The sequence below is a fragment of the Perissodus microlepis genome, chromosome 7 (genome assembly GCF_051167445.1).
Source record: "Perissodus microlepis isolate ML-2025 ecotype Zambia chromosome 7, ASM5116744v1, whole genome shotgun sequence".
Lineage (NCBI taxonomy): Eukaryota > Metazoa > Chordata > Actinopteri > Cichliformes > Cichlidae > Perissodus > Perissodus microlepis.
This window is the reverse complement of record NC_140467.1, coordinates 47435899-48006607: the sequence shown is the minus strand read 5'-3', so window position 1 is coordinate 48006607 and position 570709 is coordinate 47435899. Positions and strand designations below refer to the sequence as shown.

At 41.0% G+C, this 570709-nt stretch overlaps 32 protein-coding genes and 2 non-coding genes across 55 annotated transcripts; 13 read left to right on the top strand and 21 right to left on the bottom strand.

The window, feature by feature from the left end:
- Nucleotides 1–25040: 25040 nt before the first annotated feature.
- b3galt9 (beta-1,3-galactosyltransferase 9) lies at nt 25041–29879 on the bottom strand. Its single transcript, XM_084935569.1, has 2 exons — nt 26526–29879; nt 25041–26424 (listed from the first exon to the last, which is right to left on the bottom strand). Exons 1-2 carry the CDS (start codon nt 26544–26546, stop codon nt 25330–25332), a joined length of 1116 nt encoding a protein of 371 aa, XP_084791695.1. The 5' UTR covers nt 26547–29879; the 3' UTR covers nt 25041–25329.
- A 59-nt stretch (nt 29880–29938) lies between these two features.
- psmd5 (proteasome 26S subunit, non-ATPase 5) lies at nt 29939–33750 on the top strand. Its single transcript, XM_084935568.1, has 10 exons — nt 29939–30179; nt 30920–31064; nt 31148–31261; nt 31350–31478; nt 31685–31794; nt 31889–32031; nt 32170–32361; nt 32564–32673; nt 32767–32907; nt 33093–33750. The coding sequence occupies exons 1-10, from the start codon at nt 30007–30009 to the stop codon at nt 33348–33350; spliced, it is 1515 nt and encodes a 504-aa protein (XP_084791694.1). The 5' UTR covers nt 29939–30006; the 3' UTR covers nt 33351–33750.
- A 5213-nt stretch (nt 33751–38963) lies between these two features.
- kcnt1a (potassium sodium-activated channel subfamily T member 1a) lies at nt 38964–82641 on the top strand. The gene is made up of 31 exons (XM_084935566.1): nt 38964–39362; nt 41440–41610; nt 53410–53489; nt 55370–55517; nt 56278–56325; nt 56612–56660; nt 57314–57373; nt 57665–57739; nt 59479–59562; nt 60260–60354; nt 62216–62396; nt 62474–62638; nt 62765–62901; nt 67385–67448; nt 67573–67681; nt 68929–69037; nt 70092–70241; nt 72942–73171; nt 73252–73468; nt 75831–75936; nt 76071–76243; nt 77445–77516; nt 77619–77753; nt 77875–77986; nt 78077–78178; nt 78461–78544; nt 78641–78769; nt 78996–79290; nt 79367–79429; nt 79512–79596; nt 80776–82641. Exons 1-31 carry the CDS (start codon nt 39196–39198, stop codon nt 80891–80893), a joined length of 3813 nt encoding a protein of 1270 aa, XP_084791692.1. The 5' UTR covers nt 38964–39195; the 3' UTR covers nt 80894–82641.
- Nucleotides 46909–53366, top strand: LOC146383957 (uncharacterized). Its single transcript, XM_084935567.1, has 2 exons — nt 46909–52055; nt 52189–53366. The coding sequence occupies exons 1-2, from the start codon at nt 51783–51785 to the stop codon at nt 52855–52857; spliced, it is 942 nt and encodes a 313-aa protein (XP_084791693.1). The 5' UTR covers nt 46909–51782; the 3' UTR covers nt 52858–53366.
- Nucleotides 82642–84087: 1446 nt separating the features above from the next.
- On the bottom strand, nt 84088–102275 carry camsap1a (calmodulin regulated spectrin-associated protein 1a). Of its 3 annotated transcripts, XM_084935564.1 has the most exons (20): nt 101901–102275; nt 101213–101403; nt 95797–96059; nt 94962–95123; nt 94794–94874; nt 93454–93486; nt 92495–92636; nt 92134–92273; nt 91723–91819; nt 91431–91557; nt 90864–90943; nt 90677–90761; nt 88215–90555; nt 87994–88130; nt 87682–87890; nt 87531–87593; nt 87134–87221; nt 86928–87046; nt 86281–86399; nt 84088–85603 (listed from the first exon to the last, which is right to left on the bottom strand). In XM_084935564.1, exons 2-20 carry the CDS (start codon nt 101400–101402, stop codon nt 85313–85315), a joined length of 4767 nt encoding a protein of 1588 aa, XP_084791690.1. In that variant the 5' UTR covers nt 101403; nt 101901–102275; the 3' UTR covers nt 84088–85312. The 3 variants fall into 3 exon arrangements, with proteins under 3 accessions (XP_084791690.1, XP_084791689.1, XP_084791688.1); XM_084935563.1 differs by lacking the exons at nt 87531–87593; nt 94962–95123; nt 95797–96059; nt 101213–101403; nt 101901–102275 and having other exon boundaries at nt 94794–94923; XM_084935562.1 differs by lacking the exons at nt 93454–93486; nt 94962–95123; nt 95797–96059; nt 101213–101403; nt 101901–102275 and having other exon boundaries at nt 94794–94923.
- Nucleotides 102276–104325: 2050 nt separating this feature from the next.
- Nucleotides 104326–128225, bottom strand: notch1a (notch receptor 1a). The gene is made up of 34 exons (XM_084935561.1): nt 127977–128225; nt 126698–126779; nt 120119–120381; nt 119677–120015; nt 118438–118560; nt 118123–118356; nt 117875–118030; nt 117555–117740; nt 117332–117445; nt 116664–116777; nt 116331–116564; nt 116120–116230; nt 114758–114950; nt 114519–114664; nt 114290–114403; nt 113578–113697; nt 113312–113464; nt 112992–113220; nt 112689–112890; nt 112444–112597; nt 112155–112339; nt 111480–111612; nt 111114–111371; nt 110910–111022; nt 110230–110801; nt 109700–110140; nt 109423–109568; nt 109095–109308; nt 108891–108975; nt 108637–108799; nt 108209–108507; nt 107952–108099; nt 107754–107851; nt 104326–106854 (listed from the first exon to the last, which is right to left on the bottom strand). Exons 1-34 carry the CDS (start codon nt 128032–128034, stop codon nt 105592–105594), a joined length of 7443 nt encoding a protein of 2480 aa, XP_084791687.1. The 5' UTR covers nt 128035–128225; the 3' UTR covers nt 104326–105591.
- Nucleotides 128226–150850: 22625 nt separating this feature from the next.
- sec16a (SEC16 homolog A, endoplasmic reticulum export factor) lies at nt 150851–172901 on the top strand. Of its 4 annotated transcripts, none has more exons than XM_084935559.1 (31): nt 150851–150954; nt 152593–155973; nt 156054–156205; nt 156426–156508; nt 156607–156721; nt 156877–157066; nt 157275–157455; nt 157550–157692; nt 158416–158477; nt 161576–161714; nt 161825–162067; nt 162144–162241; nt 162334–162415; nt 162773–162890; nt 162982–163093; nt 163196–163301; nt 163472–163612; nt 163726–163839; nt 164026–164215; nt 164335–164795; nt 164951–164995; nt 166125–166289; nt 166378–166455; nt 166573–166629; nt 166739–166859; nt 166994–167131; nt 167254–167336; nt 167560–167631; nt 167975–168013; nt 171218–171286; nt 171429–172901. In XM_084935559.1, the coding sequence occupies exons 2-31, from the start codon at nt 152665–152667 to the stop codon at nt 171495–171497; spliced, it is 6975 nt and encodes a 2324-aa protein (XP_084791685.1). In that variant the 5' UTR covers nt 150851–150954; nt 152593–152664; the 3' UTR covers nt 171498–172901. The 4 variants fall into 4 exon arrangements, with proteins under 4 accessions (XP_084791685.1, XP_084791683.1, XP_084791686.1 ...); XM_084935557.1 differs by having other exon boundaries at nt 167975–168034; XM_084935558.1 differs by having other exon boundaries at nt 150894–150994; nt 167975–168034.
- Nucleotides 172902–174671: 1770 nt separating this feature from the next.
- Nucleotides 174672–179063, bottom strand: LOC146383952 (uncharacterized). The gene is made up of 6 exons (XM_084935555.1): nt 178649–179063; nt 178411–178525; nt 177330–177439; nt 176070–176169; nt 175775–175896; nt 174672–175664 (listed from the first exon to the last, which is right to left on the bottom strand). Exons 1-6 carry the CDS (start codon nt 178737–178739, stop codon nt 175555–175557), a joined length of 648 nt encoding a protein of 215 aa, XP_084791681.1. The 5' UTR covers nt 178740–179063; the 3' UTR covers nt 174672–175554.
- Nucleotides 179064–179270: 207 nt separating this feature from the next.
- rpl28 (ribosomal protein L28) lies at nt 179271–181304 on the top strand. Its single transcript, XM_084935553.1, has 5 exons — nt 179271–179342; nt 179816–179903; nt 180412–180535; nt 180938–181056; nt 181162–181304. Exons 2-5 carry the CDS (start codon nt 179823–179825, stop codon nt 181249–181251), a joined length of 414 nt encoding a protein of 137 aa, XP_084791679.1. The 5' UTR covers nt 179271–179342; nt 179816–179822; the 3' UTR covers nt 181252–181304.
- A 96-nt stretch (nt 181305–181400) lies between these two features.
- On the top strand, nt 181401–183767 carry LOC146383950 (uncharacterized). Its single transcript, XM_084935554.1, has 3 exons — nt 181401–182270; nt 182869–182937; nt 183126–183767. Exons 1-3 carry the CDS (start codon nt 182090–182092, stop codon nt 183281–183283), a joined length of 408 nt encoding a protein of 135 aa, XP_084791680.1. The 5' UTR covers nt 181401–182089; the 3' UTR covers nt 183284–183767.
- A 939-nt stretch (nt 183768–184706) lies between these two features.
- Nucleotides 184707–187631, bottom strand: pdcl (phosducin-like). The gene is made up of 4 exons (XM_084935552.1): nt 187512–187631; nt 186506–186693; nt 186069–186250; nt 184707–185711 (listed from the first exon to the last, which is right to left on the bottom strand). Exons 2-4 carry the CDS (start codon nt 186678–186680, stop codon nt 185148–185150), a joined length of 921 nt encoding a protein of 306 aa, XP_084791678.1. The 5' UTR covers nt 186681–186693; nt 187512–187631; the 3' UTR covers nt 184707–185147.
- Nucleotides 187632–188602: 971 nt separating this feature from the next.
- Nucleotides 188603–204582, bottom strand: LOC146383948 (prostaglandin G/H synthase 1-like). The gene is made up of 11 exons (XM_084935551.1): nt 203809–204582; nt 203625–203708; nt 195842–195958; nt 193917–194057; nt 193672–193815; nt 193034–193215; nt 192700–192783; nt 191511–191757; nt 190570–190856; nt 190045–190192; nt 188603–189366 (listed from the first exon to the last, which is right to left on the bottom strand). Exons 1-11 carry the CDS (start codon nt 203813–203815, stop codon nt 189005–189007), a joined length of 1803 nt encoding a protein of 600 aa, XP_084791677.1. The 5' UTR covers nt 203816–204582; the 3' UTR covers nt 188603–189004.
- A 2700-nt stretch (nt 204583–207282) lies between these two features.
- rpl37 (ribosomal protein L37) lies at nt 207283–211788 on the bottom strand. The gene is made up of 4 exons (XM_084935549.1): nt 211678–211788; nt 210809–210944; nt 210428–210512; nt 207283–207393 (listed from the first exon to the last, which is right to left on the bottom strand). Exons 1-4 carry the CDS (start codon nt 211678–211680, stop codon nt 207324–207326), a joined length of 294 nt encoding a protein of 97 aa, XP_084791675.1. The 5' UTR covers nt 211681–211788; the 3' UTR covers nt 207283–207323.
- Nucleotides 209024–209103, bottom strand: LOC146383947 (small nucleolar RNA SNORD72). Its single transcript, XR_014800949.1, has one exon. It is a non-coding gene; the product is annotated as a small nucleolar RNA SNORD72 (small nucleolar RNA).
- LOC146383946 (small nucleolar RNA SNORD72) lies at nt 211017–211097 on the bottom strand. The gene has a single exon (XR_014800950.1). It is a non-coding gene; the product is annotated as a small nucleolar RNA SNORD72 (small nucleolar RNA).
- Nucleotides 211789–215960: 4172 nt separating the features above from the next.
- Nucleotides 215961–233152, top strand: st8sia5 (ST8 alpha-N-acetyl-neuraminide alpha-2,8-sialyltransferase 5). Of its 3 annotated transcripts, XM_084935546.1 has the most exons (9): nt 215961–216729; nt 221362–221469; nt 221810–221905; nt 225094–225186; nt 227401–227487; nt 228808–228952; nt 229092–229204; nt 230902–230994; nt 231089–233152. In XM_084935546.1, exons 1-9 carry the CDS (start codon nt 216584–216586, stop codon nt 231549–231551), a joined length of 1344 nt encoding a protein of 447 aa, XP_084791672.1. In that variant the 5' UTR covers nt 215961–216583; the 3' UTR covers nt 231552–233152. The 3 variants fall into 3 exon arrangements, with proteins under 3 accessions (XP_084791672.1, XP_084791674.1, XP_084791673.1); XM_084935547.1 differs by lacking the exon at nt 221810–221905 and having other exon boundaries at nt 215963–216729; XM_084935548.1 differs by lacking the exons at nt 221362–221469; nt 221810–221905 and having other exon boundaries at nt 215962–216729.
- Nucleotides 233153–233282: 130 nt separating this feature from the next.
- On the top strand, nt 233283–266560 carry loxhd1a (lipoxygenase homology PLAT domains 1a). Its single transcript, XM_084935550.1, has 41 exons — nt 233283–235636; nt 239856–239970; nt 241665–241745; nt 243502–243686; nt 244292–244390; nt 244658–244806; nt 244896–245019; nt 246809–247059; nt 247138–247273; nt 247371–247531; nt 247654–247740; nt 248526–248661; nt 248776–248930; nt 249032–249192; nt 250748–250824; nt 250907–251103; nt 251200–251392; nt 251505–251665; nt 251753–252089; nt 252224–252375; nt 253083–253216; nt 253471–253622; nt 253731–253835; nt 253919–254047; nt 254147–254314; nt 254402–254583; nt 254730–254846; nt 256575–256737; nt 256985–257139; nt 257272–257481; nt 258212–258338; nt 258457–258665; nt 258803–258988; nt 260311–260438; nt 260551–260668; nt 262084–262261; nt 264604–264789; nt 264902–265072; nt 265167–265299; nt 265559–265714; nt 265830–266560. Exons 1-41 carry the CDS (start codon nt 234904–234906, stop codon nt 266308–266310), a joined length of 7278 nt encoding a protein of 2425 aa, XP_084791676.1. The 5' UTR covers nt 233283–234903; the 3' UTR covers nt 266311–266560.
- Nucleotides 266561–268542: 1982 nt separating this feature from the next.
- ark2ca (arkadia (RNF111) C-terminal like ring finger ubiquitin ligase 2Ca) lies at nt 268543–283287 on the bottom strand. The gene is made up of 8 exons (XM_084935543.1): nt 283107–283287; nt 275972–276272; nt 275755–275880; nt 275483–275612; nt 275294–275398; nt 274969–275064; nt 274769–274869; nt 268543–272498 (listed from the first exon to the last, which is right to left on the bottom strand). The coding sequence occupies exons 1-8, from the start codon at nt 283165–283167 to the stop codon at nt 272381–272383; spliced, it is 1038 nt and encodes a 345-aa protein (XP_084791669.1). The 5' UTR covers nt 283168–283287; the 3' UTR covers nt 268543–272380.
- A 4014-nt stretch (nt 283288–287301) lies between these two features.
- Nucleotides 287302–300679, bottom strand: ark2n (arkadia (rnf111) N-terminal like PKA signaling regulator 2n). Of its 4 annotated transcripts, none has more exons than XM_084935538.1 (5): nt 300441–300679; nt 298688–299596; nt 291688–291858; nt 291140–291251; nt 287302–291013 (listed from the first exon to the last, which is right to left on the bottom strand). In XM_084935538.1, the coding sequence occupies exons 2-5, from the start codon at nt 299526–299528 to the stop codon at nt 290824–290826; spliced, it is 1314 nt and encodes a 437-aa protein (XP_084791664.1). In that variant the 5' UTR covers nt 299529–299596; nt 300441–300679; the 3' UTR covers nt 287302–290823. The 4 variants fall into 4 exon arrangements, with proteins under 4 accessions (XP_084791664.1, XP_084791665.1, XP_084791667.1 ...); XM_084935539.1 differs by having other exon boundaries at nt 298688–299593; XM_084935541.1 differs by lacking the exon at nt 291688–291858 and having other exon boundaries at nt 300441–300676.
- Nucleotides 300680–301098: 419 nt separating this feature from the next.
- On the top strand, nt 301099–306017 carry atp5f1a (ATP synthase F1 subunit alpha). 2 transcript variants are annotated; one of them, XM_084935536.1, is made up of 11 exons: nt 301099–301239; nt 302362–302440; nt 302622–302791; nt 303177–303350; nt 303682–303848; nt 304398–304698; nt 304792–305016; nt 305094–305201; nt 305296–305440; nt 305558–305708; nt 305795–306017. In XM_084935536.1, the coding sequence occupies exons 1-11, from the start codon at nt 301180–301182 to the stop codon at nt 305871–305873; spliced, it is 1659 nt and encodes a 552-aa protein (XP_084791662.1). In that variant the 5' UTR covers nt 301099–301179; the 3' UTR covers nt 305874–306017. The 2 variants fall into 2 exon arrangements, with proteins under 2 accessions (XP_084791662.1, XP_084791663.1); XM_084935537.1 differs by lacking the exon at nt 301099–301239 and having other exon boundaries at nt 302363–302437; nt 302618–302791.
- A 704-nt stretch (nt 306018–306721) lies between these two features.
- On the bottom strand, nt 306722–310828 carry hwa (huluwa). The gene is made up of 3 exons (XM_084935545.1): nt 309835–310828; nt 309006–309201; nt 306722–307416 (listed from the first exon to the last, which is right to left on the bottom strand). Exons 1-3 carry the CDS (start codon nt 310414–310416, stop codon nt 307250–307252), a joined length of 945 nt encoding a protein of 314 aa, XP_084791671.1. The 5' UTR covers nt 310417–310828; the 3' UTR covers nt 306722–307249.
- Nucleotides 310829–310924: 96 nt separating this feature from the next.
- LOC146383938 (dnaJ homolog subfamily B member 5) lies at nt 310925–314718 on the bottom strand. The gene is made up of 4 exons (XM_084935542.1): nt 314497–314718; nt 313659–313917; nt 312781–313313; nt 310925–311870 (listed from the first exon to the last, which is right to left on the bottom strand). Exons 1-4 carry the CDS (start codon nt 314602–314604, stop codon nt 311637–311639), a joined length of 1134 nt encoding a protein of 377 aa, XP_084791668.1. The 5' UTR covers nt 314605–314718; the 3' UTR covers nt 310925–311636.
- A 7696-nt stretch (nt 314719–322414) lies between these two features.
- On the bottom strand, nt 322415–324784 carry LOC146383937 (urea transporter 1-like). Its single transcript, XM_084932472.1, has 5 exons — nt 324698–324784; nt 323321–323458; nt 322994–323113; nt 322924–322956; nt 322415–322830 (listed from the first exon to the last, which is right to left on the bottom strand). The coding sequence occupies exons 1-5, from the start codon at nt 324782–324784 to the stop codon at nt 322555–322557; spliced, it is 654 nt and encodes a 217-aa protein (XP_084788598.1). The 3' UTR covers nt 322415–322554.
- Nucleotides 324785–328038: 3254 nt separating this feature from the next.
- Nucleotides 328039–346645, bottom strand: thbs4b (thrombospondin 4b). The gene is made up of 22 exons (XM_084935535.1): nt 346211–346645; nt 342242–342439; nt 341609–341868; nt 341389–341491; nt 341174–341256; nt 341005–341056; nt 340481–340632; nt 339061–339198; nt 337701–337778; nt 337454–337606; nt 337273–337377; nt 337076–337183; nt 335812–335971; nt 334805–334923; nt 334287–334339; nt 334001–334194; nt 331757–331935; nt 331103–331151; nt 330812–331008; nt 330529–330701; nt 330209–330348; nt 328039–329882 (listed from the first exon to the last, which is right to left on the bottom strand). Exons 1-22 carry the CDS (start codon nt 346287–346289, stop codon nt 329824–329826), a joined length of 2832 nt encoding a protein of 943 aa, XP_084791661.1. The 5' UTR covers nt 346290–346645; the 3' UTR covers nt 328039–329823.
- Nucleotides 346646–357574: 10929 nt separating this feature from the next.
- LOC146383935 (BCL2/adenovirus E1B 19 kDa protein-interacting protein 3) lies at nt 357575–364093 on the bottom strand. Its single transcript, XM_084935534.1, has 6 exons — nt 363859–364093; nt 360793–360943; nt 360449–360530; nt 360260–360333; nt 359483–359629; nt 357575–358348 (listed from the first exon to the last, which is right to left on the bottom strand). Exons 1-6 carry the CDS (start codon nt 363899–363901, stop codon nt 358300–358302), a joined length of 546 nt encoding a protein of 181 aa, XP_084791660.1. The 5' UTR covers nt 363902–364093; the 3' UTR covers nt 357575–358299.
- A 7335-nt stretch (nt 364094–371428) lies between these two features.
- LOC146383934 (uncharacterized) lies at nt 371429–415220 on the top strand. Of its 4 annotated transcripts, XM_084935533.1 has the most exons (5): nt 371429–371876; nt 378921–382708; nt 386386–386460; nt 398874–398957; nt 414193–415220. In XM_084935533.1, exons 2-5 carry the CDS (start codon nt 379749–379751, stop codon nt 414380–414382), a joined length of 3309 nt encoding a protein of 1102 aa, XP_084791659.1. In that variant the 5' UTR covers nt 371429–371876; nt 378921–379748; the 3' UTR covers nt 414383–415220. The 4 variants fall into 4 exon arrangements, with proteins under 4 accessions (XP_084791659.1, XP_084791656.1, XP_084791657.1 ...); XM_084935530.1 differs by lacking the exon at nt 398874–398957 and having other exon boundaries at nt 371432–371876; XM_084935531.1 differs by lacking the exons at nt 371429–371876; nt 398874–398957 and adding an exon at nt 372017–372129 and having other exon boundaries at nt 386389–386460.
- Nucleotides 415221–422625: 7405 nt separating this feature from the next.
- On the top strand, nt 422626–468167 carry pcsk5a (proprotein convertase subtilisin/kexin type 5a). 2 transcript variants are annotated; one of them, XM_084935514.1, is made up of 37 exons: nt 422626–427365; nt 428331–428435; nt 430251–430421; nt 430587–430727; nt 431014–431081; nt 431328–431416; nt 431537–431709; nt 431867–432073; nt 434864–434964; nt 435070–435173; nt 435493–435613; nt 435859–436047; nt 439699–439835; nt 439961–440083; nt 440295–440397; nt 442120–442310; nt 442502–442586; nt 442958–443061; nt 443192–443330; nt 443556–443671; nt 443923–444025; nt 444986–445122; nt 445578–445778; nt 445881–445949; nt 446117–446159; nt 446325–446467; nt 447709–447909; nt 450513–450593; nt 450701–450899; nt 451298–451512; nt 454179–454421; nt 456458–456694; nt 456831–457008; nt 457542–457759; nt 461740–461840; nt 462231–462423; nt 467167–468167. In XM_084935514.1, the coding sequence occupies exons 1-37, from the start codon at nt 427216–427218 to the stop codon at nt 467637–467639; spliced, it is 5652 nt and encodes a 1883-aa protein (XP_084791640.1). In that variant the 5' UTR covers nt 422626–427215; the 3' UTR covers nt 467640–468167. The 2 variants fall into 2 exon arrangements, with proteins under 2 accessions (XP_084791640.1, XP_084791639.1); XM_084935513.1 differs by lacking the exon at nt 422626–427365 and having other exon boundaries at nt 427606–428435.
- A 108-nt stretch (nt 468168–468275) lies between these two features.
- Nucleotides 468276–491208, bottom strand: prune2 (prune homolog 2 with BCH domain). 2 transcript variants are annotated; one of them, XM_084935527.1, is made up of 11 exons: nt 491112–491208; nt 487992–488058; nt 487709–487909; nt 487233–487409; nt 485284–485386; nt 470677–470808; nt 470433–470519; nt 470038–470136; nt 469890–469928; nt 469385–469435; nt 468276–469261 (listed from the first exon to the last, which is right to left on the bottom strand). In XM_084935527.1, exons 2-11 carry the CDS (start codon nt 488044–488046, stop codon nt 469228–469230), a joined length of 978 nt encoding a protein of 325 aa, XP_084791653.1. In that variant the 5' UTR covers nt 488047–488058; nt 491112–491208; the 3' UTR covers nt 468276–469227. The 2 variants fall into 2 exon arrangements, with proteins under 2 accessions (XP_084791653.1, XP_084791654.1); XM_084935528.1 differs by having other exon boundaries at nt 468276–469258.
- LOC146383932 (uncharacterized) lies at nt 476002–481111 on the top strand. Its single transcript, XM_084935517.1, has 2 exons — nt 476002–476476; nt 476709–481111. Exon 2 carries the CDS (start codon nt 477854–477856, stop codon nt 480215–480217), a length of 2364 nt encoding a protein of 787 aa, XP_084791643.1. The 5' UTR covers nt 476002–476476; nt 476709–477853; the 3' UTR covers nt 480218–481111.
- A 192-nt stretch (nt 491209–491400) lies between the features above and the next one.
- LOC146383930 (guanine nucleotide-binding protein subunit alpha-14-like) lies at nt 491401–501091 on the bottom strand. Its single transcript, XM_084935526.1, has 7 exons — nt 500856–501091; nt 497264–497448; nt 496107–496261; nt 495811–495939; nt 493910–494039; nt 493657–493810; nt 491401–492813 (listed from the first exon to the last, which is right to left on the bottom strand). Exons 1-7 carry the CDS (start codon nt 500974–500976, stop codon nt 492623–492625), a joined length of 1065 nt encoding a protein of 354 aa, XP_084791652.1. The 5' UTR covers nt 500977–501091; the 3' UTR covers nt 491401–492622.
- A 4909-nt stretch (nt 501092–506000) lies between these two features.
- LOC146383929 (guanine nucleotide-binding protein G(q) subunit alpha-like) lies at nt 506001–520570 on the bottom strand. Of its 2 annotated transcripts, none has more exons than XM_084935524.1 (8): nt 520374–520570; nt 519809–519962; nt 514475–514659; nt 510519–510673; nt 510072–510200; nt 508958–509087; nt 508285–508438; nt 506001–507932 (listed from the first exon to the last, which is right to left on the bottom strand). In XM_084935524.1, the coding sequence occupies exons 2-8, from the start codon at nt 519942–519944 to the stop codon at nt 507742–507744; spliced, it is 1080 nt and encodes a 359-aa protein (XP_084791650.1). In that variant the 5' UTR covers nt 519945–519962; nt 520374–520570; the 3' UTR covers nt 506001–507741. The 2 variants fall into 2 exon arrangements, with proteins under 2 accessions (XP_084791650.1, XP_084791651.1); XM_084935525.1 differs by lacking the exon at nt 520374–520570 and adding an exon at nt 520181–520367.
- Nucleotides 520571–520694: 124 nt separating this feature from the next.
- Nucleotides 520695–535850, bottom strand: hnrpkl (heterogeneous nuclear ribonucleoprotein K, like). 4 transcript variants are annotated; one of them, XM_084935521.1, is made up of 16 exons: nt 535687–535850; nt 534354–534462; nt 533564–533661; nt 533419–533475; nt 532243–532286; nt 530850–530922; nt 528799–528912; nt 528137–528265; nt 527713–528017; nt 527068–527121; nt 526852–526888; nt 524848–524863; nt 523498–523530; nt 523297–523364; nt 523043–523212; nt 520695–522355 (listed from the first exon to the last, which is right to left on the bottom strand). In XM_084935521.1, the coding sequence occupies exons 2-16, from the start codon at nt 534412–534414 to the stop codon at nt 522325–522327; spliced, it is 1290 nt and encodes a 429-aa protein (XP_084791647.1). In that variant the 5' UTR covers nt 534415–534462; nt 535687–535850; the 3' UTR covers nt 520695–522324. The 4 variants fall into 4 exon arrangements, with proteins under 4 accessions (XP_084791647.1, XP_084791645.1, XP_084791648.1 ...); XM_084935519.1 differs by having other exon boundaries at nt 534354–534465; nt 535687–535849; XM_084935522.1 differs by lacking the exon at nt 535687–535850 and adding an exon at nt 535402–535680 and having other exon boundaries at nt 534354–534465.
- Nucleotides 535851–538433: 2583 nt separating this feature from the next.
- Nucleotides 538434–560743, top strand: ntrk2b (neurotrophic tyrosine kinase, receptor, type 2b). Of its 2 annotated transcripts, none has more exons than XM_084935516.1 (17): nt 538434–539089; nt 542008–542082; nt 542166–542237; nt 542344–542412; nt 542495–542646; nt 542818–542954; nt 544364–544496; nt 544948–545256; nt 545369–545383; nt 545635–545669; nt 545832–545931; nt 548933–549121; nt 549629–549759; nt 549882–550054; nt 552294–552534; nt 554884–555042; nt 557852–560743. In XM_084935516.1, the coding sequence occupies exons 1-17, from the start codon at nt 538893–538895 to the stop codon at nt 558035–558037; spliced, it is 2373 nt and encodes a 790-aa protein (XP_084791642.1). In that variant the 5' UTR covers nt 538434–538892; the 3' UTR covers nt 558038–560743. The 2 variants fall into 2 exon arrangements, with proteins under 2 accessions (XP_084791642.1, XP_084791641.1); XM_084935515.1 differs by having other exon boundaries at nt 545635–545708.
- A 2519-nt stretch (nt 560744–563262) lies between these two features.
- On the bottom strand, nt 563263–570419 carry kcmf1 (potassium channel modulatory factor 1). The gene is made up of 7 exons (XM_084935523.1): nt 570235–570419; nt 568494–568661; nt 568148–568287; nt 567321–567422; nt 567001–567184; nt 565767–566061; nt 563263–564861 (listed from the first exon to the last, which is right to left on the bottom strand). Exons 1-7 carry the CDS (start codon nt 570248–570250, stop codon nt 564597–564599), a joined length of 1170 nt encoding a protein of 389 aa, XP_084791649.1. The 5' UTR covers nt 570251–570419; the 3' UTR covers nt 563263–564596.
- Nucleotides 570420–570709: the final 290 nt, after the last annotated feature.

The following is a 570709-nucleotide window of genomic DNA, read 5'->3' as shown; positions in this document are numbered from 1 at the left end:
ATACCCTTTCTTGCCAGCCACGCTGTGGAGTACTTGGACGCGTGTGATGGAGCATTGTCCTGCATGAAAATCATGTTTTTCATAAAGGATGCAGACTTCTTCCTGTACCACTGCTTGAAGAAGGTGTCTACCAGAAACTGGCAGTAGGACTGGGAGTTGAGCTTGACTCCATCCTCAACCCGAAAAGGCCCCACAAGCTCATCTTTGATGATACCAGCCCAAACCAGTACTCCACCTCCACCTTGCTGGCGTCTGAGTCGGACTGGAGCTCTCTGCCCTTTACCAATCCAGCCACGGGCCCATCCATCTGGCCCATCAAGACTCACTCTCATTTCATCAGTCCATAAAACCTTAGAAAAATCAGTCTTGAGATATTTCTTGGCCCAGTCTTGACGTTTCAGCTTGTGTGTCTTGTTCAGTGGTGGTCGTCTTTCAGCCTTTCCTACCTTGGCCATGTCTCTGAGTATTGCACACCTTGTGCTTTTGGGCACTCCAGTGATGTTGCAGCTCTGAAATATGGCCAAACTGGTGACAAGTGGCATCTTGGCAACTGCACGCTTGACTTTTCTCAGTTCATGGGCAGTTATTTTGCGCCTTGGTTTTTCCACACGCTTCTTGCGACCCTGTTGACTATTTTGAATGAAACGCTTGATTGTTCGATGATCACGCTTCAGAAGCTTTGCAATTTTGAGACTGCTGCATCCCTCTGCAAGATATCTCACTATTTTTGACTTTTCTGAGCCTGTCAAGTCCTTCTTTTGACCCATTTTGCCAAAGGAAAGGACGTTGCCTAATAATTATGCACACCTGATATAGGGTGTTGATGTCATTAGACCACACCCCTTCTCATTACAGAGATGCACATCACCTAATATGCTTAATTGGTAGTAGGCTTTCGAGCCTATACAGCTTGGAGTAAGACAACATGCATGAAGAGGATGATGTGGACAAAATACTCATTTGCCTAATAATTCTGCACTCCCTGTATGAAGACATGATGATGTGGTAATTTGATAACTGTTCCCAGTTTTTGCTAGCTAATTAAATTCTTAGAGCATTAAAGAACTAGTAGAGTCCAGTAAAAGTCCCTCACACTTTTCTAATAGACAACATTTTTACTGGGAAGCAATTTGGTGTTTCCCAAAATGTTAAACTGTTGCACTAACAGACAGAGACCACTAGAGCATTTGATAAAAGTTCAGTAGGACTGAGCACAATGATTGAAGACTGTGTGTGACACTGTGTGTGAGTCTGTACAGGGTGATATAAGCAACATACACGTTTCTGTGCAGCTGCATCGTACATGAAACTTTGTGTGTTTTTGTGCATGTGTATGTTAACCTTCAAACTCTTCTGTTAAGTCAAACTTTCAGAGGCCAGTGACTGTGCCTGGGAATCTCTTTCAGATGGTCCTGATAGCTGGACTCTTATCTTAGCTTATCTGACTCACTGTGGCTGCAATGGGTTCAGGAAATTGGAGAATTTTTCCTATAGACATGAGTAACGGAGCCATATGACCCTGTGTCCCGTCCACACCAGTGAGGTGACTTCCTCTTCCGGACCGTGACACAAGCCGTTACCATTAGCGTGGCCAAACCGAATACTCCTTCTTATTAAAAAGTCCCTAACTTGGAGCGCAGTGTCCTTACACAGCAATATGGGGCTTACTGTACCCCTCTTAGCCTGAAGCACTGGGCTTTCCATTAATGACATCTCTAAGATAACTCAAGACTTACAGATAAGAAGACTGTTTTTTTTTTCTTTCAAAATTTGCTATTCAGACATTTGAATTAGGTTTCCTGTAGCAGAACAAGCCCTTAGGTAAGCGGTCTTCATTGGCTCCAATTAAATGCATTTATTTCTAAATCTATCTGCTTCATCATGTTTTGATAAACCTTCACTTATCAAAAATCCCCAGGGAAAGTGAGAGACCAAACAAATTTAGGATTTATTCATCAAAAACCACTATGGCATACAGAGGTCAAGAAGATTTACACGCTTCAGAGGTGTCACAGGTGTGGAAAAGGTCTTATTTGGACAAATGGACCTGGACTCTGCTTAGTCACGTCCTGTGGAGGGTACAGGTCAAGACCTGTGTGGGATACTGGCAGAGTCCTCATTGTGCCGTCAATGTTAACTCTACTATATCTGTGACCCCACCTCTACCTCGTGCCTCTCACATATCACGGGAGAAAGCCAAGTTTGGAGAGGAGAGGGGAAAAGCTTTATCCTCTCTTTAAGTCCATCAAAACTTTCTCTGCAGAAAAGCCCTAAGGGTTATACAATAAACATTTCATTTCCTCTGGCGAGCAATGAGAAGGCTTATATGATGTAAAAGAGTAGAGATAGCCACTAAAAGAATGCTTGTTATTCTGTGTTTCTTGGGTTTCATTTTATTCCGGTATTTGAAGGTCTTTGTATGAGTAGTTCTTATTGGGGAAGGATTGAAATGCTTTATTTTAAACAAAGAATATAAAGGAAGACATGTTTTATTCAGCAAGGTGCATGTCAGTTCATGATAATTTCTTCTTAGCTACTTTCACACATGTACGGGATTTTGTTGCTTTTTCTCACACAGCAGAAGATCCTGATTCTGTCAGCTGTCATCACTGCGAATATTTTGTTTGGTTTAAGAGAAGTTGCTGCTTGGATGGAGTGTGCAGGAGGTAGCACACATGATGCTCATCCTATTACCTCTGTTCTTACATCAGCCCATTACACAGAGTTTGCACTTAGGGAGCTGGGAGGGCAAAGACTGTTTAATGTCTGTTACAGGCGACCTGGTCATCTGCATTCTCAAATCTGCCTCTGTTGGGGAATATTTTGCAATGTTTGGTGCTGTACTGCTCGTGTGAAAAAGCTAGCAGTTTATTATACTTGATAACTTTACAGTGTCAGTTTTATCAGATTCCTTCACCGTTTTTCCCCGTCACTTTTCCGGAGACATCAAAAACCTTAGCTAAATGATAATAACATTTAATCTGCATTAACATATTTTTAGTTCAGTTATATGTATATTATACATCCCTGCAATAACCTCACAATATTAGAAAGTAAACCCCAATGATGTGACAACCCTCTGTGTGTATTCTATTGGCGACAGCGGGGAGGAAAAGCTCCCTTTTAACATGAAGAGACTTCCAGACTCCAGGCGTGCCGGCCATCTGCTGCTGGAGTTTTGGGGGTTTGAGCAAAGAGATGACAGTAAAGCAATGTTGTTCTTAAAAGTCAACTTCAAAAAGCTTTTAAATATTCTTCAGCTATTATTAAATATTATTACAGAGTTTGGTTGATTCAATAGATGCACTTTTTAGATGTATGTATGTTTTTACATTTGGATCTGTAGTGAAGCAAGCCAAGCCACATATCCCATAATGGTGGGATAAAGACCACAGAGATTTTTGAGAATATGCTTTTAGAGGGGGCATTTTGGTAAGAGAAACTTTGCCTTCTGCTTTTCAACCCCCCCCCAAATTTGCTTTCCATCATCTTGACACAAGTTCCACCCTCCATGTAGGAAATATTAAGGGAGCCTCCCCATGGGATGGGGAGGTTCAAGCAGAGCCACCAAGCTCTGCTTGAACTTAATGACCTTTAATTGTGACTGTGCACTGTATATTTAAAACTAAAAAGAAGGATGTTTCCCATCAAAATCAGAGCCATGTGAACGGCAGAGATTTGATCAAATGCCAGGAAAGTACTGAAAAAACGTAGAGGAAAGCATCCTTGTTGGCCTTGGTGGGTTTTGCTCACCTGCAGTTTTACAACAAGCTGGAATTTTCTAGACTTTTATATGGTCATTTGTCAGCCTTTGCCTGCTTATTTGGCTTTTTTTGTTCCCTGTAAAGTGGCTGTAGTGCCCAAAGTGACACAACAAAAAGGGAAATCTACGTAAATTGTATAGTCCATGGTACCATGAAACCTGACACTGCACGGACGTCATTTGAACCATGTGCTTCCTTGTGTTAATGTCATTAAGTGAATAGTTAGAAATGCTTTAATAAAGCAGATATTTGTAAGCGATCATCTATGAATATTTTGCCTCCAATCTTGCCAGACTAACGCAGGGACCATTTACGCCCAAAGTGCCAAACTGCCTATTATTCCAACAGACTGTTACACCCAGTACACATTACCATTTCCTCCAAAGCCAAAATAAATACTAGTAATGATAATACTTGAGCTACGGTGTGTGTACCTGCATTGTATTTAAATATAAAAAAAAATACTGCTGTGAGAAGGCTGGAGTAAGAGGAAGACAGAATGTTTCCATCAGTCTATATGCTTAATTTATTTCAGGACAAATAAGCACCATTGTTGCTCTTGTCAGGGGCATCACCAAGTGTGGGCACTGGCCATCCCCCCAAAATTGGGACACCCCTGGCAAAGGGAGGTTGGGGCACCCCTGGCAAGACTGTCCTGTATTAGTAATAATTTTAATAACCATGAGCACAAAAGAGAAGAAGACACCTTAAAATGAGTTAAAATTTTTTTACTTGTAATTTATTCCTGCACATACAATTTTTGTCAATCATATTGTGTCACTTTGTATATCCTTCATGATTTCTTTCTTTTTTGGTGTGCCACCCAAATACTTTTAGTGGTCCCCATATGGCCACACCTATAAAATGTCTGGAGGCGCCCCTGACTCTCATCCCTTAATTCATGTATTTTTCCTAAGTAGAGAGCTAAACTTTGGCCTTGGTGATTTCCCCATGGTCTGATTGTGAATGTAGTTCCTTGCTTATTTTGTTATTTTAGCCACACTGATGGCTGATCCGGTTGGCCTGGTTCAGGTCAATGCAGAATATCAGAACAACTACTGAATGGTTTGCAATAAAATGCATTCAAAGGATGTATTGATTTACTGTAGCTTGTTTTGAAATTTGGAACAGCAGTGCTGAATCCAGTGGGTCAAAATATTCACTTGAGTAAAGGGAAGAAATAGCTTGGCATCTACCAGATGGACAGGCATGAAATTTCACATACTTTCCTAGAGTAAAGAAATGTATGCAAACCTAGGGAATACTGTAAATCATAGGATTTGTTAAACCCAAGTGGATACTGGAAAATATATCTGTGTTTTTTTTATGAACTGTATCATAAACAGTAATGCCTTGTTCACAGGAATCTCAAAAAAGTTCCTTAATCAACTTCAGCTACTCCAGAGTTTTATTATAAAAGAAAACACAATATATTGAGGTCAATACTCTGGCTTCCAGGTGGCACTAGAGTTTATTTTAAAAATGTAATCCTTGTTTTTAAGGCCCTTTGTGCTCTGCAATCTCAGTGTTTCTCTGACATACTAGTAAACAACCGACCAGTTCGACACCTCAGGTCAAAACTCGGGTCATCTGTAACAAGTCTCCTTGTTATTCTCCTCAGATATCGGTGAATTCACTTTAACTTTTTACTTATCCTCCAAGCTGATAGTAGGAACAACACATTTATTCATCACTAGTTTACTTTGGTGTCCTTCAGCATTAAATTTCAGCACACCAAACTAAACACATTAGCACAGTAGCTCTTGGTTGTAATTACTGTCTGAGCCTGGTTCTGACACACGTCTTTTTTTCCTGTTAAAAGGAAATTTTTCCTTCCCACTTTCACCAAGTGCTTGCTCATGGGGAGGATCATCAGACTGTTGGTGTTGACTCTGTATGCTTGTAGGGTCTTTACATTACAATATAAAGCGCATTGATTAACTGTTGTTGTAATGTGATACTATATAAGTAAAATTTAACTGAATAGAGTTATTTGATGGCTTTATGATTTTTAATTTGTAGGTTTTATTCATTTTCCTCAACTACTCTTGAGCTTTATTTTTTTTCTTGTACTTCCTTTAATTGTTTTTTGTTTTTAGACTTACTAATGTTTAAAGGTTTTTTTTAATCAGTAATTGTTATTTGTAATTTGTTTTGATGAACTCACTTTCTTATGCGTGTCCATTGATGTAGTTTTAGATCATCTATTTAATGCTGTGCTGCAGTCTTGATGGTTTTTGTAGCCATTTTTGCTTTTAATTGCAAATGAATTTAAATTCAGTAACACCTTTCCATTTTAAAACCTTATTGGCTCTTTTAGTTATATTTTCATTTAATGCTGTCAGGGAAAATCCAGCAACAGCGTTGTAAAAGCATGAGCAGTAATTGAAGAATCCTTAGGATTAAAGGAACTCATTGAGGTTTTGACGTAACGTAGTAGCATGATTTGCCCAAAGCTTTGAGTCAAGTGTGGACGCAGTTGCAAACTGAATGGCAGATGCAAAACTTAAATACTTACTTAAAAAAAACCCATGCAGTGAACAGAAGGCATTACAAATATAATGCAGGAAGGTTATAGTCCAAAACATCAAAACCAAAAAGTCCAAACAGATTACAAAGGAACCCAAACTGAAAATGGGCTGACATTCAAGTGAAGAGACTCAGGAACAGGAAGAAGTTGTAACATTGATCAAACAAAGGGTGACACAAACTAAAGACAGACATCAGAGAGTGGGTTGAAAGGGCACCGGTAAAGCAAAGGGACAATGATAAGAGCAGGAAAAGGACAGAAGGAATGAAGCTTTATAATAAAGCAGCAATAAACTCACAGCAGCCACATATTCCAGAGATTTCACCCTCCCGTACCTTGTCGAGTCATTTTATGACTTTACAAGCGTTAAACTGTTAAAATGAACATTTGTAAAATTGTCGCATTAAAACAGATCCAAGGTTGAAGGCAAATAATTTCGGAAATAATTACAACACCGTATGAATAACTGCCTTTCTTGCACACAAAGAAGGCGCTTGTTCCATAGCATCACTGTAACAGTAAGCGCATTTATTGCACATTCCCACCATCTTGCCTCATATTGTCTTTATTGTCCGTTTCTGTTGGTTTCCACTCTCTCATCGAGTGAACAAGAGAAGTGTGAAGATTTCTGCTCAAAAAGAAAATGGGCGAGAATCGTTTTTATGCACGGTGATGATGTGTCTTTTCGTTTGTGCATTGTGATGTAATGCAGCACATTTCTGATCTTCCTGCTCATTCATTACTTTATTTTGTTGTTGTTGTTTTTATTGATTTCCTCTTGGTCTTTTAATGGTTAATACTAGTGATGGGCCTCACAAACATTTATGTGATGTGACCCCATTTTTAGATAACAGAAACCTCATAAACTCAAAACGTTCACGCACTTAAAGTTTGGTTAATGTTACACTAAACTGAGACATTACGATAAGGCCAAGCACATCCTTCAAGTGAGTCACCTTTTCCAGATTCTCTTAATTTTCAAACAAACAGATAAGGCTAACTGGTGTATATCCTCATCATCTCTGGTACAGCTCCTCCAGTTTTATGGCCAATTCTTGAAACTGTCACTTCTGGCCTTTGGATGAAAATGTGGTTTGCCACTGAACTGGATATTTAATGCCAACAATTTAATGCTGCACCCTGCACTGAGGCAACATGCCAAAGCAACATCCTTGCTGGCCTCACTCTAAATGCTTCTGGTTCAATACAAGGTTAAACCACTGAAATAAAAGTGATAAGACGCAAAACATTTGACATTTAGTCTACAGTTTTGGTTTTTTTTGACACACTTTCACAGCTTTTCTTGTAGGGATGTTAAAGCTCCTGATCTCATGAGGCAAGCCTGTCTAACCTCTGGGATATTTCAAGACATGACATCAGCTCTCAGTGGGATCCTTCATGTGGTGATGATACCCTATCTAAGTTAAGGAGTGAATTGGCCTTTATGTGATAACAGTGTCCACGCTAATGACAGACGGTGTGATACTCTTCCAAACAAACAGTCTCTCAGAGGCCGTAGCTCGCCTGGGCTTAACTGGACTCCCACTGCATGAGGAGCCATGTTAATCTGCACCTCAGGCAACACGTGACCGACTGTAGCCGGACTGACTTATACTTATGCTGAATGCAGTCTCTATGTGCCTCTGTTATTTCTGCAGGAGGGAGGGAGACGGGCCATTCCAGTGCCATTTTCAGTGGCCGTCAACAAATGCTGGTCCTCTCAGAGCACAGGAGGCTGTGAAGCGCTCAGAGGTCCTTGCGTGTTCGAGTAAACACTCTCTTTTGGTAGGGGCGCCTCCAAGGGTCAATACACTGTTACATCACAAAACCCGGATTCATGGGTAGTTTCTTCAAGGTGTAGAGGAGAAGAAGAAGGCCACAGTCGTGCTTGTCGTGTGGTCTTTATCACTTTTGTGCTTCTTATCTAGCTATCTTCTTGCCCCTTTAATCCCTCCATCCCTACAGTTCTAATTAAATACATTTCCTTCCATTTCATTTTGCTCCCTTATTTCATGCATACTAATCTTGTCAGTGTTGTTACAACCCTCCTTTCCTGTCTTCTCATTTTTAGTACAACAAACAACCTCCCACTGCCCCTTGCTGTCTTTCATTTTTCCTGGATCCAGGTAAATGAAGGCTCTCAGAGTCACTTTGGTGACTGTGGCCACCGGCTGCGCACACCACAATGTAAAAAAGGCACAACGTCTTAGGCAGAGGTGGAAGCGTGTCTTTTCTTGACCATTAAACCAGCAGCATGACCAAAACCATTCTCAAATTTAGAAATATTCCTGAATGTTTTCAGAATGCTCTACTCAGTAAAGTTACAACAATTCGGATCAGTGAGAAGCAAAGATGTATCAGAGTATTTTTCTTTGATATTCCTCAACACACACACCAGACTGCAAATGTTCATGCAAAGCTGAGCAGCGAGGGGTCTGTGGAGGAACAATGCTACCTCTGGTGGTTGCATGTGCATAATGCATGCTGCAGAGCCAATTCTTAAGGCTTAGATATAAAGAATTACTATTTGCCTAACCCTGCAAACTAGTTCATTTTCCTTTTACGTGTGGGGCTATTTGTCCATCTGGATTGCTCTGGTGTGTGTTGCCCAATTGTTAAGATCTTCACTGCAAATATGTTTGTCTGCTCTCTAAAATAATTTAACCAGTCATCACTTTACTTTTGGTGTCCCAACTGTTCACAACTGTGGGGATTTTTTTTTCTGTATAATCAGGACAACATTTCTGAAAAGATACATTCTTGTTGGGTTTAAAAATGTATTTGAGCACCGCAAGGCAAGTTCCATGTCTTTATTTGAGAGAAGGTATACATCCTGATGGTTACAGGGCAGAGGTTAAAAACGAGTGTTTCATTTTGGGTTGAACTGTCCATTTACAATAAACAGAAAAATAGTAATATTTCCTCAATATGGAACAACTACACAAATACAACCATATAATCAGCATTTTACATGAAGAGGGCTTGTTACTGAAAGTCTAATAGTCAAGACACAGAGAAAATTAGTAGCAAGCTATAGCCTACTATATTTTTCTTTGAGCATATACGATAATTAACTTTATATATATATATGTCTCAAAGCCAGTCCTTAACCATCCCCAGCAGTATATTTTTAGTGGCAGCAATCAGGCCAAGGCCACTGTCATTTCCCAACAAGGATTCAGTCTTCTGCAGTCCTGTGTCATATGAAGCCTCCTGGCTTAAAAAGCCACACTTGTCCCAGTAAACCAAACCTTAATGATAGGCTTGTCTAAAGCTGGAGTCTGTAAAAGTGCCTCTGGGCACTTCTATTTGTCTATGTCTATTTTCTATATCTTCTGTTCTGACTTTCATTTGCTGTTCAGGTTTTTTGCTTCCGGGTACGGGAGAAAGTGTTATTTCAGCTGTGGAATAAAATGAAGAAAAGAAAAGAGGGGTGGGTTGGGGTACTGAAATATTTGTCATTTGATGTTTCGGGTTTCAGCAACTCAAACAGAATATAAGTGTGCAGTTTATAATTGATTCCACTTCTTGGATCTCTCTGAAGCAGGCAGGACCCAAGCTCCAGTGAAATTCCAGTGGGGCAGTGTAGTTTTTCTTCTTTTTTCTGGGGCTATTTTTGAATAGGGCCTTTCTACAAAACTCATTAATATCATAGTACAGTCACACCTATATTCGCTGGCTGAACTTCCTGCAGAAAACCAAACAGGTCAGAAGAGACAGATGGACTTTTGAGAATTTCCCATGTTTGCCTCCCGCTAGAACAGCAGGTCTGTGTAGAACCAGAGCCGGGCTTTATGAAGGGGACTCACTTAGGCATCACTGTGACTTGTTTCAGTGAAAGCATCCATCAAAAGGCTTCATTTAACCAGAGATGAAAGCTGAGCTTTTTAACTCCTTCCTCTACCCTAAGCCTGGCCTGTTGACTCTCTCATCTGTTTATGTTTCAGTGCATAAACATCGAAAGCAATGCCTGCATACGGCTCCTTGCTTCTCATGCTTAATGATAGTCCTCATGAAGTCCTCATACTTGCTACGTGATGGAAAAGTAAGTTTATGTTCACCTCAGCAAATCAAATACTTGGTCTGTGCTGCATGGGTACTCCCAGCTGTGACAACGTGTATGTTTGTAAGCTTGTACAGTTTTACATCAACCTCGGCCATAAAAGGTCCTCTAGGTGAAAAATAAATTACAATAAAAATAATAAGCTTCTTCTTATGCATCTGTGTCCTTGCTAAGTAAACCAGACTGTATGTAAAAGATGGACAGTGATCCCCTATTGGTTTATAACTGCTGTTTTGAAGTTTAGGTATAGCTACCACCATCTCAGTTTTCATATTTGAATGCCCCCTAATTAGTGTTTAGTAACGTACTAATAAAACACTATCATTTCAGTCACTGAAATCGGGTCTTCAATTCAATTCAATACAATCATGTTTATATAGTGCCAAATCACAACAGCAGTATGGTAAAGACCCTACAGTAGTAGAGTGAAAACCCCAACAATCAGATGACCCCCTACGAGCAAGAACTTTTTCCTTTTTTAAGTTGGACCTCCGTTTTTCACTCTGAATGTCCCAAATTTGGGTCCTCTTCCCGTTACATTGTCTAGTAGAACAAATAACAACAAAGCGAAATTCAACCTGAAACGAGTTAAAGAGTTGGGGATTTTCACATGGCATTTATGGTAATTGACTTGCTTTTGGAGCCAGCCTCAACTGGCCACTGCCAGGAACTAGCTATAGAAATAGCTCTGAGCCACTTTCTTCAGCTTGTCAGTGAAGGCGGAGGTTTATGTGGGGGTTAAATCACTACTAGGCTTTCTGTTATGGTGAGATATAAAAATACTTTTGGTGCCCATGGTAAATAAACACCAGCTATTACCTAACAATACAGTACATTTCTGGCTGCAAATTGCACATTTGATTTCAAGCACAAATTAATTCCCAAGTTGCTTTTTAGGGTTTTACTTTTTACTTTCCCCCCCCCATTGGCTACACAGGTACCTCCTCTGTGCAGAATTACATCACTGAATTTAATTTTGAAGTCTGCTTCAATATCAGCTGTAGCTCAGTAGCTAGAGTGGGTTATGTTCTAAGTAACTTTTTAACCCCCAGCTTCTCTTTTCCACCTGTCAAAGCAAAACACTGGGTCCCAATGACTCCCTGTGGCCAGGCCAGCAGCTTGCACTGCAAAAGAGTTCTTATATAGTTTGCCACTCAAACCAGGTCAGTGTAACTGCACTTATAGCTTTATTTCAACACAATGAAAATTAACTAAGAATATCTTTGTACTTCCATCCATCCAACCATCCATTCATCTATTCATCCATCCAGTTAATTCAGGGTCATGGTTAGGTTGAAGGCTATCTGAACACTCATATGGGCAAAAGGCAGGGTAGATGCTGGACAGGCCACCAAAACGTGCAAGTCTTTGGACTGGAGGAAGCCGGAGTATCGAGAGAGGACTCTCGCAGATACAAGCAGACTCCTCACAGAAAGGCCTCAGCCTGCGTTCAAGTTCTACTTGGTAATAATGTGTCTCACGCACCTGCACAGGGGAGTTCGCCAACTGGATGATAAACCATGCAACCACTATTATTATGTCTACATGTCTGGTAATTTTGTGGCTCACCATAATGTTGTTCATTGCTATTTAGGTGCACTAAGTGTCCACAAAGTGTCAATCAGATATATGAGGTTAATCCAGAATCTCACAGCGGTCTTGGGAGTAGGAGTACATTTGCCCTCTCAATAGCTATTACTTGAAACATTTGTTATAACCACCCTATTTTCCAGATTATGAGGAAACTGATGGCATCCCTTTTAATGGTTAGGGTCCATTACCGCATAACCACATACTCCTTTCTCTCCCAATGTTTTCTGTATGTATCATCACTGTTGCTAAGAAATAAAGGCATAAACTGGGGGTTTATGCAAAATGTTACAGAAAGCAACATTTTAAAAAAGAAGGGTTTTACTTAGACCTTAAGATGGTCGAAAATTGTACAATGAAGACATGAAACATGAAATGAAAGCTCGTTAACTTACATAAAGAGGCAGCGTTCTTCCTGCCATTAAAAGACTATATTCAGCCTGCCTCAGGGTTAGAAGGAATGTGTGTGGGTGCATTTCAAGCATACACGCTGTATGTAGAACATAAACTGCAACCACACAGAGCATCAAAGGAAATCGCACCCCTGCCATAGAAGATACAACAGTGTCCATATGCAGCCAGCAAAATGGCATAACTATGCTTTAACATTCAAATATTTATGAAGCTGCAAAGATTTCTGTTTAGTATCTTTAGAATAATATATAGGCAACACTAGGCTATGATTGAAACATAAAACATGTGCCTTACACAGTCTGACTAAGCTTGACTAAGCTTTAACCCAGGTGGTAGGAGGTGGAGCTAAGAAAAAGGCAGGTGATAAATTAAAGGGAAAAACGATGACTTGACCTCTAAGTGTGGGTTAGTTTGCGTACATTGTTGACTCTTGCTCTCTCTTGTCCTTTAAGAGCAGGGTAGGCTATACTGACTTAATACAGTGAGCAAAGGGCCACACATGGACCACTATATTATGTCTAAACCAATGAATCACAGTAGATAGGCCTGGATTATTCTTACAAAATGCCAAAACTTTGCCAGGTGTTCCCCAGCTAAATGCTGCACCCAGCCATCCATGTGATATAAAAGAAAATGTGATCCATCAGAGCAGGCCTCCTTCTTCCATTGCTCTGTGGTCCAGTTTTGATGCACATTGTTGGCACATCCAGCAATGGAGAGGGATCAGCATGGGCATCCTGACTGGTCTGCTGCCATGTAGGCCCATGCACAACAAACTGTGATGCACCCTCCACAATTAATTTAATTATTAGTATTATCCATTAAAAGGGGCCTTGGCTGCCCATTACTCTGTCGCTGATTCAACACTGTTCCTTAATTGGACTTTCACATTTGACAGACATTGATCACCCAAGACCAGGAACAAGAGCTGCAGTTTTGAACATGCTCTGACCCAGTCATCGGTCCTTCACAATTGGGTCCTTGCCATACTCACTCAAATCCTTAAGCTTGTCCATTGTTCCTGCTTCTAACATCAGATTTGAGGACAAAATGTCCATATGCCCCCACTCACTAACAGGTGCCATGATGAAGAGATGATCAGTGTTATCATGTCAATGTTATGCCTGATCCGTGTATATTTAGTAGGATTTATTCATGCATTTAAGAGAATGTGGGTGTGTCTCTTTTTGTGCGCACACACACACACACACACACACACACACACACACACACACACACACACACACACACACCCTGCTGAAGCTGCAGCATCTGATATTGTTCAGGAGGCTCTTACATGGGAAAATTCTGGTAATATGTACATTAGATGTACAGAAAAAAAATCATAAAATTAGCAGAAAGCAGTACTAAGTGAACAATATTATCGTTAATGAAATGAACCATTTTAACCCAATGGGATGACAGTGCCTCAAAACACACACAGAACAACTCTGAAATAGAGAACGCAATTTACAGAATTTAATACATACTCCTGCTGTTATTTATCACAAGTCTTTAAAATTGGCATACCCTGGGATATCCTAATATATTTAGACTTTTAGTCCCCAGTGTGGCCAAAAACATTGCATCCTACACTTCTTATAATCTTTCTAGACACTCATTGGTGATTGGCCACATTTTTCATACAGTGAGTGCAGAATTATTAGGCAAGTTGTATTTTTGAGGAATAATTTTATTATTGAACAACAACCATGTTCTCAATGAACCCATAAAACTCATTAATATCAAAGCTGAATGTTTTTGGAAGTACTTTTTAGTTTGTTTTAGCTATTTTAGGGGGATATCTGTGTGTGCAGGTGACTATTACTGTGCATAATTATTAGGCAACTTAACAAAAAACAAATATATACCCATTTCAATTATTTCTTTTTACCAGTGAAACCAATATAACATCTCCACATTCACAAATATACATTTCTGACATTCAAAAACAAAACAAAAACAAATCAGTGACCAATATAGCCACCTTTCTTTGCAAGGACACTCAAAAGCCTGCCATCCATGGATTCTGTCAGTGTTTTGATCTGTTCACCATCAACATTGCGTGCAGCAGCAACCACAGCCTCCCAGACACTGTTCAGAGAGGTGTACTGTTTTCCCTCCTTGTAAATCTCACATTTGATGATGATACTTGGACGCGTGTGATGGAGCATTGTCCTGCATGAAAATCATGTTTTTCTTGAAGGATGCAGACTTCTTCCTGTACCACTGCTTGAAGAAGGTGTCTTCCAGAAACTGGCAGTAGGACTGGGAGTTGAGCTTGACTCCATCCTCAACCCGAAAAGGCCCCACAAGCTCATCTTTGATGATACCAGCCCAAACCAGTACTCCACCTCCACCTTGCTGGCGTCTGAGTCGGACTGGAGCTCTCTGCCCTTTACCAATCCAGCCACGGGCCCATCCATCTGGCCCATCAAGACTCACTCTCATTTCATCAGTCCATAAAACCTTAGAAAAATCAGTCTTGAGATATTTCTTGGCCCAGCCTTGACGTTTCAGCTTGTGTGTCTTGTTCAGTGGTGGTCGTCTTTCAGCCTTTCTTACCTTGGCCATGTCTCTGAGTATTGCACACCTTGTGCTTTTGGGCACTCCAGTGATGTTGCAGCTCTGAAATATGGCCAAACTGGTGGCAAGTGGCATCTTGGCAGCTGCACGCTTGACTTTTCTCAGTTCATGGGCAGTTATTTTGCGCCTTGGTTTTTCCACACGCTTCTTGCGACCCTGTTGACTATTTTGAATGAAACGCTTGATTGTTCGATGATCACGCTTCAGAAGCTTTGCAATTTTGAGACTGCTGCATCCCTCTGCAAGATATCTCACTATTTTTGACTTTTCTGAGCCTGTCAAGTCCTTCTTTTGACCCATTTTGCCAAAGGAAAGGACGTTGCCTAATAATTATGCACACCTGATATAGGGTGTTGATGTCATTAGACCACACCCCTTCTGATTACAGAGATGCACATCACCTAATATGCTTAATTGGTAGTAGGCTTTCGAGCCTATACAGCTTGGAGTAAGACAACATGCATGAAGAGGATGATGTGGACAAAATACTCATTTGCCTAATAATTCTGCACTCCCTGTAATGCTTGCGCTCAGGTTTTCGGTGCTTTCTTAAATCTTATCTGTGGAGTGTCTCTTTAACCCTTCTTCCCACGGGGAGATGAGAGACAGATGAACAGAGAGTGAACACCCTCAGGAAATGACAAGACAGCAGCGAAACACTTTTAGCATTCTTCACACTGTGGCTGATTTACACAGAGCAGAGCAGGCTAACTCTGTGACAGTCCTGAGGCCACAGGAAACAGGCACTGTTCATGGTGCTAGAATCACACTGGTGACTGTTAACTGGTCCAGTCACTCATCTGCTCTGTTTGTGTTTCACTTGCGTCATTGCATGTCTGAGTATGCGGATGCAGACATGCAAAATGCTGTGAGAGAGCAGTGAAAGTGAGGAAGTGTCTTTCAAAATTTAAAAGAAAGAGGGAAAAAAAAGGATGAAATAAGAGGGTTAGTGACATACAAGAATCCAAAAGCCAGTTCACTGGCACCTGATCCAACAGACAGAATAATTTTGTGCTTCACAGCCGCACCAAGTCAGAGCTATCATTACAGAATAGTTGTTTCTCTTCCTCAGAAAGAGACAATACGCTGTGTCCATTTTAGCACAGGCATGTTTTTATCCCTAAGCAATAAGCATCCACTGGAAGATCCTTCGAATAAAAATGAAGTTTAAAAAAAAACTCAGTAAAAGAAAATTACAAATGCGAGGTAAAATTCAAGCTTCAAGCAGGGAGACAAATAAAAAAGTATTATAAGAGCGCCTATATTATGCGCAGATAAAAGTCTCCAGTAAAATCCGCTGACTAGCTGAAGCTACAAATCTTTCTGCTATGAAATCTCTGCCTGCAGCGCTCACAGTGGAAAAGCAGCCTAGTGCAGATTACCTCACATATGACTGGTTCAAAGACCTCTCTGAAACGAAAACTCATTCAGGTCAGGGTAAGATCAAGTTCTGAGGGCCGAATAAAGAGGATTGCATTGACTTTGGGATGAGGGCAGCTAAAGCCAGTAGGACATATCTAAATGTTTTCAAGATTGAACTGCAAACTGTGACACATTTCAAACATTTAGAGCAGGGACGACAAACTCACTTTACACAATGGGCCACATACAGACCAGTCTTACTTTCAGCAGGTTAGACCAGTGAAACGTCACTTTCTGTCACTGTAAAGTTTAACTGTACTTTTAATCCCAGAGACATCTAAATATATATAATATATTATTGTATGAAAGTCTAACAAAAACAAGAAAACAAATAAACAAACAAAAACATGATGTTTTTTTTTGACATGAAAGAGAAATGCTGATGCAATAAACAAAAGAACTCTATCAGCATGACTCTTTGGGCTTAAATAGTATGAAATAAATGTGTAAGTTCTGGCAGCTAATTGCCCAGACTGTCCTAAATCTGAGCATTTTTCAAATCAAGTCAAATCAAATCAAAATGTATTTCTATAGCACATAATAATACAACAAAGTTGACCAAAGTGTTGTTTGTTTTTGTCACGGGTCATTTGACCCAGCGTTTTGAGTTTTAACATTTTTTGATGTTTATGGTTTATGTTTAAGTTCATTACGGTATCTAAGCCCAGCCTAGTTTGCCATTATAGTTCATTGTTTCTTAGACCCCCTTCGTGTTATCACCCCCTGTGTTTAAGTCTCCTTTGTCAGTTCGTCATGTTAAGTCTGCTTGTTTAAATCTGTCGCGTTTCATGTGTGCATGTCTTATGTTTTCAAGCTCATGTTGTCATGTCTGCATCTCATTATGTTTCCTGTTTTATTGTGAAGAGTCTGTTTCCATGTTCAGTGTGTCTAGTTTCACTTCCCCTTTGTCATTATGTTCATTAGCTGTTTCCCCAAGTGTTTCCACTTCCCTTGATCACGTCCTGTGTGTATTTAGTCTGTGTATTTTCGTCATTCCTTGTCTGATCATCTGCGTGCTGGCACAATAGATCTACATGTAAGAGAAGATACAGCACAATTAATCACAGCATAGCTATTTGCACTGCTGAAGTTTCAACTTTTAAAAAGAATCAGTTTTTGGAAATAATTGCAAGAGTTTGATTTAATACAACAGTTCTGCTACCCCTTAGGAAGTTTTTCAAGAGTAAGAGAAATGGGCATACCAGCACCTGAAAAGCTCAGCAGCTAACATTTTAAAGTTTGTTACTATTTTCCGACTGTTTCTTTCACATCCAATCCAGATGTGCCTGAGATGGGCGGTTAAAAACCTGGCTGAAATGTTTCTTTGTGTGCATGCCATGACTCTCCACAAACAAGCAAATATATGCCAGCCCTTTGCTTTTACTGTCTCATTTCCTTTCATTTTCCCTGCTCTTTTTTTGAAGATACAATTAAATGTTGTTGCCACGAGGGCTGAGAGCAACAGCTCAACAGTGAGATGCAACAGTGAATTGTATGCCATGCATGGTTTCACATTTCCCGTCTATTAAAGCGAGGTGGTGTCCACACTGACGCTCATCTGTAACTTGTAGCATTGAGAAGTAAAACTGACCCGGGATAAAGCTGTGGGATTTGTAGCTCCAAGCATAAAAAAAGCACAGATCTATGGTCAGCATATTGGAGCTTTAAACCTCAACCATCACCACAAGTGTTAGGTTTGATATGGAGATTCTACACGTGGGCTCAAAGACAACTATCCCTGACCCCGTCGTAGATTTTGACACTGATAACCCGTCAGTTCCTGTGAGCTTCTGAGGAGGAAGCTGTAATAAGATGTGTTGGTTTTATTGGGAAACCCAGATTTTATAATGACTGTTATTACAAGTCAAACCACCCTGTAAAATACTTACACGCTCTCGTTCTCTCTCTCGCTATCGCTTTTTCACCCTTTCCTGTCCAGCCCTGGGATTTTTTCTTTTCTTTTCTTTCAGGTAAAGCGATGCCACACTGCTACCCCAACCATTAACCAATGCGGAAAAGAAAAGACTTCATTTAGAACTGGAAACCCCCTACTTTAAATGTGAATTTTTACTATTCACGAGAAGGACATGAATACTTTAGCATGCTTACAACACAGATGGATATAAAAACTTTTATACATCTTTGGTGAGTTATGAACACTTTTACAAGCTGTTCTTAAACTTCCTGTTAATGATTAAAACATTTCATTTCTATTATAATACATCATTTGTTCTTGTATGCAATCTTTCTTTGCTCTCACTCTCATCCCCTAACAGTTCAAGGCTGATGGCTGTCCCTATCTGAGCATAGATCAAAACTCTTCCTTCCCACCACCACCAAATGCTTGCTCACAGGGGATTGTCTGACTGTTGGGGTCTTTATCTTGCAATATACCACCTTGAGCTAACTGTTATAGTGAACTGAAGCTATATAAATAAAGTTGAATTGAGATGGAAATCACTGACATGTATGAGGACAAAGACAGTGGTGAGGTGTGTGGTTGGAATAGCAGATGGGTTCAAGGTGGTGGTAGAATTACATCAGGGATCAATTCTGGGGCCCTTCTTGTTAGCAGTGATGATGGACAGGTTGACTAATGAGGTCATAAGGTATGATGTTTGCAGACGACATTGTTATCAGTGTTGAAAGTAGGGGGCAGCTGGAAGGAGCAAGGAGAAGTGGTAGTATATTCTCGAGAGAAGAGGAATGAAAGCCAGTGGAAGCAAGGTACAATACATGTGTGTGAATGAAAGAGAGGTAAGTGCTACAGCAATGCTGCAAGGAGTAGAGATAATCCAGGCTGATGAGTTTAAGTACCTGGAGTTAAGCACCTGAGAGATAGCAAGAGAGGTGAAGGAGAGAGTGCAGACAGGTGGAGTGGGTGGAGTGAAGTGTCAGGAGTTATTTGTGACAGAAGGATAGCAGCAAGAATGATCTCCTGTGATGTATGGTTTGGCACTGATAAAAAAAAAAAAGACAGGAAGGAGAGTTGGAAGTGACAGAGTTGAAGATGCTAAGGTTTTCACTGGGAAGGACAAACATGGACAGGACGGAAAATGAGTACATCAGAAGGACAGCTCAGGTTTGGAGAAAAAGTTATAGAAGCAAGGTTGAAATGGTTTGGATATATACAGCGGAGGGCTAGTGGATATACTGGACAAAGGATTTTAATATGAAGCTGCCAGGAAGGAGGAAAAGGGGAAGACCACAGAGAAGATTCATGGACGTGGTGGAGGAGAACATCCAGAGGAAGAACTGTTGTGGTGACCTCTAAGGGGAGCAGCCAAAAGAAGAAGAAGAAAAGAAAGATCACTCAATATTGAAACAGCTGTATATCAGTAACAGAGCATTCATAAGGAAAATTTATAATGGTTAATGAACACAGTCTTCTACAGATTTCTTATATGTATTTAGAACTGTCTTACAGTGTGTTATATGCCATTAATAAAGTGTTTTATGGTTCTTATTTAAGCTATTATGGAACCCAGGAAGAGTGTCTCCTGCCAAGATAACTAATGACTGGGATTTAATTAAATTGTAAACTGGAAATGTACTTTTAAAGTGCCTCTAGTTATACAGAGTGTCAATTGATTAAACAATGTATCTTGAATGTAAGTGCCAGAAATAAAAGGCATAAAAATAAAAAAAGTGTTACAATGTTAACAGATGTCTTTATCATCTGGCAGAGAACGTTTGAAACTAAAGGGAAAATACTGCACTGCCAAGACAGGACTCATAAACAAATACAGTACAAGCCTCTAATAAAGTGATGCTTCATTGCAGACTGAGTCTCCACCCAGCACTGATCGTGACAGCAGTGACTGAGGATCCTTTGATAAATCAGTCAGTGCCTCGGGACACTGACAGGGCTGACGGGCCCAACCCATTGGAGCTCACACCAGTACCAGTAGCAATTACCCAAAGATTTATTTTTGCATTGACAGCCTAAAAATGTTCAAACCTTGGCATGTCTGTGGGAAAAGAAGCCAGCTCACTCTAATTTCCCACAAGTTTAAGAGAAAATGAAGGACTGCAAGGAACAGTAAAAGAAAACTTTAAATATTGGAAATGAGAAGTTGCATTATTCTTGTTTTTAAATATTGGCTTATTTTGGATTTGGGTTTTAAACTGCCTGAATGTACTGAATTGCTGCCATGTGTTTGAATGATGATTAGAACGGCTAAGGCAGAGCTGAGCTGAATGTTCAGACTTGCAAGAATAAAATGTATCTAGACTATTTTATGATATTTATGTAATGTTAGAGACACGTGGGCGGTGTACAATACATAAGCACATGCAAGCGTCAGTCAAAAAAGACCTCACCGGACTGAACAGAGCTGCACTCACTTTGAGCTTATCTCAACACACCTCACATGATTTAAATCACCGTCTCACAAAAGTTATAAACAAAAGTTTTTATTTAACTTGATCTACACTGACTGATGATAAGAAGCAGATGATAAAGAGACACTAGCTACCACATGACTTTATATCAGACCTAGACTTTTTGTTGTCAAATACCTTCAAAATTGAAGCCATTCTCTATCAAGCTGTGTTTAGTACTAAGTCATTTTATTTGTTCTTTTATCCTAAAGGTTGTGATTTAAAGAATGCTCTTTTTCACACTGAGATCAAGAGTTTGCTCAATAGTAAGCTGTTAACACTCAACTAAATTTTCAGTCATCACCATAAGTCATGTATACATCTATAATGGTGCGCATCCAATGGTCATACCCGCTTGTATGCCTCAGCTGTCAGTTATTATGAATTAATAGTCATAAAAGTGCAGACATTCAGCTTAATGAGTAATATGTCATATTTCATTAATATTTCATTAATATTTTGAGTTTTCACTTCACTATTCGAAAAAAGATGTTAACACTATGATACTTTTCATCTGTGTCCTCCTTCCCTCCCAGAACCTTCAGGCAGAGACGTGGAGTCAATCCTTCATGTTTAATGCACCTAATTTCAACCAGATGGAGCAGTTTGGAGAAAAAAACTAGTCAGGCGAAAGCTATAGAATGCATAATTAAAACACAAAAAGTCAAAAGCAGCTCCACAGAGAGGCACATACTCCTGGCTTGGCAAAGTGACCGAAACCTCAAAGGAAAGATTATGGAGTTTACAAAAAGGGAAAGCAACAGAAACCACAGATGTCGTCAAAAAAGGGTTTATCCTTGAGGTTACTGCTTCTACGTAAATGAACGTGGGCGGGAGGGCCACATGAATACCGGGCTTCAGCGCTAAACATAAAACTTACAGCAGCCTATGGGGATTCTACACTTATGTACTAAAACGCACGCTACATGTCCTCTTGAAGGAGTTATATGCACATGCAAAATTGACAATTATTTCTTTCATCAGCTGTGACATTAACGCCCTTTAAAATTAGTGGCTTAAAAACCCAGGGACGGTGTAAACACTCCAAATAAAACAGTCTTCTTTGGTTTGATGAGTCCGTCCCTGCAGAGATGCGCCTCTCTGAGAAGCATTCATTAGAGCACACCACCCACATGCAGTTTACCGAGCCCTTAACCTCACATTACCAATCTCTGCAGGCTGTGTAATCAGTGTGCATCTACATATGTGTGTCCTTGCATGCGCTCAAGTCTACGTGTGGTTTTGGGGGGTCTGTTGGCTTTCCCACTCTGCTGACCATGTTTCCACTTTCCCTTGGAAAATCCTACCAGACCTCAACAGAATTTTTTGATCCAGCAGTTTGTGTTGAGGACTTTGTGTAGAATAACTGTACTGACAAGTGCTTTTGGCAACTATTTTTTAAGTTCTACAGTAGCAAGGAAACACACACACATCTGAGCTTATGGTCTTTATTTATTTATTTCTTAAGTGTGGCTATAGGGATAGTTTTGAAAGAAGAAAACTAATTTACTACTAAACCTTCAATGAAAGTTTCAGTGGAAAAGTCAGTGAAAACTGCAGGATTATAGTTTTTAAGTAGAAAGGAAATGCAGTTGTGTAGTCCTGGAAAGTCAATAGACCACAAATAAAGTGTGAGGTGTGGAGCAAATGAGGAACAAGTTTTGGTGAAGCAAAGGCTACTGTGGTAAAGCGGCAACTTAAATTCAATTTTCCCTGTCATAGCAGTTCAACTAAAATTGAAAAAAGTGATTTTTATGGGGGATCATGTGGATTATTCCATGAGTGGTCTCAGTGGTATAAATCTTACTAAGAACAAAGAAATCGATGAACTCAAAAATACAGAGCAAGGGTGGAGAGATAAATGCAAAGCCTGAGGTGGCAAATAGTTTCCCCAGGTGTGAGTCTGGCAAGAGGGGAGGTCCACAGAGGAGAGTTTTCCAAGCCAAACTGGCAGGAACTTTGAGGCGGGAATCACGAATAAGCACAAGGAACCAAATGCTGAGCAAGAAACTTGAGGGAGCCTGGCGTAGTGCTGCTTAGCGTGTTGTACTGCTGCAACAGCAAGTGGGTGGATGAGCCTGTCTTAAATACAGCAGGTGAGTGAATAGTTGATTGAGTACAAGTGTTCAACTGTATAACCAGCTCTAGCCATAGACCTGAGAGCCTCGAAACAGCATGGAAAGCGATTAACTCCACACAGAGACACAGTGGGGAGAGAGGGAGAGAGAAAAGAAAGGAAAAGAAGCACAAGAGAAAAAGAGAGAAAGTGGCAGCCTGCACTGAAAGCAAGCAGGTTTGCTACAAAAGAATGAATTAAGCATTACTGTGAAGGTTTTCATGATTTTATATCATACATTCAGTGTTACATTGTCAGAAGCTCGCATTAAACACGGCCAAAGGTACAAGTAACCCCTGTAAATCTAACTGTTCTAAGGTTCAGTTTCAGATATTTTGTATTCGGATCTGTTTGATGTCAACAGATCAGAAACGCCACCCACCTGCCTTTCAAATGTTTTGTTTGCAGGGTGCAGCCAGTTAGAAGAAAGGTTGGCTTAAAGGGAGGTGGAAGGGAATTAAAATGGATCATTTAATGAATTTAGTGGGCTTCACTGAGGCGCAGTATAAGATAAAAGGGGATTTTTGAACTGTAAATTATGTAAAGCAGCTCTGTTATAGTCCAAGAGTAAAAATTTTACTGGAGCTGAGGACATTTTCTCCATTTTTTTCTATTAATACCAATCCAATACTAAAAGAAAAGCCTGATTAATATAGGAATATAAAAACCTTATTCTCCCTAACAGAGAATATCCTTGATACTTTTGTGACCTTCCGTTATACTTCAGAGAAAGCCATGACATAACTGGAATGGTAGCGACCATAACATGACATCAGATCTAAAACTAAAGCATCATGGGGTCAGTTGTTAGGGAACAGACTGACAGAGAAGCCAGAAATCATGTGGTGTTCAGGCCGTGGATTGAATGTGTTGATGCTAATTCATCCTGATTAATCCCGGAGAGTGATCTGGGTTCAAGATGATGGTACGCCAATCAAACTGTTGCTATGGCTGGTCAGCAGCCAGAATTATCGTAGACGTGCTGAGATGTTATTCTTTGAATACTTTGGCTTGATGCACGGAGACAGACAGCCAAGGTGAACTTTGCAGACACAATGGAACCTGGCCAAGGCAGATTTAAGAATTGCAGCGTGAACCACTGAAGAGGAGAAGGTTGTAGAACACCCAAACATTTAGTTTGGTCAGCCTGTGGCCTGGGACAGAGGCCAAACCTTCCTTTTGTGGAATTTAGAGAGAGAAGCAGCAGCGTAAGCAACATTTGAAGGACATAAAATTGCTGGGAAATCTAAAATAGAGCTGGAACTGATTAATTTCCTGTAATACTAATTGCTGTGTGTTCACGCTAAACTAGCTCATAATGCCAAAAACAATATAGAAAGCTCTAGAAAGGAAGTGCAGCAGAAACTAAATAAATAAATGAGTAAACTGGATTTTTGTTTACCCTGATTGTATTTTAAATGCTGATTCTGTTCATTTTGCTCTATAAATAGTGAGTTAAAACCAGTAATAATGAGGAGAGATTCACAGATTTTATTTTATTTTTTTAAATAGCAAATAAAGAGCTAATAACACATACCAAGACCAAGAAAAGCATTTCTTTGACTTTTCCTTAAAAGATAGTCAAAACCTGAATGTCACCTTATTCTGTTATGCATTATGCGGGACACTTACTATCCTCCTTGGTGTTTTCAGTGAACTGCAGGCAACTAGTTCCCTAAAGTTGGGAAACCCACCTTATGTCAACTACATACACTTGTTAGATTTTATTGGCTCAGATCAGTTATCAGTTATTTGTGTTACCACTTGTTATTATTCATACGTTGAGAGTGGATTTTAACTTAAAAAAAGGACCACTTTTGTCATATTGTACCAGAGGGTTTTTTTTTTGGTCCCTCTTTTGCCATGCCACATGTCCACCCACACAGGGGTTCTCAATTATTTTTGCCTGATTAAACCTCTTCTTAGGACTGTGTGGGCATATACGGTTTGTTCTTCACTAACAGCCCCCTAACTCGCCTGCTTTTCTTATGTGTACCAAAGGAAAGACACCTTGGGGGCCTATTTTACATTTCATTCAAAGCACAAACACACAAATGCTGCTAATAACAAGACTTCATTATATGCAAATGTTCCAGTGACTCGTGACAGACTGAGTCAGCCAGCAGGCACCAGCATGTCGAGTCCCAGGAAATGAACCAAAGCCACTTAAGGAATCGTATGTATGTCTTTTATTATTTACAACCATGCTTTTATAATGACCAGATGCACATCTAAACAGGCACAATAACTTAAAAAAGGTAAAGGTAAAGGATAACAAAACTCATTATAGTTTAAACCGCCTGTCACCGTTACCTATCATCCAGCCTTTAAGAAAAAAGCCCCAACAATTATGTGCACAATTCTAATGGTGAATAGGAAAAAAAGTCATGCACTTTCCTATTCGATTTACCCTGTGTTTTTCTTTACATGCATTCTACACGTTGTCTGTACCATATATAAATTAATTGCCTTCCTGTGAGTTGAAGAAGGACAGTTTATCCAGATAGGTGAGGGTTTTGCAGGCCACCAGTCCGTAATAGGTCTGCAACAGCGAACATTTTCTATCCCTCTGTCTCAGGTCAGTCCACACTCTGTCTAGTTCATGGCTCCCCATTCCTGCTGAGCTGAACATATAGTGGTAACAGCAGGCATTGTAGCGGATGTGTTTTCCTCCTGAGAACCTGGCACTGTGTGTTGGTGCAACACCGGCCTTCTTAGCACAAAGTCCCACAAAAACATCAGCTGGCACAGGTGCACGGACCTCTGCGGATGCTACGTACACTTTTCGGACCACGTCCTGGGACAGAATGTAAGCTGCCCCTTCACAGTATTCAGGAAGGTATTTGCTTGGGTAGAGAGATGGGGGCAGGTAGCCAGGACTATTGGGATCCCTGTCAGGAGAGTCTCTCTGGATCACTCTGCCCAGATAGAAGTCCTCAGGGTGCCTGTGTAAGCCAAGCAGATAGCCTACAATGGCAGGAAGGTTGACAAACACAGACTCTTTGGTCAGCAGGACAAAGCGTGCCAGAGGGCAGAAGGTGATCACCCAGCGGATAGCCAGCACTGTCTTCTCTGTTGGGCCATGGAGGGATGAGTCAGCTGTAGCATGACCTTGGACCACATCTCCATAACGTTCAGACTCGCTCATGAGGGCTTCCTGTGCAGCAGAAGTCTGAGTTGATCCGATGATAAACAGTATCTGCACTGGAAAGCCTTGGATGAGTGTTTGATTGGCCCATGTCCTCCTAACTGCATCTCTTTGGGTGATATTATCTGGAGAGCTGAAGACAAGAGTGAGGAGGAAAAGGTCAGAGGTTTTGCAGACATCAGGGTTAGCGATAGGATAAGCCTGTGACACATTTTCCTTGGCATTGCTCAGGTCCAGTTTCCTTGCTTTCTCTCTCACGCCTACAACCGTGCCATCAGCATAAACCCCAGGCGTGGGCTGCAGCAGGTACTCCTCAATGAAATCGGCCCCAAATAACAAGCAGTGGAAGAGCAGCACATTGAAGAAGAGGAAGCACCACTGGTGGGTACGTAGCTTGCACAGACAGAACTGGATCAGCAGATAAAAAGATGAAGCATAGTCAATTAGAACAAAAATTAGTTAATAGAACTTAGATTAAATTGAAAAGCTGCAAAGAGTTCACTCTGTACCTGCATGACACCCTCTTCCATCAACTTGTTGTTGTTCTTTTTGTTAGTGACAAATGACCAGAGGACCTCCTGCACTGGTCGGCTTTAGGACAATACTAGCTGACAGACAGTGTTTTCATTTTCATGAAACTCTAGCAGCATGTAACCTTGCACCGAAGCCCAGAGTCAATACCTCATTAAGAGGAGTGTACCTTGCGTCCTCCATACAACATTAATGACACCTAGAAGGAACAGAACAGTTATTCTGCATGTTATAAATGTTTAAAAAAAAGTACCAAGACACTAAAACTCCTCCTCCTTCTAGAAGCATACAGAACTTATTAAAATGGTGATATGTTGTATATTGTTTGGCAAGATCAACAACTAGATGCTGTCTTATCAGGCCTCAGGCACATTTAAATTTAAGGTCTGATTAAAAACAAAAAACTAAGAGCGAGAGCCGACCTCAAGTTTTCTGGGAGCTTGCTCAAGTTATGCGGGTCATAAAATCTAAATGCTGCTTCCCCAATGTTTAGTTTTGACTTTGGGAATAGAAAGAAAACCAGATGTCTCAGATAATCTTAGACTTTAGACATCAGTGGATCACAAATGTGTTTTTGGTCTCTAACCATTTAGTGCTTTGTATACCAATAGTAGTATTTTAACATCAATGCTTCGCCACACAGGAAGCCAGTGTAAATATCTGGGATATCTTCAACTGCTACTTTTTAAAGAATCTAACTAAAGACATAATTACAGTGCACAACCCTACTGAACACAAATCCTTGCAAAGGTTTATCCAAAATCATGCCAAGACACAAGCTTTTCAGTTCTTTATAATCAATTAATTTTGTAAATGTAGCTGCTGAAATTTTGCTTTAGGTCCAAAAATACACCAACATGCCAAGATGTCAGCATCTGATGCACTAAGGAATAACTTTAATCTTTGTGTTTAAAACATTGCTCTGCATTTTGTTTTCATTTAATTTAAAAGAATTATTATACATCTTAATTATGTATGATGTATTAATCTGGGTTACACAAGAAAAAGCAGATGTTTGACAAAAGTGGCCCCAGAATGGAGCCTTGAGGAACTCCTCATCATATATTCTTGTACAATGTCTAACTGTGCACTATACAGGTCACACAAAGTAGTCCCCGTCCTTTAATCAGTTAGCGCTTCCCCACACACTTTTACCGGTACGGTCTTTGAGTCGTTTGGTACCGGGCTGCGAGAGTTGAGCCTCAGGTGTGAAATTTATGGTTTTCAGGTTTTTTATCAGTTTTTAATGTTATTTTTTTCAGTGTTTTTATTGTTAACTCGGTTTCCCTGGGTATTTTCCCATGTGTTATGAATAAATCTTCTTTTTTTGGTGCCGGTACTGGTTTTATTTCATTGTATTTATCCGCAACACCTTAAAGGTCAGTCTGTGAAAATATTGTTGGATATAAACTGGTCCGTGGTGCAAAAAAGGTTGGGGACTGCTGGTATACATGATATATATAGTGCCTAACTCTATATCTAGCATCAAATGTAGCAGTCAAATGTAGCATTAATCAGAATCAGAATCAGAATACTTTATTGATCCCTGGGGGAAATTATTTTTTGTTACAGTGCTCCATTATAAACCAACATTAAGACAAGACAGACAATATGCTAACTAAGAATAGTACAATATATACATATATATACATACATAAGTCACTCATAAATAAATAAATAGCTGGAAAAGAAACGTGTATTTGTAGCAGTAACCAGTGTGTTAAGTGGATGCGTTGTACAGGGAGATGGCCACAGGCAGGAAAGATTTCCTGTGTCGTTCAGTGGTGCTTTTCGGTAATCTCAGTCTCTCACTGAACGAGCTCCTGTGACTGACCAGCATGTCATGGAGTGGGTGGGAGGTGTTATCCAACATTGTCTTTATCTTGGACAGCATCCGCCTCTCCGACACCACCTTGAGGGAGTCCAGCTCCATCCCCACAACATTACTGGCCTTACGGATTAGTTTATTAAGTCTGTTGGCATTAATGTCAAATAAGTCCAACATTGTAAAATTTCTGCTGTAATCTGTAATTACTTGAATTTAGAATGGGCCTATAGTCTATTAGCAAGAAGGCTATATTGTTCTTATTTTAAAAGAGATGCAATTTTATGGTTTATGTGGCCTTTAAGGGAAAAATTAAGTGAAGTAACCAGAGTGCTGCCCTCTCACACATGCTCTACACTAGGCAACCTCGCTCTTAAACTTTACATCTGCCATTTCTAGCCCCTTTTCACTAGTACATACTCAGCACTAGTTGCGGATCCTAAATGCTCATATTGTGCCATGATTACAATTACAGACTCACATTACAGACTCTGAATCTGATATGGAGACACTGGCTGTGCTCCTCTAATTGTTTGCTTTTGTCAGTGTAGAAGAAGAAATATTCTTTGCATACTTTACTAGTTAGGAGTTTAGGGTCTACAGGCATATGAGGTTTTAGCAACAAATTAACCATAACAAATAAATGTATATTGTCATAAACTTAAGGATTGTCTTAAACTCGGAAGGTTCTATAGATGACTATGGACAACGGAATAGTACTAAAAATATTTTAAAAAATAAATAAATAAAATGCTTTAGAAAAACAACAATAAAAACAAAAAGAAATGCACCCACCCCCCAAAAAAAGAAAGAAAAAGAAAACCCAACACTATTAGATGCATGATCTTTCCATTACCAGTAATAATGTCAGTTGTTGGTGTCAACCTGAAAGTTATAATACAGCGCAATTTTATTATTGAAGTTACACTTTGCAAGTTGTTTAAATTAAGGGGGACACATGGAGAGGGAGGAGGTGATAGGGCAGGGATCACGTAGAGCAGAAATGAAGGCTGTTGAGCCAGATTAAACCTGAGGACCGACCAACATGTACGCCACTGCTGTGTCCCTATGATCGGTCAAATATAAAGTCTTTATTGTCAGAGTTTGTACCTGATGTGGAAAGACAGTCAAGCACAGTGGAACTTGGCCAAGGTGCAGGGAGCACATTTAAGTCTTTGAACTGCTATGAACTGTGTGTCAGCAGAGCAGTTTTCGACAGACTGGGAAAGTGACTTCTCATTCTTTGAACTAGTATGATGTTCATGGCTTAATGAATGACGGGGGGAAAATTTTGATTAAAAAAATTATATAACATTGGTCAGAAATGTTGAAATTACCCTTGAATTGTGTAAAAGTACCAAACCATACTGACGTACAACAAGTAAACATATATAACTATTAGATAATTTGGTTATTGGCAAGAATTTGGCAAGAAATCAAAATAATTTTTAAAAAAGAAAAAGAAAAAGAAAACAAGGACTCTGGGGATCCGAAATAAGTGGAGCATCCTTCTCAGTCCAGCAGGTGGTGGTAATGTGCCATAATGTTAGATAGCCACCGTATCCGGAACCGGATGAAGAAGAAATCATTTTGGCGGATACGTTTGGCTGAAGTCTCCCCAAACACTGGAAGATATGGCTGCTTCCATTGACAGCTTACTGGAGGAAATCGCTGGAGTTGAAGACCCAGTTGAAGAACTTCAGAGTTTAAAAACTGCTCTGTTAGCGATTCCTGTCAGTGCCTTGAAGGACTCAGTTAGAGGACAGCGTTTAGATATCATTTTCTCTCTGCTCAACTCCAGTGACAGGTGCGTTTGGCTCTGTGCATCAGCTAAACGTTGGCGAATAACTGCTGAGTCAGTCAGTGGGTATAATATATGTTTTGCTAACAGTTAGCTATATTGACACTAGGTTAACGTACGAGAATGGTTTATTAGTTAGCCTAAAAGAGCTGCTTGAAACTGAGCTAATTGTTAGCAAGCTAACTGGTTATAGTGTTACTAATAACACAGCCCCAGCAGGACACGGTTTGACATTTAAAACACCAACCTTCATGTTTAGACCATGTTTTTAACCACTGTGCCCTTTTTGGACACTGAAATTGCTACGGTTTTTGATTACAAACGTGCTCAAAGTTAGCATTTAAACTACATGTGTTGTTTAATCCAAGTTTTTTTGGAGTTGTAAACATGCAGCTGAACGAGTTAATCCAAGCACTGTTTTTAGATTGATTTGATTACTGTTATGTATAACCGCAATTGCCGGTCCCATCTAGTTTTTAGAAGACATTTTTAGTGTTGTAATTTTTAACCTGTAATAGCAAGAACTATTCTACGCTATACAAGGGTTTATGCTTTCCTTTAAATGACTTGTTACTGGTTTCCTTAGCTTCAAGGTTAACTGAATTTGGCCTTAAAGGTGCTTTGGTACATCAAATATTTCCACACTGACAGCAGTGAATGGTATTTTCTAACACTGTACAGAATAACCGTAGTTAAAATAAAAAATAAGGAGCTATATTGATTGTTAAATAAATAAATACTCACAGGACGCAGGTGGAGCTATGCGTAGACATCCTTGAACGCATCTTAATGGCCATGAGCCCTGTGCATGTGGTCCAGAACTACAGAGCGGAGCTGCAGGGGGGGTTGACTCACCCAAATGACACTGTTAAGATACTGGCCTTGGTACAGGTAGGCTGCTCGCACACATACACGCACAGAAAGTATCTTGTAAAACACTGAAAATATTAGTTAATCCCACCTTCTTGTGTCAGATTGGGAGAGTGGTGGAGGACCCTGATGCTGTTACTGAAATCCTCAACAACCACGACGTCCTCCGAGCAGCAATCCGCTGCATCGGAGAAGAGAAGATGGCTGTGGCAAAGCAGGTGATGAATAAAGCATTATAATTACACTCCTCACATTTTATAAAGTGTCAGTGCCTGGAGTATCTGTTTTTCTTTTGTTTTATCTCAGGCGATTCAGTCCTTGTCTAAGCTCAGTCATTCCAAGCCTGGATTAGACAAATTATTCCAGACTGACCTGCTGCAAGTCATGAAGGATGTGATGGCCACAAGTGACATTATTAGATACAGAATATATGAGGTATGTTCAAACTGGGTTATAACATAGGATCAGCAACCCTTGTAATGATTTTAAATTCGATTTACTTAGTTGGAATCGGTCGACAGTATGACATTACTTACACATACTGACTTAGGTCATTTTATATATTGTATACATGTCATGTACAGAGTTCGACACTTTCATATAAATGATCTTATAAAGTTTTTTGTCCTTTCTGCTTGCAGCTGGTGGTGGAGATCTCATCTGTATCTCCCATTTCTCTCGGTTACTGTGCCAACAGTGGCCTCATTTCTCAGCTGCTCAGTGAATTAACAGGAGACGACGTATTGGTCAGGTAGTACAAACTAAGTTTGACTGCTTTTCTCCTTCTTTCATATGTGTTTCATCTTCGTTTATGCTGTTAATTTGTTTTTTTACTTTTTTACCAGGGTCACAGCTGTAGAGATGGTAACAACTCTTGCACACAGTCAGCATGGTCGGCAGTATTTGGCCCAGCAAGGTATCATGGATAAGATCTCAAACATGATCAGAGGAGCCGAGACTGACCCCTTCTCTTCCCTCTACCTTCCAGGTGAGTGTCTGTATCATCCCCACCCAAATATATATTTATCTGTCTAATACACAACAATATAATGTAATGCCTTTTACAGTCTTATCCATACAGTTCAGCATTATTCTGCACTTTATGATGTGAGTATTACTGCTGCAGGTTTGGTGAAATTCTTTGGGAACTTGGCCATCATGGACAGTCCACAGCAGGTTTGTGAAACCTATCCAGCTTTTCAGAACAAAGTGTTTGAGATGGCGCTTGATCCGGACCCTGTGATGATCGGCGTGGCTCTGGACACTTTGGGATTACTGGGATCTAATGTGGAGGGGAAGCAGGTCCTGCAGAAAACAGGTTAGCTCGGTATCCTTGGCTTTATGAAAGAAATTTTCTACATAACATTTTCTTATAAAAGAAAAAAAATTGAATCTGAGTGAATTTTAGTTTAAAAGTTATTCTCTTTTTTTCTGACATGACTTTGAAAGGTCTTGGTCTAACAAGACTGTCTTGTATTTTTTGACCATTCTTATGGTTTGACTGTTTTCTTTTTGTTCAGGAGAAAAGTTCAAGGCTGTGTTGTCAAAAATGAGCCAGCTTGCCAGTTCTGGACCTACAGAGCTCAGAGTTCGAAGCTTGGACGCGATATCACAACTTCTCTCCCTACAGGTATTTTTTTGACATATAAAGAAAAATCATTTTTAATAAAATATTTCTTAACAACGATACAAAAGTGCAAGTTGGTCAATTTATTCATCGCAGCCAGAGCAGCAGACAGAAGACCTTTTGGCCCTGACAGAGTCATGGTTCCACCTTTTGTCCAGCCAGCCCATGGACATGATTCGCAACATCAGCACTCAGCCCTTTCCAGAGCTGCACTGTGGAGCACTGCGGATATTCACTGTAAGCACTGTTTTACTTTTTCATCTTCTAATATTTCCTCTTTGTGGCTCTGACCACCTGGTTACCTGTAGAAATAAAGGTCTCTATCTGATAGTGATATTTGGAGGGGGGCACAAGCGTATATTGCTCTAATAATATTTGTCTTATATAACATCACTGGATATCTGTGCATACGTGTCTGCCAGGCCATTGCCACTCAGCCATGGGGCCAGAAGCTGATGATTAACACTCCTGGATTCATGGAGTTCATTTTGGATCGTTCAACGGGCCAGACGAAGGAGGCCAAAGATGCCAAGTTTGAACTGATTGGGGCACTTGCAGGTTCATCAACAGCAGCTGAGATCCTGGGCAGTCAGCACTACATCCGCGTGAAGACTTACCTCAGAGAAGGACCTTACTATGTTTCAGCTGTGGCCGCAGTCAGCACCGAGGGAGCGGACTGAGTCAAATTAACAATAAACCAATTCAAATGCACTTCATGGGCTTCTAGTTGATGCTTAAGTAATGGATAAGTGGCTGAGTGATCTGCCTGTGGATTAATATAACATACTCTGCAAACCCTACAGCATCTGGATAAAAAATTACCATGTAAAGGATGATTAAAAGTTCTTAGAAACAAATAATTTATCTTCAGTACTTGCACGGCTAGGTTGCAGCTGCACTACATTCAATAATTATCAGGTTTTTTTGGCAGAACACTAAACACCTGATCCTTATCTTCAGTCATATTCTGTTACTGCAGTTTGCAAGTACATAGATCATTGTTTATAAAATAACAAAAAGTTTCTCCATGAACCATATTGGTAACCACTAAACAAATAAACATGTGTCACTTTGTTGCTATGAAGGTTTTTTGAATCACAGTCAGAAAGCTTGCGTTTAAAACCAAAAAAGTTAAGAGGTTTCTAATGAAAGATTCAGCTTTGATTTCCTTTCCTCCTTTGATTGCAATGAGATCAGCAAATTCTTGAGTATCTTATCTTATAGCATGAATTCAGTCTATATTTTTCCCATAAAGCATCTGCGCACAGTAGAGGTCAAACAAGATGAACTCAATGAATGAATGAGTACTATACCAGCATACCCACGTCTTATCTGTAAAGTCCCCACATACCGTGTTATGTTAAGGTGTTTAGTTTAAGCGTCTTTACCAATACTTAAGTAATAATTAAAAAAAACAAAACATCCACACACTTATACAATTCCACATCGGTGTATATGGATCCAAACAATTTAAAAGGAAAAAAAAAAACTCATCTGCATCTTTTTTTCTTTTCCATTTTTTAGTTTTTTTGTAATTAAAGAAGTTTGTCTCGCAACTTGTGTGTTTCTTTACTTTTCATAAACTTTAATCCCCCTAATGAACATATTTTATTCCATTATTACATACTGTATAATAGTATTGGGGGATTAGTAATTTTTTAAATACTGTAATTGTTGCCTTAATACCCATGTTATGGTCCTTGATTAACTTTGTTGTTCTGCTGCTCATGTAGCACATAATGGGAACCTAAGTAAAAGCTCTGGAACCAACTAATATAACATGGGTGAGACTGAGAGGAAAAGGGTTTTTTTTTCTCCATAGCATTTCTTCTGTGCCTGTCAGTGTAAAAAATAAATGAATAAAAATTGAGGGAACTTTCATGGGAAATGATTTAATGCCCTGATTTAACCACAATAATAATTAAAAATTTATAATACTTAGTAAGTATTCTAAGTATATATTCAGTGCAAGGACAGAAGCTGGAAACTTTTTAATCATCTCCACCAGAGGGCAGCATTTCAGCTATTTTCATTTTTTTGTACCTTTTTCAATCTTTGCTTTTGTTTCTCCGTGAAATTTATAACGTCAGATGGCCGTTTGAATGAAAATTGTGGCAATTTTAGAAGATTACTTTCAGTTCAATCTGGGCTGTGCAGTAGCTACAAATATATTTTAATATGAAAACATATTGTTAAATGTGTTTTATAAACCATCACGTTAAATCACAAATAAGCAAATAGGTTTTAAGTACTGCTTTCACTGAATACTGTGTCCACTTACATGTCTAAATCATTAACCTATAAGTATCTTATATTGCTTTTTTCTTTAGACTCTCACTATTTAAATTAAAACAAAAAAGGTAAACTGAAAAGTAACCAGTTAGTTAAGGTACAAATAAAGTAGTAAACAAGTCCTGGTTTTATGTTGTATGCAGTATCCAAATGACATAGTGCATCTCTCTGCCAATAACCCATCAATTTAAATTTTAAACAAACTAAAAACCCAAAAAATTGGAAAGTACAGGGATTTTAACATAGAAAAATTAAACCAAATGCAACAGTCATGTTACTGTTTTAGGTTTCCTTTAGAATTTGAACTCTGTGAGGTGGAGAGTTCGAGCTCAGGGCAGTACAGTGGCTCCACACACCAGATGGAGACCGCGATGGCACAGGGGAAAGGTCCAACTTCTCACTGAAGATAGTATCACACCTTATGTAAGCTTTTAGACACGGAACATAAAACCACTGCAGTTTGTACTAATGATAGATGTTACAGACACTGGTCGTTTTCATCCTTATCGGTGTGTCACGTCACTACAACTGTAAATACAGAGCTGGCAGAACGTGAAGTAAGCAGCTCTGTAGCTGTAGCATCTACAGCTGGAACATAGTTATGTGTTCTTGGTGACTGTGGCTGAAGCTTGCTGTGTTTGTGTGTTTGTCCCATTTTCTTAAACGCAGTATATTTGAAATACTTCCAAATTTTTCACACACACTTAGAGAGGAAAGAACAGATTTGTTTTTTGTAGTCAAAGCTCAACATAGCCGTGGCCTTGCTTCTAGTTGGGAAATTCATTGGGAAACCTGAGAGGGATTATCACTACATCTTGCACAGATTTTCACTCAGGCTGTATGAAAAAGTAAGTTATAATTTAAATGATAGAAGCTGCTGTGATTTTTGTGTTTGTTTGTTTGTTTTAGGGTTTATGGCCATGACTCAAGAGTTAATCTGATTTTATCACATTTAACAAGAACATCTAAAGTGAGGAGATTATTTTTATCCAAATGTGCAAAGGTTAACGTCACTTTAATGACACGATGTTCTACAAAAATCACTTTTCAACTCTATGCCGTGACTCGGGAACAGACGAAGTGCTTCTAAACTGCACCAAGACTGGTTAGCAGAAGAATTTATGAGTTTTCACAAGCCACCAGCAACCACTTAAATATGTTTGTTTTTTTTAATTTATACTTTACAATATAATATTGTAGTTTATCAAATTTTTGTCTGGATGGCAGAGCGTCTTTATCTTTCCCACAGTTAGACTGTGAAACTTGTGACATCTATAATCCTGCTAAAAAAATCACTGTTGTGCTTAATATTTTCCTCCAACAACACACACAAATTACAGCAAATCAAGATAAGATGTCTGTAGACATTTTTTTTTAAATATTATTGGCTTTTTCCATTCTCACAATCTTATTTTGAACATGTTTGCTTGCTGACATTAGGTCAGAGTACAAAATCCAAGTATAAGAAAGTATTAGGAGTTTTTTCAACCTACATAACAAACACTTAACACTTAATTTCACTATACTAAATACACAGCTGCTGGATTCACCTGAGATAATGAATGAGTGGAATAAGACTATATTGCAATCCAGTAATTATTTGTAGAGATCAGCCCGGCTTTAGCACGATGTTACTGCAGTCATATGCAAAAGGTTTTTGGTTGAAGCACAAATGTTGTGTTTAATGTGCTTTGTGAAGAATGTCCATACACATTGCATACTTTCTTTTCAAGGATTGAACACACTCAAAAGCCCTCGAAGATTTTCAAATACCATCTTCTTTTATTCTGATCTAGAATCTGTGATCAGTATTTAAAAAACAAGCTGACAAGCAAAAGCCTACAAACATTTTGCTGGACTTTACTGCCTGGCATAAATGTAAAATGAATCCACATCAATTAATCTGACTTCAGTTATATTTATAAAGTGCCAGTTCACAACAACACTTACACCTGGTAATATACGAGAGAGAAACCCAACGATTCCCTGTGAGCAAGCGCTTGGTGGTATTTTCGATATCAAACCTTTACACATCTCTCCCGGTGGAATCCCTTAATCTCACATATGCACTCTTTATCTACAGCATTAGAAATGTTTCCCCAGAGTGAGAACGACTGACTCAATCCCAAACGGCTTCAAACTCTTCAACAACCTCGTGTCACTGCCGTCCCAGTGAATCATATCACCTCACCCACGTCTTGTACATACTTGCTCCAGCTTGCGTCATCAGATAAACAAAGAAATAAATAATGAAAAACATCCAGTCAGTCAATCTTTTCTCTGTACATTTGATTTATTTATTTTTATTATTTCTTCTGGCGCTTCTGGATGTGTTGTTGAAATCATTCAGCTATGCTTTTTTTTTCCTTTTTTCCCACATATCGTTTAGTGTTCATCATTAGTGACCTTCTCCTGAAGGATAAAATTATAACACAGGGACTGAAATACATCTCGAAACAGTTTTTGGACTCAGCTAGTCTGAAGATTTCATATTCGGAGTCTTCGTGCATTTTGACCAGACTAATCATGTGTATCAATGATTGCTAAAACATAAAGCTTAAGCATAACGTCTTATCTGAAAAGCTGCACGTTAATACCTGCCAAGCTGCTGGGCTCTCATCTTTCCCCTGCTGTGCGATGGAGAAGATGGCGGGGTTTCCTCTGCATGGAGGGTGATTTTCTGCTTCAGCTCATTACACCTGAGAGAAAACTGACAGCAGACACAAAGGAGAGAGCTCATTTGAGTGGGCATCGTCCAGTCACCATCATTAGTCTATAGATGCATATCATGTAACTGTGTCTGTGTGTGCATTTTTATACTATAACCTGAGGGGTCTTTCCTTGTGGAAGGGGGCAAATAAATACTCTTAAATATGTCTTTTTCCATTTATGAATTTGTTATTATAATTTGTCATGTGATCATCTCGCTTGGCATTACTCGCTGTGGAATAACAGAGCAGTAAGAGACACAAACCCATCACCAGTGTGTTGCAGGAAAGTTAGAATTATTGAATTTATCATGGCAATGCATTCTGTATATGAAGTGGTATGGCTGGGTTCATGCAGACAATACACTATATGGATGAGGTAGGGTGTTAAATATGTATGTGGTTGTACTGTACATTAAAATGGATAATTAAATGGATAATTGTATTTCATGACATATTATAAAGCAGTACTTTTGGACAGGTGTAGTTATATAATCATAGATCTAACAATATATGTATATATATATATATAAAACAAAGGACCATGTATTAAATAGCCATATTTATTTATAGCATCTATGTACATTTTGTATGGTATAATCAAAGCAGATATAGAAGATGAGCTAAACAGAGGTAGGATATAATACGCATTAGCTTCCTCCTACTCCTTTTAAAAGGGGAAATGGTCAACATTTTTTTATCCATGGGACTATAATGGCTTTCACTGATTTTGTGTGCATTTGTTTCAATGCGGATTAGATTCGATTGATTGATTAATTAACATATTCATTGTCTCACAACCCTCATAAAATATCTATATATCAAGCACAGCTGGGCTATTTTCCCTGCAGATGTTTACTTGTGATGCTTGAAGTGGATTTTGCTGACACTTTTTCTTCTGAATGCATTTCCCCGTTAAACAGTATTTTGCGTGATTGTACCACAACTGCTTAAAATGGCAAGCATCCAATAAAAACAGCAGTACAGCACAATATAAGCTTTTTAAAATAAATAAATAAATAAATAAAAAGTCCAAGCATTGTTTAGACTCCGTGGTCATGCTTATGTTGAAGGCTGAAATGCGCTGATCTCTTGTGTCCTTGCCTAAATGTTAATGTTCCCGTTTCAACTTGAGCTCTGTTGGAGTTTCTGAGGAGACTCGGAGCCTCCAACAGATGGTGCTAATCTCTCTCGCTCTCTCTCCGTCTCTGTCTCCCTCATCATCAAGAGTTGGGTGATAATTCGACAGTTATGTCATGAGGTGTACCCGCACCTCAATAAGCAGAGCTGTGATGTTCGCTGCTGCTGCAGACCTGTCCTCTCTGCGTCCCACAGTGTTTCCCACTCCACACGCGGTTGTCACATCGCTGGCAGCCTCTGTCTGTGCGTAGGCTGACACAAACTCACCTTCGAAATGCACCTGGATAGGTGAGAGGGGCGCGCGCGCGCGCACGGTCAAATCACTTTTAAAGGAGCGCGTGTTTTATCTCCAGGAGTACACTCCTTTTTGGCAGATCACCCTCCGATGCAATTAATCCAGGAAGACGACTTCGCCAAGGGAGACTCAACGCCGACCACCGCAGCACTCCAGTCCGACGGCAGCGCCGGATCTCCGGCCAAAATGTGCAGTGAATGTTACGTGAATCAGTCATTTGTGAACGATGACGGGAGCGTGAACGACCACAAGCCACGGTAAGACAAGCAACAGCTCAGAGACTCCAACAAGTAGCCTCAACCGGCGAACTTCATCCATTATGTGATTGACGAGGATGAAGTTAGATCCTGTATTCTTATATATATATATATATATATATATATATATATATATATATATATATATATATAATTTTTCAAAAGTATATTCACTTGCGGGTTAGTTTGGGATTTGATTCTAAAAAAAATATCAGGAAATTTGCCTGTTGAATAATGTGACTGATGTGACGTAAACGTGTTGCATTGTTTTTCTCATCCATACACAATCTGCTCATCCGTCATCACCTGTTTTGTGTCCAGCTGTTCACCGGTGTGCTGTCTCAGCTTTCAGTGTTGGCCTATAGATAACAGATTATCTGCAGCTCATATGAATCCATTACCAGGGCTGGTGGTGCCTGGTTTGACCCGTGCACGCACATGCTTTCTTAAGAACATTTGGGATGATTTTTGGCCAAAACAAAAACCATCTTCTCTTAAAAAATGGATACTGAAGCCATACAAATATATCACACGCATCCATATGTGATGAACCATTTAAATGTAATAACACATTTTTCATGTCTTCACTTATCTTATGAGAGCTGAATGGTGAACTTTACTCCTGGGTTGTATTTGCTTAGATGGATGAGTTAAACAAAATCACAGTATCAAAATCAAAACATCCCCTTCATCAATCATGCATTAAGTCTGACAAGGTTAATGGAGGACCAAAGCTGACAGACACAGTGATGGAGATTCTGTTTTGTGCAATTCTAAGAGCCTGAAAACGTTATTCGTCTTCACACCAAACCACGTTCACTTGCATTAATAACTACCCTGCAATGAGTCATATTTTATCAAAGGATGCAATATTTTAATTATGGAGGTGATGTGCTGACCGGCGCTGATCATTTAACAAATATTAAAAGCAAGAGTGTAATCTCACAAAAGCATCCATCCATGCTGTGACAGCCACACAGTTAAAAATATTAAGGCATAAATAACGCCGCTCACTTCACTCTGGAGTTTCTAATTCATCTCATTTCTTCAAGCGACAGAATCAGTTCATCTTCCCACATCATCTTCTCCAGCAGTAAAGGTAAAATCCCACTATGCTGTATTTAACCTTTGCATGTTACTCAGGCTTTCGGGCTGCACATTAGAGAGATGTGTCTCAGCATCTGCAGCCATTCAGAAAAACACAGCTGCCGAAGATTTTTTACTTTCTTTCCCACTGGTTGAGATAAACTTTAATCCAAGTTATGAATCTATAGTGATTCATAATCATCATTCATATTATGAATGATGTGTGCTTGAAGCTGAGCCATATGTTGAACCTGGTGGTGGACAAAATACTCTTGGATATTTTGGAAAAGTGAAGTAATAGTACAACAATGTAAAAAATAAACCACTACATGAACATGCCCTGAATTGAAAGAAGGCACTTTGATCCGTGTCTAAAAAGAAAGGGTATTTTTTTTCCATTTCATGCAAGCATGTGTATACTCTGTTAATCTAAAGAAACAAACATTACGCTTCTGTTAACAAAGTTAAATCCTATTAATAAAGTTGTGGAAAGTACTCAGGTCTGTCTTCTATGGTCTGTAAGCAGCACAGGAGCGACATAACCTTGAATGCATGCTAATTTCTGCTTTTAAGCATCATCACACAGCAGCAGCATTTTAGCCTGTCCCTGCTTCTGTCCCAGGATAGTGAAGAAGCCACAATGCATGGTGCTTTAGGTGAACATATGTTGGCTGGTTCTTCATTACACAAAGATTTTAGCTGCAAAGGTCATTGTTTGGGATTATCTTTACTAAAAATACAAAAATATAAACTTTACAGTACAATATAAAGTATTCATTAGGGGCATTATCCTTTTTGGTCTGATTTTCTGTAACCCCATACCCGGGCTCCGTCAACTGCACTTTTCCATCCCATGTTTACCTTCCTTGCCTCCTTTCCTTCTCCTTGTGCTTCTTGTTTCCATTCAACATTGGCTCAACTGGCTTCCTTCACTTTTTCACAACTTTCTCTGCCTTCTGTTTCTTTACTTTTCTCCTGTCCCTCCCCCCAGCTCATCCCCAGCCCCACTCCAGACCAAAAACAGCAGCCGCAGTACTGGGGTTATCTTAGACATCTCTACTCTCAAGATGGAGCAGCTAGAGAGCGAGGTGCCTCCTCTGCCGCCCCGTTTCCGCTTCAGAGACCTTCTTCTTGGGGACCAGAGCTTCCCGAATGATGACAGGTAGGCAGGAAGCTCTGCTTATAACACACAAACTTGGCTGAGACGTGGTGTTTGAGGTGGTCAGGAACCGAAAGAAGTAAGCTGAGAAGAAACTGTCAAACTTAAAATTTGTACAATTCTGACAGACGCATCAGCTCATAGACATATAACCTTTATAATGGGTGTTATAGGTAGCCTAATATTTCAGCTGTCTATAGACCAGTTTAGCAATTTCTCAACATTTAATTTAGCTTCGTATTTCAGGTAATTGTCTCTTAAATTCAGCACTTTTGCTGTTTGCCTATTACTTTTAACAAATTATTTTGACTATTGACCCTTAGCTGAGCTACCTGTGTTAGCTGTTTATTGCTTTTTACTCATCTAAGTTGAGCTGTTGCAACATTTATTTGTAACTCTTAGGTTTTGGTCATATATAATTAGCTGTTTTGCTATTTGTAGTTTACTAATTTGAGTTATTTCAACATTTAGTTGTTTCTTTAAGTATTATAAGTATTGTAGCTAACATGTCGGCTTTTTATCCTTTCAATGCACCATTTCTTTACGTTTAGCAAACAGCTGTTTGCCCAATAAGGTTGGCTATTGATCTCATTTTTACTTTACTTTAGTGAATGATTAATGTTAGTTAGTTAACATTATTTACTAACTAGCATTCTCTCAGCAAGCAAGTGTAACAGTTGAGTTAAATGGTGGATGTTTTTTTTGTCAGAATCGGTTAGTTGTCCTACTTAGTTTTGTATCCCAAAGCAAGCAGCTGTAATCTTTAAACAAATGCTGCTTAATCCTCTTTAATGTGGACTATTTGGGGGTAACTCTAATAATAAAGAAAAGAAGACCTTGGTTTCTTTTTGCACCATTTTGTGAAGATGAATCTACTATTACTAATAACTGTGGTAATAAATTGTCAAATTAATTGATGTTGGTCAGTAGCCTCTATAAAACGTTATGAAATAGCATTAAGTGAAGTAGTGTAAAATGACGACATCTAAAAAAAGAGCACACATCCATTATTCCCCCTGTTTTATTTTAAGTGGCTGCTGTTGTTGTTAATTTTTGACTCCAATTGTTTGAATTTTATGTAAGTTATTAGTGTTTTATTTGCAACAGCCCCTAGGCAAGGCAAGGCAAGGCAAGGCAAGTTTATTTGTATAGCACAATCCAACAACAAGGTGATTCAAAGTGCTTTACAGAGACATTAGAAACAAAAACAAATAAAAAGCATGATTTAAAATTGATTAAAACAAGCAGACAAACTAACTAACTAATTAACAAACAAACAAACAAAACAGTATATAAAATCAAAACAGATAAAATCAGAACAATAGATAAAATCAGTAGTTAAAATGTTAGTTTTGAAATTTAAGCTTAAAAGTGTGGATTTGGTGCTTTATTCAAATGCAGCTGAGAACAGGTGAGTCTTCAACCTGGATTTAAATAAACTGAGTGTTTCAGCTGATCTGAGGCTTTCTGGGAGTTTGTTCCAGATATGAGGAGCATAAAAGCTGAATGCAGCTTCTCCGTGTCTGGTTCTGACTCTGGGAACTGATAAAAGACCGGATCCAGATGACCTGAGGGATCTGGAAGGTTCATACTGGGTCAGGAGGTCACTGATGTATTTTGGTCCTAAACCATTCAGAGCTTTATAGACCAGCATCAGAACTTTAAAGTCTATCCTCTGACGGACAGGGAGCCGGTGTAAAGACCTCAGAGCTGGACTGATGTGGTCCACTTTTTTGGTCTTAGTGAGGACTCGAGCAGCAGAGTTCTGAATGAGCTGTAGTTGTCTGACTGATTTTTTAGGTAGACCTGCAAAGATGCTGTTACAGTAATCAAGCCTGCTAAAGATGAATGCATGGACTAGTTTTTCCAGGTCCTGTTGAGACATCAGATCTTTTATCCTTGATATATTCTTGAGGTGATAGTAAGCTGATTTTGTATAGACATATACAGGGTGAAAAAAACAAGTAAATTGAATTGAATTAAATCTCATCACAGCTCTGTTGGTCGTCTGCTCATGTTGCTTTCACTTATCAAGCGTGCTGATTGCCAGACCTCTTTTTTTTTTTTTTAAATTCCTGACAAATACTGTTATTTGGAGTTTAATCCCACTTGATTCACCTCTTTGTAGTTGCTGAAAAGGCTTTGTTCATGGAGTGTTTACCAGTGTTTGCCCCCTCCAGACTTTAGCACATAGGAGCGCAGTTTGAAGTGTTCTCTTTTTCCGGTCTAAGTAGTGTTTGTGTTTAAAAGGGGCCAGAAACGTAGCAGGATTTGCGGCGCTGTCCGTGGTGCTGAATAAGAGGGAGGTGCATGAGGAGGTGCATGAGAAGCTGCGGAGCAGGTAGGTTTGATAGGTTTGTAGCATAAACCTATTTGCTGGAACGTTAAGGACAATTTAATTACACAGCAAAGCAAGACACGAGTAGGCAAAGTTCTTCATGTTTCTCGTTTCTGCACGGGAGAGAACTGGACAAACGCCGTTCCTTCACTTGACCCCGGTTGCTCTCATCTGCTCCCCCGTAACACTGCTCTTTTATTGAGGTTACATGAATATACATAGGTTCATTAACATATGACGTCTACATACAAACAAAGAGTACCTTGCCTGTGTGTGTGTGTGTGTGTGTGTGTGTGTGTGTGTGTGTGTGTGTGTGTGTGTGTGGTCAGAGTGTGACCCCATAAATGACTTCCCTAAACCTGCTGGTCCGGAAGTCCAGCAGTTCATCTAAACAAAAGGCACTTAGACTAAAACAGATATAGACACGTTTATCCTACCATAAAACAATACGACAAGGTACAACCTCTCCATGCTCCCAGAGTGCTCTGGAATGCACACAAAGTTTGCAGACTATTAAGGATCAAACCTCTACCAATCTAAAACTAATTATAAAACTCTAAGCATATATAAGTAGATATTTCTAAGCATAAATGATAATCAACAATACAAATCCAACAGTGTCTGTGTACGTATTTGAAGATTGAAGAAGTTTGACTTGAAACACATTTTTCTTTTCTGCGACAACATTGTGACCTAATTCACTGTCAGAATTGAAAATGAGATCTCTCCGTCGGTCTTTCCTCATCTTCTGCCTTCAGCGCTCTACTCAGCTGCAGCATCTGTACGTGATGCTTCTGTTTTTCTGAGATCTGCTTCACTGGTTTCCATCCTGAGATTAAAAAACATTCTTCTTTAGGGAATTTAGAGACCTTCTTCTTCATTAGTTTGGGCACAAACTCAAAAAATAAGAATTAGGCACTATTTTTTCTGTTACAGCATTAAGTTTTGAAGTGAATTGATGTCCATAATTTGGGTAAGTCAGCTAAAAAGCTAAAACGTCCTCGGGATGTTTATTCAGTGCATAATCGCGTGTTCTCCAGATGGACCGCTGGAGAGGTATGATCAGATGTAATTTTAGAAGTGATAACAGCAGCAGCAAGCATTTCAGACTGTAGAGCTGTTTGTAATATTTGTCATATCTGTTTTGTTTGATGAGGAATAACAACAAGCTCTGCCAATGCTTTTAGTCAAAGATGACCTTTTCTCCAGCTGTCCTCACAGCTATCCTCGTTTTCTCTTCGAGAAAGCTCCAAACCTTTCCAGCTCCTATTTAAATGGTTTCCCGTCTTTTTTTCTGTTCTGTCCCTGCAAATGAGCGCATCTTCTGTCCTTAGGAGATAGTGTTGTTTATAGGGGACTGATGCTTCAGGTTAGCGTTCCAGTGGTCAAGTCAAGAGCTGTCTCTTGAAACCCCAAATGTCACCGGTCACATCTGTCCGGGGAATCATCCATCACTCAAAGGTTCCTTTCTAAAGGAATCAACACTCAGTAGTGTTGGTTCCTTTCTAAAGGAATCAACACTCAGTAGTGGCAACTTAATTTGCCACAACTGAGTCCAATTTCAAAAATATGTCTCAGTTTGCTACACGATCAATGTGTAAAACAACAGAAAAGGTTTATTTCCCAGACTGTCTTGTGTTATATTAAAGCTTGTTTTGTCTGTAGTAGAAAATATCTAAAGTAGATATTAATTGTTTATCTATTATGTAACTTTTGAAGTAGTATAAATGGCTATGATAAAGTTATTTATTAATAGAAAAAGCTGTAAAACATGAAAATACTGTTAAACGTTCATGATCTATGCCCCCCTTTGGATTTTCCAAAGCCTTCCACTGAGCTGGATTGGAGTCTTTGCCAGACCAATTCTGGCCCCCGAGCCTTATGTTTGACTGCCCTGCCTTGACTATCCCCTACCTGATTTTTATCTAAACTTTGTGATCCTGAACACCATGATGTGTCTTACAGGCAGAGGCTGTGATGTAAGGGTGTTCACGTGCAACTCAGAAGCCACACTGAGTGGCTGTACTGGTGTGGGCGAAAGGGGGTTCAAGAGGGATGGCCTTTCCTCCTATTTTCAAAAGCACTGACTGCTGGGGGCAAGGTCATCTATAAATTAGTACTTCAGACATCGCAAATTTAGAGGAGACAAAGAGGTGGGAGACTGAAGGGAGGGTGACTGCCAGATCAGTCCTCTTGATTTTCCTTTCATCTGCACTGCCTGTTCATTTTTTTTTTTGTAAAAGTGCATCATCTTTCTGTTTTTGTCCCAATCCACCACATCCTGCAGAGCAAAGCGAGCGTCATCACCAACTTGTGTTTAGCATGATCAGACAGAAGAACAGACGGTAAGGCGGCACATTCATTGTGACTGTACGAGCTCCGAGTCATGAAAACTTCCTTCCAACAGGCTGAGGGTAGCCTGCTGACATGCTGCTGATGCCAACAGCAAATTAAAACAAATCCGAGTTCATCTGACAATCTCTCTGATATGGCACAGTGAATGTTTACAGCTTTGTGCTGCTGGAGAGGACCATGCTGCAGCAGCAGCAGTTAGGGTTATTCCTGTCAAAGCAACGTTGCTGTGGCAACAGGCCCGCGCAAAGAAGGGAAAAAATAAAAAATAAAAACGAGAGAGCGGCTGCGGGAATATATTTCTAAAAATACTCCAACAAGCATCTGAAAATAAAATTTAAAAAAAAAAACGCTTCGTCTATGATTCCTTATTTTTATCTTCTTATCTTTATCGTGTCGTTTCATAAGTTAAAGCTAAAATCAGTTCATCCTCCGGCAGTGCTGCGCTGGTATTTTAGAGCTGCAGTGAGGCACGTTGGTCATCTGTAGGAATTCAAACTGGTTGCACGACGCAGCTACAGGTGTCCTGCACGATGGATCCGGAGATCCTCATCCCAACCTGGAGGTCGGACGCGTTTGGTGGTGGTGACGCCGGGCAGAGGTAGGGCCACGCGGAGAAGAGACCAATTTACCCTCCGAAGTGCGCACGATGTCCAAATGTTAATGGAAGTGAATGCGCCGGTAAAGAGGCGGGGGAATAGTGCTTTTTTTTTTCTTTCTCTTTGCTGTGAATTCTTATTTTCAGGCGGGAAGAGTTGTAGTTATTACGTATTAGGAGTTATTAGAAGATAACCAGGAGTTTGACAAGAGGTGGAAAAACAAACAAACAAAAAAACCTTCCTATTTATTTATTTATAGGGGCCAGGATCAGAAAGTCATTTCTTCTTTACGCATTGACACTTCTGCTATTATAGAAAGTAAAACGGTATCTTAAGGTCGCTATTGTGGATTATTATGTTCTCAGTTACTCCTGTACTTCTTTTGTTCAAGTGTGAAAGCCCCCACTCGCGAATTTGCAAGGTGACTATTTAAAGTAGTCGAAAACGGAAAGGTCTTCAGTCACAAAACCGCGCAAATGTTGAGTGCTGAGACGCACATGAACTGAATCTTTGTACATTTTGTTTCAGTCGTACCAATAATTGATTTGTTTTAGCGGTAATTTAAAAGTCAGCTTAGTGTCACATAAATGAGAAGAAAAAACAAATTAACTGAAAATTTGTAAGATTTTTGGGACTTTTTGCTTGAGGACTTTTTACATATATATTAATCCATATATTTTCTGTCAATTGATGAATGGGCCTTTTGGATTGGAAGCAACAGGTCTATGCTGTTATTGATGAACCCCTTGAGCTGCATTGATTTAATGAAAGCGAGGCAATGATCACACACACGCACTCACACTCGCTGAGCCACAAGCAGGCGTTTAAAAAGATCTAATTGGTCATAGAAGTGTGCGTCTTGTTGCCTGAAACTCCGACGTGACTCTGCAGTATGACTAATATCAGACCTCTTCAGTTCGTAATTGTGTGCTCAACAGGAGCTGATTAAGGGCCATTACTTGTACCCATTAGGCCTATGTATGCGTGGGAGGGTATAAGGACGAGATAGACAGACAGACACAGACAGACAGAGATCAATCTGTAGGACTCTCATATACGACAGCACAGCCTCTCATTTGAAGTGTTTCTGCCTCCAGAGCCCATCTCTGTCCCGCTGCTGGCCACATGTTACAGATGTTTTTAGTTCTCATCGCAGAGCGGTTCTCTCAGTTTTTTTCACTGAAGGGTTTCCATCACTGTGATGTAGTTTTAGTGTTGTGAAGAACTGTAATAGCCATTTTAGTGCCGCATCCAACAACCCACACCGCCCTTTCCCTTCCACTGTGATCCTTTCAGCCACAAGCCAAAACTTGAGATTAATGGAGCATCAGTGAAGCGTTGCAGTTTTTCACCCTTTCTGAAATCCTGCTAATCTCTCTCATGCCTTCCTTTTCATACCTTCCCATGTCCATCCATCAGAAAACAGTACTGCAAAGACAGCTCTGAAATTCTCTTTCATTCATAGCGATCAAAGGAGTTTTTGCACTTTCTCTCTTTTTGTGTTTTGCTCTGTCTTACAAAATGTTTATGAAATCTTATTTTAACCTTTGGTCTTTTCTTATAACAGGAAAGTTTGAGTTTGCTGGTGTTGTAGTTTATTCTAAAAATGTACCCGATGAAATGATTATTGTGATATTGTGAAATAGGTTGTTTAAAAAAATGAAAGTAAAAATGAGGGGATTTGGTGGTTAACAATGTTGCCACACAGCAAGAAGCTTGTTTTTAAACCTCCTGGTTCACTGTTTTTTTCTATGTGTTTTCTTTACCTGTGTGGGTTTCCCCTGGTGTTCTGGTTTTCTCTTTCAGTCCAAAAACATGCTTGTTAAGTTAATTTGTGATTTTAAATTGGATGGACATGTGGATGCGAGAGTGTGTGGTGGTTGCCTTTCTTTCTGTGTTAGCCCTGTAATAGTTTGTGCTGTCCTCAGTTCTTCCCATCTTTCAGCCCGTGTCAGCTCAGCTAAGATCCAGCCCCCAGGGGACCACAGGCTACTTACAAGAGAGATTCTTTTCCCCAAGGAATCTCTCCTAATCCCAGCTAGTTTGGATTTAGCATAATTTGATGAGGTATACAGCGCTGTGCAAAAGTCTTGAGTCACTCTTCATTTCCTAATACTTTACTAGGAAAATGAGAAACAGATGCAGTGATTTACTGAGTTGTGCAAACACAGATGGAAATAAGGTAAATGAGATAAAAACAGAGTTGGTAGAATTCTAACAAAAGTCAATATTTGGTTTGACCACCTTTAACTTCAGCACAGCCTCAACTCGTTTAGCCAAGCCTTCTTGTCATTTCTTTATGTAGTCTTCAGAAATAGTTCTCCAGGCTTCTTGAAGGACATTCAAAGCTCTTTTATGGATATTGGCCACCTTTTGTTCCCTTCTCTGTCAATATGATCCCACACTGCTTCAATAATGTTGAGGCTAGGATAGGACGAGGCCAATTCTCAGCAGATCCTGGTGTGTTTTAGTTTTCACTGTGTGGTATGATTTTACTGAACTGTGTTTGGGATTATCACCTCGCTGAAAAATGAAGCTATTGCCAAACAGCTTCCTTAAGAATGTCTTCTTGACAGCCGTCCTTGTACTGAGACCATTTCTGATAAGGTTTCATTGGATAATTGGAAGATGGATAATTGGAAGGGCTAGATGCAACTCCCAGGTCTTTTGTCAGGTCTTTGCTGGATTTACCCTCCCTATTTCTTAATGACATGACTTTAAAATACTGTTCATCTGTTATAGGTACTTCATTAGACCTGCCACTTCTGATTTTATCCTCAGCTATCCTGGACTTGACTGTCCAGTTTCTTCAAACCTTGTTTCCTCAGATATATACCAAGTGTTTAGCTAAGAGCTCTCTGGGAATTACCTTGTTGCTTCTGGTATGTGTAGGCACAATGTGAATTAGTGAAAAAACAGCAAGAAAAACTTTGAAAGACCTTCAGAAAGTCTGGTGAACCTTTCCTCAAGACAACCTTAAAGAAGTTGTAAGTCTTCCTCCTCCAAAGAGAAATATAAGAAAATAGGAGTGACTCAAAACTTTTGCACAGTACTATATTGACTCAAGCATCTCACCAGCTGGCACGAGTAATAAGCCAAGCGATACAGTAGCAACAGCACAGGCAGTCAGTTGTTGGCAACAGGGTCTTACATTTGAAGTGTCTTCTTTTTGGGAGTTTTCATGTTCTCATTGTGCCTGTGTTGTTTTTCTTTGGGAGTCACGACAGTTTGAAAAAAATGTCACAGGCACTCAAACTAGATTGGACCTCCACATCAAAACCTGATGGATGGGCTGATGCTGTCACAGGGATGCAGGAGGATCAGTCTTTGACAGCTTTGAGAGTGCACAAACGCAGCTGTGTGGGGAGATGCAGTGATTTCTAATTTAGCATAAATATGAGCAGCAACAGGATTAGGATGAGAGATACTGAAAATGTTACTAAGGCATACCAGAATAAAAATGAATCTCCTCACACTCAAGATATTTTCTCAATAACCACAGTTAATTTGTAAAGGAGTCACTGATGAATATACATTTTCATCTTCATTATATCATTCTTAATAGCAAATACAAACGGGTGTGCACAATGTCTCGCACAACATGTGTAATCCTTCTGTGGGATGGTGCAAAAACAAATCTAATATTCATTTATGCACAAGCGCGTCTTTTCATTCCATTTCTGGATGTTGGATTTGTCATCATAAAACATGCTTTGGTCTGATATGGAAATCTAACAATGCCACTGATAGATGTCACTGACACAGTGATATCTGCATAAACTGTTCCCATCTACTATATGACCTTTTTAATGATGATATCAGAGGAATAGAAAAAAAAACTAGGCTGTGTTCTCTTCTCTTCTCTTCTCTGCTCTTCTCTTCTCTGCTCTTCTCTTCTCTTCTCTTCTCTTCTCTTCTCTTCTCTTCTCTGCTCTTCTCTGCTCTTCTCTTCTCATTCTCCTTTTAAAATATGAATGTTGTTATCTTGCATACAAAAAACATGCAAAAATATTTACATTCGTCTCTTTTACAGTTTTTCTCAAATGTTAAAACACAAAAGCCAATCCTGTAACCCAAATGACCAGTAGTCTAAACACATTTACTAAATGTAGCCACCATATTCCAGTACCATAAACACATGTCACATGAAGACACAATTCACAAAACACAACCCTCTGTACTCATAAATCTAAACACATTTTTCCTTGCTAAAACACATGTTGCAAAACAACTCTGCTCATATTCTCAAATGAAAGCCCATGTGATGCAAAATGCTTGCCACAGTCACCAATCTTTGAACACAGGGAACACACCTGGCGTCAGTCACTACACACAACGACTCAAAATTGAAGACACCTGTTGCTAATGATGTGACCCCACCTATAAAAGCATAGTTTGGTGAAGATGCCAAACAATCACAATGGATGAAGGCATTCGAGCGTGCGGAAGGAGAAGAGCTGCAGGCCAAAGAGGAAGAGGGGTTGAGATCAGAGGAGGAAGAGGTGAAGGCCTAAGAAGAAGAGGAGTTCGGAGTAGAGGAGGAAGAGAAGGAGGCCAACAAGAGAGAGGAGAAGGTCCAGGTGGGAGAAGAAGACAACCTCGCACCATCATAACAGATGATATGCGAGCAACAGTAATTGATCATGTCATTGGCCATGGCATGACAATGGCTGAAGCGGGACGAAGAGTACATCCAAACCTGAGTAGGTTCACCGTGGCCACCGTTATCAAGGCATTTAGACAACACAACAGGTATAGTACGCTATTGCTTTCTTTGTCACACTACAGTTTTACAGGCCTGTGAAAGTGGTCTGTTACTTTACATGTAGTTTTACATATAAATCAGTCAATTGACAACACATGTTTCTTTCTTTAGAGCTGAAAGGATGCCACATAGAGGTGGGAGGGTTGCCATATTCACAGCGGCACAACAAACCCTCATTGCAGATATGGTCCGTGAGAACAACTGCATTAGACTCCGAGAGATCAGAGACAAAGTCATTGCAGATAATGTAAACTTTGAGAACATTGATGCTGTCAGCGTGTCCACAATAGACCGAGTTCTCCGGCGCCAACAGATGAGGATGAAACAGGTCTACAGGGTTCCCTTTGAGCGCAACTCTGCGCAACACATAGAACAACGTTACGAGTATGTGCAAGTACGTATACATCCATGTCCACAGTACAGTTAGTGGACATACTGTGTTGCTTAGTGGCCTACATTACTTCTGGACAATACTGTGCTACCTGAGTGACCGTTCTGAACACCTGTACGTTTTTCCATGTTCACAGAGGATAATGCAGTTGGACGCGATGGCCAGACCCCATGAGTACCTCTTCCTGGATGAGGCTGGCTTCAACCTCCAGAAACGAAGGCGAAGAGGCCATAACATCATTGGCCAAAGAGCCATCACTGAGGTTCCTGGCCAACGGGGGGGTAATATTACTCTTTGTGCAGCTATGGGTACGGAGGGGCTTGTCCACCGGCATGCTGTCCTTGGGTCTTACAACACCCAACGTCTCCTCACCTTCCTAGAGGAGCTAAAAGACATCCTCCTGGACCGTCAACAACACCATCCTAGGCTAGCACATCACATGTATGTGATCATTTGGGACAACGTCCGCTTCCACAAAACACACCAAATCAGAGAGTGGTTCACCACCAACAGTGACCACTTTTTAAACGTCTGTCTGCCACCCTACTCCCCTTTCCTGAACCCTATAGAGGAGTTCTTCTCATCATGGAGATGGAAGGTGTATGACAGACAGCCATACACAAGAGAGAACCTCGTACGGGCAATGGAGCTGGCCTGTGCTGACATCCCAGCGGAGGCCTTCCAGGGATGGATTCGCCATTCCAGGGCGTTTTTCCCGCGGTGCCTAGCAAGGGACAATATAGCCTGTGATGTGGATGAGGTGATGTGGCCCAATGCAGCTCGGCGACATGATGCCGCACAGTGACTGTGTGTAATATTGTAAAAAGACCGTGTAGACAATAAAAAAGACTTCACACCCTGATCATGTTTCCGAGAGTACTGTTGTGTGCGATAGATTCTGTTTTTGCATTGAGTTGTGTTACAGTAGTGTACGTACATGCAGGATGTTTTTATAGATTTATAGTCTTCATGTGAAACTCACAAATCTAAATGCCTAATCCTCTGCAGGGTTCTATGACGATCCGTTACTGTACAGTTTATAAAAATATGCATTGGCAGTTATGAACCAAAGAACCTTCTCACAAATTGAGCATTGTGTTTTCAATTGTTTTGCTGTAGTGTGTAATGCTGTGTATAGTGTTTACAGTTTTGACAGCTTCGAGCTGCTCTCTTGGTGTGGGAGTTTGAGTTTTGCAGTGGGAAGGTGTGGTTGTGTTTATGTAGCTTTAGAGAAGGGTGTTGTGTTTGGACATTGGGGGACCTGGTGGTAACGTTTGTCATGTGTTTTAGCATTTGAGAAAAACTGTAATGCTGCTGATTCTTGTGTGACTGTCTCTCTCCCTCTCTTACCTGTTAGGGTGCAGGTAGAGTTTTATGTGAACGAAAACACTTTCAAGGAGCGCCTGAAGCTTTTCTTCATCAAAAACCAAAGATCAAGTAAGTGGATGGCGCCGGCCACCATCTCATGTTCTTACGCTGAGTGCTGCTTAATTGAAAGGGCACATTAAAGGCCAACGCAACAAAAGCAAACCCAGAAAGCTGTGCATAATAAGACCCAGATGTATAAAGAAGGGGAAATAATGATTGAATATGTACATTTGCTCACTTCTAAAGAACAGTTTTAAATTTTCATGGTAGTTATATATTAATTTTAATATCAATTAAAAATCCAGAAAAGACTCATTATATGAAGAATTGTGAATTGATTTGTATGTCACTGAGTGAAATAAATATTTGATCCTCTACAACCCAGACAGAATTATTCTGATTCCTGCAGATTGGTAGTATGTGTCAATTGCAATCAATCAAAAAATCAGCCAAGCAATTAGAGATGGTCCTGATCTCAACTCATTATGTGTATAAAGCACACCTGCCCACAGAATCTGTTTCATCCATTCTAACCGCTCCACCACCATGGGCAAGACCAAAGATCTGCCAAAGGACATCAGGGATGAGATTGTAGACCTGCACAAGGCTGGAATGGGCTACAGTTGTTGGTGTAATTATTCAGAAATGGAAGAAATATAAAATGACCATCAGTCGCCTTCAGTCTGGAGCTCCATGCAAGATCTTGCCTCATAGGATGATCACGAGAAAGGTGGTGGATCACCCAAAACCACATGGGTGGAGCTTGTTAATGATCTTAAGGCAGTTGGGGCCACAGTCACCAAGAACTCCGCTGGTAACACACTACTACACTGTAAGGAATTGATATAGATTGATATGTTGCTGCACCTGCAATGTCCCCCTGCTCAATTGGGCACATGTACAGGCCCATCTTAAGTTTGCCAGTGAACATCTAAATCAGCGGTCCCAACCCTTGGGTTTGGTGACGGGCCGCGAGAGTTGAGGCTCTGGTGTGGAATTTGTGGTTTTCAGGGTTTTTATCGTAAACTCGGTTTCCCTGGGTTCCCATGTTGTAGTTGTGTGTCTTATTTTGAATGAAATATTTAATAATAATATGATCCAAAGAACACAATCCCCACAGTCAAGCACAGAGGTGGAAACATTGTGCTTTGGGGCTGTTTGGGGCAATCCGATGATGGACACCTTCATCGGATTAATGGGGCAATGGACTGGCCAGTGTACCATAAAATCTCTTCTCTCAGCCAGAACACTGAAAATGGTCATTAATGGGTCTTCCAGCATGACAGTGACTTAAGACAAACCACAGAGCCAACAAAGGAGTGATTAAAGAAGAAGCAAATTAAGGTCATGGAGTGGCTTAGCAAGTCTCCAAATCTCAGTCCTGGAGAAAATCTGTGGATGGAGCTGAACCTTTGAGTTGCCAAGCAGCAACCATGAAACCTAAAGGATTTAGAGAGTTTCTGTAAAGAGGAGTGGGCTAAAATTCCCCCTGAGATGTGTGAAACCTGGTGACCAGCTAGAAGAAACATATTGCCGCTGTGCTTTCCAGCAAAAGTTTCTCCCCCAAGTATTAAGTTAGACTTTGCTTAAGAATCACTGACATGCAAATCAATGATATAATTCATGTAATTTGTTTTTTTCTGGACTTTTGGTTGATATTTTGTCTCTCTCCATTAAACTATAAAAATTATAAAAATATTTTAAAAATTAGAGACAAACTTACAAATTCAGCCCGGGATCAAATGATTATTTCCACCATTGTATGGGAACACCTGTGGAGAATCCCAGATGTTTTTTCCTTACCTGTCAGAGATTTACTCTGAAGAAATGACACTGTGTTAAATGCAGTTTAAACTTAAACACAGGAAAGCCTATGTACACACTGTCACAATAAATCTTATTTACAAATAAGATTTATTTATACAAATCTTATTTTCTTTTGCCTTCAGGCCTCAGGATTCGTGTGTTCAACTTTTCCCTGAAGCTGCTCACCTGTCTGCTGTACATCATCAGAGTGATGACAGACAACCCCGCTCAGAGCGCAGGCGCCAGCCACAGCGCTGCACAGCAAAACGCTCCCAGTGGCAACAACAAATGGTCTGTTTAAAATAAAGACAAAGGTTTTCAGGTCAAGTCGAGGATTTTTATCAAGCACATTCTAACGCAATGTTATCACAACACTCTCAAAAAATGAAAAAAACAATTATAATGTTAAGATTCGTTATTCATTCATTGCAGTTGATTAATTCTTTAAAGGAAAGCAACAAAAAAGGCGAAAAAATAAGCTAAACTGCAAATAAAATGCCAAGTACTGAATATAAGGTTACTGGTTAAGGTTGCTCTGCATATTATATGTAGGAGGACTGTTCCACAGGTCGGGATCATAATACCTATTTAGAAGCCCTGGATTCTGCATAATCACAGCAACAGCAGCCTCCTTTGGTGTCCTTTAGATGACACAGCATGCTCATGTGCGATACTATATATAGGATACTGTATCTATTGTACGAATCATAAGACCTAAATGTCACATACTATGATTTACTCATGAAAGTGGTCCCTTTCTCATTTTTTAAAATCAAATTATTATGAATTGAATAAATATTATGTGTAAAACTGCCAATTCTAGAGCTACTACATGCAAACGAGTTCAGACCTCCCAGTTTGCATCTGTTCATCTAGAGTCGCCTCTCAGTGACTCTAGATAACTTTAGGCCAGTCAGTGGTGATCTGTAGAGGTAATGTCTCATTCCAGTGTCTGCCCCATCAACTTTTTGCTGTGCTTTATCTAACTGCTGTTGTTTCATTTCCTGCTATTTTGCTGCCTTCCTCCCTTACCATCATCACTACTCCACAGTGTCGACTGTCAGTGGAACGGTTCAGTGCAGGACAGAGAAATTAACTGGTAAGCAGCAAAAGGTGTGATTTCTTTCAGCTCTTTGTTTGGTCTGATACCTCATTTCTTCCATTCACCTTATTAGTTATTCTGGCAGGCCATCGGTGTTTTCATTATCGGATGTTCCCTTTTTATCAACATTTATGTAAAGAGATCCCTGCCAGCTTGGTCTTCTGTTTATCTCACGTTGTCACTGATGGTATAAACACCAATCATGTACAATTTTTCTTTGATTTGGAGGGAATTTGTTGTTAAATGTAGTACAATTGTCACTGTTGTGTGCTCTCTCTGTCAGGGAGTTGATCTTCTGGGTGGATAGGAAGCTTCCTGTCTGGGCCATTCAAGTGAGTCACAAGAGAAGAAAGAGCACATAAAGCAAAACTTTCAATGACTTTCACTGAGTTGCATAAACTTGTGTGTGTGTTTGCCGGCCTCATTGGCACAGCTGGTACAGTTTGTACCTTGTGAGTGTCTGTGTGCGTGCATGTGTGTGTCATTGTGACAAAACATCTTCTGTAAGTGGAACTACCACAAAGCCATTTTGAGTACTCGGGCAGGTCTTTATCTGTCTGTCTGTCTGTCTCTCTGTATATCTGTCTCTCTGTCTGTCTGTCTGTCTGTCTGTGGACAGATTTCAACAGCATAGCGTCACAACTGTGCAAGATTCAAGATGCTTTACAGGTGTGTAGTTGAAAATGATGGCCGATTTTTAAAGACGGGGGTTCTCCGACCCATGTGTACTCACACGATCAGGTAACAGTGTAGCAGTGACTACATGGGTCGTGGGTAGGAACATCAACATATTGACAGGTGTTGTAACTGGCGTGATCCCATCTCTGCTTTCAATTGTGCTGTTGACCAAATATTTGACTGTCTAATGCAAACCATAAATGTCTGATCATCATGTGAAAACATGGTGAGCGTCATTCTTAGAAGATTATTTGTGACAACGCTGTTGTAAATAATTAAGTATGTCTTATTTCCTGTTTTTGCACAGGTGATTGTGGCCATCATTAGTTTCCTGGAGACTATGTTACTAATGTATCTGAGTTACAAGGTAAGACAGAGTGTGCTAAAAAAAGCACTCTGGCTTCAAACATGATTAATGCATTTTGTACAATTAATCACTTACAATGTGCTAGATTGACAATCCATAAGTGGTGCAATTAGACCAAGTCATTTGTCAAGGCTACATTAAAGACAGACAGTAATTGCAGGATATGGCTGAGGTGAAGGAATAAGTGGTTTTGCAGGGTGACAGACAACAATGAATCTCTGCAGTGACTCACTGTCTTTTGTGTGCTTACAGATGAAAGTGTTAAAAGTCTGTGCCTGTTTTTACTTTTAGGGGAACATTTGGGAGCAGATATTCCAGGTGTCCTTTCTTCTAGAGATGATCAACACAGTTCCCTTCATCATTACGGTAAAAGTTTTACCATGACAACCCTGAAATGTGCCTTATTATGCAGAAGCACTCTATGAAAAATTAAGCACATCCTATGATTCAGAAGCTTGTGGAATCACTTTTAGCAGCAATAACTTTAATAGTTAGCAACCATTTTCTATATGATTATATCACTCTCTCACATTGATGTGGAGGAATTTTAGCCCACTCTCTTCTGCAACATTGCTTCAGTTCACTGAGTTTTGCAGTTTATTTATGCACAGCTCTTTTAATTCAGTTCAGTTCAATTCCATTTATTTATACAACGCCAAATCACACAACAGTCGCCTCAAGGCACTTTATATTGTAAGGTAGATCCTACAGTAATACATACAGAGAAAAAGCCAACAATCATATATGACCCCCTATGAGCAAGCACTTTGGCAAAAGTGGAAAGGAAAAATTCCCTTTTAACAGGAAGAAACCTCCGGCAGAACCAGGCTCAGGTTTTGATTTGACTGGAACAACGGAACAGCCTATTTCTTTTATTTTTCAGCTTCTTTGTTATAGATTTGATGCTTTACTTGAGCTCACTGTCCTGTTAAACATGTGGTCTCTGGAATTATTGCTATACAGAGGAGTTTGTGGTTGATTCTAAGACTGCAAGGTCCCCAGCACCTGTTGCTGCAAAAATAAACAAATCGTCACCCCTCTACTGTGATGATTTGATAGTTGGTATAAGGTGTTATGCTATGTCCACTTCTGGGAAGATTGGTCACTATCTTGAATGTTTTCCACTTTTGAAGAATCATTCTCATTGTATGAAGGATTGTATGCATTGTATAAATGATGGACGTAATACTCCCTCCCAGATTGATGGGCAGCAGCAGTTGCTTCTCAAAGACGGTTGCTGAGTTCTTTCGTCCTCTGTATTGTGTTAACGCACACTGAATGCTCTAGACCAGCAAACTGCAAAAACTTCTGCTCCTGTATTACCCTCATTAGGTGTACTCACGCATAATGATGGTCTTTTAATCAGCACCTGGCTGCTACTTAACCTCTTAGGTCCGATTGGTAGGGTGAACTCAATTTTTTACACACTCTTCTGCTTAGGTTTACTTTGCTAAATAAATAATGACATGATGTAATATGTCATGTTGTTGTTACTCCAAATGTATTTATCTGTTCTTAAGATAATGTTTTTTTTATTATATTAAGATAGACAGAATCTAAAGAGGGTGTACTTTCTAATGGATGGCACCTTGATTTGTGATGGCCTGGAAAAAATAATCATTTAAGTCTTGGCCTTGCTACTCTAAAAGATAAAACAAGTTTCATTAGGGACTAGTTTGTTTGTGCCAAACTACATCAATGTGCAGGACAAGTGTGCATCTACCTGTCACAAGAGGGTCATGACAATTTTAAGTCTGTAAACATTCAAATCATTGCCTTTGCTGTAATTAATGCTGCATGCTTGCTTTGATTAGCTCTTATATGAAAATGCTCAACTGCAACAAGTACTAGAGAGGTAACACTAACATTTTGTGCAGATTGAGCTACATGGACAGAGAAGATAGAACTACAAACATTATAGCTGACTAAGACAGTGCAGAGTATTCCTCTTTAATGATTCTGGGTATAAAAACGTTACACAATAATACTTAAAAGTTTTAATTTTCACAGGTAGCACGTTTAAGCTGCAGACATATGCCCCACTGCTGTGAGATTTTTATTGTTTGAGAAAACTGTGAAATGAAGTGTTTTCTACCTCTCCTCAGATTTTCTGGCCCTCGATAAGGAACATTTTCATTCCTGTGTTTCTCAACTGCTGGTTGGCCAAATGTGCTTTGGAGAATATGATCGTGAGTCAAAGCAGTTAACTGAATTTTGTCTATTAATGACCAGTTTTCAACAGCTTATTGATTTACTTCAGACATTTTAACTGCACTGATTTATAGAGGCCTTTGTACTCCCTGACATCCACACTGTAACAACAAAAAATCCTTCTTTGGTTCTGCTCTGTTTGTGCTGCACACAGGAGGGAGCTCATTAGGGATTATTTTCAGTCCTGTGTGCATTTTATCATGTTGCTCTGCAGTGGGGAGCATACAAGAGTAGAAGCATCTGCAACCGCTAAACTAATTCACAATTAAATGGAACAGGGGTAGACGCAGTGTTACTGATTTTAAGCATTTGTATCCTTGGGAGACACAGTGGTCCAGTGGTAGAACTCACTGTCACCTCACAACAGGCAGAAGCTTAGTTCAAATCCAGACTGGTCCTATTGCATGCCTTCGCTGTGTCTGCTTGGGTTTGCTCCAGGTATTCCAGCTTCCTCCCACAATCCAAAAAACATGCATGGGGTTGGATTAATTAGAGATCCTAAATTGACTCTAGATGTGACCTATTATCTGTCTCTGTGTATTAACCCTACAACAGTGTACCCTCATCCTGTGACGGCTGTGATGGGCTTCAGCCTCCCCCTATAACTCTGAATTTGATAAGCAGAAGAAAATGAATAGGTTTTTAACTATAACTGCTGTATGTTGTTTATGGTAGAACGATGTCCATCGAGCGATCCAGAGGACCAACTCGGCCATGTTTAACCAGGTCCTCATTCTGATCTGCACCCTGCTCTGCCTCGTCTTCACTGGGTGAGCCTGCTTCTGCAGGGACTGTAAAACCATTCTGTTCAGAGTGGTGACATATTTTGCTTCTGTCTATGTTTGCTAAAATGTGAAAGAACTGTGCAGATTTTTATTTATATTTTTAATAATTACTAAGCAATACTAAAAATGGTGATCCAGGTAATTCCAAATATTATGGGAGCATAACTTTGACAGTGCTGTTTAGTTCACTGCAGGGTAGTTAAAGTCATAGACAGTACGTAAAACACAGATGTAACCATGATTATGTGAGCTGTTTATAAACTGTTGTTTTGAAGCCTGGAGCTGAGCATTTTCACCATCAGCATCTTGGTTTTTGGAAACCAGAGGTGACAAGCAATGGTTGGCTCTGACTGAGAAATCGAGCGACTCTGTACGCTCGTATGGTAGCGACCTGCCAATCACAAGGCAGGCGGACTCCAAAATATACCCTACTTTATTTAACTCTGAATGGGGCCATAAATTTAAAAATGAAAATCATGTTATACAGAAGATTCAAAACTAGCGATTGAGATCATAAACATATTAAGACATTTTTACTGAGGTCAAAAATCAAGGGTCAACACGGTCATTTTCTTAGTTACAGTCTGACTTCTTTACAGAAATGAAGAAGTTGCCGCCGTAATTAGGACTCATGCAGTTTACAGGTACTAACGCCTAGTTTCTGCTTACTGTTCGACCTCACAAATAGCTGTGCGTGAGTGTGGGGGACCAAGCAGCCAAGGCATAGAGGACACAGGAAAAAATGTTTCTTTATTTTAACCCTCGAAAAGGTTCAAAGCACAAAATTCAAAAACATAATTAGCGGGCCCATAAAAGAGGTCAACTAAATATAACTCTACAAAAAGTAATTTCCAGAAACTTAAACAAACTTAGCGGACACAACTTAACTCATAAACTGACCTAATTACAAAGACGCATGAGGGTGCTTTTATAGTGGTTTGGCCAAAATTTTTGCACACAATAGGGGGAAAACAAAAACACACACTAATACTAACTAAGCACAGAATAACAGAAGTAAACCTAAAACACCCCTGTTCCTGATAAGCACATGGTTGGTCCTTCTGAGCAGGCATTTTGTTCTCAGGTAACTCAAAGAAAGAGAAACATAATTAATATAACAGAAAAGACTTTTAGAAAGACCACACAATGCTATAATGTGCGAGCCTCATAATATCAGTGTTGAGTTTAAATTAAATGATTAATGAATTATATTAATGAAGAAAACTGCAAACCAAACTAATAAAGCAAACAAATGGACTGATTTATCCATGTGTGGCTGATGCCATCACAGTGAGAAAACTGACGTCACATCTCCTGGCATTCACCGTGTTTTGGTGTTATTTCAGCTTGCTGTATACTCTTGCTTTTTGAGACCTGGTAAATGTGACACCGTTGCCGCAGCCGAGTGCAAAACAAGCGTACGAGATCACATTTCAGTGATATAGCCGTACAGGAACTTAGACATTCTCAGATTATACAGTGGAGGTTGATGCAACAGCTTTAAAAGATGAGAATTTACAGTGAAAACTTTGAAAAGCACCCACCAGCTTTGTGCTTTGATTTCTTCTACTCTATACTACTGGTTAAAGTATAATTGTAACGGTGAAGAGTGATCCAAACCATTTTTGCTAGCTGAGAAATGCTCAAAATGAATTCAAATATCACTTATGAAGTCAAAATGACAAACAAAAGCTTAATGTTTATTTTTTATTAATATTTAAACAAACGTATTAGTTGTTAATACAGCATATTTATTTATCTATTCTTTGTGGCCTCTATGTCCAGGTTCATAACCAACCTACATGCTGTAGCTGTATATGCTGACTTTGTATTTGTTTGTATACAGCACGTGTGGGATTCAGCACCTGGAACGAGCAGGCAAAAACCTCTCCCTCTTCACTTCGTTCTACTTCTGCATTGTCACCTTCTCCACTGTGGGCTTCGGAGATGTGACTCCCCGCATATGGCCTTCCCAGTTACTGGTAGTCATCATGATCTGCGTGGCCCTGGTGGTGCTGCCTCTTCAGGTACAAAGATACTGAAATAATCTTTGGATCCGTTTACATTTCCTCGTGTGACCTTTGCATCGCTTGCTGCTTGTCAGTTTGAAGAGCTGATCTACCTGTGGATGGAGAGACAGAAGTCTGGGGGGAATTACAGCCGCCACAGAGCACAGACAGAGAAACATGTTGTGCTGTGTGTCAGCGCACTCAAAATAGACCTGCTCATGGACTTTCTCAATGAATTCTACGCTCATCCACGACTGCAGGTAACGACCGTTACATACACATGCTCGAGGTTTACTTACAAGTGATAATGACTGACATGGTGTGTCTCCATTTACATAGAAATTCCTCTTTTGAGATACTGATGTGGTTCTTACATAATCTTCAAGGATTACTATGTGGTGATCCTGTGCCCAACTGAAATGGACCTCCAGGTGCGAAGGGTGCTGCAGATCCCTCTGTGGTCTCAAAGAGTCATCTATCTGCAAGGGTCTGTCCTCAAAGATCAGGATCTGCTTAGAGCCAAGTAAGTTACAGTTCCTATAACTAGATTATACTTTAACTGTGACTTTTTCCAATATATAATCCTGTGAAAAAAAGAGACTCTTCACAGGACTGTTTGCAGTCCTGTTAGAAACTAATCACACCCTTCCCGCTTCCAATAGGAATTAAGAGGGTAAGTAACACTTAGCCCTGCTAATCAAATATACTTGATTAACTGATCACCAGCAAGTTAGAACACCTCTACAAAATTTTGGCAGTTTGCTTATCTTAACACAATTAAAACAATGCAACAGCCTCAGGAGTCACACTGTGCAATTCTCAGAGAAACTGGACCCCAGAGCTACATCTCAGACTTTACAGGCTTCAGCTAGTATGTTAAATGTAAAGGTTTATGACAGTACAATAAGAAAAGGACTGAACAAGTCTGGCTTGTTTGGAAGGGAGAAAGCGACATGACAGCACAGCATAGCACAGCGGGTTTGCCAAGTTGCATCTGAACCACACGACTTCTGAAACAATGCCTTTTGCACAGATGAGACCAAATGTGAGGCCATCTGTCCAACAGCTAAAACTTGGGCTCAAACTGGGTCGTGCAACAGGACCAAGATTTCAAGACAAATCTACAATCTTGTTTATTATTTCCTTACGCCTGGTACACTTTCTTTTGGTGTTATGGTTTCATGTCCCTCTTGTTTTCCCACACTGTTAGTTTATTGTCTCCTTAGTCCTGGTCTTTTATTTTGGGAACCTCTTATCTCTTGTGTTTTGTATTCAATTCTGCTTCCCCTCTTTCATTATCTGTAATTAGTTTCAGCTGTTTTCCCACCTGTTGCCTGTTTCCATGTTATCCTACGTTTGTATATAAAGCCTCAGTCTCCTTTTTGTCCTTTGTTGTTTTTCTCCTAGTTCTATATTTCCCTTGAATACTAGAAGTTTTGGTTTCCTTGTTTTTAACTTGCATTATTTTGTACTTGGTGTAAGTTTAGCATTTTAGCCGCTTTTAAGTTTACCTATTGTCTTCCAAGTCCTGCATTTTGCGTCCATCTTCTGCCTGCTACACAGCTGCTTCTGACACAAATGCCAACAAACATCAAGGAAATGAAGGAAAATTGCAAAATTTGACGAGCTTCTGCATAACATTGATTAGGGACGTGGTAAAAGTTTGGAACACTGTCCATCATTTACTGAAATGCGCCATGTTGGTGCTCATTTTGTGGGAGACTAAAAATTGCTTTATTATATAAAATTTTACAATCATTGTGTAAACTTTACTGAGTTCGCAGAATAGTATTAAAGCACAGAATGAATATTGGGAGGGGAGAGGATGGGAGTTGAGCTGTTGAAGCCCATATTATTAGTTAATGCAGTCCTTAGAAACCCACTATAAGTGGTTAAGTGTAAGTGTAAACATAGTCATAATAAAATACTGTTTTATTGTGTTTGCTTCACTGTGTTTGGCAAGGGAGAAAACATTTTGAGAAGAGGTCAGAGTGATGTGAGAATTTTATTTCTAAATAAATTCAACTGGGCCCCAAAGTATTTGTGCTTGACTTCAAAAGAATGCTACTAGAATGAAAATGAACAAATGGAAATACAGCTTGGATCAAATGCGTAGTTAAGATGTTAAGATAAATGTCAAACTTCCCATTACAAAGAATAACATAGATATTGAAAGAGAAAGTTGAAAAATGAAATGGTTTCAAGACTGACCTTTTTTGAAATTGTCTTTTTCCCCCTTTTTTCTCAGTCAAATAGCTCTGTGTGCTGGGTTTTTTTTTTCAGTTTGTTTGTCTTTCTTGGTTTCCTGTTGATTGGTTATGTTAAAAATATAATAATATACCGGTGTCATATTCATAAAGACAGTTTTATGGATTCCTTTCATCATCTGACATCTGCACCTCATTTATTTCCAATTAAATCATCTACAGTGGCTCCCAAAAGTTCATATTTCACATTCTGGGAAAGGTACTGATAGTTCTTGCAAACTGTCAGTAGGACTTAAAAGACTATTGTCCTACCAATCCTTAATATTACCCTGATATTCTCTTCTTCTTTTCTTAGTAAATAGGCTTGTCAGAGCTATTGTTTGGCCTCATACTCAGACAACACTGTAATTATTCATTCAAGCTATACTCATTCCTTTTGAAAGTGAACCGATAGAGGGACTGCTCTTCTGAAGAAAGGCAACATAATCTGTCTCACATTCTTCTGATACTTTGGAGTTGTGAAAGATTCATGAGGGAGACTATGGAACATTGTAACAATGATGAAAGGCATAAAAACTTGTTGTCAATCTGTATGTCAAGTCAGGTTTATTTTTGTAGCCATAATGACATCTATGACTCAGCTGAATTTTATTTATGTCGTACCTCTCATACAAGTCCAATTTGACAAATATCCAGTATGCAGAGCTGCAGCCAAGCTTAAGCGATAAATCCAGGAATTTTGTACAGCGCATTACAGTTAGTTTGCATATTTGTGGTAATCGTATACAGTCTTGATTTATGTACGGCTGTTTGAAAAACTTCACAGGGATTCTTTCAGTGAAGTTGTGACAAAGGTGACAAAGATGAAGGTGTTCAATAGACAGAACCACACCAGGAACAGCCCAGATATAAAGTGGGAGGAATAATTATCTGGTGCTTTGCTTAATTTGTAAGTTTGCTTACCTACAAAATCCAGAAAAAATACATTACATTGAAGTTAGAAACTGATTTGCATATGACTGAGTGAAATAAGTATTCGATCCTCAAGCAAAACATAACTTAGTACTTGGTACCCTTGTTTGCAACAGCGACAGCAAGAAGATGTTTCTTGTAGTTGCAGACAGGAGGGATTTTGTTCCGCTCCTCCTTCCAGAAACTCTCTCCTTTATGTTTGTTGGCTGCTGCTTGGCAACTCAAAGCTTCAGCTGCCTCCACAGATTTTCTATAGGATTGAAGTCTGGAGACTGGCTAGGCCACTATATGAACTTAATGTGCTTCTTCTTTAGCCACGCTTCTGTTACCTTGGCAGTATGTTTTGGGTCATGGTCATGGAAAAACAGCCCCAAAGTATTTTTCCAACTCTGTGCTTGACTGTGAGGATGACTTTGGGTCATACTTAGTATTAATCTTTCTTCAAAGTCCGAGTTGATGCTGAAGAGCTTGATTTTGGTTTCATGTGACCACAGCGCTCTCTCTGGATTGTTTAGATGTTCACTGGCAAACTTAAGACAGGTCTGTATGTGTGCCTTCTTGGGCAGGGGGACCTTGCAGGCACTGCAAGATTTCAGTTTATTACAGCATAGTGTGTTACCAGTGGTGACTTCAATGCAGTTCAGCTTTATTTATATAGCGCCAAATTAAACAACAGTTGCCTCAAGGTGCTTTATATTATAAGGTAAAGACTCCGCAATAATACCAAGAAAGAGAAAACCCTAACAATCATATAATCCCCTATGAGCAAGTGCTTTGCTGACAGTTGGAAGGAAAAACTCCCTTTTAACAGGAAGAAACCTCCAGCAGAACCAGGCTCTGGGAGGGGCAGCCATCTGCCGCGACCAGTTGGGGATGAGGGAAGGAAAACAGGTCTCCTGTTATTGTGAGGGGAGGAAGAGAAGTTATTTTATATTTTTTTTTTCCATTTCTAAATCACATCAACAGTTGTTACCTTCTCACCAACCTTGTTGTCGTCTTGTAGTCCATTCTAGCCTTGTGCAGTTCTACAGTCTTATGCTTGATCTTCTTCGGCAGCTATTTGGTTTTGCGTGGTGGTGGAGAAGTGGGAATGGATAAAACTGATTTTATAGACAGGTTGAATAGGTTCAATTATTTATTTCAATTAAAATTATCCATATCAATCTGTAACTTTTATGTAATGTGTTTTCCTCCATTAAAAGTAAAGAACCATAAGAATTAGAGACTGTTCATTTCTTTGGAAGAGAGCAAATTCAGGGGATCCCCCACCATAGCTGCCATCTTTGAAAACATTTTATTAATAATTAATAATAATTAATAACTGTAAACATAAACACACCCTGGCACTTCTCAGTCCTGTTCTGATTGTACAGCTGTACCATACGGCATGTCCTAACTTTATTCAAATCAAAATTACATTGATGTAATGGATTGTGTAAATTCACTGTATACATTTGGCAGGTTTCTGACAGAGCAATTAGAAGTCGAGGACTGGGCGTGTAGAGCTTATATTCTGCATCTGGCACTGTTTCAAATCCTCCCACACTTTGTTTTGCATTCTGCACTCTCCTGGCTCTGTTAATCATATGCAAAATCAGTTCCATATTCTCAGCACCTTCAGTATACAGTATATATTATTTCAGCTTGTTTTGTCTGCCTGCAAGCGAGCAATGCTAATCTGAAAATTCAATCAAAGGTTGTTGTTGTCTCGCCTCACTGTTATCATTTCAGCTTTGTCTTTTGTGGGTTGTATTTTCTCTGCTGCTGTTTTGTTTTTTTGTGTAACATGACATTTAATAATTTGTCAATTTTGTCACAATTCTGCAGAATGGATGATGCAGAGGCTTGTTTCATATTGAGCAGCCGTAACGAGGTGGATCGCATGGCTGCGGTGAGACAAAAAATAACAAATGACAAATTATGAACTATGCTGTAATTCTGATTCATGACTTTTCAGAAATTAATGCTGTCTGTCACAGAGACAGCTGCATCATTTTTGTTGTTTCCCCCCTCAGGACCATCAGACCATCCTGAGAGCTTGGGCAGTGAAAGACTTTGCTCCAAATTGTCCCCTATATGTCCAGATACTCAAACCTGAAAATAAGTTCCATGTTAAATTTGCAGGTGAGAGTTTCTAAATTAAATAATGAAGCAATCACGCAACTACATGTTCAGTCAAGTCAGTAAGTTTTTGGACAATGACACAGTTGTTTTGTAATTTTGCCTCTGTGCATGATCATGGTGGATTTAAATGTAAACAGTTAAGGTCGACTGAAGCTGAGAGGTTTTATCCGCTTTATTTGATATGGAATAATGAGGGGAGAGGCCTCACCTGACCATGAAGCTGTTTATCAATCCAATAACCTTTGGACATCTGGCTAAATAGGAACTATATATAAAAATGGCTGTAATTCCTAAACAGCTAGTGCAACACTTTTATTAAACCCTTTTATTCACCCCTTGAATTAAAGTCTGAACTTTTAATCAAAGCTTGATTGTGTGGTTTAAAATGCACTGTGGTGGTGTGCTCAGACAAAACAACAGAAATTATTTTTTTGCCCATAAAAAAAGCAAATGGGGAATTATTTTACAGCCCACTTCTTTCCCTTCATATACACTCATTGGTCACTTCATTTGGTATACCTGTTCAACATCTCGTTAGCACAAGCAGCTAATCAATCACATGGCAGCAACTTAGTGGGTATAGGCATGTAGACCTGGTTAAAGTGACGTGCTGAAGTTCAAAGTGAGCATCAGAATGGAGAAGAAAGCTGATTTAAGTGACTTTGAACATGACATGACATGGTTGCCGGTGCCAGATGGGTGTTCTGAGTACTTCAGAAAAAAAGAGGTCCAACCAAGTTCTAGCTAGGTGTACATAATGAAATGGCCAGTAAGTCTATTTATCAGTAGCTTTTGTTCAGTCTGTGGTAATCAGACATTTATAAACCTTCCAGTTTGTTCTTTTACACCTAACAACTGCCCATACAGTTAGCTATTTCAGGTTTAAATGTCAGGCTAAAGCCAAGAGTTGATTAGCTTAGCTCAGCATAAATGTGTAACTCCCCATAACACCAGCATGTACTGTAAAAATTAATGAGATTGTGATTTAGCAAGAATTTGGGGAGTTAAGTGTATTTGTTAACAAATACAAATCTGTAAGACAGCTCTGATTGTGCACACAAGTAAATGCACACATGCCCTTGGCTAAGCCTTACCATATACTTGCCTTTGCAGTGATGATGGGGCTGATACAACTTTGTACAGTGACACATAATATAATCACCCCATTATAACATTAGTGCAAGTTGTAGAGTACTGTGAGTAGTTCTCAGCCAGCTCTGCTGATCAACAATTTTTTTCATTTTCAGATCATGTTGTTTGCGAGGAAGAGTTCAAGTACGCCATGCTGGCTCTCAACTGTGTTTGCCCTGCCACCTCCACTTTGGTCACACTCCTTGTACACACTTCCCGTGGACGGTCAGTTCTTCTACAAAACCTCCTCAGGCTGTTTGATTACTCCTTAGTGAGACTGCAAAGTTCAAATTTCTTCACATTTTCATGTCTGGTGATGCATAAATAGGGCCCATGGAGCTGCCACAGAGAGGTGAGAAAGCCAAGCCAAAGACAAAAGTCCCAGCTCATTGTGAAGCTCAGCAGGATGTAGGAGAGAGTGCAACAAAAGAGAGAACAGCCGCCACCGAGATTGATTTTTTTTAGCATGTGTTTCCTTTGTAACGCCGTATGAAAAGCACTCCAGTGGAAAATGATTTTTTCACAGCATGCAAACAGATCGCGCTTAAAAGCTGATTTCAGTGCTCGAGGGAAACAGCAATAAGGAAGAATAAATAGGCTTTAGTTAGTGCTTGCTGTGTTCCTGTCAACCCTTCAGAAAAAAAAAGCTTTGTGTATTTTCTATTGTGAATTTTTAAAATTGCAGACATTTTCCACACAGGTGTAACAATATGTACCTGAACGTACCATATTTCAGTCTGCATGTTTCCTTCGCTTGTGTGGGCGTTTTGTGTGAAACGCTAGGTTTTAGTGACATGCAGCTCATCATGGCGCTGCAGTGGGAAATAAAAGGGGATCAGGAGTTACCAATCGTCACGAGCATGTTATTTTGCCTTTTACTCAGAAACATGAAAGTTAGAGTGAGAAATCCAATTTACATGTCTTCTTATGCAAATATTAATAACTACTAAGAAGCAAGTCTGTAAACCACCACCTTGGGGTTGTTCTGAGCATCTCTCGCAGCCCATTAAACTCCATCAAAGCACTTGAACAATTACAGTAATAACCGGAAGTCATTACAAAGGGCATATTAGCACAAAACTGCCTGACTGACACAGACAAATTAAGCTGCCTGCTTTCGCCAGGAGACTTTTGAGACCCCAAGGGTCTAGAGGTAGGTGTGCAGCAAAGAAAAGAGTTTTTCTTTCACAACTGATGATTATCACTGATGCTGAAAAGACTGAATAGGTTTACGTGTTAAATTTACCCATCCGTCTGTATTTCCTCTGAATGATTCCAGAGAAGGACAGCAATCCCCGGAGCAGTGGCAGAGGATGTATGGATGTTGCTCTGGCAACGAGGTCTACCACATCAAAGTGTGTGACAGCAAGTTCTTTGGAGAGTACAATGGCAAAAGCTTCACATATGCCTCCTTTCATGCTCACAAGAAGTGAGTAGCTTTGTAAGCAAATGCATCTCCCTCAGAGATTAAAATGTTTGCTTGTCTGTTTAGCTTAGTGTTACACAGCATTAAGTGCTTCAGCAGTGCTTTTCTGCTGAAAGTCATATTCTGTGTGCCGCAGACTACAAAAACACTGGTTTTAATTTCATGCATGTTTAGATAACACTTCTGCTCTTGTTTGAAGAAAACGCTGTGCCAAATACTGTCTTGCCTAGAATTATAAAAGGAAGTTGATATCATCCTTATATCCGTCCTTTACAAATAAAGCTACTAGCATCAATCAGTTAGCTAATCATGGCTTGAAAACCGGAAATAAGTAGAAGCGTTAGCTTGTCTCTGTCCAAAGGTATCTAAATCCACCTATCAGCACCTTTAAGACCCATCAAACAACGGTTCTGCATAGGGCAGAGTTTAAAGTTTAAAAACTATTCAAGATTAAATAGTTAGAATGAATTTGAAGCTTTATCTAAATTAATTTTAATTTCAAAGGTTAATGAGACCTAAAAACTTCATGTCCAGTATATTCAGTTATATCTGATGAAGGCTGCCTAAAATTATGCTGGCTTTGCACACACATAAGACTTTAGGGGCTTCTTCTTTCCGTCCAATAATTTTCCATAATTTTCAGTTTAGAATTGTGTCTCATGTCTCTCTGTTATACTGTCTCTGGTGCTACACACAACCTAATTTAGCAGTGACCAAAGATACCACAGTCTGCCCTGCACCAGTTCAGCACCTGTCTGTCTAATATACAAAGTTATATATGGTCTGGCGCCTCCACCAATGAGTGATCTTATTAAACAAAAGTCTAGCAGTGTTGTCGGGTCTCGACTGACTTGAGCCACTGTGAGAGGTGATTGTGAATGGGCATTTAGACGGACCACCTTTTCACAGAATGCTCTGTCGTATCAAGGAGTGAGCTTCTGGAATAGTCTTCCACTGTCAGGGAAAGTACAAGTCTTTGTATCTTTAAGAGTCACTTAAAAGGGTGGCTGAGGGACGCACAAACATGTGATCATGTTTAATTAATCATGCTTTATATTAGACGTGAAAAAAGAGTTAGTGTATTACAAAAAGGGAAACAACTATTAATGTAATGGGTCAGTGCAATAACCCGACAGTCAGGGTATGTGTAATACTGGGGTTTGTGCAATATAATTGATGTGTTTCCGTTATTGTTCTCTGTATTGTCCTCTGTTGTCCACTCTTCTTGTCATTGTTTGTTCTAATACGATGCAATCACTGTTTAAATCCTTGTCACATGATCTGTAAATAGTGTCTTTGTATGTTTTGACTATTTTGTGTGTAACGCCAACCTGGCAGAGGGTCTGCAGATGGAAATTAGCCCAAGGCTATAATCTGGCATATTTACATTTGTTAAAATGTTCATTAATATGTATTGCCCCTCTTTCTAAATAAAGTAAAATTACACTAATTTAAATTAACACAGTTCATCACTGTACACTAAACAACATCACTGAAAAACTACCCAGTCTAACCTGCTCTTACTATCTTTTTTAGTAAAATGGACTGAAACATTCAATTTGAAATTATGTGCTACTTTTAAAAAATTACTCTGCTTACGCTTGCTCCATTTACCAAGTACCACAAACACAACTTCTTATCTGAACCATGAGCGCATTGCAGGGATGAAATGAAAAAAAGGATACATGCAGGCGGGGTCATCTGTTGACTTAACTGTCTCCGTGGCATCAGTTAAAAGGAGAACCACAATGCAGCTCGTAAAAACAGATGTTGCTTGACAGTATTTTGTGTAACTACCACTCAGATGTAACAACTCGTTAACTGTAGATGCCGTTCTGGATCGTTCCAACCTCCTTCAACCCCTGGATAAGGAGCATGTGGCTGTGCCTATGGTGTTTGGACATGACATAAGAATCATACTGATGCTCCATCAAAATAGGACGTAAGAAGCTCCACTTTGGGGGTTTTCTTGTGTTCCCATGTCTTTCATGTACAGTCTAGTAGCCGCTTTGTCCTGCTGGAAGAGTCCACTGCCATCAGGGAGAGGTATTAGTGTTGTGTTCAAACTAAAATCTACTATTCATCAGGATCTAATAGAGAACGGCATATCATATTAGCACTTGAACTAGCTGCAAAACAATATCAGTCAGATGATCTTTTGTGGGATTGTATCAGGTTATCAAGGAAAGTTCAGTATTTCTTAACACCTTTTTTTGTATAATTTTAGCAAAGTGCTATAATGAAAATTGATTTGATATAGGAATAACAAGTACATTTAAGACAATAAGTACATTTAATATGCATGGAGATTAATTATTAATCTTGGCGCTCTCATTAAGATGCAAATTAAAGTTTTTCTTTTTTTCATGCTGTAAAATATAATTAGCTAATAATACCTCAAACTTATACCTCTTTGATGACAACTCTGATAAGATATATCTGTTTAGATGAGAAAGAATGAGCAGAAACACCAACAAATATGCCTTAAGATTGCAAATCTTATTAAAGCTCTTAATAGTTTTTAAGTAATTAAAAGACTTACTACTGAATTTTCAGTTTTAATTTGAAGTTTCTGTGCTCATCCAATCTGAAAATCTAGTCTTTAAACTTACGAGTAGAACTGCTCTTTTTCTTTTGTCCTCAGTCTTCCATCAAGCAGGTCGTTCAGGCACTTTAGTCTAACGGCAGGTATGTGATCCCCAGGTATGGTGTTTGTCTGATTGGTATAAAAAGGGAAGACAACAAGAGCATCCTGTTAAACCCTGGGCCACGCCACATCATGGCTTCTACAGACACATGCTACTACATCAACATCACCAAGGAGGAAAACTCTGCCTTCATCTTCAACCAGGAGGAGAAGAAGGGTGGTCCTGCTGGGGGACTCTTTGATGGGCCTTCACAGCTTCCTGTCCACAGCATCATTGCCAGCATGGGTGAGAAAGAAAACAAACTGATCACGTTCGATCAAACTTAGGACTGAGATTCATATGAACCAGAATGGATGTATTTACAGGTACGGTTGCCATGGATCTTCAGAATACAACCCCTCCTGACGCCCCAGTAGGTAAACTGGTCCCACCTACAGTAAATGGAACTGGAAGTCGTAGGCCGAGCATTGCTCCGGTTCAGGAATTAGCAGACTCTGCCTCAATCTTGCCATGTGACCTGCTAAGTGACCAATCAGAAGATGACTCAGTCTTCACAGATGAAAAAGGCCACTCATCTACAGAGTAAGGATTCTGGTTTTCTGTGCACGTGTAAACACACACAGTTTAATACCACCAGTCCATTTTCTTAACTTCTTGTCCAGTTCGGGGTAGTGGGAAGACTGGAGTCTAAACCAGCTCTCATAGAGGGAAAGGCAGGTTACACCCTGCCAGACAAACATAGTTGTATTAAATATTAAGATTGTCTTAATTTGCACATGGATGTATGCCTTCTATTCAGAATGCTGGCAGGTATTAAATGTGTATTTTATGTCACCATGGCTGAAGTGTTGTTCTCAGAGAGTCAGCCATTCACTCTCACATTGACAACTATAAATCTTTGAGAATTACCAGCTGACAGGGAGAACATAAAAAACACACAAAAAGGTGGCAGATGGTAACTGGATTCAAAACCAGGACTCTCTTGCTGTGAAAATGCACGTTAAAGCCATTAACTGTATCTAAAAGATGGACATAGCCTCTGTGTTCATCAGTGTTGGTCAAGTTACTTGAAAAAAGTAATCAGTAACTAATTACTGATTACTTCCCCCAAAAAGTAATCCCCTTTACTTTACTGATTACTTATTTTCAAAAGTAATTAATTACTTAGTTACTTAGTTACTTAGTTACTTTTTAAAAACACGATTTACAACCTGAATAGGTGATAAAGCGATAGATCTTTCAGCCCAATTCTACTTTTTCTGCATAATCCATCATACAAAATATAATCAAATGGAAAAGTCCCTTTTTAAAACTTGTTTTATTAGTTTTAATCTTTTAACTTTATGCATCAAGCAAAAATTTAATTATATGCAACATTCTCTGACTGGAAGAAATTTGTTTAATATTTAAACCTTTTTTCTGCACATTCCAGCACATAAAATAATTTTTTTTTGTGTTAACGCTCACTCTTTCAAATAGATGCAAGTAAAACACAGCAGAAAATAAATAAAGTCAAAGACTAGCAGTCCTTTTGCTCTATTTTCACCTGTAAAGCAGGAGTTGGGTAGGCGGAGGTTTACCCTGGTGCAGGTGTGCCGCAGCGGTCAGTGGAAGAATCCGCGAGTTTCTCTGTGAATTTCCCATTACGTCGTAGCGCACTCGGTGCTTGCTTGGAAGTTTAGGGGCTTTTTTTCCGCTGTAAAAAGAAGTTTTCTTCCCACGCACAACGGATGCTAATGTTTTTGTCACTTTTTATGGAATCAAACTCAAAATAAGGTCAGTACTTCCACGCTTTAAATGCTGCACGCTCATACTCTCTCCCCACTCGATATATGATCCATTGTTGATCTGCACACAGCTGTTGTCACAAACGTAGCACTTGCTTACGTCACTGTCATGAGACATTCTCGCAAAAAAATCACAGTTTTAGTAACGCAGTAACGCAGCGTTCCTACGAGAAAGTAGGGGTAATCTAATTACCGTTTTTGCAATAGTAATCCCTTACTTTACTCGTTACTTGAAAAAAGTAATCGGTTTACAGTAACGCGTTACTGCCCATCTCTGGTGTTCATAGTGTTTATGTATCTTGAATCTACATTGTTTTTACTGGACAGCAAGGTTCAAAATATCTGGCTTCACAATTAAAAGGTATTGAAGTCTACGAGCCCATTGCTCATTTTATGTACAACTTCAGTTAACAACTTCGTAATGATTGTGGTCTTAGTTACTGCCACTGATGTTTGTTTTGTAAAATATGACACAGTTTCAGATGGTAGCGACTTCCATCTATTATATACAGTCTATTCCTAAACCTATTTACAAGGAGACCAAGCAGAAACCACACCTAAAGAAATTGATTTAAAAAAAACAGCAGGGAGTATTATTAGCGAGTATGATTACTCGTTAGTTATTAGGCTTAACTTTTTCTCAGATAGAACATGATTTTTTGTAATCTTATATTTTTGCAGTCACTTTAAGTTTGCATTCTTGTCTAAGTTCACAACATGAACTTTAGCATGCTGGCATGGGTTCATGTTGTTCTTGTTCAACTTGAACAAGAACAACATGAACTTCAGCCATGGTGACATAAAATACACATTTAATACCTGCCAGCATTCTGAATACCAGGCATACATCCATGTGCAAATTAAGACAAACTTAATGTTTAATACAACTATTTTCTTCACTGTTTTGTAGTATCCCGCCTATATATTATGCAAAAAAAAAAACCCTCAAACAAACAAACAATATTTCTTACCTGTTAGATTTCTGTAGTGGCCAGTGCTAATGTGCTGTACATATAATAAAGATACTCCTTCATATTCCCTTTTTTTTCTCCAAGTAACAGAGGCCAGTTTGGGTGTTTTTATTAAAAAATAAAGGAAAGGAAAGTCCTGTATGGTTTATGAAATGTGTCGTTCATGCTTTTTGGATTCGTTGCCAGGTATGTGAAAGGTTATCCCCCTAACTCTCCGTACATTGGGAGCTCGCCCACCCTTTGCCATCTGTTGGCTGAAAAAGCCCCGTTTTGCTGCCTACGTCTGGACCAGGTGGGCAGTCGATGTTCCTTCAACTTAGTCACTCAAATTACTTACTGCCTCAATCACTCCCTCTCTCTGTCCTTCACTTCATAAAAGCAATCCTGAAATACCTCCATGTTTCTGAGTTTTTTCTGTCTTTGCAGGGGTGCAGGCACAACAGCTTCGAGGATGCCAAAGCGTACGGGTTTAAAAACAAGCTCATAATCGTTTCAGCCGAAACAGCAGGGAACGGTCTCTATAACTTCATAGTGCCTCTCAGAGCCTATTACAGACCCAGGAAAGAACTCAACCCTATTGTCTTGCTGTTGGATAACCCGTGAGTTCGCCCTCGCGGCGCGCACACACGCCTGCCACACGCACACTGTCCCTTTCTTCTCCCTTCACTCCATCCTTCACCGTTTCACACCGGGAAACATTATGTATGTTAAAAGCCTGCGTCAGCCGAGCACTTAGGACACGGCTGTGGAGGCGGGACTCCATTGTCAGCCCTGATGTTAGGTTAGTGCTGTACCGCTTGCAGTGACGGTGTGTTTTGAGTGACAAAGAAAATAAAAACGCTGCTCTCTGTACCTCCAGACGGTCACCATGGTAACTTGCTTTGCCTTGAACCTGAATGATTTAGATTGCCACAAGGGGAGGAAAAGATGGAGAAAATGATTTCTTTGGAGAGGACTACGCAGGCTTTCATCCACAGCCCTGATGTGTCCCTTTCAGCCCCCACATGCCAGCTCTCAGGACTCTCATGGAAACAGACAGATAACAATAACTCTCCGTTCATGCAGCGCTCTCTCTTTCTCTCTTCCTATTGGTGTCGCACGCATACAAATACAAACACCCACGCACTTACGACAGCCTTGGGTCTCTAGTCAGCAGGACTGGGCAGATGCATATGCAGTGACGTTCTGTGAGCAGCTAAATCTCTCTGAGTGGACTCATCCCTCAGCCTGAAGACACTAACAGGGAATTAAAGCTACCATTTAAGGGCTTTGGGGAACCTGTGCTCACTGTTGCACATATTATAGGAGCATAGCAGCTACTATAGTCAAAAATCTTAATGCTTTCTACTTTTCTACTTTATTTTATGTTTGTCTTGGCCATTTCATTTTGCCAGCTGAGATTTGAATAATCAAATGATCAATATTTCAAATTTGGCCCATCTCATGTTATTATAATTCATCGCTGCACATTAAACAAAATGACAAGAAATGGCATGTCTACAAGAAATACTATTCACTTTTTGTGTAGCTCTTTTTAACAATGCAGCAGTTCAACACTCTTTACATAAGACAGAAAGATAAACATCATTAGTAACACTATATTTACATAATATCAGAAGTGTGGCTACACACAGCAAAATATTTAAAAAGTACTAGAGGACGCCAACATGTTTTCAGAGAAAGGAAGCTTGGGCTACAACTTTTCTATGCTTGAATGATACACTTATCTCTTTAAAATCTGTTATATATTCATGTAATAAGGTTCATGAAAACTAAATGCACCATATATACGTCCCTCAGGCCTGATAATCACTTCTTGGAGGCCATCTGCTGTTTCCCAATGGTCTACTACATGGCTGGATCCATAGACAAGTGAGACTGTCACATAATTTTCTGCTTTCATTTTCAGTTTTGATATTTATTACATTCACTTTTTTATATATTCTGCTTTTTTATTGTGTGTGTATATTTCAGTCTGGACAGCCTGCTCCAGTGTGGGATCATCTACGCCGATAACCTGGTCGTTGTGGATAAAGAGAGCACCATGAGCGCCGAGGAAGATTACATGGCCGATGCCAAAACTATTGTCAACGTGCAGACAATGTTCAGGTAAAGTGAGCATTCTTTCCAGTCGTTCATATATTATTCATGAACCGCAGTCAGTTTGTTATGAAATGATGCCTGAGCTTCTAATTCCTCTTTTTTTTTCTATCACTTTCTCCCACTCAAGGTTGTTTCCCAGTCTCAGTATAATCACAGAGCTTACTCACCCATCCAACATGAGATTCATGCAGTTCAGAGCGAAGGACTGCTACTCATACTCTCTCTCTAAGTTGGAAAAGGTAAAAACAGCATGAGGGAGCTTACGGTTAGTTGCCCTGTAGGCCTTTACAGATGCTTTGCTTTATGTGTGTCCTGTCTCTCCCCCACAGAAGGAGCGTGACAAAGGCTCCAACTTGGCCTTCATGTTTCGCCTACCCTTCGCTGCGGGCAGAGTCTTCAGTATCAGCATGCTGGACACCCTGCTCTACCAGGTTGGTACACACTTGCAGCGAAACGCGTAGTCTGAGGTGACTCTTTTTTAACACTAGGTGAAAGAAATGAGTAATGTCTGAATGATGGCTCATAGCAGCAGAAAAACAGCATCACCTGAAGATGGTGAGCAGTGTTACCATCATAAAGCACAAGTGCCCTCTTGTGTTCAGTGACTGATTAAAAGGTTTCCCGTTTTTTTTCTATTGCATTCATAGCTGTCATGGCTATGTGTATGTGTATGTATGAAGCGATACAAGTAATTTTCTGCTATTCTTTGTTAGTCTTTTGTGAAGGACTACATGATCCTTATTGCAAGACTGCTGCTGGGGCTGGATACCACCCCAGGATCAGGATACCTGTGTGCTGTGAGTGTGACAGAAGAACATAATTAATGAAAAGAAAGAAGCACAGTGCAGCCCATATAGCACAATAATAGTATATGCTATCATGTGCTGTTCTAGATGAAAGTAAAAGAGGAGGATCTGTGGATTGGCACTTACGGGAGACTGTTCCAGAAGCTCTGCTCCTCTAGTGCTGAAATTCCTATTGGGATCTATCGAACTGAGTCACACATTTTCTGTACTTCTGAGGTGAGATCTAAGCAAGATGTCAGGCTATCAATCTCCAGTCCAAGAACTTATTTATTACATACACAAAAAACAAATGAATGTATGCAGTGATGTATTTCCATTGAGATCTCATTTTGGTGCTTGAGCAAAAACTAAAAACAGAAGAAAATGATTTACCTCAATGAATAATGGTCAGCCTCCCTTCTTTAAAGATGTGTAAATGTAACTTATTGTCTCGCCACCTTAGTCGCAGGTGTCAGTCAGCGTTGATGACTGCGAGGACACAAAGGATAAGGGGGACGAGTCTCGCAACAACGACCCATCCGATCACCCCCTGCTGAGGAAGAAGAGCATGCAGTGGGCTCGGCGTCTGAGTAAGAAAAGTGTGCGGTGGCAGGGGGCAAACCGGGATTCGAGCAAAGAAAACGCCCAGCGCATTGCCCAGCAGCGCCTCAACCTCTACAGGCGCTCTGAGAGGGAAGAGCTGTCAGAACTGGTCCGCAACCGCATGAGGCACCTGGGCCTCCCCACATCTGGATATGGTAATGATAGACACGAGAAAACCGACAGCTCGGTACTTAATTGTTTTTAATCTAACTGCTGTTTGTGTACCTGTAGATGACCTGACAAATCTGACAGCCAGTGACGTCATGAACAGAGTTAATCTGGGTTACCTACAAGGTATTCAACTCATGATCCTGCAAATACAGTTTGATCATGGCATCGCCTTTTGTGCTTGACTGTGGTGATGTTTGTGTTTCAGATGAACAGAACGATCACCAAAATACTCTCTCCTATGTCCTTATTAACCCATCTCCTGACACTAGGCTGGAGCTCAATGATGTTGTGTAAGTTTTACTACTTTATGTTGCTGCGCTGTGTATTTCCCTTCCTCCACATCGTTGTATTTCGATGTATTTATATGTCTGATGACATCAAATTATTCAACGGTGAGGGAAAAAGAAAAAAATGCCAGTAAGATATTAGTGCGCACTATAATTAAAATAAAGTGAATTGCCATTATTTTTATGTTATTAATGAATGAATGTAATTTGTAGAGCAAATCCATAAAAATGGCATATTAACTAATTGTTTTGGGTTTTACATGCTACAACTTTACATTTTTGTCAGTTTATTAGGCAACTAAGCTGTAAAGAGATAAAGACTTAGCTGGTTTTTATAGTAGATTATGTTGCAACTAATGAGCAGAAATCGAAAAGAGTACTGGACTTAATTTTGTCTGGTGGCAAGAAGCACACCTCTTATGAATATAAATAAAAGAGGGGTAATTAAAGGTGATGTCAGTAAGTTGCTTCAATTGCCTTTAAATTGTAAATTAAAGACACTACAATAATAGAGAAAAAACTCCAACAATCAGACAACCCCCTATGAGCAAGCACTTGGTGACAGTGGGAAGGAAAAATTCCCTTTTAACAGGAAAAAACCTCTGGCAGAACCAGGCTCAGGGAGGGGCATGACCAATTAAGGCTAAGGTGTAGGGGGGCATGACAAAAGACATGCTGTGGAAGAGAGCGAGAGATGAATAATATCTAATTATTAGATACTGAGTGGTGTATAAACACTTAGACAGTGAAAAAAGGTGGTGAAGAAACACTCATGGGAAGCACCCGGCACTCTAGATCTGTTGCAGCGTAACTAAGGGAGGTTTCAGGGTCACCTGATTCAGCCCTAACTATATGCATTATCAAAAGGAAAGTTTTAATCATAATCTTAAAATTAGAGAGTGTGTCTGTCTCCTGAATCCAAACTGGAAGCTGGTTCCACAGATTAGGGGCCTGAAAACTGAAGGATCTGCCTCCCATTTTACTTTTAAGTATCTTAGGAACCACCAGTAACCCCTAGAGCATTAGAGCAAAGCGCTCTAATGGGTTGATATGATACATTGAGGTCTTTAAGATGTCCTGGTCCTTTCATTCTTCAGTGAGCTGAGTGAGTATGGAGCAGTTTTAATAATGAGCGAGATACATCAGCATTTCATTGCTTTCTGCTCTCTTTCTCCCACCCAGCTACTTGATTCGTTCGGACCCTCTGGCTCACGTCCCCGAAGAGCCTCCTGTCCACAGCAGCAGCCTGAAAGAGAGACACGAGTCCAGCATGGACACCAGAGAGGACACCCAGCTCTGATACCCTGCCAACCTTTATTGCTACACTCATTAACCCAGCTTCAGCTTCTGTGGGTGTCTCGTTGCATCCACGCGGGTCCAGTCTGAAAGAGGACAATTTGTGCTACAAAGTTTCAGCACCTGCAGTCTGCCACTGTATTATACGAGTGCCTAATGTTTGTCAGGTGACAGCTGATGTCATCAGTGACATTTTCATCCTCTTGCCACAAACTCTGTAAAAATAGTGTGTTGATATTTGTGAGAGCTCTTTTTAAATGAGCAGTCAGGGACATGCTTGTTATGAAGTGAAGTGAGCTAACTGAAGGAATGTCAGTCAGTTTCATCAGAGCTAAAGAGCCGGCCCTGGTTAGAATGAATCCGATTCATTTAGCCATTCAAGTATGAGCACAGAAATATGTCTTTGTCACTGAAAGCTACAGAACTCTGGTGGTTTGGTTTGAAGTATCTTTATTAGAAAAATTGTGACATTGAAGTTCAGGATTTAATCCTCTTTCCTTGCTTTTTTTTTTTTTGGAGAATATCAGGTGATCATATTTTGAATTTCCCTGGATACACATTTTCTGTTTACCACCACTCGCATAAACTCAAGCGTAACTTGCGACACTACATGACTCAAATAAAAATATATGCTTTAAACTCTCAAAGCTTAATTTTTGCAGCTGAAGAATAGAAGTAGATTTTTAGTGGTGTAGATTAGTATTATGTACAAATAATGGTGGTTACTTATATGTTTGCTGCAGTGCATTTCTTAGACTGGATGAAGTATTTACTACTACAAGAGCTTAGTTCAACCCTTTAAACAGGCTGTGCCATGTATTCAATATTGTGCCATAAAGTATTTAGTTGATTAACACTATATTAGTAATTAGAGAGCGCCATTTTTCTTTCAACACCGCTAAGTGAAACACTTTTGCTTCATAATATACAATTGTGGTTGCTTTGGCCTAATGTAAGAGTCTTTCTGACACTTTGACTTCGTACTTATTTGAGTGTTGAACTTATTTATACTTGAGTCTTATTTTATTCGCACATTAAAGTGCTGTATTATGAACACAACATACTGAAATGATTTCAAGTTGCCTATATTGTTTTTTTACTATAGCAACCTGTCTATTAGTAAGCAATGACATTAAAGGAATAGTCTGATGCTCTAGAGACTTTGCAAGAAATTTGAGAAGAATGCTACTGCTTAAATTGTTTTAAGATAATTTCATAAAAATGTTAGCTTACTTTAAGATAAGCACCATAAATGGGGGGAACAAATAACCTGCCCGGAGGCCGCAACAGACTGAGCTAAGTAACATGTTAAATCTAATTTAGGCTTTTTAATTATTTGAATTGTGAAAATATCATTTATGGATTGTTTATTGTGTTTATACAAGCCTCTGTTTATTCCTTCTTCTTCTTCTCTCAACAACCCAGAGCTAGTTAATGAATAAACCGAAGAACAAACTTGCACCTCTAAATGCACAGACACAAGTCACTTATGTACCTGCATGAAAATATGGGACATTTAATACATTATTTATAGATTATTAAAGTCCTATTATTTAATAAAACAAGTTATTGGGATACGTTCAAGGTGAAATCTGATTTTTGTTGTTGCCATCACAGGAAGTTATGATTTGGTTGTGATAGACAAATGTTGTTTTATACATTGCCTTGAATGTATGCATGAAGTGGGTTTGATCAGTGAGACGCTCCCTCTGATCTCTGTTTGAAAGATTATAAACTTCTGATTCCTTCTAACTGGCTTTTGAGACCTGACCTGATTTTATGAGAAATGTGTTTGCCCCGATGAGCAGGAGGAAACTGCAGCTGAAAGTCGTCAACTTTCTTTGGTGGCCGCTGAGGCTGACTGCACGAGTGAGTAAATCCCCATAAAGTACCCTGTTTAAAAGACCATTCTTTAGAGTATTAAAAAGTATGTCCGATGCGAAAAACATACACATATGTAAACTCATGCACCTAACACTGGTGCTATTGCCATGGTTACCTTAATTGACAGGAGCTAGTTGGTGTATACTTTGCTTCACTTCCACTGATTGGCGTCACTAAACTGGAATCTGTAATTATGCTGCTGGTGATTTTTGAAGCATTTTTAATGGAATTTTCTCGCTAAAAAGGGATTTCACATTTTTACTTGTTCTTTCTATTACAAAATGACTTGATAACATTAATGAGAGATAGGTCTGATAGATTATAGGTGAAAAAGAATCACTTTTTGGGAAAACAAGGCACACGGTGAGCCATCAGTGTTAGATGGTGAGAGCAAACTTGTCGGTTGATGTACAGTAAAATTCTCCATTTACTTTAGTGACTTTAATTTATCAGGACTTTTGTTTTTAATTTGATATTTGCTTATTCTATGTACATCATTAAGTGTATCTTTTTAAATAAACGACAATATAAAAGATCATTTACAGCAATTATAATCATTTAAAACATTTCCATATTTGTACTGCGATAGTTTTTTTTTGTTAAAGTCGCAGGGAACCACCGGAGCTATGGATTGGTTGCATATTTCCACTGGCTCCCTGTGGCTCTAAGGCAACAAAATCATCGTAATATTGTAATTAAAATGCAAATTTGATTAAAACCAAATAATCATAAATAGCCCACTGCCGAGTAGCAGTGTGGTACAATGTTTTACTTAGCTACATCTATTAGTAGTCCTGATAGTTTCATTAAGGTAATTATTAAGTCTGAAAAATATGCTGATTATTTTTAAATAATAATTGCTCAAAAAAGTCTGTTTGAATGTACAAGAGACTGGCATATACAGTTGTGTTAAAAATAAACTTTTCACAGGACTTTTTGCAGATACATTTCATGCTTATAGAAGCACCTGAAATCACCTGCTGCAAAACAAACCCAAATCATGACCATAAATGTTGATAAGCTGCGTTTGCTTTTGTGCCAAAGGGGAGATGTTGACTATAATACAGAGGACCAGATTTGGCAAGAACCAAACAGCATATTGTACTTCCTGATCAGCAACCATAACTATTGCTCACTCTCCTGACCATATGTCCTCCACAGATCTTCATTTTCTAGCTTTAACTGCCAGCTGCAGGTGCTGACTGTGTGGCATTTAGTAGTTCTTAGCAATCCATAAAAACGACTTGTGCATCCCCCTCATTTAGTAAATACAGAGTGGAAACGGAGAGTAGAAAAAAGACACATTAAGGCAACTTTAGCAAGAAAATGTACCGAGCTGCATTTATTATATTTAATCAAAATAAATAAACATTCAATATAACACGGACAAGACTCAGCTCTGTATGCCTGTAACAGAACAAACCTCGAAATAGTGCCTGTTTTTGTTTTTTTTTTAGTAAACATAACTTGTACGCAACGTACAAAAAATACTGCTCAAAAACGTACAAAACGCAGCAAACAAATATCAAGTATTGTGCAGTTTTCCCAAACACTGTACCAGCTGCTGACATCAGTCACTGCAAGGAAATTACTAGTGTGGAGCGCCAGAAGCTGCATTAAAAACGAACATCTCGCCAACATCCAGCGAGCGATTATATGTGAGAGGCAAACAGCTCAGTGGCATAGACCGGTCAATTTTGGTTCAGTGATGTGAGCTAATCGGTGATCTCACAAGGCTCACATCGGAGGTGGAATATATGTTTATATATGTGTGCAATTATTTCCGTAGGCTGCCCTTGAGATCTGATTTAATGCAGTGTTTAAATTGCTTCAGGTTTGAGATAAATACCAGTACAATTTCCCTTAAGGTAAAAACAACATTATTTTGTTTTCCACTGTAACAGCAGCACAAATACAGCACAAAAAAAAAACAAAAAAAAAACCATTTGCTTGGTTGTCAGAAGATTTAAAGCATAATCAAAAGAGTAAACACATTCAGGGCCAAATGCAGAAGAACTGCATTCTGCTCTCCCCTCCCCCTAACACAAAGACTGACGCACTTCTCCAAACACACTAAATAGAAAAGAAGACTACCACTTACTAACATCCATTCCACACGGACATAAAAAAAAAGTCTGTTCGAAGCTCCCTCGTCATAAAAACACATACGAGTAGTAGAAGAGTCCTCTGTATGCGCAGCCTGGATTAATCACAGCAGTCGGGTACTTCTTTGCCAAGCTGAAACAGTAAATGTTACAAGACACTGTCAGGTTCATCCCTGCGTGTCTACACTTGCACTTGGTACCAGTAGATTCAGTAGTGGGGGTGCTACATAAAAAGAAGTGCCTAATTAAATGTAGGATATCCCCACAAATTAAAACCCTGCAGTGTGACATACAGAATAAAAAGCTAATACAACAGAATGCAATACTTTTGAATATCTGAACCCTCTAATGACATGACAGTCGTCTCCACGCTTATTGGGGCCTGCCCAACAGTAGCAGATGGGACCAGAAATGGTTACAAATGTCCCCCTTTCTCATTTTCTCCGTGCACTCCCTGGTCTCTTGACCTGCCACAGGTGATTGTGGATGGTCAGAGCGTCCACGCTGACCGACACAGTCTTGGCGGGGATGACAGTGAACTGCTTGCGGTCTGAGCTGTACTTGTAGAGCTTGTCGATCATCTTTCGGTTGATGGTGCGCGGTCCTGTGCCTGAAAACTTGATGATCTCCTCAGTGTCCGGAGAGTACGAGTAAATGGCGCGAAACTGGCACCCGCCGTCACGGAAGAGGATGATCAGGTGATTGGACTCGCACTTTTCTAGTTCCTGAGAATTTAAAACTGAATTTTTGAATGTGGTAAAAAGTTAAAAGTACTATGCAAAAGTCTTCAGCTTCCACTTATTTCTTTGTAGTCTGCTGAAAATAGCTGCAGTGATTTATTGAAATGTGCAAACATACATGGTAATATAGTATATACATAGTCAATATTTGGTATGACCACCTGTTCCACTGTGTTTCACATATTGTTGCATGTCTTTCCTGACCTCCTCCATATATATTAACAATGATTTAAACATTGGGATGATTTTCAGATACAGTTCATCTGTTGTATATAGTTTTTAAGGCCTACTACTTCTTCTTTTGTCCTCCACTTGTCCACTGCACACCATGCTGAGATAGAACTTTCCAGCTGATAGCTCTTTGGGAATCACCTTATTGTTGGAAAAATGAAATTTTTTGCCCAACAAATTGTGTTATCTTTGACATTACATTAACATTAAACTAATCTAAAATTGTGAGCTTGCAATTTAAAACGGGTTCTTAGCTAAGTTGTCTCTTATGTTAGAAAATCTGGCTTCTTGAAAGGAAAATAGAAAGGAAGGACGGGTGGCTCAAGACTTTTGCATAGTACTGTTTGAATAACACATTAAAATTTTTTTACTATGATATACACAAAGTTCCCAGACAGCTTCATAGGTATTACTGCTGTGTGTTCACTGACCTCAAGAACAACGCTCTTCTGCACTTCATTAACCTTTCCTGCCAGGCAGCAGTGGGCGATGGCATTGATGATGATTGGCTTGTTGGACTTGGAGCTCGGCTCCTTGAAGAGTTTAGGACCTAGAGCATATGAACCAAACCAAAAAGATCAGTAAATGACATACAGGTCTCTAACCGTTTAAGGAGTGGTTTAGGTTATAATAGAAAACAGGCCTAACTCCTTTATTGCTGAGTTACATGGGAATATCAATGCTTCTCTCATATTTTTAAAGCAATTATAAAACTACAATAAGGAGCCGATTAGCCTAGCATAGCTTAGCATCAAAACTGAAGGAGGGAGTAGATGCAGTGGCAAACTGCTGTTCAAGCTTGTAGCAAAGTTTGTGAAGTCATGGCTTGAGGTCCAGTGGATATTACAATCTGTGCTTAAGGCTAAGCTAACTGTTTTGTTGGGCCTGGTTATACAGAAGAGCCATCAACCTTTTGACAGTTTCATTGACAAATAGCATAAAAACACATTTATCTAAATGTCTCTTTCATTAAGAATGTGACAAAATAGAAATTTTGTTTTGCACCAATCTTTAAAAATAAATGTTGGTTTTGTGATGATGGAAATAAATAAATCTTTTTTTCAGCATTTCTATTCACCGGTATACTCATTCGAAGTAATGGAAGAGGCTATAGAGACGTTCTCCCAGTCCCGTTCCATGTTCCTGCTGGAGGCCCTGCTTAGGGGGAATGACTCCATAGAGCACACAGATCCAGCCCTAAAAAAATGCACCAAAATCAAATTAGTGCAAAGACACACAACATGGACACAAATTTTCTCTGCTTTTATACAGCCAAACTCTCACCTGTTTGACTCTGCCCCTCCGGAGATAACGCTGTCTGCATCGGTTGCCAAAGAGAGCGTTGATCCTCGATGACTGCAGCTCAGATCGGCTGAAAATGGAGACAGAAGGATTTAGCATCAGCTACTTTCCTTAGCCAAGTGCTGTTTGCCCAGTTTCATACCTGAACTACTGCACTTTCACAGCAATAATTAAAAAAAGAACAATGCAGTTTAAAAAAAAGCACATTGTAAGATCAAAGAGACACAATAAGCTGCACATAAGACAATAAAACAAGTGTGTCAAAGCCAATCAGAAGTGTCTGCTCTGAAAAAAGACTGACTGATCTTCCTATTCTGAAATCAACTCCTATTTTTATCAGTCGTGTCCACATCATGCAGAGCAGCTTAAGAAGGTTCACCTCCCCTGCAGCCTGCTGCAGAGTCCTGGGCTTTGATCAACATGGAAACCTTCAGAGAATTACCTGCACGACACACACGCACACACACAGATACTCAGAGGACGACAACACGATCACATTTTTACTGCTTAAGTACTAGAGACACTCTTACGTGTAGCGGATCCTTTGGAGAGACCGCTGGACTCTTCACGGTGCAGCGATTTAGGCCTGTTCCTGCGGGCTTTGGTCCGTGGGCGAGGTTTGACCAGACCCTGCTCCTCCATCAGGGCTTGTTGCTTCCGCCGTAAGTATTCCTGCTTAATCAGCTCTCGCCGCGCCTTCTCTTCCTCCTTACGAATGCGATCCTCTTCAGCCTTTCGCCTTGAGCAAACAGAAGGAAAGTTAATACAGCGGTCAGATGCCCACCCACGCCTTAGACCACTCCTTATCATTTCTTAACATGTGATTTCATGTCCAAACTCACCGGGCCTCATCACGCTTGAGCTCGCTCTCAGCCTCCTGCTGAAGTTTGCGTAGTCTCGCCTCTTCGGCTTTGCGCTGCTGTTTGAGGAGGAAGGCAGCGCGACGTTTCGCCATTTCGTCCTCTGCCTTTTCATCATCCTGGAAGATTAAAGAAAAACCTCCAATATACCACATTGCAATTAAAACACAGTACAACAAAATGTGTAAACATCTTCATCTCACCTTGAAGAAGAAGCCCAACACGTTCTTCTGCTCGCCTTCTGCCACGCAGTCTGGGGCGTCTACAGTGCCATCCTCCAGTGGATCTTTGAGCTCTGACAAGTCGACTTCAATCAGCTGACCCTTGACTCTTGTGCTCTCCTCCCCACTGGCAACCTCCATCCTTGACCTGACAGCTGCGTCCTTCTCCTGCTCTCCATCCTGTGACGGAAATTGAGTCGTACTGGAGATAACTGGTGGGTCTGGTGATTTGAGTTTGTCTGAGAGGCGCCCTGTTCCCTCTCCTGCGCTGTCTTGGACCCTGAAGGTGGTGTTTCTCTGAAGGCTTCTCTCAGTCCTGGAGCTCTCAGCAGTACTCTCCACCTCCTCCCCTTCAGCACATTCTGGAAGTTGGATGTTTGATTTTTTGACACTCTTGCTGTTTTCTTTACTCTGTTTCAGCTCTGGGGCTTTGCTGCGCTGGCTGGAGCTAAGCTTGGGAGGACGACGAGTTGGTGCAGCACTGCCGCCACTGATATCTACAAAGTGAACTGCATAAGATCTGGAGTCTGAGGTAGAAGGTGTTTGTTGTGTTGGGTTTGTGTCAGGGGGTGTGCTTGGGCCTGATGGCACCAAGTCTGGAGGGGAGGCCACGCTCTGCTTCATGAGCAGGTTTTGCTGTAATGAGAGCTGCATCATCTGCTGCTGAATAGTACTAATAGCTTCATTGAGCAGCTCTATGGAACGGGAGCACTCATTTATATCAGGTTCAGCTCCGTTATCCTGGGAGAGAGCGTTTAATCTGTTGTCTGTGTTCATCGGTCCTTCCTCTCTTTGACCTCCCTTTGTTCGAACCTTTAGAGCATCAAGACAAGAATCATCTCTGCTGGTCTGGCTCTTTGCTTTACTCCTGTCAGCAGATGTTAGCGCCAAGGATTCCTTGGAGTGTTTGAGGGGTAAAGGAAGAGTGTCGCTGCGCCCTCCACCCTTCTTAACAATGTTCAAGAAAGCAGCTTTCCCAAGCTTTAATCTCTGCCTGGCTGACACCGTCTCCATCTTTTTCTTCTGATATTCGATTGCGCGTCTCTGCTCTTCCAGTTGCATGTGAAGTTGCAGTAGCTCTGAAGGCACAACTGGAGAACTAAGTGCCGTATTCTTCCCCATCACAGTGCTCGGTTCTTTCCCCAGCAAACCCGAGGCGGAGTCATTCCTCAGTTGCCAGGGAGGGCAGGGGGTGACATCAGAGCCATCAGGTGTTGTCTTTTGGGAGCTGCTGGTACTTGAGTATCCGTCACGGAGACCAAGTTTTAGGAGCTTTCTCTCTGCAAAGCTGGTCATCTTGACACTGGCGCTGCCCGAAGCACTGCAGCTACTCGCCCATGATATGGTACTAGGGCAAGGGCTAGAGCGCCCACTGCAATCTTCCTTATCCTCCCGCTCGCTTACCTTCATGTCTTCTCTGAGTTTGGCTGACTCACCCTCTCCAAATTCTCCAAATTCAGCCATGTCGTCCTCTTCTGGGCACTTTCCCCTCCCTCCCTTCACCTCCTCTTTCATCAGCTCCATCTGATCTTCTTCCTCTTCATCCTCCTCCAGGTCTGCGATGTCAGAGTCAGAATCGGGCCCTGCCTCTGGCATGCAATCTATGGAGAAAGAACTGTGCTGGTCTGGCTCATCTGACAAGTGAAGGAAAAAGCCTTCAGATTGCTTCTTTCCAGGCTGAGAGTCGACTGCTGAATCCTCGATCAGTTGCCTGAGAGAGCTAGGAACTGATTTCACCACTTGCGTGGGTGTACAGGTGCTGGGGGATTTCCTCTGTGAGGTCTGCGGGACACTGGCGGTTGCATTTCTTGCATTTCCCGTGTCTCTGCAGCGACTCTCACCGCTCTCCTCCTGCTTGTTCAGGCTGATGCTTTTCTCTTTGGCCATTTTAGGGATGGCAGGCAACAAAGGCTCCAGATAATAGCTGTCGCCTCGGCAGTCCAGAGTAAAAGGGCCCGCATCGAAACAGGAAGGACGAGAAGCATTACATACTTTTGAGGCAGGAGCTGCACTCTGCATTTCCAGCTCATCCTGCTCCATGTTGCTCCCGATTCGATGTCTAGAAAATACAGAAGGATGGATAATGGCAACCAGTTCCTCCTCTTCTATTTCTTCTTCTTCATCCTCTATGCGCATGTGACTAAGCAGGCTTTGACCACTAAGTCTATGCTGAGACAGACCCGCACCCAGCATGTGTTTAGGAGTAATGCTCATTATGTTGGAGGCTAAGCTGTCTTTGCTAATGGAGCGAGCAAGACTGATACTGTCTGCATCATCCTCTGGGGCAAAATGCAGGGCATAGGATGCAGCCTGGGATAAAGGCCTGGATGAGATAATAGTACAGAAGGAGGAAAATGAGTTAGGTAAGCTGAACAAAAGAATTTGTCATACTTATAGATTCTTCAACATGAAACTGAATAAACCAATTACTGTATACCACTCACCTTGTCCTTCTCTCTGGCCAGGCCATTTTGGAGCCCTGATGTTGCACATCTGGACCTATCAGAGAGTTAGGCCTATGCCTTATATCTGCACAAAGAATACATGATCCATGTTAGGAAAAAATATATTTACTTCGTGACTTCAGGCAGAAATCTCAGCTCAGAACACAGATGATTTTTTTTTTTTTACCTGGAGTGGTCTCCTCAACCACTTTCTGTTGTCTCTGTCTCAGAGGCAGCAGAGATGGGCTTGTGGAGCTTGATTTAGTGCTGCATGAGAGAGACAGAGAGAGATAGATATTAGCTGTGTAAATTATTATTGTATATCTATATCATTGTATAAATTAATAACCTCTTAATTTACTAAGTTTACATTGCTTAAATATTTAGTGCAGAGGCATTTAAAACACTACCGCAGAGACACAAAAGAGAGACACCGCACTCCGAATCATCCCACAGATCTTCATTTAGGAGAAGAGCCAAGATGATGCTTGTCTGGGTCCTGCGACCAAAGACCCAATCAAAAGCTAAACTGGGAAATATAAAAGCCAATCGTTTTGCTTAAATGATCTGGTGCAATAAACCCAAGACCTCAATCATCTCAGTAGTTTAGCCCTAATGTTGTATAATTTTGTATATGTGTAACTTTTAAAACATTAGTTAATTTTGTTTTGTTTTGTTTTTAATCTTAGGGAAAAGACAGCCAAACTCTTTTTTTCTGGACTAGTGACTCAATAGATGTTTTTTGTAATGATACCTGAGCTCAGGGCTTGTGGGCGTGGCCAGGGTGTCAGCAGAGTGCGATGATGTCAGGAAACTTCGTTTAGTGATGTTGGAGATGGGTACATAGGATCGAGAAGTTTTAGGCTGCAGCAGCAGTCTCACTGTGGAAATAGAAGAATGGCACGTTTTCACAACAGCCACTAACATTTCAGTAAATACAAATATATATATATATAGTCATCAAATCAATCTGTGTACATGTAGCGACTGTGCTTTTTGTGTTATTCAATCAAAACTGATGGATGAAGGCAGAAAGTGTGCCACACCATCTCTGATATCCTGAAGATCCCGGGGTTGAACAAAGTCTGGCTTCACAATCTCAAACCACCAAAACATCTCGGCAATGAGGACCATCACATTATTCTGTAAGACATCAAAAACTGACGCTATCAGGAAGAAAAGCAAGACATGACAAAAAAGCAGCATAGCACAGGATCAAGGCACACTGGGCTTTATATGTATTCTTTAGATTTAATCCATCGCTTAAAGCAATTCACTATCAGGTGTTGAGACTGAGGGCAAGAGGAGCAGGACCACAAGGAGAAATCCATAAAACACGTCTTTTGTTGAGGTATAATAGTTAAGCAGTTAAATTTAACGTTGGCTACTTTTACTCAGAAATAAATGTACAGTGATTTTATTGTAACTATAAAAGCGTTTTATGTTTTCAAGCTCACCTTTAGTACCGGTGGGGAGTACAGCAGGTCTTCAGGCTTCAGATAGAAGCATTTGTTCAAATACTCGTTTGAAAACTCCTTCAGTAGTTGGATATTGTAAACACTTTCACCGATAGAGGGAACCTCCTTCAGACAGATATCTGCACAGAACAGGACAACGCTATCAGGCTTACTCTATACTCTTAAACCTTTTAAATTCATAGATACTGCTCCTTTTGCTTCACAGTCGTATTGCTCTTTTAATTCACCTCTTGGTAAAACTATCCTACTTATATAACATTAGGAGACAGAGCTAGAAAATTGACAGCTATAGTATGTGCTACACTTCTTGACTGGCTTGAATAGAGCTGTGTTACAGTACCTTCCAGTCTAACGAGTTCTGGGCAATAAAAGTGGATCACAGCCAGCAGAGCTGTGCCATCACACATGTCTTTCAACAGGTCGTCCAACAAGGGGAAGTGCTGGAGCGTTCGACCTGATAGGTGATCTCTGCGGTAACGCACCTACACACCAAGAGAAGGCCTAGGATTACACAGTGTGCACACATTTTTCTAATGAATCACTGAATCACACACTCACTTGTCAGATAAACACAACATCTCACATGCTGTAAACTAATCTCTGCTTCTCTTCAGCACTAACTGGGGTCTAGGGCTTCTTGGTTGTGAAATGTCATGTGGTGCATAATGTGTGTCTTCGCTGATACGAATCGGGAAGGGTGCTAATGATTCTCATATAAAATATTTAAGCTAAGCATAACACAGATAAGTATTGCGTGGATATGCAAGGGAAAAAATCATAAACCGTACAATGAAGTAACGAAAGGGGTTAATGATGAATACTTTACCACACGAGAGAACTCCACAGGTTCCAGTAAGCAATGAGCCAGAGCATGCAATATATCAGGCTAGTGAGGGGAGAAAGAAATGATATTGGGAGGAAGTTAATGGTGAAATAAAAGAAGCCATGAGTCATTCTAACACTGGGTGGATGAATGGATGGTTTGGGAGGAGGAAGTGAGGACTGAACGAGCTCAGCTGAATATTAAAGATGTAAAAAAGGATTTGAAATTAAAAGCAAACGATCATGGTGATGTTCCTTCCTTTGCCAGTAAGGGGCACTGTGTCATCTTCCTTATACAATTTACTGCATTTATATAACACCCATAAATATATTCCTTTTTTCCTTCATCCTGTTAGTCTAGTTTTTTCCCAGCTTTCCATTACGCTGCCACATCTGATGCACACACATACACAACCTCACACACCTCCAGTTGACACATTGACATTCACACAGGTGATTGCAAGCAGTGGCACTTACAGGTACAAGCTTCCAGTACCATTTGGAGGGAGACTAGTATCCAAGAGGCACACGAGGGAGTTAATTTGGGAGGGAGACACAAAGAGGAAGAGCAACAGACAAGTAAAGGGTCAGACACAGCCAGAAGGAATCGAATCTTCTCCTGATTGGAAGGAGGCAGATCTGGTCTTAAAGATAACTGGAAAGGGTTCGAATGAAAGCATCAGCAATATCTATTTATTCAGGAATCAGGGGGGAACAACTGAAATGAGACATAGCTCAAAAGACACACTGTGCTACTAATGATGCAGCTAGTTAATGCAAGCGTCAATCCAGCGGCAACTGTCTGCACATCTGTTGATACGTTAAAAACACTAACTACCAAAAGCTTACTCAGCACAAACTTAATGATGACAGACAAAATTTGAAAAAAAAAAATCCCTATGTTAAAAATATAATACATTAAAAACTGGTTCCCCACAAAGAATCCCACAGCTTAATCATCCTAAAGCCCTCAAATAATAGGGACAGTAGTTTAAAAATATAAAGCATGATATAGTCTTTAAGCATGAGGTGCAAACACACACAAATAAAAATGTTTGAATATCTGATCACAGGTTTGTAAGACAATGTCAGTAGAAGACAGAACTGATTACTTGACAATTAATATGTCTTTTAAGGACAAGATGCACACTTGTAGGACATTAGACAAAGGCAAAAAACATCACTTAAGACAGACTCTTTTCAAGACAGGGGAAGCTACACTCTCTGAACACTTTGTTATGTGCACGTTGCTCATACTCAGACTCCCTTTTGCCTTCAGCACTCCCTTCACTCTGCGTAGAACAGGGAAACATCCATCAGAGATTTTAGTCCATATTTACATGATAATATCATGTACTTGCTGCCTGCTGCACATCCATGATGTAATAGATCAGCAATAATGCTGAGGTGGCGTTTAAACTACTTCTGAATATCATAGCAGAAAAATAAGGCTCATCAGACCAGGCAATCTACTATTGTTCAATTCTGATGTGCCTGTTTGAATTATAACTTCCATTTCCTGGTCTTAGCTGACAGGACTGGCACCCGGTGTGGTCTTATGCTGCTGTAGCTCATCTGCAAGGGTGTTTGCACCCTACTTTCTGCATTCAGAGACACTCATCTGCATACTTTGGTTGTAAGGAGTGGTTATTAGAGTTACTGCTGCAATCATATCAAATGCAAGCAGTCTGGCTTTTCCCCAAGCAACAGAACATGTGCACCAAACAAAGAAGCCAGTGAGTGTATTTTTCTGAAACTTGTTTTTAAAGGGTGCTATATACATAAAGTTATTATTGTTGTTATTATATTATCATTACCTTCTGGTGACTCGGTGAGTCAAGAAGATGTTGCTTCATTTTACACTCTTTTTCTGTGATCTCCCTCAACTTTATGCTCACCTAAAACACCAAAGAATACAGCAGGTTAGCACAGACAGATGAACACACAAATCCACTGTCATAACAATAACACTGTTTAATTGTTGCCTTGTTGATCCAAAACAGCATCGCATCTTCCAGGTCATAAAGAAGCTCCTTTGAGGCACTGAAGGTTGAAAAGCGCTTGACACTGGACACCACCTTCTCTATGCTGATCATCTCCACCGTATAGGCCATCATCAGGGAATCAATGAGGTGGATGTGGGCGCTCTGGGAGAACAGATAAAGAGCTGTCTTTGAATCTATCATTAGATACATAGCATTTGAGAAGCCTTAGGCAGAAATTACTTTTCCTGCCCCCTACTGTGACAACCCAACACTCATAAAGTCTTTCTATGTATTAAATATTTGGGAATCACAGATTTACTTTAGTATAGTAGTAATGATATAATGGTAATGGTACAATATTGTTTTTATATAATAATCATTCCCTTTTATGTGTTGTTTTTGCATTTAGAGCACATTTTCAGGATTATGGAAATCATCAAGAGAAAATTGAAAATTCATGAAAAACTTTTTGATCCATTTTGCCTGATGAATATTTCTGTTACATTGGTGCATTATTTATTCCAACACTACTAGCTCACATTTGGCTCTGGAAAGTCAGATTAGCTTGTTAACAGATGGTAAGTGTGGGTTGCCAGGTTACTGGGTTATACTATTACAGAGGAATACTAACCACAATGGGAAAAAAAACAAAGAGATTTTTGGGGAGGTGTGTAAATCAGTGAAATGAAAGCAAATTAAATATTTGTTATTTTGTCACTGTTACAACTGCTACACATGAATCACAGAATCTGGCATTGGGACGTTGCCGAAATGTGACTGGTCTTTCAGAAAACTGAGTCTGCTTTTTCTGACAATCTGGAAAGACACATTTTACCATTTTGATGGGAGAAGCGCTGAGATCCAGATCGGAAACTGGCGTGTTGTCGGTCTCCAGGACATAGATGCCTTTTCTCGACAGAGCCTGGATGACAGACTGGTGGTTTTGGAGTGAGCCGGCCTGCTCGGCGTGAAGGATGAGCCCGCACACACGACAGTAGAGCTCTCCAGACTGCAGCATGCGGATGATGGGGGGTTTGATGTGTTCCTGCTCATACTGGTCTGTGTAGAAGGGGTCCCGCAGGTCTGCAGGAACATGATCTGGGGAAAGGATTGATGGCAAACAAAATGCTTTCAAAATCAGAGCCACAATGTGAGCAGCAAGTTTTTTTACCTATCAAAGTTGTATAAAGGTACAAATCACGCTTTACAACCACACACACAAACTATTTTTATACAACACGTGTCCAACCAATGCCTTGCTGTGTTATGTAACAGAGAAGCTCCTAGTACACAGGCTTTAAAGGGTATTAGACCATCTAAGAAGAAACCAGTGCATGAGGAGAGCACTCAAAGTCAGTGGTTAAACAGCACTTGGGCCTGAAGCTTTAAGCCACTTAGCCAACGGGACTTAGTGGTGATGGTTAAGCTAATGGTGTCGTCCAAGCCAGCCTAGCATTCTCCAGCTCCTGCTCATGGACACGGACATGCCAAAGCTATTTTTATGTCTTGGACATGTTAATCCAGGAGTTAAGGCCCGAAGCATTCACGAAATTTCTGTGTGTTGAAACTCTGTTGTTTCTTGCCCCCCCCACACACACACACACACAAAAAAAAACCCTCAAAGCCATCTGATAATGAATATTATAAGCATGCAAGCTAATGTAAAACTGACCTGAACTTGTAGTGGATTTAGTATTTTAGTAGTTCTGTCCATCATAGAGGGGTATGAGTGGGTGTGTACTGCTCTAAACAAAGTGTATAACTGTATAATTTATTTCTGTGATAAATCAGTAAATGGATAGCAGGCACAGTGGTATCTATTTTACGATAAAAACCAGAAGGTGCATAGTGTAGGTTAACGTAAAAGTGGATGGAGGGGGAAGCAGTAAATCTGTGTCTACAGCACCTCTTAGCTCAGCTATTACTACATTACATCTTGTTTGAATAACCACAGAAATGAAGGAATGTTGGCAAGCTAATGATGAGGTCTCTAGGAGACTAGCTCTTTTTTTAACTTTGAAGAGCTAGGTTTGTTTGTTTGCCTCTGTGCACAGTCTTTTTGCAAGGGTAAGCTAACTGCTTCTGGCTCCAGCTTCAGAGATGATGTGCATACAAGAGAATAATATTGATCTTTGCATCTAACTCAGCAGAAAATGAACAAGTGTATCGCTCCAAAATGTCAAATTATCTCTCTGACAGTACAGCAAACCTCGTAGCCAGATAGTGCTTCCTTGCACATCTTTGTCTTGTTAAAATATTGTAATGTCCGCATACACAGATATGCCTAAAATGCACTGCTTTTAACTGCCATTATCTATGGTTTCTCTATCAAATGATTGGTTTGGACTAGCAGTTACACCCTGCCAGGCTTCTTGAGGGACTGTTTGTTTCTAAGTCAAACATCTCCAGAACTGAGCGATGACAGTGATGAATAAAAATGTCAGAAGAGAAGATAAGCAGCTATACTTGCATCAGTTAACAAAAGCATGTGTTCTCATTTTGCTTCACATTAGGGATGATGCTGACTGTGATGTAACAGACAAACATCCATCAGTGGAAAACGCACACACAGCAGGCTCGGTACTACATCTGACTGCGAAGACCTCAGCTGTGTCTTTTACGACAGACTGCTTGCTTGTCATGGTCCACATACAGGATCTATCGCACGCTTCGCTGATGTAGCGCTGCCATATGTGAATGAGAATTCTAGATCATGTGAGAAAACGCACCCCTGCATGTCTGAGCTCCTCTGTTTTGTTTTCCTCTTACAAATACCCCCACTTCCTCACTCTCAGCTGTCCCAGAATGGTTCCTCTTCCTCCATGGTTGCTGTGGTGATGGAGAGGCCGGAGGCGGGGGCTGGGATGCTGTCCCGGCTCCTGCTCAGCGAATCGATTTATGGACCTTGACATCAGGAGATGTGTGCATGTGTATGTGTGTGTGCAGCAATAAATTTGAAAGGAGAGGTTCTCCTCCATAATTCTAGTTGTTAATACTGCTTAGATATTTATCGTCTATCTGATCCAGGACTTAAACGCAGCCCAGTGTGCATGTATGAGTCTTTGTTCTTATTCTTTCAAGCACAAAGGTCAGACTGGCCAGCAGAAATCCTGCTGACAGTTAAGGCAGAGCTATCAGACTCCGGGCTCTGCAGGGGTATGCAACATTTCTCTCCAATAAGACGGCTCAATGAACAGTCCTCCTGAAGACAGCGTGTTGGGCAAACATAGCCTGTAAGTCAATAAGCCAATCCCACCTGAAAGCATGGCAAAGCAGATAGAACTGAAAAGGTGGGCACCAATTTTCCAGGTCCTTTATTCTAATTTTACGCATTTATTATTGTGCATGAGAGATCACTAATACAGCCATCCATCCATGTATCATTTTCTAACTGCTTATCCAACTGAAATCACAGGGGAGCTGGAGTCTATCCCAACTGACACTGGGCAAAGGGTAGGATACACCCTGAACAGGTGGCCAGTACATCCCAGAGTGAACAGCACAGGCAACCATTCTTGCTACCATCCAAGTATAAAGCCAATACAGATATGCCAAGTAACCAAACAAAAACACAAACAAAAACAAAAACAAAACTTTGCTTCTGGAAAACAGAGCACTTATAGAAAACCCATGTAGGCTTACTGAGGGCAAACAAGCTGAGAGCAAGACCTCAGCAGGTTCGAACCTGAAACCCTCAAGCTGAAAGGTGATAGCACTAACTGCGCCCCAGGAGAATCTCAGCACTTCCACATCTACCTAAATATCGGACTATTCCAGTATCTGTTCATTCAAACGGCATTCAGTTTCCATTTCAAAACTCTTTTTTTATCAAGTAAAGCACAGAACAAAAAAATCTATGGACTGTACTGATCTGTACAGTGGGTGACAGAGCACTTAAGCATTATGTGGGAGAAAATATAATAGCAATATCCCTGACCTTTAGAGCCCACTATTGTACAAATTATACAACATAAGACTGTTGACTCCAACTGTTAAAAGCTATTAAAACTGTACATAAAAAATAATTATGTCGTTTGAAAACGACACACTTTTACTATCTGTTTATCTGTTTCTTCTTTGAAACTGTTTCCAGTGTAGGAACGTTCAGTGTTTCTCCACAGGCCATTAATAAACATGTCATGAGTCTAAACAAACGGGCTGTGTTGTTCAGAGACACAGGCCTTCAGGTCCAATCCCATTAAACACTTAATCATGTGACTGCTGTGCTGACTTTCACAACAGACAACACGGTCCTCCCGGCACTGCTGTGTCGGTGTGTTCGTCAGTTTCCACTCTAATAGAAGTTCTGATAGTGTGGTTCTGTCTTCCACACTTATCTCTTATCTCCAGATGAACATTTTTTTAAAAGCTGCACGATACCCGAGTATTGCTTAGCGCCCAGCTGTTTATGACCACAGCATACCCATCTTCTGATGGTTGCTTCCAGAAGACACTTGTTCTTAAACATAACAATAAGCTCACTTTACTCAAATGGCCTCCACAGTCGCTAGATCTCAATCTAATAGAGCGCCTTTGGGATGTGGTGGAACAGGAGATTCACATCACGGACGTGCTGCTGGCAAAGCAATTGCATGATGTCAATATTAACCAAAATCTGAGAAATGTTTGTTGAATCTATGCTATAAAGAAATAAGACAGAAGGCAAAACGGGGTCCAACAACAATCAGGTATACCTATTGAAGGAAAAGTGCCAAACATTTACCACTTCCTGCTTAATTATGGTCTCAGTTGCTTCTTTGTCGAAGTGATAATTGCTAGCTGCACACCACATTAAGCTAAGCAGGAACAAAAACTGACTGTCATGATAAGCGCCACATGATGGTGACAGCTGCGAATAAATGGCGGCGACAGTCTAGCTCATCATTTTCCTTACTACCTAAATAGTTGTGATAGCTTAATAAACTGAGAAGTCCCATGTCATATAGTATTGTTATAATCTGCATAGGCTTTTATATCAATGCCTGCATAAAACAGGACACCAGAGTCCCTGGCACACATCAGGAAGAGCCAATGAGATTAAGGGAAGCAGGAAGCTTTCTGAGATAATGGTGATGGTTTGGTGTTTATTATGGACATCTTATCTCTGCCCCGAACAAACACCAAGCTCTAGTCTACACAACGAAAGCATACAATATTTTTGCGCATTCATGGTAAAACACTAAAATGCTCCATCTGTTCATGTGAGATTGCTCATGCTGACATGACTGATGGAAGATGACAGTTATATTGTCATCTGAAAGATACAGTAATTCCCAGTGTGTAGATTGGAGCAGAATTTAGCATTCGGCTTCATTTCTATGGTATTATAAGCCCCGCATTTTCAGTTTTAGTTCCCATGTCAGCGTCAATTCCCTGAGTCATCCACAGGAATGGATACACTTTAATTGCAGGCACTCCAACTGCTTGACTCATAAAGTGGATATGAGAACAATGAGTTTTCCGTTCCTAAATGACTGCCTCCGGATCAACTTCCAAATACATTATTGTTACTGATAAAACAAAAACTGAGACTTGGAGAGCACAGCTGACCTCCTGATCACATTCCTGATAGATCTGCCAGTGCGTGACATAAAAACCCACATTCAAAGAGTGATTTCCAGACATTTGCAGTACTTACAGCCTGCCTATGTAGAGCAATCATTTTTAATATTTTAACAGACCTCATCAGAGCTGACAAAGCCAGTGACCTGTGCATGAAAGACTCATCACGAGATGTCAGCCCAAGGATTCACTCGCAGAAATGACGCTCTGGAGTGCTGCTATGTTGTCGTGGTATGAAAAGTTAATTCTCATAAAATACATTTGCAATTGTTGTGGTCGAAAATCAACACTTACAAAATAGGATAGTGGATTTATAAGTAGACTGAAGTCTCAAGCTGCATAAACAAAGGACTAGTAACTGGAAACTTGAAACCTAACGTCAACATATCCTGATGTTTTCTGTTATTCTGACTGTTTAATAACACAGTTATAAATCAATAATGTTTAAACTGAAAAGGTCACAAATTTCATTTTATTAAAATTGTCATTTGTGTCATAGTAGCATCTGTATAACTACACACAACTCAGATATGATTCTAGACATGGACCTTTTGTTGGGTATATACCTTTCTCTCTTTCTACTACTAGGACAAAATGCACAATAAAATATTCATCCATATAAAAAGACATGAATCCTCTTGCATTCTTGACATCCAAGAAGGTCTCAGCAACACAAGAGAAAGTCTTACCTGTACCATAGGCTTTGGCAAACAACCAACGGAGATTTGCGTCTATTTTGGCTCTTGCACAGTCGTACAGCTCCAGCGGTACAACCTGAGCCTCCATGACCCCTCCTCCACCACCACCATCATCATCTGCTGTTGCTGCCGCTGCTCTCCTCCAAGTGCTGTCCCTGCCAGCACTCACCTCCACATCCATCCTGAACATAGAGACACACGGGTATTACTTCTTCTCATGAAGCCAACACCATTACATCATCGATTTCAGGACAACAACCGGGGCCCTGCTCACTGACAGCACCAGCTCCGTTAACATGAAATTCACAAAGACTCACCTCGTGTGACCTGCAGGTGCTGTAGTCGCCTCTGCTGTCAGTCTGCACGACCATTTATATGAGCCCAAAACACCTTCTATATGTTTGCTATTTATCTGATTATTAGCTAATAATGTCTTAGACTGAAGTAACTATAGGGCACTTCGGGGCATAAATGATAGCTCTGTGTTCTTTTAGAATTAGCTTCAAAAATGAAACCAAAAAGAATATTTTTTTTAGTAAATGACAGCTGGTTCTTGTGAGTCCAGTTGAACAGAACGACCCAATATTAACCTAGCACCGCTATGTCCACTGTATCAGTGGCAGGTTAGCTAGCGTTGCAACATTTAACAGCAATAATATAACATGTAGCAAAGACTCACCTCTAAGAGCACATTAGGATCCTCTCCGCAGCTTTGTATTTGAGATGGATGTATTGTTAAAACGCCGACATGCTGGCCTGGCTTCAGCTAACGCTGAAATAACAGACTCCTCCCTGTCCAGCGACACAAATCTCCGGCCTCTCAGGATAAAGCTTCGCCTGGCGGCTGATGGTCGTTAATCCAATAATAATAATAATAACAGTAATAATAAAAATTCCGATTGGCAACCACCCCAGAAGTCTGCTTTCGATGGAATCATTAATGTCAAATAGCTGGCTCTTTCATACTGAGGCTGTCATCGTCTCTCACGGAGGACTGGCGATTCTAACGGTGCACGAGCAACCCTGTTGTAGGAGCCTGTCTCTATGGGGACGGGTGTTACCGCCAGTTACATACAGCCACCTGGTGAGGGCGCTGCAGTGCTATTAAAATAAAATAAAAAACAATCAAAAACAGCTGCGAAGATTAATAAAAGATAAGAAAAAAAATCAGGAACAAATTAACGTAATAAAAAAGTAAAACCTAAAACATAAGATTGTTGCATTAGGCAATCATTTAGAACTAAATAATTAATACTAAAAGTTAAAACTAATAAGACTGGATATAATTAATAAAGCAATTATTTGCTTGATTTAATTTTCTATTGGATATTGTTGTAATATTTGTTTTAAACAGACAAAAAAGTTGATAACTACAAGTAATGTTATTTATTGTTTTATTTATTTATTGTATCCACTGTAGAAATGAGCACGTGTGAGAGTCAGCACACAGAGCTCGGTGATGCTGGGGTAAGACTTATAAGGCACAGTAAAACAGCAGAGATGGCAGCCATCCCAAACTCATAGAACAGGGAAAGCAGTGAATGTGATCTTGTGCAGGATCACCATGCACTGAATGAAATTGATGCTTATCTCTCTCTTCCATAAAACATTGTATATTAAACATTTATTTTTGCTGTGAATAAAAATCTGTTTATTTTAAAATATATTTTGTGCGAAACGAAATCTTTTTCTTTAATTGCTGTTTTTACCTAAAATAGTGCAAAGAAGTATATGAAAAATCGACAATGACTGCATTTGGTGGCTCACACGTCAGTTTTCACCGTCATGATGTATATCATGTAAAAGCAGTGAAAGAAGAACCCTCTGCCTAGGTGAACCCAGATTAAGGTGTAATATTCTTATTTTTCCACGCAGGGGAGTGGGTCTGAAACTTCACACAGTCAGCGAGTGAAGCCAGCCTCCAATAATCAAAGGGATTAGATGTGGCTTTGTCACAAGTGTGCTGCTTTTCATTGAGGAATACGTCCAGGAGGGGGCGGTATTGGTCAATTTATATGTCTAAAACAATTTAATTGTAAATTCATGGCAAAAAAAAAGTAAGTAGCCATAAATGTGGTTACATTGGACGAATGCTGGATAATGGTGTGAAAATGAAAAAGATATAAATCAATCAATCAAAAATAAAGCATTTTTAAGTGTAAGTACTTATGTTAGGATATCACATTTTATAAGACGTTTTAGGTGAAAAAAAGGGACGGGGGGGCTCAGCAGACACTTTACTACGTATACGTCAGATATCTAAGCAGTCTATTACCTAGTGGCAACTGAACTTGAAGCTGAGAATCAGAATGTGAGTGGCTATGAACATACTTGGGTTGGGTTGTGGGTGTAAAATGGACAGGTATTTCTTGGTATTTCAGAATCGGCTGATCTTGTTAGATTTTTCCACAAAACCATCTTTAGGGCAACTGCAGCTGTGTGATGCTATCTTGTCAATATGAACCAAACTCTCTGTAGAATGCTTCCTGCACCTTGTTGAATCTGTGCCACGAAGATTTAATGCAATTATAAAAGTAAAAAGTGGACGAGCCTGTGTAACAAATAGCGGGCTGTGAGTGTGCAAAACGTTGACACTCAGTGGCTCAGATAAAAATTAAACATTTTTATCTGACTCAGACTCAGAATGGTTCACATACAGCAAAGGAATGAAGTATTGTACTTTAGGTTTATCTTTAGTTTAATTAAGCTTAAGCAAACATAGTGCCAGTTAGCAAAATTATGTACTTAAAAAAAGTATTGCATTGTAATGTGACAGCACTGTTGGCACTGGCCTAAACCTGTCTGGTAGGCACCAGGAAGAAAAACTGTCAGCATTGTACATGCTCCATATTGTTGTAAGTCCACTGAAACTTGAAGAGATGTTAATAATGACGTAATTCCTTTGTGGCATACTTTCAAATCAGCTATAATCTTCAGCAGATTAGCTAGCAAGCCCACTGCATGAATAGCGATAGTAGCAAACACACATTTATTCTTATCTAGTTCAGTTAACATCATGTTACACACAAATGTTTACCAGCAACCCTAGCAGGCATTTTCTTTTTCAGAAAATAAAGTAAAATTCAGAAAGACACACATTTTAAAGTTTAACAATAGCTTTTATTGAATCAAGACCATTTTTACAAAACATTTTTATTCAGCAAATATTTCTTAGCAAACTACAACTTTGCATGAAGTTTGATTTTGAATTCATTATTTTTTCTTAAAAAAAAAAAAACACCTTTACCTCTGGATTAGTTTATAAAACGTGACATTTAAACACCTTAAACCACACTCCTTTAAAAGTGCAGGTGATTCCATTAAACATACAAAGGTCCCAGCTTTCTTCACAATTTCTGCCCCACATTTTTTACAAGAAAATTCACACACACATACACTGCGTTTCAAAAAGCACTGGCACTATTTGAAATTGTGGCAAATGTAACATTTCAGTGTTCTACTACAGGTTTGCCATTTAACACAAAACAGGTTAAACATGTAATCATTGATTTGTGATAAAAGTATGCAATAAAGAAACAGTCCTTGCATCACGAATGACCACAAATCTATTACTCATTGCCAGCCAAGACTGCTATTCAATAGAATAGGCTCAGATTTACTGAGATGATTTATACTCATTCTCAAAAACAGCTCTCAGGACATAGTTGTTCTGTGCTTTAAGGTCCAACATTTTTAAAGTATTATATCTTTGATACCTTTGCTCAGTTACTGTCTCCACCATTATTTTTTACAGAGAATAGTGTAGCAAGCAACATCATGAAAGGTGAAGCTTTATGTACAAATCTGATCAAAGCAGACTCTGATAAGACTTAGTGAAATGTAGTTTAGTAACAAAAATTGTGGAAATTAAAAGGACAAACGAGGTTAGAATATAATTAATACTGAAACTTTAAAATAATCTATAATTTTTTTTTTAAAAAGTACAAACATAAAGCAACCCAAGGATAAAATCTGTCAAGACCGATACGTCAAATATTAAAATAAATCGAGTAAATATATCAACAGAAGACAGAAATAAATAGCCAGTGTACACACTCAGGAGCTGTTTTCTGATATACACTCCCTTTTATGGGTTCTAGTCTTCCCATACATAAAAAACAGAACAAAAAAACCCCCCAAAACAATAAAAATTTAAAAGCATAAATATAAAAACATCTTTATCTTTCAGGTCAAAAAAACACATAAATAAATACAAAATTACTAAAATTGTTCTTGTCATTAGTATAAAAACTGATAATAGAAAAAAGAACATGTTCAGTCTTGAAACAAGTTTTTTCTGTGTCTTTCATGGTGAACATTGGATATTTTTTATGTAGTCCACACAAGAGTTCAGTCCATTTTACAAGTTTTTACTTAAACTGGTCTGGGATTAGATTCATCTGCGAGTGGATACTTGTGGGAGGGCTGGAGATGCCCTCTGACCAATCAGACATGTTGGAATGTGGGGAAGAGCTGGACCATTGGTCAGGGGACCCAGGGGAGGGGGTTAAAAATGGGTGGTCAGGCACCTGTAGCTGGTGGCTAGGTGTGTTGTCCATTGGGCCTGAATAGCTGTGCTGAGATGGAGGGGTGAGAAACTGGGTGCCAAGAATCTGGGTCTCCTGCGGCATCACCGTGTGGATGGGCATGGTGCGGCCTGAGCAGTTGTTTTGCTGCATGTCAGATCCATTCAGCTCAACAGTTGGGAAACTCTGGTTGAGGGGCTGAGCGGCTGTGGTGTTGTTAGAGTTCTGGTGCTGGAGCTGCCGCGAGTGAGCCTGTTGCATCATGTGAGCGGACGAGCTCAGATGGCTGGTTTGCAGATTCTGGTAGCCCATTATCTGAGACAGGGTGGCAGTACTGACACCATGCAGAGGACCCATCATGTTATGGGTTATCTGTGGTGGTTGGGTGAAGCTTCCTTGCTGGCCTATGCTTGAGTGCATCCTGGAGACCCAATCACACTGCCCCCCTCTGCTACCACCTATAGATGCTGCGCCCTGACTGTTGGGGCTGGACACAGGCAAATGGGAGAGACGGGGTGGGTTAGGATCAAAAGCCATGCAACTCAGATCCTTACCCATGTTCATTTGGCCAGGATGGGAATCTCCATTCCCCTGCAGGTGATTTAAAGACATTGGGGGCGATTGCTGAAAGGGGGAAGCCATGGGAGGCGAGGCAACATCGGAAAGGTAGCCATGGGGTGACTCGAGGGAATCGACTGGTGAGAGGACAGCTGATGTGTCTAGCAAGTTACTCTTCCCATCCACTGACTTTTTCTTCTTCAGCCTATTATCTTTGCCGCTGTCCTTTCCTCCTTTTCCACCCGAGCTAGGCTTACGAATCTTCTTGCCCGAAACGTTTGGCTTGAGGTTGCTGAGATAGTCATTGGGGGAGCAGAGAGGTGGGGAGAGGGTGGAGGTGCTTAGGGGTGCACTATGAAGCCCAGGACTCCGGACCACATTGTATTCATCCAGAAGACGCACAATGTCATGGTGCATGCGTTCCTGGGCAATATCTCTGGGCAGCTGGTCAAGATGATCAGTGATCTCACGATTGGCAAAATGCTCCAGAAGAACTTTCGCTGTCTCATAGCTCCCTTCACGGGCTGCCAAGAAGAGCGGCGTTTCTTCCTATAAAGAAACCAAATATTGAGATTATCATTAGTTAAGGCAGGCCACAAAGTCAGTGTAAATGGGGATTTCTGCTTCAGCAGGAATTCTACACCACTGTAACTACAAACCTCTCTGAAGCCCCACGGCATAATCTGTTATGCACCTCACTAGAAATGTAACTACACATTGCAGTGATGCAGCCCATAACTTTTGTGATTGGCCGGTTCAGTTGATGCCAACTATGCATTTACGGCTGCTTTTTTGCCACAGTTTTTTAATTTATCAGTGTGAGAATAACATTTACTGAATTAGTATAAGGAATAATAATGATATATTAATGTATCACAGATGCTCAGATTTTTAGCAATGTGACTTTTATATATCCTGCATTTAATTGGGTAAAACCATTGACATTAAAAAAAACATTTTCATGAGAGATCTGGCCAAGAGGACAGCAGAAATTCCAACGAATATAACATTAAATTTATAACAAAACAGACATTTCTTTTTTTAGCACACCACCACCAGTGATGTTGGCCACTTATGTAGGTTGCAACAACAATTCACTGTAGACGTCTAGTCAGCAGCTGATAACAGTTTTTTTGTTTTGTTGTTGATCTAACTAATAAATCTCAAACAGGACTTTTATACAGTGTTTAAGCTGCTTAAGATTGCCTACCTTTGCTGCATCTCTAAGCTGCTTTTCACCACATTTCATCTTTTTTATGTGTATGACTTATTATACCTGTTGTTCTTATCAAGGATATACAAGTACATGTTCTAGCAGGGAGGTATGCTCTCCTGGGTGGAAATACCCACTTCTCATTAAACAACACTTCATACACTAGATAATCACTGTAAATGTAAGGATAAAGGCTTGTGGAAAACCTCCATTAAATGCATATCATTTCACATACCTTATTATCTTGCATATCTTTGTTGGCACCATTTTTCAGCAGTACCACAGCAGCCTCCACATTGTTTACAGCTGCAGCCCAGTGCAGAGCAGATTTACCTGCAGAGAGTGCAAAATCGGGGTTTATTATCATGACTCCTAGCACAATAAGCCATTTGTGAAAACTGTAGAGATTGTAGTTTGATAAAACTTTAGCTACCAGATTCATCAGTGGCATTAGCATCGGCGTGACAGTTGATAAGTTCTTCAACCATGCCCTCAACTGCTAAACGGGCCGCCAGAATCAACGGTGTTGTTCCATCATGCATGCGGGCGTCAAGATCAGTAGCACGGTTTCGGATTAAAATCTGCAAGGACACAAGATGTTTTCTGTTAAATTAATTTAAACTGTTGGGTCAAACTGGGACAAACATTGTCCTGAAAATAAAATCCTGAGGGGATTTCCAGGGCATTTACCTGGAACACTCCCTGTGCATCTGCTGCCACGGCTGCATGAAGCGGTGTGCGACCCATGTTGTCCTGAACGTTGGCATCTGCGCTGGATTCCAAGAGGCGTTTGGCAGCATCTGAGCGGGCATAGCGGGCAGCCAGGTGGAGGGCAGTCTCGCCTGTACGGTCAGTCTGGTTATGGAGGTTGGCGCCCTGGTAAATAAAGTCAGAGATTATTTCTGCCGATGGATCCTCTTCCTCTTCACTGTTGCCATTCTCCAGTCCTCCACCGCTGCAGGAGGCGATCATCAAGGGAGTAAAACCATCTAAAAAGAAGAGGGAGTGGATCAGTGAGTATATAAGCATCTTCAGTCAGTTGTAATTCAAAAGATAATTCGTGTTTTATTTGTTTGTGACACTCTGACAGAGAAATTGTGAGTTTTCCAGTTACACACCTGGTCCTCTGACATTGACATCCATGCATCCATTCTCTATGTCTCCCTGAGGAGGTGTAGGAGCAATGGATTCAATCCGCAGGTCCGCTGCATCCAGATGTTGCTGTGTCCATTTCCTATGATCTGTATGATCACCCAAATCCAACATGGCCTGTTCCTCAAACTGAAAGACACACCAGTTAGTGTCAGTGTTAGTATCAGAGATGATAAAATTTAGAATGGACAGCTTTGGTGCAAAGGAAAACTCTTCTTACCCTGAAGCGCTTGCACTCCGGATCCTCGTCCTCCCATTCATTTTGATTGTCATCCATAAGGTTCATGTCCGAGTGTTTCATTGGCCTATTGAAAAGAGGTTGCAGATTAGAGCACCTACAGCAAAGCAAATACAAGTCAAGGAAATATAGTGACCCACTGCCAGTGCCAATAACCTTCACATTCCACTTTCAGAGTGCACTTACTTTAAGCCAACAGAATCCTCTCCCAGTGGCTCGCTGCGTTTCTTTTTGCTTGGCTCCGATGCTTTGAATCCTTCAGGAAACCAGAGCTGGCCGTGCTCTCGTCGCCGCTTACGGGACACCAGAACACCCAGACAGATGAAACCCAGAGCAGCCAAACCGAGGAAGATTATATACATGGGGTAGAGCTCTGAATCAGAGGGAGTAGGTCTCACACCTGGAATGATTGTTTAAAATAAAATTATTTTACATGACTGAAATGCATTGTGTTTGTGTATGCATATATATGTATATGTATGGAAAATCTTATGGCTGAAACTGAGACACGTACTTGTGACAGCTTCAATGTAGGGAACATTGAGATTCCCACTGGTGGCCAGTGCTCCAAGGAATGCAGCTACATCTGTGGCACTCTGGAAGCATTCAGTAGACTGCTGGTAACACTGACGGTTGTCAATCTCCAGGTACACCACAGACCTATGAGCAGAGATAGATAGTCACATTAGCATTAACCTTTTTTAGCCTTTTTGTGATGGGAATACAAATCAGTGTAATTATTTAGTGATTAAATGTTAAACATAGCTAAAACTCTCTTTGTTGTGCCCTACCCTTTGATTTGCAAAGGATCCAACTCTCTGCGTTTCCGGGAGCTGACGATGGATGACACACCCTCTTTAACTTGATCCAAAACACTGGCTGGCATCGAAGCCCAGTCAGGCCACCCATCTGCAGAGCGCTTCAGCACATTATGCTTAACAAGGTCCTGCTCATTGCCATAGTAAGGGAAGATCATGGGTTCTCCTTTGGCGTCACGGCGGAACACCACATTAGTGTGAAGGACACTGCTGAGCTCTCTGAGGAAGGCTGAAGAGCGGTTCTTAAGCTCATCTGGTGGGATGTGGACCACAAGAACTAAATGTCCATCAGCCAGTTTCTCTGGCATGTTGTTGGCACAGTCCAGTCCATCCCATTCACATTCTGCGTTGTTGCAGCCCTGGTCACAGTGACCATCAGCATAGTGGTCTTTACAATACTGATCATATAGAGGGCTGAAAAACAAAATAAGACTGGGTTAATATTCTGATACCGCCCCACAAAGCTTTAAAAAAAATACCCAAGACATTTCTGTGACACTTACTTGCATTGCCCTTCTTGTCCTTGGCAATCAAAACCATCATAGAGACACCCAGGGCTATTACACTGCCCATCACACTTCCCATCATTGAAGTATCGCCAACACTGTAAAGCAGAGGAGCAGTTTTGCCACGGATCATCAAAATTAAGCGAACAGTCTCCTCCATCCCAGCCGCAGGCGTGGTTGTTGCACACTGAGTTGCAGATGTGGTTTCCTGCAAACTCGTCACACTGTGGACTCTCGCAGCTCATCTCCACCTCCGGAGGTGGGGTGATGTCTCGGCCAAACCCGCCAACGAACGAGTAGTCAAGTATATGGCAGAGCAGACCATTGAAGTTGCTGGGGCAGCTACACTGGAAAAATGGAGGGTCTGGAGTTATCTGACAAGTGCCACCATTGTAACAGGGGTTCGAGATACAGAGGCTGTCAGTCGGAGTCTGGCACTCAGGCCCGGTGAAGGTTGAAGGACACAGGCAGCGTGGACTTAGGTGGCCTGACACACACGTGCCACCATTCCTGCAATTCAGACTCCCACAGGCACGAGAGTCATACTCGCAGGTGGAGCCAGTGAAACCCTGCAGGGGCAGAAATGACACAGACCTTATGATTAGTGTGCTATGCTTTGGTTTTAAAGGACTTTTTAAGTGCTAACATTTAAGTAGACGCTATAATGTTTTACTCACAGGTGGACATTTGCAGACAAAACCATGAGGTGTGTTACTGGCAACAGCACATGTCCCCCCATTTCTGCAAGGTCGCCCTTTGCAGCCATCAAATACCTTGTCACAACGCTGGCCTGTGGCACAGAATCAAAAAGCATGTGTCAGCTACTCTTAGAAAACATTTAGACCTTTGCTGTACTTTTGCTGCTGATCCACATTCAGTACCTGTATACCCAGTGCGGCATTCACACCGGTAGCTGTTGGTGAGTTGGATGCAGTTGTAGGAGCCTCTGGGATCACAAGGATCTGACAAACACTCATTGACGTCCCCTTCACAGCGCTCACCTACATAACCCGGTGGGCACACACACTGGTAGCCTCCAATGCGGTCCACACACTTGCCATTGTTAAAGCACTTGGGCTCATTAGTGAGTGGGTCTCTGGAGGGGTTGCAGTCATCTAAGTTAATCTCGCAGTGGACACCTACGGGAAACAGATAAGTTGGGTTACACACCATGGATACCTAGGTATTCATTTATCAAGTATATTTTTTGGAATGTGTGTATGCACATATGCTAAACTATAAGATACCTTGTGTTCCTCTGGGACACGAGCACTTGTATGTGTTGATTAGGTCGATGCAGGTCCCTCCATTTTGGCAGGGCTGAGACTGACATTCATTGATCTCTTTTGAGCAGTTCACACCATGGTAACCAGGGACACACTGACAATAAAAGATATTCAAGCACATTTTGTTATTTAAATGAGAAACAAGTTTAGAGGGTTACCAGAAATAAACAGCCTCTTGATGTATCTATTATATCATATTTCAGAGTGACTATTAAATCCATATCAGCTGCAATCCCTTCAGAACAGTTTGTCTTAATGCCAACCAATCACTTGGTGGCTCAGCTGATACCCATATGCATCTGCAAATCACTTTGCAACCCACCTCTATCCCAGCTCCTCATTTAATGCTCTAACTGACTTAATCACTGTTATAATGGTTGTCAGTGATGCCTACTCTGCTACTGCTCTCACTGCTCCCTGGTTTCCATGCATGTTCATGAAAGGGTTGGAAGGTGCCTTACGAGTACCACATATATAGGAAGTTCCCAGAAAAGAGTCATAGCACCAAATATAAATCAGTGTCCTGGTGACAATGGTTTATCAAGCTGGCTTAGCTGACAGAGTCCTGTCCAGGACTTTATTTAAGATAACTTCAATAAATCAATTCATCTTTAAATTACTCATTTATCCTGTTACCTCACAACTGTAGCCTCCTAGATAATCAGTGCAGGTGGCTCCATTTTGGCAAGGGTTGGGTGAGCACTCGTCCACCTGTTCCTGGCAGTAACTGCCAGTGTAGCCAGCTTGGCAGCGGCAATAATGCGTGTTTCCAGCATCCAGACACTGGCCTGAATTCCGGCATAAGTGAGCCACGTCAACACCTACAATCAAAGACAAACGAGGAGTTTCAGAATGTACAAACTGCCCACCAGACTATAGCAAATTTACTATCAAAAGCTTCACCTTATAATCGAAATGAGCGTACCTTGCTGTTTAGCTGCCACCTCACAGGAAACACTTGGGATGTCACAGTAGAGGCCAGTCCATCCAGTCTGACACTGGCAGGTGTAGGAGGCACCTTGCTGCCAACACGAGCCTCCATTTTTGCAGGGAGCAGAGTCACACCAGCGCACAAGATTCTAATTTAGCATAAAAAAGAGAGACGGTACTTGGATGTAGTAAAGAAGCCTAGGCATGTGATAAGACAAAGATAAGAATATTTCTCCCTACCTGACAATTAATCCCTGTGTAGCCATGAGGACAGGTGCATTTGTAGGTCCCATAACTGTCAAGACAAGTGCCTCCATTGAGGCATGGCTTGGAGTCACACTCATTGATATCATATTGACAATAGCTGCCTGTGAATCCGGGTAAGCACAAGCAGGTGAAAGTGTTGATTCCATCCACACAGGTGCCGCCATTAAAGCAAGAGCTATTGAAACAAGAAAATAGGAAATGTTAAATCACTTACTTTCCTCTGGGTCAGTTCATCAGAACAGTTTAATAATAACAGATTGTAGTGAGGGGAGCTACCTGTCAGTGCAGTCGTTTGTGTTGATCTCACAGTTGATGCCGCTGAAGCCAGGTGGGCAGGTGCAGGTGTAGCTGTTCACACAATCGGTGCAGTTGGCCCCGTTCCTGCACGGGTTGCTCTCGCACTCATTTATGTCCTGCTCGCATCTGCCACCACGAAACCCAGGCGGACAGGTGCATGTGAAACTGTTGATGCCATCGCGGCACAGGCCACCATTACTGCAGGGATCTGAAATGCAAGAAAAGGAAGTATGATTGCCACTTTTGTTTTAAGTCAAACACAAAGTGGGAACTTAGAAGGCTTTAGATTTGCTTCTTACTTGGTTTGCAGTCATCGATGTCTGTCTCACACTTCTGGCCAGAGTAACCCGGCTGGCACTTGCACTGGTAACCTCCCATGGTGTTGAGGCAAAGGGCGCCATTGCGGCATGGGCTCTTCACGCATTCGTTGATATCGATCTCGCATGTTTGACCTGCAGGGGAAAACAAAAAAAATTTATTGTACTGTTGGGTAATTATATACTAACTGACTACACACACATTCAGCCAAACAATAAAAAAAAACACTTGCTGGAAAAATGTATACCTTGCCATCCTTCAGGGCAGATACAGGAGAAGCTTTGATAATCTTCCGACTCCTTACATATTCCACCATTTTTACATGGCCTGGGACTGCAGGGGGCCAGTAGAGTCTCACAGTTTTCCCCTGGTATGACCAAAAAAACCAACATTGATTGAATCACTCTGGCATTACATAGGAGCTCCTTTGAGTACCTAACTGCATGTAATAAAATAAGCACTACAGTTTCAGTGACTGCAAAACACAATTTTAATTCCAGTTTCCATTCCACTTCCTTATTCATTTCCATGACATCTTAGCCAAACAGGAAAGGCCTTCCTGTTTCCTGCTATTGTTTGTTCATAGACAGGAAACAGGACATGGCGGAAGTGGGACTAGTGCTCGGAGCAGTGTCCGGGTCTCTGCGTTACATTAGCCACAATGGCCTGTTATTCCAAAAAGCACACACACACACACGCTATTATCCCAGCAAAACAGATGAGCAGATCTTTCCACACAGAGACGCCAAAAACCAGACATCCCTGTCAGTAGTCGCTGGGTGATGTTTTCAAAAACAACACGGAATATAACAGTCTAATCCTTTTTCAGTGGAAACTTGGAAGATTGTGTTCATGCTATCAGACCTGTGCAAACAGCTAAAAGCAGGTGCTAGTTAAATGAACAATCCAGTTAGCAGTTGTAATTCTCACAGTGGGAGATAAGCAGTTACATGTCGTACCGGTGTAAGGAAGCAAACAATTGCACTTGTATCCAGCCACATCATCGATGCAAGTGCCCTGGTTGAGGCAGGGGTTGGAGGCGCACTCATTGATGTTAGTTTGGCAATTAGGACCTACAGCAGTTGGAATTAGAGAACACACTTTAGTTAGATGTTGGCCAACAAGGCTCTCCTCATTCAATCTGTGCGCAAATAAAAAAGAAAAGTGCAGGTAGGGCCAAACACTGACCTGTGAAGCCAACTCGGCACGTGCAGTGGTATCCGCTGGTCATATCCTTGCAGGTTCCTCCGTTCATGCATGGGTTGGACTCACATTCATTGTTATTGATGTCGCAATTTTGGCCACTCCAGCCAGAGTCACAGGTACATTTGTATCTTTAGTAGAAAGGCTTGTTCAGTAATTGATATATATAAATATATATGTGTGTGTGTACTTTTTTTTCTCATAAAACCTGGATCCCTACTCACCCATTAAGAAGGTCCTGGCATCTGCCATGTATGCAGGGGTTGCTGCTACACTCGTCAACCTCGGACAAACAGGTGGCATCATTGTATCCCTCTGGGCACAGGCAGGTGAAGCTATTGATGCCATCCACACATGTGCCTCCATTGTGACAGGGGTTGATGGCACAGTCGTCAATGTTGATGTTACACATTGCTCCTGTAAGACAGTAAATCTGGTTTTAAGAACAGTGTCACAAACGTTTCTTTTGGATGAACTGAAGTGATCAATAACTAAGCTGGCCATTATCGAAGCCAAACAGCTGGATACTCCCATGTGATATAATTTAAAGCCTTACAGTTTGCTCACTGAGATAATCTGTGCAGGGTTTTTTTTGCATATGAAAAAAAAAGAGACAAACCCCCTCAATATTCAACAAATACAATGTGTACCAAGCCTGGTGGCCCCTGGAGGCTCTTTTACCTCTCCTACATTGATTGAATAGGGCCCTGTTGAATAGGCAGAAGGAGCCCTTCAGCTGAATCACAGAGAGGGGGGAGCACACACACACACACACACACACACACCACCCCCATCCAGGAGACCTAACCTCACCCAGGGCTGTTTACAGGGACAGAAGGCCAGACTTATTTCACACACGGCTGAGTAACAATTAACCCCACCCCCCCTTTCTGATCTCGTACCCGGCTCCCTCCTCCTATGCTCTTCATCAGTCAGGAGAGGAGGGCCCAACTGCCTGATCTTCAGTTACAATAGCCCTCTGTCCCTCTGTGTCTCAGTCCTGCCGTGCCCTCTACACTCAGCACAAAAAGATTTTTTTTTTTTTTGGGGGGGGGGGGGGGGGGCAGCCTTCACATCCACACACACACACACACACATTCCCCCTAACCACACATCCATCCCTGGTTTTAGCACCATCACATAACCACTACCAGTCAGAACCGGATCCATGTGACCTGCCTGGTCTATTTGTTAAAGAGTGCCTGTCACCAAAGTTCTGTATTTTAGTGCATTACAGGTTGGCTTGCTTAGTAAATCAAGTGTTAACTGGCTTGTCGTGCAGACACACTAATAACCATCAGATATGTGATTAAAGGACAGCCTCTCTTTTCCTTTCAAAGTATCAGTTTACAGAGTCTTTGCAAGCTCAACGTCACAATCTTTTCAGACGGGAAACAAAGTCAGTGCTTTGTGTGTGCTGTGTGCATGTATCAGGCTGTGTTCCCTTTCTCTTCTCCTCCGTCCCACATAGGCAACATGACACCATTGTTCCACAGGAATGGGTCCGCCAGCCACCTGTTCTACCTGCCCCTCCCAAAGCTCAGGTGACCACCCCCCTGCACCTGTAAACTCCACCCAGCGCTCACCTGTGTAACCGGGCTCGCATGCACATTCATAGCCATTTATTTTGTCGATGCACTTCCCGTAGTCACAGGGCTTGCTCTTGCAGTCATCCAGGTTCACTTCACAATTGAAACCTGTAGATCAAAATATACATAAGGGGCAGAAAAAAGGTGAAGAAAGTACAGGCATATTTCACTGGAAGAATTTCAAAGTTGTATAATATTAATGTCTCACCCGCAGTGCCTTGTGGGCAGGAACACATGTATGTATTCTCCCTGTCCTGGCAAATGCCGCCGTTCTTACAGGGCTGGCTTAGACACTCGTTGATGTTAGTTTCACACAAGCGGCCAGTGTAGCCTGGGCGGCACTGACAGGTGAAGGAAGCCAGGCCATCCCTGCAGGTGCCATAGTGGCAGGGATTGGAGTAGCACTCATTGATGTCAATTTCACAGTGCTGCCCTGTGTATCCTGTAATGTAGGAGAACAGCTTTAACACCCGCAACTTTTTTCTAAGAAAGACAAACAAGATTACGCAATAAATTAGAAGAAAGGATTAGTCTGGTGTACCTTCAGCACATTCACAGGTGTACTTGTTGGGTCCATCAGTGCATTTAGCTCCATTCTTGCAGGGTGTGCTGGCACACTCATCAACGTCCACCTGACAGAGACTCCCTGAAAAGCCTACAGATGCATTTTTTTAAAACCGAGAATTAAACTTCTTTTAATATTGAGAGGAAAGATATTTGCAGAAATGCAGAAAATTGCTGAAATTTGCATCTAAAAAAGGCCACGTGGTGCTGAAAGTCCTAACAAATCATTCCACAACACTCCCTTCACCCCTCCTTTTTCGGGCTCTTACTGTGCAGTGAAATCTTTCTTTCAAACCACATCACAATAGTCCACAGCTTACCAGCTAAAAACCAATCCCCCCCCCCCAATTCTGGCGCTAAGCTCTTACACAAACTCTCCAGCCCGCCAAATATGCTAATGTTTCTGCAGCCCTGTCTGTTCTGTCCAGCACACTCGTAAATGCTTCACTGACACTATTAGAAGAAGTAAATCATTTACGTTCAATCAGGGGACTGCATGCACAGCACTCATTGACAGATAGTTAATGATCCACCCTCTTTTCTTAGCTCCCATTGTCTTGCCAAAAAAAGGGGAGGGTTAAAATGATACCATGGAAGCTATTTTTGTGGCTCTGTTTTTACTGTAGTAATCAGATTATTTCTCACCTTTGGGGCACTCGCAGTGGAAGGAGTTGATCTTGTCAATGCACTTGCCATTGTTGAGACAAGGTTGGCTGGCACACTCATCTGTGTTGATGTGGCAGAACACACCCTCATATCCTGAAATGGGAGTTATAGGTCAGATCACGTTTCTTTTCTTACCACAAAGTAAAGGAAAAAACATGTCAAAAGAAAAGTAGTCTTCTTGTATTACAAACCGATGCTTTACCTGGCATGCAGATGCAGTGGAACCCTCCGATCTGGTCCAGGCAGGTGGCATCATTGTGGCAAGGATTAGACATGCATTCGTTGACATCCATCTCACAACGAGGCCCTTCATACCCTTGGAGGCACTTGCACTGGAAGGAGCCCTTTGTGTTGAGGCAGCGACCACCATGCTCACAGGGGTTGGCACCTAAAACATTAAATATGCAAGTTGTAATAAATAAATGTAATAAATCAGTTCTGCGTGTTAACTGCAAAGAAGCAGAATCATCAGAGGGTTGTAATCCAAACTAAAGGAGACAATCTGGTAGCTTAATAACATACCCAGAGAGCACTCATCGATATCCAGGTTGCAGGCCGACCCAGTGTAACCTGGGGGACAGGTGCATATTGCCTTGCCATTGACTGGGTTGGTGTCGCAGTTGGAGCCCTTCTGGCATGGGTTGCTGATGCAGGCATCATCAAGGTGGCACAACAGACCTGTAGCCATGGATGTATTACATTTTACTCTCTAAACATTAAGATCATGATATGTCTGCATAGCAATCACAGAGGGGTCACAAGAGCCATACCTGTGCGTCCATGGGGGCACTCGCAGAAGAATGAGGCCACGCGGTCGTGGCAGGTGGCACCGTGGTGACAAGCTGCACTGGCGCAGTCATCAATGTTCTCGCTGCAGTCGTCGCCGGTCCACCCATTTACACAGACGCAGTGATAGCCACCATGCGTGTCATGGCATGTCCCGCCATTCTGACATGCATTGGGCATCAGCTCGCACTCGTCCACATTTTCTGTGCAGTATTGACCTAAAAGAGTAAAAAAAGTTGGTATTTATTATCTTAAAATGTTATTGGATGATTTTTTTAAAGCCTTTAAGTGAAAGGTACCTGTGTAATGAGGTGGGCATCGGCAGTTGTAGGTGTTCACCCCGTCCACACAAACACCACCGTTCTGGCAGCTGTGGCCTGGACAGTCATCGATGTTGACCTCACAGTTGTGGCCTGTGAAGCCTGTTGGATTGGCGTGGGGTGAGAACAAACGAGTCAAAATGTAGAAAAGCTCTTGCGACACTTGATTGCGGGTAATAATCAGACCTTTCCTTCCTGCATAAAAATAGATATATATATCCTCGTGGCAGAGCACAGCCTGTCCCCTCTGTTAACATCAAAGGCTTGTGTGGGTGTTTTATAGGCACAATAGCTCCGCTTAACAATCATCCCACAGCTCCACAGGTGCCTGTACTGGTGCGCTATCTAAACGCATTCCAGCAAAGACACCCGCAACTGGCACGCAGCGTGACTTAAAACTTCGACACACAACATCAGTTATTCATCCGCATGTCCAAACAACGGGCTCTGTGCTGACCACATAATGAGACAAAAACACAGGCAAGTGAAAGCTTGATCCAACCACCCTTTTATTTTAACTGATGTGGTTTGCTAGGGATAAGGAGGTAATACTTTCCATAAGAGTCCGCAATGTACACTGCTACTACTCCAAAGTAAGATTGTGACCTTTGGAACTAACTGTGACCTTCTATGAAAAATTATACAGTACTTTCTAATAAAAATTAGAAAGCATGGTATGAATAATTTAAACATAAGTACTGTATAGGTTTGATGCAAAATCCCTAATTGTTTTTTCTCCTCTTTATTTCCCCACATCTACACGTATGTATTGTGTGTGCACTTTCTACACATCTGGTGTCCTGACTCTTAACAGCAGTTACCACAACATTGCGCAATAAATGTGGCAGACAGGCTGGCAGTGTTGATGTGAAAAACAAGATATTTTTGCAAGTCTGTGACCTCGTGAATAGGGTGTGTAAATCTATAGGTTTGTGTGCATGTGGGTTTCTCTGCCATTGTAGGGGCTTGCTACCGATTATCAGAAGGAAACGTCTGTGCAACTGCATCCTGCCTGTGCAGGCTGGCAGAGAGAGAGGGGAAGAGCGGTGATTCCAGATTACTCCACTCCACCCAATCAGATTTTACTACAACAACAGGCTGGTTTGTAGGTCAACTGATGTAACAGGAAAAACAATTGTGTGTTTTGTTACCACACTAACCATCCACAACTCCACGTGGCAGCTACCATTACTCTGTAAATTCATGTTTGTGCCATACCTGGAAGACAGCTACAGTCGTAAGCGGTGTCCCCCTTCTGGACGCAAGTGCCTCCATTCTGGCATGGTGACGGGCTGCATGGCAGATAGGGGTTCTCGCAGTGCTGGCCTGTGTACTCTTGAGGACAACGGCAGTGGTACGAGCCCACCTCATTCACACATACGCCGCCATTGAGACAGGGAGAGGGAGTCTGGGCACACTCGTTTACATCCTGCTTGCAGGTTTGACCAGTAAAAGCGCGTGGGCATTTGCAGATGTAGGTGGATTCTAAGGCTGAGCACAGGCCACCATTTGCACATGGATTGGAAGCACATGGGTTGGCAGCCTGGCAGGTTTTACCTGGAAAGTAACACAGTAAAAGTGAAATAATCATAAAAAGGGCTTAAAAGAGGGGCAAAAAATTTGAAGTCACGAAACAAGTTTTGAACATTTCCATACATACCAGACCATCCAGGTGGACAGTCGCAGCGGTAGGCATTGAGGGCAATGAGATGGCATGTTCCTCCATTGCGACAGGGGGAGCTCATACAGGCGTGGTTGGTGGGGGTCAGGCACAGTCGGTCAGTGAAACCCAGGCGGCACACGCAGCGGAAATCAAACGTGTTGCTATGGGAAACAGCGCGGCATTCGCCACCGTTGCGGCATGGCGAAGGACTGCAGGGATTTGGATACTGGCACCGGCTGCCTATGTAGTCACTGGGACACCTGGGAACAGACAGCGAAGAGAGGGAGCAGCAATGATTAGAAAAGCATGACTTTTTTTTTTAGCATGGGAACAATTATCTAAACAAAAGGGGAGTAAAAGGAGGGGTTTGATGTGTAAGGGGGAGGTGTAGAAGGGAACTAAAAGTTTCCCGCCCAACAAAGTCCCACTGCAGTGTGACAGGGATAACATGTTGTTCTAATGCGTCTCTCTGGATTAGCTTCCCTCAGAACCTTGAAAATACATTCTGCCGGGACAACAGACGCCACAAAATAGTCTAGCAGTCTAACAGCCTGTTCCCATCTACCTTTCGCCCCCATGCTGTCCATACTCATCCACAATGACCGTAGAGATCAAGGGGAATGTGCCGCTCATGGATGACTGATATGAAGCTCTGCATTCAGGCCCTAAGCCTGCTTCCCTCCTATCCAGACCAAGGACTGTTACTGCTAAGTCACACAGCTCAAAGTGGCTGGTTAGTTGAACAAATTCTCTTATAAATTTCACAAAGATGGGTTCTGCCCACTGTGGTTACAGGGTGTTTGTAAAAAAAAAAAAAAATCAATACATTTTGACCAAAGAGTACAAGAAATTGACTGTTTTAGCATTGTGCTAATGAAATGCACAGACATTATTTGATATGCAGCCCGTACATAACACTGCAGTCCCATCTGTCACGTGAGGGAGCATTTAAAGTCACCAGAAAAGTGTTTACATTTGAATCGGGAGGCTTGTGTGACTGTGTGTAGCTGTGACCTGAGTGTGTGAGTGGTTATGTGTAAAGGAGGGCATCTGTTGGCCTCCTAGTATCTCCACAGGGAGCAGGTGCGCATGTTAATGAAGGCAGCTGTTGGTCAGGACTCCTTCTCCTCCCCCATCCTCGTGTCCCCTCCTCCTTTCCCCTTCCTCCTCCCCCTCCCTTCTGTCCCCTTCTCAGACAGGGGTGCTGACAAAGCCAACCTCTCCTCCGGGGACATAAAGAACCCATGTGAAGTCAGCTGTTGCAACTTCTGTGCCTCCAAACCACGCGACTTATTCTTAATTCCTCTCTTCCTTACCTGTTCCCTTTTTTTTTTTGTTTATTTCCCTTTTCACATAAATTATTTCCTTCTAGTTTTCTCTACTTTAGCTCTCATTCAGCTTACCATGGGGAATCATTTTTTCCCTTTAAAGGGACATTTTTCTTTTAAACTCGTAGCTGTTTCCCTTTTGCAGATTTCCCCTTGTGTTGCACCGGATTGTTCAAAACTCTATTGTTGACTTAGATAGGTGAGACCAACAGGGAGTTTTTAGCAGGGACTCTACAGGGAGTCCAGACAGTTGTAATTGGCGCAAGATTGTAAAAGCATTTGAGGTGACTTTGAAGTCACCGGGAAAACACACTGAGTGAATTATAAAGGTAATTCACTGCTGAGGTACAAAAATCTCACCCACTATGATAAAAACGAGGTGTTAATAATGGTGTGTGTCATCCTGTGTGTGTGTGTGTGTGTGTAGTTAACTCCCACGCAAACTGACTGTAATAGACCTTGTTTGTCCTGAAGTCAGAGATAAAGATCCACCCACACGCTGAAAAGACCAGCAGCACACACCACGGCAACAGGTCTCTCCCAGCGCTGCAATGTCCCCTCAGGCCAGAGCAGATGCTTCCCCGACCTATGACCCTAAACACTTTTGTGACTGTGGGACAGCCCCTTTGCCTTCTCTTCCCTCTCTCCACTCTCCCTGCTGGGCCTGATCTACCATCTGTCACTCTGGGGGTGACTTTATGCTCTGACACAAAACGTGCCCAACTGTGCGCTGGAAATGCCACCGCTGTGGAAAATGTCATGTGAAATGACTGAGGGTGGCGTACAGTAATCAAAGGCATGTATAATGTTGTCAGTCTTGGTTTTTCCTTTCATGATACTTGAAAATGTTCCAAGATCACCGACTATTTTTCTTCTCTCTTGTCTTTATTACATATTTGTTTCTGCCCCTTCCTCCTCATTTGCTTTGTCTGGTTAGTTGATGTTCCCTTGAATGTGTCTCATCATTAGCCAAGATGTGACCCCTGGGGTCCACATCTGTTAGTAAGACCAAGAGTGGAGCAATGTAGCCCAGCTAGAGAAAATGAGAAATGCACTGGATTTGGAAGCCTCTCAAATCCCACTACAGCAATAAAATCCATGAGAGAGAAACACTGTTATATTAAAAGGATGTATAATAGTCATACAAAGATTGTGCACTCTCAGGCTGTTGAACCTAAAAAGGGCTAAACTGCATAAAGTGTTTACTAAACATTGAATCATGCTCATTTGGTTCGGTAAAATGTGCATTATTGCTTGGAAATCAAACCACCTTCCTAAACAAAAAAATTACTCTCTACAAGTAACATATATCTTCAAAAAAGGGGATCTTAGAAGAATCATTGGACAATAATAAAGCGGTTTCTGTTCCACTCTCCAAAATCAGTGAAGTTGGTAGAGGCGGTCAGAATGAGAAGAATTTGGCACCTGTCTGAATAACAGCACAGCCTGACAGTGAGCTCACTTTCATTCATAAAACTACGGTAAACAGCCGACAGCATAACTCTGATTCCCTGTGTGTGTGTGTGTCATGCACCTTGTTCTGCTGCACTCACTTAACAACGCTGTAAAAACATCCCAGCTCACGATCAAAACCAGGAAAAACACCTGCCTGCCATTCCACCTCTTGTGATGATTATCAGTGAAAGCCGATGGAGTAGTCTGGAGTCTATTACTTCAGATTACCATCAAGTCAGGTGGGCACAAGTGTGTTACCACAACATATTAATTCATCATTACTTCTTTGGTCGCTATAAAGGGTGACTCACATTCCAACCAGATAACATCCCCCCCCATGCACATGCAATTACTCGAAAGATCAAGACGTGCACACATTTTCTGACTTATTAGAAGAGTTATTTCATTTGATAGCCTCTACTGCTAGATATGAACTTTCAACACCCACTAGAGTGACACAGGCCCTTATCGCTCTGCTCTGACAGCATTGCATCAGCATCTCCTGCTTTGAAGGTTTCCAGATCAGTCTCCAAAATAGGTGTGAAAAAATATGCCTTTACATTATATATGCAATGCGTTCTCTTCTAGGAGTTATATATCTGAAAATTGCACATCAATTTTGCTTCCAAAGTTGATGTGAGAAGATGGGACCTTTTTTTTCCCACCAGCCTCTTTCAGTGCTATATCATGTGGCCCCTGGCATCTGGGGAATGGGCCCAACCAGGGGAGTGGCAGCATTAGAGCTTAAACCCCAAATAAAAAGGCAACACCAGCAGGCACCTTAAACCCACTAAGCACTTGTATGTCCCTGATTCAGGGAGCTGAGCTTTTATAGAGACCTTCCTGGTAATCCTATAGGAGGACAAAAGAAGAGCAGCATTCTTAGAGGAAGAGTGTAAAAATCATTTCAGGTTGTGACTGAGACGCATTATCGTCAATAAACAACACCATACAGCTCCCTCTACTAGCTACATCACATTAAGTGAAATTCTCTCGTCTGGTCTATTTCTGTCAGTGCAGTATTCGAGACATGTGGGGCGACAGTTGAGATGTTTATTCTTAACACTTATCTCTGACCAAAACGGCACCCATTTCAGCAAATCAGCAATAACAGTGAGTCTGTCACGTAAAGGCCAGACCGAGGGCAACAACCTTTTTAACCTGACTTTGCCCTCATTACAGTCTGACAAATGGAAACTAAATTTGACTCACGCTATGCTTGTGCCCTCAAACTTTAAAGTTGCCTACATTAAAAAAGACTGCTGCAGCTTCGTGGGAAACAGGAAGCCCCAGACCTTGAGATAACCTCTTAATTCACAGAATCGCAACCGACTACTTCCCCACTGCAGACACTCGTTGCTATTTCCGTGTCCAATATCGCCACAATTTACATAAACTCTCCGACTTCCCCTAAAGTTACTCAGTCTTTTAATGTAAAGAGATTTGTCTTCAATCGAGGAAACAGCATTAAAGGTTTTAAAGCTGGTTCCCCTTTGTTCCTTTTGAGTGTTTCGATTTTCTCTGGAGGTGTATGCTGTCACACACATTAGGACCATATTCTGGTTCCATTTTAAAACCAGCATGGGAACAATCAGTCAACCACACAGCTAGCTGTTATATTTCTTTTAGCTAAATCTAACCTTACTCTACCAAGCTGACTGCTGTGATTGTAGAATGAATTAAAGCTACCATCTTTAGAGGTTTTGACTCTTGTTGAATTTACAGTTTGTTGGGGTTAAAAATCACCTTAAAATCCTTCATTTGAATATCAGCTTGAGAAAAAGCAGATTCCAGTGAATGCAACATGAAAAAAGAAGACAAATCTAATCCTTTTCCTGATGAGTTTCCTAAAGGTATGAAGTAATATTGGGGGAGGGAGGAAGGGTGTAATGTTGTTCATCATTGTCGGCATGTGATTCGACTCTCGCACTCGTGAGAACTGTGCCGAAAAGAGGATTCAGATCTGTCTTAACCACTCAAAACTGTGCCACCATATGCTGCATAACCACAAAGCAGAATATGATTCAGTGGTATCTCCGATAGTTGGCTCTGTGGGTTTGACGTGTTATAACCTGCTGACCTTCCCCTAAACATCGCGTGAGGGTGACCGCACAATTTAGATGCCCTCAGCTGAACTCCACCACTGCTTTCCTTTTTCTTGTCACAGTGCAGGCATCCCCTCCTTTCTGACTCAGCCAACTTTCCACCCATGTGTCAGCAGCACAAAATTTAAAAGCGAATTTGATGTGACACAGCATGGCACAAAAACATGGACCACTGCTGGAAGATTCTCTGCTACAGACACTTTGCCCTGACCCCCCGAATTTCACAGTGTCCCCATGACTGATAGCTGCTTAGCTTGGCAAGGATGAATGAGCGGGAAGCCAGGAGGAAGAGAGAGCGCGGGTGGGTGAAGTGATGCTCTTATCCTGTCTGTTTTTAATTGGACTGAGCAGAGATGAAGAACACAATAACAGCTTTGTGAGATCGGAGGGTGGAGAGAGTTTCTGTGTGAGAGCGTGCGCACACGTGCAGGGCGCTGTGTGTGACTGTGTGCGTGTGCAGAGCATGCAGATTCACATATTGTGAATTGGTGCCCCTGGGCTACTCGCGTAGGTCCTTCAATAGCTCTCCCTTGTCCCCGCAGACCAGAGGAGAGCCTGCCATAATCACATGCCCCAGGGCAAACCAGGCCACCTCTGAGTTTCTTTCAAGAGGGGAGAAAAAATAAAGTGACGCCACAAGTAAAAATCACACATATAGATGCTTTCAGAAAGCATCAGTTTCCAACTCAGACCAGATAAAAGTTGGTGTCTTATTACATTATATTAAAATTTACAGGAAGGCCAGCTCAAGGGAACATGTTTGCATATTAAAACGTCTCACCCAAAAACATCAATCCACACTCTAAACAAACAGCCCCACAATCTGCCTCCCTGTCTATTCCCACTTGTTCGCCCTCAAATTTCTGCACTTTATTCCAATTAATCTCACTCTCTTGACATCCAATCCAATTACATTTCCCAGCCATCTGGCTTTCAAATGGAGATCACAAGCGGGTGAGGTGGGGGTGGTTGGGGGAGAGAGCCATTCAAAACGAAGGAGAGAAGCCTTTTGGAGGGGGGGGGGGGTATGGCAGGGGTTTGGTGTGTGTTGTGGTGTTTGGGGTGGCTGTGGCATGATGGGAAGCCCCACTCAGATTAGTCACACAGCATTATTCTGACTGCAGGACAATGGGTGACGGGCGGCGGGCGAGCCCCAGCTGTCGCCCATGAAAGAGCAGAAAAACAAGATTTAGGACTGGACGCGTCCTCTCACTTTGCCGGGCGAAGGGGGACTTGCATTCATTAAGGGGCTGATGAAGGGGGGGGGGGGGGGGGGGGGGGGGGGGGGGCTTTGTGTGTGTGTGTGTGTCCGGCCTCCCCTTTCTCATCTCCCCTGCACTCTGAGGCTGCTCTCTCTTTTCATTTCTGCACTCCTTTAAAGTCTTTTCTTTTCAGGGAATGTGTGCAGAGAGCAATGCAGCTCTCGGAGGGGTACAGGAGCACAGCAGCCCAGAGGAAACTTAAGGGCCTCTGGTTGCTGAGCAGAGAGACCGCTCAAAGGCTGGAATTAAAAGGGGGAATATGTGGCCTCTTTTTCTTCCCCACCCGTAAAGAAGTACCACGATTGCCCCACAGTGCACTACTACAACCATACAAGCTCCAAGTAACACAAAAAAGATAGCTATGGTGTTTCCTCACTGCCTGCAGCAGCATCTTCATGTGTTGCTTTCAGGCTCCCTGTTACTTACTTGCATTCACCATTTCCGTTTGGGGTGGCTTCACATCTTCCTCCATTAAGGCATGCCTCAGTGGGTAGAGAGCATTTAAGACCTGTTGAATGCATAAACAAATATATAGATCAAAACATGTTTTACCCAGCACAGTTTCTCTGTGCACACAGGACGGAAATGAGCACACTGGGATTAATCGGGATTAAGCTGCAGGTGAAATCATGAGGGAATTATTCAGCAGTTAAGTTTTGTTTTTTGGGTTGTTTTTTTTTTTAAACACAGCTTTATTAGCAAATTTTAATGCACACCCGTCGTGATTTTTAAATTGATTTGTTCCACAAGTGTCCGCAGGGGATATTGGGAAGCCTGTTCGTGGACACTGGTGAGGCTAGAAGCGCGTGGTGCGTGGCTTTTTTTTTTTTTTAATTCAGGGGAGGGGGCTGTGGGGGGGGGGCGCACGCTTTTGCGGGGAGAGCGCAGCAGCTGCGGGGCTCAGATGCGGAACAAAAGAAATCGTGGTGCAGCACGAGCCATAAAACACTCTCCTCGGGTATTGTTTACCGGGCAGACGGGAATAACAGCACCTCCTCCTCCTCCACCCCCCGCCAACCCGGGACTCACAACACTCTCCCACACTTGTAGACAAAAGGTGCTTGCAACCCCCCCCCCCAAAAAAAAAAAAAACTCCGCGTCCCTCCGCACCAACTTCCATTATCTCATATTTTACATGAAAGTGTTCCAATAACAGCTTACAAATAGACCGTTTATTGTCTAAAACTCTAAATATCGTTTTTTATAAAGCATTAAAAAGATTTGTTGATAAAATTCTTGATATAAATTTAGAGTAAGAAAACAAATTAAATGTTGTGTTCAGTTAGTTAGCTTTTGATCGTGGTTCCATCATTGCTGCATCTACCGCATAAGCTCAGCTGATTTTAGTGTGACTGCTCTGCAATGAGCGGACAAAATAGCTCGCGACATCTTCATTTAGCGCACACCGGGGGAGCCAGCCAAGCGCACTGCAGCTTCTGGTTTCTTCACTTTCCCACGGCCAAGAGAAGCTGGAAAACTTTCATCGAGATTTATTTATGCCACTTTTTAATACTCCGATTATAATTATACAGCATCACCTTTAAATCACTCAAATCAGTTTAATCGAGTGTCTTTCTCTTCCTCTTTATAATTCACAAACTTCTCTAAAGCCCACTTTAATTGTTGCGAATATCACAGATAAGTCTCGGTCATGCTCTGTGGCAATGCACGCTCAAAAATAAATAAATAAATAAAAATTGTTTACCTTGTGCGATGGCGATTGCTGGAATCAGAAATGTTAGTTTCACAAAGAAACGATACATTCCTCCTCTTCAACTTCACAAATGTTGTTGACTCCCGCGTTGGGTTCGCATAGATCCGCAGTTGATGAATCCAGGTGTTGTCTTGAAATAAATATCCAAGAAAAAAAAATATGGAGGTAAATCCAACAGCGAGAGATGGGTGAGAGAAAGTCTTCAGCTGGACTCAGTTCATAGATGTTAACCTGCTGCCTTCCGAGTTCTCAATGAAATCGGTGGGCAACTCTACAAGTTCCTCCCACTATTCCTCCACACCTCCCCTCCTCCCACACAGGACGAAATCACGCTTCCTCTCTGGGGGGAAGAAACAGTGTCCCTCTCAAAGTAAACTTAGTAATAGTAAACAGCAGCATTTTATAGGGGTTTTAACCATTTTCTTTGCTTCATTAAAGCTTGCATCTACTTCCTAGCCTGCCACAGAAACATACTTAAATTTTCACTCATAATAAATTGAGACAATTAAAATCAAGATACAGGATAACCATTTAATTACTAACATTAACCTTTAAAGACAGCCGAAATGGCATTCAACCATAACAGTAACAGAAATCAAATTATAATGTAATACCATTATAGTATAGTATAATATACCATATACTATATACTTGGTAACAACACATAATTAATCCAAATGTACATAAGAGTATACTGAGGTTGTAATGGCATATTTTTACAGTGTGGTGCTATTGCTTTGACTAATATATCAAGAAAAAAGATCTGAGTGTTTCCCCAACACTCAGCAAACAACTAACTAAACAACTAAGCAAACAAAGAACACTCATTAAAAGAAATACTTACACTTGTAGCTTTCTACTTCCACAACCTTTATTTGACAGCTAAAGTTGCCAGAAATATAAAAAAAAATAATTAAAAAAAAAAAAAAAAGGTAAATGTTTACAGCCTAGTCTTATAAACAATTTTTTAAAAGTGATATGTTTGCTTTATAGGGGGTGTTACTTACAGAGCACCGTGCAAAAGTCTCAAGCCACTCCAAATTTCTTTGCCAGGTTCTTGTTTGTTTGGAATTTGTGTGAGTGTTTGCAGTGTGCAACACTGCAAATTGTACTGCAACTACAGCACCAGTATTGCAGCTGATACTGATACTTTTAACCTATAAACACATTTTATGTAGGAGAGAGCTGTGTGTCCTGATTTACGAGATGAACCATCATCAAGCTGGTTTTTACTTTCCACAATAATTAGCTAACACAAATAAAACACACCTTTCAGCTTTTCATGTTTTTTGAAACTGGTTGTTTTGGAGACCTGGGATGCAAATGTGCCTGTCTTTAAAGTGCTTTGGGTTCACACATCTTTCAAATTGCATGTTTGAAGTATGTTTTTTTTTACAATAATATCGATATTTGGATGGCTCCACTCATCTCTAACTTGTGCATTTCTAATGAACTTTAAATTCAACACTTGGTATGACCACCTTTATTCTTCAACACAGCCTGAACTCTCTTGTGCAAGCTTTCTGGTACCCTTGTATAAGTGTTAAGTGTTAAAAGTCACTTCTTTGTCACTTCTTTTCAGTTTGTAAACCATTACATTACATTTATCAGGGAAGAAATGATAAAAGATGCTTGATTGCAGGGCTAAAAAGTTAAAAGCCCATGTCACAAATGTTAGTGTCATGTTGACTGAGATCTGCGTTTTTAAGGCTATGACTAAATGAGCAATTTATCACCTTAAATAAATATTGATGTAACCATAAGTCTTGTGTTCAAACATGATTCAGCAGGAGGGTGGAATTGCGTCAAACAGACACTTTTTGTCTTCCTAAAGACACAGTCAGATGACTTCAGCTCATTCAAATTGCTGCTGCCAGAGATTAAATGAGAACCAGGAGAAAAGAATGCTTTAGTTGTTTACACTGGCTCCCTTATACACGCAAGATTTATAGAACAGGCTTCTTAATCACTCTGTAATAACAGGGCCATTAGATCCTGCACGAAGGAGTCAAGTAGCAGAAGTTTGGAAGCAAACAGGATGAACCTGCTTTTTCATATTGTAAACCACAGATGAAACCAACTGTGGCACTGATAATCTCAAATGCATCCCATCTTTAAACACCTTTCGGGCATTTTAAAACTTACTGCTGCACTGAAAGTGAATGACAACTCAATTTCTGTTTGTGTGTTTGTTTTGTGTGTACGTGTGTATTTCCTTTTCAATGCATGTGTTTCTTTTAATTACTTTAATCACAGTTATTTCTCTTAAGATGAATCAAAAACTAATAATTCAAATGGTTTTCCTTTTCTAAATAAGTATGCTGTATAAAGAAACCTAAATAAAACCATCTTGTGTCATGATTATCTACTAATAGAATACAGAGATGGTTTTTATGCGTGAAACCTTTATGCAATTTAAAATAGTAAGACTAAAGGAAGTAAAACTGCCTTAATATAGTCCCAGGATGTGGCTTTTACTTCATGTAAAGTCAAGTACTAAAGCAACAGCTCAAGCTTGACATGTCCATATGAATTTTGATATTCTGGAGCCAAAACTACAAAAACATTATAAAATATGGATACATTTCCAGTTTTGCATGCTCTTCAACACACGTCTACGTCTTTCTTGTGCACAAGTAGGCTGCACATTCCGTTGCTCTGTATTTCACCTCGAACGTATAGCATCGCACGACAAGCGAGAGTGCATGTCTCTACGAGATTTCAGCGATTCCTTTTTTCTCTCTCTCAGGGCAAGTGAAACTGTCTGGAAGTAGCTGCAGAGTTTCAGCACCCCAGGGCAAAGATTATTTTATTATGAAGCCTACGCACATGTTGGTCCTTCTGTTGTTATGACAGCCAAATGGATGAGCGCCAAAGGGCGCTAGATCTCTCAAGGTGCGCGAAGTGTGGGAAACACTGGGAGAAATGAGGAAAAAAAACAGGGAGTGCGTGCAGTCACCTTTAAATGTGTTGCACAAGAGAAAAGCAAATTTGGAGTGGTGAGGGAAACTGCTGGAAATAAAAGGGAGATGTGCATGGGCATGCAGCGTTGTAGTAAGAAAGCACCTGACCCACCGTGAGAAACGGCAAGACTATCAGGCACACGCTCAGCTCAAGTCATAGTGTACTGTTAATACTTGCCCTTCTGCATCCTTACCACATGTGGTGAGGTGTGGTTTGGTCAGAGCGTGCCGCTTTTTCAAAATTGTTGGCAGAGCATGTTTGTCTGTCATGATACTGGGGCGTTTTTTCTTTCTGAGCTCTCTCTCACTCTCTCTGATTTGAAATGCTTGTTTGTTTCAGGGTATATAAGAGGCCATGAGAACATACTCCACAACAGATTCACAAGGTTGGAGTGGGGGAAGACCCAGTGCTAGGAAAACAAGCTCTATCAAAGCTTAATATAGAAACAAAACCTAGAGAGGTTGGTGCAAAGTTCAAGAAAACACAGTGATTTCTTTTAGATTATATAAATGTGGCTGCCATTTGTAGTATGAACTCTGGCTGCTCAGAGTCTGACCTAGAGCACATTGCATTTTCCTTCAATCAGACTCCCTTCCTTCCTTCTGTGCTAGTAGGAATGGAACGAGGACTGAGGCCCTGATAATAGCTCTCTACATGATGTCATCCTACTATCAGACCTTAAAGCCTGAGCAGAGCTGGAGATATTACTTGTGGTTCACACCAAAAAGCAGAAGCCAGGAAGTTGCAAGAAAGCACTAAAGACACAGGCCAGCAAAATCGTACTACTTCCTTCCTTCAAATTCAACCTGGTTATTTTTGCTGTGGATTAATTGACCAAACAAAGTACAGTAAGCAGCTTACCAGGTACCATTTTCTCTACTTTAGCAGCAAGGTAGTGATTTTTTTAAGATTTTAATTGGGAGTGAACAGGATAGACAAGATTAGAAATTAGGGCTGATATAGTCTGAGAGGCAAGGCTGAAATGTTTTTGTCAGGTGCAGAGGAGGTATAGTGGGTATACTGGGCAAAGAGTGTTGTCGATTAAGCTGCAAGGCAGGATGAAAAGAGGAAGACCACAGAAAAGATTCATAGATGTAGTGAAGGAGGACATGCAGAGAGTTGGTGTAAGAGCCAAAAGAAGAATGGTAAATGGTAAACAAACTGGCACTTATGTAACACTTTTCTACTCACTTTGAACTCCCAGAGAGCGATCTTACTACAAGCCTTTCAGACACATCCTTTTTTGTCAAACCTAAACATGTTTAACCTAAAGTTCACACACTCACACTCTGATGGATGCACCGGCTCAGTATCTTGCCCAAATATTCTTCAACATGCAGGTTGGAGGAGCCAGGGACCGAGCCACCAAATTTCTGATTAGTAGAAACACCCTATCTCCTAAGCCTTTCATATGATCGGATCAAACCAGTGATAAAGCTCTGAGAAAACAGTTTTTGGCCAAATCGACACAAGCTGAAAGTAGTTCACACCTATGTGTCTGCGAATCTTATGAAGTATTGACTAAAGGGTTTGGAGTGCATTGGCTACTGTTTGTAGGAAAACGATCCTTTTTGTTGGCTACATGGAGATAAAGGGTTGAAAAAGAAAAGCACTTCATTGAGAAGAACACCTCCCCCGACCCCCGACACCTCTGGGGTGTTAGCAAACAACAGAGGTCCTCAGATGTCCCAATTATCACCTCCCTTTGATGGCCCTCACCTTCGGTTTTTAGACATGTATGTAAGTCATGCTAATTTCAAACACACCCAGGCACTTAGCCATGAGAAGACTTAAGTTAGACAAATTTAGTATGATATTTTGGTGAAAGACTTCAAACCACAACCGGATGAACTCACAATAGTAATGTGATAATTCAACTACCTTTATTTAGAAAAAATAAACACAGCTGAATGGGGGAACCTTGCATATAGCTGGCAACTTATGTGTTGCCAGCATGTTGATATGTTCAAAAGACAGTAAAGTTCTATCTAATCTAATCTAAAAGACAGTGGAAGGCAGGAAAGTGTGCAGCTCAAAGTGAAAACAGCACAGGAAATGGGCTCTGATTCACAACCTTGTGACAAAAAACAGTACCTCACTGCCATTAGGCATTGCCTAGCTCTCCCTAAATGGCGTGCCACTACCTGCACCAGCCTAAAACTAAAACGTAACTTTGTATGAGTTGTCCCAAAACACTATTATATATAAACAAGACAAATACATAAATAATCTACATCAGCAAACCACCCCCCAAAAACCCAAAGAAAAAACCCCAAGATCTGACAAATTAGATTTGCTGCTCCACTAAGCAGACATTTGAAGTCTGTAAAAAAAAATGGACATAGCCTTGGCTAAGGACTGTAGCAGTGCAGCAGGCCAGGCGGCTGGTCTTTACAGGCCCACTGATCCAAACCTTAATAGTTGCACGAAGTAGTTGGGATTGCACAGCTGGAAGTCTATGCTCTGCTCTGTGTCTCCAAAGGAAGGCACAGTAGTCCCTGTATATATAGCCTTTCATATCCACCTCCTCACCATGCCTCTCTCTGTGACCACTATGACAGTGAGGGTCTCCTGCCAGCCAAATGCTGGAGCGCTGAATAAAGACACTCGTTATCCCTGCTGAACAGCCACAGCTGTTTTTGAGTTAAAAGAATTTCGGAGAAAGAGCTAATGATTGTCAAACAGCTGAAACAAAAGAAAAAAAACAAAGACAGAAGTAAGGATGTGATCTCTGCATGCACTTCCTGCGGACGTGCTGCAAGTCCACACCAGAAATAACAAGTTGACAAAAGTCTCCTGTTCTTATATGGAGCTACCAGGCAGGAGGACAAGAGGAAGGTCTTTGACTCTCTTGCACAGTTCCAGGGAACCAAACTGGAACTGTGTGTCTTGAAGTTATGTGTTTGTGCATGAGTGTGTGAACACGAAGACTGATTATGTGAGAGGAGATATTTAGATATTTGTTCAAGTGGGAAATTTACTGATGAGATTAGGTGCTGGTGCTGTGGTTAGGGTCTTTGGGGGTGTGGAATGTAAACAAGAGATGAAGATTCAACCACATTTCCACCACCACCACCCATTGTTCTCCTCCTTCCTCCTTCTATGGTCTCCCAAAAAATACACACACACACTTTAGCTTTAATTTTATATGTATATATATATATATATATATATATATATATATATATAGTTTTAACTTTACTAAGCAACCTTCTGTTCTGCTGTGCGTGCATTTAAGAATTCATGTTTGGCAAAATGTGCACAATGAAGCAAGCAAGAGAGGAAGAAGTCAGCAGTAATAGCAACAGTTTGCAAAGGATAGATGATTAAATGAATGCACACCTGGTTTGTGTGTTACTTTCTGAAGACTTAGCTGCATTCTAGTTTTTCTTCTCTGTCATAAGTAATCAAATGCTGTTTTTTGTCCTACACCTCAGAGACCAAGGACAAAAAAAAATGTGTGTTTTTGTGGGTGTGTACACAGGCGTGCTTGTTTGTGAATTTACGCAACTATAAAGGTTGGAACGCTGATAAGTAAAGACTTTACCGCACTCCCTTGTGTTTTTGTTTCTTATCTGAAGCACAGTGCGGCAAACATGGGAGTTTACTTTGTTGATATACTGTATGACTGCAAAATGTTTCTTGTAACACCTGACCGGTTGCTACTAACTTTACTTGTTCTGTGATGAGTACTGTTGTACCATACAGATAGGAAGTTGGCAAAAGGTAGATTAAAGCTAAGGCTGGGATTATTCTTTCCATGTGAATATGAACACAGACAGCTGCCGACACTACAGATGAATAGTTGTTTTTGTTCAAGTTCACTTGATGTTTGCCGCACACGGTTGGTGCATTCTTGTGCAGTGTCTTGTGGACAAATGTACACAGTCACAAAACATTGGCAGGCACTCTGACTAAGTCATTAAGACTAGGGTTCATCCTCTGATAACAATATAAATTAGAGATGGCACGATACCACTTTTTTATGTCCGATACCGATACAGATATCATAAATTTGGATATCTGCCGATACCGATATGAATCCGATATAGTGTGCCTTTTAATCAATAAAACTGTTTTTTAATATCTTGCTGCTTTTTGTGTAAGTTCATACTCAAGTTTAAAAAAAAACAAAACACGAAAGCTATTCTGTTATACCTGTATGTAAAAAATACACTGCACCCAAAATATTTCATAGTTCAGCAATACTGATCAATCTAATAAAGTTAAACCTACTCCATCCTCCCTATTCCGGTATTTTAAAGACTAAGCAACCTAACTAATAGGGTTGCAAACTCCCAGCAAAAAAAAAAAAAAAATAGGGAACCACCCCCCCACCCTCCACCTCATGATGCTTAATCGACGTAATCAACTTTAATTTGATGCAGTGTGGAAAAAAAATGCACAGAAATAAATTATTTTTCAAGAATAATTAAATAGATTCAACATCTTTCTTCAACAGAATTGCAGACTGCACAGATGGTACTTTCCCAAAGGAAAAAGTAGTATTGCTTACTGGGGTATACTAGACTTAATAGTTACTATATTCAGTAATGGACTTCTATACATTTTACATCAGATTAAAACTTTGGGTGTAAGATTCAGATAATTATTTATTAAAAGCTAGATATTTTAAATGAGAATAAGAAAGAAAAGTATGTCTTTGTGCCCCCTTTTCCCTGTTCATGCCCTATCGGCCCCCCTGGCTAAACTTTGCTAGATCCACCCCTGCACAGTTACCAGCCGTCAGCTACATAGAAAAAGATACTGGTGTAGAAAGTAATATTAAATAAATTCTAACAACAGCTTATCAAGCTTAAACGTGCTGCTGTTGTTCAGCCGCTGGTTTCCTCTTTCTGGCGCGAAGTGGGCGATAAACAAACAAGAGAGACGGACTCGTGACAGAAAAGCCGATCAGCTGATCATTGATCAGTTTCACGATTGAAGTAGCAACAGGAGAGGGAGGGGGAGAGAGGCAGTCGCTCCATATATCGGTTGTTGAGCTTAATGTGGTTATGATTTACTAACATTCAGAGATGAACTTACACATTTGCTTTACTTCTCTCTGGAATCACTTCCTCGGAGATGAAATGCCGGATTGGTAGCGAGGCTACAAATACACACAGCCACTCTATCACCTGAGGCATACTGCTGCTACGTTATGGTTATGAGCCGAGTTGCGCCACATGGCAAGTTTTGTGAGGTGCTTTTTTGATATTTAATGGATTGATTACATTTTTTATTTCTCTCCGGTATCCGATCCAGTAATTTACGTCAGTATCGGACCGATACCGATACGTAATATCGGATCGGTCCATCTCTAATATCAATGAGTAAAATCTTGCATAAGACTGTATTAAGATTTTGCAGACACGTAACCAGTAACCATGTGATGTTAACTTGTCTGCTGTTTTGCATGTGTGACAACTATTGTGACAAGGCAGGGTCAAGTGAATAAGGCCCCGTTGACACAAGCCTGGAGACTTGTCTGCAACTGGCTGTGAGGGGAAAATGAATAATCTCTGACCAATTGGCAACTGATTGCTGGAGGTTGATTGCTAAAGCCACAGCTACATAGGCCTAAAGAACAGTTAGTGGTAACCTGGTAAAAATATGTATTCCTCAACCAGTTGGCAGAAACCGTTTTGTAATTTTTTTGGTTACTATCAGATTTCTGTCAGTTTTCTGTCACCTGTAGCCGACATCAAACACGCCGGCTTGTCTACAAACACTCTGAGAGTTGCTTGCTTTTCTCTGTGAAACTGAAAAGTGTGGCACAAACCAGAAACAGATACCATTTCCCTTAAAAGTAAAAAGTAAAAACCTTTTGAAACCTGCAGCACTGAGGGACAAGTTTAACTTTAAAGGTGAATGTCTGTTTTCACACAAACTACAGGTGAACACAGGGACATTTTTGGTGCAGCACTCTCTTTGTCACCAATTTCCCTTAGAGACAGCCAGCAACCTCCAGGAACAACTTCCAGTCAGGAAATACAGATTTTTTCCTTTGCAGCGGATAGTTCCATCATATTCAACAAGGGGGACAACTCTCAAGCCATGTGGGCATAGACACAGAAAGATAGATACAGAAGCTCTGTTTGCCAACATGATTAAAAATGCAAGGCAGGTATCATGCTATCGTTTGCTAATTAGCATTAAACATAAACTATAGCTGATATTGGAGAGAACATCATTAGTTTTGTAAATAAACACGATTGACACCAGTGATGGCGACAGGTCACTGGTGTCCTTTGTGACAGAAGAATGCCAGATCAACTCACGGGAAAAATCTACAAAACGGTGGTCCGCCCAGTAGCTCCGTATGGCTCCGCATGTTGGCCCGCATTGACCACACATGAGCAGGCCCCAAACATTATGGAGATGCGCATGCTCCGATGGAGCCTGGGAATTACGAGATGGGACCGTGTTACGAACGAGGACATACGGAAGCGACTAGGTGTAGCCCCAATTAAGGAAAAGATGCTTGAGTCCTGCCTGAGGTGGTATGGACACGTGACTTGAAGCGATGAGAACTCCGTAGCAAAAATGGCTATGAGGATTGACCCAGAAGGACCCCGGCCTCGAGGCAGACCGAAGAAACGGTGGATGGACAAAATCAAGAAATACATTAAGACTGTCAACACATCACCTGAGGACGCCTTGGACAGAACCAAATGGAGAAACCTTTGCCGAAGAGCGGACCCTGCACCAGCGGGATCCACACCAGGATGAAGATAGAAGTGAAAACTGTGACCAAATAGTATTGCTTCAAGAAAGCATAGCCTGTAAAATATGACCAATGAGCAATGAAAAGTTATTTAAGTACAAACTGTCATCTTTAGAGACAGCGGGTTAGCATTGTTAAAGTTGTATTAAGCTTGAATATTCTTTACACCACTATTTATTTAGTCTGTCAAAATGTCTAAAATTAGGGCACATATCCTAACTAATCACCAAGAGAATATCATCTATAAGAAAACTGTCGATTTTCTGTGTACCACATTTTATCTTTGTCACTAATTAGCAAACTCCTGATAATTTCCTCCCATTTATACATTTTGTATCTGCATGGTGGTGTTGAAAGTGAGTGTGGAACCATTTAAAGATAACTTGGGACCAGAGAATCTCATTCCAGCTCCCCTCTTTTTATTTTGGGGCCAACCTGATATGCAGCTAGATTGTGTTGAAGGAGGAAAACATCCACCAGGCATTCTACGCACAATCCAAGCTACCGGAGTGGGGTTTGATGCGTGCAGGAGAGTGACAGGCAATACCCCAGTGATTATGACTGAAAGAGTTATGACCGCATGACTCTGTGGTTACAAGACAACCTCAGGAATTTGTTCTGTGGCCTTGAGAGGGTGAGTGTAGCCTAATTCATAGTGCATCTGTGTGCGTGTGTGAGAGAAAGAGAAGGGAGAGTTAAGGAGACACAGATGCTGAGATTTCCATTTACCCCACAGTTCCACGTTCATTACAAATGCACCCGAAGTAAAGTGAATGTTAAGACGCTTCAAATTAACCCTGAGAGTGACCGAAGCAGTCTCAGCTGTCTCTGGTATCACTTTCCATCCAAATGGTATGGATGAGGGTCTGACAACTGTCACCCTGACCTTCCTTCTCTACACCACTCTCCCAAGACTCACTCAACTCTGGGACACGGTGAGATGAGATTGCAGACATTCACAATCTCCCTAAAAGAAACACAGACATCTACTAACTACATAGATGTGGTAGCAGAAAGCAAGATGTCACTAACATGTTAGGATCTCAGATTGTAGAATTATATTTAATATATTTGGTTGTGTATGTCTTTGCCTCTCTTGCACATCACCTTGAAGGTGACAACTAATCACTCAGAAATTGCTGACTGGTTTATTGCCTGATTAGAGAGCAACATGTGATTGGCAGTACTAAATGTCACAGAGATAAGTCACATACTTTTCTCTTTCCACTCTACCGCAGTGTGAAAAACTATTTGCCCTCTTCCTGGTTTCCTAGTTTTAGTATGTTTGTCATACTTAAATGTTTCAGATCATCAAACATTTTAAATATTAGACAAAGATAACACACAAGTACACACAAAAAACAGTTTCTAAACCTAATAACGGGTTGGGCTAACCTTCGCAGCAACAACTGCATTCAAGCATTTGCGATAACTTCATTGAGTCTTTTACAGCATCGTGGAGGAGTTATGGCCCACTCATCTTTGCAGAATTGTTGTAATTCAGCCACACTGGAGGGTTTTCGAGCACGAACTGGCTTTTTAAGGTCATGCCACAGCATCTCAATCGGATTCAGGTCAGGACTTTGACTAGGCTATTCCAAAGTCTTCATTTTGTTTTTCTTAAGCCATTCAGAGGTGGACTTCTTGGTGTGCTTCGGATCATTGTCCTGCTGCAGAACCCGAATGCACTTCAGCTTGAGGTCACAAACAGACATTCTTCTTTAGGATGTTTTGGTAGGTCTCACTGTTGTTTACTAGAGTCCGTAGAAATGGCTTTGTAACCCTTTTGCAGACTGATAGATGGCAGTGACTTTGTTTCTCAGGTTGTTCTTTAGATTGTGGCATGATTTGTTGCTGTTTTAGATCTTTTAGGCTGCTTCACTTTGTCAGAAAGGTTCAATTTAAGTGATTTCTCGATTCAGCAGGTCTGCCAGTCATCAGGCCTGAGTGTGTTTAGCGAAACTAAACTCAGCTTTTCAAAAATGTGGTTAATCACAGCTAATTCATGATTTAATAAGAGGGGCAATTGCTTTTTCACACAGGACCAGGTAGATTTGGATAACTTTTCTCCCTTAATCAATGAAATCATTATTTTAATACCACATTTTGTAATTAGTCTGGCTGTCATGGTCCAATGTTAAAATTTGTGTGATGATCTGAAACATAATAAGTAATAAGAAGGTTCATTTCAATTTGCTGCTCACTTTTGCACAATGTATCTATGGAAGCTGCAAGTGAATTTGGACACACCCTTAAAATCTACACATATACAGGGTGGGCCATTTATATGGATACACCGTAATAAAATTCGCAAACAATGGTATGCTTGGTTTCAACGTAACTTCAACGTAAGAATAAAGTAGAATGGGAGGCAGAGCCTTCAGTTTTCAGGCCCCTCTTCTGTGGAACCAGCTTCCAGTTTGGATTCGGGAGACAGAAACTATCTCTACTTTTAAGATTAGGCTTAAAACTTTCCTTTTTGCTAAAGCATATAGTTAGGGCTGGACCAGGTGACCCTGAATCCTCCCTTAGTTATGCTGCAATAGACGTAGGCTGCCGGGGGATTCCCATGATGCATTGAGTTTTTCCTTTCCAGTCACCTTTCTCACTCACTATGTATTAATAGACCTCTCTGCATTGAATCATATCTGTTATTAACCTCTGTCTCTCTTCCACAGCATGTCTTTTATCCTGTCTTCCTTCTCTCACCCCAACCGGTCGCAGCAGATGGCCGCCCCTCCCTGAGCCTGGTTCTGCCGGAGGTTTCTTCCTGTTAAAAGGGAGTTTTTCCTTCCCACTGTCGCCAAAGTGCTTGCTCATAGGGGGTCATATGATTGTTGGGTTTTCTCTGTATCTATGAAGCGCCTTGAGGCGACTTTTGTTGTGATTTGGAGCTATATAAATAAAATTGAATTGAATTGAATTGAATTGAATAAAGTTATGTTGAAACCAAGCACACCATTGTTTTTCTTGTGACATTACCAATAAGTTTGATGTGTCACATGGCCCTCTTCCTATTGAAAAAACAAAAGTTGTATCTAAGATGGCCGACTTCTAAATGGCCACCATGGTCACCACCCATCTGGAGGAGTTTGCCCCCTCACATATACTAATGTGCCACAAACAGGACTTTAATATCACCAACCATTCCCATGTTATTACGGTGTATCCATATAAATGGCCCACCCTGCAGATCAGTGAGTTTCAGTCTACTTTTGCACAGATGATACTCTCACACATCCAAATTCCTAATTTAATATTTCAGACTACCAGTATTTATTGATCTGGAGAAGGGATTTGATTCCCAGACATGCCCCCAAATTGGTTTGGTCCAGCTCGGATACAATAGCATAAAAACATACACATGCACACAAAAAGAATGAAAATTAGATGACAAAAACATGGAAACCAAACTCCTTTAGCTTGGAAGCAGCAATAAAAAACAACCAAAAAAAGCACACTTCCCCATGGATTTATATCAGTGCTCAGGGCATGTGTAGTGTGAACACTGCCAAAAAGTAATCGTCACACTGTGCAACTTTTCTGTCATTTTAATAAAAGTTATTTTCCACTCCCCTGAAGCAGACAGAAATTCCAGTCAGACTGGGCTTGTTTAGCTATTAAACCAAATTTATTCAGAATACTAAGCTCCATGTAAATGTAGTCAATGCAGGGGAAGAGGGAGTTGCCTAAATATAAGGAAAACAAGAGTTTCTTGTGTTCCTTGATCGGTTCCAGCTCTAAATCTCAGGTTTGCTTGTTAGAAGCAAACCTGCAAGCTTCCCACCCATTAAGGTCAAAACTGCATTTAAGAGCTACAGCAGACACTGAGATCATCACACATGCACTACAGGGGTTTTGATTTTTCTACTAATACTTCCGTGTGAAGCAGTAACTGGACAGGTACTGCGGGTTAATCTGATAACGGGGCGACACGAAACTTTACAGGATACCAAAGTTATTATAGTTTATCATTATGCCTGCTAATTTGGTTGAATTTAATTTAATTAAAAGTCAGTGGCAATCCAACAAATAACTGCCAGGTCATCTCACAAAAAAACATGAATGTCAACTGAGACATATCAGTCCAATAAATACTTGGACTGACATCACTCTCAACTTTCCATCCTCATATTCACATAAAGTCTAGAAGTGCTAACCAACCCAATATCTGTGGGTCCCATGCAAGCACAGGGAGAGCAGGCAAACAAAAGGCTCAAAGACAGACTATTCTTGCTATGAGGCAATAGCGATAACCACTGTAAACCACCATCCCTTAAAATTTTATGGGACCAAAAGCCAGTGTACTCTTAGTGCCAGTTCTAAGCCCAGATAAATAAGGAGGGTTGTGTCAGGAAGGGCGCCCTGCACATCTTTGCCAAATCAAACATCCAGATCATGAAGAAGAGATTACGCTGCCTTTTCTAAAGCCTGGGGGGGAAAAAAACTAGAGGCTTCCATTTACGGTCTCACGGTGAAGCTATTTAAAGGATTTTTCCTTGAGTCCCTACGATTACTTACAGTTGTCAAGCAAATCAGTGGGAGAGGTGACATGGAAAATGTAGTAACAGGAGCCCTTAATCCTACCAACGACAGACATGGCAATAGTTGTTGCACTGAAATAAATAAAGTCTGGTCATGTCTGATACTGTATGTGGATCCTTGCGCGGTCACTGAATTTACTTCTCTGCACTGTGGACAGACTGTGAGCACCAATTGGAAGCCATCAATTAAAGCCAGAACTTTGTCTTCACATTAAACTGGTATCTGATACCCGATCAAGGCTACTGGTTTCAACCAAGGCCAAGCGAAGGGCTGAGTGGAGGGAGTGAGGGTCCTCAGGGGGATGCTGAAGGGTGTGTGAAGCTGTGGCCTGCGTGCCGTCGGCCAGCCGCCTGAAGGGGAGGCACATGGTGCCAACAGCTGCCATGGTGAAACGCTAACCCCTCTAAATGCTCAGTCCAGTAAACAACATTGGGCCGCACACATGCCAAGGGGGGAGCGTGGGTGAGGAAGGGGTGAAGAGGGTGAATGGGGCAACCCAGCTGACGCTGTGAAGAAAAGAAAATTGACCCCTGTGAAATGGCTTATTAAAGTGTGGTGGTCACCATTCTGGGGGGCCAAACCAAGACATGACAGTAAGGGTAACTCAAAACCCGTCGCAGTACATTGAACATGATGCAGGCCACAAGCCACAGACAGGAAGCCCAAGATTCTAGAGATACTTTTATTAGATGTATTTACATCGACAGAGCACACCACGAGCTTGAGATACTGATGACAGATGCCTTTATTTATACTGGCGTACCCAAAGACTGAGGATGAAAAGTTTATTGTATGTAACTTGAGTGGATGCTCTGTAAAACTGGACTTCTAGTGTTTTTAGTGTGGACTTTTCCTCCCACTGCTCAATGCACTCGAGCAGTCCTTTTGCTTCTTTAAACTTTTAAATTGATAAATGCACTTTGCAAAGCTTGTTGCAACTATTGGAGCTGGTGAAGGTTCCCATGCTCCCAGAGCCCCCTAGGGAGTGGCAGGAACAGATGTGACGTCTACACTCCCCCTCTCTGTCTGTCCCTCCCACACTTAGTTTCTCCCTCTGCCTCTTGTAAAATAATCCATCTTCCACTTGTAAAAACATTACTTTCCACCTCTGTGGTATCTTCCCACAACTCTCACTTTAATCAACACCAAAACAAAATTAGCCCTAATTTTATCATGCACTCATTTTCCTAAATAATGGTAAATGTGATACAGGACTGTTAGAGTATAATCAAATAAGTGCACTTCAAGCTGTCACTTTATTTCACTCAACACACATACTCAGCAGTGTACCCTACTGCACACACACACACACCCACATATACACACAAACACACTGGAAATGAAGTTTAAATCGAAAATAAATCTAATTCAGCACCGTCAACATGTGGCTTTTGATTGAGGAAATATTCTCTACTTGTTCTCGTTGTCGTGGTCATGTGCCCTTTATTTTCGACCACAGTTCTCACCATTGCTTGTGTGTTAGGTTTCTTTTTTGTCTGGGTGAATGTATGTATCATATATTGGGATGCGTACAACTAGAAGCACTTTGTGCATTTAAAAAAATGATTTACCAAAAAAACGAATTTTTTTAGTGCATCTCATGGAAAGTCAGGCAAAAGTCAGTCTTATGTTCAATCACCGGAGCAACAATGTCCCCATCTGGTGGTGTTTTCAAGAGCCAGAAGGTGGTTAGCCTGTCATTTTTTATGCTGTCTATGTAGTTGTTAGCATGCTTAAGTGATTACTGCTTTTACAAGTGAAATGTGTAATGATAAAAAGGCCAGAATCATTATTTTTAATCCAATCTTGGATTGTAAGAAGTGAATTTCAGAGGTTACTAGTTCTGGTTTTATTAGTTCTGTGACAGGAGAATAACACAAAAGCTATCTCACGTTTGCTTCTGGGGCAGGATGCCATTTTGAAAACACCACCAAACTAAATTGAAGGTCAAAGGACCACAGACAAATGTTTGAGCACATATACTTTATTTCAGGGTTTCTACCAGGTCACATCCAAATTTATTCAAAGCATTTCAGATGTCATGCAATGAGCATTTACCGTGGCATATTTAAGCCTGAACTGTGCAGCAAAAGTGCATTTACTTTTCACACCTATAATGCTTTCAGTATGTACTTTCACTTAAATGGGATTGTGAAACAATTAATTCTACTTGCAGTGAAGAATTTTTCAGATTTCTGTGTTCCTTCAAGAAAGTGAGTAAAGTGCTGAGACTTCCTTAACCAACAAATTATACTTGTAAGATATTGTAGACTAACTGTGACTCCCTTTTCTATTTTATTTGCTTCTAAATGACAGCATCTCTGCAATTGGTAAGAGCTGTTAGGCACTATGATGGGTTTTTATGCTGGGAAGAATTGTACTAGAACACTGGGTCATTATAAAGGGATGTGAGAGATTCTCTGATAGAAGATGGTCTACTATCACCCTGATCTTTGTCAAACCAGGCCTATACAATCTTTTCTATCACTCCATTAACAGCAAGTGTCCGTGTGTGTGTGTGTGTGTGCGTGTACATGCGTGTGTTTGTGCTTTTATTGCTAGCATGGTGATGAACAATTTGGGTTTTAGGGCGGTTTACACCTTCTGACACCAACTGAAGATGTAAATTTTAGCACAAGAGTTAAGATAGCGGTAGTTAAAATACCAAAAACAATGAAAAAAAGATGTTTTTATTTGTTATTCCCTGCTCCTATCTCAGTCATCACACACCTGCCACAGACGACAGATGAACACAAACATACGTGCCTCAGCAAGGTTAAACTCATTCCTTCGCTATTATCTGGAGACCCTGTGCCATTAACAAACCACGGGGTCTCAGGATGATATTGAGGGGCTTATCTGGAGTTGAGACAGTGGTTAACCAAACATTATCCGCTCTCCCAGATTTACTGCAAACATGACCTTAATGACAGGGTAGGCAGGGTCTCTGAGGACAAACGCTGCCAGTGTCACAACCGGTGTGTACCCACAGGAAGCGAGCCCGGCAGATAGTGCTGATTAGCTGAGTACAATGAAGTGTTGAGATTTGCAGAGTGAGTAATGGACTTCAGGTGTCATTTAAATGTCAAACTCTCAACTTCAATATCAAGTTCTCAGATAATTTAAGTTTGGGGCATGTTTACAAGATTCAAGGTTCTATAAATATGTCAATTTTAATATTTCATTTTATTGAACAATTTCCACAATGCTTAGAGTACTTCATTCTTTATTGCTGTTAAAAAGCAGTAATAAGGTTGTGTGTTGCAAATCAAGTTTAGAGAAGATAAACCATAAAATGGGAAGTGATGTGTTTGCGGTTTCATGTGTGTGTGTGGGGGGGGGGATACTGTATTGTCAAACCTAAAAGATTAAAAGACAATGCATGAGGGAAGTTATAAAGACAGTTTTAGTTGTTGATAAATGCATTCATAAAAATGTTAAATGTTATTATGCCTAATAAAACATTTACTAAACACACATACTGGTCAATTTATTAGATATACCTTGTTAAAAACAGTTTGGGCCTCCTTTTGCCTTCAGAACTGCTTTAATACTTCATGTCTTCTCTAACCCATTTTCATAGATTTTGTTCCGCATTAACATGATAGCATAGCACAGATTTGGTGGCTGCACATCCATGATGCAAATATTTCGTTACACCACATTACAAAAGTGCTTTATTGGTTTGAGATCAAGTTACAGTGAGTACAGTGAGCTCACTGTCATGTTAGAGGAACTATTTTAAGATGGTTTGAGCTTTCCAACATCAGAAGATGGGTACACTGTGGTCATAAAGGTGAGACCATGCAAATATTAGCTTGCATGGTCCAGTTTGCTGCTGTTAGCCTGGAGTGTCACCTGGAGTGGTTTTCTGCTTCAAGGTTCAACATGTTGCATATTCAGAGATGGTATTCTGCTTACTTCCATTTTAACAAGTGGTTATTTAAGTTTTATTTGTCTTTAGCTCAAATTTCAAAGCACTCTGACCATTCTCCTTTGACCTCTGGCATCTACAAGATATTTGTGCCCATAAAACTGCTGCTCATTTAATTACAATTTTTTTTAATCCTTTCTCTGTAAACCTAGAAATAGGTGTGCATCATCAGGCATCTTCTAAAATACTCAAACCAGCCAGCTGGCACCAACAACCATGTCATGTTTGGAGTCACGTAATGCTCATGCTTAATGCTCAGAATGAACTACAGCACATTATCTTGACCTTGTCTACATGCTTACATAAATGCACATTATCTTGTTTCTTTAGTGTAAATGGCTCATTAGATATTTGCATTTGCAGCTCCACAGATGTACCCAGGAAAGTGGGTTGTGAGCTTATTTCTGTACTGCAGTTTTTTAGTGAAATTTCTCATATATTTATGGAGCCAGTCTTTAAAATTGCTATAAAAGGACATAAATAAAGATACTTCTGGCTTCTTATTCACAAAGGGGTCACCAGTGCTGGTAGCTTCATATGTTTGATTTTGTAGGTTTGGTAAGGAGGGGTCGACCTAAAAGGAATCTAAATAATTAATTTGCTTAATGCTGGCTCTGAACATTCCACTAGAGATATAACATGATAACACTGTGTTAAAATATAAAAAAAATCATTAGAAAAAGCCTGAAACTTGCTTCAGCTTCTAATTTGCAGGCAGCAGTTCCGTGGAAATGTAATCATGAGAAATACTCCTTTAGATTTCATTATAATATTTACTATAATAATAATAAATGTAATATAGTTTTTTGTTTTTAAAATTACTTTCTTTCACATGTCAACAAGTTGTTACATTATTAGGAGCCAGGGCTTAGGAGGAGCTCCACATTACTCAAGACACTTTTCCTGCATGGAAAGGACAAGCCAGGGGGATTTTAGGTGTAAACGAGAGGGTCTGTTCAAACCTGCCCCATGGCCTCAAAGTCTCCTGACACAGTCTAGTGGGAGGGCAGGTTTCGGTTGACAAGTCTGAGCGAAAGTTGAGGAAAAGGGGGGGTGTGAACAAGACACAGTCGTATACTCACATGCTGGGTGTTTAAACTCTGCCAAGGAGAGTGTTTGGTTTCTGTTGTTTGTCTTTTCCAACCACAATTTTACAAGGTGGACTCCATTTGCTTTAAAAAAAAAAAGGGGGGGGGGGGGGGGGGTATAATGCATTCTTACAGCGACAGGAGTTAATACTGTACATTTATCTGTCAGAATAAATTATCTCTAGAAGATTCAGTGATTTTTTGTTCAGCTTATTTTGATATTTTAATACATGAAACATTTGTAATAATATACTTGAACAAAACAAAGTGCACACTTTTGACTTTGTTCAGCTAAAGAAATGCCTAATGCAATTCATGGAAAAGTAATCTGTCCTTCAAATTATGAGGACTCTATCCATCCACCCACCATTTCATTTTCTTAACAGATTATCCAATTTAGGTCATATGAGGCCTCAAGCCTAATCCTTGTCATAAGGTCAGAGGTGGGTTACACCCCAGACAGGTCGCAACTTCATCACAAGACTGTTTTTCTTCTGTCGTACTTTATTATTTTCTTTCTGTTCTGTGCTTTCAGATTATCTTCAGAAATGCAACAACAGTGTGCCTAAATCTGGAAAAATAAGATTTTTTTAATCATTTTGCTTTTAACTTTTTTCAGATCCTCTCATCTTCGGTGGCCTCTTGTTTTTACCTATTTATTAAACGCACAATACAGACAAAAGTATTTGGGCCATCTACACATTTTAACAGCAGGATCTTTTTTATGGCATCAGTTCCCACTTTGCAGCTATAGCAACTTCTGTTTCTCTGGAAAGGGTTTCTATATGTTCTGCACTTTCGAATTGTCTGTGGAAAGTTTTGGTCTTTCATCAAGACAAGCGCTTGTGAAACCAGACACTAATGTTGCATGCTTGCAGTCTCTGCTCTAGTTCATCCCAAAGGTGTTCAGTAGGGTTGAGGTCAGGGCTCTTTTGAGAGCCAATCAAGTTCTTCCACACCAAACTCACCCAACCATGTATTTCTGGACTTTGCTTTGTGCACCAGTTAACAACCATGCTGGAACAGGAAACAGCCTTATTCAAACGGTTTCCAAAAAGTTAGAAGCACAGAATTGTCCAAAATGTTGTGGTAAGCTGAAGCATTAATAAGATTTCCCCTTCACTGGAACTAATTCAATTCAATTCAATTTTATTTATATAGCGCCAAATCACAACAAAAGTCGCCTCAAGGCGCTTTATATTGTACAGTAGATACAGAGAAAAGCCCATCAATCATATGACCCCCTATGAGCAAGCACTTTGGTGACAGCGGGAAGGAAAAACTCCTTTTTAACAGGAAGAAACCTCCAGCAGAACCAGGCTCAGGGAGGGGCGGGGCCATCTGCTGCGACCGGTTGGGGTGGGAGAAGGAAAACTGGATAAAGACATGCTGTGGAAGAGAGACAGAGATTAATAACAGATATGATTCAATGCAGAGAGGTCTATTAACACATAGTGAGTGAGAAAGGTGACTGGAAAGGAAAAACTCAATGCATCATGGGAATCCCCGGCAGCCTACGTCTATTGCAGCATAACTAAGGGAGGATTCAGGGTCACCTGGTCCAGCCCTAACTATATGCTTTAGCAAAAAGGAAAGTTTTAAGCCTAATCTTAAAAATAGAGATAGTGTCTGTCTCCCGAATCCAAACTGGAAGCTGGTTCCACAGAAGAGGGGAAGAGGGGCCTGAAAACTGAAGGCTCTCCCTCCCATTCTACTTTTAAATACTCTAGGAAAACAAGTAAGCCTGCAGTGTGAGAGCGAAGTGCTCTAATAGGGTGATATGGTAAGGTCATTAAGATAAGATGAGGCCCGATTATTTAAGACCTTGTATGTGAGGAGCAGGATTTTGAATTCAATTCTGGATTTAACAGGAAGCCAATGAAGGGAAGCCAAAACAGGAGAAATATGCTCTCTCTTTCTAGTCCCTGTCAGTACTCTTGCTGCAGCACTTTGGATTAACTGAAGGCTTTTCAGCGAGTTTTTTGGACATCCTGATAATAACGAATTGCAGTAGTCAAGCCTGGAAGTAATAAATGCATGAACTAGTTTTTCAGCGTCACTCTGAGACAGGATTTTTCTAATTTTAGAGATGTTGCGCAAATGGAAGAAAGCAGTCTTACATATTTGTTTAATATGTGCGTTGAAGGACATGTCCTGGTCAAAAATGACTCGAAGGTTCCTCACAGCGTTACTGGAGGCCAAGGTAATGTCATCCAGAGTAAGAATCTGGTTAGATACCATATTTCTAAGATTTTCAAGACCAAGTACAATAATCTCAGTTTTATCTGAATTAACTAAGAGGCTGAAGGCAAAGCTCAGAAAAAACAACGATCAAGAGGTGTGGCCAATTATTTTTATCTGTATAGTGTGTGCAATGGCAAGAGATTTTTTCTTGCAATCCTCTACATTTGCTTCTGATGTGGAAACTGAACTTCACATACTATGTCTGTGGAAGTTCACATTCAAAATCAACAACATTCCCAATAAGACAACAGTAAGACAGCACACAAGTGTCTTGAATCCAGTCTCTATATTTACTACTGCTGTTGGTTGCAGAAGAGAATATTGCTGCTATCTAAACATTCAGTCCCATACTGGTGTTGTCTCAACGGTAATGCTGTACACAGACTTTTTAGTAATTCAATTATACTTCATATTTTCATACAAAAATCAGCAATAATCTATATAACTTTAAGAATGCTTGTACAATTCATATACTTTAAGACATATATGGCACTACTTGTATATATCTCATGCAATTCAGAGCTGTAGTTTGATACAATATATATGTATATTCATACCTGTACGTCATATTCTTATATCTCCCTATTTTCTCTTATTTTTGATTCACTATAGTTTCGCACTGTGGCTGGGGGATTTTTTTTTAAATTCTTCTATGTTCTGTATATGTTGCAGAACTGACAATAAGGTTGACTTTGACTTGCTCTGACTTCCTTGACTTGATTTAACGAGACCAAATCCCACTATACTTCAGCTTTAGTTGACTTCTGTAAAAAGTGGAACCAGGTATTTAAACAAACTGTCACTCTGCCACAATATTCAAGAACAAGTGAAGATCATTTTATTTTGGTGGATTATTCCTACCTACTTTGCCAATAAGGAGCAAGTGGATTTCAGGTTGTCTAAAAGGCTTGGAAAGAAAAGCGTCTGGACTTCTTTAAGTTGCTTGAAGACGTTGCACCTCTCATCTGAGAAGCTTTCAGGTTGATGATACGATAGTGCTCCCCAGTGGAGAAATACCCGTTTTGCATGCTTTAATTGTACACTGAGTGGTACAAATAGTCTATTATGGTAGTCTATTATAATGCCTTACACAACACGAGCAGCCTGTTATACTCTTTTATTGCACACATAGCTTAGCATGAACTTGATATATCATAGGGTATGTCATTATTAGAATCTGGAGTCCCTATTTATTCCCCTTTAAGTGCATTAAAATTGTGTTGCAGTTTCCATGTCCAAGTCAAACACGACTATTTAGTGTTTTCATTATGGCATTGTCGTCAAAATACCATATTTCAATAAATTTGGCACTTAAATAGAATCGGATGATAAAGGAAAGGGTATTTAACCCCGCCCTCTTGCGACGCAGTCGTTGTTTGGCCCGTGACGCTGCTTGTACACGTAGCCTAGTAGGATGTGTTCATTGAAGATGGTGGCGGTGTGTCACACTCACTGTCCAGCATACTTGTAAGAATTTATTCATTTCTGTACACATTTCCGACAGCGGGTAAGAGTATATATGCAACACAATTAACAATGTTTTACTCTAGGTGTTTTAATCCGGTGTCTGTGGCAGGCAGGGAACTGTTACCTTGTGATTAGCGCAGTCTAGTTAGCCAGGAATGCTAAATAAGCAGCAGTGCTATTGCTAGCTGACCAGGCTGTGAACCTGTTAAATTATGGTCGACGAGTGGCCAGCGACTTGTAACTTATCGCGGTGTAACCATGTCAATGTTGAGTTTGTGCCGAAATTTTACGCCTTTCGTGACTCACAGAACTGCTGGTGTAAGGACGAATTCGGGCAGACTTTAGGTGTTAGTGATTTGCTGGCTCCGGCGTTTGGGACATACGGAGCACCGAACGGTTCCCGTTAGCTGTTGTACCAATCACCGGACCTTTACCCGACTGTCGCTTAATGTGTAACACTATCTCAATGTCGTGCCAGACCAAAGAGATTTAGCAGCCATCTATATTGGAACAACTGGCAAATAGTGATAAGAAGTAGGGAGCGTATGTCTAACAACGCTAACTTTATGACTTTTCTAAGTTGGCAGATCTGCGGTGCTAACGATACGAAGCTTAAGAGGGTGCAACGGCTCTTGGTAAATTTATATCCTAGAGCGCCGGGAAGATCCGGGATCTCCCCGGTAGAGCCCGTCTGGCCAAATGTACTTCCCTACGTTACATTAGTTCCGTGTCTTCTATCTCTCAAAATCTAGCATTTGAAATGCTTATTGACAGGCCGTGTTAGCTTGACTCAACTTCCTTCTGAGACCCGCTCAGTATCTCTGTTTGACAAATAATATACATGGCCTTGATCTTAATACTACGTATTACATTTGTAGTGGCGTGATTTAAATGACTGTCCACTATTAACTTTTGCATTTCAACTGAGAAAGCTGTACACATGTTGTACAAGGGTAGTGGCACGACTCATGTGACAGTTACAGTTAATGCTAAGTGTAAATAATTTTAATCATAGCTTCCACCCCTGTTTGGCTGATTTCATCCTTACGTGAATTCAAGAAACAACTATAGATGCAATGGCACTGTGGTCTCTTGTCAGTAGAGCAGTTCAGTTTGACTTTCTGCTAAAAGCTGCATTTGACGCAAAAGCAGGTGCTTTTTTTTTTTTTAAAGAAACTATTTAGCTACTCAACTTTGCAGCCTCCATGAGATCTGTGATGTTAACTTAAGTTTTCTGTTTTTGTTTATTTTTTAAGGAAATTTTCATAAATTTCATATATTATATTTTCCTCACCTGGGTGATATACACTATACAAGTGTATAGACTTACATCAGTGCTTTGGTTCATAATATATTACCAGTAAGATGACCATCAAATGCTCTACAGACCATTTAATTAACAGTAGATAGTATACTAGTATGCCAAGTATGCATTACAGTAAATCAGGTGTGTTGTATTGAATTGAGCACTGTATGTATTTACCCACCACAGCATCTTGAGGGCTGATGTAGAACTTGCCACGTTGTACGTTTGGTTTGAATAGGACCACAGGCTAAAATGCAAACAAAGGTGTGGTAAAGTATCCCAAAGAGGCAGGGCTTTTTGTTAATCACTTCCTCTTTCTTGTCTCTATTCAGCTACGCCTGACTTCAGTCTTCAGTGAGATCTCTTAGAGTGACCTGGTCCTCGGACCTGTTAACTCTGCGGACATGCAGCCCCCTCCCCAGACTGGACGACCAGGAGCCTCTGGCCCTCCTCCTTCTGGGCCCAATATGTTCCGCAGGACCAGGCCTTATAAGCATGCTGCTGCAGCTCCTGCCACAATGCCTCCTGTTGCTCAACCCATGACAGACCCTTTTGCTTTTAGTAGAGCTCCTCCCCCTATGGCTGCAGGTGGCCTCCCAACAGTATCTAACAGCAACCCTGCACCTGTGCAAACACCGTCTAATGCCATGTACCATCAACCTGGCTCAGGGCTGCCTCCGCAACCACAGACACTGGAGGGTGCCACAGCTGCTGCTTCTGGAGTGACCCTCTTCAACCCTCACAGTACACCACCCCTTGGTCCAACTGGATACGTATCCTCACATAATGAACAGGGATATTTTAATTCAAGAGAACAGATACCATCCGCATCCACAGAGTCAGCACCTATGGCTACAGCCTCAGAACCTAGTCAGACACCTTTGAACCCTGAATTTCAAGGACAGTCTGGTCCTCTGCCAGTGCCCTTCCAGCCACTGCCACCGGTCACCACCTCCTCTTCCCAGTGGGCCCCTGATCACGGAAGTCGCCCCCCATCAGTTCAGAACTATTTCCAGCCTACTAGTGACCCTGTACCACAGCCATTTAATATGCCTCCACAAACCCAGATGTACCCCTCCCACAGCCCATCACCCCTTCACAACACCCCTACCCCTCCGACCCAGCCTGCACATCTTCAGAATCAGGCTTCTCTTCCTTCTCAAAATCCACTAAAACCTCCTACTTCTCAGTGGCCAGACCCAAATGGTCCCCAACAGCATAATTCCCATTTCCAAACACAGAGTTATTTCAGTCAGAGCTCTGCTGCACCAGATCTTTGGTTTAACCAGCCCCCACAGGACTCGGGCTACCATCAAATGGGTACTGGTATGGGTCATCCTCAGCCCCATCTTGACGCTGCTGGATCTCAGCCTGCAACCAGTACTGGGCCTGGGCCTAGTTCTAGTTCTAGTACTGTCCCAGCCCCACTTCCACATTACCAGGAATCCGGTACACTTTCAATGTTCTTCAAAGACAATGATGTGGAAAATGAGGAAACGCTGTCTGCAGAGAGAAATAAGGCAGTAAATGGTGTTGCTGGAACTTTTCAACTTCACAGCAACCAGCAGGCACACAGTAGTCATGCAGATGTTTCTTCAGATTACCAAGGAGCTTTTCTTCAAGATCACTCACAAGTACCTTACATGATCGATGGCAATCAACCATCACAGGGAAATGCTCAGAAGCCATCTGATTCACAGTTTGACCATGTAGAGAATTTGGAGTGTGTTCCAAACCAAGAAGTATTACCCAGTGAAATCCATAGTAGTCCTGCTGCTACTGCACCCCACAGTGCTGAGCAGTTTGAAACTGGACCCAACCTGGAGACTCCAGATTCAATTCCCAGACCAATGAGATCTGCCAGTGTGTCGTCCAACTACAGCAACATGAGCCATGGGAGTGGAACAGGCACTCGTCGACACCAGGGGGTGGTGGGCACCTTTATTCAACAGGAAAGCTCACGACTCTCTGATGATCCTAATCAGCCTGTTGCTGCTGCTGCAGCTGGAGGCTACTTTGAACAGATTGACACTTCTCCAGCTGGAGATGTGGGTGTACAGCAGAGCTCCCTGGAGCAAATGTGGCCCCCTACGCCTAGCCCTCCCAAACCAACCGGTATATTTCAGGCCAGTGCTAACAGCTCTTTCGAACCTGTGCGCTCACATGGGGTCGGGGTGCGTCCTGCTGAGATTGACAGGGCTAAAATGGTAGCAGAAGGGGGTGCAGATTGTACACCAGGTAATATGGAGCAGCCACCAGACAATATGGAAAATGTTTATGGCTCAGGGCACCCTCTGCCTGCAGGTGCTGGAGGTGGCGTACCTCCTTTGACACACCCAGTGGTCTATTCTCACTCTCGACCTTCATCCCGTGCTCATGGAGTTAATCAGCCCTGTGAGAGTCCTGCCACTACTCTGTGGGCTCAGAATGATCCTACGACCTTGGGGGGTAACATCCTCCTCGCCCCTGCTGCCCCAATAGTTCTTGCCCCATTACGAGAGCCAAGTGCTGATGTTATCCAACCTCCAGAGGATGGTCCACTGGACCTGCAGCCCTCCCAAAGAACCCAGCCACCTTCGCATCAGCATTCAGAGAATCTAGAGAACCCGCCAAAGGTGAGTGAGGCAGAGCCAAGTGACTCTCAAGGCAACCTGGGCTATGCATCTCTCCTTGTGTCTGGCTCGCTTCACCAACCTGTTTTCATTGCCCCGCCAGTGTCCAATTACAGTGTGATTCCCCCTAGTACCACTCCTCAAGCAGCCACTCAAAGTAGCCTTAGGGAAACTACCCCACCTGTGAGATTGATTGCACAGGGGCAGGGTCCCACTACCTCCCAACCAGCTTCAGTAACATGTAATCAAAATCCACTTTTTTCTCCTGGAATCCTGAGTTTCAATGTTTCAGCTTCTAATCAGAGTCCACTCAATCTGACTCGAGACAACACAGCAGCTACGACATCAGAAATCACAGCATCGCCGCATCCCCAGCCTGTCCGCCCGCCTCTTTCAAGGGGCCAATCAGTGGCTGGAGAGAGTAACTCTGCTCTCCAAGTTAATCTGCAAACTTCTCTTGTGAATGATCCTTCCTCTAATCATAATCAGCCATCAAATTATGAACTGCTTGATTTTTCTATGCACCAATCGCAAGTCCAGAGCCAGGCTTCTGGACACCCTTCCTCTCTTCACGAGTCTCCACAATCTAGTAATGGATTTTACCTACAGGTCACCAAAGATGCTCTAAAAGTGGAAGGGAATGCCTCTGTCCAGACTCCAACTTCTTCATCTACCACACAGGTACCACCAGCACCCTCTCAAACAGCTCCAAACACCCAGCAGCCCCCAGCAGAACCTCCTAAGGTATTAGATTCTCAGGCTGCACAGCACGGACAAAAAGATGCTCCTCCTGTTACAGCGAGTGGAGCACAACCCCCCAGTTACCAGTATCCTGCTCCAATACAGGGGCCATCTGCAGGAAATGCTCCTCCTCCTGGGCCTCAAGGTCCTCCAGGGGCTCCACAGACGACTCCTGCGGAGCCACCTCGCCCACCGTCCTCTGCAGGAAGCCATCAAGGCTATGGGCCTCCACCAGCACCGGGTCAGATGTATAGTGGCTATTATAATAATTATGGAGACTACCCAGATAACAGAGCACCATATCCTTCTGGCCAGTACCCACCTCCATCTGGGGATCCTAGAGCACAGCCATATTATCAAGTAAGTATAAGGTGTCCTTTTATTTAACCTAGCATGTGAATATTTATTTCCCAATTTCTATTGGTGCTCTTATCTCTTAGGCAGGGCCATACAGGAACAGAGTAGATCCTTGGTATGGCAGATATGAGGGGCAGACCCAAAGTTATCGTGATACAAACTACCAGTACAGAGAGCCTCAGCCGGAGCGTCCTAACTCTAGAGCCAGCCAGTACTCTGACAGGCCATCATCCAGGTTAGTGAAACTCACAAGATCACTTGCATGGTGTGTACTGTCTTTTCACGTGTTTCTGATTTATAAATTTAGTTTTTAAGTATCTTAAGAGGATTTTGCAAGTTAAAGAATTCCCTGCTGTGATGTTGGTTTTGTTGGATGTAAAAAATCTGTGTTAATACATTGTACTACTTCATTCATCATTACCTTATCTTTGAATTGTTTTTTCTCTCCCCTTAAGGCAAGGCTATCACGAGGATTACCACAGAGCAAACCAAAGTGCCTATAGTGATTATTATGCAAATTATGCCAAGTACTTTGGAGGTATGGCTCATAGTGTTGAAAGCTTTGAATATTTATTTATTTATTTTTTTCTTAATTCATATCTTTCCCTGTCTCCGTTTCATATTTTCTGCGTAAAGGATACTATGGACACTATGACCCCAGATATAGAGGATACTATGACCAGTCCTACTGGGCTTATGATGATAGCAGAAGGGGAGACAGCTACAGCAATCAATCTATGTATCCTACCAGGTATGCAGAGAATACTGTTTGCACAGCATGGAGTTGTTATAATATTAATGTACATTTACAGTGAGTAATAAAAGGCAGTGTAAGAAGTGTTATTGTTCATGCGTGTCTCATGGAAAAAGAAAATCTAAATTCAATTTACAACATTTCACTCACAGGAAGACTGGCTATGAGGACCAGTGGCAGTACTATCCTGGTTACGATGCTAGCTTTGATGAGGACTACCGTCGTCAGGGAGATGCTTATGGTGATGACTTTGACCGGCGCAGTGTCCACAGTGAACAGTCAGTCCACAGCTCCCACAGTCACCACAGCAGACGGAGTAGCTTCAGCTCACGATCGCAACAGGCAATTTTTTTTCCCACATATGCCTCACAAGTATTCTGTGTATGCAGTTATCTGGCTGAACCACAAATGGAGACCAGGCCAAAATTTATGAGTAATCACTGTACAAATATTGTTAAAGCAAAAATTAATTTACAAATTCTTTTTCCATGTATTTTTTTAATTTTATGTTTCATTTGCATTATAAATAATAATTCTCTCTCTGTTGCAGAGCCAAGTGTACAGGAGCCAGCCTGACTTGGTGTCAGCAGCATATGATAACACATCATCCACTCTGGCTGTGGATTACTCCTATGGGCAGTACCCAGATCAGACTGATGCATCTCACAACTATAGCCAGTACTATCCCTCTGGGTATACCACCGAAAGCACCTGGATCGCCCCTGAGCAGCGTAAGTGCTGCATCACTCTTTGAAGCATTTTTTCATTTCTAAGGGTCCTTAGCTGAGTTGAATGGTCTGATTCTCTTTGTTTTTTCCCCTCTAGCCCCTCCTCGTCCTGCAACCCCAGAAAAGTTCACCATACCACACCGCTGTGCTCGTTTTGGACCTGGTGGACATCTTGTTCAGGTTCTGCCAAATCTGCCCTCAGCAGGACAGCCTGCTCTAGTTGATATCCACAACCTTGAGGTATGGCTTTAACAGACCATATTTCATTGATATATTGTTTTGTTTTTTGGTTGGCTTTTTTTGTTTGTTTATTTTGGGTCTTTTGGAAGATGTTCCTGAAACTGTATTACTCCGGTTTCAATAAACCTAGCAAAATAAGCAGCACTAAAACTAATGAGCTGTGTGTCTTTTAAGGAAAAAATTCTTCCTTTTTTTCTATTTCCCATTATTTATCTCATTAAGATTATGGCGGATTTACTTTAGCAGACACAAAATGTTAAATGTACAACACTAAATGATCTGAAATCACTGGCACTTAAAGACCACTAGATTGTATGGGTTGATTCACACAGCTTTTCCCATAAAGTAGGAAAGAGACGAGATGTCTGCTCATAGTCCCAGTAATACTGAGCAATAACCTTTGAGCAGTATGCAGGTAAACATCCTGTGCGAAGGGCAAAAGAGAGATTGCATTAGCTAGAATGCAGTCTCAAAACCATCAGCTGTTGTCTAACAGTGATTTAACTTCTTGTTAATTTGAATTTATCTTCATTCATAAACAATGAGTAGCAGATGGAACAGTATTGATGATATCCATTATCTTCTGATAGAAGCCCTGAAGTAACTGTTAGCATTTGCCCGTAAACTTAGACTGAATGCTTCTGTAGATTTTTGGGAATATATATATGATCATAATCTGAAGGACATCTGAAGAATTATTATATCCTTTGCCTGTATTTATAGACCATGCTGCAGGATACCACTGATCAGGCAGAACTGCGAGGTTTCCCTGGACCTCTTGTCAAGTAAGGGAATTCTACCTTCTTTGTGTTGAGATGTATGTAACCTACTGCACAAGTGTCCTGTGGAGGAGGTGGCTACACGCAGGTGGAAAAGGGGGGAGTAGAAGTTTGGAGGGTTGGCTTTTCGGTGGTTGTGCAAAGGAAGGCGACCATTAAAGTTGGACTTCTAATGTCAATTGTCTGATTATTGGCCTAACATTGAAAGCTGAATGCTCTGAGAGATACGAAGAGCTTTTCGCAAACAGCTGCAATCCATTGTTGACAAATATGAAATTGGGGCCGAAGTCCATTATAAAAGGACAGACTGTCATGAGTGGAAAGGTCCAGGTGTGGTCATTGGCCAAGGTGTAGTAATATTTGCCAGGCATGGAGGAACCTATGTCAGAGTACACCAGTCTAGGCTCAGAAAAGTGGATGAACCACAAGTGAAAATGGAAGAAACTGAAGAGGAAAATCAGATTAAAACGGATGAAAATCTTTTAAAGACCCCAGCAGTGATACTTGGTGAGGAACACGATTTTTGAAAGCAAAAGTGAGGAGATGGCATCAACAAAAAATGAACTGCTTGGTACTACAGAAAACAGTCCTTCTGTAATCCAGTACAAGCTAGAGAACGAGGTCCTACACTGTCACACTCAACCACAGATATAGAAGGACCAAAACTTAAAGTTGGACAAATAATTAAATACACAGACAAAGAAACAGGTCAAACATATGCTCATATGCTAGAAAAATAATCAGTCGAGCAGGAAAAGCTACTGGGAAACACAAAGTGGTACAACATGGAGTACAGTGAGCCCGAGGAAATTCCTGGATCCATGGGTTCCATTAATGTGCAGCAAATAAACAACCTCCAAGTGACACCGTCTGAAGATGCCAAGTCATGCACAGACAGAGATGAAAGATTAGTGGTGAAGCAAGACATCTTCTCACAAGCCAAACAAACTGAACTTGACAACTGGAAAAGAAACAATGTGTTTAAAGAGGAGAAAGACAAGGGTCAGAAATGTATATCAACAAGGTGGGTGTGCACACTCAAGGAAACACCAGTGGGCATTGTACCCAAAGCTAGACTGGTTGAGTACATTAAAAATTTTAATCGTGTTAATCATGATGGCAGCGTTAACACATTTAAGCTGCGTTAATGTGGCTCGGTTACCACCGGTAGAAGCACAGAGCAAAGGAACTACATAAAATTGAATACATGTGTTTATGGCCTGGCAGATGCTTCATTATTCAGGTAAAACAGGGTGAAAGAAACCATGCAGAAGCTGGGGGGGCACAGTGTCAAAAGTAGATTCAGCTGTCTTCTACTGGCTAGATGATCTCTATAAGGTGACAGGGGTACTTGCATGTCATGTAGATGATTTTATGTGGGGTGGTTCAGACATGTTCTCCACAGTAGTCATCCCCAAACTGAAAGCTGCTTTTCAAGTTGGATGAGAAGAACATAACAACTTCAGCTACGTCGGGATAGAGCTTCATTCTCTTCAGTACAAGAAGATATGTACATTTTAAAAAAAAACAAACAAAAAAAAAAAAAACCTACAGCCTATTCCTATTAATCCCACAAGGGCACCACATCCATGATTGGACAGTTACTGTGGGTAGCAAGACAGAGCAGACCCCAAGCACAAAACATGCTACTATTCAGACAATGCACAAACAAACAAACTGATCAGAAAACTTCAATCAGAGGTGGTTACACTGAATTTTCAGTACTTGGGAGAAAGCAAATCCCTCAAATTAGTGGTGTTTAGTGTTTCCTCGATCGGAGCCCATAACACACTCATTTTCACTCCTCATACGAGAGCGTCAGCACCGCGCTCTCCAAAATGAGAGACTGGGTAGCCCCAGTGTCGTGCAAAATTACAGTCAGCACATGATCTTCCTCTTTCCCACTCAGTGAGACGAGCCCTTTTGAAATGAAAGGTCAGTAACTGCTGTCAAGGCAGTCATTTCCTGGTTCATCACTGACGGGATTAGGAGTGGACACAGACCGAACGAAACCAACACTTTTTGTCTTTTTCGAGGTTTGAGCTTGCTCTTTGCGGCGAAGCAATGGACAATTAGCAATGAGATGTCCAGTGTCATGGCAATAAAAGTATTCACGACGAGTCATGGGAACCGGATCAGGGCGCGTTTGACGCTTAGGAGAAACCTTTTCATGGTGCACAGCTGAAAACTAAAACTCATCTGTGAGAACAGCAGCTTTAGAATCCACCTTTTGCTCATTGAGATACACAACAACATTCTCAGGGAGACACATTTTGAATTCTTCCAATAGGACCAATTCTCTTAGCTAATAAAATCCTTCACTTTACTCGCAGCTAACCACTGGGCCACTTTAAAGTGGTTGCGATGCAAAGGCGTTAAAGTAAGAATCAACCTCACTTTCTCTGAAAGGTGACACTAAGGCAACTTGTTTTCTTGCATTGAACTGGTCAGAGGAGAATGTCTCGGAAGTTTTGCTCACAGGGGTAGACGTAGCATTGTGTTCCTGGGAAGGATCCAGCTCCATAGCCCTTACGCGGCGATGCATAAGCTCAGCTTCTTTGGCTTTAGTCTCAAGCTCCACCTCTTTCAGGCAAAGGGCGAGCTTGATATCCTCTGTAACCATTCCTGCCTGTAACTGACCAGCTGGTTCAATGTTTGGGACCTGAATGGCAGCAGGAGCCTCCTAACTGAATAAACAGGAGAAAACGGTGCCCCTATTTACACGTGATCCATAATCTATTTACAAAGCTCAATAATCAGGAAAGCACAAAAATCACAGAGGGTTTTGGAGGCCAAGGTCGGGTCTGCTGCTGCTGCTATCAGTTGCTGCCCTGGGAGAACTGCTGGTGAGGGATTTTCAAAGCAGCCACATGATCAAGAAGCCAATCAGCAGCAGCCAGCTTTCCAATTAGGAAGAACCTGAAGAGCCTCAGACAGAAGACACAGACAGAAAAAACTAAAACAGCCACCAGGATTCAGCTTATGGCCAGGGCCGTAACAGCAATTAAATACATCTAATTCCTAGCCAGAGCCTAAAACTCCCTATTTATATTGAATGCATCATTGACTGCTTTTCTGTTTTAATATTGCATGTTGTCCATCAGGGAAGAGACTCACAAGGTGGACGTGATTAAATTCTCCCAGAACAAAGCATTGGAGTGTTCCCGTGATAACAACCTTTTAGACAGAGACTCTGCCCGCCTCCTCTGGGACTTCATCATGCTGCTATGTAGACAGAATGGGGTAAGACTGGGCAGGCACCACTAAACTTACCATACATTGAAATTAAGGCAAGACTGTGGCTTTTCACATTTGCGTGAGACAACGTTTTAAATCGTACTCTGTTTCCTCAGACTGTTGTGGGCACAGATATTGCTGACCTCTTGCTGAAGGAGCATCGCTCTGTCTGGCTTCCTGGCAAGAGTCCTAATGAAGCCAACTTGATTGATTTTAATAACGAGCCACTGGCGAGAGCCGAGGAAGAGCCAGGAGCCGGACCACTGTCTCTACTGTCGGACACTTTCATGACTGTCCCAGAAAATTTCGGCAAAGAAACAGAACGCTTCAGGGAGCTGCTGCTGTTTGGCCGAAAGAAGGTAAAATTGTACATAAGAAATGCAGTATGAGGTATTAACTTGCAAGATTTTAAATACCTGAACTTTGTTGAATTAGGATGCACTAGAAGCAGCCATGAAGGGAGGTCTCTGGGGCCATGCCCTGCTATTGGCCAGTAAGATGGACAACAGGACTCATGCTCGAGTCATGACGAGGTAAAGAATCAGATGTGGGAATAATTAACTTTGGTCCTATTTGTTCTATGATTGTTATTATATTATTTTGTGTGTGTGTCTTTGTTGTGTAGGTTTGCTAACAGTTTGCCCATAAATGACCCTCTTCAGACAGTATACCAGCTGATGTCGGGGAGGATGCCTGCGTCAGCCACCGTAAGTGTTGTTTTACCCTCCTTAAGCCAAACACACTGGAAGTGTTTCACAGTCACTTGTGGACAGGCTCCGATTGCCTAGATGACCCTCTAATGTATTTACTAGCAGGTCATATATCATTCAATGGTATTCTTCACTCTCATTGGTAGTCTCTTCAGTCACTTGCCTGAAAGCTTATTGCAGGTCCTACCCACTTCACCTGTAGTCACTTGAAGGTGCCAAATATCATTCACTTTCTCTGGTGGCAATAAATCGCTTCCAGTATGTACTGTAACTTTAGACACTTGTTTTAAAAAAAAAAAAAAAAAAAGGCGTGTTTATTTTGCCCTGGCTAACATATGTCTTGTTCCCACACAGTGCTGCGGGGAGGAGAAGTGGGGAGACTGGCGTCCTCATTTGGCCATGGTGCTGTCAAACCTTACACACACCCTGGATTTGGATACTCGCACAATTACCACCATGGGCGACACACTTGGTAGGGTTTTGTCAAGAATTCAGTAATCAAGAGCGCTGGCAACAAACATGCACCCTTAAACTCTGTCTGCACTCATTTTGTCTCACGCCAGCTTCGAAGGGCCTGGTTGATGCAGCACACTTCTGCTATTTGATGGCTCAAGTTGGTCTTGGCGTTTTCACAAAGAAGAGCACCAAGATGGTCCTGATTGGCTCCAACCACAGGTTAATGCAATAACCACACCCACGTAGCTCCAAGATGTTAAATTTAAAAGTCCTCACATTTTATAGAAAACATAATGTGTAACCTCATCTGTGTTTTTTCAGTTTGCCCTTTTCTCAATTTGCGACTAATGAAGCAATCCAAAGGACTGAAGCCTATGAGTATGCTCAGTCTCTAGGCTCCCAACCTTGTTCGCTGCCAAATTTCCAAGTGAGGTTTTTTTTTTGTTTTTGTTTTTTTTTTTTAAACCAGTTGACAAACCAATAAATAATATGTATAAACCAAGAACTTAATACACGACTGCATTATTTACAGTGATGTTTATCATGTTATATTACTAAGAAGTATCACTCTCTTCTGTTCTTCTTGTCTCTCATTAGGTGTTTAAATTGATCTATGCATGCCGCTTGGCTGAGGCAGGCTTGAGCGCTCAGGCCTTCCATTATTGCGAAGTTATCTCGAAGACCGTCCTCATGCAGCCTTCTTACTACTCCCCCGTTTTCATCAGTCAGATCATACAGGTATACACTCATTCTCCTCCTCTTTAGCTGTGTTTTTTGCCTAAATATAGTCACTTAAATACTTTGCAGTGTTGCATTCAGACAAAGGTTACTGTTACACTGTTTGCCAACAGATGTCTGAAAAGCTGCGGTTCTTCGATCCACAACTGAAGGAGAAACCAGAGCAGGAGTTGTTCATTGAGCCGGAATGGCTGAGTCGCCTGAGACAGCTGGATGGACAGATCAAAGTGAGGAGAAGGAAAAACATTGTACTCTAGTTCTGTTGTGACATAAGCAGTTGTCATATAGGGAGGTTGTGTAAACTTTACTTCTGAATTAAAAAAAAATAAAAATAGGCTGTGTATAATAGTTATGTGAACATTTTTAACAGTTTGTATCAATCAAACAAATGTTTGATGCTTTGTGTTTCTTAGACGGGTCTGATTACGTACAATGCAGACAGAACAACTCCGACACAGTTTGAGTGCAGCAGCCCTAGCTCTGACTTGGACCATCCGAGCCCACCAAACAGCATGTCGCTAGATAACCCAGCCCCTGATAACCCACTCATGAGCTCATTACTGCCTGGGTCTCCACCACAGGGAGTCCAGTTAATGCCTCCAGGTTTGTTTGTTTGTTTGTTTGTTTGTTCTTAGGGGGCCTTTGGTGCATTTTTTTTATTTATCTGAAATGTCGGGTACATTTAAAACACATCAAATCTCATCTGTTGTATTCTCTTTTAGCTTCCACTTTCATTCTCCAAGATGGAATGGCTCCTCCTCAGTTCTCGCCTTCCAGTGATGTGCCCCAGTACTATCCGGTCCCCACTAGCGGACCACAAGCCCAGATTCCCTTCCCAAACTACCCCCCACAGGATCCTGGCTTTGCTTCTCCCACTTTCCAACCTCAACCTGAGCAGTCAGATCTGTATCCAGGAGCCCACCAGCAGCAATGTCCCCCTCATCAAGTGACCCAAATGTCACCACGCATGCACCCTCAGATGCCCCATTCACCTATACATCCACCAGCCCAGATGGCTCAGCACATGCCTCCACACATGCCCCCTTCTCCTGGGCGCATGCCACCTGTAGAACAGCCACCGCGGTCCCCAGTAGAGATGCCGAACATCCAATCAATGCCATCCTCACCACGTAGGACCTCACTGACTCCTCAGAAGGACTTCTATGATCAGATGGCTAAGATGGTCAGTATCTGCTAATGTGAATATATCTTTTTTTTTTTTTTGGTAAAGAGCCTTATACAATGTTTTTGGAAAAGTTATAATTGTTTTATATGCATTTATTTTTGATTTTTTTTTTTAAAACATTTTATAAAGTCTTAGTGTGTTACCTTCTACAGGGTCATGGGAGACCTCGGACTACTTCACAATCGTCATTGCATTTGGTATGTTTGTATTTCAACTGCTAGCATATGTAATTCTACTTAATTTGTCCAGTTCTAGTGTATATTAGTCATTATCAGAACTGAAAATGAGCAATAAAAGACTGGCTGTCTTTGCATATCCGCTCAGAAACAAGGCAACGTTGCTAATTGTATACAAGACATTATTTTTAGGTTGGCTTTAGATTTTTTGTAAAATCTCCCCAAATCACTACAGTTTGCTTGAAAAGTAGGCCTGATTACAGTTTTTAAAAACTAAGATTAAGATCAAGAGATTATAGGAAAGTTAAAACCTGCTGTCTGCATTTCCCAGAATGCAGCTTTTGCTGCTAGGTTTACTTTGTTGCTTCTAATATTCTCATTTAACAAAAAAAAAAATCTGATTTAGCCCATTATCTGCAGTGGAGTAAATGTTTTCACCAAGACATCCTGGAAGAACTTAAATCTAGGCCTACAAGTAGTTTTATTCTGACACACCCCATCTATTTAACAATAGATTTTTAGAATAGTATAGAATAGCCCTTTGTTGTCATTGTACAGGTATAACAAAATTGTGGGTGCTTCACACCAACTGTGCAGGAATACAATAGAAATATTAAGACAGAACAAATAAATAACAAACAGGAGGAATGTATACGACATAAGAGAGAGGCACACATTCAAAACACATTTAGATTTTCTTGTTGGGAAATTTGAAATTAATCAATGTTTTGATGTTTTACTTGTATGTGTTTGCCTAAAACAGATAAAAAGATATCAGGAATCAAGTCAGTATTTATAAAACACCATCCCTGCGTAATAAGTTTAAAAAAAAATTATATGAAGATTAAAAGAGGTCAGCTTCAGCTTGTGGGGATAGGTTAATTGGATAATCCAAATTGTCACTAGGTGTGAATGTGCGAATGAATGTGAGTGTGAATGGTTGTCTGTCCCTGTGTGTTGGCCCTGCGACAGACTGGCGACCTGTCCAGGGTGTACCCTGCCTCTCGCCCTATGACAGCTGGGATAGGCTCCAGCGCCCCCCGCGACCCTGAAAAGGATAAGCGGAAGCGAATGGATGGATGGATGGATAAAAGAGGTCGTATCTGGAGGTCTATGCATTTCATTTATATCTGTATTTTCTGTCATCCAGTCATCAGGACGCCGCTCCCGTACCACCTCGGAGTCTTCTACTCACTCTGGTGGAAGAGAGCGGAGCAACTCAACTGTGGTGCAAGCCTCTCCACCTCCACCCTCAATCCCCGAGCAGCCCATTAAAGAAGAGGCCAAGAAAGTCAAGAAGGACTCTCCAAAAAAGGTTCAGTTTTACATACTGGCTCTCAGGTTTTCAGTGTGCACTGTGGTCACTGTGCTAAGTAGAATACTTATTATCTTTACACACACAGAAAGGGGTTGGCTGGCTGGGTTGGATCATTGGGAAAGGAAAGAATGAAGCTCACTTGCCGGATGACAAAAATAAGTCTGTAAGTTATAGCTTTTACACTTTCACCTTTTTTTTCTTGTTTACATTACCTGTTCTACAAATTTCATACACTTGTTTGTACATGCGGCCAATATGAGAGTACTGTGATCTTTGTCAGATTGTGTGGGATGAAAAGAAGCAGAGATGGGTCGACTTGAACGAGCCTGAGGAGGAGGTCTGTAAAAATGAAAATGTGTTCTCCAGGCTGGACCTGTAGTGTGCAGAAAGCCTGAAAGTCTTACAAATCGAACACTTCTAACTTAGTTTTTCTTCTAAACTCTTAGAGCAAGCCACCTCCGCCACCACCCTCTGTCTTCCCCAAGATGCCTCAGGTTCCTGGTCCTGGAGGGCCTGCTGCACCGCCAAGTAGTATTCCTCCTGTCAACATGTTTTCCAGGAAGGCAGGTGAGATGAGGATTACGCAGAGTGGCTTTTGGCTAAACAAACCTCATCCTTCACCTTGCATAATGCATCTAAACGTAGAAGCATGTCTTCTCTTATAGGGCGCTTTTAACTCAGATGTGTTTGTTCCCTCTCAGGCACGAAGAGTAGATACGTGGATGTTTTGAACCCCAGCAGAGCTGCTAAACCTGGCGGTCCAGCTCCTGCTCCAGCGGACATCTTTGCTCCTTTGGCACCAATGCCTATTCCTACAAACCTGTTTGTGCCTAGCTCAGGTGTGTATCATGTGCAAGATGGCATAATAACTTGTATTCACCAGCAGCATTTGGTGGCTGTAGAAGATTTTCTGCTTTTAAAGATTGAAGTAATTCCATGTTTATTTGTATCCCTGGATTAGCTCCCGATGATCAACAACCTCTGGAAGGCAGTGAAGGAGGCAATCAGGAGCAGAACTCACCAAACACCAGTGCTGGTCCACAGGTATCTCTACTCTTTACTAGTAATCCTCAATATTCTTTATAATCATGAACTTTACTCCTGTTCTTCATTTTTAAAAGATAAGTGAAAAAATGCATTAAAAAGACAAAACATAAGCAGCATACTGAGAAAGAATGTAAGGCAGTCAAAAGAACTTACAAAAGTACAAAAGAACAGCTCTACTTATCCAAACTTCTTCTGTTGCGCTTTTTAAAAATCTGTCTAGATGTTCACCCCAATGTTGTTACCACCTGCCCCAGAAGGTCCTCCAGTGCCTGATGGCTCCCATTCGGGAGAGGTAAGCCTAAGCCTCCTGTCATAATGCAACTGAAACATGATGCTCGACTGCCAGTGGCCAGTGTGCGCACTTTGCTCTTTGTAATATTAATATAGGAGCGAAAGAACATGATATTATATGCATGTAGAATTAAAATCTTTCCTCATATTCATGCTAAATGCCTTGATAAATAATACTCTGTTCCATGTGCTGGTCTAATATAATTCTTTCCATGTCTGTTTTTCTATGAACCATGGTTTTATGCTGATTTATTCATTTTCATTCTGAAAACTAATCCAGCGCATGCCAGGTTATTAAAATGGGTTTGTTTGTTTTTTTTTAATTTTCCTCCTGCTGTCTGTAGCTGTCACGTTCTAGTTCAATGAGTTCTTTATCACGCGAAGTGAGTCAGCATTTAAACCAGGTACCTCTAGCTGGGCTTTAAGTTAACTCACCCCTGCCTGCCACCCTTGTAGCTCACTCCACATCACTAGTAGCATGCTTCACTGCACCCACCCAAAGCTTCTTTGCCCATTAAACCCTTCCTGTTGTCTTCACCATTACTAACTCAACATAACACAAATGGACAATAAAATCGGAGTATAGTTATATAGTTGTTGCCAAAAAAAAGTGTTCACACTTCTCTGGAGTAGAAATGATGAGAATTCTATTAACTTTGGTTATATATTGTTTTTATTGAATGGATTGACTGCAGCACTCCCAGTCCCATACCTCTAGTTCTTAAAAGATTGTCATCTCTATCTAACATAGTCCTGTTAGCAAGTTAAAAGTATTGAGATTTGGAATGAATTGCCTTGACATCAATTGGAGTGCCATAAAATTACACATAAATACAGATTCATGCTATCATGTTGTCTGATGTTTTCAGGCATCATTTAATTTGCTCAGTTATTTGGTTTAAGATTTAGTGCGTGCAAAAATCTGATCTTAAAAAGTCAATATGAAAGTGTCCTAAATCTGCATTCTTTCCAGTGGCCAGCAGGGGGTTAGTCTCTGGTTGCAAGAAAAAAAAATCTGATATTAAAAAAAAATGAGGGGGAAAAAAATCCTACTTCCCATGTGATTTATGAGCACAGTAGAGTTTTTCATATTGACTTTACAGTTTTACGCAATAGTTTTAATTCTTCTTCAAAACAGCATGATGTATATTTTGGAAAATATGGTCACATAAGTATCATACACATACACACATATATATCTGTAATGCTGCCTCGCTGTGTCCTCGTGTCCTTACTGCTTCCTCTCATTTCCTTGGCTTCTACAGTGGCTTGCAAAAGTTTTTGGCCCCCTTGAACTTTTCCACATTTTGTCACCTTACAGCCACAAACATGAATCAATTTTATTGGAATTCCACGTGAAATACCAATACAAAGTGGTGTACACGTGAGAAGTGGAACGAAAATCAGACATGATTCCAAACATTATTTACAAATAAATAACTGAAAAGTGGGGTGTGCGTAATTATTCAGCCCCCTGAGTCAATACTTAGTAGAACCACCTTTTGCTGCAATTACAGCTGCCAGTCTTTTAGGGTATGTCTCTACCAGCTTTGCACATCTAGAGACTGAAATCCTTGCCAGTTCTTCTTTGCAAAACAGCTCCAGCTCAGTCAGATTAGATGGACAGCATTTGTGAACAGCAGTTTTCAGATCTTGCCACAGATTCTCGATTGGATTTAGATCTGGACTTTGACTGAGTCATTCTAACACATGGATATGTTTTGTTTTAAACTACTCCATTGTTGCCCTGGCTTTATGTTTAGGGTCGTTGTCCTGCTGGAAGGTGAACCTCCGCCCCAGTCTCAAGTCTTTTGCAGACTCAAAGAGGTTTTCTTCCAAGATTGCCCTGTATTTGGCTCCATCCATCTTCCCATCAACTCTGACCAGCTTCCCTGTCCCTGCTGAAGAGAAGCACCCCCAGAGCATGATGCTGCCACCACCATATTTGACAGTGGGGATGGTGTGTTCAGAGTGATGTGCAGTGTTAGTTTTCCGCCACACATAGCGTTTTGCATTTTGGCCAAAAAGTTCCATTTTGGTCTCATCTGACCAGAGCACCTTCTTCCACATGTCTGCTGTGTCCCCCACATGGCTTGTGGCAAACTGCAAACAGGACTTCTTATGGTTTTCTGTTAACAATGGCTTTCTTCTTGCCACTCTTCCATAAAGGCCAACTTTGTGCAGTGCACGACTAATAGTTGTCCTATGGACAGATTCCCCCACCTGAGCTGTAGATCTCTGCAGCTCGTCCAGAGTCACCATGGGCCTCTTGGCTGCATTTCTGATCAGCGCTCTCCTTGTTCGGCCTGTGAGTTTAGGTGGACGGCCTTGTCTTGGTAGGTTTACAGTTGTGCCATACTCCTTCCATTTCTGAATGATTGCTTGAACAGTGCTCTGTGGGATGTTCAAGGCTTGGGAAATCTTTTTGTAGCCTAAGCCTGCTTTAAATTTCTCAATAACTTTATCCGTGACCTGTCTGGTGTGTTCTTGGACTTCATGGTGTTGTTGCTCCCAATATTCTCTTAGGCTACGTCCACACGTACCCAGGTATTTTTGAAAACGCAGATTTTTCTATGCGTTTGCACCTTTCATCCACACGTAAACGGCATTTTTGGTCACTGAAAACGGAGATTTTTAAAAACTCCGGCCAGGGTGGATATTTTTGAAAACTCCGTTTTTGCATTTACGTGTGGACGAGAAAAACGGAGAAAACGGATAAAACGCAGCGTCAAAGGTGTGCGCATTTTTTGACGTCACACTGTGCGCCACGTTATTGTTTCGGTGAAATGAATTTCTACAATACTATTACTGTTAATTGTACTCTCTGCAGTGTTTAAATGCTTACACACACACACACACACACACACACACACAGTTACTGTCCCTCCACACATACGACTCGGTTCTGCTTCTATGCCCCAGCTTTGTTTACTTTTTCTCACCGAGGCTTCTAGACTTCTGATTGGCCAACATTTCTGCACGGTTAGGAATATATCGCCACCTGTTGCTTTGGCATGTTCCTAGCAGCGTTTTCCTTCATTTCTGCCTTTACGTGTGGACGGGATTATTTTTTAAAACGGAAAATCACCGTTTTCAAAAATACCCGTGTACGTGTGGACGTAGCCTTAGACAACTTCTGAGGCCGTCACAGAGCAGCTGTATTTGTACTGACATTAGATTACACACAGGTGCACTCTATTTAGTCATTAGCACTCATCAGGCAATGTCTATGGGCAACTGACTGCACTCAGACCAAAGGTGGCTGAATAATTACGCACACCCCACTTTGCAGTTATTTATTTGTAAAAAATGTTTGGAATCATGTCTGATTTTCGTTCCACTTCTCACGTGTACACCACTTTGTATTGGTCTTTCACGTGGAATTCCAATAAAATTGATTCATGTTTGTGGCTGTAAGGTGACAAAATGTGGAAAAGTTCAAGGGGGCCGAATACTTTTGCAAGCCACTGTATTTTATACTTTGGTCAAATCTGTTTGTGAGTTGTCTTGCTTTCCATCTCTGCTCTAAAGTGATGTTAGTGTGACACTGCACACACACTTCAGTAACTGAACTTGTCTTTGGACAGAGCGATCAAGCCCAGGGGACTGCACCCGCTGGGGGCGTCACCTTTTATAACCCCTCACAGTTTGCACAGGTATGAACTCCAAAGTTTCAAAAGTTTTGCAGTTGTGAGAAACCTTTACAGGGTTTTTTGGTGTGGGTTTTTTTTTTGTTTTTGTTTTTTTTGGCTACTTTTCATCCTACAATCACCTTTTCTTGCTGCTGTTTTTCCTCAGACAAGTGCACCATCAGGAGTACGCTCAGGTCGTTTGGGCGGTCCGCGTCAGTACCCAGTGATGAAGTAAAGAACATCCCACTGAAAGAGGCAGACTTGTTGGATAGCAAAGGATTCTAGCTGAAAGTAAAAGAAGCACATGAACAAACTGCTTTATCTCTTAAGGACCCTTCTTCCTGCCTGTACCTAAGAAGAGTATAATCACATTATCCGTCATGTCAGAACTCAACCCCTTTTTTTTTTTTTTTTAAATTCCTTTTTTTCCCCCTCCCCTGTTCAGTAACTATTACTGACTTTGATGTGTTTCTGACACAGGCGTGTTTCCATGAAGGGCTTTTTCTCGCATCCAAGTAGAAAACTGACAGTTAAAAAATGGAGGCTGATCTGTGGATGCATTCATACACAAATTGTACATTCATGTAGGTTTGATTTAATGTACAGTAAATGCGTCGATCCTCTAAAGCTACCCGGCTTCCGCACAAACGTAACACTGTTAACAGAATGATCATCCCTTTTCTCGATTCTGTCTCAAGTCCAGATGCCTGTGATTGCTTGTATATGTGACAGGTAGAAGAGCGGCACTTTGTCTTTCTTTTTTTAAATCCAGATTTTGGACTTTTATGTGCAGCTCTTTGGTGTCCTGTCAACTGGAGACAACGTTTTATGTGAGAATGAATTGTGTCAGTACTGCTTCATCTGCGATGCCCTTTGCTTTTTCTCAGTCGCCCTTCAGTAATGGAAGCATGATGGATGATGTAAAGAAGAATGAAAGTCTGCAGTGTTAGGATGCTGCGCGTTTCAAATACCTATTTCAACTGCCCATCAATTTTAACGAAGTGTCCACAGGGTCTTTTCGTCCAAGCGAGCTCGAGTTTCTCTTGCAAGAAACTGAATTATGATCTTATCGAGAGGTGGTCTACAGAACGGCAAGAACCGGGATTCAAACTGCATTTTAAATGTCGCTAAAAATGAATCTATCCAAATATTTGTATATCAGATTGATTGTATTTATGAGATGTAGAAATAAAAGTGTGAGTGTGCGTTTGTGTGTGTAGAGCAACGAATTTTTCTGATACGCTTTGACAAAATGCATTTATGATTGAGATGACAGATTCATATTCTGATCACCTGTATTGGCCGCTTCTGCAAATAAATCTTTATCTACATTGTAAAATGAAAGATAATTTTATTCAAAGTACTTCTTGTCATTTAATTGCTGTGATTTTTTTTTTTTTTTTTTTTTTTTAATTCAATCATTTGTCATCCCAATTATTATTTTATTTTTATTTTTTTTGTAGACAGTTTGATTTTAACCCCTTTCTCACTTTTGTTTCAGAGAAGCAGTTGTGGTCTCCAGTGTTTTAGACTCCCTCATGTAAAGTTCTTGACAGAAAACTATAAATACAAAAGGTAGAAATGGGGGGGGGGAAAAATCATAATAAAGGTATTTTTGGCCCTCTGTAGCACTTTGAAAGAGATGTCCTCTGGTTTCATTCATTACATAACAGTTTAGAGTCTCGGGAAAGTATAACTGTCAGCTGGGAATGAAAGCAAAAATACTACCACATTTATAACTAGTAATGCACTTGCGAACAAAGAAGAATATGGTACTCTAAGCAGCAGTAAATGTGGGGTACACACTGATTCTGCAGTATTGTTTGTGCTGTTGGAAAACAGAAACAATGGCGTTACAATCAGAAAAAAGAATCTCGAAAGCACCAATTTGTTGCGATCCGGTTTTGAGTGCGCATTCTTCTGCGCCATATCCTTCAGGGTAATGAGAAAATTATGTCATTCACGTAGATTACTGATTGGCAGAGCTAACTCGAAATTTCAAGTTACTTTTAATAAGTTGAAATTTCGAGAAAGATAACGTGAAATTTCGAGGTGGCGGAAACGGGCTTCCATAGGGGTGATAGATGTAGTGTGTGTATGTATATGTATATATATATATGTGTATATGTATGTATATATGTATGTATATGTATATATATATATGTGTATATGTATGTATATATGTATGTATATATATATATGTATATATGTATGTATATATATATATATGTATATATGTATGTATATATATATATATGTATGTATATATATATATGTATATATGTATGTATATATATATGTATATATGTATGTATATATATATGTATGTATGTATATATGTATATATATGTATATATATACATACACACACACACACACACACACATATGAGAGAGGAGAGAAGTTGGCCAACTATCGGAGCTCATGACGAAAAGGGATAGAAGTAGAGCAAGCTGTCTATACCTGAGGCCTTAGAAACTGCCAAGTAAAGCCTCACAGCCTTGACCAGCTGCTTGAAGAGGTATACCAAAGAGATGGAAAGCAGGAGAATGAACCAGCTGTACTCCACTGAACCATCCAAGGTGTACTCTCAGTGGCAGAAGAACAGCCCCACCAAGGCTGGAGACAGACCAATACTAGAGCAAAGGGGAGAACAACTGCTTAGTGGCTAGGGATCTAAGAGCAGACCACAGCAACCTCCCGGAACAGGATCCAGTAAGCATTACAGTGGCAGACATTCAAAAAAGGGTCTCCAATATGAAGAGTTGGACAGCGCCAGCCCCTGACATGATTCGTGCCTACTGGCTAAAGAAGCTGACTGGACTCCATGAACATCTGGCAGCACAAATGAACCAGCTGCTAGTGGATGAGACACACCCGGAATGACTAACCAAAGGCCGGACAGTTCAGTCCTGAGATGTGGCTGACATCCAGATATTCTAACAGCAGCTGGAAAAAGCTGGACTGAAAGACAATACAGGGGCACTAATTGTGGCAGCACAGGTACAAACTCTAAGCACAAGATCCATAGAGAATGGGGTCTACCATACCAGGTGCAGGCTGTGCAAAGATGCCCCTGAGACAATCCAGCATATAACAGCAGAGTGCAAGATACTGGCAGGCAGAGCATACATAGAAGACATAACCAAGTGTCTGGCATAGTATACAAGAACATCTGTGCCGTGTATAGTCTGGAATTCCTGGGGTTCAAATGGGACACACCCCCTAGCGTAGTTCTGAATGACCAAAATAAGATCCTGTGCAATTTCCAGATACAGACAGGCTAACTGGTGATGGCTGGTGAACTGAATTGAATTCAACCGTAGGATTTCTTCTGTGAACTGATTTACTGATAAAACTGTGCAGTTTTCACAAGCGAACTGAACAAACAACAAGAACAACAACAAAAGCCTTGATCGGGTTTTATTTTTATAAGCAGTGTACATGCACTGGGTAAATAAAGAGACTATGAGTGCAGTTGTATATTACATGTACACATTAGAGTTTTCTATAGTGTGAAGTATGAAGAGGAGGTGAGGTCTGCAAACACACAGAGTGAGGTGAAATTTGGGCGTGTTCTTAAAGCAAAATCGAGCTAGTTATTGCACTTTGGCCCACAAATCAACATGAACAAGAGATGCAACAGGGGCAGTGATGCACAACTGAAGAAGGCATGTAATAACATTAATCTTCTGAGAAATATGAACGTCAAAACTTCATGGCAAATCAATAATTAGTCTGAGATAGTTCCGTCTATAAAAGGAGGTAACCAACCAACACCACCATCCATGGAGTCATTCCTCTAAAACAGGTAAAAACAGGAAGTGAAAATCACCGAGTTACACAATTGAGACCTAGACTAAGGTTAGAAAAAAAACATAAATAGCAACATTTAGATTAGCATTTATGCTTAGAGACTTACAAATAAATACTATCATCATATTCTAAACATTATTATCAAGCACAACAACTTTGATAGATTATTATTTGTCACACTGGAACGTGTTCAGTCCATTTATCTGAGAACAACAATCACAGCATCCATGTCAGAAATGGCTAACAATAAGTTGGTTCTGTGCTGAGTGGAAATGCTTTGTAGGTTCTTTGCGTATTTTCGGCTGGTCCACTAAAACTTTGTCATTGGTCCTCAGAAAAGTCCACGTAAAATAATAAAGGCATACTGTAAAATAGGCAACTTGTATACCCTCCAGATCTCCTTGAAGGACGTATTACTTCAAAGATATTGATTTATTTCTTTGCTTTTGCTGGAGCAAAAAAGAAAAAAGAAAAGCTCAGTTTAAAGTATCCAGTGCTGCTTGTGCTTTCTGAACAGCAATCTGGAGCATTGTGTGGTCACTGAGCAGCTGCTGGAGTGTAGCTGGGTCCATTTCTAGCAGCATACCTACAAGATGTAGGAGTGTTATCAGTATTTCAACGTCATCAACAAGAACTCTCCAGAGAGAAAAAACAAAATACTGATTAATCACAAAAGTATTTACAGGTTAACGTCACCTGTAATATCATTTGCATGGAGTGGATCCATCTCCACCACCAGCGAGAAGAGCTTCTCTCCGAAACTCTCTGTGTCATCCAGCTCTGAGGTGTCGCTCACATCAGTCTCCTCCATATTCTGCCTGAAGTGAAGCGATTATTACAATTTTTCATTAACAATTGATTAGATTTCCACTCCTATCTTATTAAAGCTGCCCTGATACTGGTCTGCAAGGCAGGCTACAATTTAAAAAAAAAAAAAATCACATTTCTGAACAAGCCCATATGTAAAAATATTCTACAAAAAACAACATACTCTTTCAGCGTCTTCATGGCGAGGTGCACTTGTTCCTCTAGCAGACTGGGATCTGAAAGAAGCTTTAAGATGGCATCTTTGTGCTGCTCGAGAAGCATTCCTATGGAGGAAAAGTGCATTAAATATCCATTTATCCATGCATTTTCTACCTCTTATCCTGCATGCAGCAGCCCAAGCAGAGAAGCCTAGACCTTTGTCTCCCCCAGCCACCTCCTTTAGCTCCTCCTGGGGGACAGTGAGGCCTTCCCCAAGGCCAGCCAAGAGACATCTTCTCTGCTGTATGTCATGAGTTGACTCAGGAGGCCTCCTCCCGGTAGGAAATACCTGGAACACCTCACCCAGGAGGCACCCAGGGGGACTGCCACCTTAATGTAGTGGAGTTGCTTGTAGGACCACCCAAAGCACACTGATCTTGGGTGAGGGGCCAGACATAGAGAGATTCACATGACCCCTAAACAAGATTGAGGAATCAAGGGACAAGTTTATCCTGCCCAGGATGCGGTTGCTGCTTCCAGCCCTGCAGCCAGGACTGGGGACAGATCTTGAGAGTGACTGCGTGGTCACCAGGCCGCACCGCATGGGGCACGGCCGGGCACTGAAGAGGTGACACAGGCCCACCCTCCTATAGGGTCACCATCCCACTGGAGGTATCGTATAACACTGGGTGCTATGCGTGTCGGGCACCAACCAGAGACGCCCCCTCTGGTCTGATCCCCAGCTGCTGAGGCTGACTATCAGAATTAAATGTTGATGCAGTAAATGTAAATATCCATGAAATATCCATCCACTAAAATAGAACAAAACTATGTTGAAATACCAGCTCTTTCAGATTAACATGGGTTTATTTATTGGCACAAAAATATACAGCTGAGAATGTTTTTCAGGAATTAACAACATAATTTGATCATATGTTTAAAATGAGGGGGAAAAAATGAATTACTATCTTCTTATGAAGATTAGCAAGAATAAAAGTATACACTCATTCCCTTCTTTAGTAAAAGAATCATTGAAATTTACTTAAAAATATAAAACATGAAACAGAGTGTGTGAGACAGAAAGCAGAACTAAAGAGGCAACGATTTTAAAGGGTTTATTTGAAATAAGCTGAACATGTAGTTTCATTTATATTAGAAGTCACCAAAAAGGTTAGCATACAACTGTCTGACCAAGCCTGCATTAAAATTTACTCATTTGGAGCTTTGTTTCAAGGTGAAATCTCACACACATATTATGGGTTGTTTATTGAGACATTTTACTTGCCTGTGATTTTCTGTGAGTGGCCTGTGTTGTAAACATCCACCAGCTCAAATAGCTGCTCCCCCAGAGAGTCAGAAGATACTGACACATCATCCTCATCCTTACATACCTGACTGTAAAGAAAGACATAAGAATACACTCGCTGAAATGTTTTGACATTCAGATAAATCCCATGTGTGTTACTGTTATTTACTCCAAAGGTAAAGCTCTCCTGTGGCCTATGTAAAAAAAAAAAAAAAAAAAAGGAAAGGCCACAATGCCTCTTAGGAGTGCTGGCACATCTTGTTTTGAAACTGTCTTTGTCAGGTCTTATGATACAGATTTAATTCATCAGGTGTTTAGGGCAGGGGTGGGCAATTCCAGGCCTCGAGGGCCGGTGTCCTGCAGGTTTTAGATCTCACCTTGGGTCAACACACCTGAATCACATGATTAGTTTGTTACCAGGCCTCTGGAGAACTTCAGGACATGTTGAGGAGCTAATTTTGCCATTTAAATCAGCTGTGTTAGGTTCAAAAAACCTAAAACCTGCAGGGACACCGGCCCTCGAGGCCTGGAATTGCCCACCCCTGGTTTGGGGTTTACCATTAACCTAAGCCAAGGCCTGTAGAGGTGAACTGCCATTTTTGCTTGTGGTGTCTCTTTTCTTTGGATGCTGGTAATTTTCTATTTAGGTTTTTTTGTGTTATTTTGGCCTTTGTCCCCCTTGTCGTCTCCTCTTATTCTTCACCTGGGATCATTTTGGGGTTTGGGGTTCTGCAGAGCATTGGCACTTTTTATGCCCTGTTTGCATTACCGCTCAATGTTGTGGCTTGTAATTACTCCCGCTTTGCAATAACACTATTTACAGTCGATCTAGAGAGGAAAAAATATTACAAACTGACCTTTTACAATAGCGACATACTATTACAGCACCACAATCAACTTCAGTGATCTCTTTAGAATGACCCATTCTTTCACAAAAGTTTCTAAAGGTGACTGAATGGCAGTACTCAGTACTTTTGTCCATATAGTGTAACTTACAAATTACTTAATTTGCTTTGTCTTTTTAAAAATAACACTCTAAAACTACTGGCCATTTCTGTACCTGGGTTCCTGTGCCACCTGCAGGGCTCTCAGGGCTTTCTCCACAGCTGCGGTCAGCATGGCATCATCCTGCAACATCTGAGTCAACACAGGACCTGGCAGCTCCAGTAACATGCCTGTAACACAGAGCAAGCTAGACTTCAGGGCCAAGTTACAGCTTCACTTGCAAGTATTAAAACAAAACGACAAAACATATGTAATGTCACTAAACAAAAACTGAGGTACGCAGGTCCCCTAACCTGTGAGTTTTCCAGCATCCTCTTTGTGTTTGGAGGAAATCAGAGAGTACAGCTGCTCCCCAAGTGTCTCCAGATCATCTTCTTCTTCCATGTTTGACTCTTCATCACAAGACCCTGACTTTACCTGCCATGCTAGAGCAGGCCGTGACTTTTAACTTATCAGTTTTGACCTCAGATACATTTCTTGTTCACATCTTTCAATCACAGCAGCATAACGAAAACATCCACGAAATAAATCAAAATTGGCGTCCAGAAGTTGCGATTTTGTCTACAATCGCTCTCTTATTCGCCCTGCCTTTGCTCCTCGTTTGCTCGAGTTTGGAGCTAACATAACACTCATCGGTTTGGCGTTAAAACAGCTGATTATTATGTGTAAAATTTCAGACGGCTGCCTGTAAACACCAGGCGCACATTAATGACGTAGACATACTTACTACGCTGAACGTATTCCTCCGCTCTTTCTATAAATAACTAGTACTAAACAAAATTACATTCAGTATTCAATACAGCATCAAATGCGTTAATAAAATGTACATATATATATTAATTATTAGCTATATGTCATATAATTCAGTAAAATATGGCTTTTGTCCCAAATTGCAATTTAAAAAGGTAGACGGGTGTGCGTAAGAATCTCAGCGAGAGGTTCCGTAAAGCGGTTTCCGCTCTCTCCGGTCCTTTCCTCCGCTAAAAGGTAACGTGGTCGCTTCGGTGGCTAAAAGCTGGTCATTAAAGTACATTTGTTTTCTTTCCCTAGTTGTTTTTGCGTTAATAAATGTAGCTATTATTCTTCTGTTTGTTGTTATACACCTTGTGCGACAATAAATGTCCCTGTTGTATGTAGAAATGGAAAGCTTAATCTTGTAAGCACCTCGCTCTGGTTAGGCCTCATCGTGCTCCTTCGGTTCCCCGGCCTGAACAGTGGCGCTAATGCTAGCAACCGCAGCTCTCTGTGTTTTCTATACAGTCCTAACAGAATAGTAAAGTCTACGGTTCGCTATAGTAGATGTTTGCCGTCTCATCGTTTCCCGTGTTAGTCCGTTCAAGTTGTGACGCTAAGCTAACACGTTTAGCTAATGTCAGAAAATGCAGGCAAACATGTTAGACGCCTGTCAGGGTTTTTCGTCTTCCAGATTTTCAAGAAAAATTTTTCCCTTTTTTACACAGGTTCACCATGTCGTCCCATTTGCAGTGGATGGTCATCAGGAACTGCTCCAGCTTCCTCATCAAGAGGAACGGACAGACCTACAGCACTGTGAGTACAAAACCTGCTCTGAAGAACCTGACCAAACGTGCGATTACGCACCCAGAAAGTTTGCTTTAGTACTGAAACTGGGTTTGAGCAGTGATGTACAGTGTGGTATGGTAGGGGCACAAATAACTTAGACTTGAAACACGGATCCCAGGCTTTGTACATTACCTTAACATACTAACAAAACATTGCAAGACAATCTGCTGTTAGTGTTTGAGAATTGCATATTAGCTGAGCTGACAGGATATGCCACATAGGCTTGGACTGTATCTGTGTTTGTGACATAATTCTGGCTAAAGATGTGAGATTAGTTGAAGGTGGCACTGGAAATGCTAGTTGGCTAGCATCCGTAAATATTTATATTGCTGAAGATCAAATTGTTGAGATTTTTAAATGTCCTGGTAATGTTTATTAAAATATACCGCATTACCTTCCTAGCCTAACAGCAGGATCAGGCAAGATAATTAAATAAATGCATGCCAGTGATCTGAATGTCTTTGTTTTGTGACAGGAGCCCAACAACCTGAAGGCCAGGAACTCTTTCCGCTTCAATGGGTTGGTGCACAAGAAGACTGTAGGTGTGCAGCCTGCAGCCGATGGCAAGGGTGTCGTCGTAGTGCTGAAGAAGCGTGCAGGTAAATGAGTAATGCTGGTTCATTAACGTTTGAGTAATAGTATTGTCCAGACTCAGACTGGACAAACGATCCTCTCTTCAGTAACTTTAAGGAATATTTGAACACAAATATTTGAAATGCTCCTTATGCATCAGATAGCAGCAACATTTATGTCATCTATGGATGCCTAATGAATTTCCATTAATGGGAGGGGGGGGGGAAGGAAGTTGTTAAAATTTATAACTAAATACACTATTTTGTGTTGTACAGTAAGATATGACAAGGATGACAACTGCAGAAGTATTAGATTCTGCATATTGTATATATCACAGTATACAGAAATATGTAGTTTTCTTCTTGGAAAATCCATATTTTTGGATCATTGGATACATTTGATGCTCATTTTGTTCTCTTGATGCGCAGGCCAGAACAAACCTGCCAACTCCTACGTCAAGGTCACCATCAACAAGAATTCCCGTGCCACCCTCAACAGCTTGAGGCACATCATTCGCAAGAACAAATACAGGAAGGACCTGCGTATGGTGAGCTTAATCTGTGGTTTTGGGGAGCCTGAAACTTCAAATAGCTGGCATTTTTGTTTGTGTCAAAGTTTAAGAATAACATTTAAGTCTCATTTGTTTCCCCAGGCTGCCCTGCGTCGTGCCAGCGCTATCCTGAAGAGCCAGAAGCCTGTTGTGGTCAAAAAGAAGCGCACCAGGGCTGCCAAGACCGCATAAACTCATTCACATGATAAATAAATAAATAAAAGGGTTTTTGTTTGGAAAAAACACTACAGTGTCCTGAGTCTTCAATTTTGAGCATGAGCTTCTTTAGATCAGTGATCTGCGCAGGTATCCGATGTGGTTATATTTTTAAAGCAGTGTTTGTGTCTGAGGAATTGATGCACATAAATGGATGTTTTTCTTCCCCACAATAATTTGTTTTTTCTCAAGTAATAATTCACTTCCACGAATCTGAAAACAGTCCTGATGAGCTGTGTAGATGTATGGAAGCAGAAAAAAAGTTACATGTTACTTTTGACAGGTGTGCAGTTTCCTTGTGACAGCCATTAGTTTTGTCACAACTACAAATGTGGCAGTAAGTGGAAAATGGGCGAGTAAGACTGATTATCCAAGTTTCTGCCCATACATGACAGGCTTGAGCTTTAGATGCTGCTGCTACTGAGAGTTTACTTAAAAGCTACAATTGTGATTTTTAGATTGAAATTTGTTTCCAGTGTTTTGTATGTCAATGAATAGGGAGTACCTCCTCCCGAACTCCCTGCCCTGATGATCCGTTGTTATCATAGATCGTATTTGTATTTGAGGACGATCACACTGAAGCAATCTGCTTCTGCTACTGCACTTAGTGATATGGAAACATTGGATTGATTTAAAAGCAGCCCACTGGCAGCTTTCCACCCATGGCTTTGGAAAGAAAGAACCATTGTCACCCCCACCCCTGCTGTGTTTAAACTGACAATATCTGCACCGACCATTTATTCCTGTCTTCACCTGTGACAAGGATCGCTGGGTTACTGTGAAGATGTGACAGAAGCTTTGTGCTGCAGTCGCTATGAGGACACTAAGGCTTTTTTTGGTAACCCTGACGCTGCTGGTGCTGGAAAGTCAGGGTTTTGAACTGCAGGATACGATCCATGCGCTGATAGAGGAGAACATCCACCTCCATGACCAGCTGGAGAACCTCACCAAGGCCCTCAGAGAGCTCAAACGGATGCTGTGGCTTCACTCAAATGGTACAGAGTTCTCTTTATGTTATCTGTAAATACAGGTGGGCAGGCTGAGCTTGGTTTTGGTTTTTAATAAAAATAACTCAAAACGATGATGGTTAAGATGAAATAAAACGTTCCTTTGAGGAATTTATAATGTTCTTTAAATTAAAAATCCACAGTACAAGAAAATAATTCAAATGGGAAATAAAATCTTCACGTTTGTGTGTTTAATTCTGATCCTTTTCTTTGTTACAAAAGTCTTTTTTTATATCTTTAGTGTCTCCTACTCCATATTTCACTGCACATATTCTTGTATGGTACACAAAAACAACATCTTTGAGCTGAAATGAGAGACAATCGCACAGAAGCTGATTTTGAGACAGTGTATGGGGATGAAATGTTGGCGTCCAAGGTCAAAACGGCTTTTCCCCTTTCATTTACTCTTCATGTTCTGTATGTTTTAATCCTCTCCCGGCTCTTTGTGTTAACTCATGCACTCTGCATACACATTAGCACTTCAGGGCTCGATTAGGATGCAGGATGTTTTGCATTTGTTTCATATAGTCTGTGCTGTTCGCAGAATAAAAGATATTAACAGAGTAGTTCTCTGTTTTTGATACAGACGCAGATCATCACCATGAACATCATGATGAAGATGTCCAGCATCTGTGGGACGAATGGTCAGAACATGGTGTGTATGTCTGCAGCTGGCTGAACTACTCCCGTGACTTCACAGAGCTGTGCTCACTGCATTAGTTTGCATTGATTTCATGGCTGTGTGGACAGCAGAGGGTTAATGAGTTGCACTTTGGGATAAACCAGCTGCCTAATGCACACCCCAGCTGACAAAGTGTGACAGAATTTCTCCTTTCCTGGCAGGTATCAGTGCAGAAACCCACCTCCTGCTGGAAAACACCTTTTGTGGGCATGACCTGCATGGCTCAGCAGCTCCTCTCCACGGACACGGAGCACACCTCATACGCCTGCTGATGCTGCTGCTGCTGCAGCTGCTGCTGATAATGATGAGATGCTTGTAGGCTGCAGCGGTCTGATGTCAGATCTGTAGCTGCTGTCCATGTCAGAAAAGTTGAGTCAGCGCCTCATGGCCGCTGCAGGCTGTATTGTGCAATTTAATATGGTTGAACAGCGAGTGTCGATGCCACCGCTCTTCCTGTTCAGAGGAATTATTGAGCCGACAAGATTTGAAGAGTTGACCCGTCAATCCTGTGTACAAATCACCTCTGGGGAGGATTCACTGGAGCGAAAAGTTAATGTGGGTGTAGAGAAAGCAGACTGAGAGCAGGTTAAACACAGGGAGTTGCCTTACTTTTTAGCCATTTATTGTATTAACGAAATACAATAAATGTTTATAACTAAGCTGAACTCAGAAAGTTGGTTTTTGTAACTCTAAATGGAAATGCTGTCAACTTTACTGAAAAATAAAGCTAACTGCTAATTTTTGTGTTTGCCTGAGTACAGCTGAAGCCACTTTACCTGCTATAAAATGAAACAATAGGTTTTTTTTAAATCGGAAAGAATTAAGTAATGAAATAGAAATAATTACTGAAATATCAATGAATTTATTTGAAAAGATGTAATAGATTATTTCCAATTTGAAATAGTTAATTACTGAAATGTGTAATCTATTATTTAATTACTTATTTAATTCATTTTGGCACTCTTGGCCCTCCAGTTTCAACAGCACTAGTTATCATTCAGGTGTTTTCACCTTAAACACTTCTACCCCAACGCTTTATGTTGTTCACCAGTTCCTGTTTTAAAAACAATAAAATGTTAAAGCAGCCAAAGTCATTCTTCAGTTGAACCACTTGGCAGTCATCTTGAAACGCCTCCAGGCACTTTTCTTTTAAGCAATATGTAAATATCACCAGCACATTGGTAATTATTATTGCAATTGCAATCACCTGATTACCTGTTTTAAAAAAAGAAAATAGTTTGTTTACCTCTTTGCAAGTTACGCTCCATCACAAGCTTGATAGAGGACTTTTAGAATTCATTTAGTTCAGGACACTTTTAGTGCCACCTCTTCTTTTTATGTAAGAAAGCACATCGAATTTAAATTCCTCACATAAAACATCCTGAATAATCAGGTCCCATCTTATCTTAAAGACCTCCCATGATGCAATCATTAGTTTTTACTAACCTCTGGCCCAGTGTTTCTTTCATCCCGTCTCCATCCCCTCACCCACTTGCAGCAGATGGCTGATTCAACCTGAGCCTGGAGGTTTCTTCCTGTTGAAAGGGAGTTTTTCCTTCCCACTGTCACCAAGTGATCACTCATAACTGCTTGTTGGGGCTTCTCCTTCTAACATTGCAGGGTCTTTAACTTACAATATAAAGGCAGATTTTGGCACTACAAAAGTACAACTGAATTATGTTGATGATGCAGTTTAAACTTTACACAGATTCCAGCAAATAAAAAGACAACAAAATACCAAGTCCAAACACTTTACACTTTATTGTCCTGACTATTTGATATGGTGGAGCACATATAAAAGTTAGAAAATTAACTAATAGTTAGTTTGGCCCAAAGGTTTTCTATTCTACACAGTGAAGCACATGAATACACGGCAATGTGGTTTAACACAATAAATAGGTAAAGTTGTCAGCTCAAACAAAACATAAAACATCTACAGTATTCTGAAACCCTCTGATAATGATATTTACACTCATCAAATAACTCATATTTACTATGGAATGATAGGATGAAATGCACTAAGTTGTGGTGTCTGCACTCACTTTTGGTTCTGCTTTAATGCTGGTTGTGTGTGGCTGCGTGAGTGGTGAGGTGTCAGTCAAGGCTCGCTCTGTTGCTACAGAGGGGCCACATATGTGTACACAGTTTTCCCAAGCATATCATACACGTTAGAAGCTATGGCTCTAGTCTATATCAAGGTCAGAGTCCTCGTCGCTCACAGTGCTCTGTATGATGGCTCCGTTGCGAACCATCTTTGGGACGACGGGAGGCTTTTCGGGCAGCAAGCCGTACTCCTGCAGCAGGGCCTCCAGGTCTACGGCAAAGAAGTCTTCCCCGAGCTGATCTGTGAGCCGCACAAAGTTGCCGATCAGGTCCCCGGCTTTGTAAACGAGCAGAGCAGGCAGAGCGCTGTCTCTGAACAGTGCGCTGGTGCTGATGGCTGAGCTGCGCACGCTGCAGAACTTGACCAGCGGGTATTCCTGAGCTAGACACATCAGGCTGCCGCTCATGGCCTCGCAGCCCGGGACGTCCGGCTCGTAGATGTGGATCATGACCAGGGTGCTTTTGTCCTCTTTGTCTAAAGCCTCTAAGAACTCCTCCCCACTGTTTAGCTCGTAGACCTGCTCAAAACGCTTGCCGCGGCACAGCTGGCGCCGCATCTCTTCGATGCGCTGCATGCGGTAATGCTGGAGGAATTCTTCATCATCCTCTTCTTCCTGAAGCATGTTGTACTCCTGCATGGTCATCTGTGAAGCAGACAGGAATGAACACACAAAATCAGGAGAAAGTGGACTTGGGACAAAAACTGGAAAACTGGAATAAACTAGACCGAGTTTTATTCATTAAAGAAAAAAAGCAAAAGCATCTTGAGCCTATTGAGTATATGATGCATGTTGTTTGTTCCATCCACAAATACAATCAATGTTGCAGAGTCTAGAAAATAGAAGTTTTTTTGTTTTACCATGTTCACGCTGTCCTTGATAATCAGCTCTTTGCCTACATTTACCCCAGGAGGGATGCCACTGATCAGCAACAATAAGTCTGAGCTAAACGAGGGTTTTCAGAGGTCTTTCATGTGTCTTCTGTTAGTCTGATTTACTTACTTTGCCTTGGATTTTTTCCTGAAGTGCCTTCTGTTTCTCTTGGTCTTTTTCCTGGTCGAGGTTAGAGCGGCATGTCATCGACAGCTTCTTGATCAGTCTTTCCATCTCCTTCTTCTGCTCTTGTTTCTGCTCCACCTCAAGCTGCTTGTACTTCCTCCAGTCATTGATCACACCCTTGGGCCCTGACACAGAACAGCCACTGTTACCATAACACACTCTATATTTTTATGACACAGATGAAAGATCGATTAAAGTCAAACACAAGGATGGCTTAAAAATGAGGGAAGCTCCAAGGATTTTTTAAAAAAAGTTTCTGACATTTTTATTTGTCAAAAATAACCATATAATTTATTTAGATGTCATTTTGGCCTGCTGCCTTGTGACGAGGGATCAATGTTTTTTTTTTCCTGTGAATGCACTACATCTGTTTGCACAACCTGTGTTCACAGCACTTCCATCTGCGCTGTAGTCTATCTCGGGTTCGGTGACTTCAGCATCCCTGATGGTCTTGTTCTCCCCATCCTCATCATCATTGTCGCTGCCTTCATCCTCACTGCTGCTGTAGTAATACTGCAGCTTCTCTCCCAGGATCTTGTCATCCAGAGTAGTCATGATGACGGCTCACCTGTGGGAAGCAGTATGAACTAGTTTAATAATGAATAATAAGCACACAATACAACGACTCCGAGATATTAAAGACTTCTAACCTCACTGATAAAAATCTGGATAAATCGGATAAAAAACGCGTTCATTGCTTAATAGTCCAGTATAGTGTTGTATAATCCAGACAGATAAACACAGCTAGGAAAGGCTTATGTACATAAAATAGGCCACACACTATGCATAGCTTAGAGTAAGTGTGCCAGTTTATTAAACTTAAGCTAAGAGGCCTTTCGTGATGCACCGATCCGTATGTAAGAGAGCCGGTGTGTACAGATGGGCAGACGGGGAGAGAGACATTCCTCACACTGCCCTCTTACTTATGACAGCATACATAATATGAGGCATGAATCGGTACTGTGCTGCTCTTTTGTTTGCGTCGGACGCTTTATTATTGTCCCAGCACAGCAGCTGACAGCGAAGACAGCTAACGAGAGTTGATCTGAGAGCCTCTGCCGATGTTGAGACAGATAGCTCAACCATTTACATTCACTATTGCTGTTATTTCAGTACATGTGCCGTACTGAAAAGAAAATGGCGACAATCCAATTAGCTTGTTTATGTAAGAAGGACGCGGGCCGAACAGCTGGTGGTTCGGGTGTTTGTAGAAAGTAAGGTGGTTAGCATTAGCTACGTGGGTTAGCTACTTCTCCTATGCTGACTTCCTGGGAGTCCGCGGCAGCCATTACCCGAGATTGCGTTAAAATGAAGCCGACTCCTACACCATATATTGCATTAAAACGACACAATACATCCGTTGCTTGTAACCACCCGGCTTCTTACCTCAATTTAATAACCGGCTCGCTGTCTGCCCGAGCTTAATCCACTAGTTCAGCCGCCTCAAGCCGCTCTTCCAAACACACGTGATGCCTTCAGGGTTCTCTGACGTGTCGTAATAATGACTCGAGGATAAAGAGAATGGGAATGAAGTCGAAGCTGCAGCCAGTTTAAACTGCATCCTGTCTGTTATGTGGACACGCTGAAACTCACCTCTCCAATAATTGTAACGAAACAATTTTATTTTCAATAGCTTTGCAAACAATTGGAGCACGTGAGTATTTAATTTACTTATAAGCTTAAAAATGACGTAATCAAGCAGTAGAGGATCCGAACTGCTTTCTAAATAGTTAGTTATGATACTGTTTCCATCCAAACTAATATGTCAACCCACTGTGGTGACACTGTAATATTTAGTTTTGACTTTAGTGTGAGTTTGGACTTTACCGAGGGCGCCTAAAGACAACACATGAGGTGCGGGAAGTTGCTGGAAGATAAACTATGCAACTCCCTATTTCACCACTAGAGAGCAATATGAGTACGAAAAAGAGTGCTGCTATGGCTTCTACAATCAGTGCCAAGCTAAATATTTTGACTTTATCATTCCTTCTTCCTTTTAAACATTTTTCACAAAAGCTGTCTGAAATCAGTGAAAAGATACGGGTTTGCATTCGCATGTTTATATAAACGATTACACAACGCAAATCATCTGAAAAGACTAATAGCAGGTACATACAGACTGTATCTGTGTTTTTTCTGGACATATATAATCCCATATGTATGTATGCAGAAGTGCATATAGCAAGAACACATGTTTTAAACTATGAAGCAAGGGCAATTTAGTTATATGTGTATTTTAAACCACACTGTGCACCCTGGTTATTAAAAAAAAGAAAAGAAAGAAAGAAAAAAAGAAAACTTGCACAGTTACATAGCACTGGGCAGGTCTCTCTCATCAGCTATCATTGGTGTTCAACTTTAAGCCAAAGAATACACTGGTTTTATGAGATGCAATGGGTGAGTAATGTGGGTGGGGTATAAACAGTCATGAGAGATAATGATCATTGGGTCGTAAATAATGTTGAAGCCTGAGTCAGTTTGAATGAATGGGCAGTTTTATTTCAGTCTTTATGCTGAGCTGCAATGAGATCTTTCAAAATAATTCTGCAGACAGTACAAACATTTACTGATGGACAGTGCGAACAGGTATTGTGATCGGACACAAGTTTTATTTACAAAAAAACGTGTTTATTCCTCATGTATTTGTGTTCAAGTGTATGAGACAGTGAGCAAAATAAAGGAAAAGGCATATTTGATTTCATTCTGAGCTCTTGATTCCTGTGTGACTCTCCAGTGCTGTTCAAGCAAGCATTACTGATGTTTTCCAAGCAAACATCTGTAACACTAATTTTTTAAAATTGTTTTATTTAGCAGCCGCCCCTTTTACCTTCATATAATGATCTTACAAAAACAAAACAACCTTCTGATGTCTGCAAAGGTTATAGCTCATCAGTCTGCGCTCTGTCACCTTCTCGCCCGTGTTCTTGCTTCTCTTCTGCTGGTACTCTAAATGACACGTAAGGACACGTTCTGGTGTTTTGACACACCAGCTTCTTGAGTGTGGCAGAGTTTACTATTTCAAAGCCCACCTTTCCTCCAAAGGTGCTGGGCTTCCAGTATTCCGGAGAGCATATAGGGTTTCCCAGGAGGCCTTTAAGGGAGAAGGGGGCACCCATCTCCACCATGCTTTCTCCAAATATGGCCCCCGCTCGTGTTTTCTCCAACAACAAGCCGGGGTAAAATTCCAGAGTGTCAATGTCACCGTAGAGCTCTTCGAGGTCTTGTGCTATCTCCTCATTATCTGCAAAAAGTGACCAAATATGTCAAATAGGATGTTTATAAAGCAGGTCATCGACATCATTACAGTACAGATTTTTACAGATAATATTTGCAGGTTTTAAACCTGTAAGGCTGGCAGATCAGTTCAGCACAGGGAGGTTTTCTACAGAGCTACTCCAATAGAGTGAGACACACTGCTGTGAAATTTCATGACCAGGTGATGAAGCCTTCTCCCGGCTTTGATTTTATTTTGTAGGCCTACTGCTGCTTCTTCAAGGGGTCCAATCAGCAGCTACTGAATTCACTGACTATGGGTTAAAACACCTCTTTCGTGGATTTTCAGGCTCTATGAACTATCACAGTCTTTCTCCATCTTCATCACAGAGTCACTGGAGTTGTAAGCTCTTTGAAAATCTCTCTATGTCAGGGAGCTGCATGATGTAAATAGGCACATGACTGCTTAAGATGGACACTTAGTGGAGTTCGTGACATGTAAATAGAGATTCTGATGCAAATGCATTCCCTCGCTACCCTTCAGAGGACAGCAGAGGGAAGAAAATAACTTTGACAAAACTAGTGCTTTAAAAATTGCTCCAAAAAGAGAGCAGATGCCATTAATTCCAGGAGTGTCCGTCCAGCTGTTTGCGTGGACTTGTAAAATTTGTGCCATGTGAGCTAGACACAAAATCATTTGCCTTACCGGTGAATTCCCTGAATGACGTGTACGGCGTGAGGTTAAAGCGCTTCCTGTACTGGTTGAAAGACTGGAGGCGAAGTTCACGGGACTCCTTGATGGTCCCAACGGCTACTTTGGTGACCATCGCATTGATGTTGTGCCCACCACCAATCTGTGGGTCAACAGTGGGAGAAGTAAGTAACCAATATGGAGTGACCTCAGTCAAAAGACATCCTGTGAGAAGTTAGGTACAAAGTGACTGAAACACATGGCTTACTGCAGAAGTCTGCACAAGCCTCAGCTTATCAGTACAAAAACAAGTTGTCAGCGTGCGATCACATTATATCACTCGCAGAGTATGATAAAGCAAAACAGGAAAACTTTGTGTGACTGCCAGAAATCCCTAAACATGGATCACTGAATCATGCAACATTTCAGTAGCTGATGGTTACAAAGCGAGTTATAAAAAACAGACGTCCAAACAACTCTAACTTGTAAAAATGCACCATAACTGTGTGTTACAATTACACAACATGTGCCGTTTGCTACCTGCCCAGCAATTTGCCTGGAGAAGGAATCCACGAGGGCCTCCACGCCGTAGTGCGTCAGAACAGACGTGTTGAAGAGAAACTGTTCGTATGACAGCTCGTCCCCATTTATTAAGAAGTTGTCGGGCATCAAAGGGTGCCAGTGGTAGAGCTGGCTGAACTCCAGAGCGATACGGTTGCTGTACTGGAAGTGAGAGCCGAACAGCAGGGTGGGATCGAACTTGAGTTGAAGCAGGTATCCGCTGAGGTGCTGCACGTAATCTTCTATCACGATTCGTATGGTCTCGCCTTCGAGAAGCAAAGGGATTAAAGAAAAATGCACCAAGCAGACAGTGGCTCGACCTCAAGTTAAACAAAGTTTAGAAATAGGTGGACAAAAAAAACAATACATAATTAAATGCAATAGTTTAGTGTAAAGAACAGGCTCTGGCTACACCTGTGTGGAATTCAGTGGTTGCTTAAGGCAAAAGACTGCTTGTTATTTCCCCAAATGATCACCACAGCAGATGTTTTTCAATTAGGCACAGATTTTATGCCAGATGTTCTTCCTGATGCAACCTTCATATTTATCTTGACTTGAGACCAGTACTAGAAGTATACCGTCTTATGACCCACTTGAGGCTGGGTTTGAGTCTGTTCCCGACATCAAACTGAGGCTCTTTCCTGTGTAAGGCAAACGTATTAACCACTACACCACGCAGATGCTGGTAAGGAACAAGTCTGGCTCAAACTTTCAAAAAAGTCATTTTTAAACCAAATTTAGTATAAAATTCAACATGTTTTGCTAAATTTTATTTAAACTAGTCAACGTGTTATTAGAAAAAGCAGTGAACTGTCACATGTCCTAGCCACTTACACTAAACACTTGAAGTCTTCGGTTGCTGCTCAGAACAGAGGAGCAATGCCAGGCTCACTGTTCCTTTTGAACTGTGTCTAACTCACCGATAATAATGAGCCGTGTGGTCTGGAAAAGCTGCTCATCGTCCCAGGTGGGATGCTCCGCTTTCAATATATCACAGACTCGGTTGTGCTCCCTCAGCCACAGCGTGGCGTACATTCCCAAACCAGGGAGAAGTCCATAGACTTCCTGACCGATAGCCATCTGAGCCTCAGCGGGGACTCCGGGAGGGTAGCTCATTCTAACAGATGCATCAGCGACACTGGGAGGGTACATCTCTCCATCAATTAACTGACCGGACAGAAAAAGAAAGAATGATGATACAAGTCACTGTCATCTGTAATTCACAATGTTAATGAAGATCAAGTATTTCATTTTAAAAAGAACTGCAGAACTGACAGTTGCGCTTCTAAATCAACATGTACACTCACTGACTGCTTCATTAGCTCCACCCTGCTAGTACCAGGTTGGACCAATAGAACCAACAGAAGATGGGTACACTGAGGTGATAAAGGGATGAACATACACAGCAACAATACTCGGGTAGGCTGTAGTGTTGAAATGATGCTCAATTGGTTCTAAGTGGCCCAAAGTTTGCCAAGAAAAATATCTCTCACACCAGCAGCAGCCGTCGATACAAGTCAGGATCTGTCCATGTTTTCACAAAGTCTTTGTAAACATCTGCATACTGCAGGTGAAATTGAGCACTCTTCTATTACTCAATTTTGGTGAGCCCACACGAACTGCAGGCATCCAAAACAAACAACCACGCCACGTTCAAAATGACTTACACAACCTTTTGTCCCCACCCTGATGCTCTCTTTGAACTTCAGCAGTTCAACATGTTGTTACAAACCGGGTTGAACACAAAAGGAGATGCACACAAATTCCACTTAAAAACATATTTATCTTAAATGAGGGAAACAAGGAGAGAGCTTCAGCTAACCGTGGTGTGTGTAATCAGTACAATCAGTACAGTGCAATTGAGCTCGGAGGGTTTTTATCGAGCAGCACCACTGATTGGATGCAAGCTACTCCACTTCTCTGACATCTGCTGATGAGCCCTGCCACACAACGGGCTGAAATGAAAGCAGGCTGAAGTCGATTATCACGATGTCGGATGTCTGCAAGCAGTGATTGCAGCTATGTGATTGGCTGATTAGATCACTTAAGGGGCAGTTGAACAGGCGTCCCTAATAAAGCAGTCAGATATAAGTCTGCAAATGACTTTACCTGATATTTCAGCTTTCCATCTTTGAGAAGCCTGAGGTTTAGCTGACGATCCAGGCTGTCTCCATAAATGTGTCCTGCGTCCACCTGATTGAGTCGCAGGAGAGAACGAAAAAAAGCATCAGAGGTGTAATTGTAAAAAGCCGCTGCTACTTCATCTGGAGTTACCCTCCAACTTCCACCAACCTCCAGCTTCATAATGTAAATTATACTGCTGAAATTTAACAAAAAGACAGAATCAAGACTAGAAGTTTCCCTCTGCTCTTATGCTATGTATATAACACTAACTCTTTAATAAAGCTAATGTGCTGCACTCCAAAGATCAGGATGGACTGACCCCATGGCCGACAGCCTTAGTGAAGCCGAGGCCCATGCGATTGAAGGTCTTAAAGAACTGGTGGGTGAAGTGCTGCGCGAAGAAGGCGAACATGAGGCTGGTGCGCTGGGGATCGGGTCGGAACGTCCTTCTCTTCAGAAGCCTCTCAACCAACACCTCAGGGTCAGGTAGCCCAGCCTTGCCTGAAGAGAAACACCACAGCATCACCCGATACACCTCAAGCCATAATACTGAAGCTCTGACACAGCTGACATGTTAAACTGCACTTCTGCGCAGTCCAAGGTCAAGATATGGATAAAAGCAATCCTTAAACTACACTCTTTGCATAAAAATGTGGATTTAAATTTGGAACTATGTGAGCTTACATTTGATGCCAGTATTTGTTGTCAGATGTTTAAATTTATACTCTTAATCAACAGAATCATCAACCATCATTTGACAAAACACATTTAAATGAGCAATAGCAGACACTGGCCTCTTGGGGGCAGTATAACAAAAATAACAAGGGATTCTAAACCATGACTAGCAAAGTTTGATTCATGTTGAGTCATGTTTCAGTCCGCTTGTTGGGTGTCGATTTGGTATTCAATTTCTATCACACTCCCCTAATTACAAAATGTGGCTCATTGGAAGCTAACCTTTCACCCCCAAAGGTGTGGGACAGTCCTTTGGCACCGGAGGCAGAAGTCGAGTGTAGTAGCTCAGATTATAGTAGGATTCCCAGCTGAGGTAGTCATACTTGGAGTTGAAGGTTGGAGGGCTGGGAATTAAGTTTGACCTCACTGTTGGTACAAAAAACCCCAAAAACCCCGTATCAGATACACAGAACGTGTAAAAAACATCCAGAATGAATTTCTCTACAATAAGTTTGCTGACTCTGGACCTGTTAACACCAGCCGCATGAGGACGTCCCGCAGGAAAGTGTGGTTGATGATGTCCCAGAGCCAGTGGAAGTGGGTGAGAATGTAGTGCACCACACCTGGGTTGGGCCTGAAAAACTGACGCACTCGGGTCCAAAGCTCGGCTGGAATGGAAGAACATCACGAGACACGGTCTTGTTATTACTGGAAGTCATGGCAACTGGGGATCTGGAAATCTACTCTAAATAACAAAGTCGTTATGTCATTATGGAGCAGAACACTTGGCAGGCATGGTCTTGCTTTTAAAACCAGGATCAAGACTTCTGAATTGCCACCCACACCTCTGGAGTCGGTGGATTACTGAATGAAGTGAAATATAATGGCAGTTCTGTCTCATTATCGGCCTCCCTCAGGGCCCCAAAAACTCCAAGTTTACTGCGTCAGCTGGTTTTGCTGTAACACCTTAAAAATGTGCTTATGTTTAAACCAAAATATCAACATGAGAATCTTATTATGTGGTTTCAGGGCTACTCCACCAAAATCTAGGGTTAATGACTTTGGATTTTGATTATATCCACTACGGATTTGTAGATGTAATCAAATCCGCACTATGCACCAAAGTAGGGTTATGGTAGCATTAAAGTACAGAAGCAGCACAAATTACTGGGGTTCGGCTCATTTTTGCTACTCTATCAGGTTAACCCAAGTCTAAGAATAATTATATGACATATGATGAGTAAAATGCTCACCTCAAGGCTTCAGAATGGGACTTCACATACAAATGGCTAATCTGAAGGTTGAAGGTTCGATCTCCGGCTGCTCCAGTCTGCATGCCAAATATTGTTGGGCAGGATACTAACCCCAAGTTGTTTTCCGATGCATCCATCGGAGTGTGAATGTGTGGTAGAGCAGCGGTCTCCAACCTTTTTTGCGCCACGGACCGGTTTGTGCCCGACAATATTTTCACGGACCGGCCTTTAAGGTGTCGCGGATAAATACAACAAAATAAAACTAGTACCGGTACCAAAAAAAAGAAGATATATTCATAACACACGTGAAAAGACCCAGGAAAACCGAGTTAATGATAAAAACGATAACAAAATAACGCTGAAAACCGATAAAACCCTGAAAACCATACATTTCACACCTGAGCCTCAACTCTCGCGGCCCGGTACCAAACGACTCACGGACCGGTACTGGTCCAAGGCCCGGGGGTTGGGGACCGCTGTGGTAGAGTATAGTACAGTCCATTTACCTTTAAACAATAACAAACTGAACTCATTGTGAAAAAGGTTTAACACGAGCTGGAGAAAGAAGGACAATACAAGTTTTTGTGTCATACCACAGGCTTCTGATTTTATCAAAAGTGTATTATTAACAGGACAAATAAGTATTGGTGTATCATATTCCTATATATTCCTACTTGTTACAAAAAACCCTGAAAAAAGAAAGAGTGTAATTCCCCAAAAATGTGAAACTGTTCCTTTCACTTGGCTGGTAGCTCCATAAAGATGTCATAATATTTTCTTTGGAGCTACATGAGCAATATGTGTGTCTATTCTGCGTTACACAACAAGTGAAAACATTGGTCTACATGTAACTCCTTTTCCTGTCCAATACTCTTTTCCTTCCTTTTCTTTACTACTCCTGCTCCTATTGTCTTTTTCTTTCCATGTACAATCAAAGCAGTGATTAACTGAACTACAGCATGTGAGGGTTCTTTGTTAATCCAGCTGCTCTCTTCTTGGCACTTCCCCACGCTCCTTCAATTTTCCCAAATACTTGTCTAGACAGACGTTTTAACGCCGACAGCCTGGGGCTATGAAATTAAACCATTTTTTTTTCAAAACCCTTTGGTTTTATGTTAAGTTAAATAGTTGAAATTCCTAAAAGGTACAGCAATAAAAGAGGATATGAGCACCACTCTCATAGAGGAAAACAGACTCACGGACTGTGCAGTTTTCTCCGTAGTAGCCGGTACGAGTGCAGTCACACTCATACTTGTCCTGACCGTACCGGACGCACACACCCCAGTGCTGACAGGGGAAGGAACAGCACGGATTGACTGTGGAAAATAAAGAGAAAAGAAAACTCATGTGAAGATCATTTGGAAATACTTGAACATCAGGTAGGCAGATTATATATGAAGCGGTGGCATGGAAATAAACTGAAAGAGAGATCAAATATTGAAGCGGCACCGGCACTTCCTGTGGTATTCCATACAAAACCATCTGCCTTCGAGCAAGTTCAGACCGCTATTTGAAAATGCCCACGCAAAATACAGGAAAAGAATAAAAGAAACCTTAGAGCCAGACATGAAATCAGAGACAGATGAAATCTTAGACTGCACTACTTCTTAGACTGCTTTTATTAAAAAAAATACCTCTGCAGATTAGGCAAGGTGAACATGTTTAAGTTCTTGCTCCCAGCGCAACTTTTGTTCTTTACAGGAATTTTGTATGAATCACTGACACAATGTGAGAAAAAAGGCACCAGGTGTTACTTCAACATAAATGTGACAGTCTTGGAAATTTGCTCTATACAGCACGAATCGTTGCTCAGGAAAGCATTCTGGAGAAGACCCACATAACTGGGTACCAAGTTTATTGTTGGAGTACTATTGCACATTTTACTCGATAACATAAAGCGTTACACGTGTTACCTCCGCCGAGGAGGTTATGCTTTTGGTAGCGTTTTGAGTTTTGGATAAAAGAAGTCTTAAATGAGTTCTGATAAAACTTTGTAAATGTGTAGAGCGCGCTCATGTTAACAATTTCTTACTGCCATTGTTTATATTGACCACATACAGGGAGTGCAGAATTATTAGGCAAGTTGTATTTTTGAGGAATAATTTTATTATTGAACAACAACCATGTTCTCAATGAACCCAAAAAACTCATTAATATCAAAGCTGAATGTTTTTGGAAGTAGTTTTTAGTTTGTTTTTAGTTTTAGCTATTTTAGGGGGATATCTGTGTGTGCAGGTGACTATTACTGTGCATAATTATTAGGCAACTTAACAAAAAAACAAATATATACCCATTTCAATTATTTATTTTTACCAGTGAAACCACTATAACATCTCCACATTCACAACTATACATTTCTGACATTCAAAAACAAAACAAAAACAAATCAGCGACCAATATAGCCACCTTTCTTTGCAAGGACACTCAAAAGCCTGCCATCCATGGATTCTGTCAGTGTTTTGATCTGTTCACCATCAACATTGCGTGCAGCAGCAACCACAGCCTCCCAGACACTGTTCAGAGAGGTGTACTGTTTTCCCTCCTTGTAAATCTCACATTTGATGATGGACCACAGGTTCTCAATGGGGTTCAGATCAGGTGAACAAGGAGGCCATGTCATTAGTTTTTCTTCTTTTATACCCTTTCTTGCCAGCCACGCTGTGGAGTACTTGGACGCGTGTGATGGAGCATTGTCCTACATGAAAATCATGTTTTTCTTGAAGGATGCAGACTTCTTCCTGTACCACTGCTTGAAGAAGGTGTCTTCCAGAAACTGGCAGTAGGACTGGGAGTTGAGCTTGACTCCATCCTCAACCCGAAAAGGCCCCACAAGCTCATCTTTGATGATACCAGCCCAAACCAGTACTCCACCTCCACCTTGCTGGCGTCTGAGTCGGACTGGAGCTCTCTGCCCTTTACCAATCCAGCCACGGGCCCATCCATCTGGCCCATCAAGACTCACTCTCATTTCATCAGTCCATAAAACCTTTGAAAAATCAGTCTTGAGATATTTCTTGGCCCAGTCTTGACGTTTCAGCTTGTGTGTCTTGTTCAGCGGTGGTCGTCTTTCAGCCTTTCTTACCTTGGCCATGTCTCTGAGTATTGCACACCTTGTGCTTTTGGGCACTCCAGTGATGTTGCAGCTCTGAAACATGGCCAAACTGGTGGCAAGTGGCATGTTGGCAGCTGCACGCTTGACTTTTCTCAGTTCATGGGCAGTTATTTTGCGCCTTGGTTTTTCCACACGCTTCTTGCGACCCTGTTGACTATTTTGAATGAAACGCTTGATTGTTCGATGATCACGCTTCAGAAGCTTTGCAATTTTGAGACTGCTGCATCCCTCTGCAAGATATCTCACTATCTTTGACTTTTCTGAGCCTGTCAAGTCCTTCTTTTGACCCATTTTGCCAAAGGAAAGGACGTTGCCTAATAATTATGCACACCTGATATAGGGTGTTGATGTCATTAGACCACACCCCTTCTCATTACAGAGATGCACATCACCTAATATGCTTAATTGGTAGTAGGCTTTCGAGCCTATACAGCTTGGAGTAAGACAACATGCATGAAGAGGATGATGTGGACAAAATACTCATTTGCCTAATAATTCTGCACTCCCTGTATAGGCAACACGTTGGGAATGATGTATATGAGGATTATTACAGTTTTTATCCAAACATTTTGTCACATTTGACCTCAGATCTCACTTTTACATTTAGATATTTAAAGAAAGTTCAAGAGAAAGAGAATGAGCTGTCTTTTCACTCAGAAATATACAAGTTTCTCATGTCCAGTTATTTACAAATCATTATCTATTATCCATTACCTACTAACATATGTTAGTAAACATATGTTAAAAAAGAACAAAGAAATCAGAATGAATGAAATTAAAAGTAAATAGAGAGTCAGCTGCCCTGGTGGAGGTTTGTGCTCTCAAAGTGATTCTTGTACTTCTTTAACATGCAAGTTTTACCTTTGGGAAATATGCTCATTCGTACTTTGGCTAATAGACAGCTGAGTTGTTCTGTTCTGTTCTTCCCTGGCAGGTGTGTGTACATGGACAGTTGATTATACCATGGATGCTTAGCTGTTCTTATTAAACTCCTTTGTAGTAAAATGAAGCTGGCACGTGCAGTTTGATGGTAAACTATTTTCCACACATAGTCTGGATTACAGCCTCTAGTGACCCCTTGTGTGAATTTCCTGGGAAGAACTCAGTTTCAGAGCTTTCTGTTTCACGGCTGATACTCAGTTTGGCCAGAGCCACCACAACCAGCTGCTTTTTATACACTCATACAAGATTCTGTTTTGATTTAACATTACTTTTAGCATTTAAAGTACTTATTGCTTGTCCTCTTGCAATCAGAAATCAATTCTTAATCAACCAATCATACAGTTCATAGGCTGTATATATGAGATGAATGGAGGGTGTTAAATGTGAAGCCCGTGTACAAGTTTGTTAAACGTGCATAGTTTTTAACAGCCAGCAGCGGCTTTTCCTTTGGTTTCAAAAAGAAGTCTAACTGTACAGATGTCTGTGGGCAGGATGGCCAATTTTATATTTGCTGATTCAAAAATCAGATATTAGTATGTCTGGTGTTTATTTACACATTTTTGCTACGTCTAAGTCTGCTTGGCTCAGTGGATTGTTGCATTTCAGACTTATGTGATACAGAATGCCCTCTGGTGGATGCAGGGCATTTTCATTATTTTTTGTTAGGGCAGTGAAGGGTTTTCAGACAGGAAAGTGAGGGTAGAGAGCAGGGACACTTAGCAAAAGACCCTAGATTGGAACTGAACCCAGGCCACCATATTAAGTCTTGTGACATTTGTTTCCTGCTTAACCAGGTGAGCTAAACTGGCGCCACACAGTCTAAACTTTCATTTATCAGCTGTTATAAATTCGGATACCCGCAGATTGAAAATAGCTAATACTGGCAGGTAATATTGGCAGGTAATAGCAGCCTACCCATACAACAACCACTGGTCTACAACAACCATCTTTGATTAGCAATAGCTAGGTGGCTTCAATTAGCCCAAAATACTGAAAACAAGTTGTCCAAAGAAAAAGATAACAAAATCTGCCCTACAAGCATCTCTAATGCAAATAATTAAAACTTTATATTTTGCTAGCTTAAATTTCCATCAGCTGTTTTAATGGAGTTTATGCAAAGGCCACAGTGACAGTCACCTCTGACTGCCCAGAAGCTGATTACTGCACATTTTCACATGAATTCAACAACTGGGGCACTGTGTGTTGATATTGAACTTAAGATAAGCGACGACACAGCCTCTCATATTGAACACAGCTGGGCGAGTGGTTATCTCCTGTTTCCAGTGTTTATGTTATAAATTAACTCAATTAGCTGCTTCCTGCAGTGTTACGATCTTCCCATCTACCCAAAGAGTGCATAATGTGCTTCATTAGAAAGGATTCCTATGATAACAGATAATTTTCATTTTCATTTATTTATTTATTTCACACTTGGTCAACAGTTTCCACAGTTAGTTCTTTCAAACAAACCAACTACACTTTCTGTCAGTAAAGCACTGCAACCATGTGTGAAAAGGAGCAGGCAGAAGAATATATTCTTATTAAACCCTGCCCCCTATCTACAATCCAACTTATATTGCAAGTGGGCACCAAAAGTCAAGGAACAAACTAACATTAACACTTATTTCCAGTCCTAACTCAAACCAAACAACAAATTTACAATCAGAATGGTAAATGGCCTGTATTTGTATAGCGCTATACCACAATATACCACTCCACATAGTAACAAGGAGAAAAGATAAGTAAATAAAATAAATGAAACAAAAAATAATGGATCCTTTTACTCCAATTTCATTTACATTCTTCATATTGAGTTATCGTTTTAGACATGTAACACTTTTTAAAACAATGTAAATTTATACAACTCTTTAAATTATAATGAAGAGAGTTCCACAGTTGTATACCCCTAACCGTTGGACTCATTAATCTTTGTGTTGTCCTAGCTAGCTGATGCTTAAAATAAAATTTCCTTCTGCTGTCTTCTCCCCCCGAACACGTTAAAAATACTCTTTGTAACTTAGAAGGTAAAATATTACTTTTAGCCTTAAACATAATTAATAGTGTCCGTAGTTTCACTAAATCTCCTAATTTTAATAATTTTGATTTTATAAATAATTTATTTGTATGTTCTCTATATTTAACGTTATGAATCATTCGTATCACTTTCTTCTGTAATAAGTTTATAGGTTTTATAGTATTCTCATATGTATTCCCCCAAACGTCGACACAGTAACTAAAGTATGAAAAAAACAATGAAAAATATAAAATGCGCATTGTTTTGTGGTCTAATAAATCTCTTACATTTCCCAAAATATAAATGTTTTTAACCATCTTCTTTCTAATATACTCAATATGTGATTTCCACGTCAAATTTTCATCTACTATTACACCCAAAAAGCGAAATTCAGTAACTCTTTCAATCAATTCTCCATTAATGGACATAATGACTTCTTCCTCCTTTACAGGATTGCCAAATATCATGAATTTCGTTTTTGTCAGATTCAAAGATAATTTATTTACATCAAACCATTTTTTTAATCTTAACATCTCAGAAATCATAATTTCAAACAAATCTTTCAAATTCTCTCCAGAGCAATAAAAATTTGTGTCATCTGCAAATAAAATAAAATTTAACCTTTCTGATACTTCACAGATATCATTAATATATAAATTAAAAAGTTTAGGTCCTAAAATAGAACCTTGAGGAACGCCACATACAATCTTCAATCTTTCAGAGGTATTGCCGAGATGATGTACATATTGCGACCTATTTTCTAAATAACTCCTTAACCAATTCAATGCCACTCCTCTCACACCATAATTATACAATTTAGAAATCAAAATAGAATGTTGTAACGTGTCAAAAGCTTTTTTTAAATCAAGGAATACCCCAACTGTGTATTTATTATTATGGGTTGCAGATGAAATATCATCAATGAAAGTCAACAATGCTAATGCCGTTGATCTATTTTTACGAAATCCAAATTGATTTTCATTTATTAGTTGATTTTTTTCAATAAAACTATCAAGTCTTTGCGCAAAAAAGTTTTTCAAGCACTTTTGAAAACTGTGACAAAAGAGACGCTGGCCTATAGTTGTTAAAACTATGCTTATCTCCTGATTTATATAAGGGTATCACTTTTGCCACTTTCATTCGATCAGGAAATACTCCTGATTGTAACGAGAGATTAAAAATATAGCATAGAGGAATACTTATACAGTCTAAAGTCTTTTTAATTATAACCATGTCTATACCATCACAGTCAGTAGATTTTTTATTTCTAAAACTTTCTACAATTGCTACTATTTCTTTTATGGTAATATCAGCTAAGAATATAGAATTAACCACTCTACTTTCTCCTTTCCAAACTTCATATTCTGGGTCGTCATTTTTTCTAATTAAATTTGCTAAAGTAGGTCCAACATTTACAAAAAAGGAATTAAATTTGTTTGCTACTTCAGTCTTATTATCGACAACTTGATTATTCTTAATAAAATAAATAGGCCGATCTGAGGGTGTGTTCTTGTTACCCAATACTTCTTTAAAAATATTCCAAATGCCCTTAATATTATTCTTGTTTTCCTGAAAAAGTTTATTATAATAGCCTTTCTTGGCTTTCCTCAATATTAATACCAACTTAGTTTTATAAACTTTATATTTCATTTCCGCATTCTTAGTTCTCTGTGCTATATAGTCCCTATATAAATTATTCTTGTTTTTACACGCATTTGCAAGACCCTTAGTTATCCAAGATTTCAAATAAAAGATAATCTTACACTTCTTTACAAGTTTAATAAACCAGTGTGGGAAAAACCATCCGCATGAAAAGACCTTTGTTCTCGGACACACACAGAGAAGCAGAGTGAGCAGGAGGTGGGTGGTGCTGGTGGGGGAGGTGGGTGTTGGTGGGGGATGGCGTCTAAACTACTGACGCACAAGTTTCTGCATGCAAGTTCTGGGTGAGAGTAAATCCTGTTAATTTACTGTCTGATGACAGATAAGGCCGGCCAGGCATTCTTTCATGGAAGACTTCCTCGTGCACATGTTGATTCATGCCTCTCCAAGCCACCTCCTGGCCTCGATCCTCCACACTTAACAGATGTGTAACTACATCTGACAGCTGTGTAAACTGCATACACACTGCCTGACAGGTCAGAAGAAGTTCAAATCTCTCTCTTTCTCAAATCTCTCACACACATCTTTTATCTTGCATTGACCTTCCACAAAGCACTATTAAATTCAATGTAGACATAAATCACCAGGAGTGAGTTAGTCTATGGAGAAAGTTTTCTCCTGTGACTAGACATAAATCTCTGTGCGCGAGTCTTCCGTTGGAGACAATGAGCGTAAATATGTCATCCTGAAAAAATGTCATTCTGAAAAGGGCAGTGCTCAAAAGGTGGAGTCGGCATGAGAAATAAGTTAGAGCTGATCATGCTGCATTACGTGTGTAAGACATGAGAGATGGAAAAAGTGCCCACATGAGCCAGGCAGGAAATGCCTGGTCTCCTCGGGGGTCTTCAAAACGTATATCCAAGCACTTTGACAGATAATCCCGTGCTCAGTGTTGAATTCCTACCTTATATAGAAATACATTAAGAAATACTCAGCCTGCACTTGAATTTAAATTAAAAGGAGTTCCAACATCAGGCCTCCTTACTCGCGAATAATCTTTTCCTTAGTCTTCCAGCGGATGATGTCATGTTACTGTACCAGTGCCTGTCTTTATTATCGGGGTTAAACGAATGTGTAGCTGCTGGCAGCTTCACTCACATCACTCAGAAAAAAGCCCTGATAACAACCAGTGTTAGTCAAAACACAGACTGCGTGTGTTTCTTGCTGCAGACTTATTAAAGCAGCAAATGTTCCAAATAACAGGTAATGCTGTAAGTCAGAGCATCAAACCCCACCAGTCCTCTTTACCTACCTGTGCTCGAGGTAACTTCATCACCCCGACACGCAGGCTCCCGCAGCAGCAACAAAAGCGCACAGGCTGATCCTAGGACAGAGGCTTCCCCACATGATTAAAAATCAGTCAGTTTCGTGTCCAGCAGCTGAAACATCAAATCACCGAGCAGCACCTCTACGTAAAGGGCTCGATCTCTACTTACCTCTCATTCCAGCAGGAGTTTTTCATACCAACTCATACAACGGGTGAGAAAGTGCAGGGGATCCAGATTTTGCAGGTAAACACAGGATCAGGAGTATGGAGACGATCCGGGTGTTGGGTCAGCGTGAAAGAGAAGCAAAACCAGCTATCCAACAGGTTACTCCTGTGTGTGAACACAGCCAAGCTGCACTGCGCTTTTATGGAGAGAGAGGAGAGAAAGAAAGAGAGACGGTGACTTGGAGCCAAGTGCGGGTTTCCCCGCTCTTTACCGCCTACTGCTGGTGATCAGTGGCCCTACTTCCTGCTTTACAGGTGAAAATAGAGCAAAAGGACCGCTAGTCTTTGACTTTATTTTTTTGTCTGCTGTGTTTTACTTGCATCTATTTGAAAGACTGAGTGTAAACACAAAAAAATTATATTTTATGTGCTGGAATGTGCAGAAAATAGGTTTAAATATTAAACAAATTTCTTCCAGTCAGAGAATGTTGCATATAATTAAATTTTTGCTTGATGCATAAAGTTAAAAGATTAAAACTAATAAAACAAGTTTTAAAAAGAGACTTTTCCATTTGATTACATTTTGTATGATGGATTATGTAGAAAAAGTAGAATTGGGCTGAAAGATCTATCGCTTTATCACCTATTCGGGTTGTAAATCGTGTTTTTAAAAAGTAACTAAGTAACTAAGTAATTAATTACTTTTGAAAATAAGTAATCAGTAAAGTAACGGGATTACTTTTTTGGGGAAGTAATCAGTAATTAGTTACTGATTACTTTTTTCAAGTAACTTGACCAACACTGTCAGTGAGTGACTGTGCATTGGCCATGTGGCAGATTTACAAGTTAAAAATGTGAAAGGACAACACAGTTTTCACAGAGGTGGAGGATTATTTTGCCAGTGCAAAGGAGAAACTCTGCCACAGCATCAGGAAGAATGTTGGGAATTACAGCTGCTGCAAAAGCCTTCGAGGCTTATCTGTGATTGAAGCCATCCTACCCCTACACACAAAAAGGCTGTAAATCAACTTGACAGACTGCCCGGTAGATTACATTTGTCAGCATACGCATGCATAAGCACAGGCAATTGGGAACAGTGCTGAAAGCAGCTCCCGAGGCTCTGGTGTTGTATCTGCAAAGTTTTTCTAAGAAGCTCTCCAACTTCTTAGAAAATGTTTGGATTTACTGGTAACAGGAATACTTTGAACATCCATCATCTCTATCTGGTAATCACCATATTCAGATTGTTGGTAATTTCATGTTGGATCTCAAGGAAACCTCTGTTGAGAAATCACCACATACTTCCTACCGCTTGTTTTCTCCTCTGCGATGCCTCTTGGGGAATTTCCAAATCGCAGCCATAAAAAATCTGTATTTTGACTCATTTGTAAACAGAAATTTCTGCATTATTTATATTATTTAAATATTTATTTATATTATTTAAATATTTAGACTTGTTTTGTCATTGAGGATGTTACACAACAACTAATTGCTATTCGCCTTTCAGCTGCACTTATACTATGCAGGCATGGGTGCTGTTAGCGACTTTGGGTAGCTTGAAAAAAGGCCAGCTCTGGGACCACCAAATACTAACTCTATTATCTAGATCAGTTCTGTCCGAAAGCAATCAGTGGGCAGACTAATTTGTATTTAAGCAATGTTGTATCCAATAAACAACTTCGCCTCACTGACTCTCCCGTGTGTACAGATGTTCAGACCAGCTGCGGCTTGGAAACAGTTCAGCCCTCAACTGAATTCATGTCAATGAAAACACTGCAGGCTAGTATTGTTACGCTGAATCATGCTAGGATACTATTAGCTTTAGTTTTTCCACAGGAATGCCTATTTTCTTTTTCTTCTGTTAATCTCTGGCACTCTTCCACAGCACGTCTTTTGTCCCGTCTTCTTCTCCTCACCCCCAACCGGTCGCAGCGTGTGTGAGCAAATAAAAAATATTTTCTTGTGAAGCTTAATGTTAGATATTTCAAGCAGATAATTTAACCTTACAAACTGTTAGAACAATATGCTTCATTTCCCTCAGATCTACTGTGGAAAAATTAAAAATATTTTACCTGGAATAAGATGCCAAAGTGTTTTGTAGTGTCTTATGGCTCGAGTGATTTTGCTTCCTACTAAACTGATTTAGCCAGATATCGTTCTTTGTAAGATTTAAGAGACAAGAGATGAAGAAGAGAGATTATTGTTAAAAGGTAAGGACTGCTCAGTGATGTTTGATAGACTCATTGGCGTAACTTTGTGCCTAACATTGGTGGGGGTGGGATCAAGATCTCTGTCTAAATAAATAAATCTGGGTAAATTCCCACATGATTAAACATGCAACTATTTTGCTGAATAACTGAAACGAGTAAAGAACATCAACAGCCTATTTATGCAAGATAATTCATAATTTTATTGGGGGGGGGGGGTATATTGGTTGGGTCTGATTATTGGGGGGGGTGTCATAACCCCCCTGGAAATTACGTCCCTAGATAGCTTGAAAATTTAAAGCTTACATACAATGTGTCATGTCATTTCTTTTTAACATATATTGGATCTACACAATAGTTATCAGTTTCTAAAATTTTGAAACTTCCCACAAAACAAACTGAGCTTTATCAACTTCAGATTATTCAAAGGCTGCATGAAATACTACGTAGTTTACTGCAGGCTATGCTAAAGCCACAGGGCAGTTCGCTTTAGAGCAACATCAACACAAAATCTACTTGTGCTCACAACAGAAATCCGACAGTTTCTATCCCCACTTTCACCACCACAGCCAATTCTAGGGTTCCTACACCTCTCACGTGAACCCAACTATACTTATTTTCCTGTTCGGATGTAGAGGGAAGGGCACCCGGCATAGACGATAGCAACTAGAGCTAGTTTTTCTCTGCTCGTGTTAAACACATTCAAGCTGCATACAATTATCTCAACATAAATTCTAATAAAGTTTGCACTCCATGGAGTTGTGTAATTCTGTTAATATGAATTATATATTTTTTTTACTTTCACTGAATTTAATCAGTGCTTCCAACCACAATGTTGTAAAAAAAAAAAAAATAAAAAAAAAAAATAAAAAAAAAAATATATGTACTTCTACTTCATGAAGGAATGTCTGTACGTCTACAACCCCTGTCCTTATTTAAAACCATTTCACAGCGTCATAGGTGTTCTTTCATGAGACTGTTATATTTTAACCCAGTATTTCCATAAACCAGACATTAGCTCTTATAAGGCTGGTCTCCTCTAAACCTCTAACATTAAGACACCAGCTCATGTGTCTGAAAACCTTTTATTTCAAGTTTGTTTCCACTTTTCACAAACCCCTGATTTTTTCCCCCCTTTACACTGGAGATGTATACAATGTAATCAAGAAGAAACAAAGTCAGTGTGTGTGCATATAAATCTGTTTACAACAACACTGTTTATGGCCACTGATGGATGGATAGACAACAAGGACCACAAACGAGCCTGCAACTCCTGTTTATCATCACATTTATTTAACCAAAAATGTGTCTTTTAGGATGAGCTTGAGGCGGCCACTGCAGCGCGTCTGGGCTTGGGGGTGGTGCCTTCCCGGAAACCATTCCTGAAAAACAAAAACAAAACTGATGATGCTGTTGACATATTAGACTAGTCTTACTAAGAGGTAATCATGCTAAAGAAGTCCAAGTCACGTTGTTTGTTATTCTACAAAAATGCTAAAACCACTACATCGATCCAAATATTATTCCCAACTAACCTGCTTGAATGCTGATGATTAAATCTTAATATAAATAATGATTTTAACTTGTTTTATATGAAGAATGAATAGAAAGTGCAGGGCACCTTGGCACAACTGAGACTGGAGGAAGTTTGTGACGTTAAGAATGCAATTGTTTATTTCACCAAAAACGTCATTCTGGAAAACACATCCCTGAGTCAACGGAAGTAAACCATTTTCATACACAAACTACACACAATGTTGGTACTGACGTGGTCTTCCCCTACAGGCAGCACGCAGCAGATAATACTTCTCTCTACCTCAAACACTGAAAGACAGAGCCGCTCAGGAGGGAGGAGACCACCAAATGTCAGGTCCAAATGAGTCAGACATTTTAGATGCTTCACTTCTGGAGGGTCACCGCTGTACCACATGTAAAAGCTTAAGATCATCACGACAGTAGAAAACACCCACGCAACTACTAAAAATATTTACTGGGTTCCCTGATTTGTCCCAATTTAACACAGACTCGATGCCTGCTACCTGGACTGGGCTCAGGTAAATTATTCATGTTATCAGAAGCAGCAGAGAGGAGATTAAAGATAGTTTGCCCTCAGATCTACTGTGTTTTGTAAATTTTGGCCACGTTTGAACTGTTGTGAGGCTTGCACGCAGCTTTGACCCATTATGCCACCAACACACACACACACACACACACAGCCATCCCTTATTTATTTACACTGAATATTTTCTAACAGCTAGAACTGTGAAACTGTGCAGTAACTGCCAGCGTTAATGAGCCAGTGAAGGTGATTAAACTGAATTGCAGCTAAACAGGCATTCTGCCTGAGACAGTGGAAACTCAACAGCTGCTGCCAAGGTTGTGTTGCCAGATTGGAGTAAAAGTAAGTTATTGGCATCATTACATAAACTAATACAAAAATGAAAATGTATAATTGGAGCCATTAAGTACCGCTTTCATATTCTTACATTAAATGGTTATATAATTAATGCCTGATATAAATCTTATCAAAAGGGTTATAACAAGAGCCGCTATTGGCCATTTTCCAATCTCTGTATTGATATTATCAACAGCTGGTAAATTATGCCCCCCCCCACTTAAAGAAGAGATGGGAGAAACAACCTTTAACCTTACACGCGCTTTGTCCACCAGGGGGCACCCTAAAACTTCCTTTTTGGCAACGTGCCACAAACAACAAAAAGCTACTTACTACACATAACAAATCTTAGGAAAATTTTCCTGTGCTTCATGTGTCTGGAAAAAATATCAGCTGATATGTTAACATCAGATTAAAAAATAATTCAATAAGTAAAACCCCTATATAGATCGACTTGGTTTACATAAGCTGAAATAGGATAACTGCTCACTGTGCAGCTTGAATGTTTTGTAAATGATAACATAAATATCAAAACGTACGAGTTTTAACCACCCACTTACTCTCAAGAAGTAGTAAGACCGACAAAATTTCCTTCTATGTGACTTGTCTTGAAATGCCACTCACCTCAGAGAAAAGAGTGATGTCATATTAAGTTCATTTGTTCAGACATTTTTTTTTCCACCATCATTGGTGAGCAGCATTGAGGAAGACAAACCTCATTTTCATACACCCAGTCTGTGAGACAGTAAAACTATCTGGGCTAAATATGACAAGGCAACCCTGATTTCTGGCAGGCCACAACCCTGTTACTCTATGTTCAAACTGTTTAATAGGAAGTGTGAATACTAAATGTTTGGCAACTTCTTTATGCTCAGTTTTCTGCTGCAAGACGAGCAAGTGGGAGAGGGAAGAAAAAAACCCCAGCTGCACACTGCAAGCCTAACACTCTGTTTAAAGTCTACCAATAAAAAAAAGGGAAAAAAAAGAGTGGTATGCTAACTACAACTGCCAAACAAGTTCAGTATTGAGAGTTTTCTTAGATTTTGTAAACACTTGCTTGAATTGTTGATACAAATATTTGCTTGTGCACACAAATTTTACCATCCCTTAAAGTCAAAAGGCAAATATTATGGTCTTACAAGACATCTTTATATAAACTATTAATCTTTTTATGTCAATTTTTTTTTGTCAAAGTGGGAAAATTATTTGGTTTTATCGAGCTGATAGAAGATACAGAAATCCTGCTTATATTTCCTGTTGGAAACACATCAACACTACTTGTCAACATATCCAAGGTTTATAGATCAAGCTAGTAAATCAAGTGAATTTACTCCAGGTTTACTTGTGTTTAACAAATTGTGATTTCCTGCAAACATTTTCATTGAGGTGTTTAAATTCATTACATGTTTAAGAGTCCTGGCATCAAGACAACTTTGTAATACTGATGCTAAGGCTAAAAACCAATTTAAGACTCAGAAAGTGAAGAACTGAAGTAAAGCACAGACTACATGCAGGACTTATTTGCTTGAAGTGGAACTTATGTTTACCCATTCAGCACCATGGGAAGTTTTTTTTTTTAAATGACATTTTCAAGCTAAACTGATATTTTAACCTGTATCCCTCAGGTACGAGTAATTAACAATAATTTAATATAAGACGAAAAGGCAATTTAATTTATTTAGTGCATGAAAAAAACCCCTGTAACCTCAGTTGTAACCTATTATTCTTTAAGGAAATAAAAAACCGCCACACAAAACAAAGGCTACATTCACATGTACACAGGTATCATTGTAAACCATTTTCTATATGTTTTGGCCTTTCATCCACACCTAAATGCGGTTTCAGCAAACAAAGCTTTACAAAAATAAAATCCTGTCGGTGTGACGATTTTCAAAAACATGTTAAGGGGAAAAAGGAAACGAGGTGTGCACCTCCGTTAGATTTTGACAGAGAGAAGCATGATAAATTAACACACAGAGCACCTTGAAACACTTTGTGATCTGCTCCTTTTTACATCTTACCTGAATCTGCGGTAGACGACCTTCATGTGTCTCAGACGGCCTGTGCCAGTGGTGTTCCTCCTCTTGGCCTTAGCGCTCCAGTTGTCTGAAAATGAACAGCACCATAAATCAAGGCAGCATGGCACTTCACATCAATGAAGAGCTAAACAGCATACTGACACTGCTGCTCATAATAAGGAGTTAAGTTCCAGCCTTTTTGACGGGGCATGGGTGCAACCCAGCGGGGTGTTACACTAAAATATGCTGGAAGACAGCAACCTGCTGGTTTTTGCCATTTCAAAAAAAAAAACAAAAATACACTAACACTAGAAGCAAGCATAAAGTTTGCCAATATCACATTTAAAAACAGCGTATTCTATTACATGCGTTAAGGTTACTTACACTTTCTCTTGCGCTTCTGAGGGTAGCCACACTTGCCGCAGGTAGACTTCTGCAGGTGGTAGGCTTTGGACCCACAACGACGGCACAGGGTGTGCGTCTTGTTCCGGCGCTTACCGAAAGATGATGTCCCCTTGGTCTGAGAAGCAAGACAAACATGTGAGATCAGGGACAACTCAAGGAGATCTGATTGTAGACCAGGCCTGGGCCAGTCTTGTCTCAGTGAAAAAGGAGGAATCACAGGCAGTCATTTGTTCAGACATTTGTGTTTTAAAAACATCACTGACAAGACTGAACTTCAGGTGGTAGCAAACACTGAATCACGGTGGTTGCAGCAACTCGTGGCCTCAGCTTGCCACAAATGCTCAAATGATAGTTACTTTACGGCCACTGAAAGCCGGTGTGCTTTCCTCAGATAAAATCTGCAGTGGCTGACGACACTAATTTTGTACACGTTACCAAAAGAAATGGACCACATGAAAAAGATGCTAGCTATGCTAACATCGGCGAAAAACACCGGTTGCCATTTTGCCAACGAACAACCGTAAATGTATTTTCCATGCATTTATTTTTCTGATTACCGGAAAAAACCACAATCGATGATAAAGTCAAGCTTACGATATTTTGTCCTCTTCTAGCACTATTTAGCCCATTCAGTGCAACTGTGCTAAAGGCTAACGGCAGCAAACAAGTGCTGGATGGATGTGACAGGAACAACAGTATTTTTTACTAAAATCAAACTTTATCTCAAAAATACATCATCCAACCGGTTACAGTGTTTATCCGACACAGAAGTGGCTTCAGTTCGTGTCAGATACATGGCACATTAAACAGATGTTACGAGATTTCTGTCTACCACCGCTGCTACATACCATTTTTCTCCGGTGGCTGTGGCAAAAGAGACCGGAAGAGGAGCTGGAGCTGCATCAAATTACATCCGTGCTTTTTCCTGTGTAACAAAGAAATGTGACCCCTCCGTACAGCATTTTGTGCAAAAGGTAAAACAAAAAACAAACAAAAATATAATTTTATTTACTTACCGGCTGACTGGTGGTCTGAGTGGCGACACCGGCGTGCATGTTTTTATTTAATGAAAACACAACCTTTCGGACGCATTCCCGTATGAAAGAAAAAACTTATAGTAAAAAAGTATTTTGTTTTATTTTGTTTTCTATAAATTGTATGTCGAGTAAGACGTGTTTCAGATTAGTATTCATTTAATATTAAGAGTGATATTCAAAATATAAGAATTTGATGAGTTAACAGAAGAAACGCACTCATTATTACATCGTAGTATGACACATGTCATCTTTATAAGGCTTACATTGATATTGTATATAAAAACACCAAGAGCTGAAGGAAATACGAACTGTGTTTTTATCCTTTTGCTTTTTTTTAATGTCTGTAGCCTAAAAACTAAAAATACTTGTACAGTACTTCATAATATTTATTAAAACTCAATATTTAGTTAGAAACTAGAACAAATTTTTGAAACCCTATCTTCTAGATTCAAGTTACACAGAAACATGTTTCCTATGCAATGAAATCCTTTCTTTTTTTCCGCAGAAAAAAATAGAAAAAAAAATCATAATTTAAAAACAATAGAAACAATTATAAAGAACTACACTAGGTACAATAAAAGAAATACAATAGAAATATAAGATATGCTAAATATATATAAATAAAATAAAAAGACTGAGCTGCAAAAGGCTATGCACACATTTACACAATTTACATTTTAGCATGCTACAGTAGCATGTGCAGTAGAAACAGTAATGAGTGGCAATCACCTGTGTGTAACTTGAGAAAAAGCAGACAGTTGTAAAACCATGGTTGTACGCTCACGTCAGATGATGTCTAATGGCCCCATTATACCTGCCGTGACACCCATGACAGGGGGTTGTCATGGGTGTCGTGCGGTGAATTTGACATCACATCCTGTGCCACTTTGGCTGGTTGTGCACCTCTCGATTTTTGTAACTGCCACCACCACAGCTGGGCTGAAGACAGGAGTGTAGAATTGTGCTGGTTTTTACCACCACTTTAATGATATTCCAGTACAGAAGCTCAGAGACATGCAGATGTACAGTGAGATATTGGAACGGTTTGGAAACCTGAGAATTTGTGGGGGAACAAAAAGCTTGACAATGGCTTCCAGTTTTGACTTCTTTTCTTCCTATATCAGCACTTATGTAGCGATATTGTCTGAGTGGTTACACCTGTTGTTCAGGAGAATACTGCAGCGGCTTCTTGCACCTTAATGGTTGGTATGAATACAAGTGACTGTGAGATGAAGTTGCAGCAGGTATAATGGGGCCCAAATGGGAGTAGCAAAGGAAGAGTTATTTAGTTTGGAGATTCTAGATTTCATGTTTTTATACCTCCAGCCTGAGGGTAGAAGTCTGAACAGTCCATGTTGGGGGTAGGTAGAGTCACTGAGGATGGAGACAGCTATCCTATGAACTCTATGATGGTAGTTGCTCTGCAGAGAGGGCAGTGGAGTTCTAGTCATCTTTTCAGCAGTCCCAACCTCTCTCTGCAGGCGTTTGTGGTCCATAGCGTTGGTGTTGCCACATGGTGGTTCCATAGGTTTTGTCGCTGCCAGTCATGCGTCCTGTTACTGCAGTATCATCCGTGAACTTTAGGATGATGCTATCTTTGTGATAGGCGACCCATTTGTAGGTGAACAGGGTTGAGGATGCATCCCTCAACGCATCCCTCAGCCCATGTTTGTAGTAATGCTGACTGAAGTTCTGATAGGTATGTGTCTATATAAGTGAGGGATAGAAAAGTGTAGGATCTGAGGTGGACCTGTTGGATCAGTAGGCATACTAAAGGGAGTATAGAGTGTCCGGAATGCTGTTCTGAATGTGGGCCAGCACCACTCTCTCAAAACACTTCATGATGGTCAGAGTGAGTGCTCATGACAGGTTGGCGGGCTCGTCTTGGGAAGCAGGACACTGGTTGCTTTTTTTAAACAAGGGGCGCCAGTGCTCTGGCTGAGGGTAATGTTGAGGATGAAGTTGAGAACATCAGCTAGCTCACTGGCACATGCTTGAGGAGAGCCTGCCCAGGGATGTTGTTTGGTCCTGCTGCCTTGTGAGGGTTGACCTCTTTCAGTTCTTTATGTGCCTGACCCGATAAGCCAGTTGGGGGAAGGGGGTGAAGGGCAGGTTGTCCTGTATGTGTGCCTCCTCTCTGTGCTATACCTGGGGGTCTCAAAGCGGGTGTAGAAGGTGTTGAGATTATCTGGAAGACTGTCTATGGAGCTGATGCTGTAGTCTGTGATGTGCTGTAGGCCTTGCCACATCCACCTGGAGTTAGCAGTAGAATAGAAGCCATCCAGCTTCTCTCTGTACTGCCTCTTGGCTGCTTTCCTTAGTCCATACGTTGCAGTACTTTCCCAAATATGCTGTTATAATGAACATTATGAAGAATAGTACAAGTACAACCTTAAAGTCCTCACTCGCACTGTGACCACGATCATGCGCAAATGTGTCGGTAGACCTTACAAATGCCAAGAATTAAAATAAGTTAGGTTTTATATGATGCTTCCCTTATGTGTACTATAAAAATAATAAACAATACTATTTATAAGTAGTTTATGTTTTTTCCCCATTTGTCTCCCACTTTTACTCCAACTGTCCTCAATTGTACCCATGTCAAGTGCAGCTGAAACAGTAGTGTGGTGCTATTGAAACATCCATTCATAATTCTGTATAGCTGCCTAACAACTTCAATGCAAATGCAAAAGTCTTAAAAAATGAATTCAAAAAAATATTTAATTTCTGTTAACAATTTAATTTAATGAGCAGCAGTAAAAAGTTTATAATTTCTAAAACACCGAATAGCAACTGCAGTTGTCTAGAAGTATTTAATTGCATTTCATTTAATTTCTAGTAATATTTAAAAGTTATTCACTTGAAGAGTGATTGCAAACAGCAGTAATAACACTGCAGGGTACAACCACATAACAACAGCCTAATAAACTATCCAAAAAACAAAGATAATCACTCATTAATTTACTCACGCATTCAGCTAGACATTGTGCCAGACACTGTCTCAACTGTATCTCACCACCACGCTGTACACAATTGTCTCAATTGTCTGATAACCTTGAATAACACCATGTCGTGCCATATATCAGGCTTTAGAGCCCAGCATGAAAATGACAAAGATCTCAATTCGGTTTAACAGTGATACAAGCACAAGGAACTATTCAGTCTGATGGGACAATAACTTTTGGCTCGCCTACTACAAATTTCCTATGACCAAAGAGAATGCTAATACACATGTGGACATGTTTTACATATTTGAGGTGTTTCAAATATGGTAAACTGGCCCTCTGTTCCATCCGTACTCTGTCTACCTATTGAATAAAAGACTACATGTTAGTTAGCTTCAGAACAAAATATAATACTGACATAGTCTTTGTGTGAGGTGCACTTGCTGATTATTTGCCAGACAGAGGACAATTTAATCAATCAATCAATCCTCCATCCATCTATCCATTTTCTTAACCTTGTACCCATTTCAGGGATGCTGGGATTATCGTAGCTGCCCTATAAGGCAAAAGGCTAAAGGTGGGGTATTAACAGGTAGAAACAAGGCAAGCTGGAATGCCTTGGAGTGAATCTGCACAGGCCCCAGAAGATCTTCCAAGTCCATACACCCACAACCTTCTTGCTGTGAGGCAACACATGCCATAGGATGACAAGACACATTTTTTAAAAATCTTTTATTTTTTAGTTGTATGTATTGTATGTACCTTGTATTAAAACGGGTCAGTCAAAAATAGGAGAAGTCAGAAGAAGGAGTCCTGCAGATACCGTCCAGTTACAGATCAGCTTGGCATCGATGGTCTGGCTCTGCAGGACAGTCTTTACTCATAGTACTTCTACTACTACTTCTGTAGTTCTTACTCCATCCGCCTACTGCTAGTGTCGTTTTTGTAATGGAAGATAATCTGGTCATTTCTTTAAGTTTGCCCAGGCTCGCAGTTTAGAGGTGGAATATGGTAAACTTGTTTTTTTTTTTTTGTTTTGTTTTGTTATCAGCTTTGCGAGGTCATGTGAAGTGGGCGGCTGTAGATGTCGTGTCTGCGCAGACGCATCCTTGAACGACAGACCGTGACCTTGCGTTTTGGCTGAGTATGGAGCATCTAAATGAATTACGGCGCGCCCCCGTCCGCCTGGCTGGGAAAAGGCGCATCCTCCTTCCTTTTTAGATTTCAGTCACGCACCTTTGCTCAGATTTGACAAGACGCACGAGGGATGTGTTTCGCTGTTATTATCTCAGCTCCCCAATTTAAAGAAAAAGAGCGAGAATCGCGCTTATAAGAATCGATGCCTTTGCTTTGTCTGACTTGAGATTTCTGGATTTATTCTGCACCCAGCGCGCATTTTACACAAATCTGCACCGCTTGCACACGACGGAGAGACTGCGCCTCCTCGAAGCGGGTATAGGGCGATAACCGATAGGCACCGAGAATATCCTCCGGGGCCGTTCGTGCTTTTCTACTCAGACATTAAAAACAAAAACAAAACATAAGAATCGCGTATTTTAAAACAAGGTCAGTAACGATTTGAGATCTCAAGCGCAGATCCCGGTACACATCACCTTCCCCCGGTGATGCTGTGGTCAGAGAGCAGTAAAACAGACTAAAAGGGAAAACAATGTGATGGACAATGTCCACTCCAGCGGGTACGAGACACCTGCCATCCTGGTTCTGAATGCAGCGAAGAGAGACACCGAAGCGGGTGTCACCGTCAGCCCTGGATGCTGCGCCGAAAAATGGGATACTCCGACCCATCGTCGGGTAAAGACTTGCTCGGCAGCAGATCTCTTTGTTTCATATTTATTTGCGCGTTTGGGCTCGTCACACTTTTGCAGCAGATTCTCTACGGGAAAAACTACATCAAGAGGTAAGTGCTGATATTTTTTACCCCACTCCTTTCTTCTCTTCAGCCACGATTAGAAAGCAAATTAGAGCGCAGTCAGTTTCCAAGAGTGTAAGGATGACAGTGAGCGGTAAGAAGCATGCCTTTGTAGTCGTTGTTGATCATATCAGTGGCTTTTAATGGAAAAGGTAAAAATGTGAGTGATGAGGTAAGAACATGCTCAGTAGAAATGAGAGTAGTCTGGATGGTCTACATGTCGGGACAAGCTTTAGTGGCTGCAAAGAACAATAGCAATTAACCATCCATGTTTTTCTTTCTCCCCAGTGGCATAGAAACAGTTTCCATTGGATTTCTTTTCCTTTTTGTTCCTTTTATTTTTGTTTTTTGATATTTTCAGAAAACGAAGCATCACATTCATACCATACACAGTGCTTCAGCTGTGCATGGTAATGTTTTCCCCTTCTTTTTCGTTTTTTCTTCAAAGACCTTTCTTTGATTTTCCGTTTCAGCCTTCTTGACTGGTCGTAGCCTACATCTGACAGAGGCATCAGATTTTCATAACACATATGAACGCTACTGGAGCTGATGATGGTGATGATGATGATGGTGATGATGATGACAGAAAGCAGCATGTTGAAGATGATGTGTATTTCTTTTTGGTCCCTGTTAAATAATTCATTTTACCAGGCTGCACCCTAGTGCACATGCTGCCACTGCAGAGCCACGTTTCATGCCTCTGCATCAGTATTTAACCCCTTGACAGGGGCGTTCTTTAGTTGGACCCTGGTTTGTAGTCCACTGTAAACCCACTGTAAGATTTATTCAACTCCCAACTTTCAGGTCACTTTCTTTTATACTCTGTGCTTAAAATCCCCGTGAGACGAGCAGATGTTGAGAAGCTGGGATGTTTGAGCTTCAGGTGCTTCAAAAAGAAACACAAAACTTTACCCCCCTCTCACCACCACCTCCAGATACTTTACCGACAGGACATATATGCTTACTTCAAAGCAAACATATATGTGCTGCAATCTGAAAGTCCCCCTCCCTCCCTCCCAAAAAACACACACACGCACACAACTAATCCCTCCCTCGCCACCCTGCCGGGCTGGTCTGATAATACTCGGCATGAATTCATGGCATCCTGACTTCTTCAGTGAGATGCATGAATTCAGACGCGAAGCACACACACTTTGTTTCGCCCCTGCGCCTTTTTTTGCTTTCCTCCTAGAGCTCGGCCTAGGAGAGAAGGGGAACAAGCCACACAACAGAAACCAGTTGGCTCAGCGGCAGCCATTTTGCTACAGTCTGTCTGCACACACCTCAGTGGGAGCGAGGGAAAGAGGAAGGGGACTGTGAGAGACCCAAGGGGTGTGATAAAAGGAATGTGTTTTCATGCATGCGTGTGTGTGTGTGTGAAACAGAGAGAGAGAGAGAGAGAGAAGGCGTCATCTTATGATACCTACCCATGCATAAACAATCAAAAGTCATCCACATGGATTCGGCCACACCCAGCCTCTTCCCTCCTCCAAACCTTGGCCGGAGAACACATTGGCAGGATGCTTGCTGTGCACTTCTTTGCTTCAGTGCTTCACAGAAAAAAACAAAACATAAAAACAGATTGGTAATTACGTGAGGCATGTAGGCTGGCTAGGATGGTTGCAGAGGAGACATTTGGGTGCTGGCAAACTGAATGATGGCTTATGGAGTAACAGTTTAGATGTATCATCACTCTTACATCAACTCACTCTGTGTATACGCCAGTGTTATAGGGGCTCTCGGTTCAATGCATGAGGATACCCATTAAAGTCAAACAGTACGACGTGCACATTGATGCACTTGATAAATCTGTCTGTGAATCTGACCGTTCAGTTTGAAAGGAGGCACCTTAGAGAGACACATAAATCCGCTCCCTGTCTGCCATCCTGGTGCCATCCAAAGGGGTGAAGTGGAGAGCGTAGGATTATAAAGTGGCAGCCCGAGATCGTGGAGGGACACCGCTGACACACTTCTGAGAACGAAGACATTAACTTTCAACTCCGCTTGACTTGAGGAGGGCGATCTAAAAATACTCTTGGATAGAGAGAATAGCACCCCGGGCTGCAGGGAGGAAGGGATTAAGAAAGGCACAGATGATGAGTGGCGGTGTAAATGCAACTAATTATGATAGTCATTATCAGTGAGTCTATTACTGCTTCAATTAATCATTTCACAAAATTACTGGCTGCCCTGTGGAGTCATGCACACATGGCTGTTTATTAAATCTTCTGGTTGCATTATGTAAGTGAGCTGTATCTCCCTGATTTTGAGCCTTTTCTCTTTGTGCGTGTGGTTTTTTTGTTGGGGGGGGGTGGGGGGGGGTTTGTGCTGTTGACACAGCTGTAACTGAGCATTGATGTTAGCACATGGTATCAAGTCACTGCACTTTGAACATGTGGGAATATGAAGAGAAAAAGTAAGAGCACAAGCAGAGGAGAGGCTCAGCTACAGCCCAGTTTTCAGTTTTGGTCTGAACAACAGACGAGGTAGTCTTAGAGAAACACACAGCAGTGAAAAAGCGTCCAGATCGATGTGCTGATGGAGTCAGAGCACATTAGTGCTACAGGGCAACTTAGTGATTGTTGCTTGTCTACAAATGCTTGCATTAGCGTCTCATGTGGACTTATAGATGGGCTCCTAAGGGCTGATCCTCATCCTAAGCTGATCTGTGAGTCAGAAGTAATCTAATGTAGCTACATTTGTATGGAGCTTTTCTAGTCTTACCAGCCTGTCAAAGCACTCAAGTAATCACTTTTGGAGTTTGAATTTTTGCTACAACACTGAAGTATGTCAGATTAAACTCAAGCCTGCAGTAGGCTTGTTGTTTTGGCTATGACTAATTCAATTCTATTTATATCACAACAGCAGTAGCCCCATGATGCTTTATACTGTAAGACAGAGACCCTACAACAATACAGAGAAAACCTCAACAATCAAACAGACGACTTTGAGCGAGCCCTTGGTGACAGTGGGAAGAAAAAACTCCCTCTTAACAGGAAGAAACCTCAGGCAGAACCTGGTTTAGGGAGGACTGGTGGTGATGGGAGGAAGACAGGACAAAAAACACACTGTGGAAGAGAGGTCTATGGGTTTAAGGTGTAGGTTAGATAACCTAATGAACCAAACGGTGCCGCTTTGAATAGTGTTGATTAGCTTTTGTCCTGTCTGAGGCACAAGAAGAGGGACAGAAGCCTCTCGAATTTTAGCGTTTGGTTCTGCAGCCGCTGCCATGGAGATGTTGAAGTGGCACTCAGAGCAGCTAAGCGCGCCTGCCGATTGGTATTGATGCGAGCCCCTGATGATAAATGCTCCATCACATAATGCATCCAGAAATGCTCTTTGGGTTCAATCTCCTCCTGCTGAAATTAGCACGACACCCACAAAGCACTCCTAGAAATGAGTCACGCATGAGTACTTGCATAATAGTCAGCATAACAGGAGAAGTTGTACTCCTCCGGATATTTGGATGTATGGAATTTGATTAGCGTTGTCACAAGTGGAGATATATTAATATGTTGAGAAAATCTCAAAGATCAAATTTTAAGTAAAAAAACAACACGTGAAAAGCACAAAAGTTTTCAAATCACTGGACATTTTTCCCCACAAAACTAAGGAATATACTTTAACGTGCTGACATTTCCCTTCATAAAGATCACATTTACCATTTAATCCTGGTGCCAGAAACCCATCTAATGCACAAACACTGAGCTGAAAATAGCTTTCAACACATTTTCCTCCTGTCTAAGTAACATCTGCTGTTCCACAGCATGTGCAGCAAAGGAGGAGGATGGATTTATTGAGAACAACAAAACAATACTGCCATTTTCAGATTTGATTGACAGCTAAAAATAGCTGCATTCCTCCATTTTCTCCCTCAAAGAAATCCTGGCTCTCGCTCCTGTAGAATGAGCTTTTTTCTTCCGGGCCCAGTTATAACATCCTATAAAGCACATGCACCAAATGACCTCCTCTGATAAATGTACTGTGATGGCATCCAGCTGAAGTTAACATAGCGAGACCAAAGGTCAGGTTAAGCTTCTGCAAGCCATTGCATCTTTTTGTTAAGTACAGTATTGATGTATTAGTCTTTAGCTCTAAATTGAGATACCTCACCTGGGTTAGGTTCTTCTCACTCACTGAATACTATTAGATCTGGTGGCTTAAACCAATCTTCCCTTTGTTTCTCAGTAATATCTGGATGAAAAGATGGTCTAGATTGGCAGCTTAATACTAAATTGGCAAATCTGCTGGCCAGTTGGCACTGATTATCGCTCGTCTCTTAAATCACTCACTTCAATATATTGATTTACAAGTCTAACGCTCACGCAAGCAAATATTGCACAGTGTGAATGTTTGAATCACACTCAGATTAGTGGCATCAGCCCAGCATAAATGTATCATTCAGATCACGGTGTCACTGTAACCCTGCTTGGTGTCATATACTGTCTTTCTTTAGCCAAAAAGCTGGTCCCCTCTTCCTCTGTATGTGCATGTGTGAGTGTGTAAAGGTACAACTTTTTCTGGGTTTTGTGACTGAACATATGCGATTGGGAGTATGTGTTTGACATTTGCACAATGAGGAAAATAAATCCCAAATAAACTGACTCATTTTCTTACTAGTGCGCAACAGTTTAGCCGACTCAAAGGGGACGAGACAGGAAATTGGACCGGTCCCGTTAATTTCTCCGATGACGGATCTCTGAAGCCTGCCAGAAATGGAAGGAAAAGGTACCTTTCCAGCGCCACTGACTGCACAACACCTCTGACAAAAGAGAGTGTGTGTGAGAGAGAGAGCGAGAGAGACTGAAAGGCAGAGTGAACGAGAGATCACAAATTTCAAATCCACCCTCTCTAGTGACGACCCAGCCCTGCATGCGTGGACTGGGCCGCTGATACCCCATGACTCCCCTCAGATGCTGTAGAAAGGGCTCAAGCCGAGGCACATTTGCACTTTTCTTCTCTACTTGTTATTGACATCTGCAGGTTTAGGAAGCTAGCAGGGGGTTGCTGATGTCACAGGGCTACATCACACGTTTAACTCTAACTTAACCTGTCTGCATGTTGACAGATGTTTCCGTCAGAATTTTCAGCCAGATTCACAGATCTCCGTAATAGTCACACCCTGCCTAGCTGATATTAAGAAGAAAAAAAAACGCCCTCAAAGGTAGGCCAGTTTGAAGGCATTTTTAGCATTTTCACAGAAACCCAAGAATATCTCTCTCTTTTTTTTTCATTAGTTTAAAAGGGATAAACTCTCATATTTTTTTCAGTGGTGGTTGCACTTCAGATTTGCTCTTGCATGTTGTCTGATCCCGTCCACCTCGACCCCTCCCAAATCCCTAAATCCCACCCCCTTTCCCCACCCCCTTTCAGAAGCTGGTTGAACCACGGTCTCCTGTTGATGTACTGGCTTCTCCTTGTATCTCTGTGTCGCATCCAGCACCCATTTCAAAATGCCTTGTCAACCTATGTCTCATACTGTTCTGCACAGCTCTGTATGTATACCATATGCATAGTGTGGACACTTCTCCGCTCCTCCTATCTCCCCTTCTCACATCTGCATTGTCTCTCTCTGCGACCTGGATTTAACCCCTTTTCCCCACTGTACTCTCTTTGTTACAAGAAGACAGGAACGTGCCCGATTTTTTCCCCTCCCCGCCTCCCACACCCCACGAAATTGTGCTAAAATGCTCACCTTGGATTGGTTTTTTCAACCAGCAATTGCGCAGTCAATCTAAGAAGCCATAAGCGACGAAATTCACCTCATGGAGTAAATTGTTGTCTTGATTTCAGACCTGAACAGAGAACACTTGCAAAGGTTTTATCATCTTAGCTAAAACAAGAATGAACAGCCTCTATTCAGCGTGTCAAATATATTCTATGAGACCACCGCTCCTCTCTGTATAACCTCAGAAATACACTGCATCATCAGGTGGATGTAGACAACCAGTTTCATCGTTCCTTATTTGTACAATCTTATCCCAGCATCTTGTTCCTTTAATGCATCTCTCCATTGTATTGCTTGTTGCATCCTTTTATAATCTTTTTTTTCTTACTTTGTTAACTCACCTCATTTACCTCACAGCCACAAGTAATATGCAGCAGTTTTATTCATCTTTCAAAACAGAATGCTCCACTTAATGTGCGACAGATACCAACATTCATTCTAACAAAGACACACTACAGGTTCCCCCAATTCACATCATGTCCCTAACCAAGCATTATCAAAAACACTGTTAGCATTGCAAGAGCCCTCTAAAATTCTGATGTAGTTCTCCAGTATATGATTTCTTTCAGTTTAACAATAAGATGTAAAGAAAAGTAAAGTCTCTACCTCAAGATATACAACAGATCAATATGTCCTTTGGGTTAAACAAGCCAACAAAAAACATTTAGGTGAATGAAGCCAGAAAGAGATGGATCAGTTCTGTGGCTCACTGCCGAACCTTAACAGGTAGATTTTGGATCAGGATAAAGATAGCAATCTCATGAGGGTAAGACAGTTTACAAATGCATCATATTGATGGTGTAAGAACATGTCAGTATAGAGAAAAAAAAACGCAAATGTGAAAAAAACCCATCTAAATAACCACTAAAGCAAGACTGTGGCCTACAGTGCTAATGGCAGAATAACTTTATATAGTGCTGAATTTTTATTGAGTCCATGCATGTTACATGTAGTGTCAAAGAAGCGCACGTGGAAAACCCAGACAGATTTCAGTCGCACATGTATTTACAGTTAGCTAGGGTTAATGTTAGCAGGCATCGCAGCAGAAATATAGCAAATGGTGCTGTGGTAATAGGATAAGCATGAGGGAAAACACATGTGTTTCCTTATTTTTTTTCCCTCAGAACCTAAATCATGTAACATGTTCAGTTCAATTTACATCCCTGGCTTCTAAACATGTGCAGTGTGAAAGATGGATGTAGCTTCTGGGTCTGAAGGTGAAGCCACCATGGCTTGCAGTCTTTTGAATGGTCAGCAGGGGGTGAAGTCCCTTACTCTTTGAACAGTCAGAGCCTGCTCACCACACCTGGTTTTTAAAGCACCAGGATGACCACATGAAAACATTCAACTTAATAACTCCTGTGATGGTGGCTACGTGTATCTTTGATACTGTCTGTGCTTCTAACCCTAGGATGAAACCAAACATCTCCATAACGGAGTCTCGTTGCTTCACAGATGTACATCCAAGCTATTTCAACAAAGCATTATAGTAATTAGGGATATTTAAAAATCAACTACCCAACAAAACATAATACTAGCAGGCTCCTATTCCTCCATACTAACCACGCCCCCCGCCACACACACATTTTATCCTGACCGCTTTCTGATCACGTTTAAACAAAAGGCTGGAAGAAATGAGGCATCAGTACACAGAAATACGACAGCCGACTTTAAATTTCCCAGCCAGCATGGCCCTTTTTCCAGCATTCACCACACGACCATTTTGTGAAATCAACCAAAAGCACACCACACATTAAAGACATTATTTTTGTATACTTTTTGGTTAATGTTGCCATTCCAGTGTAATGATTGTTTCACATGTGTCTAAAAGAAGCTCTTCCAATTCTTTAGTCCTTATTAAAAAAGATAAAATTCCTCCCAAACTCTTTGTTTGTTATTACCTCTTTGTTATGGTTACTTGTTTGCATGACTACTGTTGTATGTGTTCATGTTTACAGTGTGACAAAATTGTAATAAATCAGTCAAACTGTCACGTTACTCCAGCCAGCACAGCTGATATACTTACTTACTCCTCACACAAAAGCACCGACACGGCCACGCTCATAACCACCAGATGCTACACCGCTAAACCGTCTAATCCACCATTTTAGCAAGCCAAGCACTGGAATCAGCCCTATTTCCTTGTCTGTTTCTCTCCTAATTCAACATATGAACATACAGTGTATGCACACATTTTAGCCCCAGAGTACCAGTGGTACACCATGCAAGTTCTCATCATAGCCAGTGAACTATATAAAAATATGAGAGGTGCTACGTTTCTTCACTTAGTGTATGACATTGGTTTAGACTAAGATGTAACAGAATCTGGTGCAAGTGTCCAGTAGACATGTTACTATCTTGTTTGTGACGCCTAAAATCAGTGACATCATTTCTGTCATTTGTCATTCCACAATGCTCTACTGATATTCTAGTATTTCATAAAGTCAAACCATAGACATTTTATATTAAAAATGAAATATTTTTTCTTATTGTGACCTTTAAACACACTGTTTTACATATATATATATTATTTAAGCATAGTGTATTTTATCTCTTCTGTTTATTGTTAAATTCTTTTATGTTGAATAGATGTAAGCAGAGGATGACTCTTTTTATCCCTCCAGGTATCTGGAAAACTATGATGGCTCCTTTGACTACAACTCTACTGCATGCAGGGAGCTCAGACAGGAGATTATAGACGTCAAAGTGCTGACAATGTGAGTGTCCGATTATGTTACATCTAACAAGGCAAAAAAATCTCCAAGGTAATCCTGCGTGTTTATCATGTATGAAAGTATCCATGTGTGATCACAGCCTTTACAGTCAGGAGTAGGGTTTACTGGTACAGTGTCAGTGAAGATAAATCGAGTAGCAGTTAAAAATTAAGCATCACCACCAGCGTAAGAGTAACTAGCATTTTCAAAACAATGTGTCTCTGCTTCTGGATGACAACAATATGAATCCAAGTCAAAGCATGAGTTCTAAACTCTTTTGTAGCTTAACTGAACTCAAAGAAGCAATAATTTTAACTAAATTCAACAGAAATATATAAAATGAAAAGTTTATTTATTCAAGTAATTAATAATTAAATTACACTGTACCAGTTTAGCCAAATTACATGTAAAATTTATATGTAATCAGATTACTTAAAGTCAGCATTTTAGGCGTAAATATTTTTCAAACTTGATGATGAGATGTCTATCATCCCTGACTGCTCCACCAAGAGTATTGGCAAGATATTGATGATACTTTAACAAATGGTCATATTGTGGCTCCCAAATTGTGCTCATGGTGAAGGTAGTATTGGTAGTTTTACAGGCATTTTCAAGAATTGCTCGTCTTTCTAAAGTATTGGTCAGGTTTTAGTGAAGTTGTCCTCCTTGACAACCTTGACACATCTCAGCAGATTTTAATTCTCATTAGTTTACAGTCATTATAGCCAACTAATGACTGCAGAACTTTTCATCTGTATGTCACACAGTACAATATCATGTGAAGTGTGATGAATGCAAGCCAAATGTGTCAACAACATTCTGATTATTTCTTTGTAAGGCGAGGCTTTGTTGGCAAAAATGGGCTAAATCTATTCTAGCATGCTAACATTCTCAATGCTACAACTTAATACTGCACAAGGCACAAAATAAATCTGAAAAGGATAGTATTTGAAGATACTTGAACATGATTCCATTAAAGATGGATGAGAGCTCTGTTACGTTAACTAGCTATCTTTGAAGCTCTGTTTTGGAAGCCCCTGTGTTAGCATTTTGACTTCTGACGTGTTGGTTTTTTAACGCTAGAAGTGGCTATTTTAAGATGAGAAGGTAGTATGTTATCAGCTAACATTAGCAGGCTTAATTTGCAAAGTCTCCCTATATACAGGGTGTTTTAGTGCGTAGTGTAGAAAGCAATACTTGCTTATTTTGGCTAAACTAGCACTAGCACCATGAAACATGGTGAAGAGGCCCACCAATAGAAGACCAATATTATTTGTTTTCTTGCTGTTGGACAGCAGTTTTTGACACTGTGTGCCAAAATTTTTGGCGTGATGAAAGATTTCAAGGCAACCCAATGAATTTTGTCAACCATCCAGTATCATAAAAGTTCACAGTAATAGTTATTGAGTTATTAAAGGTCAACCAGCTAAGTAAACAACACTTTCAGGTCTGGAGTCGTGCCATAGTGTGACCAAAAAGACAAACAAAAATAAGTACATGTTTCAGTAAGTACACACAGTGTCAATACATTTGACACATTTGCTAGCGCAGATTATTTTATGTTGTTACTTCAGGCAATTCTTGACCATTTGGGCAGTTTCATTAATCAATAACATCCATTTTGTTGCCAAGTTGTTGCTCTCCTTATTTTCTTATCACTACAGGACACTATAAATAACATGCTTACAACATACAGTAGATCACTGGCCAGATTCATTCAATGAGCCACTTGCTCCAAAGGCAATCTGAGCAGCATCTTTCCTCTTGTGTGAATATGAACAATGTCCAGTGACCTTTTGCATGTGGCCCTCAGGCTGGCAGCTTAATTATCAAAATCATACTGAGTGCTCAATGAAAGCCCTAGAACGACTCTGGCTGCGTCAGGGAACAGCTGTCGTCACTCTGGCAGGCAGCAAAATGAACGCACAAGCCTGACTCCCAGAGCAAATCACGCCGCCCCAATCATCTCCAAGGACATGTCAGTTCAAGGACATCTATTTACAGATGTGCTTTCTGTTAATGAGTCGAGATCCAGGTGATCAGTAAAGTTGCAGTAATTTTTTTGGCCTCTGGTTAATCTTTTTGAAACGTTTAAGGTGTTTCTTCAATTTGTTGCCTCTGCAGAAATAATGGTTAATTGGAAAATCCATGTCAGTCGGAATAATGTCGTCTTTCCTCATTCCACAAGTCTCTCGATCCTGTCCGTCTCTCTACCAGGGTGAAAACGTCAGATCTCTTTGAAAGATGGCGAAACCTGCAGGTGTGTAGGTGGGAGCAGAACAAGGAGGAGGCCAGCAACTTTAAGTAAGTGTTACTCATTCTGAGCAGAAGAATTATGTATGTAAATGTCTGCATTTATCGAAAAGGTCTTTTTTCTAAAGACTGTGTTTTTTGTGAAGTGCACTGGTTACCTTTTGAATAGTTTAAAAGAAACATACTTAACATTATTATCTATTATCACCTTGACGTTTATTGGTTTGGAAGTCCTCTACAGAAAATTAATGATTACTTCTGCTGATAAAATGTAGTTAAAATAGAGTACACTTTACAAGCCAAATATGTACAAATAGTACAGAATATGGAGAATACCAACCCCAAATTTTATAGAACAATATTTCGATGAACTGACTGTTGGGGAATCATAAATAGCCAAGTAGAATAAGATGAAGGATTAGTATCCTGGATAAAATACTATATATGCTTACATGGAAAAGAAAAAAGCAAACATGTTCAGGATCTTACCATATACACTCAATGGGAACATTTTTGGTTACACCCTGCTAATACTGGGCTGGACTCCTTTTTGTCTTCAGAAATAATTTAACTCTTGGTGTCACAGCTTCAACAAGGTGCTGGAAACAGAAATGTTGGTCCCAATTGACATGATAGCATCACACAGTTGCTATAGATTTTTTAGCTGCACATCCATGATCTCGATCTCCATCAAGTCCTTGGAGAGCCCATGTGAACTTTAGCATCAGTTTCTGTAGCCCATCTGCTTCAAGCTTTGATATGTTGTGTATTCAGAGATGCTTTTCTGTATACTTTGTATATAATCAATGGTTATTTGGGTTTCTGATGTCTTCCTGTCACCTCAAAACAACTTGGTCATTTTTCTTTGACCTCTGGCAACAGCAAGACATTTTTGCCCAGAGAACTGCCACTCACTAGATATTTTATCCTTGAGATAGTTGTGTGGGAAATCCTTAGCTCCTGAAATACTCAAAAATACCAGCCTGTATGGCAACAACCATTCAAAGTAATTCACCACCTAGTAGGTTGTCTTGACCAGCTCTACATGCCAAAAGGCATTGAATTGCTGGATGACATTTGCATTAACAAGCAAGTGTATCTAACAATGTGACCAGTGATCTATAAAACTATCATCTTTGGGTTCTGGGCTCTTTAAAAAATGTGCAAACTCATTAATCAAAGGTATGTTTTAAGAAGATATCAAGAGCTGAAGTAACATTTTATTTAAAAAGACATTGTTAATTTGTAATTACCATCTTTTGATAAACAACCCAAAACAATTAGGATGTAAAGGTTGAAATAATTTTGGTTTTGATCTTACCGTGCATCTTCTAAAGCTAAGTTTTACTTTTCTTTGGTGTCGTCCTGAAGGATGTCTCTGTCGCGCTGCTGTAATGCTCCTAACTTTCTGTTCACAACCAAGAGGAACACTCCTGCAGGGACCAAGCTGAGGTACGAGGTGGACACCAGTGGTATCCTTCCCATTACTACTGAGATCTTCAAGATGTTACCAGATGTGAGTTCACCACCTTTTTATGAGTGTTTGCTATTTTCTACTGTATCTGTGGGCATTTCCAAACCTGCTGATCTGATGTGTTTTATTTCAAAAGTTCTTGTGTTGTGTTCATTTGACATTACCACCTCATGTCTTTCAGGATATGCCGTATTCCAAGTCGCAGTTCAAGAAATGTGCTGTCATTGGAAATGGTGGTATCATCAAGAACAGCAAATGTGGAAAGGAAATTGACTCAGCAGATTTTGTATTTAGGTATTCACGATGCAGTCTTTTAGTATTTGATATGCGAGAGTTGTACAGTGTTACCTGGAATTCTGTTCTGATTTAATATTCTTGATCTTTATATTAATTTCGAGGAATACATACAAATTGTCATTGAACAATTGGTGGTTAATTGAGAATGAATAATAAAAAATAATAATGAATGAATATTAAATATTAAAACTTTAACTTGGGAAAAATTACATGACAAGAAGTCATCAAATAATAAACCAGCACTAAATTCTGAAATCTATACACTGGACGGCCACAACATCAAAACCACTGAAGTGTATTACTTGGATCGTTGTAGAATCCAAGTTTCTGCTAGTAAATCCTTGGTTCTACCATTCACAAAAATGGAACTTCGTAACTTTGACATTTAACTTCCAACCAAGTATTGTTGAAGACTGGCTTCCCAAAAGCCCAAGGTATTGACAGAGCCTTCAAACACCTTAAATCCCAATTTGATTGAGTGTCTGGGGATTCAGCATGACAAGCTGCCAATGTTGCAGATCCAGATACCAAAGGACATCCCTGGAGGTACTGTTAATGTCCTGAAGGATCAGAGTTGTTTTAGCAAAATGAATATGAAGTGGTTTACTGTTGCTGCTGATCAGTGTAGTCCCATAGACCTCGCTTCACCAAGAGAAATTCAAATGTTAAAATTCCTGTTTATTCCAGTTACAGTGGTGGAAATAATTATTGATCCCCTGCTGAATATGTGAGTTTGCTCACTTACAAACAAATGAACACTTTCTAATTTTTATGGTCGTTTCATTTTGATACAGATAAAGAAAAAAAAACATTACATAAAAGTTAGAAATTGAGTTTCATGTCATTGAGTGAGATAAGTATCTCGACATGTTTCTTGTAGCTGGTCAGTTTTCACACATCTCAGGAGGGATTTTAGTCCACTCGTCTTTATAGAAACTCTCTAAATCCTTTAGATTTCTTGACTGCTGTTTGGCAACTCGCAGCTTCAGCTCCCTCCATATATTTTCTCGGACTAAGTTCTGGAGACTGGCTGGGCCACTCCATGGCCTTAATGTGCTTCTTCTTTCCCCGCTCCTTTTCCCTAGTGGTTTGTTTTGGGTCATTGTCACGCAGAAAGACCCATGACCCATTTTCAGTCTTCTGACTGAGGGAAGTAGGTTCTCATCACTTTATGATTTTATATTTTTATCTTTTCTTAATAGTTGCACCAGCAGTTGTCACCTTCTCACTAAGCTTCTTGCTGATGGCTGATGTTGTACATGTCTACAATCTTGTCTCTGACGTCCTCTGACGAGTCGTTGTTCTTGCCCATGGTGGCAGACAGGTTTGAATAATAGAAACTGATTGTGTGTACAGATGTGCTTTATGCACATAACAAACTGAGATCAGGATAGTGGGAATAGTGGGAGTCACAATTCTGGCTGGGTGGATCAATACCGATTTCACTTAATGACCTGCAAATCAGTTTATGCCTTTTGTGTAATGTGTTTTCTTCTGGATTTTTGGTTGGTTAGCCAATTTATGTAATTTATTGTAAAAAGAAAAATACCCCAACAACTTCTTATTAAAACTATTATATGATTACTTGTGCAGCTCTTCAGGTTGTCTCCTCAGCATGCCTCTTTTTAAACATATCAAGTCAAATCTAAATGATTATTAAACTCTAGTGAAACGTTATTTTCCTTTTTTTGCAGATGCAACATACCGCCCATTAATGACAAATATTCAGCAGATGTTGGGACTAAAACAGATCTGGTGACAATAAACCCGAGCATTATAACTGAGAGGTACTGTAAATATGGGTCTGAGAAAGAACACCTCTTTAGCTCAGCTTCTGCCACTGATCTTTTCCTTTTATCACATGAATCACTTTCTCTGCAGATTTCAGAAGCTGGAGAAATGGCGGAGGCCGTTTTATGACGTCCTTCAGAATTACGAAAACTCCTCAGTGGTGCTACCCGCGTTCTACAACACCCGCAACACCGACGTGTCATTCAGAGTTAAGTATATGCTGGATGATTTTGACTCCCAGAGAGGTGTGTTCTTCTTCCACCCGCAGTATCTGCTTAACGTGCAGCGCTTCTGGGCGGTGCAGGGCGTCCGCGCCAAACGGCTCAGCAGCGGCCTGATGCTAGTCACCGCCGCATTAGAGATGTGCGAGGAGGTCCACCTCTACGGTTTCTGGGCGTTTCCTATGAACCCCTCTGGCATCTTCATCACACACCACTACTATGACAACGTCAAACCACGGCCGGGCTTTCACGCAATGCCTCATGAAATTTTCAACTTCATTCACATGCATACACGTGGGATCATCAACGTACACACGGGGCCATGCGCATGATCCCTCACTCTAATTAGTAATTTTCTTTAATGCAACGGCTCAAGATTTTACCTTTTAATTTGTCTTTAGGCCAGTTTTCATCACGGCAATCTCAGTTTAGGCAACTATTTTGACCCCAGTTCAAACAGAGTTGGCCTTGGGACACTCTCATCTACATGTTGAAGATTTCTCTTCTGCCAGCATCTTTCAAGTTTTTCACTTCAGTAAAATCACCATGGTTATCTCCGACTGTCAGACCATTGGATGCTTGTTTTTAATGTGAACAAAGTGGTCTTCATAGTGATGTTGTTTCTGTGGAGTTTTCTAGTGGCTCGGCTGTACAGAGGTGTTGTTTTTCTACTTGGTCACACAGATATTTAAGCCTGTCTTCTTCTCTCTTTTTCTCAGACACTCTGTGGGTGTGGCAGCTTTTAATGTTTGTGTAAAAAAAACAACAAAGAAAACAAAGTCTGAACCTTAATATTCAGCTAATATTTTAAAAAATATGAAAAGAAAATCAAACTGTAAAATTCAGTTGTCTACTTTTGTAATCTATTTCCTATTCACCATATTCCCTCGGTGAATATTTTAAAAACACTCTTGAAACGGCCTGTTTTCCACGGCCTTCTTTCTCCCATTTCCAAATATTTCTCATCATTTCTGGTGGAAAAGAGGCAAGATTTTCTTTTCGTTTTTTGGGGGAGGAGTGGGGTGTCATAGATTAGGGTGAAAGCTAGAAAAATATTTTGCAATACACCAACTCCACAGAACTTTTGGCTTTCCAGTTTTTAAAGCAACCCAGCCTATCGCTGTCTTTCATGTCTTAAGCCTTATTGCCTTATGAGGTATGGAATCCCTCTGTATGATGTGCAGACAAAGTTTTTAGTTTGCCTCTTTTCATCCAAGCACAACCCTAACACGCTAAGGTAAAGCAATTCATGTGCAGTTCATGGCTTGTATTCTACTGGAGTCCCTCCCTGTAAACTCCACTCATAACCACGTAGTGCTCTGCATGACTTTACTCTATACTTGGCTTTGTGTGTGCCTGCTTCAGCGATCACTGATATAGCCTATGTTTACACTTAAGCCTCAACTGAAGCTCACAGTGCTTTTGGAGATATACACAAGACTCTTGCTTGGAGAAAGATTGATGGATATGTTAAAGTGGCTGAGATGATGTGGTATCATTTTCACTTATGACCCCCAAAAATGTATTATGCTACTGTGGTACACTGGAAAGTCATAAAAGGTTTTGCTATTTGTTTTGTTGTATGCAACAAATGATTTCACTTGTGAGACTGTAACTTTACTTTTCAGTCACTCCTCTGTTCATGCCCAGCTGTGCACTTGTCCATTATTTCTTTGAATGCATTACAAATAAGATTAAAAAAAATATGCTGTTTCCTTCATGTCTTTATACAGACTCTTTGTGTGTTTATGCAGCACCAAAAAGTTTCGAGCTAAGTTGCTCTACAGTCACAGTTAATGAGCAAGAGTGGAAATAGAGGGGATCTGGTCTGTGTAAAGAATGGAGGTAATATATAACACAGTGCTTCTTAAATGACTCTGGATCATTCTTTATACTGCTACTGTGCTTGTAAATAAACTTGTCTGAATTTTCACTTGTATGTTCATTATTTTGTGTTGGGATGAGAGTGTGAATGAATGCACTGCTGTGTGAAGTGAAAATGTGACCACACATGAATAAAAACATGTCAACTCTGCATTAAAAAAAGTGTAAAACAATAAACTAGTAAAACCACAGCCTCAACGTGCACTCCACAGCTATCCTAAAAAGTTGATTCTGTTCAAGAACAGGCAAGAAAAGGCTAGCTAAAACAAATAAATGTCCTCAACTCACAGGTATAAGTAGCTGAGTGGTGCATTTTTCAAAAAATTATTACACACTTGTGAAACTGAAATTTTAGGGCAGCTGAGCTAAATGTGAGTTAGAAAAAAGTTTGAAATTTTGGCAGGCGAGAGAAAAACGATAACTCCTGGGGAGGAAAAGTGCAGTGAAGCAATCCAATGAGGTTTGACTCTTTGCTGTCAGCCAATCTTTGGGTAATCTGATGTTGAAAGACCAATATGACCAAACTCTGCCCTTCTCCTTGATGCCTGCATCATCAGGTGTCAGATGGCAGCAATAAGGCTAATGGGATGATTTGGCATATTGTCAAATGCAGATGTGTATGTCAGTGAGGCAACAGCAATGCAAAGGAACTTATTCATGAAACAGGGTGTCATTATTATTTATTTCTTAAGTTTATTTCTCTTATTTCTATTTATAATTTATTGTATAAGTCCCTGATATATGGAAAATGATGCTAACGCAGATGATTTAACTTTTAATTTAGATTCAATAGTTCCTCCCATTCTCCATCATTAAAGCACCACAGAAATAGTTTTTTTTCTGGGCAAATGATGTGAGGAAATGTATTATTATTTATTATTTGGGGTATTAAATATGTATATATTTATTTGGTTTTGACTTGCATCATGAATAATGTCCAAAAACTAGAAACGTTCTCATTTACTTCATCAATTTGTAAATTACATCAGAGTGATTTTAATTTTTTAACTGATTTGATTATTCATCTATATATGCTGTTTATGGTGTTTGTTTGGTCTGTAAATAAAGAAGAAACTGTAAAAATATTTTTTTTCTAGACACCAGCCAGAGCCAGTACTTTTTTTTCCTGACTGAGACAGGCTAGCAATAGCCTGTTCACAAGCAGCATATTTCCTAAAACGTGCTGCTCTTACCTTTGTTAGAGTTCATTATAAGTTGCACTGAGTAAAATAAATCAATGCTGTCTGAGTATTACATAGAGTTATAAGTTGCTTTTACCCTGTGAATGTGAATTAGACACACTCGATGCAACAATAAACAAAGAGAAGTAGTTGTAAAGTTGTGTGTGTGTGGATGTGTACATGCGTGTCTGTGGTCCTGTCTGTATGAGTGTGACTGCAGGTAAAAGCGAGACACCCCCGGCCCGTAAAGCGATCCTGACACCATGAATAATACAGGGTGCCGTGGCAGAGAGGATAAGTTGTCTGTGCAAGGCTCCTTTTTCACAGGGCTTTCTCCTGTGGGTCATGTGAGTGCTGAAGTGACACTAATTTTTCATGAGTGATGTGTGTGTATGCATGGTGTGTTTGTGTGTGTGTGAGTGTGTGTGTCTGCAGGCTGTGTGGCCAGGTAGGAGACGTCCAGGCAGTCATCCCTCCATCTGTGTGTCCTCAGTGGCTGCTCCAACCCCACGATCCCAGAGCATCTCTGCAGCCAAGGGTCAAATGAATTGTCTTACACCATTAGAAACTCTACGCAGCTCTTACGAAACTAAGGGTCAGGGAAGTGAATGAATAAAAGATGCCGTCCAAACAGAAAAAATCCACAGCTTCAGGAGAAACTGAAGAGGTTGATGACGAAGTGGAGGAAACTGAGCCAAAGTTAAAGGAGAGGAGCAACGGTTTGACCCGAGGGGACACCACTAAAAGGGGGAAGAGTCAGAAGAAACACAAGAGCTCAGAGAGCACTGAGAATCAGGAGCTTTCAGAGAACGTGAAAGCTAAAAAAGAGGGGGAAAAGGGACGAGAGAAAAAGAAGAAAAAGAAAGCAGATGAGGACGAGGATGCTGAGGCTGTGATTGAAGGCAAAGATGATGAGGGTGAGCAGAACAACAATGATCCCTCAACCAATACCAAAAAGAAGAAATCACAGAAACTCAAAGAAGAAGTGACCGAGGGAGTGAAGGAGGAAAAGAAGAAAAAGCACAAGAAATCCTCTGCAGAGAACCCGGAGGGGGACGCGGAGATGGGTTCCAAAGATAAAAAGTCCAAAGATGGCAAGAAAAAGAAAAAGTCTCACAATGACGATGATGAGGAGCCTTTAATTGAGGAGCAGGAAGAGGAGGAGGAAACAAAGAAAAAGAAGAAAAAGAAGGCAAAAAAGGGATCAGCAGACAGCGATGAAGATAAAAAGAAGAAGGGGAAAAAGTCCAAAAGCAAACAGGTGGACTACTCTGAAATCTACCAGAATGAACTGCTGAACTACCACACAGACTCATCCGATGGATATGAAGATGAATACTTCAAAAAGAAAGGTAAGAGCATCTGATTGCAGAGCAGGTGGAGAAGCCTCACATGTTGCTTTTAAAATAAAAAATCTGAGTCAATATGTTGGAGTGTTTCAGCTGCTCAAACCTTGACTCCAGTTCTGTCAGCATTGAGCAGGAGCGCTCCGGGGAATCCCTCTGTTATTGTTCTGGGTGAAAGCTCAGTTATGTTCTACATGAATGACGCCAAACAGTGGCTCGGGGGCAGACAGGTGCTGGGTGCCATCCCAGTCCCAGGGGCTGGGAGCATAGCAGGGGCCAGAATCAGGCCTGCGAGTCAAAGGAGCTTTCTTAAAGCAGATCAGAGGCCCTCAGAAAGATGTTAATCAACTCTGCAGGACTATTTTGTGTGTTTTTTGTTAATAATGTTAATAGCATAAGATTTTCTTGTCATGTAACATATTTTAAGCATCCTCTGATTAGACTAGACTTATTTTTTTACACTAATTTCAGATATGGAATTCAATTTAAGCTTGCAAGTCAGGTTTTTGACATGCAAATCATTGACTTTTTGACACAATGTTGGAATTGTTTCCTACTTAAATTGTTTTCATTGTTTATTCTGAAAACAAACCAATTCAATTCACTCATAATATCATAGCATAGTCGCCTCAAGCTGATTTATATTGTAAGGTAGAAACGCTACAATAATACATAGAAAACCCCAATCAGATCACCGCCCATAAGCAAGTGTTTGGTGACAGTGGAAAGGAAAAACTCTGTCTTAACAGGAAGAAACCTCCAGGAGAACCAGGCTCAGGGAGGGGTGGCCATCTGCTGTTACCAGTTGGGGACAAGATGATGATAAAGAAATTTCTGTCAGTTTAGCTAAAAACAAAAACCAGATGGGTAGCGTGCCTCAGGGTAAAGTGGTCCAGGGTTCAAATTCATAATCTGGCTGGACCTTTTCTGTGTGAAGTTTGCATGTTCTTCCAATGTTTGCATGGGTACTCCAACTTCCTTCTGCAGTCCAAAGACATGCAGTTAGTAGGATTAGGTTAAAAATGCCTTTTCACGAGTACTGCTGATGAAATAACCCAATATTAAACATGCTTACTAGAATATTTATCGCAGTTTATCAGTCATCATGAATATCCTAACACAATGTTCTTTGTGTGCATCCAGTGAGAGAAATTAATTAGATGGCGTCATAGTTCAAAAGATCAAGCTCAAAAGCCCCTTTATTCCTTCTTGTCCTTCTTGTGAGCTTTTTACAGTGGAAGCTATTTGCAGAATGAAGAATTGAGCAGACTCCTAAATGGTAAATGGACTGGCTCTTATATAATGCTTTTTTACTGTGCTTCAGTGCTCCAGACACAAACACACAAACACACATACACATGCACAAGCACTTTTTTCCATATATATCTTGCTGGATATATATTCAAACAACCTTGGGAAAGGCACCGATTTAGTACTTTTGCCCCAAAAGAAGTTTTGCTTTGTTTCAGTTTTTTTGTTTTTTTGTTTTTTTTTACATTTCTGAACGTGTTTGCAAGAGCTTACAAGACATGCAACACTGCAACATCATAATTTGTCTATTACATTCAATTACATTATTTATGTGTTTCCACATAAACACCTCCATAAAACTGACTTTATATAGTTAATGATTTACTTGAAGCTCTTGATCATCTTGAATAAAAGGAACATTAAGTATTTGTAGCTGTGATACACCTCTACAGTGAGAACATCTTTGTTACCTAACTGACCCACTCAGGTTTCTGACACTCCAAGGAGATTATCATGGTTGAGTTTTACCAGGCCACTGTCTATCTGATTTTATCAGGTGTCTCTCTTTCTCCTTAAGCTGGTTTTAATAGCTCGCCTCACTGTTAATTAGGTATCAGATTGACTTTGATCAAATTGCTCCTTTATCAGATCTGTACGTTTCCTCTCTCCATCTTCTAGAAGGTTTAAGATATTCTCTTGCTGTCTAGCCTTCTTATGCATTTATCCTTAGTATTTAGTTTTATTTAATATGACACCTCAAACTGGCTTTTTTAACATTTACCTAGAACAGTGGACACCCTGCAGCATATATGCCAGATTCACTTTAGTCTAGTTTTGTAGTCCTATATACTAAAAATGAAGGGAACGCTCGATAACACAAAGCCACTTAATTTCAGGGATATCAATCCAACCAGTTAGAAAGCACTAACCATTGTGAATTTGTTTTATCTGCTTTGGTGCAAAGGAAAGGGACAGTAGGTGCCCTGCAGAGGCAGCAGGACATTCTCGAAACAGCTCCTTATCCACCAACTCCAGCTGTAGCTCAGGAGATAGGACAGGTCATCTAATTTTATCCCTGGATGCCTCAGTAGGGGCAACGTAATAATCATCCATAAGAGTGTGAATGTTAGATACAAAGCATAACAAAGTGCTTGGGTGAATTAGGCCTGTCATATAAACATGTAGAAAAGAGTTAAGAACATGTCACTTTACTATCTCATATGTATGTAGTCTGAGTACCTCTATAAACGCAGACATTTTTGCATTTTGCTGGTCTGGAGCATGTAGGTGTGTTGTGTGCTAACATAATGCTATCATTCCAGACTCTGCAGGCCATGGTTTAAATGTAAATGTTAAATTTCATGACAGCTCCAGTACAAAAAGACTGAACATGTATGGCTTGTTTGGAAGGTTTGCCAGGAGAAAGATTCTTCCGTCTAACCAACATGGCAGCACAGCTTAGGTTTGCAACGTTGCATCTGAACGAACCAAAGAACTTCTGTAACAATGTCCTTTGGAGACCAAAGTGGTCATAATTAATCGCACCATTTATGGCAAAAACCAAACACAGCATATAAGCACAAACACCTCAAACCAACTGTGAAGCATGGTGGTGGAGGGGTGATCATTTGGGCTCGTTCTGCAGCTGTAGGACCTTGGCACCATGCAGTCTTTGAGTCAACCGTGAACCCCTCTGTATATCAAAGTATTCTACAGTCAAATATTAGGCCATCTATTGGACAGCTAAAGCTTTGCCCAACAGACTGACTGAAAAAGAAAGGAATTAAGGTATTACAATGGCTCAGTTAAAGTCCAGACATCAACCTGATTGAGATGCTGGACCATAAGAAAGCTGAGCATAAACAAATGTCCACAAACATCAATGGAGTGAAGCAACTGTGTAAAGAAAAGTGTGATAAAATTCCTCCACAGCTATGACGGAGATGGATAAAGCCAAATAGAAAATGAAGACTTCACCTGCTAATGGTGGTTCTACGAGGTATTAAATCACGGGGGGTATACTTTCACAGGACTCTCTTATATATAAACTTCTCCAAATCTATCACATTTAATGAGCCACTCATTTACAAAATAGATGATAAGGCTAGGAACTTTTTCAAAATGTTACCCACATATTAGAAAGGGTTAGTGGTGCTTCTCATTCCCACACTATGTATGGCATACTTTATACTGGTTGTTTCATCCTTGGGTCAGTAGACTTTCATCTCAAAGACCAATACTTTCAAATGAAATCAAAACAGAAGAAATCCATTTGATACTTTAACGTTGCTGGACCAAAGTGTTACCATTTACAGTCTGTAACAGAATAAACATCCTTTTGAAATCTTCTCTAAAACAGCAGATTTTTGTTTAGATTGTTACTCTAAAGCTCCAAAACACTAAAACTTTTTTCATGGATTAAACCAAAGTATTACTTTTAGGAAAATAGTTATTTTGATCTGCTAATGAATATGAATGTAAAACAGAGGGAACTTAAATGCTGCCACCACTTATCCCGTACCGTATTTCATAATAACCCACAAATTGAAAGGGTGTTTCTTGAGTAGAAGTCGAGCGATCAGCAGTCATTAGGATTTATTTTCTGCACGCCTTGATTTTTTTCTTAGTTTGATTCGTCCTCTCTTCTCCTCCATGCAAACGATGTGAATGTCACCACCTCAGGTAGATTTTACAGACGGATGAAATGTGAGAGAGGATTGGCTGGTGTATAATGCCAGACATGGATTCGTTGCAGTTTCGCCGCATTGAATTCCCTGGCAACTGTGCATGGAAGGAAACATAATGCTCCATAATGTTTATAGATTATTGGACACTGAGGATGTGACTTTGTGTTCGTCCTTTGGTTCAAGTGATTATTCATTAAGTTTTTGTATTAGATATAATGTAATTTGTGACTGTATTTCAGATTGTGTTTTCCCTTTTATTCTCTTCTCCCTTCTCCTCTCTCTTCCAGTGTACGAGGTAGTTACTGTCACTGGTGATGTTAAAGGAGCTGGGACAGATGCTAATGTATTTGTTACCCTTTTTGGAGACTTTGGCGTCACGCCCAAGGTCCACCTGGCAAGCAAGTGAGTTTAAAAGGGGTTTTGGTGGTGTTCTTGAATTCGTTTGATGAATATGCTTTTTTTTGTTTGTTTAAATCAGATCTAAGTGACTTACTGAGCTCTGTTTCACCATCATATCATGTTTAATACGTCCTTTTTCAGTTTAAGTTATGCCAGTTTAGCACCTTTTCAATGTCAGCTGTTGACTTTTTAATCTTTTCTATTCTTCTCCATTCCTTCAGCACAGAAAAGAGGTATTTTTTATTTAATCAAACTGTAAAATGATGCTTATGATCCTGTCCTTGTGTTGGCTTGTATTGTCAATATAACACTGTATGTGAGAGAATTCCTGTTTAACATCAAAACCTGATGTCTAAAGAACCAGTGATGCAAGATAAAATGAGTTTGCACACCAGCCATTAAAAAAAGATATTAACCAGTAAATTCTTTGACGTCAGACAACAGAGCAGAGGTTTGTTGGTAAATGGGAATGTCTCTTATATACAGTGCATTAAGTGTTGGACACAGGATATCTGGAGTAAGGAGGAACTATGTGACATGGCTGGTCTTCATTTCCATTTAGAGATAAATGAAAGAAGACCACGATGTCATTTCTGGGGACGATCAAATGACTCTCAGGGGATCTTAGCAGCAGGCTTCCTTTATCTCTGCACACATTGATTGACAGATAGGATTACCTGTGAAGCGTAACGGATATACCATGTTACTGTCAGCCACTCTGGACCATGTCACCCACACCTTGTGGTGGTCTTGTTCATCCACTTCAGACAGCGTCCACAACCTTTGCATTTACTGTCTATCTGCTGTGTGACTGTAGTGTTGCTCAGCTGATGAGCCACACACACACACACACACACACACACACACACACACACACACACACACACACACACACACACATGTTCAGGAGCCCCTTTTGGTGACATATTAAACAAACTGCATTGTAAGGAGTTTCACCTTACTCCAATATAAGTTAGGTCCTGCCTGTATTGTGTTATCGTCACTGGAAACTTTAACAGCATGATACAGGTAAGGGAGGGTTGCTATGTCTCCGAGAATATTTGCCCTACTGATTAGTGAGGCAGATTAAAAATGCAACTCTTTGGAAATTCAGTGTAATTATAAAACACGTTCAAATTGCATGAATTCCAAAGTTTGCTGTGAGTTTTCTCCACCCCTCCACCGGATAATCAGTTTCTCCCCATCATTCTCTTGCAGGTGATTTGACATTGAGAATGAGGGCATGTATTCATGTGTGTTGTACAGTATTTCAATCTTGGCAGTTTGTTGCAGTATGATGACACTGTGCACCTTATTTTGTGAGCCTTGGCATTGTCTGTCCACTGAATGTTGCAGGAAGATGAGAACAGATGGAGATATGGGTCAGACACAAAGGCAGGTATTCTCTGTTAATGGAAAAGAGGGTGTCTGATTCACGGTGTTGGGCAGAGGGGGGTCTGGTGTGCTCATGGGCCTGGTTCGACTCCGGGAGGGGGTAAATGTACTTGAGGAGGAAGCAGGAGAGGTGAAGGTTTCAGATTATACCACTGCCACGAGACAACCAGGGTACCCTAAATCTGCGTCATTAAGGGGGATACGATTTACTGTTCCAGAGTTTAGGTCACGTGTCTCTGGGTCTCTAGACTGGGACATTCAGAGCATTGTACTGATATTATTCACATTTTGACATTTTCCAGAAGCCGGACTGCATTTGAGAAGAATAAGACGGATGTTTTCCGAATCAAAACACACAACGTGGGGCCTCTAAAGAAACTGAGGTAGTGTATCGCTAATAGTCGACTGTGATAACTCGTATAAAAACTCACATGTATGCACTGCGCTTTAAATACCCCATTACTGTGTCTGGATTAAATACCCAGAATGCACAACTACAGGTCACTGACAACATCACAATTTCTGCTTCATAGTTAAGCATTCCTCACACAGCATAACAGCAGCTTACTAAGAGGATCCCACAGGAACATTTCTCGCTGTGCGGCGGGCCATCAAAGGATTTCATCCAGTGACAGAAGGTTAAGCCCCATCTGCTGTGTGAAGTTTGTCTCTAGAGAGAAAGACACAGAGTTACATCACAGCCACAAGACATGACCTCTGAAAACAGGCCCCAAGATTTAAACATGCTGAATTGTCAGGAATTGCTAAAAGAATAATGTTGCATTCTGATTTAAAACTTTGTAAGAGTTTCTGTTTCTTTTTCTAGCATGCCAGACACAGTTTTCTTACCTGTTATGGAGACGATCCTCAGTCAAGGTCCACCTATTTGCTTTTTTTTTTCAAGGTCAAGGCAAATCAGCTTAAGACATTTTAAGAAGAACTTAAAATTCTAAGGGCTACTCAAATTGCATGTGAATAATTCAGCATTTGCTGTAGAAAAAAGCAATACAGTTCAAAACTCTGGAAAAAGCTAAAATGGTAAGGAGATTATGTGCGGGGATTATTTGGCCAAACTAGAACTTAATAAAGCTTCTCCTGTTGTAGACATTGCCAGGGCAGTGTGAATCCTTACTGTAATGAAAGTGCTGTCATATATATTGAAGTGTGCTGAGGCGGGGACCCAAATGCAAATACACAGGGAGGCAAAGATCAACACAAGTAAGCTGTTTATCTGGCCAATAAAGATCTACAGATAAAAACAAAACAAAACAAAGACAAGCCCAAACTACAAAGATAATAAATCCAGGAAACATGCTGGATGTAGACCAGCAGGCGATAGGACAACACAACAAGGAACACAAGCAAACTGAGGCTTTAAATACACAGAAGAGATAATCGGGGAGATGGGAACCATAAGGGTAATAAGACACAGCTGAAACTAATCAAGGATCCCGAGACAAAGGAAGTCACTAACTAATGCCGCATTCCAGGTTAAGTCAGACGTCGACATTTCCAAGTTCCCAGTTGTAGTTTCAATTTGAGACACCCCTTCAACTCAGATTTCCTACTTGGAAAGTCTGAGCAGCTCCACCAATCTTGAGTTAGCAAACCAAACATAAACAGCAGTAAAAGTGTAAAACTTTTAACCTGTCCTGTCATTGTTGTTTGTGACTCACTATATAAGCCACACACAGAGCACTGACCAGATGCTGAGATGGTTAGTTCTTAAAAGTTACCAATGTTGTTCAATAACAGCAGAGCTCTAAACCTCCTGTGGCAATAACATCAGCACACAAATTGTGCACCAGGAGCTTCACACCATGTGTTTCTATGGATAAGCAGCTCCCGTTATTGTAATGTGTAGGTGGCTTGGTATTTTTATCTACAGAGTGTAGATTTCTAGATTTGACATGGGAGTGCATTATTCATTTTGTTATTCTACCCCATCGTATTCATTTTCAGTGTCTGATAGTGTGAGCTGCAATACTTAAACACAACAACCATTGTTGTATAGTATTAAACACTGAAGACATTCAAACAGACATTTAAAATAAAAAAACAAATGAGATGTGAGGGTCTCATCTGATATTACCTCCAGGCTGCATTCGTGTCTCTCTCTGAATCTGCTGATTTCCTCAGGATCGAGCACGACAACACAGGGATGAGTGCCAGCTGGTTCTTGGATAGAGTGGTGGTGACTGACATGAACCGACCCCATCTGCGCTTTTATTTTGCCTGCAACAACTGGCTGAGTCGGGAGGAGGGCGACAACCTGTTTGTCAGGGACCTGCTGGGCAGCATGAACCCCATGGACGTTCCGAAATGTAGGTCAATCCGGGACAAACCTGTAATAATAAGCAGACCAAAATGTTCACAGAGGTTAAAACAAAATAACAGTCCTAAATACCTTCTCCACATGTCAGAGAAACCCTGGGGATTAGAAATGGTTGACTCTTGTAAGAAGATGTCTAAAAGCCAAATATTATGTAACGCCTCTAGAAAGCACTCTGGTCTCTACCACTCAAAGTGGACAATCATTTTAAATATTTATTTTTCTAAATGAGAACTACGTCTGATGTTTTTTATGTGTTAGAGCCATAGCTTAGTGTTTTAGATAGAGTTTCAGGCTGTCATTGAATTCCACTAGAGAGTAATCCTCAGGTACAGCCCATGTGTCCTCTGTGGCAACGTGATCTAGCATTTAAGCGACTGTAGCCAATCAAGCAAAGCACTGTGAACCTGAGGCTCACGTAAAGACACAAGGGTGCTGTGCGGTGAGGGAGTGGTCACAGCAATATAACTGTAATGAACAGACACGCACTGTTATGAATATTTAAAATAGAAGCCATCTGAGTGTCGAAGAGACTGCTATGTGCTACTTACATACCCTTCAGATTGCTTGACTTGTTTTATGTCCCATGTTCTGCAGTGAATAAATATATAGTGAGCGTGTTTACTGCTGATATGAAGGGAAGTGGAACCGATGCTGATGTCTTCCTGAATATTTTTGGAGAGAACGGTGACACAGGTAGGGTGAGAACAAAGGTTTTTTTTAATATGGTTGACAAAAAAAATGTAAAGCTGTACAAAGTAATAAAATTAGAACGATAATACTGTAAATTTACAGTTACACAAACATAAGTAACTGTGTGAAATCTTCATAGTTATTAAGCTAAAGCCAGAAAGTGTTCAACATTTGGTACATTAAACCATAATCACTGGTAAGATTTGCAATGACATACGTGGTTATTGTGTGTGTGTGTGTTTGCTATAAACTGTGTGTTTATTATCAAAGGGGAGAGAAGACTGGACAGTGACAAAGACAACTTTGAACGTGGGTCAGAGGACAAGTTTACAATAGAGGCCCCAAACCTCGGGAGGCTGAAGAAAATCACTATAGGTCACAACAACAGAGGCTCCTCAGCTGGATGGTTTCTGGATAAGGCATGTAAACCAGCACACGCAATCTGCTCAGATGTGTACAGATATATATATATAAAATGCTGATGATAGTGTGTAATGTTCCTGTGTAGGTGGTAATAGATGACATGGGTAACAAAGAATTGTACGAATTCCCGGTGTATAACTGGTTTGCCTTGGATGAAGGTGATGGCAAAATACAGAGAGATGTGTTGGTTGGATCCACGCAGCCAATGGGTGAGAAAAAAACTGTTGGAACCAATTTTTCGAGGGTAACTGAAATTGCAAATAGTTCAAATTGATGCAAAATTACTGTGCTTAATATTAAAATATAAATGGACTTTTTGGACCAATGTATAAAGCTCAAAGTCTGTGGAGACAGTTGGCTGAATAATACATACAGAGAAAAACCCCACAATCATATGACCCCCTATGAGCAAGCACTTTGGCGACAGTGGGAAGGAAAAAACTCTTTTAACAGGAAGCAACCCCCGGCAGAACCAGATACAGAGGGGCGGCCATCTGCTGCGACCAGTTGGGGTGAGAGAAGGAAAACAGGATAAAAGACATGCTGTGGAAAAGAGTAGAAAAAGACAGTAGACACTATGTCCATTTTTTACATATCAGGACATAATAAAAAGTGATCTAGTCCTTACCAGGTCTTACCAGTTTGTTTTTTCTTTTTAGCTATTCTGTTTTACATTTGCTGTTCTGCTTGGAATTTTTCCCTTATTGCATGACACAGTTTCAGCCAGGCTTTAGCTCTTAGACAGATGGCTTCACATGAGACTATAGGATTCTTTGGTGTATAGATGAGTTTACAATCAACTCCATGAGTACAAAGTGTTCAGGTCCTGTAGCTGCAAAAACAAATCATGAACCTTCCACCACCGTGTTTGGCAGTTGGTAGGAGGCATCTGTGCTGATCTGCTGTGTTTGGTTTTTGCCAAACGTGCCTCTGTGCATTAAGGCCAAACAGCTTCACTTTGGTCTCGAGAGAACATTGTACCAGAGGTTTTGTGGTTTGTTCAGATGCTACTTTGTAAACCTTAGCTATGCTGTCATGTTCTTTTTAGAGAGAAAATACTTTCTCCTGACAGCCTCTTCAAACAAACAATACTTGTTTAGTCTTAAATATTTAACATGCTAGCTGAGGTCTGCAGAGTCTGTGATGTAGCTCTTGGGTTTCTGCTGTTTCTCTGAGCACAGCAGTCTTACCAAGAGGGGATTTTTACCGTAATTTCCACCTGGCAACTGTCTTTCTATTTGTGAATAATCTTTCCCACTGTCGAATGATGGGCTTTAAATTATTCATAAATACCCAGCTAAACAGCAACAACTGATTCTTTAAGATCGTTGCTAATGTCTTTCCTCCTTGGCTTTGTGTTAACACACCCCTCACTGTTCCTGACCAGCACACTGACTAAACCTCTGCTTTTATAGACGTGATCACAACAGCTAATAATCAATAAATCAAGTGCATTTCATCACCCTCCTAATCCTAATCGAAGCAGTAAGGGTGGACTGCATTTTGGCTTTTTTCCCCTTAAAAAATAAGTAATGACACTGTGTAATATGCCATGTTTGGTTGATCATTTGATTGTGCTGGCCTAAATTTAAGACTTGCTAAAGACCAGATTGTTTTCATTATGTCCTGAACCCTTAGAGTTGACTCACCTTACTGTTTGATGCCACTGTAGGAATAAAGAAAAAAACAAACAAACCATAAACTCCTGAGAAACTTTTAAAGGGTTAGTGGTGGACCTATATGAACAGTAAAATATACCAGTTTCACCTGCCTTTTTCAATAGAGTTTATAGCTCTAAAAAATGTACTGCACATTATTTTCTCAGGTGTGACACTGGGTGCTTAGTCAATGTAGTGGAGCATTTAGCTACTAAATGAGTCAAGAGGACATCAGGAGCTAGAAGAGACTACTGGTGTGGATGATGATGATGCCAATGTTGATTTCAGTGTTAACACTTTGGACCAAAAATGTGTCGTGCATTTTCCTGTCGCTCCTTAGGAATTGTGTACAATGTCCAAGTGATGACTGGAAACGTGAGGGGTGCGGGGACCAACTCTAAGATCCACATGGTGATGCATGGAGCTAAGGGCATAAAAAACAGCGGCAAAGTCTTCCTTGAAGGTGGGGCTTTTGAGCGCGGTCTCATCGACATCTTCAATGTGGAGATTTGTGAACTGATGAGCCCACTCAGCAGGGTCACCATCGGGCACGACAATGGCGCAGTTGGTGCTGGATGGTACTGTGAAAAGGTATTTTTTTTCTTTTTCTTAAGTATGAACAGATCACTTCTCAAAGTGTCATACATCCATCAACCATTTCTCATCCAGGTGGTTATATACTGTCCGTTCACGGGGATAGAGCAGACGTTTCCGTGTGGGATGTGGCTGGATGAGGATGAGGGAGATGGGCTGATTGAGAGGGAGCTGTATGAGATGGTCTCTCTCAGGCAGAAAAAACAGATGAGTGGGTGTCTTCATTCTGCTTTACTCAGTGAATAAAACATCAAAACATAAATCTTCTATATGTACTTTAGCGTCACACTTACTCTGTTTCCATTTAGAGTACCCATGGTCGCTGTGGATTTGGACCTCAGATGTAAAAGGGGCAGGGACAGATGCGCAGGTATTTCTGCAGATCTATGGAGAGAAGGGCAAGTCTGATGAAATGAAACTAGAGAACAACTCGGACAGTTTTGAACAAGGCCAGGTTGATAAATTCATGGTAAGTCTTGAGTTCACCTGATAAGGTGAATAAAACAGCTTCATCTATTGTTCATTTAGCACAATAATCATAAAGTCTGTCAAAGAAATCCATTCTTATTTTACATTTGGGGATAATTGTAGATTGAAATGCCAGACATTGGGAGACTGCTGAAACTGCGGATCTGGCACGAGAAGAGACATCCATTCGCTGGCTGGCATTTAGGAAAGGTGAAACTCATTGCTCTGTCTGTCTGAATTGTCAGTATAAGCTGTTAAGTCTGTTGTACAGGGTCACATTTGAGCAATGAATCTGGCACTGAGCAAGTGTTACTTGTACTGTGGATGTTGAAGTCTTTGGACCAGTTCAACACTTCGCTCCAGTGTGAACTATCTCAGCAATTGTTTGGGAATGTTTGCCTTTGGACTTTGTTGATTCCCGTGCTTTGACAACTATTAAGTGAAACCTTAAAGATTGCTTTAACTTTATATCTTCAACTTTATCTGACAAATGCTAGCATGCTATTATGTGTTGAAATAGTAAACAATGTACCTTGAAGCCGATCTCATTAGCTTCAGCTGTTTTGGTGTTAATGAAATTAACAGTTGGAGAGGTTGACATTTTTCCTCCTCATCTTTTCTGGCTGTTTTTTCACTAATTTTGCATTGGCTAGGTTCAGTGTCGCTGCTGTTAGCACGAGGTCATACCTGGATCCTAAAGAGGTTGCACAAGGTGTCCATCTCATCCAGGATGGCACATCAATGCATGCCATTGGGAGAAGGTTTGCTGTGTCTCCCAGCACAGCCTCAAGAGCAAGGAAGAGACAGGGACTCTAGAAGAGCTGGACAGGGCCATATCAGTATAGATATCCAGCAAGACTTTTGTTTCCCTTTGAGATCTGATGTGTTTTCAAAGCATTCCTTTCTTTCTTTCTTTTTTTGAGCAGTGTAGATGCTGTCATTGCTGCAGTCCTGTTTGAAAGGAATATTATGAACCAAATTATGATTTTCTGCAGGTCACCTTGCTCAAGACGCTAACCATGGAGAAATATTCTTTTGAATGCGGCCGTTGGCTGGACATCAACGAGGATGACAATGAGATTGTCAGAGAGCTTCCAGCGACAGGAGTACTTATCGATGAGCCGCTGCCCTGTAAGAGGGCTCTGCAGAACACTCTGCAGATGTTCAGACTCCATGTTCACAGTCAATTACAAACAGTATGTCTTGAGTGAATGTAGCTCCTTTACTCTCTCTTTGTTTCTTCAGTGATTAAGTACAGAGTCACCATCTGCACAGGAAATGTCAGTGGCAGTGGCACCGATGCCACCGTCTTCCTCAATGTTATTGGTGACCTAGGTGACACGGGGGATCGACTCATGATTATGAGCAAAAACAACGTTAACAAATTTGAAAAGGGAAACGTGAGTGTATTAATAAACAAGAATGAACCCAATAATTAAGTAAATATGTGTGAAATGCACAGCAAGCATCTTTACATGGCTGTCTCTTTCGCTTCCCTTAGCACGATGAGTTTCTCATTGAGTCCGTATCCTTGGGCCAGGTGCGCAGGGTCCGTGTGGGTCATGACGGCCGTGGTGGAGGCTGTGGTTGGTACCTCGATAAGGTGATGGTCAGGGAGGAAGGCCAGCCAGAGAGTGTGGCCATTGAATTTCCTTGTTACAGGCAAGACAATAGTTTCCAAATAACCCAAATTCTCTCACAGACATGGTTTCTTTGCACGAGGTAGATTATTAATTTCATTGCCACTATATGCTAAATCTTAAACTAAAAGCACTAGAAGCAGCAGGATGCTTGACACTATTAAAAATCACTTAACAGAACTCCTCAGGTTTGAACTTTGGACAGTGGCCTAGCAGTTTTCTCCTGTTTCCTGTTTTTATGCTAGGTTAAGTTAACCAATCGTTGGCTGGAGCTTTAGTTAGCATACAGTCATCTTCTCTTTTCGGCTGTTCTCTTTAGGGCTCACCACAGAGGACCATCTGCCTCCAACTCACCCTATCCCTCCCATCTTCCTCTGGTACATCAACCCGCTACACGTCCTTCTTCACTACATCTCTGAACCTCCTCTGTAGTTTTCCTCTTTCGCTCCTGCTTGGCCGCTCCGTATTCAACGTATGTCCAGTATACCCACTACGCCTCCTCGCTTTGCCTCCAAACTACTCAACCCGAGACCCTGAGATATACTAATTTCTAATCGTGTTCATCCTGGTCAGTCCCAGTTAAATTAGCATCTTCAGATTCTTCAGTGGATCCTCTCCGGTACTCCGGCTTCCTCCCACAGTCCAAAGACATGCAGTTAGTGGGGTTAGGCTAACTGGTAAATCTAAATTGCCCATAGGTGTGAATGTGAGTGCGAATGGTTTGTCTGTATGTGTTAGCTCTGCGGCAGACTGGCGACCTATCCAGGGTGTACCTTACCTCTCTGACAAAGTCAGCTGGGATAGGTTCCAGCCCCCCGGCGACATTGAGTTGAATAAGAGGATGGATGGATGTCATTCTTTTCACAAGAAGCTTAAAATTTTTTATTTTGTATATTACATACATATTTATATATGTTTTATATACAGAAATTGCATACATTTTGTAGTGTCCACTTTCTTCTGAAACCAACACAGACAGAATCCAGTCAGACAAAATCCTCCCACCAGCTCGAAATCTCTCTTAAGTGTTGTAAATTGACCGCTCTTACCTTCACTAGCTCTCCAGTGGCTTGCGTGTAAATAGTTAGGCAGCTGATTGACGAGTGTGCCATTACAAATGGAGACTAAATGAATGTGGCCAGCTCTGTGCTTCTAATAGTGGTGCCAAAACCACAAGGCTGAGGTGCAGTGTTACCTCCTCCTGTCTGTTTGATTTGCCAGTCAGGGAAAATTGATTCCCACTTTCAGTGTGGAAATTATTACATGAATAATGTTAGGCCACTTAAATGTTTTGTAATTATTAAGTTAATGATTGGGATTTTAATCTGGAAAATGTAACCGTTAAAATGTAAGTCAGTTAATATCATATTCCTTCTGTTTCCTCTTCTTATTGTTCAGTGGCTTCAGAGGTTCTGTCAGTCCTATAGCATCATTCTTCCAGTGAAGTTATGAATACATAAATATTATGTCATCTTTTTAATATTTCCATTTCCAGGGATTTTCTAAGTGTGTAGGAAGGCTCCTCTGATTCTGTTTTTACGCCATTGAGGTACATTTACATGTGTGTTTTTCTTCAGGTGGTTGGACCGTAATGAGGATGATGGACAGATTGTCCGTGAGTTAGTTCCAGCGGGAGACGGCCTGCGTCTCTTCAGTGAGTACACAAGAACATTTTAAAAAGCCCAGTTTTGTAGGCATACATCAGTTTTTTTAAACCAATTGTTTTCACTCCTCAGATGTCAGCTACCAGATAGCAATCAAGACAGGCAGTGTGAACGGGGCCAGCTCGGACTCCAAGGTGTTCGTCAAGCTGTATGGGGAGAAGGGTGATACTAGCAAGGTGATATTAGCAGTCTCCGACAATGATCTCAGGAACTACTTTGAGACAGGTCGCACGGATATCTTTACCTTCGAAACCTCTGACATCGGGAAGGTAAGTTTGCAAGACTTGTACTGCATGTAATTAAAGACAGACATTAAGACATTTATTTATGTTTCTTTTTGCCTGTGTGCTTTCTGATGCTCGCAGATCAACCGACTTCTGATAGGTCACACCAACGAGGGACTGCGGGCCGGGTGGTTTCTGGACAGCGTGCAGATCTCTGTGCCGGTTCACGGAAAGCAGTACATGTTCCCAAGTCACAGGTGGCTCTGTAAAGATGAAGCTGATGGAAAGGTGGAGGTGGAGCTCTATCCCAGCGAGACGTTGGACATTGAACAATGTAAATGGCACAAAAGCAAAAAACAGTTTGCACAGCCAGAATTAATAATTTTTAAAGTGATAAGTTGAGATGCACTGCTTCTCATAATGCTTAATCCTTTTGCCTATAACAGTGATCAACTATGAAGTGACAGTAGTCACAGGTGACGTGCGTGCAGGTGGAACTAACGCCAAAGTCTTCTGTCAGATCTATGGATATGAAGGAAAAACTGAAGTTCTGCCTTTAAAAAGTCGCTCCAACAGTTTTGAACGTGACACCACTGACATCTTTAAGGTCTGTATTAATACTGCTTAGGTTATGTCAACGTCTGTCAGCGATTTGAGTTGCTGGTTTGACTTTTGTTTCATGTCTGCAACCCAGATTGAGGCTCAGGATGTTGGTAAGATCTATAAGATACGTATCTACCACAACGGGAAGGGTATTGGAGACGGATGGTTTCTGGAGACTGTGGACATCAAGCGCCTGACGATGGCTATGGTGCAGGTTGAGGTGAAGAAAGAAGAGACGAGCAAAAAGGACAAGAAGAAAGATAAGAAAAAGAAGAAGAAGGAAGAGGAGGAGGAGGTGGAGATAATTGAGGAGCTGCAGGAAGTGGTGGAGACATTTATTTTTCCTTGTAACCGCTGGCTGGCCAGGGATGAGGAGGACAGGGAGATTGTGGTTGAACTGCTGACTGAGGACAATGAAGACTTGGAGAGTAAGTAGAGCATGAATGTGGTCATGTTGACTCACTGATATCTGCTGCTGAAGCCCGTGAGGCTGAAAATCAAGCAAATGCCCTCATGTGCATTTTCATAATGTCGCTGATGATTTATCGTGTTTCTCCGACAGTGAACTCCTATGAGATACATGTGTTCACTGGGACGATGTGGGGGGCAGGGACAGATGCCAATGTGTACATCAACATCTACGGAGAAACAGGCGACACGGGAGAGCGACACCTCAAGAAATCCAACAACCTAAACAAATTTGAGAAAGGCCAGGTAAACCTGGCTTGCTGAAAATCCGAAGGAAATCAATTTGTTAACTCTTGATTTTTGCTGTCTTCCTCCTCTCACCCCCAACCAGTCGTGGTATTGACTCCCGCTCACTAAGCCTGGTTTAGCTGGAGTTTTTCTCCTGTTAAAAGAGAGTTTTTCATTCCCACTGTTGCCAAGTGCTCATAGGGGATCATCTGTTTGTTTGGATTTTCTTTGTATTGTTATAGGATCTCTACCTTACAATTTAAAGAGCCTTGAGGTGACTGTTATTGTGACTTAGTGTTATATAAATAAAACTGAATCGCACTGGCTCATGTATTGACATTTTGTAAAGAGTTAAAGGAGAATATGGATATCACTACCATGTCTGTCCATGAAGGATATTGCATTGGCTTTGCAGAGACTTTGTATATGGGGAAAACAGGCAGCCCGACCTGACCAAGGCCTAAAAATCAGCCTTATTAAAATGCTAAATCTCATGTTGATGTTTTTATAATGCTGTCATGGATGTGTTTAATCCACTGGCATTGTCAAGATTGCTGTAATTGATACTGTTTTCCTGGCAAAGTCTCTCATCAAACAAATGTTTGGCCTCGGTAGCCTTCTGGGTTAAACAAAGATCAGATGAATAAGTGATGAGGTTCTCATGGTCCGCTAACCTGTGACATTTCTTGACCCTTTGTCACTGGGCTTGTTGGCGGGCGACGTAGGAGGACGTTTTCGACATCTCTGCAGTCGACCTGGGGACCCTGAAGAAGCTGAGGATCCGCCATGACAACAGCCAGGCCAGCGCCGGCTGGTTTTTGGACAGAGTGGAGATTGTGGACAACAAAGATGACACCACGTATGTCACCAGCACATTGATTTTATATGTTTAACGGACCCCTTAATGGAGAAAGCAAATTTGCACTTTGCTGAGTCATACTAGACACAAATTCAGAAACACAAAGGGTTCACAAAAATCCCCATCCTACATAGCAGACAGAGCCTCTGCGTGTGTGGTAGAGCACCACTGTGTGGTGTGAAGTGGGAGTCGGAAATATTTTAAACAAATTTTTTGACATGGAAAAATTATGTATCCTGGCATATATATTTTAGGTACTTTTTTCCTTGCAAACGGTGGCTGGCTGTCGATGAGGATGACGGACAGCTTGCCAGAGAGCTTGTTCCTGTGGATGAGGCGTTCATGAAGAAGGGAGATGATGATGACGAAGATGACTCTGAAGCTACTCTTGGTTTGGAACAGAAAGGTGAGAGCAACGTTACTGCGTACGAAGAAAGAAGTGTCTGACCGATGTCAGAGTTTTTCTGAGAAATATAACACAAAGATTATTAAATGTGGTTACTTCTTCCTGCAGCCATGTCAACAACATACACACTGAGGATAAAAACTGGTGACAAGAAGTACGGAGGAACAGACGCTAACGTCTTTATGATCCTGTATGGCACCAAGGATGACACAGGTAGCTTTGGAAGTGACTATGCTGTGCTTTTTGCCTGCTTTCTGTGTTTAAAATGATAATTAGTCTGTGTTCTGTATCCACAGGAATTATTAACCTGAAGGCTTCAAAGACCCATAAGAACAAGTTTGAGCGAGGTATGATTGATGTGTTCACTGTGGAGGCTGTGGACCTCGGACCCCTGAAAAAGCTGCGTATTGGACACGACAACAATGGTACATTAGGACCGACTGGCTGCCTGTGCCGAGAATAATGCAGAAATACTCCGAAAACATCTACATAAGTGATCACAGTCTTTTCTGTTAATGTTTAAGGGGGAGGGTCAGCAGGCTGGTTTCTTGACTGGGTGGAGATTGATGCTCCATCTCTGGGACAGAAACTACACTTCCCCTGCGGCCGCTGGCTGGACAGAGGAGAGGATGATGGAGCCATCATCAGGGAGCTTTTCCCTAATCCTCTTCAAACAGAGTTTTACACACCATGTAAATCAACAGTAAATTGCAGAAAAGTGCACCATATTCTAACTGTATTAAAAGTGAAACTTAATTGGTTATTATTCCATTTTATAGTCGTTCCTTATGAGATCAAAATCTTCACAAGTGACGTGTTTGGAGCCGGTACAGATGCAGACGTCTTCATCATCCTGTACGGCCGAGATGCAGTGTGCACCCAGCAGAAGTCCCTGTGTGTCAACAAGAGGGAGAGGAGAATGTACTTTGAGAGAGGAGCTGAGGACATGTTTATTGTTGAGGTAAGTTAAATAAGGGAAGCAATAAATACATTCATCCTGCTTTGGGGATTAGAACAGCAAAGTCATGAGCGTGTTTGTGCATTTACAGCAATGAACTGCAGTTCTGAAAGTTGTCCGTTTATCCAAGTGTTCTGTTGTCTGTGCAGCTAGAAGATGTCGGAGATGTAATTGAGAAGATTCGTATTGGCCATGACAACCGTGGGGTGAACCCAGGCTGGCATCTGGACAGAGTGGAAATCAGACGCCTCCTCAGGAAAGGAAAGGTACTGTCTGTGGAGGATGCATGAACAGAGGGAAAGTGTTTTACTGGCTTAAGTAAAAAATATGATAGTAGCTGATAATAGCAGTTTAGAAAACTTTGGTGAATATTGCAGTAATATATTGGTGAATTAATATTACTGATGGCTGACAGCACAGAAAGTGTGCAAGTAGCATTGTACTGTAGAAAGAGGTGAAGGTAATTTGAACTACTTGATATACTCAGGGCCACTTTGTTGGGTTTGTCTATTCAACTGGTTTGCTAAAGTAAATATCTAATCAGCCAATCAGATGGCAGCAACCAAATGTATTTAGTGATGCAGACATGACTGTAAACTGCTGAAATTCAAACTGAGCATCAAAATAGGGAAGAAAGGTGATTTAAATTACTCTGAAGGTAGCATGGTTGTTGGTGCAAGATATACTGGTGTGAATATTTCAGAAACTGCTGATCTACTGGGGCTTTCCTGCACTAACCTTTTTGGTGTTTACAGAGGACGGCCTGGACAAGAGATAATATGCAGTGAATTCACTTGGCAAAAGTGTCTTGTTGATGCTGGGAGTCAGAGGAGAATTGCCAGACTGTTTCCAGCTGTTAGAAAGGCAACAGTAACACAAAAAGCTACTTGTTGCAACCAAGATATGCAGAAGGCATACCTTAAAGGCACAATTGGGAACCACTGCTGTCAGCTATGAGCAGCAAACTGAGGTTACAATTCACACAGGCTCACCATTATTGGACAATAGATCATTAGAAAAATGTTGGCTTGTCTGACCCTAGTGGTGGTATAAAGGTGTTGGAGCTATTTTATGTGGGCTCCTTAGTATCAACTGAGCACCACAGAGCAACACCACAGACTGCCTGAATATTGTTGCTGACCATGTCCGCCCCTTTATGACCACAGTTTACCCATCTTCTGATGGTTGCTTCTTGAAGGATAACACATCATATCATCTAAAACTGTTTTCTTGATCATTACAATGAGTCCAATGTCCTCAAATGGCCTTTGGGATGTGGTGGGATTAGGGGTTCGGCATCACGGATGTGCAGCTGACAAATCTGCAGCAACTGTGTGATTTTATCATGTCTATATTGACCAAAGTCTCTGAGAAACATTTCCAGCACCTGACTCTATACCATGATTATTTCAGGGAGTTCTGGAGGCAAAAAAAAGGGGTCCAATAAGGTGTACCTAATAAAGTAGCCAGTGAGTGTATATTATGGGTACTTCAACCTAGTACAGGTGATCATATCTTATGAAACTGTTGCATGTTTTGTGTGTAAATTGTGAATCTAAAACATTTAAATACATAAAAAGAACCATATTTGCTTTTTGAGTGCAAATATAAAAAATAAATTAAATGTCAGCACTCAAGTTTTTAAAACTGTGCAGCCGTATATCAAATGCCCAGAGTTACATTTCACTGCGCAGAGGACTGACACTCTATTAGGGCTGTATTTGGGCTGCCACACCCGAAAGCCTCATTCACAAGATTGATTTCAGCACTCAGGAGCACATCCTCTGATTCCCTTCTTCTAATAACGGAACAGTTCTGTTTTTAATCAGCAGGTGGTGATGTTGTCTTCTTAGCTGGTCAAGCAGCACTGTGATTTCATTTGTGATTCAACATATTGGGTTGCTGCTCAGCCAGTCTAAATATTGTGTTTGCTGATCCTCCTCCGAGACACAAACACACAGATTAAACCGCAGAATTTAATCGTCTCTTTGTAGGGTTCAGAGACCGTGATCTTTCCCTGTGAGCGGTGGCTCGCCAAGTCAGAGGACGATGGAGAAACGGTGAGAGAGCTTGTGCCCTCTGACATCATCACAGAGAAACTTTCAAGAGATGGAAGCCTGAAAGTGACTGAAGTCGAGGTGGAAGACGCTCTGGAGAGTATGTTACCTGCTGGCTGCATTATTAGAAACACAAAAACGATTTGTCATCCTGTCTTTTTATCTGCCCTTCTGAGCATTAGTTTGGAGACAGTTTTCCCTTCTGGTCCTTTATACCCCCGAATAAGTCTCTGTTATGACAGCAGCATCAAACTACGATGGAAAATTGCTTCATTTTCAATCTATTTCCTGGCAGCAGCCTCACACAAAATCCCCTGCCTGTCTGTGATCACTGTCTCCCACTACAGCCCACACATACAAAGTTTCCGTGATGACAGGTGACGTGTATGGAGCCGGCACTGATGCCAACGTCTTCCTCACCATTTACGGGGACCTGGGGGACACCGGGGAGAGAAAACTGAGCAAGTCGGAGACAAACAGCAACAAGTTTGAAAGAGGATCTGTAAGAAAGCTTGAACTTTGTGACCTTTTTAATTCTTGTCTCCTACACTGTAGATATATATATTCCAGATTACAGAGCAAAAAAGAAGTACACAACATTGATGTTATTTCCTGAATGTTTCTCTTCTCCCAGGTGGATAAGTTCACTATAGAGGCAGTAGACCTCGGTCAGATTTTCAAAATAAAAATTCGCCATGATAACAGTATGGTGAGTCCTGACTGGTACTTGGATCAGGTGGAGGTGCTGGACATTGATACAGAAGAGGTGTTCCTCTTCTTATGTGAACGCTGGCTCTCCAATAAGAGAGAGGATAGACGCATCCAAAGATACTTTTATGTCAAGGTAACATGAACAATCTAAAGTGCTACTTCTTACATGAAAGAGGTTTTGATATACTGATTTCTTCTATTTCTTACACCAGTCGAGCACAATTAACGTAATGTCCTCACTTCTAGCTCCATATTTTTATTCTTAGATGTTTTTACAATAGCTTTGCATGAGTCAGAACTCAAAAAAACAATAACTGCCCTTCAGTTCATTTACAGACCAAATAAAAGCCATTTTAGCTTCCTTTTATTCTCATTGGCAGCCCCTCAATTACAGAGAACAGCAACTGGGTGGGGTTTCTGTGCTCACAGCCAGACCTGTGTGCCTGAGAAGACCATATTAGGGAGATCTTCTCCCAACAACAGAGCCAAGAGTAAAAAATAAATGAATTTGAAAAGTTTGAAATCCACATGAGTGTTTGGCTCATATGAATTACTTGCACATATGCTGACCTCATTCTTTGAAACTTTGGCTGTATAAGCGCATTTACCACTGTAACACAGAGCCCTGCTGTATATGTTACATAACACAAGGAAAAGTGTGACAGGTCCACTTTAAAGTAAATGGAGGTTGATCACCAAAGTGACTAGGATTCATTTTTTGTTCTTTCGTGGCACACCACCTGAAATAATTTCAGCACCTTTTTGAAGTCTTTATAAAAAATTTAGTGGCTTAGCATCGACTTGGGTCTGTATCTCTGCAGATATGGCTGCTGCATCACTAAGTGTCCGTTCTGTTTTCTCAGGGTTATGAAGGAGTTCGAGAGAGCTCGGCCAGTGAAAAGAAGAACTTGGCTCTAATGCAGAAAAGCGTCGACAATAACATGAACAAGAAGAACAAGAAGAAGAAAGAAGAAGAAATTGATCTTCCAAGTAAGAAAACTCAAGTGTCTTCTGCACTGCTAGTTCACCTGATGCTCTCTCATGTATTTGTTGTTAATCCCTTGAATGCATCAAATGAATAAATAGTTGCTCGGCCCTTTCTATGCAGTCATACCTTATCACATCACCATCTACACTGGACTGGAGAGGGATGCGAGCACCACCAGCAGGGCTTATGTCATCATTATCGGGGCTAATCACACCCAGACAGATAGGTTGTGGTTGGACCTGCGAGACGGGAGGAAGGGCTTTGAGGCCGGCTCTCTGGAGAGCTTCGAGTCCCACGGTTCAGATGTGGGGGAGATCAAAAAGGTTGAGGTGAGTGACAGGTGAATTTGTTTCACTGAAGATTGTGCACTAACATAGCTTCTGACACACACACACACACACACTGAAACACACAGAAAAAAATACACCCACGTTCCTGGCAGTGATTGTTTCTCTCCTTCCTGCAGCTCGGCCATGATGGGGCCACTCCAGAGAGCTGCTGGCTGGTTGATGAACTATGTGTTGCTGTGCCAACCAAAGGGGTCAAATATATATTTGCTTGCAAGTGCTGGCTGGCCAAAGATCGAGGAGATGGGTTGACTGCTAGAGTATTCAATGTGCTGGACTCAGAAGCCATTTCTATCTCCCATAAGGTCTGTAAATGTAGACGTGTTATTGAAAGCAAAGCCATGTTGCAGGCAACATACATACATCATGGTGTTACTGAGTTAAATTAAGACAAGAGAATAATTTACATCAAGAAAGTACAAAGTAGTAAACTTACCATAGTACATGTATAATAATATATAATAAGCTGTCCACAAGAGGACATCATTTCCACTGATTTCAAGACATGAAAACACCTCACATTGCACAGAGGTTTTTGCAAGCTGAGGCTCTACTAAGCAGGAGGGTTATCATTAGTGACTGTCAGAGCCGTGATTCAGGATAAAACGAAAAGCAACAGCATGACAACAGTGTCTCAGGCAGCTGAAGGGAGACTGTGATAAAGAACAGGAGGAAGATCAAGGCCCTCCATGGGGTCTGCCATCAACAGACTGAAGAAGTGGAAATTAAGAAATCCTTTCAGTGTCTAGAGAAAGCTGGCCTAAAGGACAGCACAGATGGTGATCACGGCAGCACAGGAGCAGGACCTAAGCATTAGCTCCATAGAGACAAAACCTAGTGGCTAGGATAGTGTAGACGAACATCTGTGTGGCATATAGAGAAGTCCACAAGTCCTGATGGGAGACACCTCCAGAGGTAGTTGGGAGCAACATGGCGAAGGTCCTATGGGACTTTGACTTTCACACAGGCGCAGCTTCTGGCCAACCAGCCAGACATCATGGTGGTTGACACGCACAGAAGACAGCAGTTGTAATAGATGTGAAAATCCTAGCAACATCAGGATTTGTGTATGCCAAACTGGACTCTAACCTGGGGTGGGCAACTCCAGGCCTTGAGTGCCGGTGTCCTGCAGGTGTTAGATCTCATCCTGTATACACACACTTGAATTAAATGATTAGTTAATTACCAGGCCTCTGGAGAACTTCACGACATGTTGAGGAGGTCATTTAGCCATTTAAATCAGCTGTGTTGGATCAAGGACACATCTAAAACCTGCAGGACACTGCACTCGGCACTCGAGGCCTGGAGTTGCCTACAACTACTCTAAACCATCAGCATCCATCTACACGATGGTTTAGCTCCTTTATATTTCACTGGTGCACAGAACAGGAATTCTTAGCCCAGATATTCAAAACTTTTGCTACACTGGAAGCACCAAAATATTGGCTGTCACCTCCCTTTTCATGGCATAGCTATTAAATAATCAATGTCTGCATTTGTGTTTATTTTATCACTGTTTACAACCTTAAAATGACTGAATTAATTCGTATGTGCTCGTCCAGTGAAGCTTTAGATGTACTTGTGGGAGGATAGTGTTGTTTGATGTCTGATAATCTTTCCATGTTAGATTATCTATGAGGTGACAGTGGTAACCGGAGATGTGCAGAATGCGGGAACAGACACCCAGATCTTCATGACTGTTTTTGGGGCCAACGGCAGCACAGAGGAGATGCTGCTGCAGAAGAATGAGGACAGGTAGCATCGATGTTTTCTATTTTCATTCATATATCTAACTGTAAAATAAAGAGAGGACCAATTCATACTCAAGATTCTAAACTTTGTGCTTTTATGTGGTGGTGAACAAAAGGTTTGAGCGAGGTCAAGAGGACACCTTTAACATGGAGATCGATGACGTTGCCCCACTGAGAAAAATGCGACTCCGGATAGATGGATCAGGCAGTCGGCCCGACTGGTTTCTCGACAAGGTCGGCTCACCAGGCACACAGATACAATGCAGTCATTTAGAAGATGTTTATTTGGTAAAAAGGGTTTAGAAAAAAACCCAGGAACAGCTAGAGCAAAAGGGAACGTGTGCAGATTGAGCTCTTTAGTAATATCATGCATAGAATTTTTTGTTCTTGTCGAGGCCTAATTTGTTATAAAGAAGAAACTGCAGATCTCAACCATAAAACATAAAACCAGCAACATAAAAAGCAGAAGAGTAATCGCTATCTCATTCCAAGATCAATAGTACAAAGCACTCACAGGCTTGTGTTTTTTTTATCCTGGCACCACATGCTGTAGGTCACAGGATCATTCAATCTATTATATGGCACAGACAAATACACACACACACACACACACACACACACACATCTACCCCTGCCTGCAGGAGAACGGTCAATGATTCAACCACACACAAAGACACAGGCAACAACACACACAAACACACACACAGAGCAGGGCCCAGAACTCCTGGAGTGAGCATATTGACCCATTTTATTCTCCGTGCCGCTGTTGCTTGAATCATGGACACGCTCTCTCTTACAGTACGCACACGCTACAAATGAGCACCGTGTTTGGCCTCGAGAGAGAAATCATTTCATCTTATATATAAATCAATTTACAGAATACTAGTGCAACATATTGGAATTGACTGTCTCAGTACTGAAAGATTTTTTTAAATGATTCTGTGAGGATAATATCACTTCCCACCACCAAATTTAGTGTGAAGTCTCAGGCTAAAGGCTTTGATGAAGTAGAACACATTTCCTATGCAAATGTCTTCTCTACTAAATGCACCATGCCTGTAGGGCGGCAGAGCAGTCAGAAACAATACAAAGCCCTGTCCATCCGTGCCCGAGTCTCAGCCGCTGTGAACATCTCCTTGACTTGACCCTGAACAGAGCCTTGTGTGTTCAGCATCACAAGCAGACATGCTGCCTTTATGGACAGGTCGTCGCCTTGAAACTGACACAATGGTGCACCAGGTGGACTGCCAGCATAGTAATCTGTCCAGATAAATACGCAGAAGGGAGAGCTAATGGATGTCTGGCTGATTCTTGGCCTAACAGAGAAGTTTTTTCCTGTTATTAGAAACTAGAAACCTTCAGAGAGGCAGGATTAGCGTACCTGCTGGTAACACAGTAGTCATCCAGCCATAATATGACACAGCATTCAATACACTAGTTCTGTGGTTCAAGTAATGGCAATATCAATCATAAGAGAATGCATTACTACTGATGATGCCCTGAACTTTCATCTGCAGGTTGATATTTATACTCCTGTTGTAATACATCACACCACAGCAGCATTTATTACTGTTAAATCTTACCTTTAATAATTATAATGCAATCTTCCAAATGCTTTGCTAATTTATAAGCTAATTCTGTGCATTCAGGTGATCATGCGTAACCTGACCACGGAGGAGGTGTCTGTGTTTACCTATGAAGGGTGGCTGTCCAGGACACATGGACCCAAGAGGACACTGATCTGTGAGATGGCAGCTGTGGTGGACGAGGAGGTGATGGTGGAGGTCACTACCTACATTGTCCTGGTCAAGACAAGTGACGTCGCAGGTAGGTTCTCAACCCAGCTCTGTGGTCCCATTCGAACTATGCAGTACTTGTCCAAACATACATGGAAATCTTCAAGGTGTCCTTTCATGTTTGAATGAGTCATAGATCAATGTTAAATGATTCAAACAAACAAACAAACAAACAAACAAACAAACAAACAAACAAACAAACAAACAAACAAAATGTTCCTCTGAAATTTCAAGTATAATCAGGTCAAGCATAGTGACTGGACTGCCCAGTGTCCAAAGAAAAACTTTGAAAGCTCTTCATAAATTCAGGAAAAGTATTTTTCAAAGCACTAAAATACAGGAAAGTCTGACTCTTTGGAAGCAAAATATGAAGATATGAGGGACAACTTTGTGTAATACTGTATTCAAGTGCAGAGAACTAACAAACATAACATTGCTCAGTGCAGTTCTTATACTGAGTGTTGTTGCCACCTTTCAGCTCATCCTCCAGTTTTAGGTCTCTCTCTTTAAGGATACCCTGCCCTTTTAGTCAGCTTGCTCTGATTGGTTATCTATCCCAAACAGAAGATGGTGATGAGTTAATGAAAGGGATTTTGCACATATGCTGGATAATTATTTGGAAATTTGTCTGTGTTTAATATGCGAACCCATCATTGTAACAAGATATATGTGGATAGAAGAAATGAAAAGCATAAAAGCTTCTTTCAGACACTGTTTTCTAAACTAGTTGCAGGTTGCCAATATTTGTTGTGGCCATTTTAAGATTCATATTGTTTGATCTGAACATGTTTAGGGGCTTGACGATATCAAATTATTACTTATTCACAAGCAAATAGGTAAGATTAGAAACATGAAGCACATTTTTTCTGTAACAGTCCCAATACCAAGTTTTGATTGCACATATCTTAATGTGTCAACATAAAACCAAATAATAACTGAAATGTTGAGGTCTGAGCTGTGGGGTCAGTGAGGGCACTCTAAGTATACTTAACAGGCCTATGAGCATTCCCTGTCCATTCAGCCTTTATTCTCTGGGTTCAGGGGTGCTGAGACTGAGCAGAGTAGACATCCTCTTTCATCAGGAACATCCTCCAGCTCTTCCCGGGGGATCCTGAAGGACTCTGTGGTCAGCGGACACATTTAATTTGTCAAGCGTTTCCTGGATCACATCCTCATCATCTGTTTTTCGGACCACTTTCAAAGGATACACCAGAGAGTATTCTGCATTTGAGCACCTGCGAGTGGCTCTATACTGTGAACATCCTGTGAAACCCTCCCCATCAAAGCCAAATGAGCTGCTGCCTGGAAGAGACTAATTATTGTATGACTGCCATCCCGTGTTTTCAGTCACTACCCAAAGATCAATGCAGAGTTAGAGCCTCATTTTGCCTGCCCTTGTGCAGGGGTTTGTGTTTTCCTAGGCAAAGGCAAAGGTGGAATAATTCATGGCTGAATCCCTCGTGGCAATTAAAGAGATCCTCTTCAGAAGCCCTCCACACCGCTGCTCCATCTTTTCTTCATCCTGTATTTTCATCTAGCTCAGTTGCTCTGCTGATCAATACGATCAGAATGGCAAGAAGTCTGAGCCGACTTCAAAGGGCTGCTCTCTGCCACTGTCAGTTACTGGAAGCTGACATGTAGCCTTACACCGCCACTAAGGCTCTGGGAGGAAAAAATGAGCAAGGCTGATAGATGCAAACACACCCACAAGCAACATCACATAGGCAGAGCTGTTCCTATGCACGTATACTATAAAGAGGTACTGAAGATCAAGTGTGTGCATTAGAATATATGTCACATAAGTTACATATGTTACATGTAACTTTAAAAATATCCAGATCTCAAATATTGCCAGCGTGATAATTTCTTATTACAACTGCTGGATTGTTAAATGATCAACATTCTTGCCTACTCTACAGAAGCGAGTTTAAGCAAGGACACTGAAAACATGCTGCAGGCTGAGTGAGGTTTCACTCAGGCTCTAACCGACTGTGATAAAATAATAAAGCACAGGGGGATTATAGATGCGCTGTATGAGTCAGAGAACCCAGCTCTCACTGCTCCCCAGTTTACTTTTCAGGTGGTGATTTGCTATTGCTGTACAGCCTTTTTACTGCCATACAACTCTTTGATATAGCTTAATTGCTTTGCACATATATAATTAGAGCTAGCTCGAGTGACAGTAAATCATTTTTATTATAGTTAATTGCATTCAGTGACTGGGAAGCTGTGACTTTATAGACTAAAATCCAAGCAAAGTTCTGTCCATGGTTCCACCCATGTTTATTTAAAAGTATAACCAAACCAAGAAAAATCCCTTATTATTGTCGAGGATTTTTATTTTCTAAATAGTAAACTGCTGCATCTCTTCAGGGGCAGGCACTGATGCCAATGTGTGGATCATTATTTTTGGAGAGAACGGGGACACGGGAACACTGGCGCTGAAAGAGTGCAACAAGTCCAACAAGTTTGAACGCAAGCAGGTGGACACGTTTCGCTTCCCAGAAATCCTCAGCATGGGAGACCTCTCCAAAGTACGAGTCTGGCACGATAACACAGGTCAGCTGCTCTAACTGGCACGGTGAACAGCTTAGACTGAGCTCAACTGTTCTTAGAATGAAAAGTTTGAAAGCACTGCACACTGGTATTTTTTGCATCTCGTTACATGCAGGTATTGCTCCAGGCTGGCACTTGGAGTATATTGACGTGAAGGACGAGATCATGGACAAAACATTTCGTTTCCCCTGTGACCGCTGGCTTGCCAAGAACGATGATGATGGACAGATAATGAGAGAGCTGGCCTGTGCTAACAATGACTACTTGGACCTCAATGAAAAGACCAGTAAGGCTAGCACCTCACAGCATTCAATTATCCCCCCTTGTAGTTTAGTGCAACAACATTTTACTGTAACTGAGTCTCCTTTTCTCTATGACAGAGTATGAAATTTGTATCACAACTGGAGACACAGCTGAAACCAAGGAAAATGCCTGGATTGTACTTGAAGGGAGAAAGGGTCGATCAAAAGAATTTGTAATGGAGAACTCCTCAAAGAAGAAGAGGTTCTTGCGGTAGGTACTTGCTGCAAGATTAACTCGGTCACCGGCAGCTTGTTTGCATGAAAAAGAAATGTGCTTTCTCTCCCTCTGGATCTCTCTCTGCCCTCATGATGATTATCCAAAATACTTAAGACCAGACCAGCACTGCACTCTGATGTCATGACTATACTCCATAGAACAAACTGGCAGTGATGTGAATTTCAATTAACGCAAAGCAATTTAAGGGAATAGCTACTTTCACCAACAAATCCATGTTCCTCTCTCTTTTTAGGGGAAATGTTGACAGGTTTGAATTTTCATCCAAGAACTTGGGTGATATTGCTGGCATCTGTCTGGGCCATACACCCAAGGATGGAAAGAAAGTAAAGGGGGAGGTTTACTGGCACGTGGAGGAGGTTGTTGTGACCGAAAGAGAACTGGGAAACAAGTAAGGCAGCTGCTTCCCCACTGTAGCCATTCATTTATTTTCCACCATCAAACAATTTCTTGATATTCTCAAATGGTTAGACTATATTCCTTCTGCTCTGCTCCATTATCTCCAGGTACATTTTCAAATGCAATTCCCTCATTCCTCTTTCTCCTAAGAGGGACGATTTCATCACCGTTGAGTGCACAAAGACCATCGAGAGCTTTGCAAGCAAAGCTCGAAGCCTGGTACCTGTCAAATATGAGATCATCGTCATCACAGGTGATGAAAAGGGTGCAGGAACAGATGCCAATGTTTTCATTACTCTCTATGGCTCCAATGGAGATTCAGGCTGCAGGCAACTGCGTCAGAAGTTTCGTAACCTTTTTGAACGTGGGCAAACAGACCGTTTCTCGGTGGAAATGCTGGACATGGGGGAGCTGCAGAAAGTCCGGGTAGAACACAACAACTCCGGTCTCAGCCCTGGCTGGCTGCTCGATCGTGTGGAAGTCACCAACACAGCCAATGGTGTTACCACTATCTTTCTCTGCGGAAAATGGCTGGACTCTAAGAAGGCAGATGGAAAGATCTCCAGGGCCATCTACCCAAAATACTAAAAAACCCTACAGCTCAAGCATGTCCTCTTATGTTTAAAAGTAATGACCAAAGAGATTCTGCTTCTAGCAAGTTTTATATCTCAGGAACTGAGACATTAAAAAAAAAACATGTCATGATGATGTCTAATGTGGTCAGGAAAAAGGAAAGTGCCATTCTTTTTAAATATCAGGGATTCTTTGCATTGTTTTGTTGTAATACAGATTTTATAAAATGAACAAATGAATAAATAAATCCAATTTGTTTATAACACCCAGTTTTCGGCTTCACTTCTGACTTGCTGGTAGGTCTAAACTTTACATTCAAGTCTGGTTAAACAGAAATATACACTCATTGGGCACTTCATTAGTTATACTTTGCTATTACAGTCGTCTCCTTTTGCTTTCAGAGCTGCCTTAAACACAGCAAACAAAATGCTGGAAATATTCCTCAGAGATTTTGATCCATATTGACCTGATTGCATTACACAGTTGTTGCAAATATTCGGTTCCACAAACTCGCAAAGATGCTATATTGGACTGAGATCCGGTGACTGTGGAGACAATTTAAGTGCAGTGAATTCATTCAACGAATCAAGAAACCAGTTTGAGTTCATTTGAGCTTTGTGACCTGTTTCACTGTAATGCTGGAAGGAGACTGGTACACTGTGGTCATAAAGGGATGGACACGGTCAGCATCAATACTCAGGTAGGCTGTGGTGTTAAAATGATGCTCAGTTGATACTGAGGGTCCCAACATGTGCCAAGAAAATCTCCTCCACACTATTACACCATCACCAGTATCAGCCTGAATCACTGATACAACGCAGGATAGATCCATACTTTCATGTTGTTTACACAAAATTCTGACCCTACCATCTGAATTTCTGCAGCAAAAACTGAGTCTCAACAGACCAGGCAATGATTTTCCAATCTTCTGTTGTTCAGTTTTGATGATCCTATGCAAATTGTGGAGAATGATATTTAGACATTACATTAAACAGGTGAATAAATGACTCAAATGGGACATTCAAATATGTCAAAGTGATCGTTAAGAAGTAATTGTGTATGAATTTTATATTTATAGCTTTTTCCTTGGCCCAAAACAATTGTTTTAATGTCTAGTCAACAATATAGGGACACACAGAGATTCCATGATTTCTTCAGGTTTTTGAATTACAATCTAACCGCTACATGTTAGTAGATTGCAGAAATCAGTCAACTGAGTTCTTTTGTCCCTGATTCAAGTGTATAATCCTAGATACGGTGGCCAAAGGAAAAACATGTTGTAGTCAGTCAAGAGAGACCATAAACATTAAATTTAGACTGTTCCCCATGGTGACATGGTCAGTCGGCAAGTTTCTATTAATGTTTGGCCCAGATCCGGAAAGAGTTTTTCCCTATTTGTGAAAAGCTGTCAGTCTTCTGTTTGCCTTAGCTGTCAATGCCCAGTAAGAAGCACCTATCTCTATTTTCAAGTCCAATATGTGTCACTGAGTCAGAGAAGCTCATGTCTGAACAATGACAGCCATACTAAGGTGAGTTGTTGAGGACATGCAGAACATTAGGTGGCACTATAGTTTTTGCTGCTGGTAGCCTCTGTTAGCTTCTGTGAAACAGTCTTTGAAGTGGATGTAACTTTGCTGAACTCTGACGCTCTGAGTGAATAACCTCTTATAAGGTGTGAGAATGTAATCAAGTGTGAATTTTTAGGATTTTTAGGAATTTTAGGATACTTTAGCCTAACGTTAGCTAGCATAATGTTAGCTTAAAACCAGCTGCTGTTGTTGTTAGCTTTTGTCAGCTAGCTGGAGATAGAAAGATAACAGTCTAATCTTCTGACAATAAGTAACTGGAATAATATTAGGAATAAATAAGGATGTTTATACACATTTTTATGTTTTAGAGTCCTGACTTCAGTTCAGCAGATAAGACTTGAGGTGAGGAGGAAGAGGATGACTTTATATCCAGATGCTGGTGCTGTTGCCTCTTTTCTTTGTGTTTTCACTTCTTTGGTAAAGGATATCAAAGCTGATAAAACATATATTTACAGTACACCCATAGTTCTCTTTTTTCTCTGCTTTTGACATGTGGGTGATCTCTAGCCACATACGTAAAATGCTATAAATTTATGAGTACAATATTTTTTTTTTCTCTATAAAACAACCTGATGACCTGACTTCACCTTTAACTAAGGATGAAGTACAAAACTGCTGCATTTTGTGGGGTTAAAAAAAAGACACGCAAAAAATAGGGTCACTTCCATTTTATCAAGTTTATTACAAAAAGAGCACATATAAAAGGATAATATACAAGCCATGAAATAAAATAAAAATTAAAAACAGAACAGTTTGGGTTTAGCAATGCAACCTTTGAGATCATTATCATCATTATTAGTAGTAGTAATAATAAATAAAGTACAAAATTCCACCAAATGTAAATCTAACATTTACCCATAACAGGCTCATCCACTTCATCATCAACACGCTCAAAACCATTTTAATGCGCTATTGCTTTAATATTAATGATAAATAGTTCTATTTTCAGATAAAATATCCTATTTTGAAAAAACATTGCGCAGTCACAGCTAAACAGCAGGTTTTCATACAAGGATGGCGGCAGCCCTTTCACTGGCACTTTTTGGGATAGTTTCTCTTCACTTGTTGGTTTTTGTCAGATTCAAGCAGCAACAAAATTTATAATTTTTTTTCTGTTATATTCTTTGTATATATTTTCACCATATACTATGAAACCATTGCGACTACACTGAAACCTGAGAAAACATGCATTTGTTTTTTTGTTCTTTAGAAAAGGTTGTGCTTTAAATCCTTGCCTTCCTTTTTTAGACTGTGAAAGCAAACAGAGAGAGAGTCGGAGAGGAGGGACGGACGGTAAAATCAAACGGAGACGTAAAGAAGAGGAGAAAACAGAATGGAGAAGTACATCGAAAGGACTGCTGTAAAGCCCACGGTGAAACATGCCTCTTTATAGTCAGAGCTATTTCCACAGCAATGCAGTGCTTCGGTACTACAAACCGGCAGCTAGTTTTTGGACAGCTTGACTTGGATTGATTGATTATAATGGCTTTAGTCAAATGTTGTCTCAGCTCCTTCGTTTTCCATTCACTTAATTAACTAAGCAACCAGTAAGGCATGGTGGATGGACTGATTGTTGTTCATGGTTTCCATTATATGGAAATATCCCCAAACACTTAAAGCGAGGCACTTGTTATGCTTAAATCTACAAAGCATTTTGGGAAAAAAAACAACAACATAAGAAACCAACGAACAGAGAAACACTAGAGAGATGACAACTGAGGAGACAACACAAAGAGTTAAAGCAAAGGAACATGTTTCATTAAGACCCTTAGTGCATTGTGTGAGAAGCAGAGCATAAAAAAATAAAAGCCAGTTCATTTAAATAATCTAAAATATTATTATTATTTTTTTTTTTGCCAGTGAGAGGGTTCCCATTTTAAACAAGTTAGTGCAAAAGAAAGAAAAAAAATTGTCACAAACCAAAACCAATTCACTTGCAGTTTGTTCACTACATCACAGCATGGGGGATTGGAGAGATTGCATTGAATGGAATGTAACCAAGATCCACAGCACCACATGAAAGAGAAAAAGAGACATAGAGAGAGACAGGAAGAGAGAGAGAGAAAGAGAGAGAACGGGCTCAGTAGCTCAGCCTTGGTCAGTAAACATCGCACAGCCAGCTTGTGGAGATCAAACAGCAGAACTTTTTTCCCCTTTTTTTTTTTAACTTTTAGTGTTCCGAATAAGTACAACTGCATGCAAAGCATTCCCATTTAAAACAATGCAACCAAAAAAACATGAGGTATCCATTTTTTAATAGCCTTTTCATGTTATATTTGTAAATAAATAAATTATGATTCAGTCAACCCAACTCCAGAAAAAGAAAAAAAAACTATATAAAATTAAATACATACCCACAGTATCTACAGTTAGTAATAAATTATGATTGTTAAATACTTAAGGCATCTCAACTGACAACACCCTGTGTAAACTATGACAACTTTCATCACGGATGACTCCACTACAGGAGGAGGCAGTGTCAACACTGGCAGTGCACAAGACAGGAAGAAGTAAGCCTTGTTAATTGAGTCTCTGGGCCAAGTGTTACCCTTGTTATATGCTATCACAGTGCAGAGAGGACAGTGAGGGTCCTAAAGGCGTCCTGTAACACACGCGCACACACACACAAACACACACAGCTCTGTGGAACTGAAGTGACAAGCTGACACAAAGGGTAAAAAAAAAAAGAGAGAAGAAATGGTGATAGAGAGAGTGTGTGTTTTAACAGCCTGAATGCTTTCCTGCTGTCCTGTCGTCTCGTGTCTGTGTGCACTGTGAGAGGGAGGCTGCCTCCGTCGCACCACGTTTCTACATGTTCTAGCAAATACAGCATAGCAACCAGCATAGCAACCACGAGGGGAGGTCTGTCACACAAATATAACACAAGATCAATACGCAAGCTCCTCTCCCAGCTCAAAACACTGCATGAATCCGTACCTATATATAAACCAAACGCGATGCCGAGGAGAAACTTTTGTTGCTATAACTATCGTCACATGTGCTTGTTCTTTAGGCAATAAGGTAAACATCAAAAAACAGGATCCCAAGGTCGCCACCAAAGGGAACCGGATGACACGCGCTACAAGTCAGGGGAGCAAACCACTGACTTTTTAAAAATTATTATTATTATTATTAATATTTGTTAGTGTTCAGAAGATAGTCACAGCTCAGATTAACTAAGTCATGCACAGGCGTCTCTGTACCTTTTAAAAGTAAAGAAACGCTACCACAGCCAACAGCCCCAAACCCAAAAAATGAAACATGCAATCTTCCTTTTTGTTTTTTAGTGTGCACTGTTCTGCCACTGGCCTAGTGCCAGATGGAAATGCAGGTACAAGGGCAGCTAAATCCTCCCACCTCGCTCTGCAGTGCATGATAGCTTCTGTTGTTCATCCCTTTTCAGGTTTTTTTGTGTTTTTTCTTTTTGTTTCTTTTGGCTTTGTGTTGTATAAGCACTCCAGTGGCCGTGCTCTTCACCTAACACGTTTGTGTGAGACGCAGTCTCTTGAAGTGACACATGGCATGGGCAGTGGACATAAAACCTGTGCGGAAATTCAAGCTACACTGTGACATAATGCATTTTGGTGAAAACACTATTATTTTTTGTCTTCTTCTTCTTTTGTTTTTCAATTTCAAACACAAAAACATCTCAGTCACTGGGTTTTCCCTGACAGTGAATGAGACCTAATCACATCACACCATCTGCACATGACACCAACCCAAGGTAAACGCACAACTGTACTGCGAAATGTCAAAAGCTGCATGAGAGAATTAAAACACCCAGCTAGCTGGTGCTTGGCCTTGAGGAGGTCGCACCAGATCTCACTTATTGGTTACTGCTACTCTACTACGACCACAAATGATCTTTAGGTAAACATGGCATCAGCGCATTTAGATTCTGTTAAGCTTTCTTGCGTGGCAGAATATTCATTTTGATTGTGTTTAAAAAGAGAGAAATATATATTTGTGTGTGTGTGTATATATATGTGTGTGTGTAAAAAGAGAGCAAGAGAGAGAGATTGAAGAGAAGAGAGAAAAGTAGCCAGCTAGGTCTGGGGTTATGTGTTTTCTAGTCTCAGGACATTAAGTCATGGCTTTGAGGACATGCTACACAGCCCCAGGCTACCTACAGTACAACACCACAACAGCAACAACAACCCCACGTAAGACCAGCAAGCTACAAGTAAACCCTGTGTACATGAGTATGTGTTTGTTAGTGTGTCTTTTGCTTCCAGAGGGATGTGCTTCTATATAAAGAGAGTCCTTTGCGGCCTCTCCGTGCAGTTAGTTTTCCTGGCTTGGCTCAGTAAAGCGTGACTCAGAAGGGTGGTGATGTCACATGAAGTCTGGAGACATTTGGCAAAGCACCTGACGGGAAGGAGGTGGAGGGAGGTGGGGTGGGGTAGGGTAAGGTGGGGGAGGCTGGCGAGCCGGGGGTGGAAGAAAGCAAGAATCGCACCACGAGGGCGACTGAATCACGAGAGTGTCGAATCTCATCAGCTGTCGGGGTTCAGCTGTGTTTCGATGTCAACTCGACAGATTGGACACTTTCTGCTGGTGGCCAGCCATTGGTCCACGCAGCCCTGGTGGAAGAGGTGCATGCAGGGCAGCCTCCTGCAGGATAGGAAGAGAGACAAACTTTAGGGTCAGTGTGGATTCACATGACAGTGTGTTACTTTTCCAGTGCATACAGTTGTGAGCTTAAAAAGACCCTCGGGGAGTTAATTCTGTTCATTCAGGCATGTAGAGACAACTTTTGTTGTTGAGTAGTCAGTCCCAAATGCCTCTCAGACAGCTGAGACTCTTATGTTGCAAACCGATCCTCTCGCCTCACCCAGGGGGACAGTTCTTGTTACCTAAAAATTCACTCCCAACCACTGTTTCATATGCATGTGCGTAATGGAACAGAACATTTTAGGGATTATAATTCCAGCATTTGAAAAGCAGGTTGTTGCCATGCTTCTGCCTCGGCATAGAGGCTACTTTCGGCAGCTCCATTTTCACAAGGGGTCACTGCAGCAGGTAGTTCTGCATGTTTGATCAGTTTTATGGTGGATGCCTTTCCTGATGCAACACTAAAGGGGATTTTTGTCTCCATGTGAAAATACAACCATCAACAACAAAAAAAATGTAACTAAATTTTGGTTTGTGGGTGGCTTGAGATTGGACTATTTCTTAGCCATGATCAGCAGCTTCCTAGAGTCTCAGCTATTTGTCTGGCAACAGCTCATAGCAGAGGCTCATTTATGCACACATGTGGTACAGGACTGGAAAGATTCTCATGAATGATTTGCTCAGAAGGTCAGCAGAAACACAGTGGGAAGAAGTAAATACTTGGTATTTGTCAGAAACTCTTACATTATATTACATAGACAGTGGATGAAATGATGATTTGAAAGGACTGCATTTGCAAGTTTGCTCACTTCCAAACAAATGAACAGTTTCTAATTCTAATTTAAAGTAGTTTAGAGACAGAATATTAAAAAAATACATCAAAGTTATACATTGATTTGCATGTGATTGAGTAAAATACGTATTTGATCCTCTACATCCCAGCCAGAATACTGGCTCCGACAGATTGGCTGTGTCACCAAGTCACCAAGAATACAGTTGGTAACACACAGTTGATAAATCTTGCAGCACTCGGAAGATCCCCGTTCAAAAGGCACATGTAAAGGCTCATCTTAAGTTTGCCAGTAAACATCTAAATGATTCAGAGAAGAAAGCACTGTCAGGTGAAACCAGAATGGAGCTCTTTGGCATCAACTCAACCCGCCGTGTTTAGAGGAAGAGGAATGTTGAGTATGACCCAACACAATCCCCAGAGTCAAGCATGGAGGTGGAAACATTATAAATTTTGGTACTTACGAGCACCAAGTCATATTTTGCTGGGAGATCAGATACTTATTTCACCCAATGACAGATCAAATCAGTGTACAACTTTTATTGTTGACATTCTCTCCATCACCATTACAGAGAAACAACCATAAAAATGATGGCAAACTGTTATGAGACTTAATTTCTTTGTAAGTGAGCAAACTTGCAAATTCTTCACAAGTTTTAAAAGATTTTATTACTCCTGATGTACAATTTTCAGCTAAAGTATATAAATCTATGATACTGTATTTATTATATTTACTTTTACAGGCCCATGCTCATGTTTTGACTATTAGTCCTTTATTGCCAGGAAACCTGATGACATTATATCATATATACCATAATTTTTAAGTTGTCTGCATATCAATTAGATGTGGCTGTCCTTGAATCAAAATAATATACATTTTAAGGTGTTATAGCTCTGTAAAAGCTAAAAATAGTCCACTTTAGCTTGTTGGTAGGTGGTTAAGAAGCATCAGGGACCTAAGATGTACCTGTGTGCAACGTTTGGCTGCTGTGCTACAGACTGCACAGGAGGAGTTTGCAGACAATACACAGAGATGTGGTGTATCATATCATGATTATCAGTAAACCTGACAATAAGTCAGGTAAAGTGATATTTATTATAAAGTGGAAAACAAAAATTAGACAAAAATGTTAGAAGGCAACGCTGATAATGGGATCTGGAGTAATTCCTGTAGTCGTGCCTCTTTTATCTCTTGCAATTGCTTGATGTCTCACTCAGGCAATTAGCTTATCTGTCTTTCAATGATGTCATATTGTCTACGATAATAGAAAAGGAAGTCCGGCTTCCATCTCGTCTTCCCCATCAGTCCCTGCTGTCTAGACCCATCCTGCAATGCATCTCTGAGCTAAGCTCATCATCTGCAGCCTGCAGCATCATGTTTCCCATCAAAACAATTTGGTATAGATTTTCCCATTTAACTCACTCAGAATAAGTGCACTTCCCTTTTTTATGATTTCTGGGTCTACAAAGTAATTATTACCTGACATCTTCTCCATCCTCCAGCATGGACAAACATATGGTACATTTTTCATCAACATCTGTTTCCTCCTCCTCCCCAATCTTCAACTGCAGGGGCTTTCTCTGTTCGTGGGTCACATTACAGAGAGACAGAAATGTAGGGTCAAAACAAAGGGGGAAAAAAAGCAAACGTTCAACAGATTTTTGTCTCATCTGCCATACCTTCTTGTATTTGTGTGGAAAAGTAAATCTCTCTATGGTTGTCTGAACAGCTCCTCTGCTAACGCTCCCCAGTCGATCCTCCAGCTGCAGCAGCTCCTGCAGGAACAGCCCAGTTAATAAAATTAACCAGAATGCTAAAAAGAGAAAAAGCTACTACATGGACAACAAATGGTTTGGTTCACTGCTGTTTTCATGGTCAGGAAAGAATGAAAAAATCTGCTTATGAAGCTCATACTGATTAAAAGCTAGAGAACAGTTAGTACATGTGACTTAAAGTGACACAGTGGGAAGGTGCAGAGTTTGATAGATGGACAGTCAGATTTACCTCATAGCTTTCTCGCACAGCAGTGGCGTGCCTCGAAGGATTTAAACTTTGCAGCGCCAACAGGTGAAGCTGGGGGTATGGGTAGTTTCTGATTTCATGCACAACCTACAACAAAATCCTTCATTATATTACAGCAGGAATATAGACTATCAAGCTATCCAAGGCCACCTGAGGAAGTGACCAACATACCACTTGTGCAGAGGATGTGTTCCTGGGGAAGTGATGCATTCGAGGGGAGGCCAGGTAATGCTGATAGTGCTGCGGAAGCTGCTGGAGCTGGTACTGATGGTGAGGGAGGCCAGCATCTACGCTGAGATCCCTGCAGAAAGAGAGGAACGTGGCTAAATTAACATAGCCCGTGCCAGGCAATGTGGCAGACAGACAGATGGGTGGAAAGATAAAAAAGACGGGATCATTTCTCAACTCTGCAGGATTCTCGTTAATCCCCAACGGTGACTCACCAGTCGGTGCCTTCGGCCAGGTACCGCGGTTGTTGTGTCATTGGCTGAGGAACATGGAGGGGCGGGGAGTACTCGTAGCCCGAACGCAGTCTGTGAGGGTTCAGGGGAATACGCTCCTGGGCTCTTCTGTAATTAGATAGAGATTTGATTTAAAAATATCTGGGTTTTTTGTTTGTTTGTTTTTTAGTTGTGTTTGTATGGATGCAAGGGTCACTACCTGGAGTGTGGGAGGATCCTGCGATGCTGCGCTTCGAGGAGCTGCTGCTGGATGAGGTATTGCTGGTGTAAGGCCTGAGGTAGGAATGAAGGCCCCGGCACATCCTGAAACTGAGGGGGTCCGGGCAGGGCAGTGAGGGGTGGATGGTGCGTCGGGGGCAGGTGGGTGGCCAGGCCTGTCTGCGGGGGCTGGCTGGCATGTCCTAGAGGAAACTCAGCTGAGATGGGCGCCTGGGGAGCACCCAGGTGAAAGTGTCGGCAGGAGGTAGCATGGCTGTGTTGATGCCTGGTGAAGTGCGCTCCTATTGGGAATAAATGCGAGGGATCAAAACGGAGCTGCGATCGCTTTCATTGAAACTTACACGACAAGGAGACGAACCAACAGCACTTTCGCACACACTCGTAAAAAAGACACAAACACATTTAAAAACCAACCACGCAGAGAGGAACGTGACACAGGAAGAGACAAGACAGACAAAACAGCAGATGGACGACGCAGACATGGAGAACCCTGTGGAGCACCAACTAAACCCACAGACGGATTTCACTCAATGGTCTGCGTCTCCACTTGCCATGTGCAGCCAACAGGAAAGACGCATCCTCACTAACTGGGGGTCTAGGGTATTTCCAAAATGAATCCTAGCAAAACCAATAGTTTCAAACTCTGTTATTATTATTGCGCTTGCTGTTTGACGGAAGATATTAAACTGAGGCTTTCTCAACAAAAGAGTTAGATAACAGTAATGCGGCATAGCCATCAAGAAAGTCTGAAAGGTTTATGGGCTTTCATTTTTGTCTTCTCTCCACCCTTCCTATTTAGCAGAGAAGATGGGAGGTTGTGTGCTAGTCCCACTGAGTCACCTTGGTGTTGCACTTGCACAAAACAATCAATACAAATTACTCAGAGCTCACAGAAATGAATGCTGGAAGCAAGTTGAGAGTATTACTCCTTTAACTTCCAATTAAAGCTTCTCTAAATTTCCTCTAGAGAGGAAAGCAGACAGCGGGGTCTGGAGGATGGATAGCGCACAGTGTATACGTAAATATGTCAGTATTGTGTCTTTGCATGTCCCGTGAATAAGAACTGCCCATTTAAACTGTTTACTCATAATCTTTCAAACAATAACATGAAGCCACATTGTAGATTTGGCTCTTTGTTAATGGTCTATGACATACTTAATATTTGCTGACAAGTTTAATTAACAGTAGCTGGTTCACTGAGTTGAGATCTAATTTAAAATTTAAGAAGTGTGTAACATTTCTCAACGGCAGAAAATGAAATATTGCTTTTACTTCACTGTTTTTTTTAAGACGTAGCAAATCAATTAAGGAGAGTTAGATGTGCAGGGAAGTGGTTATGATTTGATAAAGTCCTGTGCAGATGAAACAAGCGCATTTCCCAAAATGCTCTGTTTTTTGTTGCTGAAACGACATATTTGTCTGGCTTTGCTTTGTTGGATATAACCTCGGGACATGGAAAGCCAGTGAACCCAGAGAGCCATAGGCAAAGTGAAAAACAGCATTTGGCTGAGGAAGTAGAGCAGAAATGGCAGACTGGTGGCTTGGATTGGTTAAAGGCTGTGCATCAGTTTTGCATGAAGCCTGTGACCCGGCAAAGCTGGACTGTTGTGTGAAGTTCAGGGTAAATATCAGATTATTTGTCTCTGGGAGCTTTTCACAGCATGAACTGCTGGCATTAATATTTGACGTACTGCAGAGCTGCCAGCAGCAGCAGCCCTGATGTTTCCACTGTTACATCTGAGGCTTTGTCTTTGACTCACAGACAGAAACACACACACACACACACACTTCCACCTATCCTCTCCTCTCAGCTGCTGCACAGGCGGCCCCTCCCCCACAGCATGGCTGCAGCATGGTGTCCCACAGTGAGTGACAGCCAGTAAGCCCCACCCACCTGCGACTGCAGCAGTCTGACATGGTACCTCAACTCTTTTCTTTCTCTCTCCCTCCACTCCTCCTGAAGTCACTGCAGCTTTACATCACACCTCTCTAACACACCCCTGTCCTCTGCCTGTCTCACTGGTCTCCCATTAGGCAGAAACCGTCCCCACACCTGCTGAGGTCACCGATTATAACACTCACCATCAGAAGGTGAGGATTAATGAGGCGAAATCAGTGCATGTGTTGTACAGCTGCACTTGGTGAAGAAAAAAAAATCCAGCATAACATGCACATGCTTGGAAAACCATTGTGCTGACCTTGCTTTTCGTGGTTTTGTATCAGTGCAGCCACACATGCAGTGCAGCTGCTGGGATATTTAGAAGTCAGCTGCAGAGCACACATGGCTGTGCCTCGGACACACCTTTAGCCTTTTTCAGACACTGCACGCAGATGTAAGGTTCACGCAGCTGAGTCAAGTGTTAAAATGGAAGAAAAGCGTCCCACTTGGAAACTTTTCAAAGAAGCATCTAATGCCACATTTAAAGAGAAACACAACAGATGTCTAAAAAACTGAAGATTTGATGAAAATGAAAAGTCATTACACAGATGACTGATGTGCATAGCCAGCATGTAAAGAGAAATGAGTTACTACTAACAAAAAAATGTGACTTCTTTTATTTCATTTGCACTCATTACTCAGAGTTTAACACATTATCTGTGCTTGAGAAACAACGTTAGCCTAACTGGGTTTAGTTATGCTGCTGTCACCAGCTAGAAAGGCAACATGAATATAAATGTGTCATGGTCTGTTGTGCTAATAAAGAAAAACACCAGCTGAGGACCTGACAGCATACCACAGAGACCCAAGTTTAAATGCACAGACTGAGCAGCCACCATTTAATTATTGAACCTCTGTATTGTCTTTGCGGTACCCATTTGGAGACTGCAAAAAGGAAAAGCTAGACATTTAGGACTGTCTACTTGTTCACTTTGTGCTGGAGGTCAAGTCTATATTGCTCTTATAGCTGAGTACTGATGTTAAAGGCTAGAGCCAGGAGGCAGCAAACTCAATATGCAGGCAAAACTCACCAATTAATAGGTAGTCATTATCTCTAATCTAGTGGATAGTACTTTTATACTTTTCAGTTAAAACATGTCGATGAATGATTGACAGATGTGCTGGAAGGTAGTTTTTGTCTTTGTAAGACAAAGCCACTTGGTGGCTTTTGTTCAAGGCATCTTGCTAAGGTACAAGGTAAGGTAGCAGTACTGAATTTGTGATGATGAAGAGAAAAAATGACTATCCTATTTTTCTTTCCTATTTTTTTTTGTTGTTGTTGTTTTGTTTTATATACACTCAGTTTGAATTGTAAGCTATACTTTTTAGGACAGGGGCCAAAAAGATGGGAAAACCCAGCTAGTAAAATGCCTGAAACCTCTTCTAAAAAAACAGTATTGATTCCAATTGGGTAAACTGAAAATAGATCAATTTTGTAATTGGGTTTAAAAAGAGAGTCTTTTAGATGTGTGTTTCACCAATGCTTTTTTTTTTTCCAAAGTAAAACAAAATCTCCATAATCTTCCACTATCACTGGGTTATATAATCTCCAGTTCAGTGTTGTTTAAAAGATTAAGGGAATTCTAAGAATTCTCTGTATTCAGGGGGAAAAGCTGAAAACCAACACAGAACGGCAGTGCTCTTCAGCGCCATTTCAGTTCTGTGGTGGAAATCTGTGAAGTGGACTAAACAACTTCTCAAAACCACTGTGAAAAAACAAACAAATTATACATAAATATAATTCAGAAAAATGGCACCATTCCTGATGATATGCGCATACATTAGTGAGCAATATTATGAGTAACTTCACAAATCTTGATGGTGCTTTCACAAATCTGTGAAATCGCCATTAATGCTGAACAATTTGATATGTACAGGTATTGGATCAGATGACTTCTTTTTTGGAAAGCCTTTGCTTTTTTTCAGCAAGACCGTGCAAAACAACATTCCTCACGAATTACAGCAGTATGGCTCTGTACTGAGTGAGTCCAGGGGCTAAACAGGTCAGGGCCATCACCCAGTATCAACATTCTAGATAATGCAAACCAAAGCTAAATAAATAACATGTATATAACAAAGGGGGCTCTGAAGTGTTGAGCTGCTGAAATCTTACATGAAAACATGTTTCTTTCAAATCTACAGCAACCGGTCTGCCATAGTTTCCAAGCCCTTGAAGAGTGGTGTTAGAAGAGCTGATGCAACTCTGTGGTAAACATGACCCTGTCGCAACTTATTTGAAAGATTTTGCTGGCATCAAATTCAAAACAAGAACTTATTTATGTTTTCCATAAAGAAAAGGAAAAAGGCCTGAATAATCCTTAAATTCTATTTTGTGCTTCATTAATTCACTTCTATTTTATTTTTTTAAATATAGGGTTTAACTTGCTTGCAAATTATATTGTTTTATTTTCATTTTATATAGCATGCCAGCTTTTTTTTTTTTTTTATTAAACACTGTTGTATTTTTATTTATTTTTTTACTATTTTAACTCCTTTTGAGTGGTTTTTTTTGCAATAAACTTCTATTAACTATCTATCTAATATATATATATATATATATATATATATATATATATATATATATATATATATATATATATATATATATAACCATGATTTCACCCATATTGCTCACAATGTTAACACCAATGATTGGCTGTGAGGGAGGCTGTGTTTTGGTCTATAGATAGTGTATGGATTTGGACGGAATGACAGCCTGTAACAGGAAATGTCAGTGTCGAGGTTTCAATATCAAACATGCCTTTGCATTTTAAAAATGGAAAGAAAATGTGCTTGCCCCTACTCCAAAGTAAGCAGTGTGGCAACCTGAAGAAACTCTGTCAAAGACAGCTGAGAAATGAGAGCACATATAGAGTGAGGGGACTGTCTCAGTGACAGCACAGTGTGGAGGGAGGAGGGGGAGGAACACATGGAAATCAGCAAAAAGCACACTGAAGGTTAGGAAGAAAACTACAGTCTTTATTGGAAAAATATTAGTGTGTGGCACTGTGTGATAATAGTAATAATAAGAGTAAGAGACTCTACATAAGCATAATAATAATAATAATAATAATAATAATAATCCCATGCAAATAAAGACCAAAGGCAAGGCCTGACCATGCTCTCTGTAGGGTTAACAGAACAGAAGCAGCATCCAATGAGTAGATGTGTATGCTTACAGCACATTTCAGTACAGCAGGGACATCTCTACACAAAGATTACATTGGAATCTGCTGTTCAATGTGGAAAAACAAAAGTATAAAATGACCATGCATTAGGATCTAATACAAGAACATAAGGCAGAAAAACCACAACCAAAGAATAAAAAAGACATTTTGATTCTAAAAAAGGAGATCTACAGCAGTGCAGGATATACACATCCCTGTAAAATGGATAGCATTCTGGAGGTGCTGGAGGTAAGATTTGAGAGGGAGTGGTAGTGGTGGTGGTGGGGCGCTGCAAAAATGGCAAAATGGGTTTAGATTCACATCTCTCCAATTTATTGTGGAGTCCGCTCAGCTAGCAGGGACAAATGCTTTGACACATGGATAGGATTATGACCAGCAACCATTAACAGGTGCAGTGGACCTTCAAATGTGGAAAAAAAACATAACGTCGCCAAAAACAAAATGACTTAAGCGCCGCATGCCAATTAGTGATTATCAGGATAACAAGATTATTAGTAATAGCAATTGTAAAGTGCTTCTTTGACAACAAAAAGACGGTACAATGCACCTTTGTGAGGAGAGTAATCAAAGAGTTCGATCAAGCCTGGCTGTAATCGAATCGGGGAGGGGAGGATCAAAATGTATCCACTTTACAGAAATTTACAGCAGAATGTAGTCTATCCACACTGAATGGGAGAATCACAATGACAGTCTGTAGTAAAGTCTAACGCTACAATGGGTTATTCACTAAAGAGCAACATGACAGTTTAAATTAAGACAAACTGTTTTCTACAGAGAGTGTTATTCTTTAGTCTGTTACACAGAAGGATACGGTATGAGTGGGAACTCGGTTTTAATGCCAATGTCGTCTTCAGATGGAAAGAGGAAATGAGGAAGAAGGGGTTCACAATACAGCTAGATGCAGAGAACAGGCAGAGGCTACGGCAGACAGCAGCAGATGATCGTTAGCTACACAATGGAGGGGGACAAAGGTCTGAGAAATGCGGAATGTAGAGCCAGCCTCGATACTATGGAACAGGAAAAAAGAACACAAATAAAAGCACAATGAAATCATTGGTGCTACTGCATGTAGTTTTAACAATGCACGACAAATTACTATTATTATTACATAATCAACACAGATAGCCCTGCTGCAGTGGAGGATGATGTTATTGTTGTTATGCCCTATTAAACGGATTTTATGCTGTTTCACTACTGGAGCACCTGCAGCAAAATTTGCAGGGATTTTTTTAAATTATTATTTTTATTAGAGGTTTAACGGGGACATGCTCCAAAAATGTTAAAGCCTATTCGCATTAAAAACCAGTCATATGCTTATACTGATTTACACTGATTAGCCTAATGCTGTCTTTCAGTGGAAGAACCATCCAGTTAAAGTAACTCGCAGAAATGAGATTTTTTTAAAGGATGCACACAAAGGAGCAAAATGGAAGAAAATAGCAATACACTCGGTCACTTTGGATTCAGATGTCTACCCTAGCTTGGCTAAATTCATAATTTAAGAAAACCCTTACAAAAGCTGTGGAGGTTGTAAGCTAAATAAAGCTGGGCTAGTATTAATCTGCCGTTGATGTCCGGGCTGTAGTAGCTAGCGGCGACGGCACACACATAAACAAGGCGCAGGGATAAATAGATAAACCAGACAGAAGCGCGCTAGCCACCGAGGGTAAAAAAGAAAAAGGGAAAAGAAAAGCTGCCGCTTGACAGCTGAAGTCCTTTTAGTGCGGTTTACAGGCCCGAAACACAACGTCTTCGTCGGCATTTGAGGGCTCACGTCTTCGGTCGCTTCATTAGCGGTCTCGGTTCGGCTACAGCTAGCAAGAAGGCTAATATAATTTCGGTATCGCTCGCTGTTACGTTGGCTCGCTTTTAGCTAGCAGGTGTCAGCTCTGTTTACATCATCTGTGGATATTTAAGACAAGTAATGAAGAAGTATTATTTCGGGGTTAGCGTTAGAAAAAAAAAAGAGAACATAAAGCTCCTCATACCTCTGTTTCTAACTGAGCCGAAGACGGGGAGAACCAGATATCCGACATGCACTAAAACCATCCTGGGTCCTTCTTTGTTTTGTGCGCAGCCAGTAAGACAGATGGTCCATGGAAATGATCCTCTTCAGTCACCAGCACATTCAAACAGACTGCGCTGCCTGCACACACACACAGATCCCTGTAGCCAATCAGTGGAGCCTTCCGAGCAGGACCCTCCGGATTTGACAGCGGGATCCGCCAATAGGATCAGTGCCTGGGCGGAGATATCCTTCCCATCCGCACGCACAGTGCGGGGTACTTTCGTGGCTGGAACATTTAGATCCGATGGTACCTTATGGCTATAGTTTATCACTGAGCCTGAAATAAACGGAACTTTACCTCACCAGGCTTTACTCAAGTATTTTTTTTATGAAAGTTTTGACTTCTGCTTCACTGCATTTATTTGACAGCTTTGGTGACTAATTGCAAATATTTTTCTATTTTGGTCTTCCTTGCCCCCCTCTCCCCTTTTAAAAATAGGTTCAAGTTTTCATTACACTATGTTTTCGTTACACTTTTAAAATTGATGTGATACTACAGATAAATATCAGAAATACTATACTGGAACAGTTAACAACACCAGTATTACCCAATATATGTATAAATTACAATAGTAATCAGCAGTTGCCCCAACTTGTCCCGATTATGCCTTTATATCAGGCATTTTCAATGCAGGACTTAAATGATGGACCGAGTCTCAAAAAGGAAGAAGCCTGAGATGATTCTGCTATATACATTACCTTCGTTACACGTAAGGCATAAATGTTGCATTGCAATGTAGTAGAGGTATCATTTATTTAGTACATTTACATTTTTAAGTTCAAAGTTGCTTTCATTTATTGCAGATGGAGTATACTGAACTGAACTATGCAGGGATTTATATGAGATATGCCCTGAAAAGTATGAAAAGGTTTCTATTCAAAGGATCTAAGAGGATGGCAAGATAGGTGTCAGTGATACTCATAATAAGGAAAATCATATGTACATGGACCATGGATAAAATAACATTTGAGAGTACAAATGTGAATATATTTAACACTCTGAAGGGTCTTTTCAGTAGCGTTACTCTTGATGCTTCAGGTATACTTGCCTTAAAAGGGAAGAGAAAATAGCATTATGAAAATTACACTATATTCAGTACCATACATGTATTGCTGGACTCATAATGGGCAGCTTGCAAAAAATTGATAAGGCAGACACAGTTGTTTGTTTTTTTTCACTTGCACTTTTCCAACCTTGTCAAAGCCTCTTGCCTATATTACCGAAAAAGCTTAACAGGTGGCAGTTCATTTAAAGAATCATTCAAAGTTAAGTTAGTAAAAGTGAGAACTTCCAGGGCTGAAAAATTAAGGAAATTTAAAACTGCAAACACCATTAGCTTCAATATGGTAACTTCTTGTAAAAACAAAAACAAAAAAACAAACAAATTACTTTATTGTCCAATTTCATCAGATCTGCTTTCAGTGAAATCATGAAAAATGTCAGTCTTCGTCAACGCTGAAACAAGTACTGATGGCAGAGAGGAAGGATGTAACTTGCTTTAACAATTAAGGGCCAACAAGGGTGATTTGTGACAGCCAAATATTCACTGCCTGACAAGAAAAACAGCACAGGTTGTCTTACACAAAAGTGAAACAATAGGTATTTACTGTTTTTGCTTTTTAGATTGGATTGAAGTGCTGTGATTGGTTGGGCCCAACCCTACCTATAGGGCAGCCAATGGTTATTGCAACTGAACTCCCTTATAAACAGAATTGAAAAAAGGAAAGATATATACTTGCGTAGATTATTTGCCTTGACCTTTGTCAGTGAATAGCAACCATCAGACATGATCATCAGGAAAATGTTGCTGAATGATCTTCTTGATGATCCGATACAGTTCAAGTAAGACTTAACTCTTTGAATATTCGTGAATATATGTTGGCCAGATTTGTCGTACAGCAGAACTTGTGAAAAAAGGGGCCTGTGTCCCAAAAACCTCACTGCCTGTAGTGTTAAGCCTGAAGGATGAAGGAACAGATGGGCCTGTGGAGGCTGAGGGGGTCACAAAACTCTTAGTCCCATATGTCCTCCAGTTCTCGTCATCTAATGCCTTAAGCCTGCTGTGAAACACAAAGAGCCTTTCACGATGCTTTACTATCACTGCCGCAATCAATTTCACACATCAAAACTGCCACTTTATTCCACACATTTATGTACATTTGAACACAAGCATTTATCAGGATAGCTGGCAGTAGTTGACGTATTAACAGAAGCGGCAGCTGAGCTCTCTTTCAGCAGAACCTGATGTAAAAATGATGTGTCCTCACCGGAAATGAGACTTATTTCCACTCTTTATTTTTAGAAAGCCCTCTGGAGGTGGGCAGAGCGAGGACTGAACAAATGAAATGCCATTTTGAAGAAACTGGAGATAACTTGGAACAAAACATGTACAACACAAAAATCCTAAGTGGCATCGTTTAGTGTAAAAGGACATCTGCAAGATGAAGCGCAATCATTTCTGGCTTTGAGAGTGAGCCAGCACATTCACTGCTCTGTGAGGCCACCGCTGCCCTGTGAAAATTAGCATACAGCTGATGTTCTGCCCCGAGGGTGAAAAGAGCTGGCTAAAGGGCTTTAGTTTTTCGTTAAAGGGCCCCGCAGACTGCATTGCTCCACTCCCTCATTGTCTTCTTCATGTGAACTCCATATGTCCCCCTAGTGGCAGGTGTTACAGGGTGACCTCTGACCTGGCATGCTACTTTGGTGGGTGAGGATGAACCTGCATTGTTCACAGTCAGGCAGTCGTCTAGACTGCTTGGCCACAGAATAAAATAAAAAATGAGACATCTTGTTAAGTGCTATACCTATGGTGGCAGTTATACAGTACTAAGTCTTGTGACACCCTTTAAATATTTTGTTTCCAAGGAGCCAGACGCTTGTAATTTCTTTTAAAAGTGATCTTGAGCAATAGTTCTCCAGGCTTCTGAAGATCTGTTAAAGTGTTCTTGGACATTGGCTGCTTTTTCACTCATTTTCAATCCAGGCCTTGTACCTAACCATTTTGTTTGTTTGTTAAGTCACTTAACACTGACCTATCAATCATTCAAACACAATAAAGGATACTTAACTCGAAAGTTGAACTAGTGTTGTTGTTAAACCAGTTTTGTGGCAGACAACCTAGAAAGAACTTGAAGTTGTAAACACATAACTTGTTCCCATTTCTTTATTTGCATATAGGAAAACCGTCAGCTTGAAATGTGTAAAATTCAATTTCTGTACTAACAAGGCCATTTCCAAAAAGACATTAGCTTAAAACTTAAAACACATCTTGGTGTGGTGTGCAGTGTCTCCCTAAAAAAAATTGAGGAAGCTCGACAAATGGAGTACAAAAGAAGAAGCATCAGGGCTAAAAAAAAAATCTACAGCAGATGAGCAGCATCTGAAAGTCATGTCCTTTAGAAGTAAGATGGAGAGATTCATCTGGGCCTTCACTTCATCCATCTAATGTTCACTGAATCATAAATGGTCTTAATGGGGTCGCTATCAAGGAGTTATTCTTAAGGAAGAGAAACAGGCAGAAAGGTATGTTGAGGTATGCCAAGCCTGGAGCAGGATTCCTGGCTGTGTCGAAATATAAAGGCGGCCATACCAAATATCAATTTCAAGCTATTAGAACTGTACGAACTATTTTTGTCTTATATACTGTGTTTCATGTGTGTACGTTTCAGTAACTCACTTATATTGTTCCCTCTTACCTTATAGTTATATTTCATGATGAAAATGTAAAAGGAATGAGGGTTGGCTCGAGACTTGTGCACAGGACTCTACAGATAAGAACACTCAAACAACACTCACAGTAAGCAAGAATTCAGATACATTTATCAGTCTTGTAATGACATGATTTCAAATTTTTAGGGTGAACTGTTAAAAGTGAAATTCAAATTGCACTTTATGCTAAAGTTGCAAACATACCTGAAAGGCTGAAACGTGTCACCATCCTCGTCTCAGATTAATTACACCACTTTGGTCTGCCAGAAAAGGCAGCCAATTATGCATTCATTCAATCCCCCTCTTGCCAATTTTCCTAGCAAAATCTTGACACCAGTCACAGCACACGAGCAAAGACTGCAAATATATGCTTGTAAAACACAGAAATAAATGACTTGACAAGAGCTCATTAAATAACGGTCCGTTTATTTAGTTTTAAAATAGTTTCTTTTTGTTCTACAGACATAATTTCAAGGAAGTCAGGGACTTGCAGAAGCAACAAAATAAACACTTCTGTTAAGTTAAAATACTGACAGCAAAACGGAACAAAAACAGAAGAGCGAGGCTGAAATACCGGTAATGACGATAACATCGGAGCTGAGGATGAAAGATGCCACCAAACATGCTATGTGCAACCAGCATCACTGCCCTGGTTTCTACCACACTTATATCACTAAAGACACAAGTGATGCCTCGCTAGCATTTCATAATAGTCCCACAGAAAAACAGCAAAATGGTTTTTGCAAGCTGAAGTGTTGTGGTACAGAGTTCTTACAGTGGTAGCTGTATATAACAGAAAAAACTGGCCAAGTAAAACCAAATATATATTCAACAATATATTCAATTTGTAACTATATTCGATCTTTTCACAGCAAATTCACTGACTTCCAAATGAAGAGATTCAGATTCACATAGTAAATTTCTAAGAATAAATTGGGAAATAAACTGAGAACATAAGCTCCATATAGACTTTGGTTTAGATCGTTCAAATTTTACCTTTCTGTGACCAGCAGAAGTTAAAATAAATCTATAATTATCAAGCATCACTTAGGAAAGTATATGTTATTAAATATGCAATTACAAGAAATGTGTTAAAATAGCCTGTAAAGTTGTTGATTACATTTTTTTTTAGCCAGCGTGGCTGCAGTACTGCATGAGGACAAAAGAAGACAGCGGGAAAGAGAGCAAGCAGGCCCTGAGGATCAGGGTTGAAAAACAAAAAGAAAAACAGAAAACAGTTTATACAGTAATCATCTCATCTATAAATGCCCCATAACTCACACATTGGGCATAAACTCAACATCACTTTTACTCTTTTTCTATAGATATATATGTATAGATATATGTGTTTGTGAAATTCACATCTATTATTAAAATATTTATTGTTGCGATAGCAAAATCCGCTGCTTTGTAAGGTAAAAGAATAAGCTTTAAACCTTTCTAAAAGGAAATAGTGCACATTTCAAGGCATTCAGGCCATCTTGCTTTGCAGTATTCATTGGAAGATACAGTTCCTCAGTTATTATAAAGGGGTCCCCAGAGATTTAAAGGAGTTTGCATCCATTCAAGGTAAGCATGCAAACAATAAGTACAACCAGCCAGCACGGCAAGGACATACATTCACTGATAATTAAAGTCGCCCTTAGACACTCAGACACTGTAACAAAAGTGTGGCTTCCAATGCATCTTTGAAAACAAAAACAGCACTGTCGTAGTGTTTTGTAGCTTGGTCTTTTTTTTTTTTGCTTATTTTCTTCCCAGGCTTCAAATCACAGGTGTGCAATTAATTTTCCCCAGGTGTCACATGACAAACTTGAATTCTTGTGGAGGGCCCAAAAAACAAGACACCCCCAACCAAAAATACAAAGTTTTATTGTTCCTGTAATATAGTGGCAACAAACAAAAACTGAAATTTTAAATGAAGTGACTTCTTCAGAAATGTTTATTGGCATTCTGGTGATGAGTAAACATTAGATGAGAAGATCGATAACCTGACTGTGTGAAGCTAGCGGCCAGTTAGCTTAGTAGAAAGAATAGAGACCAAGGAAACTGCAAGCATGCTCGTGTCCATCTACTTGACCTATTTATTTCTGACCATACTAAAGGTGGAGAAACCAACTCCCAAGTGTCTTAAACATGTATTCTTTTTAACAGCCGGCAGCAGGTGACTCCTCCGGCTGCAAAAAGACTTCTGGTTGTGCGCGAGCCTATCGGAAAACAGCCGTCAACCTGCTTGCTCTGTAACCTCACTGAACACTTCCCTGATGACTTCATGGGCTCCATCACTAGTTTCAGGTCATACAGAATGAAACATGAAGCTCATTTTGTAATTTATGATTTACATAAGGAGTATAAAAGGAGGATAACTGTTAATGACTCGTCAGTCAAAGACCAATGTGTACGCAGTGTCCGGGGTTTCACACTACAGCATGTAACAGCATTTAAAAAAGTTCTCTTTTCTTTTTTTTTTTTTAAACTAGTCATACTGATAAACCATGTGTTAACTAGTAAATGCAAAGGAACTAGTATGTGGCTCTTGGAGAGAGTGTTTCCCTGATTTCTGTCGAGCGAATATAAATGGACTGAAGTTTTAGTTTTTATTTTTTGTCACCCACCTAAAACACCCATCACACAAACATGCATCTAGCACTATCACACAAACAGTCAGATGCAGATTACACATTAATGGGAAGATTCTGGAGTTCAAAATTTTGACCCTTTTGACATGTGGCTAGATGGAGCTAGGAAATCAAAAAACCCGACTCTCCAATTATGGGATGCCTCACTCTCTGTGTGGCTCTGAAGATTAAAGGTCTTCTACTGATTGGAAGATCAGTGATCCAATCCCTGGCTCTTCTTCATGTCGAAGGATCCTTGGGCAAGATATTGAACCCCGAGTTCCCATTAATGCATGCGTGTGCGAGTGCTTAGGCATGGACAGAAAAAAAGTGCTTGTATGAATGTGGGTGAAGGGAAAAGAGCGATAAATACAGTCCATTTACCACTCTACCTCAAGAACCACATCCACCTAGCTCTAAACTGCTTTATTTTTTTAAATAGATTTCTGTTACCAGTCCTCTCATCTAACTCTCTAAAAATAGTGAAAGTTTCCCTAAATATCCGATACTTCTTTTCAAATGAAGCAAAGCACTCACTGACAGCATCAGAGCATGGGTTGTACACCGTATAGTAAAACAATCTACAAAGGCAGACGGATCTAAATGCAAGTCCAGTGGCAAGACCTTTGATAATGGGGGGGAAAAAATAGAAAATTACCCTTGACAGATACAAAGTAAACTTTGTCATTTATCTATGGTCTACTGTACAACAGAAAGTGTACAAGCTGCCATTCTGTTCTGACCTCAGGTGGCTGCAGATTTAAAAAAAAAAAAAAGCCAAATCAATTCTGAAAACATTTCATTCAAAGTCTGTAGTGAAGCAGGTTCACAGCCATCTCATGATACTGACCTGCTCTAAAGCAGCAACTTGAAATGTTCACTATACGGCTTGCAAGCACATGACACACTGCCTATATCTGGTATTGAAGGGTAACTGAGGTATTAAATGAAGGGAAGATATTGCTATCATTACCAGATAAATCATTCTTGTACATTTCCACCTTCACTTGAGGTGCTGTGCCATTTAGATGCAGCTAAAATTCATAGCTGACAAGCAAAGGTCAGGGAATCACACCAGTTGAATGGCTTTGATACATGATTGTTCAACAGTAAAGTTAAAAACAAAAGAGTGCTTTGGAGCAGGAAGAGTCCACAAGCGGTTACAGGCGAGGCCACAACTCTAGAAAGGATTCAGTTTAGCTTTAACGTGGAGGACAGGCAAGATGGATGAGGAGCAGTTGGAGGAAGAGGTGTGTAGGGAAAAAAAAAGTCTTCAGTGTATACGTTGGATTTTTTTTTTTTTTTTTTTTTTAAAGTAGGTATTTGTGTCCGCCGTCCTCGTCCAGCGTGAGGTCCACCACTTCAGGAGGGGACACCCAGTTGGGCTGAGGGGAAACAGTAGTCCAGAGCTGTGATTGATTTGTGCTGTTTAACTGCTCCCCTGAGTTCTCTTTCCAGGAGGACAAACTCTTTATGACCCCCCCGCAAGGATGGGCGCATCTAGATTTGAAAAGGAAAGAAAAAAAAGTAAAAAAAAAAAAAAAAAAAGTAAAAAGTTGAATTCAGTGGAGGGGTGGGCAGTAACAGTAGAATTTTACAGTTAGTTTCCCCACTGAAAGTCTTTACCGTGCTTTTTCTTGCACTCCGACTATTTCCACCTCACTGTCAGAGGAAACAATGTTAATCTGGCCCTTGTGCTGAGAGCTCTCCTTGTGCGACAGCTCTGCCTCCATGTGGCCTGAAACAAATGTAGAGGAACACAGTCATGCTTTGTGAGGAGGGCCGAAGCAGTAGAGCGCTTCAGACCTCGCTGACACGTGAAGACAGCAGCTGCTTTGACACAGACACACAAAAAACACAAACCCCATCACAAAACAGAGATGAAGCTGACAGTGGTGTTTGTAAAACTGACTGGACAGCATGGAGTGACACATTAGATGGCTGCCTTTATATTCATGTTCTGTCAGCTGCAAAAAGGTCAAGACTTTTAGTAACATCAAATGCCAGCCGGCGGTGTGTGGGATAAAGAGTGCTTCAAAAGTGTCTTGCTGAGATTAATAAGATCGCTTCCTGCCACACGGCACATTTCAGCTTACTGATGACAACCCATGCCTTTAAAATGTCCTGCCTTCACTGAGAGGATTGGAATTTATTATACCGGGTTTGTAACTGACCTGAGGTAGAGCTCAGAGCTCTTATACACCCAGAGTGAGCTGCCATATCCTGGCCTCTGTGTGTTTTTAGCTCATGCTTTATCACCGTGGGCCGGACTGCCTCCACATTCATACTCTCGTGGTTAGAATCAGTGTCTGAAATATCATAGTGACCCACTACTGGAGGCCCGTCTGCAGAGAACAAAGAAAACACTTCATTATTCAAATCATGCCTGGGAATAGTGCGACTTCTGTTTGAATGAGAGACTGGACACTGCTTCCACAGACCCGCTAAGTCTTAGCATCTACAATAGACACAAGAAAACCCCCATTGGTCCCCCGTTTCCCCTGACGTAAAGGTCTACATTAACTCTAAAATAAAACAATGCATTATACTCTTATAAATGATGGTTGTATTTGAAGCACATCAACAAACCTTTTGTTATTTCCATTTATTGCTTTTTAAAATAACAGCCATTCACATAAAAACTACACTCGAGTACAGTCGTTACAAAACACATTTCAAAATAATCTTACTCAGTGAATGAAATGTAGTGGGGATAGTCAAAAAAACTAAACAAAACAAAGCCAAACAACAGGAGTGTAACTAGACGAGCGGGAGCACATAATTGTTCTACCCTGTAAAAAGGAGTCCCTGGGAAAGAGAGAGAGAGAGACAGACACAGACACAGACACACACTCACTCTGCTATCCAGACATCTGTGGGTGTGTGAGAGGGGTTTTGTCTGGACAGCATGTACTGTGAGAGAACACTGCCTATGAATAGCTGATATAGGTAGATACTAGGGTTACCAAAGAAACCAAGCACTTGCCAATATAAAGGCCATGTATTAGAGATAGAAAAGCACTAATGTAGACCAGGTTAGTGTCTTTGGTAAACAATGGACTGTCCTTGCTGTTGTTTTTAATGCACATTTTGATTTCATGCACAGGCTCTCGTTACTGTGCTGACAAAACTGTTGATTTAAAAGTCATTCTAGTTTTAAGGAGTACAGGAGAGCTGACGCCGGATCTATTTAAATCCGCAATGGCAAAGGAACGCATTACAAAACAAGCAATCTTCACACAATATGAAACCGTTAGGTCAAGGGAAAACAATCAAAAGGAAAAAAAATATAGAGATAAAATGTCCCGTCAGTCACCATTTATCAGCATAAGGAAAAGCTATAGCTTGCACACGTGCTGCTGATGTAAACTAATTTGGCCTTGCACATTCTATATACTAATATACTCGCATGCAAACAGGTGGGGGAAACACGTCGCTTAGCTTTAGGCTCTGTAAAAATGACAGTCATAGGGCTACATATACACATATAGAGAACACTTTATAACATCTTAACTTTAAATATGATCAGGCCAAAGATTCCTTCATCAGTCTCTGTGATGGTTGTTAGCAGTGTTTAGAAATGAGACCCAAATGGTCATCTACATCAGTGAAAACAGTGTGGGGGGGAGGGGGGTTCAAGGAGGATTGTTTCCTCCCCCCTTTCAAAGACCACAGGATGTGAACCAGAAGGCCACTTGATCACATAGATCTCACTTTTTCTTTTCTTTTTTAATTAGAAAAAAATCCGTAAACATTGCCATGCACCATACTGCAGCTGTATTACTGCTCTATATCTGCACGTTTGATGCCTGGGTTTTCAGTTTAAAGTCAAGATGCGAATACGCAGTGCCTGGTGGGGACACTGGATAAACTGGCAGACCAGTGCAAACAAAAATTGAAGTAGACAAATACCCATTACTAGAATATGACTGAAGATTTGAGGCCAATGCAGCCAATAGCCACAACAAAAGAACCCATGCCTTATATGATGTTCAAAATCTACACCTAAGCTACTAAAATAACCACAAGTTTTCTTTTCCAGATTCCTCAATCACTCGTTTCATGTTACTGCGCAAATGCAGCGCCAGCAGCAAATGTAACAGAAAGGCCTTTATTTAAAAATGTAAACACGTCTAATCCTTAATATAGATTCTTAAAAAAGCAAGAAATTGTGTGGGTTAGTATATTGTGTTTATATTTATAGGCATATCTATGTTTAAATGTTCTGTTAGTAAAGCTATGCCACCAAAATAAAGGTTGTCACAAGATTTTCCTGAACTGTTTACAAGCAAAGTGCAAACAGTTCAAGACAAACGGGGGTATGCAGTGGTAAACCTGATTCTTAAGGAAACAGCACTATAATGCTTTACCCATCATTCCCATCATGAGTTCGGAATGACAAGGCACATGCTATTACACAGCAGCACCCCACTTAACACTGTAATGATGGCTACCCATCATTATAGTTCATATGCTGAATGAAAGAAATAAAACAGTTACTCTGTATGTGTCAAAGAGGGTATTCAGCTGGTGCTGAAAAAAACGAAAGAAAGAAAGCAAAGCAATACAATAAGAGCCCTGACTCAGTCTATTGAGAAGCCATGTTTCCGTGTCACAGATGCTGCAGAAATCAAATAGGTGAGTTGAATTTTTCTCAGTGTCAAATCTCACAGTGATTCAGTGCCAGCACACATGCTGAGCCTCAGGGGCCCGTGCTACAAAGCAGGATTCCAAGCTAGTTTCAGGTTTTCAGGGTTCCCCCGCTTCCAAATTCAGTTCTTTCTGCAGGTACACTGCCACATTAGACCACACCAAAATACACGACCTCCTGAGTAGGTCATGTTCAACATAACAGATGAACGTATATAAAGCACCAACTACTGACCAATTGGTTGTCTTTTGTGAAGATCCTTTGGGCTGTACAGCACATGCACTGAGCGGGTTTTATTTCACTTATGCCTGTGAGCATTTGAGCCCATTTCTTCTTTCCATATGTCTTTTTATAGCAATATAATGCTAAATCAAGACTCTTTAACTGATTAAATTCCAGTGCTTTTGACCTTATAAAATTTGCAAGAATTTAAATATTTTACCTGATGTCATTCCATTTAACATTACCCGGGCTGTAGCTGAAACAACAGAGCTAAAATTATCTAAATAACCAACCACAGGTAACACATGAATTTGAAGAAATACATCATTGTAATTCTAGTTATATTTTCTTGTTTGTCAGTGATGGAGCATCATCACTAATGGGCCTTTTAGTAAATTGCACATTCACACAAAATGCAATTTTATGCCAATTTTTCCTCCTGGCTTTTTGCCTGGATTACATTTTTAATTTTCTTCATATCAGGATTACTGTTTGTTCTGACTTTAAGTGGCTATAGTCCCATAGTCTTTGCAGTTGGTCATCTGGTGCCACCATCGCGCATGTTATGCAAAAATGCTCATAGCTGGGTTTAATTAAAACAAACAAACAATCAAACAAAAAAACCCAACCGATAACCAGACTCCATGTGACTGTGTTTGCTAGGCTTAATAAAGCCATATAAAGAAGACATGTTAAACCTGCTTCATAGCACGGGCCCCTGGTCTGCACAGAGTCAAGTTCAAATGACCAGTTCAGGCCCAGCTGCTGCTGCTGGTGGTGTTTCCGTTTAGTGCCCTCACATCCTTGAACGGGTATACCCCATTGCTTTCTGCCTTAACTATCTCTACACTTGCCGAGATCAAAGTAAGAAACTGCGAGGGGTGAAGCAGAAGTGAAATCTAAACATTCAAGAGACCAGGGTCAGGAACACCTAGATTTCCATTCTGAGTGACAACTTCAGGGTGGATGTTGTTGTTGTTGTTTATAGGGGTGTGGGTGAGACTGTTGTTCTCTCGTGCCAACATGTAGGCAGCCATAGTCTCTGCAGACTCTGAAGATGGCAAAAATGAGCTTGGGGGGGAAGGCCGTGCCCCCTGTGAGGCCTGCTGCTGCCCTTCTGGGCCGTCACTCGAGCGCTTGGAAGAATCGTTGTCCGAGTCGAGGTGTGCAAGCTTTTCCATCCAGACGCGGAAGCGCTCCTCAGTCTGACGCTGCATCACAGCAAAGCGCGTCATGGCCTCCTCCAGAACGCTGCCGATGCCGTTCCTGTCCCACGAGCCGCTGTCCAGTAACCCATGAATCTGGGATCCCACTCTGGATCTCTCCGAAGCACGTCTGAAGCCAGCTTTAAAGACATTGAGGCCAAGCCATAAGAAAATACAGTAGCACTTTCATGCTTCGGAGGTGGACTTTTGCATTACAGAGAAAATGACAGTTTGTTTCAGGTAACGTGCAGATCGACTCTTTTCATGCTGATGGACTACATCATGCAGTTGTAGCACTCAAATCTGTGTGCGGGATGTAAAAATGGCTGAAAACATTTCATGTCCTACAGATCCCTGAAGGAAGATAATTGGTGGTCTGGGGGTGACTGATCGAGTGATTTGGAAAAGGTGTAAGATTTTAAAGTAAATGCAACAACCCAAAGCAAAATAACTTCAAATCTGAGCCGCAAAAGCAACAGACATAACTAAGAGATAGACTTTATATAAACCAAAGTACCTTTACTAATACAAAAACAATTTATTACGGATCATCTATGAAACACAAGAAACTAAAATTTGATTTTAATGTAAAAATGATAATAAAATACATCAAGCTATATACTAAAGAACACAATCATGATCAAAAGATCATCCAACAGTAAACCGAGTGCTTCTCTTCCGTTGGCAGACCTTTAAACACCAGCCTGATAGGAGCTACTTCTGGAGAATTCAACTCACCCAAGAGATTTCTACAACACGTAAGCAAACTCACGAGGTCTAACGTGCATGCAGGCGTTACAATCAGCGTTTGCCAATGAGTGTTTATTCCAGGTAGACACCTCTGGCCCACAGTTTCGCAAAAAGCCATTCTCAATTAGATTTGTATATATTTGTATGCATTTACACTTTCAACTGGATGACAAGAACTCACGGGCTCATCTAAGGTGTTGCAAAATCATTTAAAGTATAGGAAAACACCCAACTACATTTCTAACATGATTCACTGTAGGAGGAGTGAAGTGTGTGATGGGTCAGGACAAAAAGAATACTGAAACATTAAGGAATATTTAGTAAGGACAGAAATGCAGGAAATGCAATACTAAATGCCCAGCAGTTTTCACGTGAATGAAATACTTTGTAAACTCCCTCTAACAAAACAGACTAATTACTTATGAGGTTAGGCAATCTAGTGAAACAGAACATTGGATATTGGATTTTATGTCCTTACTAATAAGCCAGTATTTCTACAGCTTACTGACACCAGCAGTGGCTGCAGAGTCTTGCAACTCAGTGAGATCATAGTATGTCTATTTAAAGCAAAGGCTGTGTATATTAATGGCTGACTTGTTGAACTGCAGAACTCACAGTAATGGTTACATTAACTCAACTCTTTTTTTACCACTCTGAGCTGGACAATGTTGATTAGACTCCCATAGCAAATCATCATTAAGAAAGAGTTTCATGACAATGTTTAAGTCTCTTTCAGACATGGCATATGTCAGATTGCTTGCTTTACCATTCTGTTCCAGTCTTGGTTGTCACTCATAAGACCCTTTTCCATCAATACCTACTCAGATCGACTCGCCAGGACTCGACTCGGATCGACTGGTTTTCCATTACAATTTAGTACCTCCTAATGTGTGTGTGAACGACGCGATTAATATGTGACATGAACGCTACAACGAAGGTGGACGCCGAGGCAAAAATATACCTGATACTTGGTCTGTGGCTTTTCGCCAGACTCAGGGACCACAGTTTTTTGTAGCCATTGTGATGCTACTGACCAGCTAATCAGTTGCATGCAGTCTGACGGCATCACATTTTAGTACCTGCTTGGATCACTGGAACCCCGGCTGAGCAAGTACAAAAAAGTACCGGGTACCAGGCAGGTACTATGACCTAACAGAAAACTCTGAAAACTGTGGCAAAACGTGCCGAGTCGATCCAAGTAGGTACTAATCGAAAAGGGGCTTTATATTGTTAATCATATTATTAATGTTGCTTAGTTGTTTAAAGCTTCATTGATATAACAGTGATGGGGAGAGCCATGGTATGTGCGTCTTATTTGCAGGATTTCTCCAGCCAATCAACAATAACAACAAAAAAAAGGCTTCCAAAGAAGTTATGACCTACCACCAAAGAACCAAAGAAGAATAATCAGGTGATGAATCTATATTGAGACCATTTTTTTAATGATCTTTAATTTACTTTAAGCTTTAAATATAATTTTATATACACTGTTGGTTTATAAAATGCCAAACAAAGTGACAAAGATACTTTCAACTCCGAAGAAGTGTAATCTCCTTTTTTGAAGACTTGGTTTCCTCCTTCATCATCACAAGGACCAGGTTCTGTATGTGTGAGTGTTTGCTGTAGCAGCTCCCAAATACAGCATATAGACTGTGAGAGAGCAAATGAGCTTTATTCTGGGTTGGAAATAGTGAAAATTCTTCATGATGAATGTCTTACCAAGACAAATGCTAAGAGAGATGTGCAAAGTTGCAATTTCATTAATGCAACTGCATATATTTTAGACTTGTGTCATACTGACAGTGATATGCAAATGCGGGTTGAACCTACAGCAGCTTCAGCCTGTAAGAGTGACGCTCTGTTGAGACTTCTAGATAAAACTGAACAGAATGATTGTCCAGCCAATGCATTCTAAGATGATGTCTGTCTGACTAAAAATGGTACATGTCTGAAAGGGGTAATGCTGTATTATGACTAGGTGCTGGTCCTCTAAACATATACTGTATACATCTAAAGACAACTTGAATGAATATAGACATGGATGGGAAAATAACTGAGGAAAAAAATGACAAAACAAACAAAGCAGCCCTGTTATTGATTTGATGTTAGGAAGGATTTGTACAGCTGTTGTATCAGTTTAATGATTTGGTTGACAATTTTTTTTAAACTCATGCAGGCAGACTCTTATGTCTAACTGATCAGTAGTCAATACTTTCTTATGTTGTAAACCAGTACTAGTCTGCAATGTGAGTCAGAGATTTATATGAAATACTAAGTGGCTGCTAGTGGACAGTGATGGTAGTAGTACTGAGCTCTTAAGCATGCGTTGTAAACATCGGTTATTACCTGGAATATCTGTCTTGATTGTCTTGCTACCCCCTGAGGTGTCATCATCCTCATCCTCGGAGGAGCTGGTGCTGGAGTCACAAGTGAGCTCGCTGTCACTTGTACTGCTGTCCTGCAGCAGGTTGTACTTCTTCCGTGCTGCTGCCTCTCGTTTTTGCCTCAGCAGGCGCATGCGCTCCTTGTGTTTCTGACTGCGGTGACCTTTCACTTTTGAAAACTTGCCATTGGTTTGTTTTTCCTGGCCTCCTGCGGCTGCTATCATGGTGGGCTGGCAGCGGTTCTTCTTTGCAGCCATCGTATTTGGAGGCACCTCACTCTCTGAACGTGACCGTCGAGACTTCCTCCCCCCTGCAACTGTGGCAGATGCTTGCATTCCTCCTGCCTGCCCAGGATCACCTGTAGCTTCCATGCTGCCCTCTTCCTCTTCTCCTATGGGAGGAGCAGCACCTTCTTCCCCTGAGGAGAGTGTATCAGAGTCAGCCAGGTGGCCACTGGATGAAGGCGAGAGCATGCAGGGGTTCGAGGAGTCACTCTCGTAGATATGACGAGACACGGGTTTGTCACTTCCTGTTGAGGCATGCTGAGACTCTGGTGAGTCTCTGCGAAGCTCCTTCATCAAGCATGGCATGGACAGGAGACTCTGCTCACCCTCTGTATTCAAGGGGCTGTCAGCCTCCTTTTCCCTTGGGGGCGAACTGGTACTGGTAGTGGTTTCTGTTTTCAGATGCTCATCCTGCTCTGCTTGAACAGAAGCTGTGGCTGATTGAGCTTCATCAAGGCACTCTGAGGGGCACTCAGCATCTACAAATTCTTCTGCCTTTTCTGAGTCAGCCATCTTCATGCTAGTTGAGCCCAGCGGCCAAAGGTCCAACAAGCATGGACCAATGTCCCTGGACAGGACCTCACCTGCTGGAGGAAACGAAGCATCACAAACTTTAGTTAAACAATCTAAACAAAAATGTATACAAGATTTTTTTTTAACAGCACAAACTTGAAAGACAATAACAATTGTTTTTAAACCTTAATTCTTTTAAAGAAAAAAATTACTTTTACAAAAGAATTACATGAAAAAAAACACCACAAATTAAAATAAATATCTTGCATGACATATAAATTCTTTACTACAATATTTATTTGGAAATATTTAGGAGACTGAATAATTAACAATTATTACTATAACTGTAAAGTTCTTAAATCAAAGCTATACCCTATACTAAAATAAATAAAAGTGGAATATTATAGTTTAATACTTCTTCCTTTCTAATCCAATTACTGCTTTAAGTATAAAAGCACACAGACACGTTAAATGTCGGACAATATTTGGCCAGAATATGTTTTTATTGCTATTAGGTGCCAAGCATCTGATTTAGTTTTAGGTTTCACAGACAGCGAAAACGGCCCTTTTAAACAAAGGTTTAAACCCATTAAAGTACCCGTGTAAACGACAGGATGTTTATTTGTTCCCGGATAAATTACTTCAGTTAGTTGTGTCAAGGGCTAGCTGGAACTAGCACACCCTTTTAGCTGCACAGTGAAGCTAACCTCGGTCATAACCTTAAGATTCCCAAACTTGGCGACAGGCAGACGTGGAAAAAATATTCACGTTGCAAGATAGCGGCCTCTCATTAGCCTAAAAATGGAAGCGCTACGAATCCAGCCAGAGCTGTAACAAGCAGGATAATGTCAGCAGCTATCAGTCAAAAGCGATAACCAACTTAGCCTTTAAAATAGCACTCGGCTAGTTACAACTTACCGCAGAGTTACTTATATTCTTCTTTTCCAAGTGTCACACTCGACATCTTCAGTAACGTGCAACCTCTCTGATATGTGATATATAAACTGTGCACCGCTGAATGCACTTGACTTATTTACAACTTGGAAGAATTTGAATGTGTTTTGACGCAGAAGACTCGCAGCTCCGCGAGCCCTGTTTAGCAGTTAGCTGTATGTTTTTTTTAAAATGTCTCCATCGCTCACAAAGCTACGTGCGCCACTTCCGGTATGCGCTACTTAGACGAGCGCCCCCTATCGTTCGGAAATCAGTACTTCTTCTTCTATCGGCTTCTTTCCCCAAAGGGGGTCGCCACAGCGGATCATCTGCCTCCATCTTACACTATTCCGAGCACCATCCTCTGTCACCCCCACCCCTCGCTCTCTTTCTCTCTCTCTCTCTTTCCATATATCCGCATTATTCCTTAGGTTAATGATCTGTGGAGGAGCCACAGGAGCCATCTTTTAAAAAACATAAAAATTAAACCGAAGTACAGTCAGTATCCAAATGATTTTATTTTACTGTGATCTATGCAGCTACCGACACACTTTTTAAAGAAATACAACAAAATAAAATAAAAAAATTAAAACTACAAAAAGTCTGGAGAGTGGTTTATTTTGAGGTACTTCCGGGTCGCGGTGACCTCTCTACAGTTCGCTGCCGTGTCCGCCATCCTTCTCTCTCCTCTCCAGGAGCAGGACAGACCTCGTAGGACACCAACATGCTGTCGGTTCGCGTCGCAGCGGCTCTCGCCCGCAACCTGCCCCGCAGGGCTGGATTGGTAAGCACCTCTACTTATATATGTGACGTTTTTGTTCACTTCTTTAAGGAAAAACAAGAATTTATTCGCACAAAACCATGGCGGCTGTTGTGTGCGCGCACGTCTTTGCATCGGAGGGCACTGGGCCCTTCGCAGTGCCAGTCACTGTTGCTAACATGTTTGTAGTTGACAGACAGCAAAACCCAACTTGAGGAGTCGATAAATGAATAAAAAAGCAAACGCTGGTCCACGTGTTGCACTGCTAGGCGAGTGTCAGTGGAAATGACAAAGCTGTAGCTTGGTGTTGAAGGTCAGGTTTGGCCCCTTCTGCATGACAGCTTTAGTCAAAATGTATTTATCAAGCAAGCTTTGCACAGTTCTTTCAGTACATAAAGCAACATTATGGTAGACATTTCACTGTTCTGGATGGATATTATAGACTCGATCTGTACCAGTCATCGGTTGAGATTGTCCTATGACTCTATGACCTGAAACCTTTTATATACAGTTTGTGATACTTAGAACCAGCCCAATCTTTTATAAAATTTTAATATAGCTGCTGTGATTAAATTACACCGCAATGCATGGTGCAGTAGTTCATGTGTATTCTGTATGTAGCTTTTTTTTTTTTTATATATATATTTCTGCCTGTCACCTCTGTGACTCAGGGGGCTATAGGTGATTTAAATCCAGTGGCAGTGACACCTAAAACAAGTCCAGTCTGTAATCTTTACTTTGTTCACTTATTTTTTTTCTGTGTTTTCTGTATTTTCACAATAATTGGTGTTGAGTTGACGGTTGGTAGAAAGGTTACCTGGCAGCTGGGGATCTTATTAAGTTTATCATCTACTTTTTAATAGACAAAACATTAGACATTTCAAAATTAACAGCACAACAAATCTCAAAAATTATCATACAATGTAATTAATAATGAAAGACGGGGGTTTCATTATTATTTTTTATAATGTTCATTTGGAACGATTTATTCCATGATTGACATCATGACCTCTTTAATTTTAGTTTGCCTAATAAGCTGCCAGTTTATATTTGGTTAGACTGTTTTTAAATAATTAATGATTGAAAACTGCTGTATTTCGAGCCTGGATAAAACTAATTCTTTCGCTCTTTCTTGATGTGATAAAGGTATCAAAGAATGTTGCTGCGGCTTGTGTAGGAGCCAAGAATCTACACACCTCTAGCCCATGGCTGCAGAAAAAAACAGGTCAGTGTTTTAGGAAGTCTGCTTCAGCCTAGAGTCTAAGAAATGAAATTATTTTGGAACATTTCTCCCCAGCAATGTTTGAGGAAGAACCACTATGTAAAGATCTCACAATATATATGTCTTAATTAGTTTCATAGAACTTTATTAACCCTGAAATGTAAACACTTATCATACATTACAGGCACTGCTGAGGTCTCATCAATTCTGGAGGAGAAGATCATGGGAGCTGATACCAGTGCTGATTTGGAGGAGACTGGTCGCGTACTGTCTATTGGTGATGGTATTGCCAGAGTGTACGGTCTTAGGAACGTGCAGGCTGAGGAGATGGTGGAGTTCTCCTCTGGTCTTAAGGTGACTATCTAAGTCTTACATAATGACCTTGTTTAAATACCACGAGTGAATAAAATTTTTTAAACAGTTTCTAGATCATTTTAAGTCAAAGGTGTTTGGAGAATGATAGATTTTTACTTTAGCAGCAAAGAATATCTGTAAGCCACTGGGTAAGCATACTGCCTCAAGTTTAAATCCCAGGTTAATGTTTTTCCTTGAAATAATAACCTCTGAAAATAAGTGGATCTGTTGGCAGAAAATTGAGTTAAAGATGTGGTTTTGATTAGTCTTTACCCACATACTGTGTCCTTTAAAATGGATTATTAAACACAGTGGTTGTTCAAGTACTTTGCATGGTAAATTCATGCAAACAAAGGTAATAATGGTTATTTGTTCTCCTACCCAGGGTATGTCTCTGAACTTGGAGCCTGACAACGTTGGTGTCGTGGTGTTTGGTAATGACAAGCTGATCAAAGAGGGCGACATCGTCAAAAGAACGGGCGCTATCGTTGATGTGCCTGTAGGCGAGGAGCTCCTGGGTCGCGTTGTGGACGCTCTTGGAAATGCCATCGATGGAAAGGTACCTGTCAGAAAACTGAGAGAGTCTTGTTTTCCAGATTCTAAATTAATTGCGTCATTGCTTATTCTAGCCGAACAGCACTTGAAACTTCAAATATTATAGTTTATGATCACATAATGTTCATTCAAATGTACAGTGTTAGGTATGTTTGATAAATGATTGAAACTGCTGTTTAATAATCTATTAGTAAACTGAGGAGTTGGTTCATTAACTTTCAACTAAATTTCAATATGTGTAAAGAGATTTTTGTTCACCCAATTTTGCTAGCCTTTGGCTTTGTGGAGTTGATTGATGGTACACTTGATGGTTTTATACATCATTTTCTCCACAGGGCCCCCTGGGCTCCAAGGTTCGCAGGCGTGTGGGACTGAAAGCTCCTGGTATCATCCCCCGTATCTCTGTGAGGGAGCCCATGCAGACCGGCATCAAAGCTGTGGACAGTTTGGTCCCCATAGGTCGTGGACAGCGTGAGCTCATCATTGGAGACAGACAGACTGGGTAAGAGGCTCAAAGTGAATAGCTGAATACAACAGAGTATTTGATGTGATTTCCAGTGCCTTTTAAGTGCTTCTACAGTAGTGGAAGTGACGGTTCCAAAGAAGGGGTCACAGATACCCTATTATTATAATAAGTTGTTGTTGTGTTTTTTAGCACTTAACCATTATTTTTTTCACAGACAAGTTTTTTTTTGTTATTTCATGAATTACATTTTAAACTCATTAGTTCATATTAGGCTAAGTTCTACCAGCTTTGTTTCATGTTTCGCAGATATGTCTCATGAAACACCTGATTGTTTTTGTCAGATGGGAAACCAAATGTGCAAAATAATTCCATATATCTACATGAGCTTACATCACTGTGAACAAGGTGTCATTTTTGTATGCTGGAAGCTAGGATTTCTATTGTGTTTATGAATAATTGATTAGAAAGTGAAGAAATACACTCTTTATAATATAATACACTTTTTTTAGACTGTTAGACTTTCTAAAACTGTTCTAAGCACAAAAATGTGAACTGGTGGTTTGTGTATCCACATTTGTCTTGCAGAAAAACTGCCATTGCCATTGACACAATCATCAACCAGAAGCGCTTCAACGATGGGACTGATGAGAAGAAGAAGCTCTATTGCATTTACGTTGCTATTGGCCAGAAGAGGTCCACAGTGGCTCAGCTGGTGAAGAGGCTCACTGATGCCGATGCCATGAAGTACACCATAGTGGTGTCAGCTACAGCTTCTGATGCTGCTCCACTGCAGTACTTGGCTCCCTACTCTGGCTGCTCCATGGGAGAGTACTTCAGAGACAATGGAAAGCACGCCCTGATCATCTATGACGATCTCTCCAAGCAGGTGAGTTTATTTGGTCTCATGCTACAGAGCGTTTTTAACACAAGCGTAAAAAACTGTGTTTAAAGTCTGTGTCTGGTTCTTGCTTTCCTGCAGGCTGTCGCTTACCGTCAGATGTCCCTGCTGCTCCGTCGTCCCCCCGGGCGTGAGGCTTACCCAGGAGACGTTTTCTACCTGCATTCCCGTCTGCTGGAGAGAGCTGCTAAGATGAACGACAACTTCGGCGGTGGCTCCCTCACAGCCCTTCCTGTTATTGAGACACAGGCTGGTGATGTGTCAGCCTACATTCCAACTAATGTCATCTCCATCACAGATGGACAGGTCAGTGTGCGAGTAAGTTGCCTTCCCTCATTTTAATTTGGATCCTCAGCCACCATTAAATATGTTTTATCCTGCAGATCTTCTTGGAGACTGAGCTGTTTTACAAGGGTATTCGTCCAGCTATCAATGTCGGTCTTTCCGTGTCACGTGTCGGATCTGCTGCCCAGACCAGGGCCATGAAACAGGTTGGTCTTTCAGTCTTGCCTAGTTCTAGTCTCTCAACTGATTTTTGTGCTGGGAGTCTTTCACATTAACTTCCTTTTTCCTGTCCATCATCAGGTGGCTGGTACCATGAAGCTGGAGCTGGCCCAGTACCGTGAGGTGGCTGCCTTTGCTCAGTTTGGTTCTGATCTGGATGCTGCCACTCAGCAGCTGCTGAACCGTGGCGTCCGTCTGACTGAGCTGCTTAAGCAGGGACAGTACTGTGAGTATTTGCTGTTTGTATAGAAAATGATGCATCCATTTAAAAAAATAATAATAATATAATTTATCCATTCTGCAGTTGTCTTACTTACTGTGCCCATGAACTTCCATCTTTCAGCTCCAATGGCTATTGAAGAACAGGTAGCAGTCATTTATGCTGGTGTGAGGGGACACTTGGACAAAATGGAGCCAAGCAAGATCACCAAGTTTGAGAAGGCGTTCCTGCAGCACATACTAAGCCAGCACCAGGACCTGCTGGCAAATATTAAGTGAGTTTAACATTTGTAAAGCAGTAGCAGATTCTTTATTTTTAATGCATTGGTTACAATACATCTCAATCTGTTCTTCATTGCAGGGCTGATGGCAAAATCTCTGAGGCATCCGATGCCAAGCTCAAACAAATTGTGTTGAATTTCCTCTCCAGCTTTGAGTAAAGTGGTGCTTTTTGGTCTGGTTGTTTTCATGTTTGCATAGTTCAGTGTCAGTTATACTTTCTATGAACTTAAAAAAAACTCAAAGGGCACTTGATCTTTAAATGTACAGATTTCTCTGAACAGAGAATAAAGTATTCCACCTAACTCTGACTCAGTTTCCTTTTTTGTTTTTACAGTACTGCTGTTATGTGGAGCTTTTGTATTTTCTCAGTTGCCTATTCTTTAATCAGTTACATGTAAGCATTGAGCTAAAGCATTTATTTAAAACTGTAACAGAAAAAGAACTGCTGCAGTTGTATATCCCTCAAATTTCAAAAGACCAGCAATGCAAATAGTTCTCATTTGTATTCATATGATCATACACTCAAACTTTGTTTCAGTGCCAAGAAATGCATAATTCAGCTTTTTATCAGGTCAGGCTCATTATTTGAGCTCAGTTCTTTAAAGTTTCCAAACACTGTTTAAGACAAACTTCCTAGAAACTGGAAGTAAATGGTTGATGAGGATGATAGTCTTGTCGTTGTAACCATATCCCAGCCTAGATCAGTTGTATTAGAGGATAAACATCTAGAGCTCATGAGCGAGCTTGTAAAGTTTTCTAAAGGTTCGTCGCATGTGCTGTAGTTGAAGCTTCTTTTAAGATCAAGGCTTGAAGACCTTAAACAGAAAGGAACTGTTTAAATTTTCTGTGACTGAGCAAGATGCATTAATACATACATACAGCCTGTATTCTGAAAACCACATTGCAGCACTGTTTATGAATACCGTTAAAGCCAGTGTCCTTTTATTCTGTGCTATTAATCTACTGCAAAGACTCTGCTGCCTTTTTATTTAGACATTTTTAAAAATAAGAAGCACAATCCCATCACAAACCATATCACCAGGCGCGCCCTCTGCTGGTCAGGAGAGGCAACTGGAACATGCCGAAACAAAAAGCATGTAAAACATGAAGGTTTTTTTTATTATAAAGATTAACAATTTCATCAATAGGTACTTTATTATATTTTACATAGTCTACAGATCAAAGTGAATCAAAGAATTTCAAATCAACTGTGAAACTGATTGTCATGAAAATGTTTGTGATACTTAGAACCAGCCCACTGGGCCAGTACATATGAAACTGTGAGATGAATTAACTAACATCAGTGAAACGTGTTATCAGTGCACTGATAACATTTGATAGTAACTTAAGTCAAAGTGAAGAAGAACATAGTCTGAACAGGTTCTGTGGAACGGTGAGTTTTACAACAACAAAAACTATGTCAGTTTGTATAAAGTAATAGTGTTAATGAGACAAAGAAATTCTAAAAAAAAAAAAAAAAACACTTAATGGAATAAATACATGATACACATTAATAAACATTAAAAGTACAAATTTACACCCAGTACTGTTTCATGTGGATTGTGGGTCTGTGATGTTTATGTTTGGGTATATTATTCTGTTTGACATAGCAGGGGTCATAATAATCCCACTCCAGAGCTGAAGCCAGCACTCCGTTGGACAGGCCATCACTGTCTGCAGACAGAATCCGCAGGGAGACCCCTGAAAGGAATTGCATTTCCACTTTAGATGTTTATTGGATCAAAGGTTGTACTTTGCTGCACAGTCTGTTTTCAGTGATTGCAAACTGGAGGATTCATATCACACAAACTTTGGATTTTTATGTGCATGAATTACACTCAGATACCTTTTCTTCGTCTGCGGTCAAATTCTATGCGGACATTCTTCATAGTAAAAGATCAACAAGAAGAAAACTTTCTAATCTTTCCAAGAATTTAGTGTAGATATTACTGACCGTGATCACTAGTTTACAGATTTCTGCAATTATTAAAGCAATTATTCACACTTAGACACTTCATTAGGTATATCTAACTAGTTCTGGATAGGACTGCCTTAATTCTTCACGACAGATTCAACAGAGTGCTGGAAAGATTCCTCAGAGATTTTGATCATTATTGGCATAATAGTGTCATACGGTTGCTGCAGATTTCATGCCTAAGGTGCTACTGATTTGGATTTAGTGCATGTAGATTTCAGGTGATTATAGTGAACTCATCGCCATGCTCACAAAACCAGTTTCAGATGATTTGAGCTTTGTGATATGGCACGTTATCCTGCTGGAAATAGTCAGTAGAAGATGGGCACACTTTGTTCATAAAGGGATGGACACGGTCAGCAACAACACTCAGACAGTCTGTGGCATTTAAAAGTTTGCCAGTATCCCTCACACCATTGTACCACCAGCCTGCAATGCTAATACAAATCATGGTTTATGCAGCACATTCTTACGCTACCATCTGAATGTCACAGCAGAAATCGACTAGGCAACATTTTTCCGCTCTTCCTTTGTCCGATTTTGGAGAATCTCTGAGAACTGTGGCCTCAGTTTTCCTTAGTTGCCACTCCTAAAGAGTGGCACCCAGTGTGGTCTTCTGCTGCTGTAGGCCATCTGCTTAAAGGTTTGATACGTTATGCATTAGAGATGCTCTTCTGCATTTCTTATTTGTATCAATCGGTTATTTGACTTACTGCACTCTACCCATTCTCCTCTGACCTCCAGCATTAATAAGCCAGTTTCACTCAGAGAGCTGCCCCTGACTGGATGTTTTATCTTTTTCAGATCATCCTCTGTAAACGCTCAAGATGTTTGTGTGGGGAAAAAATAGAAAAATAACAGAAGATCAACAACTTCTAAAACATCCTGGCACTAACAACCACACAATGTTCAGAGCCAATTAAATCACCTTTCTTCCCCAATCAAATGCTCAGTTTGAACTTCAGCAGGCTGTCTTGGCCATGCCTGCCAAGAGTTGCTGCTATGTAATTGGCTAGTCTTTGTATTCCTGAGCAGCTGAACAGATGTACCTGACAAATTTGCCAGTGAGTGTACGCATAAAAATCATGGGTCAGTTTCCTGATCATTTCTGGGCTACAATCAAAATTTAATATGCCAACATTTTCTTATTTGTCTAGAAACTGGTGGATTTAATTTAAGAGTACTTTCAGTCAGGAATAAAATGTGTTTTCAAAATAAATGCAAGCCCTATTTCATGTATGGATCAACATCAGTTATTGAAGACATTTGTATACAGTGAAGTTGTTGTAGTGGTGATCACTGTGAGGGGAAGTACCTGCACTTGCTCCAAAATCACTATCCAGTCCAGGACCCGCTGCAGACGCGTTCAGACAGGACGCCTCTGAATGCAGGTTGGTGTACTCGCACTCCATGTCTATCTTGTCAACCCTGCACCCTGCAACACCTGGGTCCACACCTGGCAGCATCTCATAAGTACTGCTCCTCCGAATCAGACCCACAAATTCGGTCTCCTGCAGAGAACAAAGGGATACAAACAGCTGCTCATAAGAACACGATCTACTGCAGCCCCCCCCCCCCCCCCACACACACACCTCTTTCAAGGATTAACATCTTCCAGTGATAAACTGCATCACATCACACTTCATTCAAGATACAATTAGACTTATTTCTTCTATGTGCTGAAATACTTGCAAATATATTTTGCAACATCTAAAATAACCCCAAAAGATCTTAAACGTGCAGGCAAACTATATAGCAGATGGATTACCACCAAACCAGTGCTGCCTGGGGCTTTGGACTCCAGACAACCTTCAGAGATTCCTTGTGTAACAACTTTCTTTGGTATATTTTTATTTTAAAGATAGTTTATTTGGTAAAATCAGAGCATGCAACACAAAAGCAGTTACTAATGGGAGGGTTTTGCTGCTTCCAGTGAGGCCTTGAACTTCTCTTTGCATTTGTACTTAATTCAGCTACCACACATAGGAAACCTGTGCACACAATGAGCGGTAACAAAGGGGTTAACGGGGCCCTAAATTGGGTTAATTAAGCCAGTTGCGCAGTTTGAAGTATTTGCGACTCAACGTTTAATACTTTGTCAAAAAAAAAAAAAAAAAAAAAAGGGAAAAAACCCAATTACTCACCATAGGAGTGTTTGGAGGAACAAGGTTCACTCTGGTTTCAGTCCCTGAATCGTGCGGTAAAACTTGTGCACTCCTGCGCCAGCCTGTTTTGCTGAGGCTGTAGGTCCGTGAGCTGGAGGCCAGGTTTAGTCTCGGGGTGAAACAAGCTTCTGGAGAGGTTGCCCAGATGGTGCTCGGCGCTCTCTGAGACCCTGAACCGGTAGCGCCATCTGGCCTCAGAAGCCGGATCCTGTGATCCAGACCGATCCTTTCCCTGGAAGAAGCTCTGGAAGAAGTAACGGGATGAGGGAGCACGGGCTCTGATAGCGATAAATACGCTCTCCGCCCGTCTTGGCGCAAAGGAAACGCCACATCGGACAGTCTGACTCTCTGAGGAGACCGCAAAAGCATCTCCTCCGTGCGTTCTGGTCGCAGACTGATTTTCTTCTTTGACAGGATCAGTAACTTGTAACCCAGCAAGAGGCAGTTCAGCAGAAGCAGAACGACCACACAGGGAACGAGCAGGAGAACGACTAAGGTCAAACTCGTCACAGGGTTCCCTTCAGTCAGACTGGATGCTGTGGTTTCACTTACTTGCGACATTTCATTCCTAAACACATGGAGGCTGAATTTGGGAAAACCTCAGATCTCAGCTCAGATTACAGGTCGTCTCTCTTTACACAGGTGGCTCGATCTCTTAAATCAATGTGGACTGTCTTTTTTTGGTTTGCCAGTATTTTCTATCTGATGCCATCCTGCATCTCAAATGTATGCAGCCTCCAAATATGAGTGTTGTCCTTAATCATTCTTGTCTCCATCACTGTAGGCATGCGCTCTCACTGCTATCAGAGCACTGGCTTTATTTGACAGGACTGTGCAGCGCTCAGTTGGCCGCCACATAAATTACAGACCAACAGGTGTGCCTTATTGTGTGCAGGATGATGTTAGGACTGGCCGCTAGATGGCAGAAGATGACTGCTATATCGCTGAGCAACTTCAAATCTGGTCTGAAGTGTGATTTAGTGGACTGCAAATGTCTGAGAGTTCACTTATGTAAGTTTAGGATTTGAAAATAATAAACTTTTATCCAATAGTGAGGCGGAAACAGAAGTCAAATTGTTCTTTTTCTTTATTTTCCATGCTTTCAAACATCTCTATATCAAGTAATAATAATAATAACAATAATAATAATACATCAGCAGGTGGCTCATCGCAGATTATATACAGACATTTCAAATCATTCAATAGAACATTTGACAGATGAATCTCTTTTAGAGACAGTGTTTCAGCATTTTGTACACAAAGTAGATCTTTGTAGACAAGTATGTTTGCTATTGTAATAAATCAATGCAAAAGATCAGTCATATGAACACCATATAACTATAATGATGACAGTAGTAGAAGTAATAATAATAATAATACTAAAGTTGTGTTATTTCCCTTACATGTTTCTACCATTGAGGTTTAAGGAAGTCTATACAGACTTGAATAGCACACTGATATCCTGCGAAAGGTTTGCAAGTATAACAGTACAGATAACTCATTCAAGAGAAAGGCTATCGAGTCAATGGATGCCCTCAGATACCAAAGACCCCCATTAATCAGCTGTCAACTCACTGCTCGCACAGCACTGCTAAGTTGGTGTGCATCGTGCCGAGCGCCCGCAGAAAGTCATCTCCTCGCAAAAAGTTGCACGTGATCTACAACTTGCTTATGCGCCGCTTGCCGCTTCCAAACACAATAAGAGGTTGTGATTTGGTTGTGATAGCACCTCAGGCAAGGCTGTGTTTGTGAACTGGTAAGAACTGGTAAGAGTCACCCGGCTAGCACTGCGCCAGGCTGTGCTTGATGATCTCTCGGGACTGTGGTGGGATTCTGTCTGGGAAGGCCACCTGGAACTCAACCACCAAGTCGCCTCGCTGGGATGGGCTTTTGGGCAGGGGAAGGCCTTCGCCCCTCAGCCGGCGGACGGCACCGGGTTTGATGACATCGCTGCAAGGCAGAGGCATCATCCGGTTGTCAAGCGTTGGAACGTTTACTGTACAGCCGCAGAGAGCCTGAAGACAAGAGAAGAAAGAGAGAGTTAGCCCTGCAGACCCATGAAGCTGTTAACCTGTTTCACAATTCTTTTTCGAGTGGCCTAATTATGAGTGGAATCCAGTTTCTCTAAAAGTGTCAAGTTGCATAAGAGATAAATGTGGGGTGTCTGTCCTTCTGAAACAATTCTCTGTGTTATTTTCTGCGTTATGCAACAGATCGGTGTTACAGATGTTATAATCGCTGCTCCGTTTACTGGCTCAGTGTGGGCGTTAAGTGTTTTAGTGACTGAAGTGAGCCATAGGAAGATGGAGGAGCTCTTTGAAATGTCATTCTCTGTGACTGCTACCCTGCTAATCTGTGTGTGGGCTGGTGGAAGCGAGAGCCAGAGACAGAGTGAGCCAAAAAAAAAAAAAAAGGCGCCTGCCTTATACAAGCAGAGAAGTCTGCAGCCAGCATAGTAGTTGTGAGGGAGGGTGAAGTGCAATTCGTGGGGGCAGTCAGTATTGGGAGCTAAATTTAGCTCCTGCTTGCTCGCTCGCTCTGCAGGGGCTGATGAGGTAAACGGAGGCGTTGGCAGGCTTACTGCTGTTTCTGTGTTTGTGGGGGTCTGTCAGCCCGCTGTAAGCTGAGGGGTTCAGATGCCCATAACAGAACACTCTGTTCTGTCCTCAGACTGCAATCAAAGATATTGTCCTCCCTCCCTGCATTTGGCAGAGATTGGACCTTCAATCTTATGTATTACTGCTGGTTTTTTCAGTAATCGATTTTCTCTGGCATTTAAGAAAGAACGTTACTCAATGGTTATATAAAGGACAAGAAGTGGTGCATAGATCTTAGCCTTTATCTGAGTAGGTGTAAGTGGTTGTATCTGAGTATAGGCCACTCATATGTTTCATAATGTATCTGATGGCGATGCACCAAACTCACCTCTTTAAGGGTGATCTTGGCCGTGTAGACAAGGTTGGAGCCCTCTCTCTTGTACTGAGGATGCTCCTGGTCCCTGAGAATGAAGGTGATGTCTGCGGGGGCGCTGTTGGGGGTCTCGTCCCCCTCCCTGGGGAAGGTGATCTTGGTTCCCGATTTCCAGCCTTTCTTTACCACCACATTCAGCACCTTCTCTTCTGTTCGCAAGGTGCGGCCGTCTGGGTTGAGGCGGCTGCGGGTAATCTTCACATGCTTGGTGCAGCCCTGCATCACCTCCTCCAGGGTCACCAGCAGGTCGTGCACCACCACTTCGCCCTGCAAGCGCCTCGGGCCTTTCCGCAGGCCACCCTCGGGGCCTGCAGACCCGCTCACGTGGCTGAAGGTGAACCGTCTGAAGGGGTTGAAGAGGTCGTCGTCGCCCTCTTCGTTGCCAAAGAAGATGTCGAAGTGGTCAGAGCCATTGAAGAAGGAGGAGAAGGTGGAGTGGGGGTCGCCGTGGAAATTGCTGCGGAAAATGTTGCCTCCGTTTTTAAGGCCTGAAAAGGGGAAAGAAAACAGGTTCAAGTCAAACTGCTGCAGAACGTCTCCTAATTTGATGTTCCCTAAGTTCTCTTCATGCCACCTTCTCTAAAATGATGTAGAGACCAAGAAAACTCTTCTGTTTCTCCCTCAATAGCTAATCAGCCTCACAGCTGTCGCATTTCACATGTTGAGCTTGTTTTATAGGAGTGGGAGTCATCACACATCAATATTTAGCATTTGATGATGACATGAATAGTTAATCTAATCGCCCACGCTACACTAATCACTCAGATGGCAGTTACTAGTGAAGCTATTTAAAATGCTAGCAATCACAATTTCAGATCCTCGCCCTTCCTCACCTTCCTCTCCAAACTGGTCGTATATGCTTCTCTTTTTGGGGTCAGTCAGGATCTCATAGGCCTCTGCGATCTCTTTGAACCTGTCCTCCGCGTCAGCATCGCTGTTCTTGTCTGGGTGGAACTTGAGGGCCATTTTCCTGTAGGCTTTCTTGATCTCATCTTCATTGGAATCAGGGGAGACGCCCAGGACTTTGTAGAAGTCTTTGCCTGCGGGTTTGATGGGCAGACAGGGCACGTCCTGCTCTGACCTGGTGCTTTCCTGCGAAAACACACAAAAATGTCACATTAAGAACCTTTCTTCACCTTTTAAACATCAGCTTGCGCCAACCTTGTATCCCAAGTGTTGCCAAGCAGTGGCGAATAAGCATGCAAATTCAAACCTCTATCACCTAGAATGTTAAACAGAGTAGCTGATGCTCAAGATATCTTCCAAAAAACTGCTGCAGAATATCTATTGATATGCAGAAAATCCCCCCACCTCTAACAGAGTCTCAATGGGAAAACACCCTTATCTCCGTGCTGCTGCATGTGCGGTCACATATCCATGAATTTCATAGGCTCATGCACAGCACAGCGTGATGGGGGAAAGTCATATAAGAGGCAAAAGACTCTTCCCCACCCCACCTCAGCGACTGAGATACTCTGCAGCGATTGGCTGAAAGCGAGCCGGCAATTCTTACATATGAATGAATCTGGTACAACAGTAATGTGCCAGTTCCATACACACTGTTTAATTAATCATTCATACGAACTGTCAGCACCGTGCAGCTTTACACACTTCATACATGCTAAAGACAAACAGCCCCAGAAACTTCCCCGCGAAAAATGCGAAACTTACCGCTGAGGACGAGGAGCCGGAGCTGTCCCCCCTGTGCATAACTCGCACTTTGCACTTGACATTGCCATTTTTGTGCTTCACACCGAACTGGGTCCAGATGAGAACCATGATGGGAAACTTAGCTGTGGTGCTACGTGTGTCGCTGTCTTCGGGGCTGGTGCTGAAATCGCTCCGCTCGCTTGCTCAGCTCGCTTTCCGTGCTGTCTGAGCTCTCCTCGGCTCTCCGTTAAATACCAGAGCGGCGGCTCCCCCCTCCTTTCCCACTAGCCGCTCCGTCCGCCCACGCGGTGTGACTGAGCTTTCCCCGGACCCGCCCATTTCCTCACGCGCGGCAGGGGATGCCGGTGTCCTGAGCGCTCTCGGTGAAGAGCCATTGGCGCTCAGGCGATGATCACGCGGATGTTGCAGCCTCCCTTTTCCATCTCGAGACTTGTTTCCGGAGTTCTTTAAGGCAGATTTGAGCAGTCACGACTCGGTACACCGAGTCCTCTTTTTTTCTCCTTCCACAGACAGAACAGGCACAGTTATGAAAAAGAACTCATAAGTGCTGTCTGCCCAGACAAACTCCAGACAGAACATACCCTGCTGGGTGATGAAGCCCCTGTCCTCGAGTGCCATTTTTGCATTTAAGCTCACGCCTTGTCTTTCTTTTTACAGATTAAAAACATTTTTTCAGTGGATGGGAGGAACAAAAATGACTATATCGTCTTTATGTTGGTGGGTGTGCAGAATCATTTAAGAATAGCCATTTCTGAAGTACATATTAACAATGCCATAATACCCATATTAGGCAAGATGCCCTCAGGTAAAAGGGCGTGTCCTTCACAGCCAGTTTGATTCAGATCGATTCAAAATAATTATATGTATACATCATATTTATATATCATTTCTTTTAAATTCACAATATGAGCCATCACAGTGCACCTTATACTGTAAGGCAATGCTCATTCAGTTGCAGGGGGAATGTATTCCAGTTAAAATGTATTGTGACTATTTTGTTATGTAGATAATAGTACATGATTCTCTATCTACGACTGTCAAATCTAAATGAGGATAATAAGGATGTGGTCCCAGCTATTGAAAGGAAACGAATATGGCACCACCTCAAGGAGCGCCTTGTTATGAACAGTTTTCAGACACATGATGTCTGTCATAAATTCCACTTTTACTCTTTGGACTTTGTTGAGACCGTCAGGCTTCCTCCCACTGTCCAAAGACATGCAGCTTGAGGGGGTAGGTTAACTGGTACTTCTACATTGGCCATAGCAGTGAATGTGAGTGCGAATGCTTGTTGTCTCTCGGTGTTAGCCCTGCAAGAAATTGATTACATGTCCATGGTGTACCCTGCCTTCCACCCTATGGCAGCTGGGATAGGGTTAGATAAGAGGAAGAGGAGGGATACATGGATGGGTATAGTGTGTGTATATGTAGGGATCAGTGATGCATCATCTGAACAACTGTAGTTGGTTGGAGATGATGGTTCACACAGAGTTTGGTATTTTAGTCTTTTATACTTTCAAGAGAAATGTGAGGGCTTGTGAGATGAATAAGAAAATAAGGAGTGACAAAACCATTGTTTAACATGACAGGGGTACTAATTAGACTGCTGCTTCACACGGTAGTTTTAATCAGACGTCTGTTATGTTATGTAATTCAAATCTTTCATCAGACAGTTAATAAAAACTGTTATAATACAGTCGGGCGGCAGGAAAAAGGTAGTATAAATTCCAAGTGTCTAAAACCTGACTTAGCTATCAAGCTAATGTAGTATAACAGCAGAGGACGGAATGCAAAATTATCATTTTTTGGGGCAGCATCACAGTGAGTTGGAGTTATTGTGTTGCTCTGGATTCCACTCTGTCACATCCCAAACTCCTCATATTTTATATATTGACCATAATTCAAAAGAAAACCACATTTAGACGTTCACGTGACCAAGAGCCAAAGCTGATTTTCTGTACTGTAAAGAGCTGCTAATGGAGATTGATTAAAAGGTCAGAATAGTATCCAAATCCTTCTATAAGTAAGTCTTGTCAGCAGATAGCCATCTTCATAACACCACCAAGCACTTATCTAAGCAGTGATTGTGATTATCTAAGATAACTCACATTAAAATAAATTGAAATCCTTTTCTCCCCCTTGGAATTTACTTTAACCACCATGTTTGCTGTTGCTGGATTTTCCCATTGATTTCAATTTGTCCTCCTTTCAATGCCATTCCCCCTCTTGTGATGTTTTTAGTAGCCTTTACTGAACGGATGAGATCGTACAGTAGGTGCAGTTGTGTATAATTCTGTCGTCAATAAATGCAAACCTATGCAACTAAAGCACTGGGCAGCTAGCAGCAAACAGCTGTAGAAGAAAAAGACAGCTTAGTGTTATGTAACTGAACATGTTAAAAAAGAAAAAACCCTTGTAAGTGTTCAAATATCTTGTGAAAATTTGAGATATTACCTGAACCTGGCTGGCTGTTGGTGTTACATAAATTTTCAACACATCGCTGTCACTTAAATGTGTTCCCACTTGCTTCAAATAAGCCAACAATCGTCTCTGAAAGCCTGTAGAGTCTAAAGGGCTGCTGGCCCGCGGCGCACACTCCATTCTGGTGAAATGTGTCGACAGGCTGGTTCTCAAGTACATCAAAGACTCCATCTCAAGCCAGCCTGGACCCTCACCAGTTTGCATTCACAGCCAAAAAAACTAAAACTAAAAATCCCCAAAACTATAAAAACACAAAGCGTGCCATCTCCACAGCAGCCCCCCTCCACATCCCCCAGTCAGTCTTCACACACAGTGAAAACAACACTTACCCCCCCCATGAGAAATCGTCCAACTTGGCAGTCTGGGCTCATGTAACACACTCGAGACAGTTTGGATTGACAGTCACGAATCCTCAGTTTTTGTCTTGTATCTTTAAAGCATGTTATCTGAGTTAGTCTGAGTGAAGGATGTGGCTTTCTAATAAGCATGTAATTGGAACATAGCATAAGACGAGGATTTAGTAACTGCCAACAAACAGACAAACGGGTCATGTTCTCATATTTGAACTTATTCCTAGTGTCAGAGAATAGTAATAATAGTAGGCTGTGATGAATATGTGTTACATCGTGGCAAAACGTGGATACTAAACTAGACAATGGTGCTGGGTGATGATCCAGAATCAGAGGTAGCCAAATCTGCTGCTTTTGAAAAATGACATTATAGCTGACATACTGGCATTTTCTCTGTGTATCTGTGCCACTGAGCACCTAGAAGTCAATTTTTGGTTGTAATGACTACATTAAGCATAAATCTGTGGTAGGAAGTGACTGCCCCTCTTCTACTGGTCCTGGATGAATGATTCACATGATGACATGTGCTGATTACTACACAAAGGCCACTCTTTTGATGAAATTCAGCAAGTCATCTGTTTTTAGTTTTTTTTTTTTTTTTACTCCCATTGAAGAAAAAACAAATTAGCGTTTCTATTTTGGGATCGTACTACACATACTATGAGATTACGACACACACAGAGCAGACTGCAGTCATAGATGTGGAGTCGGTGTCACAGGGAGCGTACATACATGGCAGTGCTTCCTCCTCCGTGACGCTTCAGGCATCCAATGGAGGATGGAATTTCCTCAGGATTCTCCCTTCGTCTCACAGGAAGCAGCAGACAAATTTGGTTCGAACATGTTGAGCCAGGAGCGTCATGCAACAGATAGCAGCTCATCCATACTATTCACAGACTGAGCAGGAGAGAGTGAATCAGAACAGCCAGCATTCATAACTCCTGCCCACGGGAACAGTCAGTGTGTTTGGTCCTGTTTTTCGCACATTCACACTCTGTGTCTCTCTCACAGAGACACATTCAAAGGTGCCTGTCAGTCTCGGAGAAAATAATGCTAATTAAAGAACCAAGCAGCAGTAACACTGTTATTGTTAGGTGGTGAGAAGGCGGACAGCTTACACGGAGCCTGGTGTTCTTTGTGGTGTTGTTCGCGTGTTCTGTAGTAGCTGTACTGAGTGTTCACTCTCGTCTTCCTTTGTCCAGGCTGCTGTTTTTCTCCCCCCCTGCAGTAGTACATACTGTACTACTTTTTATTGTTTGGAATCAAATACATGAAGTTAACTTTAAATTATATATAACATGTCTGAGTAGACTAAAGCAGTGGTTAAACTACCTATTTCATACTATCAATTACTATTACTTCATGAGCTTCCATAAGCTCACTGCAAACCTCATTAGGTACACCACTTTAATTCTTTGAGGCACAGATTCAACAATATGCCAGAAACACTCTTCAACATTATACCATCACACATTTTCTGCAGATTTGTCGATGATGCAAATGTTCCAAAATTCTCCAAAGGTGCTCTGTTAGATTGAGATCTGGTGATGGTGGAGGCAATTTGAATACAGTGAACTCATTATGTTCAAGAATCCAGTTTATGACTAGGTGTGTTATTCTGCCAGAAGCATCCATCAGAAGATGTGTGTACTGTGCTGAGGTTATAAAGGGATGGACATGATCAGCAACAATACTCATGCAGGCTGTGAAGTTTGAAAAATTGTCATCTGGTGCCCACAGTTATGTTATGCTCCCTCTTTCCAAGGAAGGATCAGTACTACAGCAAGGTCTGCAGGCCCAAACACAATAGTTTATTTTTTTCTTTAGCGGTAGAAAATGTCAGGGTGGGCACATCCAGAAAAACCAACAAAACATTAGGTAAAGGGAACACAACTAACGTAACCTAAACAAGAGAAAATGTATTAAAAGAAAAAGGCTTCCCACCCCTGCATCTACCAGGTGCATTGTTTTAAAGAAGGATATTTACAATATTTACAGTGTACATAAAAAGATCAAGCTGTTCTAGACACAGAACTCTCGGTCACACAACACTATGCAATTATACACACAGCCCAGCCTTGTTGGAAACAGGAAGTAGGCAGTGCCCAGCCAGTGCTGACAGGTACCAATTTATAGCGAGTACCATTCAGTCTCCAACCAATGGTCAGCTGTCGCCTGGAGCTTACATAATCAAAACACAACAGAAACAATGAACAACGCCAACCCCAGGTGTAGAGGAGCGGACAGAGTACACACAATGATGACTTGGGTCATAACAATCCTCCACACAACTATATTGCCGTCACCTGAACCACAAGCGCTTATTTAACATGTTGTTGCCTTCCTATCGATCTTAGCCGCTTCTCTCTCTACCAGCTGTCTACTATGCTGTCAGTCTGAAGCCGTCTTGCCCACCCTTCTCTGATTTCTGGCATCAAGGAGACATTTTCACCCAGAGAACTGATGCATGATATGTTTTCTTTTTTTTTGACCATTCTTTGTGAATGATAGACACAATTTTTAGGGAAAACTCACAAGAGATTAGCAATTTCTAAAATGTTCAGACTAGCCCAAATCCATGTGATTTGCCTGATTAGACACTAATGAGCAAAGGAACAGGAGGGTTGTGGGTGTAAATCACTACTACTTAAGAAACCATCTTTATGGCAGACACACTCTGTCCTCCAAAAGCATAATACCAGTCGACTCATAACAATGCTTTCAGTTCAAAACAAGGTGATGAAACAAAAGCAGACACTGAACCCACTGAGCCCTGGGCCGACACCCCCCCCCCCATTTTGCAACCAAACAACTGATATTGGACCTCACAAACAGATCCCCGGCAGTTTGGATTGGCAGTCACACCACCTCCACTCTAGCACTTTGCCCCCCCCCCAGTGTTGTGTGCTCAGCCTCCTGTTGTGTCCTTTCTATTCATTCAATTGACTTGTACTTAATGTCTATGTTATTAGAGCCCTGCCCACGTAAGAGTAATATTCTAGTTGTACATCTTGATGTATTTAACAGCTGTGGCTTACATACTGTTGCATCTTGTCCATGGAAAGTGTGCCCAGTGGTTTAGACTGGGGGTGATGAACATAAGCACCGGGGGCCAGAATCAGGCCAGCAGATACTCCAGTCCAGTCCATTGGATAGCTCTGGAAAATCTGAAGGAGTGCATGATTTTTTACCTTTTAGCAGTTTTATTTTCAAAGTTGTACAGCTTTTCCTGTATATAAAGAATGTAAGCTTATTTACCACAGAGGCTAATAATTATATAACGAGGCCGTGCAGATCAAGAAACTGCAACACTGCTCAATAAAACACCCTTAAAAGAGCAGGAAAAATGCAGCATATTTAACTTATACCATCACTATTTGTAACAAACAAGTACGAGTGGATAATGTAACTACAGTTATGGAAGACTTTGGCCCACATTTCTGTACCAGACATGCTATTCTTATCTGACAGCATAGTAGACAGCTGGTAGAGAGAGATGTGGCCAAATACTTTTTATTTTCACTCATTTCTTTCTTTTTTTCTTTTTTTCACAGCACTCATACAGGCGACTGTTTGCTAATGCTTCAGCCCTGTCTCATTTTTGTGGGAGTATTGGGTGATGCCTGCAGGGGATGCATAAAGGTGAATCATACTGCTGAGAGCACACGGGAGGAAACGACGCCAACCTCATCTCACATCATGACACCGCCACCCTGTCCTTCAAATGTCACCGGATGAATCGACATTGCTCGAAAAAGGCCACCGAAAAAAATCTATCGTCTGAGGTCTGGTGTACTTACAGGCCGCTGGGGAAAGTTTCCTTATGTAACGTAATGCACCAAGAGTTTAAACAGAGATCTTTTTGAGTATTGTGTTCAAATGAGGGCAGAATTAGGGAATGCATATCAGATATTAAGTTTAAAAAAAGACAGTCATAACAAGCCATATTTTATCACCAGGCAAAGTAATGAGACGTTCTCATTTTCGACTCTGTCGCCTTCTCCCGTCTCGCACCTACCCCCCGACTGCAGCTCCCACACATGTCTGGGTGTGTGACTGGCTCGTATGTGTCGTACTGGCTAGACTATAGCCATCCGCCTTCAAGTGCAGCAGATAGAGACAGGCAGATGGCAATAAGGACACAGAAAGATACAGGCAGAAATGCACACAAAGATACAGACCGTGACCCAGATAGAAAAATCATTTTGGTGGAGGACAGAAAGCTAGATGAGGGCAGATGATGGCTGAACAGAGATGAGCAAAAAGAAAGAAAAGGGCAGAAAGGAAAGAAGTAAGAAAGCGGCTTATAAAATTTATCAGAGAGATGGGGAGGAAATGATAAGAGAAAACATTAAGACAGATTGTGGAGTACAGAAGGCGGAGATGGATTATGTCTGGCAGTGAGGGAGGTGTTTTTATTTTTGTTTCTCTGCTATGGGGGGGGGGGGATTTATGAAATCTCCCCTGCAGCTCATTTTTTGCACAGCTGAAAACACTTCTGCATTTTCCCTACATATCCTCTACCAACAGCCACTACAGCTGTGCTGTCGAGGAAAGACTGCCCAGCCCCCCCCCCCTAATTTTTTTGCTCTGCAGTCATAACTAATCAGCACGACTAAAATGTTGTGGTTTGCAAAGTGAAGCTTAATAAAATATGCTACAGCTAAAACACCAGCACACACACACACACACACACACACACACACACACACACACACACACACACACACACACACACACACACACACACACACACACAGATGTGCTCAGCCTGTTCTCTCAGTATGATTAGATTTACATCCACTGTTGTTACACCCTTTTATTGGAATGTACTGCCCTCTTCAGGGCAGAATAAATACTGAAGAAGAAAATATTTGCTGTTTAGAAATTCATCATTTGTCACCATGCACAATGCCAAATTATATAACAAATTTAGTTATGTAAAGGGGGGGTGGGGGGTGCGCCAGCCATTCCATCACCGTTCCATTCCTACAATATATATATTTTTTTATTAATCCTTTATTTATCCAGGTAAAAAATCTCATTGAGATTAAAAATCTCATTTCCAAGAGAGACCTGGCATCATGGCAACAAAAGTCACATACCACATAGGTATATAACATTTAAAACAAATACAATATCCCATACAAACATGTGTAAAATATACAATAACAGATCAAATTAAGAGTACATTAAAAACAATCACACTGAGTAAAAGAGCTGTTCTCTAAATGCTCACAAAGGTAAATGTTAAGGACAAATTCTTCTTCTCTGCAGCCAGATAGACACTTGGTCCTTCCCTCTCCTTCAGCAGGGCCTCCTCTTGGCCGCTCTTCTGCTGACTGTGCTGAGCTTTCTTTAATTGTCTCTGGTAGCAGAGATTTACCTCGGGGTAGGAGACCACAGACAAAGGCAGTCTGCAGATTGCTGGAATCTCAGAGGAAATGAGGAGAGAGATGAGAGTCGACAGGCAGAAAGGCCACGTGCAGGCTGGTAATGCAAGCTGAAAGGAGATGCCATAGGAGAGGAGAGCGTGACACATGATGAGCACGTGGAAATGATGTTTGCAGACTTGGGAGGAAAGTTTCTGAGTTACTGCAGACATCAGATTTGAGGTTGCTGCAATCATCTGTGTGTATGTGTGCAGAAAAGTTTATGAGTTTCACCAAACAGCAGAACCAGGGGAAGACACCCCCAATGGCACTGGAGGATAGTGCACTATTACATCCCCACAGCCTTGTGTAAATATCCCTTTGGGGAGCAGGCCAGAGCAAGCCATCCACCACACATCAGTGAAAAACACTTTAATCCCCCCATTTGTGTGAAGTATTACACAAATAACAAGCAACTGCATGAATCTGAAAACTGAACGTGTGCATTATTTAGGAAAACATTCCACTGTGCCATTTAAAGAAGCCAGAGCTCATTCTCGAGGCTCAGACATTTTGCATATTTCTATGCAAATTGTTTTGAGACTTTCAGCAGCAAACAAGCCAGCAGCAGAGCCCAAACGTGGCATGAAAACAAATAACTGGTAAGCAGAGCAGCAGGGACAGAAGGATGAGACCTCCTGTCCAAGGACTGTCACAGCCGTACACCTGGCCAGCACCAACTGGCACTGACAAGAATAGCTGCAAAATGACAGCCTCCGTTTATTTACATTTTAAACAGTTAGCACTGTTTTTTTAATGGCGCTGATAGAAAAATGTAAAAAAAAAAACACCACTGTTTAGATATTCATAGCTAGTGGACCAGAAACATGATATTTTTTGCATATCTTATGCACTCTGTAAGATTATCTGTGTGAGTAGCTCATGTAGCTGCAATGTGCAGCCACATCCACAAAATTAGATGGAAGGATCTCATTTGTTAGCAACTGAGGGCAAAGCACTGACAACTACTGGGCAGGAAATGAATTAAGAGGAAACTTGGAATCGCTACAGGGTGACATTATATTTGTTATTATTTATGGGGCAAATGTCCAATCAAAGAGAGCCAGATGAGCAGATTCCCTGCTGGATATTGCACTTTCACATCTTTTGAAAAGAACAAACAGAAAGGCAACAGCGTGATAGTTCTATGCAAAAGTCAGGCGCTCACCAAACACATCAGAGACCATTATTTTTAACCATCCAATTGACAAGCTGAAAAATTCAGCCAGCAGGAGCTTTCATTTGCACTGGAAAATTGATGGGCAAAGCTGCTCTAAAATTTAAAAACATGTTGTCCAAAACCTCTAAATCACTCTATTACGACTTTAGAAAAACCAGTAAGGCTCGAGTACTTTGATATTTTTCAGTCTGCAGTAAATTGAGATTAAGGACTGAGACTTACTAATCATCATGTTATTGCTGCCACTGTAGAGTTATGGCTGTGTCCTGAAAACACTCCCTTTACAATGCAACATACTGTCATTTATTGCCGCAATTAAAGTTTTTTTAAATGGTAAAATGTAAAGTCATGTTCACTCGCTCATCAGTATGTGTCTCAGTGTCACAGCGTAAGCTAAAGGTAGTGTTCGTGGCTTCCACACCTCTTTCTGCTAGCAATCGTATAATCCAAAGAGCCACATTTACAGCTGACAGTGAAACTAAATGATGCAGCACACTGCCGAACGCTGCTGTACTTAGCTGAAAATAACAACCATGTAATTGACCCCTTTTTCCCTTGAGGGTTTTTTGAGGGTGCTTTATGGTAGATGCATTTAAACCATCGTAATTTAGACACTCAGAAAAAAAAGGACAAACATATTGCACCGGAGTATATCAGCTGCTCAGAGTGCAGCTTATTATACTGGTCTTTAACATTTGACAAGGTGCCTTTCCCATTTACAGGATGCAGCAAATTAATTTCTGGAGGAGAACACTTACTGCAACATGGACATAAAAACATTTGACATGAAAAGCCACCAGTGCCAGTTTCTTTAGGCAGAGAACATGGCCATCACTCTGTTCCATTGTAGGCATATAATCCCACTGACGTGGCCTCCCTGAGCTGAATGTGACAAATATAGCCAAAATTAGTGAGATGCAGCTAAATGAGAAACTGTGTAAAGTACACATGTAAAAGTCAACGGAAGTGTAGGCCCAGGGAATATAAGGGGGAAAGACAGTGATAACGACTTTGTGTTTGGAGGAAAAGGTATTTTTTTTCTCCCTATTTTCACGATGAACTCAAAGAAGGTTTATTACAGATAAGGAGATGCCATCGGGTCTCTTTAGTCCCAGCAAAGAAGCCAGACCCAGTGGGAACTAGAACACCTAGAAGACCATTCAGAGCACTCCAGTGTTCTGTAGGATGAGGTTAACCACAGTTAGGAGCCAACTGAGAGGGCTGATGAGAAATGTGTCTTGGGCTACCCTTTAAATGATGCAGGGACATTGTCAAAAGGAGATAAAGCCTGGAGTTCAACCAAGTTTTGGTTATATAGCGCCAGTTGACAACAAAGGTTGTATTTGTATTGAAAGGTAACTACCCTGCAGTATTAGAGAGAAAGCCTCAATGCCCCGCTTGGTGACTGTGGGAAGGAAGAACTCCCTATTAACAGGAAGAGACCTCTGACAGTGTTTCCCTGACCTTTCCTTTATGACCACCGCGTTCTGTCCATCCATCTTCATCCAGCGCAGGCAGAGTGCACCCTGGACAGGTCACCAATCTATTGCAGGGCTAATACTGAATAGAAGTGCCAGTTAACCTAACCAATGCATGTTTTTGGATTGTGGGAGTGAGCCAGGAGTCCCTGGAGTGAATCCATACAACCACCCCACACAGAAAGACCCTAGCTGGCCAGTGGTTTTGACCATCATCAACATTGCTAACCATCACAGCGCTGTGCTGGTTGGACCACAATGAGGTTGAGCATCTTTAAATGAGTTTTTCCTGATGACAACATCTGTCTAGAAGTAAACATAAGATGCAGGAACTGCCAAAAACCACAGTTTGAAATATTACAGCAGAAATAATAGCTCTTTACAAACAACAACATTTCTTTCTATAGTTGTTTTAGCCCTTTGTGACAACTACACAGGGGATTTTCTTCAAACTCACCCACTAAACTTTAATAATGCTTTCACCATAAAGTGCAAGGCCACTTTTACAGATAAGTGGCCACTAGCTGTCTGCACTGCATCACCTCCTTTCAAGCCAGCAAACTTGAATGAGTAAAAATGCTCTAAAAAGTTTTTTACACATTTTGTGATGCAATTATCAGACAAATTTTTGCCTGTGTGATCCACCCATACAGTATGGATGCTCTTTGTTATATACACAGTATGCATACATACATGCAGAACATTCAAAGCTTGAAAGCAGGGCTTCACTTCAACATCATAGTGCCTACATTAATCTTTTATTTAACATTCATAGCCATTGCTCAATATATTCTTTAACCTCGACAGGGTTACTAACTGAGCAGCACCTCAATCTTTGAGATTATGATAACATCAGACCATATTCTGTGGTTTTAATGGCAAGTTTGCAGAATTTTATCATGAAAGAACTTTAAGGTGAGCTGACAGCAGTTCTCCAGAGAGGGGAGCTCCGCTGCTATAAGCAACTGCCTCAGTGACAGTATTAATATTCAGAGCTCGTACCTTTGGTGAATACCTCCAGATCTACGCTGCGCAGAGGATAAGCGATCAGACGTCGGTGATCCCCTCATCAGGAAGAATTACTCTTATATTCAACGAAACACAGCGTCTACATCTCATATGGACGGTAACGATTTGCGGCCAATGTCTTCCAACATCTTCAGTGATCCTCAGAGTTTTAATGTTCAGCTGATGGTGACATCTCAAGGTGACAGCAACACTAGTTCAAAGCACCTCTGTGCAGCCTCACAGAGCTGCCAGCACGGTTAAAGACTCTTGGTTTGTTACCAGCATCAGCTTTTTGTTTGTTGTGTTACAAAATTAAGTTACAAAGAACCCCCCCTCTGTCTGTATGTTCATTAAATAGTTGTTGTGTGGCACAGCACAGACATTGATGTTATCAGGTTTTGTCATCCGCTCTCTGCTTCATCACAAATTACAGACAAGTCAACATCTCCCCGTGCACCATATAAATCAGTGAATGATTCTCTCATGCCCCCTGAGGTGGAGACAACTCCGGCAGAGACGTGCGAGCTGAAATCGAAACCTGGCTGCCACTTTGCCATGGAGTTTCCTCTCCCCCACCTGCCTTTTTTATTCATTTTGAAGGAGTGATCAAAGCCGATTTTCCAAAGAGCTTCCCACTGTTCTATCATCAACATCTTCGGTCACAATTCTCAGCAATGAAAGCCCGGGTGTGTTTATGCTGTGCAGCTTGCACTGAACCCCTTGATCTCTTCAGCTCTGCTGGTAACCTCTTTTCCTCCCTGCTACAATAGCAATTTTCAAACAGGCAACAAATATGGAAACTACTCAACACGATTCCACAGTAAGTTTTCAAACTGCAAACAAAAAAGCCAGGCGATCAGAAGGAAACTGATCAATAACTTTTCTCTGTAACAGCCATCAAACAAAGAATGTGTCCGTAGGTATTTCAGACAACAAGGCTATTATCTTCAAAAACACTGTGCTGATTTTTCATTATTACTTTGTGTTGTTTTCACTGTTTGAGTTTACACACACACACACACACACACACACACACACACACACACACACACACACACACACACAGTTTTGCAGATTGCTGCTGTGTCTTAAAAGCGGTGGTCCCAATTGCTGCTCTTGAACACCATTTGCAGCATTTTAAATTCCTGTCACGATGAAAAGTGTGGCACCTTATCTGAATTTGCATATTTTTTTCCAAATCCAATTTATAAAAGCTTATCCAAATTCTGGTCTCAGCTCACCATAAAACAGCTCTACCTCCAGGTGAATGCAAAGTTCCCACTGGTGAGATTCAGAGGCATCGTGTGGTCTGCCTGATTCTTTAATTAACACATGTTCCATCAGAGTGATCTACAGTGGCATTTTAGGACCCTTTGATCAAAACAAAACAGCACTTTCAGCGTAAATGGTGGGCAATTCATTTTTCCAAAGGGGTCACATGAGGATCTAAGACTGTCATGGAGTCAATAAGCTAATAAAGAGATAACATTGTTATTGAACAGAAGTGAATTAAGCTTATTGGTGCGGGGCTTCCATAACAGTCCCAGTTTGACATGTAGCCCCTTGGGATAATTAATTGCCCATCCTTGAAAAGTAATGAATGCACGCATACGTGATTTTTTAAAAATATATAATGTTAAAAATTCTGTATGATTCTTGAACCCGGTCAAACAATCCAGACTAGTACAACTTATAAAATAACAAACCCAAATAACAGCAAAATGTCCTTTATGTGTATACAACATATCTTTATCTCAAAGTAATTAGTGGGCTACATAGAAAATACTTCTACACATTATAATGAAAATTTATTTTGGCCAGGTTCATGACTAAATATATATATATATATAAGTGAAATGATCAAAATCTCAAGGTTCAAATAATAGAAAGAGAAAACCATGTAAAACTAAACTGGCCTTCTAGAGTGAGCGAGACCAGAAACATGATCAGCCCATTTTCTGGTAGCTATTATAAAAAACAAAACAAAGAAAAAATTGACCCCACAAACACAATGACCCACCACCCAATCTAAGCTTTATGTCAGAGCTGTCCTATATTAGTAGTACTGGAAATTACCAAAATTATTTTTACATTTCTTTAATGGTTAATCCAAATGATGAAATTATATTTCATAATGTATCATAATATATTTTAAATGCTAAAATACAATTATTGTTATTATCAATGAATTTTCAAATTGATTGAAATACAAGAAAAGGTGAAAAAAACCCAGCAAAGCTTGTTTTTTTCTTTTTCTTTTGACAGTTATTTACTTCCATTTCTGACAAGAAAATGTACCAGCTAAATTTGGGTATAAAAAGGTGAATTTAATTCCTTATATGCCAATAAATGTAAAGACGTGTTTTTTAGTTTGGTTTTTATGACAGGTGGTCTAAGAAATCTGCTAAGCACTGTATATCCAAAAAGCATTCAAATATGACTTCTGCGTAGTAGTAAAAATTATTATATGATAACATCTCACTTTATTTCCTGGGAAAATGTAGAATTTATTATGAAAAAAACATAATAAAAGAACAACTCCAAGTATAGGGGAAACAAAACTAATAAAACTGTATGCAGCGTTATGGTGTCTTATGCTACATTTTTTTGGTAAGGATTCAGCTTACAAGATGATTTAACCATGAGTAAGGCACTAAGAGGAAGAGAAGAAGAGTATAGGGTAGAAGACAAAATAAAAGACACTTGAATTTTCTGAATATGGACGCAAGTTTGGATAAAATAACTAAAATAACTGTGCAGGAGATCAAATGCATCAAATGCACATTGTCATCTACACCAGAGACTCTTCAGCATGTCAATTTGTAACTTTTTGCATGAGGAAACTGTGAAAAGGATTATGTTTTACAGAGAGATACAAAAGGGTAAAAATCAAATATGCAGGATTTCTAAGGGGGGAAATTTTACATCACAGTCGCATAATGAAACATAAACGAAGGTGGCTAATGTGTGTTAATGAATCCTTCCGAGTTTGCTTTGTAGGCAGTCTATTCTGTATTTACAAGAGTTTCAATTAGCTTCTACTGTTGTTCCCCGGGCTTGTTTTCTTCCACTTTAGGCACCCGTTTTTCTGTCTCTGTTGTCCTCGTGTCATGTCATATTGCAATGTATTTGATAAAATCCATTAAACCTAAAAGCTCAGCTCGTGTCTTTGAGAAAACGACCATCAAACAAAAAGAGAGAGAGACATTTAAGAGAAATGAGACAGCATGAGAAAATACACACACAGTACAAAGATTGTGGCCATGTATGCACAAAAGCCGTAAACATCAAAACACAGACACAGGCATCCACACTGCACACACAAACGTGCGCACACTCGCACGTACACACTGATGCATTCCTCGTAGCTCTGCAGTGGTATTTTTTTCGCGTTGGCTTTAGAGCGAGTCGACGCCATGCTGAGTGCTGAACTCCTGGAAATCCTCCGGGATGGTGTCTGCGGAAGTGACAAGTTAGGCGTTATGAGACAAGCTTAAAATCTCATATGCAGCAAGGTCAAACTAATTCTCTTCACAGCTGCAGTCTTTATGTAATAAGATGGAATATAAAGCTGTCGCAGACAGCTAGTCTCAGAGGTCATGCAGGAAGATGCTGCACATTCCGTGAGGCTGAGAAAGCCCTTTGGTAAAATGTTGATCAGCATATTAGCATAGTTTTCTGCTAATTACCTGCACTAAACACCAAATTAGAATGAAGCTACTGACAGTTTTCTAGCATTGTTATCCCATTTTTAAATTATGTTGCAACGTTTGATTTCCTTACCATTGCAGCGGTATTTCAGATTGGACCAGATGATGTTTTCTTGCGAGAAACAGAACACGCCAAGTCGTCCTCCTCTCATGGTCGTGTCGATGGTCACGCCGGAGTCTGCAACCAGCTCAGTTCCTTCGTAAAAGCGGGCTCTGCACAAAGCACAACAAGGGATTTTTACCTTAGTTATTAAATTACAACTATTAAGACTAAGAAACAGCCAGCCTGGCTTTCCAATGGCTGAACATACAGTTTGCACCTACACACAATGCTGACCGTCTCATCTTGCTCTTGGCAAGAAAATTTAGGAAGCCGTAAGAATTTTATAATACCTGATGTATCCAACCTGTGGGCGGTGCTGCAGGTACCAGCGATAGGACACCTTATCTTTCCAGCCCACATTTCTCGGGTCCTTCCACAGCAGGCGCACTTGGTCGGTGGTGTCTCCCGTGTGCCACAGTGAGTTTCTCAAATGCTCGCCGGGGCCTGATCTAGACTTCACAGCCTAACGCAGAAGCAGAGACAAGTAAGGCGATTGTAGAAGCAGAAGGAAAACAAGAATGTGTAAGACAGGTCGAGTGAGTAAAACTAAAGTGAGATGACTCGTCCTCTCACCTTCAGCTGTATGCCGGGCTCGGCCACAGCTCTGAAGGGGGTTGCCTGCCAGTAGGTCTGTTCAGTCTGCTTCCACATCACCACGTAGAAGGAGGATGAGTCCTGGTAACCAAAGATGAAGCCAGCGTAGTCATCATCAGTGACTGTATTCACGTGAAAAGTCCCCTCAAAGTCCACGCCGCTGAAAGCCGTGTAACCTGACATCAGAAAGAATAACTAGCGCATTAGATACGTTTTCTTGCACACAACACAAAAAGTGATATTCAGGTAAAAAAGCTAAATACACCTTACCAACAGCAAGTCCTGGATCACTATTCATGGTCTGAACGATTTCCATTCCCTGATAAGGAAGAGATGTTTTTAATGATGAATGATGCACCGTGAAACTTTTAATTTCCAAAGCTTGTATTTGCATTTCAGGTTTATTAAAATGTGCTTGCACACGTACTTTTTTTAGGCCATGAATTAAAGCTGCCGTGACTCTTTTTTTTTTAACACACTGTGAACAACACGACCTTTCAAGTTGATTTGGCAAGTGCCTTATATACACATTTAGCAGCTCTGATTTTATTTTCAGTTTCTGGCCACAAACTGAATACAGATCAGCACCCTGCTTTCAGCGTAATTTTTCTGTTCTTCCAGCTCCCGAGGGCAACATCTGCTGAACATTAGCTGCTAAATGCACCAACACGTTCATCAGCTACCGACTAAGTGTGTCTAAACATGTAGTGTAGTGTGGGTTTTTAGAGTTTTTTGGCAATAAAAGGCTGCCTGCTGGACCAGAAATCTATTCAAGGAGAGTGGTAAGAGTGAACCAAAACAGCAAAGCTGGACAACAAAACACTTGGGGAAATCACAAAAGTCAAGTAAAGTCAAGCATGTGTATATAAAAATATCTGACTATGATGGATAAATTTGAATGATCAGTGATAATAATGTCCATACCTGGTTCAAAACAACCCAGTTGGGGTCAATCTGGGCATCGCCCTCAGGGTCCAGCACAACAGTCTGATAGGCCCTGAAGTCAGTCAAGGTAATCTCGGCATTTTCAGGACAATTATCAATCCTGTCTATCACTTTGTCCTGGTCAAAGTCAGACTCACAAATATCTCCAACACCGTCACCTGAAAAGTTAAAAAGTACAGTTAAAAATTTGGTGCATGAGTAGTTTCAAATCTTTAATTTACTTTGGAAACACAATAGTGTATGATCAAAATATCTCAGAAGCTGTGCAACTTCATTGGATAAATGATCTCAAGTACTGTACTTTGTCACTACACAATAGCCAGCCTTGATAGCCGGGGATAGACCGCCAGGGCCTCTGCTCGATGCGTTTCACCCGACCCCTTTAGTTACTCCTGTGGGTGGTGGGCATCCAGGAGGGCAGGCCTATGCCTAATCCATGTGAGCTAAGGGCCAGCCACCAGCCACTCTCCTTCAAGCTCCCTCCACAGGCCTGGGTCCAGGGTGGGGCCACGGTAACCCTGCCCCGGGTAGGGAAACCTGGTCCATTAACTTCTCTCCTTTCCTGAATCTGAATGGATAATGACTGACAAGAATGAGCTTTCTCTGAAGGGCACCTGAGATGGGGCTAGTAATTCATTCATTCATTCATTCATTCAAGCAAGGGCTCAGAGTGGAGCCACTACTAAACATTGAAAGGACCCATTTGAGGTGGTTTTGGTATCTGACAAGGATGCCTCTTGGGCACCACCAGGGAGAAGGCCCAGTGAAAGATCACGGGGACACGTTGGAGAGATTATATTTTTTGGCTGGCCTGGGAACACCTCAGTGTGCCCCTGGATAAGCTGTAGGAGGTGGCTGAATAGGCTGTTGCCCCTGCAACCCGGTCCCAAATAAGCACATGAAAATGGATGAATCGATGCACTAAATGTTGTCACACAGTTTTAAAAAAAATTGCTGAAAAATTAAGACCTTTTAGTGAAGCTCACTGCAGTCCACACCCTCCAGTACGACAGACATATACTGATATGGCTTCTCGCTGAGTCTTTAATAAGTCAAAATCAGCTCTGAATGTGTCTGATTCTTCCTAAATGCTGTACCGAGACACAAACATAAGCCGTCCACGTTTGCAACTGGGATTTTGTGATAACCATACATTATTCTGTAATGTAGAACCACACATAATGTTACGAATGGACTGCTACCTTTCAGTAAGAGTAGTTTGTACAGGCTCACAGAGTGCACGATTGAGTAGAAATCTAGAAAAAAGATTATAATGTCAAAGGGAACCACTTTGCTTTTATGTAGTTGGTGGGAATTATGAGAGTGCCACACATCAAATGCCCCTGAATGACAGCGAGGGGGAAACAAAATCTGTGAGGGCAGAAAGAATGAATCACTTTGTTGTGTGGAGCAAACAGCAACTAACCACCAGACGACACACAAACTAAAGAAACCCTAATCACGACACAGGCTACGTGCCTTCTGGTCTCTGCTCAACAGGGGACAGCAATAGCCCTGGATGGCAGTTACAAAAAACAAAACCCTCTGTACGATAAACTTCAAAAGAAAACTGAATCTAAATCAAAGGGAGCAATACCATTTCTTAATTCATAGGTCTAGATGCTACATATTAGCTGGCAAAAATACATTCGTCTAACAGTACAGCTTTGGACACATGACATTTAAAAGGGCACTGATTATTAATTAAGGGCAAATATCTGACTTTTGAGTTTTGTTAGGCTATTAAAACTGTGCTACTACCACAATTGGCTACACAAGAAAAGGTTGTGTGTTGTAATAATGTAAGTAATGGTCTGTCAACTCTGCCTCGCTGAACTCTGACTGCTGGGAAAAAATGGCCTTGCCCCTCTTTATTTGAATTGACACTCCACTCCCATTAGTTTCAGAATCCATTTTCACACAAGTAATGTCACAGCGAGTCATAAAATTGGCGAATGAGTTTAGGCTCGCAAAAATTGCGCTTTTTTTTCTCCTCGCAAAAATTGCCACTTAATCTGCCCAAGGTTGCTACTGCTTGATCTGCGTGGGTGTGAAATAAATAATGTCAGTAACAGTGCAGGGGGAAGAGAGACGTTCTCCTGAAATTATGCCCATTAATCTTTCAGCATCAATCTGCTTTTTAGCCAAACGTCTCAACAAAAACAACTGAACATCCCTACAAACTCACTTTTTTTAATTATTAGGGGACAATCTGAAACTCACTGTTATCATCAATCTGATCAGGATTTGGTACCAGCCGGCAGTTGTCTGGACCCGGTGGTAAAACATCCGGTATCCCGTCGTTGTCATCATCGTCATCGCATTCGTCACCCAGCCCGTCTTTGTCAGTGTCCAGCTGAGAGCTATTGATCACGAGTGGGCAGTTATCCTTGGTATCCTGGTGACCATCGCCATCACTACACAGGAAGCGACGCAGTGACATGAGTTAAATTGAAATAAATGAATAAAAGCTGTACTGGTACTGTAGATATCGAGATAGTGTTATCACCTGTCTTGGTTTGTATCACAGGAATCCCCAACCAAGTCATTATCAACATCAGACTGAAGAGAGAGCAGACAGCAACGAGACAAGTGTGAAAATACAACATTAATCCTGCAGTTAAGATGTTATTTTTGTAAAGGTAAATGCACAGTGCAAACAGCTTCGTTCAGCAGTAATATGGACCTTTTGAATGACATATTAGAACTACAAACTATAGAACAAACTGCATTTATCTGACTTTTCTCTGATCATTAGATCATTTTTCCTTTTATTTCAAAGAAACTGTTAGTGTTTTTTTACGGAGCACAGAAAGTTTGAAGCACTTCAACAGTGTGTTGATAGTATATTTTTGTATTTCACAAGATGTTGAATTTGAAATCTCATATCTCACTCATAACTATAGTGGTTAGATAAATCTAGTGAATCAAACACTAAATACTACGAGCAAAATCAAATAAACTATCCTTATGTCAGTGTATTTAGTTAATTTACATGACCGCCATACATCCACCTGTATGACTGACCTGATTTGGGTTGGGGATGTCGGGGCAGCTGTCACAAGCGTCTCCCACCCCGTCTCCATCCCGGTCCAGCTGGTCTCTGTTCTGGACACGCTGGCAGTTATCCAGGAAGTTCTTCAGACCTGCACATCGATCAGGTGACAGTCATTTAACACTCAAACTACCACCAAGTGGGCTTATAAAATATATAAATGTGCAAAGAATTTGATGAGCAGTCAGTTAAGTCAACAAAGACTGTAAATCCTGCATGTCAGCTGTAAAAATGTGCATTTGTTTGCTTTCTGCAACAGTGGGCTGAATATCTTGCTTTAAAAGACAGATATGAGTTTGGGTCACTATTTTCCAGAAAATAATCAGCTGTATTATTTGTAATATAATCACAGCAGCATACCTGTGGAAAGCAAGCTGTATTACTGACAGAGTCATCTTTATCATGAAACACGAGCAACAGATTTATGCTGCTGTCTCACTAAAGAAATGATTTTATAAGCTGATCTTTCTAATATCACCACTAGGGTGCACTGTTGCATTTTCTATGTTGTTCCGGAGAATCTGCATTCAGATGGTATTTTACTTCATCACAGGGAGGCAGTAGCAGCACTACTAATGCATAAAGGTCAAGCAGCAGCAGTGGAAGGAAGAACTATCTTCTTGTCCTGTGGGGGCTTCATGAGGTATAATCACGCTGCTGAGTGATCAAAGGTTGTACTCGCTTTGGGGTCAGCCTGCTATCGGCTTTCATCATTTATTTTTTTCTTTACGGTGTTGTTTATTCAGCCTGAGCTGGCATACAAAATCTATCCTACTACACAGTGATGCATTTAAATAACAAAGGGATCTGTAACTAACTGTAAAAGTTGCATGCATCGGTGTGAGTAATTCACTACGAGACCACAGCAGTGGAATCATAAAAGGGAGTGCAGGGTAAGAAGTCATAACAGCAAAAGCCTCCAGTGATGTTGATTATATAACAAGAGCGTCAGCATCAGTGATGTCATTTCTCTCCTCACCATCTCCATCCATATCATCATCACAGGCGTCCCCTTTGCCATCACCGTCAGTGTCCCTCTGGTCGGGGTTCTCCACCAGGCGGCAGTTGTCACAGGCGTCGCCGTGGCTGTCCTTGTCGCTGTTCCTCTGGTCCACATTGGCTTTTAACCTGCAGTTGTCCTGAGGAAGAAGGAGCGTGTGCACATATTCATTTATGAGTCATGTGAGTGGGTCATATGGTGGGTAAAGCGTAAGCCTCTGTATGCTTCAGGGCTGAAACCTTTTCGATTTTTATGAGATTGATATCACTGTGCATCTTATTATAAAACATGAAATCTTTTGTTTGTTTCTTTGGCTGCCTGTACTGTCAACATGATTAGGAGTAGCCAAACTTAGCACATAGGTACATCTTAGCCCCCGATTCGTATTGTTAGGGATATCAGTTAAAATCATCATGTTGCTTTGCAACCACCTGGAAGTGAACTAAAAACAAAACAGTTTTTGGTCATATGAATGACATCTACCGCCCACACTTTTAACTTTTCTCAGTGTCATTAAGCATATAATTTTGCCAACAGCAGAAAAAAGCCAAAAACAATAACCTAGCATGGACATGTACTAGTATGGGGTGAGATGATGGGGGAATTCAGTGCCACTTGGCTCATATTTCTGCCCACAGCAAACAGCAACTTTTGGCCCTTAAGTAGAAAAATTTGCAGTTCCTCTTTAAGAGTTAAAGGTATACTTTATAAAGGATTTTGGCTTTGTTTGATGGTAATTAAACACACTCTAAATATCGGATGTTCAGTTTCTCCAGGCAGTTTAATTTGCTTTAAGTCTTTTTCGTAAGCGAGCATTAGTATCCCAATGCATCTTGCTAATCTAAATAGCAAGCGATTACCCTGATGTCAGCAAATGGTTGTATCCACACCAAACTTGTGGCTTTGTAAAGGTAGCCAGTGGGTGACCTCAAAGTTGCTACATCCACATTTCTGTGCATAAATGTGGTGTCTGTGGATATGAAATGTTAATAGGTGAATTTGGAAAACAGCGGTAAGTGGATTTTGTAATCTTTGGACAGAGCTAGGCTAGCCCCTTTGCCCACTTTACAGTCGTAAAATAACCATCTGCCAGGAGCAGCAGTCATTTTAGTGCACATACACATAGGAGGTATTAGTACTTTTACAAGCTTAATCAATCTAGGAAAATTAGCAAGACAAACAAAAATGAGAATCTTTAGGTATAATATGTTTTAGAGGCATTTGTTGCGAGATAGCCACCGACCTGTTCGTTTGGAATACCATCGCCATCTGCATCTTCATCACAGGTATCTCCATAACCATCTCTGTCGGCATCCTCTTGACCAGAGTTAGGAACAAAGACACAGTTATCCTGCAAAGACATGTGACAGTATGATGATTAAATAAAGATATACCTGCCACAGCAAAGCTGCTAATCTTGACAACCTGCACCATGGTTACCTTTCTGCAGTTTGGATCTTTGCATTTGAGTTTCTCATCTGGATATCCATCAATGTCCGTATCCTTTCCACACAGGTATCCATTTCCAGCCCAGCCAATTCCACACTGACAAGACAAATGAAGCTTCTTACAAACTCATTCATATACTGCACATGAGCATTTGAGTGATGAAGAATATTACCTGACAAGAGATGGATCCGTCTCTTTCTACGATACACTGAGCGTTGACATCACAGGGGTTGGTCAGGCTGTTGCCACAGCTGATCTCCGGCTTACAGCCCTTCACCTGATCTCCTGTGAATCCTGACTTACAGCTACCACAGTGATAGGAGCCCTGTGCGGGAATTATGACAACTGCACATGAGCATCTTTGAGTAGAAATAAAGACCTGTAGTAATGGTCATACAATACATCAACGGTGTTCTTACCGCAGAGTTGTGGCAGTTCGAGTTTGCAGTACAGCCTCCATTGTCAGGTCCTTTGCATTCATCGATGTCATCACAGACCTGGATTGTAAAAAATGAGCAGACTGTAACAACTTGTTCAGATTTAATTGCTCCAAAAATACGTGTAAAAAATACCCCCCAAAACAAAACAAAGGATGCCATATAAATCCTCTAAAGCCCCGAAACAGCTGAAGCTGTGCTTTATAATACTTACAGTATTAGAGCACAAATTAGAGTGGGAGTAATTTATGCACATCGGGCATTTTAGGTGTTTATTTTGTAGGAATCTAAAATGCATTAAAAGGGTAAATAACACGCTGCAGACTGCAGGTCATATTTACAAATTCAGAGCAATAAATAAGCATGGAAGTAGAACGTAAATCAGCAAATTAAAAAAACGATATCCATCTGTTCCCGCCAATCAGGATCTGGTGCATCAAGATAAACATTTAGTGTGGCTAATCCTGTGTGACATGATGGAGATAATGAAAGCAGTCCAACGAGGTGGAAAAGTTATGTTTTCTTCATGTTTTAAATTTGGTGTCTTCATTGCTCTCGACCAAGTTTGTCAAACATAAGGCACAGGGGCCAGAATTGGCCCGGAGAAGACAAACCGACCCACTGTATGGTGTTGGAAAAAAGTGAAGTTGGGTAAAACTCTGGAGTTTTAACTCATTTGTAAAAGTAATGCAATTTTTCCTACTGATAAAGACCATGCCCGTGGCCATTTACACTACACTAAAGTAATTAAGTAATTAATAAACAATTACTTGTGCCAATAGATTTCTTTCATTCACTACAGCTGCATTTCAGGTAGAAAAACTGAGATTTACCACTGAAATTGCCCTTTTTCTTATATTAAGATATCTCAGGGATTAAACGGCCCGGCCCTCTTGAGGTCAAAGTGGGTTCTATGCGGCACATGATATCTAATGAGCTTGACAGACCTGATCTACTGGCTGACTGGACTCCAGTGAAAACCCCCATAGGTTTGTGCAAACTTTTTTAAACACCTAAAGTAAAAGTCACTTGTGTTGGCACATTTATTGATTGAACTTTTTTGCTCTTTGCTCTTTTGAAGTGAGAACCCTCCTTTATTGTTTAGATGCTTAAATAAATAATTTTATGGTAAGATCAACAACATATTGCAATCTGCTGCTGGATTCAGACTACATTTAACCTCTTAAGCCCCAATGCCCCCTGATACGGGGGCAAAAAGCAGGAGATCAGGTAGGCTTGGGGCTTAAGAGGTTAAGTCCATTTTTGTGTATGTGTGTGTGTCTTTTTTGATATACACTGATAATAATATTCTGTTTCCTTCATGATGCATCCACTGTCTTACCTGTTTATTGGTCTGAGCGTACACTATGCCCACACCCTCCACTGGCAGGCCGGTGTAGCCCAGCGGACAGGCGTCACAGCGGAAGCCTGGGGCAGTGTTGACGCAGCGCACTCCAGGAAAGCAGGGGTTAAACTGACACTGCAGAAAGGACATGAACTCTGTTGAGCTGCAAAATGTATGTGGTTCTCAAAGGGCTTCTCCCCAAAAGCTTTTAGGTCTGATGACATTGCTCATGCAAGAAAGAGAATGCTGAAGGGCCCAGTCCTCAGAAAAGAGGTCAGTGCAAACAGAAAAGACAGACAGGCAAACACTCACGCACAAACACACAATCTTGTATTGCCATCCTCATAAGGTTCTCCATCTTGTTGTAGAAAGTTCTGCCTTTACCTGCTTTTTTGGTCATAGTCTAAATTATAGAACATTAGCCTGTGTGAAATATCTTTGCTTCTCATGTTCCAGTTTGATGGACCCACTGCCATTCAGTCTGTATTTGCTGAAAATGGTGAAAAAAATCTCTGTAAACTCATTCAAATACCTTTTGAAGGTGGGAAAAATGACAAAGTTCCTCTTTGTAGACACAATAATGCACTGGAGTACAGCTCTGAGACATCTGTATGGATGTGTTATGGTAAGCTTCTGGTTAAGACCCCAGACTAGATCTTTGGTAAAGTTACAGTGTGTAAAATGTCACCAATAGATGTCAGTAGATTGCAGTTGAATGAATTCTGTTTTCTTGCACCTTCCAGTTCAATAATGCATAATCCTAGCTACAGTGGCTGCTGCAGGGCAAACAACTTTCTTTTGTCGTGAGCGTAAGCTGTTAGTCAACTGTCGATCTCAGCCGGTGTCCATGTCTATTTATTCAGGAGGAGGTTATGAAAGGAGCCCGATATGAGTCGATGACTCAGTGAGGCTCGTCGCAAAGGTAGCAAAACTTCCACTTTACATCGCTTCTAATCATTATCTTACTGACTAATCAGCATATTATGATATACATCATATATGGGATATACATTAGAAAAAATACAGTGAGATGCATTTCTTTCACCTATAAACAGATCGTCAAAAAAGTCATTTATGGATCAATTCTGGAGCCACCATTATTCAGTGACATCAAGGTGTATTTGAGTGTACTCCTTAATCGCAGCCTGTTAATTCACACTGTTTCTCATCGGGATCCAAAACCACTAATATGAACTTGCTGCTATGCCAAATAGATACACTCAAAACATTTATCTGTCTTTACCCTAGCTATAATCTCATAAACCAGCAGCCCAAGTAGTAGCCATAAATACTCGAAAGGATGTCGACAGTTTGCCCTTACACCACAGGTCGTAAATTTATATTGATTGTCATGAGAGCAGAGGCGTGGCAAGACACACACACACACACACACACACAGAGCGATATTGAGCTTTACCTCGTCGACATCATCACAGTTAAAACCATCTCCAGTGTATCCATCAGGACATGGTCCACATTCAACACCTTCTGCTGTTTCTATACACATGTCGTCACGGAAACAGACACCCGGTGCACACCTTGGCTTCACCACCTCTGTGCCACCTAGACCTTTAAATAGGAGGAAATAAAGATTTTTTTTTTTTAACCATCTGTTATTCATTCAGTAATATCAAAATATCATGTAGGCACGGATACTGATAAGGATGTACTGATACCATTATCATGTGCGATCTGCTAATAGGATAACTAATTTATTGAGAGAGTTTTGAGTCTGAGGGGTCAGTGCAGAAACAAAGCAAAAAGAAAGTCTTCCATTAAATTAAAATGTGCACATTTGTGCCATTATTATTTGCATTGTGACACAACATGAGATTATGAAAAAAAAAGAAAGTGATCAGCTGTGATAAATTAAACAATTGGAAACTGGTCCTCAATTTTCCTCTCTACAATGACTGACAGCTACTATAGACATTATCTTACCACAGGCCTGACACTCTGAGATGGTATTCCTGAGAAAGGATGTTTCTTTAACCTGGAACGGGTCAAAAATGAACAAAAGTTTATATTCGGTCAGGCGAGCTGTCAGGGAGGTCAGGGTTGACGGAGCAGAGATTAAGTGGCCTCAGAGGGACTGCTAAGAGGTGGTTACCTGCTGAATTAGGACGTCTTTCAGCTCATTTATCACCTTCGTTAACTCCAGCATTTGATTGGACAGCTGCTTTGTGTTGACCCCTGAGGGAGAAGGACTGTTATTTTATTCAGCTGAAACAGAGCTAAGGGCTTCTCAGAGTCTGCCCCCCTTTGACTCAACATTTCCTATCGCTGAGAGTGTTTTCACTGACATTTCCACAGAAAGAACCTTACCCAGAGTCTGAACTGAGTCTCTTTGCTGGAAGTGACAGTCTTGTAGCGACGCAACGTTTTCAAATGAGTCCCCAACCACCAGCTTTAGTTCATCTAAGCTTTCCTGTTTAAAATCAATCGAGCGAAAGTGCACAGCTAAGCCATCTGGAAACCTACAGAGTCATTATCGTGACAGAAGGGCATTCACTATTGTGTGGAAATATTGTAAGCGATGGCTCACCTGCTCTCTGGCTTGCATGGTCTTTAGTTCCACTGTGCCATAGCCTGCTGGCAAACCCTGGAAGGCAGCAGGGAGATCCCTGACTGTCTCCACCAGCCTGCAGTCCAGATGCAGCTCCACCCCGCCTGGCCCCTGCTGCTGCTGCTGCTGCAGCCCCCTGAGGTGGAACAGCAGTCGGTGTTGCTGGCCATCTGCCAGCACCAGGTTGTTGAATGTGACAGAGGCCATCCTCTTGTCACTCCTCAAGTACCGTAACACGGCTTTAAGAGGACACGGCATGGAAGAGGAAGAAAGAAGAAAAGGTAATGAATAGAGGAAAATTGACTGTGTTGCTGTAAAGGGTTTATGTGATGTTAAGCATTGATATTGTTTGCTATTTGTTTCTCTATCTGTGCTTGGATTGCGTCTTAGCACATAGCAACAGCAACGTCATTATTTGTGTAGCTATTTGGCCACAACCAAAATAGTTTGGGGCACAAACTCAGTACAGTTCATGTGGGGGCAAACACTGGCTGCTGGATTTCAGGTCTGTCTGCAGAGTCTTTAACCCTTATCACGTTTAATCCATTTTTAATATGAAGACATTGATTGGCGTAGCTTTAAACAACCAGCGCCTCTTTGATGTCCTCCTACCTCGGTTGAGCTTCCCCATCACTGTGAACTCAAAGTACTTGCTGTTGTCCCTGGGGTTGTGCAGGCCAAACACAGTGGTTCCGGTCTTTGGCTGCAACTTGAAGGAGGTTAGGATGAAAGCCTCGTTCACCCCTTGCCCGGTCAGGCCCCCCTGCAGCAGGTCTGGCAGGCAGTCGGGTGAGGTGAGCAGATCGTAGACTGTTGAGACAGATAGCAAGGCAGGGAAACGGGAAAGCACATGAGTAATGGATGATGTGAATATTTACAACCCGCAGCGGCGCTCTGATCCGAGAGTAAACACATTCCGAGTCGACAAGAAGAAGATGATGATGTTGACCCAGCATTAGATGCTCTGGCAAGACGCTGCGTCAATCAGTCAGCGCAAACTTGGCAGGCTGGGTCGGCTCAGGCAAATCAAAAGGAGGCGGATTTGTAAGTAAACAGCATACAGTGGCATTAGATGTGTGCTGTTTTTATGATCTTCTTTTAGGTTTGTTTTAAAACTGTTTGAATTGTAAAATGAGATGGAGCTTCCGCTTGCAGACAAAAGCACAGTGAAATTTAGACATTCTGACTCGACTGACAGGCAATTTAAAATTAAAAAGCCAGAGAGGAGCAGAACACTGGTGCTCATGGTCAGAGTCTCCTTTTAATAAAGTGGCTTGGGAGCTGGGCAAACCACAAGAGGATGCGCATTGAATCTCTAGTCCCGCATCTGCACCATCATGAATACACAAGTACCACTGAAACGGTCCGCACGGCCCTCTGTCGTGAGGGAGCAGAAATTGCTCCCAAATGCTTCCGCTGACTGTTGTCAGCCAAGATTGCCCCAGATGAGATCTCTTGCTCTTTCTTTTATCTCTCTCGTCTGCCTGGGGTCCCTTGTGTTTTGTCAGACACAACACAGAGCCTTTAAATATGTGCGCAGATAAGTGAGACTAAGCCACCGAAATGCCTGCTTGCACCGTGCTGACAACACTACTTCCACTAAAAATGTAAAGCTTTTCGAATCCTTTGTGTTTGGTTTTTATCAAGATAAGAACTTTTTAATATATTAAAAAAAAGAAAAGAAAAGAGAACAAAGGAAGCTCGATGTGGGCATCGTGTCTTTAGTGGCATCCACACACACGAAGCGCACAGTCCTGCTTTTCATAAGTCTTCTGGACAAAGGGCTTCGCAGGGTCAGGGCTGTCATACACAGGAGACCCTGAGAAAGTGCCTCACTTCACCCCCCGATTAACCTCAGATTTCAAGCTTCATAAAACTAGTTCAGCTGAAAGCCATAAAGGAAAACAGTGTCTTGACCTTTCCTTAACACCAGCATATAAATCTGTCACGGTGCGATTACTGTAAAGAGTGCAAATGGCTGGCATTCCTTGTTTTAGCATTTCAGCACATGCTTCGCACTCGAGCATTTCTGTGTGGCAAGCTTTAATTTATCGCATCACATTTAAAGGCCAGCCATAACAGCAGTGACGTAATTACGTTAACAACATCGTAGTGTATAGAACAGAAGAAGCAAAGTCACATTTAGCCAAGAGTCATCTAGCTACCCAGGACCAAAACCATGATATTCAAACGATATTAGGCTTTTATGTGTATTTTTTTAGACATTTTTAAACATCACATGACATATTGTCGCTTTTAAGATATGTAAGTGTTTACAAATGTAACTACACATGCACTCCTACTTTACTTCTAACACTAGCTTTCCTTTTGGCTTCTATTAAGTCTTGAATAAACTTGAGTAAAAACTAAACTAAAATAAGTATAAACTAAGTAAAAATGTGCTTTCAGCATTTCTCTTGCTATTTTTGCATTGCTGTATGTGTTTTTAATTGATTTACTTGTTAATACCCTCGATCTTTAACATTACGGTGCGATAATGTTGGAAAGCAGATCACATGGTCTGTGCTGACATGGGGAGTTGTCATAAACCCAGAAACCCACTGCACTGATGTCGCAGCTTCAAACAAGAACAAAGCACACATTGAGCAGTGTCCAAAAGCTTTTTTCCCCCCACTGTAAACACAGAGCAGTATTCTGTAATGTGTATTTCTCCAGGAGACCATCATGATTCTGCGCTAACACTGTGTCTATTCTTAAAAAGTGAAACTAAATAAACTGGATGAAATATATTCTGTTGGATGAGCGCAGCCTACGTGAATCAATGAATCAGCTAGCCGTGTGTACATTTACAGAAAGATATATACACAGAAACTCTATGTGTTATTGTCATTATCACTGATTTAGGTTACGTTTACTTTCAGCTTTGTTCTTAGATCCACGCTGACATTTGAATTGTAAGCGGAAGAAAAATGAATGGAAAAAAGTTGCTGGCTTTGACTTTCTGCCACCTGTTATTATTAATTCCCCCTCTCTTCTACAGCGTGTCTTTCGTCCTGTCCCCCTCCTCTCAACCCCAACTAGTTGTGGTGGACTCCTTATTGGTTTGTCCCAGAGGTTTCCTCCTGTTAAAAGGGAGTTTTTCCTTCCCACTGTCGCCAGTTACTTGCTTGTAAAGGGTCATTTGATTGTTTGGGTTTTCTCTCTATTAATGTAGGGGTTTGTTTTGTTTTTTTTACAATATAATGCACCTTTACTATATAAGTAAAAACTGCATTGAACTGAACTTGTCAGCCGAGCTAAACAGTGAGTTAAGACTCACCATAAACTCTGCAAAGATAAGCAGAGCTGGATATTCCCCCCTTTTACCTCATTTTAAAGTTTGATATAGCTCGGCCTGGAGGATGGCCCAGAGGAAAGAGAGTCCGCTTTGAACTTCAGTAATATCAGCTCTCAGTGAGCCATCCTTGAGATGTTAATATTAATCAATAACATAGATAACGCTTATGGAATGTAATTTTTGAGCACCTAAAATCAGACTTGGCTGGTTTAAATGGATCTCACTCCTTGTTTTGTGGTCACGCAGACAATGAGCCTGAGAAATGATAGATGACAAACTCCATTAATCTGGACTTGTTTTATACATACCATCAGGCGCCTATTTGCCAAAAGACTCCAGGGATTAATGGGCATTTTAAAGGTATGCCATCAATCACCTGGTGGGGTTTGTAAGAAGGGCGATAAACTCTAAACGCCAACATTTCTATGCGTCACGTAGCCCCGCGTTTGTGTGTGACCTTGAATAAATGCGGGCGCGTGCGTGCGTGTGTGACTGCAAGCGCGTGTCAGACAGTGTGAGAGAGAAGAGAGTCTTGAACTTCAATACTGCACCCAGATCATCTCTGATTATTCCCATGTGTGTGACCCAGCTGGGATTTTCTTTAAATTAAAACGAGCCAGGAAGCTGAATCTCCCGAGCCGAAGTAATCAAGCAGATCCGGCTAGATGGATATCAAAATCAGGATGTCTTTACTTCAGCGGAAAGATGGTGGGATTTAATACTCAAACTTTTGTCTACTTTTAATATTTTTTTCTTATCTTTGCCTGCTTCCTGTCAGAAACACACACACCCAGCCCAAATAAAAGCGTTTGACTGCCCCATATCTTCTACAACTCACTGGGATATTTAGCATTTTATTCGCACCTCAGTGAGTATCACACACATTGTCTGATCTTTTTGTGTTTGGGCCTGCATATGATATTCTCTTTCACAGTGTCTGCTTCATCCATAATGCATTAAAATCCATACATAAGTGTGTTAAAATACTGAGTGGTGGAGCCATTGAATCTTTTCTGACAGCTAATGAAAATGAACGATTACATTGCAGGCAGGGTGTCAGAAATAAATAAAAAAATAAAAGAAACCTTAAAGACATCATTCCTTATGTGTGTTTGTGTAAACCTAAAAAAAAAGAAAGAAAGATGTTTTTCCACTTCTTGATTTTTTTTGTCATCCCAAGCAGCAACCATATAATCCAAATTAAAAAAAAATGCACTGACATTTAAATAACTGACATGAAAAGCGACTCAAAACACTTCAAAAAGAGAAAAAAAGACACTCACCCAAAGCCTGTGCTTCCACGTGTAAGCACATTTTTAATAGCAGCTGCAAGGCCAGTGTGAGGGCCGTCCACACGTTCATTTTGTCCTTCCAACTGGTCCCAGATCTGCAGTTTTCTTTGTAGCTACTTAAATGTGTCTGAAACACCGGCAGTTTCCCCCCGTTGAGGCGTATCTGTGTACTTGTCTTCCTTTCTGAATCAAAAATGAGGCAAAACTGTCATGTTAAGCCCAATAGAGGGTGCTGACTGCTTTTATGTGTGTGTGTGTGTGTGTGCGAGAGAGGGAGAGTGTGTGAAGAAGGGATTGTAGGAGTCTTATTGAGGGAGGAGCAACAGGGCCAGAACCTGCTTTTAAAACCCTCCTCAGGCGGCCCCATGCAGAGAAGGAGTGACCTGGGAAAACTCTTTGCATTGGCTCCTGCTGGCTGCTACCAATTCCCACAGGCGCCTTCACAAATCTGCTGTACACGGTTTGCTCCCTTTAGAGTCTAGGAACCCACGTTTGGCCACCAAAAACACGTTTCAAACCAGACCGGAGTCAGAATATTTTTAGACTCTTGAGTTCAAGCTTGGGGTGAATTTCTGAAAATGTGTTTCCCACTTCCAGCAAACAGACTTCTAGTATTTATTAACACTCTGCCTGAAAAAACTAAAAGACCGATTTTTTTTAACTTTCCTTACAGGGATCAGATGTAACACCTTTCCTATCTGCCCCTGGTTGCCACTTCCATCCCTGGGCAAGGTCAGGAAACAAGCGCTCTGCTGCTCGTGCCTCAACAAGCCGTGTTAAGCGGCCAGTAGAGCTTCAGACAGGCTGCTGGCTCACATGGCCTCCGGGTCGTCAGCATGTCTGGCACCGCGTGACCGGCCACAGTTGGTAGAGGTGAGGAAGCTCAGGTCAGACTTATGCCTTGTTTGTTTTTCCCTCTTTCTTTCCCTGTTCCATTTTATGTTTTTAAGTAAGTTCCTCCAGCCTAATTCCATGTTACCACAGAACCTGTATTAATTATGTTGTACTCTTTCAAGTCTTAGTGGCTACAAGATGATGTTCCCACTTAAAAGCATAAACACGAGTACCTATAGCAACAAACAACACCAAATGAGTCACAGTTTCCATACGCCAATACAGGTGCTCCTTGTGGTTATCCAGAATACAGCCGCACTGTTTTTTGGGGTTTTTTTCATGCTTGTGAACTGTTACAGACTCCATTCAGTCAGCAGCAGGGCGCTCAGAGTTTTATCTGCCCTTTTTATCTTTTTAGAATGATGCTTTGCAGGCGTCGGGGTTCTGGATGACAGAAAGCTCCACAGACCTCCATGCGTGGTCAGCAGCCCAAGCCAGGAGCTTAACAGACCACATCAGTTTGCTGGAGGCCCTGGACTGACTCACATCATGGTGCGGTTGATGAGGTCAGACAGTGAGCGCTGCAGCTGGCTCAGAGATAAAACTAAAGCCCAAATGTGTCTGACACCATCGCCTGACTATTTTTATTTGTGACATCGATACAACCAAATCCTGAGACCCTCATACCCACACTCGTAACTCAACTTACATGACGTGTAACAGACATTAAAGATTACAACACTGCTGCAACTCCAAAAACAACAAAACGTACTGTGTTACCAATAAGTACTACGTAGCCGACTTCAAGTTACGGCTTTACGGAACATAAAACAACACTGAGAGCTGTTCCCTCGCTCAGAGGAGGTCTGACAATTCGCATTTTTTAAAACCTTTCAACTGAAAACAAAGACAAGACAAACAGGTCAAAAAACAAGAGTGATTAAATGTCCATAATAGGAGGCAGGTGAGGCATTAACAGCAAAGCAAAAGAAGATGTTTTATTGTAGGAAAAATGAAGAAACTACAGATATTTTATGATCAGAATTAATTTTAATCAGATTCACCTTTTATGTTTTTTTATTTAAGATGTTTTTTTGGGTTTTTTTTAATTAAACTCGACATTTTTCTTAACTCATAATGAACTGGTTTGTGGTTCTGTCACACTAGAGTAAAAACTGGATGCCTGCCCCTTCCTGAGCCTGGTTCTGTCAGAGGTTTCTTCCTCTTAAAAGGTAGTTTTTCCTTCCCACTGTCGCCTAGTGCTTACCTGTAGGGGGTCATCTGTATGATTGTAGGGTCTTTGTCTTGCAATATAAAGCACCTTGATGTAATTGTTGTTGTGATTTGGTGATATATAAATAAAATAAAATTGAAATGAATCAACTACATAGATTTTTTTCGAACTTGATGTCTGATTGCAAATACCTGCAGCGAGAGGTATTCAACAGCCTCAAAATTTCGGGCAGATACTTTTATTCATATGCTGGATCACCTGGTGGGAGGTAACCTGTCTCCAAACAATGGCAGTCTGACACTGACTTAATGCAATCATTCTCGGAGAGATTGCCAACACATTGCAATTGATCTGAGCCAGTTTGGAGCTTGTCCTTCAATGTAACTCTTTGCAATAGCAGAACTGAACAACTGGTTGCCAGCTGGTTGTGTTCTGGTATAATGTTATATGTTTTTCTGCAGCTGAATTGTTCTTCTAGACTACATCACTCCTGTAGTTCTAACTACATCACTCCTTTTGTGGAAGATGTAGAAAAATTATTTCACATTTCTATTTAAGGTGAATTTCTGCATATGTACATGGCAACAGATTTGTGATTTTTCACTGATTTCACAGTTAATCGCTGTATTATCACAAACATTGCCACCTTAACCCCTTTCATTTGTAGGCTGACAGCAGGCTGACTTTGTTTTGTTGACATCCTGACGCACAAAAGTCGCTTTGAAGACTGCAGCTGACTGCTAAAGGTCACACACCTGGTCCATGTCTTCGAAGGAACCATTTCAAAGCCATCGTGTATCCAAATAATCCGAATAATATTGGTCGTGTCGCAGTATCCAACCACTGGTTTCCCTAGTGTGTCTATAGCATTATTTTTGCGATCAGGAGACGTAATTGCTGTTTTCCTTCCTCTGGTGTGAGATCAAGCTGTTTGGATTGTGCAGAAGTTTGTGCGTGTGTGTGTCTGTTTGTAACTTTTCACCCTAGTTCTGAATCATATTATTTACACGGCACACACAAGAAAATCCTGTACAGTTACTAAGTTTATCTGGTCAATGTGACATTTTCTGGCATAACTGAAATGATTTACAGGTACAGACTTTGGGGGAAGTGTTTTTTTTTTATGTCAGGGAAACTACACTATTAAAGAAAATAATAATTACATTCCTCATAAGAAGCTCTTTCATAAAACGACTTACATTAGGAGGTCTAAAGAACGGACAGACTTTTACAGACACAGCTGGAGGTGACCATAAGTCTCCTTGCTACTGCGCTGAGTGGTTAAGGGCTCATTACGTTGTAGGATGTAGAGCCTTACAAGCACTGCACTGTCTTACCTGATGAAGTTATGTAACAGCAGCCAGTTGGCAAGACACAGGGGTCTGAGCCAACACCTCATTAAATCTGCCGCTTCTATCGAAACCTCACCCCAGTCTGGTGGAGAGGACTCACTCCAAACCCGAAATTACAGCATTAAATTGCCTGAATTTTTGGTGTTAGGCAAACTGTAGCTCTGAACTCAAGGCAGAGGCCTAATAAATGGACCCACATCCTGCAGCATATTTAGTCTGCAAATTCTTGAGCCAAATTGGTATGTCATGGTGGATAACGCCGCCGAGTTTCCTGGAATCGTCTAACACGGCGCAGAGGGCATGAATACAAATTATACATCAAATGTTGTAGAAGTAATATGGTACAAAAAAATGTGTAGAAATGAGGCAAAACTTATTACTGTTGTAGATTCAATTAGTACCAGGCCTTGAGGTATTCGAGCTGAAGTTGGACTTGTCTAAAACTTAGAAATAACAGAATACCGATTAAACTGTTGCTGCTTTTTTCCTCTTTACTTTTATTTACCTGACCAAATTGCCCAACTTCATATCCCTGTAAAATCGCTCAAGGCGGCGTCAGTTATGGACACTGTAACGTGAACTTGCTCTTGTTGGAAAAACATAGCTATTATGTTAGAAGATTGATGAAAGGTGCACAAAGATATTCTCCGTGCAATAAGGGAACATACCGTTTTTAAAACAACAATGCGGCCTTAGTGCCTCGCTAGATTACTCAGTATTATGCAAGGGTATTAATGAAAGCCCCCGCAAAGTCAGTGTTAGAAGTTATGGTTGATGGTTTTGCCATGTGTAAACTGTGAGTTCATTCTCGGATCATTTCAGACTATACAGCTGCTCTTTCAGTCACTCGCACCAGCTGGATGCGTTCAGACTCATTCACTCCAACTGAGTGGATGTTTCGCCTACACCTACACACCTCACTCTGTAGATGGAGACTGCTGTAAATCACTGCTTTAGTTTCTCGACACCCAGTCAGCTAGGGTGTGCATTTTCCTTTCTTTCTGTTTTTCATACAAACCACCCCGATGCAACCTTTTCCTGTTTTTCTGACAGTTTTTGACTGTTTTTATGTTTAGCCATGCTAGCAGCACAACTTTAAAAGACATTACCTTTGCCTTGGTTCAGACATCTCACTGAGTACCGGATGGACTGCCATGAAAACTGATACAGACATTTATGTTCGCCAGAGAAGGAATTTTACAGACTTTGATAAGCCTCTAACTTTTTCTCCAGTGCTACCAATCTTTACATCGATTGGACGAGGGCACACTTTTCAAAGTGTGCTCATTTGGAGTAGCTCATCACAGACTGAGAGGTGTCATCTAATGCAAAAGCAAAGAAGTGTTTTGTGAAAATACTGGGACTACAAAACACATGTATGGTATTATCAATGTATTTATCTGTTTAACTATCTATACATAAAGTCTAATTTTAGCTAGCTAAGCAGAGTTAGCTTAGCTGACATAAACCCATAACCTCATTACAAGACTGACTATTGTTAACCGAAACCTCAGGTGCTATTTTATTGCTAATGAAATCCTTTCTGTTCATATTTTTAATACACTTAAAGTGTTTTAGTCTTTTGAACACCAAGTGAATCAACACTGAAAAAAATTGTTTACATTTCCCAACAAATCACTGAATGAATGAAAGAAACGTTTTTAGACCCCTGTACTTAATATTAGTACAGTAATGCTAAATAACAATTAGTAAATGCAAATGGATTAGAGATTAATAGGCATGTTTTCTTACTTGGTATGCATTAATTGCCAGAAGGACTATTCTAAATATTTCAGACACTGTGGACCCACACAACCATCTCATGAGTTCACAGAGAATGGTCAGAGAAAGAGAAAATATCCAGTGAGCGGCATCCCCATGGGAGAAAATGACTTTTTGATGACAGGTCAGAGGACGAGATGATAGGAAGGCAACTCAAATTTATACTTCTTACTGTTAAGGTATACAGAAAAGCATCTTTGAAGGCAGAACACAATAAACCTTGAAGCAGATGGGCTACAGAGGCAGAAAATTACACCAGGTGCCATTCCTGTCAGCTAAATCAGGAAACCAAGGCTGAAATTTGCACAGGCTCATCAAAATTGAATGAGAAGAATTTTAAAATGTTGGCCAATAACTTCAGATTGCTGTTGGTGGTGTAATGATGTGGGGGCCTGTTAGTACCACCTATTATTTAAACACCACAGCCTACCTGAATATTGTTGTTGACTGTGTCCTCAGTGCATCCGTCTTCTGATGGCTCCTTCCAGCAGGACAACCAGCCATGTAAAGTAGAAATTATTTCTTTGGGATGTGGTGGAACAGGTGAGTCGCATAATAGGTGTGCAACTGTTTCCAGCACCTTCTCTGTGCCAGGAAGATTTAAGGCAGTTCTGAAGGCAAACGAGGTCGGACCCAATATTAGTAAGGTGTAACTAGTGTCCTATGAGTGCACTTTACATCAGTAGCTGTCAAATTATGTATAAATTGTGTATTTGTTCCACTACATGGGATATAAATACCCTCTTCTTACTGGTGCATCCAGTCATTTTAGCATCACTGCCATTACACACAGTACCCCCTCACTTTCATGTGTCCATATTCAAAAGGAATGTTCTGCTAACAGTTTTGTGCCTAATTTACTCCCTTAAAAAATTACAAATAATACTTAAGCTTGTAATGGAAACAGTATTTTAGCCCACTCTGCATCTACCCTTAGCTAGCTACAGAGAAACTTTTAAAACATGTAGCTTGCTGCTAGAATGAATAGTTTTGCAATTGTAACACAAAGAGACATGGCAATGAACTTATGCTTACTTACCAAATTCAGAAACATTTGAAAAGCTTTCAGTAAAGAGCACTTGGCAGATCCTCCAGAGTGAAAAAATACTGCATTTGCGTAAATGAAACCAACAGAGCCCTATTTGGTTTTACAAATCTTTATCTTACTACATTTGACTGAGTAAAGTGAACTTGTTATAGACTGGGGCAGTACACTGATTAATATGTGTAGACTTAACACAAGAAATAAGCAGGATTAAATATTTACCATCTAAAAGGAGCCAGAATTTTTTTCTTTTTCTTTTTTTTTGGAGTGTGTGATCTCAGACAGGGGCACTCTGTGTGAAGTAAAGCCTTATTTGTTTTGCATTCAGTATTATTTTCCAAAGCTTAAGTTGTCATTAATGTTCCTCAGCTTTGTGTGTAAGGATGCACTCAATGAACCGAGTATGTGTGTGTGTCTTGTCTGCTATTATACAAAGTCAGAGCAAAGCCAACCATTGCCAAATACATGAAAAAAGACACTCTGCCTTTAACAATATTTGCTTTGTTCACAATATAGACAGCAGGACAACAGACACCAGTCACTAGTGTCCAACGTAACTTCACATACTTAGCTTAAAATCTGAGATAGCAGTAAATGAGTTGTTTTAGCCGAAATATGAGAACTGCATGTCCAGACAAACCGAGTTCTGCAATAGAGCAATAGAGCAGCAACACATCGGCCGAGGGTGAGGTAGAAACAACACTAGCAGGACAGACAACCACAGAATTCTTCTTCTTTAAATCCAAAATCTGAATCAAGCTTATAGCTCTCATGCAGAGGATTATGCTTTAAATATAAAGATAAGAACATGTTTTTAGACAGTTTGGCCTACAAGGCAATCACTGGTGGAGGATTGCTGTCAGGAGAAGCTTCCCTTTTCACCTCTGAACAGCTGGTGAATCTCAGCAAATTAAAGGCTAACGGTCAACACAGACCCATTTGATGTCAGCAAGATTTATGGGAAAGGGAATTTTTTAAAGATATTTGATCATCCAGCAAGCTGTTCTGAGGAAGCATATGCTGGAGGCACACATCTTAATCCACCTATCCTAATCTTCTACTCAACTCAGCAAAACACGAACGGGACGGTTCTCTTGGCATGTCAGGACAGCGCACGTGTACACTTAAAAATTGAGTTGGTTTGTTTACACAGCATGAGCAGTGACACATTGTGCTTCACTGAGTCTTATTCCGGGTGCTCTCATCTAATCCTTCACACATCTGGTGCACGGAGACCAAGCATGTCTGGGCTAGAAAGGTCCACCTTGCTGTGGGAAAGAAAAAAAGCACTCGAGTGGAGAGCACACTGGGTTCAGTTCACGTCCACACCCGGGCCGCGCTCACCTGGTTTGATTGAGCGCTGCACGGAGGAAAGAAGGGCGCACACATGAGGTGGAGAGGGAAGCCAGCACATGGAAGCAATTATTGCCTCTTCCTGGTGTGCATTCTGGCCCAGCAGATACGAGCACAAGGCGAACACGTGTGTTTGGGTACATGACAGGTAGAAAGAAAACAAATTCTTCTCGCACACAAAAGAGCTTCTTTCACTCACCCTGTTCCACATCGAACGCTTGTCACATTTCAGGCTTATTAGACAAATTGCTTCTATTTGCTCAAGAGTGACAGGAAGAATGGAAAAATGCATAAAACTCAAAACAAAAACGTTGCCGTCAATGCATTCATCGTGCCTACTGAATGCCAAATTACATCTGAAGAGAGACGCAGCGACTCCCTTCTACAAACACTCAGTGAAGCAAATATCAAATATTGGAGATGAATGTGTTTATTCCACATGAGTGTAACTATTTAAGCCCACACAATGCAAACAGAAAAAGGTTTTTCATTCCTGTGTGGGAGTGTTCGCGGGTCCGGTAAGTTGTGTGTGGTTATGTGTCTGCTATTTGACTACGTCATTGTGTTCTGTGGAATTATAACCTACTGTCCCTCATTATGAGTGGCGCACGAGGGGGAAGCGGGCCACATGTGGTAAAGCGATGTTACTTGAGATGGAGGCTCAAATTAGTGACCTTGTTTTAAAGTTAAGGCGCAGACGCCGTGCCAGTTCAACTGGATTCTTTTGTTGTGTCCAGACTCTTCGAAACTGGACTCTCTATTTCCTGTCTAGCTGTATAGGAGGAGGATATAATGGATTTCCCAGAAAGACAGATGTCTGATCTCTGAAGTGTGGTCCAGGAAATGAACAGATTTCTCCCATATTCTGTCTGGGCCTCAGTCTCCTCTCACTTCAAGAACAGGATTTGGATTTTCTTTCGTAACACCAAAAGCTCAAAGTCATATCTATAACCCTATTCAACATAAATCTCATTGTCTAGTAATATCTTTAAAGAAACGATGTGGGGAAAATGGTGATTTTTATTTTACTTCTTTGATAGTAGTTGTAATTGATACCATCTTGAGGGAGGATATTACAGGGCTGACAGATCTTAATGCAGTCCTGTCCTATAAAGAAGCCATGGAGGATCACACCAAAATAGGATGAAGCTGTGTGGGAACACGGTGATTTACAACAGCCAGTGCCACCTGTGGCTGCTTGTTTGTCCAAATAACAAGATAAACGGCTTAGGGGGTTGAACCAGGGACAATCCACAGGACTAAATTAACAGTCTAAAGAACAGTTCAGGTGTGCCACTTCTCTGATTTTCTTCTTTTCACAGAGTTTTGTATCGTTTGATGTCATCTGACAAGGCAAGAAACAATTATGTGGGTTGCAAAGGAGCCAATAGTTTGGAAGCCTTATCTAAATCTCTCCCACCCTGAGGGACACGCTCTTGGTCAGTCACCCACATAGGTTCATACAGACATTATCCACATAATAAGATTTTGTGCAGACATGGATGTATTTTGTGTTACTTTGTGTTAAAGTATTTCACCTTTTTACTCTACTGCATTTTGTTTACTTTAATTTCAGATTAAAATATAGACCTCCTGGTTGCTGAGGTAAAGCCAGGAGGTTATTGGAGAGAATCTGCCATGTGTTTTCTCCATCTTCTCTCCAGTGTCCTGTCTCAAAAAAGAACCCCCCAAAACAGAAACCTACCAATAAAATACATCAAACTGTGTTATCTGTTTAAGATTTTACTGATCTTATGCGTAGAAGAGATAAAGAAGGCACCGTGATGGAAGAACAGAAAGAAACAGATTCTGGATGCATCCAATCTTCAGAAGAAGACCTCAGCAGGGAGAATCTGATTGTGTGATCCAGCAGTCGGAGCTGTATCACAGCAGCTTTATATATATTTCAGGATGTCAGTGGGGGCAGTTTGAGCTCTTGTTAGGAGAGTTGGGACCAAATCTGAGGAGGCAGTTTGTCTGAGGTATTGCACCAGTTCCACTAGTATTTCACTTGTTGCCAAATCCAGCGATTGGACTCTTAGATCTGGTTATTTTGATTCAAAATATAGGAAAACTTGGGCTTGGTTAAAAAAAATGTCACAAATTCGTCAGATGAAATTACATGGTCACTGTTAAAAGCTGCAATTAGAATAGGTGAAAAATATTTTTGACCCAAGTAATATTAGCTGATTTTACGTCTGGTGTGTAAAGGCCTTTAGGGTTTGCATGACCACTTAGACCTCAGAGGGTGACACAGCTATGGCAGCATAGTGACCACGCCCCTAATAATGCTAAATTTAGACCTTAATACAATTTAGAGAACTGTAATAGGAACAATTCGATCCTTCTACAGTTGTCATGAAGGAAAGTATCAGCTCTACAGACTGAACAGTTTTGGTGCACATTTGACTTACCTTTTGAGGTTGTTGCTTGAGCGGTGATTTGGTTACATTCACAATGCACGTGGCACTAAGAAATAGCCTTCAACCACTGGGAGCCTTTGCAAGCTCTATTATAATGTTTTTTTGCATGAATAATTTCAGCCCAGAATTATAATTTGCTGTTGTGAAATGAGCTCTTTTCATAGTTATATTATTACTTGCTGCTAATGTATTAAGTACAGCTCATTTCATTTACCACGACGGATAGAACAAAAAATTCAACTTGCTTTTCTATTTATACAAGCTCCAACACACTTGAATTACTATGCTGTGTGACAAATTCATTTATGTCAAAGATGATGAATGGGCATTTCCCGAGCACGTGCATCCACCTCGTTCATGAACTAAGCGTTTCCTTTTGCGCTGTTGAGTAAAACTGGTGCCAAAACATGCACCAGTAACTACCCATAGATTGCTTGGGCGTGTTATGTGTTGGGGTCTGTGAATGGAAACCAGGTGCTCTTGTGCTCTGCCAAAGCAGGCCTGTTGATGCATCGTCAGCTTTGGTGTGTCTAGAAGTTGCTTGCTGTGCTCATTAGCTCAGCAGGACCCCTCACATCAAACGCTCTGCTAATGGCTGATAAAGTAATTGTGCTTGGTCAGGCTGGACAGACAACAAATGGGGCACGTTTATGTCCAAGGCAACCGTGCAAAACCCTGGTGGCTTCTCAGTCCCAGCCCCACCCCACCATTCAAAATCCAAGCCAGCTATTTTTACGACATGTTAAGAGGAAACGGCTTTTTAGTTTATGGGAAGGCAATAAAATGTCAAATCCTAGATTCAGGTCAAAGCAGCAACTTGTTAAAAAAAATAGGAAAGAGGGTGACTTATGTGAGGTAAGAATGACAAAGGCAGATGTCATAAGGCTTCTGGAAGGTTTCGGTTAGACAAGAGAAAGAGTGCTCACAGGGAAACAATGTGCTTAAGGAGCACCGGTGGCATACACACCAAAGAGCTCATCAGGACAAACAAACAAAGTCATTAGCAGTGATTTACCTCATATGAAAACAGGAATCAATTTTAAACAGATGCTGCGGTTCATTTGCAGGTTGTTAACGTCACAGTAGGTTTTAAAAGTCTTTTTGTTGTTGTTGCTGCTGCTGTTGTCTCTGCATGCCTGCAAATAATCTCCAGACTACCAAAGCATAGAAACGTACACATACAGTGGCCAACGCTTACTTCAGCACATCTCTGTGCTTTGCTGGCTAAAAATTCTTCACTTTCCCCACATGTATTAGAAAAGACGAGCATGTGTACAATACATGCTGTCAGGGTGAGAGCAGAGGAGAGGAATAAAAGACCCGAGAGACACATTAAGGTTTGGAGGAGTGAAGTTTAATGGGATCGTGATTGCCTTTGTCGGAGGTCAAATATTTAATGGGTTTACGGGACAAAAAGCACAACCAGAGCCTCCTACATTCACTCAGCCAACTAGAAGTCCCTACATTAGATTCACCATCAGGCAAAAAAAAGAAAAAAGGAAAGAGCTGAGAGCTGAGAACCGCTTTAAGCAGCTCAGTCTTACAGAGGATCATTACATCTGACAAATGACAGACATTTTGCTTTTTCAAAGGTTGGGTGAATGGGTATCGCACATTATCCTTTTCATTTTGTCGGAACACACCGTTCCCAACAAACTGTTTTCATCTCCTCCCATCAAAGGGATTTATTATTCTAGCTGAGTAGAATTCTCTTTCCCTCTCTTCTTTTGTGTCAGGAAAACTACCCCCCCTCTGATTACACTCCCGATTAGCTGGTTGAGATCAGTGTTACTTTGCGGGAGAGTAAAAGTGACCTCAGTCTGACTCACTGGTCGGCAGCCATCTGCTCCCAGGGCCCTATGAAATGCACAGACAACAAAGAGGCTGACAGAAAAGACAGAGTACTGCTGGATAGATAGAGAGACAGGTACAGACAGGCAAGGTCCTATTTTAGCCCCGTGACAAAGAAAGGAGGCAAATTAGTGCATTAGAGAGGGTGGACTTTGACCTTATTGGCCACACTGTTAGCAAATAGGGGCACTGGCGTATAGTTGCTGTCACAGCGTACTGGTGGTGGATGCAGCCAATCGCTTTCCTATGTAGATCCTAAAAAGGAAAAAAAAAAAAAAACAAAAAAAAAAAAACAGGAATCAATGATTGATACTTTGCTATAGCCCTTGGACCCCAGTCACACAGGCAGGGAGACTGTTAATCAAGCACTTCGCAACTGCTGATCACGAGGATAAAATATGTATTCCCCAACATGTTGGAAAGTGATTGGGGGAAGTTGCAGAATACTGCTAGGTAAATTTGGTTGCAAAGAGAAAACCTCCCTGTGATTGCTTTGGTTGCTAACATATTTTATTTTGCATGTAAGATGCCGACTTGTCTGCAAACATTTGCTAACTAACCAATCAGTTACAGTGGAACTGCAAAAACTGTGACAGAAAAGGACAGAGACCCTTTTGTGCCTTTTGAAACATTTTGGTTTCAGCAAAAGGGAAAAATGGTTCTTTGAAAGTTATTTGTTTCCAGTTTGCATCACATTGTTTCAGTGTGTGCAGACAAATCAGCATCTTCCATGCAAACTACAGGAGACCATGGTAATCTGCTAGCAACCAAAGCAATCACAGAAAGGTTTTGGTGCAGCATCTTCTTTGTGACTAAATTTTCCTAGTAACTCACAAACCAACCGGCTGTAGTATACATATTTTCCCCTCCCGAACAGAGGTTGGCAGGGGGTTGCTGACGGGTCTCTATGCCTGTGTGACTGAAGCCTTACTTCAAATTTTAACAGCCATAATTAGTGCTTGTAGACCTTTCAAGTTTAAGATTTTCATAGTTTATGCTTTCAGTATTTTTAAGTCTCATTTTGAATCATTTAGATTTGAGTATACCAGCTGTTGCCATCTTTGTTTTTTGACACCCGATGTATCAAATAAGTGAAGGCTATAACTCAGAAACTAAGGGCACTGCATTATCATAAGGCAGCAACTTGTCAGTGAAAAGGTAGACCCTCCCTACCGTTAACTTGTCTCAAGCTTGTTTTTCTTACATCTATAGCTTCAGCTGCACATCAGCAACCTCATTTTAAAACCACTTAGAAGGGCACACAGGGGTCAACTCTTTGATCGCTTTCTTAATTTGCACACTTTCCAAACTCTACCAGGAAGAGAAGCATCCAGTTATTTTTTCCCCAAGTATTACCAAGAATGTCAAGTTTATGTGAATGAATCTCACCCGACTCCAAGCGTGAGAAGGTGTGAAGCCAGCAGCGAGGGAACAAGAATGAGGAGAACATCGGAGGAGAAGATGCCTCTCTTCATCACCTCTGTCTTTCTGACACTGAGGGAGCTCTGCTGCTTTGGGTGCTGAAACACAAACTCTCTGCAGAGAAGGAAGAGAGAGGAGTCGGAGATAAGAGATGCGGAAGCACGGAGATTGAAAGGCAGGGGGAAAAAAAATAAAAATAAACAGAGATAATGAGAGCACAAGAGAGAAGCCTGAGAATACAAGAAAGAAACCGAGAGCCTGAGAACTGCTACCTGTCAAACAGGCTTATTTTATTGCAGGAGATTAAATGTCAAGTGCGGCAGCATAAATAAAAATGAAAGCGATTCATGGGCTTCAAAGGTATAATCCAACTAAATTAAAAAAAACAAAAAAACAAAACAATGTGCTATTGAATGTTTTGTGAGTAAAACAGGCTTTTTATAAACACACAAACAAAACAAACAAACAAAAAGCTTATTTTTGTTTACTTATACTTGTATGCATATTTAGAGGGCATACTGCCAGGGTGACGTCATGAATCTTGGCTGGTTCGTGTTACAATTCATTTTTTCTAAATGTATTATTTTTTTAAACTAGAAAGAATCTTTTAATTATGTACCTCTGGAGGCGTGGGCCTCGAGTCACCTGCTGTCAGTCTTTAAGCCAAACTAAGCTACTTGCCTGCTGGAGTAAATCATCACAGCAGGAATAAATAACAGTAACATTCAAAGGAGCTAGGCTTACTTCGGTGGCATGTTTTCAGGTCTACTGGACCAATCCCACACCCAGTCAGTGTCCACCCGTCGCTCACCTTCCTCCTGAACGCAACAAGAATCAGATGATGTTGAATAATTTTAAAAAATTATATATTTTTTTGATGTCTTTATCTGATAAATATTAACCATGTCTCTGTGTTCAAATGAAAACCAGCACCTGTATAGTGACACAGTCACTGTCGTGCTCACTGGTGGGTCTTGGTGAGCCGGTGGACTGTGGAGTCGTCGCCTGTGGAGGACTGTGGATTAAAAACAAACAAACAAGTGAACTTGTACGAGGTGGGTGTGGTCTGGAGAAACAATCAAGCTGCAGCGTGATAATTTTACAGCCCAACAAACAAGAACAGAAAAAGTAAACACGCCGTGGAAAACAAGCAAAGTTCCTCTGAGCACAAAACAAACCTCATTACTGTGCAAATCACTTCTACACCTCACTGTGCAGCTCGCCCGCCCCAAACTCCCCAAACAAAACAAGTTCGTGCTAACAAACTGCATCATTACCTGTCTCTACTCCGCTCGCACTCCAGCTGTGCCTCCAGGAGGATCCTCTCCAGCTCCCCCTGCAGGGCGGTGGAAACGCTGTCCTGCGGCCCTGTCAGGCTCTCTCTGCGGCTCACGGCTGCAATCAGCTCCTCCAGCTCGACCCAGGAGCCTGACAAGGAAAGAGGAGGGCAAGCTGAGTAGCTGAGTTTGTGCTGACGCTCAGGTGTCGGTAAGAAGGGGAAAAAAAACAATGCTTCTCAGTACACCTATATTAGATTTCTAATAAGCCAAGAAGGAGTCATGATGTGGAAAGTAAACAAACAGAAGCCATTTTATGGAGCTTTTAACATTTATGGGCATTTTGTTGTCTTGTTTATAATCTTACTATAATTACAACTGCACAATATTTCATTTTGAAGTCTGCGTGATCCCAGAAAGGTCCAAAGTAACTGTGTTGTGCATAGTTTTACATGTGAAAAACTCATTTTTAATGTTCTATGCAATGATGCAGTTACCCCACACTTTCTCCTGATTCTTTTATTTATACTTGCCATTAACGTGACTTAAGTCATTTGATTACCCAACTATATTATGCAGATTACTTCAGCTTTATTGTCATAATGACATATTCAGATTATTTTTACTGCCAAGTAACTGATCCTAACCTGGTTCCGAAACATTGTCAGAGCAAATTTCACACTGCATTACTGATGCACGTTTTTAGGTCCTTCCTAGAACTCTAATCTCTTTAGCGCCGAGTGGGCAGTGAATGGACAGGTGTGTGTTGTTGTCCACTGACATGTGGAGATTTAGAAGCTGCCCTGCGGCTGTCCTGACATGACACTCAATGACCTCAGAATCACAGAGCTCGTGGCTGGATGGAGACACGCTGAGCCGCGTCCAAAAAACACACATATTATCATATATAAACAGTGAGAGCAAGGCAGAGTGTGCCTGCTTCTTCCCATCAATGAGTGCTGAAAAGATAAACTGCATATGAATGAATGGACACGGGGGCGGGGTTTGGTGATCGGGCACAGGAGCAGAAAGGGATTTACACATGCACACACATATACACACATGCATGCTGGCATGTTGTACGGTGTGCGCGCTCCCACAGCTAAACAGTGGGGCAGGGCTAACTCAGCCTGACAGCATGCTTGCTTACGCAAGAACTTATTTCTGTGAGAGATTAGCCATTCACCCTCTCCCTTCCTCTAGCTGTTTCTCCCTTGTCATGCTGCCCCACATCTCTCGGACAGAGGCAGCACTTACGAAACAGCTCCCCTCATTTACCTACCAAAGTATCCTTCCTCATCTGACCTCTCTGATTGTCACTTTACCTGGTTTATGACGCTTTATAACAAGAGGCGGTGGAAGCATGAGCGGGCACAGTGCTGAAGGGGGTGGAAGCAAGGGATGGGGGGAAGGGAGGGCAGAGGAAACTGTGCCATTGCCCTAGTTATTTTCCTACAGAGGGGAGTTGTGACGTAACAGCTGCCTTGTTGGCTGCCTTATCTATGTGATGCCACTCTGCAGCACTAAATCAGTTTCTATGGCGCAGTCCTGTACACATTCATCTGTGCCGCTGCCAAATCAGCTTTATGTAATGTGGAGCCAGGATGTGAAAAGACTCAATGAACTGCAGCACAACAGATTAATTTGTGCTGTGCTAGGATGAGAATGACTGTTTCCATTTTAGGGCCAAGAAAAAGAAACAAAAATTAGGGTGTGAGGTGCAGTTTGAAAGAATGGCTGCAGGGCAATCAGATTATTTTTGGACAGCACGGGAGATTCAGATTTTGTTTGTCTTTCTAGAATTGAATATAAAGTTACCTTTAAAGCAGCTGTGTCCTATTCATGTGGATGTAAAAATAAAAAAAAGATAAATAAAATATGAAAATATGGTTGCATTTATATTTTTAATGTATTGATACAGACAATAATTGTGATTCTTTTTACATTTAAAAAGGCTGTGATAGAAACGGGCATGGAGACCCTGAAATAAAGTGGGAAAAAGAAGATCAATACCTAGCTAGCTATTCATAAAATGTGAAGACACGGACTGGTACTTATATAACACTTTTCTACCCTAATCGAGTACTCAAACTGCTTTTTTACTACAACCAATCACACACACATTCATACAAGCACTTATCTAAGCACCTTGTTTAAAATTGACACACACTCACAGTCCAATGGATTCATTGTGGACAACTCATCAACATGCGGACTCAAGTAGTCAGGGATCGAACCACCAAGCTTCCAATTGGTAGACAACCCACTCTACCTTCCCTGTTAGCAACAAATGTGAGGGAAATCTGTTTATGTTTTGTGTGTGTGAAAGTAAAAAAAATGCTGGTGGATATATTGGATTATTGGATTTTGAAATTACCATCTGATAGTTTCTTGTTTAGCAAGAAACTATCAGATGACATATCAGCGATGGATTTTCAGTTTTGGGCTGAAATCAAATATTTGTCAAACTGATCTTTTATTATTTATTTATTTAGTAAACAACCTGCACATCAGTGATTTCCACTGTACAGCTCCCAATTACAGTGATCCACATGTTTTACCCAGCATCCTCTGTTCCAAGCAATGTGCAGCCAGCTAAGTGGAGCTATAAGTATCAGAAAATCTCCGCAGCTTAATTGGCTTACAGAGATACAAACAGGTGAGTCAGGGAATCCATTTACACAATGACAGTAGCAACGACAATGACAACTATAAAACTGCCTGTGCCTTGTTTCCGTCTGTGGCCTCTTCTCACACCTGCTCTCAGAGTCTGACAGGCTGTTAGTATCTTGTCTCCATTGATAAGCAGCCACGGCTGGCTAGCTCTTCATTCAAACACACTGAGGGAATGAATGTGCTCATTGCCTGAAATGTTTTGCCCACACACTGTTGACATTTGCATCGTGAAATTGGAATATAAATCGACCCGTGCGCACGCAAAATTAATTTACAGCCTGTTTAAGGTATGCAACAATCGGCTACAGATACGCTATTAAAAGGCAAATAGTTAACAGTGATGACGTAACAAAGAAACAAAGGCCTGGTCCATGTGCCACCATCACTCACCATAGAGTCCGTCCTCTGGCGTCTGCGAGCCGGACAGAGACATGTTTGAACGCTGGGGAGAGGCTGGAGAAAGAGCTCGGAGAGATGCTGACACTGACCCAGGAGGACAAGCAGGTGCAAAACCGGTCTCTACCCTGTACACGTTACCCTCAGTCACTCTGTGTTGTTGTGTAGTCTAAAAATGACACCGGGCACCGACGCAGCGCTAATCCGCTCCCCGTGCCCTCCCTTCCCCGCGCTCACCCCCTCCCTCTCCGCTTTCCCACGTGTCAAGAAGGAAGAGGTAAACAAACAGACTGTGCAGCTTAACATCACACGTAGATGTGATAGATAGTCCTGAGCACCTATTCAAACTGCACCCACCATTCACACCATTAATGAGGAGCAGTTACTAGGTAATTAGTATCTATACCTACGCTGGTGTGGGTACTGGATCGATACTACAAGATAAGATTGATACTTTGTTTCTATCCTCTAGGTTCAGTATGTAGCCCACTGAATTGGATTAAATCAATTCTTTTTTTGGAAATGAAAAAATATACCTCAAACTTCCGCTGTAAAAAAATGTCTGAAACTTTTTGTGTACATCTATTTTATGTATTGCCAACAGAAGTATTTAAACAACAGAAGTTGACCCACAATCCTAATATATAAAATAATAATAATCTTCTCATAAGTTGTGCCCCATTACTCTGCTCTGCATAAGTTGAACTATTGTTAGCATTGGCATGGCTATTGTTATCAGAAATTCTTGCCCTGTATTTATTGGTATCTGATCAATACCAACATTTGCAATATCGTACAGTACTAGCAATTATTTACAGGGAGAATGAACAAAAGTAAAACATTTTATGTGTTAATGACTGTAAAACAGCAAATATGACATTGGCCTTGAGCACAGTGTGGGTAATGGTAAAGACCCACTGGGTGATCACTGTGTGCAAGAGTCACTGAGCTCTGATCGATACTGTAGGAGGAGTAGCAGGTCTTGTAAACTGTGGACAGATGGACGTGGATGCAACATTGTATCAACTCAATGGGCCACAATGAGCTGAAAACCCAAGACCGCAGTCTGTTATGTTAACACAAAGCAAGTAGTGATTGACCTCTGGACTCAAAGTGCTTGAATAAATACTTAAACTGATGGTGATGCCAATCAACCAGCCAACACTTGATTGTAAATGGGCAGAGGTCAACAGTCTAGTATTGTTACAGGTGGAAATTCTACCCATGTTGGCTTTGTTGTAAATTTCAAAGATTAATGCAGCAAATGACTTTCTAGAGGGACTAAATACTGAAAGTAATGCATTACATTTTCTAAAAGTACTTTGTAGTAAATTTTTTATCAACACTTAGATACAGAAATACAGTGAAAAAGTGTTAGCCCCCTTCATGTTTTCTTTATGTATATTTGTTCCAATTACATTTTTCATTTTTTTATTATTAGACAAAGTTAACTAGCAGTGTCTCCATTAGCAGTGTATTTAGAGTTAGATAGTACTTGACAGCATCTTGGATGCCACGGTTTTTCTGTGGATTACTTCTGCCTCTTCATGTAAGCCCACAGTGACTTCACGATGCCCAAAACGGACTCCGTGGGGGTGATGCCATCTGTTGCAAAACTCCTTGCTCTTCTTGTGGCTTAAATTCAGTCTCTGTCTGTATATTTGCACTCATTTATGGGACACTTTAGCTATTGTGATGGATAAAGGTCTAAACTTTTGCACAGCACCTCATTTCAGTAAGCTGAATTGTAGGCCTGTTCTTCATGTCAGCGTGTCATGCTTTGAGACTCTTTCAAAGCAAATACTTTTAATTATTGTTTTACTTACTAAAAGATGATTAAGTATAATTTTCTTGGTTCTGGGAACAGGCTCTTACATTCCTCTGGAGATTTCTATTCATATCACCTTAATTCTGCACGAGAGCAGTTTATTTGTTGGATTCATGGATGGATTATAGGACAATGGGCCAATTGGCACAAACATGCAAAGGCGTTTCCTTTCTTCCTTCCCACGCGTACAGATATGCATCATTTGTAGGCATTTTGTAAATCTTTTAGTATTTTGCATTAAGTGCTGCTGTTGGTTTAAAAAAAATCTGCTTACTCAGCCATTATAATAATGCAGATTTTTAATGAGAGCGTGCTGCATTGTAGGAAATGGACTGGAATTTATATAGTGCTTTTATATTCTTACTGACCAAGTGGTTTAGACTACAGGTCACAATGCTTTCTTCTATACGCTGTAAGCACTTTATTTACATTGCATCCACACTCAATTTAGAATCAACAATTACTGCGTGTAGAAACTATACAAAGGCCCCAGCCAGGGTTTGAACCAGGAGCTTTCTTGCTGTTTGGCAGATGTGAATGACAAACAGCATGAAGAGTGAGTGGACATCCTTAATTTTCACAGAGCTCTTTGAGTTTACAATGGGTTATAGGTTATAGGTTATTTCATTTTAAGGGGACACTATCCTTCTTATTTATTCTCTTTTATTTTTTTCATCATTTCTTCCTTTCTATTAAAATAATCCAGGCTATTGATATGTTTTATCCATTTGTTTTTTCTTGCACCCACAGTTAGAGGTAGAGAAGACCTCAGGGCTTTGAAATGTGTGATAGATGTGATGGTGTCTGAGTTGTAGTTATTTGCTCCTCTGACTCTTCATTGTAGTTTTCTATAAACTAATTTACCCAGTGTGTGCAAATGAAGTCAGCTTCTGATCAGTTTACCTCTGTGGTTACTACAGATACTTTAGATCTTTAGCAACTTAAAATAATTCAACCAAAAGACCTAAACAGTGTTAAATTACCATATGTAATCATGCGATTCTGTGCATTACGAATAAAAACTACATACATTTTTACTGCTACCAGAGGAATTAAGAGCGTGCTGCAAATCAAATGCAGCTGCTTAATTGATCATCATCATGTGTGAGGACCTCTATCAAAACAGACACTTTGGCAGTTTGCCACTCTGTAGTGTTCAGGTGTGTGTTGACAAAATGCCACAGTCTTCCCCGGAGTGAACATCGCAGCAAATTCATCCCAAGGTCAGACTGAAATGCTCAGAGACTCCTCAAAAAACCCAAGAGCTACATCTCAAACTCTACAGGCCCCAGTTAGAAGAAGACTGAACAAGTACGGCTTGTTTGGAGGGGTTATCAGGAGAAAAAAAACAAAAAAAAACATGGCGGCACAGCTCAGATTTGAAAAGCTGCATCTGAACAAACCACAAGACTTCTGGAAAAATGTCCTTTGGACAGATGAGACCAAACTGGAGCTGTTTAGCCATAATGCACAGTGCCAAACCAGACATAGCATTTTAGCACAAACACGTCATAATACATGTCAAGCGCAGTGGTGGAGAAATGATGATTGGGGATTGTTTCTCAACAAAGTATTCAAGAGTCAAAGAATGTCTGAAAAAGAACAGAACTTCCTAAAGGTTTGTCTACAAGCTACTGAATCATGTGGTGTACTTACTTTTTACAGGGCTGTAGTATACAATAAAGCATTAAATGACTCTTTGTCTCCTCTAAATCCCAGAGCCGTCATAGCTACATAGTCTTTACAACCCAAAAGTGTATCTTGGCTATTTAATCAGACTACTCTGAAGCAGGCAGTCCCCTCCACTGCACTGAATGAACTCAGACTGTGCAAACAGTCTAAATATGCCCCCACTGCTTGTGAAAAATGACACACAAACCTGTTTTGGTTTGAGTCTGGAACGATACAAGTCAGTGGACTAAGGTTTTATGGATTATGCTTATTTTTTTTGTCAGGGATTGTGTGCGAAAAACACGAGGAGGAGGACATGCCATCTGCCATCAAACCAGCATCTTTCAGACAACTAGTCCACTATTATAATCTCCAAGCTACAACAACAGCAACCCCATAAAGTGCCCGCCTGTTATTTCCACAAGCCCAAAATAATACTGCAGGCTAAAGACAACAGGGAGAATGCTGGGAAACAATAAGATCTGCCTTTGTTTCTAACTAATGATAGAGTACATGAAAGTAATGGCACATGCACACACTTTTAAAATATGTATGCAGTTAATCTTTGATTTGTGTTACAGCTTTCACATTTCAGCCTAAGGAGGCTCATGCAAAATGTCTGCTGTTTGATATTATCTATAACCAAACTAAAATATTTTCAAATACTGGCACATCTGTTATAATTATTGCATTTTTTTTCTATGATAAAATCACAGCTTCATAGGTCTCTAAGATAAGGTCATTGCTCAACTCTTAAAAAACACTTCTAACGTCCTCCCTTTTTAATCTTTGGCAAGCTGCACGTCCTGGAGAGTCGTCTTTGATGTGCGCCTTAAAAACATCAAATGAAACGGGCCAAAGCAGATCAGGGCGTTCATGGTTGCTGCATCATCACTTTATCAGCTACATGTACCTGGAACATAAGGGAAAGGGGGAAAGGGGGAAAAAAGTTTGAATGAATTAAATCAGGAACGTGTGTCAGATTTTTCTGTTTTCTGCTCTGCATCAAATAAACCCCGTGGCCAGTGATTCATCTGTTTCTGCGACATTTCTTTAAGACGCTTGGCTGTACAGAGACTCTGCTGGATTTCATTCATCACAGGAGGATGCGCACAGTCGTGCAAGAAAAGGAAAAAATAATCATGATCATCACGTTTATTCTGATAGTTGCTTGTAGTTTCCAATTTAGCAAACATAAAGCCCTTGAGTGTCCAATGAGTTAAAAGCGCATTTCGGTGAAATAGATTTGCTTTTCTTTCCTGAATCATTTGGAAAAGTGTATTGTGACGCAACACTGCCCAACACTTTATGAACAACATCCCCACCTGGTGGAAAGAGGCCTTAAAAAGCACCATGTCCCGAGGCAATTTTATTTACCTCTATTAAAGCTAGAGCCGCCACATGCTGCGCGGCATTTCATTGATCCAAGTAAAACTGGTTTAGAGCCTCTAAACTGTTTTGTAAATCACTTTCCAAGACTTATTATTTGAGGGTGGACGTGAGGCCCCAGCATTAGGGATGATGCAATGTTTTGTTAGGGCAACAGCAGTAGCCAGAAACCTCTCGATTTTCACAGTCCATCTTCTCACCCATTTATTATGTTGCCGAGCAGCATTTTCTCTTCTGACCTCCAGCCTTGTTTCGAGACGAGGGGACAGACACGGAAAGTCATTATTCAGCCCAGAAACAAAGCGGGAAAAGTTCTCCTCATCCATCAAAGCAACTAAAGATCTCTGACACTGTCCGGGGCACGGCTCAGATCAAAGAGGGAGATGCCAGCTGTACTCAGGTCCGGCAAATGACTCGCCACCTCGTTCATCCATCATGTTTGAAACTGAGATAGCAAAAATAATAAAAGCTTTTCAGGTAATGGCTACAGTTAGATATCACCATTAGACATGCCCCCTTGCCTCAAACCTTGTATTAGGCTGTGATTGATGACTTGATCTGAGTGTACATTATAGGATCTGCTTAAAAGTCTTTTTTTTTGGTCTGCAGACACACAAAGGCTGATTAATGAGTGCCACGGGAAACTAGTGGTGTTCCTTTGGTGGCTCTGTAGGTGCTCTCTGAAAACGAGATCTGACTGAGTGCAAGCAGGCCGCCGTTGGATTAGTTTAAATAATAATTACAATCCCCCGTCTCACCCAAGTGCATGGTAACCGTGGGCAGCACAAAGCCAGAGAAAGCCAAGCAAAGGGTTTAAAATGACAGCTCTGTGCAGAATATAAACTTTAGATTAAAATGTAGCTTTGTGCGGCTGTGCTTGGTCACAAACCAAAGTATTTGAATAAAGTGAAATTCTGCTTCATATTAGCACTAGATGGAAAAAGTCAAAGGATCACCACAGTGGAATTTGAAGTTGTGGACTAGCACCAAAAAAATGTGGTTCTTCATAAAGCAGTGTGCGCACAGCCTCCATATCTGAAAGTCTCTGAAGCTATAAAGAGCTGCTTTTAAGATCTCCTAAAAATGGCTTGACCCTCACACAACTCATAATCCACAGTGAAGCGCATGAGACTGTAGAGAGCCTCAAACGTCATCAAAATTTAATGGACAGTACGCTAAACACCACCTGAAGCTCCGCCAGCAGAAGCTCTTTGTTGTCCGTAAACTCAAGGTCCTCGCTTTAATCAGCAGCCTGCTCTGTCTGTTTAGATGCCTCACTGAGTCTGTCCTCCTGTCATCATCCTCCGCTGCTCCATCTGCCGTTCCACCACGCTGACAGCCGCAGACATTGATTCTAACATTACGAGCTCTTTTAACTCTCGAAGGCGTCAAAGTGGCTTCGGTCGTGCAAATTGAAGCTCTCAATCCAGCGTGCGACCCTGGGTGATCCTTTCAAACACTGTGTCACTCTGCTTAAGTACTGGGATGCAGATGTTGAGTGGCAATTTCCAGGGAAAGCAAAAATATATATTTTTTATATATTAGTCTGTCTGCCAGGAAGTTAAATGCAGTATTTGTAGTAGTGCATGTAGCTGCAAGCCTTAGTATTCGCATGTACCCATGCATTATAGTATATTATATCCTGTTCTGTATGTATGTTGCAGGGGAGTGCCTCTCTATTCAGCTCCACTTGCTCTAAAATCACTGGGAGTCATTATGCACTTTATGCATGTGATTGCACTTTAAATCCATACAGTTCTAGAAAAACAAAAAACAGAACATCTTAGACATTAGAAAAAAAAAATCCCCAACAAGATTTGCTGGGATGTTAATGTAAGTCTGATCGAGACGGAGGAGATGGGACAAGATAAGTGATCAGAGCTGATAAAATGGGATGAGGTGTCTCAGCCCTGAAGGCATTTAGGTGTAGACTTTATCTCTCTATCTCTGCAGAGTACAGTGGTTTCTGCTGCCTAGCCTCAGGTAATAACAGCCAGTATAGCGATGATAGTTTCGATGTACATCAGTTGGTCAGCACCCCCTCGCCCCACCGAAAAACAAAAAGTGAGCTTGGAACTTGAAAATGAGGTGAAAAGAAAAAATCTGCGATTGATGTAATACAGGTCGGTGTTTTTTTCCTTTTTAATTTGCATGCACGGCACTTATGCATGTTAATCCAGAGGCCTGGAACCATGGGAGCAGTTTAACCTTCATTGACTACGGAGCTTCCTCTGCCTTTGAGGGCCATTGTCCATGTGTCTCTATTATCCTGCTGGTCACGGTCCCCCCTGCTCTGCTGCCCCCGCTCATGTGGGAGATATCTGTAGAATAATTCTACCTGTCTGTTTCTATCGCCTTCTCCCTGCTTCTCTCCCCCTCCTTCCTCCCCCTCTCCATGCCTGACCTTTCTGCGTTCCTCTCCAGCTGACCTTGGTGTCCTGTCAGATCGTTCCTTTCCTCCACCTCGCACTACTAGCCTCTACGTACTACCGCCCCCTTAAACAACCCCATGCTCTTCATTTCTACCCCCCGCTGACTGCTTCTTTTGCTTCTTTCCTCCATGTCCCTTAGATCCGCCCCCTAGATCACTTTCCTTCCCTCTCTCCTCCCCTCTCCTCCTCTCACTGTCTCCCTCTTCGCTCTCTGCAGCCGTACATACTCTGCTTTTTAATTAGACCGACTCACTAGCTCCACCTCCCCCTACCTCCTACTCTCCATCCCACACTTCTTCTCCCCCAGCCTCTCTTCGCTCCCCTCCCTCCTTTTGCTTACAAGGAGACAGGGGGCTTGCATGGCGACATGGAGAGGAGGTCATGATGAAGAGATGCAGAGAGAAAAGGCGAGAGAGCAAAAAAGGAGCAGGACGGGGAGAACTGAGAGGAGCATCTGAGACGATAACTGCCTGTTTGCTCACTCTTGCCTTCTTACTCCCCCTCCTGTCCTTTCACTTCCACACACAGAACAAACGCTCAGACAACTAGGTAGGCACAGCGGAGCTGAAAGCTGTGAGGGATGGATAAAAGGGTTCCCACGTGAAAGGCATGAATCTACGAGAAAAGAGGAGGGTGAAATAGAGGAAGACACAACCAGAGAGGAGGAGGAGGAGAGAGAGAGAGAGAAAGAGGTGAGCTGGAGAGGAAAGGGAGACAAGAGAGGAGCAGATGGACTCTGCACAGAGGAAGGGGAACGGTGCGAAGCTCACTGAGCAGCAGTGACAGAGAGGTGGGAATTAAAAAAAAAAAAAAAAAGCAAACATGAATGCCAGAGGGATGGAAGAATGGGAGGAAGCGACGTGAAGGAATAGCTTGGGAAGAGGGAGCGAGCACTTGTGGGAAGACAACACAGAAGGAAAACAGGAAGAGAGAGAGAGAGATGAGGTATGTGTGACTCAGTTCTGTGTCCTGATGGAAGATAGTACAGCAATCTCATCAGCAGCCTTCTCGCAGCATCACCATAGAGATGGAGAGTTAGGCAAATCAGAGAAGAGGCGAGATTTAAAAAGCAGCGTACAAGTGTCTGTGTTGATTGCGTGCAGTGGACGTTGGCAGCGAGGACATATTTGACTTATTGTTTTGTTTTGGCTCCCAACAGCCCGCTGAATGGTCCTCGCATGCGTGCACACACGTGCCTGCATACATTTTGTTTACATACTCGGCAGGTGTGTGTGTGTGTGTGCACATATTCCAGCAGTGGGGGTGTGCCCCTGCTGATTTCTGTTTGTGTGTGTGAGTGTGTGTGTGAGAAATCTAGTGATTTCTAGATTTTTGCTTTACTGCAGGTGTGGGAGTCATTTACTGATACTGGGCAGCTTTATGAGAAGCTTTACAGAGTGAGAAGCTCAGATTGGTTTGTCGGTGGTGTGGCGTTGCAGATTCCAGCAGCGTGCTTTCATTGCACATTTGTCATGAGCAGGATTGTGTGTGTTTGTGTGTGCATGTGTGAGTGTTTGGAGCTATACACAGAAAGTTTAAGGAGGAGGCTCTGAATGGGGGAATTCCATTTGTATGGATCTGTGTGTGTGTTTATTTATGCGCGCGCGCGTGTGTGTGCTGCTCTGGCAACATGAGCATTTCAATTTCAATCATATTAACATGCTTCAGTAATCTACTCACACATGTGAGAGTAATTGTTTCTCATAGTTTGCACATGTGTTTGCATCCGTCACTGAAGCAATCTTGTCACTGGCGTGCATGAAACAATCCCAGCCGTACACGTACTCTTTCGCGCGGGTGCGCACACACACACACACCTCCACGTGCACACACACGTGCATGCGCCACGCGCAGGTGCAGATTCGTGCGCCCGCTTTTTCCTGTGTGAAGAAACGCTGTGCTGTTAATCCCGACTGTTGTCGCGCAAGTCTTTCCCCCTTGTTCTCTCCCTCCTTCTGCGCTGCAGCACTGTATCGCGCCCTTTCATCTCATCTCTCATCTTTAAAGAGGTCAGATATTGCTGTCTCTCGGCTCTTCCGTCTAGCACTTTTTTTTCTTTTAGCACATTGCTTTTAAAAAAAAGAATCTGTCATCTATCTGCGTCACTTCATTTTTTGTCTTTGCCCAGGAGAAGTTAACGTGTCCTTTTCTTTTATTCTTAATTTCATTTATGCACTTGGAGAATATGCCTATCTGCGGGCCAGGTGTTTCCACTGGACTGACAGCATGCTGGCTTCATAGGTAACGCACTATGATGTACTCTTGGGACATTAGTTTGGACAGCAACGTTGCAGCCTGGCAGAGAGTCACCCCCCCAGGGGAGTGGACTGTGCTGCATACGTGTAACATGCTGCTGTGCACTGGACATGTCCGTCTGACCACGAGTTACGAGGTGTTGCTGAATTCACACAGAGACTTTGGGAACCTTGGAAATCTGTGGCACAGAGTGGCGAGGAGACGTGAACAGTAGAAGAAACAAACTGAAGCAGCCAGCGAAGCAAGACAATTGGGCTTGCAGAATGAGCACAAGGAAGAACAATGTTTACTCTGGCTTTCTTTCACAGACACCCAAACATTCTCAAATTTGCTCACAGTTGGCTAAGTATGCTTATCACCATCCACTGGCCTACATATAGGGATTTCATATTAGGCAGAGGATTTTGGTTAAAAGAGGACAGATGGAACAAATCATTTCTGGCACTCGCGCTCGGAAAGATAGAGGTAATCCAGCCATCCTTGAAGAAAGCTGGAACAAGTAGAGTGTCCTCTTTAGTAAGAAGCTGGTGAGAAACTTTGCGAGATAACATATCATGCATGTTTGAATGACTTTTTAAAGTCATGAAGGCGGCAGGAGAAGCGAAAGTATTTGCCACCTGAGCTGTGCAGAGCATCGCAATAAAGCACTTTAAATCACTGTGGTACAGATCTGTTATTAAATACAATTTTAAGAGTGTTCTGCACTGAAACTCAAAAATTTTCCATTTCTGACACAAATTCAAAGAATTACTGCTTCAAAACAAACCTGCTTTTCCAAATTAAGACATGTGTGTGTATGTGTGTGTGGTGGTGGTGATGGGGGGGCTAACGGTATTACCAGGCCAGAATCTCATGGTTATGCCAAACACTGTGAGGTGAATAATGATTGTTTTCTTGTCGCTTGGGAACAGCAGAAGCATGTAGTAAGCACAGCTTGGCCTTCGGGTCTGAAAAGCAAAGGCAATGCAAAAAGTGGCTTTAATTTGTTATAATGACCAGCAGGGGGAGACTCCTCTGGTTACAAACAAGCAGTGAGATTGTATAGAAACCTATATGAAAATAACTACAGTACATTTCATCTGATTTGTGACTTTCATTAAACACTTTGCAACAAGAACAATCAAAGACTGCATACTCCTGATGAAGTGGAAAATTTCCAGTCTCTGCATCCAGAAGGCTAGCTCCATCTAGGCTAGCTCCGTCTAGGCTAGCTCCATCTAGGCTAGTTTTTAAGTATTGTCTCGAAGATCAAGACAGCATTACCCATTTTCTCTTCCATCAGTCTAATATTTTTTGTGACGATATAGTGGGAACTTTTTGCCCAGAGATATATAATTGTTTGTGCAAATCTGTCCATGACTTTCTTTAGACTGATCATTCTGAAAAACAAACCAAGCCAAGCACAAAACCTTATTGGTGGAGTTGCTTAGTTTAAGCCTTCTTCAGTACAGTAAAGAATGCTCACAATTAGAATAAACTGGAGGAAAAAGAAGGGTGTGTTTGTTGGACTGAAATGCTAGCTACCAGGGTTTCGTACTAACATTCTGAAACTTTAAATTTGACATTTTAACCATGGTCGTCCAGGTTTTGGGATTAGATGTCGTGAATAAGAGGTCAATCAGACCAGCAAGCCAAAAGCACCATTAGCCTATATGGTAGTGATCATATAAATAGATGATATAACAGGGTCTGCTTTCTCATTAAACTTTAAATTTTACTGTAGTTTATCAAATGAGCACCTTACTATATTAAGAAAGCTTTTCCACTAGTCATTTAAACTGTAAACTATTTAGGAAAGTGCCTGCTGAGTTCATAAATCAAGTTGCAGCCGGAGGAGTCTCCCCCTGCAGGTCATTAGAAATAATGTAATTTTATGATAGAGTTTCGTTAGAGATTCGTAGAACAAGAGACACATGCAGCCATCAGCACCAGTAAACTGCACAAGACCATCTTTTTAATGCATGGCGGTTAACATCCAGAGGCTAAACTTCTTTCATTCTCAGCCACGGTGGTTACCACTTGGGCAATATAGCTTTATTTTATACAGCTTGATTATATAAAACTTCCTTTGCAGCTAGAGCTTGCTGAAAAACAGCTTGCCAAGATTGAAGCTGGTCAAATTGGAATGCCAGTAGCCTACATAGTCATAATCAAACAAACCAGCATTTACATTTAGACGCTATTACACAAGTGTCTGACAGGAATGACAATGGCTGTGTTCGCCGTGTTGCGTTGGGTATCTAATGAATTAAGAATCATAATTTAATTTGTGTTTGTTTAATTTAATTTGCTGTTAAGCATGATCAGGCTCAAGACTTTCAGCGGTGAGAGGCAGCTACAGCAGTAGTACCGTTTTCTAATTTAAGTACCAGCACCAAGGACAATACTTTTACTTGCTTTACTTCACATACTCCCTTGCTTCTAATAATAATAATATGTTAAACCTATATATAATTCTAGGCTGTTGATTTGCGCATGCATGCACAAGCCTTTTATTTGCATTTTTAAATGCACTTGCTGGTTTTATTGTATTAGATAAAACTGAACATCCCTTTGTTTGCGAGATTGCTGAGCTGTACTACACTCAGTGCTTACCTAACAAAGTAGTCATCTGCAGGCAACTCCCAAGGAGCTGCTCTTGAATTGGAAATCTCTTTGGACAAGAACACAAACACCAAAACGGCTTATGCATTTTGCATCTCTTCTCTGAGCCGACCGTGGTGTAAATTTCTGTGACAAAGCACAGGTATAACTCTTAACCTCCGTGTGCTTACAGGACCGATAGCTGATCATATAGCTTTTCTTAGTTCCTCTCCACTTCTCCCTTAAATGCCCTGACACGCTGATGCTCCTGATTTACCACTTCACTGAACCCTAACCATGACATTTCCTCTGCTGCCAGGGGTTGCTTCCTCCTGCTTTTGCCCCCCCTCTGCCTGTCTGTCTCCCTCCGCCTCTTCCTCCCTCCTACTTATTCCGATTCCTACTCCTCTTGCTTTGCTATGTGTCTCATAGCATCTCTAAATATATCCCAGCATGTCTACCTCCTCTCCTTCCTCTTCCTCTTTCTGCCTCCTCTTCATCGCAGTCCTCTCTGACAAATTTTAAGCGTGCCTAGACAATCTGATCTGACATGTCTTTACATAACAATCCAATCCATGACACCTCCCATCCCCTCTGCATAGTTGGACCCAAAAGTGTGCTACTGGCATGGATACAGTTCTCGGTATCCTTGAAATCATCAGAATGTTATTATATCTGTGGAACCAGTCTTGACTTCTTCTATTTTGAATGTTCGGATGCATTTCTAAAAGTCACAACAGCTTAGCACGGGATGATCAGATGTGACCTTAGCATTTTCATGATGCACACACACACACACACACACACACACACACACACACACACACACACACACACACACACACACACACACACACACACACACACAGAGGAAAGGGAATAGGAGCAAAACCTTCTTGGAGACGTAAGCAGATAGCAAAGAGACTATGGTACATCCTAAACAATAACTGCTAAGAGTTATGACCCTTGCTAGGATTATGCCACTGCACACCTTCCACCTCTTCCCTGGTGATTTATCTCTTGTCTGCCAATAAAGCTCAACATGGAAATGTCACATGTGCAAAAGGGCTGCCCTCAGCCCTAGCGGTAAGCCCATGCAGCATTAAGAGGGGGATTCATTAAACTGTCAGCGTAAATTTTGATCCGAGGGTAGTTTGCAGAGTGAGGGGGATGAACTGTGGAAAGCACTAGAAAAAAAGAGGCAGCAGAAGAGATTTCTGCAAAGCATTCGGTAGATTGGGAAATAAAGATAGACAGATAGAGCTGAGAGTGGGTAAAAAAAGGCGAACGGCCAGATGGGAGAAAGATGAAAGAAAGGTGTGCTCAGGGTGACACGTCCAGAATGAGTAAGGGTAATGGCCCTATGATACGTAGAGGGAAATCTGTCAGGGTGAAGGTTGAAAGGCTGCGTCGTACAAGAAATGGGTAGACCATCGACCGGAGTGAAATTGGATATTAATGAAAAACACAGGATGGGTGGAACCACTAATTTATCCAGGGAGAAGTGAGGAAAGGAGAAATCACCATCAAGGTCAAATGAACAGAAGTTTCTATGCTATAGATGAACCGTAGCTTGTGTTCTTGAGCCTCCGTAGTGCACCGTCACCCACGCCCGCATCTGAAAAAATGTGTACCTCAACTCAGAGTCATTTGTTTTTTCCGGGTGATTCATAGTTAAGCGGCTCATCTGTATACATGGCGGCGATAAGAAAGTAAAATGAGAAGGAATCCCGCGGTTTGTTTCTAAATCCATTAATATATCACAGTGTGCATGGTTGATATTTCCCCTCAAGGCTCTATCTGCTGTGACTTTAATCATGATTAATCCAAATAACCATGTTTTTAAAGGGGTTGACGGGAGGGAGGGAGGAGGGGGGGGGGCAGTTGTGCCAAAGAGCCTCCTCTTCAGTGGAAAGAAAAGAGAGGAAAGCGAGGAAAACAGTGGATGTAAATAAAAGTGGCAGCCCCTCGGGTATCTCTCTCCCTAAATAACCTGGGAGCTGTGAAGGAGTCACTAATTACCCCTCCCACAGAAGATGGGCGGGTGGGTGGGGTGAGGGGAACAGAGTAACAGCCAGTCACACTCGCACAACAGAATTAGCCCGAGCCTGTCAGTGTCAGAGGCTATCACGGGGAGATAACGAGGAACAGATCCATAGATCGTGTAAGGCAAATGACAGCATCACGCCCGGCTGCCTGTTTCGCAGACAGGAAATGAAGTGATATATACTGCATGTATCAAGGCCATAGATCGTCAAAAACAGAGCACGGAATCGGGGTGACGAGAACATACTACTAACTGCAGCATGGTGGACAGACTGTCACAAAATGACCAGATGAATCAGAGAGGATGTCACCATGGCAGATCATCAAGAACTGATAACAGGGCAACAGACTGTAAAACATGGAGGAAAAAGAGAAATCCAAGGAATACGACAACAGTCGTACTGTGTGCCCATGAGCAGAAGTGATACTCAATGCAAAAATTATTGCTGTCACTAAAACACGGCTACTTTTAACAATACTGAGAGGAAAGAGCGTAAAAAAGGAATGAAACATTATACACCCCCCTTGGCCAGTGTGAATAGGCCTTAATTACAATCTCTTTTCACTTGTTTTCAGTTTACATTTCTCCACTGCTGATGATACACCGAGCCTTTTTTTCTCTCTATTTTCCAACCTCCATCCTTTCAGCACTTTTTCTGAATTCATGTCTCCTTTTCCCATTCTGTGTTGACCCCCGCTCTCATGCATTTCAAAATAGCTGCCTATCTTACATCTTCTTCATTATCCGGAGGAACGAGCACATTGTGTTTCGATGGAAACTGAAGCACAATAATATGGAAACAATTACAGTCTCTTATTCGTCTCTCTCTTTATCTTTCTCCTCTCTTTAGGAACTCATGCTGCCTTCAACCATGAGAGAATGAGTCACGGAGAGAAGAGCTGAGAAAAGAAAGAAGCAGAGAGAGAAAAAGAAAGTGATAAAAAAAAAATTTTAAAAAGGAAGCAGAAGAGACCAAAAAAAAAAGTTAAAAAAGACCAGATCATTATGGGAACGCAGTCAAGCCAATCCTGTACTTTGGCCATCCAATCTCCTGAGGGCCCAGGGGACAAAGCAGGTGGAGAAGGACAGGCTGCCAAGTAGACCAGCCAATGTGATGGACAGACAAAGGATAGGCTGCATTCCCTTCCTCTCCACTTATCTGCAGGTAACCTCCCTGGCCTCTGCAAGAGTTCTTCTTGCTGGAAAGTTAAAGAGAAATGTGAATAAGAGGCAAAAAATACATGTACAACTTAAGAAGACATGAAACAGCATGGACATTTTAAAGAATATTTGATGCTGCATATATTTATTTTTATATAAGATTTTAAAGGGAAGTTTAAGACAAGTTTTCTCACAGATATCTATACTATACCTTGAATTGGGAAAATGGTAATCCATCTTTTCTTGAGGACAATCTTATTTGCAAAGGAAATCCTTGGTGTACAGATGAGCTGAGCAGCTAAATGCAATACTGTATAGAGACTGCTACATCTACAGTATTTTCTGGGATGAAAGTGAAACGTAGTCAGTCAATCGTATAGATCTCTCACTGTTACACTGAATATATAGTGATGGAGCGATCGCTTTCCTTGTTGACACACTAACACAAGAGATTCTCCACAACAGCAACCTGCCTTCACAGTGTGTGGATGTTGTGGGAGCGAGAGAGGCTGGAGAAATGGTGAGCAAAGAGCCTGACCACTTGCTCACAGGCCAGACCAATGGCAAGAGCAGCTTGGCAGACAAGTTACCTGGGACAATGACCGTGCGCTCTGTGCTTCTCAATCGAGACTCCCCCGATATCGAAAGTCGCCTCAAGCGGCGCCGCAACCGCACCCACCAGGTCCGCTTCAAAGACCTGGAGGATGGTAGCAGCAGCAGTGGCAATAGTGGAACAGGGGAAAACAATAGCCATCAGAAGCCTGTCAAAGACTGTGACAGTCCACATCCTCTTCGCAAACACAGCAGCAGGTCCCCCCTGCCATGGACTGACAGGGACAGGCCACAGACCAAGGATCTACCTGGCCAAACCTCTGTGGTTGGGGCTGTGCGTGGTGACATGGCGAGCACTATAGAGGTGGTGGCTGCCTTTTTAGCTCGAGCGCCTCCTCATCCATTGACACCTGGTCCTACACGTCGAACCTGGGCACCACCGCAGGCTAACTCTCTAACCTTGCCAATGACACGCAGGCCCAGTACAAGCACCAGCACAGCCATTCAGACCTCCCCATGCCTGAAAAAGCCCCAATCTCTCCCTTCCTCCCACACTCGTAGCCACAGCCTTGGGGACTCAGTTGGGGTGGATGGGGACGACGAACATGACTCTCAAGACGAGTTCCTTACTCACAACCATGTGTTGTTACCTGCGTCCAAAGATCAGAACGGCCCTCCTGGCCCAGGGGAGCGAACTGTGGTGGAACGAAGGTCTAAAGTATCAAGGACAGAAATTAAGTCTGCTGTAAAAACCTCAAGGCACAGCTGCCCCCCTTTAGTCCTTCAAAATGCTGAGCCATACCACTGTTCCTCTGTATCCTGCCGAGATGGCCCCAAACGTCAGGGAAGCAGTACTCCCTCAGCAATCAGGAGGAGAAAGCGTCTAAATAGGACAACGAGTGATCCTGGAAAGGAAGTGCACTACTGCACCACTCCCACACAGACTGAAAGTCCCAGTCCATCCCCACCCCCTTCAAATACCAAACTCTGTACCACTCAAGTTCAGACTGAGAGCCCGCCCCCTCCTTTAAGTTCAAGGTACAGCACCACCCAGAGTCAAACTGAAAATCACCATTCTCCACCTTCAAGTGAGGAACAACACACAACCCAAATTCAGACCACCAGTACCAATCCAACCCTACCTCTGAATGCTGAACAGTGTACCGCTCAAATACAAACAAGCTCTCCCAGTCACTCTTCTCCTGATCGTAAACTTTCCTCTACACAGACACAAACTAAAAGCCCGTTTGCTTCCCCGCCTTTAATACCATCACCCAGCTCAGTGCAAATTCTGTGCAAGCCTATATCCCCAACAGTGACTCCAGACCCTCCTACTACCCAAACAACTACTGTGCCTTATTGTACATCTCCCCCACCTACAAGTGCACCAATACAAACTCCTGAGCACTGCACAAAGCTACCTTGTACTTCTCCAGCCAAGTTAGCTTCCACAACCCCACCTCCTCCCAAAGCACTTTCCATTCCTTGCGCCACTTCTGTACCTACTGTTACCCAACTCCCGGTCCCCTATTACACTGTTGTGTCCCCACCAACAACACCCAGCACAGCCGCGGTCTGCTCCAGTGCTTCTTCAGCTGCATCGCCATGCCCCACCCAAAACTGCACCCCCCTTATGTCAAACGTGATGTCATCCCCTCAGTTAACCCGCTCCACCCCTACCCCAACTATAACACCCATTATAACTCCTGCTGATCTCACCAAACAGCCAACCCCTGCCCCAAATGTAATACATCAACCACCATCAGCAGCATCAAATGCTACACCTTCATCAAATGTAACTCCCTGTACATTTGTTACTCAAACTGCCATATCTTGCACATCCATATCATATTACACAACTACACATGCAGTTGGTCCCCATGCACCTCACTTGAATCCAACTGCACCTTCTTATGCCACAGTTATTCAAACTGTCTCTCATTGCAACATCCCATGTCAAACTTTGCAAAATACCTCTTCTGCTTGCACAGGCATAACCCCTTATTCCTCCCCCGTCCCAAAACTGAAATCTTGCACTTCTCCGCCTCCGCTTGTGAAAACCTATGCGTCCACTCTTGCAAATGTTCAACAATGTGCAACACCAACTAAAGCCATTCCTCTGTATTCTTCCACATTTCGTGCTGCACCACCATACACCCCCCCTTCTCAGACCCCGTACAATGCTCAGGATAAGAGGGGCATTCGACTTCCACCTCCTCCTCCACCGCCTCCACCATACACACCACGAAAAAAGGGAAATGATCCGCCAGGTCCTGCAGTCCGAACACCCATGCTCAGGGCAGACAGCAAGGTCAGCAACAAAGATAAAGATAGAGAGAAGGAAAAAAAGGAGGATATAAAAGACTCACCAAAGCTCTGTGAGAGAGCCAGCTCTCTGAAGCACAGAGCTCAAACTCCGCCAGTTGCTGTGATGAAGGGAGAGAAGCAGTCCTCCTCCTCCTCCTCCTCTCCTGCCAAGGCCTGTTTTAAGCCCAGCTGTCTTAGCTCAGCCCAGGCTCAGCTTGGGGCGCTACACAAAATGCTCTGCTCAGGAGCCAACGTCAGGCCGAACACCCCCAACAGCCAACACGCTCTCCCTCCAAATCAGCAGGGATGCTCTGGATCCAGGGGCTGCTCTGTTTCTGGGGGGCGGCCTACAGCTGGGCCCCTGACTGCTACCCAGGCTGATACTCTGAGACAGGTCCAGGAAATTCTGGGAGGGTTGGTGTCTGGGGCCAGGTGTAAATTGGACCCATCCAGGGTGACAGAAAAGCTCTTGAGTCCCAATGGCCCCCTGCATGATATTCGTAGCTTGCAGACTCAACTTCACAGCCTGGAGGGGGTCCTGGAGACCAGCCAGAACACCATTAAGGTCCTGCTGGATGTCATTCAAGACCTTGAGAAGAAGGAAGCTGAGAGAGATGGGTGAGGCTATATTTAATTTCAGTGAGACAATTTACATAATGAAAAAGTGAACCTGCTTTGAATGTTATTAGACAATTAAATGACTGTTGTCAGTTGTCACCCACAGATCACGCGCACCCAGCTGTACCCACTAGTAAGCCAGGAGGTGCAGTATCATTCTTTCTGATCACTGGTTGACAGAAAGTGACTTAGTTTATGTAAGCCACATGAATAACACATAAACTCTCCAGTGTACGTTTCACCCTGGTAAGACAGAAAATTGAGACTTCTAAATTGTGATTATTATGAACAAGTCTGTTTAAAGTAAAACTATGATCTTTAAGTGCTTCACTTGAGACTTTGGTGACTTTGGGGCATTACTATAACATAACCAAACAACAAGTCAACAATGAACTTCATATCAACAGTAATAGAAAACAAAGAGAAAACACAAGTCTCATATGCACCTGGGTTCATCTGATTTATAAAGCAATAATGTACTACTAAGCCTATTTGTTGATGATCTACTGGCTGTATTTTTTTGCCACAATAACAACTGATAATTGACATTTTACAGTTTCTCTCAAACATAGAAAAAACACCATAGTTAGCCTGCAAAAGACTGTAACTTGACCCGAACCTTTCAGAATAGGCTTTTGTCTCAATGAATAAGTTACTCCTGCCAAAAAATGACAAGCTCATTTGACACTGTGTAAACCAGAGTCATCAGAATGTTTCAGTATTTGGTCGAAATAACTCTACAAGTGATTTCCTCATCTTCTAATTTCCCTAAAAAGTTTTGTTCTACATGTTTCTATTGACAGTGTTTCTATTGACTATATTGCACTCGGCTTATTTTCCTGATGATAACTGAGTGCTGTTGTGTATCAAAGTGAATTCAGATGATTTATCATGCAGTGTTTATTGCATACTTTGTAGAGCAAAAGTACACATACATTAGCATGTAATGTGATGAATAAAAATTTCCTGCAATTATCATACAACATAGTAAATTGCAGTAAACAGACCGTAAAATGTAAACATAATTGCAAAGACCCCCCCCCCCCCCCCCCCCCCCCCCCCCCCCCAACCACCACCACATAGATTATCATCGCTTTAAGCACATAGCGTGGAAACAAGACACGGTTTTCTAGTATTCTACATCAATAAACAGTGCTGGAATCACTGGACATCCTGTTACTCTGTTGGCCACAGATTCTCAGCCACCTCACACCTAATGTGTTCGCTTTCAGTGTAAAAGAGAAAGAACCATTGAATGCCGCATCCGTCCTCTGCACTCTCCTGGATCTTCTTACATTCATGGCAGGCTGCTTGCCCTATAAAATGAGTTGGCTCTTCAGTGTTAACAAACTGTTGTAACTCTGTTGCTCTCAAGCTCTATAAAATATGTACATACACCTGGATCACCAGATTTTGGTTTTCTGGTGGACTATTCTGCATTTAATGACATACATAATAAAGTGCAAAACTATTTAAAAAAAAAAAAGGTAAATGGCCTGTATTTGTATAGTGCTTTACTAGTCCCTAAGGACCCCAAAGCGCTTTACACATTCAGTCATCCACCCATTCACACACATATTCACACACTGGTGATGGCAAGCTACATTGTAGCCACAGCCACCCTGGGGCGCACTGACAGAGGTGAGGCTGCCGAACACTGGCGCCACCGGGCCCTCTGACCACCACCAAACACAAAAAAAGTCTGCTTTTAATTACAAAGACATGCCAAGGTTGTTAGTTATTTGCTTAAATGTCCTAAAAGATATTAGCAAATGCTAAATAACAGACGATAACAAAGAGAAATACTCTCTTTGATGTGCATTCATTTAAAGCTGAAGGTTTTCAGATATTGCGTGTGACAGTTTTGACTGTTATTGAAGAATTGAGCCAAAGCAACTAAGAACAACCGAAGCTTGTTGAGCCCAAACTCTAAAAATATGCAATACACATACATGCGCAGATCTTACATGACAGCAGGGTCAGCACATTTTAATGGTTTGCTGGACTGTTCCGCAAGTAGAGCTCATTTCCTGAGCTTGCTATTAAAAAAGGCTGTTGGCCTTTTTAAAAAATCACACAGTCTGGAATTTAATTCTAGAAATTTCACACACTAGTGAAGATGGCCCCGGATCACACCATTGTTCTTTGGCACCACGTGCCCGAGGTGGTTTCCAAAGGTAGTATTACCAGTAGTGTGAAAGGTGCTGCTGCCTGGGGTTAAATCAAGAGCCTCAAAAGGGCTTGTTTGGTTTTAAAAGTAGTGTGAAAGCCCTGGGCTAAAAGAGGAGCTATCCCACAACTGAAGCTGTAAATGTGAAATGACTGCAACCCTTAGGCTAATGGAACTGTAAACCCAAGGCTACCAGAGCCTTGCAGCACAGTTCCAAGCACAGTGTGAGAAGCCATCTGTTAATTTTTAACAGTCAATCGCTCAGCCTTTATTAAATTTAGAAAGATGGATAGATGGATAGATATCAAAGCCAGACATAACAGCGCTTTGCACTAATAGACTGTCTCTTCTCTCATGGAACGGAGCAGACAAGTGGGTTGTTGTAGACAGATTATTCTTCACCAAAAAGGGAATATCCACAGCCCAGCAGTAATAACTTTCCAGCATCGTGTGCTCTGAATATTACAGATAGATGGTTGTTGTGCCTAAGCCTTGCTGTGATGAAGCTCCTCTATTTATAGCCAATCCCCCTACTGCACACAGTGTCAATACAAAGCTCTGTGGACAGAACACAATATAAATTTGGTCAGAGTGAAAAAGGCAAAAGCTAAAACGGCAGGTTGAGCGACAGAAAGAGGAAAACGCAACACCAGATTGAGCACAGCAGAAAGCAGGGGAGCATCTGTAGTTATTTTTCTCATGTCAGTCAGGCAAGTGTCAGCTCTCAATATGCTGAGGAACTGATCTCATGTCAGACCACGGGGAGGCTTATGGGAGTTTGGGCGCACCTATTTCGCGAAGCCTTGTTCCTCATGCATGTATGCAGCAGGCGGGAGAGATTGTCATCAAGTGGTTTCAGATGCTCCATGCCTCTTTAGTGTAAAGCCATTCTCATCAAGTCTTTAATTAATCTGCTTCCTACATTGTAAGCAGCTTAGTAATTTCTTCTGCCTTATCATTCCAAAATAGTACATGTTTGCGGGGGGAGGGGATGCGAAAGAAAAATCATGGATACACAGGAAGGGATGCGTGTCTGTGAATCCATGGAAAGACTTGACTGATGTCTGAGCAGCGTAATCCAAATCACAGTGTTAACACTAATGCCAGCCCTTTGAAGACATCTGAACATGTGACTGAATAGCCTACTGTCTCATAAAGTGACACATCTTGCATGTTCCAGTATTTAAATTCAGTCCCCGGCCTTGTGCACGCAGACTTGACTTCCACCTCATAAGCATTATTTTATGCCTGGAGTGATATAGTGACTCATGGTTTACGTAACCGACCGAGCCCGTTGGAAGGGGTATCGTTCATTAAAAAATGATCAGGGGTGATTTCAGGGAGGAGATTAGTTTATATTCAGGACTTCGTGTGCCAAAAATTCGATTCAGCGAGGGACAAATGATAACCTCAATATGTCTTTGTGGGCTCACACAAACACACAAACACAAAACCATTCCTCTTCTATTTTGTTCCCCTGATATGTCATCTCTGTGCTTCTCAACAGAAGACATTCCTACAGAACCGGACAGGACATCGAGAACTGTGGGACCTGCAGGGACTGCGCGTGCATCATCTACAGGTACGTGGATGTATACGCATTTGGAAATCTGACTGTTTATTGCTTGCATCACACGTGAGCACCGAGAGCACAGAGCTTGTGTCGGTGCACAGTTATGTGCATCACGCTGTCACTTTGAGTCACATCAGAAGTTCAGTTTTATGGCTTGGTAGGATTGCCATTCTGCTCTGTGTGACAGCACGGACGGATATGAAGCACTCTGAGTATGGCCACTCGTTGCATAAACACCGCTGCCAGTTTTGATCACTGAACGCATTTATAAGAGCTGCATTAATCGCAATCATTCTCCTGCTCCTCCTCTAAATTAATAGGCTAAACAAGAAACACAGACTTAAGTCATGCACCTGTGTTCAAACCACTTTTTTTCCCTCCCTCTCCCCTTTTTGCTCCTCTCATTTTTCAACTCTCGTCATCTCTCTTTTAGACACACACAGGCACTCACACACACATAGAGTGACTCCAGAATCATTCTGCTCTGAGATTTGAATTAAAATCAGTCAATTAACAAACAGGATTTCACACTTTGTGAGAGGGTGAAAAAAGAACAGAAAAGTGGGGATTGTGACAAAATTGAAATCCATGTCTCCTGCTTGTACATGTCAAAAACTGTGGGGGAGGGGAGGGGGTCCTTCAGAGAGGAGACAAGAGGAGAAATGAAACCCATGATAGAATAGGAGGGGTGACAAGAGTGCTTGTATGCGTGGATGTAATTTGATTATGGCAGGATTAAAGCAGTACTCTGATTATTAAAACTTTCATTTAAACACCTCGGATGGGGGCTAAGAAATTATTTCATGAATCTGCGAACGGATAACTCAATTAAGGAGACAAAATTCATCATCAGTCTTTTTAATTGTGGTCTGGAGCGGCGAAAAGTGACATGCATTCATCTCAGACTGATTACTTCCAGTGATTTGATTCCGTGCCCACTCGCTCATTTGTTATTTATTATTTTGCTTATTATTTTATTAATAAGGTGTTTCCTGTAGCTGCGACGTATCCTCGACCTTAACTCCATTATCAAGCAAATGGCATTATAACTGAAGCTTAGTTACTGTAAACCACATAAATGATTCAATCAAACTATTATCCTAATCTGATTGTGTTCAGTAATTTATTTATACTGTGTGTGGAGAGCCCCTCTGTCAAAACACATGGAAAAGACAGTGGGGGCGACAGTTGAGGACAAGAAAGAAAAAAAGAAAATAAAAAACAGAGAGATCTAAGAGAAAAGAGAGATTTAAAATGAAAGATGAAAAGAGGGAGAAGAGGCCTATAAGAAAAGTGATTGAGTTGGAACCTAAATAGGGGTTCATCTTGAAATATTGCCACATTACTCCTCAGGAATGTCTGAAGCAGCGACACTTCCTAATGTTAAAGTAAAAAAAAGAAGAGAGATTCAAAAGTTATCACTCTGGGATGTTCTTCGCAGTTTTTTTTCTCTCGGGTAGCAGTTCTGAAATATTTGACTTAATACTGCGACCTGCTGATGACATCGCAAGCCTCGGTTTTATGGTCAGATGAGGACTTATCAGTCAATCTGCCGCCAAGTCGACATGTTTCTTTCCATGTGTGACAAGAGGATTTTCCTGCTTTGAAAGGGGGGGGGAGATTCTCTTTTCTCTGCGACTCAAGTAGAGCCGAGTTTAGAAAAAGAGAAGTTGGCAGCAATACAGAAGAAGGTGAAGATAAAGCGTAGCCTGAAAAAGTGAGTGATGGAAAAGCCCTGAAATCTGACAAGGCAGATTTCATCAATTAAGAAGCTTCTTGGAATCTTAGTCTTCGAAGAAAAGCCCAGCTCAGCACGCCGCACTCTGTCAATCTAGTTGAAAAGCTGAGATGGGAGTTTATTCAAAAAAATGAATTCCATTTCAGAATTTTTGTGCAAGATTATTTGTCATTGACAAGTCAGCCGCAACAAATTTTAGCCGAGTGATGTGACCGAGATTCATTTCAAAGCGAAATAAAGAGTATTTATTTTCACGGATCAGATAAGTACTTGTATAAAAAGGGTCGCGATAAGCTCGCAGGTCAGTACTGCTACAATCAAACCATTGTTTTGGTTTGTTGGCCGGCAGCTCGTACATGTTCCTCAGGCATGTGGTGCTGGTGCTTAGCCTTTGATAAAAGTGGCTGCATGCTTGCCACATTGAAAAGGAGCCAGCAGAGGTTGTTTGCGATGGATGGATGGATGGTTTGGTCGTTTGGGTCCAAAGTTCAAACTACTGACCTCAGTGGCTCTGTGAGGGTCTAAGGCAAGAAACTACACAAATGCAGATTTTTCTCCTGATGATTTCCTTCCTCCAGTAATGACCCCCAGCCTCCACTGCATAATGCAGTGTAATGTTCAGGTTTCAAACCTGCTAAAATGCGACCAGATTATTAAACGGCACAGAGGCAGAGCTGGTGCCAGTACTGGCAGGGCAGCGGCAGAAAAGAGGAATTTTCTGCATTTTTGATTCACTGCACTCAAAGTGCTGTTTTTTTTGTTTTGCTTTTTTTTGGCTGTGTCACACAGCTGATTCTGGTATGGACACAAGCTGAAACCATAGTATTTTTTTGTGTTAATGCACATAGATTTCATCTACATTTAATCTGATTTTTCTTCCATTGCAGTTTTAAGGAAAGGTTTTGAGTTAAATCTTATACCTGGCGTCGCTGAGCAAAATTGAGTTGAAAGATACAGTTCTTTATTTGTCCTGAGTGATCCTGAAATCCAATTAACAATAATCATCAGTGTTTGGCTTACAGCTTGCAGGTGGAAAGAGTTAATGCAACGATACATTCTAGTAGAGAGTCTGCAGTTTTCAAACACAGCAATTACACTACGCTTTTGATCCTGTGTAGTAAGTGTTTTTTCTCCTGATTGCCTCAAAGGTCAAGAAAATCCATATTATTATTTTCAGACTTTGCTTTTGTGACCAGGACAATGACATTTTTAAATTTAATTACTGGTTACCAAAGGGCAGTTTGAGGCGTAATCAATCAGAAATAACAAAGAAAAGAAAAAACATCCAACTTATTGTCTATGAAAAAGTTATGTTACGTAATGATAAGTGTAAGAGTGGGATTGTAAAATTTGGAGGAAAAAAAGGGACAAAATCTAACCCTCACTTTAATGCAGGCACCAAGCTGGATATGATAAGCATCTCTTTAAAAAAACATAAACACCTAACAACATCATGAATATGTTAAGCACAAAGTTGTTATGATACATGTGTATTTAAGCATGCCTTTGTGCGTTTGCGCACAGGGCTTTGTTCTCTAGTTTCTCAGGACATCGGCAGAGCTTATATAAAAATGCTAATGACACTTTAAGCATGCAAATGTAGATTCTAGTGGCTACAGAGAGTAACATTCTGAGCATTTTGTACCCAAACACGGTTCATAAACAAGCACTTCATTTGTTCTGCCTTTTTTTTAAGGTCTCATTTTACAGGACGAATAATGCATGATGTATCTGATGCTATTTATCCAGCACCAGTGGCACATTAACTGCATATTAAAATGTGAATTCGATTGTGTGGCCATGCAGGAGTGTTAATTAGTGAATGCGTTTGTGATCCCCACCCCCTTCTCTCCCTGTTATTCTTTTTGCTAATGGCGAATGTGCTGTATGAAATGAAGTAGGGAGGTCTAACAAGGAGCTGTTGTGCTTAATCCCCGTGGAGTGTACGGAGACAGCAGCCTAATCAGATCTGTACTCTGCTGCTTTATCTCTGCAACTGCTCTGTCTATTGCTCGATCACGCGTTTCGCTGGAGGAGCTTGATGGGCCGCGACTCTGAGACGGATTAATGACTCCGTGGACGATATGTTTTCATCTGAACTATGAGTCTACTAAAGTTTGCTCTTTTTTTCCTTTCTTTAAAACAAAACCTTCGTCGCCTTCAGTGAACAGCAGATAATTGAGGAAAAAAAGGAGTGCTGATGAAGCATTTCTGCCTTTCTTGTTTTCCTTTTCGCTGACTTTTATCCATGGAGATATCACTCGTGTTTGTTGCCAATCTTGTGTGTGGCCTTGTTCCACGCTCATATTGTTTTCTCTCCATTGCTCTCATTTACAGCCTAGTCAGATTCTTTAAACAATTGTCAATGAGTGCCTGTTCACATCAGTGATATGCATATGCATGCCCAGGCACGGTGGTGACAGAGGATTTCTTTTGCGTGTCTCGTAAGAATCGGGCTGTAGACTGATCCATCGGGATGATTTGAGATGAACATTTTGTGACAGCGCCTACAGTAAGAGTTCTTCGCTCCCCAATCCCACCACACACCGACCGTGAATCAGCGCTTCCTGACGCACAGCTGCACTGGCACAACATTGCACGACAGATATTCGCACGCTGTCCCTCGATTGTGATAGACCCCAGAGAGAGTCGGCTGAGAATAAGAGAGTCTGGAGACTGGGCGTGGGAGATGAATTGCGGATGACTCTCGATGCATCTCAATTTCTCCTTTTTTTAAAAAATTTTGGCAAGTGTCCCATCCCTTCTTCTCTTACTTCTTCTTCTTTTTCCCCTGCACAAATGTCTAACTCTTGTGTGCAGTGAAATATTAATACACATCAAGAATTCATCACAACGGCTTTAAAAGATTTTAAAAAGTAATAATAGTGCCGGGGGAGACTTGGAGTCATCTCTTTGTTGGCTCGATATGGGTGGAGGATGATTGCCAGAGACGCTTGTCCAGTGGATTTCTGTGATGGAGCAGCTCTGCATGCCTTGCATGATTAAACATGCAGCACAATGCAAGCTGAGTTTCAGACAGAATTAATTGATTGAGAGAACAAATTGATTGTTTGTTTTTTTTTGTTTTTTTTAAACAGCATGTGGCTTTTTTGTGATTCTGTCAAGCTGTGAAAGGCTGAACAAGGGAATAAAGAGAAGCACACTAAAGTGAAGAACCTAGTAAGAAAATTCATAGTGTCTTTTCAGGAACTCAAGTGAGTGTTAAGAGTTGTGGGCTGTGTTGCATAGAGCCCTCATTCATACTACTCTTGGCCTCTGTAATATGCTTCTGTCTCCTTCCCTATCGCCATAGTGCCACTTCACAGCTCGGTCTCACGTTTCTTTCCACCACCTTTGAATCACCTTCTCATCTGGCCCAGAAGGGCATAGCAGTCCAATTCAAATATTCTCCACATGTTCCTAACTGTGGCCCATAGCTACAAGACAGCTTCTCATTGTCCTGCTTTTATCCAGAGGAATATGCTATTTTACAGGCATCAGAAAGAGGCGCCTTTTCCCACAGATTGCTTGTGTCACTTCCTCTGCTCTGCTCCCACTTCTCCGTTCTCCCCGCCTTGAATATAAATACATTTCACACCTAAATGGGGATGAGGTGAAGTGGTGCAAACTGGCAACTCTGGATTGGGTATAGCAGCAGCAGGAAAGAAGGACGAGAGGAACATCAGAGAGGTGTTTAGTGGGAACAATTGCTACTTACAGCACTGGATTCCCTTCAATAGATAAATGAACCATGACCCCAACATGTTTCTATGCACAGTTTACTGAGGCAAATCAACAATTGCAGTATACATGCAGTATGCAAATCAGTAGACACTCGTCCCAAAAAAGTCTGCACCCCGATGTGCACATATTTAACAGAGCTCCCCTTGAAACACAGTGATGCGTGAACTAATTATAGATGAACTTCTTATGTTCACGTACACAAGGATATGTCTGAACCTGTATGTAGCCTCAAGGCTTTCATTAAACATTGACAATTCTCTTCCATTATCATAACAGGGAGTGAGAAGACCTGACTGAATAGAATAGAAAATGAATTCTCAGGGGGGAAAAATACAGAGAGGAAGAAAGAGGAGGAGGAGGAGGAAAAGAGTGCATCTGTACTTGAAGAAGCAATGGAGCAAAGCGGGGAGGAAGATGAAACACAAAACCTACTTTTATGAAACATAAACCATACAAAGTATAATTTAGTGACAGAGGGACCTGAGTGTGTTTGTGTAAAAGAGAGTGAGCAGACGTCGTCCAGACTTGACTGTCACATACAGCGTCAGTCTCACAAATCAAGCAAACTCCATCTGTTCCACCATTAATCTGATTTGCTTCTACATTGCAGGGCCAAGTCTGCAATCATTTAAGTGAATGGTCCTTATTTTGAGGGGTTCCTACAGTCCCATGACATCATCTGTGCGGCAGCAGTGACAGTTTCGGGAGCAATGTAGTACTAGTGCTGTGATTTGTGACCTCAAAGACGGTGTAAAGAACCCTCCACTGAGACTGAGCTTCCTCTGCTGATGCTAAAATGCCTACGGTCCTAGATGTAAAAAACTGTAAACTCTCGTGGCAGGTTTCTGCTTGTTTTTTCTTTTTTACTGTTTATTTTATTTTATGGTCCACAATTTTTTAACATTCTGGTGTGATGTCAAAGCATTATCAACAACTGCAGCGCATACCTTTTTTTTTTTTTCAGAAAAAAAGCTCTACAACCCAATGAACACCTGCTTATTCATCACCAAACAGCAGGCAGATGTAATTAAGGTCCATCCACTTATCTAGCAATTTGCTTGTCACCCCTGGGCACGAGTTGATATTTCAGATTCCACTTGCATAGCTCACCCTCGAATATATTTTATATCCCATCATATGTGAGTCAGTGATATCCCTTGATCCTATATGTTTCACTTCCATCACACTAAATAAAGTTTCCTTTATTACCAACTAATTTTGCAGCATCAGATGTTATTCTACCTTTCATTATTTCAAGAAGATGAATCACGTTCAGTGTAATTTTGTGTGTAACAGACCATTTAGCTGATAAACATAGACAAGTAGTAAACAGCTTCTGAAACAGTGAGTGTGAATATTGCCCATTCATGTCTTAGAAAACAGGATTTATCAGAACCAGTGAAAATTATGAAACACTATCAATGCATCTTGCATGTCAAACGGTGTTCTGTTTCTGTCATTGCGTGTTTTTCACCATCTTTTAAATTACTGCCATCTTGTGGCCACAGTTGGCTATTGTCTCTGGAAGCAGGCTTAACTCTGCTTTAATACAATTCCTCTGGAATCTGTAGTATTTGCCAGTTTTATGGAAATGTCCATGTCCTTTTAAAAAAAGGCTGGAGTTGGGCGAGCCAGAAGGCCAGCAGCTTTTTATTCTGATTATTTACACATGAACATTGTGGTTAACTTGAGAAACTGATGTGAGACTTTTATGCTAGACAAACTGTAGCTGACTCTACTTTCATCGGTCTGTTACGATATCTGTGTTGTATGGAAACAATAGCAAGTAAAGTAGGAGGATCAATCGGACACATTTTCTCTCACTAACCAGCTTGACTAATATGTAAGATGGAGAAGAGGAGGTTCGCCGCATTCAAACATTTTGTTGCAAGAGCAAAAATAAACAGAATAGCTCTTAGACATGATATATTCAAAAATAATTTAGTTACCAGTCAAAACAATTTTAACTGAATCCTGAGGCTAAAGCTGTCAATATCCAGTATCCAGGTGTATCCTGATCTAAACTGCCGATAACTGAGCTTGGATTTGCTTTTATGGATGTCTTTTACATCCAGATTGTGAGCACTCCATGGGAAATTGAGCCAAACATACAAGCATGAATTCTTTACTGTACAACCTAAGCAAATGGGGGGGAAAACTAGAGAGAGAAACAGAGAGAGACATGTAAATGGAAAGTGATAGAAAGACAACAAAAAGCTGATACCTGGTGTATTGCGAATGTAACTGGATATGACACGTTTTTGTCTCTCTAAAGAAAGATTTGTCAGAGTCTTGACAGTAACCTTTTGCTAACAACCCCATCAGAGCTTTAAGACCTGTGTTGATGTTGGGGCATGTGTGTGCACATGTGCACGTCTTCCCCCCGTGGATGAGCCTAATAATGGAGAAGTGGTGTGTGTGAAATGTGTAAAGGGCAAGGCAGGTAGTTCTTCTGCAGTAATCCATCTTTACTTCAGGGCTGAGCCATGGATCAACAGGCATCTCGCGGGGGAGAGGGAGAAAACACACTGTAGGCATCAATCTCATTCATATGAATCTACACAGTCGAAATGTTCAGCCAGCTGGAGCACGAGATTTTCACAGTGAGAAAACAAGAAAATAGACATGAAGAGCATTATTGGCTCTACATACTTATTTTTTTTTTTATCTTGAACTGCTGACAGCACTACAGCTAGGTCAGGAAAGGCACCGTGGTATGTGACGTGTTCATAGTGCATACATTGAAAACATGTTTGTCCCAGACCATTCAGAGGAGATGTGAAACCATAAAATTGTTTTATGTCCTTACAAATGTGTATCCATCCACTCGTGAGTTTGTTTGTGTGTGGAAATGACAAATATAAACCTGGGTGTGAAACAGAAGGGTGAGAGACACACCAAGAAAAACAGGAGAGCGAAAACCCTTGTTCATGCTGCTAATCACATACCGAACTTGTGCCAACAGTGAGTGCCAGATGGTGCCCATCACCATTGTGCCATGTCTTTGAAACAGGGAGGAGAGAGGAAGATCAAGAGTGGCATGTGGAACAGGGAAGCTCTGCCTAATGTGGATGATGTGTCATATAAATAATAATCAGGCTAGAATCTCACCCACAGCTAAATTAGATCCCTAAAGCTCATCCACTAGCACCCACTCTCAATCTTCTCCCTGCTTTGGCACTGTGCCTCTGTCATTATCAGAGATGATCAATAGATGCGATATTAAATGCTAAACGCAACTCTGGAATTCTTTTTTTCCATTGCTCTAATAGTATTCATGGGGACCACTTTATTTTGGGTGATATAAGTGGTAACTGTCTGCTTTATTGAGGATAATAAGTCAGTGTATAATGTTTTATAGGCCCATTATAGTGTTGTTTTTGAGTTGGCAATTTGTATGAATATCCCTTTGGTTGGTGTTTCACTTCCAACATAAACTCTGGGGCATGATAGAAATTAAACATCAGTAGATCGTGGTCTCCATTCTCATTACAGACAAATATGTTTATACCTCTCCTAAACTAAACTCTGGAAGACAAGATGAAAAACAATGCTATAGAGCCGATTTTTATTAAAGTAACACTACAGCTTCACCATTTTGATCAGCCTTACTTCATGTAAAATCAACTGGCATATTCTACCAGCCAGTTCTGTTAGTGCAACAATCCTTCAGCCCAGTATCACGGCAAAACGTGTAATAGACACGCTGGTCCATTTCACACTTTGCCTCTCTAAAACATGAAATGGATACGCATGCAGAAGTTGCATTAGTGCATGCAATTGGTGCAATACCAGCAGGGTAAATCTCTTGCTGGTAATCTCCCTGCATTACCAGCAGAGGGAGATAATATATTTAAAGCCACAAAGTTGGTAGTGAGCAAAAAATTTATTAAGTATATTCCAGGGTCCTTCATCGTCAGAATCGATTGACTTGAAATAAAAAATGTCCTTCTGCTATTAATGCAGCTTACTGCAACTTAAAGCAACTTCTGCAACTTCACATTTTGGAGAGGAAAAGCCTGAAAGGGACACAGTGGACCAGCGTGTCTATTAAACACGTTGTTGGGGTTGAAGCCTTCCAACCTGAATGCCCATTAAGGTTGCTTTTCACAAATCTTCACTATCTAGTGAAGACTGGATTTAGAAAGAAGTGAAGGTTTTCTTATAAATAAATGACCTTGAGCATCATGGTTGCAAAGTTAAACATGCTAAAGTTATATAACAGTAACAGTATAAAAAAATCTTGTATTTGGAGCAGGAAACAAAACATTATGTTCCATGATAAAATCCAGTGTTGGCTTACCCAGCCATCTTCCCCAACCGTCTCCATGAGCCCTTTGTGGCTCAATACCTAAATCATCTCACTTCTTCCTTTACTCGCAGTAGTTACCTTTACTTTTGTTAGTGTGAGTCATGGGCAGTGTTGGTCAAGTTACTTGAAAAAAGTAATCCGTAACTAATTACGGATTACTTCCCCAAAAAAGTAATCCTGTTACTTTACTGATTACTTATTTTCAAAAGTAATTAGTTACTTTAAAAAAATATTTACAACCTGGATAGGTAATAAAGCAATAGATCTTTTAGCCAATTCTATTTTTTCTGCATAATCCATCATATAAAATGAAAAAGTCCCTTTTTGAAACTAGTTTTATTAGTTTTAATCTTTTAACTTCATGCATCAAGCAAACATTAAATTATATGCACCATTCTCTGACTGGAAGAAATTTGTTTAACATTTAAACCTATTTTCTGCACATTCCAGCACATAAAATAAAATAGTTATTTGTGTTTACACTCACTCTTCCAAATAGATGCAAGTAAAACACAGCAGAAAATAAATAAAATCAAAGACTCAGCGGTCCTGTTTCTCTATTTTCACCTGTATAGCAGGCAGGCGGAGGTTTGCCCTGGTGCAGGTGTGTGGCAGCGGTCAGTGGAAGGATCTGGGAGTTTCTCTGTGAATTTCACATTCCAGTGGCAGCGTACTGTCGGTGCTTGCTTGGAAGTTTAGGTGGGTTTTTTTCGCTGTAAAAAGAAGTTTTCTTCCCACGCAGTGAGCAGCGGACGCTAATGATTTTGTCACTTTTTACGGAATCAAACTCAAAGTAAGGTCAGTACTTCCACTCTTTAAACGCTGCACGATCATATGCTCTCCCGCACTCGATATATTATCCATTGTTGATCTGCACACAGCTGTTGCCACAAACGTTGCACTTGCTTATGTCATTGTCATGAGATACTCTTGCAAAAAAATCCCGGTTTTAGTCATGCAGTAACGCAGGTGCTTACGGGAAAGTAACAGTAATCAAATTACCTTTTTTGCAATAGTAATCCCTTACTTTACTCGTTACTTGAAAAGAGTAATCGGATTACTAACGCGTTACTGCCCATCTCTGGTCATGGGTCAGTATAAATCATAACAGCAGCTTAGATGTATGTGTAAAGGTGTTTATACATACATATATCAACAGCCAATATTGGTTAAGGACAGATATGTTGGTATTGATGTTAGGGCTGTTCGATATAACGATATATATCGGAAGACGATATAAAAATGTCTATCGTTTCATTTTATGCTATCGTTTGTTTCGTGGTGTCGCAAAATAAACCGTTTGCGGCAATATTGGTCACTGTAGTGGCTATATTAATTTCTTAAAGTTCTCTCTTTCTCTTATATTTAATATAACCACACTACGGATGGACAAGCGCCTGTTTTTATGCGTTGTCATTAGCAACAAGGACGGTAAAACCATCGCGTGTCTGCTTGTTTATTTTCCACATAAACCTTTCACAATAAAGCTCAAGATCCTGTTGAGACTTTTCAAAATAAACTGAATCACGTGAAAGAGTATGCAGAGTATTTACGGATGAGAATTAAAAAAGAGCCGTCAGGTCCTAAAAATAAACCTTAGACTCAAACGTTAGAACAGGCTTTTCCCCGCAGCACGCTGTGTAATAAATACTCACAAAGAAAACGGCGGCCGTTACAACTTATGTCTAAAAATGTATCGTTTCATGCATCAGTTAAAACACTTGACTCCAGGTACACGGCGCCCAGCTGGAAACACTTCATGCAAGTCGAGCTGCCCGAGATTCACAGAATTTACAGAAAATGTTAAATTTTTGTGATTTATATCGTTATCGGGACGATAGATGTCTTATATCGGGATATTAGCTTTCATTAGCTTGTGCTCCACCTTTATTATTTACAGCAGTCTGCAGCCATGTAGCAGAATAGCATCCCAGCAGTAGTGTGGTATTAAGTGGTTTCACACTTTCTATTGTTGTTTAATTTGTGAAACACACTGCTGCAATGTTGATGAACAATGAACCCTTCATTTTCCTGTTTCAGTATATCATAACCCTGACCTTAAATGACACAATCTATCAGAATTGCATCCAACCTTAAAATAACCGTATTGGTCATAAAACACACACCCTGAGTTTTTGGTTGGGTTTAGTCTGTTTCTGAAAAAAAAAGGATCCTACCTTTTTCACAGTCTTCATCATGAATGGACTAATTCAGTGTATTTACAACAGGAATGCTTTAAAATACTCATCAAATCTAATATCTGATACTTTTTTTATCTTTTAAAAGACATAAAACAAATGGATTATGCACGTCAAACATGGCTGAGATTTTTGTTTTTTCCAAAATAAAAATCCTCTTTGTCTAAAAGGGAAGTAAACATTGCTAATAATCCATATTAGCTGCAGCTGTGCACAAATCTTCCAGCTCATCTTAGCCGCAATCTTTCATTACCTTGAAATGTTGATGCAACAAAACCACACCCCTTTATGCAGAGCAAGCTACTAAAATAGTATATGTTTATGAATGGCTATGACAGATAGAAAGATGGATTGATCCTAACTGCTAGTTGATTGTTTTTTTTTTACAAGTGGCAAGCTGCCACCATGCCATCACACCTCTATCTTTCAGATCTCCTCAATCACCATTCATCCATCAGAGCCTTCCGCTCCAGCAGCTATCACTCAATACCTCAGCGGTGCTGAAGACAAACTGGCACTGTGTGCAACCAGCTATCACGTTATGCCTTTGAATTACCCCTCAGCTGACTTACTCTACAGTTGCTGTGTTGTGGTAATGTCTAAGTAAATTATGGACAAACCTTTGGAGCAACGAGAGAACTTTGCAGTTCTTTTATGTGCAACCTTGCTGAGTTCTGGATAAGGATTCATTGTAGGCGGGTGCTGAAGAAAAATCCTGGCTTGAGTGTTAGGACAGACTGGGTAAGCACGCCTCATCACATATGCTGCACTAAATTTGGCCCACAACAGCTCAGAGAGGCTGAGCAGTAAATTTTGGTCCAATTTTCTCAATACCAGCACTCAGCTCATATCAACACAAATCTACACTGCTTTGTGTTTAACCACTATTACACACAGAAGCTGTGCTTATACTCAGAATTACAGCTCGGCTGAATTGAAATGACATCCACCATCCAACTTTCCTGCTCAGTTGTCCAGAAATGGTGCTGTATAGGCAAAGTGCAGACATGTGAAAGATTTACCATTAAAGCCCCCCCACTCCCAGTATCCATTTATTCTGATGTCTGTGATGGAATTCATGGCTTTTTTGTTTCTTCCAGCTTCTAAGGTATAATACACTTGAAAAGTGCTGTACTCATTCTTTCTTTCCTTATATTCAGTGGCATATGGTGACTTTTACACTGCTCAAGCACCTAGCCATAAGAAGCTGCATGGCTAGGTGCTTAATTTTGGTAGTGGGACTGAAAACACCTGAGTTCAAAGATTAAGAGATGTGGTCCAATGCTTTTGTCCATATAGTGTATGTGACATTGCTGACTGTCAATATCTACACGTGGTTAAAAATATAAATGAAAACTTAATGTGGCAGTGTAACTGGTATGTTGACACAGTAGCAAAACAGCCAGTTAAACTTGGTACTTTCGGTGAATCAAGTGATATCTCATACATGTATGAACCCTGCACCTGTTCAACTTTTTATCAAACTCTGTGTCCTTTCTCCATCATTTGAATCTAATGATAACAGTCTACTAATAACAGTCAGCTACGTCACACATTGTGGTCAAGGTGATCAGCGTGACAAATCTTGCTTGTTAAGATGCTCAATCACAGAGTAATTTGCTTGGTTACTTCACTTTTGCTAACTATCATTCCACACATATCTTCACATGTGTATAATAACACACAGATCATAACTAATCTCAGAGCAGTGAAAGAAGCAGAGCCAGAAGTAGCTTGTTTAATATGCTGGTCAACTGTCTGTGTGTATTAAACGAACAGAGAACAGAGGTTTATTCACAATATGCATGACAGGCAATGCTGTTTGTCTCTCAGCTCACAAAACACAAGTCTGTGTTAATGGGACAGAGTTACGCCCATGAAAATGACAGAAACTATAGATTCCAATAACTCAAAGTCAAGCTAACTTCTAAAGACAACAGCCAACTGCAGCCATAAGATGCCAGTAATTTAAAGGGCAGATGCAAACTGGGACAAGACACTGGGTGAAATGAAAGGAAAGAGATTGTTTTCACTTTGTGTGTTTTTGAGTTCAGTGGGCAAGCAGTGCTTGACTTGCTTGCCCTTATAACAATAAGATTACTTAACTAACCCTCCACAATTACCCTCATTTTACATGACTTATTACTTTTGTTTTCTGTCTTATACGTTTATTATTTTTGTCTCTCTGTTGTTATCACGGTCATTTGTAAACATGACTTTTCAGGAAAATTGCTTAGTATAGTTATACCTGCTCAGAACTAAAATGAATTGAATGGGCTGCTAGCACAACTTCAATGGAAGAATAGAAAGTATAAAAGATGGATATAGCTGCTGTGACATCACTCATTGGTTTCTGAAGTGCAGCTTTGTAATCTCAAGAACTGAGATGAGACAAATGGGGGTGGGTTTGATTGTCACAGACAAGTAATTAGTCAATGAATGTGCGGATACATACAACAAAGCATGGCATGACCAAGATTTATAAAATAGACCTAATTCTAACTCGGTGTGACCCAAAATGAGTGACTTAGCCCATAGAAGCTATAGGAAAGTGTAATTTTAAATGTATTTGCTTGGCAACTATAGCTGGTCAACATATGTAGTGGATTTAGCAGAACCAGACATTGTTCTTGTCTTTAGAAAATGGTAGGGAGCATTCACAGCTACAAATACTCGTTTTTCAGTGAGTAAACAAAGAGTTTCTGAAGAATATATCAGAGTTGTCAGGTGGGTGTGTAAAAGTTATCAGAGCACGACAGCTGTCTCTGAGGAAACATCTTCTGCCCTGACCTCTGTAAAGACCTTCCTGATGAGTTTGGTCAATCAGTTTCACATCATAGTGAATAAAACATTAATTCAATTTTGTTAGCCAATAATTAATTGGTTTCAAAACACCAGTGTTGTTGTCGAAAACACTCATCTCAAACTTTCAAAACAGGCCTTCACAAACCATTGGGTAACATAGCGATGGCTACGTTATAACATCTATAGGCATGATGGATCAGTTAGCGTAACTTAATTTCATTTTCTATAAAGAGCAAATTCTGGTGTCATTTCATTTTGCCTGTAAGGTGGCTGTGTTGGTTTACAGTTCACCTCCTCTGTTATGCTACATTTAATAATCGAGTTGCTCAAAACAGCTCATGACAGAGGCAGTTAGGTGATAGCAGCATGCATGCACAGTGACCTCCCAAAGTAATTCAGTAATGAATGTGAATTCACAGCAAGCAGCTCTTTTCCCACAGAGCAGACCATGAATGCAAAGGACAGCCAGCCTCACTCTTGGCTGATGGTTTAGTGTATGTAAAGCTTTGTCTCATTTATACATTTTGTACACCATCATCCCATAGTACAATGAGCTCTACAGAGTAAACAAAGCACTAAGACTTAGACTACAGTAGCGGGTCAAGTCTTAAGCTGATAGAAGCTAACTCTGTAAGCTCCTGGGCAGCAGCTGCTTTCATTTCTTCATCCCTAGCTTATGCTTCCTGACCAATCAATCTTAACCTGACTTGCTCTTTATTTAAAACACCATGCCGATGCAGTGTATTTTTTTTTTTAAAAAAAACCCAACAACTTAAACATTTTAGATGTTTACACTTTATCTCGTCTTTTTAATAAAAAACAGTTTATGTTACTTATTCATGCACATGAAGCGAAATACAAACAAGGTGAGATGGGTCCTTTTTTCTCACTGGGATTAGCTGTGTGTTGATTTTTGAAAAACAAAGCACCTTTGAAAGTGCCAGTGGTCTCTAATAAGGTCACATTAGTCAAATCTGTGTGGGTAATTGCTATAAAAATGTAAATATTGGGTATTCATTATTTGAGTTGTGAAAGAAAAGCTATAGAGAGGATAGAGAATTATGTTAAAGTTGCACAAGGTTAAAACATCCACAACAGGTTTGCCTTTGTTTATTCTGAATTGCTGCCAAGAACTTCAGCACTTAGTTATGCAGCCAAATGTGCCGACCTTGAAAAAAGTCACATTCATATCCAAATACAAATAGCTTCAATACATCATATTGCTCTGTCGTTTGCAAAGACGTTTTTTGCTGTAAAGTGATCTCAGTGCTGATGGCGTGCGTTTAGACATTTAGCATCCTATGATTAGCATAATTATAGAGTCAAAGCCTATCATGGACAGCATAAATCTGTGATGATGTGTCCCTGAGGTATTATTCATGTATCCAGTGTCTTTCATTTCTTGTTCAGTCACACAGTCTCCTTTCAGTGAGCCGGTCTCAGTCTGCTGTAGGCATCCGTCTCAGCTGGTTCTTGCCCGAGTCGGCTATCTTGTTAGTGAAGCCTGCTGTATCTTCAGATTTTTAATTAGATTTCTTCCAGACCTCTTTGAGTTTGATAAATTAAGGTCTGGAACTTACTGGTGTCACTGTGTTTCTGTCCAATACAAAAACTCCTCGGATAGCTTTGTGATTACACTGGGATCAACCCCAGTTCAGGCCTTCAGAGGAAACATGTTTCATCCAGCTGTCAATAAAGTGAATCTGACGACAACAACAAAACTTGGTTGTAACCTGGCAGACTGCTTGTCATGCTTGAGCTCTCATCTTAATTGTCTCATTATCTTTAGATGTAAAACAATTTCTCATGATCATTACTTAATTATTTGAAGCTCTTATTTAGTTTCAAAGTCCTCCATCCCAAGATACTTATTTGAAGATGTTGTTTTCAAATGCCAGACATTTCTTAAATTTTCCCTATTACATGTCTTGAGATGCAGAGACTAACTTCAGAGGAGCTATGGATTGAAATGCCACACTCTCTAAACCAAACCAGTGTCTGTATATGTACTATGTTCAATTTATATTAATGTCATCATACTCAATTAGCTGCTACTTACTAAATGAGCACTTGTGAGAAAGGTGTAAATGCAGATAAGTGGTTCAAATTATTGTGTGTAGACAAATAAAGCATAAATGTAATGATAGCTTTCTGGAACTATAGTACTGCTTTTCTCACAGCCAGTTTTGAACATTACAGTGCAATTAGTCTACTAATGTAGGCTAACTGGTCAATAATACTAATGATAGTACTAATAACCAATACAATACAATACAATACAATTTTATTTATATAGCATGTTTAAAACCAGGGGGTACACCAAAGTGCTTCACAGTAAGGAATAACGGTAAATGATTACACTGAACAGTAAGTCATTAAAACAAGGTAAAATAGAGAAAACAGAGAACAAACAAAAGCATAAGTAAGTAGAGATAGGGAGAAATCATGATTATCCAGAGAAATGAGTAGCGATAAAGCAATTAATGAGCGGTGAGAATTAGCGAGTCGGAAAAGCCAGGTTGAATAGGTACGTTTTCAAGCGTGCTTTAAAGGATTGAATAGAGTCAGAGGCACAAATGGTAGCAGGAAGACTATTCCAGAGGTTTGGTGCTACAGAGGCAAAGGCACGATCACCCCTAGTCTTCAGACGGTGCCTGGGCTGGGCCAGAAGTAACTGACCAGATGATCGTAAAGAACAGCTGGGAGTATAGAGACTGAGGAGGTCGGTGAGATAGTCAGGGGCAAGGTTATTTAGGCATATGAAAGTAAGCAGCAGAACTTTAAAATCAATACGAAATTTAATAGGCAGCCAATGTATGTCAGAGAGCACTGGAGTAATAGAGGCAAACTTTCTAGTTCCGGTTAGGAAACGAGCCGCAGCATTCTGAACGAGCTGTAATCGGTGGAGGTGGGCGAGCTGGAGTCCAGGGTAGAGCGAGTTACAATAATCTAATCTGGAGGTCACAAAGGCGTGTATCAGTTTTTCGAGATCTTTGTACGGTATTAAGTGTTTGACCTTTGAAATTTGGCGCAATTGGAAGAAGCCAGATTTAACCACTGAGGAAACCTGTTTATGCAGCTTAAGTGAACTATCCAGGCAAACACCTAGATTACTTACAGTATCTGTAAGAAAGCAAGCAAAGGGAGGAGGAAGGTTTTATTCACCAATGATCTTGTGTTTAACAATGCCATCCGGCTCTTAGTCTCCTTGTCCCCGACAGAGGCGCGTCTCAGCGTGCTTAGGTGCCTGCGTTGAGCGCGAGTCCCAGAGGTCCCAATCCAGTAGTGATGGGATTTCCGGCTCTTTTTAGAGATCCGGCTCTTTCGGTTCGGCTCACTAAAAAGAGCCGGCTCTTTCGGCTCCGAACCGGCTCTTCAGGTTGTTTTGTTGCTTTAATTAATTTATTATTAACAATAATATAAAATTATGCACAAAAGGAATTACTAACGTAAAAAAAAGTGGTTTTATTTATATATGTTTATATATAAATATATGCGGTGGTCCCTAGAGACAAAACACGTACAAACTCCAAAACACATTTCTAGCATGAACTGAACTTCCAAAGCAGAGCTACTAGGATCACTTAAATTACACAATTGAAAGCATGTGTGTATTGTTTGTGTATTTATACACAGGCACTCATATATATTCAAATAATTTAAAAAAAAATGTTCATTTACCTGTCATTACCACACACCAAATCCTGTCGTTGGTACTTGCTGGCTTGTGTAGCCACTAGGTAACAAAAGCTCAACACTGCGCCCTAGCATCCTGGAGCACTTCTGTTGTCTTTTGTACGTGTTTTGAGTTTTTATGTGCTTCTGAGTTTTTACGTGCTTCGGAGTTTGTACGTGCTTCGGAGTTTGTACGTGTTTTTACGTGTTTTGGAGTTTTTACGTGTTTTGGAGTTTGTACGTGCTTCAGAGTTCGTACGTGATTTGAAGTTTGTATGTGCTTTGTCTCTAGGGGCCACCGTAAATGTACTTTTATTTATTCACTCCACATAAAATGTAATAAATAAATCATATAATACAAAAATCAACTATTCACATTTCAACTTTTAACTATTCAAATTTTCAGCTTTTTCCTTTTACAAATTTAAAGTGAAACAACACAAAACACTGCAAACCACAACACAATTAAATATAAATTAAAATATGAAAACAAAAAGAAACATGCACATTCTCTGTCATATGGGCCTGCATGAATAAACTTTCTGAATCCTTTATCATCTGCAACTGAAAATAGTTGTGGATGATTACTATACCTTTCTAATGTGACGTTGTTGTCCCTGGCTCTCTTTCTCTCTCTACCCCTCTGGCTCTGTTTCTGTGCTACTGAGTGTAATTACCGCCCCTCCCCCCTCTGCCCAGCGTAAAGCACAAGGCTCGCGTGCTGAGTGAAGCAGAAAAAAAGTGCGAGAGAAAGGCTGAGAGAAAGGAAAAAAAAAACCCACGTGACGGCTCGCGATAAGGAGCCGGCTCGCGTCGTTCACGTCAAAGAGCCGGCTCTAAGAGCCATTTCGTTCGCGAACGACCCATCACTACAATCCAGGTCAGAAGCGGCGAGCACACCGGAGAGGTCGGATAAAATTGAAGTCCAACAGGGCAGATGGCTGAGCAGTTTGAAGGGTGGCTGGCGGTGGGAGGTGAATGGAAGTTAGCCGCGGCATGTGCCTTAAGTAAGGCTTTATTGTGAACAAGTCAAGAGAAGATCAGTAATTCAGCGGAAGCACCACCAAATCAATGTTATACAAATATCCTAAGAGAGCGATGTGGTTGCCTTTGTAGTTCAGCATCAAAATGTCAAAGAAGTTGATCATTGCGGTGAATAATCAGCTTGCTCTATATGAACAAACACACACCTAGCTAGCCAAGACGTCACCTTCACAAGCAGTCAGCAACCAGATTTGTTGTTAAAAAGTACTAATGCATTACTTCCTTTATTTTGCAATAATCTGATCTATTTTTCTCACTTTATGAGAGACAGTCTGACACAACAGCACTTCAGAGTCACACGGCTATCGATCGAAGACTTAGATAAATTTGACAAGCTGAATGCATTCTGTAGTGTACAGGAGACACGGCACGAGGTTATTTACAATGGGGTTTACAGCCAATCAGAATGCAGAACACAATGCGCTGTTCAAAAAAAAAACAAAAAGCATGCAAAATTGCACCAAAAAAAAAAAGCCGCGAAACAGTGAGGCTGCGTAAGGTGAACCGCATTATAGCGAGGGACCACTGTACACCTAACGTCTCTTGAACGCCCCCTACAAAAAAAAAGCTATTTCAAAAATAAGACTTCAGATTAATAAACTTTATTTACTTTGTTTTTTTCTATAATAGCTTTCTAAGTTCAAAATACAAGGGCCTTCACAGAAACAGTAGCATTTAAAAACAATCCACAAATTGTTATCATTATAGCAAGCTGTTCATAGCATTTGGCTCAAATTTTCTGTTGTTCAAAAGACAGTGCGGCCTTTCGTTGTGGATAGCGTGACTATAGAGTCCTGGTGCTATCACCAGCTGCGTTCATGTAGTTGTGTATTGTTTTCAGCTTACAAACCTGCTTCTCCCTCTCTCTCTCCCTCTCTCTCTCTCTGTGGTGGTTGGGGGAAGGGGGCGGGGGGTCATGTGGTCACGGAGACACCTGCTGTGGTGAGAAATGGTTTGCAGTATTTTGGCAGGTGTTTATGTGTTTGTCTGTCTGCATGTGCAGAGATTGCGATATCAGATTTTCACATCACGATGATCTTGGTCAAAATACTCCACTGTAATATCTCTAGAAAATTTGAAAACAATAGAAATAATGCTGTTATCTTGTATTTGTTTATGTCTGTTTTCTTTCTGGCAAATTTGACTCAAAATACAAACGCGTGGAGGTGATGAGCATCTGTGATGATAACTAATCAAGCTTTTGTTTTTAAACATGAGTTATCGCCACAGCCTTGCTCACAACTGGGCTGTAGATCATCCTGCCTGTTAAGGGGCCAGAGGCATGGTTTATCCTGGAAAGGACATAACATCAAAGAGGGAAAACCACACAGTTAACTTACAGTCATATGTTAGTGGAAGAAATCCAGTACCAAGACGACATTTGAGCATGGAAACTTCTATAGTCCTAGAACGCTGGTGATCACTGGTCAGATGCCCACCTATACTGGTGAACTGCTACATCTGTATGTAACCATGAGGTCTGAAAGGTCAGCTGATCAGAACTTGTTAGGCATATTTTTACACTTTTATTTGTTGTATCTTATTTTATATTGTAAAGTACTATTTAAGTAAACTTCACTATTGACTTCCTACTGACTGGTCTCAAATAGTTTTCATCATACTTGTGGGACACATCCTTCATCCTCATCTGCTGTCCTCACCAGAGCTTAATTCTTTTTTGTTTATATGTGTTACCTTTGGGCCATCTATTAAATAGATTTAAAGGTATCACCTGTTCTTTCTATGCCTACTATTTCTATGCAGATGATACACAGTTATGCTTTTTCTGTTTAGCCCAACAACAGAAACAGCCTTTCCTACTTCAATTAATGCTTCTCTGCCATTGCTAATTGGTTGTATTCAAATTTCATCCATCTCAGTTGTAGTAAAACTTAGGATCTAGTGTTTGGCACTGACATCGGCCCCATCGCCAGTAACATTAGATCATCCGCTAAAAACCTGGTATCATCATATTGTTATTATTACTTATTTGCTTACTTACTTATTACAGCCTTGCAAAATTCAATTGCACTTTCTATGCAGTATTTCTAAGTGATGATCCTAGATACTCGTGCTTGTCGTTCATTTGACTCGAAGATCTTGAATGACTTGTACAGTATTGCTCAGTGCTGTATATTCCCATTTAATACACCTCTAGTTCCTATATTAATTATAAGCATTACGTTACTCTCTGCTTCAAGAGAAAAACAAAATAAAACAGACATGTGGTGTAGTTACACCAGAAACGTGGGTCAAACACAATATTGTAAAAGTATATACATATACAAGCAGCAGTACATGGGTCAGTGTCTGGGAAAGATTGAATTCAAGATCCCTCATCATAGTTAATGCTTTACTGAAATAGACGTGCTCAACAAATCACACCAGGCTGGATAAATTACCACCTTAAGGGAGAATGAAATGCTAGATTCAAACAACTGCCTTGGACACTCCTAACACTCTGTCTGTTTATATCCCATTTCTAAGTCAGTTCAATCTGAATGTTAATCCAAAAGGAAAAGAGGGGCCTTTAAAAGTAAACGACCACAGTTTGGGACACTCTGACAGCAAAGCAGATGATGAGGCCATCTCAGAACAATATTACCTCATGGTGCAGCCTGTTCTCCTGAGTAGTAATATTACAGATTATCTGTGCGTATCAAGGTTTTGTAAGAGTGTATATGTGTGTGTGCATATACGTTTATCTTTTGTTTTGCATCTGTGGGTGTGGTGGCTCAACACTTGGCTCTCACACAGAGACTGCCTGTTCATCAAACCCTGTCGTAAGGAAATGTTCGGGGCTTTTTCTTTCTTTTTTCTTGAGGGATATTCAGTACATAGGAGAGAAAATTGCAAAGATATTTCGAGTTGATTGCCTTTACGCTGCTATATTTCTGCCCAATGTCTCTCCACCACTACTCAGCAAAACCACAGAGGAGAGATAGAGAAGGAATGATGATCTCCTGCTGGTGCACTTGAATGAATGTTTTATAGATGGAAGGATGAAAAAGAGATGAAGTAGTGTCTAATCTCTATGCCTATATATATATTTTTAAAATGTGGTTATAAAATATTATTTTTACCTTGTCAGTTTTTTTAATCATTTTCAACCTGACTCCGTAATGCACTCATTTACAGAAAGTACACGCAGCCAAGTATCATCCTCTTTTCCAACTGGAATTTCATCCAACTGATAGTCTGATAGTGTTAATAAAATTGTTAAGAGCATTTCAATCATTCTACTTAATTTGCTGCTAATTTTTCAAGTAGTTGATGGAAACAACCTTGAATTCTGTAACTACAAATATGCTGATTCAATCCCCTGTAGAGATGCGCTGTGGTAGTGCTCTTTGGCAAGGTCACTGTCTCCCAAACTGAATGATTATAAAAGGCAGTTTCTACAATAAATCTGTTAGGATTGGACCAGCATGTGCAAAGTAAGGTCACTCAGTGGGAATGAACGGTATACTTACACTTTAACAATGTGAAATATCATATTTTTTACGTGATCTCAGTTGACTTTTGACGGGCTTTGATGTTGACACAGAAACTCTGATGTCTGTTGTTTCGGTCACTAATAAATGTCATTACATTACATTGCTCTTGGAACTGAAGAAGCTTCTTGGATGAGAGGTGAAAAGTCTTCAAGGGAACTTAAAGAAGTTCAGAAGCTTTTCTTTCTTTAGATGCTCCTTAGACAATGACTTAACTCCATATCCAGTTTAAGGGTTTCCATGTCTGCAGGAGTCTATCCCAGCTGCCAAAAGTTGAGTGGTCGGGTACACCTCTAGGTTATCAGTCTGTCACAGGGCTAAGACATAGAGACAAATAACCTCTCACACTCACATTCACACCTATGGCCAATATAGAATATATATATATATTAGGGGTGCAACGATACACAAAATTCACGGTTCAGTTCGATACTTTGGTGTCATGCTTTTTGTCATTTATTAAAATTATAAATATATATTTTAACTCAAAAGTACAGTTTTTAAATTTAATGTTGCAGAAACAACAAAGTAATAAAAAAAATAAATCTATCTATCTGATCGAGAAATCACTCATCTTTGGAAAAGAGAGTTTATTACAGAGAAATGTCTCTTTCCAAAATAAAAAATATACTATACTCTTCTTCTGGGCTGTACTCTCAGCAGCATATTAAACATATCAGGTCCCCATAAGGAGAATCATGTGCTAACGGCTGTCTAAATGACTCGGGTAAAGTTTGTAGCATGCGTGCTTGTTGTTTTTGTCTGCTTCCACTTGTCTTTGCACTAGGATGATGTCGGCGTAAATGTGCAGTCATATTCATTGTGTTCCCACTAGTGCTGTCAGCGTTAATCTGAAATGACGTTAACGCCACAACACAGCAAATCTCCGTTAACGAGCTACCGCGGATCGCCCCTTGCGTGGACGGCGTCAACACGTTAACGAGCTAACTACGCTAACACACTAGTTCCCACCCATGTAATTGAGCATTGCGTGGCACATCCGACATACTGTTTTACTTATGTCCATGACGCGCTTACCTTCAGGGTCATACTTCACATGAAGACCAAAATAGTTCCAAAGGCCAGATCTGAATGAGGGTGGGGGAGGTTCAATTTGCCATGTTGCAACGAGCTTAGCTTCTCTCTTGCTAGCTTGCGCTGAGCTCAGTGGATCTGCGCTCGACAGTGCAGCCTAGGAGGAGTAGTCGAATGCAGATCCACTGAGCTCTCAACACAGACAGCATCGTCAGAAGAAAAGTTGATAAAATAAATTAAAAAATTTGTATTGTTCGATACATATGCGTACCGAACCGAAAGCACTGTATCGAACGGTTCAATATCGATACGAGTATCGTTGCACCCCTAATATATATATATATATATATATATATGATATAGCTGTCATCCAAAAACGTGGCATAAGGTCCAGTTTGTCCTTAAACTTTGCCCTCAAGTGGACGGCAAAAGAAGCCATGTCTTTAAGAAATAAGAAAAAAATCCAGCAAAGACCTGACCTGAAGAGATGCATCGGGCCCTTCAGTTGATCCTTCTGCTGAAGCCTCAGCAGAAATGGTCTCAGCAGTAAGGTGGCTTTCAGGAAGCCATTCTTAAGGAAGGGGAAAGGCTGAGGTATGCCAAATTACACAAGAACTGGGCTGAAAAGAAGTGTCAATGGGTCTCAGAGTTATGAATCAGAATTTGATCTTTTTTAATCCAGTCAACATGTAGAGAAAGGTATAACAATGAGTTTCTATTGCTATCTGCAAAACACGGTGGAGGCTATGTCATGGTTTGGGCTTCCACTTCAGCTAGTTGCATTGGGGATCTTGTCAAAATGTATGGGATTATTAATGCAATATGGTTTTTGATCCATCATGCATTGTGCAAGTGTCTGATTAGCAACATCTTCAATTTTCAGTATGATAATGATTTCAAACACACCGCCAAAGTGATAAAAGAATAAACAAAACTGTAGATCTCACATAGTGAGAGCTGCTATGATATATGGTTTGGAGATGTTGGCCCTGACAAAAGAGACAGAAGGCAGAGGTTGAGGTGCCAGAGCTCAAGATGTTAAGATTTTTTGTTGGGAATGACCAAGAGGGACAAAATTAGAAATGAGTACATCAGAGGGACAGCTCAGGTTGTTTGGAGACAAAGTTAGAGGCAAGGCTATGATTGTTATTGTATAAGAAGTACTCAACTGGCCATGCAAATAAAAATAAAAATGAGACTTTAAAACATAAAAAAACAAAAACACAAAAAGCAAAAACAGAGAATCATTAGCACGGCAAAGAACAAGCCCTTTATGACTGCACAGTGAGTCACGCATTATCTGGAAATGATCAAAAGAAGACAGCCTACGAGGTTTCACAACAGACATACACACCTCTGGTCAACAAAAAGGTCAGGCTGGAAAAAAGAAAGAAAGAGCCCGGAACAAAGACTGTCTGATGTGAACCTTCACAAATTAAAGCTGAAACACGGCACTTATGATGCTGTATTATTGTATTTCAGAAGGAATGTGCTAGAGAACAGAGCCCAAAGAACAAAAACATGTAACCGTTCTTTACTTAACTCACGTATATGTATATTAAAGAAGACTTTCCTTTATTCATTACTGAATAACACATTTTTTATGTGTATCTATGTAATACAATTATACCGACCAGTGCTATGTACTAATTTTATATGCCCTGTAAAATCACTGCATCCATATGTAAATCTGCTTCTTCTCTCATCTTTTTGTAAATGTCCAGAGATTGTGGCGAGCTCAGATGTGGGTGATTACCACCATAAAGCTGATCAGATCTGATCATCGCCATCATTCCTGACACTTTAAATTCAAGTGTGGCTGCGCACACACATTATCGCTTACAGTTCCACGACTATAAGAACACCCTCTGCTCTGCTCACAGTCTGCCACTCTGCTTCAAAAGCGTGGCCATCATCGCACAGTGTGTAAAACGCACCTAATTGCCCACGGGCTGGAGGTGTGGCGGGGCGCAGCCTCCAGCTAAAAATTTGCAAAGACGTGAGCGGAGGACAGAAGAGGAGCACGGAGAAAGAGCTGTTAGGTTCACAGCTTCCTGCCTGCCACAGTTTGTGGGCTCAGTGTGCAGATACAGTAATTAAGGTTGAGGGTGGACAGTTCCCTACGATGCGCCTTGATCACGCAGAACCGTGGACCGAGGCTATTCATTTAAACAAGAAGGAAACACAGCAGAAGCAAGACAAGAGCCACTGGGGAGCTCTATAGGGGAGCCGAGCTGTATGTTGGTACAAACAGGGAGACTGCGAAGATGGTGCATTTTATTTACTCTGTTCATTTTAGGGCAATAAAAACTGGCAGTGACAGATTGAGACATAGTCTCCATCTCGTACTTTTCTACTGACTAGTGGCTCATTTTACACAGCTCTGGAGGTTTGTTTCCAGCTGTGAAGCAGTCCCAACTGTCGCAAAGGGCTTTAGTTGAAGTGACTTTTTTTTTTTTTACCTGCTGTAAATATCGACAAGGGAAGAAATCCTCTTCACTGCTCTTTTTACACACTCACACCCGTTACCTACGCTGTGCTCCTGTCTGGAGTTTGATGTTTCATTTGTATTTTGGGGGTTTTTTTGTTTTCTTTTTTCTTTTTTTGTGTCTGTGCATTAGAATACCAGTGGGCCATCCAGAGTGGAGTGGTTGAGTGACTGCAGTAGTGGGAGTTACAAAGCCAGATATGAATGCAATAGCCCTCTTTGTTCTTGCCTGGAAACTCCTGGCCTTGCTGGTGCTGTTCCTGCCTCTGCTGCTGAGCTCAGTGCTCCTCACTTCCTCTGCAGCACTTCTCTCATCGTATCCACATGTATGAGGGAGTCCTCTTTATTTCCAGCATCTGTGCTGTGATGAGAAACACCATCTAACTAGGCCACTGCATAATAAGCAAGAATAGCAGCAAAGTGAAATGGGGGGAAAAAAGAAAAGAGAAGAGAAGAGAGAGGGGGGAAAGAATCAGTTCATTGGGGAAATGCTTACCCAACATGTAACTGCTGACAAAAGTAATTCAGTAAGCAAATATTGTCCTTATTCCTTTATTGCGCATGCATTCATTTATTATTGCTTACCTTTACCTTTACAGTTCTGCAGAGGTGCATCAGAGTTCACGTCTCATTCTCGCGGTCAAGCCCCTGAGCTGCACGGTCATGTGACCTGAATGTGACTGACAATGCACCTTTGCTGACTTTTCCTTTGGAGCGCGTGTCAACTGCAGTCCTGGGGATCAGTGCTGGTGCTGCGACATTTCTGCCATCCTCAGCATTTTAGCGCTTGATTCACTTTGTCAACAGATTCATTATTGTCTGCGAGGAAGTTGTAGATGTGGGTCTCATTATCTCCTTCTTGCTTCAGTTTGATGCTTTGTCGTACGCGTTCTTTCCGGTAAATCACGCTCTTTAAAGCAGGTTTAAGTACCAGTTGTGTAATTTAGCACAACACATTTGGTCGAGCCCATGGGGGGTCCGGGGCAAGCTCCCCTCTGCTTTATGAAACCTCAGCAAGTGAGTTTCAGCTTGTTGTATTGTTTCCAAATAACTACCATCAAGGTTGTGCAGCCAACTTTAGAGGTCATATGTTGCGTTCACTGGTTGTTTCTGCTGCCCCCACATGGCCATCAAGTCAGTTATTGCAGGTCTAAATGTGAATTACGGACACTTTTCTGAACTGCCTCCATTTCCCTTTCTATCTCCAGTGTAGAGCATGACTTTCGCCTGCAGGAAGGGCAGGTTGTACGCACGTGGAAGGTGGGCGACCCTCCAGAAGGCTCGCCACAGACACCCACACCCCAGCCCACGACACCTCACCAACAGGACTCCCCACAACCAGTGCGACCCCCTGCCACCACCAAGAAGAACCGGAAGAAGTGCTTCTGGTTCCTCTGAACACCGAGAGGATGGAGACATTTTTATACTATAATGCACTGAGTAACGATCATAAAAAAACAAAGAAAAAACAAAGAAAAAAAGATTACCTGCAGAGATTTGTTTAAAGGAACAAATGTTAAATGAACGGGTGGATTAAAATGCAAATGTACAACTGTGGGTGGAGAAAGAGCTACAAAGGTTACAATTTAAGCTGTTTCTGCTGGAGTCTAAAATAATGGTTTGACTGGGAGGCACATGTTGTTACTGCTCTTAAAATGCCTCTTCAACGCTCACAGGTCTGACACCGGTGCAGGGAAGTAAAAAGTGCTGAAGTCAAATAAAAGTAAAAGTTCAGTCCACAATATGACTCACGGTTAGGAAGCAATTAGGAGATATAAAAAGAATATATAGCGGCTAAGGGGCACAGCACGAACGGCAGTATAGCAGATACCATGGAGCATATTTATAAATGATGTAATGAACAGAGTTTTATGGGCAAAGAGATAAAGAGAAATAGGACTTATCTTCATTACTGGACTAATGAGGGTCAGAACACCAGCTTTTATATCCAGAGACATTTAAAAAAGAGAGAGCGAGAGAATTATTATGACCTGTATTTAAAAGTTTTATTATAATGTAATTGATGAAAATAAAAAAATGACACGACATGTGTCTACATGCACATACAGCACACATGCCAACACACAGAAGAGCAAATAAATCAACATATTTACATAAATAAAGGCATATATGACTTGAGAGAATGGTGAGTTGAGTTCTGTATATGTCAGAGCCGTTTTGCTTGGATGCTATATTTCAGATATGGATTACTGCTAAATAAAAGTATTTTACCACAGCTCCTTGGTATCTCTTGTCATTCAGACTTCAGTGTGTTTTTTGCCCATCACAGTGCACAGTGGAATTATTGTGTGTATGGTTTTCACTTTAGCGTAAGTAGCAGTGTCCGGTTTGGGAGTTGAGTCATAGACTGTGTATAAATGATAGTCACTGTGACATCCCCCATATGTTTGAAGTTTCAAAATGATGCTCTACAGAGATTACAGTTTAGATTACAGGCTATACCTGGACAGAGGTTGCAGTACGATCAGATAATTCAACATGTAACATTGCCAGAACGTGTGCTGTGTCTCCCAGCACAGTCTCAAGAGCATGGATTTCTGGAGATTCCAGGAGACAGGCTATTACTACTACTATTAACCCATCAGCAGACTGGCATTTGCTAACTTGTGTAAGGAGGGAGAGGATGAGCAATGGCAGAGATACAAAATGACCTCCAGCAGGCTACAGGTGTCAATGTCTCTGACCAAACAATCAGAAACAGACTGATGTCCTCTGTGTTAGCTGCCCAGTACAATGGAGCCCGACTGGCATTTGCCATAGAATACCAAAACTAGCAGGTCCACCACTTCCACCAAATCAATTCCATCTGACATCCTTTCATTCCAAACACATCACCCAGTCCATATTTGTGTAAATATCAAGCATGATTTTTTTCCCCCATTGAGATCTTCAATTTTTTTCAGCAGTTTATATTTGAATAAGAGGTGCCTTATCAGCAAGCTGCATCACTCAGACACAGAATTACCCGATCAGTGCTAACATGTTCTGTAACTAAAATAAAAACTGCATTTTATTCCGTGAAGGGAAAAAATGCATTACAGAGTTAAGGGACTGCTGTTGTTGCTAATTTGACAGGTATCCATGTAGACTCTCAAACAAATGTAGCTCCAAAAGGCACAAAAAACACATGGACAGTGGAGAAGTCCAGTTTAGTGAATCAAAAAAGCTGCTGGCATTGACACAATCCCCTTACTTTCGCACCAGTCTGTCACACCAAGCCACCACTTCTCTAATAATGCACAGCTTTAAGCCATAACATAATTTAAATGGAGGTTAAAAAAATATCATGGCCGGTACATTTCTCAAAAGAGGAGAAAGTAAGCTCCAGAGACACAGAAATAAAGGTTTTTGCATGGTATGTGCTGTGTCCGCTGATGTCATGAAGTTGGGCATTTTAACGGGGATGGACTTGCTTTGAAGTGCATCCCCGAAGTGCTTTTGAAATCAAGGCAACAACACGAGCCCCACATTTATTTTATTATTATTTTTTACATTTTATTGTAAAACAACAAACATACAACAGGATGGTGTGTGGAGACAAAGCACTGCCAACAACACCAACAAAAACACAACAATAAATAAATAATAATTATGTTAAAAAGAGGAATAAGAAGAGGAAAAAATACATATTTGGTTCTAGTGTCAGGGTTACGATTGAGTTATGATTAGATGTCCTCACTAAGATATAAAAATGTGTATATTTGTGTGTGTATGTTGCAATTATACGGATGTGCTGAGTAGCTGTATGAAAGTGCTATATGTGGATGTGTGAGGCTCTGTTCGGTCTAGAAAATCATATTTTTGAGATGAAATATATATAAATATATGTCCAGACAAATAAATTACTACACACACACACACACACACAACAACAACAACAACAACAACTATGTGTTGTGCTTTAGAAATGCATTGTATCTTTTACATGCAACATCTCAATAACTTAGTTACCCCCAGTTTTCAAATAATTTCAATGAAATTGTAATATTTACTCTTTGAAATGTGTTAGCCGAGCAGAGAAAATGAATGAAGTCATTTAAAAATGGAGCATGGGTATCACTGATTATTATTAGGCATTTATCACTTCTAAGAAACAATCACTGTTGACTTCTAGGAACATTTCTAAGACATCAAAAAGAGACGAGTCTTCAGTCCTCAGACGGCAGCTCCGACAGCCCACTTTTGTGGACACTCCAGGGCAAGTCTCGGGAAATTAAGCCTCAGCTGTTTGATGGCTGTGAGAAGCCCCAAATATTACTACTTAGTAATTCATGACACACATAAGCTGCTTCTGCGAGGCTCTGAGGTGGTGTGAGATCCTGGCCTAATTTATTCCAAACTTCGGAGTTCTAGCGTTAGCTCTCAGTTTTGTTTGCCTGCTTGTTTGGATTTGCACAACAACTGGCAGTTTCCACTTTGCCTCAAACAAAGCAGTTAGACACAGACTGTGCTTTGTTTCTGCAGGGGAGAGTTATTGGAGGGGAAAGATGTTTCAGGATATTTCAGGACGTCCACAGCTCTTTATGTACTGGACACGTATCTGCTACATCCTCCCCCCCACTCGCTCAAGACAAGAGTATATATGTACATATGCACAGATAAGTGCAGACACACACTGTTTTAAGCAGTTTTAAGCTCCCAGTAGAGGTGGGCAGATTGATCCAAATCAATAGTAGCAATGCCAGTGGTGGTATTGGTATTGGATCGATACTAATGCGAGTATCGATTCGCATTAGTATCGATTGGGGGGGGGGTAAAGAAAATATACTTAAAACATGCACTATGAAAAATATCTAAATAATGTTTTATTAATGTAAAACATTTTAACCAGAAGTGCTTCACAGACAGCCACATATGCAGATCTCCAAAAGATGCAGTTTCAAAATACATGAAAAGCTGAAATGTGTGTTTTGTTGTGTCAACTAAGTTTGTGGAAAGAAAAAATCAGAGTTTCAAGAATTTTCAAAGGATTTTTATTTTTTGTTTTGGGGTTTTTTTGTCATATGTTTCCCTGTTCATTGGAATTCTTCCTTTACTGTGAACAGACATGTGCCAGACATTGTATTAATACAATTTAAAATGTTACATCAGTAGTTTAGTGGTCATTAAAGTTTGTTCAGAGTTTACAAACCGATGATGATTCATCTCATAAGTCATGACACACTGCTCTCCCCATAAGTTTATTAAGTTAAAAGTATTGGTACTGGTATCGCCAATACTGGCCCTGTATATACTTATTGGATCAACACCAAAATCTGCAGTATCGCACATCACTACCCCCCAATGTTCACTGACATGACTGCACTGCCGTGTAGAAGTCGAAAAGCTCGCTCTGCACGTGAGCGTGCATATAAGCAACAAATTCACAAACACAAGCTCGGCCGCATACGCAACTGCACACATTCTCGCAACTACACACACACACACACACAGGCACTCACATCCAATCTCACAGCTAACATATTGTTCTCAGACCAACACAATGCATTATCTCCCCCGCAGTTGTTCCTCTCTCCCTCACAACCGGGCACACGCTCCATCCTGGTAGCTCTGTGTGTGCCGTGCAATGCTGAGAGGAGTGTAGCGTTGTCAGTCATTAATCTGCTACAGCACAGCCTGTAATCCTGATGACAGAGCGGAGCGGGCTTACAGAGAGCAGAGAGGATCTGAGCCCAGCCTGGAGTGGGGAACAAAGGAGCCAGAGAAGACTGGCTTTGAATCTATAAAGAGAAAGGAAGTGTGTGTGAGTGTGTGTGTGTGTGTAAGGATTCTGAGGTGAGGTCGGTAACTATTTTGTCAGCACTGCTGCAGTGTTATTCAAGAATGCTGGCACACACAAAAGCTACACATGGAAAGCTACCCTGGCTGCCGGTGTGTCACACTGACATATAAGATAAAGCGCCTCTGGTCCAGGCTTGTCTGCAGAGAAATGCGAGAGAACAAGCTTATTTCAACGGCCTCTTCAAAGAAACATCAAGGGTCAAAGTTGGCTCACGCAATTCGGTGCAACATCAAGGAGGCTGAAAATGAAGGAGGGGGGAGGGGGGGGGACATGTCTGGAGGCATCAACAAGCATGCATAATGGGCATGTGAAAACAACCGGCCCTACACGCTGAGAGGAAGCGGTAAAGCTATTACTGCATGAGTCATTGAGTTTCGGCTGCTACTTTGCCACATTACAACTAAAGAGGTCATTTCGCAGTCACTCAGAGTGAGAAGTCAAGAGGTGCAGCAGCCTTAACCTGTCCGCCGGTCCTGCAGCGAATATTGTTTGGAGGCTAATGCAATAAATGATGCAACATAAACTGTCTTCTCTCAATGACTTAATAATGATGCTGATAAACAAGCCCCAGAGTTGCAATGATACTTGAAAGTACTTTCTTTTCTTTGAACTGAGAAAGAAGCCTCATTAGTGACCAAATAAAAGAAAAATATGGATTGAATGCGGACCTGGGGATCCAAATTAAAACACACACACACACATACCGACTGACACAATGCCTGGGCACATCCTCTGGCTTATCTTTGTAGATTTCAGAGGCACTACACACAAACGCACAGTTATATTTATGAGCGCATGCATCAGTTGGAAATGGTAAATAATGAATTAAAAAGTACCCATTTCAAGATGACCTGCCAAGTTTCTGAGTCAACTGCGATAGCTGCAGATTGGTTTAATAAAATATGAGCTAAATTCTCCCCTGCCACTGCTGGCACTGATGCAAAAAAAGAAAAAAAAAAAGAAAGGGTGGGGGCAATGTAACGTAAACACCCCATGGCTGGGGCTGAGAAAGGACTCAAAGTGGTTCTGTGACACGAAGGGTTTTCGAGGGTTTTTCCAGCTGTGGAGAGAAATGTGATGGGATGTCCTCGGCACACGCTGAGGTAACAGGAAAACAAAAAAAAAAAGAAGGAAAATTCCAACCAGCTGAATTCGTTAATAATCTATTTGGCTCTGTTCTGGACATCTTCCACTCAGAGGAAAACCTCAGAGAAGGCACACACAGCAGAGATCTTAAGAAAGAGTGGGATGATATGTGACAAGGGGGCCCTGACTGAATTCATGCTGGAGGAGGTTCAGAAGAGCCAGACCAACTTCCCAATAGTATACAATATTAGCTTTGGAGGAACACCTACGTAGGAGCTGTTCTCATTAAAATGGTTTTAATTCCTTTCACTTCTAATGGCTTTCTCTATAGTTTGTGTTGCCACAATACAGTTCAGCTCACTGCACGTGTGTTAAAAGTGTGTTTTTAATCAGGCAAAAACTAACTAAAGTATTTCTCCTTATTTAAAGCTCTTTGCATTTTTGAACCCCCCTTCCTTAAGACTGAGCATATTTATGCCACAAATCAAAGACACTGGAATTCTACTTTCAGCTGCTTCCTTAATCACAATGGGGTTCCACAGCAAGAAGCTCCACATTTCTTGACAGAATTTTTTGTACACCAGACACAATCCCCAAATGATTTGTGCCTCCTGCCGGAATTGAACTGGCAATCATTCATTTGATAGGAAAACATAAACCACTTCACTGTGGAGCCTCTGCGCTAGGGTTTTAGTAGTTGTAGTAAAACTAATATCAGGTTTTTAGGGCCGAAACTTGTTTTTCTGTCTCTTTGAGATGCCACGGTGTGGGGTCATTTGAGATTTGCATGCCTTTTTTATTTTATATTCGCGTACGTGACACTTGGTCATGTTCCAGCCAATAATCAGCCTTGTGTGAAAAAGCTTTCTCCACATCTAAAAGTAGTCACTCTGCCCACACGCTGTGGCAAAAATATATATATATTTTTTTAAAATGTGCAGGGGTATCCTACAAAAAGGTTGAAGGCTGTCTTCGGCAGTTCCCCCTTAAGTGCTATTTCTTACATGACATTTTGGACAGTGGAAATTGCAGGCTGGAAGTGCTTTTCCTATCTTTTTAAAGGCTCCCACTGCCATTGATTAGCCTTATTTTAGAGCCCCTTAGGCATTTGGCTAGAGAAGCCCGTTGTAGCAAAGCATTTCCGTGAGGTTTGATGAGAGAATTTTTAAAAATATTTCCAATCACGCTTCTTTATAATGTGAGACGTTTGCTTGTGCAGAAAGGACATACAAGAGACAGGAATGTCTTTCACAGAGACGTTTATTGAGGTCAATAGAGTGCAGCAGAACAAGTTAACACGTGTCAAGCCACTGTCACTCTGGAAGCCTTCCTGACAACAGGGTGCACATTTCACAAAGTGTATCCATTTCTGAGCATTCCGCATTCCTCACTGTCTGGATCCAAGATGTTACATATGTGGTGAGCCCGTTGAGACAGAGAATGTGAAACTATGCAAGGTCTTTCTCCCCAGCATAGAAGCGAGTAGCTCTGAAGGTACCAGATGCTGAATCATTACATTCCTCCACGTCTGGCTGTTTCACTGAACGGCTCTGGTGCAGTAATTGGCCTCTGAGAGACTCCTCATCAGAGTGACCCCTTGTGCTTTTTGACCTCTCTTACAAGTCTTTAGGAGTAAAAGTGTAATGAATTGTTGAGGCTTTGAGTGCATCACTAGCCTAATATTAATTTGAATAAAATGCAACATTAATGTATAACCGCATGAAGAATTTCTAGAAGGTTGGTTCAAAGAACAAATAAAAAATAAAAAAAAAATGGTGATAAAAACTGTCGGACTGTTTCAATCTTTGAACATAAGATGTCACCAATGTAGATTTATGATTTATGTGATGGTTTCATTAAACCATACAAACATATATACCAAACACAATGCCAGAGAAAAGGATTTTTTCATGTTTATCACTCAGCTGATTTCCTGTTTTGCATTTTTTTCCATTGGCTCTCGTGCAGTCTTGGTAGTTTTAGTTTGTTTCTTTTCCACACAAGTTCCATTCACCACCTCTTCACCAGCTCCTTTACTAAGCTCTTCCTTATAGCTACTGTGCGCAGCCTCCCCCTACTTGTCAGACTGTCTTTGAAGCCATTGTTGTCCAGCTGTTCAAACATTTCCTTGAGCAGTTCCTGTCTATTTTTTCCTTGTGCATGCCTGTTTGTCTGCTCTTTGAGTTATCATCTTTTTTTTCTTCCTTTTTTTAGTCTCGTTTGAATTCTGCTTTTGCTTCCTCCCTCGCTGGATCTGTTTGCTTCTCCCGATCACCTTTCTTGCCATTAAAAAATTTGGATTTTGGACTTTTGCATTTGCGTTCTTCCATTTCAAGTCACGCGCATCCTCTTGGAGGCTAACGCCGCAAAACTTGTCCTCTCGATGTTACTGATGTGCTTGTTCCCTTGTTCCCTGCTCGTACCCGCACTGTTAGTGGCAAACACTCGCGTCTTCAAAATGGCATGTCATGCAGCAAAACCCATGATGCCACACAACAGAGCATACAAAACAGCAAGAACAGTTGAACAAAGAAGAAGAGTTCACGCCTGTGCTGCCTGCAGGGCAGTCAGTGTGCTCAGGAACACGTTTGACAATTATTTTCAGGGGAATATGTCACTGCTTGAGAAGACTTTTCTGAACATCAAAGTCGGTCTCTCTGAAGACATGTTAGATAACTTCAAAGTCTTGTGACTGCTTTGCCAAGAGGTGCTTTCCCTTTGTTTTGCTCAGCTAGTTTTGTTTTCCATTTCATTGTGCAGCAGATGATAAAGACTGTGAGTCCACGTTGCATCATGGACCTGCTCTCTGTAATTTACCGCTCAAGGTCTGAACAGGCATCGGGCGAGACTTTAACCACCAAAATATTCTGACAGGTAGGTACACGAGGAAGAAGCTCCGAGAAGGTCTTTTGAAGCTGTGCCATTTCTTTCTCTCTCTTTTTTCTTACTTTGAAAGCATCATGAATCGAGATGCCATGATGAAATTACATTATAATTTTGTAATTTCCAAATTTTTGTCTGATTGCACATCAAATCTATCATTCTAACTATTTTTTTTTTCTCCCTAAGGTTGTTATTTTGAAGGCAGCAGAGATATTGTCCGAGAATTACTCAGACCTTCAGGTTACACGAAACACAAGAGAACGGATGCTCCAGACAGTATTTTTCTTTATCTAACAAGATTTTATTTTTTTTGTGAGACCTTCCTTTCATTCCTCAAAGAAAATCAGAACAAATAAATGTCGCCGAAGTCTCTGGATGATAAAGGTTTTTAAATGGGAGATATATATAAGTATGTATGAATACAAAGTGCAGTATGGCAGAAGGGAACAGCTGCTCTCTTTTCAGAAATGATCAGCTGTTGTGCTGCCTTTATTTCCCACGGCATCAAAACAGCAACTAGAGGCTGAGGCCTACACGTCTTCTTAATTAGTAAGTCATCCTCCAACAATATCCTGCATACATGCTGTTATGAACCTCACTTACCTGCTGCACATATACTAGGTCTCTAGTGACATAATTATATGACTGATGCCGAGGCATTAGTTGGAATTACTATGAGTGTCGGTGGATGTTATAGAAACATCTCTGCATATTGGCCTTGAGCCCATTCAGGCAAAAATAAAATCACAGTATGAAATACATAGCGTGAAGTGGAAAATGAAGCACCCGTTCGTCCAATCTTTGCCTGTCGAGCACACTAAGCACGGTCTGAAATTTGTGTTTGAGTTTGAATATTTGAGTATTTATGGGATTTGTGAAGCTTTGGTTTAAGTTTTCATGAGTAAAACAAAGCAGTGTTGTGCACATTTGACTTACGCTGTGTAGTTAGAAATGAACAGCGGAACTGTGGGAAAATAAAAGAATGGCAGGACGGCTGTTTTTAGCAGCTTTTTGTCTGATGTAAGTTAAGAAAAGGCGCCGGCTCTTCTGAAATAAAGCATAATGATTCGACTAACAGGAACACACTGAGACATGCTGTGTCGCATATTCTTGTTAATCATCCTCTGGTTCCTATCATCCCCTGCCATTTGCATTTTTTTTCATGTAATAAAGTATTGTAGAAGTATAAAACATAGAATAATCGCTTACTTTGGCTCTGGATGAGAGGATTTGTTTTATCTGTAGTATGCTGCAATGTAACTAAGGCAACTGAGCTATCCAACTTTGCAGATCACACAGATTATTACAGTTAATTCATCTCCTTCTCCAAAATTTTCTTCACTTTAATCTCAATACTAAACAAGTTAAAAAATATGTTATGTATGGTGGTGAGAAAAAAGCTTCTGCTTGGAGTTCGATGTCAGCTGCCGCAATCAAGCACCTAGCCATGCAACTGTAGCATTCCCAGCCTCCTCTGGCATTAACATCAGCATAAACAGTGTGCACTGGGAGTTTCACTGTATGGGTTTCCATGGCCATCAGTTCCAGTAGGTGTAACATGTCAGTGTCCCAGTACTGATGTCTGGTCTTCGTTAACATTACAAATGATACAAATAGGTGTATTAGCACAGGCTTCAAAAACAGGCTGATAACATCAACAGAAAAACTGAGAGGCGTAGGTTAGCGTTTCAAAAACAAAAAAAATCAAACAAGTAGAAAACGTTTTATTTGAAGCTGGAAGAGGTAACTATGGCGTCTTAAAGAGTTTAGATGAGGAGTAGACAAAATTTTGTTTCCAGAGTGCCACACTGACTTTGATAAAGCAAGAAAAGGACTGCATGGTGGAAAAATGGCAAATGGCCTGTATTTGTATAGCGCTTTACTCAGTCCCTAAGGACCCCAAAGCGCTTTACACTACATTCAGTCATCCACCCATTCAAACACTGGTGATGGCAAGCTACATTGTAGCCACAGCTGCCCTGGGGCGCACTGACAGAGGCGAGGCTACTCTGTCAGTGCGCCACTGATCAGAGGGCGCCACTGGGCCCTCTGACCACCACTAGCAGGCAGCAGGTGAAGTGTCTTGCCCAAGGACACAACGACCGAGACTGTCGGAGCCGGGGCTCGAACCGGCAACCTTCCAATTACAAGACGGACTGCCAACTCTTGAGCCACAATCGCCCCATAAAGAAACTCAAATCGTGATTACAAAAAAATATCACCTAAATGCTTTAAGAACATTTAGCCTACATCTCTTCAGGCGTTTCACATTCACCACTGTGTAGGTCACTGTTGAAACACATTGGACTGGAATAGAGTTAAACAGCAGAGCAGACTTGTTGCAGTTATTTGTTTCAAGATTCCTCTGTATGCTGCTCTTTCTTATTGATTTTTTTTGAGGGGGGCTGTTTTGTTTTGTGGGCTGGATTGAGATAGTTGGCTGGGTGGTTCCTGTCCTCAGGCCATATTTTGCCTATGTGTGGTTTAGATGCTCAGCCCACAGTTAAACAAACTGCTGATAAATGAAAACAGCTTATATCTATGGCTACTCCTTTCAAGCTGGCTAACATATGTAACCTATCATGATGTACCTTTCACTGAGCATGGTATCCATGAGAGGTAAATATAGGGGAGCTCTCTGCTCTTCAACCAAATATCAACCTGTAAACAAAATAGCCACCAAGATACTTTTTGGAAGGACTAGTCACGCTCAGAGTGGTCAGTCTGTAAGCTATAAGGTTGTGCTCATCTCGCTCTGTGTGCTAACGCTGTAACTGATTGGTAAATGGTAAGTGGACTGGATCTTATATAGGGCTTTTCTACTCTACCTGACCACTAAGAACTTTATACAACATGCCTCACTCCCCCATTCGTACAGCCACTGCTTCTTTGGTGAAGTGCTTTCTATCTAACGTTCACACACATTCACTCTCTGATGGATGCATTGGAGAGTAACTTGGGGTTAGTATCTTGCCAAAGGAGCAGCCAGGGATCAAATGACCAGCCTTCCAATTAGTAGATGACCTGGTCTCCTGAGCTAGAGCCACCCCTCAGCCACTTTTGATGACCTCTCACCCTGAAGGCTGGGATAAGCACCAGCCACGATAAACAAAGTGGTTGGCTGGCTCGATGGACTGTAAGTTTGTTATTGCTGCAAACTTACAGTCCATGCTCCTTGCTGACTGCTTTTCTGTGTTAAATATTTAGCACACGAGTAGGAAACTGATACTGAATTTTAGGTTAAATAAATAATAAATATTAATAATGATAAATAAATATTTCTATGCTGCAGCAGGTAGATGGAGACACCTGCTCCAGTACTTCCTGTATAAAGCCCACCCTTCCTATTCTTCAGCATGCATCTTTTGTTTCTCAGCCATAGACAGTATAAAATATGTACTGTACATAGCCACTCTGACATCACCTAGTAGTTTTGGACTTTTTGTTTTGAACCCTCAAAACACAAACATTTTGGCTGTTGTTAATGCTAATTCTTCAGGTAATGCTAGTTAGCTTGGTTAGCAAGCTATGTCCACAAATTGTATGCATGCAACACACAGACATAATAATTTGGCTAATAAAAGATAGACAAATAATCAACAACAATTAATAATATTAGTAAAATAATTCAGTAAAAAGTCTCACAATGGCACAAACACAGCAGAGAGATCCACTTCAGTTGCTCGGATTAATGGAGTTGAGGCCTAGCAGCACCTGCTGGCTAGAGCTGCCTATGCCTTGATATCTCTAACTCAATCATCCAAACAGGTAAGTCACAAAAGAATTCAACTTAAATATACCACCTTGAGCAGGGAGGATGTCATTTTACATCATTGGCCATCTAGCAAGACTTTCCAGGCTTGAAGTGTAAGGCATAAATGTGTAAAATTACAGAAAAAACTTCCAGTAGTTCATTGTTCATTGCCCAGATGGTCCATGGAAAATGTTGATGTTGTTGTTTCTATGTGTTTCTGTCTATTGCTTTCTGAGTATGAATAGGGGAAGTCTTTATCAGTACGAAAACATCTAAAGAAAAATAAATAAATAAAAAATGAAAGTACAGGTCAAACTTATGCCAACGGGGTCTTTCTCCTCTAATATTTATCACGTCTGATTACTTGAGCTTTCTATTTTTTTTTAAATACAGACAGCTCATTCATTTTATTTGCAAAGAGTAAAGAAAAGATCTATATACGTAAAGTATAACCCACAGATCAGATCCCAATAAAGGACAGACTGTAGCTGATCCCCGGCCTCCATATTGAAGTAATTTGATAGAAGCTTGTAGTCAGTGAAGAAGTCAAGTCTTCACAACTTCAGCCGGCAGAACATCGGGTGCATCCTGCGTCTTTGAGCCAGCGGATTTCCCGCAATGAGAAGCATCTGCAGCAGAACAGAGTGCGGGGACAGCTCGTGAAACACCTGGGCACCGGCTATTTACCGAGAGAAATAAGCAGCAATGGCGCGTTTTATTGGGCTGTGGATGGGAACTCTCCTCCAGCTTTGCCACGCAACGATTTATACAAACGACTGGGCGATAAAAATAAGAGGGGACCTCGAATCTGTGAACAGGATAGCAGAGAAATATGGATTTACTAACATGGGACAGGTGAGTGCCCTCAAACATGAAGAGGGCAATTATTTACACAATTACCAGACTTGCATTTGGAAGTTTCATTTATTGGAAAACTGGAAATATTGGACAAATCTAACTGTGGAGCCACTAATGGCTTTACTAATATTTTTTAGGATTGCATCAAAAGCTGTTGATATCTGTCTGTACTGTATGGTCAGCCATCCAGGAACGAATGAATTATGTCTGCTAAAGATTTAAAGAAGCAGCAGATGAACACATACATTCATAAATAAATAAATCATGTTTTTCAACAAGAATTTGACCTCTGCATTTAGCCCAGAAATGAGCAGTGAGCACACACACACTCAAAGACACACTACAGGCAGTGCTAGTGCTGGGAACTTAACCAGCAACCATAATCCAAAGTTGCTTCTCTATGAGCCACTGCTGCATTAGTTGCACTCATTTTAGACTCGTTTTTCTACACTTTCATAAAGTAACAGTTAAACTCCAAAGAAATAGCATGCTGTACTTTATTGCACATGAGATAGACTGCTATACAGTAATCTTATATTGCTGAGGTTGAAAATCAAAAAGTAATTATTTCACTAAAAAGATATTAATAAAATATTTAAGGGCATAATTTGTTGTTCTCTTGCAATAGTGTGAGCTGTCATGTGTTTTATTAACTAGTCATTACTCAGTGGACTGCGCTTGTATAAAAATATTAGCTGACATACATTATAGAATGCACACAGTGACGTGGTATGTGCAGCTACACCAGTACACAGATGAGCAGCAGTGTGGCTGAAACCTTTTGGCTCAGGTTGCCCTGGGCTGTAAAACTATCAGAGGTATAAGGTAGCCGTGTTAATAAAAGACACCACGAGCAGTTTAATAATTAAAAAGCTGTTTTGCACAGTAGCAGAGCAGAACGAGCAGCACGCCTCCACCTGCAAACAAAATCATTTCGAGGATCTGATATGTGTTTTCACCAGATTGGAGACCTGAAGAGGCATTACAGTTTTCGCCATCACGAGACGGCGAATCACTCCAAAGTAGGCAACAAAGAAGTGACTGATCGCGTCGCCAAGGAGACCAAGGTATAGTAATGAGATATGAGTAGGACTGGGAAGCTACTGGATTATTAATCAGCAGCATCATGTCCCCTCCATACACTCCACGTACACATAGGGACACATGTTCATTGTTCTGGTCCCTCCACTCACATTACAGCTTTGTGTGCACGAACACTAACAACACCTAAAGATGTCAGAAGTCCTTAAAGATCAACAAGGTGTTCAGGGTTGCATCAAATTCTTATAGTATCAATAAGCAGCTTGGGCATATAGTACAATCAGACAGGTTCTAAGCAACTCCCAGTGTTATCTGGTTACACACAAAATCACACTTTCTTTGTCTTCCACCTTCAGAAGTTAAAGAACATAGTCGATAGTAGTGTCAGTGTTAGCCAGGAGGACTTTTTTCCAACTAGGGAAAGGGAACCATCCAAGGAGCTTTTGAGTTTACATTTAGTAAACAGCTAGGGATTCATCTTTTTCACAGCATTTAGCGTACGTCAGACTTTTTAGCATTAATGTCACTTTGTACCAACATTTTTGTTCACGTATAATCGAGTAGTGTCTGAAATCACAACACACTAACATAATATAATTCAGACTGTATGACCTATGGATTGTATATTGAAGATGAATGTTGCCTCGAGCTGAGTTTTTTTAAAAGGGAGGATGAATCTGATTAAGAATTCAAGGGACCACTCACTTCTCCTACATCAACGTGGCATGCTAAGGAAAGGCCCAGAATCATAACCTTCTATGTTTGTTATCTGTTTTGATTCTAATGGAGATCACAATTTACAAGTGAACATCATCTTGTATTCAGTGAAACCTCAAAAACACAAAAAGCACAACACAGAAACTCAACTGCAATGAGTTTACTGTGGTGTAAGAGACAAAGGGTTATTTTTATGTTGACTTCTATACAACTGGACTATTGTAAAACAGAGGAGGCTCCCCCTGCTGGCCAACAAAAGTAAAGCTAAATTCAGCCTTTAACCATAACATGATTTGCTACATAACAGTGAAAATTCCTGAGAAAGAGTCACAGAAGTTAAAAAAAAAGTGTCCAACGCGAACACTATTATTGTATTATTGTGAATTTTCAGGAATTTTAATAAGTGCCCTATAACGGGTTCAGGGACAGGAAACTGCTTCTTTGGTGGAGCCATGTTTGCAGCTTTACTAAGCACAGTATTTTTTTAAAACTGAATTCTAACATCAATGCACTAACAGGATTATAATGGCAGCTGTAACATGGAGCTGTTCAGGAGTTTCAGAGCACATTAGCACGTATTTGATAAATGAACTCAGAGACCCTAACAACCATTAACAGAACCAAGAAATGTAATTAGGTTTGCAGGAATAAAAACAATTAAAAACTTCTGAATTTGCACCAAATTTAAAACCTTTTAACAACTAAGAGCAGATATTAGCCTCATAAAGGCACTAGCGGAAAAGTTTAGCGTCCACATTTTGTGATACTTCACTGAACAAAGTTACCATTTTGACCTTAAAACAGTGTTATATGAGCAATTTACAGAATGATCAGGATGTGTTTATATTTCAGTGAGACAGCCACGTGTTGCAGCAATTTGGGATTGTGTGTTTTTTTGCTGTTGAACGAAGAGCGTGCAAGTCATTAGCTTGCACTGATTACGTTTGTGCCCTTTGTCTTTGATAAGTCATCAGAGTATCAACCAGAGGTACAGTGTCAGGGCCCCACCTCTTGAGAACATAATTGTTTTTTGCCAGCGCAGTAAATGCATTATAGCTGCTGAAATATTTCACAATGGATCCAAAAAAGTAGACATAAACATCTGTACAAATGTTCCTTTTAAGGTGGAATGGCTCAAGCAGCAGGTGGTCCAGAGAAGAGTAAAGAGGATCTCCAGTGCCGGTCATATCTCTCCTATCCCCATGAGGAGAAAGCTCCTCCCTGCTACGCACCATCAGTCCAGCGACCACATGCAGGACTTCAGCGACCCAGTGTGGAACCGCCTGTGGTACATTGTGAGTCAGATTGTTTTGTTTTGTTTTCCTTTGCCATGCTCAAGTCTGAAACATAGACACACAAACGCACACAAACCCAGACAGACAGACAGAGCCTAAAATAGACCCACATTTATTCTTTACTCCTGAGGGTGAAGCTGAATGTCCCACTATTTCGCTCCACAGCAGTGCAGTGACTCCAAAGCCTGCCAGCCTCACATGAACATTGCAGCGGCCTGGAGGAGAGGGTACACTGGGAAGGGTGTGGTGGTGTCTGTCCTAGATGATGGCATCGAGAGAGAGCATCCGGATCTGAAGCCAAATTATGTAAGTGCCCTGGGATGGGACACTCTTCTTGGGAAGGGGACATTAATCATAAGCAGTTTGGCAGAGCTCTTAGTGTAAGAGCTCAGACAGATATTGTGAGCAGGGTTTTTGGGCCAAAGGTTTGGAAAGGCCAGCTAAGAGTATTGGAATGGACATTAAACGTCTGATCCACTTAGCTGTTGAGTGGGCTGGTGAATAATGCTCTTAGTGATTTGTCTGATGAAATACAGTCAGATAGCTGCTGGCATGGTGTTATGTGCCGCTACTTAGTATCTATCTGATTTAGGATCCTTTTGCCAGCTTTGATGTGAACGGACAAAACCAAGATCGTTCTTCTACCAGTGCTGTTAACAAGTGAGTACTTTGTATCTCTGGAATTGTCTTTGCACCTGCTTTGCAGCTGCCCTGTCATAATCCAGAACTCTAATTAATGCATGCTTTCCCTTTCCGTTTTCCAGTAATTACATGCATGTATGGATATGCAAAGTCCCCAGTCTAAATTCTGTCTTCGCATAGCTTGATGTAACGGAAATAGCCCGTCTTCTCCTCATGCATATGCATTTAACCTCGTGTTCTGATGTTCTCCTCCTTTCTTCGAAGCCATGGGACTCAGTGCGCAGGGGTGGTTGCTGCGGCTGCAAATAGCTCTCGGTGCACCGTCGGAGTTTCTTTCCACGCACGCATAGGCGGTGAGTCCATGTGACGCCATGAAACTCGCACGCCGAAGGACTTCTTGAAAGGCAAAGTTTTGTAGATACAGCAGGGGATTCAAACTTTATCATCGCTTTGGTGCTATCCTTTTCCCCCAGGCATCCGAATGCTGGATGGAGATGTAACAGACATCGTGGAGGCCCAGTCGCTTAGCTTCAGTCCAGGGTATATTGATGTTTACTTAGCCGGCTGGGGCCCAAAAGATGACGGGGCCACTCTGGATGGACCTGGACCTCTGACTTGTCTTGTTTTACAGAACGGCATTCAAACAGTGAGAGAAAAAAGTGTGGCTGTGTTTGTTTATGTCTGTGTCCCACCTGCGGCTGTATATTTACTGCAAGAGCTGTTCTGTTTTTTTCCTCAACATCAATATGTAAATATCATAAATAAATTAATCTCCTCTGTCTGCTTTACCCAAATAATCTCAGGGCCGGCAAGGGAGGGGCTCCATCTTTGTTTGGCCGTCAGGAAACGGAGGGGAAAGAGGTGACTACTGCTCCTGTGACGGCTACAGCAACAGTATCTACACTATCTCTATCAGCAGCAGCACTCAGCGTGGAAGCCAGCCAGATTACCTGGAGCCGTGCCCCTCCACGCTGGCAACGGCGTACGGCGGATGGGACAGAGAGGAGATGGTGAGTGTTGGTAACAGAGAACTTAATTAAGATGCACATGATTCAAAAAATAGCTTCTTTTCTTCCACCGTAGTGAGCAGCCACGCTCTCCTGCCATCAGTCTGTTGAAGATAGCTTTACCCAAATGCTGGAAAAACATTTTCTCGCCTCAATCCAAAGCAACATTCATATAGACACAAACACAAGTTGCTGAATCTAAAAAATATGTTGCGAAAGGCAACATTTCTGTTAACTATTAGTAGTTTGCACTGTGGAATCTCAGAGGCTGAAGTTTGCAAAAGTTGCAACTCAATGAACCACAAGACCTCTGGGCACCTTGCTGTCCTTGAGCCAACCATGAACTCTCCTTTATTATAAAGTATTCAGTATGTCCAGTGTGTATGTGTGTTGGCCTCCTGGGTCAGGACAATGATCCTAAGCACAGCAGCAAATCTACAATAGAAAGGCTCAGAGAGAAAAGAATCGCGGTGTTGCAATGGCCTAGTCAAAGTCCGGACCTTAACCGGATTGAAATGCTGTGGTGGGACTTCAAAAGAGCTGTGCATGAACAAATGCCCCAAAAAAGCAATGCTGTGGGCCAGAATTCCTTCACAGAAACATGAGCTACTGGTAACGTGTCTCACGGTGTTGTGGAGACAACTTGATAACTTGTGATATACAAGCTATTAAATCATGCAAAATATGCAGTTTTTCACAGACAAGAAGGAAAACAAGAAACACAATGGTCTACTATCTGTAAGAGGGTATATAATTCCTTTAAATATTTAATATTTTAGACATAAATGTCCAAAAGCAATTATTATTTTACAATAAGAGGAAGAAGTGAAGCAATGCAAGGCAGTGATACTGACTAAACTCCAGTTGCTTCTTCTGAACACAGATTACGAGATATTTGTCGTGTTATGACATTAATGTTTGCACTGCATTTACCACTCAGAGGGCATGAAGTTATTTAGATAATAAAATTATATTAACTGCTAATTTAAAAGTCATCTGATGATGACACTGGATGTCTTAGAGTCTGTAGTTGGATTTAACATTCACCGGCATCTTGCCAGCTGCTCAAAGCCAGAAAATACACATTTGGGATATTAAGCATTGGCTTTGGGCAGTGGTGTCGGGGGGGGGGGGGGGGGGGGGGGGGGGGGTGAGCATGCAACGTCTGCTGAGTGTGATAATCTGAGACACCTGTCAATCAACTAAATATGCCCAAGACGGAGGCTCTGTGAACTTTTGTCTCTGCAGAACAAAGCTGAACTTGTGAAGTCACAGAAAGGAGCAGCTCGTTCAAACCCGCAGCAACAAATGATTTTGTTTTCATGTTTATTCTTAAAGCTTTAATTTTCATTAATTAAAAGCCATTACAAGAACTGTGGTGTATGCCGTCAGAACTCAGTCAGCAGTATAATATTAACATACTAGAACGGCCCGAGGAAAATTTCCTAATGTTGTGTGAAATATGTTTTGTGAAATGCCAGATTTCACTCTTTTGTTTTGTCTATCTAACTGGAAGGGTCGTCGTCGCCCCCCCCCCCCCCCCGTTTATGCCCCCCCCCCCCCCCCCCCCCCCCCCCCCCCCCGTTTATGGCACATCACCATGGACAAAGGATAGTAGTTACTCTATACTAACACAAATTAGGATTACATACAGATTTTGCACGTAAAGGTAATAAAGGAGAATCCAGTAGGCATTAAAATGGAATACAATTGGAATGAAATCACTGTCTGAGTGTAGAAAATGCCAAATACTTCTATCGTGTCATGTGATTTTCAGACATTGTGGGTAAACAGAGTTGGGTAGCTGATTAGAGTAATTTGACTGAGAGCTGCTTCTCTGGTCTTAGGCTTACATGATTTCCATTTTATTTTCTCAACGGACACACAAAACAAAAAAAATCTAATTATGTGTACTATATTTGCCAGTATTTCTATTTTTTTTTTCTACAAAATGCATTATCTTGATTAATTTCTGTCACTCTGGCTCTTTTGTTAAATTGTTGCATTTGTCTCTGTGAGTGATCTTGTGTGTGCAAACTTAAAAATTAACCTACTTTATGACAAATGTTACCTAACTGGTTTTTGGAAACAGGTGTGTTCCAGTTGCTGGTTAACCAGGCCCATATTCTACAATATACAGCACTGTCCTGAGTTGCAATTCATTTCCAAGGAGCCAGATTTGTATTTTATTTTTTAAAATATTTTTCAAGTAGTCTTTATATAACAGGCAACTTAGCAAAAGCCAAATTTATTCTTGTATCTTTAAGCACATAATTTGTTGCCTCTTTTGTTTCATTTTGTTGTTTCTTTAGTTGAGTACTAAAAATCCAAAGATAATAGAGTTTCAGATAAAAATAGAATATCTGCACCAGTGAAGTGATTCTCAGAGAGCCATTACGGGGAAACATGTCATATGGTTTGCAGCATGTCCTTAAAAATGTTGAGGAAACTGTCCAAGTGGACAGTTCAGGCATGTTTTGCACATGTTTCAATAAATCACTATTTCCCATCTTCCCAAGAAAATATAAAGAAATGAAGGGTAAGAAACCAGACAGGATTAATTAGCTAATTTATAGCAAATCCATAACCTAAATCCTAAATATTGATCACATTAATGCTGAATCCTCCTAGTTAATTCTTGCCAGTCGTTTGAATGCTTTCCAAAATGATTTGATGCGCAAAAAAAATACACATACAGTCAAGCAGAGTCCACAAAAAAAGAGCAGTTCTGTGCAAAAACATGTTAATAGTGGGTGAATATAAAAAAATAAATATAAGTGGTTTCCTCCACAGGTGACCGTGGGTCCACAGCAGAGCTGCAGCATGGCCCAGTCAGGGACTTCCCTCGCCGCCTCTGTAGCTGCCGGTGTCATTGCTCTCACCTTGGAAGCCAAGTAAGCAGCCCTCTAATAACAGCATCCATACATGCAGCTCGTATTCAGATCAATTTGTGCAATCGGGTGATGAGAGCATGTGGTTTCCTTCTGTTGAACGTTCAGCCCCTTGCTAACCTGGAGGGATTTGCAGCACATTATTGTCCGGACATCAAAAGCTCATCATCTCAGTGCTCCTGACTGGCGTGTAAATGGAGCCGGATACAAAGGTACTCCCATCGGCTCTCTGCTGATTTTCTAATTCCACATTGTTTATTTTAATATTTGCCAGCAAAAAATAAATAAATAAATAAAAAAGAAGAATCCCCTGACTTGATAAGCATATTTTAGTAAATGTTCCTCTCAGCTCTTTTTTGGGGGAACTATAAAGCAGCGAGCATACAAACTAATGAGGTACTGTGAGCAGAAGAGCGATAAACGCCTACAAAGTCTCGGGAGTGTGTGAAGTCATTTATAAGCTACAGTGCCTTCTCTATGCCCCAGCTAATGTGCAGTGTGTGTGTTTGGGGATGTGCTGGTGTCTGTTAGTGAGCCACCTGTACGGCTTTGGCCTGCTGGATGCTGAGAGCATGGTGAAGGAGGCAGAGCGCTGGAAACAAGTCCCCTCGCAGCATGAATGTGCGGAGGAGGCTGCCATCCAGCTGAGCAGGTATCAGAGATCTCTGCTTCGACTCAGGGCTTTCCTTGATTCCTCCCCTTTTATCGCACGTTATCTATTTCTGTCTCTCTTCTCGAATTGATTTCTCTCACACTGATTCGCGGTCGTACTTTAATGGGTGTCATTTTCCTTACCGCGGCTCTCCTCGTAACTTTCTCTTGCGCTTCTTGTTTTCCGCCTGTTCTTTTATCTCCACTACTCCCTGCGTCTCTTTTTTCTCTTTTCTCTCATGACAGACTTATTCATCCGGGCTCAGTGCTAATGTCTGTGCATGAGACTACAGGCTGCTCCAGCAAGGCCCCGCAGCACGTCGCTTATGTGGAGCACGTCGTGGTCCGGGTTAACATAAGCCACGGTCGCCGTGGTGATCTCTCCATCACCCTCACGTCACCTTTGGGCACCACGTCGCAGCTGCTGGCAAACAGGTAACCGAGAGCAATGGTTTCTGCAGATTAACTGATAAACATCAAATCCTTCAAAAGCCAAATGTTTGAGTTTGACACATTTGTTAAATTAAAGGAATAATGGTACTTTTTGAAATATATAACACCGAAATATAAAACATACCTGTTAAAAGTATCAACTTCACCTTTGCTGAGATACTATTTAAAGCTGCTGTAATCAGTACTTGAGTGGTCACTGTATCTACAGCCCCTTGATCATTTTGATGTCTTTGAGCTCATCCTTTTGGTTTCCACTTGCAACCTTACTGTTTTGGTTTCCTATTAACTGCTCTCACCAGCAAAGTTACAAGCAGGAGTGGGCTGTTGTTTTCAGTGAAAAGGTTAAAAAAACCCAAAAAAACTGAAGTGCACCGCCTGTGAAGCACCAAATAACAGACAGAGAGAGTTCGTGACTGGATGGCAAGGAGACTGGAGTATTTAGCCAGTTGCTGTGCAACCACTAGAGGTGTTAAGCTATAAGTCTTCACCGACCATTTAAAAATACAAATAAAGGGATGATTTTTAATTGCTCATGTTCTACTTTCATGACGCTTTTGATCTTTGTTTTCTAAAAGGTAATAATTAGTGCGTCATCAAGGTATTAGCTGATATCGAACAATCAGCACATAAGATGGCATTTAATGATCACAGTAACCGTTAAGTCTAATTGTTGAATGTTGTCATTGTGTTTCTTAAATTTGTAAAGTCTTAGTTCAATCTATAGGATCAGGACATTCCTTTGTCTCTGACCACCTCTCCAGCCACGCTGTGCTGGGGGAGGTTTTATTGCAGATACATCCTATCTGACAGATCTGTTTCTTGTGATGTTGCTTCCTGCTTTTATGATCCTTTTGGTGAGCAGGAAGTCATGCATACAGAGACACACACACACGTTCTTGCACATGCATACACATACACACACACACACACACACATTGTCTTTGTAACCAAGAGGGGTCTTACGAGGGGAGGTGCTTTTGCTGTGATGTGTATTGTAACAGTTTGTCAATAAATAGCTGCGAGGGAAACTACTCTTGGAAGGATTTGGGCTGGAGTCAGGTGAGGAGCATGAGCTCCAAGAGCTGGTTCTGACCCAAACTTCCCTCGTTAGCGAGTTGGTTGTTCTGTTATGTCTTGCGTTCTTCATGAGGAATAAGTCTCTAAACTAGCGGGGCTTGTGGAAACACAGACCCAACAGTAACCAAGTTTTACACACTCAGTTAATGGGGTTAAGTTAATGGGTCATTCTAAATTGCCCATAGGAGTGAATGTGACTGTGAATGGTTGTCTGTCTCTATGTGTTAGCCCTGCGACAGCGTGTTGACCTGTCCAGGGTGTACCCTGCCTCCTGCCCTATGGTAGCTGGGATAGGCTCCAGCCTCCTTGTGACCCTGACAAGGATAAGCAGAAAACAATGGATGGATGGATGGGCAGCGTGACTATGGTGTAGTGGTTAATGTGTTTGCCTTACACATGAAAAATCCCCGGTTACAAGCTTGTACACATTCAATTTTATAACAATAAATCATAACAACAGTCACCTCAAGGCAGTTATCTGTGCCAAATCAATGAGGATCCATGTGCTGTGGTGACATCATAGGAAATAAAGGAGCAGTCATGGTGCTTATTTTATCTTAAATAATTAGACTAATTTTTTGACACTACAGAAAAATCACAGATCTAATATTATTCCATGGAAAAAAGTAAACACACCCTTACCATTACAGGCTTAATTTCCTCCTTGTTGCTGGTTTGTGTCGTTGTTTACAGTCTTTGGCATTTTTCACCAGCCTTATATGCAAAATTCCTTTAGTTGGAAAATATTTGAAGGCTTTCTTAACTTGCCTGTTCCAAATCTCCCTCCAAGGGCATTTAGACGTGACTCCAGTCTAATCTGTGCTGATACAATCTGGAGCAGAATTCATTTTTTGCCTTCTGTCTGTGATTTGTCTGTGAAGTGTATGTGATTCCAAAAATCCTGGTCTTTCTTTATATGCTTGTGTCGTTTTTTATTTCAAATTAGTACCTCACAATGATTTTCCAGACAACAGACTAATTTATGTACAATAATTTATAGATCTATTTAAGTTAAGTTTAAGTTAAGTTTTTTTTCCTCCAAGTGTTTCCAAGTGTTAAAGAACAGTTTAGAGCTTGGCTTATACCTGACCATAGGTATCTATTAAGGTTTTCAGACGAAATCTCTAATGCGGATGAAGTAATTAACAGTCTTTAACAATGCGAGAGGTCATGTACAAGTTCAATAAAAACAGAATAATTTACAGATGTTGTAAGTCCACATATTAGCCACAGTTGAACACAGAAAACATCTAAAACTGAGAAATTTTACTATTTCATGAATTATGTCAGCAATTTTGAATGTGATGGCAGCAACAAGTCTCAAAAAAGTTGGTACAAAAGGACCAAAACTATGGAAAAGCAAGTTGTACTAAAAAGAAACAGCTGTTACAACTAATTAGGAAAAATGGTCAGTAACATGATGGCAGAAGCAGTCTCTCAGAAGTAAAGATGAGTGGTTTAGTAGGCAAATTGTGGAACAATTGGATAATAAACATAACATTTCCAACATAAAATCGTGAAGACATCATCAAAAGTTCCCAGGGATGTGGAGAAGGACCAAAATCCACAATGGATGCCCCCACGGCATTAAAGACGGGCATCATGCTGTCATGGAAATGTCTGCATGGGCTCAGGAAGACTTGGAGAAATTGGTGTCTGTGAACAGTTTGCTGTGCCATCCACAAATGCCCGTTAAAGAAGAAACCATATGTGAAGATGATCCAGAAATGTTGCCCTTCTTCTCTGAGCCAAAGCTCATTTAAAATGGACTGAGGCAAAGTGGAAAACTGCTCTGTGGTCAGATGAATTGAAATTCCTTTTGAAAAACATGAACACGGCATCCCCTGGACTAAAGAGGCGAGAGACCGTCCAGCTTGTTATCAGCGCTCAGTTCAAAAGCCTGCATCTCTGATGGTTATGGCGTGTGCATCAGCGCCTATGGAATTGGCAGGTTGCACATCTGGATAGGTACCATCAGTGCTGAGAGGTATATACAGGTTTTTAGAGCAACATATGCTCTGAAAGTCTTTTTCAGGTAAGGCCACACTCATACACAGAGAGAGGAGAGATTAAAAAAACACACAGGAAGCAGAAAAGATAGATTACAGGTCAGCACAGGAGGACAAGAGGGACTGTGACGATTAGATTTTTTCCATGTGATTGACTGATTTTTTTAAAATATGAAAATGACTAGAAAACAGGACTGCATCTTTCTTGTTTGTGCTTTCATACAGGACTGAATGTTTATCGCTTCCATTTTATTCTATAGCATTTTCTAGGGGATAAGCTTGCTTTTTCATATGAATGTATAAATCATTTACAAAAGGCTGAAGCTGTAATGTATTTATGAGCCATGAATAAGAACACAACAAAGGGATTTGTCACGTACCCGGTTTGCCCTCCTGAAGCGAACCATGTTTCCTATCTTTGATTCAGATGAAAACATTAAGGTGATTTTGCTTTTGTGTCTTTAGCAAACACATCCCTTAAATCATCATATAACGAGTAGTAGACGAAGCAGCAGCGTGAGCACGATTATGTAATGTTTTCGTTTAGGCCTCTTGACAACTCCACCGAGGGATTTCAGAACTGGGAATTCATGACAGCTCACTGCTGGGGGGAGCAGGCAGCGGGGGAATGGACTTTGAAAATCCAGGATACTCCCTCTCAGAAGAAAGACTGCTTCAAACTAGGTCTGCTCTTCCTCTTTGCAACGTCTCAATATTATGAAACATGCACTGAACCTCGGCTCGCTGCAGTTAAAATACAGGGCTGGGCCTCGCGGGACAAAGCCTCTTATCTCTCTGCTGTTTCACAGGGGTGCTGGAGAAGTGGTCCCTGGTGATTTATGGCACAGCGGAGCGCCCGTATCCTGCGCACCGCGAGCGAGCCAGATCAGCTGAGATTCCGACGGATAGCGATCTCAGCGAAGAATACAGCGGTGAGTCATACACCCTGCATCTTGATAGTACTAAGCTTTCTGTTGTTCTATCTCCAGCCTCTCAGTCAGCAGCTTAATGAACTGGGATGCGGTGTATGCTTAATGTGGCAGGCTCTTACATAAATACAGAATAAAATCAGCAGTCTGAATAACTTCTCTCTTGTGATGTGACGTGATGCTGCTGTGACTTTGCGAGTGTTCACCCTTGCAGGACCCTGCGACCCAGAATGCAGTGATGATGGCTGTGAGGGGCCAGGCCCGCAGCAGTGTGTCACATGCTTGCACTTTTTTCTCAAGTTCAAGAACAACACAAGGTTAGCATGACTACACAGCACAGAGCTATTGGCAGATCCACAGTATGTGGCTCACACAATATGATTTGAAAAAATGAATCGGGTTTATATATTGTGTCAAATCGTTGTTGAAGTTCACAGGTTTCTGTGGCTATGATTTTAATTTACACATGACGACAAAATTACTATTAGCCCCTCCCCCGTATGAAATTTTACGTTTTTGTCAAAAATTTCTCAGTTGAGGTTTTTCTTTGTTTGTTTGTTTTTTTAGACAGAGCATTTCTAAACATACTGGTTTTCTTCAAAAGCATAAATTCTTTTGTTAGCCCCCTGAAAAACTGACCTTTTCATTGAGTCACAGCACAAATCACTGATGTGGTTTAACTTTATAGCTTAACTTTATGGATATACAAAGTTATCACAGGCTTTCTAGAGTGTCAGTGACTGGAGTGTGAAGCATTATCAAGACATTCAAAGAGAGCCACACATCTGGCAGATGTAGGAAACAAAATATTTCAAAGATCCTGGAAAGAAAACTAGCGAGAGACTCCAGAATAACTGCAAAGACTCTAATCAATAACTAATAGCCAAATCAGGAATTATAATCTCAAAAGGGACAGTGACTAGAACTAGGCACGGGAGTGGGCCATGAGGTTGCAGACCAAGAATAACTTCACTGCCGCAGAAGAGAAACCTTCAAGCCAGACTGAAGTATGCTAAGGACAACCTGGAGAAAGACTATGCATATTGGAAGGGCATCCTTTGGTCAGGTGAGTTGATACTTGAGCTCTTTGGCCACATAGATGTTGCTTATGTTTGGAGAAAGACAAGAGAGGCAAACAACCCAAAGAATACCATCCTGACAGTTAAAACATGGTGGTAGTATTAAGCTGTGGGGATGCTTCCGTGTGTCTGGAACTGGGAATCTCATCAAGGTGGAAGAAGTCAGAAAGAAAGAAGGATGTTTAACCATCTTGAAAGAAAATCTCAAGTAGTCAGCAGCAAAACTGGGTCTGCATCATTGCTTTGTTTTTTAACATGACAATGACTCAAAACATGTGTCGGGCCTGGTGAAGGACTACCCCCAGGAGACCAAAGTGACGGTTACTGACTGGTCTGCACAGAGCCCATCTGAAAATCTGTAGCTCCAGGTCCGTGCCACAAGATCATGAAATCTGGAGGAGCTTGAGAGACTCGCCAAAGAAGAATGGGCCGGGGTTGCTCAGGAGACGAGTGTGAGATTTGCTGAAAACTTAAGGCTGTTATCCAGCAAAAAGGACACATGGCTGAGCATCAGGGGTCTGGTAATTCTGTCCTCGGTAGTTTTTGGGTTTTATGAATTAATTTTGCTTTTGATTGTACTAAAAACAAAATTTTGTTCAAATTAAATTAACTAATTTATTTACATGTACATTTTCCGTGTAATTTTGTTACATAATACAATGTTAAATTTCCATTTAATGGAATCCGCTCAAATTAAGATAACTCCATTTGTATACATTCAGTTTATAGCAAGCACATTTCCTTAATTATTAATTACTTGAATAAATAAATCTTTGATTCTACATATTTCAGTTTTATTTCAGTCAAAATTATTGCTTCATGCTTATTGAGGGTGAAAAATAGTTTTTATTTGAGTGTGTCCTCATCTCAAAAATTGACCCGCAATATAATTTTTTCCACTCCGAATCAATAGCAACACCTCTCGTCCTCTGTGTCCTCTGGTTCATGGCTGTCCGATAGGTTGTGCGTATCAGGATGTCCCAGGGGATTCTGGGGTGACCGTCGGCGTTGTAAGAGGTGCTACGCCTCCTGTGAGAGCTGCACTGGAAGTCGGAGTGACCAGTGCACTTCCTGTCAGCCTGGCCATCACCTGACTGAGGGGACCAATACCTGCACAGCGATCTGTGGGGAAAACTACTACCTCGACCACGGTTGGTTCTGTTTTGTGAAATTAATGCGACAGAAGAAAAAAAAATCCTTGACTGGGTTACAGAGGAGCGGTTTGAATGCAGCTGCACTAATGAATAGTCAGTTGACATAACTGCAGTTGAAGGTATGTGAGTAAGATTGATTAATGGCTCTGATGTGTATACTCCATGCGTATTGTTTGATTTCCCCACAGATGCAAACATGTGCAGAAAGTGCAGTGAAAACTGCTTGAAGTGCACCTCCTACAGCATCTGCACAGAATGCAAACCGCACACAAGGTGAAACAAACTCTCTGATGATGCTCAAATTAACTGCTCGGTAAACACCACTCCTTCTCCCCTAAGCCTCTGAGAATACTGATTCTCCCCACACACGCGAGCAAACACACACACACAAACCCTCAGCAGAATCATAACATTTCTAGAAAGATAAGTTTATCTTAATCGACACTTTGCTGCATCGCTACTTGAAAGGACAAAACATCTCGGACAAAGAGTTCGAAGTTTCCGGAATAAAGCGTTCACTGACTCAGTTCACCGAGTGTTTGTGGTGGTGTTGCTGTGGGATGAAAGCAGTGACTCATCCGTTTTGGTGTCACATGATTGACTGTGTGTGTCACGGTGCCACATGCTCGCTCCATCCTCTCTAGTCTACAGGGGAACCGGTGCCAGCGGAGCTGCGCAGCCGGATTCTACCATGACCCGCAGGAAGTCGCGTGCAAGCCTTGTCACCAGGCCTGCGCTACCTGTGCAGGTGAGAGCGGGGGTCAAAAGTCACATTTTGGTTTTTACTGCTGCCGTTTGCATTGCTCCTTTATGTCCTTTATCCAGTAATCCAGTTAAGTGTGTGTGTGTGTGTGTGTGTCTGCCTCATGCTGCACCAGGTGCAGGTGTTGAGGCGTGCAACACTTGTGCAGAAGGCTACTTGATGGAGGAGTGGAGGTGCGTGTCCTCCTGCAGTGCTGGCTTCTACGCCACAGAACCAAACCCAGAGATAGCTGATGGGCACAGGATATGTAGGAGGTGAGCTCACTGGTGTGTGTTCAGGTGTGGGAGGTTTGTTTATCTGCTGGTGGCAGGCCTTATTCTGGTGGTTGGCTTCCACGTGTGTTTGTGCTTGTTTTGGCACTCGTGTTTGTTGTTGCTGTGCGCCTGTATGGAGTGGGGTTTAGTTATTTTTTCTGTGTGTGTGGTCGGGATTTTTGTGTGAAGGGTTCACTTGTTCACTCTCTGTGCTCCTCTCTTCAGGTGTGACGCCAGCTGTCTCACCTGTGTGGGGCCCAGCCGATGGAACTGCAGCAGCTGTTCCAGCGGTCACAGCCTGCAGAGGGGAGCGTGTGCTGCTGACACCGAGTGCACGGACGGTCGGTCGGCCGTCTTTCACGTTTTATTCTTGACACGATTGGTTCATAAATTTAAATGATATTTAACGCAGAAGCAAAATCCATTAATATGTGTCAGTTTAGCATGAAATATGCATTCTCATCTCTGAGTCATTCAGATTTTTTTTTTTAAACCAGAAGTCATTCAGCCGTGGCACATGAAAGCCACCTCTGCACCTCAGATGGTTATTCATTTCTGAGTCAGTGTGCTTCTCCTGCTTTCTGTCTAACAGGAGAGTACCAGGACAGTAACGGGGAGTGCCACGCGTGCCACGCAACGTGCCTGAAGTGCACAGGGCCGCAAAGCGAAGACTGCATCAGCTGTATTTCTTCACAGTGAGCTGGACTTGACTGTTTTAGATTGAGTACATGCCACTGTTTCTCTATAATACATGATATTTTGCTGGGTGTGAGCCTGAAATAATATTTCCCAGATGAATTGTTATTGCCATTGTTTGCAAGCTAGTAAGACATTGATTCTTTCTATGTAATATGATGAAATAAGCCTTGGTATACAGCTGAAACACTTATGACAAGGTGATATATATATATATATATATATATATATATATATATATATATATATATATATATATACACCCATCAAACCTCTCGATAAATAATTATTTATTTTTATTTTAACGTAAAAATAGCACAAAAAAAGAACGTGTCTATTTCAAAGCTTCAACCTGAGAGGATTATCTGCTGCTTTTCTTTGTCATGTGCCACTGCAAACTGACTAACTCTGGGTTCAGGCAGCCCTCACAAACTACAGATGTACTCCACCCAAGCTGCCCACTTGGAGCAAAATATAAATAAAGCACAAAATGTGCCATTTATGGTCTGTTAGTTTTTTAAAAGTTGCCTCAAGAAAACTGTACCTTAACACTTAATTACTTAATGATAAGCATCTTCCTATCACCCTTTCTGTTCCTGTAATCCAAGTTCTGACTCCATGAGTGGAGGGAGCTCTGTGAGGGAGATAGCATCTGTGAAAGGACTCCACTTCTTGTCATGAATGAAGCATACAGCTCGTGGCTATTGTTGTCATGCTGCTGACCAGATGTCTCCCTGGTGCTCCTCATGGATAAAATGTCAAAAAAGAAGACTCCCACATTACCCACATTTCAGCCAACATTCCCACCCTTTCTTCTCCTCCTCCCTTTGTCGGCACATCCAGCTACATCTGTGTAAATGCACCATATGGTACACGCTGGGATTTAAATGAGTTCAGCTCATTTACATACTTATAATTCATATGTGTTGATTTTGTGATGTTGATGTTGCCTGCTGCAGGGCTCTGGATGAGGGCCGCTGTGTGGTGGGATGCGCCAGTGGGAAGTACCAGTCGGGTGGCCGGTGTCACCTGTGCGACCACACCTGCGCCACGTGTGTGGACGCGGGGCCTGCCAACTGCACGAGCTGTGACACCGGTGAGTACGAAATGAGCAGCTCGCGGTAAGTGTGACGTGGTGTGTGCAGTATGTGAATGGAAACCTGGCTGAGACATTAAAAAGATGAAAAGGAAGGAAAAATTATATTTTGTAAAAATAAAGCCACAAACTCCCCAAGGGCTACACTAAAACTTTAGGCTGGAGCCTATCCCAGCTGTCATGAAGTGAGAGGCATGGTGCACACCATGTACAGGTGTACAAACGGGTTCATCCTCATTTTCATGCGCCACCCTCCCTGACTCTGTCTTTATTGTTTCTCACACTCTTTATGAATCCATCTGGAGGCCCCGTGAGCCGCAGGCAGTCCTCACTGAGGCCTTCCCCAAACCCCAGCCACAGATGAATGCTTAGTCCATTCACCATTCTCTTAAAGAAATGGCCTCAAACCTAACTACAGACGTGGCTTTCTAGTGAAATTGCTGTTTATTCTCCAGATAAGTTTAAGGTGGAGCGTTACCTCTATAAAGGCATGTGTCTGGACGCCTGTCCTGAGGCTTTCTACCACACCAAGCAGAGGACCTGCGAGCCCTGCGTAGACCACTGCCGACTCTGCACAGGCCCCAACCACTGCCTGAAGTGTAACGCCTCCTACTATGTCTCTGATGGATCCTGTGTTAAGCTGGAGTGTGGGGAAGGTAAGCAAGGTTGCATGTTGAGGAGTGTTTAAGGAGCGTTGTTTCACACCTGTACACACTGACCTCGCGCTCTCACCCTCCGCTCTCTATCTCCTTTCTCAGGTGAGGTGGAAGACCCAGATTATGACGACTGCATGGCCTGCGAGCAAGGCTGCAAGAAGTGTGTCCTGTGTAAGTCACGACCCAGTAGCCATAATAAAGTTTTCCCAAATGAATGTCGCCCACAGTGGAAAAAAATTAAGGTGTCCCCGCCCCTGTAGGTCCTCTTAAAAAAAAAAAAAAAAAAAAAAAGGCGGCTGAATTTTTCTTTTTCTTTTTTTTTTGTCTGCTTTTGACAGATAACCCCAGGCATTGTCTGTCCTGCATTGAGGGCTTTTACAAGTAAGGCTGTGTGCCTCGCTCTCACCATGTGTGATCTCGCCACTCTGGGCTCACTTTTCTCTTTCATTTAATCTCTGAGCTAATGCAAAAGACCTCTGCTTGCAGTGAGAGTAGAGTTCATGTTTGTGTGTGATGCAAACATCAACCGCTGCTTTTTGTCGTCAGTTTCCAGGATGGCTGCTACAAAAACTGCCCGGCTAAGACATACAGCGTAGAAGAAGAAATGACCTGCGTTCCGTGTGACGACAACTGCGTGAGCTGCGATGAACACGAGTGCTACTGGTGTGAGAGCGACCTCTTCTTATTAGGTAATTTGCCCCCGTTGGGTAAGACGTGAAGCTACACTCAAAGAATATTTTTTGCCCATATAAACACTGAAACAATCATTTTGCACAAAATGCAACTAAAATCTATAAAATAAAATTCATTATTCATTCAAATAATTATTCTTACAGGAAAATATGCTCAGTATAAACTAAATGCATACAAATCAATTTGCAATTTACATTTCATTCGACCAGATTCCATTAAATGTAACATTTTTACATTGTAAGTATGTAACAGAATTATATGGAATATATAATCTTCATGTAATTAAATGACTTACATCAGCATTTTGGGGATAAATATTTTTGGAGTTTGTAAAGGATTATTTACATCATCGTTATTGAAGTGCTATAAGTTATCAGCATGGACAGAGACCCTGTCATCATTTTATTTGCAAAGACATATGAAATCATTTTTTAAGAGTAAAGCATGAGAGTAGATGGATTTTTGTGATGCGTGCCATTAAATGCATTAGTATTATAACTATCTAGATAGAAAATATAATAGGCAAGTAACTGGATAGGTCAATTAGTGCACAAGCAAACAAAAACTGAAATATTATTTTATAAAAATGGCATATCCATCCATTTCTTAGATATAGTGATGGAGGCTATGTAGATGGTTGGTCTGACAGAAGAGGATGCTAGGGAGAGGCAGGTGATCTGCTGTGACTCGTAAAGGCAGCTGGAAGATGAATAAGATCCATTTTCTTCCACTTATCCAGCTCAGGCCCACGAAGGGTGTGATGGAGGGTGACAATCCCAGCTGACATAGGGCAAGAATCAGAGTACACCCTGGACAAGTCACCAATATCTGTTGCAGGGTGACAAAGAAACACCTATGGCCAGATTTTAGAATTTTTGAAAGTTAGAAAAGAAAGAAAAGCTTTGAGACAACATGGATAATCCACAAAGGACCAGTTGGACCTCACCAGTCCTCCCAGTCTTCAGTAAAAATATTTTTTTTTCTCACAGATGGTTAGTCATTTATTAGAGCAATCATTAAAAACCAATGCAAATGACTTATTTTTTCATATATTAATATATTATTAATTATATTAATACATAGTGATACTGTCTTTGGGTAATTTAGTATTTTAGTCATTCTAAACGTTTTAAACTGATGTGTGAAACTGGTGAAGGCTGCTTTAATGTAAAGTGCAGCCTCCCCACCTGGATCACATGAAGTATTTATCAGAGGCTACGTTTTTTTTTTTCCTCAGAGGGGAAGTGCGTTTCAGAATGTCCGGATGGTTTCTACGGCGATGAAGACTCCAATAACTGCGAGGAGTGTCACTCGGACTGTGTGACATGTAGCGGCCCTGAGGACGAGGACTGTCTGTTGTGTGAGGAGGGAAAGGCGCTAGAAAATGGAGAGTGTGTGTCTGACCATGAGGTCTGTCCCATTAAGACCTTTCTCAGCGGTGAGACTAATACTTGTATTCCACTAATCCATCTGTCTGCCCATAATGAATCAGGGATTTGGGCACTTTCACAGGAGCAGAAAAGAAATCTTGGAGGGTAATTGGTCTGTGTGCCACTGTCCCTGAACTCTGTACCAACTTAAGTACCCAAAAACAGAATGCATGTCAGCCAGACACAGAATTAGAAATAATTGATTGTGTGCGTTGAACATTTTGTTCCCTTCGCAAATTAGTTTGACGGACCTTAAACAATGTATGGTAATTAGTTTGAGGCAAGACATCTTAATTATTAGAAACTTAAATAACTCTGAGAAAAGTGCATAGGTTAATACAAAGATTGAAAACGAGCACGGGGAAATAAAGTTATTCTCAAACTTTAAATCTGAGCAGTGACAAAGCTCAATTTAACTTTCAAATTGAGTACTCGTTTTAGGTTTTAAGTCTTCGATAGCTTAAATAAGTTAGACAGATGAGTAATGTATCATCTGTTGAATCTAAATAAAAAGCAAAAGGACAAGGAAGGGTTTATCCATGATTATGTTGGAATTCGTTTTTTCCCACTTTGTGTGAACTGTAGCTGCATGTTTTGCAAACAAACAAAGTTTCAGTATTCATCCCACACAGCAGACAGGTCTGGCCCGGATCTGGTGTCAAGCCGGCACTGCTGGCTGACTTCTAGCATGGTAAATGGTATGTCATCCAGATATGGGCCAGGCCTGGCGTAGATGGCACTGTTTATGTGATGGCATGCCATATCTGTCCCGATTGTGGTTTGGTTTATGTGGCCCAGGCTCATAGAAAACAGGTCTGGCCTGGACCTGGCATCAAGCTGGCACTTCTGACTGACTGATGTCATGGCAGAGTGTAAACCAGATGTGGGCCAGGTCAGGCAGTGATGTTCCTATGTGTTCCTATTTTCCTATTTTAGTTAGAAGACCCAAATGCCATGTTGCAATACTATACTGCTATAGTAGCCAACGTTTCAAATGCAGGTTTCTGAGTGTACACTTTATCCAAAACCTAGTGAGGGTTTACTCATGTTTACCACTGGGTGGCTGTAGTTCAGGAGGTAGAACAGGTCACCTACTGATCGGAAGCTTAGTGGTTCAATCCCTGGTTCCTCCAGTCTGCATGTCAAGAGTGTGAATATGTATGAATGTAGTTAGGAAGCACTCAGTTTAGACAAAGTGTGTGATTGGGTGAATGTTGTATAGAGCACTTTGAGTAATCCACGAGAGTAGAAAAGCGCTATATAAGAATCAGTCCATTCACTGTCTGAAAAGAGTTTTGTCATGTTACTTTTGCACTATTATGTTCCGGCACATGTTGTAATTACATGGCTTTATTAAGGTACACATTAGGCTGACATCGGAGGCCAGAGCTGAAACTGTTCTGGGCCAGCACAGGGCCAGCAGTTTGTCTGCAACTGGTCCATGGCTGCACACAACTTACACATGGCCCACATACCGCAAAGAATGACAGCCCTTTGGTGGCCCAAACCAGGTTTGCCAGAGGTAATCAACACATGGGCCAGCACAGGACCACCAGTGTGTCTGCAACTGGCCTTGTGCTGGCCCATGTGTGGGCCACCTCTGGCAAACCAGATCTGGGCCACCAAAGGGCCGTCATTCTTTGCGGTATGTGGGCCATGTGTAAGCACATTGTGTGGTCCAGATCTGGGCCATACCAATTTTGCTATGTGGGATGTTCTGATCGAGGCATTTCAGTCAAAAGTAGAAGCTATGAAAGATTACTAAGCATACAAACTGACCACAGAACACAGATTTGCTGGGTCTGTCAAATAGTATAAAAGTTTCCAGGAAATTGTGACGAGAACTGTAGAAGTCACTGACAGTAAATAGTAATATTTTGACATTTTTACTGTTCAGACATGACCAAAAAAACTATTGAATTAAAACTTATTGAATTAAAACTTCTTTGTAGATGTTTTAAGAGTTTGGACAGTGTTAGCCTCACCAGCTTCAAAGATGGTAGCTGTTTCAGTTTCACCAAGTCACCCAGTTGTGCTAATAAGCTAGTAGCTCAAGTTTTATATAATATATAAACTGTTTGAATTAGACTAAATGCAATATTCTAGCTTCCAGTGCATACACTTGCTGGCCACTTTTAGGTACACATCTACACATGTTTAAATATCTGTAACTGCTTATTAAAGTCGGTGGATTTAGGCATATATAGACGGTCAAGATGATCTGCTGAAGGTCAAACTGAGCATCAGAATGGGGAAGAAAGCTAATTTAAGTCACTTTGAATGCGTCATGCTTGTTGGTCCCAGACTGAGTTCACCTTCATTACTGAGAAGTGCTATAGCCTGCTTGAGCATTGTTGCTGGTCAAGTGTCCAGCCCAGTACTAGCGAGTGTGCCTAATAAACTGTCCGATGCATCTATAAGAAGATTGGCAACCATTCTCTGAGGTTTCAAGTGATTAAAACGTAATTTTTTTAACGAACACTTTCAGTACATGAATGAAGTTTTTCGGGCACAATAGCAAAATACACCTGGTTCTGGGTCATTTTGCGTCTGTTATGTGTTGTGTTGTTACATGACACTTTATGATGATTGTAGTGTTGTTGCCCTCCAGATGGGGAGTGCGAGGACTGCCACCCATCCTGTGAGTCCTGCGCTGGACCGGAGAAGAACCAGTGTACAAAATGTGCAAAAGGTTTGTCACTGGTTTATTGTTTTTAAGCTGTTTCAGACCTCAGCAGGTTGCTGTCTGAGCTCTGAGCTAACAATGATGACGTTCATCTTTTGTCATTTGTCCTTCAGGGCGATTTTTGACCACGCAGCAAACATGTGTGTTAAAGTGTCCGGGGGGCTTCATTGCCAGTCAGCTGAGCGGTGTGTGCGAGGCGTGCCCTGCAGGTTGTTTGCAGTGTGTGGACGCTCAGCACTGCATCCGCTGCCAGAGTGCTCGCAAAGCTCAGTTGTTCCTACAGGATGGGCAGTGTGTTCAAGAGTGTGTGAGGTCAGGATGTCGATCCTATTGCTGCTATCTTCTAAATGTCACACAAGATGTTTGAGGCACGTCTTCTGGCGAGCCAAAAATAAATGTCAGAAGATGCCTGTGATTTTGACATTTCCTACGTGATGTTCTATTAAATTTTTTATGTACTTAAAGCCAGAACCATATATTGATCTTGCTGAAGCTCCAAGCTATGAAGCTTCATTTAAACTTTCTGACCATGTGACCTTTTTTTACTATTTGCTAAGTGGCCTCCTTTACCAGTACATGTTATTCATACATGGTTTGCAGCAAGAACAAAGCGAATAACAGAATAAAAACAAACCTAATGGAAAGTATATTTTAAGTGTGCTGCCCTGCGTTTTCTACCTGTCCATCAAGCTCTTTGTTGCTTCCAATAGGGGTTTTCCTGCAGGCCAGGTTTGTCATAGCTGTGCACCTGGCTGTGCATCTTGTGCGAGGAATGCTACCCACTGCCTCAGCTGTGAAGAACCTCTTCTCCTGCACAAGCACCAGTGTGTAGACAAGTGTCCTCCAGCACACACTGTGCAGGAGAGAGAATGCCAACCCTGCCCCTCAGCCTGCCAGGAGTGCGACCCACTCGGCGTTTGCACAGGTACAGAAATGCAATGCAAACTACAACAAATTCAGCTGTAGGAGCTTTTTCAGTCTTCCGCTTTTAGCTCTTTCTGTGCTTTTACTATTCTTTTGTCAGCATGCATGACTGACTCCATAGCATTACAACACAGCAAGCATTATGCATGATTCCTGTACAGCATGTTCTTTGCAACTATAAGCATTTATTTTTTCCTAAAGCCTTACTATGGGGTTGCCATTTAGTTCAATACTTTAAATAACTATTGGACTGCAGTACAATTTCAAACACATCGTCACGTTTCCCCCAGGTTGAGTTGTACAATCACATGGGGAAAAAAGTGCACCACCTTTAAGTTTAATGTTTTATTTATCGGGGCATAATTTAAAAAAACTTCATAATAAAGAGTAAATAATTTTCCATATAACTGTATCAGTCTCTCACATTGTTGTGGAGAAATTTACATTACATTGTTGCTTTCATTTATTAGGGTTTGTTTATGTTTCTGTCATAAAATTTCAGTTGAGATGTGGTTTTTGGCTGAACTATTGCAACACCGGGATCCAATTCAGTTTTACTTATATAGCTCAAGGTGCTTTATATTCTCATCCTTTTCAGTCATTTTTTGTAGATGTGCCGCTGTGCTTGGGATCATTGTCCTGTTGCATGGCCTATCAAGTTTTTTTGTATTTTGTCTGAGTGTTGCACAGTCTGACCTTAGGGTGAATTTGCTGCAGCATCCACTCCTGGGAGGATTGGCAACTGTGTTTAATGTTTTTTCCATTTGTGAATGATCCTTCTCGATGCAGAGTGATGCACTTGAAGTTGTTTGGAAAGGGCTTTACAGCCCTTCCCTGAATGATGGGCAGCAACAATTGCTTCTCTAAGGTCATTTTTGTTGCTGTAGACTTTCCTGCTTGTCGTGTGTTAACACACATCTGAATGCTCCAGACCAGCTGCCAAAACCTTTGATTTTATAGAAGATAGAAGGTAGTTTTTGTGTCATCTCTCAGACAAACAATCATTACTTAATTCAATTCCTTCATTAATTACCTCTACCGCAACATTGTCTTTTTTTCCTATGCAACTTTATAGAGTTTTATAGCTGTTTCGATTTCACCAAGTCACCCCAAAGTTGACTAAATAACAAAGTAGCTTAGTTATCTGTTCAGAACTGAACTCAGTAGATGGTGGAGACCAAAACAGAGGTAAAAATGTGGGTACATTGCACTTTTAATCAGCTGATGATCAGAAATATGACTCCAAATGAATAATCGTTTGTATCAAAAAATTTAGCATACTCAGAGTTTCACTTACCCTAACACCAGCAATCCAGCTCAGCCATTGCACAAATCTGTCTGTGAGCTCATGCACAGCTTGTGCACATGAAGAAGGCAGTGTTGCTAGCACGACCAGTCGCAAACCACGGACAAAGTCTGTTGGCAATAAGCAAAAGACCTAAATTAAAAGCAACACACTGGCTGCAGCCAAAGCAGCAGTATGTGAGCGAGGAATAGCACTGTACGGTATGTTTTTTTTTTCTCTCTCTCTTTTTTTAAGAGCTCTATGAATGTGTGTCCGTTTCATGTGCTGCTGTCAGTAAGCGAGGCAGGAATTTCGCTCTATAATGCCAATTAAATGCCAGGAAAGAAAGGTGGCAAACAATGCCGACTGTGTCACTTAAAAGCTGTAACCCCATCAGCGGCAACCCTGACAGAATAAGGCTGATAGAATTAGACTTGCTCCCAGATGTGTTAAACTCGTGTCAGAAATAAAAATAATAATTCAAGCACACAATAAGCTTACTTGAAACCTTTTCAAACAAATTTTCTAAGGCCAACATGTACAAGGTTTAGACTCTGTGTGTCTGTGGATGCCTTCTTCTCGTTTCTCAGTTTCCTCACCTCCTCTCCTCGTGCTCCTCACAGAGATTTGGGAGGAAAGGAAGAGACACGAGGAGAGGCATCCTCGCGTCAGAGCCATCATTTTAAAGTGATCAATTAATCTTGACACGTGACACAGCTGCATCATCTTTCTATTGTTTTGTTAAAGCCTCCTGTTTAATGAACAGGGCTCATGACAACACAGTTCTACTTTTAATGGAATTTACAGCATAGCACAATGTCACAAGATGTACCTTTTTTTAATTATTTTATCATAAAACAGATGTTGAAGGGCAGGCATTGGATCGCACATTTGATCACCCTAAAAGGCTAAAACGAGTTGTGAACACAAAGGACTTGTGGGTGCAGTGTCCTCATCAGACCCTGGTTTGTGTATTCCAGCTGTGCCGCGCCTCACGTGCAAAAATAGAAGCAGCCGGCAGACTGATGAGACCGAGGGAGAGGCGGGGCTATAAATACCCAGAGAATAGGTACAAATAATGAACACAGGTGTAACCAACCTGAGCCTTGATACACAAAACGCACATAAACAAAACGAAACTAGGCAAAGATAAGGAAGCACGGGCAAAACATGAAAACTTAGAAACGGGAGAATCAGTTGAATACGGACCAAACCATGGCTGATAACATTGATCTTTGTCTGTTGAATAACAGTTGCTGATTTGCTTGTCTTCACATGTTGAAAAAAAAAATCTGTTAAAGTACATCCAGCACTGATGATAGGACTCTGATCCTTATGCATGCTGTAAATCCTTCCTGCATTTATGAGTGTTCTTGGCACAGGCTGTGAGGAGTATCACTTTCTCCACGAGGGCCTGTGCGTGCTGGACTGTCCGGAGAGGTTCTTTGAGGACAAAGAGCAAGGGAGGTGTTTGCAGTGCCACCTGGACTGCGCTTTGTGCGACGGGCCAAACAGCAACGACTGTGACGCCTGCACGGACGCGGAGGCCACCCTGCACAACGGGGCGTGTCTTGGAGCGTGTCCCTCCCATACCTATATGGATGGTATAACAGGAGACTGTAAAGGTACGACATTTATCACACAGCAGAAAACACAAATCATCTGTCTTGTTTTTTGTGAGCAGGACTGATTTGATTTGATCGACTCCCCTCAGCAGCATAAAGTCGTGCCCCTTTATGTTTTTATTTCTTCTTATACACTCTGACCGTCAGTCGTTCAAAGCATGACAAAGACAACCCCATCGCTCCTGAAGTTGATGCTGTGTTTTCTGTCCTGTAGAGCGCCCTTCATACATTTTCTCAATTATATTCTCTACTATGCCTGAGCGTGTTTCCCGACTGAAATAGCAGCGCTTCTGAGATGGTTAACAGGCAGCTGTCAAACCTTGAAAACAGCAGAGAGATGCCAAAGACAGTTCCCTCGAGAAAGACACACCGCTCTGATTTTGCTATTCAAAAACACAGAAGTGCAAAAATGTTGTAGGCGATGCCCTCTTTTGTTGCTGCTTAAAGTAGCTGCCAACGGAAATGCATCCACTTGCATGTACCTATGTCTGCTGTGCGGTGAAATGGACAGAGTTTAATTTTGTTGCAGAAAATGTTTTCAAGGGTCATCCTGTAGCTTGAGAACCAAATATGTGGAAACCATTTTATTTAATGAAATGTACAGAGCACCAGATCAGCTTAAATGACATTAGTCATCTAAAGGCACTCTGTATTTTAAGTATAAAGATAACAACGTTATAGATAGAAACCCAATGATCCAATAATCCCCCCTTCAGCAAGCACTTGGTGGCAGACGGGCGAAAAACAAAACAAAAAAAAGTCCCTTTAAAAGGAAGAAACCTCCAGCGGCACCAAGCTCAGGGTGGGAGGGTGGCCATCTGCTGTGACCGGCTGGAGGGGGGAGGGGGGGTAAGGGGAAAGGGAAGAGAGGAGAGAAGAGCACAGAGAGATGATAAACAACAAACAGACTTTAGCAGAACTTCACAAGAGAGAAAAACAAAGAACAGTGGCATGCAAATAGATGAGGAGAGAAGACTCAAGGATGGTTCAGGGTCATCTGATCTATAACTCTGAGCTTTATCAAAAGAGAAATAAACAAAAAAGCAACGTTTTACTCATAATTTAAAAAGAGAGAGAGTATTTGTCTCCCAAACCCAAGCTTCAAGCTTCTTCTGCCTCTGCAGATGGCAGCCCCTCCCTGAGCCTGGTTCTGAGGTTTCCTTCTGTTAAAAGGGAGTTTTTCTTTCCCACTGTCGCCACTAACTGCTTGTACATAGGGGGTCATCTGATTGTTGGGGTTTTCTCTCTATTATTATAAGGTCTTTACCTTATAACATAAAGCTCCTGGAGGTGACTGTTGTTGTGATTTTGTGATTTGAGAAGGGTTTGAGAGCTGATGGCTCTTATATCTTTGGAGACTCCATGGCCCCAAGTTAGACTGCACTTTGAGGGCAAAGTGCTCCGCTGGGAAAATTTGAGGTGTTTAATATGAAAGAAATATTCTAGTTCCTGTTAGCACTCTTGGTGCAGCCTTTTTTAATCAACTCAAGGTTTCTTGGAGCGGTATTAAAACAACCTAATAGAACAACATAGTAATAAGGAAATTACAAAATTTCATTGCTGTTTCGTGTGCTTAAGATGTTATGAGGTCTCAGAAATATTGGAAAAAAAGACACAAAAATCCACATATTCCGTCCCAGCTGCAGTTCCTAAGGTCTTGTATTTTAGAAAAATTTACAGTATTTTTCATATATATATATATATATATATATATATATAGTACAATACATGGCTTAATGTATGTATATAAGGTTATTTTATTAAATAATCTGATTCTGAGGTGGGGAACCTTTTCAGATGTGTCTGAGTCTGTATGGAAAGACACGCTTGAGTAAAACATTTTATAACATTGTCATTGCAGGACTTTTACTTGTAAAACGTATTTTGGCACTTAGTCCTGGCATGGTATTTTTTTTTATTCTTCTGCCTAATATGATTATAGTTTGGTGTCAAACTATATTAAAATGATATAGATATCAAGTCAAGATGGAACATTGATACTATCCTACTAAATTACTTCCTAATTCTGTTTCCAGACTGCAATACATCATGTCTCACGTGCTTTGGACCTCATGCTAGCTCCTGCACCAGCTGCAGAGAGAGTCAGATGCTGGATGGTAACAGCCAGTGCGTTCCATCAGCCAGTAAGTGCTCGCCTCACCAGTACATAGACCAGCACGGGGAATGCCATCCGTGTCACAAATACTGCTACAGGTGTTCGGGTCCTGGCAAAACCCACTGCCTGAGCTGCAACCCAAGACATCTCCTGCTCAGTGAGTCGAGTTCTTTTTTTTTCTTCTTTTTTTGGTAGAGCTAGTGATTTCTCTCAAGGCTGTGTGTCCTGGAAAGCTTGTCAGGCATCTGCGATGTTTGCTTAGCCCCCGTGATCGTGTGTGTTTGTTGGTACAGATGGCACCTGTGTGGATCAATGCCCGACAGGCTACTACGAGCAGGAGTCTGGGCAGAAATGCGAACCCTGCCACGCTTCTTGTAAGTCCTGTGTTGGAAAGCACAACCACGAGTGCCTCACATGTAAAGCCCACCTATTTCGAGAGGGCAAAGAATGCGTGGAGACCTGCCAGCACAGGTAGTTTAACCTGCCCCCCGTCCTTCTGCTGCTCATCCATCATATTATCACATTAAATGCAGTTAGACAGTGTAGCCGCAACGAAAAGATCAGCATATTCGCACAAATAGGTTACGGACACTGAACCGTTGCTCTTTAATTACATGGACAGGGTGCAATATGGAGGTACAAGCTAATTTGGTCAGACACTTAAATAGCCTATTAAATGCTAATAATACTTTATTTTTGAGGGAGTAGGCGGTGATTAGGAGTCAAATTAATGTACCGTTAAACTGATATGCAGCTAAATACTCAGAAAACACAAACAGGATATAAAGACTGTACAGACCACCAGACAATGCAGCATTGCCTAGCAATACAAGAGTAATATTTGTCTTCTTTTTCTACTCTATTACGTTAGTATTTATAGATGTCTATGGCTAAATGTGAATCTGAGTAAAGATATTTCCTTTGAGGAATAGCAAAGCTCTAATCTCATTTCTTTTAATTGAATGCAGTATGTGATAACTTTTGACCATCTGTCCATCTGCTAGTCACTATGGAAACACTGCCTCAAGAATGTGTGAAAAGTGTGACCCCAGTTGTGGTGAGTGTATTGGCGATGAGGAGAACGGCTGCCTGAGCTGCGCTCCGGGCCTCATTTATTTGCGGAAACAAGGCCGTTGTCTCGCCTCATGCCCTCAAGGATACTACCACGACACTGTGCACAGGACCTGCGAGCACTGCCACGCCAGCTGCAGAACCTGCTCAGGTACAAGTGTCAGGAAAAGCTTCATGTATTGCATACACACACACACACACACACACTCATAATATTTTGATTATACTATTTTTTCTCCATGTCTATAGCTGTATAATCATTGGAGACCATGAAATGTGGTGAAAGTAACATTAAAAATGTTACAGACAGATGTATAGTACTGTAGATCACAGAGTGTACATTAAAGATGTAAAGCCACCCAGACACCACCTGTTTATTTAAGCAGTGGTTAGCAAGCTGCACCCACAGACACAGACTGCTTTTTAATCTGACTACAAATAAAATGTTAGAATTTTATTCACCACAACTGAAGTACAGATTTCTTGTTAATAGTACAATTAACTGCACAGCAGGTGATGGTATTTGTCACTTAATTACATTAAAATGCAACAGAGGACACTAGTCCCAGGAAAAAAGCTCTACTTCAATAAGCAAACGTGAGGAGTAATTAGTGTCTATGTAAATGCTGCAAGCCCACTAAAAATGTTAGATATCATATATCACTTTTAATGAGTGAGATGAGAAAAAATAAAGTAAAAAAATGTAAAGAAAACAGTGTTGCCATATATACTATGAAGCCTGTTAAACTATGAATTATTTACTACTGCAGTTAGTGTATGTGTGTCAAAAATAAGGCCCAGGTGGCAGAATCAGCCAGGCAAAGACTCTAATCCAGCCCACTGACTGGCTTTTGAAAGTGTAACAGAAGGTATAAATTTTGGACTTTTAACTGTATTGTCACAAGCTTAGCAGCTTTGATAACAATTAAATGACTACATAGTTTAAATTATGCTCTCTCTCAGGGATTAAATATATACTTCTTCTTTACACTGACAGAAAGGAGAGCTTCACTGGTCCAGTCTCCTTAACATCAGAGTGGGCTGTATGTGGCTGACAATGAAAAACTGTTTTGACATCCCTGTTATAAACATAATAACGTGCCATAATTAACCCTCGCGAGTTTGAGAGTGAATAATTCTCACAACATCATGGACCAAAGTTTTAACTGTGAATGATTCAATGAGTGAATCATCCAGCCTTGGTGAATAACTGCAGTGTAGCATTTTAAATAAGAAGCTGTAGTAGTTTTTTTTTTCTTTGGGGGGGGTGAGTCTCCTGTAAAACATGACACTCCGAATCATTTCTTTTTTATTTTGTTAATGGTAGTTTTCACTCAGTGCTTGGCAGCTTACTGAAAAGTTGCTTGGCTCAGAAATGGCTCCGATCGTTCCCCCTACGCTGTGTCATCTTTTCTGTCACAGGAACACGACTGCTGAGAGTGAAAGTCAGTTTCTGATTTGATTGTTTTTTGCGCTGTAGGCAGTTTCAAGATTCAGCAGTAAAATCAGAAGGGGAGGAGGAATTTTTATATATTTCTTTATACTCCCACCATGCAAATCACACTCTGCTCACACACCTCACAGCTGTGAAAAAGAGGGGCCAAAAACATTTTTGTGCCAATTTGTAAACATGCTTTTTAACACTGTAAAGGACAGCTTAACAGGAGCGTCCAGGAGAATCTCTCTCGTTTTTGAAGAAACCAGCCATCAGCAGCCATTCAGTTACAGTGGTGTGAAAAAGTGTCTGCCCCCTTCCTGTTTTTTTTATGTTTGTCACACTTAAATGTTTAAGATCAAAAAAAGACACACAAAATGCAGTTAACAAATAAGGTGTTTATTATTACGAGAAACATTCCAAACCTACGTAGACCACAAGTGACTGCTGTGCAGGAATTTTGGCGCACTCATCTTTGCAGAATTGTCGTAATTCAGCCACGCTGGAGGGTTTTCGAGCAGGGTTTTTTAAAAGTCATGCCATAGCAAGTGCCCCACCTGAATGGGACACACACCTTCCAAAAAGTTCAATTTTTGTCTTGTCGGTCCACAGAGTGTAAGAGATTACAGGATGACCCCAACCTCAACAACAGGACCAGTCTCAGCATCGACCAAGTGTGTTTGCTTTTGGAACTGTCTTCATTCCACCTACTTCACATACAAGGGTCAGTTCTACAGGCAGAAACATGGGTGTGCCATGGGCTCCCCAGTTTCACCCATTTGGCCAATTTGTACATGGAAGAAGTGGAAAAGAGGGCTTTGTTATCCTACCCTGGAACACCACCAAGCCATTGGTTCAGATATGTGGATGACACCTGGGTGAAAATCAAATCTCAGGACGTACCGCATTTCACGGATCACATTAACTCGGTGGACCGACACATCAAATTCACCAGGGAGGATATGAAAAGTGGCAGGTTAGCCTTCTTAGACTGTGAGATTTCCATCAGGAATGGGGGACATCTAAAAGCTGTTGTGTACCATAAACCTACACATACGGATCAGTATTTAAGGTTTGACTCTCATCATCCACTGGAGCATAAACTGGGTGTCATCAGGACGCTACAACACAGAGCAAACACCATCCCCACTGACACAGCAGAACATCACATCAAGAAGGCCCTGAGTAAATGTGGTTATCCCAGCTGGACTTTTGTCAAAGCTGGGAAGGCGCCTAAAGAAAGCTCCAGCCGATCCAGGAGAGAAGGACAACCGCTGCCCAAGCGAAAACCTGTAGTGATCCCGTACGTGTCAGGAGTATCGGAGCAGTTGAGACGCATTTTTTCTAAACACCGGGTCTCTGTGGCTTTTAAACCCCAAAACACGCTGCGCCAAAAACTGGTCCACCCCAAGGATCGGGTCCCCCGACACAAACAGAGTAACATAGTGTACGCTGTTAAGTGCCAGGAGGATTGCCAGGATTTATACATTGGGGAAACCAAACAACCTCTGGCGAAGCGGATGGCACAACACAGAAGAGCTACCTCGTCAAGCCAGGACTCTGCAGTCTATTTACACCTACAGGCCAGTGGACACTCTTTCAAGGATGAGGATGTACACATCCTGGACAGGGAGGAACGCTGGTTTGAGTGCAGAGTCAAGGAGGCCATTTACGTGAAAAGGTAAAGACCATCTCTGAATCGAGGAGGGGGCCTAAGGGTACATCTGTCACCATCTTACAATGCTGTGATTGCAGCCATTCCCCAACTCTCTGTGAATGGTACTCATGGCCATTGATCAGTGGTTGTTGATCAACCAGCCCATTGTTCCTTCAGTGGACTGGTTTCACTCATTATGCAAATGTACTGTTTATAAGGTTGGGGAAACCTGCAGTCAGCTGAGGCTGAAGAAGTCACTTGGATGAGTGACAAAATGTTTCTCCCACTGAAAACGCCACGTCCAGATGAACAGAATCAACTTTTGGAGGTCCACAGAGTATTTTCCCAAAAGTCTTGGGGATCATCAAGATGTTTTCTGGCACAAAAGAGACAATCCCTTATATTCCTTTTGCTCAGTAGTGGTTTTTGTCTTTGAACTGTGCAGTGCAGGCCATTTAAGCCAGGTCTCTTTCATATGATGGAGCCATGAACCCTGACCTTAGTCATGTGAGCCCTGCAGTTCTGTAGATGTTGTTCTGGGATCTTTTGTGACCTCTTGAATGAGTTGTTGCTGTGCTCTTGGAGTGATTTCACTCATCCCCTTGGATCGCGGCATGATGTCTGGCTTTTGAGAATCTTCTGATCTGCTCCACTTTGTCAACCAGGTCCTAATTTAGTGATTTCTTGATGAAAACAGCTGTGGCAGTAATCAGGCCTGGGTGTGGAAACATAGTTTATTTTCAGAAACTGAAAATGAACTCATTGTTTCACACAGCGCCATGTAGGTTTGGAAGGGGGCAAACCCTTTTTTACACCACTGTGAGTGCAGTTTTTGCTACTTCAACCTTGAGTACCTGGATTAAATTGTTTATAAAAGAATAATGCAAACATTTGAACTGTTTGTCTTTCAGTTAAATTAAAAGTGGCTGGTGATATTAAAAGTTTGACACAGCATTTACAGCATTTTAAGCATTTTTTGACAGTAATAAAAACACAGAAAATCATCAGGCTAACCCTTTACATTGTCATGTACCTACAGGAAAACTTCCTGAGTCCTGTGACTCCTGCTACCCTGGTTACCTGCTGTCATATGGCAGGTGTGAGTCCATATGCGATAAAGGCCAGCATCCCATAATAAAGGTACCAGCATTTTTAATTTCACAAATATTAACTTTTCATTAAAAAATTAAAAAAACACGAGTACATGTCGTTCATCAAAATAATTACTTTGAATGCTTTGGCCCCAGGTATCACATAATGTAATTCAGACTGGGTTATTACTGCACCAGGAGAAATCTCAAACATCACAGCGAAAATTATTACTGTGTCACAATTTTTAAATAAACCTCGCAGCTCATGCTGTGAAGCTGCTGATTGAAATTGTTGGACAGGTAGATGAATGTTAATTGACTGTGCTGAGAGGCTGGTTGCGCTTTTATTCAGCATTTTAAAAAAAACTTTTGGAAGCAAAGAATCAGTAGTTATGATGCAAAAATGCTGTAGCTCTGAGTCACCCCTGTCCTTCATCAGGGTTCAAGCCACTCGTGTGAAGACTGTGATAGTTCCTGCCTGGAGTGTCGGGGACCCGGTCCGTCCAACTGCACAGTGTGTTCTGCTCAGGCTATTTTAGAGGCTGGAGGGCGCTGTCTACTTTGTTGCCACCACGAAAATGAAGACACCAAAACCCAGCAGCAAGAGTGTTGTAACTGCACAGAGACACGGGGTAGGCTGAACTTCTATCTTGTATTCTGAGAGTTATCATTGTGTTCAGGTTGTAATTTTCTTCCTTAACTCTTTCCTCCCTTGCACGTCTGCTAGAATGTGAGCAGTTTGTGTCATATTTCACGCCTGCTTCCAGAATAAAACAACTGGGAATGGGAACTGTGCATCAGAAGTTAGTGAGAATGATCTCTTCCTACACCGCCTACTGAGGAAGAACCCAGAACCTATTCTAATGGTTGTTATTGATATATTGGGGTGGGTACAGAGGGGGAAAGAGTTAAACTAATAAAGTCTTACAGGTAGGGAGGGAAGATGTTTAGATTAAACTTATCACATCTCTTGTTGAGTAAAGGTTGTGGTTAATTACATTTTTCATTAGTGATCAATCTTTTAATTATTTTTTTTGAAATTACAGCAGTTGATTGATGTCTTGGTCTATAAAATGTCCCCCAGAAAAGAGAGATCCTAAAATAACAACCTCAGATCCTCAGGTTTGAAATGATCAGTTAAAGGTTGGACACTTTTCCCATAATGCAACTGAGTTGCTATTTCATTTAGTTGTTAAGTAAGAGGAGCTATTGGTTGCAGAATTGTTTTTTCCTCTGCTTATATTACTATTAGGTCAATAAAAGACACATTTATTTGTAATTTCAGTTTTGTGTTTAATAACTGAAAAGCTTGGGCTGAGATCAGATCAGTGTTTTGCTCATTGAAGAATATCCCATTTTGTTGCTTTGAGAAACTCTTGGGTTGCTTTTGCAGTATGCTTTGGTTCATTATCTAGTTGCGCTGAGAAGCACTGCCCAACACTTGCCTGAATCTGAGCAGAGACTACAGCCCTGTACACTTCACAATTCATCCTGATTGCCTGATCACTTATAAACACTAGTGGCCCGTTCCCACTGGCAGCCAAACATGCCCATGCCATAATTTTTCCGTTGACAGGTAATGTCATATGCTTTGGATCATAAGCTGTTTCTCCAGATTTTGTAGCCTCTTTTAGATATCTAAACTGGCCTTTTTGTTCTTGAGTGTAACCAGTTGTTTCCACCTTGTTGTAAAACCTCTGTTATGCCCAACTCCCAGAGTGTTCTTAAATAGCTTAGATGTTGTGAACATGATTTTCTTAACCATGGAAATAACTCTGTCACCATCTCTTTAGTTGTCGTCTGTGATATTTCAGGCTATTTGGTGTTGCGGAGCTGGCCAATCTCTCTGCTTTTTAAGATTGCACAATATTGTTGATTTGCCTACTTGTAGTTTTTTATTTGTGTTTTTCAGCTTAATTATTACCGTTTCTCTTGCTATGGGCCTAGGGCTGGGCGATATGACCCAAAATTCATATCTCGATATTTTTTAGCTGGATGGCAATATAAGATATATATCTCGATATTTTTTTTTAAGCCATAAGGTAAGAACAAGAAGAGAGTTCTTAGTCAAAGCTGTGTCCCAGATGTCACACAGGCACTTTTATTAACATACAGCGTAGATGTACATGAAGAAATTACTGAAAAATAAATTATCAGCATTTATTAAATAATAATGCTCCATAAATAAAAGAAAACAATGTTGTTTTTGTGCATAACAAAAAGCTCACAATTGTGCAGTTAAAATGTAAACTAAAAGACGCTGAGCATAATAACGAAGACAGATTTCACAGCTGCTCTGTTCCCAACTTCTACTCTGTGGCTGACAGCCTGGAGTTTGAAATCTGCTTCGTAACCGTGTCTCTTAACAGGTGCAATTTATGGTGCTTATACACACACACTACGGTAATACTACGTTGAAGCACAGTACGTATCACTCCGCGAGGCTCCGGACTACGGTAGCCGTAATGCTCCGACAATCCATCAAGCGGTGCAGCTCCGTAGCTTACCAAAGTCGAACTAAAACATTTCTTGACAGATTGCTGAGCGCTGTGTACTAGTGATGTGCGATACCACTGATTTCCTTTCCGATCCGATACCAAGTAATATTCAGGGTGGTATCGACGATACTGATCCGATACCGATACTTTGTACAAAAACGTATTTTATTTATTGTATCTCAAATTATAGCGTCATAATGATTACAGGACATCAGATTACTTGTTCTTATCACTTAATAATGCAGAGTTCATCATATAGAAATAAAAAAACTGAAGTTCTGCGCTATTTGAACACCTTGCCTGCCTGCAGCACTAAAGCACTCTGGGAGAGACGTCTGTCTCGCCCTAGCAGCACCTGTCCCTCTCCTCCTCTTCAGTTTGCCTCAACATACGCTCGTCATATTCTGTGATATGACTTATACTGAGGTGTTTGACAAGGTTAGTGATGTTGCCACAACCATACTTGCCAACCCTACCGATTTTTCCGGGAGAATCCCGAATTTCAGTGCCCCTCCCGAAAATCTCCCGGAGCCACAATTCTCCCGAATTTCTCCCGATTTTCCACCCAGACAACAAAATTGAAAAACCATATCGCAGAATTCATAGCGCGGCCCAGCCAATTCCAGTTTCCAACAATGACTGCAGCTACTTAGTTTTAATATTACTCTTATTTCTCTTTCTGGGTCGCAAAAACTTTCAACATATTTTCAGGTGAGAATGTAGCTGTGTAAACTTCAAATATCTGAGCCGACCGACACATCGTTTTCAAACCCCCGCGGTCTTTCACTACTGGGGTTAAACATGATATATAAGTCACTTTGATAACTTAAAAATGTTATTGTTTGGCTTTTTCGGTGTTTTATTTGTTCGTGAGTAAATCGGTTTGGCTGAGATTAAAGTTATTAGATTATATTAAATTAAATGTAACTTTATTAATCCCCCGGGTGGGTTCCTCCGGGGTTTTCACACAGCTGAATAAACGTCAAACAGAAAACTGATTAAACAGAAGTGTGAGACGGTCGAGAGTTTAAGTCAGCGCCCGGTTATATTTTAGATAGCAAGGAGCAGACGGCATCACTCCACCGAGGGAGCTCGTGACGTACTACCCGGCTTTCTTTAGACCGCGAAGGCCGGGTCCTCAGGTGGAAGCAGCCTCTGAATTTGGACACCCCCGCTGTTTCCGGGCCAGCCAATAATAACGGTGACATTTAACGTATTGTATCCGATAAATAAACACTGCAAAATGTATTTATCACCCCCCAACAGCCCCTTTGAATGTCTCCCTAATTCTGAGGTCTCAAGGTTGGCAAGTATGGCCACAACACCTCACTTTTTTGCCACATGTATCACAAACCATGTCTCAGCTGTTTGTGGAGGTAAAATACGTCCGCACAATTATGCTCAGCCATTGTTGTGAGTGCGCACGCCAGGGGCTGCGAGACATTTATACAGCCGTATTTCGCACATGACTATGAAAGGCGGAAGAGGAAGTAGTTCCTTTGAATGTTGACAATCCGAATGTTATAGTTTCTTTCCACTCTGTTCCTGTTAATGACAAACTACAAATCTACCCTAAATTACTAATATATCGATATTTTAATGTGAGAATCGATTCTAGAACATAAATGACTGGTATCGGAGGAATCGATATTTCAGGATCGATCCGCACATCACTACTGTGTACCACATAAAATCGGTTCGCGGTCAGTAAGCACAACCAGAATTCATACAAAAGACGCACTGTCGTTTTTGGAGAAAATGAAAGGATTTTAGGCCTTGCAAGTCGTTAGCGCGGTTAGCTCGCTAACACGTTGATGCCGTCCAGCCCCACGCACGGGGTGATCCGCGGTAACTCGTTAACGGAGATTTGCCGTGTCCATCTTGTCGTTGCCTGCAGGTGAAGCGATGGGGGAGGGGGAGACGCAAGGCCCAGTAACGCTGCATAGAGACAAAAGTGGACGAAAGAGAGGCAAACTTGCGGCTCCACAAGTATAATTATAACGTAACATAGACTATATCGATATAAACGATATTGTCACATCTCGTATGAAAATGTATCGATATTTTTAAAAAACTCGATATATCGCCCAGCCCTATATGGGCCTCATTTTTAATATTACAAAGGCAAAACTGCAAAAATTGTCCTAACAAACCAAACAAATTATGGATTTAACTGTAAAACCTGCATTTAATTGAACCATTATCTTTAACGCTGCTGAAACAGAAACAGAGCATTTTCTGCTGATAATTTAGTAGACCAGCTCTGACTATGAGTTTTATGAAGTTATTTCAGTAACATTATATTTTCTGTAATTCTGGCATGGCAGGTAGCTCCAAATATAAACGTAGACAGATTGGTAGTAAATTCAATCCTTTGTTGCTGCAGTTATAAGCAAAAGAGTGGGGCATAATTTACTCCAAATATTTAACTCACTTAAAACTGCGGGGTTTTTCTATGGTATTGTTTTTTCTTCCCATGAAACCAAGTTTTACAAACACAAGCTTCTCCGTTGGCTTTTCTTTACAGAGAAGGGTATTTTCTGATGGGCTTGTTAATCTTTTTCCACCAGTGTTTTCAACCAACAGAGCTTCACTTTGATTCAAACTGTAGAAAAGTTCATAGTGAATATCACATTTTTTAACTTTTGGAAACCAGGAGCACCTACAAAAGCTTTCATATTTCACATTTTGTTTCAGATTTTGAAAAGCTCCCTCCAGAGCCACTAAAGACATTCATGGTACTTTTCATTCCAAGGAAATTTCACTGCCTGCACAAAATCTGTTGACTGCCCTTTCAGTTTTATTATCATTAAAGCTCCTGTTCAGGTACCACAGTTACTTTTTGCATCAGTGTCTAAACTTCTGTTTTCTTTCCAGGTGAGTGCATTCTCAGCACCAACTTGGCATTCAGGAATGAGGAGGAAGAGGAGGCCAGAGGTAACCTGACAGTCTTCATTATAGCCTGCGTCCTGCTGGTGCTGGTTCTGGTCACCGTCGTCATCCTCATCAGACATTCCCGCTTGAAAAACGTGCGCTCAGACATCCCTCCCCGCGGCTATGAAAAGCTGGGCTCCGGTGGGGGATACGGAGGCGGCTACAGCTCTGCTTCTTCTTACAGCGGCAGAGCCGGCTCCTCTGGCGGCCGATTTCAGGAGTCCCAGCTGGTCGACCTCAGTGAACGTCGCTCAGGGAATAAGGATGATGACAATGATGATGACGATGATGAAGATGAGGACATTGTTTACATGGGCCAAGATGGCACAGTGTACAGGAAGTTCCGATACGGACAGCTGGGAGAGGACAACGAGGACGAGCTGGAGTACGACGATGAAAGCTACACGTTCCGGTGAACGTGATGCTTTCCATCTCATAAGATTTCTTTTGCAATTCTTTCCTTCTTCGTTTCTTCCCCAGTGCTGTTTGTCTCCCCCTTCCCCCAAGGGACAGAGTCATTTATCCTTTACTGAATGAGCCTGACCAAATGAAACATGAGATGCTGTTCATAATGAGCTCTGTTTTTATAACCGCATTCACACAATGAAATGTGTTGCATTTAAAAACAGTAAAAGGTATTTAACACTCCCAAACTTCCTTTTTAAAAAAAATAAAATTAACAAAATGTATTTATTCGCCACACCCGGTTTGTAGCACGATGATTTCTGCGTATCTTTAACATTTCATCGTGGCAGTTTACTTGTTGTGATGGTTTCATTGATCATATTACCATGTATAATTGTGTTGGATTGGGGTTTAAAATTTGATTAATCACCCTGTTTATGTTTGTTTTTCTCTTTTACCCATGTGCTTATTGTTGTTGATATTTAATTTGAGTATGTGTTATCCTGGTTATTCTGTTCAAATAAAGTTTTGCAAACAAATCCATTAGGAAAAAAGAGCAACTCGTGACTTCACCAGGTTGAAAGTGGCTGATTTGTAATTTGGCAGCAAATTCCAGCCAACAAAGAAATGATAAAATACATTCAGACTTGAATCGATTTATTTTTATTGAATTACTAGCCAGTGATCAACAATTTCTTTGCATCCCCTCAGTACACCATTATAGACTGTGCAAGAGGACCATCGGTTATCTAATGAGGGGGACATGCACTGATGCACAGATACGTGTGGACACACACAGATAAAGATGTGCTTATCAAAGATCCCATCGCTACTCTCACCCGAGATTCTTCCTGGTCGTCAAGCAGAAACTGAGGATGAGTTTCGACGTGTATAGACAGAAAGACACATGCATGCGTGCGCACAGACACGCACACACACTTGCAGAACACGACTAAAAAGACATGCTGTCACATAGCACTGACAGCTTCATATAATAATTAAGTTATTAATTCTTAGTCTTAGATTAACTCTATAAAGGTAAAATATCTAGTTTTATAGTTAATTTTCCAGAAAGAGGTTTGGATTGGTCAAAAGCCGGTTGGTCATCTTCCATGGCACAAGGCACCCTGTGCTTTTACTGCGTACACAGAAGTAGTCTCTTCATCAGAAATACTGAGACTGAGTAACCAGTAAAGGGTGATATTATTGCTTCACTGCTTCTCATGCACACAACTACAACACTATAGACTCTACAAATGGATTTGCGCAGTGCGCTGTCTAGTGTGTAATTGAAGTCCCTACCCTAAAGTGAGCGATGGCACTAGTCTGCTGATGCTCCCAAAACAAAAATCACACTTAAGACTACATGTATATCAGGACTGCAGGTGTAAGGTACAGCAGGTGCTACAGCAGCCGTTAAAGATCTTATCGTGATCAGGTGCTATTGTAAGTTGTATTCTCTTATTAAACTCCAGTGTGTAATTGACAAAACACTGACAGACGCACACACAGTAGCTACACAATTTTCCAGATTCGCTCATTCAATACAACAGTGACTTCTGAGCATCGAGGTGACCCATCTATTCAGGATGTTTGGATTTACGAGCCGCTGGCACCAGCTGCGTCTGGTCTGCTGGGAAGATGAAAGTACAAAGCAGAGACATTAGAGATGGGTGTGTTTATGTAGTAGTGACAGACTGCTGACACAAGGCCGTTTGTCTTCTATGTGTGAACTTAAACATCTTCGAGGACTTACTCTGTTCTGCTTGCTGCAGTTGGCTCGGATCCCTGCAGAAAACTGTTCACTCTTGATCGGGCCGGGGGAGGGCGGGGATTGAAAGGTTGTTAAAGCAGAATTTACTGTTGTAATACACGAGCATGCGCTGAATTTGCAGGTGCATGCAACTTACGCTTCAGAGCACAGTTAGTCAGCCGGTGATTAGTGTGGGAATTCTACTGCTTCTTTTCTACATTTATTATCAGTGCAATAGATCACTGTGCTATAAGGACTGGCTCGTTTATTTTGCTGTAATGATAAATGAGATGAAAGCAATGCATTTAGCCTCTTTAGCAAATTCTTTCTCTCTCCTGTAATTGCAACTATAGCCAAATCCAATTGGGCCCTGATCCAGCAGAAGAATCCCTGTGATCTAAAAAGTGAGTTGCCTGATAAGAGAGCGCTTCAACTGCAGATGGAAAAAAAAGAGAGAGAGAAGAAAAAAAGCAGAATAAGTAATGCGAGCAGGAGGGTCGATGCTTACCTCGAGTTTTCTGCCGCTTCCTTCAGCTGCTTGTCGAGTCTAGAGGTTAGAGTTTAAATGACAAGATGAAAATAGATTTATTTAAAAGACCATCCGGGCTCAGAGGAGGTGGAGGCAGTGTTGTGTTTAAAGGTTTAAAGGGACTCACCTAATGATGCACTCTGGGATCTGGATGCAGTCCATCGGGATGAGTTCCTGCAGCTCGTCCAGACTGTTTACATACTTTATCTTACTGCTGAACTTGGTGCTGAGGCATCACAAGCATGTGCACAAAAAATTACCATTTTTACATAGGCACACACACACAATTAAAGATCTACATAACAGAAACACGATAAAAGCAATAAATGTGCATTACTCCGTTACACTATATTAAAAGGTCTGGAGTCACATTAGCAGCTAATTGTCTCAGTGTAATAATTTTAAGCAGCCTTAATTGTTTTGTCAAGATCCAGCAGCAATCTTTAGAACAAGACAGTGGACCAACCACCAGACCACAACAAATACTGATAGCGTGCCAGCTAAAAGCGAAGTATTCTTTACCTGATGAATGGCTTGGTAATGGCTAGAATGGTCCTGATAAACCATGATGGATGGAGAATAATGAAGGATTTCAAGTTCTTCCTGAGCCTGAGGACAACATCACATGCCAAAGTATTATGTAAATGTTGGTGCATCAGTTTTCACTTTCATTCTGCAAAGCTGCAAATGTTCTTAGTCATTCAGTGCTTCTCTCACAAAACCAATGTAGTATCGCACAGCAGTGATACCACTGAACAGGACAGACCTTCTGTCAATCATCTGATAGCACTTCTTTAGCCAACCAAGTCCAGGCATTCTTCTGTGGGGTGTGGCTCCATTCAGGTATACAATCATGTAGTCCTCTGCCACCATCAGCTCCAGTGTGCTGATCACATAACTGGAAAAACGCACACATGAATACACACAAATTAATTTTCTGAAGCTTCACCCTTCCTGTAAGTACTGCTTACATAACCCTGACCCGTATTCTGGCTTTAAACCAAGGGTTCATACCATTTTCTTTTTCTGGAATATCATATAGGATTATATAAAAAGAGTAAAATGTTGTATTTGGACCCATTGCTGATTTCTACACTCCCTAAAGAATAGTGCTTTTAGCTAAGCACCAGCATGCCAACTTGCACACATGTTTAAACAGCAGCTCAAGACGTATTTGTATAGGCTTGATTTTGACTAGTAGATAATGTTACTGTGTTAATATTTGAATTGACTGCTATTGTGAAGCACTTTGCGATCCTGATTTAGAAAGGTGCTACAGTATATAAATACATTTTATGTACAAATCTTACTGTAAGACAAAATCTCTCTTTCTGTCTATCCTCAAACCCCGCCCACACCATCAGGAGTACAGCAACCAAGCTTGGCATACAGGTACATCTTAAGCCCCTAAACCACCAACCAATAACCCATTTGTAGCATTTATGCATCTATAGCATTAGCAGCATTATCTTAATTTAATGACAATAACATCTAATATATCAAGTGAACTTGAATAAAGAATGATATCCTCCTGAGAATCAACCTATTTATTTATGTCCTCTGTAATCAACATTTGTTTTTGGTCTATATCTTTTGACTTATTTGAACTACCTTACTAAGTCCTGGTGTAAATAGAGGACATCCTGGGCTTTCCATTGATATCTCATGTGTTTGGGTGGCCTCTTGTAGGTCCAAAGAGGCAGGAAATCACAAGTTCAATTAGAAGATTCTTTTTCCTATTCTCAGGGGGATATAAGTCATTTTGTTGCCTACCAACCACCTAACAACAGGCTAAAATCACAGGCCCAAACAATACCATAGCATGTACTAGTAATATTTAACATGTTCACCATATTGTAGTTTAGCCTACTTGCCATTTAGCTCTAAATACTAAATGCAGGCTGTGTAGACTGTATAAAAAGGATGGGTATACTGAGTGTGTTTTGAGCCATCTTGGTTTTTGAAGCTTTAAGTTGGATGAGAGTGAGAAGCGCTAAGCTTTCAGCTAATGCTAACGAACTTCATTAGTTGCTAGCCTTTACAGACTAAACGAGCAGCACAGTTTTTTGAGGGACTATATACCCCAAGCAATATTAGCCATCAGAGATCAACACTTTCTCAAGAGGTTAATTTCAATTACTGGAAATAAAGTCCATGTTGGTATACACGCCTCAAAATTTAATTCTACACAAAGACCAAACAACTGAGTTCTGAAATGCTATGAGAAGCAAAACTGTGTTTTGTACCTGGCATTAAACGTGTTTGTTACATCCCTGAAGTTAGCATGGTGGGGTCTATAGGGCTGATTTGGTTTTGCAGCCTGCCTCAAGTGGCCACTGCAGAAACTACCATTCTTACACACTGACACTGGTGTCATTGTTGCTTCGTGGTTTGTGCCCCTAACAGTTTAAAAATTTTAACACTCTCAATAAATGCAGATCAGTGAGTCCCAAAGTGTAAGCTGGGGCCACCTGGTGTGCTGCTGTGAAGGTCTTCCAGATGAGACACAATAATAACAGAAATTCAAATTGAGATTACTCAAAAGTATGTTAAGTTGCATATTTAGCTATAGGTTTTATTTTAGGTTAGCTTGTGATATTACTCATTGCTCTGACTCTATACTGAAGTTTCTTTTTCTCTTGTATTATGGTGGACGTCATGGGTTTTTTGGTTTTTCAGGGGGTCTCAGCACTCTTGACTTTGGGAATGGCTGACTTAGACAAACAGAACTGTAACTACATTAATGTGAAACAGCATCATGCCTTGCAGAAACTCACCTGGGCTAAACTGTAATTCAATCAAAAACTTCAAAATATCAAAAGCAAGCGGAGTTTGAAAGTCTCTGGCATTATGTGTTAAAATGGTGAAATACAGGAGCAACTTTTATTTGAATGCTCAATGCAAAAAATATGAGGAAATAGGACACAAGTCTTACCCTCAATTTGAAAAACCCAACTAACAGCATTTTAAACATTTCTCCCCTCTGAAGTCAGCAATGAGAAATTGGCAAAAATGTCGCTTCCTCTTTCCTTCTTTGCATCAATCTCACAAGCTCGATCAGACTTCTACTTTTCCGAAAATCCAATTCTCTAATTCAAACCATAAGAAACTGTTATCGCTTTCTCGTTTTTTTCCGCAGTCCCTCCACCACCTCCTCTCTGTCTTCGCAGTCAGCAGGGAACTTTGTCGCCTCCTTTGAAAATAACTTGACAATCTCCTCAGCTAGTTTCCTCAATAACTCATCTAACTTCACTGGCTCTCCTTTCCTCCTGATCAAATGTCATTCCCCAGCTTGCTTACAGACCAGCACTGCTGATCCACTCTGTTTCCTGAATATTCTGATCATCTCCCACTGACATCAAACTGAATACCGTTCAGCACCCAGCTACAGTTACTCCTCCTCGCGCAGATTCAGACCTCAAGCCATCTGGCATCAGAAACTGCAGACAGTACGGTTTACCTCCTTTCAGTTCTTTCCAGAACTCTCGGATATGCCAGCTCACTCAATATCTTCCACAGAACAGCCTGTGGGATCCCAAGCACACTGTCCAAGCATGAGGCGCCACTGTGCCAGCACAACAGTGGATATATCGACACAGGAGGTCCTAGCAAACAAGCTAGACTCACACTGAATTTTAATCACTTCATTTAGAAAGTTGTGTTTGTGCAGGAGTGTCATGGCTGATTGAAACAGCAACAACGTCCTTAATTTGATAATTACATCCACACACACATTGCTTTTGTCATATGCATTTCGATGCTGCATTGCCATGAACCAATTTTGACTGGAAGACCACAAACACAGCTGTGTGTTTCCCACAGGCTGGCATGACACTTTGACTACTGTGGGTTGGACGTTACATGTTACAGCTGTTCAAGTGCCCGTCAATCACAAGAATCCTTCAAATGAACTCTCAGTTCATCATCCAAGTAATACAAGAGTTTAATGATCCTGTTCCATTGTGATGCATTTAATCGTTTTGCAATTTTTAAGACTTTAAATACATCATCCATTTTTGTGGACCCCCGTCTTGAAGCCTCGAGGTCAGTAATAGGTTGTTATCCTACTGTTTTTTGGAAACCGGCTTGTGACAGAGAAGCTGAAGGCTCTGCACACTCATACATTCCTATTGATTTCTTGATAAGACAGTAGACCTTCCCTAAGTGCTTTATTGCACATTTTACTATAAAATGAATAGTACAGTTAACATCCTTCTATAATAAAGAAGACTCCAAACTAGCAATTCAACCATATTACATTAGAACTGAGGTCATAAATGAATGATCACATGAGAAGAAGGTTCATGTTCTAATAGCTTTCTGTTCAATTGGACTTCTTGTTGCAATCAGAGTGCCTCCCTCTGCTGACTAGAAAATGTGCAGATCTATGCTTGTAACATAACACTAAAATCTACAAGAACTTGTTTACAAAATGTGTACTGTAAATGTTGCCACTGATGCCTGTAGTGAGTGCTGAGTCAGACTATCCAAACGTATTTACACATGCAGTGTTAGACTGTAAGGAAGAATCCGTGATTTCGACTCCTTATCCTGTTTCTGAATGCCAACTGCACAAATTAGTACATATTAGTACTTTAATATGAACAAGGCTGTGTGATTGTGTGACTTTTTGTATAGCCACAATGAGGTACATACTTGTGGTTTTTACACATTTTATAGTTGTTTGAGAAATACTGGATAATTTGGCATTGACATCCGACGCATATGTTTACTTTGTGTGCAAAATGAATCTAATGTGAGCAACAGTTCATTCACACTAGAATAAAAAAAGGATAGCAACCTCGTTGCAACTCAGAAAATTCAGTGGTTGCCCAGTGATTACATTGAATTTCTTTCTGCAAGTAGAGACGACCAATGCCTTTAATCTCAGGGCGAGATTAAATTGTGCAATTGCACAGGTCACCTGGTAGGAGGCAACCTGTCTTCAAAAAAGTGCTCTGACTTGGAATGACTGCAATCACTCTCAGGGAGATAGACCAAGGTTTGCATATAGTTTTTTATCTGGTTGCCAACTAGTTTTATTCTGATTATATTCTTGTATAAAAGGAAGGTTTGCCAAGCACCTGTCATTTTGCAGTTAAATCACCTTCCTGCAGCAATTTGTGAAGGAATTTATGAACTTTTGCATCAAATTGATAAGGTTTCAGCAGGACTCAGGAAGACGTTTTACGTCTCATCCAAGAAGCTTCTTCAGTTCTAATGAAGTTTTAAGGTTCATGTAATTCCCAACTTGACCCTGTTTGCTTGATAGCAAACTGACTCCCTCTTATTGCTGTTTTATTGCCATCTTGATACATCACTTTGAAGATGGCAAGTGACTACAAGTGGCTGGAGAGTTCAAATGCAATTACATCATAAGATCACTGCAAACATTCGCTTTAATTTTAAGTGTCAAACCACTTTTTCCTGAGTGTGACTGTAGCGTTACCTGACCTTCAGGATGTTAAAATTATCATTGCAAGTATGTTAATATGTTGATATTAGCATCAATCTAAAACCCCACTTAAGGTGAAAAATACATTAAACAGATTTTTTTAATTGCAGTCTTTCGCTCATGTTGTTGCCAGTGCCAGCTGGCTGACTCCAAAAGCAAGTTAATATCCTCTCTCTCTGAAAGTAAAACTAACTTGCACCACAAATAAACACAATCGTGGCTTGATTGATTAGTGCCTTTGGAAACATTTTTAATAAAAGTAACTGAAAAAATATGACTTGTTTTGTAGGTAAAAAGTAAACAAGAAGTCCTGAGCTCCAGTGTCAGGGAATTGGTAAACTGCTACTTAGTACTAATTAAAAGAAATCAGTATCTTTGGGATACACACATACAATCAATAGATCCAGTTTGCTAATCAAGCATAAAAGCAAACTTACACCCAAATATGGTAATGTGATAGCAAAGACCTAAATGTTTAAATGAATAACAAACCAATGAGTGATGTCATAGTGGCTATGCCCATTGTTAATATACAGTCTATGGTGCTGCCTTAGACATCTTGGTGACATCAAGGATGATTCATGGCATATTCCCAAATTTTCAAAGTTTTACCCATAAACTAATATGTTTATGTAGCCCTGTCTGAAATTATTCAGGCTTGCAGTATAAAGAAAAAAGTCTACTGTTATAAAAAATGGTTAAAATATAAATAGTTGATAAAAGGTTTAAAAATCATATGCTTTGGTACAAATGTATTTCATTTACAGTTAAGAGTCCAATAATTAAAAGGGTTCCATGATTTAGAGTTCATTTTCTGTGCAGAATAAATATGTTGGGATGTAACCTAAGTTTATTTACCCATCTAATGTCAGTTACCTCAATTTTGTATTGTCATTGGTTGTTGTGCTGACGAGCCAGTCAATGTCATTCTTCTCTGCTATGGGGGCGGGACGAGTGGTAAGGTTTGTGTGAATCTGTGGGAGCGGACACAGAAGCTAAGTCCGAAGAGAGAGATGTCGTAAGGCAAACGTGGTGTGGATTTTGCATCTAAGTGTATCATTGAGGTCGACTACCCGTGGTCCTGATATTACTTATTTGTGATCTGCAAGAGGTAAATGAGACTGTGTGCCTTGACATTTGTACTATAACTATTCGTTATAGTGGTAAAATGGCGTGATATGTGATGCTAACTAGCGGCTTGCTAATTAGCGCAGCTTACCGCGTTATGTGCTGTGATGCCATGCTGTATGTTTAGCTCTGTGATTTTCAGTCAAAGCATGCTAATGCTAAATCGTTATGTGATAGCATTTGGTATTGTAGCTCAAGTGTTTTAATATGTTTAGAAGCCGATGGACGCTCTGAAAGGAGAGGGAGAGAGAGGTTTCTACCCGGATGGACCCTGCTGTTTTCTCACCCCTGACTGTCTTCACTACTGGTAAACTAACTGCCCGTTTCTGATTGCCCCACTAACAAACTCATTGGACTCGTGAGTACTAACTGGAACTAAAGTGCACATATTTTGTTTATGGCTCAGTTTGAGTGAAGCGGCCATCAGTTTTAGGCCTCACCGCACCCGAACTTCGAATCAGGCCTGCAACAAGCACCGTGCGACAGGTGTAGTGTGGACAGGTTAAAGTGTGTGTGTGTGGGCCCACTGTTACAAATTTGGTTTTTGGTGTGTAGTTGTAGTCAAAGTTATTTTCAAAGGTCGAAAATCCTCCCTTTTAAAGGTGTGAGTGGTCGTGACCGAAATAACAGTTGGCACATAAGGGTTATTTTGTTTTGATAATCTTTTATTTATAATCCATGTAGTCACATTTACAGTATTTTTGTTTGTTTATTTGAATTCAATTCATTTTATAAAAGTAACTGTTTATTTTATTCATTTCTTTTTGTCTAAATAAATACCCGGTGAGGGATTTAATTTGTATAAAATACAGTTGTGGTGGTCCTTATTATAGCAATTAGAGGGTATCAGGTATCATTATTAGTAGCACTACAAACCCAGGCCCAGTCTCATTGTACTATATACTCTAGCTTTACCATAGCTACGTGGGACCTGGGTTACATAAATGGAGGCACCGCTGGGATTGTTAACTAAAGTAAACTAAATTTATTTTTGGACCAAGAGGAAAATAGGTCGACCCCACAACTGTTAAAGTGTTAAAGTAGTCAAACGTGCAACAAAAAACAAAAAAAAACAAAACAGACCAGCTAGCAATGATGACACAACAAATGAGCAGACCGTCACAACTTGAGTTGGTCAACTGGTGCAAAGGGGAATCAATAGATTTGAAACATGCTCTACTATTGTATGGGGTACCGGAAGGTGTTTCGAGAGATGAAATAGAAAAAACAGCAGGGACTATCAAAGGTTTGGGAAAAGTAGTAGTTAAGGGAAAAATGTTTAACTCTCAACTACAGTCGTTAATGGTGTTGTGTGAGTGTCGTGAGGAGATAAACCCCATGACAATCCCCCCCAGAGATAATGCCAATAAGTGGTGGAAGTGGCTGGAAAGCAGTGCACTACATTGAACCTCAGCCAGATGACTTTGAGGGAAAGTTACTCACTTTTCTGCAGAATGAAGGGAAAACCTTAGAGGATATCCAAGGGTTACGCACCCACGGAGGGGAAGTGGATGGTAATTCTGAAGCCATCATCCGTGCAGTAGGTGAGTTAATAGTCAGAACAAACAAACAGCCTGAAAGCCATCCATATAGACGTCTAAGGACATTTTCCGGGGTCATTCCCACCCCAGCTGGGGAAGAAGTCTTGGATATCTGGTTGGAGCAAGCGACACTTCTAGTAGATGAAGGCGAGTGCTCCGATAAAGAAAAACGTAGACGCATACTGGAAAGTCTCAAAGGGCCTGCCTTGGAGATCATTCAGGCCGTGCGTCTGGCTCAACCTGATGCTAGTTCCCAGGATTACATAGAGGCCATAGAGACCATTTTCGGCAGAGTAGAGTCCGCAGAGGAGCTCTATCTGTCATTCAGAGCCCTTCACCAACAGCCTGGTGAGCACCTGTCTGAGTTTCTGCGAAGATTAGAGAGGTCTCTTGTTAAAGTAGTCCAGGGAGGTGGCTTACCAGTTAGCACTGCTAACAAAGCTCGGTTAGAGCAGTTAGTTAAAGGATCCACTTCTGAGCTTATGTTGCTTCAGTTGAAAATAAGGGAGCGAATGGAAAATCCTCCCTCATTCCTGAACTTGTTAAGAGAGGTGATGGAAGAGGAAGGCCGCCAAGCAGCCAAACAAAGCCAGACCACATCTAAGTGTCACCAAAGGGTTCGCACAGTTCAGGTGGAAAAAGAGAGAGAGTCTGAAGCGGTCACTCAGAGTGAACTGCAAGCTCAGATTCAAGAGTTGAGAGCACAGTTAGAGGAAAGAAACCACTCAGGAATTCAACCACTGTCTGATTGCACTTTCAAACCCCCAACAGAGAAGCAAAAACAGAAAAGTGATTCGCAGAGTGAAATACGGTCACTCAGAAAGCAAGTGAAAGCACTAGAACATAAAATGAGTGTGATGGCGGTGAAGTCTACAAGTGACCTTCCACAAGAACACTCAACTCAGTCTCGCAGACACAAAGCAGCTTCTTGCCCCAAGCCTGCTTCTTTCAAAGCATCATCTTCTAGAGAGAGTGATGAATATTTCTGCTATAAGTGTGGAGAAAATGGTCACATAGCTACAAGGTGCACTGCACCTGAGAACCCGCAGAAAGTCATAAGAAAACTTATACGATTAGTACGAGGAGTATCTGGTCCGAACAAGGAGGACCCAAATCCTACAGGAGAAGAGCAATGCATTGCTCGGACCAACAAGGTTGAAGTCCCAGAAACTGACACAGGCCTGCCTGAGGGTCTTGTAGGCCCGTCGTTTATTCACACAGTCAAAGTCAATGATGTGGCCTGTGATGCTCTTATTGATAGTGGGTCTAACGTGACTATTATCTTTGAAAGCTGGTATAACCAACACTTGGCAGATGTCCCCATAAAACCTCTCTCTCGCTTGGGACTCTGGGGACTTGCTGACACAGAGTATCCCTATAAAGGCTATGTAGAGATGGAGTTTACCAAGGAGATCACTGGTGTCTCCGGGCGAGTAGAAGTGCTCGCATTCATTTGTCCTGACCCGAAAAACCAGCAACAAACCCCCGTGTTGGTGGGCACCAATACGTCTCTGTTCCGCCGCCTATGGGACTTGGTGCAAATGAAAGGTGACCAAAACACAGCTCATTCCATGAGAATTCAGTCTGTGTATGCCCCCATTAGGGCACAGGAGCAACTGCCAAAAACTGATGTGCTGGGACAGATAAAATGGAAAGGGCCCTGCCCTCTCTCTATCGCCCCAGGAGCAAATTGCTATGCCACCTGCAAAGTAGACAGGCACAGTGCCCCCTCCAAAGACCTTATCTTGATTGATGCACCCTCTACCCAGTTACTCCCTGCCGGCGTGCTGGTACAGCCAGGTGTGCTCTCAGATGCTGGCATAGACAGCAATAGCTTGAATGTACTCCTCCAAAATGAGTCCACCAAGACAGTCTCCATACCAGTGGGATCTGTCATTGCTGAAATGTTTGCCGTGGATACAGTCACCCCAGTCCAACCCTCTGACCTTGCCACTGAGAAAATTGATCCAAACCTCTTTGATTTTGGGGACTCCCCTATCCCCGAGGAGTGGAAAAGTAGACTTCGGCAGAAGTTAGCTGAGAGGAGAAATGTCTTCTCAATGCATGAGTGGGACGTTGGCTTGGCTAAAGGGGTTGAACACCACATTCGTCTACATGACCCTAGACCTTTCAGGGAGAGGTCAAGGAGACTAGCCCCAGCCGATATAGATGATGTGAGGTGACATATACAGCAGCTGTTGGCTGCTGGCATTATAACAGAGTCCCGTAGCCCATATGCCTCCCCAATTGTTGTTGTGTGGAAAAAGAATGGGGCTATAAGAATCTGTATTGATTACAGAACACTGAACAACCGCACTACACCTGATCAGTATACAATGCCACGCATTGATGATGCCTTGGACTCCTTGTCAGGCAGCCGATGGTTCTCAGTCCTAGATCTGCGTAGTGGCTACTATCAGATAGAAATGGCTGAGGAGGACAAGGAAAAGACGGCATTTATTTGCCCCCCTGGGCTTCTATCAATTTGAGCGCATGCCACAAGGGATCACTGGAGCTCCTGCAACGTTCCAACGCTTAATGGAAAAGGCTGTTGGGGACATGCATCTTCTGGAAGCCCTTGTGTACTTGGACGACATCATTGTCTTTGGCAGAACGCTTGAAGAGCATGAGCAACGCCTCTTCAAGGTGTTGGACAGACTAGAGGAGATTGGTTTGAAAGTCTCCATTGACAAATGCCAATTCTGTCGTCCTCAAGTTAAGTATGTGGGTCACATTGTATCCACCAATGGAATAGCCACCGATCCAGAGAAGGTTGAGGTGGTGAAACACTGGAAAGTGCCCACTCACTTGAAACCTCAAGTCTTTCCTCGGATTTTGTAGTTACTATCGGAGGTTCATAGATAACTACTCCGCCATTATCCGTCCTTTGTCAGAACTCACCAAGGGTTATGCACCCACTTGGAAAGACCCCAAAGCCAAGAAGAGTGTAGACCCAAACCAAACCTATTTTAAAGCATCCGAGCAGTTTGCGGAACGATGGACTCCAGCCTGCCAGGCTGCTTTTGAACAGATCCGTGAATGTCTAATCAATGCTCCAGTATTGGCATTCGCTGACCCCACCAAGACATCTTGCATGTGGACGCCAGCATGAATGGTTTAGGTGCTGTCTTGAACCAAGAACACCCTGAGGGCCTAAGGCCGGTAGCTTTCGCAAGTCGAAAGCTCAAAGACTCAGAACGTAACTATCCAGTTCATCAACTGGAATTCTTGGCATTAAAGTGGGCCGTCGTGGATAAATTTCACGACTACCTGTATGGTGCCAAGTTCATTGTCAGGACTGACAATAACCCCTTAACGTATGTATTGACCTCGGCTAAGCTCAGTGCTGTAGGGCATCGCTGGCTCGCTGCCCTCGCCACGTATGATTTCACCATACAGTACCGCCCTGGGCGCTACAACATTGATGCTGACTTGCTGTCCCGACAGTATGCCCAAGAGGAAGTTAGAGAATGGACTTCCATCCCGCCTGCTGGCATTAAAGCTCTCTGTAAACGAGCCTGCATCAGGGAGGGAGCAGTTGTACCTGACAGATTGGTGGATCAACTTGGTGCTCCTGCCTCTGCAGTACCAGAAGCCTATGCATTTCCTGTGAATCTCAGCGTAACCATCCTCGATCAGCTGAGTCCAAAAGACATTCAAACATCACAAGATATGGACCCTACCATTGGGCCATTTAAGAAAGCCATCAAGAGCAATAAAGGGTTTGCTCGCTCTAAAACTGACTCGCCAGAGACTGTGATGCTCCTCTGTGAAAGTCGCAAATTGGAGTTGAGTGATGGATTACTCTACAGAGTAAAAGAAAAAAATGTGTGGAAAACAAAGCCGGCAGCTTGTCTTGCCAGCAAGATACAGGTCTATGGTGTTAAGGTCTCTGCATGATGAGTGTGGGCACATGGGAGCAGAGTGAACAACAGAACTGATTAAAGAGAGGTTTTACTGGCCTCGTATGGCAGCTGAGATTGAGCAGTATATTCGCACTTGTGGGAGGTGCATCTCCAGGAAGACGCTCCCTCAGCGTGCCTCGCCCTTGAATCAGATAACAAGCAATGGCCCTCTAGACTTGGTCTGCATTGATTTCTTACAGATAGAGCCTGATTCTAAGGGTGTTGCAAATGTGTTAGTTGTGACAGATCACTATACACGTTATGCACAGGCATTTCCTACCAAAGATCAAAGAGCCATTACCGTTGCAAGAGTCCTGTGGGAGAAGTACTTCATGCACTACGGTCTACTGGCACGAATACACTCTGATCAGGGCAGAGACTTTGAGAGTCGACTGATCAAGGAGCTGTTGTCCATGTTGGGGATTCGGAAGTCACGAACGTCTCCCTACCACCCGCAAGGTGATGCGCAACCGGAAAGATTCAATAGAACCCTTCTAGCAATGCTCGGTACCATGGACACTGCAAAGAAACAGTGTTGGAGCCAGCATATCACCCACCTGGTACACGCGTACAATTGTACAAGGAGTGATGCCACGGGGTACTCACCTTATTTTCTCATGTTCGGGAGAGAAGCTAGACTGCCCATCGACGTCTGCTTTGGAATCTCGCCAAATGGTGAAAGTGAGTCCTCCTACCAACAGTATGTTTCACGGATGAGAAAAGAGTTGCAGGACGCATACAAACTCGCATCAAATGCAGCTACAAAAAATCATCTGAAGAACAAAGCACACTATGACCAACGCGTGAGAGATCTGCCTTTGGAGAAGGGAGACAGGGTTCTCATTCAGAATGTTGGAATAAAAGGCAAGCATAAACTGCAGGATCGTTGGAAATCTACACCGTATGTTGTAGTGGAGAAGTTGCCTAACCTGCCTGTTTATAAGGTAAAACCAGAACATGGTCCAGGTGTACTCAAAACTCTCCATCGAGACCACCTGTTGCCCATTGGTTATATGGTCAGGATGCCTAATCCATCGGAAGAAACAGGACACATTAGGAGACCCGTAACCAGAGGACATCGTGCCCAGAAAAGTCAAGCAGTTAAACCGCCTGATCCAGTTGAAGAAAGTGACACAGCATCATCAGATGAAATGTTTGAAGCTGTCCATAATCCTCAAAGTTTTGGCGTGCAAGAGGTCAGGAGACAACTGGCAACGCCACATCAGACTTCGGAAGAGGATGACACTTCTGAGGAGGAACATTTTGAAGCAGCAGAAAGTCAACCAGTAGGTGAAAGTGAAAACTCATCTGGAGATGATACACCTACTATGCTGGAATATGATGCTCAAGAGACAAATGAGTCTATGGGAGAGCAAGAAGAAGAACGGGAAACAAGTTCACCCTTTTCAAACAGAACCCGAAGTGACAGTTCTCATAGAAGTACGAGAAATGAGAGTGAACAGTTCTCCACATCCCGAAAATCCCTGAGAAAACCAAAACCACCCATGAGATTGACCTATGAAAAGCCAGGTCACCCATCTTGTGAGCCTGTTACCATCATGCACCATGGTATGGTCATTCAACTAAAATTAAACCCTCCAGACATCAGCGAACCAAAGGAACGTATTAAGACATCGAAGAAGTTCTTAGGGAGTGAGGAAGACCATCACCCTGTAAAGCTAAAGAGAAGTCAAAGGTGTGATGAGGACATCTACACGGTTAGAAGGGGGAGGGTGTAGCCCTGTCTGAAATTATTCAGGCTTGCAGTATAAAGAAAAAAGTCTACTGTTATAAAAAATGGTTAAAATATAAATAGCTGATAAAAGGTTTAAAAATCATATGCTTTGGTACAAATGTATTTCATTTACAGTTAAGAGTCCAATAATTAAAAGGGTTCCATGATTTAGAGTTCATTTTCTGTGCAGAATAAATATGTTGGGATGTAACCTAAGTTTATTTACCCATCTAATGTCAGTTACCTCAATTTTGTATTGTCATTGGTTGTTGTGCTGACGAGCCAGTCAATGTCATTCTTCTCTGCTATGGGGGCGGGACGAGTGGTAAGGTTTGTGTGAATCTGTGGGAGCGGACACAGAAGCTAAGTCCGAAGAGAGAGATGTCGTAAGGCAAACGTGGTGTGGATTTTGCATCTAAGTATATCATTGAGGTCGACTACCCGTGGTCCTGATATTACTTATTTGTGATCTGCAAGAGGTAAATGAGACTGTGTGCCTTGACATTTGTACTATAACTATTCGTTATAGTGGTAAAATGGCGTGATATGTGATGCTAACTAGCGGCTTGCTAATTAGCGCAGCTTACCGCGTTATGTGCTGTGATGCCATGCTGTATGTTTAGCTCTGTGATTTTCAGTCAAAGCATGCTAATGCTAAATCGTTATGTGATAGCATTTGGTATTGTAGCTCAAGTGTTTTAATATGTTTAGAAGCCGATGGACGCTCTTAAAGGAGAGGGAGAGAGAGGTTTCTACCCGGATGGACCCTGCTGTTTTCTCACCCCTGACTGTCTTCACTACTGGTGAACTAACTGCCCGTTTCTGATTGCCCCACTAACAAACTCATTGGACTCGTGAGTACTAACTGGAACTAAAGTGCACGTATTTTGTTTATGGCTCAGTTTGAGTGAAGTGGCCATCAGTTTTAGGCCTCACCGCACCCGAACTTCGAATCAGGCCTGCAACAAGAACCGTGCGACAGGTGTAGTGTGGACAGGTTAAAGTGTGTGTGTGTGTGTGTGTGGGCCCACTGTTACAAATTTGGTTTTTGGTGTGTAGTTGTAGTCAAAGTTATTTTCAAAGGTCGAAAATCCTCCCTTTTAAAGGTGTGAGTGGTCGTGACCGAAATAACAGTTGGCACATAAGGGTTATTTTGTTTTGATAATCTTTTATTTATAATCCATGTAGTCACATTTACAGTATTTTTGTTTGTTTATTTGAATTCAATTCATTTTATAAAAGTAACTGTTTATTTTATTCATTTCTTTTTGTCTAAATAAATACCCGGTGAGGGATTTAATTTGTATAAAATACAGTTGTGGTGGTCCTTATTATAGCAATTAGAGGGTATCAGGTATCATTATTAGTAGCACTACGAACCCAGGCCCAGTCTCATTGTACTATATACTCTAGCTTTACCATAGCTACGTGGGACTGATCAGATGGTCGATCATTGCTTGCAAAAATGAAAAAGCAAATGAATAACACTACTACAAAAACAAGATATGCACCGAATGATGTGGCTGAATTTTACAGGGCCAAAGCAAAACACTGGAAAAAACAAAGAGTCGTTTAAAGAGCGTGTTAGTCACCGCTTTTTGATACTCACAGGAAGAGGTTCTCCATTATTTCATGGTAGTCCTCTCGGTCGCTGTCTGGCAGAAAACAAGCAGCAAACACGATGATGGCGTTCACTCCGTTGCCATAGTAGCCTTGATAAAAAGCACACACAAAAATAAAAGTAGTAAGAGTTCCTTTGGCAAAAACTTGATTGCTCTTTTATTTTTTGTTCTATTTATCTTTTGTCCATCTGTCTCCCTGCCCTGTTTCCTCTCGCTACTTTTCTGATTAATGTAATTTCCGTCTATTCACAAAGCCATTCATTACCAGATTTGGTGTCACTCAGACAGCAGGTCTTTTATCAAAATGACAGAGCTGGTGAGATTGAATTTTCAGTGAGAGACGTCTCTGTTTCCATGAGACAGCTGCGTTTCACTAAACCTGCAACGCAGAGCACAGTGGGATGTGCATGGCCTGCATATTTCCACCCTCATGGTCAATCCACCCACAGACTAACCAGAGCTCGTGGCTATGAAAGGCACCACAGAGGGGGAAGAGATAGACATGGGGCCCCTGCCTGTGAAACCAATAATGTGTGACTTAGTGACTGGTCTCAATTTAAGATCCAGGTCCCTCTGTGGTTTTCATGCATTATACTCACACACGGTTGTGTACAAGTATACGATTGCACAGCACTGCACAGTTCACATCATTTTTATTTTTGAACCATTCACTGACCCCTTATGCCCGGTGAAAGAGCAGTTGTTACTTTGATTTATCATGCCTGTATGCTCATAGTGAGTCGATCTGGATCACAGCAGTCAAATGGCCACTTTGCCCACATGAATCACGTTACTGTAACATGCAGGTGACACAGGGAAACATGACTTAAAAATTCATGCTGAAAAGGTTATCAGTTGTCTTCATCTACAGCCTGCATTTCCTTATTTGTACTTGGTCTATTGCCATGTGGGATGAGGTATTTCCAAATGCTACGTCCTTCCATGGTCTAGTTAGATGAGAACTGGCAGCTCATTAACATGACAAGGTTGTAATGCAGTAAACCTAACATAAATACTTTTTTAGCCTGGCTTTCTTCTGTAATCCAATAGCAAAGCATGCTTACAATTGAAAAATACTGTGTGTAAGATGATTATAAATTTGTTGATTTATTTCTGGTTTTCTGTGTGGCAGGAGGCTTGTGGTCACACTTTTTTTTATTTTTGTTCATCTCATCTATTCACAATGGCCCTCAAGAGGGCTATTCATCTTAAAAAGCCATAGTCTTCACATAGTTACCTCTAGGGTTCATGAAACTAAGGTTCCTCAATCTAATTCTTTCTTTTCTTTCTTCTAACACCATGAGGAGTCCTGGAGTCATTTTTTTTATTAGAATGTCCTTCAATTTGCATATTATATAAATATGTAGGACTGTCATGCATTTGTGCAACATCTTTCCAAGTTCCTTAAATCCTTTCTCAGAGTGATACTGAAAAACTAGTTCAATTAGTTGATCTAAAATGCTGCAACAAGACCACTGACGGGGACTCTTTTAAGTCTGTTTTTTTTAGATGCCACTTTGCATTTTATCATTAGTTATTATTAATCTTTGGATCTCTTCTACTGTCCTCTGCTTCAAGTGACAACAAATCTTTCAGGTACAAAGTGACTTTGTACCTGCTTTGTATGCAGATTCAGCTTGTATTTCAATCTTTGCTATAAAAAGCAACGTCTTTTACCCGATTGGCTTGGACTGGTATTCAGTTCTAGTGGTTGGGGTTTAAGGGAAAGTGCACCATTTGATGGACCCTAATGTTAACACCTTTACTATACTTTACTGTAAATGTGGTAACTGCTTTGCAAAAGAAAAACTACACTTGTGAATTGATTTTAAAAAGGGAAATGAGTTGAGAATAGTGTCTGCAGGGCTCACATGACCCCAGCAGCCTGAGCTAAGGAGGAAGATCTGCTCAGACTGTGACACAAAACTTGAGTCACCTCCATGAGAGATGACTTTCATGTAGGGCTCAATGAGCTTCATGTTGATACGGTGTTCCTGCTCCCCAATGATGACAGTCCTCCACAGTTTTCCATCTTGGCGTTCCTCCTCAGCACTGTATGTTGGGATTGTATTGTAGACTTCACTGGTAGCACTCCTGTTGGCAGTATTGGGATCTGATAAGAAAAAGACCAAATGATGCATTGTGGGTAAATTGTAGACTAATTTTAAAAAGATCAATAGATCAGTAACTGTGGTTTTCCACTTTAACACATCAATTAAATTCTTGGTAAAGTAATGAAGCATATTAACATTAGCTGTTAGTGTTACAAAATAAAAGTCTTGCTCTTGTTGTGCAGAAGGAGGAGAATAAAATGCTTTTATCACTTTGTAATTCTGCGTGCCCCACCTTCATCGCGATCTTTCAGGTCATCAAACTCACAGTGTTAGCATTCTAGCATTCACAGTCACCCACCTTCCCAGTCCATTTCATGGTCTGTGTAGTCGAGGTAATCCCCCTCATCTGGAGTGTCGAGGTCATCGACATTAATGTCTAGATCATCTGGTGTCTCTCCGAAGTCATCCTCGCTCTGGTCCAGTGACAGGCTGATACGAGGTGCGGATAGTTTTTTTCTCTGTGAGGCTCCTCCTTGCAGAGGTAGAGAGGTAGGAGGGACTAAGAAAAGAAAAACAGAAACAGTTATGCAATGCCACAGTGTTCTTTTAGCTATTAAGGGTATTTGTTGATTCGCGCTCACCTGGTCTGCCATCACCCCCCTCAGAGTTCATTTTACTCTCTGATGCCAGGTCCATCCCCAGGAGGACCTGCGAGAAGATAATTACAGTTATTAAATGAACTCTTATGATAGAAAAACACACCTGGAGAGCACCCAGACTACTGTGTGTGCTATCTGCCGCCTGTGATACCTCTTTATGTAATGACTGAGTTAGATAGACTGGTTGTTAGAGTCTTGGTAATGTTGAGATAAATGGCAAATTTAAAAGCTACCAATGAGTGGGAAATTGAGTTTTTTCATTTCATGCTCTGTTATACGTCTAATTCACTAAAGTTCAGGGTGAAATTTGTAATTTTTTTTTAAAGCTTAATTTTACACCACATTGACAGCTTCGGTTGCATAACATATGCAAAATACACTCAGTAACCCCCTAACCAAGCATCAGATTAGGAAAGAAAAATGATTTAAGTGACATGGTGTGCTCGTCTTCTAATGACGGGTACCAGCAGGACGACATACCATCTCACAAAATTATAATAACCTCAAACTCATTTCCTGAACGTTACAGTGAATTCACTGTACTCAAATGGCCTCCACAGTCAGCAGATCTCTATCCAATAGAGCACCTTTGGGATTTGGTGGAACAGGGGATTCACAGCATGGATGTGCAGCTAACAAATCTTCAACAACTTTGTGATGCTGTCATTTCAACATGTTTCAACATGTAGTAAAATCACTTTTTTGAATCTGTGGAGGATTTCGGCAGTTCTGAAGGCAAAAAGAATGTTTAACCACTAATGTTACCAGAGACTGGATATGATAAAATGCAATGGATTATTTTAACCTGATAAAATTGTTCACATTGGATCAACAGTTAGTACCAACAGTACCAACAGCAAAGTGCTACTTACACATCGCAAATTACCTTTAGATGATCGGACATATTTGAGCAGTATTTTTACATATATTTGTTTCATAAATATTTTTTAAGTTCAATCTGTTGGTTAACCTGGTAGTTTTGTTTTGAAGCCTACGCTTTTATTTTGAAAGAACGATAAAACAGGAAAGAGGTTCAGTAAGAAAGTGTGATTAACGACTTCGTTGAAGTGTGGTTTACGCAGAGAGAAAATGAGCGTTACCTGTGTTAATAAGTACCTGGCTGACAGTGACACAAGGTTTGACCATATTTCTTTTCATGTAATAAGTTATGTCTAACCATAATGTCGTTTGATAAATGTAGCTATAAGCTATCAATCTAATATAGTGAATCAGTGAAAGGATTTGTAGCCTCGTTTTGATGTGTTATATAGAAGTTTAGATGCAAAATGAGACATCCATCAGATATGTGAGATAAAGCTCAGATGCGATGTTGTGCAGTTTATCAAGTTTAGAGTGTCAATATTTTGTTTTTTCTTCCTAGCTCTTACGATGTCTTCCCTGAAAATCTGAGTGAACTACATCTTTAATAAAGTTTCTTTGAAGCATCAAGAGTCCAGCATTCAGCCAAGGATGCTGCACACATTAACACATCAATAATAAAATTCTAATATTATAATTCTTCTATAATTCAGTATAAATTGCAACAGCGTACTTTTGACGTTTAATCAGATCAAACTATTTTGCAAGCGTTTTTCCTGAAAAGACGATTTCTGGCAGCCTCTCATGAGGTTTTTATCCAGATCCAAATTAAGCATTTTTTTTTTTTTCAAGTTAATTGGGGTAAATTTACTAAAGAATAAAAGTATTTTGGGGTGCTGAGGGGGTGGGATAGTCAGAAATAACAGGAAAACACACTGATTTCTGCCAAATATTATAATGCAGACTCAGTGCCTTTACTGTACTTGAACTGAACCCCAGAAAAGCTCATTCTGAGCCAGCAAAGTTAGTTTTTGCTGATAATACCCCCCCACGTCTCCTCAAGAAGCATCTTAATAAAATGTTTTCATTATAATAGAATTTAAACAAATGGTCCAGTATTACTCACTTAAGTAAATATTAATATATATGTTTTTACATATGAATCTGAAGTGGATTGAGAAAAACTAAAATATAATCCATTTTAATGGAAGGATTCCTGTTACGTCTCAGAAATCCCCAAGCACTTTTCAATATAGTGCTGCAGAGCAGAAAATACGATTTGATTTGAGTGCTATAATTTAACCAACAACATTTTTGATCAATATCGTGTCTTTATGTTTGTCAGCCAGGGGACACAACAAAAAAAATCTTATCTCTGGGATCTATATCAACGCTGTTTTATAGAGTGAAAAATTACAGTTTGGCTTTATCAATATCAGTGCGAGCGTAAGAAAAAAAAAAAACAATCCAAGCACATCCATAAGTGTACTAACACCTTCATATCTAAAAAAGTGTATTGATTACACTTTTCTGATCAATAGTTCTCCAAAGCTATCAGGGAATGGAGAGGGGGGTTTAAGAGGAGTGGTGAGACGGGAGAGGGAGAAAGTAGAGCAAGGGATGGGGTAGGGGGATTCTGAGGTTAAAGGTCTTCTCCCTCTGTGATTAAAGTGGAGGAGGCAGGGTGACAAGTGGAAGGTGGAGTCGGGGAAACGGCGACGCTCGTTACATCACAACTTCATTCCTCTCCTTTTTTTCCCCTCCTAGTGCTCATTCAAATCAAATGACGGCACGCTTGCCTGAGCACAGATTGGGCACGGATGCAAATTCACCGAGAGTCACGTGCGCTCTTTCGCATGAAAAGGGAAAGTCCTTGTTCCTCATCGGCAGGATTTTATCTGGATTAAGAAAAATACGATTGCATTAGCAGCTGCAACAGAAAAATGCTGAATGGTTTGTTCCTGTCCAGTGGAGATGAGTGCCATGCTGATGATTCACTGTTTGTCTACTGTATCTGTGCTCACAAGGAAATAAATACACATTGATACACAGCCCTATAATGCAGAATAACAAAACCCAGCATCATATATCTTCCGCTGAGGATGCTGATTTGCTTAAGATCCACTTCCCCAGCACAGCGTAGGACCACAGTGCTGATGCCAGCAGCCCCTCCCTCTCCCTCGCTTCCTGTCTGCTGGCTGTGGAAAAAAAAAATAGAGCATATCCCTTCTTTCTCTTCTTTTTATCACCCCCCCCTCCCCCAAATAAAAGCCATCTACTCACCGCTTCTGGGGCTCGGGAATCTCTGTCCTCCTGCGTCTCAGAGCATGAATGTACTTCCAAGTTCCCTGCCTGCTTCCTGCTTCCAGCCTCTCGATGGAGATGCTCAGCTTACAAACAGCTCACAGCTTCCACCATTTTGTGGTCACATGATCTGGGCCACTACCAAATAAGGGCGATCACCTGCTGCAACAGCTCTTTGCACACCAGCTTATACATACATATAGGAGGAGTGTATTTGCCTGTCATTATGAAGTGGGTGCGCTCTGAGGTTTCTGAACTACTACTATTCACGACAAGTGTGGGACTGCTTTTAATGTCTGACAGTTGATTTGTGAGCCCCAGAGAGCTGTTTGCCCTCAGGGTGACAAAAGGAGCTGTCGTTGCCAGCTCCGTGTGCAGATAATATTCATAGGATTCACCACATGCTTGAAAATATTGTCTAATCAGAAGCAAACAGCTGATGCTTGACAATCCACTGATTTTTAGGCTACTTCTGTTTCCTTCTACGTTAGCTCTGAACTGTTCAACCCTTAAAACACAACACAGGTGAAATCAGCTGGTTCCTAGATATCCATGCCCAAACACGCATTTCTCTAAACCTCGTTGAAAGCCTGTTTCACTTACCAAAGTTTAATCCCAAGTAATTAGGACAGGAAGACGGAGATCAGCCTGTCAGACCTCATTGTTGACCATTGTTTGGTACAAAGGTTATAATCACACTCAGTGTAACCACGCCTGACGTGAAGGTGTCTGGGAAAACTGCCTTTAGTTAATCACTGTCAGCAGCTGCTGTCCTATAGCGTGAGATCAGTCATAGATTTCTGAACATACACTTTGTTCTTTATATATATTTTTAATTACTTTTGTCAAAATAAAGTTCTCTATAAAGTGACAACAATGGGGAAGCAGCATGAATCAGTTTATAGAAATACATATTACATGATTGTGGTTTTAACATCTATATTTTGTGGAAATTAGCTGGGGGAAAAATCATTTTAGAGGCAAAACGTTTGTTAAAAGTATCCAAATACAATAATGAAAAAACAAATTAAAGCCATTGTAGTTTCCCCCCACAGTGAGGAGCTACAATGTGGCCCATCCTGCCTTACAGGATGAGGAGCTGTAAGGCAGGATGGGCCACATTCCTGCCAGACTTTGTAAAACGAATCTGATGCCGTGTGCTTATTCTCCATCAAACAGTAACAGAATGAAAGGAACCCTGTGTAACAATTCAAGATAACATTTTTCTCCTATAGCAGAAGAAAATGGGCTTACTTTACCAGTTATGATAAAGCGGTGTCGCAAAGAAAGACAATTGCTCCCTGTTACAGTCATGAAATAAATGCACCTTACCTGACACTGCTGCCTAAATGCCTCTCTTTGATGTTTTTGAACAAGCAGCTGACAGCACATTAAAGATTTTTTTTGTCTTTTTAAAAGTGTTATAACATGATTACGACCAGTGTTCTTGCTCTCCACAGTGAAGCCATCACTTGGTCCATTAGCCTCTGTCATTCGAGGTTGAACTGTTCCAGGTTTTCTTGGAGGAGTGTGTCTTTGACTGATTTGAACACAATCCTGATGTTCTCCGTGTCTGTAGCGCAGGTGTAGTGCGTGTAAAGGGCTTTATGACGACCAACATGCCGCTCCACATACATATTTAAGATGAACTTTTTAGCTGTTTCAGCATCCTGTCGAGGTCCTGTGTGGGAGAAAGTGGTCAAAATTAGAAAAGCCTCCTGAGAAAAACACGGACTTGCTCACTCTTTCACAGTTACTGTTTAATACAGTTTTATACTGTCAAGTGTGTCTTAGTTGAGACTTAAGAACTAACTCATTCTTAATAATTGTGCTTATCATTAACATCAGTCACAATACGCGTAGTGCTCTATTGTGGACTTTCACAAATCGATCAGTTGTCATCTTCACAAATCTTTAATGTCTTTAATTATCAAATATTTTACAGTGTGTATGCTGGATTGATTAATTCATGTACAGATAGTAATTTAAAAAAAATGATTAACACAGCTTGTCATTACTTCTGTAGTCTAACAGTTTAAATACATAAATATTGAATCCAATTTTACTTTATACAAATAAATCAGAATAAAACTCACCTCAGTCACTTGATATTGTAAGTTAAAGACCCTACAATAATATAGAGAAAACCTCAACAATCAGAAAACCTCCTATGAGTAAGCACTTGGTGAAAGTGGGAAGGAAAAACTCCCTTTTAACAGGAAGAAACCTCTGGCAGAACCAGGCTCAGGGAGTGTCAGCTATCTGCTTCTCCCTGAGCCTGGTTGTGTTACCGATTGGGGCTGAGGGGTGGGGGACACGACAGTATGTTCATTTACAATCGTGTACACCTTACAGATGCAGTAAATCATCTAATGACACGAGCAAGTGAAAGTTGGCCATAAAACACTTGTAAATGATATGATTCATGGCTGATTCACTTCATGCCAGTTATACTCAAATATAGTTTTGAACACAGTTATGGTTGTTCTGAAGACATGCAGAGCAAACTGGGGGCATGCTTTACCTGTGTATTCTGGAAAGTAGGAAGCTAAATGCGAATGCTGGATTTTCTCCTCTAGCAGGTCTGTTTTGTTCAGAAAGAGGATGATGGAGGATTCTTGAAACCACTGCCACGAGGTGATGGTCTTAAACAAGGCGAGGCTCTCCTTGAGTCGATTCTGAAAGAGGGGCGACAGGCTTAGACGATGAACTGTATTTGGACAAGGTTGGACAAGAATCAAAGAAAGGATCAAACGGGGTAACTATAATGACCGTACATCGTTTTCACTCTCGTAGAGGACCTGATCGTACTCGTTGAGGGCTGCAAGGAATATGATAGAGGTGACATTCTCAAAACAGTGGATCCATTTCTTCCTCTCAGAACGCTGCCCACCAACATCAACCATCCTACAGAAAGACAATGAAAGCAGTAAAGGTTCATTCATCACTGAAGACTGAAGAATTACTGAAGAAGGAACTATATTTCTCTACTTTCTCGCAGAGAGTTTTCTAAGGGGACTGACACTGCTAAGTTCACTCTCTATATAAATGGTCTTTAGCCAATACAGGTTTCAACACTCAACAGTTCCACATAGCGACACAGATGATTGAATTTCACATGTGCACTGGGACCTGCAGAAGCTGTGAATGGAGCTCTTTTGTTGTCTGCAGCTTATTCTAAACACGACTTGAAGGCAAACTTATTACCGCCCACTTAGTTCAAATTAACTATCTTTAGTCACACTGTTAAAAAAAACATCTTAAAAAAACGGTAATATTCTGGCAGCTGGGGCACCAAAATACTACCGTAACATAACAGAAAATAACTTCCTCATAAAAATACGGTTATTTCCAGTAATGACAATACAGTTTGTTGCGCTAATTTCACATGTGATCTTGCCTTATCAAGTGATTTTAAACATTAAATTAGGAACATGTTAATGTGATTAAACAATGAAATCATCTATAAATAGGAAAAAAAAACATCTTAAAAAAACGGTAATATTCCAGCAGCTGGGGCACCAAAATGCTACCGTAAAATAACAGAAAATAACTTTCTCATGAAAATACAGTCATTTTCAGTAATGAAAATACAGTTTGTTGCGCTAATTTTACATGGGATTCTGCCTTTTCCAAGAGCTTTTAGACATTAAATTAGGAACATTTTAACGTGATCAAACAATGAAATTACCTATAAACAAGGTCAATGAATGTGGCAATATGAATCATAATACGTAAATGTACAGAAATATACAGTTAACAGTTGGTTTAAATAATAATGGATTGAATGCCCTGGGACAGGCTGCCATATCGCACCATCGGCCCCTCTGGCCATCACCAGTAGGTGAAGAGTCTTGACCACGGACACAATACCGAGAGTGTCCGAGCCGGGGCTTGAACCGGCAACCTTCTGATCACAAGGCCAACTGCCAACTCTTGAGCCACGATCGCCCTAAATAGCAATGATAATAATACTTATGTGATGTAACACAAGCTTATAGGAATCATGTTATATACTTTTCCATAGCATTACATTTGAATTCAACAGTTCAATCTTTCAAATAACGGACAGATATTTGTGAAATCATGATACATTTCTGAATGTATTTTAACAATCTAAATATGCATATGTACAAAAAAATATATTTAAAAAACAAGTAAATTGTGTTTTACTATATTTACAGTGATGTTATGTTATCTTACCTTTGACATGTAAAATCACAGTCTACCTATGTAAATTTAATGATATTCTAGAAAGACAGTACAAAACTGTAAAATATACAGTAAGATACTTTGACATTACTATTTTTTGGAACAGTGCACTTCAATAATTAGTCTGTTTTGTCACCGCAGTAATAATGTGTGTGTGTGTGGACTGTGAGTACACCGTAACTGTTTCCATACACATTAAGAAGGTAAGTACCAGATGGGTGCTGTTAATCAAATGCACTTCATTATTGGTCATCAGCAAGAGGGAGTGCCAGTATAAAAGCAGAAGTTTGGCAGTTTGCTGGTCTGGAGCATTCCACAAATCTCAATAAACTGGAGCAACATTGTAAAGACTTCTACAAGCTGTTGAATGGTTGGGTACACTGGACTGCGAGTCATGTCAAAATTTTCTTTTTCACAGGGCTGTATATCTGTCTAGATGATGTGTTAATAAAGTATGATATCAAACCTGAAGATGTTTTTGGAAAATTCAAAGGGATACTCTATGATGCCTGTGGTGGGCACCCTGACCCTCAAGATGTCCTGCAGGGTGGGGATGTACGACGGGGCTGTGATTCTGTCCAAGTCAGTGAGGTAACTGAAATGTTTACAACAACACATTAAGGTTAATATTCTGAAATATTAAACAGAAATCTATGCTTTTTACATGCATTTATTTTAGCAGAATGAATCCACACTATTACAGGATTACAATAAACGGAGAAAATTAATGCAAGATAAAGATGTGAAATATAAAAGTCTTACTATTTTGCAGAGTCTGATATCTGGAATTCCCTTCTGCGCTCATAGCATCTTTGAACACCGTGATCGTTCCAGACTCTCTTTATGGCGTCCACTTGCCAGGACTCCAAACTTGACACATAGGTCAAGTCCACTTGGCTCAGCTTCTCTGCATACCCCTGACAGACAGATACACAGGTCATTTCACTTCTTCAGTACACGTTCAATACAATGACCGCTGTAAAAGAAATCCCACTAGATGGGTTTTGTGAATTGCAAGAGATCGTTTTTAGGCAATGTTTCCTTTTTTTACTATAGTTCTCAAGAAGAACCAGATCTACTGCAATGACATGATGTAGAAAAATTAATTGTCTGTAGAAGTTTTTGAATACTAAAAAGTAACAAGCTTGAATTAGCTTTTGTTAAATTAAATTTGGTGCACACTTTCATGTCCCCCAAAGTTTAAACTGTAATAACTTCTATGATCCCTTAACATTTTTCCAATTATTTTGCAGGATAAAAGTTTGCACCATCTTAATATCCCTTAGTTATGCCTTTATAGCTCCAGGTTGCAAATATATATGATATAATGAGCACCTCTCCTGTCTTATTCTCGCCATTTCCCCCCTTTTTGGATCCATGTATTTCCTGGTATCTTGTCCTCCAGATGTTTCTATTATGGGCCACACAGTCACTGAGTGTTTTTGTTCTTCATTGCTCATATCTTGTTTTTTTTTCACACACCAACTGTTTCTGGGCAGATGGCCGCCCACTCTGAGTCTGATTCTTGAGGTTTAACAGAAGACCCCCACCTCGCCCTCCCCAAAAAACTCCCACGTGTTGTGATTTGCCACTGAACAAACACAATTTAATACCGAAAATAGCTCAGCTGGTCAGAATTTGTTGTCTGTCCACTGCGGCAAATCGGGCACATTTACAGAAATGTAAATTTCTTACAACCCCGAATGAGGCCTTACAGGAGGTTCGCCCTGTGGTCAGAATGCACACACAAAGTCGCAGGCCCCAGAAGCAACTCACAAGTTCCTGCAGTGGAAAACTGCCTATTTATATAGCCTGCATGTTACAATGCTAGTATTATTTCTAATTTGTTTTGTTCAATGTAACTGGTACGGCAAGCTTTCTCAAACGCCACATAAAAGTTTAAATGCTTGGTTTCTCACAATGTTCTGGTCATGGAGGTAGTCAATGTGAAGAGTCTCCATGGCGTTGATCATCGCCTGGATGCCCGCTATGATGTTCTGATACACCACACGAGTGAAGCCTTCCCTGTCAGTGTCATTGTATCCTTTGCCATGGATGATCCTCATCTGTTTGATGAAAGTACTCTTCCCACTTTCACCAGTCCCTAGGCAAACGAGATGAATGAAACCGAAGGATGAAAAATGGAATAAGATCAAAGCAATGCCAGAAATAGGACATCTGTGGCATGCACTCAAAAAAAGGAAATCATCTCAACATCAATCAGCTGCAGCTCAACAGGAGTTTGGCAACAAAACAACAAAAAAAAATTGCAATCTCTGAAGCGTTATAATATTTCCAGAAGGTAAGGTTTCCGGGTTAGAAGACCTTTTTTTTCAATCAAGCAAGGGTCTGTGTGTTTGAGTATGAGTATTGTGCGTTTCTTCATTCTTTTGTATCCCCCCATCACCAATATGATTACTCTGATTTAGCACAGCATATAGGAGTTGAACATTATGCCCATATGCTCGGTTTTATTTTCATCTCACTGCTTTTGCACTACAAAAAAGCATGACAGCAGATGGAGAATTAAAAAGTTGAAAAGAAAACAAAAAGGCTATAAACATTATGAATTAAATATGCACTTACTTTTTATTCTGCACATAACAATGTCCTGAATACTATTTTGGGACTGAGAAAGTTTGTGCCAGATTCCTGCAACTCAACGTGCCTATCAACTAGGGCTGCCACAAACGATTATTTTGATAGTCGACTAGTCACCGATTATTTTTGCGATTAGTCGACTAATCAGATCATGCATCCATTGAACGTCAACCGTACAGCTTATTGCACCAGCAGCATCTGCTCTTATATAACTATCATTAGCTTACAGCTTTAAGTGTTTAAGGTATGTGCTAACTAAAAATAAAGACAAGATGATAGTTTATTAAATTTTAATGAAATTTGCAGATTGTTTCGGTGAAGTTTAATAAACTCAGCCGTCTGCTCCTTGCTATCTAAAATATAACGGGACACCGGAGTATATTCTCGAGCATCTCACACTTCTGATGATCAGCTGTCTGCTTGAGGTTTATTCAGCTGTGTAAAAACTATAACTTTAATCTCAGCCAAACCGATTTACTCAGGAACAAATAAAATACTGAAAAAAGCCAAACAATAACATTTGTAAGTTATCTAAGTGACTTATATATGTTTAACCTGAGTAGCGAAAGACCGCGGTGGGTTTGAAAACGATTTGCAGGGAGTCCGGTGTTCTCACGGCTCTAGTGAGCCTTGCCCCCGGCTAGCTATCGAGCTAGTGGGTAACAGACGTCTCCGAAAACGTCGGAGCGCTTTTGAAAATATGTGGTGTCTTGATAAACTGAGCAGATATTTGAGGTTTACACAGATACATTCTCGCCTGAAAATATGTTAAACGTTTATTTTGTGACCCAGAAAGAATAATAAGAGTAATATTAAAACTAACTAGCTGCCGCCATTGTTGGAAACTGAGCTGGGCTGCGCTATGAATTCTGGGACACAGTTTCTTCTTCTTCGGGGTTTAATGGGAGCTGGCATCCTTGTACACGCAGTGCTGCCATCTTCTGTTTCAGTCCGTTATTACACTCTTAAATCCTACTACTTATTCCTGCGTCTTTTGTGATCTTACAAAGCTTCAAACGATGCATCGACTATTAAATTAGTCGTCGACGATTTTGATAGTCGACGTAATCGTGACTAGTCGACTAATCGTGGCAGCTCTACTATCAACAGCGATGTGTCCTTGACTGAAACAGTGATCTGCTTCCTGCATTCTAGTTGTAAATTACTCTTGATAAGGGTGTCAGCTTAGGGCCCAAAACGCCTAGAAATGTTAACCATTAGTCTGACCTTTACAGGGGGATATTGTTCTCCAAACAACTCAAGTTGAAGTTTAAAGTAGCGCTGACCTTTAAACAAATCCCTAATGTCTAATGTATTGTTTCCAACATAATCAACAGTCAAGCTTTGAAAAGTGGCCTGCTTAGCCGTTTTGGTTCTGGAGAAAACAGACCACATGTCATTTAATGAGGTCACCGTGGCTGTCAAAATATGAAACCTGAATACTTTGTACTAATGAAGCAGCAGTATGGTTTCATTTTTAAGAGGAGACTGCAAATGATTAAGGCTATCTGAGAGATTCATCAGAACATTACTATGTGAAGAATGCAAGGAGTAAGCTGTAACTGGGGTGGGGTGACAGCACAGCGTAAAACACATACCAAAGCTTTGTTATCTATTGATCCAGAAAATATTGGTATTTGCACCTGATTCACCTTATTCCATACCTCCGATGTCAGTTTCCCGTCGATTTATGAGGGCAAAACTACACTACAAGCCAAGCTTTTGGTTTTTGTGGTGATTTCCACAATAATCAGATGGAATGACATGGAATATGATCCAAATGTTCCTGCTCCATAGTGGAGGAATTCTATGACTTTGGTCATTTTGTTTCTGATGTTTTCAGGGAAGTGCTTTGACAGACATGTAATATAATTTATATAATTATTTTATAATCATATTGAGATCATTTTAAATTGTTTTAGTTTCCAACGCATTTATTTTTAACTTTTATTTTTTATTTGTTGGTTTTATTAATATTCAGCACTTTGAAACTTTACTTTGAAAAGTGCTTTATAAATACAGATACTGTAAATATAGAGCATCGTCATCAGACAACATTTTATTCTGTATTATAGGCTGTATTATTCTCAGTCTAAGGACTTTGTTTTAATGCTAACTATCACATGCTAGCATACCAGTAGCCTACTACGATAAACTAAGATAGTCTACAGTTCAAATACTTGCCCATCACATGATGCGAATCAAATAAGGCTTTGAAACGATCCTACACACAAAATTCACACTGTTTCAAACTACATCTGAGGATATCCACGCCAGAACATAAGCAGAAACCAAACTCTACTCACTGTGGAGCTGTAAATGGAAGGCTATTTTCCTGTATATTATTATTATTATGAAATTCTTTATTTAAACAGGTCTCATTGAGCTCGAGATCGCTAGTTTAAAGAGAGACCTTAAACGTGTTTTTAAAAAAAAGAAGGAAAAACGAGATACAGACATATAATTACACTCCACATTAAGAAAAACCTGTTCTGGTTAGTCTAATTCAGCATTTCACTCCCTTATATACAGATTAAACTGGAATGTGAACGTTATTATTGTTTTATATAGCACACAATGTCCTTGCGTAATCTCAGCAGGTTGTATGAGAGTTTCTGGGTGGATGAATGAATCATCACAGGGAATTCCTTTGACGCTAAAGGTTGTTTCTGTTGAGCTGTTAAATCGCATAAGCCTCAGAAATATAACTCAAACGTTCACTGCTATGATCAGCAACCCTTTAATAATAACAGTTAGCCACAAATCTAACAAGTGTACACTGTAAAAAACAGAAAACAAAATCAAACTAACTAAACTTATTTAAAGTTTCTTTGTTACTGAAGACATATCTGTTCATTATGTTCCAAAGTTCCACTTTGGACGTGTGTTAGTTAAACACTGAGCTCTCACCTAAAAGCAGCAGCTTCAGCTCCCGTTTAGACGCTAACTTGTCCCGTCGAAGCTGTCTCTCTATTTCTCTGTGTATCCTCAGTCTCTCCTCGTCCTCTGGAGACAGGCAGCACTCACCCATTGTTATCCTAGTTTACCTGCTGCTCCCGGTTCAGCTACAGACAGCAACTTTGTAAACCTTATACAGATTTTTTTCTTTTCTTTCTTTCTTTCTTGTTCTTGTCAGACTTGCCAAGAAAAGTTACGTCTCGGAACAGGTGAACTGACGACTTTCTGCAATCATTCTTCCTGCTGGGGGATCCAGTTCAGGTGCATTTCACATTCCTGCCGTGCAGGAGAGGCGGGCTCTGACTGAAAGGCAAGTTTATCCACTCTGTCCCTGTGCACCTACTTACAGTACATGTCCATACTCTCAGGAGCCCGCTGAAAAGTTGGAAAGTCCAACTGGGAAGCAAGAGAGGAAAATACGGCAATTTTGTGCCAGAGTGACGGTAAAGTACCTGAAAGCATTAAATCCAACAAGATCAAGGGTCACAGGTGAACTTTGTGACGCTTTGTCTCAAACACACGTTAAAGTGTTTATCATGATTTAACCAGTTAAAGCCTGAAATATGAAAAAATTGCCAGTAAATTCTATTTTTTAACCACATTATGCCATCTGACAAATTTGTTTAAAAAAAAGCAGTTCATATCTATAAAGGATTATTTCTATTTTTTTAATAGCTTATAAATATATTGTGCATTTTTGATGAAATGACGATGAAGTCTCAAAAAACTCCCCAAATAGCCTACTCTATGTATCAAATATGATACTGTAGGTGTAACTGTGTTGAGGCTGATTCATGCTGTGCTTTCAATAAGATCACCAAACTTGGTTACTGTGTTTTTTCCATGGATGACACTAAGAAAAGCACAGGTCTGCTTAAGACAGTGAGTAAACACATGGCAGTGAACCTGCACATACAATAGCAGGACTTTCCCAAAGTGGAATCAGACAATCAGACCTTTTATCTTTTTTTTCCTTTTCTTTTTTTCTTTTTTTTTTTATTTGGCTTTCCTCCTAAAACATGACTGCGATGTGAAAAAAAGACTGTAGGAGCCATTTTTTGAGTTGTTACCTTATGTGTGCCGCTAGGGGTCACCTTTAGTGCTTTACGGTATGATGTGTTGTAGACACACGTAATCAGCACCAGGTGTTGTTGTTCGGGAGGCGCAATCAATTTGTGACCGGTTGGATAAAGAGAACTGTGGAATGATAAATACAACTGAAGGAAGAAGAATAAATATGTTAAATGGACAAGATAAGTACGGCTGGAGTTATAGGACTGTAACAGATTTCATTCATAACAGTGGCATCGCATCACCCCCGTCAACCAACACCTCAGTGGCTTAAAGTGCAGGCTTAGCCTCTGCAGGGACTATCCACAACACATGGTTGTAGGATATTTGGAGTGAGTGATTTTATTTCATAACAGAATATTTAAAGTTTGGGAATTGGCATTACTTTATTCAACATGATAAATAATGAAACTATTATTAATGACTAGTTTATTTCTGAGAACTAGTGCTTCATGTTGAGGCTTAATGCAATTTGATTCATTTACAAAAGGCAGAATTTCGTGAACCTTATTGCGGAGCATGAGCCAAGAAAAACCAGTCAAAATGTTTCCCATTAATCTGAGCTCAGCATTATTGGAGGATACACTAAAGTAGTGCCTTTCTACAATGGCCTTCTCTTTATTTCTCTATCTGGCCTGAAATAAATAGATAAATGAACTTGTATCTTGGTGCTATAATGATTCATAAAATTAGTCATCTACTTTAAGCCTAACGAAAGGTAATGCTACGTGTCACTGATATTGCCAAAGTCTAATCTGGCTTTTCCTTTTACTCAGTGTAAAAGGGTAATCTGCACCGTCTCATAAACCCTGTTCGTTTGCATTCATGAAGGCATCTTTCGGCTGCTGACAACAGGGCTGACCTATGAACTGGAAGTTCAGTGGCTGAATCCCTGGCTTCTCTAGTCTGTATGTTGAAGCATGCTTGGCAAGATACTGAACCCCGAGTTGCATACAGAGTGTTAGTGAGTTTTCAAATGTTAGACAAAGTGCTCAGGCATAGATAAAAGCACTGTATAAATAACTAGGTGAATGAGATTTACAGTAAAAAGTGCACTCAGTGCTCAACTTGAGTGGAAGGGTGCTATGTAAGTACCAGTCTATTTACCAACGATACACCTACCTCCTTGTGAGTTCTCTTACTTTGGCTAGAAATTATGAAGTTTTTTTGGTTTTTTTTGCCTGTCCCGTTTGGCTCTTTTGCCATCAGAATTATTGTCTAAAGGCGAAGAAAGATGCCCAACGGATTTACTTTACCAAATGGACCATCCCAGCCTTGCCGTAATGGTCTATTTGATTCACCTTTTATTGTTTATTTTATTTTATTTTCACTTGCTAAATACGGGACAGACTTGACTGGGGAAAAGAAAAGGGAGAAAGAAAGAGGGAAAGAAAAACAGCGGGGAAGAGGGACGGGGATAAAGGGCAAAAAACAAAAACCAACAAAATAAGCAGACAAAAAATACATATATCAATCACCTGGATCACCTGTTGAGAAAGAAAAAAGAGAAAACAAGCAGAAAAAAAGATCAACATAATAAACAACATCATGATGATCTATGGGAATATAACAGTAAATACTAAATATTAAACATTTTTGTGCAGCACGTAAGATCGACAGCGCACAGTGTGCTTTGAGGTAGGAGCCAAAAAGGGTGTCGTTTGTGTGTGTGAGCACCCGTGTGTACACCTGTGAGCATGAACGTGCTTGTATTTAAAAGGTTCCTTCATGTAATGATCTGCTAGAGGGTGTGGGGAGCCACAGCCTGCTTCATGCCCTCCAGGGCATGAAGCAGGTATCAAGCTCAAGACTCCAGACATCCAGAGGCCCTCAGAACACAAGAGACCAAGGAAGACCAACAGAGGGGCAGCCGCGCCACTATCCCAGAAAGAGCTGAGGGGTCACTCAGCAGCCGCGGAGCAGAAGCCAGGGGGGTTGCCGTGACGTGCCCGTGAGCTCCGCCGGCAGCCAGCTGTGCCAGAGTGACCGAGCCCCAGGCCAAGAGGCCAGGGGCACCCCAACCCCGAAGTGGCCCGAGCGAGCCCCAGGCTCCAGGCCCCGACAAGCAGCCACCAGGAGTGAGCTGGTGGGTACCCAGACGCCCACACTGGACACAAAGAACCACCAACGCACCGATGTCTGAGGGCGTCTGCCACTGGCAGGGGAAGTGGTGGGGGGAGATAGGCCTCCATACCTTGGAGGGCCTGAGATGTCCCTAGAGAGGTGGCGTCTGATACCCAACCTGACATATAGACACAGACAAACAGGCACACACAGATACAAACATCCATTCCCACCCTCATGCTCTCATATGCAATTACTCAACACTCACCCAATGTGGAGACAGACACAAAGAGACACTGTACACACAATCACACTCCCCAAGCGTATTCTATACCCCAGGTCTAGGTACCCTTGCCCCTGGAGAGGGAAACTGCACCCAGACCCAGGTAGTGTTACCCTTTTCCCTGGGGTGGAGAGGAGCAGACTGCCCCGACTCGGCAGCAGCAGGGAGGCCCCACATTCCAGACCCCAATCGGACGGCCAACTCCTCCTCCCAGCCCCCACCCCCACCCCCGCTCCAACAGGTCACAGAGAACGGGGGTGTGTGAAGACTCCAAACCTCCCTCCGCCCGCTCATATGTAGTGTTGATGCATGTGTGTTCTAAGGTGCATTTAAAACCCAGGAGGGCAGGGAGCTACCTGCCAGAGAGCAGCAGGTAAGCACAAAGCCCCTCCTGCTAGCCCTCAGTGTCTACGTGTATTTAAAATTTAGAGGTGGGCAACGACGCCAGGGGTGAGGTGTACACCCTGATGTTCTTTTGGATTCCGTGTAGCGTGCCCACCCCCAAGATCCTATATGTATGTGTTATGAGAGTGTGAGTAATGTGAATGTCTAATTTGTCATGAGATAGCAAGGGAACAGGCCTCCACGATTATGAAGCTGTATATGTTATCTCATTATACAATAATATTATATTTGAATAAATATATTATTGTGACTGTGGCTCAGGGAGTAATCAGTTGCTGGTATGAGGCCTGGCTGCTCTTGTCTGCACGCCAAAGTATCCCTCGGCATATTAATGTTAGATAGAAAGCACTTACTTGTATGAATGGATGAATGACAAGTATAAAGTGCTTTGAATGCTCATCTAGAGTAGAAAAGCTCTATATTATTAAATATACTATCAGCCAATTGGCTAAATCCTTTTAACCCTCTGAAAATGGGGAAACAGTGTAAAAATGGCTTTAATTGCTAAACAGATCATATCAAGCCCCTTAAATATAGCTGGAAGTCTGAAATCCAGTCACATCTTCACTGTTTGCTTTCAAATCTAAAGTGGTGGTTGAAATTTTGCCTGGTGATAATTAATAAATAAATACAACTGTCAATTTCTACCTCAGCATAATATACAATGGACACCTAACTCTACATGTATGTCTTTTATTAAGGTCACGCAGCCATGATTGGCTTAATGATGCTGTGACTTATTTATTATTAATGTTAAAACAGGTAAAACAAAAAAGTAAAATTAGTGGAAATCAGCAGAAATTTTTAAATGTGGAGATTTTTACTGGGAAATCTTTCAAATCTTTACTTAGCTACAGTCCTTGGGCTCATTATTTTGACTGGATGATGTTTTAGGTGAAATGTAGGATAACGGTTTTTAATTCATGTTCGATGTGGGGTTGAATTGACCGCATGTAGAACAGACCACTAAGGATTTGGTGCCCAGCAGCCACCTCCACTTTTAATCTATCCTTGTGTCACATACAACTGCCACATTACTTTGAGTGTCCTCCAAAAATAATGGTTCTTTGCCACACTCTATATCCCTGCATACAAGACTAAAAATATGGACCTAATGCTGTAGGCTCCAGCCAGATGGATGTATCACAGAGGAGGATTTTAGGACTTAGACTGCTCCAGATGAGCTCTTCAAGCAGCCAAGAAGACAAACACTTGAATGGCAAACCATCAGTGTGCCGGAGCTGATTTGCAAACACAGACAAAGACTGAAAACCTAAAATGAACAGATTGTTTATTTATCCAATCGCATTTAAAAAGACTGCATTCACATATTACAGTCATAGTGAAATATACCAATAAATAAAATGGTACACATTAGCCTGTGAAGAGGGTTCTGTGAACAATAGTGCTACGGATACACTCTCATGAGCTTTTTCTTCATGCCTGCGAATAGACCATCTCTAAAGCGTCAGAGATGATTTAACATTTAAAAGTTCTCCCTTTAGCAGTTTCAACACTGACCGTGATGTGAGTAAAAAGACAGAAAAATAACCACAGTGGGAGATTACCCAACCATGCAATATGTACACTATGCCTTTAGATAAATAAAAGGGGAAGTTTAAAAGCCTTTTGAGCAAAGCATGAAATATACTTAAAAATCCAATCAAACAGTCTTTGAACTGAAGAAACGTGCTATTCAAGCGTACAACTGACACAAGAAATAAATGTGAATATCCCTTTGAAATGTTTAGAATTAGAAAACAAAAAACAAAAAGTATGCCATGCTCAAAAAAAGTGGCTTAAAAGGGTCAATGCAGACAATGTACGGTGGCCCTGAGAGGTCAAAGGAACTGCAAACTAAAGAAATACCAGCAAATAGAAAAATGTTGAAAAAGCACACAAAGGACAACAGAACTTGAATAAAACACAACGGTAGTAGAAAAACACACACAAACACTAAAAAAACCACCCAAAAGTGTTATTGGTGAGGTGTGTGACCAAACACCTGAAGAAGTGGCAACAATCTAGTGCTAAATGGCTAATAGCAAACATCTATCTGCAGTATTACAGGAATCATGTGAAAACACTGCATGTTTTTCTCCCTCACAACATGGATGAGTCGTGTGCTCCTTTTAAGCGTGTCTCAGTACAATGTTTCGCAGCTGGTCCATCGAATAAATGCCTCCCCCAAAAACACCTGTTTTTTTGCTTTGATTTAACTTTGACTGTGTTTTATTCGGCTTCTGTGTTTTGCTTTGGGGTTTTTTGTGTGCATTTGGAGAAATTTTGGGTTTGTTGGTGTTTTTAAGTCGCAGCGCAGTTCTGAAGTTGCAGCGTTTGACCTCTCTGGGACACCGTACAAACGTGAGGCGCATCGAGTGAATTGAAATTTGAAAACTGGAGCAAGTAAGACACAACCACCGCTACAAAATATACAATGTGCAAGTAACAGTCGTAATAAGGTCAGTGTGTCATTAGTGTTGATTACGACTAGTTCCCTTTAAGTCAAGACACAACCTAAGCATTCAGATGCTTCGAACACTTTTTAGCTTGAAAAACAAACCATGACAAACTTGGATTAGTGATGTGAGGTGCTGCATTGCAGTTAGTCTGCATTCACTTCCACAGATTTCCTGAAGCAGAGACTCAGTACATTACAAGTCCTCTGAGGCTCTTGAGGACACTGAAATATTTTACACTGCTACACAAAGCACTCCATAAAATTCAGTGCATACTATAATAGGCTCCTCGCTAAGGCAGCGCTTTAATTGTCACATCACACTTCATAATAGCTGGAGACATCCACTTTAAAGAGTGTAACTAGAAAATCTGAAATACATAAGTAGTGGAGCCATTTGACGACAAGCCGCGTTACTTCTCCGTTTCCTGTTTTTGGATTTAAGAGTTCAACAGCAGCGTGACGCAAACAGAACCACATAGAAGCTCTCCCGGCTGCCAGGTGTACAAAGCCGATTGAATTACAGCAAAAAGAAGAAGAACAAGACCGCCACACTTTTAGACCAAGTTGTAGGCATCCAGGTGGCCCTGCAAGATGTGGTCCTTCACCACGCAGAAGACAAACCGGACGTTGTCTGTGTCTGTGGCGCACGTGAAATGGGAGTAGATGATTTTTTTCTCATCTGGGTTAAGACTGACAAACATGTCTAATATGAATGCTTTTCCCGCGTCGACATCCTGTGGAGGACCTAGAAGAAGAAAACAGCACAGGAATATTTTAGTAGTTGTGTAAAAGTGAAAAATTGTAAGTTAGATTCATGCATTTCCATGAAGAAATAGAAATCTGAATTCACAGGCAAAGCATATCATTTTATCAGCGGAAAACAAACTGGTACACTCGTGTTTGGTCTGGTATAACCAGTAGCATTTAGTAGCTAATGCCAGCGAACTGTAAAAAGGAGTGAGTGTGTTGTTGGTGATTGTAAGAGAAAGACTGTGCTATTTGACACAGTGAATCAGCAAAAATGAATGGACCAAGATGCTCATATTATCATGTTCTATTCAAATGTTCTTTGCAGCGAGTGCGCTAGTTCCCCTTACCGTCGTACTCAGGGAAGTAGTCAACCAAATGTGAATACATGATTTTTTCCTCGAGTAAATCTATCTTGTTGAGGAACAAGATGATCGAGGATTCTTCGAACCACTTGTAGCTTATGATTGTCTTGAACAAGGCCATGCTTTCTTCCATTCGGTTCTGTGAAAAAAACCCCAAACAAACATATAAATAAATAAAGAATGAAAGGGAGCAAACACAACAGACGTGAATCACTGCTGAAGAACAGCAGTACTTCACCAGTGATTGCCTGTGTGAGCAAATTCAATTGGCTGTAATCTCATCAAGTGAACAGGCCTCACTAAAAGGTGCCCTTTGTTGGGCTAAAGTGACTTTAGAGCTCCCCCTGCAGTTGAACTATGAGTACTGCCACAAAGGAGAGCTGAGATGAGGTTAATCAATGTGGCCAGAACGTGAGAGAGAGAGAAACAGACAGACAAAGAGAGAGAGAGAGAGAGGAGCTGGACTCTGCAGAAATCTAGGTCATCATTTCCACCTAACAGGTTTGGCCTTAAACAAAGGAAACAAAGTCCCTTTGTGTCCTATCCAGTGAGTTGGGTTTTTTGTATCCCAAAGCAAGCTACTGTCTTTTCCCATGTAAGAAACATACACACATATATATATATATATTAGATTATTATTTTTAAGTCTGATTTTTACCTCATTGGAAGACTCAGCGAGGACCTGATCGTACTCACTAAGTGCCACCAGGAACATGATGGAAGTGACATTTTCAAAACAGTGGATCCATTTCCTCCTCTCTGAACGCTGACCACCCACATCCACCATCCTACAGTCACAGGTTTAAACCGGTGAAAAATATTAAGGTAACATAAATGATACAAATGATGTTTCTTAAAAATGATAACAGGACCGGAGACAGCAATGTAAAGTACATGAACTGTTATATTAAAGAGGTAAAACCAGTCAAACTGGGGGAACCAGTCAACAAACAGCTAATATAATCAGTGGCCAGCTGTCACAGCGACATAGTCTAAAATTGGTCAGTTCAAACAGGACGTTTCTTTCTAATTCTAATGTGAACTCTAATGTGCTTTACATTTTAATGGGCTTCCTGAAAATTAACATCTCAGTGTCCAGTTACCTAACACACAGTAGGTGGCTTTGAGAGATCATTTTAAAGTTGGTCGGGCCTTCTCACAAAGTTTGACTAATTATCGACACAGTTAAACGTCACTATTTTTAGCGTTAAAATGATATTTAGTTTTCTAATTAACAAACATTTTGTTTGCTATATAACTATGAAATCAATTTAACACACTGGGGGCACTCTTCATGCAGAACTGCTCTGTGTGATCTGTCTGCTCTTGCTATACGTAGCCCAGGATGGCAGACTTGATGAACAAATTATATTTAGGGACGCAATGATAACTGCAGTCCAAGGGCGTACAGGTGAAAGTGTTGCTTATGTGCTTATGTTACCTGATAACACTAGGTATCATCAGGGACAATGTCATTGTTTTTGCAGGTATCTGGTTACCAGAGAGGTTACAAGTAAAAAGAAAAAAAAGCAGGATGGCCATTCGCTAGCAGTGAATGCACCATAATGATGTATACACACAATAGACATTGTACTCGGGAGGTAGAAGGGTAGAAGATTTTAAAACAGGTTACTGGATCTTTATATATATAAGATATAAATGTATCGATCCCTGTAATACCTCGAATTATGTTATCTGCTTTTAAGGAATGTTGCATTATTTTAATAGTATTTGTGGGGGACACCAACAAAAGAAAGAAAAAAAACACTCACCTGAACACCACGCCCTCCAGGTCAAAAGGGTACTCTATGATACCGGTTGTGGGCACCCTCACCCTCAGCACATCTTGCTGAGTTGGCAGATACCCAGTATCGGAGATTCGATCCAAGTCATCCAGATAGCTAATAGCACAGGAGGAGGATAATGCAGCGTTAAGAAATGAAAATGAAAGCCGCTGACAGAAAGACTGATGAAGAAGCAGAACAGAGAGGGAGAGAAGGAAGACATTTATTTTGAATTATTTAAGTCATGGCTGTATCTGTTTCAGCCACGTAGCTGTAATGAATTATTTAGAATTTAAATGCGTTTCTTTTTAACAACCTTAAATGGAAAAACTACTAAGCCTCTGTGTCCTTGGTGCATTAAAAAGACGGCTGGCAGATGAAACACAGGAAATTATTAGACAGTGTGTGAGGAGTTGTTCTTCTGTTTACACTCACTATTTGGCTGAGTCTGAGAGCTGGTATTCCCGCTTCCGATTGTAACATTCCTGAATTCCCGGGTCGCTCCACAAGCTCTTCAAGGCATCAATGTATGGGTTGGTTAATGTTACCACCTTTTCCACATCAGCCTTATTGACAGTTGTGGCGTTGGCCTGAGCATCACAATAACACATTAATATTAGCGACAACTTCAGACAACTTCAGAAAGAATATTGTGTTATTTATAGGAAGCATCTCTTGCGCAACTGTCACCGCAGCATTATAGGTGACGAATCAGTCCGAGTGCTGGAAGGAAGGAGTGATGTCATGCGGTTTACCAAGATAACAAATACCAAACAAGATGGAATTAAGATTCTGATTCACACTACCAATCATTTACTGAAACTAACTGTTCAACATATAAGCACATCATTTCGATACAGTAGGGGAAATAATTGTTCCAAAGAAACAAAAAGTTTATATTTTTATGATAATTTAATTTTAATAGAGGCAGAATATCAACCAAACCACATTACATAAAAGCTATAAGTAGATTTTCTTGTCATTGAGTGAAATAAGTATTTGATCCCCTATAACGCAGCAGGAATTGGTGCGTGCTACGTACGGTCAATCAATCAACTACGGATCGTCCTTTTTGAACTCCTTATGTGTATAAAGCACAACTTTCCAGAGAATCAGTTCCCTCCATTTTGCATTCTGCTCCACTTTGGGCAGTATCAAAGAGCCAAGAATAAAAATAAGAAACCTAACGGATTTCGAGAGTTTCGGCAAAGAGGAGCGGGCCAAACTCCCCCTGAGGTGTGTACATGCCTGGTGATGTGAGCAAACTTTCAAATTCAGCAGGCAATCAAATATTTATTTCCCCCACTGTAAAAGAGAACTTTTTGATAGTCTCCAACAGACATGATGAAATTAGGCCCTGTTTAAACTACTGTCACAGGGGGTCTTTAAAAACCAATAAGTAATCTCTGAGCTTCCAAACATAAAACAATAAATCTGATTTAAAGGTATCTGTGTAGTGGTTTTTCTTGAGTATGTTATCAACAGCTGTTGTTTATAAATCGTGATTCTCAACCTAGCAGTCAAGCGTGTTAACCCCATCTGCAGGAATTTAGTGCATTGGTTTGCATGGCATTGTTGTGGGAGAGAAGCGGTACCAGTATGTTATACGGCAGCCATCAGTGAAAACGGAATTGACACTGAAGAAATCAGACACAACATGAAAGGAGCTGGGGTAGATATGGGTTGCAAAGCAGCTTGCAGAGGCAGTACTAGCCGTGGGAAGGCTAAAGCATTTGCATGCCCCCATATCAGATTTTTTCAACAGGAAGCACAGAAGCTCAGCAATCGGCTAATGAGAGCTGGCTTCAAGATCACATAGCCCGGCTACACTGATGCTAATGCTAAATTAGTTTCATTTATAACTGGCTAAATACAGACTTAAATTAATTATACAACAAGCTAAATGGTGCAAAACATAATGTGGGACTACCAGCTGTGTTACTAAAACTAAAGTCATGTCATGATTCAAACATAGCACTTTTGTCGAACTATTCAGACTTTGTTTATCTAGTTTTTTAAAAATGTATTTTTTTATAGAAAACCAAATGCATTTATATCATCCTGATTCCTGGGTTTGAAATTGAATGACTCATGTCTTCTCAGAATTCTTAATCTCTAATTGCTCTTACCGTCCTAATTTGTTTCAGATTACACATAAACATTTCCCACACTGCATACACTCCCTCCACTGGGAATTCACATGCACCCATTTAGCTATAAAACACTTATCCTCAACCTGGAGTACTAATGATAACTGATGGGTTAAATTGTATATCCTGTTTAGTTTACCCTCAGTGACTGCGTCTCTTGAAATTTGCCTTGAAGCCTTACTATACAAGGCGCTCTTTCAGACATTTTTACTTACGGGCAGCAGTGTTTGATGATCAGTCATTTTTTTCACTAGTAAACATGAGAATCAAAACCCATCATTAATGAAATTCCAGTGTTATGAAATATATGAATCGAACCGGCTGATTACACTGCAACGCTCCAATAAGGTAACACTCAAGAACAGATATCTGTTTGTTGAGTCATATATTTTTCATAATGCAGAAGTCTTTGGAAGGGATTTTCCACTTTGTTTGGCTTTTTGTTTTTGTTTTTTCATGCTAACTAAAATGCTCCTGCTTCAAAATATACTCCCATTCTTCTCTTTGATGGTCCTGTTTTTCTTTTTCTATTTTACATTTTCTTCCCCCTGCAGTCACTGACCACCTAATAGAAATCAAAAAATCTTAGCATTTTACTAAAAGATTGTTCCAGCTTTTAATTCCACACCACTAATACAATGTAACTTACTCGCCTCCATCACTCAACAGCTGCCACTGTTTTATGTGCCGCGCCTCAAATAATCACGTCACTTCCAGTGTCTACTTCATTTTTTATAGAGCTACTCAGAGGTAGATTTCTTATTTAAGACTCAAAAACACAATCATAGAAATACCACTGAGTCTTCTTCTTACAGTATATTCCAGTATAGAGCTAGCTAGCCGCAGTTATGAAAGTATCATTAAGGCAGTCACATGAGTCTAGAGAGAGGTTGGCAACTGCCTTGTGTCCACCTTACTGGTTGCCAGCAAAACATCTTTGTGGTTTGTGTCTCACTTTTTCAAGTTTCGCTACAGTTCAGTGTTTAATTAGCAAGTGTTTGCAGACAGGTCGGTGTCATCCATAACAGCCACAAGCAAGCATTACACCGTGCTAGTGACCCCAGTAATCACAAGGAGGTGTGACTTTTTGTGTAGACCTCTTACATAAAAAGTTAGCTAAAACTATCACTTTTGACTTTATATGAGAAAATGCTTTCAGAATAAAAGTCTAACCTGTGTGTTTAGTGAACCAAACAGTAGGAGCAAGCTTCACTAAGTTAAGATGTTCTCCTTCAGGTGAAAGCAAGAAAAAAGCTAGTTACCCCAGCAGGCTTTTATGTGAGCATATAAATTTAATCCAACTCGTTCAATTGTTCTTTTGTTTTTGTTTTTGCTTTGTTTTCTTTTTGTTTCAGAGAGGTTATACAAGGACTCAAATCTTTGGATGGGCCTTCTGTGCATTACTATAGATTCTAAGCTACGATTTCACCATTCAGGGAAGAGGTTTAGTGAACTGATATACTGAGTGCCTGATATCACCGCTCGCTAAATTATTCAAACATACAGTCAATAGTTTATTCAATAATGAGCGATAAATTTGGTTTCCGGACAGGAGTCTAATGCACTTTTTTGTGATCAGCATAGTTTGTGAACAGTGTAGTTGATTTGATGAATAAAGGCACCTGTTTCAGACACAGCTACTGATGTCTTGACCTCACTGACCTACGGTCTCTCTGTGTTTCACTGCTGATTTATGCAAACCGACTGCATACAAACAGTGCCATCCTGTGAGCTTTTACAGAACACCACCAACACTACAGGAAAGAAAAAATATAACGCACATGCTGACTCAGATGATCACTGACATAGGCTCTCCTGGATTGCATCCTAACCTGGAGCTTTACCTAATGTAGTCTCTGTGTGTGAGCTAGCAAGTTTTTGTGATTAATACGCACCTGGTGTTTGTAAGACAGGAACAGATTCCTGTATGAATAATGGGGAATTCCTGATCTCTTACTTGTTTTTGGCTCAGGACTACCAGTTTTTACATGCTTGCAGTGTGACACTCTGTATACTTCAAAACGACAGCTCACTCCGTAAGTAGACAAAACTCTCTGGCAGCAGGATTGCAAAACTAAACACTGTTGCAAATTACCAGAAGTGCTTCACCCTAAATACACAGTAATACACACTGCAGGCTCTGTCAGTAAACCTTCCGCATGCTTCTGTGGGACTTTGTCTGATAAAAACCGCTTTCTCAATTTGTCTGAGCAAAGCAGCGAAGAAAGGACACAGGCCTACCTTGTTGTGCTCATACTTGTAGGGGATCTGCAGTGCGTTCATGGCCTGGATCATGGCCTGCATGGCTGTGAAGATGTTCTGGTACACCAGCTGTTTGAAGCCTCTCTTGTCTTCATCAGAGTATCCACGGCCATGGATGATCCTCATCTGTTTAATGAACGTGCTCTTGCCGCTTTCACCAGTTCCTAGCCAACAGGAGACATAAATGTAGTTTTATTTTTTTTATTTATCAAGTGATTCTTGATCCAATAAGAACACATGGAAAATCAGATTTTAAAAAAATATATATATGAAATATTTATTACAGAAAAAATCTATTGCAGACATTTTTTGTTTTGTTTTCTTTTGGTTGTTTTTACAAAATGATTTTTTTTATAATTACAGGACGATCAATAAGCTACCTGAGCACTTCCTGTAATTTTACTTTTACTTTTTTTATTTCTTACAATTTAAGCACAAAGAGACACAATTATGTTATTTACCACAACAGCAGGTAGAAAAAAACTTAAAGTCTGAGAACTTGTTTTTTATAGTGGTAGAAGAAGCATCTAGATTATTTACTTAAATAAAAACTTCTTTAAACATATATAAGGAAAATTCTTTTAATTGAAGTCCCACTAAACTAAAAGTGCCTCAACTATAACTATTCATTACACAGAATTCATTTTTTCAGTATATTATAGGATCAAGGTGATTATAGTTAACTAAAACTGAAAACTAAAGCAGATTTGAAGAAAACATTTTAGTTACCTAAAAAAAAAGTGAAAATTAAAACTAGACTTGTGCAAAAATGTAAACTATATAAAATAAGATTTTGCAAAAAGTATAGTATCTGTTAGTTTGTTAAAAAGGTGTTATTTCAGCTTGGCTGATGAGGCATTGATGGACATGCTTATTGAGACTCTGGATGTCCACAGGATTGTGAGTCAACTGCTTTCAAAATATTCTGTGTTTTTATTGTAACACCGGTATAAATTTTCCTAAATCGTGCCTCCGACATATGCCTTCCATACAACAATAATTAAAAAGCCTAAATCTGACACTGAAACTAACAAAAACTAAACTGAAACTAAACCGTTTGAAACAGTAGAAAGTAAGTGAAACTAAACTGGATTAAAAACAAAAAGTCAAAATGAATTAAAATAAAAAAACGAATTAGAAATCACAAAAATAAAATAACTCTGAAAGGAAATAATTAAAAAAAAAATTCAGTCATTAATGAGTACATCACTTGTAATTATAATTTAAGCACTGACCTTTGGCTTAATAAAAAATAATAAGGTATAAATTTTTGATTGATTTAAGCTATAAATCACAAAAAAATAATGACAGAAATATTTAACTAATACAGGTACGTCAGAACTTGTTTTACATTTTCCTGCTGACCCTGTTGACACATCCATCCATTTCAATTATATTGTTTCTGTAAAACGTTCACATATTCTATATATATTCGTGCAGTGTGTAAGCGATCAGCTAGTTTTAACTGTAAAACTCCCACTCTTTCTGTCTGTTGACATTGAAATTCCTTTCTGGATCACTATGCGTCACACTGATAAGCTCTTGACTTTTTGATACCAGATCAAAATTTCAACACTTTCAGTGTTTTCTTTAAGGTCCTAACAACAGGTGTTCATTCCCCAGTATTCTGAGTTTAGTTTAAGTTAGTAAATGTTAGCATGTTAACGCAGTCAGCATAATAATCATTACATCACCAAATGGACTGCAAACTTTATAGCTGTGAGCATCAAAACATGCTGATGTTAGCATTTAGCTTAAGGAGCAACTATGCCTGAGGTCTCACCAGCAGCACGGATGCAGACTCTCCTGTTTAGCAACATTGGATGGGGTTTTATAGCTCAGAGGAATAAACTATGTCAGGTTATCACTAAACAGATGGTATACAGAGCGATTGATTTTATTGCTTCATTTATTTATTTAATAATAATAATAATGGATTGCATTTATATAGCGCTTTTCGAGACCCTCAAAGCACTTTACAATTCCACTATTCATTCACACACTGGTGGAGGGAAGCTACAGTTGTAGCCACAGCTGCCCTTGGTGCAGACTGACAGAAGCGAGGCTGCCATATCGCGCCACTCGGCCCCTCTGGCCAACACCAGTAGGCGGTAGGTGAAGTGTCTTGCCCAAGGACACAACGACCAGGAACAGACAGAGCTGGGGATCGACCCGGCAACCTTCAGGTTACAAGATGAGCTTCCCAACCCCCTGAACCACGGTCGCCCCGAATGTAGTTATGAGCATAATATATTATCCTGATGTCCTCTTATGTAAACTTGGACATAACTTGCATCAAATGTTACGTTTTGTCATCTCATGGGTGGCTGGTAGATTTATTAGAAGTTGCGGCATTTCCCCGTGTAGCTGACAATGCAGAAATGACACCAGTGAGACAACCCTGTGCACAAATGAAAGCAACAGTATTTCTTTTAAAATGTTATTAGAGAGTACTTAAAGCGATGTGCACTGTTCTAATCTCAGACTGAAACTGGTCACGGGCAAAAATACAGAGTGCTGTCTACTGAAGCTAAAAGGCTGGTGACACATTCAACATGACTACCCATGCTTGACTGCTTTAGACCCTAAACTTAATCACTGATGACACATCCTTTGCCAAATAGTCAAATTAAATGTGGCACCTTATTAAGTACACCTGTTCAACTACTTATTTATGCAAACATCTGATCAGCCAATCACGTTGCAAGAACAGCATTTAGAACATAGTCAACACAAAATGGTGAAGTTTAAACTGAGCAGCCGACTGGGGAAGAAGGGTGATTGAAGTGACTTTGAATGTAGCGTGGTTGTTGGTGACAAATGGGCTACGTATTTGAGAAACTGTTGATCTGCTGGGATTTTCCCACACTGCCATCTCAAGGGTTTACAGAGGATATTTTCCCAAACAAGAGAAAATATCCAGTCTGCGGCAGTCCTCTGGAAAAAAATGTATTGATGATGTCAGAGGCCAGAGAAAAATGGCCACACTGCTTCGAGCTGTTACAAAGACCACACCCAGAACCGCTCCAGTCAGCTAAGAACCGGCAAACGAGGATATCATATCCCCGAACTTACCAAAATTAGACAGAAAATCAGAAAAATGTTTTCTAGATTTACGAGTCTCAATTCCTGCCGCAACATTCGGATGGTAGGGTCAGAATTTGGTGGACACAATATGAAGCCATACTGTTGCTGACCATGTCCATCCTTTCATGATGCTTGCTTCCAGCACAGTAACACACTGTGTCACAAAGCTCTGGTTTCCTGAACACGACTCGTCACAGTCACCAGATGTCAATCCAACACGGCCCTTTGGGATATGGTGAAACAGAGGATTTGCATTTAGGACGTGCAGCCAACAAATCTTCAGCAGCTGTGCGATGCTGACACGTCAATACGGACCAAAATCTCTGCTGTTAAATGTTGAGTTTTTCCAGCACCTCAATGAATCTGTGACACTATGAATTAAAGCAGCTCTGAAAGTAGAAAGGAGCAAGGAGGAACTAATGAAGTACCCGGTGCCCTGTAGTATACAGATGAGGACTGCAACTAATATTTCTTTTCTGTACAGATTAAATGACGGCAGTGTTTTCTCATTTCATGTTTTGTGTATAAAATTACCAAAACACAAAGAGACACACTGGGTTGGTTTGCTAGGTCAAAACCAGAAGTCATCACAAGTCACAGTGGAGCCCATGCCATACTGGATTTTATGGGGCCAATTCTAAAGGAAGTTGAAAAAAAATGTATACCATCAACTAAAGTGAGATTGATGAGGGAGGACTCATCACACTTCCAGGTATAACTGTTAGTAATAATGTTACTAATACATGTAGATTTGTCACATCTTTATACCTCATAAAGTCTCCAAAACATGCAGAGATTATAAATGCAAACTAGGGTCAGGAAGCTACAGTCTAACATGCTCGTGGCTTACCACAAAAATGCTACAAAAGTAGTTGACCCAAGGCTAGTAGCATATTATTTCGTAAAAGGAAAAAAACCTGATGAATGAGTATTTGAGCTTCGTGTCATTTCATGCCTGTCTGAACCAGCAATGTATACCAGAGGACTGCTTACTGTTGTGTAGAAGAAAAATGCTGTTATCAGATACACTGCACAGATCTGTCGATGGGCAGTTCTGAAGAACTGGAGGCAGTTGGCTCTGTTAACAGTCAACTGTTTTCTCTTTTCTCGCTGCTCTCCTTGTTATTCTACGTAAGATGCCAAATAAAGACTAAACTGTGATGAGTTTTGTTGTAATACCAGTTCTTTTTTTTAAATACGTCTCATGAGACGCATACAGCAACCACTGATCAATGTCACCGCAAACCACTAATGTACATAGACTTTGGTCCATGCTAAACTACTACAGTCAGGCAATATGTTGATGTCTTATCAACAAATGAAGTATATACACTTCATTTGGTACACATAATATTTCAATCCTACAAATCTGTGTAGTTAATCCCTTTTTTTTCCATTTAAGATACAGTAGTAGCTAAAAGTAGTTAAAACTCCCACTGTGAGTACGTTTTGCATGGTTGCCCGTACTGTAACTGCATTTTGCATTGTCTTTACACTTTAACTCACCTCACACAGCAAACTATGCACACGCCCTATGACAGGAACAGTGTTCAGTAGTAAATGACGTGCATGTAAACTTCATCCTACTCCCTTTTGAACATGTAAATTGTGTGGTATATAGAATTATTCATGTCACCTCCATGTTTTTTTATTTTACTTTCTTTTTTCTGTTTACAATGTATTTTTTTTATATATATATATATATATCTTATATTTTTCAGGTTTTAATGTCCACATTCAGGATTCACCTCTTACTCCACTGTTTATAATCTGCTTCCTCTCAGCCACAAAGGCATCATAACACACTCAAGTGCACTGAATCATGTTTACATCTATGTTTTGAGGGGTCTGATTCAAAGAGCAGACAGATGCTAAGTAGGCTGTATTTATTCAAGTAGTCTTCTGAGACACAGCTTTCTTTTTTCTCCACTGCACTGCATGAATTTAAGAGCTGCACTTGCTGCGCATATGTCAAAACCGTAAATACAAATATTCAACATATAAGGCTGTTATATTTATGCAAGATTTTTTTTTTTAAATCGTTAAGACATTTGATGTATCAAATTTAATAATTAATTTGATATAACAGACGAGATGCAAAGACCCTCTTGAGGAAGCCACCTAACGTTTTTCGGGATGCAGCTTCTTAAGTGGAAGTCCTGAAAACTTGTTCCACCTCTGACCTCTCATAGAGGTGTCACAGAGACCGTTTGATCCGTCTCTTACCCAGCAAAAGGAGTTTATATTCCCGTCGGGATTCCCTCTTGTCCCGTCGGAGCTGCCTCTCAATCTCATCGTTGATCCTCCGAGCCTCTTTGGCCTCCGGGCTGAGGCAGCATGCCCCCACGGAGCTCAAAATCATTCCTGGTTACAAGTTCACCTTCCAAGGTAAACACACATACATACTGTTTGTTCATATAGCGAACACTCCCCCCTTCCCTTCCTCGGTGTATCCTCGAGTCACAACACACAATGATTAAAGCCCACGGTAACTTTTTACTACAAGCTCCAGCAACTACGCCTCCCCCCCTCCCGGAGCTGGAAACAGAAGCTTTAGCAAATTTAAGGAAGTAAAGCAGCTGTTCTCGAGGCTGTTACCTTCTTCCTCTCCAGTAAAAGGGGAAATTAACTTTGTGCAATAAGTTGAGCAGACTGTAACGGCGACTGTGATAGCTGACGCTCCGGGCGTGGTGGACTGAATATGGCGGAGTTTTGACTTCAAAGCGCAACAAAATGACACAAAGATGATATCAATTTTTTTTTTTTTTTTAAAGTGGTTAAGAAGACCTACTCGGTAAATAAGATCCTGCAACCTTCTATCGCGTTATCCTCCTCTGCCTGCAGACTCCTTTATCCCCCTCCCCTCCAACTCTATCCACAGTGAAAACCAACAGCGCGCCATGTGACAGAGGGCTGTGCCGTGATGGGAAGCCGTGTGGGCTTTCACTATTACATTATAGGAGCAGATTTCCGGTGTTAACCAGCGAACTACGGATGCATGTGATAGAGCAACTGGCTGACACACTTCACCATGTCCGTAAACCAATTACATGTACTACAAAGACAGCAGCGCAGTATTGCTCCGCTGAAATAAAAACAAATAGACACACACTTACACTTTGTGGGCTGTGACACAGACTTTATTTACTAAACACCTGCAAGTACTACACAGAAAAATCACCACTCCTGGACTCACAAATCCCTTGACATCAAACTGCAAAGAAAAGAGGAAAAAAAGTATCTTAAGAAATCAATTCACAGAACTCTAAAAATCCTTCTCCAAAAATTAAAATAATAAAAAAAAAAATATGCAAGAATAAAATGGATCCAACTGATCAGCTCTTAAGGTTGGAAGATTTCAGCGAGTCCATCCCTGTGAGTGGTAGAAAAGAAATAATGGAAAGACAACTAAAGATTACCAAATCTGTCTTTTTTTGTTGTTCTTGTTGTTTTTTGGCCCCAAAGTATTAAGTAATCTGGGCCGTTCTAAACACTCATAAAATTACTGCTTTTTTATGTAAATATATACACACTTTATACAGCTTTTTGCCTTTCAAAGAAAGACGATTACACACACAAAAAAAAAAAAAAAATCTTAAAACTTTCTTTATGCATACCGCACTGGCACAAGTATCCCGACTTTTAAAAAAAAAAAAAAAGAAGATATTTTGGGGAATAGGTTTATTTATTTCCTGCCTGTTAAAATATGAAGCTAGCACCATCACGGATTAGAAAGTACACCCACAGTACAAACACTTCAAAAGTTCACAATTTTCACAAATCTTCTGTTTGATCCATAAAAAAAAAAAAACTGTTTATGAGAGAATTATAAACTGAAAGGTTTCTAAAATAGGCACCGATGGGTTACAAGCAGATATTATTTGTGCTGAGAGGAAGGCCAAAAGTACATTTTAGCTTCTTTCTGTACAAAATAAACAACAACAAGATACAGCATGTTCATCTGTGGACTGATGGGTGGAATTTCTGCTGCATGCATTCACTTTTGTGCTAGAGTAAGCCAACAGGCTGTGGTGCTAGCTTCATACTGACCCTCCAGACATGAGGCTGGCATCTCAATTCTTCTCTGCTTTCTACTTTAGCGTAATAGACATAAATAAATTAATTTCCCAAACAATCTCACTGAACCCCATCATTCAAAAAAGAAAAAGAAAGAAAGCACTTCATTACTTCATTTAACAGTGAGAAAAAAGGTGTTGGAGGTCGTGTAAAAACTGAAGTTTATTCAAAAGGCTTTGAACCATTCCAACACCATGCATCTTCATTTGGAAAGTGTGCTTAAAACTTTAAGGGAAAGAAAAAAAAATAAATCAAACAAACATAATGATTCAAACAAAACTATTACATTCTGCATGCTGTACTGAAATCAAAGAAATAAGGGCCAGAGGTTGGCTCTCACAACACCGAAAGTCATCACACAGATGGGTTTACTCCAGTGACGGCACAAGAATCTCTTAAAAGTAATCACACCAGCACAGAAAAACTTGTTGACTGCTGTTTGACAGCTTAAGATTTGTCAAAATAAAAACTGCAACACAGCTAGGCGGTGTAGAGAGAGTGTGTGTGTGTGTGTGTGTGTGTGTGTGTGTGTGTGTGTGTGTGTGTGTGTGTGTGTGTGTGTGGAAGGGGCATGTCTACCCAAAGCAGAGGAATGTAGGCTCTGAATAGCAGGAACAAACAGTATGGCAGCATGGCTTCACTCTTCTGCTTCTTCTCTTTTCTTCCTAGAAGAACCGACCTGAGTACTGCCTCACGCTGAAATAAGAGACAGATAAAAGGTAAGGACGAAACATTAGGAATATTTATGTTAACAGAAACATGGCACGGGTTAAGAAGTTGTAAATCCAGATGTGGAAAAATTGTTAAGCATTTTCCACATGAAGCACATTTGTAAGTTAAAAAAAAAGTAACGCAAGGTCAAGGCTGGAAATAAATTCTGTCTGCAAGAAGCGACCCGACCAACTGCTGAGACCAGCTTAGCCATTTAGTGGTGAGAGGGAGCACAGTGAAATGAAAAGCTCCACAAGATGAAACACTATTTTCATCATTCATTAATCTGCCAGACGATCTTAACGCCGACTGTAAAAAGTTACAAAATAGTGTAAAATAGTCCAGATCCAAGGTCGTCTTTAAAGCTTCCCCCACCCAAAGCCAGTTTCCATCGAACTTACACTGCAGAATTATTTCATCATCAATTACCCAAAACAGTTGCACAATTTCCGTTAATAAACTGCTTAATCTAGTGATCTTATTAGCTTTCATTTCAGATATTCCTGGACAAACTGTGAGTCAAAGTTGACCGATTAAAAGTAAAAAAAAAATAAATAAATACAATTATTTCCATTTGGGTGTGGGTGAGCATGAACACACAGGTCAGCACAGAAAGGCCTCACTGCTCTGTGGTGTTGATACTGTCCCGGGGAAAATCAGAGGAGTGCGTGCCTGTTCTGCAGCAAGTACTGGGCATTCTGGATCTGGTCCTGTGTCCCTGTGATGGTGATGATGCGGTCCTCAGAGCCCTCTAGTGGTTCATCAATCTTGATGGATGCCCCAGACTCATGGCGGATCTGCTTGATCCTCTGACCGCCTTTACCAATGATGGAGCCTGCCAGCTGCACAACAACCGTAAAGGAGAGTTAAAAAACATACATGAAGGAGTGGCATCTCTTTTCTTGTCATTGCTCACTTTAGCTTACATCTTTTGGGATGGTGACTTGTGTTGTGATGACTGGACCTCCGATATCACTGTACGAGCCTCTGCCACCTAGGAGGAGTTAAAACCACATAAGGTGGAAGAGGGAAAAATCCATCTTTAACTAAAGCATGCCAGAAGATGCAACAATCCCTATAGGTTAGGAAACAAAACGCTGGGATAGTAACGATCGATCCCAACTCACCAGACTGAAAGTGATCCCAGGAAGAACTGTTGTCTTTGAAAACATCAAAAAGAAAACAAAGAAAGGAAAAAAATGAAAATGCACCCCAGAACAAAGAAAAGAGAAAAGTGATAGTAAAGAATGTAGCCAGAATGTTCCAGACTTGAGCTGCAGTTCAATTATTGAATCAACGGATTCATTTATCAGTAAAAATAAATGAATCATTTAAATGAAACTCACTGTTTTTAAACTGGTAGGCATTGCATGGTTTCATCTTTTCCTTACACAGTAGTATATTCAATAAATAATGAACTTAACTGTTAAACACATTAAGTCAAAGCTGAACTGATAATAGCAGTGTGTTAGAAAACCTGTGACCTAGTCTATACTCACTGATCAGGCATAACATCATGGCCACTGGGGTGACATAGATAACACTGATCATCTTTTCATCATGGCACCTGTTAGTGGATGGGATCTCATAGGGAGCAAGTGACGATTTTATCCTCAAAGCTGATGAGAAGAAAGTCATGGACAAGTGCAAGGATTTGAGCAAGTTTTACAAGTGCCAAACTGTGAATGCAAGACAACTGGGTCAGAGTGTCTCCAAAACTGCAGCTCTTGAGGGGTGTTCCCAGTCTGCAGTGGTCAGTATCTGCGAAAAGTGGTCCAAGGAAGGAACAGCAGTGAACCAGTGACAGGGTCATGGGAGGCCAAGGATCACTGACGCACGTGAGGAGCGAAGGCTGACACGTGTAGTGCGATTTAACAGACGAGCTACTGTAGCTCAAATTGACCACAAGGTCAATGCTGGTTCTGATAGAAAGGTGTCAGAATACACAGTGCATTGCAGTTTGTTGCATATGGGGCCGCATAGCCACAGACCAGTCAGGGTGAACGGAGCAATAGAAAAAGGTGACCTGGTCTAACCAATGTTACTTTGACACGTACCACCTACCTCAGCATTGTTTCCTCCAAATGACCCACTTCTCAATCCACGTGAGCATCTGTGGGATGTGTTGGACAAACAGGCCTGATACATGGAGGCCCCACCCCACAACTTACAGGACCTACAGGATCTTTTGCTGACATCTTGGTGCCAGATACCACAGCACATGGGTTTAGTTGAGTCCATGCCTTGACGGGTCAGAGATGTTTTGACAGCAAAGGGTGGACCGACACAATACTAGGCGGGTGGTCATAATGTTATGCCTGATCGGTGGAGTTGCCCCATGCCTAGCAGCATTGTGGTGTTCCTATAAAACCTCTCAAAAATAAAAGATGAAATTATGAGAATAAAGTCCAAGAAGCCCTGATTTTCCTTTGCTGAACTTGAATTTTTCCAGGAGATTAATAAAGAAGAACACTCACCATATCCACCTCCACTCTGCATTTCAGGATCAATTGATGGGGGAAAAAATATATATAATATAAGTTTGAATGTCACAGTAAAGACGAAGCTCTCAGAACCTGGAGTAAACTAAATGCTCACTATCCATTCTACGTTAAACTACAAACAACTCGTGTACACTCATGCAGACTAAGAACAATCTGATGTTCACCAAGGTGAAGGGGAGTACTCATCCCACAGTATTAAGCACATCCATTTCAAAGCTTTAAAAATCACACTGAACTTTATAAGAACACCATGTTGTTGGCTAGAATTTTGATCCAAGGGTGAAATAACTCTGGGACCTTTCATGTGATGATTTGCCTTTCTGAAATTATTCATTTGAATAAAGTTGACCAACAGAAAGGCACATGTTGAAGACCTTTAAAGTACTCGTTAGTAAAGTACTCAGCTTTACCTTCCTAGATCACCACAGAGACTTTCAGTCGTTCATATATTTGAAGCACATAAAAGCATCATCAGTTTGAGTTCACAATACTGCCAAGAACAGCTGCAGCTATTGTGGGGAAAGTTCAAGAAAAACCCAATTTTGACTATGCTGCCTCTTACACAGGAGGCTTTTCAGCTGCTCAGCTCACATATGTCTGATAGAACAGATATGCTTCTATTTTAATCAGCCTGTACGAGTCCTCGTAGACTCTATACGTGCCCCAAAACACATTTACACTTTCCAGGATTCTGTTCTGCTGGTTTGTGCAGTGACTCGGCTGGAAGTTGTCAGTGACTTGTGCTGCTAAACACAAACGATGCATTGCTGATCACGCTACAACTTCCCTGTAGACAATTTAGGCCTTTTCTGTATTAATTTATTTATTTTAAATAAACCATTTAAATGGCTCAGAAACAAGGACACCAATTCAATTTAAGGTGGGAACACGTGTGAATATATAGTCGGGGCAATAATTATTTCATCCTCCATTTAATACTTCCAAAGAAATGAGCATTACCATTAACATTCAAAATTAGGTGTACCCATCCTTTTAAAGGAAAATATAAATATAGTTCATATACGGTGATGCACTGTGAGGGATAACCAGCTGCCAGTAAGTTCCAGTAAAGCCTATTTTACAGTAATATGGCTGTCTTCAAGAAGTACACAAACTATCTGCTTGCATACAGCCCTAAAAAAAGAAAGAAAAAAAAGGGGGGGAAAAAAGCCTTTTGAACATCTGAACACTTCAATGTCAACTGGAAGCTGTCACTGTAGTTTTGATTACTTTTTCCAGCATTTGTCTGTAGCTGTTTTACTGTAAACCTCTTTCTTTGGATTTAAGTGCACCTTAAAAGCTTAGCCATGGGTAAGATCTGTCAAGTAGCAAATTGGCTGCAAGTCCCACATCTATTACACCGATTGCATTTCATTTATATGTGACGATGTTTACTTGTTAACTCAGATGTGTAGAGCAGTGACAAGCGTTAATGCAAAAAATAATCAGTTGATGCTTTCACTCCCGAAATTCTTGTTTCACAAAGAAAAAGAAATGATATTATACTTTACATGATAAACGTCAGTTTTTGCTCTTTTCTTAGACACTTTAAAATCACTTTAAAGGATTAACTGACATCTCTTGATGCCTGTGTGATGAAATTAATGCTTCTGTATTACTATTAAAACATTTTTTGCAGCTTTAAACCTACAGGGAAACAGTTCAGGACTCGCTTTGGCTTCTGCTCATTTGCTAGCCTGGTGGATCTCCGGACTACGTACTCAGCTGCTCTGTGGTAACCACGGAGACAACAGTTGCCTGGCAACAACAGGCCTACATCAGTGTGCATACATAGTGGGGGAAGAAAAAAAAAAAAAAAAAAAAGCAGCTTGGTGTTGAAGCCACTGCGCTTGTACGAAAGTGAGAAAAAGAAATTCCAATCATATGATCTAAAGCAGAATTCACAAACACAAACTACACAGAAGCAGGAAGCGACACATACGGATTAGCATTACAGAAGCACTAGTAAACACTCACCATGCTGTCATAACGGTCTCCTCTGCCTCTTCTGTCACTACAGACAAAAAGGTAAATGTTAACACAGTTCCTCCAACATAGGGGACACGTGTGACAGGGCAAGCAGACTCCACTGATGACCTCTGATCAGGTCTGAACTATGGCTTCACCTCCTGATGAACTTTCAGTGTCTTCTGCTTTTAAGACAAATTATTTTGTATTGACAATCCTACTCACCTTGGTCTGTCATCCATGCTACCATGATAGCTGCCATGTGAAAACCTGTCACCTCTGTGGATAATAACAGACAAGGAAAAAGAAGTTGGTGAAACAATATATATGCCTATACACAAACATACACATAATACGCATAAATTAACAGGAATCTAATAGTGCTTTTTAGATCCAAACTTCATTGGAGAAATAAGATAGTTTCACAAAGAGTACAAAAAAAATGCCTATAGCTAATTTTCACCTTCATTTTAATAACACTTAGGGTGGGTGAATGCTGACTAGGCTCATCACCTCTGCTAATTTGAATTTGGACTGAACTTTGGCTGCATTTGTGGTGTTGGAGCACTGACATAATATGGGCTGGTGTGCAAGGAGTGAGTGCTCCAGTTTTTATAGTATTTAAGTTTTATGTATGTGCACCCAGATGGATGGATGCAACCTATCAACAATAGCCCTAGTCGACAATTTAGCACTCCTCCCTCTAGTCCAAATACATTCACTTTTGGCTTGGTTATGCTAACCATATGGCAACGGCCAACCAGGGGCTTTAAAATGGGAGTTAAAACACCAATGGGTAATGGGCATTATCTATGGCCATCTTTTATATAAAGTATAAAAACAGTTCAGATGTGAAAGCACTGCCCTTACCCTCCTCTTGGTGGTGGTGGCGGGGGCAGAGGCAGATTACGAGCACGACTTCCCCCTCGTCCTCTGCTCAGTGGTGGCGGAGGCCCTCGTCTGGGACTCATGTCATCATAATCCCTTCTGGAGGGAGGCATGGGCCTGCTGCCACGAACGGGAGGCATGCGCTCAAAACCGCCACGAACACGAATGGGGAAGCCACCGATGGGTCGTCTGCCTCTCTCTTCAAATAACATAGTAAAGCCACCGTAGTCGTACGTCTCATCATAGAAGTTAGGGTCATAAGGCTGGGCGCGACCTTTGATCGGTGCCTGCAAGGGGAAGGAAAAGAAAATTAAATAGATCATTTATTATTCTTACTGTGAGACATGAACCGCATAATTATAAAGCATGTTAACCCCTTTAACAGATCTCAATGATGTAATCGCACCTCTGACACCAGCTCCAATATAACTTTTATACATTCAACGACGCGCTCTGGCTTTCCTCCAACTAAGACGACTCTGTCTGTCGAGTGTGGACAGCACTCCTGGAACAACTTGATGGTGGTCTGGGTGTTCTGATGCACAAGAACAAAAAGTGTTAGTCTTCTTTCCAGTCTATCAATTTCATCTGTGACCAATTTGCCATTAAAGCTGGTCAATGACACTAGCAAAACTGGTCCTTAAATACACATGAGCTGCGTAGCTAACAATGGCTCGGATAATTGCCCATCTCAATCAAAACCTGTACACTGACAGCTGTCCGGACATATGGAAGATGATGATCTCGATGGGCAGATCAGGTGAATTTAATTGAGGTATGATTTGTTTTTTTTTAATTATTCTTACGAGCCAAATTTAGATCACATATTCCACATTATCTGATTACAGCTGTAAATAAGTTATATTTGTAATACTCAAAGTATAAACAAGTTATAAAACGTTTGGGAAATACAGATACAACAATAAGGTTGCACAAATAAGTCCTAATAAATCCTAATATATTTCAGATACAATATGCATTAACAACCTTACAACCTTAATAATTATTCTACAATCCAGCTTTTGGGGCAGAGCATCGTGAGGATCCTGCTAATCTGGACTCTCTTACCTCTCTTAGCTCCTTTATCTTGGCACCTTTCACTCCGATGATGCCCCCTGCCAAGCTCTGATGGATCAGCAGCCGAAGCTCACAGTCAAAATCAATCCCACTGTAATGTTGGTACTAAAGAAACACGGCACAAGATCAACAATGTCAGCAGGGTCAGAATATCTGCCTATAGTTTATTATTAAAGTCTTTGGGCAGTAACTTATATGCTGCCAATGTGGCAAAAAACTGCTAAACCTGCTAATAACTGCTCAACATGCAGTGGACTCCAAGCTTTAAATGACCCACGCACACATCTGCATGGGTCACAATCTGGCATTTGGCAAGTCATTTCAAGATTAGAAAATGTGATGCTAAATTTCCATTTCATTGTGGAACATTATTGAACAAAGCAATGATTAATATGTTTAATGCATTTCAAAATTCACATCAGTGCAGTGTACATTCATATATTTGGACAGCAACTTAATTTTCATCATTTTTGTCCCTCTATGCTACCACATCAGTCTGAAATGGCACATACAGTTGCAGTGGAGACTTTCAGCTTTTTTAAAGCCTCCAACAAAAATAACTTAAGGAGTCAAAGAAAATTATTTTAAGGGGTTAATTATCTGTTAAGCAATAGCAACCACTTCTATGCACGGAATTTTATAATCCCAAATAAAATGATAATTTTTTTTTTTTATTGTCAAAAATTATTTGAAAGCAACGACTGGCTAGAACGATGCCTCCTTTGTGATGTTTTATCTTTGCAGCATCACAGTCGGTGAAATCAGGTGAGCGATTTAGACACTGCAACAGATTCTTCCTCCTGATCTTCAAACTGTTCAGAGTGCTCATACATTAAGTTTTGGGTCATTGTCCACTTGTACTGCAACGTACTGGCTTGTCAACTTTGTTGCATTTCGCTGAATCTTAGTATTGCTCTGTAGACTTTCAGAGAAATATAGCATTGTTCTGAAACTGAATATGCCTTTCATCAGTTTTGGTACATTCATTAGAATGTACACAAACAATCGGTCTACTCCTAATCTTCCTGTTTTTCTGATGTATTTGCTTTGTTTGGGCAAAGCAAACCCATGGCCTGTATTTATATTAACTTCTCCTTTGACCGTCTGCTTTAGGCTCACAAAGCTTTCAAATGCGATCACCTCCGGTCTTTTTAACCTGCTTAATTTATAAAGAAATATAAGCGTGCACTTCAACTGCATCGTGATTGTTTCATTTCAAACCGACTATCTGTTACTTATGCATAAACAGTCATTTGAATCAATCCAATGTGGTTTGTAAATTCTCTCCCCATCAGTATTAACAAGTATGATAATAATTGTTACAAACCACTTCTAGAAAAGATATTTAGAGAAGATTTAAAGCAGCTCACATGCTCACAGCTCACATAAAGACTTTAAGACAGGGCAAGAGGAACTCACAATAAATCATGATAGCATTTACCAAAGACAAAAAACTACAGTGACACATACTAAGATCATTAATAAGCATAATTCAACAAAAAAGAAACTAGAACCATTATATCTGTGAGTAGTCTAGAGATAAGCTAATTAAGCACGGTCAAATGACTGGAATGACAACCAGGAAGTGGTTATGACAAAGACCCAGTGAGTCTCAGTAAAGCTAATGAAAATTTTGTTGTGTAAGCACATTACTACTATTGCACAGCATCACCGGTGGGACATATGGCTGCGTGTAGGACACAAATCCCTTTAGGGCTGCAAAAATTCAGAAAATATCAGGAGCTACCTGCTGTGGCGACCCCATGTGAATATGGAAGCAGATAAAAGTAGCTTACTATTATTATTATTATTATTATCATTTTATCAATGCATGCTGGGTGCAGCTGGATACAATGTACCAGCTCTGTGTTATATTAACTTAAAGCATGAAAGGTCAGTAATAAAAGAAATAAAGAGATCTTCCAGTCAGATTCAGTTGTGATTTTTCTTTTTTGCAACATATAAACATATCTCATAAACAGATACCATCAACCTTTCTGGACTGCTCTTTGTTTATATGCACAATTATTATGACAGCTTACCTCTTCAAGAGTCGGTATGATTTTCAACAGAATCTCTCCAATAGTGTCGATACTGGCATTCACACTCAGGATCCTGTCAGGAACCATTTTAGCCAAAAGGAAGCAAGGCGTTACAAGAAGGACAAGAGAGAAGGACAGAAAGCAAAACCTGATAAAAAATAAATAAATAAACAAACAAATAAAGAAGAAGCAGTCCAGCAAACATTTGTGAACACACTTACGAAAGGTTTAAAAACTAAAAAAGGAAAAATTAAGACTGCTAAATGCTACACAAAAAAATAATAAGAATTCTTCATAACTTTTCCCCAACACTACACTGACTAAATAAGCAGCTGACATGCACTGATTATAATATTATTTTTAAAGACAAGCTTGGGGAGGATGGGCGGTTTCAGAGCGGCTCAAATTAATGTGATTGCGGCCACACAGAGTTGGGAGAGAGGGGTGTAAAAAGAGAGAGAGAGATCTTCTATAACCATCCCACCACCAAGTTGGGGAAAAGGAAGGTAATAACTTAACACATTATCTTGTATTGACAACTGCGCCACCAGCACACCTTCTCTTTGTGACCAGGAGTTGGGAAAGAGGGTGGGGAACAGGTGGGGAGGAGAGGGGCTTGGGGCTGAGGTGAGGAGAAGACGAGGTGGGTAGTAGAGAACAGCAACAGAGCAGAGGGGTTTAGACTGGGAAAAGAAATGTGAGTGGTTGCCAACTACTCTGTGGCACAGAACAGGAACAGGAACGGGGGTGGGAGGGTTATGAAAGGTTTGGGCAGGCAGCGCTGATCTGATGTGGCCTGAGAGGAATTTAACACAAGGGGATGCAGCACCATGAAATAAAAAGAAACAACAATAATGAGTGACAGACACGAAGACGGAGCCTCCGGACAAGAGCCAGTGCGCTCTCTCATGGACAGTGATGCTGAGAGTGGGGGTGGGAAGCGAGAGGGCCAGGTGAGCCACAGAGGAGGAGGACAGAGTGAGATAAAGATGTCTGCTTTCCACAAGATTTATGGTAAAATTAAACATCACAGAAAGGAAATTAAAAAAAATACATATAAATAAACAGCATCTGACCGCTGCGTTGCTAACTATGTAAAGCACCAACTACTTGGTAGTGGGCTGTCAGTGATTCTCTGCATGGACAATAAACTGTAATAACAAAAAGTCCAACTCAATGGAGAGGCTGAAAATGGACAGGAAAAAAAGGAGAAAAAAAGGAACAAACACGTCTCTTACAAGTGGAGGGGGGGGGGGGGGGTGTTTGGGGGAGGGGGAGGGGGGTATACTGTCATGTATATCAAAATGTTAAAAGTCAAACAGAAGGCAGATTATCAAAGACATGTGTTTCACTGTTCTAATCAGGCAGTGAGGCAATAACTGGTGGGACATACCGCTCTGGGCCACTGCTGTCTGGGACTGATACACTGGCATTGTACTGCATGGGCCGAGGAGGTGGTGGTGGTGGTGGTTGTGGTGGTGGTTGTGGTGGAGGAGGTTGGCATTGGGCGGGGGCATTCAATCACAAGATGTCAAGTTAGGTGCCCGATTAAGGAGGGGCACAGTTTATGGGCAGGGCCAACCGGGAGTGTCAGGTGGGCGGGCGGGCGGGCGTTCGGGGGCGGGCGGAGGTTGGGCCAACGTCAAGGTGGGCAACGCAGGAGGGGCATGTCGATCCAGTACATGGGCAACGGAGGAAGGTGGCCAAAAGTAAAGACAAAAAAATAAAAAAAAAAGGAGAAGGGAAGAGGGGGAGAAGGAATACATTTTTAATTGAATACACGCTACACGTTGTCCCAAAAGTGAAACTGTGGTGAGTGAAGAAGAACAGGAAGTGTGACCTGGACAAAGATATGTTTAATAAGCAGTTTGGAGCACTAGACAGATTTATGTCCCTGAAAAGGCTTTCCAGTCAAGGCTTTCAGGCACCTGTTGTCACTTCAAGGTCAAACATAGCTTCAACAGCTTGGGGAAATGTAGTTAGGTCGAAACTCACAAAAACAGGACTGGGGGGGGAAAAAAAAGGGGGTGTGTCCAAAAAAACCTAACAAAAAAAAAATCCCAAAACACAGCTGTCTAACAGGACCTTCCTGGTCTGTCCACACGAGCCAAGTTGGTTTCATCATAGTAACAGTGCATGTCAATTCTAGATACAATACTAAAAGCATGCCGCCAAAAAATCTGGGATTAATTCTGTGGAAATCCAATTCTGCAGGAATGCAGAAATCATTTGGTAATTTGTTTTGACACTTTGTTTTTTTTTTAAATAAATTATTCCTCCTCTTGTGTCAAGAAAACCTTCAATTCTTCATCATCTTCATGTTTAAAGAGCACAAATGTAATCATAGAACTTCATTAGACTGAATCCCAGATATAAGGACAGCACAAGTGATGGGACACAATAGCTAAACATCGGCCCAAGGCGTTGGTGAGCAGGCCAGTGGCAGTCAACAAGGCAGATATAAACTTAAAAGAAAAGAGAGGTTCTGCAAAAGAGGGGGCAGGCATTAGCTGACAAAACTGTCGCCTCAATCGCAGACATATTTGCAGATTTTTATCTGTGTACTCACATCTGTGCGCAGGGCTTTTATGTTCTTGCCACCCTTTCCAATAACAGCACCGGCATTCTGTGAAGAAAAAAAAAAGGTTTGATGAAAAGGTGAAGAAAACAGCAATGCAGTCACAACAGCTGATGTGTGAACTGAGTCTTTTTACTTTGCTCTGAAGCAGCACTCGCAGCTCCACCATCTCATCTGTGTTGCGTGAACGTTTGAAGGCCTGCTCCTCATCCATGTCCTCAGCTGGGCGCTTACCTAAAGAGACAGGTGATTTGGTCAAACGGAGACGGGCAGTAACTCTGAACGCAGTACTCAAACAACAAGTTCAGGGTAATTGTAATAATATATATATAAACATAAAAAACACACTGTTGTTGTTCTTCAAAGACATTGTTACCATACTATTCTATAACACCAAACAACACAAACAATTTAGGACTGAGTTGCCTTACCGTTAGGGGAAAAAAAATTGGGGAAAAGAACCAAATTAACATTACCGGCTAAAGCCACTGAAAGCTTAGAAAAAGTGACAAAAATATAACTACACGTCAGGAGCTAGGTCTACGCCATGTTCCACCCAAAGAACAGGTTTCATTTAGCGGCCAACTGTATCCTGGAAGAAGTCCAACACCACCGTGTACCCTTCCTGGATTAAAACATGGGACAGATCTGCTCAGGGCCCACAGAACAGCAGTATGCTGGACAGGAGAATCCCTCAACCATCTGACATGTGCACATGCTATGAAGCATAAGCCATTTTTTTTTTCCCCTACCTCTCTCCTTTCCTTAAACAAACTAATTACCATTTGTATCTGCAGACTGTACTTCATGCCGGATGACATGACAGACAGGATTAGCTTATTTTTAAAAGCAGGTCCTCATTTACATCTTTACATTACTCTAATGAATTGCTTAACTCATCAACATAAACCTGTGTGGGACCTTACCATTAGTGTCAGTGTTGCTGAATGAGATGTCTTCGTCCTGCTGTTTGCCTTTCACCTCCATTGTCTTTCACCTGCAGCGGGAAAAACAAACAGGTTCCTCTCCCTGGATCTGCTAAATGGAGGGGATCAAATGATACAATCAGTCAAACGGCATACAGTACATGCAGGGACACACCTGATCAAATAATCTGAACATGGTTGGCCAATATTATCAGCAGACATTGACCTATCACAGTCATTACTTAAAAAGTATCAGTCAGCCACTACAACTATAGCATGTATTTTCTAAGCACGTGAATTAGCCAATAGCAGATACGATTGATTAACTGTGTAGCCTGCAATATAAAGTGACCACTGAATGTACCCACAGCCCAGTGTGGCTATAAACTGAGCTGTGGAATTATACCACCACAATCAAAAGATGAGATGAAGCAGAAAATCCTCACAAAACAGATGCTGCCACCAAAGAATTTGGGGGATTTATTCTTGATAGTTGTCTGCAATAACACATGACTAAGCTACGTGCAGCACACGAAATTCATAAGCATGTATGTATTTGCTCAGGCAGCATCCCGCAGTACTTCATCGCAGAGATAATAATCTAGGATTGGACATGTGAAAGTGTCGTAGCTCCTGAGTGTTGCTGGCCTGCATGCACTGTACTGTACAAACGCAGCCCACCTACATGCGCTGGCTACTGTTGCTAGCCAAGTACTGTACATGCTGTCTGGACCTCTGCAGGCCTTGCTAAACTTAAAAGGAGTGCCAGTCAACGCCCACATAGCTTAGGAATTAACAGCACCCGTTTTAACCACCAAGAGCCGCCACAGACACCTAACGGTTAAAGAGGAGAGTCCAGAAAACACAAACACGTATGTGCGCTAATGTCATCCAGAGCACATTAGCCGTTTGAGAAAGGTCCAACAAATGGCTAATATCGAGTCTTTTTTTTCTCCCCTTTGTTTTCATCAAAAATGAAATTCAAAACAGCTACCCGAGGTGACTGGACATTAGGGAAACTGCTCCCGAAAGAAAATGTGTTTATCACCTGATGCCTGCGAATAAGTTAGCTATCTGTTAACGGTACTGACATTGCGCTCCCAAGCTAACAGCGCTGCAAAGCTAGCCAGTTGGTGTGTTTTACGAGGCGTGCCTATCAGCTCCACTGTCCACGTTGCGACTGTACAAAACCGCAAATAACAGCAGAGCTACGCGGCTATCCTGCTAATGTCAGTCGTCAAGTCTTGTTTAATCGCCGACAGCTTGCGAACAGATCGAATGACGCCACGTTACAAGCCGATCTATGAAATGTACAACAAACAGAAAAACAAACCTGGGGCTAAAAAAACTACGTTCACTGCGGTCCTCAGCGTTCAGCGGTCGCCTCGCCTTGAAACGTTTTCAGCACCGAAACACACGCTGTGGATGAGCTCGATTCGTCAACCCTCTCCCGGTGGCTCCAAGTCAACACCGGCGGGCGGGGCTAAGGCACGTTAGATCCGCCGAAAGGAAACTTTGTACCCGTAATGGGACAATGTATCAGACACCCTCCTCTAAATATTTTGGGATTTTCTGGTCCTGAATTCAGACTGCCTGGCTAATTAAACTTGCTTCATGTGAACGTCAATAAGAAATAAGATTGGAAAGGTGGAAATTTAGTGCGATTAAACATTTACATATTTATTTTAAATAGCTTAACCATTCTTTAAAAAGATCGGACAAACAGCATAGGTTGTGTGGTTAATTCAAAAAAGAAAAAAATAAATTTGAAAACATCATGTTACTAACCACTCCTTAAAAACATTTGTTTCGCATTTCCTTTGCTCTGCTGTATCTACATTTATGCTGCTTGTTAAATTACACCCTGAATTTAGAAGACGTAATTACACGTCACAATGCTGGCAAAGAAACATAAGTGAGAGGGAGTATTATGGACTGTGGAAATATTTGTTAGCATTTTCTGGTGGAAGATGTAGGAAGCCACCTGAAAGAAATCACATTTGTTGTGTTTGAAATCAAACTATTGTGCGAGTGAGGCCTATATAAAGAGAGCAAGTGGATATTCCAGGATTTATATCAGCAGTGCCACAGCTGCATTAGTGCAACAGGCTTCGAACTATTAGAGAGAGAGTGACACATGGCACTCAGAGGTTCCTGAATGGGAACATTTTTCAACGGCAAAGCTGGGGGTAGGAGTAAAAACTCCAAAAGGAAAAAGTTTTTGGTTTTGGATTGGAGTGTTTTTGGTATCATATCTTAGGGCGAACTTTTTAAGTGGTTTTGATTAGTGATTGTGTACATGACGTGAAATGAAAGATGGGTTGGCGATTGATTCTAATTATTGGTTCAAAGTGACTTGCTCTTATCGTGGACTTGGATGTTTCAGAACTGACACCATATATGAACAAGGACTCGTTTGCGGATGAGCTTCTCTTTTTCCTGCTTGTTCACGCTCATATTCCAGAAGTTAAACTGCCTCGAAGAAGCGATACTTCCACTTAAGAACACCAACAAGCAGAGTTGGGGAAACTGATATACATTTTTATAGATTATTTATAGATATTCCCCATTTTCACAATAGAAGAAATGGCACATTCCACAATCTGTATTCTATTGCATTTTAAAGTGACCCCCCCCCCCAGACAAGATCACGATCAGATATTATTAATCCAGAGCCACCAGCTGGCTTCCATGCATGTATTGCAAATCAGAAGCCCTGAATCATGCCCATATTTCCTCCATCAATCACCCCCCACACCTTTTCTCAAAGTGTTGTTATGCTTCTTCAGATATATATGCAAGGATCTATTGCAAAATAAAGAGCTCTCTCTTCTCTCTCCTATACTCTGAGGTTGCCATGGAGACAGATATAATTCAGTTCTTGATGTTTCTCTTAAAAAAAAAAGCCTGCGTACATATTTTCATCTGCAACCATAGCGACACTTGACATTGTCCGCGCTATTTGTAAAGACCAAGTCACCATAGCGACACTAACCATCCAGGCTGTGTCACAGATCATGTGTCCTGGCTGCCTCCTCGTCGTGAGTGGAAATACAGGAATCCGGTGGTAAACATGATCTATTTATTCATTTTGAAAACGTATGACCAGCTTGATGTTTTGGCACTGGACAGCAATTACCGAAAAACCAAACAATAAATAAATAAATATTGAACAGAGACCACATCTGGCATGGAACTGGCACACTTTGGGACGTATACGGGGGAAAAGCAATATGTTACAATTAATTTATAAAGAAAAATGATCACGCATTCGTGCATCAACGTCAGAGCAACATATTTGCAGTTCAGCCCCGAAATGCTTATTGACAAATACTTTAACACCCACCCACAAAAATGTCTTAAACTCCTACTAAAACATGCAACAGTCTGCTGAAAGTTGATTGTATTATTATTATTATTATTATTACTACTACTATTATTGTTATTTAGTTTATTTATTGCCAAACAAAGTTTACTGGGCAAGAAATAAATAGATGGAGTTCTTGACGCCTATATCGTGCACTGATCAGTGATTGGAGTGAGACCTATTTGAAGCTTGCGGACATAGTATAGGTAATTATTTTTCATAGATGCACCCCGTCTTGTGCGTCAACCTTACGTCACACCAGGCCTAATGGCCAACCGTAGCCTACAACAGTGTTGGTGTGAGAAAAAAAAAAGCTTTCATCCAATGTATGGCTTCAGAGTAACCACAACACAAGAGTTTACATCCATATTGTTGTTGTGGCCATCGCAGACGGCGTGATTTGCCCCACAGCTGGGCACTTGACTCGAAATGTGCAGAAGCTGACGTTTTAGGTGTTTGTGGCACCATTTAAATACGAATTTCTCACGATCCTATTTTTTAAAAAATGACAAAAATAACATTTTCAGGGCACAATCGCAATCACGTTTCCCAGCCCCCCACTCCTATAAGCCCCGTCCCAGTGATAGCAGGGTGAGATGCGCTCGTCCTCGGCGATAATCGATAGACGGATGCAGGTAGCCTTCCTCCCTACACACGCAGCATCACCACGCATCCTTACTCCACTGTGCAGTTCCCCCCCCCCCCCCCCCCCCCCCCCCCACATCACCACACACACATACACACACACACACACATACACACACACACACGACAAATCGCTCGTGGGGGCCCTGCCTATTGATCTCTAAACATCTGGAACACCTCATATTTGTTTTACAAGGCAGTGGCGAGCAGTCCTGTGGCCCCCGATAGGGGAGTGAGGCAGCAGCGGCAGCAGCACCAGGACGGACCACTTGACACCTTGCTTCACGGCATCGATATGCAGTAGTGTGATACCAGCTCTGCGGAGACGAGAAGGCCAGTCCATGGCATCTTGATATTAAACCGTGAGCTCTGCGCATTCCTCGCCGACAGCGTAGTCTTTTTTTTTCTCCCCCTGCGGAGTCGAAAGGATTAACTTGGCCGAAAAAAGGTGGCGAGGGAGGAAATCTTAATAATTCAATTTGAGCTGATTCTGTTTGGGGGATTCGTGGGATACCATTGGACCTGCGATGGACTCCAGCGCGGGGGAATATGGCATGGCTCGTGTCGGATTGTTTTTGGTTTTGATGGGGCTGTGGAGATTTAGCGATGCTTGCCCCGCATCCTGCACTTGCAGCATCTCAAGAATTGTTTGTATTGATTCTGTACCAGGGATCGAGGATTTCCCTGTCCTCACGTTAGATGACATGGAAAACATCACTGAGATGTAAGTGTATGAAAACGATCGCACCGACAGCTTATTAACTCATTAGGAAGCAATGCGTAAAGAGCTCCCCTGGAATCTGTAGGTCGCTGGAATATCAAATAGTTGGGGCTGGTATTTTAATAATAATATTAATAATAACAACAATAATTATAATAACAATAAGGGTGAGAATAAGATCAACGGCGTTATTAATGGAGGTTTGGAATCTCCTTGTGGATTAAACATCAGTAGAGATCCATGTTTAGCGCTTTTCCCGACACAGAATTTATTTTATTCTTATAACCAATGTCAGATCATGTAGCCTCGTATATGTGTGCTTGCGTGTGCTTTTACGCGCGCGCGCATGTGTGTGTGTGAGACAGAGGCAGTTGCTCGCGTGCGCGAGCGCGTTATGGTGGCGAGGTTGTGCGTCAGGCTTATTTGGATTAGTCGGTGTTTTCCTTTACAAAACAGCTCCAGTGGTAGTGATGGAGTAAATTTTCAGGCCTAACGGAGCCTCCGAGGTGCTCACTCGGTTTTTGGGCGGCGGTGTGAAGCAGCCTGAATACTTCATGCTGTTGGCACATTACACATGAGATCGCATCAGTTGTGTACAGCTGCCAATAGGCTACCCACAGTTGTGTAGAGCCTCATCTGCGTCAGTGTGTAGGTCTGTGTTGAAGCTTACCTGTTACAACCCCGCACAAGTACACCACTGCATGGCACCCAGCGGAGCAAAGGGGAGACTGAGTGAGTTTTCGGAGGCAGGCAGGCTGAATAGGCGTCACATCAGTTTACCGTGAATGTAGTTTACTTGGGGTCAACGTGTTTATTCGCGTTTTTACTTTGCAGATAAAAAGAAAAGTCTTTCAGGTGCCTATATGTTTTTTTTTTTAATGTTCTTCACTTTGTAAAGAATGCAGTTGTTCCAGATTTCTTTAAGGCAGTGTGTACAACATCAGTGAAGGACATCAGGCCGGGCACCTTCTGAAAATCAACCATGAATTTAAAAATTCCTGTTAGTGATACTTTAAGGCGTCACTTCGAAAGCACCACTGGCTCTTTAGATACATTTTGTAGTTTTAGGGCATCCTCCAATCCTCATGTAAACAAAATGTTTCCTACTAACACATGAAGCAACCAGCAGTCAGTCTCAAACCCATCAGTAGTTAGCAACACTCACAAGTTGTTGTCGTTGTTGCTTGTTTGTTTGTTTTTTTCAGATCATTTGAAGCTTTAACGAAATACTAGTTAAAACAGGACAATCATTCCACCTCAAAATAATTCATAAATGTTTTTCATTCTTAAAAACTCTATAAAATATGTAGTTACTTGCTACAAATTCAGAAAAACAATTTCAAGTTTTGACTGTGTTCTCCAAAAGTCTCATTTGTTAAATATTTCAAATCTCGTGTTAGTACTGTGTAGGAATGTAAAAGCAGCATCTTGAAGAAAATCTATAAAACAAAAATACCACCACTTTCTCAGTCTCCCCAAATTACACTGTTGAAGCAGAGCACAAAACTCAGAAGACATGAAAGTCGGCATTTTATGACCATAGAGAGACAAGAGGTGGACGGTAGTAGTGCCTCTTACCAGAAGCAGATTCAGGAACAGTGAGATGGGTAAAGCTTCATCTGTGCAAGTTCACGGTTTCACCACGAGGACCTACTGTTCCCAACATGGACCTTAGCTAAAAAAAAAATAAAATAAAATAACTAAAAATTTAGATATGGAAAAAAATCACACTCCTAAGGATATCAATGTCTGAAAGCACCTTCTCACCTAAACTGAAACCTCTCAGCATAGGCACTGTCCGGATAACTAAACCTCCCAAACGCTGGAAAAAAGCCATCTTTTGGCATGATAATTAGTTTAACAGCGTGGGCATGTGATGACGCTTTACATTAGCAAAGGACTAGACAAAGGAAAAAAGACAAACCTTTAAAAAAACTTTCCTCAAATCACAAAACTTAGTTAAATCTCGCTGCAGAGCAAAGAAACATAATAGTGTTTCTCTTTCTCGGCACTAATTATTTCACAGACATGCCTCCTTTCCAAACAGAAACCTGCTTACTCCAAAATACAATTACATGCTTCAGCATAAATAAAAATAACTTTTCATTGTGTACGTAGACACATCTGCGATTGCTCAGTTGCAACTTTGAATTTGATTCCAAAACTTCACATATAAAGGCACCATCGTTCTGTCTGCAACTTTGAGTTTCTTTATATATCAGCAGCTGTAAGGTCTCCTGCTTATCAACCTCCAGCCAAATACTGACACACCCAGTCTGATCGTGGCTCAGGACCCAGATTAAGCTGTTAGACTGTCCCTGCACAGTGTTTTACCTGGTTAGAGTTAATAACCCCAATTCATTCATTCTTATCAAGCTAATTTCCCTACAACTTATTATTATTATTATTATTATTATTATTATTATTGGTGACATACCCAGCCCCCACGTTAAGCTTTTTTTCCCCTAGAGGTGCTATTTTAAAACAAAAACAGTTTATTACAGTTATTAGTCCACAAAGTTGTTTAAAAAAAACAAAAAAAACCCATTGTTTTTGGTAAACAAGGTAAACATGTCACTTCACACCGTCAGTACACGCTGTTGTATTAATGTTATACTCACAAATGCACTAGAGACAAGACTCCTTGAGTAAAATAGCTAGCTTAACTTGGGAGCCGTACAATTTTACCTTGCTGACTCGCAAAACAACAAAATGAGTTTTATTCAAAAGAAGTTATTAGTTTTATAAAATACACACATTTCCCATTCAACACTTGAGTTTTTGGAGAGTTAATTAGGACCTGTATCTCAATTCCAGTTTAAATCACACTTTTGACTCAATATTTGGCATTTTTTGTGTGAATAGTTTGACTAAAAACCTGCACCATACCAAGCTTTCCCTTTTATCTTGTTTTTCCACAGATACATTGCTAATCAAAACAGACTGTTTGACTTGAGTGACAGCAGTCTGAGGCACTACATAAACCTAAGAAACCTGTAAGTACAACATTCAGTGTTGTGTTTTTTTATGGTTAAAAGTGGAGTTAAAGTTCAAGTAACTACAATTTAACTTCCAACAGAACGGTCACAAAGACAAGACTGACATCTATATCACCGGACGCGTTTTTTAACAATACAAGACTTCAATATGTGTAAGAAGAATTTTACAGAGCCTCTCCAGTTATTTCATTATTAAACATGTAAGAATGCTTAGTTGAATATTTTCTGTTTGGTTGGTTTTTTTTCCTCTCCTTTCAGAAATCTCAGAGACAATAACTTGTCAACACTGTCATGGAGAACATTTCAGAACTTTAACATTACATATCCGTAAGTGACGCATGTGCACAAAACTATCAGTGTATCTATGTCTTTTCTATGTAGTGTCACATGCACTCTATTTTCTTTCTAGGCTACTTCTGTCTGGGAATCCTCTGGATTGTGTTTGTGAGAACTTGTGGATCAAGCTAAGACTCCAGGAAGAAACAGACAGTCCCGAGCTTACATGCACAGATGACAGAGGAGTGGCGCAGGACTTTGCTACCTTCCGGCCGCCAGACTGTGGTAAAGTGAAACCATCCCACAATAAGCAAATCTGAGTAGACTGATTGATATCGAATGTTTAAATGAGTGGATGCACAGTAAGGGACTGAAACAAAGACAGAAAGAAAGTTTAAAGGGAAACAATCTGATCAAGTTTCCTTTTACTTTTATGGTTTGCATGTTTTCTCACAGTGGTTCCCACGGTAGAGGTCACCCCCAGAAATGTGACTCAGATGGAGGGGAGTAATGTCAAAGCTATTTGCAGTGCCTCAGGCTCCCCTGCTCCCGAGATTGTGTGGAACCTTGATGAGCTCTGGACCCACTATGAGGTAAGGTGATCTACCTTTCTGTTTTCATTTTTAAACCTTTGGCACGGCTCCACCTTTACGGAGTCTCGAAGAGCTTTACTTTGGTGATATTTTATACTTTTAAAAAGTTATTTAAAATAATATGTAAATTGTTATTATTATTACTATTATTATTATTATTATTATTATTAATATAATAAAATAAAATAATCACATTTAATTTAGTTGTTTTCATGGGAAAATCAAATATATAGATAAGAAGAAGTTGATTAATTGCCACTTTCTAACTCACTAAAAAGCCTCTGTTGCCAGACTTAATTAGCTTATGTTCTTTAGTGCTTCAGTGTTTCAAAACACATTGTATTCCTTGATTATTACAAACATGGGCATTGAAAATTTTAAGTTACCTGCTGTTTTTAAATGTATATATTTAATTTATCTTTATCCACGTGAACAGTATTTCCAACAAATGGGACGATTTTAACAACTAGTATTTTTAAACAACTATGAGGACATGGACTAGACTGGTCTGAGACTAGTTTCTAATTTGAAACAGCTTACTGAAAGCAATGCGAAACACATCACTAATGTTGGGGGAAAAAAAAAATACATATATATATATATATATATATATATATATATATATATATATATATATATATATTCTGGGTGATTTACAAGCATTCAGGGGTTTCAAACGCTGAAATTTACTTTTAAGTGCTTAAAAGTTTGTGACTGTGTTTGTAGACCTTTAAAGGGCATCTTTCCGAGTTGTAGTTGTCAACATGAGATTTCAAGCTTTGAATTAATAATTTTAAATATATAAAATTGGACATTAATACTGTTGAACTGGCTTGTTTCTGGTTAAGTCCGTATTGAGTACTTGTAAATATTTTAGCTGATGCTTTTAGCTAATTGTTTTGCTATTCTTACATCAGCTTTTTCTAATAACAATTAGAAAAGGTGCCTTTTTTATTTTAATTTATTAGCCACTTTTAGCTCATTTACGCTGCTTTTCTACCTTGTGCTATTTAAAATGTGTGTCAACTGCTTTTACTTACTTTGCCGTTCATATGTTCTCTCTGCTTCTTTTAGCTAGCTGTTAGCCACTTCTAGCTACTAGTTCAATTATCATCTCACATTGATTTTAGTTTGCTAAGTACTGGTCCGTAATATTTTTCAGCATTTGTTTATAGAATTTCAAATGTTTATCTTTATCCAGTATAAGTGTCTTCATTCCTTTTAGGTACTTGAACTTTTAAGTAACTCTTTAAAACTCCCTGGCTACTTTGCTAACTACTCTGGTGTCTGTGTGTCATAGCCATTTGAGCCTGTATTGTACAGTCAACTAATAGTAGTCAGTTTCATAAGATCAAGACAATTTTCTGTATACAGGAAACATAATGAAAAAATTAATAATGTGTTTACAGATTGAACCTATGGATACAGAGAGCATCCTGACCCTGTCAGGCCTGTCTCCTGATGATAACGGCAGGGCGATCGTATGCAGTGCCGAGAACATGGTCGGTCAGACCGAGGCCAGCCTTCAGCTCAATATTCTTTGTAAGGACTTTAACCATGGCGCACATCTCTAGAAATTATATTTGCGTTGCTAAGTTTAATTTGTGTAATTTAATGTGATGAACTTTTAAATGCCTTCTTCGAGATGTTGTTTTTCCACTGGAAGAAAGAAGGCTCCTCATTTTGTTATCATTAGTGTCTCTTGGCAAACCTTATTGACTCTCCATATTTCCTGTCCATAACTCTTCCTCCTGTGAAGCTCCTCATGCCTTGCCATACACCTCTGCTTGTTTAGTTCCACTCTCCTCCTCTTTCTCTGTGTTTTCATTTCGTCAGTGCTCAGATGTTGTGTGATCAGTCCCCCTTCCCTTCCCATACTTTTTGTCACTTACTCAAAATCCCTCAGATGTTGTTTTACCTATTGGCTTCCCTCCTTGTGTTTATTTCCTATCATCTTGTGATTACTCTTCCTCTACTGTTGCCTCTGTGTCAGTTGCCCCCACCATCCTGACACTCCTGTCTCCAGAGCGGGACCACCACTGGTGCATCCCCTTCACAGTAACGGGGAACCCCAAGCCGGAGCTAAGGTGGTACCACAATAACAAGCCTCTCCAGGAACAGGACTACATCCGCACCATGATCCATGTGACCACAGAGAACCAGCAACACGGCTGCCTGCAGCTGGTCAACCCCACCCACATTCACAACGGAGAGTACAAGCTGGTCGCAGAGAATAAGTATGGCAGGGATGAGAAGAACATCTCTGCCCAGTTTCTCCACCCGCCTAACATCAACCATACGGGTCAGTATTCTGTCTTTTCACACGAGTCCGTTTATTGAAGTCAGCTCGTTTCTGTTTATTATGGCTGCTGACATGCTTTTTTTTTTTTTTTCATTTCTTTTCTTTTCTACAGAAGACCTCGAGTATTGTAAGTATCGATTTGGCTTATCCGGACAAATGTTGTACTTGTTAGCATGATGATGATTGAGTGCAAATTTAAAATGAACTCTGATAATGTCCCTGTCCCTTTCCTGCCGTTGCCTGTGCCTTCGCCTTCTGCCCAGACGGTGTGTGTTTCAACTCTCAAATTTGCATGAACCTAACAGTCAGCATGTTGGCATGCTTTCACTCACTAGATGTTATTGGTTTAAAATGTTCAGACCCATGTTTTCTTTCCAGATCCTACAGACACTCCACCGGATGACAGTGTTGCTGTAAGTGACCCTAATCAGCCCGCTCCATCTAAAGCAGTGGTACCTACCTCTTCTTGTAAACCCTTAAAATACACAATATTTTCTTGTTTATTTCAATTCTTTTTTAAAAAAAGCAGCTCCTGTTATCGCCTCATGACTCTATCTTAGTTTTTTCCTTCCTAGGTGTATGTAGTTGTGGGAATTGCTGGCGTTGCCCTGATCGGTTGTGTTCTGATGATGATCATACTGAAATACGGAAGAAACTCCAAGTTTGGCATTAAAGGTGCAAACATTTTCTAAAAAAACAACTAAGCTGATAATTCAAGATATACATTTGTGCTTCCTTACCCTGAGTTAAACAATATCACGTGTGTTTGCTAGAAGTGAAGCTACAACCGGCAGTTTATCCTGGAAACCCTGGCCATCACTGCAAATAAATATCACGCAAACGTTATCCTCAGCTCCAGGTCGCAGACAGTCCACTCCAGGTTGCTTGGAGTTGAACTATCCCTGAAATACAAGAAACCCCATATTGGTCACCCTGACATTTGCTAAAACGCAGAAACAGCTTTTCAATATGTTAGTGGCACAATACATCTTTTATCCGAATATATGTGTATAGAAAGATACCTTAAAGGTCCCTTTAAAACATATAATAGATACTAGAACACAAGTTTTAACATCACGTGCTTCCCTCTGAAATGCAGTTAGGTCTACAACTATTTGGACAATGGTAGTTTTTTGAGGGGGGTTTGTATGTAAACCACCACATTGGACTAAATCAAACATTATGTGATTGAAGTGTAACATCTCACCTGTAATCCAACGCCTTCTAATAAAGCATTAAAGTATAGAGTCTCCAGTTTTCAGAAGCTCAAAATGAACTGAACAAACTAAGATCATTTTAACTATAAGGATTGTTTTTAATGCTTTGTAGTCAGACTGCCTGAAGTCTAGAACCCATGGATGTAACTAAATCCTGTGTTTCCTCCCTTGTGATGCTCCGCCGGGCCTTTAATGCAGCCACTTTCAGTTGCTGCTTGTTTGAGGGTCTCTCTGCGTTCAGATATGTCTTCAGTAACTAGAAAGCGTGCTCTATTGGGTTGAGATCAGATGACTCACTCAGCCATTATAGGATATCTGATTTCTTTGCCTTGAGAAACTCTTAGGTTTCTTTTGCACTATCCTTTAGGTCATTATCCATTTGCACTTTGCACTTTATCAGTTTTGCAGCATTTGTCTGAATCTGAGCAGAGAGTACAGCCCTGTAAACATCACAATTCATCCTGCTGCCTCTATCAGCAGTCTCATCATGACTAAACACCAGTGAGTCAGTTGTACTGGTGGCCATACTTGCCCATGCTATAGCGTTATCTGTACTATGTTTGATAGAAAAAGCAGTATGCTTTGACTCATAGTTCTGGTACAAGTTAATCTTGGTTCCATGTATCCAAAACTTTTTTCCCAGAAGTTTTTATTTTAGATGTTTTCTGGCAAAGTTTAATTTGCCCTTCCTGTTCTTGAATGTAACCAGTGGTTTGCACCTTGTTGTAAAACCACTGTATTTCCATTCATGAAGCCTTCTCTTGAGGGTAAATTTTTTCCAAACCACCCCAAGAGTGTTTTTTTTGACTTGTTAGTCATTGTGAAGGAGTATTTTAACAAAGGAAATAACTTTGAAACAATCCACTTTAGTCATCTTCCGTGGTCTTTCAGGGCTTTTTGGTGTTGCTGGCCAGTCAATTCCTTCCTTTTAAGAATGCACCAGATTGTTGAGATGGCTAATGATAGCCTCTTTCGCTTGAATAGATATCTCTTGGGACTTCATAGTCAGAGTTCTAGTGAACAGCTACTAAATGCATCCACTCCAGATTTTTTATCTCCTTCATTTATCACAAAATAATAATAAGGGATCAGACATCAAATGCCTATGAAACTGCTTATAACTCAATTGTCCAATTACTTTTGAGCCGCTGAAACTGGGAGGACTATCTGTAATTCCTGAAATAGACTTTAGCTAAACAGTTAAAGTGATGCTTTAAAAAAAAAAAAAAAAACAACCCATTGAATTAAAGCTGAAAGTCTGCACTTTAATCACATAGCAATTATTTGATTTCCACTCTGGTGCTGTACAGAGGCAAAATTATTTTTTAAAGTGTCATCATCCAACTACTTGTGGACCAAATGATATAACCAAATAAACGATTATGCAGGCAAGAAAAACATTTTAATTCAATTCTGTCACCTAATGCCAGTTAAGACATGCAACTAAAATCTTGCATGCCTTAACTGTAATCATCCTAACCCTCCCAGTCTCCCTCCATATACTGACTGCAAGCTCTTTTTTCATGTATGTATTTATTTATATCATTTTCTTACTACCATTAGCTCTGATCACCTGTTATGGCATGATAATATTCTTTCATGTAGTCAGTTTTCTCTCATCATAATCAAGCAGATTTGCTATACCAGATTTCAGATTTGAATAATTTGTCAGATTTCGTGTGTTTGTTCTAGTACACTTTGTTTTGTTTTTTGCTTTTACATTTGTTGAATTTCCTTTTCCTCATTTGTTTATTATTTTTTGTACTTATCACCACTAAAATGATGTTACAGCTGGCAGCTAACTATCCAGTAAAATCTGGTGCCATGCAGCCACAGTTTCCAGTCTTTGTGCTAAGCAGCATGGTGCATAATCTAAAACACTTAAAAAAAATTCTAACTATTTAGTATGACTTTTTTCCAGCAATTTCAACATCTTGTTAATATTCATAACTGATGCTTATAAACAGCTCATGAACCTTCAATAACAGTGTATAACACATACACAGAAGCCATTCAGTGTTTTATTAAGCATTATAAGCATTTGTTCTCACTTAATGTTAATGAAACATTAGAATGTCCTAATATCTCCTTACACCTATATCATAAAATATGAATCTAGTTATTATGTATCTTTTGTAAATGACATCTCAGGGGTTTAAAAGTAAGCAGTAGCGTTGGCCCTGTGCTGTTCCTACTGTGTGAATATGGAAATTACCACAGGAATTAGTGAGCTCTGCTTTGGCCTGAGCTCATCCTTTTACATTGTTCAGTAAACCTGCCTATAATCTGTAATCTGACATACTTCATATAACCTGTGATCCCTCTGTCAATCTTTTTTCACCCTGCAACTCTGCTTTTACTCCCCTTCCTTTATGGCTAACAGCTTTACTCTTCTTCGTCTTCTTCTTTGCGCTGTCTTTCTCTTCTCCTCCTTCTCTACATCCTCTGTGGCTCTCTAGGCTCCTCCTCAGTTATCAGTAATGACGATGATTCTGCCAGCCCTCTCCATCACGTCTCCAATGGCAACAACACCCCGTCATCCTCAGAGATGGGTCCAGACGCAGTGATCATTGGAATGACAAAGATTCCTGTCATCGAGAACCCCCAGTACTTCCGTAACTCCGGCAGCATGCTGAAATCCAACACGTGTGAGTTACTGCCTCGTTCGACAAATGCCGGGTAACCTGGGCCTTTTCTGATAAATCCATGCAGGGATCGCTGCTAGGCGCCATATTTATTTTTGGCATCCTACTGCACTGTGATAGTGACTCCAGTTCCTTAGACCGGCTGGATAGTTGGACCACAGGAGATGTGCAGGAACACAAGCTCTGACAAAGGGCTTAACTCAGCAGTTTTATATTTTATACTTTATGAATCTACACAAAGTATTGAATTGTAAAAACAGATAGTTTAGATAAGTATTTAAGTCCTTTTTTAACTTATGCAATTTGCTAAATATATATGTTTTCTGTCATGTTAATTTAAATATCTTTCAGTTTTTGAATTGTCATCACATAAATGATGCAGTCTGAAGACGCGTGCTTGTTTGTTGTGAGATTAGTGAAGACAAATGTTTTGTATGCACCAAAAATGTCCACTTAAATTCCCAATGTGCATATAACCTTGAGGGTGATTTGACTTCTTCTGCATTAAAGTTGTCCAGCACATCAAGCGACACAACATTGTGCTGAAGCGGGAGCTGGGAGAAGGAGCCTTTGGGAAGGTCTTTCTCGCTGAATGCTACAACCTGACACCAGACCAGGAGAAGATCCACGTGGCAGTCAAGGTACAGATCAAACGATCAATGAACTTGACAGTCAGTCAGTAAATCCTAGTGATTAGATGTACGTTCCTGCAGATAATGCTTCTCACCGTTTGCCTCTCGTCTTTGTCCCTGTCTTGTTTCAGACACTGAAAGAGGCCAGCGAGAGCGGCAGAGCAGACTTCTACAGAGAGGCTGAGCTCCTCACCAACCTGCAGCACGAGCACATCGTCACCTTTTACGGAGTGTGCGTAGAGAGTGACCCACTAATCATGGTGTTTGAATATATGAAACACGGGGACCTCAACAAGTTCCTCAGGTAAGCTTCTTTAGATCCTCTATTGGTATCTGTTACTAATCAGTTACTTGTGGTACCTCTCATGCAGATCAGTGAATGTCAAATGGTTTGTGTAAGGACTGACAGGCTGATAACAACATAACACAAATGTAGTGAAAAGAAATAATTAAAAATAACACGTGCTAAAAACAAAAAACAAATATTGTATAATACAAAAGGAATAAAAGCAAATCAATAAAGTGCACATTGCTAGGACTGGGTTAGATCCCCTTTCTGTTGTTTCTCACTGTTGCGTCTCAGCCTTGGCTGTGGAGGAGGTAGAGCTGGTTATATACCAATGTAAAAGTCACAGGTTCAATCCCCAGCCACTCCAATCTGTATGTGAAAGTTTCCTTGGGCAAGATAATGGTCCCTGAGTTTTTCTCTATGCATTTGTGTGTGAAAATTTTAGACAAGGTGCTTGTTTGAATGTGTGTGATTGGGTGAATGAAGCTTGTAGCAACAACTGCTTTGAGTGCTGAGTTAGAGTAGAAAGTGCTGTGTAAGAACAGGTCATTTACCGTCAGAACTGCCTTAATCCTTCATGTCACAGGTTCATCAAGGTGCTGGAAACATTTTCAGGGATTTCTGTCCATATTGACATGATAGCATCACAAAGTTGCTGCAGATCCATGATGCATGATGGAATCAGATCTGGTGACTGTGAAGGCCATTTGAGTAGGCTCACATGAACTCTTTGTTCTGTTCAAGAAGTCAGTTTGAGATGATTTGAGCTGTATGATATGGCACATTAACCTGCTAAATGCAGCCAACAGAAGATGGGTACACTGTGGTCATAAAGGGATGGAGGTAGGCTGTGGCATTTAAATTATAAATAAATTGATACCGAAGAGTCCATGTGTGTCTAGAAAACATTCACCACACCACTCCATCGCCATCAGTGGCTTGAACTGCTGGTATAAAAGCAGGATGAATCAAAGCTTTACATGTTGTTTACACCAAATTCAGACCCTACCATTTGGAATTGGATTCATCAGACCAGGCAACGCTTTTCCAAATTTCTATTATCTAATTTTGGGTGAGCCCACATGAAGCATTAGTTTCTTGTTCTTATCTGACAGGAGTGGCACCCAATGTGGTCTTCTGCTGCTGTCGTCCATCTACTTCAGAATTACACTTATTGAGATGCTCTTCTGTGTACTTTGGTTATAACGTCTACGTCTATATGCCTAAATGTAACAAATTATTGCCATGTGATTGGCTGATTAAGTATTTACATTAACAAGCGGCTGTATATGCTGTATGGAAATAATAACGTTACTGGGGACTAGAAATCAAAAGGAATAAAGTAGGAGTCACTTCAAGGCACTTTATATTGTAATTTTGAGACCATAAAATAATACAGAAAAATCCCCAGCAATTAATTGACCCCATTCGAGGAAGCACTTGGCGACAGTGGGAAGGAAAAACTCAGTTTTAACAGGAAAAAACCTCCACCAGAACCAGGCTCAGGGAAGGGCAGCCATCTGCTGTGACCAGTTGGGGGTGAGGGGATGAAGACAGGATAAAAAACGACATTGAGTCAGACAGAGAGTCAGAGATTGATAAAAATTAATAGTCAAATCCAAATTTGTGTATAGTGCGTCATGGGATGCCATCAGCAGCCTAGACCTATTGTAACAGTTTCAAATAATTCTCTCTTACCTGTATGTTTATTTTGTAGCTTCTAACTTTGATAAATATGTTTTTTTAAATCAAATGTAACAAAAAAAGCTCAACACGGTAATGTCAATTTTACGTCTTCATTTTCTAGTCAATATTATAACACACACTGTGTGATTGTACTGAATTTACTGAGTACGAGTGTGAGACTAATCACTATATCAGTGATCAATAAAATAATCACTTTCTTGATTATTTTTTCCCAAAATGCAAGAAAATACTGAGACTCTCTATTACAGTATATTTTCACAGACCAAGGTAATGCACTACTTGTGCTATTTGCAGGCTAGAACCCAAAGAAAAATACAGCTAATAGAAACATCACATTATGATCAAGACTGGGAGGCTAGAACAAATTTTGTATTGTAAATTTTTTTGTATTCTTTTACTTGGTGAGAAAAATGTTAAATAATTTCAGGTTAATGTTTTGTTAAATAGTTAGTTGATTGCTAATATCACATTCATGTATTACAGTAGTGACAGAATGGTTCATGCTGCTGCATTATTTTCTAAACTATGCAACGGTTACTGGGTGCAGGTCCCACGGTCCCGATGCAGTGCTCATGGCAGACGGTCAACACAGCATCCTGGTGGAGCTCACTCAGTCCCAGATGCTGCACATTGCCCAACAGATTGCTGCTGGCATGGTCTACCTGGCCTCCCAGCACTTTGTCCACAGAGACTTGGCAACAAGGAACTGCCTGGTAGGAGAAAACCTGCTGGTCAAGATAGGAGACTTTGGCATGTCCAGAGATGTTTACAGCTCAGACTACTACAGAGTAAGGATTTTAGATATTTTCCCCTTTCTTCCCTTACTTCACTTCGCCTCATTATACACAAAAAATGTGGAACTGATCAAATTTAATTCCAGGTTTGCTCTTAAAAAAACTGTGCAGCTGCAAGAATGACGATCATTGTATCTTTTTTTATTGCAGTTTAAATGCAAATTCTCTAATCTGTATAAAAAACAATAGAGGTCAAAGAAACAAAACTATCATGTTAATAATAACACTGAGTTGATACATGTATTTTATTCCTTCATTGTGTCTCACATGCCAGCGTGAATCCCACAGTGCCCTCTGCTGCCCAAAGTGAAGTCAGAAATGTGAAGACTCTTACTGTAAATCAATTCCAAGATGCATTTTCCTGCATCTAGTAAGATCCCCTTTAAGAGGGGTTCCCACCAAATCCTGTTATCAAACACGTTAGCAAAGCGAACGGCACCAGGATCCTGTTTCACTTGCTTACTTTGGAAGTCAGAAGTCAGTCCCGTTACACATGCACTTAGAGCAAGTGTTACCTTCAATCACACTAATTATTTTCACATGAGTGAAGACACAGACATGAGTGAAACCTTTGATAGTTTACTAGAATTTTATATTTGTGCCCCACAGTTGGATTGGTGGTTGACAGACTGCATTAAAACAGATTAAAAACAATGGAAAAGGATGTCTGCGTGGTTCACCAAATTAATCTCCCAATGCCACTTAAATTAGCCAAATAAGCTAACAGAAACAAATCATCAAATTGTCACATGTAACCAGACACTTAACCCAGCAATACATATTTTTAGTACTGGGTTGTACTTCCTTTTACCTTTAGAACTGCCTTCCTTCTTCCCTCGTCCTTCTTCTTAGGTAGAAGGATTAGTCACATGATTTGTTATAAATATATATATATGTATATATATATATATATATATATATATATATATATCAATTTTAATATGAATTTAGTATAATTTCCAGTACTACTACCATTATTATTACTTATTGTGTTTAGTGCTAATCAGTAAGCTTATTATACGCAACACTAAATTATGAATATGGTGGTTCTCAGTTTGTTTTCATGCACACCCACCTTCGAAACAACAACAACAAAAACATGATCAACAGAATAGAGCTAATAAACTCTTGCTAGTTTATTTCACAGCAATCCCAGTACAGCTTTCATCTGGAACTCCATACTTCCTGTGCATTGTTTCATGCCCGACCAGTTTGGCAACCCGCAGTTTCAGACACGCTGATATAATCCCAGCGAGCGTACCAGTATATGAACTTCACCAGTTAGAAGGCTTGGAGCTACAAAAGCACTCAGCTAAAGAACTCTTAAATAATCTTTTGTTTCGCCATCTAGATTTTCTTCCATGTTAATGACTCTGATTTGCACTTCATTCAATTATTGATTATTTGTTATTCATGCATAGAGACCAAATGTTTGAGTCTACCAGCTTCTGACAAGTTTGCTGTTTGATCATGAAAATTATCTTAACAGCGGACCTACCAGCAAATCCTGATCATTTTGTTTATATGCTTCACTTGAGCAAGCTAGACCTGGATGTGCACCAGAAAATGGGTGAATGAACAACATGTCTCGAAAGTGGTGCTACTTAATTTAGGGTTCAAATATTTATTTGGGGTTATTTAAGGTTTGTGTAAGTTAATATTGCAGTGAGGATTTGCCGGATAATCTTTGTTAATTTGACACAAAGAATCGTTTTCATCATCATAAATAGCAGACAAGAAAAAAATCATACACATTAACCTTAACCCGTGACATCTAGCGCATCATATGTGATGCATGAGCTTTGGGGAGCTTTTGAGACTTGTATATCATCAGTGTGATGATTAAAAATTAAACACATATATGTAAATTAGTATTTAATTCATTTTTTAATAAAGTTGTTAGAAGGTTCAATAAACATTAAACATGTTCTGTTTTCATGGTTCAGGCTTTAAAGGGGTTTAAGACCTGTGTTGGCTTTTTAAGCTATCAGACATCAGTCTGCACTTTTTATGATTTGCATATATATTGTGAACATTTTAACCTTCCTGAATTTAGGATTTATTGCAGGGCTGTTCTTGCAGAATGATTGGTTGCAGCTTGGTGTTTCTAGTAAACATGATCATGTATTATAAATAGATTACAACAAACTATTGTACCATAGCAAGACTACAAAGTCTACAATGATGTGTTTTTTTCACGATCGCTGACATCTATTGACAGTCCCCCATTATTATAACAACAGTAAACAACAATAAAGTCAGTATGCTCAGCAGCTTTGAACTCTTTAGCAGATCTTGCAGTGCTGGTTTCTCATGAATGCTGTTGTGTCGTTTTTTGTGCAGGTGGGCGGTCATACGATGCTGCCCATCCGCTGGATGCCCCCGGAGAGCATCATGTACCGGCGGTTCACCACAGAGAGTGACGTGTGGAGCCTCGGCGTGGTGCTGTGGGAGATCTTCACCTACGGCAAGCAGCCATGGTACCAGCTCTCTAACAATGAGGTCAGACAGCGTTTCAACCTAACCCTACACTTCACATTCATTGGTCTCCATATAAGCACTGTGGCAGAAAAAGTCAGAGACTGTGAATAAATGTTAGTGTCAGCATATTTTTATTCCTATTCTAGCACAATGCCTACCTAATCAATTATTTCAATACTTGAGAATTACTTGGTGGAGTAAAAGAATTATTCCATTAATGAAAGTAATCTGAGCTGTGTAAGAATTCATTCATAGCATGCTTCTCATAAGTTTTGATGGCAGAGTGCCAGTGCGGAGCCTGTATAGTGGTGAAGACCAATAAACAAAATCATTCCAAAACTAGTCATTTATTTATTAAACAGTAAGCTGACTGAAAGCTTCTTTAGCACCACAAGCAAAGCATTAAATTCCTGACCCACACGTCTTAGAAGCCCAGACTGACATTCTGGTCTAGTAATTTAATGAATGTAGGCTGTAGTCGTGCACCTTAATTCCCATCATCCCTCTGGTGGACTCAATGGTCTGTCTGGAGTTCGCTTGGTTTTGCTGCTGGCAGGCAGGGTGTGGAACCAGAATGCAGGACTCAGCAGACAGATATAAAACTCAATATCACAGCTTTATTGCTGGTAAAAAGGCAAGAAAAACAGAAGCCATATACAAAAACTAAGCTGACCGGGAACACACAGACAGAGGCTGTAAACATCACGAGAGAGGACACGATGAAGAACAGAGGGAGAGGGTAGACAATATATACACAGGAGGGTGGTTAAAGCAAGTAGAGGAGAGGGAGTAGATGGGAACACAGTTTAACATAATCAAAGCAAACAAGACAAAGGAAGCAAAACTTAACATCAGGCACACAAGATAGTGGACTCAAAATAAAACAGGAAGTAACACATGCACTGAGACTTGACACTGGGATAAACAGACAAGGAGACATGACAGACTGGCGAGACAAAAGGACAAAAAACACAGAGAGATGGACATGAGAACAGAAAGGGAAAAAACACAAGGACCAGGACGACAAATGTATTAACTAGACAAGACAGGGAACACAGACAGCCATGAAGACAGAGAGACCAAAAAGACATGAGGACCTGACTGGGTAGAGCGAAGGTAAACGAACACAGAGACAAAGGACACAGACTGGAAACCAAAGGGTAATTAACATCCTAAAACTAGATTTTAAGAACTCAGAGGCGCTAGAAAATAACATCCTCGGGAACTAGAACATAAATTATCTTATGCTTTAAAAGACATAAATATGGAGTCCAGAACAAAACTCAAAATACTGGGACAAAGAGACAGATTGATATAAGTCCGTTTAAGCGATGGTGGTTTATTTTGAATCATCAGTGAGGCGTCTGTTACATTTCCCCACATTATATTTATTTTAAAGTGGATACATCAGCAAATAACAACTGTGCACAGCTGTAATTTAGCAGGATTTGAACTGTGTTTGATTGAAATATACAGCACAGTTTCTTTTACTTTATTCAGTCGGGCTGCACATTGCTAAAAACACGAGGGCCACAGTGGCACACTTTGATAACCCTTAACTGATATAACCTTGCTTTAACACAGTTTACAGGTCATGATGAATAACACTGATTATATAAAAACACTGTAAAACAGTATGACTGAAAACAGTCCTGCCTCTAGAGGAGTTGTATCAAAGCATGTCGTGTGAGAACCAAATTCAAAATTCAGAGCTCTTCTTTGGATGTTGGCTACCTTTTGTTCTGTTCTCTGTCAAGCTGACCCCACACTGCTTGAATAACGTTGAGGTCCGGCACTGTGGAGGCCAGTCCATGACTGATGTGTGCTTTTCTATCCAAGTATGCTTTTACTGCATTGGTAGTGTTTTGGGGATCAATAGCATGCTGAAAAATGAAGATGTTGACAATCAAACTCTTTCCAGGTCTTCACTAGATTTTCTTTTCCTATTTTTTAAGGACACAACTTTGAAATACTTTTTATCTGCTGTAGATAGTTTGTTAGGAGTGACACTTTATCTTCTGCCCTCCAATTGTCCAATTTCTTAAGAACACACTGCTCACAACACCTTTTAAAAAATTACGAGAAACTCTGGCTCCAAACTGGAAGAAATGATGACAGACTCCAGACTTCAGTGCAGCACTCTGGTGTCCCATGTCTCAGTTGACATGAACCCTTTTTGAAGTCAGAACCCCATAACAGCTAACATTTGTATCAGAATATGACACGGCACAGCTAGCTGCATAATAGGAAATGACTAATGAAATCTTACTGAAGGTTGGCAACCCTTTACTGTTGAACATTTTGGTTTTAAAATCCTCAGAGCTTCATGGAAGCGCAGAACAAAGATGCTTAAGATACTGTGCACTATTCCGGTAAACAGAATAGTTTCCTTTCAGATGGGGGAAATTAATATCATGTGTTAAGAAATAAAACCAAAGAAAAATCTTGATGAATGGCCTGCCCTTGAAATGACATACACTACACTGAATGAGAAAATGTAAAAGCATCTTCCTTTTCCGGCACATATTGTGGGAGCTCTCCTAAAATGTAAGTCTTTGGAATTACAAAGACTATTTGCTCATGAACAGCATTCTTTTTTTAAACCTAAATCTTTTTGAAAATGTTCCTGGAAAAGGTGAGCTTAGGGCTTAAACCTCTGTATACAGTCTGTGCTATCCAAATGTCGAGGCCGTCCTTTAATAAACTGGACGTGCAATTTGGTACCCGCATGCTTCCCAGCCGCAGAGATTTTTTTGTATCAAACCACATTATTATGTGACAGTAGATAAATCAGCTTCTTTTTGACAAACCAACCAATGTTTTTCCCCAGGTGATCGAGTGCATCACTCAGGGCCGAGTGCTGCAGCGGCCCCGCACCTGTCCTAAGGAGGTCTACGACCTGATGCTGGGCTGCTGGCAGAGGGAGCCCTACATGAGGCTGAACATCAAGGAGATCCACAGCACGCTCCAGAGCCTGGCCAAAGCCTCGCCCGTATACCTGGACATACTGGGCTGACGCGCCACTGCGTCCGTGTGATGTACTGCGTGTGCATGTGTGCTTCATAATGTGGACAAGTGTTTGTGTGTTTGCACACGACGGGAACTGGGGGGAAGGGGAGGAGGAAGCGGAGGCTGCGCGAGCGCATCTGTGTACAGAAACCCCGGCTGTAAATGTAACTGTAAATGCTCCTGTCCTCATCACACGGAGAAAAAAGCCTTACGGTTTTTGAGTGATTTTTGGGTTGTTGTTTTTTTCTTTGTTTTGTTTTTTGGGGCTTTTTTTTTTTTTTGCTTTTCTTTTAAATTTGCAGATGTTGTTGAGGCATGCTTCACAAAGTGGAAACCAAAATGCAGAGAGGATCCCGTACCATTAGTGCTCCAAAACATGTGGCGTAGTGTATGTAAAAGGCATAAAAAGAGACCAATAGACAGCTCGCCCTGTCTGCACTCACCGCATCGAATCACTTCCCTCTTGTATTCCATAAGCTGGAAATGAACAAAGGGACGTGCAATGTGTCTCTTTGTGATGGACAGTTTATGGATACATGCTTGTAGATAGCTAATTTTCTTCTCTCAGCAGTGTCTCACCTATTCTGCTATAACACAAAATAACCTGTTAGATCACAGCTGAAGCTAAATGTGTCGTACGCCACAGACTATTTTAATATGTAGAGAATTTGCAAGCTGACTGAAATCCATGGCTCACAGATTTCAATCCTGGTCCTCTGAGGCGCTTCCCAACTTCACGTCTTTTCTGTAAATACCTTTTCCTCTTGAAAGAAGGCCATCAGTGTTCAGTGGGACATTTTAAAGGGTGCAGCTCTGTTTTCCAAATCTTCCTTTTCGTTCATTCATTTACCTAAAGCACAGAGGATGGGGGACCCGGCGGCGCAGGTTGTTTTTTTGTCAACCAGCAATGCCATTTCTGAAATCTCTGGTACGTGACGTGGTTTGGTTTCCATCATGGGAGGTTTTCAGATGTTAGGGGTGCTCTTTTTTTTATTTAGGTTATGTACCGGGCTTTGTATGGATTAAGAGTGCACTTTGAAGATCGTCATTTTCAATTCCATGTAGTCGGCTATGAGACTGCAGTAAAAGCATTAATTAAGAGTCTGATTGCCCTTAAAATGTCCCAGGGGTGCTTTCATCTCTCCTCACAGCCCCAGCCAGCCATGTGGTGACTGGCTGACAGCTCTTCATCCAGGACGGTGGTGATTTGTACAGGCAGCAAATGGTTTCAGAATGCACTTTTGTATTATATTCAATTGTTTTGTTGTCCTGATATTAAAAAAGAGGCTAAAAGAGTAACCATGGTGCGAGCGTCCAGTGCAAGTTTCATCCTAATCTTTGCATAAAAACCAAAAAAAATCAACAAAAAATCAGCAGGAATCTTTCATGCGGAGGCGTAAAGGCAGTTAGACAATAAGTTCTTTTTGTTAAGTCCAATTTGTAGCATTACTTCAACACTCCAATGCACAACCTTAGCACTGAGCTCCCTCCTTCTCGGTCTCAGCTGTCAGCTGTAAGAGAAAGAAAAGAAAATCCATGATTGCACAGAAAAACCCCAGTTTGTGTGTGTGTGTGTGTGTGTTTGTCCCTATGTTTTTTCTCACAGCGTTCTTCAATAATAAGTCACCTGTCCGCTGTACATAAGCAGCTCTCCATTCTGTACAGTTCTGATATTTGTCTATATGAATAGTAGGCTATGTTTAATAGTATAATCCGTTTTAAGCAGGTATCATGTCAAAACTGTGTGACAGCTATTGAAGACAATGTGTTATGGGCCACTGGCAATACATACTATATGTAAATACAATTTGATTTGTGCTACATTGTATAATTTCTTTGTGCTTGTTCATAATACCGGTGAAAATACAATCTTCTCCTTTTTGTTTTGTTTTGTGTTTTTTTTTGGCAATTTTTGATCTACAGAGGACTTTAATTTAAAAAAAAAAAATTGAAAAAAAAGTTTTTCTCTGAAGAAGAAGAAAAAAAAAGAAGGAAGATGATCTCCTGTTTCCTCTCCACTGTGATGGGGAGCTCACACAGAGGCTGTCTGAGATGCTGCCTGTCTCGCAGGAGCGACCACAGACTCTAAACATCAGGAACTCTCCTGGCCCGACAGGTGTCCCAGCAGATGTGTGGCCAGTGGCGAGGAGGTCAGAGTTACCTCCTGGCTAACCCCACCACTCTCCCTCTGACTGACTGTAGCCTATTTTGATCCTCTTTCAGATGAATAACTGTGACTTTGCATCATGAATAGTATATTATTTTGAATGTAATCTAGAAGGGTGGGGACCTTTTTTGAATGTAATCTATATCGAGGGGGGTGTTAATGATTTTTTTGTAAATATACAGTAAAAGAAGAAAAAAAAAGATGACAGTTTTCATTCCTGTGCAGATAACAAAATTTTACTTACTGTGTGAACTTAAGAGAGTGTATATGTATTTGTGTGTGTGTGTGTGTGTGTGTGTGTGTGTATTTGCACATACATCAGATTGCTAGAGGATGTGTGCCTGTGTGTGTGTGTATGCATCTAAGCGTGTATGCATCTGAGTGTGTGTGTGTGTGTATTCTCCTAGCAGATTTAATCCTGCTTTAATCAGACAGTTCTATGAATCAATCCAATGCTTTGTGCATCATGTGAGTAGCTTATCCACAATTAATGGAAATGTTCCTTGTGATACTGTGCATTTAATAAAGGTGGTATGTCTTACAGTACAGTCTCTGCCCTTTAGGGTTCTTATAAAGTCTGGAAATGATTTTTAAGGCACTATGGATGTACACAATTACACATTAATACACATTTTGGGAAAACAAAATCACATCTGTGTGCTACTTATGAGACATCTGTCAGCATCCAGCTAGCTTATCTTTCAGTGATTAGAAGTGAGAACAGTTACTCATCTGCTTTTCTTTGTATTCTGTCAGAAATATACTGTTGTTAGTGGATACTCATATTTACTGGCAACCTTGTTATGTATGTGTAACTCAAATATCCAATCACCTAATCACAAGGCAGCAACCCAACGTATTTAGATATGTAAACACAGTGGAAATGAATTGTTGAATGAATTAAAGTTCAAACTGAGCATCAGAAAGAGGAAGAAATGCAACTGAAGGTGGTGCGGTTGGCATGGTTCTTCAGAAACTGCTGATCTGCTTGGTTTTTCCACGCAAACATTTCTATGGTTTACACAGAAAATGTGTAGTGAGCAGCAGGGAGAACTTGCTGATGTCAGAGGTCTGAGGTGAATGCTTTGAGCTGATAGGAAGGCAGAAGTAACACAAATAAGCACTTGTTATAACCAAGGTTTGCAGAGGAGCATCTGTGAACACACAACACGTCAATCCTTGAAGGTGATGGACTAGAGCAACAGAAGATCACACAGAGTGCTACTCTTGTCAGCTATCAACAGAAAAACAAGTTTAAATGAAGACAGACACACCAAAAACGTTGGTCTGATGAGTCTCGATTTCTGCTGTAACATTTGGGTGGCCAGAAGTTGATGTAAACAAAATAAAAGCTTGGTTCTATGTTGACTTGTATCAATATCTGACAGTTGGTGGTAGTGGTGTAATATTTTCTTGGGAGACTTTGGGACCCTTAGTACCAACTGAGCACTGTTTAAATGCCACAGCCTACCTGTTGCTGACCATGTCCATCCATTTGTGACCATAGACGATGCTGATGTCCACTCTGATGCACAATAACAAAACAGAGGTTATCAACAGAAAATAACAGTCAGTGAGCACTGACAAGTCAAAAAAATTGAAAATCTTTCTCTTTTTTGACCACCTTTGTTTACGCAATGAAACGGAAAGTTCATATTTTTATTCTAAAAGATTCATTCATTCCTTTTGAAACATGAATTAAAGGCTGTGAGCGAGTTATAGCCTTTTGCTGCATGCATAAGCCGTTTTGGGAAATGTATCTCTGGTGGTAATAACTTCAAAAAATGTTGCAAGTAATGTGCCAGAGCATTGCAGAAAAACTGCAAACCTCCCAGCTCTGCCAGGGATCTTTGATCAAGAAGTGGAGTGATGGAGATTTGCATCATATGACCTAAACCCCAGCATAGTTAGTTTGGGATGCAGAATGAAGGAAAAGCAGCCATCAAGTGCACAGCATAAGTAGGAACTATAAGGTCACCACCTGACTGAGAGACTAAAGAGTGTGCAAAGCTGTCTGTATTTTTGTAGATGAGTGGAGGCTTCTTTGGACTCAGGCTGTACTTATGTAACTCCCACAGCACCATTTGGCAGAACATCCAACTAAAGAGCCGACTTCAAAGAGATTCATCATGTCCTTCAAGGCACCTCCCCAGTCAGTCACTACTTAATATTCCAGGTATCGTCCCTAATCGCTGACCCATCAGGATAAACCTAACGCTGCCTCCTGAAGTGTAACATTTAACCTGTCGCTTTTGGTGGCGTGACACTCTAAAAAGAAGCAGCAGTGCAACATGTGTCGTGAAAAGTATCCCATGGGCACCATTTGTTTCTAACAATAACTGCTGAGGAGTGACGAGGACAGCTGGCCTTGGAGGGCCTCACACACACATGCACAAGAACAGCACAGATTTTTTTTTATAATGTCATGTGGTTGTGTTAGAAGCCTACCTTGGCACACTGTGGATGTAGTCCACACCTTTAGGTCCCTACATCCATCAAATCCAACGACACCCTCTTCAAGGAAGAGTATATATAAAATCCCTCAGTCACCTGATTAACTGAATTAAGCGAAGTGCTAATCAGCTGATTAAAGCTTAATAACTTTTTATAGCTTAATGAATTATGGACAAACTCTGCTTTAGCTTTCATACCACATTTTTGTATTGTATATTAATGGTAGCCCCTTTTTTAGAAACCTTATACTATCAATACAGATCATTTTAGTCAAATAGAACTTGTCCTAATCAAAAACTATTAATTTCATTACAACTGCGTTATACACGTTATGCACTTACAGTTGGCAGATACATCCAGACTACTGTTAGGGTTAAATCAGTGGTTATTTAGGATTTATTAAAGCTCAATCAGACGGATATCTCATTAGTAAAAAGTGACTGGAGAGCTGCTAACGTTCCCATCCCGGGACTTTAGGTTTTTTCTGAAATAATAAGACAAGCTGCAAAAGGCATAGTGTCTCTTGCTTTCATTAAAAGCTGTGCGCAGTTATTTATTGTATTCTAAATTTACATCTTTAAAAAAAAAAATCTGCCCATGTCTTAGAACCGTTATGAAAGTTAACCAACAAAATTTAATATACATCTCATTGCATTTTTACATAGAGGATGAAAGTAAAGGCATGAAGGTGGCATGATCCACATCAAGGCTCCAAAGAGTCAGGAAACAAACATGAATAAATAGAAGGTGCTAGTTTAGAGAGAAAGGGTGTTAAATTAAAACAAAAACCAAACAAAGAAAAACCTCCTGCGTGAAAAGTCTCCAGGTCCTGATATTGAGCATCAAAAGCATGTGGAACGGTGTGAAGCCTGTACAGGAATGACGGAGGAAGTCGGGACTTTGCACTCATCGATAAATTCAGAAGTATACTGTGACTTTAGTTTATAGCTGAACAACACCAGCTAGAAAAAACAAAATCAGAGAGGAGCTTCTTTCTTCCGTCTCTAGTTTCCCTCTGATGCACTAAAAAAGGCGAGAGCGGGGTTGAGAAACACACTGCAGCAGAATCGAATCGTTTCTCCTTTTTAAATACTTCAAAGAAAACCTGACGAAATACACTTTCAGATTTCACCGTCTTTGTCAAACTTCTACACTTTCAATACTTAACCACGTCTGAAATAACCAGGGATGCACCGACGTATCTGCACTACAGTCTATCTCTAAATAAGACGGCAGTGACCTTTGTTCGCCTGTCATGTGACATTATGCATTTCAAACTGGAGAGTTCCTCATTTTATGTAGCACGAAAGCAAAAACAAACTAAACAAAACAATCAGTGCATCCCTAGAAATGATCATTTAACAATTGTGAGCTTTGGGATTTTGAAAAGGTTTTAATGACAGGGTCATTAAGTCATGCACGCTGCAAATAACTGCATGCGGTAGTTAATGGTAACCCATCCAAGCACTTTATTAATAGTCATAAACACACACAGCAGCTTCATCAGAGGAGCCTGTGCCCTCTTCACTTTTTGAATGTGGAGTATTTATACGGAGAGCCGTTTTCATGTCACAGGAAGCAAAGGTCTGCCACAGCTGCCTGTAACATTTACCTGATAAAAGAAAAGTAATGTGGATTGATTATCGACTTCATATATATTTTATATAGATTTATATAGTTCTCTTCTCTCGCTCACTTGCTCGTGTCGCGCACTCACACATTTATCCCACTTGCTCTCATTTATTTTTGTTTACAATATAACAAATGTGGTGACAGGCCTGAAATTACAATCACCGAAAACAAACTCAGAAAATCGGAGGGGAGGGAGAGGGGGTGAGGCTGGGGGTGGGGTAGGCTGGGGTATGGGGGACTGCTGCTGCTGCTGTTTGCTGCCCATCACTGACAGTTGCAGCACGGAGGACACAGTCTGCTTGATGCTCGGACATCAAAGAGGCGGCGGCGGAGGCTCCTTCCCCGTAGAGCTGCTCTCTTTAAGCTGGAGGTTCTCCAGCGCCACATCTAAAGGCATGATATCCACGCAGCCCATCGCTCCGAAGTCGCCGAAGTCTCGGCGGTCGTCCTCATCTGAAGAGGAGCTCTCTTCGTGCATCAGGGTGGACAAAAGCAGCTCCTGGACAAACAGGCTGCGGTCGGCTCGCTCGCCTTCTAGGAACTGCCGCTCTGCTTCTGACATCTTGGGTTCATTCAACCTACAGAACGGTTATATTCATTAACACTCACACAGGTAAGAAACGTATTACAGTACAAAGAAGTACTTTAACTAAAAGCAGTAAGAAGGACTCTGCTGAGGTTACAGTCTGCACGTTTAAGCTCGGTGACAATTTTTGTTTCTTAATGCCTAAAAAGTTCATGAAATGGAAAAATGATCAACAATCTACTGAAGTATTATTTCCGATACTGTCTTCTGCACCAAGTCACAGAACTATTTTCTACTAGAATTTATTTTGGTTCGTTTATCACAAGACAGAAAAGCAAAGGGGGATTGGTTACTTCTCTAATCCTGTGACTGAATAGCAATAAAGCTGAATACAAAGCTGTACATTCATAAATGCATATAGAGCCAACTCAATGGGCAATGAGCAAAATCCACATGTAAATTTAGTCTATAAGTGTTTAAACATAAATAACATGTGAGGCGTGAGGACTTTTGGACTGACTGTCGACGTTTCCTCAGAGTACCAAATCTGAGCAACACACTGTGACATGAAAGCAGCTCGTCTAGACAGAGACGGTTCCTTTCCATCCAGCCCCTGATGGTGCTGCACTCAATTTGTGTCAAGAGCTTTGCTGACCTGCTTTTCTGGAAATAGGCCAAAAAAAGTATCCAGCTGTAACCTTTTATAGTTACATTGTAAATAATTCAGTTACATATTTTTCCTCAGTCACTGCACCTTACTAAACTATAAAATGAATGTGGTTTTAATATAAACAGTTACTTCCCAACATCAGTTATCACCAAACTTAGTATTTACTATCAAAATACTTTATTATAGCAGTCATGTGTTGTTGCTGGATATCTGTGTTCTGACAGTCTGTTAGCAGAAACACATGGATTTATAGGCAAACTCTAAAGTCCACCTCCTGCTCCACTCACCGTGCTAATAGGAACTGGGAGCTGTGGGACGAGGACGCCGGATTGCTTTCACCCACGGTGGTGTTGTTGGCAGTTGCTGTGCTGGGCTGGGGGACGGCGGCGCCGGTGTTTCCCGGGTTGTTGCCGCGTCGCGTCGCGTGTCGGCTCGTCTCAACTTGCTGTCGTGCCGCCTGAGCTTGCTGCCGCTCCAACTGCAGCTGCATCTGGAGCTGCTGGAGCTGAGAGGCTGAAGGTCCCGACGAGTTTATTTGCCCTCCTGCAGCACGCCGCACACCTGACAGCTGAGACAACAACTCTGCAGGAGACGTGCGCACACAAACACAAAAAGAAGAAGAAGAAGAAGAAGAAGAAGAAGAAAAGACTATTTGTTTCTAAATGAAACAGACTTTTAAAAGACAGCGTAAAAAGACGAAGAAAGATTCGGTCACGTGCATTTTTTTGCAAGCAACACAGTATGACGATTAAAAACAAAATATGGTACTTCAAAATGTGACTGCCTAAACTGTTTCTTGACAACCATCTATAAATGAGGCACACCCTTTACTTTTGTTTTTTAAATAAATACTGTAATCTTGATGCTATAATGATCGTAGCACATATATTTCTGCATGTACTCTTCTCCTCTTTAACATCTGGGCCAACCTGACTGAAACTTTGCGTTATCTTCACCGTGTGTGTGATGTTACATTCTCTGTTTGCGCATCTTTCACACGTCACATTCAATCACTGGTCACTTTTACACAACGATTGCCAAAATTTGTATTTGCGATGGAATTTAGCTTGAGTCAGCATTGAATACAGAATGAAGAGTTTTGATTTCGGTGTGTTGTTTCTTCAGGGCCACTGTGAAATGGGCCCGAGATAGCAACACAAAATTAAAAGTTATTTGAAAAAGTTCAAGATCTCACTAACTAAAAAAATGCTCCTGTTAACCACCAGCACTGGATTGTGATCTACAGGGTTTTGAACCACGATCATATCCTAACCACCCAGTTTTTCCTCATTGTTTAGGATGTGATCAAGGGTTTCCTGAGTGGACATTTTTTTCCCCACGTCACAAAACTATGACACCATAACAATGTCATTGATCACTTGCAATGACAACATTAATTACAACGATCCAGGAACACCACCAACATCAGGATACCACTTAGACTGTATAATTAATGTTGCTGCATTTTTGGGGAACATTTCTGCATTTTGCAAACATTGTGGGTAAACTCCTGATGCTCACCTGCGATGGGGTCCATTGCCTCTCTGTTACTGGGGGTGTAAGTGGAGCTCTGTGATGAGGAGGATGAAAGTCCCCCTGTGGAGCCGCTAGTAAAGTGCATATTTGTCCGTCGTGCTCTGGGGCCGCCCAGTCCTCGCCCGGGGTGGAACATCCTGCGTACATGCCGCACACTGCTGGACTCATCGTAAAGGAGGACTGTTAAGGTTAAATTCGGTCACAATGTGCACACACACAGAAGAATCTTGCTATTTAAAACAATTCATGTAGAAAAAAAAAAAGGCTTATTTTGACACTATTGTGTGGTTAAATGAAAAGGATATTAAATCTCTTGGTGCTCTGTGTTCGAGAGTGAGGTGAGCTGTGAAGTCATCTGTGACATGGTTGGGATCCCCTCCGGGCAAGGCAGCGCATATTGGACAGATCTGAAAAAGAAAGATCGAGCTCATCATACAAACTGGCATGTCTGCAGGCAGCAACTCTTCTACCTCACAAAAGGTTTAGGGTACTTATACACACACACACATATATATATATATATATATATAAGCTTTAACTGTTAGGCTAAAGAATATACTTTATTAAACTGCTATTGCCATTAACCTTTTTTGACCACTCAGGGCCAATGAGTAGAAAATTGTGGTCAATCACTTGGTATGAATCTAAAAAAATAAAAACCTTATTGCTACAGAAAATGAATCTGTACAGGATAAATTAAACAATCAAAAAGTGGAAAATGCTGACTTCATTTTAATTTCCATTTCATCTGGCAGTAATAGTCATGAGGAACACAAATACTAAGTTAAATAATAAGTTAGCTCTGGTCACACGCTTCAATGGCATCTTTTCACCTCCGCTCTCAAGTAGCTGTTGGTCGGACAACCTACTAGGCAGCCAGGTGTCAGCAGTATGAGCAGCCTGAGCCTTTGTCTTGCTTTGCTCAGCAGTGGAGAATGCTCATAAAATGTCACTGAATAGCTTAAGTGTAGTAACTGAGAATTACAATGATGACTAAATTCAGAGCATGCCAGTAGATAGCAGAGATAAACTAGGATGCTGGGGATGCTTAGAGAAATGAGGACATTTCTAAGCTTATAATAGTACACAAAAGTCTACTGAGCAGTTCCGTTTGTGCAGTGAGTGTACTCACCACCTCCGTGGAAGTCTCTGAATGCTCCGAGGTGACATGCTCCTGTAAGGATGTCTCTGTGAAGCCCATCTTGCCACAGTAAGGACATGTGAACGACTGTGGCTGCTCTACTGAAAAAGTGTCTCCTCCATAGTACAAATCTGCAAGAAGATGGTCAAACACAACAGCTCTTATTGATGTTCATCACTATTTTGATGATTACTTTCAATAATCAACAATATTTATCGCTGAAAATGTGACGAATGGCTTGTAATCACACTTTGGAGTCCTTAGCAGTATCACCATCCTGTACAACAGGCATGGCGAGCATGCATATAATCAGAAACCCACAGAGTTAGGTCTTTACCATAGTCTACCCTGGTTAATATACACTGCATGGGGTGCTCTGTGGTGTGCCTTGTTGTCGTGGCTCCGCTCTCGTAGCACGATGCGCACAGGTCGTAGTCGTAGCAAATTAAACACTTGAACCGTCTTCCTCTAAAGTTGCCCTTTAAACACGCATCGCAGCTCACACCTGCAAAACAGAAATCGAGAATAGGAAATAAAACACGTGGACCTGACAATACTTTCACAAATTCCTTATAAAGGCGTCTCAGAGGCTGACTGTGAGAAGGCGATCCCATATCTGCAGGCCAGTCTCACTTACACAAGCATGCGTTTTGGAGTGGCACCAACCAACAAGTGCCAGCAATGAAGAACGCTGAAATTCCAGCAGACTTCACAACCAACTCAGATTTATCTGAAAGCAGCTTTCATTGCTCACTTTTAACACAGTTCACTCTTTTTCAGGCAGCAGGCTGCTCCTTGTTATCCCCCCCCCAAGATCGACAACACCTAAATTGGTTGGGGGGGTGGGGGGAACTGGGCATAGGCAGAAAGGGGAAAAAAGCTGTTTTCAATGAGACATCATGCTGACATTTCCTGACATTACAGAGTGCCTTATTTGGCAAGTACTAGTAAATATGTAAACAAGTATTAAGGGAGTTTTCTCTGACTCATCTCACATCTAACAACAGAGACCTGAAGGAACAATATGCACAAAAGATATCTGTTATTAAACAGATGCTGACATAAAGAAACCAATCAAACTGCAACAGGCCGCTTTGGGAGTTACTTAGAGGCTTGGTTAGACAGAAGCAAGCTCAACAGGATAAGTAACTGAGTATCTTGCTTAAAAGGAATTTTAACCATCTGCACAATCCTAGTCTCAGCTGAAAAACGAACTGGTCCAGCAGAGGACCACGAAGCAGATTATTAGACACCTCTGTTGTACCTTGAACATATAACCTCAGATAATTCACAAAGAATGTCCAAGAATGGTCGACAAAGCTACTGCGATCATGTCTGCATTATAGTGCTTCTTTTAAAACTTCTGAGGCAATTTGACGGGACAACACCTGGCAGGTCTTGAAATGTTTGAATGAAATTAGCCAAAGCTGAAGTTTTCGGTTACACTGATCGTAACTTAAACCCTGCTTAAGAGCAGGCTGCTAGTTAGCCAACTTAGTTACTGGTTATACAGTCAGAGGCCTTAGACTTTCAGTCTTCTTGATGACAGTGCATTCGCTAACAGCAGTGTGTGACCAGACGGGACAGTATGGCGCTAATTGAATAGCTTCAAGCTCTCAATGAATAAATACTCTGAATATGAGCAAAATGTTGTGACATCAATATCGGGATGTAAGACGCTGAATAACTTATCAGTGCCGGTATAAGTAACGAAAAAGTCACAGGTAAACCAACGACTCCTTGAATTAGCATACATTAGCTTGCTCGCTAGCCCGGCTAATGTAAGGTAACGCAGTACCTAGCAACGGCTAACTGCTGCTCTGCTGCCGTATTTTTGCGAACAGGTCGAGTGAAGTAAAAACGCTCCAGCCTCGATTTAGAAAACACGAGACAGGTGTGTACAGCAGAACTGCTGACAGTAAACACACACGACAAGGGACAAGCCTAGTAACACACGGCGAAAAGCGCAACAACCCTCTCAGACATGAGCAAGCAGTTAGCAAAGCTAGCCCCAGAAGCTAGCTGCTCAGGTAATGTAGCCTTCAACCGGGGCGCCGTGGACCTGTTTATCAACTCACCCTCATGTCGGGACATCCTACAAACAGCGACACAGCCCCCTCCTCGGGCTCCCCAACACGTCTAATGGGGAACGATGCAGTTTTTGAGTCAATAAACTGGAAAATCCTTCAGCCTGGTCTGTTTTTTCAGGCAAGATGGATCCCCCAGCAGCTTACAGTTTGTACTGCTTCCCCTCCCAGTGTCACTTATGGGTGAGTGCTGTGAATGAACACTAGGCGGCGCTGTCTGCTATAAAATCACTCGACCCGGACTGTGCTGCCGTGATGCACCAATTCTTTAACCACATTTTTCCTGAAACATAGCATAAGTTATATGTGTAAACAAAAGAGTTTCTCTCAGCATAAAAAACAAATACATTTTTAAGGGCCTGTGCCCCAGATAAATCATTTTGTTCGTGACACATGACTGAGGTTATTAGCACATTAGATTGCTTGCATTGCATTTTATTTGACCATTACTTTTAGATGAACTGCT

What these genes read in the sequence shown, in the direction of transcription:
- LOC146383952 (XM_084935555.1), bottom strand. Translation starts at nt 178,739, where the DNA reads ATGGAAGAAGAAGATGATCTGGAGACACTTGGGGAGCAGCTGTACTCT. An exon ending in CCACTCACAGAAAATCACAG is followed by an intron (nt 176,170 to 177,329) that starts GCAAGTAAAATG and finishes TTTCCTCCATAG; the next exon opens with GAATGCTTCTCGAGCAGCAC. An exon ending in GCCATGAAGACGCTGAAAGA is followed by an intron (nt 175,897 to 176,069) that starts GTATGTTGTTTT and finishes GCTTCACTTCAG; the next exon opens with GCAGAATATGGAGGAGACTG.
- LOC146383948 (XM_084935551.1), bottom strand. An exon ending in TGAAGTTACCTCGAGCACAG is followed by an intron (nt 195,959 to 203,624) that starts GTAGGTAAAGAG and finishes TATTTTCCACAG; the next exon opens with TCAATCCGTGCTGTTCCTTC. An exon ending in CGGAGAAAACTGCACAGTCC is followed by an intron (nt 194,058 to 195,841) that starts GTGAGTCTGTTT and finishes CTTCCATTCCAG; the next exon opens with CCGAGCTTTGGACCCGAGTG.
- LOC146383932 (XM_084935517.1), top strand. Translation starts at nt 477,854, where the DNA reads ATGCCAATAAGTGGTGGAAGTGGCTGGAAAGCAGTGCACTACATTGAA.
- camsap1a (XM_084935564.1), bottom strand. Translation starts at nt 101,402, where the DNA reads ATGGATGTGGAGGTGAGTGCTGGCAGGGACAGCACTTGGAGGAGAGCA. An exon ending in TGCCAAAGCCTATGGTACAG is followed by an intron (nt 96,060 to 101,212) that starts GTAAGACTTTCT and finishes TCCTTTCCCCAG; the next exon opens with ATCATGTTCCTGCAGACCTG. An exon ending in ACTCACCGAGTCACCAGAAG is followed by an intron (nt 93,487 to 94,793) that starts GTAATGATAATA and finishes CTTGGATACTAG; the next exon opens with TCTCCCTCCAAATGGTACTG.
- LOC146383929 (XM_084935524.1), bottom strand. Translation starts at nt 519,944, where the DNA reads ATGATTTTGAGCTCCGTGGGGGCATGCTGCCTCAGCCCGGAGGCCAAA. An exon ending in CTCTCAGACTCAGCCAAATA is followed by an intron (nt 510,201 to 510,518) that starts GTGAGTGTAAAC and finishes CTGTGCTATTAG; the next exon opens with CTATCTGGATGACTTGGATC. An exon ending in TCGCTGAGTCTTCCAATGAG is followed by an intron (nt 508,439 to 508,957) that starts GTAAAAATCAGA and finishes TTTTTTTCACAG; the next exon opens with AACCGAATGGAAGAAAGCAT.
- hnrpkl (XM_084935521.1), bottom strand. Translation starts at nt 534,414, where the DNA reads ATGGAGGTGAAAGGCAAACAGCAGGACGAAGACATCTCATTCAGCAAC. An exon ending in CAGCAACACTGACACTAATG is followed by an intron (nt 533,662 to 534,353) that starts GTAAGGTCCCAC and finishes CTGTCTCTTTAG; the next exon opens with GTAAGCGCCCAGCTGAGGAC. An exon ending in AAGTCACCATCCCAAAAGAT is followed by an intron (nt 523,213 to 523,296) that starts GTAAGCTAAAGT and finishes GTTGTTGTGCAG; the next exon opens with CTGGCAGGCTCCATCATTGG.
- thbs4b (XM_084935535.1), bottom strand. Translation starts at nt 346,289, where the DNA reads ATGAACGTGTGGACGGCCCTCACACTGGCCTTGCAGCTGCTATTAAAA. An exon ending in CGTGGAAGCACAGGCTTTGG is followed by an intron (nt 342,440 to 346,210) that starts GTGAGTGTCTTT and finishes CTGTCTCAACAG; the next exon opens with TCTACGATCTGCTCACCTCA. An exon ending in AGACTCAGTTCAGACTCTGG is followed by an intron (nt 341,257 to 341,388) that starts GTAAGGTTCTTT and finishes CTTCTCCCTCAG; the next exon opens with GGGTCAACACAAAGCAGCTG.
- prune2 (XM_084935527.1), bottom strand. Translation starts at nt 488,046, where the DNA reads ATGGACCTGGCATCAGAGAGTAAAATGAACTCTGAGGGGGGTGATGGC. An exon ending in GGGGGGTGATGGCAGACCAG is followed by an intron (nt 487,910 to 487,991) that starts GTGAGCGCGAAT and finishes TTCTTTTCTTAG; the next exon opens with TCCCTCCTACCTCTCTACCT. An exon ending in ATCCCAGAGTGCATCATTAG is followed by an intron (nt 469,929 to 470,037) that starts GTGAGTCCCTTT and finishes TCTAACCTCTAG; the next exon opens with ACTCGACAAGCAGCTGAAGG.
- LOC146383934 (XM_084935533.1), top strand. Translation starts at nt 379,749, where the DNA reads ATGGTGAGCAAAGAGCCTGACCACTTGCTCACAGGCCAGACCAATGGC. An exon ending in AAGGAAGCTGAGAGAGATGG is followed by an intron (nt 382,709 to 386,385) that starts GTGAGGCTATAT and finishes GCTTCTCAACAG; the next exon opens with AAGACATTCCTACAGAACCG. An exon ending in TGCGCGTGCATCATCTACAG is followed by an intron (nt 386,461 to 398,873) that starts GTACGTGGATGT and finishes TCTATCTTTCAG; the next exon opens with ATCTCCTCAATCACCATTCA.
- LOC146383938 (XM_084935542.1), bottom strand. Translation starts at nt 314,604, where the DNA reads ATGGTTCTCATCTGGACCCAGTTCGGTGTGAAGCACAAAAATGGCAAT. An exon ending in CGACCAGTTTGGAGAGGAAG is followed by an intron (nt 313,314 to 313,658) that starts GTGAGGAAGGGC and finishes TCCCCTTTTCAG; the next exon opens with GCCTTAAAAACGGAGGCAAC. An exon ending in CCAAGATCACCCTTAAAGAG is followed by an intron (nt 311,871 to 312,780) that starts GTGAGTTTGGTG and finishes TCTTGTCTTCAG; the next exon opens with GCTCTCTGCGGCTGTACAGT.
- sec16a (XM_084935557.1), top strand. Translation starts at nt 152,665, where the DNA reads ATGCAGCCCCCTCCCCAGACTGGACGACCAGGAGCCTCTGGCCCTCCT. An exon ending in TCAGCTCACGATCGCAACAG is followed by an intron (nt 157,067 to 157,274) that starts GCAATTTTTTTT and finishes TCTCTGTTGCAG; the next exon opens with AGCCAAGTGTACAGGAGCCA. An exon ending in TTGATATCCACAACCTTGAG is followed by an intron (nt 157,693 to 158,415) that starts GTATGGCTTTAA and finishes CTGTATTTATAG; the next exon opens with ACCATGCTGCAGGATACCAC.
- ark2ca (XM_084935543.1), bottom strand. Translation starts at nt 283,167, where the DNA reads ATGGTTTTAGTGCATGTCGGATATCTGGTTCTCCCCGTCTTCGGCTCA. An exon ending in CGGCTCAGTTAGAAACAGAG is followed by an intron (nt 276,273 to 283,106) that starts GTATGAGGAGCT and finishes TATTCCCAATAG; the next exon opens with GAGCGCACTTCACCAGGCAT. An exon ending in AGGATCCTCCCACACTCCAG is followed by an intron (nt 275,881 to 275,971) that starts GTAGTGACCCTT and finishes ATCTAATTACAG; the next exon opens with AAGAGCCCAGGAGCGTATTC.
- notch1a (XM_084935561.1), bottom strand. Translation starts at nt 128,034, where the DNA reads ATGTATCGTTTCTTTGTGAAACTAACATTTCTGATTCCAGCAATCGCC. An exon ending in CCACTGCATCTGCATGCCAG is followed by an intron (nt 117,446 to 117,554) that starts GTAAAGCATCGG and finishes CTCCCATTTCAG; the next exon opens with GATATGAGGGTGTGTTCTGC. An exon ending in ATGCGAGCCCGGTTACACAG is followed by an intron (nt 114,951 to 116,119) that starts GTGAGCGCTGGG and finishes ACTGTCTTACAG; the next exon opens with GAGCAATGTGTAACATCAAC.
- loxhd1a (XM_084935550.1), top strand. Translation starts at nt 234,904, where the DNA reads ATGCCGTCCAAACAGAAAAAATCCACAGCTTCAGGAGAAACTGAAGAG. An exon ending in CTGGATGGTACTGTGAAAAG is followed by an intron (nt 247,060 to 247,137) that starts GTATTTTTTTTC and finishes TTTCTCATCCAG; the next exon opens with GTGGTTATATACTGTCCGTT. An exon ending in CTGGCTGGCATTTAGGAAAG is followed by an intron (nt 247,741 to 248,525) that starts GTGAAACTCATT and finishes GATTTTCTGCAG; the next exon opens with GTCACCTTGCTCAAGACGCT.
- psmd5 (XM_084935568.1), top strand. Translation starts at nt 30,007, where the DNA reads ATGGCTGCTTCCATTGACAGCTTACTGGAGGAAATCGCTGGAGTTGAA. An exon ending in AGATACTGGCCTTGGTACAG is followed by an intron (nt 31,065 to 31,147) that starts GTAGGCTGCTCG and finishes TTCTTGTGTCAG; the next exon opens with ATTGGGAGAGTGGTGGAGGA. An exon ending in AGATGGCTGTGGCAAAGCAG is followed by an intron (nt 31,262 to 31,349) that starts GTGATGAATAAA and finishes GTTTTATCTCAG; the next exon opens with GCGATTCAGTCCTTGTCTAA.
- rpl37 (XM_084935549.1), bottom strand. An exon ending in TCAGAAGCGCAAGAGAAAGT is followed by an intron (nt 210,513 to 210,808) that starts GTAAGTAACCTT and finishes GTTCATTTTCAG; the next exon opens with ACAACTGGAGCGCTAAGGCC. An exon ending in GTCGTCTACCGCAGATTCAG is followed by an intron (nt 207,394 to 210,427) that starts GTAAGATGTAAA and finishes TTTGTTTTTCAG; the next exon opens with GAATGGTTTCCGGGAAGGCA.
- ntrk2b (XM_084935515.1), top strand. Translation starts at nt 538,893, where the DNA reads ATGGACTCCAGCGCGGGGGAATATGGCATGGCTCGTGTCGGATTGTTT. An exon ending in CTTCCGGCCGCCAGACTGTG is followed by an intron (nt 542,647 to 542,817) that starts GTAAAGTGAAAC and finishes GTTTTCTCACAG; the next exon opens with TGGTTCCCACGGTAGAGGTC. An exon ending in ACCAGCTCTCTAACAATGAG is followed by an intron (nt 555,043 to 557,851) that starts GTCAGACAGCGT and finishes GTTTTTCCCCAG; the next exon opens with GTGATCGAGTGCATCACTCA.
- ark2n (XM_084935538.1), bottom strand. Translation starts at nt 299,528, where the DNA reads ATGAAGATGGCTGACTCAGAAAAGGCAGAAGAATTTGTAGATGCTGAG. An exon ending in AGCTCTGAGCTCTACCTCAG is followed by an intron (nt 291,252 to 291,687) that starts GTCAGTTACAAA and finishes CATTTGTTTCAG; the next exon opens with GCCACATGGAGGCAGAGCTG. An exon ending in GGAGTGCAAGAAAAAGCACG is followed by an intron (nt 291,014 to 291,139) that starts GTAAAGACTTTC and finishes TTTCAAATCTAG; the next exon opens with ATGCGCCCATCCTTGCGGGG.
- LOC146383935 (XM_084935534.1), bottom strand. Translation starts at nt 363,901, where the DNA reads ATGTCTCTGTCCGGCTCGCAGACGCCAGAGGACGGACTCTATG. An exon ending in GTGACTGTGTCACTATACAG is followed by an intron (nt 360,334 to 360,448) that starts GTGCTGGTTTTC and finishes TGTTGCGTTCAG; the next exon opens with GAGGAAGGTGAGCGACGGGT. An exon ending in CCTGAAAACATGCCACCGAA is followed by an intron (nt 359,630 to 360,259) that starts GTAAGCCTAGCT and finishes CCTTCTCTGCAG; the next exon opens with AGAGTTTGTGTTTCAGCACC.
- st8sia5 (XM_084935546.1), top strand. Translation starts at nt 216,584, where the DNA reads ATGCTGCGCCGAAAAATGGGATACTCCGACCCATCGTCGGGTAAAGAC. An exon ending in AAAAAAAAACGCCCTCAAAG is followed by an intron (nt 221,906 to 225,093) that starts GTAGGCCAGTTT and finishes TTATCCCTCCAG; the next exon opens with GTATCTGGAAAACTATGATG. An exon ending in CCGAGCATTATAACTGAGAG is followed by an intron (nt 230,995 to 231,088) that starts GTACTGTAAATA and finishes CTTTCTCTGCAG; the next exon opens with ATTTCAGAAGCTGGAGAAAT.
- LOC146383957 (XM_084935567.1), top strand. Translation starts at nt 51,783, where the DNA reads ATGCCACATAGAGGTGGGAGGGTTGCCATATTCACAGCGGCACAACAA. An exon ending in AACGTTACGAGTATGTGCAA is followed by an intron (nt 52,056 to 52,188) that starts GTACGTATACAT and finishes CCATGTTCACAG; the next exon opens with AGGATAATGCAGTTGGACGC.
- pdcl (XM_084935552.1), bottom strand. Translation starts at nt 186,680, where the DNA reads ATGACTACTCTGGATGACAAGATCCTGGGAGAGAAGCTGCAGTATTAC. An exon ending in TGGAAGTGCTGTGAACACAG is followed by an intron (nt 186,251 to 186,505) that starts GTTGTGCAAACA and finishes GTTCTGTGTCAG; the next exon opens with GGCCCAAGGGTGTGATCAAT. An exon ending in AGGAAAAAATCCAAGGCAAA is followed by an intron (nt 185,712 to 186,068) that starts GTAAGTAAATCA and finishes TCTGCTTCACAG; the next exon opens with ATGACCATGCAGGAGTACAA.
- kcnt1a (XM_084935566.1), top strand. Translation starts at nt 39,196, where the DNA reads ATGCAATTAATCCAGGAAGACGACTTCGCCAAGGGAGACTCAACGCCG. An exon ending in CCCAGTGGCAACAACAAATG is followed by an intron (nt 55,518 to 56,277) that starts GTCTGTTTAAAA and finishes ACTACTCCACAG; the next exon opens with TGTCGACTGTCAGTGGAACG. An exon ending in AGGTGGATCGCATGGCTGCG is followed by an intron (nt 67,449 to 67,572) that starts GTGAGACAAAAA and finishes TTCCCCCCTCAG; the next exon opens with GACCATCAGACCATCCTGAG.
- pcsk5a (XM_084935514.1), top strand. Translation starts at nt 427,216, where the DNA reads ATGGCGCGTTTTATTGGGCTGTGGATGGGAACTCTCCTCCAGCTTTGC. An exon ending in GCTCTCACCTTGGAAGCCAA is followed by an intron (nt 434,965 to 435,069) that starts GTAAGCAGCCCT and finishes TTGAACGTTCAG; the next exon opens with CCCCTTGCTAACCTGGAGGG. An exon ending in CATTAAGACCTTTCTCAGCG is followed by an intron (nt 447,910 to 450,512) that starts GTGAGACTAATA and finishes GTTGCCCTCCAG; the next exon opens with ATGGGGAGTGCGAGGACTGC.
- LOC146383930 (XM_084935526.1), bottom strand. Translation starts at nt 500,976, where the DNA reads ATGGGTGAGTGCTGCCTGTCTCCAGAGGACGAGGAGAGACTGAGGATA. An exon ending in GCTGAAGCTGCTGCTTTTAG is followed by an intron (nt 497,449 to 500,855) that starts GTGAGAGCTCAG and finishes TCGTTTGCCTAG; the next exon opens with GGACTGGTGAAAGTGGGAAG. An exon ending in ACCTCCATGACCAGAACATT is followed by an intron (nt 496,262 to 497,263) that starts GTGAGAAACCAA and finishes TCTGTCTGTCAG; the next exon opens with GGGTATGCAGAGAAGCTGAG.
- LOC146383950 (XM_084935554.1), top strand. Translation starts at nt 182,090, where the DNA reads ATGAGGACACTAAGGCTTTTTTTGGTAACCCTGACGCTGCTGGTGCTG. An exon ending in GCTGTGGCTTCACTCAAATG is followed by an intron (nt 182,271 to 182,868) that starts GTACAGAGTTCT and finishes TTTTTGATACAG; the next exon opens with ACGCAGATCATCACCATGAA. An exon ending in GGACGAATGGTCAGAACATG is followed by an intron (nt 182,938 to 183,125) that starts GTGTGTATGTCT and finishes CTTTCCTGGCAG; the next exon opens with GTATCAGTGCAGAAACCCAC.
- rpl28 (XM_084935553.1), top strand. Translation starts at nt 179,823, where the DNA reads ATGTCGTCCCATTTGCAGTGGATGGTCATCAGGAACTGCTCCAGCTTC. An exon ending in ACGGACAGACCTACAGCACT is followed by an intron (nt 179,904 to 180,411) that starts GTGAGTACAAAA and finishes GTTTTGTGACAG; the next exon opens with GAGCCCAACAACCTGAAGGC. An exon ending in AGTGCTGAAGAAGCGTGCAG is followed by an intron (nt 180,536 to 180,937) that starts GTAAATGAGTAA and finishes CTTGATGCGCAG; the next exon opens with GCCAGAACAAACCTGCCAAC.
- atp5f1a (XM_084935536.1), top strand. Translation starts at nt 301,180, where the DNA reads ATGCTGTCGGTTCGCGTCGCAGCGGCTCTCGCCCGCAACCTGCCCCGC. An exon ending in TGCCCCGCAGGGCTGGATTG is followed by an intron (nt 301,240 to 302,361) that starts GTAAGCACCTCT and finishes GATGTGATAAAG; the next exon opens with GTATCAAAGAATGTTGCTGC. An exon ending in ATGACGATCTCTCCAAGCAG is followed by an intron (nt 304,699 to 304,791) that starts GTGAGTTTATTT and finishes GCTTTCCTGCAG; the next exon opens with GCTGTCGCTTACCGTCAGAT.
- kcmf1 (XM_084935523.1), bottom strand. An exon ending in CAGAGACTTCCACGGAGGTG is followed by an intron (nt 567,423 to 568,147) that starts GTGAGTACACTC and finishes TTTCTTTTTCAG; the next exon opens with ATCTGTCCAATATGCGCTGC. An exon ending in GGCAATGGACCCCATCGCAG is followed by an intron (nt 566,062 to 567,000) that starts GTGAGCATCAGG and finishes CGTCTCCTGCAG; the next exon opens with AGTTGTTGTCTCAGCTGTCA.
- LOC146383937 (XM_084932472.1), bottom strand. Translation starts at nt 324,784, where the DNA reads ATGGAACAGAGTGATGGCCATGTTCTCTGCCTAAAGAAACTGGCACTG. An exon ending in GTTTTTATGTCCATGTTGCA is followed by an intron (nt 323,459 to 324,697) that starts GTAAGTGTTCTC and finishes GTCATTTTGCAG; the next exon opens with CTATTCTTGTCAGTGCCAGT. An exon ending in CCTCAAATCTGATGTCTGCA is followed by an intron (nt 322,831 to 322,923) that starts GTAACTCAGAAA and finishes ATCTCCTTTCAG; the next exon opens with CTTGCATTACCAGCCTGCAC.
- b3galt9 (XM_084935569.1), bottom strand. Translation starts at nt 26,546, where the DNA reads ATGGAAGAGGGTGTCATGCAG. An exon ending in TGGAAGAGGGTGTCATGCAG is followed by an intron (nt 26,425 to 26,525) that starts GTACAGAGTGAA and finishes CTGCTGATCCAG; the next exon opens with TTCTGTCTGTGCAAGCTACG.
- hwa (XM_084935545.1), bottom strand. Translation starts at nt 310,416, where the DNA reads ATGTCGCAAGTAAGTGAAACCACAGCATCCAGTCTGACTGAAGGGAAC. An exon ending in TTCCTCCAAACACTCCTATG is followed by an intron (nt 309,202 to 309,834) that starts GTGAGTAATTGG and finishes TGTTCTCTGCAG; the next exon opens with GAGACCGAATTTGTGGGTCT. An exon ending in TGATTTTGGAGCAAGTGCAG is followed by an intron (nt 307,417 to 309,005) that starts GTACTTCCCCTC and finishes AATTCCTTTCAG; the next exon opens with GGGTCTCCCTGCGGATTCTG.